Here is a 452060-nt window from a genome sequence, read left to right as displayed (position 1 = left end):
CGCAGTTCCAACCCTGGCCTGGCACAGTGGGTTGGGCATCTGACGTTACCACAGCTGTAGCTTAGGTTGCAACTGCATTTTGGATCTGATCCCTAGCCCAGGAACTCCATGTGCCATGGGGTGACCAGAAAATAAAATTAAAATAAAATAAAATAAATAAAATCAGGAGTCCCTGTTGTGGCTCAGTGTGTTACAACTCCGACTAGAATCCATAAGAATTCATGTTCAATCCCTGATGTCGCTCAGTGGGTTAAGGATCTGGCGTTGCCATGAGCTGTGGTGTAGGCTGGCAGCTGCAGCTCTGACCCCTAAGCTGGGCATTTCCATATACCACAGGTGTGGCCCTAAAAAGAAAAAAAAAAAATCAGTATTCTCTCACATCTGGTGGATGGATCTGGTGGACATGCAAGAACTCAAAACAACAGTGCTCATGAGTGAGTTTTCACCAGCGCTTGACCTGAATAACTCAGTTTCTGCAACAACCCCGGGCGGTGCGTGGCTGCAGACGGCGGATGCACCCTGGGCAGCCAAAGTAAATAACTCACTCACCGAGGGCTCCTGGCCTCGACAGACTGTGCTGGAAAACCACAGGCAGGGCTTGCAGCTACAGGATCCAGGAATAACACCCAAATCACCCAAGTCCCACTGCAGTTCAGTCAGGGCACCAGGCGGGGCCTCCCTGAGGCCAGAGATGAGGGAGGATCCCGCTCTGTGGTCAGAATCTCCTACTAGGAAGCCCCAGCCTTGGCACGCTCTTTGAGATGATCAGTTACAATTTTTCCTTGAGACGTTTTCTTCAAAGTGACTTGACTGTGCGTCCCAGATCCGGGGTGTGAGCCTGGCCTCCCTCTTCCCCAGTCTGTGCGTCCCCTCCGTTGAGGCTGAGCAAGGATGCTTCGCCGCCTGTGCTCAGGGATTTTTTTTCCTTCACGCTCTTGCCGGTTGCCATGGTTCTGGGATGGCCTGTTAACTTGCCTGCAGGTGTAGAATAGTAAGTGGCTTCCACCACCAAGTGCTTTCAGAAAACCAGAGTGAAGGCAGGGGACGGATGGGGCCAGGGGATGGGGGGGAGGGCGCGCGGGGGGGGGGTGCGAGCTCGGGGGATGGGTTTGCGGCGGTGCTGCTTCAAACTCCATCCTTCACAGGGAACTGTCCCCCTTACGATCTGTACCTGGAGCGTGTTCAAGCAACGTGGAAATGGTTTGGAATCTACGAACTGGGTCCTGTGATGAAGCCAGCCTTAGTCCCGATGGCGGAGGGCAGGATTAACCTATTTCTCAGGAAGATCGGTTATTTGCATTTGCAGGTTGGACAGTGTTGAAATAGGAAGTTTCTCCAATGTATGAGATGAGAGGACTTGAAATGCAGACTTACTGGGCTCTTCTCTCTCTCTCTCTCTCACCGGAGTGGAATTTTCAGGCTATTATTTTGGGGTCAAATTGCCAAAACACAGATCCGTTGTTTCCACGATTTGGGATGAGAGCCACCTGTGTCCCTCTGCGGGTGCATCATGCTCCAGGACGAGGCAGCCCCTTGACAAGAGGGCACCAAGCCTCTTGCGTTCTGCTCCGCATCTGAATTCTCCCACACCGGCCCATCTTCCCCACCCCCACCCCCACCCAAGGGTTTATCTCGAGGAACCAAGGTCCTTCTTGCTCTCAAATAATTTCCCCACTAAGTGGTCATGTCACCTCTTAACATCTTCCCCTTCCCCGTCAATACAACTTCACAGAGTAATGGTGAGAAATCAGTAAGTCCTGTTGAGGCCTGAGACCAGGTCAGGGATGAGGGCTCAGTGACCTTTAGCTGAGAGTATTGTTACAAAGCCACCATTCCTTGGGGGTTGTGGTCTCCAGTTAAGACTTCAAGCCGTCAGCTTTTCCCAGGCCAAGCTTACTGTTGGCGGCAATGACTGGGTACCCACTCTGTGTGAGTGAGGCCTCCGTCTCTCCACCAGCGTGCAGTAAACACCAGGGGGCAGGTTCTGATCTAGTAGCTCTGCAGAGGGGCCTGCACGTCTGCATTTCTTTTCTTTTCTGTCTTTTTAGGGCCGAACCCGTGGCATCTGGAGGTTCCCAGGCTAGGCTGCCGGCCTACATTACAGCCACAGCAATACCCGATCCGAGCCGCATCTGCCACCTCTGTTGCAGCATCTCGGCAACGCCGGATCTGTAACCTGCTGAGCGAGGCCAGGGATTGAACCTGCATCCTGGTTCCATCGCTGCAGCCCCGATTCAACCCTGAGCCCAGGAACTTCCATATGCCCTTGGTGCAGCCATAAAAATAAATAAATAGATAAATAAATAATTAAAACTGATCAATGCTGAACGAAAGTCACTTCTGTCTTTAATGCAATTGCTAAGCTAATAACTACCAAGAACCCTTGAAAGATTAGGTTGAACCATGCAAACTTGTTGATATTAAACTTTTTACTTTACCTATGGAAACAGTAATCTCTTAGGATGCGACTGAAGGGCTGAGACATCACTTGGTAAATGCGGCCACCATTGCAGTGAAGAAACAACGCTCCAACTGGGGACAAGCTGCCTCTTCCATCTAGATTTCTGCGAGTGACCTGGCAGACAGGACATGGTACGTGTTGCACAAGAGCCACTTCAGTTGACACAATAAACACAAACAGTGTTAATAAAACAATTTGAAGCAACCGGGTCCTACTGTACAGCACAGAGAACTGTATCTAATCACTTGTGATAGAACATGATGGAAGATAATATGAGAAAAAGAATGTGTGTGTGTGAGTGTGTGTGACTGAGCCACTGTGCTGTATAGCAGAAATTGACAGAACATTATACATCAACTATAATAATAATAATAAAAAACATTGGGAGGCAGCTTCCTACCTAGTTAATGTTCTCATTCAAATGATCAGGGCTTTTAAGGTGGTGCCTGAGATGGTGACACCCGTGAAAATAGCAGGCCTCAGTTTTGCAATTTTCAAGAGTGTGTGTGCCGAGGCATGGTGTCTGTGCCACTCGACACACCACCAAGGAAAGCACAGTTTTCCTAAGGACCAAGTTTCCATCTCATCAAAGGCAGGAACGAGAGCGATTCTGTAAAACGTTTTCTATAAATCTGCGCAATCTATATAAACACACGATTTGGAGTTCCCGCTGTGGTACAGTAGGTTAAGAATCTGACTGCAGCGGATCAGGTCTCTGTGTAGGCAAGGATTTGATTTATGCCCCCACTAGGCACAGTGGGTTAAAGGATCTGGTATTGCACAGTCACAACTATGGCTTGGATTTAGTCCCTGGCCTGGGAAGGTCCATATGCCTCAGGTGCAGCCAAAAAATAAAACAACAATAGCAAAAATCAACCATGTGGTTTTATGGTCTGGCCCTAAACTTTTTCTGTAGAGGGCCTGGTAGTAAACATTTTCAGTTTGGGGGGGGGCATATAATCTCAGTCTTGATGACTATACTCTGCCATTTCAGAATGAAAAGCCCAGGACAGTGAGTGAATGGGGGAGGCTCTGCTGCAACAAAACCTTTATTTACAAAATCAGGCTCAGGGCTGGATTTGGCCACGGGCCTTGGTTTGCCAACCTCTGGTTTAGTCTTTTCTGTTATAATGATAGAGGTGGTGAAATAGTGCAATGATGGCAATAATTCTGGATTCTCAGTGTAACCTTAGAACATAACGATCAGGGAGTTCCCAACGTGGCTCAGCGGAAACAAATCTGACTGGCATCCATGAGGATGCAGGTTCAATCCCTGGCCTCGCTCAGTGGGTTAAGGATTCAGTGTTGCCATGAGCTATGGAGTAGGTCGAAGACCTGGCTCAGATCTGGCGTGGTTGTGGCTATGGTGTAGGCCAGCAGCTACAGCTCCAATTAGACCCCTAGCCTGGGAACCTCCATATGCTGCAGGTTTGGCTCTAAAAAGGACCAAGAAAAAAAAGAAGAAAACAGTCATTGTTGCTGCAGCACAGAAGTGCAGGCAGTGTAATATATGGTTAGTTTTTTGAGTTCTTTTTAATATCAATTAGCACATTTTGTACATAAGAAGAGGAACATTCATGATTTTCTCTGTGGTTAATAGAGGAAAAAGGTTTTGGATACAAATCTGAAATCTTAGTAATGTGATTCACTGAAATGATTTAAAACTATCATTGGTATGGTGATTTATCAGGATATTCATGGGCAAACCTTCAAGAAGAGATCAAGGATAATAATACTGGGAATATAGCCCTGGGAACTGTGTCTAGTCACTCAGGATGGAGCATGATAATGTGAGAAAAAAGAATATATACATGTATATGTAACTGGGTCACCCTGCTGTACAGTAGAAAATTGACAGAACACTGTACACCAGCTATAATGGAAAAAATAAAAATCATTATGAAAGTAAAAAAAAAAAGAATCAATAAAGATCTATTCAAGACATGACTGAAAAAAAGTGCTCCTTTGTGGTGTAAAATATTTGATGAACTCTAATGAGATTCTGTTCAGATGTGGACACCCAGAGACGGCGACCGGCTTCATCTCCTTTTATCCCTGACATTTCTCAATTAGATCATTTTCATGTACATTATCCCTATGGGTTTCTGCCCATTCCTCATAATAACCTCTCGTAGCTGTGTTCTAGAATGGTGAGGACGCATATTACCTGGTACGTGGGGCAGATCTCAGTGGAGAAGAATGACGTTTCGAGGTTTTAAACGACAATATTGTACACGTGTGTTTCAGCCTGAGTTCCCCCACGCTTTTCTGTTCTTTGTCCTCGGAGGAAGTTCTAGCCCAATTTTTTTCTCATCCCATAGAAAGAGCCTCCTGTGAGGTCTTCCGGCTCGAACACCTCCTCTGCTCCCTATCAGATCCCACAGACAATAGCCTCTTGGCTAACATCCATCCTGCCCCTGTCAGGTGTGACAGTCGCCTGGCTGCGGTGTTTAAGGGACACTGCATCAGGGCTCCGATCTGAACAACAGAGATGACGCAGATGCTGCCTTCAAACAAAAGGGGCTTCTTTGCTGAGCGATGGAGGAGAGGAAAGGATTCCTGGAGAAGTTTCCACCTGTATCGTTTCCCCTGGTGGGATGCTTAGTCTAAGTAGAAGTAACAGCTGGGTTCTGATGAAGGGAAGGCAGTACAAGTGAACCATGAATGCAAGTGGTGTGGACAAACTTATAGATGTTGGTGACACTGCACAGCGTGAATATGACATGAGTGGAACCCTGGTTCTCAGTCATCATGCCTTGAATGTGCGTTGACTGGCAGTGAACACCTACAGGTTTCATTTCAACATGGGCAATGTTTTATCACCTGTTGGTCCTGAGATTTGGGCTTATGCAATGCGCTAAAGAAAAAAATAGCAACAGGGATGTTTTGTGTGGACATGCCACCAGGAAGACCACGCAGTCTGGAAATCTTCAAACACGATAAATATGAACACGTTCGCCCCATGACCCAGCTGCTCAGCGCCCGTGCTGCCGGAAGAAGCAGGCATTTCCTGAATATTACGCTTTCCAGATGCAATGGGACAAACCCACAAGAACTGTATATGGTAGAGAAATGACCGTTGGGGTTTAAGACACAAAGGTGTATGTGCTTGGGTCTGTGAAAATATTGTCACTGACTTCAAACCCTACACTCATATATGTTCAGTGATTCTTTTTTTTTTCCCCTCTGTCTCTTTAGGGCCACACCCGCAGCATATGAATGTTCCCAGATTAGGGGTCAAATCAGAGCTACAGCTGCTGAGCTACACTGCAGCCACAGCAATGCGGGATCCCAACCACATCTGCAACCCACACCACAGCTCAGGGCAACGCAAGCTCCTTAACCCAGGGAGCAAGGCCAGGGATCGAACCCACGTCTTCATGGATACTGCTGAGTCATGATGGGAACTCCCTGCTCAGTGATTCTAAGAAGTTTATCAGGCCTTAATGATGACCAAAAATGAGTGGGGAGCAGAAAATTGTAAGCCCAGGGGTTTCTCTCACCCAACCCTGAGAAATCAGTTCCCCTTCACCAGGAAGTCCATCACAGGTGCCCTGCTGGTGACACCTCCCATTAGCCTCTGTCACTTCGAGCCCAGTCTGGTAATTTTCTCCTGCAGTTCCTCCCAAGGTCTATCTAAAGAAAAAGGACACACTGGCCTTCAGAAAACCCTCTAGACTGGGAAATTGCCTTGATGACCCCAAACCTGCAGCTGGCTGTTTGCACAAGACAGGGAGACGCTCATACATTCATTGGAAATTACTTAGGTTTCTTAACAACCTGAAGGAGGCAGAAGCGCCCTAGTTTTCTTGGTAGAAAAAGATTTCCTTCTTCGTGGAAATCCCTGGGAACCCTCTTCTCTGGCCCCTTCTTCCTATGGACTCAACGTTCACCTGGGAGCCTCGGCCAGCAGAGGTACCGGAGTGTGGCCAGATGCTTCTGGCACAGGAGCAGAGGATGGCCCTCCTGCCTGGGTGTTGGGGATGAGTTCTTTCTCCCAGGGCCATGGCAGGGACATTCTTGTGAGCCCCCGACCAGGCTTCACATCTGAACTTTTCTCTGTGCTGCCACTGGGCTTGTTGGAGCCAGTCGCCATGTTACACAGCAGGAGTCACGAGCATGCCAGCCTTTCCTCATGAGGCAGGGCATTCAACGCTGCAGGTTGGCCATAAACACTAGTTTCTTCACTATACAAGATATATATGGGAGTTCTCATCGTGGCGCAGTGGAAACGAATCTGACTAGGAACCATGAGGTTTTGGGTTCGATCCCTGGCCTCCCCCAGTGGGTTAAGGATCCAGCGTTGCTGTGAGCTGTGGTGTAGGTCGCAGACACGGCTCGGATCTGGCATTGCTATGGCTGTGGTGTAGGATGGCAGCGGTAGCTCTGATTCGACCCCTAGCCTGGGAACCTCCATATGCTGCAAGTGCGGCCCTAAAAAGATAAAAAGACAAAAAAAAAAAAAAAAAAAAAAAAAAAAGAAGAAGAAGGAAAAAAGAAACAAAGATATATATAACCTGAAAATGCATTTGGCTGCTTTCTCTCTCAGCCCAGTGGGATTCCCAGGCTGTTACTTTCAGGTGATATGGCCAAAACACATGATTCAGAGGTTTCCATAGTTTGGGATTGGAATGCTAAGCCTCCTTGGGCCACCTCTTCGGGTCAAATGGAACCGCCATCCTTGCATGCTGCTGTTCCGCTGATCCTCTCCCTCTGGTGTGTCCTGTCACCTATGGGTCTCTCTCTGCAACTCAGTTTCCTGCTTGATCTTCTCTAAATCGCAGAACATGTGCTTTTAACTGCCAAACAGGTTTCTCTAGCCTCGCCATCAAAAGATTGTAACTTAACCGGGCCCTGTAGGAGGCTACCTGGATGACACACACATGACGTGTGTGTGTATATGGCATCCATACCCTAGGGTCTCATTGCCAGAAAACCTCTCCCCGGGACCAAACCATCCCTTCCTCCGAAAGATGGCAGGTTTTGCTTGAAGCCTGCCTGCCACAGGCCAGTGGACTTACAACTAACCCTAAATGCCAGAGAAAGAATTTTTTTCCTGCCTATGCAAAGAATGCCTTACTGCCTTTCATTTCTCCTCCTGGGGAATCTGTTCCAAATGTCTCACTATGTCTCACAGAAGCCTATTCTCTCCGGTTTGGAGATGAGAAGACAGGCCTGTAGGAAAGCCAGGAGCTTGGCCAAGCTGCTTCTAGAACATTCTCTTCTGTAGGACATTTGCTGGGTCAAGAATTCCTATAATGCTATATGCGGTGGTTAAAAGATTATTCTGCTTCTTTTGGCTTCAAGACTGTGTGGATGGCTGGAATTTAGCCCAAGGGGATGGAGGGAGCTGCTGCAGAACCTGCGGCAGAGTCGTGGGGGCACAGGAGGACCAAGCTGCACCCTTGCAAGCAGCTTCTGGGTGCGGACACGCTGGGCAACAGACACCAGGTGATGTGTTGCCTGGCCCAACTTCGTGCCCCAGGTTTCTGCAAGACGCCCCAACATACCCATGTGTGCTGCCACAGGGCCAGTGCCCGGCCAGCTCCAGCCTCCATGGGGACATTCTGGGCAGCCGCTGCACCTCTGGCGTCACTGGTCATCGTGAGCATGAGTTAGCCTAGAGTGGCTGCCTCCTCCGTGTAACCTGGGCTCCCAGAAGGATGCCCAAAGGCCTCAGGATCAGCTAAAGGCAGTGGCACTCCACGTCAGAAACTTCGCCCCACCGAGGGCCTCAGACCCCCTCCCCATCCAGGCTGAGCTGTCTCAGTGCAATGTTCCTGCGTGGCCGTGGCCGGTCTCCATAGGTGGGCGTCCTTTGACTCAGGGTAGGTCCTCAGCATCCTCTGCACACTTAGGAAGAAGATGGGAACCTTTCCACTTGGTGTTCTATAAAACACAGCCTTTGTGACCTTATCACCCAGGGAGGGATTTAAAAGAGAGAGACAGAGAGAATCCAATTTCCTTCCTGTAGCATGTTCTGCTCTCTCATATGCATTACTTTCAAATAAATGGACCGTGTTTTTCTTTTTCTTCCAGACTGTTTAGTCAACTTCAACATGCACCCTGCACGATATGATTTTACTTAATACCTCACATACACAAAATTTTGGTTTCCATTTTAGAAAAGGTCTATTTGGTCAGTCGAAATAAATTTCCACAGGGGATAAAGATGCACAACCAAGCTCTACTGATCCTCATGAAAAGGGGACCTGAGGATTTATGCTTTATGACTATGGATGAGAAAAAGGGAGCCAGACACAGATGCCAAGACATCACCCGTCCCCGCAGGCCAACCACCAGGTTTTTAAGGAAACATTTCATTGGTAGAGCATATACACTCGCCCTCAGCAGGTGGGTCTTTTATCGTGTGGTGTAGTTCAGAGAGAACATTTACAAAAATCTCCTATTTTTGTTGCTCAGAGGGAGTGATCACCAGCCTGCAACTATGAGTTCATCTTTGTTTCATTCAAAGTTTTCAGGATGTTATAAACACAGCTTTGTCCCTCTGCTTTCATGTTCTGCTACACTGAGCTTTTGTCTTCCTGGATTTTCCAAACTGGTAAAATACGCAGTCATCACAGATAAAAGGAGGTGCAGTTTGTCCCGGAGGCAACTTACCTGTGCCAGCTGCTCGCTCATTGTTATTCTATTTCAAGTCCCTTATACGCGGAGGAATAGCCATTTTCCTGAGAGCTAAGCCTTTCACTAAACCTTTCCCATACAAAACTTTTAGGCTCAAAAATCTGAAAATGAGCCCTTGGTCACATGTTCCTTCCACGCTTCGTATTGTCCTTCTCATCATCCTGCCACCTACGCCCTTCAGAAATGCAGCCCCTACTGTACAGGTTTCTAAAATCCCTTTGCTGAGCAAACCTTAGATGTGGTGGGCGGTGCAAGAAAAGCAGCAAACACACAGCAGGAAGGGAAGAGAACACGCAATTGTGATGTTTAGCACGGCTTCATAGTCAAGTGCTTCAAAGACGGGAAAACAACTCAAAATATTAACTGGTGAGTGTCAGAACTGTTCTTCAAAGGGCTTTGTGACACATAACGGAAAACACTGTAATTACCGTTATTAAATGTAATACCCCAAACAGATGGTGTTCCAGTTTTTCTTCCCCCCAAAATGGATTGCTCACCTGATCGGAAAATTATTTCTGAGCCCTGACCCCAAACCCAGTCGTTTCACTTCGGTTGCATCCAAATAGTGGTCCACTTCCTTTGTATTAGAAATCTGCCCATAAAAATCTTTTCTGCTTTCTTCTTGTTGATACTTAAGGATCAAAAATGACCCATTTGACTTGAGGAATGCCTGTTACACTGAGCCCCAGGTTGCAGGAAATAAGGGAAGTGGTAAATTAAAGTGGTGCTGCTATATTATATCCCCCTTGGTTAAAAGGGTAGATGCTTGTGGACATTGATCTAAATTTCTCTGAAAAAAGATTCACTCAGCCTTTCCACTAACCCCCACCTTCCAGTACATTCCTCAGGACCCTAACAAGCCTTCAAGTCCAGTGAGCCCTATTGAGCCTGTACCCATGAAGTGCCAGAAAGACAGAAATGGGCAGGTCCAAGCTCAGCTCTAAAAATCCACAGATCACTGATGACAGTGGGTTTTTCCCTAAATAAACAGCAAAGATACATTTAAGCAATCGCTAGAAGCTCTATTTTAAACCTGTTGAAACCACGGAGATGCAGAAATAAGTCCACCTTACTTTGACTTTGAAAATATTTTATTTGAATAGTAAATAGTTATACAGTTGAAACAGTTCTATTGAAGCTTTCTATAAATAGCTAACAATTAAGAAAATAATGTATGTAGAAAAGAGATTGCATTTAAAAGTAAGAGCTGTCAGTTGTATGAGGGCCCGGGGGCCCTCCAAGCAGAATAAAATGGTAGGTTGTCTGTAATTCGCTCAGATAGATATAAAAGTTAAAACTTTTAGCCGATCCCTTTAGAAAAAGGCTCTCTTCTAAAATGCACAGTGAAATGTCAAGAGTGGCGGGGGGAGGGGGCGCACCAAAAAAAATCTGCAAGCAAATAATATCATAATCTTCATAATTAATATAAATAAATAAAGAATAAATAACAATTACTCATAAATCAACATATACATTTAGAGGGAACTCATATAGCCCTACCTCAACAAAGATGATCAAACCAAAAAGTCTCATGTGAAATACTGAGGCAGTTTCTACAGCATCTTCTGAAAATTCCCTTCCCTCCCCCCCAAAACATTCCCAAACAGACAACAGTTCAAGGCATTTGTGGCTAGACTAAAGAAAACTCTTTTTTTAAGCAATTTGATTTGTTCACATACAAAAAGGTAAAGCCAGACTCCAGCAGTTCACAAGCCATAATAAAGCTAATCATGTGGGAAGTTCAATTTACAGCCTGTGAAATATAAAGGCATTTATTCCTCAAGATTCACCCAAAACAACCCGTACGCTACATACATAGAGAGCAGAGATTGGTAGGCGAGAGCAAACCGCATTTCTAGACCGAGAACACAGCGAATACTAGCAAGAAAAACATCTCCCCTCCAAGGGGAGGCTTCCAACCACGAGACAAACGCGTACAGCTTTTCTCCCTTGTAGAGAAAGAGATTGGCTCCTGTTGCGCCAGGGCGGGGGGGTAAGGGGACACAACGCAAAAGGGGGTGCGGGGTCCAGAAGGAGTCACAACGAGAGGATCGGGGTTACCGTCACGCCACACCGAGAAGCGGAGACAACACTTTCACCGGGGTGGGTGCCCCCGGCGCGGACGCGGGGTCGGGGCGCGCTCTCTTCGTGGGTCTCCAAGCGAAGGCACAGTTCGGGGGGCCGGGGTGGAGGGCGCGCTCTAGCAGGCCGGACGCACGGGCACCTGCAGGAGGATCACTTGTCTGTTTTCTGATGGGTGGCACTTGTTGATGTGCCGCGTGAGGCCGGGCGAGCTGTAGAAGGTGGCCGGGCAGTACTTGCAGGGGAACACCTGGGCGGCGTGCAGCAGGCGCAGGTGGCGCTCCTGGGCGCCCTTGCTGGGGAACGTCTCCCCGCACACCGGGCACAGGTGGCACTCGGCAGACGCGCTCAGGCCCAGCACGCCGGCCGCCTCGCCATCGCCCGCCGCCTCCTGGGGCGCCTTCTCGTCGGGCCCAGGGTACAAGGCCAGTAGGTCCTCGGCTGGTGGCGCCGGCGGCGCGCCCTTGGCCTGCAGAGCCTGGTGGTGGGCCAGCAGGTGCTTGCGCAGATACGCCTGGCGGCGGAACTTCTTGGCGCAGTGGTGGCACTCGTAGAGCCCGTCCTCGGAACCCGATTCGGACACGCCGCCGGGGCTTGGCGTGTCGCGGTCGCTGCCGCCTCCCGTGGCCTCCCGCGCCTCAGCCCTGGCAGCCGTCTCGGGCTCGGACGCGCGGGCGGCGGCGGGAGCAGGCCTCGGTTTGTGCCAGCGGCGGTGCGAGGCCAGGTTGGCCGGGCAGCTGAAGACCTTGGCGCATTCGGGGCAGCGGTACTCCACGCGCACGATGCGCGAGCACTTGTGCTGCGCCAGCGCGAACGGGTCGGCGTACTCCTCCTTGCACAGCTGGCAGATGAACTCGCCCAGTGGCCGCGCCGCGCCCCCCGCGCGGCCCCGCGGCGCTTCCACCGGGCCCTCCTTGATCTTGAGCCCCAACACGGGCGACGTGGTCACCTCGTCCTCGAAGTGCAGCTTGCGGATGGCTTTGGGCTTCTTGGAGCCTGGGGCCTTGGCTACCTTAGCGGGCGGCTCCGCGGCGGCGGCCGCCGCGGCAGGGGGCGCGGGCCGCTTGCCCGGGGGCCGCAGGGAGGCGGCAGAGGGCAGCGGGGGGCCAGGCCCCGGGCCGCGGGCCGCCTCGGCGCCCGCCGAGAACGCCGTGCCCATCTTGAGCTCGGCGGGCGCGAAGAGCAACGGGTCGCCGCCGCAGGTGCCACCGCCGCCGCCCGCGCCGTTGGCCCCGCCGCCGCCGCCGCCCACGAGCAGCGCAGCGGGCGTGGGGAAGGACTCGGCCGAGACGGGCGAGCCGAGGTTAAAGCTGCGCTCGAAGTACTTGTGCTTCTCGTGCTCGCGGCTCACGGGCCGCGTGGGGCTGTAAAGCGGCGCCGGATGCGCGGCCTCGGGGTTGCCGAAGTGCGCGGCCCGCGGCCCGGGCGGGGGTGGCGGCGGCCCCGGCGCGCAGGCGAGCGCGGCGGCGAGCGCCGCATGGGCGCGCTCGGCGGGCGGCGGCGGCGGCAGCGGCCCCGGCCCGGGGCTCGGCGCCGGGGGTGAGGCGCGGGCGCCCCCGCAGCCCGGGGAGAGCAGCAGCGCGCGGTCGCCGTCCTCGCCGCCGCGGACCCGGTAGGACACGGGCGTGGACTTCTTGCTGCGCTTCACCAGGAAGCCGCGGGGCATGTTGGCGCGGCGCGAGAGCGAGGCGCTGGCTAGGTCCCACCTCCGCGCTCGGCCCCGGAGGCCCTCAGTGCCCCCGGCCCATGGCCCGGGCGCGGCGGCGGACTCGCGTGGCGCCGGCGGCGGCTCGGCTCGGCGCCCTGCACGCGCGTCCCTGTCCCCGAGCCCGGGAGCCGCTCCCTTTTAACTGGGGGAGGGGGCCATTGTTCTCGCCTCCCGCTTCCCCCGGAGCCAATCAGCGCGCCCGCAGCTCCTCCGCCCGGTCGTGTGGGAGGGCGACGAGGCCGCCAAAAGGGGGCCGGGACTCGGGGGTCGCCCGGTAGGTGCGGCAGATGTACCTGAGGGCGCAGGGCCCCCTCGCGAGCCCCGCCGCCGCCCCGCCCGGCGCCGCGGCCCCGCCCGGCCCAGGCACACGCCCGGCCCCGCCTCCCTTCACGGTCTGCTGCTCCTCTATGGGGAGGCGCACGTGCCTGGGCTTTGTGTCTCTCCTCCGGGGGGCGCGGAGCCGCCAAATGGGCCCGTCCATCAGCACGACAATGCTCACCCCCCTCCCGCGCGGGGATTACCCGCGGGTCGCGAGCAAAATAGCAACAAAGGAGAAGAATGGCCCCAAATATGTCAGGAGGGTTCAATCCGCAAGCCGGAGCGGAGGGGGAAGTTGTGCGCGCTGATTGGGTAGGGGCGGCGGTGGGTAGCAGCAGGCCCGGGGGAGATCTGAGCGCGGCTGCCAGGGCGGGAGTGGGGCCGGGGGAGGCGCAGGAACTCCACCGGGTGTTGAGGAAATAATCAAGAATCGAAAATAGCTGCAAAGCCCGGTCCATCCTGAGCCCCGCCCGGGCCTCGGACTGGTGGGCCTCGGGACCCAGGATCTAAGCGAAAATGGAACCCTTGAGTTCCAAGTGTGGGTGGAGGATCTGGCCTTCTGCCTGCAACCGAGGGCGATGTTTGTGTCCGCAGACTCTGCGCGCCCGTGGGCCTCGAGAAGGTTTCTCTCGAGTTTGAGAAACTGTTGGCACCATACTTCTTCGATCGCCAGCAGACGCGGCGCTGGCTGGGGGAGAAGGAGGGATGGGATGCATTTCCCCCAAACCTTGAATTTCTGAACTTTTTTCCCCCTTTTTTTTCTTTTAAAGTTCCCGGAGGCTGCGGGATTGGTTTCGTCGGAGGGGTCGGGTCCAGGCCTCTCGCAGCCTCCGCTTCGCCCAGGGGTGGGTTGCTTCATAGGTGTTGGCCAAAGCCCGAAACGCGCGGTCGGCCGCGTGTGCCCCAGTGAAGTTGGTTTCCGCTCTCCTTGCACCGCTTCATGCATTTTCATTGGGAGCGGGCATTTTGTCTGCCGGTTGACATCAGATGCTAAATCAAGAGCTCCAATCAAGGCGCTGCGGAATAAAGGGGCCGCCTGTCTGGGCGCTGGGGGCCCCCCCGGAGCCGTGCCCCCTTCACCTTTGTGAAGGAAATTAACCTCCCGCTATTGAGCGCCGGTCGCGGCCAATCTGGACTCAAAAGAGGCGCGTGCTGCCGGCCCGGGGGGAGGGGGGGCAATCTGTCCTCTGAGGCAGGCTGCGGCCTCGGAAAGGACAGGCCGCCTCCCCGCCCCCCGTGCCACCAGGAAAAGACAACAGTGGAAAACCACCCTCCCCCCAACCCCTGCCGCCCTGTTTGGACCCAGACCTGGCCCTTTGCCTCCAACCTCTTCCCAGCCCAGCCCCAAGCAAAGACAAAAGGCAGAATCTCCGGGGGAGGAGGCCGAACCCCAAGAGTGCGTAGTGGCCCTGATTGCCCATTACTAGGGAACACATAGCAAAGCCACGTAAAATGTCCTATGTTGTGAGGAAAATGTCACTTTATTGAACAAGAAGGAAACAGACATCTTTCTGCAAAGCTCTGTGCAACCAGATTTTGCTGAGTTTTGCTTATGTTTAATTCCACTGAAGGTATTTAATTGTTTTGGATTTTCCCTCTGAAAATACCCTGGCATGGAAATGAAGATATTTTTAAAATAGAGTCCACATGAGTAATACGTTTTAATGGGGATAGTTACTAGACTTAATCAATCAATGGGTTAATCAAGTTGATTAATCAAGGGGAAAAATATTTGGTGATTTTATGTTCCTTTTTTTTTTTAACTCGAAGACTGGAAAGAGAAAAATACACATAATAGGATGTGTCTTGAAAGCTCTTGCTCTCTTCTTTAAAAATGCGAACTATGATGAATGCTAGCCCTGAAAAAAGTTAGAAATCCTCAAATGAGTTTATCTAAAATTTATCCGTATCTTTTAGTCTAAAAGTAACCGCTGTTATTTCCTTGCTCTTTTGAGCGCTGATTAACACTGCTGATGAAATTAGAAGTGGGAAAGGGATTCCGGGACAGCTTTGGCCAATTTTATTTTCTAATCACGAATCCCATCTGGATTGTGGAATAATAGGGCGGGGGCTCACCCGCCATCCCCAACTGACTGCGGGGTATTTCGTCTTGCATGTGTAACACTCCTTTCATTCAACAGATAACAGGGAGAGTTAGTCACCTTGTGAATCTTTTAAAAATAACAGCATCCATAATTGCAAAGAAGGCGCGAGGGCGGGGTGGGAGAGGCAAAAAAACAAAACAAAACAAAACAAAACCCCCGGCTGAATGCAGCGAATTCAAACAGGGCTGTGAATTAAGCCAAGAAAATCTATGGAACACTATTGAAATACTGAGATTCAATGGATCCGTTTTTTTTTTTTTCTTTATTTGTGCTTTCTAGTCTTTACCAGCGAAAATGAAATCTGCTCTCAGACAGGTACGGTCAAAACAAATGGAAACTTGAAGGGTCCAAGTATTAGAAACTAATTTCATAACCCAGGGCTGGGGAAGAAATAGGCTGCGCTCATGCACACACCAGCAGCCTCTACGGGTGTGCACCCTCACACCGGTCGTGGGTTTCTGTCATTTTCTAGGGGATTTTATTGCTCAGAATCTGCGCGCCCGCGGGCATGTGGACACTGAGTCGAGAAATTCGCCTTCCTCTTGGAAGAGCAAAGCGCCACCACGCTGCGCTGCGCGGCGGGCCTTGGCGCACCGCGAATCCGGATAGAGGCCGGGTGAAGTTGGGTTGGGGAGACACCGGGTGCTGATTTGCCCCCTCCAGGAGAGTTTCACCCAAGGAGGAGAGCCTAGGGAATCCCAGGAGGGCCCCCAAGTGTCCTTCCCAGGCCCCAAGCGACTCCTCCTCTTCCTGTGGCGTCCCTGCCAGCGCTTTGGAAAAAAGACGGCGTCCTCTTCGCCTCACGTCCTTGCGGACCCCGCGGTGGGTTCTTCCTCTGACCGCTGCAGAGCTGAAGGCCGCCGGCGCTCTAAACTCCTCGGTTCTGGAGTCCTCGGCTGCCGTCGGGGAACGCGCCGGGATTCACTGTGAACCCCGGCTCATGAGTCTTAGGACCAGGGAGTTGCTATAAGCGCGAAGCTTGGAAATAAGTGCCAGAGCGGGGAATTTCGGCCTAGGAATTGCCCCGTGGGATGATGCCGGGTCCAGGCAGCGCCTAAGCTCCTGACAGGCGAAGACGGGTGGGTCCACAGTCTCACTCCGCAGCTTGCGGCGCTTTTGGAGACCCTCAGGGGCGCAGCGTCCCCATTACCATCCCCAGACCCCTCTCCCGGATTCGCAGAGGCCCTCCCGGCCTGCGACCCCCGGCCCGGCCTGGGCCGCCCGTTCCCGCCGCCGGGCCCGCCTTCAGGTCCCGGAGGGGCCCGAGCCCCTGTGCGCCGCGCGCGCCGGCCGGAGCTCTAGAGGCTTTGTGTTTGCAGGAATGAGGGGCGGTGGCGTCGGGCCCCGGGGCACGCGAGAGACACGCGCAGCCCGCCGCCGCCCCGCCCGGCCCGCTCCGGCCTCCGGGCACCTTCCGGACCCCCGCCCGCGGGCCGTCGCCTTTGTTCGGCATATTAGCATAAAGCTGCCGCGGATCTCCCGTTTAAATAATTTCACACAAAAGGAGAGAGCATGAAAGAGGGCGGCCGGGGCGAATCCGCGAGACTGCGCCGTCCGCCCGGCGCGGGGAGGGACCGCGCTCCAGCAGTTCCCTCCCCTCGAGTTTCAAGTGCCCCCCGGCAATCTGCTGCGCGCCCATTATTCGCCGGCGCCCACGGGGTGGCCGGCCGCCCCTTTCATCCTCCCGAGTATGCCGTCGGGCCGCCGCACGCTCCCTGAAGTGCCCTCGGGGCTGTTTCCGCCTCGGGTGGGACTGTCGGGCCCTGGGAGGGGAAAGTGGGCCGGATGGCCCTCGGCCGGGCGACGGGAAGGGTGACGTTGGCCAAAGCAGGCGAAGGCGAAGCCTGGGAGTGTGGGGATGTCATTAAGTTGAGATTGAGTTGGGGAAGAGCTGGGAGGGCACGGAGCGTGGGGCGCACAGGGTGCGGCTTCCACCTGTGACGGTGGCCCTGCCCTCCGCGCGCCCGGGCCTCAGGAAGGGCAGAGAAGAAGACCCAGCAAAACTGACCAGAAAGGCCACGGCGGTTCCGACCGTCTCCCTTCCCCTCTTCCTCGCCTGCTTGCCGCAGGGCACAAGGACAGGTGGCAGGGAGCAAGGGGGCCAGAGGGGCGAGCTGTCCACCTGGGCCTCAGTTCCCCCTGTCCTGCTCCTGCCCTTGGGTTTGGGTGTCCTTGTTCCTGCTCTCATCCTCCTTGTCCTCCCCCCCCACTCCTCCTCCCCCCCTTCCAGGCTGCTCCCTTCTCTCTCCCCCTGCCCCTCTCTGCCCTCCCCATCCCACCTCTTCCTCTCGCTCCTTCTTCCCCATCCCTCTCTTCCTTGTGGTCTTCCTACCCCCGACCCTCACCCCCTCAACCGTCCACGTCCTCCTTTCTCCCCATCTCCCTGTCTCCCCCATCACAATCTCCTTCCCCCTCCCTCCCTCCCCTTTCCTTCAGTGTCCCACCCCCTCTCCTCTCTCCCACTCTCCTCCCACTCCCCCACTCCTCTCCCCCTCTCGAAGGCCAACGTGTGTTATTTTATTTGTCTAGAGAGAGCCTATTTGTTCAGTGATGTGTGGCCTCCTGGCCGCCTGCTTTAATGGGGGACGCGGAGGCTGGTTTCTGCGAGTATTAGCATACAGCTGCCGCTCCCGCCCGGCCCGGCGCGCACTTTATCCCAGCCTTATCATCACCTCTCCTCTCAACCAGAAAACAATCAACAGCTCCTCGCATGCGGCGACTTTCGAGCCCTTCTCCCTGCTCCTTGGCTAACACTCAGCCGGGTGCACCGTGCACCCGTGCGCGCTCTCTCTTCTGTCTGTCTCTCTCTCTCTCTCTCTCTCACACACACACACACACACCCTCTTCTGAGGGTAAATATTGATTGGCTGGCTGTACATTTTCTCCTCCGTGCAGTGTTCCCTTTTCTGAACCACATTATCTTCTATTTTCCTTTCCCTTCCTGGAATATTTGGGTGGAACTTGAGGAGCCATTTTTGGAAAGGAGGTGGCCACTTCTAGGACAAAGCAACATATGTCAGGAGGTCATCAGAGGCATCTGTGAGGCATGGTTGCTGCATGTGATTTGGGGGAATATGATGTGGGAAATTGAACTTTGGTGTTTTCTTGTCGGTATTCTGTTTTCAAAACCAAAGAATTCCAAGATCAGCTTAGAGCCCAAGACTTGCCAGCCGAGCAGGAGCAGCAGAAGCTGAACTGCTGCGGGGACTTCTGCCATCTACATCTTTAGGGAAGCCATGCCTAGGCTTCCGGAGAGAAGTCTAAATACTGGTCTTTCTGAAGCCTTTTCTTTGCCAGGACATCTTTATTCTCCTGACGTCCTTAAAACAGCCAGCTTCAAGCTATGATCAACGACTCTGGGGTTCATCTCTTATTCTCAGAGAAGGTGTCCCTTAGTGATAAAATGCTCGAGTCCGCAGGTATGTGCTAAAATCCCTGCCTAGATTCAGGAAATCACTCACTTTCTGAGTATAGGACGATGATTAGTAACTTCATCCAATACACTTGGCATTCTAAGACTTGTTGAATCTGCCATGATGCCTGTGGAGGCCCAAGACTACTTTTTTAAAAAGCACAGAGGAAAACTGACTATAAAATTTATGCATGATTTGACATTAAGTTTGGCATTGTCATATGGACTCACTTTTATGCCACCAGAAGCTTTCTAATGGTAGTACTTGGTCACAGAAATTGTAACTGTTGATCCTCTGACTGGTTGTTCTGTGGTTCTCCACCCAAGGTCCCAGGGCCTGTCACAGAAACTCACTCCATTTGCTGATAAATTTGACCCAGGGCCTCTCAGGGGAAGGATTGGGAGAAGGAAAGTTTCTTGAGCTCACTTATTCATTCGCAGGCCCTGAAATATGGATCTTTGTGCCTTGGGTTTGCAGTTTGAAGAGAAGACCAGTAGCGATTGTTCAGTTGTTCTCCATTTGAGTTACAGTTTGTACCATATGGCCAGAGCGGGGCACTCCCTCTAAATGACCCTGGTGTTTGTGTAAAACATACGTGTGCAGGAATTAATGGAGTTTATTGCTTGCTTTTGGAAAATTGCAAGTCTGCCTTAGAAAAATTGCAGTCTGGTGTTCCACAACCATTTTATTTTTGAGAAGTGTCAGTTTGTTAATGGGTGTATAATTCTGAAATGCCAACTTTGACTTATCTTCCAAAGAGCTGTGTAGTCATTGTAATTGTGCCAACTTTTGCTAAATGTTAACGTAAATACCAAAAAATGAACAAAAACTGGACCATGCCCATAAAAGCCCGTTTTAAACCCTGCTGATCAAAAATTCGGACTCCAATTGTGCCACACTATCTGCTAAAAGAGGCCCAAATAAATGAAAACAGTCTTATGTGCTGTTTCTGAGTCCACATGTTCCTGAATCCAATAAAGCACTTAATATGCCATATTTATAAGAAATAGGGCTTCTGACCCACATTACAGGTGACATGTGCCAAAGGGCCCAGATACAGTGCTCAGGGTCAAAGGAAATGATCTAGATTAATTTCCTACCGCCGTTCTCTAACCTAAACCTGTGCATGAACCTGCGTTGGTCGTTCCAGTTTTTTGGTGCATTTACGCTCATGATCTGGAAATAGGAAGTAGAAACACAGGGGCTGGGATAGCTGCCTCCTCATTTTAAAAGTTCCTGTAAACTTTCCTATGCAATCAGTCCTTCTGATGTTGGGTTACAGAGTTAATTTCCTGTCATCTGTTTGACTAATTTTCCATCCTGGGCACACGATTTTCTTTTTTTCTTTTTTAATCACCCACAAGGATGACCGGGTAAACACATGAAGGACTAACAGCACTGGCGGCAGGGCTTTTCAGGAAATCAAACAGAATTACACCTGAGTGGAAAACAAGTTTTACACAGTCCCATCTCATTTTATTGCTAAAATGGGTTATTCTGCCCAGGAACACGCTTGGTGGTGTTAGTAAAGCGTCTCCCCGCCCCAGAGTCTAGACGCACCGCCGTGCGCCACCTACTGGGACGATGGGAAACTACAGGCCAAGGTGGACGCGGAGAAGAAAGGACCAACCAGGAAGGTGCCCGGTGGTCCAGAGGGCTTCTGAGAGGTTTCCTGCTTCTACATAGCACTTCCCGGAAACAATCAAGTGGAGACTGTGGCTACGGGCTAAATGATGCCTGGCCACGCGTACATGGGCAAGTGGTAGTGATTATAGCGCAGGAAGTCAAGAATGCTCTTCTTCACCAAGGGCTTGTAGATGGTTTCCTGGAAAACTCTTTCGAGGTATTTCCTGGGCTTCTCCCGCAGGTTAATTTCCTCATCCTCGATCTGACGCGCTATCTCATCTATGGAAGGAAAGTTTTCTTCCTGGGAAATACAGTAAGGGGCCAGATGCTGAAATTACTCTGTAATAAGAGGGCAGTTTCACCAAGACGCCCCGAGGTTGGTCTTTTTTTTTTTTTTTTCTAGATTATTATTATTATTGTTATTATTTTTTTTGCCTGTGGCAAAGCACACATAGCATAACATTTACCACTTTAACCATTTTTAAGTGTGCAGTCAGAGGCCTCAAGGACATTCACGTTGTTGGGCAGCCATCACGACCATCCATCTCCAAAAAGTTCTCATCCTCCCAAATTCTCTATGAATCACGAACGCCCCACCCCCATCCTCCTAGCCTCTGGCAACCACCCTTGTCCTTTCTGTCTCATGCCTTTGACTATTTTAGCGCACCTTGTATAAATGGAATCGAACACAATTTGTCTTTTTGTGACTGGCTCATTTCACTTAGCACAATGTCTTCAAGATTCAGCAAGGACAATATTTTAAGCTTTTAATTTCCAGGTAAAAATTATTGGTAGATCAGGCTTATTTCAAAACAAGGAAAGGAAGTGATTAAACATTTTTACATGAAAATTCCTAGGTGACTTACTTTACTTGGTTAGAGTCCCCAAGAAATGGGAATTTTAAACCCCTAGAATAAATTGCTCATAAAGTCAAATTTCATTGATATCATTAAGGATGGGGCTTAGCAAGGATACAGTTATTTGAAGTTGAGGATCATATGCTGTGCATATTTATAATATCATGGAGATTTTTCCAACATTTTATTATGAAATGGAAGTGTTAAAATAAAAGTTGAGAGAACTGTACAGCTGGTACTTATATACACTCCACTGGGTTAAGATTTTACCGAATTTGTGTCCTCACCTATCTGTCCAAATATAGGCAGATTGTCATAAAAAAAACACGACTAAGGTTTGAGCTGTGTGCTTTCTGAACACCACAATAACTGAAAATTACCCTAAAGAATGATGCCCTTTGATGGTATATTTATTTGAACTTCTAGTAACCCCTTTTTAATGGCAAAAGAAAGGAACAGTTTGCAGAGTTCTACTGGATTTTTTTTTTTTTTGTCTTTTTAAGGCTGCACCCATGGCATATGGAGATTCTCAGGCTAGGGGTTGAATCAGAGCTGCTGCCAGCCTACACCACAGCCACAGCAACGCGGGATCTGATCCGAGTCTGCAACTCCTCTGCTGCTCATGGCAATGCTGGATCCTTAGCCCATTGAGTGAGGCCAGGGATCGAATCTGTGTCCTCATGGATACTAGTCAGATTTATTAACCTCTGAGCCATGATGGGAACTCCCTGGATCATTAATTTTGAAATAAAAACCAATTTTTATTGGTATATATTTGACTTAGAAAGTTGTATTTGTTTCAGGTGTACAGCAAAATAAATCAGTTATACATATACATGAATCCATTCTTTTTCAGATTCTTTTCCAATATAGATTATTACACAGTATTGAGTGGATTACCCTGTGCAGCACAGTAGGTCCTTGTTACCTTTCTATTTTATACACAGTGGTGTCTGTATGTCAATCCCAAGCCCTAATTTATCCCTCCCGCCCCACGATTTCCCCTCCAGTAACCATGAATTTGGTTCCTTAATTTATTAATAGTAAGAACTTATAGATAGAAAAATAGATTCCAACTATATGGAGACATAAGGCAATGACCACCTGGCTATTTAGGCAAGACATTGCCAGGAGTGGGAGATTCTACACCATCACTTGGAAGAGCACTCAGTGGGGGTCCGGGACTTCAAGTCGGCTCCGCAAAGACAGTGAGGGAGAGAATGGCCAGTGAGGCCCAAAACCAAATACTCGAGATGCTGAAGCACCTGAGTGTCCAAGCTCATATGCCGTCTATACGAGGTTGGTTCTTTCTCCCCTTTTCGGAAAAAATGTATCAAACATAAACAATGAATATGCAAAAATTATAGGGGATTTGAGGCCCATGTTGTAAGATGCGGTGCTAACACCGGGGCAGAGGGTGTAAGGTCACAAATGGAACTTTTGAATTAAGAATAAATAGGGTTTTGTACGTTTGCTCTCATAGTGTGACCTTTCTCAGTGTGACTACCTCCCCGCTCAAGATAAGCAGCCTCCCCTCAATGTCACCACCTCCCCTCCCAGGGTGACCACCTCCCAACTCAGGATGACACCCCCCTCAGGATGACCATCCCCCTGCCCCAGGATGACCATGTCCCCTCCCAACATGCTCATCTGTGAGCCGCTCTCTCCTCCGTACGACACATGACCTTTTGCGTCGGCTTCTGTCCGTTAATGTTTGAGGTTCACCCACTTTCTAGAATGTATCAGCATTTCATTTCTTTTATGGCAGAAGAATGTTCTGTTGTGTGGATAGACCACATTGGTCTGTTGATGGACACTTGGGTTCCTTTCTTCCTTCTTGTAATTCTGAACAAAGCTGCTATAAACATTCATAGCCAAATATTGGTTTGGGTACTGATTTTCACTTCTTTGGGGTGTGTGTTTAAGAGTGCAATAGCTAGGTCATATAGTAATTCTGTTGGTAAGTTTTCAGGAAAAATCCAACCATTTTTCCACAGCAACTGCAGAATAATTTTACATTCCCATCAGCAATGTATGAGAGTTCCAATTTTTCCACATCCTTGACAATACTCATTATTTGGGTATGAAGTGGTATCTCATTGTGGCTCTGCTTTGCATTTCCACAATGATTCATGATGTTAACGTCTTTTCATGTAAGGGGGTTTACTCTGGGCTCTTAATTCCATTCCATTGATCTATATGTCTGTTCTTATGCAAATACCATACTGTCTTGGATACTGTTGATTTGTATTAAGTTTTGAAATTGCAAAGTGTTTGTCCTTCAGCCTTTTTTATTTCCCAAATTATTTTAATTCTTCTTCAAATGTCTGGTAGAATTCATCAATGAAGCCATCTAGTCTTCGATTCTCTTTGTGGAGAAATTTTTGATTATTGGTTCAATACCTTTACTTGTTATAGGTCTGTTGAGATTTTCTATTTCTTCTTGAGTCATTTTGGAGTCCCCGGCATTTCCATACAAACTTTAGGAATGATTTTTTCCATTTCTAAAAATATATCATGGGCTCTTTTTATAGGATTGCATTGAATCTATAGATTGTATTGCATAATATTCCTGGCTTAACGATACTAAGTCTTCAAATCCATGAACACAGATGTCTTTTCATTATTAAGATCTTTTTAATTTCTTTCAGACATGCTTTGCGGTTTCTTAGTGCACAAGTCTTGCGCCTCCTTGCTTAAACTTATTCCCATGTACTTCATTTTTTTGATGCTACTGTAAATGGAATTTTTTAAATCTCATTTTGGATTACTGATTGCTAATGTACACAACTGATTACTGTGTGTTGATCTTCTATCCTATAACTTTGCTGACTCCATCTATTAGCTCGAATATTATTAGGATTTTCTTTGTATAAAATCATGCCCTTTGAGACTAGAGATAATTTTTCTTTCAAATATGGGTGCTTTTTATTTCTTTTTCCTGCCTAGTTGCTATGGTTGGAACTTCCAGTACAAGGGTGAATGTAAATGGGGAAAGCAAGCATCCTTGTCTTTTCCATATCTTAGAGGTAAAACTTTCAGTCTTCCCTACTGACCATGATTTTAGCTGTGGGTTTTTTCCATGAATATTCTTTATCAGATTGGGGCAGTTTCCTTCTATTCCTGGGGGTTTTAGTGTTCTTACTGTGAAAACATGTTTGATTAGTTAAACATGTTTTCTGCATCAGTTGGGATTACAGCACTTCCCCACATTTCATTTTATAATGCAGTGTATTACACTGATTAATTTTCATATGCTGAACCACTCTTACATTCCTGGGGTAAAGCTCACTTTGTCACATTGTATAATGCTTTTAATGTGCTGCTGAATTTAGCTTGCTAGTATCCTGTTGCAGATTTTTGCTTCTAAATTCCTAAGGGATATTGTTCTATAGTTTTCTTTTCTTTTTATGTCTTTGGCTTTAGTATCAAGGTAATACTGGCCTCATAGAATGAGCTAGGAAGCGCTCCTTCCTCTCATAATTTATTGGAGGAGTTTGAGAAAGACTGGTGTTAATTCTTCTTCAAATGTTTGGTAGAATTCAGCAATGAAGCCATCTAATCTTGGATTCTCTTTGTGGAGAAATTTTTGATTATTGATTCAATACCTTTACTTGTTGTAGGTCTGTTGAGATTTTCCATTTCTTCGAATCTTTTTTTTTTTTTTTATGACTGTTCCTGCAGCATATTTGAGTTCCTGGACCAGGGACTGAATCCAGCTGTGACAATGCTGGATCCTTGAAACCACTGCACTGGGCTAGGAACCTAAACCTCTGCAGCAACCCAAGCCACTGCAGTCAGATTCCCAACTCTCTGTGCTACAGTGGGAACTCCTTCAGTCAATTTTTGTAGTTTGTGTATTTCTACGAATTTGTCTATTTTATCTAGATTATTTTGTTGGCATACAATTGTTTATAGTATTCTTTTCAAACCTTTACTAGTTCAGTAAGGTGGGTAGAAATGTCCTCACTTTCATTTTATTAAGAATTTGAGACTTTTTTCTTGGTCAATCTAGCTAAAGTTTTATTAATTTCGTTGATTTTTCAAAGAGCTAACTTTTGGTTTCATCAATTTTCTCTCATTTTCCTATTCTCTATTTCATTTATCTAAACACTATTATAGTAATGTTTATTATTTCCTTCTTTCTGCTAGCACTGGGTTTAGTTTGGTTTTCTTTTTCTAGTTCCTCTAGTTCCTAAATTATGTTATTGATTTGAGGTCTTTCCTTTTTTATTTTTTTCACTGTAAGCATTTACAGCCATAAGTTTCCTTCTAAAAACTGTTTCCACTATACATCCCATAAATTTTTTTATTAAAGTACAGTTTATTTAGAGTGGCATCCCATAAATTTTGATCTGTTGTGTTTTTATTTTCATTTGCCTCTAAGTACTTCTAATATCCCATTGGGTTTCTTCTTTGAAACCAAAGAAGTTGCTTAAGAATCTGCTGTTCAAAATGCTGGACAGGGTACGGAGAAAAGGGAACCCTCCTGCACTGTTGGTGGGAATGTAAATTGGTACAACCACTATGGAAAACTGTATGGACGTACCTTAGAAAACTATACATAGAATTACCATATAACCCAGCAATCCCACTCTTGGGCATATATCTGGACAAAACCTTCCTTGAAAAAGACATATGCACCTGTATGTTCATTGCAGCACTATTCACAATAGCCAAGACATGGAAACAACCTAAATGTCTATTGACAGATGATCGGATTAAGAAGATGTGGTAATATATACACAATGGAATACTACTCAGCCATAAAAAAGAACAAAATAATGCCATTTGTGCAACATGGATGGAACTAGGGACTCTCATACTAAGTGAAGTAAGTCAGAAAGAGAAAGACAAATGCCATATGATATCAGTTATAACTGGAATCTAATATAAGGCACAAATGAACCTTTCCACAGAAAAGAAAATCATGGACATGGAGAACAGACTTGTGGTTGCCAAGGGGGTGGGGAGGAGGGTGTGGGATAGACTGGGAATTTGGGGTTAATAGATGCAAACTATTGCCATGAATGGATAAGCAGTGAGATCCTGATTCTGCTGTGTAGCACTGGGAACTATGTCTAGTCACTTATGATGGAGCATGATAATGGGAGAAAAAATAATGTATACATATATGTGTGACTGGGTCACCTTGCTGTAGAGTAGAAAATTGATAGAACACTGTAAATCAGCTATAATGGAAAAAAATAAAAATCATTATTAAAAAAAAAAGAATCTGTTGTTCAGTTTCTAGGTGATTTCTAGCTTCATTTCATTGTAGTTGGAGAATATACTTTATATGATTTAAATCTTTTAAAATGTACTGATACTCATTTGGTGGCCTGTCCTGGAGAACATGCCATGTGCAGTAGAGAAGAACGTGCATCTCACTGCTGTTGGGTTTAGTACTCTGTATATATCTATTAGGTCTCGTTGATTTAGAGTGCTCTTCAAGTCCTACATTTCTTTTTTACTCTTCTCTCTGGTGGTTCTATCCATTACTAAAAGTGAGATACTAAATTCTCCAACTCTTTTTGGCTGTGCCTGCAGCATGTGGAAGTTCTGGGGCCAGGGACTGAACCCTCACCACAGCAGCGACCTGAGCCACGGCAGTGACAATGCCGCATCCTTAACCCACTTCACTACCAGGGAACTTTGCCAATTATTATTTTAAAACTGGTTTTTCCAATTCTATCAATATTTACTTCATATGATGTGTGGTTCTGTTGTTCATATATTACTATGATTATTATTATTATCATCATGATTTTTAGAGCTGCATCCTCGGCATATGGGGGTTCTCAGGCTAGGGGTCTAATTGGAGCTACAACTGCTGGCCTACGCCACAGCCACAGCAATGCAGGATCCGAGCCACATCTGCAAACTACGCCACAGCTCACAGCAATACCAGAGCCTTAACCCATTGGGCGAGGCCAGAGATCGAACCCACAATCTCATGGTTCCTAGTCAGATTCGTTTCCACTGTGCAACAACAGGAACTCCTGATGTTCATATATTATTGTTACAGCTTTCTTAGAGAATTTTGACGGATGATTTTCCCAATCAAAATTTCAACCTGGTCAGTGACTCTTTGGCCAAATGCAATACCAGTGGGTTTATAATCTCTTCCCCTTTTTGTTTCCACAAAAGAATCTGAGATGTCTTATAATGATCTTTTTAAAATAATAAATCATATACAGATTTATAATCTATATGTGACTTATAATGACAGTCACAGATAATACTGTTTTCTTTCTTTCTCCACATGTGGAGGGCGGGAAAAATCGATAAAACGAGCTCTAGGACATCATAGTTAATGGCACTGAACTTCTGTACTTCCCTGAAGACAAGGTAGAAAGTGAAATTAAATGGGTAACATCACCTCAATATTTGAGAAAGCGAATTACTGTTATTATTATTATTGTTTTCTTTTTTTGGCTGCCCACAGCATATAGAGCTCCTGGGCCAGGGATCAGATCAGAGCTGCAGTCACGACCTAAGCCTCAGCTGTGGCAGTGCCTGATCCTTACCCCACCGTGCCTGGTCGGGGATCAAACCTGCATCCCAAGGCTTCCAAGACGCCGCCCTTCCCATTGTGCCACAGGGGAAATGTCTGTTATTCTTTAGTGAAACCCATCTGCTTTATTTTCTATTAGCAGACTCTTCAGGGAAATTTTCACATGTCTGTTTGTGTGACTATCACTTCCACTGTTGGCCTGTCCCCACCGAAATTGTCTCCATCACTCTGACTTTGGTGGCTGGCACTTACTTGGAGCCATTCTTCTGTGCCTTGTGCTTGCACACAAGCCCCCACTTCTCTCCCCCCAGCTCTGAGCTCTTGTTCCACGGGGATATGAGCTACAGACAGACACCGCTGCAGGTCCCAGCATGTGGCCGTTATACCTGCCCAATGTCAGAACAATCCCCCAGTGGAGGCTTTTCTTACAGAGCTGCAGGCCCTAACTCTGCCTGTGGCCATTACACCTGCCCAATGTCAGAACAATCCCCCAGTGGAGGCTCTTCTTACAGAGGTTCCCCTTTCTGCAAATCTCGAGAGCCCACAAGGATGGCTGGGAGCCCTTTAGTGCATCTTCTGCAAAGGCCACCTCTGCCCTACCTGCTCAGCTGCCAGGGTCCACTGTCCAGGCTAAGTTTAGGAACTGCAGACTGACCCAGAGCAGAGATCTTCTCGTGACTAGAGGGTTGTGGAGTCTCAGTGCGTGTCATGAGGAGCCACTGTCACTGCATTTGACAATGTACTTAGGAACATGAACGGCAGGCTTCGCTTTTAAGCTTGATGCCTAAAACCCCCCGGCTCCATGCAAAAGTTTAACTGAGGAGCTCAGATCTGGGGTTTAGAAGGATTTAGGCACAGTTCTGATGTGATGACTCTTTGCTTTGGGGCAGCTGTGCGGATTACACTTTGAGAGGTGGGACCTGCGGAGTTGAGCGAAGTTCTGTGAGAACCAGGCTTCCAGCTTGGGGTCATGTTTTAATGTGGACTTGTCACGAGACATAGTTCTACAATATTTTCTTAGCCTCTTTGCTGAAAACTCCATCTTGTCCTGCTTTACTTTACCCCATCTTCCTGCTTGGAAAACAGTCACAGTGCTGGTAAATGACTTAAGCTTAAGTACAAAGACCTAAAGGCATAAGTTATTCATAAGGTCAGCTGAATGAGGACATAATGCATTGGTCTAGGCACACCTGACCTGTGCAGATTGGCACGCTGTTTGCACAGCATGATATGTCCTCTTAAGAATAAGAGAAAGAGGAACCTCATGGCCCCAAGTGGTTTATGAGTGGTCGTTAGCAGAATATGCATTAACAAAGAGAACCAAAGTGCAAACCTAGGCGGGGGGGGGGGGGGGGGGGGGGAGAGATAGGCATGCCTTTTGTGGAAGCACAGTGATGATTCTCTAGAATGTTATGCATAGATAGCTAAGGCCAAGCTTCCTCAAATGCTAATGATTGTTACATGCCTAAAGGTCAGAATAAAAGCTTAACCATCTACCAGCTACCAGCTATATGACTTTTAAAATAATAAAAGAACTTATAAAAAGCAAAACTATATTCTGCATCTATAGCCCCCTTCTCTCTTGAGGCAACCCTAAAGAGCACAATAAAAGCAGTGTGGTTTCTTGAGGTGGTGCTCTTGCCCCCCTCACCTTGTTTTATGTTAACTTTTTCCTTAAGTTTCACAGCACCCGTTCTTCAGCCCTAACTTGCTGAGCTGGTCTCGGCATGGACTCACTTCCCCACAGACCTGTCTGACCTGTAACATCTTATATCTCAGCGTGCTACTCTTCTTACCTCTGATATGCATGCTGCTCGTCGGGGCTGACCTGGCTCTTTAGCCATCAGCCCTTCTGCTCCCTTTATGCACATACCCTGCCTGGTTCCTATTATGTAGGTAGGAACCTATTTTTTCCCAATCTGAATCTACTTCAGATTAGAAAATTATGCCGGGAACTATATTCAACATCTTATGATAAACCATTATGGAAAAGAATATGAAAAAGAATATCTATCTATCTATCTATCTATCTATCTATCTATCATCTCTGAGTTGCTTTGCTGGGTAGCAGAAATCAACACAACATTGTAAATCAACTATACTTCAATAACATTTTTTTTAAAAAAAGAAAATTACATGACACTCCCGGCTTGGACCCCAGGGATGAAACTGAGCAGGGGTGGAGCAATGCAGAGAGGGTACCAACTCACCACTTTGGCTCAGTGCTGATGCCCTTGGCTTTGGAGTGGGAATCTGAGTGGTGTGACCAATGGCAGGTCCTTAAAGGCTCCTCACCAGTGAAGGAGATGGTGATGATGGTAACCCCAACCTTGGAGATCCCTGCTGTGCTTCAGGGGTGGGGTGTGCGGCGCTAGGAGGAGAGGCCCGGGTGCATGGGCTGCATCTGTGTGTCCAGTGTGGAAGCGCATATCATGGGGACCTGCGAGGGGCCAGGGTGCTCCAGGTGGAGGCAACACAGAGACACAGGACCTGCCTGTTTATAGATAGTCAGACGAGGTGGAATGCAAGCCAAGCTCCAGCCCTTGTCTGAGGGAGTCAAGGAAGAATCCAGAATGGACACTTGACCAGAGGTGTACACTTCCTATAACTCTTGTAAGGACTCTAGTATTGAAAAAATAATTTAAAAGTTTCACAAATATTTTACTATTTACATTGCAGAGCCAAATTTCTTGCCAAGTAGGGAGCTTGGGGGCTATGTAACCTACGTTCCAGTTAATCCTGTATGGTGTTTTTTTTTTTGTTTGTTTGTTTTTTTTCTCTTTTGGCTGCATCTGAGGCATATGGAAGTTTCTGGGTTAGGAACTGAACCCGAGCCACTGGCAGAGACAATGCCAGATCTTTAACCTGCTGCGCCACCAGGGAACTCCCCGTGTGGCTTTGAGAAAGAAGTTTCGGTTATAAAAGGAGTCTGTGTGGACATCTTGACTTCTCTTGACATCCTTTTTTTTTTTTTTTTTTTGTCTTTTTGCCATTTCTTGGGCCTCTCCCGTGGCATATGGAGGTTCCCAAGCTCGGGGTCGAATCCGAGCTATAGCCGCTAGGCTACACCAGAGCCACAGCAATGCAGGATCCGAGCTGCGTCTGCAACCTACACCACAGCTCACGGCAACGCTGGATCCTTAACCCACTGAGCAAGGGCAGGGACCGAACCCGCAACCTCATGGTTCCTAGTCGGATTCGTGAACCACTGCGCCACGAAGGGAACTCCTTCCCTTGACATCTTTAGAACAACACACGCACACAAATGTTTAACGAATGGCTGGCAGATAACACACAGAAACCATAGGAATGCAAGCTTGGCCCTCTAGGGGCAAGGAGGTGCAACTCGTGCCCTGCCTTCAGCCAACACAGTTAGCTAATAACGCGAAAGTAGTTACCCGAAGGGAAAGAATTTTGCCCCTCGTAAAAGATTTAAATAATCCACTTTCCTTAAAATATCATTGTCTAGGTTGACCCACTCCATAGTTCGTTTATATCAACTACAGTTGGTTCCAAGAGTAACACTGAGGGTTTGGGACGGAAATGCTGTAAAATTTGGTTGTGACGATGGTTGTACACCTATAAGTGTAATACAATTCATTAATTAAAAAATATAAAGCCATAAAGTGGGAAAGTAGGAAAAAGTCTAAATGATCAACAACTGTAACTGCTTCTAATCTGCAAGGAATAACCCATGAATCCGTTAATCATTCTTACCTCCTTGGAGGATAAGATTTGGCGTAACTCTTTCCTGAGATCAATAAAACGATCGTGAAAGAGGGCCATGCACCAGGGCTCCGTGAAGTAGCTGGTGAGGAAAGAAAAGATTCAGTTAGCTGGAAACCTTCTCATTACCACTAATAAAGTATTTACCTGCTTCTTTTGCCTTTATAAATTACAGTCCTGGCCCTTTTGCAATCGTTTGCTCATGAAATGCCTTGTGGAACAGCCTAGCCAATCAATTTTGTAAATGGATGTCCCTGATGTAAGGCCAGGCTCCATAATTACATTTAAAGTGGTTTAATTCAGAGCTGGGGCAAGACCCAGTGAAGAATCCTGATTTTATCAGAATTTAAAAGCCTGAAGACTTGTAAAGAACGGTGTCTCCATTATCTGCCCTCGTTTGAGAAAAACAGATTGCAGGATTAACTGAACTGCTGCATAAAGAAATTAAATTTGGGTAGACAATAACACCAATGTTGTTCATCATTAAGGCTTCTGGATTAATAATGACCAGAAAAACAGGCCACCTCGGTGTTGCAACACGCTCTTCGGGCAACTGCACGGACACTTAATTGAATCTCTCTTTGGGGAGCTGTTCTTTGGGTGGCCGGATTTGCTCACTTTGCCCTAAAAACTGTTTGAACGAATGCTTTCGTACGCGGAGGACAGTACGGCCATCCGTTAGGCACAGGGGATTGCTGGATATGTGATGCATTCTTGGAAGAACCAAGAACACTTGCTGGTATTTTCACTCGTACTTTGTTCTAACGCTAAGTAGGGTTCGGAACAGGAAACTTAGCTTCGGGATTAGAGACATGTGGACAGACAGTGTGGGTTCTGCTCTCTGGGTGTGAGTCTGTAGTTCCTGGGACTATTAGTGGATGTCTTGGGTGTGCACAGGAAGAGAAACCCGTACCCATGTGCAGACAAGAAACTTCTGGTTTCTGGGGCTTGAAGCTAATTCTTAGGAAGGAGGTAATGAGTCCCAGGAATGCCAAGGCATTAAAGGACAAGGGCAGTGACAGCATGTGTAGATCAGCCTGGCACTTGGCTACATCACTGAGTACCTACCAATGCTCCCTGGACCAGAATATGACCTAATTTTATGCTTAACTATCTACTTCGTCGTTCAGGTCATATATTCATCCAACTATTAATTCCACAAATATTCACCCATACCCATCCTGTGCCCAGCACTGTTCTGGGGACAGGGAAGACAGCAGAGGCCAACACGGACAAATGTCCTTGCCAACATGAAGCCTATATCCAAGCGGTCAAGATATCCATGGACCGCCTATCAGTGAGAACTGCTTAGGAAGAGACACAAATCAAGCAGGAATGGGAGAGCAAGGCTCACACCTAAGGCAGTGACCTAGTGAGCGAAGCCCAAGCGAAAGGGGAGAATGAGCCACGTAGAGATTAGGGAAAGAGCCTTCCCAGAACAGTAGGTGCAAAGGCCCAGAGGCAGGGGTGTGCCCCACTCTCAGGGAACAGAGATTCAGAAGATGATGGGTGGGAAAGATGCTCCTGTTGGCAGAGACCACACAGATGTGCAGGATAACCGCTCCATGGCCATCCAGCTCAGCATTAGGCATCCTGTACATGTTCACTGGATGAAGGAAGGAGTGATTAATGCATGCATTGCACAAGGCATGGTATCTGCTCGATACTGCCTGGCCCCGACTGGTCTTTCATTAATAAAGTTCTGCTAAATAAATAGGTGACAAGATTCTGCAAAATGCCCGTGATGGGCAGCACTATGAAAGAGAGGCCTCACTGGGAAGAGTGGGAGCACTGTGGGTGGGCCAGGCTCACAGGGTGGTCTGGCCGAGCCCTGCAGTAGGGAGGGCCTCAAAGGGGCACTGGTGGAAACCCAGAGCTGTGAGTGACCCAAGGCTGCTGCATCCTGAATAAAAAGAGTTGGTGGGAGCTCTATCTGGGGTTCTGGGCCCCACAAACCCAGGCTGACATCCAACACCCCCACCCCCTCCAATTCCTGGATCAAAGGCACCAATGCCAGGCTGGCCACCTCAGGAGGTATCAGCTCAGGTGGTGATGTTCTGACACATCTGAGATGGCAGCTTCTTGGACCAAAACATCAGGGATGCCTAAGCTCACACACTCGAACACAGCCCTGCCAGGCTGGGCCCTGCCTCTTGGGGCTAAACAGCTCCCAGGAAAGTTTCTGGGAATTATAGACTCGCAAATATTGAAGCTATCCTAATGCCTAAGTTAGAAACCAGTGGGCCCTATTAAGTTTGGGGCCATCTTTTCTCCGTTGTTGGGACTCCCCCCATCCCCTCCCATAGGTTTCCCTGGCAGCATCAGGGGTTCCCACCCTCTTGGTTTCCACGGCAGCATCATGAGTTCCCACCCTCCTGGTTTCCAGGTCTCTAGCCACAACCTTCTAGGTGGCACAACCACATCTCTTGGCTCTCCTGGCACCAGCGCAGCCCTGTTCCAACTTCCCAGGCACTGCCCAGCGCCCTCATAGCCCTCGTCTCTGTGGTACCATCTGTGACTCTTCATCATGTGCCTCCAGGCAGGTGCTTGGGGGCAACTCCACTTCTCTTCCAATGACTGCTGCCCACCCTGGGCTCCAGCCCACCATCTGACACCCACATCCCACAGCCTCCATCCATGAGGCTGAACACTGAAGACTGGAGAGGCCTTAATCTTCTGAAAATATAGCTACTAAGCCCATCTGCACAGGGCCTGTGGAGGTGGAAGAGGAAGTTGGATGTCTTTGCAGATTCCAGTGCTTTGGAACTCACGGCCTCCCACGCAGCGTCCATCAGCAACGGCGCCCAAAGACTTGAGGACCGTAGCACATTGAGTCAGGAGGCCTGAAATTTCTTCTTTCACTCTCCCATCACTGTCTCCTGTGACTAAGCACCTGGGGACCCTTGTCCGGAAGGTAACAGCCTCGGAGTTCCCCTTGTGGCTCAGCGGAAACAAATCTGACTGGTATCCATGAGGATGCAGGTTCAATCCCTGGCATCACTCAGTGTGTTAAGGATCCAGTGTTGCCATGAGCTGTGGTGTAGGTTGCAGACACGGCTCAGATTTGATGTTGCTATTGCTGTCGCTGTGGTGTAGTCCAGCGGCTACAGCTCTGATTTGACCCCTAGCCTGGGAACCTCCATATGACACAGGTTAGGCCCTCAAAAGCCAAAAAAACAAAAACAAAAAGACAACAACCCAGAAGGTAATAACCTCTGCAGCCAACTGTTTGTGGCCAGTGTCCCTGGGATTTGTCTGTGGTAGCCAGGCCCTGAAAACCAAAGTAGCGGGCTAATTCCTGAAGGTTCTTTCTTGCTTTTCTTACAGCTTCAACGATGCCCGAGGCCATTACAAGGGGCCATGAAATGCCAGCGCCCATGTGGGGAGCTGTGTGACATCTTGGAGCCCCTCCATGTGGGCCCCTCCCACATTGGGGGGGTGCTTCTGTGCATCTGTCTTAACCTTCATGGCAGGCGGTGCCCAGCTGAGCCTCCGGACACCAGCCATCTGAGCCACATGGGGGCTGGAGTGCTGGAAGCCACAGCCAACTGCCTTTGCAAATAGCTGTGGGCGTGGGGGCTTCCAGGGGGGCCTCCTCTGCACAGGGTTGGGGGCTGGAGCTCCGGGGGTGGTTCTGACCAGAGGGGGTCCGAGTCCAGCTCAGGCTTCTCCCAGCTCCAGGGCTGTGTCCAGGCTGCCTGCTGCTCTCTCTGCTGCCTCCTCGCTACAGAGACTCTAAGACCCTTACCTTCCATCCGGCCTCCCTGCCTGGTGGGCAGCCCAGAGGACCTGATCCACGCCCGCACTTCCCCACGGCCATCCAGGTTCGAGTCCAGTGCAGACCTCCTCCTTGGAGCTGACTGTGGCCTGAGTGCTTCCGCCCACTTCACCACGTGGGACACTTCTGACCCTGCAGGGGGGCCAGTCCGGGGTGTGTCTTAATCTCTAAGGCGCAGCAGGCGATAGGGCCCCCAGCATCCAGCAAGCCTGGTCCTGGGGAGACTGAAGGAGCAGGTGAACTTCCTGCAGGGCAGGGCAGGCCAGGCTGTTTCTCTCTCCCCTCCATGGGGAGCTCCTGTGCCAGCTGCAGTGACCGCGTTCAGGGTGGGTGAAAGCGAGTTTGGGGTGGTGCAGACCCTGTGGACCTCCTCAAAATCATCCTACAATCATAGCAGCCTTCATACTTAAAACTGGAAAAGCTCTGAATTGAACCAAACTCATTTTGCAATCAACGAGAACATTTAGTCCCATGAAAATCATCTGCTTTTGATATAGGTATGTGAGAAGGACATTTTACTTTAAGAAAAGTTTTAGGTCAAAGCAACATCTTCTCAGATCCACCTCCTAGAGTAATGACAATAAAAACAAAAACAAACAAATAGGACTTAATTAAACTTAAAAGTTTTTGCACAGCAAAGGAAACCCTAAACAAAACAAAAAGACAACCCACAGAATGGGAGAAAATGTTTGCAAATGAATCAACTGACAAAGGATTCATCTCCAAAATTTATAAACACCTTCTGCAGCTCCATACCAAAAAAAACAACCAACCCCATCCAAAAATGGGCAGAAGATCTAAACAGTCAATTCTCCAAAGAGGACATACAGATGGCCAAAAAACACATGAAAAGATGTTCAGCGTCACTAATTAACAGAGAAATGCAAGTCAAAACCACTATGGGTACCACCTTATACCAGCCAGAATAGCCATCATCCAAAAGTCTACAAACAGTAAGTGCTGGAGAGGGTGTGAAGAAAAAGGAACCCTATTACACTGTTGGTGGGAATGTAAATTGGTGCAACCACTTGTGGAAAACAGTATGGAGATTCTTCAGAAAACTAAAAATAGAATTACCATTTGATCCAGCAATCCCACTCCTGGGCATTTTTCAGAGAAAACCATGACTCGAAAAGACACCTGTATTCCAATGTTCATTACAGCACTATACACAATAGCCAAGACATGGAAGCAACCTAAATGTCCATCGACAGAGGAGTGGATCAAGAAGATGTGGTACATATACATAACAGAATATTACTCAGCCATGGAAAGGAAAGAAATAATGGCATTTGCAGCAACATGGATGGACCTAGAAATTACCATGCTAAGTGAAGTCAGCCATACAATGAGACACCAACATCAAATGCTTTCACTGACATGTGGAATCTAAAAAAATGACACAGTGAATTTCTATGCAGCACAGATACTGACTCACAGACTTTGAAAAACTTATGGTTTCCAAAGGAGACAGGTTGGGGGGTGGGGGGATACACTGAGGGTTTGGGATGGAAATGCTATAAAATTTGGTTGTGATGATTGCTGTACAACTATAAATGTAATAAAATTCATTGAGTAATTAAAAAAAAAGTTTTAGGTTGAGTTCCCCCCGGTCCCAAAGTGAATGATGTCTGTGTTTTAGCTTCTTTCCTTCTCTATAGAAATGAGAGGATCATCTGGAACTTGCCAAGGCATGGGGTGTTGGTGTAGTGGGATGGGGGGGCAGAGCTGCGTTAATGGCCCCCAGTGTCGTGGATAACTGACATTGGCGATAAGATCTGGGAAATGTATGTTTCCGTGAACGTTGTGAATTTTAAACTAGCAAATATTAACTTATTTCCCAATTTATATTCAAAATGGGAAGACTAAGTAGCCTCCGTGATCGCCTGGCCGTCTTCAGGAGAGCCTTGGGTAAGAGCAGGGCGATGATGTGGCTTCCACGTAGCCGTGTAGACATGGCGCCCTCATTACAAAATTCGTGGGTACAGAGCTGTGAGAACAAATTTGTACAGATTCTCCAGGGCCCAGATAAGACGTTCCTGCCTCCGTTCATTCTGCCAGTGGCTGGTCTGGTTTATTAGGGGAACTTGACAAGCTCCATCACCTGTGCAAGGAATATGCTTTTCGATGAAGGCCCAGGCAATGTCGACTTGAGGAACTGAATTAACACTTCACTGGTCGATGTGGTCCAATCATTAAGGAATTGATCAGACTTCTCTGGAGCTCATCTTCGTCCAATCATGCAGCCCATTTTATCGGCAAAAATTGCATCCGCTGGGTGGGGACCTGGGAACCAGCTTAGCCACTGGCCACGCTGGATGCTGAGAAAAGCAAGGGGACGGGATGTATCATGAGAGGGTGCGCACAGCGGGCTCCAGAGAAACGGCGTGTCTGAAGGGAAAGACAGGTGGGAAAAGGGTGTTGTTCTTTCAAGTCTGGATCCCCACCCCAAGGCCAGAGCCTGCGGCAGCAGGGAGGGAGAGAGAGATGCAGAAGAGTGAGGCCAAACCGGGAACGCCCTGGTTCAGAAGAGGGAGGTGGTGGGCAGAGAAGAAACACACCCCTCTCCCCAGGCTTTTTTTTTTTTTTTTTTTTTTTTTTAATGAAAAGCATCCTCATTTTTTCCTGGTGTGATAAGAGTCAGTTTTTGCTTCTGGACCCGGCAAGAGGGTCCCCAGCTGCCATTCACACCTGCACGGAGATTTACTCCAGAAGGAAGGTGGCCGAAGGGTTGCCTTTTTTCCTGGGGGTGGGGAAGTGCAGCTGGGGTCCTGAGACCATGATGTCCACGTGGCACATGTCCTCTCCTGTACTCACAGCACCTTGGATTCACGGTGATGGACACACCCCTCCTGCAAGGCCCGGGCATAGGTGATGTCCAGCCATGAGCCTCAACCTGTGGGCTGCAGCGTGGCTGAGGTGGGGGTGCTGCAGCATGGGGGTGGGGGGTCCTCGTCTCTACTGGGGACATGGCACACACAGAAGGAAGGAAGCGACAGACATCAGGGCCCATTGTTGAGGCTGCAGACAGACACCCCAGGTGGGACCTACAGGTGTCCTTGCTTTGGCCTAAACAGTCTTTGGAAATTGGATTTTCTTGTACAATTCATCTTAGGTTGCTTGTTCTTTATATCTTCTAGCTCTTTGTTAAACATTTATTGTAACTTCTTGATCTGTGCCTCCATTCTTTTTTTTTTATTTTTATTTTTTGCTTTTTTAGGGCTGCACCTGTGGCATATGGAAGTTCCCAAGCTAGGGGTCCAATCGGAGCTGCAGCTGCCAGCCTATGCCACAGCCACAGCAATGTGGGATCCCTAACCCACTGAGTGAGGCCAGGGATCGAGCCCACATCCTCATGGATACTAGCTGGGTTCATTACCACTGAGCCACAATGGGAACTCCCAGTGTCTCCATTCTTTTTTCTGGTATCTTGGATTATCTTTACTTTCATCACTCTGAATTCCTTTTCAATCTTTAGATTGCCTAGCTCCTCATCATTCAGTTGTTTTTGTGTGTTTTTATCTTGTTCCTTTGTCTGAAAGCTATTTCTTTGTCATCTCATATTGTCTAACTCAGCCGTTCTTAAAAGGACAGGTTTGCCTACACTGGATCCTTGTGGGTGGCAGCAGCCAGTTCAAGCAGCCAGCCTGGCCAGCATCCCTCATCTACAGGGCCACGGTAGGCACGTGCATGGGTCCACCAGGCCTGGCTAAAGACTCTGGGTGATGTGGAGGTGTCAACAGCAAAGCCCTCTGGGAAAAATAAGTTGGAATTTAGGTGATAAGGTCTAACCCTTCTTTAGTGCTACATCTTTAGTGCTGCCTATAGGGGTCTGTGTGCAGAGACCTCCAACCTAACACCTGGGATTAGCGTCCCCAGGGCAGAGCTATTCTGCCTGACACCCTCCCCGAGCAGGCAGGCTGTGTGCAGAGAGGATGGGCCAGTCCTGGATCTGGAGCCTGAGCAGCACATGTGCCCGCCAGAGAGACCCCTGCCCCTCCCCACTGGAGACGTCCCTATAAAGCAGCCCCAGCCCTGCCCCCGGCCTGTCCCAGAAAGCCTGCTCTCCAGAGTGACGCAAGTGACACCGGGCAGGAGGACCTTGTGGGAACCTGATTCCAAAGAGTTGGTAACAGAGGCAGGTGTGTAAACACGTCCTCAGAAGCCACCTGTCTCCTGTCCCCTTCTCCAGGCCGGTGTGAGTGCCAAGAACACACATGCTGTGTCCTGTCTTCCTTTCTTCTTCCAACCATCTGTCCATTGTCCATCCTTCCTAACAGTCCAATGAGGCCTTTCAAAACCCTCTGTCTTTCCTCCTGATGCCCACTTTCCTCCAGTTCTCTGTTCTCTGCCGCCCCCATCCACCCTGCAGAGAACACTCGTTCCCTCCCTTCATGCTCCCTACTCCTTTCTATCCGAGGCATCTTTGGAGTGGACTTCCCATGGCTGCAAAGCGGTGAGGGGGAGTTGCTAGGGGACCGTTCTTTGTTGTTAATCTAGCCCTTGTGTGCCAGATGCTTTGCTGGGCTCCGAGGGGACCACTAGAAGCTGTGGTGACACCCCACCCCACCCCACCCCCCCGACCCCAGCCAAAGTGCACCCTTCAGAATGGAGAGGCTGGAGTGAAGGGCTGAGGACCAGGCGGAGGCCGGCGTGTGCCTCAGCCAGGAGTGAACTGCAGGCAGGCGGCTGTCCTCAGATCTGCGGCCTCCCCAGTGCTGCGTTTCTACATCTGCCTCTCCTGGGCAAATGTTTGCCTAACTGCAGCCCTTTGGGAACCCATCACTTTTTGCATGGACTGTATCATCAAATACTTCAAAAATGTTCTTTAGGGAGCTCCCGTTGTGGCTCAGTGGGTTACAAACTCGACTAGTATCCATGAGGATGCGGGTTCGATCCCTGGCTTTGCCGGGTTAAGGATCCTGGGGTTAAGGATCTGGTGTTACCGTGAACTGTAGTTAGTGTAGGTCACAGACACGGCTTGGATCCCACATCACTGTGGCTGTGGTGTAGGCCGGCAGCTGCAGCTCTGATTTGACCCCTCACCTAGGACCTGCTATATGCCACAGGTGCAGCACTAAAAAGCAAAAAACAGAAGTTCTTTAGGTTGCTTTGCCTTTTTTTTTTTTTTTTTTAACTGAAGGAACTTCCACTGCCTTGTCCTTAGCAATGATACCTGTGAAAGCACAGGTATCATAAACTTGTTATATTTTTTTCTTGTTCTTATTGAAGTGATTTCATCATTAGTAAGACGTGTGGCTCTCCCACCTGAAGTACCCTGTGTGCTGCCCAGGTGTGCTTTTCTATCACGCTTGGTGGTGGAGGTGCTGCCACCTGGGGACACAAAATCACAGTCACGGTGCTAAAGTTTTTTTTTTTGGCATTATCGCATTTCATCCTAATCCAGTCCTCTAAAGTGGGGCTTGCTGGCCTATTTTACAGATGAGGAAACGGATTCAGAGAGGTTAAATGACTCACCCAGTGTCACACAACTGACACGTGGCTGAACTGGTCTTAACCAAAACTCTGCTTGAAGTGACAAGTCTAGCTCTGAACAACTGCACAACCAAATCTCATTTCCCGAGCCTTTCTAGCAACTTTCTGAAACTTTCTAGCCCAGTTTCCTGGATATCCCCTGCATTAGCTTTAGGTTTGATTGCAGTTATTAAAAAATTCAAAAGAACTCTGGCTTTCAAAAGGCATAGGTATACTTTTTTCATACAGAGAAAGTCTAGGTGGGGTGTCCAGGATGGGCATGGTGGTTGCAGCACTGTCCATGGTGCCCTCAGCCTCATGGAGCAAAAATGGCTGCTGAGCGCCAGTCATCAGAGAACATTCTTGGGTGCAAAAAGGGAAAATGAGGGCCCTTCTTTTTATCTTAGGGATAATTCCTACAAGTCTCACTTGGCCCTTCTATTTATATCTTACTGGCCAAAGACTTGTCATATGGCTTCCTTGGCTGCAGGAGAGTCTGGGAATCATTGTCATTTATTTTAGGTACAACATCCTCTAAATCAGGATTCTGAAAAGAGAGAATAGACGTTGTCTGCTATGATGTCCAATCAACTCCACAGCAGCTACTTGAAAGGAGTCTTAGAGTTAAGTTTGTGAAAATTGGGAGAGTGTGATCAGCTAAAGTTCCCAGAACAAGAACTTAACAATCGCTAGAGTCAAACCTGTCCCCAAATTAAAGATCACAGGAACACACACACACACAATATTTTCCACATGTGACAGCCACTCCCAAGCCCACGGGGGAGCCCTGGTGTCCTCTGCGTCCCCATCCGGCCCAAGTTGGCTTAATGCAGAGGAAAGGAGAGAACAGTCTGTGTTCACACTGTGAGGCTGCGTTCTGCGCATTTTATTCTGCCCTTAAAAGAAAGTGGATTCGTGCATTTCAATACCGTTTTCAAAAATAAGAATAGGAACAAATAACCATTTCCAGTTAGCCCTAGGTCTGCTTGGAAATGAAATTACACGTTTCTGGGGCAGTGGTGTTTACTCAGGGTGCCACACATTACAGGGGCGGACGCAGCCCCGTGATGCACTGGGACAAAAAGCCCTGCAGACCCAAGTGGAAGTTCGACGTGACCATTTCCTGCCCAACGTGAGTTGGCCAGAGTCTCTGTCTAATCCCCTGATTGCTCTCAGGCAGATCTAGAAGGTAAGATGAATGATTTTGAAAGCAAAACCAACTAGTGATTGGATAGTCAGCTGTAACTGTCACCTGCTAAAGATCTAGACAACAGAAAACCGAATGTCCTCTGGATGTAACGTGGCTACGGTGTTGTTGTCAAAAATCTAGGACTGGCCTCACCAGATAATGGATGTTTACTACTCTAAGGAAAAATGCCTCCCAATGCCCTGGCACTGAAAGCAAAATTCTCATCTCTGGCAGAAGTCAGCCAGCTTCTGAACGGCTTGTAAGCAGCCTCTCTCTTACTGCTGGTCAGCTCCCAGCTCTGGGGTGTGGCCAGTTACCTTGCTGTGCCCAGGAACCAGAGCTAACAGCTTATAGCCGGGCACCCGGGGAGCCCCCCAGCCCAGCTGCAGAGGTGCTGGGGAGACAATCTTGAATGGCTCAGAGGAGGAAGGCTGCTTACTGTCGGCTGGGGCACCGAAACCGGTGTGATGTATCTGCCTGTGAGTGGACACGCCCAGAACCGCCTGCGGAGGGAGGTCCTGGCCAGCCCCGGGCCAGGGGCCAGGAGGCCATGCTACCTCTTAAGCACATGTCTGTAAGATATTGTCCACACATCTGTCCCGAGTCAGTGTCAGCACCCAGATTTTGCTGAGGCTGGAGCTCAGACCGCCTGCCACCCCTGCCTCTGGAGTCTTGGTTTCCAGAAATACTATTTCTGCATGATTATCTGAAAGATCTGTCTGCTGACCATTTGTTTTTCTGAGTCCTGGACACTTAGCCCAGGAAAAACCATGCTTCACCTGAGAAAATGGAATACATTTCTCTTAGGCACCTTGCAAATCTAGCTATGGATAAACATTTCCCTCCTTGCTTTGACCTTAAAGGAACCCAATGCCACAGGTGCAAGTTTACTGCAGAAGCACCCATGCTGCAGAGGGCACAGTCTCTCTACCTGGGCTCAGCTTCATGTTGCTGGCTTGCCTCAAGTGTCCCATTCACTAATGGCCTCGTCTTTTCACCCCACTTGTTAGCTTATGTCATCTTGAGCTGTTGCTTTACCCTCTCAGCCTCAGTCTTTATAGCTACAAAATGGGGATGATAGGGGTCCTTGCTGGAAAGAGTTACTATCAGAATTCTCAGAGACACTAGGAGAAAGAGGTTTGGCTGTGTGCCTGGTGCAGGCTCCATATATTGTGTTCTTGTTGTTGTTCTTAATTATCCTATTGTAGACATTTGTGTAAGTTTCCTCAGATCTTTCCTGGTGTGAACTAGAGACAAAATAAATTATTAAAATGAACACTCTCTGTTTGCTGTTTAGTTGAAAGAAAATCTTGGGAGTTCCTGCTGTGGTGCAATGGGTAAAGAATCCAACTGCAGTGGCTCAGGTGGCTGTAGAGGTGTGGGCTCACTCCCCAGCCTGGCACAGTGGGTTAAAGGATCCAGCATCGCCACAGCTTCGTGTAGGTTGCAGCTGAAGCTCAGATTCAGTCTCTGGCCATATGCTGCAGGTGCTGCCATTAAAAAAATATATATATATTTCTTTGGCATAACTCTGCCTTTCTTGGTGGCTGCTTTTATTCCTTCTAGGGTGTCTGCATGCCTTTATTTTAGCTGCAGTTTATTTTTATTTATTTATTTGTCTTTTTAGGGCCACACTTGCAACATATGAAGGTTCCCAGGCTAGGAGTCTAATTGGAGCTACAGCTATTGGCCACAGCCACAGCCATAACAACCTGGGATCTGAGCCACATCTGCGACCTACACCACAGCTCATGGCAATGCTGGATCCTTAACTCACTGAGCGAGGCCAGGGATCAAACTCGCAACCTCAGGGTTCCTAGTCGGATTTAACCACTGAGCCATGACCGGAACTCCTTAGCTGCAGTTTCAAAGCAGCGATTCATTTTAGCTGCATCAAGGTAGGAGAGACGTCACACCATTCATGAAGTTTTGTCGTCCACTAAGAAGTTGCCTGCGGAAATAAATGACTGTGGCCTCAAGTGATTACGTTGGTCTCAGTGGATGGAAGTTAAAAGGGTTAAATGGAGTTCCCTCTTTCTGCCTGTTTATTCTGAAGAGGGAGCCAATTCGGGTGAGATGGTTAACCCAGCTGCTGGTCAGATGTGTCCAGAGGCAGAGAGGAAACGGTGGGGTGAAGGTGGAGGCCCTCCGATGCCCAGCTGGGCTGCATTTTCTTCTGACCTGATTTTTTTTTTTTTGCCTCTCTCACCAGAGCAAAACAGTCTTCTCATGGCAACTGCATAATGTTCATACAGCTACAGATTTCCTGTCAATGTACGTCGACCTTCAGGTTTCTCTTGACGTTGGGATGTCGCCTGCCCAGGTAGGGAGCCAACCGGGCCGCCCTCCCAGCCCCGCCTGTTGGGAGAGCTCGGGGACCAGGCCCACACCCGCCTCCGTGTACCTGCCCTCCTCGTCCCTCTGCGGCACGTCCTTGCACGCTGCTGGTGTATGCGGGGCTGTGTTAATTGAATTTGGACGAGACGTCGAGTGCCCTGGAAGTTGTCCAGCTATTTACATTGATTTGCTACATAAATTCGGGACTCGGAGTCGGAGGCGAGGTTCACATTTAATGCCGAGGAGAAAGGAAAGCTCTTAGCGCCCCGCTCCCCTTCCTGCGCTCCTCTCCTCCCAGCCTGCGCTGCTCTTCATAGAAAGCACAACCATTTTCCTTTAATTAGGCTGCAGAGAGCACAGGCTAGCATTAGGCCACTCAGCCACTCAGCCACGCTCGCAGCCATGGCCATTTCCTATCTCTTTTCTGTAGGAAAAGAAAAAAAAAAAAGAAAGTGTAGCCAAGCACACATAACCCCCCACAGGTCCGAGGGCGGGGAACAAAAGAGTCAGGTGGAGTTACCTCTTGTGAGACAGTGGCCACGGGAGCCCGGCAACCCCCAGAGGGAAGATATTTTGCTGCCTCATGAGCCCTTTGGTTAAATTAATTGCTTGTTCAATTTTAAAGGAGTGCTTAGTAGAAATACCATTCACTAAGTATCCAATATATACGGCGCGGTTAATAGATATTTGAAATAAGTAATTACGATAGGTATAAAATCATTCCCTTTCATAACAAAAAAATGTCTAATTAATATACTTTTCTTTTTTTTTTTTTTTACTAAAGCTTTTACAGAGATGATAAACGATCAACTGCTTCTTCCCTTTCTTTGTCGCTTTTCAGGTTTGGTAGTTTGCAAAAAATCAAGTATTAATGTTCCGCTCACATAGTTCTAGTTCTTATTTCCTAAACACACAATAATGAGGGTAATGGATATGGCCACGTATACAAGAATCCATAAATCTATGATATGGCTTATATATGGAATCTAAAAAAAATGACACCAATGCATTTAATTGCAAAACAGGAAGCCCCACAGACATAAAACACACACTTATGGTTACCAAAGGAGAAAGGAGGGGACGGATAAATTAGGAGTTGGGGATTAAGAGATACACACTACTATATATAAAATAGATAACTAACAAGGACCTATGTATAGTGCAGGAACGCTACTCAAATGTCTTGGAATAACCTACAAGGGAAAAGAACTTGAAAAGGAATAGATACATGTGTAATGGAATCACTTTGCTATACACCCAAAACTAACACAACATTGTAAATCAACTACACTTCAATAACAAAAAGGAGTTCCCTTGGGGCACAGCAGGTTAAGGCTCTGGTGCTATCACTGCGGCAGCTCGGGTCGCTGCTGTGGGGTGGGTTCGATGCCCGGCCCGGGAACTTCTGTATGCTGCTGGCATGGCCAGTAAGTCTGTAATCCCTAAATCCAAGCTGATACAGACAAGTGAAAGATAAAAACAAGTGGAGGTGACAGGACGACTCTTCCTTACGGTCCAAAGCTAAGGAGTCAATGCAGAATGAATGATGGAGTTAGGAAAAAAATCACCCTTTGGCAAACCACACAGCAGCAATTGTTTCAGGCAAGAATTATTTATGAATGCTAAAGTAAGTGGGCCAAAGGATGATGAAACGTGGGATACGTACAGTCTCAAAGTAGCACTAACTGATTACAAAGGTAAAAACAGCACACGTGCCTCGGAGAAAACTGCCTCCTCCACTCCACGCATGCCCGTGGTTAGTAACACACATGAGAGAAGGAATCCAGGCCATGTGCCTCCAGATACGATGCACAGCGGGGGAGGGAGGGGGTGGTGCAGTGGTGAGGACACAGCATCACTCCCTCAGTTCTTGCCAAGAAGGCAACAACCCAAGAGCAACAACAAGGAAATGTCAGACAGACCCAGATGGGCAGGCGTCCTACAAAATACCCGGCCTGAGTATTTCACAAGTGAAGGTTCATGACCATAAAGGCCAAGGAGGTGTCGCAGGTTGGAGATGATGTTGCAGACATGGAGATGAGTTGCAGGGTGGGATGCATCATGGACCAGAAGGAGGACCTCAGTGGGAAAACAGACGAACTTGAAGGACTGAAGATTCTTATGTGTGTGGCACTAATGCCATTTTTATTCATTTATTTATTTTTGTCTTTTTGCCTTTCTTGGGCCGCTCCTGCGGCATATGGAGGTTCCCAGGCTAGGGGTTGAATCGGAGCTGTAGCCGCCGGCCTACGCCAGAGCCACAGCAACTCGGGATCTGCGCCGTGTCTGCAACCTACACCACAGCTCGTGGCGATGCCGGATTCTTAACCCACTGAGCAAGGCCAGGGATCAAACCCACAACCTCATGGTTCCTAGTCAGATTCGTTAACCACTGAGCCATGATGGGAACTCCACTAATGCCATTTTTAAATTCCTATAAGTGTTCTGTGGTTATGCAAGAACGTCCTTATTCTTAGGAACCACTTGCTGAGTTATTAAGAAGGGCATCCTGCCTGTAACTGACTTTCAAATATCAGGGAAAAGGGATGTCATTCCATCTGTGAAGTGTGTGTGTGTACGTGTGTGTGAACAGAGAGAGAAAGAATGACAGAGCAAGCGAGATGTTAACACTTAGGAGACTGAGGGTGAAGGGAATGGGGCTCGTCTGTGTTCTACTTGTCTAAGCTTTTTGGAAGTTTGAAATTATTTGAAATAAAAAGTTAAAAGAAATCACTCATTGCTAGGTCTTTTTACTGTATTACTCTCAGTTTAAAAAAATGGCAGTGGAGTTTAATTTTCAAATCTGAGCTCACAAGATTTTTGTGGCTGCACCATGCCTCTGAGGGACACAGGGTGTGTGCTGGGAGCACAGAAGATGCGAGAGTCAGAGCAGTGGCCAGTCCACCTGGCCATCAGTGGAAGGACACTCTCCCCTCTCAGACAGGGAACATCCTCCTTGATTCATCACGAAATAGCAGAGGCTTTTTTAGAGCTAGAAGGGATGTCAGATTATAGGTCTTAGAGAACCTCTTGTTTTGCAGTTAAAGAAACAGATTCAGGGCAGCAACTGCCCAGACCGAGGTATCCAGTCCAGGATCCACGAGCCGCCAGCCTCAAGCCACCAGCCACATGGCTGCCAGGTACTTGAACATGGCTTGTCTGTACCGAGATGTGGAGTATATGCAAAACACACATCAGGTTTCAAAGGCTCAGTATAAAAACAGAAAGAACATAAACTAGCTCATTCATACGTGTGACATTGATTAAATATTGAAAAGATGATAGTTGGGATATACTCAGCTAAGTGAAAATATATCATTACACTTAAATCCATCTTTTTATGCTTTTAACGTGACTACTAAAAAATGTAAAGTTTTTAGTAGGCTCATACTCTATTTCTACTGGACAGTACTGGTCTAGATAAAAAGGTAAAAAAAGCAAGCACTTACTGAATGGCTACCATGAGAAATATTCCAAATGCAGAGACAAATATGCTGCCATCCAGAGGCTACTATACCCGGAGGCTCTCGGACAATGAGAGACAGGGGATGTGTAAAAAGAATTACAATTCTGGGCGACAAGTGATGTAACAGTGTGAGTAAGCCCTGTGGTTCGCCTTCATGGGCTGGTGACACAAGCACAGGGAAGGGGTCGGTGTTTGCTGAGGCGCTGTTGAGAGGAGGAGCCACTCAGGGGTGCGAAGGTGAAGCCCTAGGGAGCTCTGGGCACCACAGATGATGTGTGTTTCCAGTGTCTGGGCGGATGCTGTGTAGGAGGAGGTTGGGTTCTAGCCTTTGACTACGAGGCTTGGACTTTCATCTCTTGAGTGATACTCAGCCATGGAAGGTTTGACACAAAAGAGGGAGGCGGGGTGTTCCCGTTTTGTGACCCAGGAGGTTAAGAACCTGACTAGTATCCATGAGGATGCAGGTTTGATCCCTGGCCTCTCTCAGTGGGTTAAGGATCTGACATTGCCATGAGCTGTGGCATAGGTCACAGATGAGGCTCAGATCCCACAATGCTGTGGCTGTGGTGCAGGCCAGCAGCTGCACTCAGACTGGACCCCTAGCCTGGGAATTTTGTATGCCTCAGGTGCAGCCCTAAAAGGACCAAAAAAAAAAAAAAAAAAAAAAAGAGGGAAGCGGTCATATGTCTATATTTCCCAACAGCTGACCTGGCCTGGGATGAGGCTAGCAGCAAAGGAACCGGCCAAGTGCAGCTGCAGTGATGGAGAGAGTGACTGAAGGGCAGAGCATCCTCAGCCAGTGGCCAGAGGGGGAGCAAGGAGGAGGGGCGGGGGGACTCTCCTAGGTCCTAACTCAGGAGATGGGGAAGGAGAGTCCAGGACGGGGAGGTGGACAGGGAAGAGAATGGTGATGAGTCCATCTCCCTTTTCTAACGTGAGGTGGAGGCGGACGTGCCTGCAGAAAACTAAGCTGTGAATGTCCAGTTGGCCAGACTGACGGCAGCCCAGACTGAGCTCTTGAGGGCCAGGGGAGGGGGAAGGGACGGGGCAGAGGGGGTGGGGGTGGCTAGTGGAAGAGATGGCCAGAGGATTGATGAGAAGCCAGGCAGCACCAATGCTTCCCGGGGGCTGATGGGAGGGGCACGGAGGGAGGAGCTAGAGCAGAGCAGTAGGAGCCAATTGCTGAGCCCCACCAGGCACAGACCCGTGCCCAGGGCTAAAGCAGAGGGAATTTGTGCAACTGCTGCAGCAGGAAGGCAGGGCACCCAGGGGCTCATCACAGGGCTTGGGCCTGGGCGGGTGGGTCCACAGAGGGTCAAGGTGAAGGGCGGCAGGTCTGCTGTTAGCACCAGGCAGTCTAGTGATGTGTTAGTTTCTATCTAGGAGGCAGAAGGATGAACCAGGGGGTGAGAGCTGCCCTTGGTGGAAAGCAGCAGTTGCTCATCGTCTCGGAAGAGGGGTGTTTAGTGCTTCCTGTTGCTGTGTCCCTGCCCTGTCCTGTCTGGGACTGAGTTACAGGGGGCCTGCCCTGATCGCAAGCGCCTTCTGCGAGCACTTGTTTTACGGCCTCACTCCTGGAGGCCAAGGGAATGGGCCCAGGAGGCCGAGATGGGAAGAGGAGACACTGGCCAACACCGTCTCTGCTCCCCCACACACCCTGAGCTCCCTGCTTCAACCCAGCTGGCTGCTCAGTTCTCTGCTGCACCTGAGAAGTAGAACGTCCATCATGGAAAGAACCCCACTCGAGCACACTGCTGGGAACTTCTGTATGCCTTGCATGTAGCCCTAAAAAGTCCAAAAAAAAAAAAAAAAAAGCCAGGATGCGCTCACTCCCGAGCATCCTCAAAGGGTCTGGAGTGCACTTAGCATTGCCTGGCGATCCAGGCACTGCCGGAGCAAATTCAGTCTGCTGCTCTCCCAGATGACTCTTCCTCTTGCCCCAAACACCCCTCTCTGCCTTTCTCTGCTCTCCACTGATGACCTCACCTCGTGCTTTACTGAGAAAACGGCCGTGGTCAAGAACTGCCTGATCTTCTCAGCCCTGGACCTTATTTTCTCCCATGACTCTGTCCCTTGGGCTGCCAGGATAGAAAGTTGTCCCAGCTCTGCCACTGTCCCCTCTCTCTTGCACCCTTTATTTGCTTACAGACAAGACCTGCCCTGTCTCCCCTATAACAAGCCCTCTTCCGCCTCCTTTTCCAGCCTTCAAATATTCCGCAGTTCTTCCATTTGTTGGAAAATTTCTCCAAATTGGACTTTTTGCAGCATCATCAGCTCCTTGGGTCATAACCACTCTCCTGGGCTATTTCCACTCCCTTCCTCCTCTGAAATAGCTCTTATCAAAGCCACAGCCAGCATCCAGCTCTCTGTCCTCCATGTGGCCCCTCCGTGGAATCCGACACAGCTGACCACTGCATCTCTCTGGAAGCAAGTCCTCCTCTTTGCCTCCGGCAAATCCCACGTCCTGCTCTCCCCTCCCCGCCTTTCCCCTCTCTTTCTGGCTGCCCCGAGGCATGTGGAGTTCCCAGGCCAGAGACTGGATCCAAGCTGCAAGTTGTGACCTAAGTTGATACTTAATCTACTGCGCTAGGCCAGGGATTGAACCTGCATCCCAGCGTTCCAGAGTCACCACCAATCCTGCTGTCCACAGCAGGAACTCCCCTGTTCTCCCTTTTGAACCACTTCTGCTGACCACTGAAACATTGGGATATTCCTGGCCCTTTTCTCTAGGAGCTGAACAAGAACAGATGTGACCTGGGGTCTGGCCTTGGCCAGAGTCAAGTGAGTGGTTGGAGATTTTGCCGGAGCTTAGAGCTAAAACACATCTCAAATTCTGACCACTTCAGCCCTATCCAGTTGGTCCAACCCTCTGTCTCTCCTCTGGGGAAATGCCAGGAGGCTCCTAACAGATGCAAAAACACGCATCTGATAAAGGACTGGTATCCAAAACATCCAGAACTCTCAAAACCTCACAAGAGGAAAACAAACGAGACAATAAAAAGATGGTCAAAAAATCTGAACAGATACCTCACCAAAGATCTACAGCTGGCAAACAGTATATAACAAGTTGCTCTGCATCATAAAGGGAAATGCTAATGAAACCAACAATGAGATCCCACGACACACCTATTAGAATGGCTCAAATTCCAACCCTGACACCAGATGCTGGCGAGGATGTGAAGCAACCAGAATTCTCATTCATTGCTAGTGGGGGTGCAAAATGGTACAGATGACCTCAGAAGATAGCAGTTTCTTACAAAGCTACACACATTCTTCCCATATGATCCAAAATTGTGCCCCTTGGTACAATTTCAACCCAAATGAGTTGAAAACTTATGCCCACATGAAAACCTGCACACAAATGTTTACAGCAGCTTTTGATTTTATTTTGTCTTTTTAGAGCCACACCTGTGGCATATGGAGGTTCCCAGGCTAGGGGTTGAATCAGAGTTACAGCTGCCAGCCTACACCACAGCCACAGCAACACGAGGTCTGAGCCACATCTGTGACCTACACCACAGCTCACAGCAACACTGGATCCTTAACCCACTGAGCGAGGCCAGGGATCGAAGTTCTGTCCTTGTGGATGCTAGTCAGATTCCTTTCCTCTGAGCCAGGATGGGAACTCCTACAGCAGTCTTTTAAATTAATGTTTCTGGCCAAGCCCACAGCACTTGGACGATCCCAGGTGAGGGATTAAACCTGCACCACAGCAATGACTCTGCCCACAGCAGAAACAATGCCAGATCCTTAAGCCACTGAGCCACCAGGCAACTCCAGAGCAGGCTTATTTTTAATTGCCCCAACTTAGAAGCAACCACAATGTCCTTCACTAGGTGAGTGGGTAAACAGCCTGTGGTAACCCACGCAATGGAATATTAGTAATCACTAAAAAGGAAAGGGCTATGAAGCTATGACCAGACATGGAAGAATCTTACAAAGATAGTCCTAAATGAAAAAAGCCAACCTGAAAAGGCTATGAACTGTATGAGTCCGAGTATATGACCTCTGGAAAAGGCAAAACTATGCAGGCAGTAAAAAGATCAGTGGTTGCCAGGGTTGTTTTTTCTTTTTTGTCGGGGTGCAGGGAGGGAAGGGAGGGATGGATGAATGAAGCACAGATTTTTAGGGCAGTGACATAATAATGTTGGACACCTCACTGTATGTTTACCAGACCCCACAGACTTACAGCACAAAGAATCAACAATGTAAACCATGGACTTCAGTTAATGGTAAAGTATCGGTATTGGGTCTTCAATTGTAACAAAGAGTCTACACAAATTCAAGATGTAAATCATAGGAAAAACTGTGTGAAGGAGAGGGTATGTGGGAATGCTGTCCTTGCCTTTCAATTTTTCTGTAAATTTAGACCTGCTCCGGAAAATAAAGTCTATTCACTTAAAAAAAGAGATATGTTGGAAAATATTTGCAATGTAGATAATAAGAATTATGAGTCCTGGATTTATGTATACATATACATAATACATATACACAATCCTTTTTCTTTTCCATTACAGGTTATTAGAAGATACTGGATATGTATCAATAGCAATAACTGTATAGATATAGATATACATGTATGTATGACTGAATCACTTTGGTGTACACCTGACACTAACACAATATTGTAAATTAATTATACTTCAACTAAAAACTAAAGGGAAAAATGTCGAGTGGAATGGATGAGTGAAGTCAAATAAAATCATGCTTGATCCCTTATCTTATTTAAATAAAATACAGGAGTTCCAGTCATGGTGCAGTGGTTAACGAATCTGACTAGGAACCATGAGGTTGCGGGTTCGATCCCTGGCCTTGCTCAGTGGGTTTAGAACCTGGCGTTGTTGCGAGCTGTGGTGTAGGTCAAAGAGGCAGCTCGGATTCTGAATTGCTATGGCTGTGGTGTAGGCCAGCGGCTACAGCTCTGATTGGACCCCTAGCCTGGGAACCTCCATATGCCGCAGGAAGCGGCTCTAGAAAAAGGCAAAAAGACCAAAAAAAAAAAAAAAAAAAAAATTAAAACAATAAAAATAAAATATAAATAAAAAAGAATTATGAGTCCTATTTTAGTGTAAACACTGATAAATCAAAAAGAAAAAGGCAATCAACAGGCAAATGGGCAAAGGATAGAAACAAGGCTGACATGGAGGAAATGCAAGTTGAAAGGAGCAGGCTTTTTACTCTTTCTTCCTCCTGCAGATGGACAAAAATTAAAACATGGGCAACACTGGGGTTGAGGAGAAAGGGGAAAAAACATCCTCTCATAGCTGCGGGCATGGGGGGCGGGGGATCTACAGTGCAGTAACTCTTTCCCAGGACAATGTAGGCTCAGGTCTTGATGAAAATGTACATGGGCACACCGACTGATCCAGGAGTTCCACTGACACACACAAAGGTGGGAACACTAGCCATAATAACAGGAAAAAACAGGTGGAAATAACCTAAATGTTCGTTCAGAGGAAAATAGTTACGTAAAGTGGCAATGAGTCATTCTGTGGGACATAAAGAAGTCATGATAAAGAATGAGGTCTATGGGGACTGACGTGGGAAGACCGTCGATACATATCATTAAGAGGAAAAAGAAAAATGAAGAAAAATATGTACAGTCTGTTCTAGAAACACACACATTCATGCCTCTAGGATGTGGTCTGTGCTGGGGAGAGAAGTGGGGTTGAGAAGAAGGAGAGACACTCATTTGGGTGATGGTAGGATTTTTTTAACCGTGGTTGAAAAACATTCTATTTTTACTACATAATTTTAAGCTTGGTGAAGGGAGGAAGCCTGTCTTTCTTGTTGGTGACCGTGTCCTAAGTGCCCAGCACAGTGCTATTTAATAAATATATGTTGAATGAATACGAATTAACAACCTGTAAAAAACTGTAATGGGAGCTCTCTTGTGACACAGCAGGTTAAGGGTCTGGTGTTGTCACTGCAGCATCTCAGGTTGCTGCTGTGGCTTGGGTTCAATCCCTGGCCTGGGCAACCCCCTGGCAAAAACAAACAAACAAAACAAAACAAGGGAGTTCCCCTTTGGTGCAGCAGAAATGAATCCAACTAGTATCAGATATGTGTCCAATTCCTGGCCTCGCTCAGTGGGTCAGGGATCCAGGGTTGCCACGAGCTGTGGTGTAGGTTGCAGATGCAGCTTGGATCGCACATTGCTGTGGCTGTGGTATGGGCCGGCAGCTGTAGCTCTGATTCGGCCCCTAGCCTGGCAACTTCCATATGCCAGGGGTACAGCCCTAAAAAGAAAAAAAAGAAAAAAAAAGAAAATGCCATTAGAATAATCTTCCAAGAAATGGAAAAATGTTCAGAATAGCCTGACAAGCCAAAATAGCAAGCTAGAAGTCAGCATCTAAAATGTTGTTAAATATATATAAATATTTATATATTGAAAGGGGATTAAAAAAAAAACACCAGAAGGACATATACAAAAAATGTCCCATGATTGTCTTTGGGAGATGGCTAATGGACAACTTTGGGTTTCTTCTTTGCAATTCTCTGTTATAGATGCCCCATCCTTGGGGTTATGCAATGATCACTTTACATTTGCACATAGAAAAAAAAAGGTTAAAAAAATACCTCTATGAGTCCCCATCGTGGCACAGCAGAAAGGAATCCAACTAGGAACCACAAGGTTGTGGATTCGATCCCTGGCCTCACTCAGTGGGTTAAGGATCTGGCATTGCCGTGAGCTGTGGTGTAGATCGCAGACACAGCTCGGGTCCTGCGTTGCTGTTGCTCTGGCATAGGCCAGAGGTTACAGCTCTGATTCCATCTCTAGCCTGGGAACTTCCATATGCCATGGGTGCGGCCCTAAAAAGACAAAAACAAAAACAAAAACAAACAAAAAAAAACAACCTCTAGAAATAGAGCTCTGCAGTTGAGATTTTCAGAAATTTTCTTTCTGGATGTCTTGGGGGCTGCCCTTGACTTAGGGATGTCAGCCCCTGTGTATCCAACTGTCATACCACTTGTGTGTGCACATCTTGGCCATCGATAACCCCAGGCTCTTTTTTGAGTGCCACCCTAAGACTTCTATGTGCTGCAGGTACTAAAGGGTATTTTGAGCGATCCCCATCTGACCCTCTGGGAAGGGAGCTCCCCTTACAAGGTTTTAGTCTATTCCTTAGTTTTTGCACACTTGAACTCCATACTTGGTTTCGCCAGAATAAATTGTGTTTGAGGAGTTCCTGCTGTGGCTCAGCAGGTTAAGAACCTGACTAGTATCTACAAGGATGCGGGTTTGATCCCTGGCCTCCCTCAATGGGTTAAGGATCTGGCATTGCCGTGGCTGTGGCATAGACCTGCAGTTGCAGCGCCAATTCAACCCCAGCCTGGGAACTTCCATGTGCCCCAGGTGCAGCCCTTAAAAAACAAAACAAACAGAAAACCACAATAAATTGTGTTTGAAACTGGAGGATTGTCTGTTATCCTCTGTTTAGTGCCTAACATATTTAGGGTCTTTCATTATCCTTTTTAATTTTTTTTATTTTTAAAATTTATTATTTTATTTTATTTTAGTTTTTGTCTTTTTGCCATTTCTAAGGCCGCTCCCGAGGCATGTGGAGGTTCCCAGGCTCTAGGGGTCGAATTGGAATTGTAGCTGCTGGCCTATACCACAGCAATGCCAGATCCGAGCTGCGTCTACAACCTGCACCACAGCTCATGGCAACGCCGGAGCCTTAACCCACTGAGCGAGGCCAGGGATTGAACTCACAACCTCATGGTTCCCAGTCAGATTCATTAACCACTGAGCCACGATGGAAACTCCTCATTATCCTTTTTTTAGAAGGCAGAGTTTGGCCGAATAGCTTCTGGTTGTTCTTTTCATGCTTACATGATATGAGATCCATTTATCCACTGGATCTTTTTTTTTTTTTTCCTCTTTTTTTTTTTTTAAGGTAAGAAATAGATTTATTAAGATAGGACATTTGTGAGAAAGGCAAGTGGGCAGGCAAGGAAGCTCGGCCTCACTGGATCTTTCTTTAGGCCACAGATGTTTCCTCAGTTCTCTGTCTCTGAGCTCCAAAAAAAGATGTAGCTAGTCTGGAAAGTACACAGGCTCACACTGGGAATCCTTTCCTAGCTGCAGTTTCAACAGTAAGGAGTTGGGTGGCAGAGCATTAACTGGCCTTGGGGCTGGACCTTGTGCCGGTGGTGGTGGGGGCTTCATCTGGGGTGGTGATCACAGAGTTATGACTACATAATCACATCATTAACAGCCATCAGATATAACTGAAAACAAAGTCATTATTATGATATTTTAAGTCTCAAGCTTAAAACCACTCATTGTCTAATTCAATAAAAAAAGCTATTTAAGTATAGAAAGTCACAAGGAAGAACAGATTTTGTGTCATATTAGCAAATCTGATTTTCATTAATGCAAGATGAATGTCTTCTCTGAAACACTTTCATATCATATTAATGACATGATAGCAAACAGCATCCTCGGGTTGCTAGGCAACATGAGGGCCCTCTAATGATCTCCGTACTAGAGAGGGCACAGAGAGAAGATATCAGAGCTTGGAGGCTATTTCCCACTTCTCGGCAACTGTTTCTGCTTGAAGACCACCAGGGGGCTGAGAGTGGAGGGAAGTAATGACACCGTTCACCATGTCACACTCACACACACCTCGTCACTCCTCCCTCCTTTTCACAGCCTTAGTGGAGGGAGAACAAGAACTGAGAAGTGAGCCCACAAGTTTCAACCCACGTGCCTTCCCTCGCCTTAGGGGGACATCAGGCTGCCTTGAGACCAGGACAGGCAAAGGAGTGGATGCCTTAAGGGGTGACTGTCAAGTCACAGTCTGTTGGTCTCTGCTCTGCTCTGCTCCTTGTCCTCCTACCCCCTGGGGGGGGAGGGCCCCATCTGTCATGCTGTGACTTCATGATTCCGAGAAGCCAAGACACCATCTGAGCCAGGCCTTCTAGTTACGTACTGATACTCAACAACCACCCTCAAACTCAGTGGCACTGAGCAAACTCCACTACCCTTGCGTTGGCCTGGCTCTGCTCCGTGACTGTGGGGGCTGCGGCTAGGAAGACAACTGCTCTGATGGCTGGGCCTAGAGTCATCTGAAGTCTTCTTCACTCACACATCTGGCCCCTGCACTGGCCCAGGTGCAGCACTTGCTGGAGTGTCTGCTTGGTTTCCTCACAGCAGGGCAACCTCCGGATGGCTGCACGTCTCACCTGACAGGTTGGGACCCTGAGAGCGAATGTTCCAGCAGACAAGCTGGGATTACAGGGCCTTCTATGACGCAGCCTCGGAAGTCGCAGGGCCTTACGTCTGCCACATGCTGCGGGTCAAAGCCATCACAAGCTCGTCCTGATTCAAAGGAGGGGGCTGAGACCCCAGCTCTCTGTGAGAAGAGTGCCAAATAATTGGTGGTCATTGATGGACACGGCCACGCCAGCCACTCTAGGAAATCTGGAGCTGGGACTGAGATGCACCCGGGTCATCTCTGGGGGTTTGGGGATTTGTAACGGAGACACAGGGACTGTGGGGCAAGCCGAGAAAGCAGCTTAGTGGCACTGAACAAACTCCACTTTACTACACTCACGTTGGCCTGGCCGCCCCCTGCCCCCCACCGAGGATGGTCATGGAATGATTGTTGGACATCACTTCCTTGCAGAAGGTCGAGGACGCTGCCTGCTGTCTGCTCTGAGGTTGCCATTGAGAAACCTGAGGTTCTGTGGACCCCTGTTCTTCTTCTAAGGGATGTGCTTTACTCACCAGACACTTTCGGGAGCGCCTCACTATTCCCAGTGTCTGGAATTTCATCACAGAGAGCTTTGAGTTGTTTTTCATCTGTGCTGCATTTTTCAACCTGGAGGCTGATATCTTCCAGTTCTAGGCTTTTTTTTTTTTTTTTTTTTTAAATCTTCTGCCTTGAAGAGTTCCCACTATGTTTTCCCTGCTCTGTCTGAAATTCCTGTTAGTCAGATAATAGGCCTTATTCTCTTTTTCCTGAAGTTTCCCTGGCTTCCCCTTGCAACACCTCTGCTCTGACTGCTGCCGGGCGGGGGTGGGGGAGAGCAGGGCTGGAAGGGGGACTAGGGACTCCATCAGTCAGCACTGGCACTGTCCCCTTCCTCATTCCTTGTCTTGTCACACTTCTCCTCTCCTAGACCAGGTGTCCCGCCTTCGGGAGTCTCTTCAGTTGGCACTTTGCAAAGAACAAACCTCCCGTCTCCTGCAGGGAAGGGGATGTCCCACATCCCGTCTCCTACATGGGGGGATGGGGGTCGTGTGCACTTTTAATTGCAGAACAGGACAATCTCTTCCGAGGTTTGTCTTGCACTTGTAGACAGGGGTTCCCGACTAATGGTTATCATCAGGAAAGAATAGCAACGAAAAAAAACTTTTTAACCTTCTTTCCAATAGCAACATGAATGATTTTTTTCAAGAAGACCTTAAAATTAAAAATGCTTCTCCACCTTAAGTATCTTCCTACTTCATGTGCCACAGGCTGACCTGCTATCACGAAGGCTTGAGCTGACACTTTAGTCCAGTCCTTGATTGGAGAAATCAGGGTGGGGGTTAGATTTATTCTTTCTTTTCTTCTCTCTCTCTCTTTCTTTCGTTCGTTCTTTCTTTCTCCTTCCTTCCTTCTCTCTTTCCTTCCTTCCTTCTTCCTCCTTCCCTCCTCCTTTCTTTTTTCTTTTTACAGACACACCTGTGGCATATGGAAATTCCCAGGCTAGAAGTCAAATCTGAGCTGCAGCTGCCGGTCTACACTACAGCTGCAGCAACGCAGGATCCGAGCCACATCTGTGACCTATGCCGAAGCTTGTGATACCACCGGATCCTTGACTCCCTGAGCGAGGTCAGGGATCAAACCCACATCCTCATGGACATTATGTCAGGTTCTTAACCCACTGAGCCACAAGGGGAACTCCAGATTATTTCACATATTAAATCCTTGCCAGGACCCTAGTAGCCTCAGACCTGCATCTGGAAAGATCCACTCGCAGGTCTGACCAGAGGGGCAAAACTGATACACTGGACACCCTTCGGGGTGCCCTAGAGAGGGTTCGATTCGGGGGCCTGGCAAGCCCAGCAGATCCTTGGTGGTGAGACTGTGTTAACGTCTTGAACGTGGTCTAGTTTTGTTCAATTATCACGTGCAGAAAGCCCCCAGCTTGCAGGCGCTGCTTGTCAGCTGGGGCTGCTAGTGGCCGGCGGCTGATCGTTAGGTCTGCCGCGGAGCAGAGAAGCCACCCCCTGGCAGCCTCGCGGCCTCCAGCGTGGTGGATATTTTCCTCTTTCGCTCGGACTTGCTCCTAATGATTGAACTATAGATTATTAATGCAGCGAGCCTCCGGGATCCCAGCGTGACCAGGCTGGGCTCTATTCTGCCCTCGGAGCCTTCAGCACGTACCCTGCCCTGGCAGGCGGGGATCCAGCAGCTGTTGGAGACACTGGGGCCGAGACCAGACAGTGGGATGCAAACAGCGGCTCCTATTAACAGCTGCAGGGGCATCGCTGGTGGCATTTGGTGCTCTCTTCTCCCCCAGATGACCAGAGAGAGGGGATAATAAGTCACAAGACCCAGCTTGGCGTTTGCTGGGTGGGTGACAAGAAGCGTCTTTGGAGAGAAGGAACCTGGGGCTATGCCATCTGTCACACTGCAAGTGATCCTGGGTGGGTGCTAGGTTTGGGAGTGTGCAGGGCCCACGGTAGGGCGACCTCAGGACTGTGATCCCAGCCCCGCCTGGAGCAGGGGTGCAGCATAGCCAGTGTTTGTGGCCTGGCTCCTCCAGGACAGGCTCAGGGCTGAATGTGTCCTATAGGTCACCTCCTATGGTTTCCATAGCAACCCCTGGGAGCTGCGATAAGCCCCTTTTACAGGTACAGAATTGAAGCTTAAAGGAACGGACTGACCTGCCGAAGCCAGCACGGGTAGGTGAGGCAGAGGGATCCCCGGATGTGTCTGCTGAGCCGTGTACTCACCTTTTCACACATTATCACACCGAGCGAGATTCAAGTTCAATAAGGAATTTGAGGATGGTATAATGGCAGAAGCAGGGGACTAGCTGACATGAAGGTTCATTGACATGGAGGCCAAGCGGCAGTGCCCAGGGTCCTACACGCCTTGGATGCACGGCCAGCAGGAACTGTAACTGCTAAGCCTTTAGTGGTTCTTTCCCAGCCTTGATGCTTTCTTCACTGGAAGCTCTGATCAGTAGTTGACTGAATTCTCAAGGCAGGAGGGCCATCAGCAGATCCCCGGGCTCCTCTCCCTGGGCAGCAGGCTTCTCTCCAGTACCCCACCCTTCAAACTTTAGCCACCTTGGCCTCCCTGGAGGCACAGCTCCTGTCCTCAGCTTGGAGAGTGCTGGCCTCCAGTCCCTTTGCCATGACCTGGACACTCTCTCACAACAGCAGCTGGATTGATGCAGGGCTTGCCTTTCTTCTTCCTAGACTCTGAGACCATGGTCCTTCTTTGTCTTGTGTCCAGTATATTTTTTTTGGCCGTGTCTGTGGAAGTTCTCAGGCCAGGGATCGAATACATGCCACAGCAGTGACAACCCTGGATCTTTAACCTGCTGAGCCCCCAGGGAGCTGTTCAATATATTTTTATTTTTATTTATTTATTTATTTAGTCTTTTTCCTTTTCTAGGGCCTCTTCCGGCGGCATATGGAGGTTCCCAGGCCAGGGGTTGAATGAGAGCTGCAGCCACCAGCCTACGCCAGAGCCACAGCAACGCGGGATCCGAGCCGCGTCTGCAACCTACACCACAGCTCACTGCAATGCCGGATCCTTAACCCACTGAGTAAGGCGAGGGATCTAACCCACATCCTCATGGATACTAGTCAGGTTTGTTATGCTGAGCCACAGTGGGAACTCCAGATAAGGGTTTGTCAACTTGTAAATAATTAGGAGGAAGTACTTTTTTTTTTTTTTTTTTTTTGGCCTCGCTTAGGACATGTAGACGTTATGGGGCCCAGGATCAAACCTACACTGTAGCAGCAACCTGAGCAGCTAGAGCGACACTGCTGGATCCTTAACCTACTCCTCCACAAGGGAACTCCAGAAAGTTTATCCTTATTGATAACAGATATAAATCCAGACTTTAAGAGGTCTTCTTGATAGTTTTGCTTTCGGGGTGGCTGACTTCTGGTCAAATTTGATGAGTTGGTTATGGGAGAAATTACAGACTAGTTTAGCCAGCTGCCTTCCAGACCCCTGTAGTCTGACTTACCCAAAAGACCACAGGTGGGGAAGGGGAAAACTACCTACGTTTCCCAGGCAGTGGAAATGCAGCTTCTACAGGGGAGTACAGGGGAGCAAGCACCCTCCAAAGAGGCTTCCTCCTGTGGGGCTTGAACACCACGAGGCAGAGACCCGACCTCTATGGTTTTCTTGCTTTTGCCGGCAGGCCTGGCCCTGGCAGTGTCTGGTGTTGGCTGTAGCAGCCCCTCAGGCAGCGAGAGGCAGGACTTGGGGGACCCATTCTGCTGGCGTGGCTCGTGGCAGAGGTGGTGTTGTGGAGCTGCCAGTTTCCTGACGCTACAATTCCTCCCTGTGGCAGAGGTCAGCCAGGTCTATAGAACTGCTTTCTGAATTCTTCCTAGAAGCCAGTTAAAAGTCTGATCCTCCAGCCCATTCAGGACTTTTATAAATTCACCTGTAACTGGCAGTACGTCACCGCTTTCTGTTTGAATGAGCCAGAGAGGATTCTGCTGTCTGCAAAGGAACGTGGACTGATGGACTACCTGCTGTTACTTCCTCCTAATGTAATGAGGCTGTCTGATGACTTGGAGATGGGTCAGCTCTGCCTTTTCTTGGTTCATTCGTGCATACTTTTCTGTGTTTTTCCATCTGTGGTTTCTTTGAAGGAGCCCTTGGAACAATCTTGCCCATTTTGTGGAGGGTCATTTAAACTTGCTAATATCTATAAATCCACTGCAACTCATGGTAACACCAGATCCTTAACCCCCTGATCAAGGCAAGGGATGCAACTCATATCTTCATGGACACTATGTTGGGTCCTTAACCCTCGGAGCCACAATGAGAACTCCCTCAAAGCAATTTTCAAAACTATAAGATGTGAGATTCTAGACATACTTTAAAACTCAAACAGCCTCACAATTCCAAGTTTTAAATGCTCTTCCAAGCCTCCTTGGTTGCTTTTGGTGCCAGTATCTTGAAATCGTCTTTTAAGTGTTGCTTATACAGAAACCTGTGACCCATTCCTTTGCTCTCAGTGCCCTGGGCTGGGCACTATCAACTCCAGTCCACAGACATCACTAACTCTGGACAAAGCACCAGATCTCTCACACATTTAATTCTTTTTTTTTTTGGCCACACCCATGGTACATGAAATTTCCTGGGCCAGGGATTGAACATGTGCCACAGCAAGACAACACCAAATCCTTAACTGCTAGGCCACCATGGAACTCCTGCACCTATTTAATTCTCAATAATGACCTCTCCCTGAGGTCCCCCCCCTCAGAGCATGACTCTGGAAAAAAAAAAAAGCATACGCAATTTCATGGGTACCTCCAAATGGACAGATTTTAAAATAGAATGTAGCAAGCACATACAATTTTCAAATATTTGTTCCATTGAATTTTTAAAAGAACCACTGTATTTCCATAAATTTGCATTAAATTGGAAGGGAGCATGAAAACTGCACAGAGGCTGGCACATGCTGCCTTTCCATGAAGGCCAGTATCAACTGGAGGCAATGTGAATACCTGAGCCGAAATAGGTAGGGAGGAAGAAGATGACATAGGGAAAAAAACCCCAAAAACAAACCTAGTCTTTTTTTTTGGCTGCACCCAAGCATGTGAAAGTTCCTGGGCCAGGGATTGAACCCACATCACAGCAATAACCTGAGCTATAGCAGTGAAAACACCAGATCCTTAAACTGCTGAGCCACCAGGGAACTCTAGAAAACCCTAGTATTTTCTTTTTTTTTCTTTTATTTTTTTTATTACTCAAATGAATTTATCACATCTGTAGTTGTATAATGATCATAACAATCTGATTTCACAGGATATTTCCATCCCACAGGCCAAGCACATCCCCCCGCCCCCCAAACTGTCTCCTCCAGAGACCATAAGTTTTTCGATGTCTGTGAGTCAGTATCTGTTCTGCAAAGAAGTTCAGTCTGTCCTTTTTTCAGATTCCACATGTCAGTGAAAGCATTTGATGTTGGTGTCTCATTGTATGGCTGACTTCACTTAGCATGATAGTTTCTAGGTCCATCCATGTTGCTAAAAATGCTGGTATTTTGTTCCTTTTAATGGCTGAGTAACATTCCATTGTGTATACATACTACATCTTCTTGATCCACGCCTCTGTTGATGGACATTGAGGTTGTTTCCATGTCTTGGCTATTGTAAATAGTGCTGAAATGAACACTGGAGTACATGTGTCTTTGCGAGTCGTGGTTTTCTCTGGATAGATGCCCAGGAATGGGATTGCTAGGTCAAATGGTAGTTCTATTTTTAGTTTTCTGAGGCATCTCCATACTGCTTTCCACAGTGGTTGCACCAATTTACAATCCCACCAACAGTGTACTAGGGTTCCTTTTTCTCCACACCCTCTCTAACACTTATTGTTTGTAGACTTTTGGATGATGGCCATTCTGGCTGGTGTAAGGTGGTACCTCAGAGAGGTTTTGATTTGCATTTCTCTAATCATGAGTGATGTTGAACACATTTTCATGTGTTTTTTGGCCATCCGTATGTCTTCTTTGGAGAACTGTCTGTTTAGATCTTCTGCCCATTTTTGGATGGGGTTGGTTGTTTTTTTGGTATGGAGCTGCAGAAGGTGTTGATAAATTTTGGATATGAATCCCTTGTCAGTCGATTCACTTGCAAAGATTTTCTCCCATTCTGTGAGTTGTCTTTTTGTTTTGTTTAGGGTTTCCTTTGCTGTGCAGAAACTTTTTAAGTTTGATTAGGTCCCATTTGTTTGTTTTTGTTTTTATTGTCAATACTCTAAGAGGGTGGGGGAAAAAACTGTAATTGCAGTATACATCTAAGGATAACCTGACCCCCTTGCTGTACAGTGGGAAAAAAAAAAAAAAAAAGAGGTGGATCTGAGAAGATGTTGCTGTCGTTTATGTAAGAGAGGGTTTGGCCTATGTTGTCCTCGAAGCGTTTTATGGTGTCTGGTCTTATATCTAGGTCTTTAATCCATTTGGAGTTTCTTTTTGTGTATGGTGTTAGGGAGTGTTCTAATTTCATTCTTTTCCATGTGGCTGTCCAGTTTTCCCAGCACCACTTAGTGAACAAGAACAATATATCCATTGTATATCCTTGCCTCCTTTGTCATAGATGAGTTGGCTGTAGGTGCCTGGGTTTAATTCTGGGCTTTCTATCCTGTTCCACCGATCTGTATTTCTGTCTTTGTGCCAGTACCATGTGGGTTTGATGACTGTTGCTTTGTAGTAGAGTCTGAAGTCTGGGAGCCTGATTCCTCCAGCTCCATTTTTCTTTTTCTGGATGGTTTTGGCTATTCTGGGTCTTTTGTGCTTCCAAACAAACTTTAAAATATTTTGTTTGAGTTCTGTGAAAAATGTCCTTGGTAATTTGATAGGGATTGCATTGAATCTGTAGATTGCCTTAGGCAGTATAGTCATTTTGATCATATTAACTCTTCCAATCCACGAGCAGGGTATATCTTTCCTTCTATTTATGTCATCTTTGATTTCTTTCATCAGTGGCTTATAATCTTTTGTCTCTTTAGGTAGGCTTATTCCTAGGTACTTTATTCTTTTGGATGTGATGGGAAACGGGATTGCTTCCCTAATTTCTCTTTCTGCTCTTTCATTGTTAGTGTATAGAAATGCCATTGATTTCTGTGTATTAATTTTGTATCCTGTGACTTTGCCAAATTTGTGGATGAGCTCTAACAGTTTTCTGGTAGAGTCTTCAGGATTCTCGAGGTGTAGTATCATGTCATCTGAAAATAGTGATAGTTTTACTTCTTCCTTCCCAATTTGGATTCCTTTTATTTCCTTTACTTCTCTGATTGCTGTGGCTAGCACTTCCAGAGCTATGTTGAAGAGTAGTGGCGAGAGTGGACATCCTTGTCTTGTTCCTGATCTCACTGGGAATTCTTTCAGCTTTTCACCATTGAGAGTGATGTTAGCTGTGGGTTGGTCGTATATGGCCTTTATCATGTTGAGGTAGGTTCCCGTTATGCTCACTTTCTGAAGGGTTTTTATCAGAAATGGGTGTTGGATTTTGTCAAAGGCTTTTCCCCCATCTATTGAGAGGATCATGTGGTTTTTATTCTTCAGTTTGTTAATGTGGTGTATCACACTGATGGATTTGCGGATATTGAAGAACCCTTGCATCCCTGGGATAAATCCCACTTGATCATGATGTACAATCCTTTTAATGTATTGTTGGATGCGGTTTGCTAGTATTTTGTTGAGGATTTTTGCATTGATGTTCACCAGTGAAATTGGCCTGTGGTTTTCTTTTTTTGTGGTATCTTTGTCTGGTTTAGGTATCAGGGTGATGGTGGCCTCATAGAATGAGTTTGGGAGTATCCCTTCCTCTGCAATTTTTGGAAATAGTTTCAGAAGGAGAGGTGTTAGCTCTTCTCTAAATGTTTGATAGAATTTGCCTGTGAAGCCATCTGGTCCTGGACTTTTGTTTGTTGGAAGTTTTTAAATCACAGTTTCAATTTCAGTTCTTGTGATGGGTCCATTCATCTTTTCTATTCCATCTTGGTTTAGTCTAGGAAGATTGTACTTTTCTAAGAATTTGTCCATTTCTTCTAGGTTTTCTGTTTTATTGGCATATAGTTGCATATAGTAGTTCTCTTATGATCCTTCGTATTTCGGTGATGTCCGTTGTTATTTCTCCTCTTTCGTTTCTAATTTTATTGATTTGAGTCCTCTCACTTTTTTGGTTGATAAGTCTGGCTAAGGGTTTATCAATTTTGTTGATCTTTTCAAAGAACCAGCTTTTCGTTTCATTGGTCTTTTCTCTGGTTTTGTTTGTTTCTATTTCATTGATTTCTGCTCTGATCTTTATGATTTCTTCCCTTCTACTAACTTTAGGTCTTGTCTGTTCTTCTGTCTCGAGCTGCTTTAGATGTAAAGGTAGCTTGTTTATTTGAGCTTTTTCTTGTTTCCTGAGGTGGGCTTGTATTGCTATAAACTTTCCTCTTAGAATGGCTTTTGCTCCATCCCATAGGTTTTGGAGTGTCGTATGTTTGTTGTCATTTGCTGCTAGGTATTTTTTAATTTCCTCTCTGATTTCTTCAGTGATCCATTGGTTGTTTAGCAGCATGTTGTTTAGTCTCCACGTGTTTGTGTTTTTTGCAGTTTTTTTCTTGTTGTTGATATCCAGTCCTATAGCATTGTGGTCAGAAAAGATGCTTGATATGATTTCAATTTTTTTAAAGTTACCAAGGTTGGATTTGTAGCCCAGGATGTGATCAGTCTTAGAGAATGTTCCATGTGCACTTGAGAAGAGTGTGTATTCTGTTGCTTTTGGATGGAATGTCCTATAAATATCTATTAAGTCCATCTGGGTTTTAATGCATCATTCAGGGCCTGTGTTTCCTTACTGATTTTCTGTCTGGTTGATCTGTCCCTTGCTGTAAGTGGGGTGTTCAAGTCTCCCACTATTATTGTGTTATTGTCGATTTGTCCTTTTAAGGTTGTTAGCAGTTGCCTTATATATTGTGGTGAACCTGTGTTGGGTGCGTAGATATTTAAAATTGTTACATCTTCTTCTTCGATTGATCCTTTGATCATTATGTAATGGCCTTCTTTGTCCCTTAAACTAGTCTTCATTTAAAAGTCTGTTTTTTCTGATATGAGTATTGCTTCTCCTGCTTTTTTTGGATCCCCATTTGCGTGAAATACTTTCTTCCATCCTCTCACTTTCAATTTGTATGTGTCCCTAGAAATGAAGTGGGTCTTGCTTTTGTATCCATTCAGCCAGTCTATGTCTTTTGGTTGGGGTGTTTAGTCCATGAACATTTAAGGTAATTATTGATATGTATGTTCTTATTGCCATTTTATTAATTGCTTTGGATTTGTTTTAGCTACTCTTTTTCCTTTCCTCTTCTCTTGTTCTTTTCTGCCTATAGAAGTTCCTTTAGTATTTGTTTTAAGGCTGGTTTAGTGTTGCTGAATTCTCTCAGCTTTTGCTTAGCTGTGAAGGTTTTGATTTCTCCTTCAAATCTGAATGAGAGCCTTGCCGGGTAGAGTAATCTTGGTTGGAGGTTTTTTCTTTTCATCACGTTAAGTATATCATGCCACTCCCTTCTGGCCTGCAGTTTCTATTGAAAAATCTGCCGATAACCTTATTGGGGTTCCCTTGTATGTTATTTGTTTCTTTTCCCTAGCTGCTTTTAAGATTTTCTCTTTGTCTTTAATTTTGGTCAGTTTGATTAATATGTGTCTTGGTGTATTCCTCCTTGGGTTTATTTTATATGGTACACGTTGTGCTTCCTGGATTTGAATGAGTGGTTCCTTCCCCATGTTAGGGAAGTTTTTGGCTATTATCTCTTGGAATATTTTTTCTGTCCCCTTCTCTCTCTCTTCTCCTTCTGACACCCCTATAATACGGATGTTGGTGCATTTAACGTTGTCCCTGAGTTCTCTGAGACTCTCTTCATTTGTTTTCAATCTTTTTTCTCTTTTCTGTTCTGCATCTGTAATTTCCACTAATCTGTCCTCCACCTTGCTTATTCGTTCTTCTGCCTTCTGCATTCTGCTGTTGGCTGCTTCTAGTGAATTTTTTATTTCAGTGATTGTTTTTTGCATCTCTTCTTGTTTGTTTTATATCTTGTATCTCTTTGGTCAGTGTTTCCTGTAAGTTATCCATCTTTGCCTCCAGTTTATTTCCAATGTCTTACATCATCTTCAGCATCAACAGTCTAAAGTCTTTTTCCTGGAGGCTAAGAATCTCCTCCTCACTTAGCTGATTTTCTGGGGGTTTTCCTTTCTCCCTCATCTGAGCGACAGTTCTCTGTCTTTTCATTTTTATAGGTTTTTGGTGTGGTGACCTTTTTACAGATAATAGAGTTGTAGCCTCTTGTACTTCTGGTGTCTGCCCCCCTTGTGGCCGAAGTCAATATGGGGGCTTGCTGTAGGCTTCCTGATGGGAGGGGCTGATGCCTGCCCACTGGTAGGTGAAGCTGATTCTAATCCCTCTGGTGGATGTGGCTTAGTCTGGATGGGATTAGAGGCAGCTGTGTGCCTGAGGGGTCTTTAGGTAGCCTGTTTACAAGGCTGTGATCCCACCTGGGTTGCTGTTTGCCCTGGGGCTTCTCAGCAGCTGACTGATGGGTGGGGCCAGATTTTCCCAAAATGGCCACCTCCAGAGAAAGGCATGGCTGCTGAATATTCCTGAGAGCTTTGCTTTCAATGTCCTTCCCTCACAGCAAGCCACGTTCACCCCTGTTTTCCCAGGATGTCCTCCAAGAACTGAGGTCAGTTTTGACCCAGATTCCCATGGAGTCTTTGCTTTGCCCTGGGACCCAGTGCACATGAAGTCTGTGCCTTTTAAGAATGGGGTCTCCATTTCCCCCAGTCCCGTGGAGCTCCTGTGCACAAGCCCCACTGGCCTTCAATGCCAGATGCTCCAGGAGCTCTTTCTCCCCGTGCCAGATCCCCACATACGAGATTTTGACGTGGGGCTCAGAACTCTCACTCCTGTAGGTGAGTCTCTGTGAGCCAGTTAGTTTCCAGTCTGTGGAGTTTCCCACCCCTAAGGTGTGGGGTTGTTTATATCATGAAATCGCCCCTCCTACCTCTTGATGTGTCCTCCTCTTTTTCTTCTGGAGTAGGATGTCTTTTTTAAGGTTTCCGGTCCATTTGGGTGAAGAGTGCTCAGCCTTTAGTTGTGAATTTTGTTGTTTTTAGGAGAGAAGTTGAGTTCCAGTCCTTCTATTCCGCCATCTTAATCCTGTCTCTAACCCTAGTATTTTCATCAGAGTAATATTACAAATAAAAATAGGCCTACGTTGTGTGAGGTGGAATCTGGCCCCAGCATTGGTCTATACTTTGAGACCTAGGGTTGATCATCTGAGTAGTGAGGATGCTCCAACATACAGGTTCAGCCTCATGGGCAATGTGACCACATAAGAAACATCAGTGGGCAAGAGGGTGCCTCCTGGATGCCAGGGAATGGCCCGTGAGGAGCCCCAATGTGCAAATCTGCCCAAGGGTGGATGGATAGAGTTAAATGACGAGAAGCAAAATGAAGAGAATGGACTTTGATTTTCGCAAATCATTTGAAAAATGATCCTTTATAAGGCTATCAAATGAAATTGGCATTACCTGAAGTGAAAGACTGATAGGAACACTGATTTAAAGGGTCCACAGAAAGGCAGGTCCGTGGCTGAATATTGGCCAGCAGGAAAGCCTGCATTTTGGGAGAACTACTATCCAATCAATTTTACGTGTGTACAAAAAAACATGCATGACAAGTTGGGGTGGGCAGTCAGAGATCCAGAAAATTCTGGTAAGTCTGGAAACATGGGCACTTAGAACTTAGTGTGGGATTTTTCTACCATACACGCACAAGGCCACAGACTACAGAAGAACTGAAAAACAGTTATGATTAAATGAGTCCAATTGGGTTTAGTTAGTGAATCAGGAGGTGGTGTCGGCCAGTGGCAGACAGATGTGGCATCTGCACACGAAGGTGACACCTGCACACAGAGGTGACACCTGCACACGGAGGTGACACATGCACATGGAGGTGGCACCTGCACATGGAAGTGACACATGCACATGGAGGTGGCCCCTGCACACGGAGGTGGCTCCTGCACATGGAAGACTCCCCCAGGAAGCCTTTCCTGGGGGAGTCACTTCTGGAGTGTGCAGTTCAGAAAGGTAATGGCAGCCCACTGAGGGGCCTGCTCAAGCCCATTTGGAAACCTATGCAGAGTGGCACCTACCCACTAAAAACAGGCTGCTGGAGCGTTTGGTTTGGCCGTGTGGAGGAGGATGATGTGGGGAGAGGGCCTGCGCGGGCAGCCTTTGCGAGCTGAATACATCAGGATGTGAAAAGAGGTGATTTAATCAAGGTTTAGAAGTATCTGATGGGCTTACACAAAGCCCTAAGGCAAGACCTATTCACACCATGAGGATAAAGGATGCTACAGATTGTTAATAAGGCTAAGGGCGAGCGACTCGGTGGGCAAGAGCCATTCTCCGCAGGCCACCGCTAAGTGGGACAGATAAAGGTGAGGCCGAATTCAGAGAGCAGGGAAGACCCGGGATGGGGACCTCACAGGAGGCTGTGGCAGGTGTGTGCACCCGTGCCTGGGACACTGGGACACAGGTGCTCTGAGGGGCAGGTTGGGGGGAAATCCATTTCGACACAATTGCTCACGACTTGCAATGCTGATTGGTTCAGAAAGGAACAGATGATTAAACAGGGTCCATTCTTTGTCCAAAGTGATAATTTGACAGTCAGCCCATCTATTTATTTCCCTCTCTCCTTCACACACACATACACACAAAGGCACAAAAACACAAATACACACATGCACACACAGAGTCACCACTGGTGAATCTTTTAAATTTTTGTATTAAAGTATAGTTGATTTACAATGTTGTGCCAATTTCTGCTGCACAACATAGTACGCACACACATTCTTTTTTCCATATCATCCCCCATCATGTTCTATCCCAAGAAACTGGACACAGTAGGATCTCACTGCCCATCCATTCTATGGATTTCTTTTCTTCACCACCGCAGTTCACACCGGCCAGCCAACATGACAACAAAGGACAGAACAGAGGTAGAGTCCAAGACAGCCTGGGCGCCAGACCCTCAGCTGCACTGCTGTCCTGTGACAGCTGTCGGCCTGGGTAGCACGGTAGCTGCTTGGCCACCACCACATGTCCTCTAACGACTCCAAGCAAGCCCGTCCACAGGCAGCCAGAGCCATGGCTGGGGTGGCCTTGGCTTCTGTGCATCTGCCTGCGTGGCTGCCACCACTCCCGCCGGTGCCGCCAGCGCCTCCTCTTTCTGGCTCTCAGTGGGGTGAGAACAGATTGAGGAAAGTGGAGGGAAAGGATCCAGAGGGTATCCTTGAACCCAGAGGGGAATGTGACCTCGAGGAGATGTCCGTCTCAAGGGAGACAGATCACTGGTTAAGAGTCAGCGCTCCCAGCCTGGAGGAAAGCGCCCCCAGATGCAGTGGATTTGAACAAAAGACGGCACCAGTGCTGCCGAGGTCAGGGAAAAAATGGGTCGTCATATCTCAGCTAAAATCAGCTAGCGTTCGCCCTGCCTGCTCAGAAAGGGCTTTGCCAGGCATTCTGACAACAGACAGGGTGAGCGGTGTTGGGCCAAGACTCCGCATGGGGCCTGGCAGCACTGTGGGGCACTTGAAAAGAACGTGGCCGCAGCTGCACATACACGCTAACACACGTCCGGGAGGGACTGGTACTCCCACAGGCGCCCTGGGCACCACATTAGAACAAGACCAGCAACCCCTTTGATGACCAGCTACCAACTTCCTGCCCCCTTTCTTACAGATGTCACTTGAAATGACCCAATATCCAGTGTTGTCCCATTTTGCCATCCCAAATATCACCCCTAGCAAATCAAATGAACGTTTACAATGATAACTGCCATCAATTAACAGCTGTGCCCTGACCAGTGGTCTCAAGCTCACAAAGTCCGTCTGTTTCAGCATCTCTTCCTCTCAGGGAAAAACAAACTGGCTGTGGCTTTTGAATTTGGTCAAACATGGTAACATTTTCTTTTCAGAGAAGACTCAGTGTATAACTCCCCTAAATTTGTCTTTGACACCCAACTGATTTCCCCTCTAAGTCAAATACTTTGCATAAGATTGAGAGCAACAAAATCCTACCCACAAGCTAAGGAAAAAATGAATTCATTTTCTAAATAGCCATATTTTTCTTTATTTTAAACACATATCAGAGTCAAGTCTACACAGATTTGAGGAGTGAAAGCCTACGATTAAAGGATTCTAAAGGATTCCATACTTTATCAAAATATAGTTTATAATGGGAAACATATAGGAAGAGGTCCTCGGACATAAAAGATTTCAGAAGTTAAGCACTCTTCCTGAAAAAAAAATCCGTGCATGATAAAGCTGCTTGGAAAGCCAGTAATAAAAAGAACTTTCTTATCCTGATAAAGGATGTCTACAAAGATATGTATGGCAAATGTCACACACTTAATATGGAACAAATTTCCTTTAAAATGAAGAATGTGGTCAAAGTACCATCCCTCACTACTTCTACCCTACATTTAACCACAAATCTTAGCCAGTGCAATAAGACAAGAAAAAGTTACAAAGGTTGAAGAAGAAGAAACCAACAAAACTGTTGTTATTTGCAGAGGACATAATTTTTCTGTGTGGACAATCTAAAAGAAGCTACAGGTAAATTATTTGAATGAATGAGGGAGTTTAGCAAATTTGCAGAATACAAAACCATACAAAAAGTTAGTGTGTTTCTATACACTATATAGCAACAATCAATAAGAAAATGATATTTACAACAGCAATAAAAGTAGAAAGCACTTTGGATCATATAAAACAAAAATTATGCAAGCCATCAGTTGAGAAAATTATAAACCCTTATTAAAAGATATTAAAGAGACCTATGTAAATCAAGACCTATACAGTTCACCCTTGAACCAGAACCAGTTTGGACTCCATGGGTCCACTTATATGCAGATTCTTTGATTTTTTTTAAGGGCCGTACCCACGGCATGTGGAAGTTCCCAGGCTAGGGGTCAAATCAGAGCTACAGCTGCCCCCTTACATCACAGTCACAGCAATGCCAGAACTGAGCCACATCTGTGACGTACACCACAGCTCATGGCAATGCCAGATCCTTAACGCACTGAGCAAGGCCAGGGATCAAACCCACATCCTCATGGATACCAGTTGGATTTGTTTCCACTGAGCCACAACGGGAACTCCCTATATGCAGATTCTTTAACAGTGAATACTAGAGTACTACACAACCCGAGCTTGGTTGATTAGCAGTTGGTTGGATCCAAGGACACAGGACCACGGACATAGGGCAGACTATAAGTTATACTCAGATTTTTGACTGGGAGGAAAGTTGGCAGCCTAACCCCTGCTAGGGTTAACTACTGTGATACTGAGCTGAATAGCAAAGATATTGACTATCACCTAATTGATCTAAGGTTTAATGTGTTTCCTATCAAATACTGTGCAACTTTTCAAGGAGCCTCACAAGTTTACTGTAAAACCATTGGAAGAGCAAAGGGACAGAAATATCCAAGACACTTGCAAGTAGATAGATTACATTAAAATCAAGACATTGGAGTTCCTGTCATAGCTCAGCAGTTAACAAATCTTACTAGCATCCATGAGGACTCAGGTTCAATCCCTGGCTTCGCTCAGTGGGTCAGTGATTAGGCATTTATGTGAGCTGTGGTGTAGGTGGTAGATGTGGCTCGGATCCTATATTGCTGTGACGCAGGCCAGCAGCTACAGCTCTGATTAGACCCCTAGCCTGGGAACCTACATAAGCTGCAGGTGCGGCCCTTAAAGAAAAAAAATTCAAGATATCTCTTCATGGATAACCATAAAGAAAATGAGAAGAGAAAACTCAAGATGGAAGAAGACATATGAAGGATAAACAACCAAGTCTGTATCCAGGGTAGATAAACAGTTCCTGTTACCTAGTAAGAGAAGACAACCCCAGAGAAAGGTGGACAAATGTCACAGACAGACATTGCCCCTGAAACCAGGATGCAAGGCCCGGGAACAAATGAAAAGGCATTCAATTGCATTAGAAATTGGGGAGGGAATGTTAAAATCCTGGGCGGACACGTTTCCACACCACCAGGATGGCCAGATACTAAAGTTGAGCAGTGCAGAGGACCAACAGGGCAGCAGAGGGCCCTCACAGATGGGTCACAGATGGCTGTTATCATTCCAACTGCCTTGGGGACATTTTGGCATCCACGAGTACACCCGAGAGAAATTCTTGCACATGAGGCGTTCTCTCAATGCCCATTAACACTGCGTTCTCTCAATGCCCATTAACACTGTTTGTAATGGCACCAAATGGGAACAATTTGAATATCAATCAAGAGAGAAATGGATGGATGAGCTGCCACATTTGTGTAGGGAAATATTACGCAGCAAGGAAAACGCACATACTCCAGCTACACGTATTGTCACGGACAGAATGTTGGCTTTTTCCAGACACTGCTGAATCATTTCAGAAGTAGGCAAAACAAAAGAGCACATCACTCAGGAAATCCCATAGATGTGGCACGTCTTTAAAACAAGGGTTAGCCTGGCACCTGTTCCAGTACAAATAGCCAGTCACATAGCCCCCAAGGCTGAAAGTATTTACCATTCAGACCTCTACAGGAAAGAAAGGGAGTTATTAACCCAAACTGCAGAACAATGGTGACCTCCACGGAGACAGAGAGGGTGAGGTCAGAGAGGGGCTTACGGGTAAGGAATTACTTCTTCACCTAGGTGGCAGGCATGTAGATTTCTAATACTATCATCCTTTAAGGGCATACATGTTTTACTACTTTTTTGTTTGTATGATGTATTCTGCCATTTGGGAACATTTTTAAGAGGGAAGCGGTACAGAGGACCCTGCGGTTCTATGACTTACATCCTGTATCTGCATTGGCCATCATCTTGTTTTGTGGATAGAGGGAGGTTCTTTTAAGCACTAGGCTGGGTCCAGAAGTAGCTTTCTCCTCTAAAGTTCTAGCCTTCCTAGAGGTATAGGATGAGAGTGTCTTTGACCTTGAAAAGACTGGGATCTAGACCACCCAGGCTAACCCACCTGCCAGAGCAGAAGTCTCTTCCCCATGTCTTAGGCCAATAGCCACCCTCCTGCTTGAGCATATGCCCTGAGGAAGAAGGTCAGGGTCCCGGACAGCCTGTCCGAGGTGTGGGATTCCCATTGGGACCAGGTGCCTCCACATGCTGCCCCCAAACCTGCCTCTGACGTTTCTGAGCCCTGTTTTAGCAGCCCGGGGTGGAGAGAGGCTTGAATACCATTTGTGGCATGGAGGCTGTGCGTGGATGTGTCTGGGACCCAAATCTGCAAGGGGCTGAGGGTCCCAGACGAGGAGCTGAGGGGCCCTGCATGGACACACCAAGTGCCCATGCACCTCTCTGTGGGACTCCCCACACGTTGGCCAATGCCGGTGGCCTCCATCCTCCCCCCCCCCTCAAGAAGAGCTACTTTCCTGGGGTTCCTGTCTGCTTCCGCATCACAAACCACATCCCTCTCTCACCAGACCAAACGTGAAAGGGGTCAGGGCCATGCCCAGCCTACCTGTAGAGATCCGGGACCAGCCCATCTTCGTACCGGGCACACAGGTTGTTCAGGACTTGCTCGTGCTGGCCGAACAAGCGGATGTAGTTGGAGGCGGGGAAGGGCGCTCTGGAAAAGCACGTGATGGTTTCCACCATCTTGTACTTGTTGATGTGGATCCGGAAGTAGGTCCCATGTCTCGCGTTACCTGTGACTATTTCTGAACCCTGGCAGGGGAGTTGGTCAGAAAAAAAAAAAAAAAAAAAAAACCAAAAACAGCATTAGAAACATTTCTGGACTTTGGGAACTTTCTTAGAGCAATTTCTTTTTCAACTGTAACAGGCTCTATCGTCGCCTGTTGCAAATCACAGTAACAGGGATTGACGAAACTCAGCTGAGGATAAGTGGCGTGTCAGAAACCAGGTGTTTGGACTTAATGACTCCACGTTCCTCAGGATATTTTACACTGTGATTGCATCGGTCCATGCTTCTAAATTAGTTGCTAGGTTACGGCCAATTCTCCATTATTCAATACCTCTGTACAGCTAGGACGTGGAACTGGATTTATTCTCTCCTGCGAGGTATCCTAAGACCGTTAACGTTCTTAAATTTTTCACAGCATCATGTTGCGAAAAGCCTCCTAGTCAAAGGTGATCAGAACTTCAGTTTTTGAAATTTTACCGAAATAAAGGAAACAAGGAAAAGGTGAATCCCTGACAGCTGGGTTTGGGGAAGTTCCACTGTTTGATCGAGTCTGTTCCCAGGAAGAAGGTTCAAGTGCACGGGAAGTACACACCCATGTTCTGTGGGCTGCTTGTTAGTTTGTAAATTGTCAAAAGTGCAGATTCATGGCTTATGTCCTCTAGAAACTGGCTGAGCCACCATGTGACTCCGAATCACAAGAAAAAGATGCCTCTCTACTCCAGTCATGACCACTTTTTCTGTTTCAGCCCCTGGTGGCCACTGACCCACTGAGCCAGGGGGACACGCTTCTCCCTGGCTCCGCAGCAGCAAACAGGACCTTGGTGGACAAATGTGGGTTTGGCTGGTGGTGGCTGAACCTATACTTGGCCTTGGACTCTGAGCTCAGTACACAGTAATGTTCAGTAAATCTCTCCTGAGTGCACATGGATTTAAGCTTCTGCTCCGAACTTGAACGTGGCATTTAGAAACCCACAGCAAGTTGGATAGCACTGATCCCAAACATTTACTGAGTCCTGCACACCCGCTGAGGACTTTGTTTAAACAAGGACACAAGGTTTACCTGGATTTTTAAGTAAACTGAAGCAACTGGTGGGTGTGGGGGTATCATGCGGCGAAGCCCTGAGGAGGAATCGGCCCATTGTAAAGGCTCAAGGTGAGACCCCACAGGAGGGGTGGCAGGTAAGTCCTGGGCCAGTCCCAAGGATGCACATGAGATTGGGGGACAGAACAAACGCAGCTTAGGAGAGGGGAGGGGAACGGCGCCTCAAGGGACGTGCAGGAGGCCCATCATCATGCAGATGGATGGAGACAGAGTGCAGATCCTCCTCCATGGCAGTTTATTAAAAGAAACATTCAGGAAGCTCAGGAAGTTCCCGCTGTGGCTTAGCAGAAACGAATCTGCCTAGCATCCATGAGGACGCAGGTTCAATCCCTGGCCTCGCTCAGTGGGTTAAGGATCCGACGTTGTTGTGGCTGTGGTACAGGCCATCAGCTATAGCTCCGATTCGATCCTTAGCCTGGGAACCTCAATATGCCTCGGGTTTGACCTTAAAAAGACAAAGTAAGTAAGTAAGTAAATAAATAAATAACACGCAGGAAAGTCTTCTCTAACCAAACAGTGGTACCTCCACACAACGGAGGTGCAAGGCATCCTCTGGAAATGTTTGATAAACTGTATTTCACAACAGGGAAATCTGTTCCCAGTACACTTTATACTACAGAAGTACAGTGGAGAATTTATAATATTTTATAGTTTGCACAGAATTGTTCTATTTTTACAAAAATACACAGCATCATTTATTTGTTTTTGTGTCAACATTTGAAGAAAACATCAATGACCATTTTCTGTGGTTGACAGGCTGGGTCATTTTTGTTTCTCTTCCTGTTCATTTGCCTCTCTGTTGCTTCTCTTTTTAAACAGTGACTGTCACTTCTATGGAGTTCTCTTGAGGCTCAGCGGGTTAAGGACCTAGCATCATCACTGTAGCAGCTTGGGTCACTGCTGTGGCGCAGATTTGATCCCTGGCCCAGGAAATTCTGTGTGTCGTGGGTGTGGCCAAAAAATGTCAATGGCTTCTAAAATTATAAAAAGCTATTTTTAAGTGTTGTGGCTGTGCTATGGTAAGGAATTGGACTTTTGGTCACCAAATCGAGAGAGAAATGAAATGAAGCAGAAGGAGCCAGGAAGAAGGAAAGAGGGAAGGAGGGAAGGAAGGGAGGAAAGAAAGAAGGCACCTCTTTGCTCACAAGTGGCTGTCATATCAAGGGCGGGGGTGCTGATCTGGGAGATCCGAGCACCTCCATGCAAGGGCCACAGTGACTCTGAGGGTGGTGTCTTGACAAGTTTCCTCTGGGCCCAGGCAGGTTGCTTTCTGAGAATCTCAGCATCACGTCCCCTCCAAGGTCAGCCTGTTCTACCTGGGCTGTGTCCTCAGAATCGCTTCCAATGACTGGTCCTCACGGGTCTGTTTATTTGGGGTGAGGGAAGGGGAAGGAGTGGGTCTTTTGTTTTTTATTTTTATTTGTTTTTATTTATTTATTTATTTATTTTGCCTTTTGAGGGCCGCACCTGTGGCACATGGAGGTTCCCAGGCTACGGGTCTAATCGGAGCTGTAGACTCTGGCCTATGCTAGAGCCACAGCAACGCCAGATCCAAGCCACGTCTGTGACCCACAGCACAGCTCCAGGCAATGCCAGATCTTTAACCCACTAAGCAAGGCCAAGGATCAAACCTGCAACCTCATGGTTCCTAGTCGGATTCATCTCTGCTGCGCCTCAATGGGAACTCCTGGGTCTTTTAAAAAATTTTTTTATTTTTATGTTTTCTTTTTATGGCTACACTTGTGGCATATGGAAACTCCCAGGCTAGGGGTTGAATCAGGGCCACAGCTGCTGGCCTACGCCACAGCCATGGCCATTCTGGATCCAAGCCACATCTGTGAACCATACTGCAGCTTGCAGCAACACTGGACCCTTAACCCACTGAATGAGGCCAGGGATTGAACCCACATCTTTGTGGAGACTGCATCAGGTCCTTAACCCACTGAGCCATAATAGGAACTCTTTAATTAAGACTGAATTGCAATCTTTGAGTTGCTCTCTGTGTTTTAACCCTTAAACAGGGCAGAAAGCAGCCATGCTGTGGAAAGATAGCTAGTCTTAACTCTGGAAGTGACCACGACCGTTGTTGATGGATCTGGCACGGTGTTTGCGTGACCAGGGGCGCTCCTGGGAATGTGGCATTGAAATAGCTGGCACTGACATGAATGACAAGTCACCTACAGGTGGGTTCCCTGGACACGCTGCCCCGTGGGGTCAGGCAGACTTGGCTACACCACCCAGGTCACTCCTAGCTCTGCTGCTGGCAGATGGGGACAATCCAGTGACGTCCACACCTCCTTCTCCAAGCCTCACAGAAAATCCTCTACCAAACCAGGACTTCCAGCAGCTTCTGGCCACCCCATGAAGGGATCTGTAGTAACAGTGGCGATTTCACACACTATGATTCTGTGGGAGGTGTCTAGTTTCTTCTCCAAAGCGTATGAGAGAATTATTAGGAAGTCTGGATCTTGAATTCACAATTTTGATGGAGTAACTGGTTCTAGAGTGGGTTTTTTCTTTTTTTTCTCATTTTTTTGTTTCCTCGAATACAATTAACTTTTTGAATTCCTTCCTGACTTTGACAAAGGTTGGAATATGGCTGCAGGATTCACGCCAAATGGAAGACCCAGGAGTCGTCAGACTTGGCGTGTGAGAAGCCAGGTTCCCAGCTCCCATGAGGAGCACACAATTTTACATTTAATGGTATCCAAGGCAGAGGGTGTTGTGACAAATGTCTTTATTCCATGGAGTATAAGCCAACAAAGCATGTGGATGGGAATCTGGATAAGCTTATTGCAGAGACGACTTGGGGTCCCCTTTCTTCCTTTTGTTGGGTTACCCCGTGAATTACTAAGGCATCTTCCGACTTAAAGATCCTGAGGCGTGAGCACTGGGAAAGTTCGAGGAGGTTTGTCTGTACTACAGTTGTTGTGAGAACAGTTATTCACTTTCTCTGGAGAAATATTGTTCCATGAGCTCCATTTTCCATCCACTGGCAATATTTAGGCAACTGCCTGACCATTTTGGCAACAATTGTGCTTAAGCGAATTAATGCCAACCTCAAAAGATTGCCATGGAACCATCCTACATTTTTCTTGGTGACTAAAATGGAGAAAATCTGTGTAGATCTTCTGTACTAATTAAAAAGGAGGCCCACCTGGCAGAGCTGTTAATTACAGTCAGGGTTCCTGCTCAAATACTGTCACAGCACCAGCCAAAGAAGCGATTCAAGTTGCATTCTTATTAAAACTCTCATTATCTAAAACTCCCTTTGGCTCCTCCTCTGACTTTAAACCAAGAGAGAACCAGTGGTTCATAAATAAATGACACTGCATGTCAGAAATCACACACTGCCCTTGAAGGATCGGTTCCGTCTGAAACCAAGTCCAGGATTTCCTGGCTCTTGAGCCTCTTTGGTTCCAGGTCTTCAACTACTGCGGCCTAAATGTCCAGCCTCTGCACACATCTGGGCCCCATCGGGTTTAGCCAATGCTCCACCTCAATGATGGTGGACTCCATTTTCCAAAGATGGCCACAAGAGTGGCTGGGCCATAAACGGCAACACGGCTTCTAGCTTGCTGTTAAGGACACTTGTACCTGAGCTGTCATGTCAGAAGTCTGGCCACTCTGGGACTGCCATGCTGTGAGGAAGCCCAGGTGACACAGGAAGCCAGGTGACGCAGAATCTCGGGTGACAGAGACAGCCCAGGTGACACAGAGAGCCTAGATGATACAGGAAACCCAGGTGACACAGCCCAGGCATGATGTCCTAGTCAGGACTCCCTATGGCTAAGTCCTCCCAGCCCAGGTGAGTGACCAGCCTCCAGTTATGAGTGTATAGCCCTCAGAGGACCCAACCACTCGATCAGCCCTAATTTTCTAGTCTTCCCAGCTGAGCTCCAGACACTGGGGAGCTGAGACAAGCCATTCCCACTGTGTCCTGTCCAAATCCCTAACGTGAAGAATCTCTGAGCAGAATCAGATGGCTGCTTCACGTCGCTTTCTGTCCCACAGTGATGGAAACTGGACCACCACTCATGGGGACCTTTCTTTACTTGTAAGAACATTCTGCCTCAGACCATGTTTACAGGACACACCCACAAGAATCTGGGAAAGGCCCAAATGGAGTACGTTTTAAACACACAGCATCGGTCCCTTCCTTGGAAGAAGCAGGTTTCATTATTTATCTGGAACTATGATCAACAACATCCACCACTGATGGGTCACCTGTTTTATTCCTTGAAGTCAGGGTTGCTTTGTATGTGATGCTTAATAATCCCAGGGACGTGGAAGAACTTGTCCAAAGTCTATGGAAGTCAATGGAAGAGCTGGGATTCTGACTTCCTGAAGAGAGGGGGTGGGAGGCCAGAGCCTGGGACATTTTGGGTCTGCTCCCCCTTAAAGGATTTTTCCAATAGCTTCTATCTACATCTCACTGGCCAGGACCTGCCATGTGGCTGGCCTCATTCTCAAGGAAATCTAGGAAATGTGCCCTTTTTAAGTTAGATTGTTATCTTTCAAAAATATTCAGGGTAAGAAAATGGGAATGGACGTGGGCAACTTCCTGTGTCTCCCTCACTGACTGACCAAGAGAGCAAACATGACACATAGGAAAGGAAACCCTCCACGTGACAAGAAACACTAGTTTGGAACCATCTGTCAGAGACTCTTACCCGAGGAGCTCGCCAGTTGACCAACTGCACTGTCCCCTTTCTGGTTACCTTGAACCCAGGGGATGTCCCTCCCACCCCCCAGCACACACAGCTTCTGCTTCCCCTGGATGCTGTTCCAGTGTCATTCAGGGAGGGCAGGAGAACAAGGGTGTCGGGACAGACGTCCCAGACCCGAAGCCGTGTGCTTGCTTTTTGCCACAGAGGTGGTTATTTTCACTCTCTTTGATGCATCACAGGTTACGTCAAAACTTAGTGGCTTAGTGTCCTTCAGGAGGTGAATGGATAAATACACCATGGTCTAATATTCCAGACGGTGGAATATTATTCAGGGGTAAAAAGAAATGGGCTAGCAAGCCATGAAAAGACAAGGATGAAATTTAAATGCAAATTACTAAGTGAAAGAAGCCAATCTTAAAAGGCCACATACTGTATGATTCCAACTATGTGACATTCTGGAAAAGGCACAACTATGGAGACCTTCAAAGATGAGCGGTTGTCAGGGGTCATGGGGGAGGGGTGGACAGGTGGAGCCGAGAGGATTCTTAGGGCAGTGAGACTGTCCTGGGTGACACTGTCATGGTGGGTACACGTCACTGCACATTTGTGCAAACCCACAGAATGTCCATTGCCAAGTGGAAGCCATAATGTAAACTCTGGACTTCAGGCAATAATGGCGCATCAATGGAGGTCCTCGGTTGTAACAAATGCACCATCTGGTGGGATGCTGGTAACGGGGGAGGCTGTGTAAGAGTGGAGGTAGGGGATTCATGGGAAATGTTCTATCTTCCTTTCAATGTTGCTGTGAACCTAAAACGCCTCTAAAAAAATAAAATGTATTTTAAAAGCACTTACTGGCTTAAAATGATGAATTTTTGCTACCTCAGTCTTTGGGAGTCAGAAATTGGGAACAGCCTAGTTGGGGATTCTGGCTCATGGTCTCCTATAGGTTGACAGTCAAGATGTCAGCTGAGACTGTGTCATCTGAAGGCTTGACTGGGGCTGGAGGACCCACTTGCAAGGTGGCCCCTCACACCACCAGCAAGTTGCTAATGGCTGGTGTGGGAAACTGCGATTCCTTAAGACGTGGACGCCACCAGAGGGCTACCTGTGTGACCTTATGATGTGGCAGCAAGTGGCTCAGGAGGGTGCAAGTTAGAAGCTGTAGCATCGTTCACAACATAGCCCTGTGCTATTTCCACATTATCTTGTTAGCTGTACAGGTCAGCCCCAGCCAGTGAGAGAGGGGACCCTAAAAGGATATGGACACCAAGGGGCAGTGACCACTGGGGGACATTTGGGCAGCTGGCTACTATGGGGCTCTCTCATGCATCACACAGAAGACTCTGAATTAAGAATATGACCCCCCTGTAAACAAAGCATTATCTCTGAAAGTAAAAGGAAACTCAGGAGTAATACTTACAAAATCAGGCTGGGCCATCTGCACCTCCAGGGGGGTTGGGATGGCAGGCTTGGCCACATGCAAGTAATGGTAGGACCCAGGGAGAATGCCTCCTGATGGGAATGGCAAGGTTTCCACATTTTAATTCATGTGGGTAAAAAACAGATTTAAAAAAGACTAACATTTGAACCTCTGGACAATCACAGATGCCTATGCTGGTGCATGGTACTCAAACTTTCCCACTAAACTACTGCTCTGAGCAGGGAACTCCCTGGGGTTGGTTTTATTTAGTAAAATCAACATGAATGTGCTGTTCTACCCCATAACACAGCCACCAATGCTCCAAGAAGATGTGCTGAGCTGATGCCTGCATCCTGATGTCCCCTAACTCCTGGCGCTCTGATTTCTGCCTGCCAGAGCCAGACGGGGAATTTGCTCTGCACATGCTGCAGTGGTGTTCCTATCCCCCACCGCCTCCACTATGCAATTCACACATTATAAGGAAAATCAACAAAGTTCTTGTTCAATGCTTTAGGGAACTATTACTACGAAACTGATAATGTTTCCAGCTTGCCCCAGAAGTACAAGCCTGGTCTAGCCCTGATGCGTTGGGCACCCACCCCCAGTCCTCCTTTCCCACGGCCTCCGCCTCTCCTAAGGTCCCGTGCAGAGTGAGGAGCAAAGCAGGCCCTCTCCAAGGCCGTTGAGTTAGGTAGATAAACAAAGACTGAAACACAGGGCTTTTGTCTCTTTGGCCTGAGGTTCTGTTTACTGAATTAGGGTCCATGGATATCCTAGGGGTCCACAGATAGCTATGGAGGTTGGCCCATCAACCTCATAGGAGAAAACATACAACTTTATACCTGTGTGCATTTTTCTAGTAGAGGGTCCATGACATTCAAAGACTGACTGACTTCCTTCCTTCCTTCCTTCCTTCCTTTCCTGTCTTTTGTCCTTTTAGGGCCGCACCCATGGCATATGGAGGTTCCCAGGCTAGGGGTCTAATTGGAGCTATAGCCACTGGCCTATGCCACAGTCACAGCAATGCCAGATCTGAGCCGCATCTACGACCCACACCACAGCTCACGGCAATGCCGGATCCTTAACCCATTGAGCGAGGCCAGGGATTGAACCCACAACCTCATGGTTCCTAGTTGGATTCGTTTCCGCTGTGCCATGACGGGAATGCCCCAAAGATACTATTTTTCAAAGGCAATTCTCCCCTTCAAACAGAAGGAAATCTGATGTTACTCATACCATGATCTCCTTAGGGGTCAATAAGGCTTACAAAAGTGGACCGTTTTACGTGGCTGATTGTTCAAATCATCCATCTGGAGAGCAGCCCAAGACCTGGATGTGTGGAAGGTTCCTTGTCTCCCAACTCACAGTAAGACCAGAAGTTTGGCAAGTTGTCAGGGAACCACAGCACTCTTCAGCTGTGAGTGACCTCTGGGCAAGACCCTGATCGTCCCTAGTCTGTTTCCTGATCTGTAAAGTGGAGTCACAGTTATGATGCGATGCTCTCAGGCCCACAATAAATAGTTAAAATGAAAGAGCCCTTGCCCAGATCTGTGCAAACCCACAGAGGCACCTCCTCCCCAGTGCTATGAGGAGCAAGGAGGGCTGATTGGTTCAGGTCCAACCATGGCTTTATCACAAGGAGGAAGGTGGCCCACTACATGCCTTTGATCTTGGCTCCCTTGTACATGGGGATGAGCCGGTCAAGGTCAGCTGGTGGCTCAGTTGCCGGCTCGAGGGTCGGATCAAAGAGATTGAGCATAGCAGCCGCCAACTGGAAGCCAATTTCTTTGGAATTGAAGCTGCTATGGGTCCACTCATTGCAGTAGTATCTATTGGAGAATTTGGTGAGGGGGCCGGCAGCCCTGATGGCTATGTCGTTGGTGTGGAAGTTGCTATCAATCACGAGTCGGCCGTCGTAGACAAGGCATGCATCATTGAATGCTTTGAATGTTTCGTAATCCACATTCTTCTCGCAGAAGCTGAAGAACACCTGCAAGGAGGATGATCACATTACTTCTAGTTATCACCCTTCACTGTGCCTTCCCAGGAGTGCCAAGGGTCCCCATTTTATTGTTTGGGCCACACAAAAAGCCCTGAGTCTATTCAAGTGTCATAGCCATGCATGTGTGTCTCTGGTATGAAGATCAAAGTAAGATCACCCAACGTCAGTCTTTTTTCTCCCGCTCAATCTAGACATCCAGTGGCGAGGAAGCCACGTGATGGAATGTCTGCCACACAAGCACATGTTTTGCCTGTAAGGAGGCTTCATTCATAGAGATGCTACTTCCCCCGCATTCTCGTACCTTCTGAATAGCTCTTTCTCAGTCTCCTTCCATTCTCTTCTCCTGGGTCTCCTGGTTCTTCTAGGTTCCTGCCTGGGGTCACCTTGTCCAGTCTTGCATCTTCATACTGCCCATCCCTGGCCCTTTAAACCCAGAGAGCCTGTCCCTGCAGGAGCCCTGGAGAAGATGAAGCCCCACCTGGCTGGGCACCTGCTGGCTCAGGGCTCCTGCCTGGCTGCTTCCTGCCCTGGGATGGCAGGTGCTCAGTCCGTGGATATTCCCAGGCCTGGCCCTGGGCTCTCAAGGGGCTTCTCTGTGTGCCCCTTAGAAGTGATCTGAACGCCCCTCCCTCCCCTGCCTGCATTGTTGTGTCTTCATACTTAGGTGGATATTGTCTTCCACGTCAATGTTGGAAGTCATTAAAGCGATCCACGTTAGTTGTTTTTATTTTATTTTTTTATTTCTTGCTTTTTTAGGGCCATACTCGTGGCATATGGAAGTTCCCAGACTAGGGGTTGACTCAGAGCTACAGCTGCTAGCCACAGCCACAGCAATGCCCAATCTGAGCCACATCTGCGACCTACACCTCAGCTCATGGCAACACTGGATCCTTAACCCATTGAGCAAGGCCAGGAATCGAACCTGAGATCTCAGCGATACTAGTGGGGTTCATTACCGCTGAGCCATGACAGGAACTCCAAGTTAGTTGTTTTTAATCACTGAAGCAGCTAAGTTTAATCATTTTAATCTTTACCTAAATAAAGTTTGCCCCCTTATTAAAAGCATGCCAAGAAATAAACATAAGACATGGTCCTTGTCACACTCCCTGCTTCCTTCACCCGCTGGCCTTGCCCACCTCACGCGCTCCATCATGGATGGAAATCAGCCATCCTGGCCTAGAGGTACCCCCTTCTGCATCCCTTCCCCAGCCCAGGAATGAGGGTGCGTGAATGATGAGTGACCCATGGATGATGCTGCCATAGCCACTAGTAACTGGTGACTATATCCATCCAAAGCTAATTAATTAAAATTAAACAAAATGTGAAGTCCAGCCCCTCCATCGTGGCAGGCTGTTTCGAATACTCCAGATCTCCCGCTGGTGGTGCTGCCATGTTGGACATCGCAGATACAGACCAGTTCCAGCATCACGGGAGGTTCTACTGGACGGCACTGGACGCAGACCCACCATCTCCGTGATGTCCTTCCTTCTCCTGCAGGCAAACAGCAGGGCCTTTGCCTTTTCCCTCTCCCTGTGCACTCAGGCATCTCATCCTCTCCCAGTTTCTTCCACGAGGCAGCTTCTTTCTTTTGAATCTCTTTAAAACTCTTCCTGTTTTATAGCCTTACTCAGTGACCACAGGAAAATATATTCTTCTGAGTCCCTGACTCTGAGTCCTTCCATCTCTTTACTCTTCTTTTGGTTTCTTCCTCTGCTTCTTTCCCATCTATATAGAAACAGACTTCCCACTCATATAGCATTCTGGAAGGAAATTTTATTTGAATGGAAATGAGACATGAAAAACAGGACCATCAACCTTGTGAGCCCTTGAACATGCTCAGAAGGGCCTACGAGCAACCCCACAAAGTTCTCCTACTTATCCAGTTTTTCTTTCCTTTCTTTCTTTCTTTCTTTCTTTCTTTCTTTCTTTCTTTCTTTCTTTCTTTCTTTCCTTCCTTCCTTCCTTCCTTCCTTCCTTCCTTCTTTCTTTCTTTTTCTTTCTTTCTTTCTTTCTTTCTTTCTTTCTTTCTTTCTTTCTTTCTCTTTCTTATTACTCAATGAATTTATTACATTTATAGTTGTATAATGATCATCACAATCCAGTTTTATAGGATTTCCACCCCACAACCCCAGCGCATCCCCCCACCCCCGAACTGTCTCCTTTGGAAACCACAAGTTGTTCAAAATCTGTGAGTCAGCATCTGTTCTGCAAAGAAGTGCAGTCTGTCTTTTTTTCAGATTCCACATGTCAGTGAAAGCATTTGATGTTGGTGTCTCATTGTATGACTGACTTCACTTAGCATGATAGTTTCTAGGTCCATCCATGTTGCTAAAAATGCCGGGATTTCATTCCTTTTAATGGCTGAGTAATATTCCATTGTGTATATGTACCACATCTTCTTTATCCTAATTATACCTACTTTTTATTAAGTGGTACACTGCACAGCCCTCGTTTTCCCGGTTCTAAAGATTACTAGTATTGTTACCAATAGTGGGGTCTGGCTGCTGGCTGCTCTAAAGCCAATAGAGAGGCAAATGTGGTGGAAAGGAAAGTTTGCTTATTTTCAAAAGCCAGCCACCAGTTGGGAAGAGCGAATTCTATCCACAGAGCCCTCTCCCCTCCACTGACAGCCAGTGGGCAGGACCTTTTATAGGCAGAGGGAGGGGCTATGTGCCTAAACAGCACAGTCAGCTCTGCCAGTCATCTTGAAATTGGTCATGCAGTGGTGTGATCAGTGTTGTCTTGATTGTTTTAAGTACAGTTAACCTTCAACACAAGGGTTGGTTTGTTCTCATTCCTCTGAGGCCAATTCTCAGAATTGTGACAGCTGATGTCATGGCTACAGTTTGGTCATCATGTAGTTAACTTCTTCCACCTGGTGGGGCTTAAAGTGTCTCCAAAACAGCTCGTAGGACACAGCTCAGAATATTACCTACAGCCCTCAAGGAAGAACCGAAGGTCCTGAATTTTGCCTAATGACTCAACTATCATTATTTGGTCCCATTTGACTGTCTTCCTTTGCTCCTGTATTTTTTTATTTCTCTGATTATAACTTATTCTCTCTCTCTCTTTTTTTTTGTTTTTTGTTTCTGTTTTTTTTTTTTAGGGTCACAGTCATGGCATATGGAGGTTCCCAGGCTAGGGGTCACATCGGGGCTACAGCTGCTGGCCTACACCACAGCCACAGCAATGCTGGATCTGAGCTGTGTCTGCGACCTACACCACGGCTCACGGCAACGCCAGACCCTTAACCCACTGAGCAAGGCCAGGGATCGAACCTGTGTCCTCACGGATGCTGGTCAGGTTTGTTTCCAGTGAGCCACAATGGGAAGTCCTATAACTTATTCTCTGACTAAAGTTTTTCTGCTGGCAACGGGCAGGTGGAGGACATGGTGGGGTGGGGTGGGGAGGACCACAGAGTCCTGCTCTGTTTTTGTACCTCTGTTGCAATCACATTATTTTATACAGTTTGGTTGTAGGCATTCAGGATACGGTCTTGTTTGGGACACAGTGATTGGTGGGCTAGACTGGACATTGGATAAGCAAACCTAATCCTGCCTGTGGGGACCCGTGTTCTAAGTTGCAGTCCCCTCAAACCTCTCAAGCACAACTCTCGTGCCGCTGTCACACCAACAGAATATTACATATTAGACAAAAACATGAAGCATGCTTTAAACGCTTATATAAATAGTCACCTAAGAGTCTACCTTAAGGAACTAGAAAAAGGCCAAGTAAATCCAAAGCAAGCAGGAAAAAGAAAAAAATTCTTAAGAGCAGCAATCAATGAGAGAGAAAACTGGCAGACAACGGGGAAAATTAACAAACTCAAAAGCTGGTTCTTTGAAAAAAGTCGATAAAATTGACAAATGTCTAGCTAGATGGAGAACTTTAGATGGTCTGGCCCCTTTTAGCTCCGGAGGGGCTCTGCCATTTCTGCTGCTCCCTGACTTGTGACTGCTGTCACTCCATCTCTGCCCCCATTGGCTTCTTCCTCTTGTGTCTCCTCTGTGTCAACCAATCTCTCCATAAAGGACACCAAGCCCGAGATTTAGGGCCCAGCCCAATCCAGGATGACCTCCTCTTGACTTGACAACTGCGAAGGTCCTCTTTCCAAATAAAGTCAATCACAGGTGCTGAGGACTCACAATCACAGGTGCTGGGGACTCACAGTCACAGGTGCTGGGGTTTCACATTCACAGGTGCTGGGGATTCACAATCACAGGTATTGGGGTTTCACATTCAAAGGTTCTGGGGACTCACAATCAGGTGCTGAGGACTTAGAATCACAGGTGCTGGGGACTCACAGTCACAGGTGCTGAGGACTTACAATCACAGGTGCTAGGGATTCACAATCACAGGTGCTGGGGTTTCACATTCACAGGTTCTGGGGACTCACAATCATAGGTGCTGAGGACTTACAATCACAGGTGCTAGGGATTCACAATTACAAGTATTGGGGTTTTACATTCACAGGTTCTGGGGACTCACAATCACAGGTATTGGGGTTTTACATTCACAGGTGCAGGGATTCACAATCACAGGTGCTGGGGATTAGGCCACGTCTCTCTTGGGGGACATAATTCAACCCACAACACCATGATCACCATTTTTGCGATAATGCGTATATCCTTCCCCATCAGAAGTGTCCTAAAGCCTGGACAGAGACGCCACCCAAAATGGACCACTGGTGGGGTCAATACCCTGACATCTCCCTTCTTCCAACTTCTAGTCTCCTGCTGGTACTCACTGTGCACCCAACAGAGAACAGAGTCAGAGAGAGACCGGGATGGGAAGTGTCATCCACAGACGGGGCTCCTCGCAGTGCAGAGCCAAGTGGGGGAAGCAGGAGACGATGGGACCTGAGGGCAGGCAGGCCAAGGTCTGACTCGCTGCTTTAGGGTCAAGGCTGGGCAGGAAGATGTGTTGGGTCAAGGCAGTCGAGAGTATCTGCAGGATGTCTTTGCCATGATTCCAATTCTGAGCCAAGTAGGGGAGGGAAGGTCAGGGGGCTGCTGCAGAACCTGAATATTTGGGGAGGTTTTCTTGTACTTCTGCTTCCTCAAAAGGGTGTGTGTTCACCTCCAAGAGTTTCCCTTGGCACACATCTTCCAGGATCACCATTCCGGAGGGAAAAGTTGAATGAAAAGATGGTGATTTTTCCTACCTTAAATATGGACTGTGACATACAAATGTAGATGGTGTCACTTTTGTTTTTCTTCCTTTTTTTGGCCCCCGTGGCACCTGGAGTCCCTGCGCCAGGGATCAGATCTGAGCCAGAGCTGCAACCTATACCTCAAGTGCAGCAGCACCAGATCGTTAACCCACTGCGCTGGGCCAGGGATCAAACCTGTGTTCCTGCCTCTGCAGAGATGTTACCAATCCCACTGCCCCACAGTGGGAACTCCGATGGCATGCATCACTTTTCTATTCAAATCAAACGAACTTTTTCTGTCTCTCTGTCTCTCGATTTCTCTTCTGTCTGTCCCTCTGTCCCACTTGCTTTTGGAACCAGGCCACCTCACCGAAGAGAAGCTCAGTCCCAAGAAGGGGTTACTTGTAAGTGTTCAGGTCAAAACCTCACTCCAAGTTGATCTAGCACCCAAAGCCAGACAAGTGGGTGAACCCTCCTATTAGACGATTCCAGCCCCATCCCCAGCCTGACCACAGGCAAGGCCTCCAGGGAACTGCCCACTGAGCCTAGTCAGACCCCAGGACCACTGGAGAAAACAGCCATGATTGCTCTTGTTTTATGCCACGCAGTTTGGGTGGCTTCAGCAATAGAAGCTCTGAGCATTTAGAGAAAAAACCTCTGTGACCCTAACTTCACCGCCCACCACCTGTCAGACCCAAGTCCCCAAGGTGGTCTCTCCTGAGGAGGCACTGAGGTCCCCAGGGACTGACTCACGGAGCAGGGCAGTTTGAAGGGCTTGGTGGGCGTGGTGAAGCTGGCGCTGCGGATGGGGTTTGGGTCCAGGCCATCATTCCACTGTGCCAGGAGCGCATCATGGTAAACAGTCACCCCTGCTGCTCGGAGCGCGTCCTCCAGGGCCCCTTCCACCGTGTAGTTGTTGATACAGGTGATGATAGAGGTGGGCGGGTGCTGCACCAGGTGGATGTAGGAGCCCCTGACGCCCAGGTTCAAGAGCGTCTCCACTGTGGTGTAAGTGTCGATTGTATTCCCATAGACAATGACGTTCCCTAGAAAGGGGGCAAGTGTTAACATACATAGTTTTTAAAAAACCAACACCCTTATTAGTCAAATACTAATAACGCCGAATTGCTCCCGACAACCCTCTCATTTTTTTTTTTCAGCCACAGGAAGCCAGCAGTGTTGCCTAGCAACGGCGACCAAGATAATTTAGTAAAGAATGGGCACAAAACATCCCACAAAGTAGTCAAGTACTTTTAACACAGAAGTAGGACATTCATTTATGTGCCTGTAATTTGAAGGTTGAAATTATGCTAAACGAAATTGTTGAGAATCAAACCTTTTATTTTGTTTTTGTTCCCTGTTTGCTCTACTTATTAAAGAAAACACCACTAAAGTTTGCAATAAATACAAATTCTTTCTAAGGATGAAAAGGACAATGGTTAAAAAAAAAAAAAGTCATGTACCTGATGGTGTGGATATTTTCATATTTAATTGTTGAATCATATTGATTTTGAGGAAATTTTTCCTCTTTTGAGAACAAAAGACTAGAACAGTCTGCTTTGCAACAGATAATTTTTTATAGATTCAAATTCTGGTTTTTAGGATTTAATGTGTCAAGATCTAGCAAAAGAGACTGACGGGTGTTCTTTTGGTAAGGAAAAATAAAATCACAAAATAATCTTGAAAGATCTCCCCTGTGCAAGAGAATATGGTAACAGTGCGTATTATTTACACCTCGTAAAAATACTACAGAAGTAATTACATACGCTCTTCTACTAATTATATATGTTTTAAGGCCAATGATCCTATTAAAGGAGTGAATGTATTATATGTTATTTTTGATACAGAATTGGCACTATTACCTTTTCTCAAAGAAAGAAACTGCTGTAGACTCACACTTCAGGCAAGCTGTAACAACTTTACCACAAAATGATAGATTTGTGAATCTATCTTTCGCCTCCTGTTTATGAAATGATATGAAAAGGAATTTTATAAGACAAAATAAAGGTTAGGCGTATTCATTCAATTTGGTGGGATAAATTATGTAAAGATCTATTTCCATCCAAAACTGAAAGGAGGTGTAATGGCTTGTCTTATTTGCTTAGAAGAAAAGGAACTAGAATAGCTTTCAGATTGTTTCCCTGAGGGCAAGAACTTCTAGAAAGTTCTGCCATACTTAGAGTTGCTTGAATGTGGAATGCCCAGGGGGTGGGGGCAAGGAAGCCTGGGCAGGGTCCTTCCTTCTCCCCTCCACAAGGACCCTTCAATTCTGTGATTTTGCAGCTGTGATTGCCTCTCTATTCTGATGCACTAGTGGAACATTCCTTGGTGAGCTTCATTTTCCTTGGCTGAAAGAGCCAACATTTCGCTTAAATTATTGAGGCTCCCACCTGCTGGGAAACGTGAATCCTGGCTAGTCTGACACAACAAAGAGCCAGGCTGCTGGGAAAGCCAAAACTTGAACCTGAAACTGTCAATGGTTTGAGGTCTTCTTCCCCTTTAAAATATGCATGCGACAAAAATATTCATTTTCAGTGAAACAGATTCAAGAGATTAGGTCCCATGCAACTCAGGGTTTAATAGTTTTCCAGCCTCTTTCATGTTAGCTTTTAGTAACTACACTGTGAGATGGACTTTTTCATTACAGGCTCATTGAAGCCCTAGCAACGCAGTGCTACTGGGGTCAGAGAGCTGTATATTTTTTATTTTATTTAATTTATTTAATTTTACTTATTTTTAGGGCCGCATCTGTGGCATAATGATGTTCCCAGGCTGGGGTCGAATCGGAGCTACAGCTGCCAGCCTACGCCACAGTCACAGCAATGCCAGATCCGAGCCATGTCTGTGACCTACACCATGGCTCACGGCAACGCAGGATCCTTAACACACTGAGTGAGACCAGGGATTGAACCTGCATTCTTACGGTTACTAGTCAGATTCATTTCTGCTGAGCCACAATGGGAACTCCAGAGCTGTATGTATATCAAGCCAGGGTTGCCCACAGACTGTAGGCAGCGGGAGAGAGTGACTTCAGAAGGTCATAAGTTTTAATAAAATCTCTAATAGTCAAATTAGATGTTAATTTCTAACTTCTATATAGCTTTGTCTATCTTTAGGTTTAATTTGAAACACTTCCCCCAAATATGAAACTTCAGTTATTACAACTGTCAACTATTGTCACAGTAAGGCTGCATAACAAACTACCCCCAAACTCAATACCAAACAACGAAAAGCCTGTTGTGAGTCAGCTCACACATCTGTGGGCTGGCTGATGTTGGATGACGTGGCTCTGAGCTGTGGTTATGTAACTGAGCAGGACCCTAGGGAACCTTCCCAGAATAGGCCCCGACCCATGTGCTCTGCCTGCCTTTTGTCTGTAGAAAAACTTGAGTCAAAGAATAAACTGAATCAGAGAAGTGAGAAAATGCAGAAAGAAAGGAAAACAGTCAAACAAGACAAAATAATAATATTTTAGCCACTCAACAAAGTCAAGGACTTCTGGTTCCTCCTCAAGGACTATAGATAATATTCTGAGCCATGTCCTATGAGGTGTTTTGCAGATACTGGAACCCCCATCTGGTGGGAGAAGTTAACTGCATGCTGCCCACAAGCACATAGACCCTAGACTGCTTGGAACCAGAAGGCTGATGATACTGACTCCCAGTTGCCCCACCACCAGCAATCAGAAGGATGTCTATGAGCTGACCACGCACGTCCTGCTCCTTGAACCACTGCTAGAAAACCCCTCACTAGCCCCTCCAGGGCGGGACACAGTTTTGAGGACACTAGCCCGCTGTGGCCCCCTTTGTTTGGCAAAGCGATACAGCTTTTCTTATCTACTTCATCCCAAACTCTGTCTCCGAGGTTCAATTCGGTGTCAGTGCACAGAGGCAGGGTTTTGGCATCAATCAGGGTCTGGTCTGCACCATGCATCTCTTGTCCCCTTTGGGTCAACAGCTACCTGTGGCATAGTCTACCCTGGGAGCCATGCAGGAGCCCAGGGGGGCAAGCACAATCACTCAAGCACCTTCCAAGCCTCTCCTGGTAAGACATCCACTAACCGTTCCACTGACCAGAACGAGTCACGTGGCTACACCCGTGCCCAAGGGAAGCAGGCTGCCACAGGGGATGTGTGTGTGTGGATATCTGCTGAACAGTGGTCCAAAATCAAAGTCACAGTGGGCACAAAGTAAATAAACATCTATGTGATGTCATCGAGAAGTTTTCATCTGAACATGTTTTATATGATTATTTACTTATAGTTTCTCATCACTCATAATATACAGTAGAATCTCATTATAATTTTTCACTCCATAAACAAGCACATGTCACAGGTCAAATCACAACCCTCCACAAACATAATAAGACCTGATGTAACAGAATCAGCCTGTTACCCTTTGCCACTTCAATCTCTTGCCGTTTAAACGTCTCCACTCAGTAGGGATTAGTTTTTCCATTATCTTTGTGTATTTGTGAGTTCTTTCTACATCACTTCCCACTTCTTCTTTATCAGAAATGTTTGCATTCAATCCATGTTTATCTTGTGATTCTTTTTTTTTTTTTTTTTTTTTTTTTGTCTTTTTGCTATTTCTTGGGCTGCTCCCTCGGCATATGGAGGTTCCCACGCGAGGGGTCGAATCGGAGCTGTAGCCACCGGCCTACGCCAGAGCCACAGCAACGCGGGATCCGAGCCGCGTCTGCAACCTACACCACAGCTCATGGCAACACCGGATCCTTAACCCACTGAGCAAGGGCAGGGACCGAACCTGCAACCTCATGGTTCCTAGTCGGATTCGTTAACCACTGCACCACGACGGGAACTCCCTCGTGATTCTTATATATCAGGCCCAATGCTAGGCACTTCAATACACTTATTATTACTGTTATTATCAGTAATAACATTTAGAACTATTACCAGTAATATATTGGCTTCACTCAAAGACCCGTAAGTAATGTTTTCATAAGCTAATGGTAAAAAACATTACCAAGAAGGAAATTCATAGGATAAGCAAAATCTTTTTTGACAGTTATTTATTAATGATTAATTTCAAAACTATATATATACACACATATTCTAAATTTTATTTTATCGGAGTATAGTTGACTTACAATCTTGTTAGTTTCAGGTGTACAGCAAAGTGAATCCGTTATACATGTAAATAGATCTATTCTTTTTTCCCATGTAGGTTATTACAAACTATTGAGTAGATTTTCCTGTGCTATGGAGTAGGTTCTTGTAAATCACCTATTTATATAGTAATGTATATATATTATTCTCACCCTCCCAGTTCTTCCCTTCCCCCAAGCAAAGTCTTATATTTTGGGGAATCCTCAGGAAAGAAAAAGCTAGCAGGTAAAGATCTTGATTATTCACATATTCATTTTGGGACAAATCAAACTAGGTATAATTTTTTTTTTTTTTTTGTCTTTTTAGGGCTGTACCCACAGCACATGGAGGTTCCCAGGGTAGAGGCTGAATTGGAGCTGTAGCTGCTGGCCGACACCACAGCCACAGCAACTTGGGATCCGAGCCACATCTGCGACCTACACCACAGGTCACGGCAACGTTGGATCCTGAACCCACTGAGCAAGGCCAGGGATCGAACCCGCAACCTCATGGTTCCTAGTCGGATTCGTTAACCACTGAGCCATGACAGGAACTCCTAGGTATAAAAACATGATCACTTATATTTCTCAGAGTAATTCCACCAGCCTGGATGGGGTGGAACTAGTGCTTTTGAAGTGCCCCACCCCCAGCCTCGTGAGGTCCCCCCACAGACCCCTGGCTGTCTCTACCTTTCCTTCTCTGCACTCGCCACAGGCTACACACCCAGGCTTACCTCTGGGGGTCTCCAGGTTTGCTCTGCCCACTTGGGTCAGCCTTGGACCCAATGCAGTGCCTGGCCTACAGTGGATGCACACGGGCGAGTGAGGTTCACCCAACTGCTGCTCCGAAACTAACTGGGTATTCCTTTTGTGTCCTCTCCTCCCTTGGCCAGATTTTCCCGCTCCATTTCTCTACCTGCTAGTCACTATTAAACTGGCGCTACAAGAAAGATCTGACCCCAGGACCACAGGGTGAGTTATACAGCTGAGTTCTATAAGACAGAAACATTCAAATCTGGCTCTTAGGGTTCCCTTCTGCTCACAAAATCCTACACAATCCTAACTGTAACCGAAATTGTGTGCGCCTACAGCACAACACTGTAAAATAGTACTCCTGCCATATTGGTTGATGCTTGAACCCAGCATCCGAGGATATTTTACAGGGAGGTCAGCATTGTGCGACTATCGTGCCGGGACAGTTGTGTGGATTTGGGGCTGAATCAGGGAGGGAAGATGGAAGATGGAGAGGGAAGGAAACAGGGAAGGAAAGGGAGAGGGAAGAGCCAGAGAGCTGAGAGAGCCCCAAAAACGTGGATTTCTTCCATTGCTGGCTGAGTTAGTGGAAGAAAGAGTTTTGTTTATTTGTTTGCCTTTTTAGGGCCGCACATGTGGCATATGGAGGTTCCCAGGCCAGGGGTCGAATCGGAGCTGTAGCCTCAGACCTACACCACAGCCACAGCCACAGCAACACCAGATTCTTAACCCACTGAGCAAGGCCAGGGATCAAACCTGCGTCCTCATGGATTATAGTCAGACTCATTTCCTCTGAGCCATGACGGAAGCTCCAAGAAAGAGTTTTAAAGAAGGTGAAAGAAACTGGTCGTGGGGTCGGGGTGGGGAGGACCGGGCTGTGAATAACCGCAGTGAAAAGGGCTTCGTGAGGGCCACACTGGGCCTGTCAGCATGTCCCAGCCTGAGTGGACAAGGCGGGTGGCAGAGGTCCTGCTGGCGCAGAACCTCCTGATGTCTGGGGACAAGGGACGCAGCCCCAGGGTATGTGGGACCCACAGCATCTGTTCATCCACAGCAGGCTTTAAGAGGTCAGACAACTTCAGTTCATTAAAGATTCATTTAGTCTGTGCATTTCCCCCACTTAGGGGCTTTGTAACCCACGGCGTCCTTGCAAATATTTAGAAGGATGTGACACACCGTAGGGGCTTCCTTCACCTAACTGGGATTTCGTATATAATCCTTAGAGGTGTCTCTGTGTGTGTGGAAGAAACTGGGTGAAAAAGCTGAGGATTTCCCCTGGATATCAGTCTCATGCGAAGAGAGCTGGTCTTAGCACTGTCATCTTTGCAGCTCAGTTTATTTAACAGATAAGAAATAACCAGTTTTTTGCATTTGACATGATAGGTGACAGAGGGAAAAGGGTGGGTTGCTCCACTTTGAAATGGCAAATGTTAACTGATGATTAGAATGGTCTGGGTGAATTTTCAATAAAGGATAATGGAATAGAACCAGAGCAGTTTTCATGGGAGGCCGATCTTGGTTGCTCCTTTTTAGGGAATAAATTATGCATCACCCAGATTACAGATCTGAGTCGGGAGGCAGAGACCAGAGAGGGGACGGTAAAAAGTTGACCCTTTGAAAGCTCCTGGAATTAAGGCTGGCAGGAAAGGGCACCCAGTCACTCTCATACCCACCTGTACCACCTTTGGGATGGAATATGCAAGGGAGCATCCCAAGGGAAGAGGGGCATCTCGGACAGCCCAGGGGAGGAGGGAGAGGGGAGGCGATGGTCCCTATCACCGCCTCAGGTTGAAACGGCACTAAGACCTACCCTTTGACATGCTGGCAGAAATGTAAAGATGACCTTTCTGCTTTCTGATACACTCTCGCTGAAAGTATAAATGAACACACCAGCAACTCTGATTGCGTGACCACCAAACTAAGGTAAGCTCATAAGAGGTACAGCTGAAGGATTTCCCAGGGACGGAACCATCACTTGGAAAGAAGAAAAGGAAGGATTTTCTCATCTGGCCTTCTGGCCAGGAAATCACATCTCAAGAGGATAAGAAATAAATTCAGGAGTATAAAAAAAAAGAACGTATACGTGTGTGTAATTAAGCCACTTTGCTGCACAACAGGAATTAGCACAACATTGTAAAGCAGCTACACTTTAATTTAAAAAATAAATTCAGGGAGTTCCTGTCGTGGCTCAGTGGTTAACGAATCTGACTGGCATCCATGAGGACGCAGGTTCGATCTCTGGCCTTGCTCAGTGGGTTAAGGATCCAGCTGTGGTGTAGGTCACAGACGAGGCTTGAATCCTGCGTTGCTGTGGCTGTGGTGTATGCTGGCGGCTGTAGCTCCGATTCAACCCCTGGCCTGGGAACCTCCATATGCCACAGGTGTGGCCCTAAAAAGCAAAAAAAAAAAAAAAAAAAAAAAAAAAATAGAGCTTATGCTTACATATATTAACAAGATGTTTTCTTCCTAGTTATGACATTTTTAAGACCAGAGAAAATGAGAATTATACACTACATTTTGTTTTTTGGTATTTGTAATTATTTCTATGTATGTATATTTACGTATTCCATTGTACTTTAATGAAAAGTTATATTTCCTTTTCCAGGTCAAAAGAAACAGAGGGGGAGTTCCTATTGTGGTGCATCGGAAACTAATCCATTAGGAACCATGAGGTTGCAGGTTTGATCCCTGGCCTCGCTCAGTGGGTTAAGGATCCGGTGTTGCTGTGAGCTGTGATGTAGGTTGCAGACGTGGCTTGGATCTGGTGTTGCTGTGGCTCTGCCGTAGGACGCGGCTACAGCTCCAATTAGACCCCTAGCCTGGGAACCTCCATATGCCGAGGGTGCTGCCCTAAAAAGACCAAAAAAAAAAAAAAAAAAAAAAAAAAAAAAAAAAAAAAAGAAACAGAGGAATTCTGTATGATCAGAAGGGGCCCATGACATAAGTTTTAGTATATTCTCCAGAAAAGAGAGGACAGGGAGCTTAAGTAAGGAGCTCCAGATCACACAGCAGTAGGTGGTCCAGCAGGGCTCAGACCTGCCAAGTCTGATTCAGAACCAGTGCTCACATCACTGCACTCTACTTGCAGATGGATATATAACACGTTCCAAAAAAAAAAAAAAAACAAACCCTCTCCTAATTGGCATTTTATCTGTAGAGTTGGTTTTAGGAAATAACTAGATAAAGAAAGAATTTTAAATAGGTTACCATAGAATACTAATAAATTATGAAATAAACACTCACTTAAAGGACATATTATGTCCATGAATAGACCAGGAAACACTTTTTATTTTTTGTGAGTCAAAGCCTCAGATTTCTATGACCCAAGCCTGACCTGTCCCATTCTGCTCTGCCAAATAAAAAGGGGAGAATATATTAGGCATAGCATAATAAAGGCTTTTTTGGTGATTCATGCAGTGGAATTTTAATGTTATACTTTTCTTACAAACATGCTTTTAATAAGGCAGTAAACTGTATTTAGCTAAAGATGAAAATAATTGATCCATTTCGGGCCATTAAGGCAGTGTGTTTTTTGTACTTTACTTTCATCCTACTTTTCATTTTCATGGAAAGTACAGAGGTAATAGCAGATGAATTTCAATTAGTTTCAATTAATGCCATAAACTGTTATAATGTATTAGGTTGCTGGGTTCTATCTGAAACCCCGGCTAAATCCTCCAGGTTTTGTTTGAGTTGAAAGCCGGTGATGTCAGCTATTCTCCAGGATACTGGAGCGGTTCTAATCGTTCAGGATAATTTACATCTATAAACCCAACCAATTCCAGAGCCCCGAAAACAATTTCCTTCAGACTGGGCTAATTCCATCACAGAATCCGCTGGAAGCAGAGGAAGGCATGATAAAACAGAGACAGGGGAGGGTGCTAATGCTTTGGGGAGATGTCTGTGCATTTGCAAGGGCAGACATTCAGAAGAAAGCTAACCTCTGCCTCTGATCATCCATGATTTGCTATCCAGCATCCATCTGTCCTTCTAGAAGAATCCCTCCGCTGTTCTCAGCAAACAAGCCCTCCTCTCAAGTCTCTATGCTTCAAGGTGAGCCCTGTAGTTTCCCAGGATTGGGGGTGTGATTCCTGGATGGACCTTTGACCTGATCACAGCCAGTAAGAGACAGGAGATTTTTTTTTTCTCACTCTTGGGAGAAGGACCCCATCCTTAGCTCCCTCCCGCCAACTCTACCCTGAATCACTGAGAAAAGGGGAAATTAACACTGAGGGAGCAAAAACCAGTGAAATGCCCACATTCCTTCTGGCGTTATTAGAAGGCAAGGGCTGACAGGCAGAGTGATGCTGATGGGTGCGGGAACAAAGCCCCGCTCCTCGTTTTCATGAAGTGCCAACTTCCAGCTTCCAGCTTCAAATACCATCAGCCCATAACTGACTTGGAAATAAATGAGATGTGGCTGTGCCAACAGGACCACCAAATGATTCAGAGGCGGCTGCTTCCAGCGCTGCCCCGCGCACCTGGCTGTCCCACGTCCACCTGAATGTTGCCTTCAACCGGAAGCTACTCTTAGCCGATAGCATTCTCTGTACCATCACCATGGATGCCAGAGATGGGAGTCCACCTTCCTTGAGAGCTGTCTTGAGCACAGCATCACCCTTCTCTCCCCTTCTCTAAAAAGTAACCAATTAAACCTGGACCTGGCTGGATCCTGGTCCTCTACCTGCCCTGCCACCTTCTTGTACCATTGCTGCCCTTCATGGAGTCTGCCCGGCCTGAGTTGTTGGGCCATTGTCTTTGGATACAATCAAAGCCCCAACCTCTCTCCTGTTTGCTTACCCTGCCCTTTTCTGAGGCTGAGCTCAAGTCCTCCCACCTCGAATATGCCTTCTCCAAATTCTATAGCCTCCGGGCTCCCGTGGAGGTCCCAGTGCCTCTACAACCAGGCTGGTGTCTGGTGTACACGGGCCCTCATCTGTGATGTAGAGGCTGTCCTGGGACATCCTCACCATCACCAGGACGACCGTGCACAGCGACAATCCCATCCCATGCAGCAGCAGTAGCAGTGACAATGCTAATAACAGCCTGTAGGAGACACTGCCCTGAGCTGGACATGTAATATCTTATTTATCTCATTTAATCCTCACAGCAACCCATGCGAGGAAGATATCTGGAGTGGGACTAATTAAATTCCAGTTGGAATATGACTCATTATGGAAAAACTACCAAGAGAAAAGAGCTTCTTCCAGGCAGAAGGTTAACATTTTTCTTGCCAAATTTTCTGACATGACATTTGAAAAGGGTCACTATGCTCAGTTGAATTAAAGTGAATGGGTCAGTTTCTCAGATGCTTCCCAGAGCTTGGGCCCCGCATCTGAGGGTTTAGACCACATGCCCTGGGGGTGTCATCAGGCACTGGACCTGGGGAAAATGACCTACATTTACGACAAGAAACTTCACCTGGCTGTTCCGTGGACAGAAACAGGCACACAGGGGTTTTAGGCGATGGCGAATGGGAGACAGTGTAAAATCTTGCGAAAGCATTTCCCTTTAAGTGGGCACCATCTCTGACAACCAGTCAAGGCAACAGAACAGCACTGATGCCCTTCCTCGTCTGAAAACCAAGAGCTTCTTGCTTTGGGATTTCTAAATTCTATGCCATTAGCTTTCAGCCTTAAGAATGTGCCTGGCCACTTTCAAAGGCCCTTTTCTTAATCAAAATGCTCTTTAATCCTAGTACTCAAAACAGCCAACAGCTGGATTGAAATACCGCATTATAACAGGATTGGGCATAGTCCTAAGACATGATGTATATTCTGTATTGAACCATTGACTTTTGCACTTTCAGTGAGTTTGAGTCACATTTTGAGGTCTGGTCTTGATGACATGGTAATGATTTGTCACAGAATGTATGGATAAAAGCAGGGTTCTGCAAGCTATGACTCAGCCCCTATTTTGGTAAATAAAGTTTTATTGGAGTACAGCCATGCCCTGTCACTGACATTGTCTATGGCTGCTTTCTTGCTATCACAGCAGAGTTGGGTAGTTGGGACAGAGGCCACATGGCCTGCCAAGTCTAAAATGTTTACTGTCTGGCCCTTTACAGTAAAAGTTTGCTGATCCCCAAGATCAGAGAATTCCCTAAGCGTACTTAGGTCACCAGGCAGTGATTAAAGAATGACTGAAATGTTGAAACAGGTTTCAACACATACTGATGCAAAACTGAAAATAATATCAATTTTCATGTAAATACTAAAATACTCCAAGTTTTTAATTTGGGTCCCCAGTATATATCTATTTATCTCTTACCTCTGCCCAATGGTTCCAGACTCAGTGGTTTTATGGGTAACTTCTGCCCAATTTTAGGTTACACAAAGTATTGCTGACCCTTCAAAAGTATGGAAACATCCCAAAACACTTTGTGAGGCTAGCATACCCTTGATTCCAAAAACTTGACAAGTGAAAAGTAAAAGAGAAAACAGACCAATCTCACTTATGAATTTAGATGCCGATAGCCTATTAAGTATCAGAAAATCGAATCCTGCCATGTACTGAATGCCCTTTGATACCTATTTTTGATCTTTTTTTTTTTCTTTTCTTTTTTAGGGCTGCACCTGCAGCATATGGAGGTTCCCAGGCTAGGGGTCGAATTGGAGCTGCAGCTGCTGGCCTACGCCATAGCCACAGCAACGCCGGATCCTTAACCCTTTGAATGAGGCCAGGGATTGAACCTGCAACCTCATAGTTCCTAGTTGGATTTGTTTCTGCTGAGCTACAATGAGAACTTCCTATTTTTGATTTTTTCTTTATGGTCCCACTTGAGGCATATAGAAGTTCCCAGACCAGGAATCCGAGCCACAGCTTTGACCTACACTGGAGCTGTAGCAGTGCCAGATCCTTTAACCCACTGAGTGGGGCCTGGGATCGAACCTGCACCTCTGCAGCGACCCAAGCTGCTGCAGTTGGATTCCTAACCCACTGCACCACAGCAGGAACTCCTATTTTTTATTTTTAATGGAATAAATATAGGTACTTGACAAAAAGTTAATACCTAAATCTTCCACCCAAAAAATCAGAATAAACCATATTTAATTTTAATATATTAATGAACACAATTAAATTCTATTTAAATAAATACATTAAACAAATTCATGTAGTTAATTATGTATATGGACCCCCGCGCTCCAGTCACTTAGTGATTTTTCCATCCCTGGACCAAATGGAAGGTCTGGGATAGAAGCCCAGCTCGCCTCCCAGGTCACGGATCCTCCCTGTGCTTCTGCGGAGACCCAGGGGCTTCCGTAAGACACCTGCAAAAATTGATCCCCAGGTGTCCGCTCAAGACAACCAGGCGGTCAGGCCCTGTTGTGGTTCTTTTACTAGTCAAACAATTTCCATTCATCCAAGCCATAGAGAGGAAGATGCTTGAGAAAACACTTTTGAGTGGCAGAGGCATTTGCACAAATGTTTTGCTCTCGCATTTGGATTCGGAAAGTGGCATGAACGTGGAATACGTGCATTTGTGGGAAGGACTGTTGCAGGCTCACCAAGAAGGAGAACAATGGATGGAAAAGAAAAGAGCCCTTTCGAGGCAGACCTTTCTTTTTCTTCCTAGGTCTTTTCAGCTTCACAAAAGGAGACATATTTTCCATATAATTGCTAAACATGTTTGCTTATTAAATTATTCTTTAATTAGTTAATGATTTTAGCCATGCTTTGCTCTTCGGATATTCATTTTGTGTAATAAAATAATTATAGATAATTAAACTATCTCGAGCCTTTTTCTTTTCCCCAGCAAACATGCTGGGTATCCAAAAATGACAACAAGTTGTAAATTAATCTGGAAAACAAAGCATGACAGATGAATGATTTGGTTGGAATTAATTAGGCACTAATTACATACTGGAACTAGACGAAGAATAAGATTCATTATACAAATAAAACGCTGTTCTGAAAAGATGCACAGTTACCCGCATCCTTACCTTCTGCGGTGATGGAGTTGTTCCTTATCCAAGTCAGGGCCTTCAAGCAATCTTCTTCGTTGTTGAGGGTGAAGTGGTTGCAGGGCACCGGCCCGGTGTACCGCCGCAGGCCGCTGTGGGCGACTTCTCTGTTTGTTGGGTGTTGACTGATATCGGCCCCTGTGGGGCAGGGAACCTGAGGTACAGGACAGACAAATGCTTATTTCCGTGGAAACAGGTGAAGTGCGCATACTGCAATTAATTAATTAATTAATTAACATAAATATAGTCACACCCAGTACAGGTTCTTTTTTCTGTCTCCAGATATAATCATGCCTTTTTTTTTTTTTCCTTTTAGGGCCAAACCTGTGGCATATGGAAGTTCCCAGGCTAGGGGTTGAATCGGAGCTACAGCTGCCAGTCTACACCACAGCCACAGCAACAGCAACTCGGGAATCTGAGCCGCATCTGCAACCCACACCACAGCTCATGGCAACCCCGGATCTCCAACCCTCTGAGTGAGGCCAGGGATCGAACCCGCATCCTCGTGCATACTAGTGGGATTCGTTTCCGCTGTGCCCCAACGGGAACTCCCTATAACCAGGTCTTCACTGGAAGAAACTAACTGGATGGAATGACCCGCTGGCCCTGAGTCTCAGAAGACACTCCCTGGTGGCCTGCTGCTGCGTAACAAATTATTCCAAAGATCAGGAGAGCAAAACCATCATTCACTAGGGCCACAGAGGCTTGGGTCAGTAATTGGGGCACAGCAAGGTGGGGGACAGTTTGGAGGGCTGAGCTGGGAAGACTGGTGTCCTGGCGTCCAGGCCATGCTGTCTACGTCGGATTCGTCGCCACACGAAAAGCCTTTACATATTTGAGGACAGCCATCGGCGCTTTTTGCCCCTCTGCCTACACATCTGGGAGACCTCGAATCTCTGGAGGTGCCTCAGCTTGCTCCTTCCCTTGCGTGTGACTCCAAGAAATGCACATCACTCTCCAGCTGTACTTCACTCTGTGACACATCCTCTGACACTACGTTCAAGCAAGTAACAGGCTCCTTTTGTCATGGATTTCACCCTTTGTCAGCATCAATGCTTTCATTTCTCTGGTTCATTCTGCTTCGCTGGATGTGACCATTGCTGCTGCAACTCTTTCATTCCACAGTTATTGGTAAAGGTCACCTGGTGACCTTCAGTGGGTGGAGAGTCTGGTCTGGAGGGTCCACAAGGGCTTCATTCACATGTCTGGAGCCTCAGCAGGGAAGGTGGGGAGTCTGGGCTCGGCTGGAACCATCAGCTGGAGAGCCCACACCTGGCATCTCTGGCACGGCGGTCATCGGGTGTCTGGACCTCTTATGTGGCAGTTTGGGGTTCCAGGAGCCACTATCCCCACACCCAGGGAGAAGATGCAGAGCTCTTGACCTGGCCTTCAGTTCACGCCATGTCCCTTCCTTTATACTGTCAAGGCTGCCACAAGCCTGCCCAGTTCAAGGGGAGGAGAAATTAACTTTGATCGGAGAGGCCTCATGGAATGTGGAATGTGCAGCCTTGATTGAAAACGGCTACTTTTATCTGCCTCCTTAGTGCAGTAGGCAGTGCATCAGTCTCATAAAATGGCTACTTTTCTTTGACATCGTGAGGCTATTTTTCCCTTTAAATCATCTTCAACACAGTGAGGTCCCTTCATGCCAAGTGCTGCCAAATGACAAGGGGAGGGGGGCGGCACCCTGGTGTTTGCAGCTCTCTTTTCCAAACCCCCTGGAGCAGGCTCTCGCTGGGGGCTGGCCCGTGCTGATGATCCCTAAGATGTAATTCATCTTCTTGGAGACCACGTCGTTTGCTGAGCCACATCAAGCTCACCAGAACTGGCATCTCGCTTGCTTTCTCATCTGGTCGCTCGTTCTCACGCCACCTGCTGGCTTCCAGTGACCATCTCCCTTCGAGGGTCCCAGCCACCATTTTCTATGGTCAATGCCGACTCACTGGGCTTCAATTTGACGCATGCATATATATATATATATTTTGTCTTTGTCCTTTTTTTTTTTTTTTTTGCCTTTTCTTGGGCTTCTCCCGAGGCACTTGGAGGTTCCCAGGCTAGGGGTCCAATCGGAGCTGTAGCCGCCAGCCTACACCACAGCCACAGCAATGCAGGATCCGAGCTGCGTCTGTGACCTACACCACAGCTCATGGCAACACCGGATCCTTAACCCACTGAGCAAGGCCAGGGATCGAACCTGTGACCTCATGGTTCTTAGTTGGATTTGTTAACCACTGCGCCATGAAGGGAACTTCCAATTTGATACATGTTTATCCTTCCTCTTTTTGAGATGACCCAAACCCCTGTGCGGGCAGATATCTCTCCATCTTGGCACAATGCTCCACAAGCCAAGGAAGGGGCTCTGGAACCCCAGCTGTAAGCTCTTGCAGATAGCTTGTAGGACCAGCACATGCTCACCAACAGAAACAATCGGTCCATAGGTGGGGTGGGGGAGGGAGTGGGAGGGCACTGGCCCTGAGCCAGATAAATCTCCCCAAATGGAAAGGTCATAGGTAATGTCAGGAGCTCACAGATCCAAGGGGAAGACTTCTAAAGACACATTATTTGGAGTTCTGGGGGGTAGCCCATGAAGAACCATCAACAGAAATGCCTCAAAATAGCTGCCCCTGGAGAGAGGCCTTGGAAGCAGAGACCCACGCTCCCCACACGCCACTCTGCAGTACCACTTAAAGTTGTGCCTTGTGCATGATTTTCTGATTTAACAAAATGTATCTGGATATCGAAAATATTGCATGAGGAGTTCCCATCGTGGCACAGTGGAAACGAATCTGACTAGGAAGCATGCGGTTGCGGGTTTGATCTCTGGCCTCGCTCAGTGGGTTAAGGATCTGGTGTTGCCGTGAGCTTTGGTGTAGGTCGCAGACACAGCTCGGATCTGGCGTTGCTGTGGCTGTGGTGTAGGCCGGCAGCAACAGCTCCAATTAGACCCCTAGCCTGGGAACCTCCATATGCCGCAGGTGCGGCCCTAAAAAGACAAAAGACAAAAAAAAAATTGCATGATATTTTAGCATGATACATGCTATTTACAGGTCAGATTAGAGGTTAAGATTTGTAATTATATTTTATAATGGGCAGTCGGCTTGCTTATTTTCATTAATTTGCTAGTTTTTTTTTTTTAATGACATTGGGACAAAATTGAGAGAGAGTTGGGGAGAGGAAATAGGGGAAAAAAGAGCTGAAAGCAACAGTGAATTCAGCTGCTTTTTTTATATCAGTCTATGTACCTTTAATATTTATGTCCTTCTGGAAAAATTAAACTGGAACTCTGTTTATCACTTCTTCATTTCATGTTTCCCATTGTAAAAAGGGCAAGAGCTTAAAGTACCACTGACTAAAGCTGTAGGGGCAGCTGGACACACATGGGCAGATGCCGAGTCTCTGGATGGCTGGCCTGGCCTTCCATACACATTTCCAAAGCCCATGGTTGCAGGCAGCAGCTGGAACTTGGAGGGGCAGGTGAGGGGTGACAAGACAAAGGGGTGCTTGGTGTTTTCTGCCGGTTTCATCCTTTAAAAAGAGTTAATACTTCATCTCAAAATGAGATAGCCTTCCAGTTTACTTTTATTCTTTATCCAGAAAAAAAAAAATCCTTTTCCACACTTTGATAAACAGGTTTCTTTAAAAGAAAAAGAAGGAGAAGAAGAAGAGGAGGAGGAGAAGGAAGAAAGAAAAGAAATCACTCAGAGTCTGATCCAAGCTCTGGCCTCAGCTGGTCCCTAGCTGCCTTAGCCTCACCTGGAAATGTGTTAGACCTGCAGAAACCCAGCCACGCCTCCCACCCCACCCCCTGCTCAGAATCTGCATTTTAAAAATATTTTTATTTTTTCTTTTATTTTTATTAGAGTATAGTTGATTTGTAATGCTGTGCCAATTTCTCCTGTAGAGCATAGCGACCTAGTCACACACATACACGTATATATATACACATCTTTTTCTCATACCATCTTCCACCATGTTCTAACCCAAGAGATTGGATACAGTTCCCTTAGCTGTGCAGTAGGACCTCATTGCCTATCCATTCAATAGATTGCATCTACCAACCCCAAACTCCCAGTCCATCCCACTCCCTCCACCTTGGCATTTTAAGGAGCTGCACGTAACAGTTGAGAAATGCTGCTCTAGGGTACAGATGATGTTCTAGGTCCAGAAAGTTCAAGACCATGGTTCTCCACCTTAGTTTAGAATCACCTGGAGCTTCAAAAAATACTGATGACTGCTCCCCCGTGCCGCCCACCAGAATAATGAAAACAGAGCCTCTGGGGGCAGCACCTGGACCTGGGTTTATTTCTAATGTGCCCCCATGATCACCATGGTTACCCGAGGCTTAGCATCCTTAGAAGTAAGTGATGGGTGGAGTGGCTGGACCGACTGTCCCCATCAAGTGCTGCCTCCTCCTGGCTGGGCTGCAGAAAGAAAGCCTGCAGTGCATCCCCGTGGTGGCCTAGCATAGGACCAGAAAAACGCAGCAGCGCCTAGGGAGGTGGAGATGATGGTGTTTACTCCACACAACCCCCGCACGGTGGCCTATCCAGTTTCTGGGAGAAAATGAAAGACCCCATCATCTAAATCTCTACTCATCCAAGAGATGCCTATTTCTGTGGCCTTTTTGCAGGAAACACTGCCGTGCTGCAAAGTGAAAATGTTAAGTTCGCTTCTGTTGGGCACTGAACAGCCTTAGGCATATCCAGCAATGCTTTCCTTGGAGGGGGGTTGAGACCTGAACCAATACAGAAAGCGTGGACACTGGGTAATCAACTGGCCACGTTTCCTAGCTTTGCAACTGAGAGACAAAATAAAATAAGGCCTGACAGAAGGTGCTCATGTTTGAAAAACTTTCGCGGGAGCCCATCGCCGACGCCAAATGTTGGCCTCTTGAGGCATAAATTAATTTTCCACAGATGCATGCCGGGCTGTGTCTGGATTCTGCTCCGGTGAGTGGTAAGTGTTAGACTGTGGAACAGCAGCTTCGAAAAGGACATTTCTCCAACTTGCTGTGATTTTTATCCTTGGGCAGAATGCTTTTCTTGGAATGGGCCATGCACCCTGGCTGGGGCTGTGGCCCAGCGGGAGGCAGGCTCTTCACCCCCCCAAGATGCGGGTCTGGGTGGCACCTGACCCCTCACCCCTGAGAGCTCACCTGGTACTGCTGCCCGGTGCAGAGGATCAGGTGGTCATACAGCACAATGTCCTCTCTGGAAACGATGACCTGCTTGGCTGCTCGGTCGATGGCGGTCATTTTACCAACCACCACGTTGACCCAGGAGCACAGCGACATCAGCGCGTGGTCTTTGTCATTAAAACAGTGGCTGTGGAGAGAGAGGCTCTGTCGGTGACATTTGAGCAGCTGACAGCGGGCATTAATGAGACATCTGGTGAGCTGGTTCGAGTCCCCTAGTGGCCCAGCCTGTGCTCTTGCTGGGAGTTTACCAGGACCCGGGCCATCTAGGAGATTTGTCGTTATGAGAGACTTGGTCCCAAATTGACATCTTCCCATTAAAGCTAAATTGTTCCGCCTGGTGTAGGCAGGTCTGGGACAGGGAGGGTGTGTGCGTGCGTGCGTGCATATGTGTGTGTGTGTGTGTGTAAGAGAGATCATCCATACACACTCTTGCTTCCATTTCATGGTGGGTGTAAATGTACTTGAGCTGTCGAGCTGTCATATTGACAACCATCATATTGTCGGATTAACTACAGAGTCAGAGCAGATAAGAAGAAAGTGACATCTGGAGGTTCCCAAAGGCAGGGGTCAAGGTCCAGAACATGGAGAACCCTGCCTATTTGCTAAGGCTTCTCAATAAATGATTCATTCTTAGAATTAGTGCATGGATTCATGCCAAAACAACAGAACACACTTTATTTAGAGAAAATGTCAATTAGGGAATCATGTTTGCATCACTTTCCCATCCCTGGAGACTCTGGGGATTCACTCCTTGGGGCGAAGGTGCTGATGTGGACACAAGCAGCAGGTCCAGGGTGGACGGGCTCCGTTCTCTGGGTTCTCCTGAAGTCTGGCCACAGTACTGTCATGGGAGGAAAGTGGGTTTCCTGTGGCTTTGGGTTTATTTATAGAGTTTGGTGAAGGCTGTTTCCAGAGTTTTCTAGAAGGGTTGGCCTCCTATACAGGACGTTTTAATGCCCCTGTTCTGGAGACCCAGAGTGTAGGGCGGAAGGTCAGGGAGCATCTGCTCGGATCTAGGCATCCCCACGCCACCTCTGGGTCCCTGCCCTGTCACCGAGGAAACTGGCACCTGGGGGCTCGGCACCCCTTCCCAGTCCTTCCGCTTCCCCACCTCTCAAGGTGGGATCATCACCCTCGCCCCCTCACAGGCCTCGGGCAAAGTAAGGGCTGGACACGAGAATGCAAGAGGGGCTCCTCTGTCAAGTGGGATGCACATGCAACACGTATTATTCCAAATAATATTAATAATACATAATCCTGTTGACTCTTCTTGGAGGCAAACAGGATTCTGCAGCGGTAATGGGAGGACGTTTTTCCTTTTTGATCTACGCCTGAGTCTGCTCTCACCGCACAAAAAGGCTGCTGGTAATGGAGGCACATTAGACCTCGTGACAGGGCCTGTGAAAGAGAAGGGAGGCCGGGCGGGCTTTGTCTCTCGCTGCCACGATGCTTAAAAACGAGAACATTTCTCCTTAGCAAGAAAAGAGGATCGGGGGCTGGCTGGTCACAGGAAAATAACAGAGAGTGAGATGACATTCTCTTTTCAAAAGCCATTTGGGTAGCCTTACAGGAGAACGGGAAGCTTCATTAATTTCATACATTTATGTTCATATTTGCTGCACGGACCCTTCGTCACAGGAACAGTCCTGTCAGTCGTCCAAGACGAGGAAAAATTAAATATACTTAATGCACAGGGATTAGTCACATGAGGATTTGCTCAAGGATAAAAGTTCTCAGGGGAAATTTGGGAAAGGCTAAGACAATGTTATTTTTAATGACAGCAGGGCAGCGGTGTGGATGATTTCAGAATGCATACTTCAGAGTTAAAAATCCAGTAGGAACAGGCACTTGGGAACACTGGGTTTTGGGGAACCTTAGGAAGCACTGAAAAATCTGGGGTGCTTGCTTTTACGGCCTATTAACCACACGGAATGACATTTCTTAGTTCGGGCTGTCACTATGTAGGCAATGATGCTCTATTCTGGATATTATAATCCATTGTGGACCATTTAGTTTACCCATCAGGTAAAACTAGACATGGGAGACTGTAGGTGATACTTCTCCAAAATTACTTCCTAAGCAGAGTTAGTGACCATGAGGATTCCAACAGGGCCAAGTCCGTCTCAAGGCTTGGTGACAAGAGAAACTTCCCCACTAGGGTTCTCTGGAAGAGACGAAAAGAACCAAAGAAGGGAAGTCCATGAACCTTCTTGCTTCTCAAGTGAGCTTGACCCTGACTCCACACTTGTCTTCCTAGAACGTTCTGGAGACAGGTAATTGGGGGAGGGGGGAAGAAATGCAGGATGGGGAAATTCCTAGAAGAGAACATCAGTGAAGAGTGGCCACCTGCTCAACGCTGCAGTGACCCCAAACCTAGTGACTAGAAGACTCAGCCTAAAGTTCCAGGGGTAAACTTAGAAGCAAACTCCAGGGGACAAAGGCAAGTACAGTGCAGGCCTGTATTCAGAACCCTGCAGAACTCGAAAGGACTGCAGGGGCCTGCGGTAACATTCCTAGAAGAAGGAGCATCATAATTAGCTTTCAGTTATTCAGGGCTGATGTTCCAATTACCGGATTTCTCCCGCTTCCCGTCCCTCCTCCCCTCCCACCGCCCCGCTTTCTGCTGCATCCAGGGCATGTCATTAGCACCTCCACTAGAGTCTGGATGGGCTGGGGGGGATGAAAAATGGCTCTTCAAAACACAGTAACCACAATAATAAATCAAAACACGGGTTACGGAGAAGTTCAGGATTTGTACTTAGCGTGAGAAATTTGAATGATTCCATGTATGGATGTCAATGCACTTGGTATTTTTAAACTCCATGACCAGACGTCATTTCCTCTATCGGGGTCTGAGGACATTTGAAAGGCAATATCCTGTGGATGTTTCAGTCTGTGGCTGCTAAGGATTATGATAACACGCAGGCACCCATTCAGAGGCATCTTATGTGCTGTGTCATTTAGTCCCTGTCTATACCCTGATTGGGGAGGGGGTGGGGGGACTTCGGCAGGTACTTTTGGAGGTAGCTGTCATCTGTTTACTATTTGCTAAGTGCCAAGCACTGTCCCAGATAGTGGGACACATTAGTGAACAAAGAGGAATTTTTTATTCCTGCCCTTGTGGAGTTTACATTATAATTGAAGGACTGTGAATAAATAATTTTAAAAGGCAAACTGTATAATATTTACAAGGATTTCGGTAGCAAGAAAGAGAGCAGAGGAAGGAGAGCTGGAGTGAGTTTGGAGAGCTGGTTGCAGACACCTGGGTGATCAGAGCTGGTCTCATGGAAAAGGTGACATTCCAGCAAAGACTCCAAGAGAGAGAAGCAAAGACCCCAAGGTATGGGTGTGGCTTTTGTGTTTGAGGGACATAGAGGAGGCTGGCATGGCTACAGGGGTGAGAACAAGGGCAAGAACAGTGAAGAGGAGGTCAGAGCAGCCAGCAGAACCGGGAGAGATTTCAGGTCAGAGCATCTGGAACTTTCTGTGATGATGGACTCCTTCTGCAGCTATGAGCCACGTGTGGCTAGGGAAGCACTTGAAATGTGGCGTGTGCAATCGGGGAGCTGGATTTTAATCTCCTTAATTTTAATTAGTGTAAATTTAAGCAGCCACGTGGCTCACAGCCACTAGATTGGACAGACGGTGCGGTTTGGGGCTGTTTGGGAGTTGACATGATCTGATTTGGGTTTCTGCAGCCTTGTTCTAGAGACTGGGTTGAGAATGTGGAGGGCAAGGACAGAGGCAGAAACACCAGGGGACTGTCCCCCCCAGCCTCACGCAGTCAGGCCAGCAGGAAGTCCCTTAACTAGCCGTTCTCTCCCGTCATGCACCTGACCTGGCATGAGACAAGAACGTTTACCAAACCGACGAGGAATTTCAAGAATGAAAGTCCTTGTGAGACATTTATCAGTAACACCAGCAATTCTTGGGGATTATGTCATTTGGAAACAGGGAAAGTGAGTGAAGGGGGAGGGTATATGGGTTAATCCACCACTCTCAGCCAGAACTGGGTGGTTAGACTCATTTTAGCCAAAACCCCCAGCAAGGCTGGCTTTACACACACATTGCACAGTCAAAAAAGCCAAAGGTCAGAGAGACGAAATCTCCTTTGCGGTGAGGCAGGATCTGAAGCCACAGCAACCTGGCTCAAAACCCATGCCTTTTTTACTGCACCCTAAGGATGTCCTTCAAAGAACTCCAAACAGAGTTCCTGTCATGGCTCAGGGGTTAACAAACCCAACTAGCATCCATGAGGACATAGGCTCGATCCCCGGCCTCACTCAGTGGGTTAAGGATCTGGCGTTGCCGTGAGCTTCGGTGTATGTAGGTCACAGATGTGGTTCAGATCCTGCTTTGCTGTGGCTGCGGCGCAGGACAGCAGCTACAACTCCCATTTGACCCCTAGCCTGGGAACCTCCATATGCCATGGGTGTGACCCTAAAAAGACAAAACCCAAAAAACAAAAACCCAAACTCTGATCAAAGTATTAGGTCAGAATAAGCCTAGCTCTGCTGGCAAGGAAGCTGCCATTTTTCTCGCTGTTTGAAGGCAAAATAAGCCTTTTTCGCAAAGGAAAGAGGATCCCTTCCTTTTGGATCTAAAATGAACCCCTCCCCCCAACACACACACACACCCAGAGAGAACAATTTCCTTTCTCCTTGTTGGGAAAATTGGGACATTGTTTCTAGAGGTCGGGAGCCTAATCATTCTTGTACCCACGCTTTGGTACAGGAAATTATAATTAACGGAAGCTGTGTGATAATGAGACAGCAGTTTCTAGAAGGGATGTTGTCAGAGAGTGATTCTACTGGGACAGATGCACTGAAGCTGCCCTGGACCAGTGCAGGCAGCCTCTGCCTGATCAGTGCGGATTACAGAGAGCCAGGGGTTTGAGACCCACCCCAGGGAGGTGCCCCATATCTCCCTTGGGGGAGTTGTCTGGTCTGATGCAAATGCAGCCACCAAGCCGCCCTGCCCTGGAGTGTTCCTCAGAACCTGGTGGTGTTGGGTGTCGGGATCACCAGACCCGTCTCAGTTGTTGGGGACAAGGCAGGCGCCCCCCCCCACCTGCCCGCCAGAATGAAAAAGCAAATAGAAACATACTCGCTTGCTAAAAACTTCCTTTGTTCGGTGCCCAGAAGTTTTTTCCCTGGGAGTCCATGGGTTGAAATCAGGGTGAGGTTACTAAACTTCAGGTGAGAGCTAAGGAGAAAAAAAAAAAGAGAGAAAGCACGATTCAGTGAAAGTTCATTACAATGCAATTTAACCTTATTTCATGTGTCATCAACTCTTTTTTTTGTTTTTTTTTTTTTTTGTTTGTTTTTTTAGGGCCATATCTGCAGCATATAGAAGTTCCCAGGCTAGAGGTCAAATTGGAGCTGCAGCTGACAGCCTACACCACAGTCACAGCAACGCGAGATCCAAGCTGAGTCTGTGACCTACACCATAGCTCATGGCAAGGCCAGATCCTTAACCCATTGAGCAAGGCCTGGGATTGAACCTGCATCCTCATGGTTCCTAGTCAGATTTCGTTTCCGTTGCACCACGACGGGACTATTTCTTTGAACTTAGCAACTCTCTTTGCACAAACCTTCCAAGAAAACCAACAGTTTAAATGAGAGAAGGAAGATGGTACAGGAGCAGGTAGTGGCAGAAACTTCCAAAAGCTGTGCCTTTTGATTTTTAAAAATCTGCTTCTCAGAGCAGAACAAAGTACAGCTCCAGATTGGGTGGCAGCAGGTAAATTTGGGTTCAGGCAGCTTCAGTGAGACCTCGTGGAATCCTCACCTCCACAGTGAAAACTTGCTGAGTGCTTATCACCCAGCGCTCTGCACAGCCCTCATTTGGTCCTGCAAGCAGTACAAGGGGTCAGGCATAGCCTTCCTCTATTTTCTTCTGCGGGATGGAGGAGGTGAAGTGATTTGCCCAGGAAGCTGCAGCTGGGAAGTCTGGAGGCAGGCTGTGAACCCAGGCCATCTGGCTTCAGCACCATCTCATCTTCTCTTGGTCTCCACTGCCCTGTAGACCCCAAACTGTTGACAGGGGTCCAGGGATCACCGATTCCCACGGCCAACATTAGCCTTATTACTTTCAGGTGCATGTAATTACTCGCATGGGGGCTGCCGCAGCATCACATAGGAGAAGCTTCTACAGGAGTCCTTTTCAGAGCACAGCCGCCTTCTATTTGCATCAGGCTTTCTTTCCAGGGCCTGACGCACATGCATGGGCAACACCGTAGAGATTTTTGGTTTTTTGGCCACGCCCGCAGCATGTGGAAATTCTAAGGCCAGGGATCGAACCCACGCTACCGCAGTGACCCAAGGCCCAGCAGTGACAACTCCTGATCCTTCACCCGCTGCCACCTGCAGGGAACTCCCAACAGAGATAAATTTTTAAGATGATTTTTGCCGGGGGCCGCAGGCAGGTTTGTATTATCCGTATCCCATACAGAAGAAAATCAAGGTTGGAAACAGTGGGTAATTCCTTCACGGTCACAAGGCTCAGAAGTAGCCAGGCCAGAAAGCTGTGTCCTCTGACCCCAAGTACTGCCTGGAACCAGTCCCCTGAAGGAAGGTGAGTAGTGGGTCTGGTGCCTGTAAGTGGGGGCTCCTTTACACTCCCTGCCTCCGTGTTTCCCTTAAATATTTAAAATATTCCTGCTGCAGATCTGCTCTCCAGCTACAGTCAGCAGCATCTGCTGGGTGAGCTGATCTTCTAGCCTTTAGTAAGAGAAAGATATTTTTTTTCCTTAAAAATCTCTTCTTCGTTCCCCCCCTTCCCTTAAACCCACCAAATGCCAAAAAAAGAAACCTTCTCCAAGGGAGAGGAAAACACCTGCCCTCCTTTCCCAGGAGGAAATTGGAAATTTTCCAAATGTGGAAATGCTATCAATTTACTGACAATCTGTTAAGTACCACTAAAAGCAGGAGACTTTTGGTGACGGCCGGGCCGGCGATGTAATAAACTCAACTGCACCTGACATTTAAAAATAGCTAAATATTATGAAAGGTTTTGCTCCAAAGTCTCAAAGGATGTGTGTCATTTGAGAACGAATACTCTTCTTTGATACAAAGAAAACCAAGCACATCTTATCCTCTAATAATAAGAATAAAAATTTTGAATATGTTCAAATAACATAAAGGTCACAATTAACCCCAACTACTTATGGCTGCCAGTCTGCAAACACACCAATGACAGGCCTTTGATTTATTACTATTTAATGGAAAATGCAAATAATAACACGTGTTTATGTTCACACGTGGTCAGAATTTTTTCGGCTTTGGAGCCTATGAGACCAAAATGTGGCTTATGTTATACTAATAATACAGTTACATGTAGGCCTTTATTACATCTCTATGTGAGTCGGAGGCTTAGTCATCGTCCAGCTATATATACTACAAATCCAAATTTACTACAAATATACTACAAATCCAGCTAACATACTACAAAAACAATCTCTTTGGCACTGAATAACTTGAAGTATCTAACAAAATGGATCACTTGTAAAATACCAAAACCACACTGTATTGCCCCGAATTATGCTATTGTACAATGAAAGATTTTGCCAAAAGATGGGGGGAGGGGCATTTTTTTTATCTATTAAGAACTGAGCTTTCCACTCCTCTTTAGCCTTAGCCAAACTCCTTCTGCTTTCTTCATTGTGGCTCTTCTGGTCCTTTACCCGTCTTCAAGGTCCTACTTTAACCTTCCTCATTCTCAAGTGAGGACATCTCCCACATCGTAGGGAAAATAGAAACTAGCCCCCTAATGAGACCTCCTCCTTCCATGTCCCTTCTTGTCAGCTCCAGATACATCTAAAAGCAGGATCTTCCATCCCCTCTGGTTCAGAAGGAAGGGTTCTCCCACTAACCCTGTCTTGAAGCTCCTCTCCTGTCTTTCCCTCTCCCTATCTTAGCACATTTCTCTTACAACTGGACTTAAGACACCTGGAAATAACCTGATTAGTGCTGATAAGATGGAGCTATGAAGTCAGCACTTCTCAATGTGCCTTCCGTTCTCAAGGTGAGCTCAGGTCCAAGGTGGCTCCTGAAGCTCCAGCCATCACATCCTACATCCACATTGCAGGCAGAAGGGTAAAAAGGGCTGAAAGTCTCATATGACATTTCTACTGACATGGCAGAACTTAGTGACAAGGCCACATGAAGCAGCTAGGGAGGCTGGAAAATTTGGTTTTTCAAAGAGAAATACAGTGGGTTCTCTAAGAAACACCCTTCCTTGGGATGTTTTATCAAGGACAAAGTACAGAATGAACACTGGGAGGCAACTAGAAATCTCTATGCACTGACTCATAAAGGAAGGATGGGTGGGGATGAGGGAAAACCCTTGTATCACTCGGGGTCCAAGCAGGAAGTAGACAGCACATCTGCTGGGTTTGATGGAATGAAGGCAGAGGGGAGTGCAGGGACCAGTAATGGTGGGTGGGGTGCCACTGGTGATAGGAATCCTGAGAAGCAAGGGACAGAGGAAATGGGGACCACTGGGGCCATGGAGGAGCCAGGAGCTGCCACCGCAGATATGCTATCTGACACACACTGTCTTAGGGTTCTCTTTGCTGACTGCTTTCTTCACCAGCTCCTCCTCCATGGCCCAGCTATCCTTTGCCAAGTTTCCCAGGATCCATGCCCATCCCCTAGGTCTGAGATCAACCACCATGACTTCATCTTACATCTTCACACTACAGCTTCCTTCTGAGCTAGAAACCTAATCTCCAAATGCCCATCAGTCCTAATGTGGCCACTCCACAGGCTTCCCAAATTCAACACACATCCAAACAAAGGTCCTTGTAGCCCTATCTCACTCCTTTATCTCCATCAAAAGATACAGGCAACTGATCACCTCTCAAGTTAAGGAATTTGGGAGCCAACCTCAGGTTTCTATCCTCCTTCTCCCTTCCCTCAACTGGTCACCACCTCCAGTCATGTTCATGCTGTCCACATCTCTTGAATACCTGACAGCTGCCATTGACAGGACAGGCTGCCTTAGCTCACCTTCTTGCCTAGAGGAAACAGTCTCAGGGTTAGTCTCCCTGGCATAAGTCTCTCTCCTGCCCATCTTCCACATAGCTACTGGAAACCTCTCTTTACATGAAATCCAATCTCAATGGATCCTGGCTTTAAAGTCCCCATGTTTGTTCACCATTTTGGCAGATGCATAACAGCGCATCTGAGACCATGGGCCTTGGAATCAGAGTGCTTCTTCACTGGACTTCTGGCTCGAACACTATCTAGTCCCCTGACCTTGAGCAAGTTTTTAACCTCTCTGGCTCAGTTTCACCATCTGTAAAATGGAAACAACCTAGCTCCTCGTCGAGGTGCTGTGGGGGTTAAATTATATGTATATAAAACTTTACATATATATAAAATGCTTAGAATATTGCCCACTGCCCTATTATATATATATATATATATGTAAAATGCTTAGAATATTGTCTGCTGCATAGAACATTTTCAGTGAATGTTAACAATTCATTTCTATGACCAAAATGTTAAGTCCAAATTCATGATTATGCTATATCAGGCCCTTATGGTTGGGGCCTAACATACCTCCTAGCCTTCTCTGTAACATCACGCTTTCTGATGTTCCATGATGGTTCCCTGCCTCTTTCATGACTTTATATGAAATTACCATCAGCATTTCCATTTTATCCCCAACCTCCTATCTTGCTGTGACAGCAATCTCTGCCATCTGATTTAGAAACATCCAAATCTTTCATTTCTTCAATTTATAACTATCTAAGAGCATCAGTCCAAAATCATGATGTTTATAATGTTCAAATAGACTTTAGCTCTTCTGAGAGTGAAATCTGGAGCGAAAACATTTGAGACTTTGATTCTGATTACCTATAAATATTCAAAAAGTGCCTGCACGCTCACAGCAGAGTGGGTCTCGGGGTGCATCTTGGGTTTGGACATGTGTTAGATGTGACGGTGGGAGCAGCAGAACCTCAGAAAAAGCATAACCTCAGATCCAATGGTAACAGCTTGATGTATATAAACAAAATCCCACATCACTGTGAGCTCTCTGCTCTGAAATCAAAGGTCACCGTGTCATGGAACAAGAGCATAAAAAAGTTCAAGTGCTCAGGCCAATGAAACATTAAACAAGTGCACCTGCATTTTCACAGCAGCTAATTCCAGTGGGGATTTCACGTTGCTGTGGATACAAAGGGAGGAACAGCTCAGAGATACTTGTAAAGCAAGAGGTGGGGGATTAGAGTATCCAGGGAAATAAGTAAAAGGTATTGCATTTCATTCCATGCTTCGGGAGGACAGCTACAAAATTAGGTCTAAACATCCTTATCCTTCAAATAAAGAGGGTCATGTTGCCAATTTACTGTGAGCATGATACAAGAAACATAAAACTTTTCAGGTTGCTTACCTTTCTGGGCGGTAGAAACCTGTCAACCTGCCAGGCGAATGCTTATTGTTTTTCATTGTTATGTTTTTGCTGATTTTCTCTCTCTCTATTTATTTATTGCCTTTTTTTTTAGGGCCACACCTGTGGCATATGGAGGTTCCCAGGCTAGGGGTTGAATCAGAGCTGTAGCCACCAGCCTATGCCACAGCCAGAGCAACACACCATAGCCACAGCAATGCCAGATCCGAACTGCATCTGTGACCTACACCACATCTCACGGCAACACTGGATCCTTAACGCACTGAGTGAGGCTGGGGATCGAATCTGCAACCTTATAGTTACTAGTCGGAGTCATTTCCACTGTGCCATAAAGGAAACTCCTCTCTCTCTCTCTCTCTTTTTTTTTTTTTTTTTTTTTTTTTTTGGTGGGTTGGGGGTGTTGGAACATAGCAAGGACAATCAAAGGAAGTGATTTGATTAACTGTTTTCGGTAATGCTTTTATTTGAACAAATAGGCAATGTAGAGGGCAAATAACCCACATCAATCTAAATGTTACAAATTAATTTACTAAAATCTCTGCTTTCCGAATTGTTCAAAACAATGACAAAGATATTTGCCACATGGCAGTAAATCCAGCTCAAGATAGATATTCAACCTAACTGCACCAATCAAAGAATAACTCAGACTTCATTTGGTCTTAATAATACCACATAATTTCACAACATTAGTGATAAAGTGATAGGATTTAAAAGTTAGGAGTTATTAGGAGTTCCCATTCAGCAGAAATGAACCCAACAGTATCCATGAGGATGCAGGTCTGATCCCTGGCCCCACTCAGTGGGTTAAGGATCTGGTGTTGCTGTAAGTTGTAGTATAGGTTGCAGATACATCTTGGATCCTGCATTGCTGTGGCTGTGGTATAGGTCGGCAGCTGCAGTTCCCATCTGACCCCTAGCCTGGGAACTTCCATATGCCACAGGTGCAGCCCTAAAAAAATAAAATAAAATATTAGGAGTTATGTAAACTTCCAATATTAGAAAAAATATAGGGCAAAACAAATCAAAACAAAACATTTATAACTATGAGGACAGAAACAATTAAGAGAATCTAGTTTCTCTTTGAAAAATATCTAACTTCCTTCAGCAGTATTTTTTCTGCTTAGATCACAGAAGAGATTTTTGGACAACGTCCTTGACTACTGACTTCATTTTTGTAGTGTGAGTAAAAATAACCCAGCAGCCGCATGCACGGCTGCAAAGGCCTGCCCAGTAACAGCCCACTCTGCCTCCAGGGGGAGACCAGAGGGTAGAGGCTTGTGTTCTAGGATTGTGGCTCCTCCAGAAGGGGTGGAGGGTTCATCCTGCACAGATGCCCTGCCATGGAAGACCCCGCAGGAACCAGGATGGAGCCCAGAGAGACAGGCCAAGGAGCAAGTCTCATAAGCCTGCCTGAGTCCAGGCTTGTGTCCTAAAGGATGCTAAATCAACACTGGCCCCAACAAGAAGGTACGGTCCCCTGGCTGCCGTGACCCTGCATGCTCCGTGGATTCTCCAGGGACCTGGTGGCAGGGGAGGGGGCTGGTGGCCAGGGTAAGGGGTTGGGGCAAAGCTTTGGGGATTCGGGATCCCAGATAAAAATCATATGTACCTCTGTGTGAAAGTAAAACATACATCCTTACTGAAAAAGAGAAAGTGAGTGTCATGTCTGAAATGTCCATTGAACAAATAAGGATAAAAGTGGGGGAGTTTTAGGAGTTCCTGTCATGGCTCAATGGAAATGAATCTGACTAGCAACCATGAGGACACAGGTTCAGTCCCTGGCCTCACTCAGTGGGTTGAGGATCTGGCGTTGCCGTGAGCTACGGTGCAGGCCAGCAGCTACAGTTCCAATTTGACCCCTAGCCTGGGACCCTCCATATGCCTCGGGTGAGGCTGTAAAAAGACAAAATAAACAAACAAATAAATAAATAAAAATGGGGAGTTTCCGTTAAAAAAGAAAAAAGACTAAAATGAAACTGAGTTTTGCTTTATGACTAGGGGGAAACAGTACCTGATGACTTCATCTCTTTATACATGAAGTAAAAAAGTCATCCATTTACCTTTGAGCATATACAAGATGTAAACACCAAGACGGCAGCTAAAAAAGACCGGTTGGGAAGAGAGGCGACAAAGTACCAGACAAAAATCTATCGTCCCCCAAGGATGGAGAAACAGAGCATCTTGGGAATTCAAGACAAGTGATATCACTCCCTCCAGGAGGGTAAAGAAGGGTTTGATGTTTGGACAAATGCTGGTGGTTAGGAAGCCTTTGTTAAGGCCACGAGGGCAGGTTTCCTCACGCTTGGCAGGGCTATCTTCTGGAGTCCTCAGTCCTGATGGTGAATACTTTGCCCATGAAGTTCGGTCAAACGCTTTCTACCAGGTCCAATCCAGCAGGTAAATACTGTGAATGTGGGGTCGTGACCTCAGCTGTGCCATATTTAATGCTACAATAATAACTACACCTGATAAAGCCCGGAAGTAATGAGAGCACTTACAAGTTATATGATTTGTTAAGAATTACGAAATGTGGTTTGGAAAACAAGCCCAGAAAAACTGTTCGGTTATGATAAGCAGTCCGAGGGAGAAACAGATTTCCTTACTGGTAAGGCTGCCAAGTTTGAGGAAATGGTTACTCAACGCGGCTGCATGTCAGAATTACCTGGAGAGTCTTAAAAATACACATTCCTGGGGCCCCCTCTAGCCCTGCTGAATTCTAACCACAGGAAGAGAGGCCCAGGAAACTGTCTTTTTATATAACTACCACCTCCCCACCCTTACTCCCAACCCCCCAGATAGCTCTGATGTACAGAACTGGAGTCTGGAATTTTCACACTATTGCTTAGAGCAAAAGTTACTTAACATTAACCCTGGAAGCTGGTTCACAACATTTTTCCTCACCACAATTCTTAAACTCAAACAGGTAATTATTATTATTATTATTATTATTTGGTCTTTTCATGGCGTACCGCGTCACATGGAGGTTCCCAGGCTAGGGGTCCAATGGGAGCTGCAGCTGAAGCCTACGCCACAGCCACAGCAACACCAGATCTAAGCCACATCTGTGACCTACACCGCACCTTGAGGCAACAACGGATCTTTAAACCACTGAGCGAGGCCAGGGAGCGTACGCACTTCTTCACGGACACCATGTAGAGTTCTTAACCCACTGAGCCACAACGGATATTCCTCAAGCATTTTTTTCCAAGCCCGAGCGCCTTACCATGCTGGTGGTGTTGGAAAGACTCTGGTCACCCCTTTGAAAGGAACTCTCCTCAGAGAACTATAGACAGAGACAGACTCTGCTGCATCTTGCACCGCGGCGGGGACACTTCTGTTTCCCAGAGAGGATGGCTCCGGGCGGCTCTAAGGAAGACCCCTCCCTGAGTTTCCACCCAATATCAAGTGTGTAGGGCAGGGGGTGAGGGATGGGACTCCCTAACTCATCTGGCATGTGAGGACACCTCTATTCGCTTGTACCTGGAGAGAAGAATCCAGTTCACGGCATCCTAGCCTTAGTCCTCCCTCTGCAGGGAGGAGTGATTGTGACTGTTGGATCGGAGCGGAGGAGGGTGACAGGGTGTGACTGAGGTGTCCTCTGTCTTTTGGGGGAGTGAGGCTACATATGAGCATCCCAGGAGGGCTTGTCAAAACACAAACTACTGGGCTTCATTCCGAGTTTCAGCTGTAGCTGGTCTGTGGTGGGACCTGACAGCTTGCAAGGGATGTAGATGCTGGTAGTCCTGGGACAGCATTTTAGGAGCTGCGGTTCAGGGGTTCCCGTTGTGGCTCAGCGGGTTCAGGACCCAGCACTATCTCCATGAGGATGTGTGTTTGATCCCTGGTCCCTCTCAGTGGGTTAAGGATCTAGTATTGCTGTGAGCTGTGGTGTAGGCCGCAGACATGGCTCGGATCTGGTGTTGCTGAAGCTGTAGTATAGGCTGACAGCTGCAGCTCCAATTCAACCCCTAGCCAGAGAACTTCCATATGCTGCAGGTACAGCTTTAAAAAAAAAAAAAACAAAAAGAAAAAAGAAAAAAAAGAGGAACCACTGTCTTGGGAACAGACAAGTGAGGGGTTTGAGTACTCAAGAAAGGAGGGTACAGTTTAGTTTCAGTTTCTGTGAAGGAAGTATATGATCCTATTAAATATGTGAAGGACATGAGTAAGGACAAATATTTGTCTTGGCCTTCTTTTTTTTTTTTTTCTGTGCTTGCAACAAGTGGAAGTTCTGGGCCAAGGACTGAACCTGCACCACAGCAGTGACCCAAGCCACTGCAGTGACAAGGCCGGATCCCGCTGAGCCACACAGGAACTCCTTGGCCTTGTTTTAATGCAGCAGAATGCCTGGACTCGGGGCGGGGGGAGCAGTCAGAGCCCCCAAAGACTCACATGACAAATCCAAGGTTAATGGTGGAACAGAGGCCACAAGAATGTCCAGATTAAGATTTATGAACCATCCAAACATCAGAAAAGGAGCTGAGAAATGTGCATAAGAAATATCCATAAGACAGAGATAGTCAGCTGGAGCCACAGAAGAGGCCCTTGTGACCATGGATGATGCCATAAGGCATATGGGGGACCCCCTTGCAAGTCTGGGGAAGCAGCTAAAAGAGCCCTGCATACCCCAGCTTTCTCTAGAGCCCAGCAGTTTTGCAAAATGGAAACATCACTGGTATGTTCATAGCAGCACTATTCACAATAGCCAAGACATGGAAACAACCTAAGTGTCCACTGACAGATGAATGGATTAAGAAGGTGTGGTATATATATATATATATATATATATATATATATATATATATATATATACATACACACACACACACAATGGAATACTACTCAGCCATAAAAAGAACAAAATAATGCCATTTGCAGCAATGTGGTTGGAAGTAGAGACTCTCATACTGAGTGAACTAAGTCAGAAAGAGAGACAAATACCATATGATATCACATATCTGAAATCGAATATATGGCACACATGAACCTATCTACAGAAAAGAAACAAACTCAGGGACCTAGAGAACAGACTTGTGGTTGCCAAGGGGCAGGGGGAGGGAATGGGATGGACTGGAAGTTTGGGGTTAGTAGATGCAAACTATTGCATTTGGAGTGGGTAAGCAATAAGATCCTGCTATATAGCAGAGGGAATTATACCTAGTCACATCAGGTGATGGAACGTGATGGAGGATAATGTGAGAAAAAGAATACGTGTGTGTGTGTGTGTGTGTGTGTGTGTGTGTGTGTGACTGGATCACTTTGCTGTATAGCAGAAATTGACAAAACTTTGTAAATCAACTATAATAGAAAAAATAAAAATCTAAAAAAAGAAAAGAAGAGCATAAACCTCTTAAAAAAAAAAAAATCACACGGTGTGGGGCTGCTGGCTTGGTCCTCCGGATGTTAAACCAGAGATGGTGGCTGTTCTAACCATGTCTGTGCCAGATGAAGAGCTCACCCAAGGCGCAGGTGCCAATACTACTGGGAACGCCCCTGATTCACCCCTAGTCCTTGGGGAAGAGGGCACCTCCCACATTGCTCTCTCCAATCAGCTCTCTCATTGGGAGGACAAGGCTCCGCTTCCCAACCTGGATATGCAAATACGAGCAGGGCGGACAGTCAGTCTGGTAAGTACTGGGCACTTGGCCTTTCTAGGTGCTCTGCCCTCCTGCCAGTGTGGGAGGAGAGGTGGTGCTTTCTCACTGCACAGGTGTGGAAGCGGGAGGATCAGAGGTGTCGGATGGTCTACCTGGGCCCCATCAGTCATGGCATAGCGCTAGCTTCACCCCAACTCAGCACTTCCTGGTTCCTAACAGTGGCGTGAAAACACAGACCCCAGCCTCCTACCCCTGGTTTCTGACTCAGTGCTTACAGGGTGGGCCCTGTGCTGGCATTGCTAACAGGCTTTCAGGTGACGCTGAAGGTATCTAACTTTACCTCCATCCCAAAGAAGAAATCAAGTATCTCCTTCCAGCAGAGGTGTGGGGGGAGGGAGTGGAACACCTGGGTTCTCTCTAGGGCTGCGAGGATGCCCGGGGAGAGAGGTGGCCGGGAGACCGCCGCACAGTCTTCCTGTCTGGCCCTGCTCGCCTCTGCCTTTGTCCAGGCCCACGGGCCTTATAAAGGGCAACTGTGTGAACAGTAAGAGAGGAGAACAAACACGAGAAACCGGGCCAGCAAGGGGTCCATCCGCACCCCAAGCAAACAGTCCTGCCATCCCAGAGTCACCCCTGAGTGTGGCAGCTGCGGGGACAGGCTGGAAGCACAGCCCAGGGTGACCACATGGACAGGAGCTGCTGGGTAAATACCCAGCTTCGTCAGGAACAAAGGGGCTGCTCCCAACTGTGCCCTCCGAGGTCCCGGGTGGGTGACACTGAGCCTTGTTGCCCGCAGTGACCAGAAGGCTCATGCTTTGGGGCTTGGCTGACACTCCTGCCTGTCCCATGTCACCTGCTGGCTCAGGTGGTCGCCAGGGATCACTCCCAAATAAACTACTTGCAAAAATTCTTTGTCGCCATCCTCACAGGAACGCAAACCAAGACAGGTGCCAAGGTTGTCATCGGCAAATGATCTGATGGCAGAGGATGGAGGCCGAGTGGGCAAGTCTGCTCCTAGTCTCTGTGTGTTTTGTGGGATCGAGAAGAATCCAGTACCTACCAAACGGCCTTTACCCCAGAGACCCCCAAATGGCAAAAAAGCTGACCCCCCCAAATCCTGATATTCCTCAAAGACGTTTACTTTTCTTTTGTTCTGAGGAGTCTCCAACGTGAGTCATAGGAGATGAGAAAGTTATCCTGAAGTGAGTGGATAACTCACTTATGAGTTATCAAATGTGAACAGTTTCAGTGAGTGGACAGTTTCAGTAAATGAAGAGACTTCGTTTAACCTTTGTTATAGGCAGACCTTGGAGATACTGCAGGTCTGGTTCCAGACTCACAATAAAGCAAGTATTGCAATAAACTGAGTTGCATGATTTTTGTTCTGGTTTCCCAGTGCATGTAAAGTGATGTTTACACTACAATGCAGTCTGTTTGGTGCGCAACAGCACTCTGTCTAAAAAAACAATGTAGGAGTTCCCGTTGTGGCTCAGAAGAAACAAATCTGACTAGTATCCATGAGGACGAAGGTTCGATCCCTGGTCTTGCTCAGTGGGTTAAGGATCCGGCATTGCCATGAGCTGTGGTGTAGGTTGCAGGCGCAGCTCAGATCTGGTGTTGCTGTGGCTATGGTGTGGGCTGGCAGACACAGCTCCGATTTGACCCCTAGCCTGGAAACCTCCATATGCCACTGAGGACATATCCCTAAAAAGACAAAAATAAATACATAAATAAACAATGTACACACCTTAACTCAAAAATACTTTTTTTGCTAAAAAATACTAGCCATCATCTGACAATGCAGGGTTGCCACAAACCTTCAATTTGTAAACAAACAAACAAAAAAACCGTATCTGTGAAATACAATAAAACCAAGAGGTACCTATGCATTTCAATATTGAAATCAGATTAGGAATCCTGCTTGTGACCAGGAATGCCAGGGGCAACTCTGGGTCAGTATTTTCTGGAGGCAGAATGTCAGGTCACCTGCCTGGGGAGGCTGTGCCTCTGAGCCTGACTGTCCCCCCACCCCACCCCCAGGCCATCAGAAGGGCCTCTGCATCCACCCCAGCAGGCCCCCAGGTGATGCCAATGGAACAAGATGGCAAGATGTGACCTGCTCCCCAGCACGTGCCACCAGCCAGGCCGCTTGCAGGTCCCTGGTATTGAAAGGGCAATGGGAGCAAGCACGTGACCATCAGCGCATGTGGCAGAGACCGACAGCAGGGAACAATGACAGCCCCCAACCTGTTCACTGGGGCACAGCTCTGAGATCAGCACGTAGCACTGACTATTTAATTAGTCACCTAATTAGTGACAGGCCACACTGAAGGCTTCAGATGTCCTTAGACAAATGTAAAGATAAAAAGCCTCATTAAGCCGCACACGCTCGGTGGCTGCTCCGATCCCACAGCTGCGCCGGATGCTGTGTGGTCCCGCACGGCCCCCTGACACGTGTTACGGGCATCCAGCCACAACCTCGGCTTCACAAACGCACCCTGTAGTCCTGAGCTGCTCTTAGTTACACTGTCACACCCACCTGGCTGAGGGATCAATGCTTACATGAGATGATGTGGTGGGCATTTTGAGACTACTCTTCCTGGTGGTGGAAGTGGAAGGTGGGGTGGGGGTGGGCTCTGGCACCCACCAGAGCTTTCCACAAGCTGGAGCACATCCTCCTCTAACCCCCAGAGTTGCCGAGACTCCACCCAGGGCTGCTTTCAGTCACTGTCATCTCAGGATCCATTCACACCTGCTACTCTACCTTCACAGGCTCCTCAAGAGACTCTTTACATCAGAATTGAATTAGGAGGGTTCCCATTGTGGCCCAGCAGGTTGAGAACCCAACTAGTATCCATGAGGATGTGGGTATGATCCCTGGCCCCTGCAAGAGGGTTAAGGATCTTGCATTGCCATGAGCTGTGGGGTAGGCCACAGACATGGCTCGGATCCTGTGTTGCTATGGCTGTGGTATAGACTGGCAGCTGCAGCTCCAATTCGACCCCTAGCTTGGGAATGTCCATATGCTGCAGATGAGGTCTTAAAAACCAAAAAAAAAAAAAAAAAAAATTGAATTAGGAAAGATTTTAAAATAATGGATTAAAAGGAACTGCTCCGTAATTAGGAGTAAATAATATAATACACAAAGCATTGAGACATACGAGCTGAAACAGAATCAAATCGAACTGCTTCAGCTCAATGAGTTGATGCCCAAGACCAAGAGAAGAATTCTTAGAATTCTGGAGACTGAAATGCCTATGTGGGACACTGGCTGGGACAGTGTCTGACATCCTGTGTTTCTAACAAGCTCCTGGGTGACGCTGATCCTGCTCGAGTCCAGACCAGACTTTTGAGTAAAAGGCATAAAACATGAGTTTACAGACCCGGTTCCTGCCCCTTTCTTGGTAGAGAATTTCCATCTTTCTTTAAAATTAAAAAAAAAAAAAAAAAAGATTTAGGAGTACTTTTGTGGAAAGGCTGACACAGTCAAAGCATTACATTAGTGGAGGTGGGCAGGACCAGACCTGGCATGAAAAGTGAGAAAATATGACTGGTAATCAGCTTTGCAGAAAGAAGCCCCTGGCTTTCTGGAAAGAAGTTTCAGATGTCACTCTCTTCCGGGGACGAGCATTTCCCTGACAGATGAGAGAAGCACCTCTTGGAACCTGGCCCTAGATTCAAGAATAGGGAGTTCCCCCTAGGCCTCTGACATGGTTGGTTCAGACCTTAGAGTGACAGCACCTAGAGGCTGGCAGGACCACACCCTTCCGCCCCTCAGCAGGAGAGGAGGGTGGGACCATCTCACTGGTTCTCAGCAGAGGTGGGCTGATGGACGAGGCCAAGATCCTTCTGCCAAAAACTAATGTTTGGAATTTTAAAGAAGTCTTATTCATTCAAGTACTGAGAAGGAAACGCCTATGCTGCCCAAGCCAAAGCTTCCCATCCCGGAGAGTCAGGCAGCAAAACAAACACAACCTATGGGTCGTGAGAACCTTAATTTCCATAACCAGGAGCCTCTGCAATGACCTGAGCCACTGCAGTTGGAGTCTTAGATCCATCACCTGAATATCTTGGGCCTGAGGGAAAACAGATAACTCACAGCAAAGTGACTTGAGGGAAAACAGATAACTCACAGCAAAGTGACTTAAGGGTTGCCTCACTCCCCAATTCGCTGCCTTTTATTCCATAGGATCGGGGGGCGGCTTCCTCCTCTATGCCCTCACACCCAACAAAGCTCGCCCCAGTCCTGCCCTGCTCTGCTCCTGATTCCTCCTATGGGGTGCAGGCCCCAGCAGGGCAGGTGATGGGGAAAGAAGGCCAGGCTGTGAATTCCTGCAGGTGGGGCCTGGGGGTCTGAACATGCTCCCGCCTACCCCTGCTCCCTGTGGACTTGCTTGGGCACAGCACCCTCAGAAGACAAATGCACAAGACCTGGGCTGGGGGACAAATTAGCTGAGCCTTACCTCCACCCTGAATCATCCTGCACCCTTGCTCTTCTGTGTCAGCTGCCTGGGGCCTCGGGAGGGTGGATGGAGACAGCAAAGTCTAAGGGCAGGGCTGCCACTCAGCCAGCGCTGGGAGATTCACCAGGACTGGGAGAATGGGGAGGACCATAAGGGTGGCTGGTGTATGTCCCTAGAAAATGCCTGTCCCCTGTGTCGCCCAGCAACGGAATGCCCAGCAGACCTCCCCCATTGTAAGGACAAGAAGTAGATGCCAGGCAACCCATAGGCCTGACCACCAGACAAGAAGGTGTGTCCATGCAGGTGTACCTGTGGGTGGGTAGCAGCTGAGGACCAGGCAGAATGTTGTACCAAGAAACAAAACCCCAAGGAGTTCCTGCCATGGTGCAGTGGGTTAAGACTCCAACTGCAGTGGCTCAGGTCATTGCAGAGGCTCAGGTTGGATCCTCAGCCCAGCACAGTGGGTTAAAGAATCCAGCATTGCTGCAGCTGTAGCTCACACCTGCAGCTTGACTCAATTCCTGGCCTGGGAATTTCCACATGCCATGAGTGTGGCCATAAAAAGAAAACAAAAACCAAAAAACCCCCGAACATCCCCTCCCCACATGGAGCTCACATCCTGGTGTGTGTATTAGTTGGTGACTTTGGGCAAATGATATCAGCACCCCCAGTAGCTCCTTGGCACTTGGGGAGAGAAGAGCAGGACACAGGCAAAGAATTTTCTCAAGGACTCCTTCTGTGTCTTTGAAGAGGAGCCTGAAGGCACCAGGCAATTTTTCTGCATGTAAATAATATTAGAACAAAGAGTTGTGCCTGTCTTGTCACCAGATGACAGGATTACCAGATTTTCTAGAAAAAGAGGTTGCTGTACTGGGCCTCAAATGGATTTTCCAGGAACCACGGTGCCCCCGCTGAGTTTAATAATGCAGGGTAGGCACAGAAGGAGGGCGGTTTTCCTAAATCTCACCTCCAAAATGTGGATTTAATCCTCAGTGGGGGTCAGTGTTTGGTGAAAACTGTGTTTCTTCAATTTTATTCCAACTCAAATCATTTAGAAAAATCTAGTTCAAATGGCAATTAACCTGGTAAAGTAAAATATGCAGCAGGTTACTATGGTGATTGCTGATTTGAAATAATTAGAGAAAATAATGAGAAAACTATTTCCTCTCTTTAGGATTAGAGGTCTGTAAACTGACACCAGTCTATTTTTAGTGTAAGTAATCTGAGTAACAATGATAGAGAATTATGAGTACGCTAAAATGCTTTAAAAAGCTCTGTCTGATTGAGGAATTTAATCAACCAAGTACTTATATCACAATTTATACTTGTCTTTATTAAATCTAAGTTGATTCCACGAAAAGAAAATTATATGTGTATATCTTAATGTAATCATTTTAAATAAGACATAATGACTGGGTATACGGCTAAATGAAGATTTAAGACCTGTTTATGATAACTTCTTGACTACAATAGTTTCACGACTTCCCCCTGCTCGTTCCTCATTCAGGAAACGGCTGCTCACAATTGCTGTTCAGAGTCCCAGGTGAAGCGATCTGTCAGAACAAGGAAAGCCCTCAAACTACAGAGTGGCGTGTGCAGGAAAACGCATCTCCCTGGGTGCTTCTCACGCTTCCTCTCTTGCAACAAAAGGCTGCTGGAGATTGACCACGATGTTTAGTTTGATTGTATAACTTGTCACTGGAAAGGATGCTTGACACAGAGTTTGAAGGCAATATTTTTCAGTTTTAGGAGGTTTGGGGTTTTTTTTTTTTGGCTGCACACGTGGCATATGGAAGTTCCCGGGCCAATCACTGAATCCCAGCTGCAGCTATGACCTAAGCCACAGCTGCGACAATGTGGGGCTCTTAACCCACTGTGCCAGGCCAGGAATCAAACCTGTGCCACTGCAGAGATAAAGCCAATCCTTAACCCTCTATGCCACAGCAGGAACCTGAATTTAGAGCATGTGAATTCAGCTGCCAATTTCAATAAGGACATGCAGTTTATTTCTGCTTAACTAGGGGTGCACTCCAGATAACTGAACAAAAGGTCTTTGGTTAAATGTGGAGTCAAAGGAGTAAAATAAGCATCTGGGCTTAGCATATCCACCAAGGACAAGCATCTCCTGGGGCATTTCTTCTGCCCCTCCCTTGTCTAATTGCTCAGCCCTGAGCCTCCACGGAGTCCTGGCAGGGGGGCTTTTCCCCAGCTTCCACTCACTCTGAGCACGTACAGTTTCACACATTTTGCTCAAGTTTCGAATGAGATCCTGAGCAAAAACATTGGAACAAACTGGACTCTCCTAATTTAGGAATCTGGGATTCCCCAGACCAGAGCCTTTAAAAATATCCATGAGGCTTTTTAAAAAATGAGTGAGGAAACTGAGTCTGAGAGAAGTGAAGCACATATCGAGGCCTCCGAGTCGGTGATGGTGGCGCCAGGGTGGGAACCCAAGTTCCTGGACAATCACCCAGGGCTCTTCCCAATAAAGAGATGCTGAAACTGGCTGAGCCCCAGGACAGCTAGTTGGGGCAGCTGAGAAACCTCAGGAATGGGCTCTGCAGGGAAACTGTTCAGTGCTTTGAGGATAATGGAGAACACATCAAAGAGATGCATGCACAGCCGCTGTCCCATGGGGGGTTTACCCTTGTCCCCTGGCACCTAAAATGCAGAGGTTGAAAGAAGGGTCCTGGCCTGTCTGCCACTTCTGAAAGCATGTTTGTGGTGCATACGATCAAAACTGGTCCCAAATTTCCTGATCACATAGCGCACCTGTTAAAATACAAGGTCCTGTGGCCTCCACGGGAGTTTCTGATTCTGCATGTCTACGAGGTCTGGGAATCTACATCTGTAACAAATGCTCTATGTGATTCTTATAATCCAGCCAATAAGGGAAGCTCTAATACAGAAGAGGGGCTAGTAAAACTGCTTCTGGAGGGGGTCAGAGTGAGCACATATGAGGCATTGCAGGCCAAACGGTTTCTATTATGGCCATTTATACCTGCCACTATAAGAAAACCAAAACAACACATAAAAAATACACATGACTATGGTCCCATTAAGCTTTATTTACAAAAGCAGGTGGATCTGCTTTGACCTGCAGGGTGATAGTTCACCAGCCCCTAATCTACCATACTCCCCTGATTCACTAATCCACATAGGCAAGGTAGGTGAGGCAGTAAAAAAAAAACCCTCAAGCCTGCCCTTTTAAGGGAGCCTCTCAGTTATAGGAAGAGAAAGCCCCCTTTAAACACAGATAGGCATTTCCGTCATGGCTCAGTGGTTAATGTATCCAACTAGGAACCATGAGGTTGCAGGTTCAATCTCTGGCCTTGCTCAGTGGGTTAAGGATCCGGCACTGCCGTGAGCTGTGGTGTAGGTTGCAGATGCGGCTCAGATTCTGAGGTGCTGTGGCTCTGGCATAGGCCAGTGGCTACAGCTCCGATTTGACCCCTAGCATGGGAACCTCCACATGCCTCGGGTGCGGCCCTAGAAAAGACAATAAATAAATAAATAAATAAATAAGGTAAACAACTCACCAAAATACTAGTGTCTCTAGGAAGGAAATTCCAACAGTGGATGCACCAACCACGACAATCTTGGCATTGACAGTTATTTTAGGTTCCAGCGTCAGTTTTCTGTTTGTATGGTTTAAGGCATAACCCAACTGGAAAAAAAAAGTATGAAAACAAAAAGGGACTTGAGAAGAATGCAGCTGACTCCCAAACTGGCAACGACTTAACCAGGATATTACCACTAAATCCAACTGAAAAAATGCCCATGAGCAGCCCCAAGGAAATTTATGGGTAGGTATTTCTAAGAAATTAATGTAAGAATATGGGACTATGCCCAATACCTAGACTGGTTCACATGAAAATGCTGGATTTAGATCATTTGCGTCTTATTGCTGATGGGTGTTTCATATAGAACCAAGGGCCTTGATGATTAGAGACGATAAGGTAAAATAATCCCATAAGAACACTGGCAAGTTGCTCCTGGAGAATCTGTACTTTCATCAAAGATCCCAAGCTTTCCTTCTGTCCAAGGTTTCCCTGAAACCTTGAATGACTAGATGACAATACCTGGTTGCTTGGTGGCAGGTATTAAATCCCATTCAATTCTGCAGCTCTTATACAACTTAACCCAGTACCTTGAGTACAGTAGGTATTCACTAATATTTGCAGAATGACAAACGTGTTGAATGACAAAAATGCATCGGATGATAAGGGTTGTTCAGTTTTTCAAATAACTTAGGGTTAGGGAGACTCTTAGAAACACAGAAAGTGGGAGTTCCCAATGTGGCACAGCAGAAACAAATCCAACTAGTATCCATGAGGATGTGAGTTCAATCCCTGGCCATGCTCAGTGGGTTAAGGATCTGGCATTGCCATGAGCTGTGCTGTAGGTCACAGATATGGCTTGATCCCTTGTGGCTGTGGCATAGGGCTGCAGCTCCATTTTGATCCCAGCCTGAGAACTTCCATATGCCAAAGGTATGGCCCTAAAAAGAAAAAAAAAAAAAAAGACAGAAAGAGAAAAAAGAAATACAGAAAGTAATGGGCTATCATTTTAATACTCCTGTTGGAAAATATTACCCAGATTGATCCTTTCAGTTTACTCTCCTGCAGAGGCCTCAGTGGGAACATGAAATGTACAAAGGAAGGTTTCACAAAGGGGTGGCAAGGTACCCTTGAAAGAACTTTAGATTGTGCCAGAAGACCTTAGTTCTATTTTTAATTCATAAACTCAACACACCTTTTTAATTTCATGCTTACTGTGTGTCTGGACAGTAACAAGGTTTACAGCTGACTTTTCATCAGAAGCAATGGAGGTCAGGAGTCAATGGAGTGACATCCACACTAACGCACTCCACTAAGTTAAATTCTCATTACATTTGCATTAACTCATCCTCTAGGTCAAAGACCTTCATATTCTGGTAGACTAAACCAATTTTTAATTTTCTTAAAATTCTGAGACACTAGGAACTGAAAGTCCTGTGGGTTAATGGTAAAGCCTTATGGAAAGCTAGGCTCCCACATGGTGCCCAAGGCAGCATGGGTGCTATCACATGCTTTGCCACTTACTTGGCAACACATGTAATCTAGGGGATAAATCTCCTCTCTCTAGCTATAGCTAGCTGCAACATGGAGGTAAAACAATATCTTGAGCCAAATCAAAATTCAAAAATGAAGTTTGGCGAACTTAGACTCTCTCCATAATTAACATAATTAATATAATTAACATTGCTGCTGCCTCTCAGCATCTATTTTACCCCTACTCCCACCTCTAATGAGGCGCACCATGGATTTTGGAAAAGATTGAACCCTCTTCTATCTTTATGAGGGGGCTCTGATTGACATAAACCAAGTAGCATAATCCCACACTCTTTGCTCAACAACTAGCCCAAGACAGACACTTGACCTATCGTGGCCTAATCAGAGTGACATCCAGGACTTCTTTGTGATAGCTGAAGAAAAGCCTCTTGCCTTCCAGATGGTATAGCCCCTGTAGTAGGAGGAAACTGAAGGTCACAGCATGTGGATGTGAAGCCTGAAATAATACAGTCATCATGCCACCAAGAGGAAAATCATTCTGGGTTGAAGCCCCAAGAGAATCACAAGGGAATAGAACAGGAGTTCCTTTCAAACCCTACCTGAAGCCCATGCTACCTCTGGACTCTTCAGTTACATGTGCAATAGCTATCAGTCCGCTATTCCCAAAACAGCGCTGCATAACAAACCCAAAATGCATTGGGTTAAAAAATACCCTCTATTCTCAGTCATGTAACTCTGAATCAACTGGAATAAGGCTGATGTAAGCAGGATTCAGCTGGGTCTGGCTCCACCCAGATTCCAGATTGGCTCACATCTCTCATCTTTTTTGATGAGACAGAGCTAGGGCTGTTCTCATGGCAACGCAAAAGTGCAAGAAGAATAAGTGAGACTGAGCAATACTTCCTTGGCCTGGTCAAAGCAAATCACATGGCTGAGCCCAACACCAATGAGGTGGGGAAGCAGAAGTCCCTGTAGCAGGAGGAAACTCACTGTCACACAACAAGGGCAATGCTCAGGGAGGGAGGGATAGCTGGGGAGAAAGACCCAGCCTACTGTATTTCCTTGATTGCTTAGGCCCATTTGTTTCTTTTATATGCATCTAAAACCTTCCTAAACCTAGAGACTTCCTAAATGACAATAATGAATGTATTGTTTGGGCAAAAGGGTATCTGTTCCTCAAATGAGCTCTGATCTGCCACATGAGAATTTCCCAGGACAGGCCAATGAAGAATTCTGCAGGAAAACTAGGTAATACCAGTAAATGTGGACGCCCCTGTGTACTGTGTTTCGACTACTTTCCAAGACAAGCCTGGTAGCAGCAGACGGGGTCGGGTGATTTAGAGTGAGGAAGGGAGGCAGCACCCATGGGGGTGTGATGGCATCTAATCACAGGTCTAATGAACAGACTTAAGAAGTAAGCATCCTAGCAGGTGAGAACCCAAGATTCCTCCCATCAGAGTTATGTCAGACATTCCCCTCTGCTCTCCAGAAGCACACACTAACATCAAAGCATGGGCAGTAAGGAAATGCCTTGGTAGAGAAATATACCCCATTTCTGAAACAGCTCCTGAGTCAATGATACAAAGGCGGCTGGGGAACAGAACAGAATGGCTTTTGTTTCCCACACAATAGCTTTAACACCAACAGCTGCCAGGCCTCAGAAATCACCTTCTCAGCCTCTGAGGACACCAAGTGGCCTCGGGTGTCAAGAGTCTGCAACAGTACCAAGGATGGCAGGTGTCTCAGGAGAAAGAGCAGACACCACAGTGATTTGCAAGAAACCCAATTTTGTGCCCAGGCTTTCATTAAAATCATATTCATCGTCAGGTATGAAGAGGTGACTTGAAAAGACCACATTTTCCTTTTGTCAGGATAGAGGGTTTTTAAATACCTTGAAAAAAATTCGTTCCAGCCTGGAAATGTCTTGCAGTGACACGTGCAAATGAAGACGGTTTCTGCTGCTTTACAAAGGGTCTGTTTTGCCCACAAGCTGAAGTTCAAGGCATTTTGGGAAGAAACAATGTGTCCTTCCTTTATATTCCTTCAAACTACAGGTTTTCATAGTAAAGAAAAACAGATACAGAAGAACCTCTGAGCCAAGCCAGCCTTTCCTTCTCTTGATCTGAACATCTACCAAAAATGTCTCATGCACTGGAAATCTTGTTTGAGACTATTTTTTTTTTTTTTTTTGAGCATGCCAATGGAAGTTCTTGGGCCAGGGACCAAACCCAAGCCATAGCAGCAACCTGAGCTGCTGCAATGACACGCCACATCCTTAACTTGCTGTGCCAAAAAGGAACTCCAATTTTTTTCTTTTTACTTCTTAATAGTAAAGTAAAAGTAAAATTCATATCTACTGATTCATATTTTATAGACAGAAATTAAATAATGCCTTATAACGCTAAATTACCAAAGATGAAACAGAGGCGTCTCTGAAAGCTACTTAACTACATATCATCATACCAATGACGACATGGGGGAGAAATCAGATTCTTATCCCCACATCTTTTTGAGTTATTTATGATCTATTTTTCTAATGACACTAAGTTAGCATTTTTAAACAAAGGGATGATTTTAAATATAGAGATCAACAGGTTCCCCAGCAAAAAGGAATAAACCATATTTCACCTACAAGCTGATCTTTTAGGGTTGAATGTTCCCTAAAACTGGCTATAACTCTCATGATGAGTTTAAAACACAAGGCTTAAGGTCCATCCGTTAGTTGGGAGAAGAAAGAAAGATAAAATGAGATTCCCTGTTCAGAAATTCTAGAGCTGGGCTTGAGCGGGGAGAGAGGAAGTACGGAGGATTCAGAGGGAAATGTCAATGAAGGTCAGGTGGGGGGGGGAATGTTGAGATGGGAAAACAGGGAATAGAAATGAGGACATTTAAGTTCTAGCTTATTTACCTGTAATTTCCTATGAGCTTCGGAAACAGAATGCCTTGTACACCTAAGTGAGCCATGGCGGGTTTGGTCCCATTATTAATTCACCTGGTTTATCTGCTGCCCTCTACCTAGACTGTCTTGCTTCCTGAGCTCAGGAACTACACCTTTGTTTTCTGAAACATTTGTCTAGTTGTAGTTTAATCTGGACATTTTTGGACATTTAATAAATGGTGAAAGAACAGAGAGGCTGACTTCTTTGCATTTCATGAGCCCTTCTTACAAGGTGTTGGCCTAATTTCTACTGATTCCAATTATTTCCCTTGGTTCTTTTCCAGTTCTTTTGATGACCAAACAACCAGATTGGATATAATTAGATCTACTTAGGATTAAATTTGATCTTTTTAGTAAAAAAAAAAAAAAAATGATACTGCTCTATATGCTCAAGTGAGTTTATGCTGTGATTCACATACATTTATTAAGAGACCTTAAATACCTAGTTTTGAGTTTTACGCATGTTTGTTAACTCTTCTGTGTATACAGAAAATTGGTCAAAATTTAATTTTATCTGATATACACAGACCCAAGTTCTGTGTCTCCACATCTGATTGACTCTCGCTTATGCATTTAGAATAAGTTAGAATGACAGAAAAAGCATTATTGAAACTCAATTTCAATAACAGATCCCAAATCAGAAGTTACTCAAATTTCAAATGGGCCATTAAACGGGAAAGCAGTCAAAATAAATACAAATGATGCTATATAATAAACCCAATTTGTACTAAAAGGGTTCATGACAACATCCACAGTGAATTTTTTCTAATGGTACCATTTCATTTGGGGGGGTTGTGTTCAACCTCCAGGATCACTGGACCGGGCATCATTTGCCTGGCAGCAAGGTGTGGGCTTGTTTTCTTAATTCTGCTATGGGTTGAAATTCTGAGCCTCTTTTCCTTAAATATCAGCTTCCTCAGGTGTAAAATGGAAGTAAATTACACAAACCTCTGCCTTCCACAGCAGGCAAACATGGGAACTATTCATTAAAAAACATCTACAAATACTTGGAGCTTTTCAGGCGAAGATGTTACACCGGGTAAAATTGCCCAGCCTCTCTCCCATCGGCAATATGAAAGGCAAATCTTCGAAAAACACATTTTAAAAGGCCGAAACAAGGAGCTCCATTTTCAGCTCCACACCCATGTGTATATATTTTTTTTCTTACAGAAAGCTTCCAAAGACTTCAAAGGGAGCTCTCTCCGTGCAAGGAAATGGAAGATGGGGAGATTCAAAGCCATTAGGAATAGAATTTCTGAAATTCTTAATAAGCCTGTTTTTGCTTTATAAATGTAATTTTGCTCCCCTTATGCTCTGCCATTCTCTCCTCTTTTTGAGTAGCCCCCTTTCCCCAATTTGATCAAAACAAATAATGACAGGTTGACAGTGCTAGTGTCAGTGTCAGAGTTCAAAGTTAACAAATTGACCTCTTTGGGGCAAAGTATTGCAGTATTTACCCAATAAATAAGGGGTCAGGAGAGAGAGACCCATAAATAGGAGCCAATAGGTTGGAAGGCGCTTCCACAGGTACACAATACAATTTTGAAAAGTCTTTCTGAGAAAGTCATTAAAAGGGCTCAAAAGTAGGACAGGAACATCACCTCTGTCACAGCAGGGCATGAGAAGGCTGTCAGGGCAATGCCATGGTTTTGAGCCTCCTTTTATAAAGGATGCTCTTACTTTCTTTTTTGTTAGAGAGAGAGGAGCTCCTAACACTTCTTGCAGCTCCAGCACTTAGCCAAAACGCACACTGTTGTGTTTCTGGCATCTGCTGAGAGCAAGGGTGACCCAAGGCTTTAGTGACTTGCTTTCCTATGGCAGGAAGAGCATACGCAAAACCCTACAACATGGGACAAAGGGTGGGCTGGGGCTACTGCAGCCCCACTAACCATTGCACCAGGCACACACAAGGCACTCAGGAAAGGCCTGGGAGGTGAATGTGGCACTAATCTGGACCCTGCAAAATTATTAGAAGTCCTACGCATGAAGAATTCTGATTTCTTTAAAGAACTATGTCTTCAATTCCTTTACATTCTTTCCATTATCTCAGGCATCCTGGAAGCTGGGATCCTAGTTAAGAAAGAGGGTTCCAATGGAGTTCCCGTCGTGGCGCAATGGTTAACGAATCCGACTAGGAACCATGAGGTTGCGGGTTCGGTCCCTGCCCTTGCTCAGTGGGTTAACGATCTGGCGTTGCTGTGAGCTGTGGTGTAGGTTGCAGACGCGGCTCGGATCCTGCGTTGCTGTGGCTCTGGCGTAGGCCAGTGGCTACAGCTCCGATTCAACCCCTAGCCTGGGAACCTCCATATGCCGTGGGAGCGGCCCAAAGAAATAGCAAAAAAAGAAAGAGGGTTCCTGTTTCAGTTAGGGAAAACACAGCTTAAACAGAAAACAGTAGCTTTTGCAAGATAGCAGATAACTTCTCTCTTACACAAGAGAAATAGGGAAATACATCATCCAGGGCTATTAAGGCAGTGCCATTAGCTTATAAGCTTATAAAAGAGCCAGACTTCCACCTGCCTAAATCCCCATCCTAGTGCATGGCTTCCATCCTCAAAGATGGCCCAGGATGGCTGCTGGAGATCCAGACATCTTGTCCTCATTCCAGGCAGCAGGAAGGAGAAGGCAGGAAATTAAAAAAGGGCCTTCTTTCCAGTAAGCCACTCCCTTTGAGCAGCCTTTTCAGAATTCCCATTCCAACGACTTCTACTTCCATCTCTGTGGCCAGAATTTGTTATATGGTTATGGCAGTTGCAGGGGAGGCTGGGAAACACCTTCTCAGAGTTGAATAAAATTAAGATCCCTTGAATTGCTGCCTTGAATAAAATTAAGATCCCATTACCAAAGCTAAAGGGAGGAATGGATATTGGGAGCAACTCAATGGTCTTTGCTATAGTTCCTTAAGCCTTTATCATTCAACGAGTACATTTCTTTAACTTTCATTTTTCTTATATTTTTCTTATCAACTCCATCTGTCCCAACCCCTCCTACCTCCATTTTCCCCACCTATTATCATTTTAAATGTTTTTAAAGGTTCAAATTATTGCCACAGTCACTGGCAATCATTCTTACACATTTACATCTGGCAGGAGGGGGAGGTGTTTTGGAAGTTGAGTGACTTTACTGGATTTTGTCGCTTCTAGGAGATACATTTTTTCAACATAAGTTAAGCATCCCTGAAATCGGCCTAGTGGTCAATGTCACCTTAGCCATTGAGATCAGCCAGACAGGAGCAGTAGTTACTCTTCCCTGGGTGCCAGTGACTTGGTCATGGCTGTTCACTGCCATCATTTTTGGTCACTGCCATCATTTCTGGAGAGTCATGTGCATTATGTGACAACAAGTGTTGAGTTTAACTGCTGCTGACAACGCCTTCAAAAAGATTACAGCATGATTTGGCATCGAAATGAACACTTATTGTGTTCCCATGAAGGCTCGAAAACCGAGCGGCAGGGTGTGAATTTGATATTGGTGAAGCAAATATTAATCATTGGAGGAATGGCTATAATTCCATATTTTCTTGCAATGCAACAATCGAGTGCTTTACAGGAACAAATCAAGGAGGAGAGATACCTACAAGTAGATGAAGCTGTGTCACATTTTGCTACCGAGACACACGCAAAAGTTTTTTTCCCATCACGCAGCAAACAACGCAATTGAAGGGAACGTAAATTGGCTCTCCTCTCTGAATAGACGAAAGAAATTTCAAAGCAGTAAGACTTCTGTGACTGAATCATATTCTGTGCAGGACTCTCATTAAGACACTATCACCGTTTAATTGGCCATGTTTTTTTTTTTCTTAAATAGTACATAAAGGTACATCTTCTAATAATGGCCTCTTAGATTTGATAAAGGTGATTAAATTCACTTGTTTTTAATTAAATAACAGCCTGAACAAGTAGCTTATATAGTCACTGAAACCAGGACTGCTTTGATGCAACTCTCGGGCACTGGCAAGGGAGAGGCACTGTTGGCTTTCCAGAGACACACAGGCTCACTGATCCCCAATGTGGAGATGCTGGCACATGCAACAGGATAACCTCATGTGGCCCCAAGTCCTCCCTTCCCGCTGCGAGTATTGCCCAGTGTTTAAAAATGTCCTCTGCGCCTCTGTGTCATACCTGGCAAAGCCTGTCTGTCAGGGTTCAGCTACCTGGCACTTCAGGTACCACCTTCAATACACAAACTGGAGGTGAGCAGACAGCGATGCAAAGCCATAGCAGGGAAACAGTTTGCAGAATCAAAAGCATTGCTCTAAAAGCACAGACTACTCCTACAGTGTTTTTAAGTCTCTTGAAAAAAAATCATTGACTTAACATCTAGCTGCCTAACCCTTCTCAGCTTCTATATCCCCATGAAAGACTCACTTGTAATGGAATAAAAGGAAGGCGTGGCCTCAAAGGTTGAGAAAACACTCAAATTCAAAAGCCGTGGAAGGCATTCTTCCTGTTAAATAATGCCCTTCTGAAACAATGGCATTTTTCTAGTTACCTGAGGACAAAAATAGTCCTCCATACATTGAATACAAAACATATATGTATATGTTTATAACATGGAATTTGAATGTCTTCATAATAAAGCAAGGCATTAGAGAAATTTATGAAATGATTGATGATAAGTTTATTTTCTTGGGATTTTTGTCAAGTGTATTGTCAGTTGTTTTCACTTCCTTAAAAAAAAAAAAGACAGTTTATGGAGAATGTGTGAGGTATCATTTGTCTGAACATTATTTGATTAAAGAGGACTTCAGGCCATCCCTCTCTGGAATTCCACCCATGTCTGGGACATATGGTCTATCAAGAATTCATGAGAAGTTGGTATTTAGCCATAGGCTTTAAAATATTTTGCATTTAATAAGACAGAAGTAGACTAGAATTTGTCCTTATTCCTATAGAAGCAAATTACAAATATGTAGCAAAATGTTTCTGTGGCATAGAGTCATTTCCTCAGTGAAACAACTCTGGGAAGAAATGTTTGTACAAAATCAACACTCTAGCAACAAAGCCAGTCTGACCTGTTGGTGGAGAAGGCAGTGGGAAAGGTGGAGTTATTGTGAGGGCACTGGGGTAATCCATTCAGAAACCTGATGCCTGAAATTCTCCCATCAAAACTTTAACATAGAGCTTAATCCAATACTTGCAATTCAACAAATACATACTGTGCATTTACTATGTGCCAAGCACTGGCCTAGGTGCTGAGGTGAGAATGAGGCATGGATCCTGTCTTTAAGGAATTCTCATTAGGTCAGGAGACAGACATGTAAACAAATAAAACGCAGCATGAGTGATAAAGGCAGTGTATCAGCAAGCTATGGCTGTGTAACAAACCAGTCCAAGACTGAGTAGATTAAAAGAACAGGCATTCATTGAACTCATGATGGCAGGGGAGTGAGGAAGTTCTTCTTGGAGAAAGTGACAGCTGAGCTGGATTTAGAAGGACCATTCCCAGGTAGACAAGAAAGAGAACAACTTTCTGAGTGTCAGGGAAAAGCCAGTGCAAGGGTCTGGAAAGGTGACCATCCCACTGAAAAATAGATTTGTCTCTCCACGTGCACTTTCAGATGATGTCCTGAGAAGGCAGAGTAGTCCCGCCTGGGCCACATGGGAAGCAAACATAGACAGGACATGTGGGGAGGAGCAGGGTCAGGCAAGACCCTGGGCGCCTCTGGGCACAAAGTATGATGGGAACTTTCTGTTCTCCTGGGAACAGGCTGTTTGCTCAGAGCACCAATTCACAGATATAACTTTTCAATCTGCCTGTCTCCCTACCATCTCTCGACTTTTACTCCTAGATCTTTTCAACACACACTTGCACGTCCTGTAAGCAAGGTATAAGGCATGACTCTGAGTTTAATTTCTAGGCTGTGTGAGTTCCCATCATGGCACAGTGGAAATGAATCTGACTAGGAACCATGAGGCAGGTTCTATCCCTGGCCTCGCTCAGTGGGTTAAGACTCTGGCGTTGCTGTGAGCTGTGGTGTAGGTTGCAGACTTGGCTTGGGTCTGGTGTTTCTGTCTCTTTGGTGTAGGCTGGCAGCTGTAGCTCCAATTGGACCCCTAGCCTGGGAACCTTCGCATGCCACGGGTACGATCCTAAAAAAAAAAAAAAAAAAAAAAAAAAAAGACAAAAAAATTTCTAGGCTGTGCCTTCACACACATTTTGTCTTTTAATCAGGCTTGTTACTTCCACTGACATCCAACTGTATCTCAGAGCTGGACTGAGGAAATTAAGCATACCTCTTTCATCTCGATGCAAACAATGGTTTTGTAGCCTCTTTCGCATGACTTTACATTTCTGCACACCGAAAGGTTGGCTCGGCTTTTGTGACAGCAACATCAATGACTGTTTTGAAAGAATAAGCCTTTCTGAAAATTCCTATAGAGAATGCTAAGGCTGAAAACAAAGTTCAAAGGACCTTGGTTGAAATCAATGGGCCAGCCTCTTGATTCAAGGGGAGGACTTGCAGGGAGGGATAAAACAAACGCAGCTTCTTTTAAAACTGAAATTAAAAGAGAGCTTGGAAGAGAGCAAAGCAGAAACCTCAATGGGCAGGAAGCTGGGACACCATAAATGGGAGTGGCCAGCGCTGAACAAAGATAGGGATACATTTTAATAAAAGATGGAGCCTCAGAGACTAACTTCAGCCTCACAGATATTTCACATTAGATCGGAGAAAGCAAAAGCCCTGCTTCCACTGCTCAGTTTTGTGAAAAGAAGAACTTGTTGCACAGGAGAAACTGACATGGAAAATTTCTTCTTTTTTTTTTAATGACTTTCATTTTTTCCATTATAGCACTAATTCTTTCCTCATTTCTTGAGTCAATTCTCAATGACTTCGACAGCACTTTTGAGAGACACTGAGTGCATACTCTCAACAGAAACTTTGCCATAATAATAAGATAGTACGTATTTAAAATATCTGAAGTTACAAAGAAGAATGTATGTCTATATGACTGGGTCGCTTTGCTGTATAGCCGGAATTGGCACAATACTGTCAATCAACTATACTTTTTAAAAAAAGTTTAATATAAAAAATTAAAAAATAAAACACACACACACACACACACACACGCACACACACACGCACACACAGTAATAACAATGCTGCTGCAATTAATTAGCACAAAAGGCCAAGCCATGCCTGGAGGGCCAAAAAGGGGAGCTGGCTTGCCACTCCTGTGGGAACCACCCATGGGATGGCAGGTGTCACTTGCAGGGTGTCTGAGACACCACATGTAAAACCAAGGGGGAAATGTCCCCCTTTGCTCATTCTGCTGTATATTCAAACACAAACTGAACAACACCAACAACTAAAGTCTCTCTTGGTGGGACAGAAGGGAAGAGGTTAGCGTGTGGCAGTGTCTTTACACCTGTGCACCGCTGACATCACGCCTCAGTGCAAAGGCAGGCCCAGAACTTTTCATTTCTCACACGCACGTCGGCGGTAAACAGCCCCAGCGTTCGTGTTAATGACACCATCTGGCGGCTCCCATAACTGTGTAACGTTCGGCTTCCAAACAAGATGTAATGGCAGCAACACATGAAACCCACTGACACTTACAGTAAGGAAATTTATTATCCGCCGTCGGTTTGTATAAATGTGTTTGCATGACTGCTGGGGCTATAAAATCATCACCTTTGCCAGGCAAGAGAAGGTGCAATAAATAATGGATTTTAAGCCATGCATGTACTACCAAATCATTAAACATTTATCACACAGGCACAATAGCGTCTTAAGCAACAGTTACCACGTGAAAAATTAATGCCACTTTTGAGGGTTAAATGAAAACCATTTAGTCTAAGCTTTCATGATTTTTAATATGGTTCAGTATAGACTACAAGGATTTTTTAATTTTTAGTTGAATATGGTATATGCATGTAAATAGCTCTTTTATAACCTTTTTCTCTTGAGAAACAACCAGTCTATGCTCTTTTGTTTTTTAAAAAAATGCTCCAAAATATAAACTGAAACATTTCCTGAAAAAAAAAAATCATTGTTAAAACCTTTTCAAAAGTAGACAAAATGACAAAAGAAAGGTTCACATGGCATTCTTCCCTTTCAAAACCCTTAATGGATTAGTCAGTTATGGTTGCAATTAAATCATTTTAACTTCAAATTAAGGAAACAAGTCAACAGAAAGTCAAAACCGACCAAATCCCTCGAGTAATCTAGCCACATTTGTCCCCATTACTTAGTCCTTTAAAATACTCTCCCCACAGGGTGCCCAGTAAGTAATTTTCTCTTTTCTGCTTGTTCTATGGGTATCTATGGCTTAAAACAAACCACGGAAATAAAAATTGAGAAAACAGATAGATTGGGGGGTGGCTACTGGCTTTACGGAGAACTCATCAAACAACACCCTTGGATTCAAAGGAACAGAGAGAGACATAGGTGGGAACAAGTTATTTGTTTTCTTCTGGACTCGGGACAATGAGGGTGGGGACCTGTAGCTGTCCTTACACAAGCCTCCCCAAGGGAGGTCACCAGCCAACCCAGCCTGGACCAGGCTCTGTCCCCAGGTGCCCTGGGGAGGATGGACTCTTGAAACAACACCATCTCAACAGGTAAAGGGGTCAGTTAGCAAGAGGAAGCAGAGGAAGCATGATTTTTACTGAGAGGCATGGCTAAAACAAAACAAAACAAAAACAAAAACCAAACCAAACCAAACCATACCAAAACCTTGTAGGCAGAAGTCAAGAAGTGACCAAACTAGAGATTTCTAGCTCCAGATGCAAATCAGGTTTAACCTCTTGGGGAGAGCTGTTCTGTGGTTTTAGGGACCTGTGACACTGATTCCCCTCCCAGCATCCCCTGCTGCTGCACCCCTGGGACAGGAAGCAGGGGAGGGTTCTCTGGAAGATGCATCCCCTTAAGAGGGGATGATGGGTGCAGAAGTCAGGGGGGCATCGTAGGAGCCCTGTCCACCCCCCAATCAGCAGGAGGACATGTCAGAATGCCAACACCTTAGCTCCAGGGCTGCCCATCACCTCAATGGCTCGAGGCACCGCCCCTCTGTGTGCCTCAGGATGGAAACCCCAGGTTCTGCCTGTGAAGGTGGCTTCCTTGCTTCTCAGGGAGAACCCTCCATCCATGGGGAACATCAGAGCCCGGCCTGGGCAGACAGAGGGGCTGGGGGCCACTTGCCATTTGGGGAGACGCCTGCCATGAGCGAGCAGCCCGATTTCCACCCACATGCCCAGGCGTCTTCAGAACCAGGCTGGCGATGAACCCAGTGGGACCCTGCGGAAGTGGACGCCTTCCCCTGGGACTCGTCCTGCCACAACAGAACATGCATGGCTTGAAACTTAACGTTCAAACAAAAGCACCAAGTGGGGGATCCTTCCACAGCAGTTCTTCTACCCAGTATCCCATGAAAGCACCACACACTGGCCCTGTCCTTCCATCTGTCACTAATTAATTTAGATACTAATTTGCTAGCATTCTAGCTGTTATAAGGCATGTTCTGGAAATGGCTATCAGGGCTCTCACAGGGGCAATGGATGGATGAAAAACACCAAGAAAGACTTGCTCTTGTCTTTCCAAGTGGGGTAGGAGCCCCTTGTACTTGATTGACAGCTCTGCCTGTGTGTGTGTGTGTGTGTGTGTGTGAGAGAGAGAGAGAGAGAGACAGACAGACAGACAGACAGACAGACAGACTGACACAGAGACAGAGACAGAGAAGAGAGAGACAGACAGAGAGCATGCAGCACGGCAAAAACAGCTCTCCTGAGGGTGTGGTGCAGTCTAACAGCCTGAGGGCAACTGTGAAATGAAAAAAAAACAAAAACAAACAAAAAAAAACAATGGAGAAAGAGAAACAAAAAGCAATTCAACAGATGCATGTCATTTTTACTCTTCAGTGAGGATCGGTTTTTCTTGTTAATTATATCACCTATTCTTTCCTTATATTGATAATTACATAATTACATGAAACAGATGGGTGACAGAATGCACCCAGATAGTGAGAACGTAAACAGGCTTACCAATTGCTTATTCTTGAGCATATTATAAAGAATTATTTAATAATACATAGATTTCTATACTCTACACATCTGTTAAATAGAGCCTTCAAAATAGCAGTTACTTTGTCACTTTTTTTCTTGCAGGGATACAACTCCCTCCTCGGAATTTGTGGGAGGCCAACAGCCATCTAGGTAAAATATTTAACCGTTTCCAAACATTTGGATACATGAAATTCTAGACTCTTATCTGAGTCCATGGGTTTCCCCCATGCCTTTTAAAAACAGAAATATTCTTTTTAAGGGGAATTACAATCTCACATAGTTCTAGTTCTGCTTTGAGCAAGCTATGGAAGATTGAAAAGAAGCAGGGGTGGGGGGCTGTTTTAAGGACATAGTTTCAAATGTTTCAATGGCATCTGATGGGCTTTTTGCATGAAATTCTTTTAAAATAACCATGAACTGAAAGTCAAAACATCAGGGCTGTGCGGCTGGGCCTGTGCCGGGGAGGGTGGGCTCAGGGACAGGCTGCACTCCTGGCGGGTGTGAAGGACGATGTGAAACCTTCCTGGTCCCCATGCTGCCCTCTGCCATTAGATCAGGCCTCGGCGTAAATGACCCTCACGTAGTCTTTCTCATCACCTCCCCCTGTCCTCCATCCCCTCCTGACACACAGCATCCTTGTCCGCCTGTCCGTTGTCAGCCTCTCCACTTGACCACAGAGGCCAGGGCTGCAGGGATCTGTCCACTTTCTTACTGCTGTGGCCCCAGTGTCCAGAATGGGCCCACCACGTGGCTGGCATGTGATAAGCATTGATGGAACAAATGACATGAATTAATTCTCCACCTCCACGCTTCCTAACCAGCCATGCAGAACAGCCCCCAGGCCCATAGCTTAGACAGAACCTTTGCAGAGCAGCCTGTCCACGCAGGGGCAGGGAGCCACCCCAGGAAAGGTGGATCCGAACCATGGTCTGCATCAGAGTCGTGAGCAAAGAATAGACCACCTGGACCAAGGAGGTGGTGGGGTGGAGAAGCAGGCTCAGGCCCTGCGTGGCTCTTAGGGGGAACCTGGGACAGAGAGGCAGGTGAAGAACAGAACCCCAGAACTGGGCTATCGTCACCCATTGTGCTCTTGGAGTTGACTATGCACAGTCATACTTGGAATTCAGGGACTTCTCCGGCACCATTTTCGCTTTTTGTTGTTATTTTCTACAGCATAGGGAAGTCCCCAGGCCAGGGATTGAATCTGAGCTGCAGCTGCACCAATTCCAGATCCTTTAACCTATTGCACCAGTGCCAGGGATCGAACCTGTGCCTCCGCAGCAACCTGAGCCACTGCAGTCAGATTCTTAACCCACTACACTACAGGGGGAACTCCTCTGGCACCATTTTTGGATGGTGACTGTGTGTTGTGTGTGTGTTTTGTGTGTGGGTGTGTGGGGGGGGGCTGGTTGTTTCATAAGAAGCGATTGAGAAGACTTGGCTTTGAAACCTGTGTGTTTACCAATAAGAGTTTCTAGACCATCATTGGTTGTGGGGATTAAATAAACTAACTCTTAAAAAGAATGTAAAATAGTGTTTTTATATATAACACTGGACAAATGTTAACTATTATTAATATTTCTTCTGACTTGACTTGGTTGTTCTTTCTTTTATCATATTTGTTTTATTTTGAAAAGAAATATAATGAGACTAATTGAAACAGTCTCATTCAATTACACAGTGCTTTGTTGTTTTATTTTGCAAAGAAAACAATATTCGGAAAAAAATTTAATTCCCTCTAACACTAGCACTAAACACAGCTAGTTTTGTTTGTATATATTTCCTTCCTGCTTTTGTCCTATGCATGCATATTTCCACAGAGTTGAAATAAACCCATAGTTAAATAACACACACACATACACACACACACACATACACACACACGCATTTGATTACTCAGGGCCTAGAGATTCTTTTGGAATCTGGACTGCATGGGCTCTCTTCTTCCATCTGCTCTCCAGCGGAGGCAGGTCCCCAGAGGGCAGGCCAGCTGAGGAGAGGCCAGGTCGCTCAGGTTCCACCTCTCCTGGTACTCAAGGGAAGCCAGGTGTCAGCGTGGCTGTCCTGAGTGGAGCCAAGGGTTCGGGGGCTCCAGGTGGCTGTGTGAAGAGCAGCCAGCCAGATGTCCCCACCAGGAGTCAATCAGGAGCCCCCCACCAGAGGACAAGGGGGCACAGAGCCAAGGGCGTGGGCAGGTCTGAGCCCAGCCACCCAAATCCCCACAGCCGCTGGCCTTGGCTCCTGCCTTTAGGGGGAATTAGATCGCCTGGTGTGTATCTATCCATCTGTGTGTCTGCCCACCAATACAGAGTGACCTTAGACCCAAGGTGTGGGGAGGGAGGCTGTCCAGTGACAAGTTAAAGTCACTGTCAATTGTACACAATTCACTCTCAGACCAGCTCTGTGACAGGTTCACACTGTACCCTGTGAAAGATAATCATATTTGGCACAACTGGTTTTTTTTTTTTTTTTTTTGGTCTTTTTAGGGCTGGCACTTGTGGCATATGGAGGTTCCCAGGCTAGGGGTAGAATTGGAGCTTCAGCTGCCAGGCTACACCACAGCCACAGCAATGCCGGATCTGAGCGGCATCTGCGACCTACACCACAGCTCACAGCAATGCCCTATCCTTAACCCACTGGGTGAGGCCAGGGATCAAACCCTCATCCTCATGGACACTATGTTGGGTTCTTAACCTGCTGAGCCACAATGGGAACTCCTTGGTGTTTTTTAAAATCAACAACCACCCCTGGTTTTCCAGAGGTGCCCATAGGGAGGACTGCCCCATGATGGTGAAATCGGGGGCACTTCTGGCCAGCGGAACCTCACTGTGGTGATCAGGAAGAGCCACCTAAGCCCAGCTCCCTGGAAGCTCAGCTCCTTTTGGTTAAATACATAAACTACCGTAAAACTTTGATTCTAACAACTGCCATGGTCATTTCAATGCACTGGATTATTTTTTAAAAAAACAAAACAAAACAAACAAAACCTTGGGCATTGAAGAGTGCAAAGGCAGGAGCAGCAGCACAGTCTGTAATTCATGGTTATCACCACTGTCCCCAACGCCCGGATGGCTGGAGCCACCCCACGTGGCTGAGTCATGTCTGATATCTCCAACAAACAGCCATAAAAGACCTTTATGGCTCCCACGCTACTTCCATATCTTATGGATTCTATTTTCCCCCTGTTTTAAGTAGTGCTTTTTGTTTTCTTCTTGCTTATTAAGTTGGTTACTATGGAGATTGTGACATCGGTGATTTGACTAAGCTTAATGGTCTAGAGGCAACATAAGGTGTAAATGTTTTTATTCTTCCTGAAAGAGGTTCAGCCCCAAACAGCAGCAGCAGCCTGGGGTCTGAGGGCTTCAAGCTGCTTCTCTGAAAGGGGAGAGAACACCATGGGGAGAACATACCAGGGGGAGGACACACGGGGGGGGAACATATTGGGGGGAAGGGCATACTAGGGGGAGGACACACCAGGGGGGAGGACACACCAGGGGGAGGACACACCAGGGGGAGGGCACACCAGGGGGAGGACATGGGGGGGAGGGCATACCAGGGGAAAGACACTCCAGGGAGACGATACACCAGAGGGGAGGGCACAGCAAGCAGGAGGGCATATGGAGGGGGGAGGGCACACCAGGGGGGAGGACACATGAGGGAGGGAAGGCACACCAGGAGGTAGGGCACACCGGGGGGGAGGGTGCACCAGGAGAGAACTCTCTGGGGAAGGGCACACCAGGGGGGAGGGCACATGGCAGGGGGGAACCTAGGAGGGAGGACGCACCAGGGGAGATCTCACCAGCGGGGAGGGCACACCAGGAGGGAGGACACACCGGTGGGGAGGACACACCAGTGGGAAGGGCACACCAGGCAGGAGGAGACACGAGGGGGGAGGATACTCCAGGGGGAGGGCACATGGGGGAGGGCACACCAGCTCCCCGGGCCAGGTGGCCAGTTCGGGCAGGAAGGCCACGTTTCCAAACAACCAGCACTTCAGTTTCCAAGTCTCATTTAATCCTTTGGCTCCAATAAACGTAAATGCCACTTTCTCTTCAGATTTGGTGAGTGTGTCAATAATGATAAACCAATAGCTTTATGAAAATCACTAAAATGAGGAAGACTTTGCATCCCCCTCAGCTCGATGCAAATGTAAAAAATCTTTAGGTTCTTGTATGTTTGGGTTTTTTACCTAGTTTTTCATGTCTCCAAGAATGCATATCCTCCTTTTTCTCAAGTACAATTTATTAACAACATTTACGTATATATAAAAGCTTTCACAAAAGGACCTAAAAGTTAGACTTTTGATACTTTATGGCATGGACATCTACTGACATAAAGTCAGTTCATAATGAACAGAGCTGGGGGTTTTTTCAGCCACACCCATGGCTTATGGACGTTCCTGGGATTGTATCCAAGCCACAGCTGCAACCTGCACCACAGCTGTGGCAAAGCCTGTTCCTTAACTCACTGTTCAGGCTGGGAATCAAATCTGTGTCTCAGCAGCCACCCAAGCCACTGCAGAGACAACATCACATCCTTAACTCACTGTGCCATAGGAGCAACTCTGAGCTATATTTTTATAATTCCTCCACGGTCCAAAGGGAGTGAGCCCACGCCCCCACCACCACTACCGCCGACCAGGGCCTTCTTGGTCTGCAGTCCGTGTGTATATTATGTTATCATCAGAGAGGCAAACTGCTTGTATTAAACAGATGCAATTCATTGCTGCCAAGTCCCTGCTGACTCATGGCCCCCAGACCATCAGGCAGCAGCAGGGCGACTCCAGCCCTCAGGCAGACACGATTTTTTGTTTCAAGGCAGAGAGCAAGTTGAGTTTCATAAGAGCCTGACTCTTGTACCAAAAGTCAGAGCTGATGCCTCAAGCAATGGATTTCAGAGCAACACATGGTGATGGCAGAGTCTGCTGTCCCAGGACGGGAGGAGAAGGAAAGTTGAAGGGACAGAGAGGGACACATGGGCCAGGCCTCTCCTTCCCCGGCTAAGGCCATACAGTGGAAGGAAAGGGTTCTGGAGAACACAGGAACAGAGGCCTGTGCTTTCCAGGGACTCCCAGCCACCTGTCCCGAGAAGGGTGGAGGTGGCTAGAGATGCAGCCGGGGCCAGAAAGAGGATGAGGCTGGTCAGGAGCTTCCTGAAGCAAAGAGTGGTGTGGGGTAGAGGAGGGAGGAACAGAGACAGAGAGACATGGAGAGATGGGGGGGCAGGAAGGCGTTGAAGCCTGACTCAAAGAGATCTCAGGGCTGTGAAGAGAAATCCCCCTCCCCCCCGGGCACCGAGGGCTGATTGGGAACCTGGAGACCAAAATGATATATAGGTTCTGAAAATGAGTGGCAGCCAGTGAGGACAGACACCACTCAAGCCCCAGATGACTGTGCTTCATGGTGCCCAGACACCCACCGGCTCCTGAGAGTGGCCCAAGAAAATAAAAGAGTGAAAATTCCTGCCCAAGAAAATAAAGGAGTTAAAATTCCTGAATGGACTCTATTAACATGTTAAATGGCTAACTTGCCAGGAACTGATGGAGAGTCCTTTTCCTCCCATTAGGTGGAATGGGGGCCCCAAACAGAGACTCCGTTAAGAGAAAAACAGAAAAAGAGAAGGCAGTTGGCCATTTGATGCCTGATAATCTGTCTGAGAAATCTACATCTCACTGTGGTACATATACACAATACAACACTACTCAGCCATAAGAAAGAACAAACTAATGCCATTTACAGCAACACGGATGGACCAAGAGGTTATCATACTGAGCAAAGTTAAGTCAGAAAGAGAAAGATAAATACTGTATGATATTACATATATGTAGAATCTAAAATATGACACATACGAACTTATTTACAAAACAGAAGAAAACATCTTTTTTAAAGATGGAAATCACAAGCTTTCATTCTCAAATTCTGAAAACTTATGCTTTTTTTTTTTTTTTTTTTTGGCTTTTTAGGACCCCACCTGTGGCATATGGAACTTCTTAGGCCAGGGGCAAACTGGAGCTGAAGCTGCTGGCCTACCCTACAACCATACCACCACCAGATCCGAGCCATGTCTGTGACCTACACCACAACTCACTGCAACGCCAGATCCTCAACCCACCGAGTGAGGCCAGGGATCAAACCCACATCCTCACGGATACTAGTCGGGTTTGTTATTGTTGAGCCATGATGGAAACTCTGGAAACCTTATGAGGTTTTTGATCAAAGAGATAGTACCTTTACTTTTGACCCAGCAGAACGATTCCTCATAATTTACTGAGAGGAAGTCATGATGAACGAGCTCAAAAATAATAAGGATGTTCATAATGAGAAAGATTTGAAGAAAACACTAGGGAGTTGGTGGTGGATCGAGGGACTGGCGCCCCTATACTATGTCTGTGGGCCTTGGCCAGGCAGCTGCTTGGCCTCGGGGAAGCTGGCATCACAGAGGAAAAGTGAGGCAGAAGACAGTGGAAGCTGTATTCCACAGACTTTCCTCTTATGAAAGGTGAGAGCAGGTGGACAAGCACGGGTTAAGTGACTTTTAAGCCCTTCGTTCACTGAGGAGACACAAAAGGGTTGGAAGAATGGGTACGAGAGGATTTTTCTGGAAATTTCCTCAATGAGAACTGCTGATGTTCTGGGCCGCTCCACCCCTAGGGGGAGGGCTGGAGTGCCTCGACCTTCCCTCCAAAGTACATGAAAATGGTCTTGGAGCCTCAGAGACCCTTGAGTGAGTTCCCATGTTAGTGCACACGGTGCAGTGGTGTGTGACCTTCCTACCCCCCCCCCCCAATCTGCTATGGACACGATGGCCAAGCCCAGCTGCCAGGGCATCTGAAGGGGAGGTGGTGGTGCTGGCCAAGGTGCTGACCAGACAGCCTGAGCTTTTTGGGAGGTCCTCCCCATGGGGACGCCTCGAGGGGGCAAAGCTGGAGGTTGCGACGCCTGCATCAAGGGCATGCGGGTGGGAGGCTGCGTGACGGAAGAAGCTCCAAGCACACGTGTGAAAGAAGTTGGGCCCGTGGGGCCGGAGTCGCCCTCTGACAGTGTGGTAGGTCAGGTGCAGCTCTGCCTGCTCCTGCCACTGTTCTTCCCCACCCTGGCCCCAATTCCAGGAGGACCTAAATCGAGCTAAACAATAACAGGGAACAAACAGGCTTTTTCCACAGAGCTAAGTAATAAGCTAAATTCATGCTCAATAAACGGGAGGCATGGTGACTCAGAAAGAAAGGGGCCACGCCCCCTCCTTCGCCAGCTATAGGCTTCAGTGGAGGGAGAGGAGACTCTAATCTTTGGATGAAAATGGAGTTCTGATTATCGCATGAAATGAAACTGGACATTTTATTCAATTAAGACCATGTTTTCTGATGTTGAGTGACCCCCACACACAACTGCAACTAAAATTGACCAGAAGAGGAGTTCCCGTCGTGGCGCAGTGGTAACGAATCCGACTAGGAATCATGAGGTTGCGGGTTCGGTCCCTGCCTGCTCAGTGGGTTAAGGATCTGGCGTTGCCGTGAGCTGAGGTGTAGGTTGCAGACAAGGCTTGGATCCCGTGTTGCTGTGGCTGTGGTGTAGGCCGGCGGCTACAGCTCTGGTTAGACCCCTAGCCTGGGAACCTCCATATGCCTCGGGTGCAGCCCTAAAAGGACAAAAGACAAAAAAAAAAAAAATTGACTAGAAGAGTCTCAGGACTTGCCCACTTTCTGCTGGGTGCAGGAGAAAACCTTGGATGTATTCCCAAGGCGGTGGACGGCAGAAATCACGGGGCTTCGTGATTACTCCGAGACCTGCTGGCTTGATATTCAGTTACCTGACTGGACCTCTCCTAACCTCAGTTTCCCCCCACCCCCCCGGGAAATGGAGCAAAATGACACACAAACTTCTGTGCATTCACGGCAAGATAATCCCCACAGGCACAGAACACAGAGCCTGGCACAGGCGACCAGGCAACCACCCAAACAACACTCTAGGATACGCATGACATGCGAGAACACCCACAACATCCTAAGTGAAAATGCCTGTTTCAAAACACTGTGGGCATATGACCTCATATTTAATTGCCTGTATGTTTTTTTTTTTTTTCACAGAAAATAATCTAGAAGGCATCAGAACATTAACAAAAGTCATCTATACAGACAGGACTGCAGATTTCATCCCTTTTCTCTTTCTGTTTTCTCCTAAAATTTTTACCATCCATATGCACTGCTTTTATAAGGACATACATTATTTTCATCAAGGGGGAAAGACATAACTTCCCTAGTCGGGCGTCTGCAGCTGTAATCATCCCCTTTGTCATTTCATATCCCCAGCTACTTTAAAATACACAAAGCAAAGCTTCCTGTTGGCCGTGCCTTTCCTCCCCGAAGGCGGATTCTGAAGAAGCCACTTAGCTGCGAAGGCCGGCTCCTGCCTGCGAGCTCAGGTCCACCCGGGAGCCCAGCTTGGCGGCCGCATCCAGAGCTCAGCAGCCGCAGCTGATGAATCCCGGGGCACTTCTGGACCTCTGCAGCATTCATTACCCTGGCTCTGCAGGAAACAGAAGGCATTTTTTCCCCCTCCTACTGGGCTGTGGCAAGAATACCGATCGGCATCCAGAAAACCCTCGGAATTTTTTTTTTTTTTCCTGCTGAGAGATTTTTTTAAAAGCAATAACATTACTAGAGATGGCCTGAAGCGATGGACATGCTGGTCTGAAAACCAGAAAGTCCTCCATGTCACTCCTGGGGTCTGGACGGGCATTTCCTGTGCTGCCAGGGCTCTCAGAAATGTCCATGCAGGCCCCGGAGAGGCTGATGAGCCAGAGGGGGTGAGGCAGGGAAGATAAGGGCAGGAGAGATTTGCTTTTAGAAAAATCTCCACTTTCAAAAGACCTGCAGGTTTGGAGTTCCCGTCTTGGCTCAGTGGTTAACGAATCTGACTAGGGCTCATGAGGTTGAGGGTTCAATCCCTGGCCTCGATCAGTGGGTTAAGGATCCAGTGTTGCTGTGAGCTATGGTGTAGGTTGCAGACACAGCTCGGCTGGGAGCTGGCATTGCTGTGGCTCTGGCGTAGGCCGGCGGCTATAGCTTTGATTAGATCCCTAGCGTGGGAACCTCCATATGCCACGGGTGCGGCCCAAGAAAAGACAAAAAGACAAAAAAATAAATAATTAAAAAGAGCTGCAGGTTTGATTGGTGGTACACTGCCTGACCAGTGTGTGGCGCTCTCTCAAAGCAGTGGGAAAGCTCCACTCCTGAAACTGAAGGAACAGCCCCATTTATGGCCCATCCATGGCCTTCGATTGACCAGCAGTTCACCACTTACTGCGGGGATGCTGGGCTTGACCTGAGCACGAGAGTACAAAATGGGGCCGCACTTGAGAGGATGGTTTGGAAGTGTCTCAAAATGTTAAACATCGAGTTTCCATGTGATCCAGCACTTCTACTCCGAGGTATAACACCCAAAAGAAACGAAAACACACATCTACATGAAGACCTGTGCACAAATGTTCAGAACAGTATTCACAGCAGCCACAGAGGGGAATTGACACAAGTGTCCATCAACGGATGAATGGATAAATAAAATGTAGTATGTCCAAGCGACAGAATACTATTCAGCAATTAAACAGGAATTAAATACCGATACAAACGCCAAAATGAATGAACCTTGAAAATATCCCCAGTGAAAAAAAGACAGTCACAAAATGCCACATATTATACAATTCCATGTATGCGAAATGCCCAGAAAAGGTAAATCAATAGAAGCAGAAAGTCAATTAGTAGTTACCTAGGCTAGGGGTGGGGGTACCGGGAGTGACCACTAATGGGTTTCTTTTTGAGTGATAAAAATATTCTCAAATTAGACGATGATGGCTGCCCAACTCTGCTTTTATATTGAAAAAAAACAATAAATTGTTCAGTTTAAATAAGTGAACTGTATGGCTTCTGATTTATATCTCAGTAAAGCTGCTGGTGGAGGAGGGAGCGGATGGAAGAAGATGGAAGGGGAAGAGAGAGAGAGACTATCCTACAATATCTATCCTAGAAAATGATGATCAGATATAGGATTGATTTCTGACAATACTGAGATGCTGAGAAGTAATTTCACTGTTTACAATTTCTTATCACACCCTAAAGACCGCATTTTGCCACTCTGTCGCAGTCCAGTTTCTCAAGTGTCCAGGCTTGCCCATGGTGGGTACACCACCAGTACCCACCCTGACCACCTGTCACCTCCCAAGCAAACTTCAGTCCCTCGTCCCAGACATTTACGTGAGGACTTTCTAACAACACTGTGAAGTACACACATCCTGGAACTGAATCTTGAGAAGTGGATAATGTCACCTCCTTACAGGATTATTATTTTTTCCCACCATTTCCAGCGGACACCACTATCATTTCAAAAGGTTTGTAACAACAAGCTGGCACAAGAGAGAAAGAGGTGCAGACGGCCTGGAACAGCTATTGTCCCCAAACTGACCCCAGGGCTCTAACCTAGACCCCTACATCTGCTCCATCCCAGCCAAGCCCAGCCAAGGTCAGGCTGGCACAGGAGCAAACCCCTCAGCCAAAAGGAAAATCCAGACTGTGCTGGGGGAAAGCCAACTCTCTGTGGGTCACCCTTGGATTATATAGCAGATGCCAAAGATCTAGGAGATTCCAAAAGGTCTCTGTCAGGCCATCTTCCTTTTCTGTGGTTTGATTTTCCTACAAGAAGCCATGATATCAGTACCTGAACATTTTACAAGAGAACATATGTCGTGATTCAGGTGTTGGCATTCAACTGCGGGTTTGAAGGAGCCTTTGGACAAGTCACACGCCCTCCCTCCTGCAAGCTTGTTTTCTTATGCACATTGAGGACAATGGGAGCTGTAACTATTTACAAGTGCTGGTGTGAGGATTAAATGAGATCATTCTTGGGAAGCCTTGAGCAAGAGCTAAAGAGCTGTCAGTAATAGTAGTAGTAGTTGTTGTGTATTACTACTCTGTAACCTTTCTAAGGGGAGGAATTTGATAACAGTGAGAATAAAACAGTGATTTATGGCCTTCTCATACATACACATACATTATACAAATACTTAAGTAGATACAAGAGAATCGGAAAGAAATGATCATAGAACTTGTATTCTTTGTGTGGAAAAAAAAAGAGCACAGGAAGGAATTTATGTAAATTATTCTAAGAACGTCAGAGAAAAGGGTTCACCATAAATTGGAAATGTGTTTCCCATAGGTAGTGTAAATTGTTGGGAAGTGGCTTGAAAAAGCAAACAGGACTCACAGTGGTGATTGAAAGTGAGTTGATTTCATTTCAAGAAAATATCACCATGGGCACATTAATAATGGTCAGGGCATAAATGAGGCTGAAAAATACAGGTTTGCATTTTTTAGAAACTTCCACCAGGCAGATACTAAAAGGCAAATTTAAACACACACACACACACACACACACACACACACACACACGAAAGTACAACCAAGGGAAGGCTAATGTGGGCAGTGAAAGTTTCCAAGTTTAAGGAAGGGGTTGGGAAACAATTAAGCTGGGGAAAATCTAGCAGGTGCTGGGAGAATAATGCAATTTCCTAGGGCAGCAGATGTACAAGTGAAACAGTATCCAGTAACAGTCCATCAGATGGTAATTATAGCTGGACTGGGGAAGAACAGCCGAGATGAAAGGGGCAATTCAAAGGGTAACTGAATGCCAGACAGTGACATCTTCCTGAGAGATCACATACCAGGGAAAAGCGGGCCAGCACTTAGCTCCAAGAAGGGGGGTTAAACAAACCGTCATTTTTCTTTTGTAGAAGGACAAAGGGAAAACGGAGGCTTCAAAGAATTCATCAGTCGAAATTTAAACAGACCATCACTCATAAACAACCACACACACACACAAAAATAACAGGCATTGATCATTCTGGACATATGATTCTTGAGATGACTCTGTGATCTGAAGAATGATGGATTGATTTGGTCCAAAAATTTTTGGGAAAAAAAAAAAAAAAAGAAGAGAGAGAGATGAATTCACAGGGTAATTCTCTGAATACGCTAAGCCAAGATGGAGAACCAAAGCGATCTGAGTGGATGATGGGAAGCATCTCTTGATACCGAAGCAAGGGTGGGAGCTTTTTAAGTTCAAAGCAGATTTGCTGGTGTTTCATATCACAAGGAAAAGTCGTTTCAAATCCCAGTCTTGGAAGGGAAACCATGCTTTGGACCAAACACACTCCCTCCCAAGAGATCCTGACCCCAGTGCATCTGTTCTTTCCAAGTCCCGCTCTTGCTCTCGGGGGCCAGTCCACCCTCCCCATCCCTGCTTTAACCAGCCCAGAGAGATCCCATGTAATACTGAGAGCTGACTGTAAGCCCCCTGAGGGCAGGGACCCTGTCACAGCCACCTAGGTCCTTCTCATGTGGACTATGGTCAGAAAAATCCTCTCTTATCCGTAACACTCTACCTGTTAACTGTGGAGATGTGATGACTCTTGAGGGCCTACCTCTAATATGTGATGAGAATCACTGACATTTTTCCAAGCCCTACCTTGTCACGTAATACAGGGACGGCTGTCAAGTGATATGAACGACAGGGACGTCTCTGTGGCCGGGACACCTACCATCCAAGCCAGACAGCAGCGAGGGGGTCTCGGGGTGGGAGGGGGGCACATTTCCCTGCCACGCAGTCATGAATTTCAATCACTGCTGACTTGTGCCAGATTCAAATTGGCAACCCACCGAGATGAAACGTTTTCTATCCCATTATTCATGGCTGGAGTGTTCTGCCCTCTTGAAGCCTGGCTTCCTAGGTGAAAGTGAAGAAATGGACGGTCAGTCTGAGTTGGCTTAAATGGGATAAAAGGTATGAAAGGCCAGGGGCCAGCCAGAGCCATGTGCAGCCACGTGAGGGAGCTGAGGGTCCCGCATGAAGCTCCAGGCTCCAGGGAGGGTGAAACTTAGAGGACAAAAAGGAATTCGTTTAGTAAAACAATCACTTAACCTCACTCAGTTCAACGGCTGCTGTACTATTTGCTCTGCTCAGAAATCAATGAGCTTAGGACCCCATAGAAATTCCTTCTAAAAATTTTCCATCTGTCTCAGATAATCAGCCTAAAACACTAAATCCACCTAAAATGTTTTTTCTTTTTTTTAAATTGTGAATCATGGAATGGAGCATTTTAATGCTGGAACATCTAGGCTCTTCCCATGTGGATTATGCTCTCGATAATCCTTTGGCCAAACTTCTAAGATTTCTAGATTTTCACTAAATCTTGTTTGCTAAACCTAAATCTTTACTAAAATCTTCTCAAGAATGAGTACAGCTAGAGTTCCCCTGTGGTGCAGCAGGTTAAGGATCCTGCGTTGTCACTGCAGCAGCTCAGGTCGATGCCGTGGTGCAGGATCGTTGATACCTGGCCAGGAATTTCTGCATGCCGAGAGCAAGGCCAAGGCTGGGGGCAGGGGAGAAGGAGTACAACAAGCAGCAGTAAAGTGCTCCTTAAAAACTAAGAATTTGGGAGTTTCTGTAGTGGCGCAGTAGAAACGAATCTGACTAGGAACCATGAGGTTGCGGGTTCAATCCCTGGCCTCACGTAGTGAGTTAAGGATCTGGCGTTGCTGTGGCTGTGGTGTAGACTGGCAGCTATAGTTCCAATTCGACCCCTAGCCTGGGACCTCCAAATGCCGTGAGTGAGGCCCTAAAAAGAAAAAAACAAGTAAGAATTCATCAGTATGATAACACAGCACAGAGTGGTGGGTACCAAGCATCAGCCACATCCACATGGTAAGTGGCTGTCTTCCTGAAGTAGGGATTTAAAAATCCATTCTCTGCTATGTCTTAAAACAAGCCAGGGCCTTGGGGGAACACAGCACAGAGATGGCCACAGCAAAGGTTATTAAGTGTAAGCAATGGGAGTTCCCGTCATGGCTCAGTGGGAAGGAATCTGACTAGTATCCATGAGGAGGCAGGTTCAATCCCTGACCTCACTCACTGGATTAAGAATCCGGCATTGCTGTGAGCTGTGGTGTAAATCAAAGACATGGCTCAGATCTAGCGTTGCTGTAGCTGTGGTGTAGACCAGTGGCTGTAGCTCTGATTTGATCCCTAGCCTGGGAACCTCCATATGCTGCAGTTGCAGCCCTAAGAAGACAAAAAATAAAATTAAAAAAATAGACGGAAGCAATGATTTCAACTTGTAGCAACCTGGGAAGTTATGATAGAATTGTTTTAAATGAAACAAAACATATTCTCCAGCCTTCTCCAGACCAGGAGCTCCAGCTCACCCCAAAGTCGTTTAACTCTGTATACTCCCAGGGGTGGGGAGGGATGGGGAGGCTCATGAGGTTCAGAAAAACTGCTCTTGGTACCCAGGGCATACCACTCAGACCCTCCCCCTGCCGCCCCAGGACCAGCTGAAGGAGCTGGAGCCATGGACTGCCACCGACGTGATGTGTGAGGGTTTCTCCTGGGCCAGCTGCATGGTCTATCCAAACTCAAAGGCATCTCAGCAGTGGTTGCAAATGGCAGCATCTCTCACGCAGAGGCTGCATCCCTCTGCTTTGCACCTGTGACCCCCTTGCCTGGAATCAGCATGGCACCATATAGCTATGACAGAAAGAGATAGAGCCACCCTCCCTGACTCTGTGCCATCTCTCGGCTCTCATCCCAAAGGGCCCATTCCCAGGATCTCCACATACCATCAGGTCCCCCCACCCCTGCCCTGGAGGCCTAGCCCCTTCAGAGATGGGCTCTGGCCCTTTCATGTCTGCAGTGGATAGGGCATGAGTGATGCTCTTGGTCCTGCTACCTAAGGACACACATGTGGTCCTGGGTGATGTGCTACGTGCCTGCTTCAAAGTGACAAGGGAGGAAGGGGAAGTGGGTGGGGATGTGGAGGAGCTTGACACTGTCAGAGATGAGTGCCCAGGACATGGGCGCTGTAGGGCGGCTCACCGTGGGGGCTGACACACAGCCCACCTGCATTCAGAAGCTTTTAGAGCAATTGGACAGAGTAATTCTGTGCCTGTTAAACCCAATAACAACATAATAGGACTTGAACTGTGTTTTTTAAAAATCTCCTCCTTTTAGGAATTCATGTTTTACAAAACTATCAGTATGAGGGATTGTACATTAAAAAAAAAAAAAAAAGACAGGGTCCCTCACTCAGACTGAATGAGAAGCCCTGCTTCACCCAATTCTCTCTACTTTTGTGTCCGCTTCACATTTTTCATAAGGAAGCACTGGGACTCTATCCAAATACAAATTCAGAACAGAAAATAAATATACATTCATTTTTTTGTTTTGCAAATATAAAAAAGGTAAGTGTAGGACTTAGAGTAGCCTGGGTCACAGTGAGCAGCTGCCTCTGACCTGGGCCTTTGTGGACCCCCCTCCTCCCCTTGTAAAGCAGGAGCTGGAGTCAGTGAGATGACACACTTCTTCCTGCAACACTGGGGTTTGTCACGGTTGTTGATTTGAGCACCAGCTCTGATGAGCAACTCTAGCTAAATGTTTGGAGAGTTTCAACCTTGCACTTTCCTCTTTTGTCCCTGACAAAGGACAAAGGTCAGCCCACTAAAGGGATTCCTCTCCACGTCATTCACGTGGGAGTGAGCACGAACAGTACGGGCTTATATGTAAGTCAGCCTAAGCCACGCTTCCAGTGAAGGGACTGAACACGGCTGTGGGTGTACGGCTGTTCACAAGTGCATGTTCGTTTAAAGCGAAATCTAGGTCCTGTTTCTGTCCCTTTTCCTAAGCTGGTATTCCGAGGCGCGCGTTTTAAGGCCAACCCCCCTGCCACCCAGGGCAGCTAAGACGTTCCTATTCATGACCCTGCATCCCCGCGGAGAAGTGAACAAACCCAGCTCATGACTGACTCAACCGGCTTCAATGCAGCTGGATCTATTATCTCAAACCCGAAAGCAAAACAGGATGGGAAGGCGAGTCTGCTTTGGAGCAAGGAGTGTGGGCGACCCCAGAATGATGCTTGGGAGGCATCCTCGGGGGGGGGGGTGACGACGGGGTGTCACGAGGGATTGCGCGGGGCCGGGGGTCGTTGCGAAGGCCCCACCCGAGAAAGGGGCCGCGGGGCGCCCCCAAAAGGCCAGTAATTACGGAGAAGCCACCGGGCTCCGCGCAGCAGCGCCGCCCCATCCGCCACGCCCGCCCGCGCTGGCACTGCGCCCCGCCTGCCGCCGCCTGCTACCCACCGGGTCCTTGGAGACCTCCTTTGATGGAGCGTTGATGCCAAGCTTTTCCAGGGGATAGACAATCTGTCGTCGGGGCCGCACGGGAACCAAGAAGTGGAGGGCGGATGTCAGCGAGTGGGCGCTGGGGCTCTGGACCTGGGGGACAGCGACCTCGATGTTAGGGAAGATCGGGGGAGCAGAGCGCAGATGCCTGCTCGGCTTGACAAATACAAAACTCCCCACCCGGCCAAAGCCGGGAGGGGGGAAAATCAGCAAATACACCAACATACTCTTCGAGCAGAGGAATGAATCGTAGATAATGCCTGACACTAATGAAGATAATTACGGGAGTAATTGCATTACTATCTCTGTGGGAATGACAGATAAACAAGTGGTTTGGTTTATGGGATTTTTTCAGCGCAAGTATTTTCCCCAGGAGGATATTCTTCTCTATGGTGATCATGAATCAGCTTGATTTGACCCCATTAAGCTGTGTTATCTGTGTCCTGGTAACCTTTGCGCGTTTGGCAGGAGCTGCTTTACAGAGGCACATAGATTAAAATGTCATCCGAGGGGCAAGAGGGTGCAAATGTGAAAATCCTCCTGTTTGTGAAAGTCACAGCTACTTCAGCCGAGCCTTTGTCGATAAAATGATAAAATAAATGTTTTAAAACAAAAGAATGAAACCAGAGAGGGTGGGGGTGGGCGGCCCAGATCAGATTATTCTAATTTCTATTAATACTAAATTATAAACTGGATTTATGCTTACTGAAAAGGGGCTTTGAGAAATCATGTTTTAGGAGAATGCTTTATTAATTTTATCCAATTTTTAAACTTGGCAGAGAAAACAGCGTGGTGATCTTTATTTCCTTGACATTTATGAAATCTTAGCGGTTTGGGTGAAACCAGCTCAGGCTACTTCAACCTTTTAAATCTCAAGAGTTAAACTGTCAAATCCCAAATTTTTAATGATACGTTTACTGAGTTTAAACTGGAAACCAAAGAAAGCAAAATGGAACTGTAGATGTAGTTTAATACATAAGATGCTTTACATATGACTTAATGCTGTTCTAAAAATAGCCCCAGCCCTTTCCAAGAGCTTCTTCAAGTGATTTCTAAAATCCTTTACCATTGAACTTCACTGCCTGATTTTACACTGAAAAATAGGACCTGGGACTCTCTAGCCAAAGCTGTGTTTTTAAGCCTGGAAGATCTTTCAGTGCATGTTCTGGCAGGACAATGTGGAGAAAATTGTCTTCATAATGCCAGCAAAAAGCTCACTCTTACTGCAGTCAGTTGGGGATTTATAGCTGAATTCAGAGATTTTACCTACATTATTTGGTATTGCTTCTTGCACTCATTTAAATGTACATGTGCAGGAGTTCCCATCGTGGCTTACTGGTTAACAAACCCAACTAGCATCCATGAGGATGCAGGTTCAATCCCCAGCCTCGATCAGTGGGTTAAAGATCTGGCGTTGCTGGGAGCTGTGGTGCAGGTCACAGATGAGGCTAGGATCCTGTGTTGCTGTGGCTATGGTGCGGGTGGCGTCAACCCCTCTGATTCGACCCCTAGCCTGGGAACCTCCATATGCCCTGGGTGTGGCCCTAAAAAAAAAAAAGATAAAAAGACAAAAAAAAAAATACATGTACATCTGTAAATCAACGAGAGGTGCAGACTGAGAGGAAACATAAATCTATGTGATACATACAATCGTACTACATGGTCCTAATTCTATACCATGGGGGGAAATACATACACATCAATGAGCTCAATTTAAGGCACTCTTTTGATGATGGACGCAATAGGACGTTCCAACTGCTGGGCACATGCAGGCACCATTTTGAATAAAACTAATTCAATATCACAACCTGAAGGTCACCAAACTGGCATTTGCTCAAATGTGAAGTAAAAGGAAACTATGCAGGACCAAGATTTTCAGACACAAGTGTCACCTTCCCACGTCCCAAGTTCAAATCTGGGGCACTCAGGTTGCTGAAATGCTACATTTTGATAGGAAAACAATCATCACTTAGGGCACATTCTATATCCACGACCAAGCTTTTCCGTGTTTTTCTCTCTTTCTCCCCCATTCTTGCTGTTCTTCTCCAAAAGGCATTTGTTAAATAAGACACACTGATAAATTTACTGTTATGTGTATATTTTTAACTTGGATAATTTTAGGCTGGTTTTAACGTCTATAATTAAGATCATTGAAAAATCCTCATAGCTCACCGTGATAATTTAGAAAAACACTGTGATAATGTCAGACTCTAGGTAGAGGCTGAGAATGGTGTTGGTCATGAACAAGATCTAATGGGGCAACTCTTGCCTAGTGGAAGGGTTCAGATTCAACACCCGTCAAGTCTGCATCGAGTGGAGGACCCACACTGCAGGTGACAGAGGGCCAACTTATAGGAAAGAACAGCTTGGGGAATCCAACTCCAAGAGGCCCATGCCTATAACTAAAGCAGGACACTGTGTGTGTGTGTGTGTGTGTGTGTGTGTGTGTGTGTGTGTGGTGTATGTGTAACTGTTCCAGGCACTGGGGGAACAGCTCTGGACAGGACAAACACTGCCAACTTCATGGCACAGGCTACGATGTTAAGGAGTGAAAAGAGCTATGAGGGAGACTCAAGCAGGGGATGTGGAAGCAAGAGCTGGCTCCTTGTGCGTGTGTGTTACAGAAGTATGGCTCCACAGAAATGCCACAAGTATTATGCACACATAGATGTATTTACCACGTAAAGATTGTGTCAGTATCACGTACCTGCCCTGTTTATCTGTCACTTTCACGGGGGTTATAGTGCTCACCTGGAATGCCTTGCTGCCGTGACAGCACCCCAGTCTTAAGGACTGAACTGATTTATTCCCCGGGTTCAGTACTAGAACGTTCTGTGCTTCAGGAACGAGATAGGACGTTTCGGCATCCGCTAATGCACGTAAGAAATAATTTGATTCTCACACCCCTTAGTGTGTTTTTCCATGGCTTTTGGTCTGTTTTTTTCGTTGTTGTTGTCGTTGATATGGAAAAGCCAACAAATTGTTCTACTAATTATATGGGTTGTGACGGTTTCAGAAATTCAGAGCCTTCCGGATTTTCACTGTGGTGTTAAGAAAAGGGCCAAACAGGGTATGGCCATGTGAAATTCAGAGCCACGTCATAATCAAAATCCCCGGCGTGTGGATGACATGAAATGTGGCACAGGACGCAAATGATACCGTGGATGCGGATCTGCTGGAAAAGTGAATTAGGACCCTCTCTTACCTTGCCTTCCGTAGACTGTGGGTACACAGGGTAGTAGAGACAGGACTTAAATCCTAAACGGAGGATCTCCTTTAGGAAGAACTTGGTGTAGTGTCGGAAAATGGGATTCAGAGCAAAGTGATACAGGTGTCCGTGTTCTTCGCGCTGGTGGTGACTGAAATAGATGAAATCCTCAATGTTGTAGTGGGATCGTATGTACTCTATATCCTGAAACAGGTGGGAAAGGACATCTAAGAATGTTTTCACACGTTAGTAGGTGCAAACTATGACATTTAGAGTGGATGAGCAATGAGGTCCTACTGTACAGCACCCGGAACTGTATCCAGGCTCCTGGGATAGACCACGATGGAAGATAACATGAGAAGGAGAATGTGTATATGTGCGTGCCTGGGTCACTCTGCTGTATGGCAGAAATTGGCACAACACTGTACATCAACTACATTTTAATAAAACATTAATTAAAAATAAAAGGATGTTTCAGCAAATGGCATACGTTTTCTGGGAAATGTCACTTAAAAATTACTGGAAGCGCAACAGTAAGAAATGTGTTTTTCTCTCCTATTATTTACTCCTTTGTCTTCATAATTTATTTTTCTTTTGGCATGCGGAAGTTCCTGGGCCAGGGATCAAACCCGTGCCACGGCAGTGACCTGAGTCACAGAAGTGACAACACCATATCCTTACTCCACTGCACCACCAGAGAACTCTCATGGTTACTTTTTTTCCCCCCCAGTTTTTAAAGCTTTATTATTAAAGTAGAGTAGATTTATAATGTGTTCATTTCTGCTGTCCAACAAAGTGATTCGGTTATAAATATACACACAGCCATTCTAATTTTTTAAAAGTTAAAAATTATGTTTCCTGGTGTTCCTGTTGTGGCTCGGTGGTTAAAGAATCTGACTAGGAACGATGAGGTTTCGGGTTCGATCCCTGGCCTTGCTCAGTGGGTTAAGGATCTGGTACTGCCGTGAGCTGTGGTGTAGTTTGCAGATGCGGCTCAAGATCCCACGTTGCTGTGGCTCTCGCGCAGGCCGGCAGCTGTAGCTCCGATTAGACCCCTAGCCTGGGAATCTCCATATGCTGCAAGTGCAGCCATAGAAAAGACAAAAAAAAATATATATATATATGTTTCCTGAAAGTCACTTGCTTTGATGGTTTACTTCTAGAGCATGGCTCGGGCTTTGGAATTTGGTCATCACAGCTTTTCTGAAAACCTAGAGAGACCTGAGTCTTTGTTGTGGCCAGGTGGCAGGACAGCAGGCTTACCCGCTGTTGGGCAAGGGGGCACCAGCCAATTGGTGTAGGACAAACACCCACCCACATCCTCTGGGTTCATTACTCTTCTCTATTCACCTATTAAGTGGAAACATGCCACCCCACAAGGCACACACTCCGGCACATGCAACTGGCTGGCCTGCAATAGATTGTGAGGTTGGGCCTTGTCCATAAACACCCCTTGAACTTTTTTATGCTTCTGAGGTCATACGTTTTTTACATGGTGGAAGGTAATTTAAAGGACCAGTGAGCAAACTGGTAAAAGAAAATCTCAGAGGGGAAGACCTAAATTGACATTTCTCCAAAGAAGACATATGAATGGCCAATAGGCACATGAAAAGATGCTCATTGTCACTACTTATTAGAGAAAGGCAAACCAAAACTCCAGTGAGGTACCAACGTACACTCATCAGAATGGCCATCATTAAAAAGTCTACAAATAACAAATGCTAGAGAGGGTAAGGAGAAAAGGGAACCCTCCTACACCATTGGTGAGAATGTAAGTTGGTGCAGACACTATGGAAAACAGTATGGAGGTTCCTCGAAAAAAATAAAAATAGATTTGTCATATGATCCAGAAATCCCACTCCTGGGCATATATATATATATATATATATATATATATATGGACAAAACTATAATTCAAAAAGATAGATGCACCCCTATGTTCATAACAGTGCTATTTACAATAGCCAAGACATGGAAACAACCTAATAGAGCATGGACAGATGAATGGATTAAGACGATATATAATACATATATATTATGAATATTATTCAACTGTAATAAAGTATGAAATGATACCATTTGCAGCAACAGGGACAGACCTAGAAATTATCATACTAAGTGAAGTAAGTCAAAGATAACTACCATATGGTATCCCTTATACATGGAATCTAAAATATGACACAAAAGAACTTATCCACAAAACAGTAACATACTCACAGACATAGAGAACAGATTTGTGTTGCCAACAGGGAGGGGCAGAGTGGGAGTTTGGGACTGGCAGATGCAAACTATCATATATAGAATGGATAAACGAGAGTTCCTACTATATAGCACAGGGAACTCTATTCAATAGCCTATGACAAACCTTAATGGAAAAGGATATGAAAAAGGACATACAGGTATAACTGAGTCACTTTGTTGTACAGCAGAAATTAATACCACATTGCATTTTTTTTCCTCGCTTTTGTAGGGACGCACCTGCAGCATATGGAGGTTCCCATGCTAGGAGTCTAATTGGAGCTACAGTTGCCTATCCCACAGCCACAGCAACACTGGATTCGAGCCACATCTGTGACCTACATCGAAGCTCATGGCAACGCTGGATCCTTAACCCACTGAGCAAGGCCAGGAATCAAACCCACAACCTCATGGTTCCTAGTCTGATTCGTTTCTGCTGTGCCATGACAGGAACTCCTAATACCACACTGTAAATCAACTCTACTTCAATAATTTTTTTTTTTTAAAGGCATATCTCAGGCAGGCTGCTCCTGCTTCTATGGGCCCATGCTGATCACCATTTTTGTCCCCCATACTGGGGCGGGGGGGAACCAGTAGCCCATTCATGCTGACTGTGCCCTCATTGCCCAGCAGTACACACTGTGGGGGTGCGGGGGCACAATCCAGGGTGAGTGTGACTCTCCCATGAGGTGTAGTAACACACCTGATATGCAGGAAAAATCAAACCAAAAATCAATTGAAGGCAAGAGATAATGGCCAAAAACTTCCCTAACATGGGAAAGGAATCACGCACTCAAATCGAGGAAGCACAACAAGTGCCATATAAAATAAACCCAAGGAGGAATACCCCAAGACACATATTAATCAAACTGACCAAAATTAAAGGCGAAAAGAAAATACTGAAAGCAGCTAGGGAAAAGAAACAAATAACATACAAGGGAACCCCAATAAGGTTATCGGCAGATTTTTCAGCAGAAACTCTTCAGGCAAGAAGGGAGTGGCATTATATACTTAACGTGACGAAAGGAAAAAACCTCCAACCAAGATTACTTTACCCAGCAAGGATTTGAGGGAGAAATCAAAAGCTTCACAGATAAGCAAAAGCTAAGAGAATTCAGCAACACTAAACCAGCCTTACTATAAATACTAAAGGAACTTCTCTAGGCAGAAAAGGCCGCAACAGGAAACAAAAATACCACAAATGACAAGGTTCACCAGTAAAGGTATATATACAGTAAAGATACAAAATCATCCATGCACAATTATACCATCAAAATCAGAAATCATGAAAAGAGGTGGGTACAAATGCAGGACACTGGAGATGAACTTGCAATTAAAAATCAATCAAAGGCAGATGGGAAAAGCACCCACTTCTAATTCTTCTTTTTTTTTTTTTTTTTTTTTTTTGTCTTTTGTCTTTTGTCTGTTGTTGTTGTTGTTGCTATTTCTTGGGCCGCTCCCGCGGCATATGGAGATTCCCAGGCTAGGGGTTGAATCGGAGCTGTAGCCACCGGCCTACAGCCAGAGCCACAGCAACGCGGGATCCGAGCCACGTATGCAACCTACACCACAGCTCACGGCAACGCCGGATCGTTAACCCACTGAGCAAGGGCAGGGACCGAACCGCAACCTCATGGTTCCTAGTCGGATTCGTTAACCACTGCGCCACGACGGGAACTCCTTCTAATTCTTCTTACTTTCCACTGTAACATTGTCCTAAATGCACACTTTTAAGAAGAGAAACTGGAGAATGCAAGAACTTGATGTACCTTGTGACTGGCTAGGATGGCGGTATAAAATTCAGGAAAATTATGAAGTTCAAGCCCCTCAAAACCCCTTGTTCTTCCAGCTTCTCCCACGAAGCACAAAGGAAAAAACGAGGGCCATTCTTGCCATGTCTGCCCTTCCCATCGGCGTGGACCCTGTAACTGCCTTCACGCCCTAAAGGCAGAGGTTTCTTTAATTACCAAGGAGATATCCTTCATTACCAAATAAAATGAGCCATAAGTGAAAGGCTGAGAAATCAATGAAAACCAAAAAGCAAAGAGCCAACAGAGGTTATTAAAGCAAAACAGCAGATAGGCCATGTGCACTTAATTTTCCTCCCACCCCAAATTCCTTAAAAGAAAAACAAAAATGAGTTTTAAAATAATGAGAGAGGGGAAGTTCCCATTGTGGTGCAGTGGAAACGAATCCGACTAAGAACCATGAGGTTGCAGGTTCAATCCCTGGCCTTGCTCCGTGGGTTAAGGATCCGGCGTTGCCGTGAGCTGTGGTGTAGGTCACAGATGCGGCTAGGATCCCGAGTTGCTGTGGCTCTGACATAGGCTGGCAGCTGTAGCTCCGATCAGACCCCTAGCCTGGGAACCTCCATATGCCATGGGTGCTGCCATAGAAACACAAAAGACAAAAATAAATTAATTAATTAAATAAATTAATTAAATAATGAGAGAGGGTGATGGGGCAAAGTTGTAAGATAGTTTTCCGCAGAAAAGGGAACGTATCATAGGTTACACCTATGGTTTTCTGCCATAGGTTACTCCTTCCTACCGTGGGCCACTCCAGGGTCCCCGTCTGCTGCCCACCAGTGCTATGTTCAAGCACCACGAAAAGCCGGAAATGGCTGCTCCCTCCCAATTGGACAGAGAGGCAGGCAGCCTCCCAGAAGCCAGAGTGATGCAGTGGAGAAGCAGATGCACACATCTGTCAGGGAGACTGTTCCAGTCTTCCTCACTGAAATTCAATCTCTCATTCATCACATGGAAGACTTTTTTTTTTCATATGCCCATGGCATATGAAAATTCCTGGGCTGGGGTCAAACTGGAGCTGTAGCTGAGGCCCATGCCCCAGCCACAGCAACACCAGATCCGAGCCGCATCTGCAACCTACACGGTAGCTCACGGCAATGCTGGATGCTTAACCCACTGTGTGAGGCTAGGGATCGAACCTGCATCCTCATGGAGACTATGTTGGACTTTTAACCTGTTGAGCCACAAGGGGAATCCATGGAGAGACTTTTGAGGAAAACTGACACACGCAAAAGATCAGAATAGAGAAACACAATTTATTCCACAGGAAACAGAGGTCAGCCAGCACAGAAAAGAGAATTTTTTTTTAAGTTCTATTCAGTGTCCTCCGAGATACCAAAAAGGATCTTGCATAAACCATAACAAACAAACTGCTACCAAAAAGGAACAATAAGAAAACAAAGAAGAGATTTGGAAGTTAAATACAAAAACTCTGAAGTTAAAATGCCAATAGAAGGTCTAGAGAATAGAACAGATGAGGCCAAACACTGAAATGGGATTCAAGGACGTCTCCTAAATGAAGAAGTACGAGATTAAAAAGCACAAGAAGAAATATAAGAGACAGTGAAGGGTCGATGCCATCTAAAAAGGGATTTAAGGAGTTCCTGTCGTGGCAGAGTGGTTAATGAATCCAACTAGGAACCATGAGGTTGTGGGTTCGATCCCTGGTCTTGCTCAGTGGGTTAAGGATCTGGCGTTCCGTGAGCTGTGGTGTAGGTCGCAGACACGACTCGGATCCCTCATTGCTGGTGTAGGCTGGCAGCTACAGCTCCCATTAGACCCCTAGCCTGGAAACCTCTACATGCCGCAGGAGCGGCCCTAGAAATGGCAAAATAAATAAATAAATAAAATAAAAAGAGATTTGAGGAGTTCCTATTGTGGCTCAGGGGTAACAAACCTGACTAGTATCCATGAGGATGTGGGTTCAATCCCTGGCCTCGCTCAGTGGGGGTTAAGGATCTGGCATTGCTGTGGCTGTGGTGTGGGCCAGCAACTGCAGCTCCGATTCGACCCCTAGCCTATGAGCTTCCATACGCTGTGGGTACGGCCCTAAAACCAAGTGGGAGGGGTTTAAGAAGAGGCGAATGGAGAAAATGAAAGGGAAGAAACAATTACTGAAATCATAGAAGAAAGTTGTTCCCAAGCTCCAAAGAGGCATAAGATACTTTTTAAGAATTTTAGGAATAAAAAGAAAAAATGAATTCTTAAGAGAGAAAGCAAACAGACATTCAATTATTTACATCAGGCTGCATTTTACCCATGATATTGGATACTAGGAGACAATGATAGTAAAAACATCAACATTATGATGAGAAATAAATTGCATACGAATTCTATACACAGCTGAATGAGTATTCAAGAGTGAGGTCAGATGAAAACCTGTAAATATGTGACTCAGACACCCTACCCCCTTCCACCTTTTCTCCAAGAATTCTCAAGAACATATTTAATCAAAACAGAAAGGGGAGTTCCCCTCGTGGCTCAGCGGGTTGAGACCCCAACAGAGTGTCTGTGACAATCCCTGGCCTCACTCAGCGGCTTAAGGATCCAGCGTTGCTGCAAGCTGCAGTGTTGGTCACAGACACAGCTTGGATCCGGTGTTGTTGTAGCTGTGGTGTAGGCCTCAGGTACAGCTCCAATTCGATCCCTAGTCTAGGAACTTCCATATGTTACAGGTGTGTCTGTAAAAAGAAAAGAGAGAAATGAATTCAAGAACAAGTGTAGTTTGAATATATTAAAGAAATAAAGCCCTATTACAGCTCAATAAACACCAAAACACATTTTAGTACATTTCAATACCCATTCATAATAAAAAAACTTTTAGTAAACTAGAAATAGGAGAGAACTTCCTTAACTTGATAAAGGGTATCTTCCAGAAGCCAGCTTCCCAGAAGGCAAGTCTCAATATTATAATTAACAGTTCTGCCTAAATTTGTTCTGTAAAATCTGCATAGGTACAAATAAATTCATAGTAAGTGTTACCAGGTTTACCTGGAAAAGAAAGACCCAAGTAAACCCATGAAAATTTAGGAAAGAAATACAAAGAAGAGAAGAGACTCCCCTACCAGACACAAAAGCATGTGGTAATGCAATAGAGATCAACAAAGAAATCCACGGGACAGGATAGCGAGTAAAAATGGACACAGGTGTGCAGAAATTTAATAATGTAAAGCAGCATTTTAAATTAGTCTGGAAAGAATGGACTACTCAGTAATGAATACTTTGGAATAGTTGGTGGTGCACTGGGAAAAAATAAAATTAGATGTCCACTTGACATCACACACACACACACACACACACACACACACACACACACACACACGATGCATGTAGTTAAGCAGAAGGAATAGTGTGGAACTGGGAAATGCCTAACTTTCAATAGTAGTAATCCTTTGGGGAGAGAGAGGTGGGATGCAAGAAGATCTATAGCCTTCAGAAAAGGGAGACATTCATATTAAATAAGTAAAAACGAAACTTCAGAAGAGGCTAATCCATGGCGGGAAAAAGGCACAATCAAGGAAAGGAACATCCACTTCGCAATTTACCATTTCATTTCTGATCACTGCAATGCCGACTACTTGTCCTGCAACTTCGGCCACAAATGCCTGCAGTGGTGTTCCATCCTGAAAAGAGAAGCGTGTGTTTTAAGACCCTTAAAAATATTGTTATTAATGTCTCCATAAGCTGTCAATAAAGGGCTTCAAGCAGGACCACATGAGGACAATAACAAAGCCACCATCTAGCACCTCTTGCCTTTGGGCCAGGTCATAGGTTAGACGCCCTCCCTGCATTCCTTTAACCCTCACTCCAACCTCTGAGGTAAGTATCATCATTATCTCTACTTCATTTATGAGAAAAGAAGGCTTGGGAGGCTAACTTGCCCAGATCTCCAGCTAGAAGGGGTGGAGCTATGATTCAAACCCCATTCCTTTGACTCAGAACCTGTTTTCTTTAGCATCACATCGGGCATCTATGATCTTAGAAGCCAAGGTGGCCCTAATTTGGGGAAGAAATGACTAAATGACAGCCAGAAGGGGACTCTGCAATGGGCTGGCTGGTGTCAGTCTGTTTCTTGGATCAGCTGCTTGTTATGTGGTTTATCCAAATTGTGGAATCCTTCACACTTTTTATTGGTTACACTTCAATCAAAAATTTTTAAATAAAGTTTATCCAAAAAAAAAAAAAAGTAACTCAGCCTTTCCCTAACTACATGCGTTGTTCCACATCTGGAGAAGTTAACGTGCATGGTCCTTAAGAAAGGAGCAATACTATAACGACCACAGCTAGCTGGCCCTCTGTGTGGCAAAAGTCTAATATGGTTACTAGACTAGAAAGAGAGCCCAATGTTTGTCATCCAGGATCTTTCCCAGCCAATCCAATCCTGAGGATGCTACTGGCTCAACAAGGAGTGTGGACAGACGCATCACCTCCCAGGGTCAAAACCAGTGCTGCTGGGGTGGGCCCCAGGCACTCGAGGATCCTCTGACCTGGGTCAGATGTGCCTGTTCCAAGAACTGGGTTCTGTCTTCTCCCGTGACACTTGCCTAAATCACGTCCAATTTGCTCACCCCCGGGATAAGGATATAGGGCACCTGATCACCCCACTCGTGAGGATGGCCCTCCTTCCTTGAACCTCAGTTTCCTCCTCCTTCTTTTCTCACTCCAACTTCCGATCCCACCTCTGCTGCTCCCTAGCATACGATTCTCCAACTAGGTCCAAGGAAACTTTGCGATTAAACCCACATGGGTCCTAATGGTCCCATAACGGGAGGGAAAGAAGCCAGTCTGGTCATAGCAGCATAGCAGGTACTTACAGGGTCCCTGCGAGCCTCGTTGTACTTCTTTAAATCCTCCAATATGCTTCTGTTCAACATGAGGGTGCTAATGAGATTTTCAACACCAGGCGAATCCGAGACAGTGGCTAATCTTATGTTAATGGTCCTGGGTAGGGAGACAAACATTTTCTTTTTCAGGTTAAAGTACTAAAAGACGCATTCCCCCTCAACATGCAGACCCAATTGTAACATATCACACCTACACAAAATAATACCAGATAAAGTATTTTTATGAATCACTGGGATTTGATTAATTACAAAAGTAACTCTTCATTCTAGAAAAACCTGGAAAACACACATTTGAAAAAGTACAGGGAGTTCCCATTGTGGCTCAGTGGAAATGAACCCGACTAGTATCCATGAGGATGCAGGTTTGATCCTTGGTCTCACTCAGTGGGTTAAGGATCTGGTTTTGCTGGGAGCTGTGGTGTAGGTCAAAGATGCGGCTCGGATCCTTCGTTGCTGTGGCTGTGGTGTAGGCCAGCAGCTGTAGCTCCGATTCACCCCTAGCCTAGGAACTTCCATGTGCCAAAGGTGTGGCCCTAAAAAGAAAACAATTAAGTTAAATTAAAATGATCAGTTTTCAGGTGCAGCCCGAAAAAGAAAAAAAAAAAAAAGAAGAAAAGAAAAGGAAAGAAATGAAAAAGTGCAAAGAATAAAGTAAAAATAGCCAGAAAAATGAGCTGATACCGCAAATCAGTATCAGGTTAGTTAGATCCTAAGGTAAAAAGCGTTATGAAGAAAAAGGGTATTTTTTTTTTTCTAATTTTAATTTTTGTCTTTTTGTCTTTTCAGGGCTACACCTGCAGCATATGGAAGTTCCCAGGCTAGGGGTCTAATCGGAGCTATAGCTGCCAGCCTACGCCACAGACACAGCAACACAGGATCGGAACTGCATCTGCGACCTACACCACAGCTCATGGCAATGCCGGATCCTTAACCCACTGAGCAAGGCCAGGGATTGAACCTACAACCTCATGGTTCCTAGTAGGATTTGTTTCCGCTATGCCACGACAGGAATGCCAAAGGGTATATATTTAATTATAAAAACTCACTAGGAAGATATAACCATATCAAATCTGATCTAACAATACTAACAATATAATCAAGAACATTAAATTTAAAAATTGAGGACTATAATACGAATATGACCAATTCCACCATAATATTGCTAGAATTTGATACACTTCACTCAGAAATTGATATCAGGCAAAAGATTTTGAATACTGTTGAAGACCTGGAGAGAATGAATCAAGGATCTTGCTTCTCTCAGATGAAAACCTGGCCATCAGTCATCTCATTCTTGTTGTCCCCAAGCCCCTGCCAGCTGCCTTAGTCCATGGCTGCTCCATTCTTCTCGATGTTCAGGCCTAAACCCTTGGCTTGGTCTCCGCTCTCTTCCTTGCACACCTCGCTTCCCAGTAGCACGCCAGCTGGCTCTTCCTGAAAACGCCTCCAGAACCCACCCACTCCTCACAATCTCAGATGTTGACCCAGCCACCAGCACCTCCTGCCTGGGCTGTTGCAGCACCATGATGGGTCTGCATAGTTCCGCCTCTGCCCCTGACCCTCCAACCTCAACCAAGCAGGTAGAGTGATGCTTATGAAACGCTGTCAGATCATCAGCTTTTCCATTCAAATCCCAGTAAATGCAAGGGTTTTTAGCCTCCTTTATGCCAAGGACCCCTCGCATAAAAATGTTTTTAAATGCACAAAACACAAAGGATTATACTTTATGAGCTGTGTTAAAGAATATGATTCAGCAGTCATCTAATAATTTCCATAATTTTGCTGTATAAACGAGCATAAGCATTAAGTAATATTTGCAAAGGTCTGCAAAGCCCTGATGTGACAGGATAGGAAAATACCTGTTGTGTCAGTTGAAAAGAAAGTTACAGCTATGACATACTATTGTGGTTTGTTGCCTACATTTACAATGGAAGGGCACTCTAGATTTTAGTTAAAATGCAATAAAAATAAAGATACAATTTTCCGCTGATTCCTACCCATGGACCAAGGTTAAGGACCCAGGGAGTGATGGGACCTGTAACAGCTGAGCACTGCTCTGCACCCTTTCTCTGGGCTCTTGCCTCTGTCTCATCTCCAAACAGCTGGCTTCTTCTTTTCCCTGCTCCCTTACAGGCTTCCCAGCTGTTTCTCAAACATGCCAGGCAACTTCAGGAGTTCTCACTTAGAATTCCGCCTTTTCCAACCCAAATTCACAAGCCTTGTCCCGTCACTTCCACATCAAGTGTCTGCTCAAACTGCATCCCACCACTCACATTTAAAATTTGGAAACCCGGACACTCCATCTCCACTCCCTCTTCTCTTCTTCTCCTTACTACTTTCTGTCTGCTACTTACTTTGTTTTGTCTTCTCTCACTAAAGTAAAACTTCTTGAGGATAAGAACTTGGGTCTGGGGAGTTCCTGTTGTGGCCCAGCAGGTTATGAACCCAACTAGTATCCATGAGGATGTGGGTTCCATCCCTGGCCACGCTCAGTGGGTTAAGGATCCAGTATTGCCACAAGCTGCAGTGTACGTCACAGATGCGGCTCAGATCTGGTGTTGCTGTGGCTGCGGTGTAAGCCGGCAGCTGCAGCTCTGATTTGACAGCAAGCCTGGGAACTTCCATATGTCACAGGTGTGGCCATAAAAAAGCAAAAAAAAAAAAAAAAAAAAAAAAAGAACTGGGGTCTGTTTGCTCGCTGCTTTCCCATGACCAGTATAGTGCCTGGCACGTGGTAGGTACTCAACCAACATCTGCTGAATAAGTGAACTATGCAGCAGCGCAGAGATGGCCAGTGCATTTCCTCCCTGCTTCGATGCAGGACAAATGCCACAGCTGAGTTGTTAAGGGTGCTGGGACAGCCTGGAGTGTCAGTGGGCACGGGCAGGTTTTGCATGTCTCTATTGTGCTCATCTTTGCTCTCTGGGATGTAGATATTGTCCCCCTGGCCAGGCTTAAGGCTCAGACCCCACTGTGGTCCACTCTGAAAGCCAGGGCTTTGCTAGCTCACAGCAATGCTCAATAAATGTTCAATGCGATATGAGGCCGTTTTGCTGCCAAGTATCACAAGATTGCAAATGTTATTTAACTAGTTTGTCCTTAAAATTTTACTGTTGATTAGGGGACACAGTCATTTTGTGTCATATTGTGAAGTTCTCTGTTACTTTCATTTGCCAAAGGAGGCTGTTTGCAATTTTCAAACATTCCCGGACTTTCAGGGGAGGAATGGGCAGTAGCAGAATGTTTATGGCCCATGCCAAAACCATGCTATCCAGTCCGGAGCCATGAGCCACATGGCTGCTGAGCATCTCTGGACTGAGATATCCTGTACATACAAAATACCAACTGAATTCTGCAGACTTGGCACAAGACAAGCATATAAAATATCTCACTGTTCCTTCTTTATACCAATTATAAGTTGAAACAGTAATATTTTGGCCACAAGGGGTTAACTGATAAATATACAATTAGATTCATCTACTTCTTGATTTTTAAATTACTATGGCTATTAGAACGCTTAAAATCACACACTACATGGCTCACTCCATAGTTCCACTGGAAAAGATTGTTATCTATTGCCTTGGGTTTGCTCTAAGAGCTATTTTTCAATGGTTTTCTGCTCAGCTTGAAAAGCAGAATGTAGGTTTACTCTACAGGTGACCCTTTCTTTCCCCAGGGCTCTGAGGCAAGCGGCTGCTGTGTGCGGGGAGCCAAGAAAATGCAGGGACTCGAGGAAGGGACCTTACCTGATGGCAAAAAAAAAAACCCCGAAGGCAGGTTCCTAACCAAGGAAGGGAGCTCACCTGAACGGTACAAGCTGAAGGTGGGCTTCTGGTCAGGATAACAGCCTGCCAGTACGGTGCAAAACCGAGGGCAAACCTCAGATTACACGGCTCTCTTGTTCATGTTGATGGGGAAGAATTGGGGCTTTCCCGGGAAAACAATTTCCACGTTTGCACCGGAGAACATGGACTGTTTCCCGGGTGACCTAATCTTTCCTGTTGTTTTACTTGTTATTCAGTTTTTCCTCAGTCTTCCCTGTTATTTGCTTATTATTCTTATTTTCCATTCTTACTATCCTGTGGTGATTTGTGATTTAACAAAATTACAACAACAATATAAAAATTTCATCCTGATGGACTTTCCCCTATTCAAATCCAATTTAATTAAAAATATAGTGTTTATTTATTAACTGGTTATACTGTAAGCTTTAGAAGTTGGAATGTACTACAGACTCAGATAAAGTTAGACTTATATTATTCATGGTCAAAGAAATCTAGCTATGAGAGTTGTCCGTGATTTTAGAAACTTTTAGGTGATAGCTAACTGAAGTTGGTTTTCTCATACTGTCCTCCTGCCATGACGCTTTGGAGATAAGCACTAATCTAAAAACAAGACTTGTAAATGCCGAATCCTTATGTCTAGCCTTTTAGGAAACATAATCTGGGAGGTAATTTTTAGAACTTGATCTTCAGGTGTACTTTTAACACTGTGATGTAATTGAAAACTGTCTTATAAAACAATCATCTATGCCAATAAAATCTGAGCAGTCCAGTGCCCTGAAAGAAGGGACAAAGAGGCTGTCTCCGTGTGCAATCGCCGACACCATCTCTCCCTAATGGGGTGTGTACTCCCTGGTCACTGGATCTGGACTCCGGCAGCTGTGGATCTGATTGCTAGTCGGATTTGTTGGGAGCAAGGAGCCTGTTTGTTCTGCCTTTGCCTGAAATGAGATAACAGGGAACGGGGGCCGGCAAAAGGGAAACACAAACATGGCAATAGGTACATTCCTCATTGCTTTTACATGGCAATGGACAGAAGCACCCAGAAAGAGAGAAAATTTATTATACGTTAAGAAATAGATCCCCGGGAGTTCCTATTGTACTGCAGCAGAAACAAATCCGACTAGTATCCATGAGGCTATGAGTTCCTATCTCAGTGGTTCCTGACCATTCCTGCCTCATGGAGCTGACCTACTAGTGATTCTAAAACCATCTTCTAAAGAGCAGTTCTTAAATCCCTTTAAGTTTTCAATGATGCGTATGAGATTAGAAATGGGCCAGGAGTTACAAAGACTTTGGTTTGTGTTTCAGCCACAGAAAGCCCCTGGAAAAATAAAATGACTTCAAAAAAAAGTTGTTGAGGATGCTTAGTGTTTTTTCGTAGCATGTGTGATCCTTCAGATGAAATTTTCTAGGAGTTACTGTCGTGGCTCAGCAGGTTATAAACCCGACTAGTATCCATGAGGATTTGGATTTGATCCCTGGCCTCGCTCAGTGCCGTGAGCTGTGGTGTAGGTCCCAGATGTAGCTCGGATCCTGCTTTGCTGTGGCTGTGGTGTAGGATGGCAGCTGCAGCTCTGATTAGACCCCTAGCCTGGGAACTTCCATATGCCACAGTACAGCCCTAAAAAGCCAAAAAAAAAAAAATATATGAAACTATCTTAAAATATACATGGATGTCATACACACATGCATTCAGCAAAATGATATTGCATTTATTGTCAAATTATCCATCAGCTATCTTTAGTTCTTGCCATATTTTCAGATTAAGCATAACGATTAAGAATACTTACTGAGGGTTTACAAAATGATACCAAGACCTTCTGTGTGATGAACTTTTGATGTGCTATAAGTAAATATCCAAAGAGACAAAGTTCATTTCGATTTTTACATATCAGAAGTTGGCCTGGCAGGGCTGGAGACGATGGTGGGGCCCTGGACACCCCTCAATGTGGCCACCAGTGCATTTCTCCACAAGTTCGGAGTGAGAAGTTTTTGATCGTCATTCTTCCATCACAGCCTCCACACTAGGCCCCCTTCCTTGGTCCCATAACTAGGGACAGAACCGAGAAGGAGTACATGTTCTCCAGCCCGCCACCTATTCTGTGTGTCGCCTTGCACAACCTTCCCGGAAGTGAATGCAAGCTCAGTAAATAGCGGGACGATTTAGCTCTTCTTTCCTCAAGGGCTCTCACCTGCTTCTAAAGTCAGAGAGGGAGCTTAGCTGTGACTTCCTCATCCATCCACATGACTCCATCCACAGAAAAAGCAAGGTCTCTGGAGGAGGTCCTGCATGGGGCCCCGTTTCCTGACCTTTCCTCTTGGTCCTCCACCTCCCCAGGTCTCTCCTCTCTCATACGGCCTCCCAAGAATGTACTGGGTGCCTCAGGCATGTTGCCTCTCCATGCAGAAACCACATCACCTCCCCCACTGGTCCATTCTTGGGTCTGGGAAGCTTTGCAGCCTCCATCATCTGCTTCACAAGAGTTGTTCTCCCGCTGTTGGCAGACTCTTGCCTCAAAGGTCAGAACTTATAATAATCAGACTGTACCCATAACGAAGTGGAAAATCAGACATGAATGTGGAAGGGAAAAGATTTAACAGTGAATTGTTTGACCCCAAATGGAATGAGTGAATGAATTTAGACACCTAGAAGTCTGTGTGTGTGTGTGTGTGTATGTGTGTGTGTGTGCGCGCGCGCACGTGCGCCATCATCACTCAGCCTTACAGAATTCAGGTTTACAGGTCAATTTTTTGATGCCAGTGAATTTAAACTAAATGATGTAAAGAAGAAAAAGCAATTTGAGTTTTTCTGAATTCAAAGGAGTGATCTAAGTAAAAGGAACAGAAAATAACTCCCAACTCATTGGTATTTCGGTTTAACCCCCAAAACAAACAGGCATCACCCAAATAAAGTTTCCCTTGGCGTCTATTCAGGAGGCAAATTAAAACCCCCAGCAAGACTGATATTACCAAAACATGCTCAGTGACGACATGGGCCTGAAATAGGTGTGATGGTGACATGCTAGAAAAAGATGACAACCGGCCAAGATGAGTCACCCACGGAAAAGCACACAAAGCAAAAGCACTGAGGGAGGAACGGCGGAAAAGCAACTACCTAAGGGCATTTCTGTTTACTGGGCAAAGCTGACAACTGGTGGGGTGAGTCAGCTTTGCAGTATATATTTATTCATAGACGATCACCTCCAGCACAATAAATATCAGTGCAGTGAATAAGTCTGAAACCAAGTCCCCCAAACTAAAAATGGCCTATTTCAGAGAAGTACGGCTTAGAAGGGCAAGGAGATGGAAGCGGTGGCCAGGTCATCCAAATGTGTCCCCTACTCATGAATAAAGGAGCAGGAGGGAGCTGGTGTGATGGTGACAACGGGCAGCAGGAGGTAAAGGAAGCAGGTCCTTACATAAGGTTCCAGCCCCACGTTACACGGGCACACATCCGAGAGCTCGCTCGATGAAGTGCAAAGTGTTCAAAAGCATTTCGTTCCTGCACATCCAAAATGAAAGCTCACATAAATATTAGGATATGTCCTCTCAAAGGCCAATCGACGCAAATGAAATGAGGGGCGCCCCCCACGTGGAATTTGTTGACAGAGAGGCAGATGCCGCTAACGATGGAGTAAGTGATCTGTCTCCGTGCTTCACAGCATGGCCAGAGGGCAGATATAATTTCCCGAGGGAAGAGGAACAAGGCTGGGATTGGGGGGAGGGCAGGGAAGACCAGGACGTGAAGTCATGAAATTTATTTTGTTTTTATTTATTTAATTTTTTTGGTCTTTTTGTCTTTTTAGGGCCGCACCCATGGCATATGGAGGTACCCAGGCTAGGGGTCTAATCGGAGCTGTAGCCGCTGGCTTATGCCACAGTCACAGCAACGTGGGATCTGAGTTGCATCTGCGACCTATACCAGAGCTCATGGCAACGCCGGATCCTTAACCCACTGAGCGAGGCCAGGGATCGAACCCACAGCCTCATGGTTCCTAGTTGGATTCATTAACCAATGAACCACGATGGGAACTCCAGGTCATGAAATTTAAAGTTAATCGAACTTAAGAGAGAGAACAACACATCCTTAATGGCAAGAGAAGTGAAGCAAACAGTGGACAGACATGATGTACCTGAAGAAAGTGGGTGTGGTGGGCAATACCCACTGTGCCCGTAGGACTCCCCCCAACCCCTGCTGAAAACTCTCATCCCCTCTTCACATGCACCCTCATCACTTGATCCTCTGTATTTTTTCTTTCCTGTATGTCTTTCTCCTCTACCTGGAATGCACATCCCACCAGGGTGAGGACTTCTGTCTATGTGGGGCACCTCTGCTTCCCCAGCACGTGGAACCCGGGCAGGCACATCCTACACAGTCAATACACCCAATACAAGTACTGGGTGCATGGGGAGATGGGCTGGGGCCTCTGGGAAGGACCGTCTTTAGCCAGCTCCTGCTCTGCAGTGGTCACAGGTGTTGGTCCAGAATGCTGAAGCCACTGTGCCAAGGTGAGGAATGCCAGCTTCAGGCTAGAGCTGACACAGGGGGAAGCAGAGAGGACGAGAAAGAAGCCAGGAACCCGAAGGTCCAAACCCCAAAGCCCTGCCCATCTCCAGACCTCCCTGCTATGGCAGCCAATAAACATCCTGTCAACATTTGCTGAAGCCATCTTGAGTTTTCTCCTATTTCCAACTGAAAACATTTCCACTGATGATCCAAGTTTGAAATTTCAAAAGATGGTTTTAGAAGAACCCAGATTGTGAGGAGGGTGTTTAGGAAAATACAAGTATTAGATGTAACGCACAGCACAGGGAATATAACCAATATTTTACAACTGTTTTATTTATATATTTATTTAGTCTTTTGTCTTTTTAGTGCTGCACTCACAGCATATGGAGGTTCCCACGCTAGGGGTCAAATCAGCTGTTGCTGCCAGCCTATACCACAGCCACACCAACATCAGATTCGAGCTGTGTCTGCAACCTATACCACAGCTCACGGCAACGCTGGATCCTTAACCCACTGGCAAGGCCAGGGATCGAACCCGCAACCTCATAGCTCCTAGTCGGATTCGTTTCTGCTGCACCAAGTAGGGAACTCCTGTAACTTTATGGAGCATAATCTATAAATATATTGAATCATTGTGTTGTACATCTGACACTAATATAATAAAGTCTACCATGATTCAATTAAAAATAAAATCAGAAAGAGATAAGAGAAATTAAAGCATTACTTGATATAAGTAGATAAAAATCCTTAAGACCGTCATTGCTCAAATATTTTTATAAAATCTAGCCCAAGGGTGCATTTATGCAATACAGAAGGGCCTTAATACTTCGACAGAACCAAAAATTACTAGATAACTGAAGTTTAAATAAAGTAAGTGTGGCTTACATGGTTATATAAAATCTATATTTGGAGGAGAGAGTGAACCACAATTCTTTTCTACCAAATGATTTATTCATGAAAAGCAGAAGCACCTTCAATGCTTCTCAAGCTTTAATGGGCATAGAAATCAAGTGGGGCCCTTGTGCACAGCACAGGCTCCCAGGAGAACAGACTCAGAGGGCCCGGGGCCAGGGCCCAGATCCTGTATTCCAGCAAGGTCTGGGTGGATGCTGATCCTGCTGACCCATGGCTGCACCTGGAGCAGAACCAAGCAGCTGCGACATACAGAACCCTCCCTGGGTAAGGATGAGGCCTTGAGAAGGGAAGCCTCATGCTCTGGGGCAGGGAAGTACAAGATGCACATCCATGATGGCCTCGTGGGGCTGCCAGCCACCACATGACCTTCCGTGACATCAGGGGCAAACCCCTGTAAGGCCTTACTGACTAAAAGCTGAGACTGAGCCCCGAAAGCCAGAGTGTAGATCCCAGAGCTTCAAGGCACAGGGCCAGCCGACAAAAGACACAGTGCTGTTCCTGGACCTCCCACATCCTGGCTGTCAGTGTGTGTTGGGGGAAGCCACGGTGACATCTGGGGACTTTCAGAGAACCCAGTGGGGAGATGGGGCAGGTGGAGAAGGTCAGTGAAGGCAGCGCCCCTGGAATAAAACCAGTGCCAGGGACCCATTCGAGGGGACGGCCTCCTGTGAGATGGCTCCACACCCACATCTCTGAGCTTCATTTTGTCTGAATTATGAACTTCCTCCCAATTCATTGTTTAACACTAATATTTTTTTAAAAAATACAAATACCTCTGGGATGTAAGGAGTGAGTTGTTGTGGGAAGGTCTTCAGGCAGCTGGTTTCCTCCCTCTCCTCCGGCCAAGCTCAGCTGCCTGAAGGGGCCCTAAGGTTTGGGCTTTCAAAGAGCAGAGGGGGAGTTCCCATCGTGGCGCAATGGTTAATGAATCTGACTAGGAACCATGAGGTTGCGGGTTCAATCCGTGGCCTTGCTCAGTGGGTTAAGGATCCGGCGTTGTCGTGAGCTGTGGTGTAGGTTGCAGACATGGCTTGGATCCCGAGTTGCTGTGGCTCTGGCGTAGGCGGGTGGCTACAGCTCCGATTAGACCCCTAGCCTGGGAACCTCCATATGCCCCGAGAGTGGCCCAAGAAATGGCAAAAAGACAAAAAAATAAAAATAAATAAATAAATAAAAGAGCAGAGGGAAGAAGGCCATTCTGACACCTCATCCCCTTTGTGAGCTAATTCTTCCTACAGGCAAAACTATCATTTCTAACACTGAAAAAGCTCTTTGTATTTAGAATATAAAGTGAAGAATTAAAGATCAAAGCTCTCTATGGAGACAAAACTACAATTCAAAAATATACATACACCCCTATGTTCATTGCAGCACTGTTCACAATAGCCAAAACATGAAAGCAACCTAAGTGTCCATCAACAGATGAATGGATTAAGAAGATGTGGCACATATACACAATGGAATACTACTCTGCCATAAAAAAGAACAAAACAATGTCATTCACAGCAACATGGATGGAACTAGAGATTCTCATACTAAGTGAAGTAAGTCAGAAAGAGAAAGACAAATACTATAGGATATCACTTATATGTAGAATCTAAAACGTGGCACAAATGAACCTATCTTCAAAACAGAAAGAGACTCACAGACATAGAGAAGAGACTTGTGGTTGCCAAGTGGGAGGAGGAGGGAGTGGGATGGACGGGGAGTTTGGGGTTAGTAGATATGAACTATTATATTTAGAATGGATAAGCAACGAGTTCCTACTGTATAGCACAAGGAACTATATCCAGTCTCTCAGGATAGATCATGATGGAAGATAATATGAGAAAAAGTATATATATACACACACACATATATGACTGGGTCACTTTGCCTGTATAGCAGAAGTCGACACAACACTGTAAATCAACTAAACTTTAATTTTTAAAAAATAAACTCTGTAGAGAATAATGGCCCACTGGCTGCCATGGCTACAAGAGAGACATCCCCTGATGGTGACATACACCTGGGTTTTGAAGGACACCTTCCACTACATGACCAGACATAGATTCCGAGTGGAAGGGGTAAGAAAACAAGAGAAATAGCGCCAAGGAGCTCAAGACTGGACACATCGAGAACTGGGTGTCCAGTGGCCGGTGAGTTGGTGATGGGGGCTTGGGTGGGATCAGTAACAAAGGCCATGGTTTTCTAAAGACAGGGAAACTACTTCCACTCATATAAGTTGTTGATTTTTCAGAAAAGAACCCAAGTGTGCAGGATTTGCTCCAATTTTCTATATAAGTAATTTTTTTAAAAAAATGAAGCTGACACTGCAGATAGTTACAAAGAAAAACTAGGGCCCTCTGGCAACCAGAACTAATTTCCAGACAAGTGTTGAAAATCTCATTGTTTTATTAATTTTTTAATAAAAGCAATATGTGATCATAGTAAAAAAAAAGTATGCAACAAAAAGATATGACTATGAATTAAGTAATTAAGCCACTAAGAATAAGGTCACTGGAGTTCCTGTTGTGACTCAGCAATAACAAGTCCGACTAGTATCCATGAGGACACAGGTTCAATCCCTGGCCTCGCTCAGTGGGTTAAGGATCTGGCATTGCCATGAGCTGTGGTGTAGGTCACAGATGCGGCTCAGATCTGGCTGTGGCATAGTTCCGATTGGAGCCCTAGACTGGGAACTTCCATATGCCTCAGGTTTGGCCCTAAAAAAAGCAAAAAAAAAAAAAAAGAAAAGAAAAGAAAAAAACAAGGCTATTTACTGCAAGCAGACCTATGACCTATTCCTGATTCCCTGTCATCTGGCTGCCCTTCATCAGTGTGTATTTATTCATAAAGAGAACCCCAAATCATAAGAAAATGTCACCAATATACTCTAGGTAAGAATGCAGGAGTTCCCATCATGGCTCAGTGGTTAACAAATCCCACTAGGAACCATGAGGTTGCAGGTTTGATCTTTGGCCTTCCTCAGTGGGTTAAGGATCCAGCGTTGCTGTGAGCTGTAGTGTAGGTCACAGATACAGTTCAGATCCTGCATTGCTATGGCTGTGGCGTACGCCATAGGCTACAGCTCCGATTCCGATTCGACCCCTAGCCTGGGAACCTCCATATGCCTCAGGTGCAGCCCTAGAAAAGGCAAAAAGACAAAAAAAAAAAAAAAAAAGAATGCACAAAGTACAAAGAACATTCTAATAAAAGCTCTACTTGAGTCACAGTATAATTTTAAACTCAGTGATACAAAATTAACTATCTTTTCTATTATAGAATTAATGTGTGGCTATGATTTTTAAAAAATCAAACAGAAATGAACAACCTAATCTTAAAAAGGGCAAAAGATCTGGACAGACACCTCACCAAAGTAGATGCACGGATGGCAAAGAACATATAAAAAGATGCTCAAAGCCACTCACCATTATGGGGTGGTGAATTAAAATAACAAGATACCACTACATTCCTATCAGAACAGTAAAAATTCAAAACACTGACAAAGCCTGGTGAGGATGTGAAGTAACGGGAACTCTCAGTCATTGCTGGTGGGGATGCTAAATGGCACAAGGCTTTGGAAGACAGTTTGGCTGTTGCTTACAAACTAAATTTTCTTACCATACCATCTAAAATTGTGCTCCTTGGTATACACCCAAATGAGCTAAAAACGTAACCATCACACAAAAACCTGCACACAGATATTTACAGCATCTTTATTCACAATTGCCAAGACTTGGAAGCAACAGAGCTGTCCTTCAGTAGGTGAAGGGATAAATAAACCAGGGACCATCCAGACCATGGAAAATCATTCAGGGCTAAAAAGAAATAAGCTATTATAAAAAGACATGGAGGGACTTTAAAAGGTTTATTACTAAGTGAAAGAGGCCAATCTCTAAAGGCCACATACTGTATGATTCCAACGATGTGACATTCTAGAAAAGGCAAACTATGGAGGCATTAAAAGATCAGTGGTTGCCAGAGGGATGAGCAGATGGAGCCCAGAGGACTTTTAGAAATCATTCTGCATGATACCGGGACGGTAGATACATCACTACACATCTGTCCAAATGCATAGGACACATCACAGAAGAGTGAGTCCCAGTAAACTGTGGACTCTGGAGTTCCTGTTGTGGCTCAGCAGGTTAGGAACACAATATATGTAACTGTGAGGATGCAGGTTTGATCTCTGGCCTCGTTCAGTGGGTTGAGGATCCAGTGTTGCTGTGGCTGTGGCATAGTCCAACAGCTGGAGCTCTGATTCAAACCCTAGCCTAGGAGCTTCCATATGCTGCAAAAAAAACCCAACTCTGGACTCTGGTTGACAATGGTGAGTCCACATAGGGTCATCGACTGTAACCAATGGCGCAGCCCTGATGTGGGACATTAACGGTGGGAGAGCTTGGTGGGGGTCGGGGTGGGGTAAGTCAGAATCCTCCTCAATTTCTGCTCCACTGTGCTGTGAGCCTAAAACAGGCATAAAGCAAAAAGTAAGCCCCCATCTACACCCCAATGACCCGGTCCTGCTCTCCAGAGGTTAATAAAATTCTGTGCACATTTCCAGAACGTCTATACAAGACAAAAACTAGATACGATGGTCCCCCAGGATCCCTTTCCCCTTCTTCCTTTTAATTAGTGAATCAACTGAGTCGTCGCTGGGTGCACACCTGACCCTCTAGCAACTTGTCCCCCAGCCTCCCTGGCATCTTGGCAGGGCCTACAGCCAACTCCCTTACCACAGACTATGAACAGAAGTGATGTAACTTCTGAAAGGGGAAAGTCTTCTTCCTTTCTCTTGGCACCCTCCCCCTGGGCTGAAACATGGCAGTGGTGGTATCTTGAGCCAGCTCGTGGGACCAGGAGGAAGAGCCCACCCTGATAGGGGTCTGACACCTTCCTGCACCCTGGGCGCCTTTGAAGGCCTGGGGGTGCTCAGGACCCCTGCCCAGACTAGTGCTTTTCAATGTGTAAAATAAAAGACACTGATTAAAACGTTTTTAAAATGCATGTTTTGATAATACCTGTGCCTCCTCATTAATGCATCAAGTAACAAGTTCTCTGGTTGAGAATAAATTTACTGAAGTTTCAAAGGAGGATGAGCATCTGTATTTTGAGATCTACAACAAGGGTAAGGTGACATAGAAATATCCATGATTTCTACAGGCTACAAAGTCACGGCTTCACTCACACTTCTGAGGCTTGCCGCCTCCATTCTCATGGAAGGACACACCAAATTTCAGAGGTTAGTAACAGAAAGATGTGGTTTTCTTCCCAACCAAAGTCCCACGCCCCTGACCTCCATGCGGAGGGCAGGTAAGACCCTTGCTCTCTGAGATGGAGGAGCAATGAGAAAAGGAACCTGGGTCCCTGGACGACTTCCTGGAGGAAAAGCTACAATTCTCCTTAGAGCACCTGCTCTGTCTGGGCCACTATGTGAGGGAGGCGGGGCTTTCCTCTGGTTTGAGCCACTGTGTTTTGGGGTCTCTGTTACAACAGCTTTACATTGAAAACATAGTATAGAGAAGCACTATGTGAGCCAGCTGCCTTAGTTCCACTTCCAGCCCCCTACTTTCTGCTGTGCACTTTGGACTACTTAACCTCTCTGAGTCTTGGCTTCCTTCCCTGTGAAATGAGGATAATAAAAGCGGTCACCAGCTAATAAGATCACATGGAAAGTGATTAAGAAAGTGCTTAAAACACTATACACCTCCCCTAAATGTAAGCTATCATGACTTTTGTTTCTATTACTCTTATCATCTGACGTCTTGCCTTTCTCACCATCCTAGATATCATTCCGTACAGGACAGACAGATCTGTTTTTATTTTTCCAAAACCTGCATAGTAAATCTGCCAAAATTCATTTAATCATTCCCCAACTATAAAGTGATCATTTAGAATATTTCTCAGGTTTCACTCAAAAGGCTAACATATCAATTCTAGAGAAAGCTCTCTGAAACTACTCCGCCAATCCCTCCGTGGTAAGATTTTGCAACAACTTTACTGAGGCATTGTGTACATACAATAAACTATATCCATTTTAAATGTGCAGCTGAATGAGCTATACAACTATTGTAAGAATAAAGCTGCATGTATAAGACAGGTTGAAAAAAGCTGCCTAATAGAAAGCGGAAGGTATTGACATTTTTCCTGTGATAGATAACACTGTTCACTTTCTATGGATGGAGATGGTCCTGCCTGGAGACAGAAATGTAGGAAACAGCTCCATTGTCCATTTTTCCTGCAATGCCCCAGATTTGTGTCTGGCGGTGCACCCCTCCCCGACCCAGCCCCTGAGCCCAGGGACCAGATCCAGGTGATGCCAACCAGCAGCCTCTGGCCCAGTGACGGGTTCCAGGTTGGCACAGGACGGATGTGAGCCAATGAGATGCAACAAGACATCTGTGTTGGGGCTTCTGAAAAGAAGCACACTCACCACTCTTCCCATTGGACTTTAGCAGAAAGGGTCTGCGGCTACCCCACCCACCCTATGACCACTGAGGAAGCACTGGCCTGAGAAGGAGTCACCTTGGAAGAGACAGATCCAACAGGATGATAAACCACACATGAAACCAGCACTGCCCGTGGATTCTTTCCTCTGCTCCATGGCAGGGATACATTCTCCAGTTACTTAAGCCAATCTGATGGGTTTCGACCACTTGCCACATTCAAGGTTGGTGCAGAAAAATTCCAAAATGTAGGGGATATGAGGAAGGAAACGAAAACAATCACCCATGAGGCCCCTTCTACCACACTGGGTGGACCACAGGCCACCTCCAATGCCACAGCCGGGATCCCTGGAGGCAGCTTCGCACAGAGGACCGCATGGGGATGACACAGGTAAGCTCCTGGACCCTCCACACCTTTTGGGACATGGCCGAGCAGGATGGAGCAGACTGTGAGCCAGTGGGTCACAACAGACACTTGGCTGACACCTCAGGGCATCTTGGCCTTTGGAAGACCTTTTCGAGATGCCTTTCTCAGGCAGAGGGCTGCTGGCCTCTCTCTGCTCCCCCCCCTTCCCCCACACAGATTGGTCACTGGATGCGGGCTGCCCTTGGCGGTGACCTTGGGCAAAACCCTTCTCTTCTGTCCAGGGTAGTCTCTTTGGGAGGCACCCAGCTTCGAGCTCTTGGTGCCCGCACATCCCGTAGGTGGGAAATGAGTGCTTCAGGTCTGAAAGAGGGGGTCTGGGGTGGGGGGCACACACTACACCTGCACCTCTCCTTTTAGCCTCTTTTATTCATGTATTCTTTCCTTCTTCAGAAATGTTAGTCATATTTAAATGCTGCTTTATATATTGATGGTTTTTTTTTTAACCCTAACATTACCTTCAGAGCATTGTGCAATCATTAGACACTCTTTAAATAAATTGTAAAAACGTAAGTACCACAAAGTATTTAGACATTCTCTTACTTTGGGGTATTTATAGTATTTCCGATGTTCTTTAATCCTCATACATACATTTTGGTTCACATCCCTGCAACAAGTTTACTAGGATGGATTTTTAGAAGTGGAATTAAAGAGTGAAAGGTTTTGAGCTACTTGAGCATTCTAGCTAAACTGGCCTTTGAAATTTTTTATCAATTTACATTCTCACAGGAGCCACATTTTTTTTCCATTGGAATCCAATGTTTCCATAGTCATCGTCGTCTTCTTTTTTGCCTTTTGTCTTTTTGGGGCTGCACCCACAGCATATGGAGGTTCCTGGGCTAGGGGTCCAATCGGAGCTACAGCTGCTGGCCTACACCACAGCTACAGCAACGTGGGAACCAAGCCGTGTCTGCTACCTACACCACAGCTCCTGGCAACGCCAGATCCTTAACCCCCTGAGTGAGGCCAGGGATCAAACCTGTGTCCTCATGGCTGCTGGTCAGATTCCTTTCTGCTGAGCCATGATGGGGACTCCCTACACATAACTTTACACACATACATACATTAAATTCCTACTCTACTGCAGTCTGTGGTGAGATTCTTTCTGGCATTACCTTGTTCTACCCATAGAAATGGTCAACACTGCATTGTTTTGATGACTGTGGAGTTGCATTATGCTTTAATATCTGACTGGACAAGTAACTTATCACTCTGATTCTTTCTCTAAATGTATTGATTAAAGTCATTTGATCAAGCCCTCCACCAATAAGACAACTTAAAAACATAAATCATTCAATTAAAACTGTAGGGAGCCTGTTCCCTCCCCCACCCACCCCCCTTTTTTTGGTCTTTTTGTCTTTCAGGGCTGCACTAGCAGCATATGAGGTTCCCAGACCAGGGGTTGAATTGAAGGTACAGCTGCCAGCCTATGCCACAGCCACAGCAACGCAGGATCCGAGCCGTATCTGTGACCTAAACCACAGCTCATGGCAACATCAGATCCTTAACCCACTGAGAAAGGCCAGGGATCAAACCTGCCTCCTCATGGATGATAGTGGAGTTTGTTAATCACTGGGCCATGATGGGAACTCCTCCCCCACCATTCATGGACTGTCTTTTGGCCAAACGTGCGTCCACTTACTTGAGCAACCCAGCCCGATGGAAGACATAGAGATCCTGGTCCAGGGTGCAGTTGTTGAAGGGGACAATCTTCACGAAGTTCTGGACGAGGACAAACTCGGGGGTGAGATGCGGCAGAGAAATGATGCAGAAGTCCTTGTCCTGACATGATTGGAGACCGGAAATCACTCATCACTAAACATATTCCTGCCATAAGACCCTAACGAACACCGGAGTGAAACATGTAGAGGAGAGGGTATTCAAGCTAAACATGCCGAGAATTTGCAATGGTAACATTCAGGGGATCAGCAACTGCAAGAATATGGAGAAAATATCTGCATGTTTGACTGAAACCTGAGTAAATGAATGATGTGAGCAGTGGACCCTCTCAGCACAGCTCTTTCAGAAGTAGATTTTTTCCCCCCACTTTTTGTCTTTTTAGGGCCACACCCACGGCATATGGAGGTTCCCAGGCTAGGGGTCCAACTGGAGCTGTAGCTGCAGACCACAACCACAGCCATAGCAACTTCATGTCCAAGTCGCGTCTGTGACCTACACCAAGGCTCATGGCAATGCCAGATCCTTAACCCACTGAACAAGGCCAGGGATCGAACCCACATCCTTATGGATGCTAGTCAGGTTTGTTAACCGCTGAGCCGTGACAGGAACTCCTCAGAAGTAGATTTTTAGACTAAGGACTTTGACGAGTGCAAATTCAGATGTATCCAAAAATGAATGAGGCAGCATGGCATCATGGCAAAGGCCCTGGGTTTACAAGTGATGCTGGGCCAGCTGTGGTCGCCTCCCCTGGGAGGTAAGAGGGTGGTGCTCCAGGCCTTTTCTGCTCTAATATCCTGTGACTATGCATGAATGGACATCTGTGTGTTTTACCAGGACACAATCCCATTTGGGAAAAGAGATCCAAGGGTGTGTTTAACCTGGGCAATGGGCTTGGTTAGCAGACACAGGAGGGTCTGTGTGTCTTGACCTTCTAGACCTGTGCCATCCAGTATGGTGGCCAGGCAGCCACATCTGACCACTGAGCACTTGGAACGTGGCTAAAAATGGTGAACTGCATTTTTTATTTCATTTTAAAGTATTTAACTTTAAAAACTGATATTCAATTCAGTTATTGGAAAAGTTTTATGTATGTTTGGAACAACCTGGGCTTACAAATCTACTCATTCAACCCTAAATTTTATGAAATCTTAATGCACATCAAGAATTCCTGATGACAATTTAGTGCTTGTACTGTGATGCAGTATAGTGTAAAATACACATTGGATTTTAAAAACCAAGAAAAAGGGGGAGTTCCCATTGTGGCTCAGTGGGTTAAGAACTCAACTAGTATCCACGAGGATGCAAGTTCAACCCCTGGCTTTGCTCAGTGAGTTAAGGATCTGGTGTTGCCACAAACTGCGGTATAGGTCACAGATGTGGCTCGGATCGTGCGTTGCTGTGGCTGTGGCATAGGCCGGCAGCTGCAGCTTCATTTCAACCCCTAGCCTGGGAATGTCCATATGCCGTGGGTGGCCTTAAAAGATAAAAAAAAAAAAAAAACTGAGAAAAGGGATGTGAAAGATCTCATTAATAATTTTTCATACTGATTACATAGTGAAATGATTAAATTTTGGATCGATGGCATTAAATAAAATGGATAATTAAAATTATTACATTTCAAATCGATAAGCAGTGAGGTCCTACTGTATAGCATAGGGAACTATATATAATCTCTTGGGATAGACCATGATGAAAGATAATATAAGAAAAAGAATGAATATGTATGTATGACTGGGTCACTTTATTGTACAGCTGAAACTGGCACAACATTGTAAATCAATTATACTTTAATTAATTAAAAAACTGATTTCACCTATGTCTTCTTTTTTTAATGTGGCTGCTGGAACATTTAGAATTTGTTGTCTCTAGGATGGTGCTGCCTGGGACTGTCTGTGCTCCCCACCCCCACCTGATGCTCTGCCAGGTGCCTGCAGAAGCAGCCTGCTCTTCCCAGAGCTAATTTGTCCCTTTGGGGTCTCGCCTCCTCCTGAACCCGGTGAAGGCATTGCCTGTGCTGATCCAACACCCGGGAGACACGTGCACAACCCAAAGAAGCGAATCACTCTGTGACCTTCTCATCCTCCTTTCTAGCAAAATAACACAGCTCCTTCTGGGGAACTTGCAAGTCAAGTTGCCAAAATTCTCAAGCTGGAAATAAGAAGTGAGAGCCAGGTCTCAGGGGGTGGGAAGAGGGGGGCTTCTTCAGGGAGGGGGAGATCTTAATGAGTTGCTTCCACTTGGATGGAGAGGATTAAGGATGAAGTAATGAGGGTATTTTGTTCCTGACTCCCCATATCCCGAAATAATACAGAATGTAAAGGGGAACATGTCTCTCAGTGTTTGAAAGCCAGCCTTGCTTTTGTAACTACACTGAAGGTCTGTATCTATGTGGACTTCAAAATAGGAATGAATTGGAAGTCAACTATACTCCAATAAAATTTATTTTAAAAAACAGGAATGAATTAAACTTAGTGAATTTACTTTGGGGCATCTCTGAGGGAAGCTGGTTTTGCAAACCCTCCCTCGGGGTCATCTACTTGCTTTATGAGCCTCAGGATGCCTTAAAATTAATTCCAAAAAATTACGATGGAGAATATCATCACAAGGCTTAATGATCTTAACAAAATGAGGAAATACAATCTATGATTACAGAGCTTTCTGGCAACATAATTAAACCTTAGTTGTTTTTTAGCCTTGGTATAAAGAGCATCAAGAAAAAAATAAAACAATAGCTATTTTGCCTGTAACTGGCTAGCTGAAGAGGTGTGGTTGTAGCCCTAACGGATGAGCCAGCCATGGAAAAAGTCATAAACATCCAACTAAGGAACCTCAATTGTCTTTCCTCCAATAAAGTGAGGAGAGCTTGTTCACAATCTCTACCCCTTGACAACCATGAAAGGAAAATGCAGGAGGCAGCTGGAGGCCCTGAGAATCTTGTCTGCACTTGGCTGGCTGCTTGGGGCCCTTCGCCAACCAACCCTGGGGTGGAGGGTCAGGCCCTCCCACATGTCAGGCCCCGTGTCAGGCAACACCAACCAGCAGATCAACCGCAAGTTCCCACTTTTCTCCCCTCCGAAGCACAAGTGAATGAGTCAAAATTCTTTGAGCCAAAGTAATACAACATTCTGACTCACTTTAGTGTATAATTTCTGACATTTTCATGTACTACTAGCCTTCTATTAATGACTTGATTCTAATCAAACACTGGTGAAACAATCCCTAAAAGAAATTATATATTGCAAACAAACTACTAAAACAGCATTACTGAAAAACTATTGAAAAACGACAATATTTTCTACTTTTAGGAATTCGTGTGGGATGGAATTCCCTTTGTGGCTCAGTGGTTAACAAACCCAACTAGGATCCATGAGGATTCGGATTCGATCCCTGGCCTTCCTCAGTGGGTTAAGGATCTGGCGTTGCCATGAGCTGTGGTGTACGTCGCAGACACAGTTTAGATCCCACATTGCTGTGACTGTGGTGTAGGCAGGCAGCTACAGCTCTGATTCAACCCCTAGCCTGGGAACTTCCATGTGCCACACATTCGGCCCTAAAAAGCAAAATAATAATAATACTAATAACAATCAATGACATGTCATTCAACCTTTTTTTTTTTTAATAAGAACAGAAAAGTGGTTCCATCCTCAACATTCATAGCAGATTAAGTGTTTGGACAATGAATATGGCATCTTACTTTTCTAGCTTATAAAACCAATTGTATTACTCAAAATTCAGCATGTACTTACAGGAAAAAGGCTGAAAACGAAATTCATAAAGTCAAGTGACCTGGAAAGAAGAGAGGAAGAACTGTCACTGACCTGCAAGCCAAGCAGCATCAGAGTACACTTAGAGAGGTCTGTGGCATGGAGTTCCCATCGCGGCTCAGCGGAAACGAACATGACTAGCATCCATGAGGATGCAGGCTCAATCCTTGGCCTTGCTCAGTGGGTTAAGGATCCTGCATTGCCCTGAGCTGTGGTGAAGGTCGCAGACGCAGCTTGGATCCCAAGTTGCTGTGGCTGGGTGTAGGCCAGCGGCTATAGCTCCAAGTTGACCCCTAGCCTGGGAACCTCCATGTGCCTCAGGTGCGGCCCTAAAAATACAAAAGACTAAAGAGATCTGCGACTCTCCCCCACTAGGCAGTGATCAACCAACCACTAGTCAGAATCTGTGTCCAGCTCAACAGTAATCAGCTGCAGAAACAATAAAAAGTTTCCAATACCAGTAATAAAGTATTTTTCTAGAACCCAAAGTACTACGATAGTAGTAAGTCATCTCCACATGTTCAAAGAGCAGGATAGACGTTCTGTGGACATGATTCCTCCCCTCCTTTTTAGAGGAACTCAGGGGGGAGACGTGGGCACATTATAAGCTTTTCTGATCTTTTTTACATGCAAAAGATTTTCTGAGCCGCTGCAGATGTACATTCATAGGTGAACCACGGTGGGTCATCAAATTTCTGTTTGAAAAACCAAAAAGCACAGCAGTTCCCATCATGGCGCAGCGGAAATGAATCCAACTAGGAACCATGAGGTTTTGGATTCGATCCCTGGCCTCACTCACCGGGTTAAGGATCTTGCATTGCCATGAGCTGTGGTGTAGGTTGCAGATGTGGCTCGGACCTGGCATTGCTGTGGCTGTGGCGTAGGCCGGCAGCTGTAGCTTGGATTAGACCGCTAGCCTGGGAACCTCCATATGCTGCGGGGGCAGCCCTAAAAAGCAAAAAAAAAAAAAAAAAAGAAAAGAAAAGAAAGAAAATTGTAGGTCAAAAGATTGGTGACCCAGTGTTTTAATCCTGCAGAGCCAGCCCCGATTCAGTGGGGAACATGAAGCAAGGGACAAAGCTGTCATCAAGGCCTGGCCAGGTCCCAGCCAGGAGCTCAGTAATGAGCACACTGCCAGCCAGGCCCAATGAGGCTTCAGCTGGAGAGCTGGGCCCAAGCCAGGCTGCCCTCTTCACTAGATTTGGTGCAGAACCTGAGCCCACTGTCTGCTCTCTTGGTCCCCAGTGGGGACACTCCTCTGAGAACAGGGCCAGCAGCCAGCAACCAGAGCTGGAAGGTAGAGAACCTCGGACCATGACTGGGTATCTAAGTCCTGGACTGTGCCACACTGGGAACCAGCTCTACCACTGAATTATCCTCTGTTATGGGAGGCAATGACTATTTCACCAAAGCCAGTTTCAGTTGGTTTTTCCGTCCCTTGCCACTAAAATCCTCCAGACAAGCAGCAACCTCAACCCAAAGTCCCCCCCAGAATGCAAACCCTAGAGAATGGGGAGCAGCTCGTGGTTAAGGAAGGATGCTTTTCCAGTTCTGTAGGTCTTATCTCAATTTTATGGACCAGAATCTCTGGAAATGGGGCCCAGAAATCCATGGTTAAAAACAAAAACAAAAACAAAAAAAAACAACTCCCCAGATATGAGGATGGACAGCCAGGCTTGGAAACCACTGGCTCTGCAGGATTAAAACACTGGGTCACCAGCACCAAGAGAAGGTCTTACCACGGCAGACGAGTGGGGACGCATACTTGCCTTGCCTCGTACTTCTCATCAATACAAAACAGCTGGATGCAGAAGGCAGCAGAGGCGCCCCTGTAGATGGGGCGGAAGCTGCTGGTCTCCTTGGGCAGAGAGATGGATGCTGAACTCGTGTTGCTGACAGAGTAAGCCGTGAACTCTGTGCTGTAGTCTTGACTAAGCTGTTCTGTGTCCTACAGCAAGGAGAAAAGAGGAACCGAACAGGGAATCCTATTCATTCTCTGCAATGTAATGGGCTGGTGGCTGCATCGCCTGCAGGTTACACCCTTCCCACTTCCTACCTGAAACAAGCCATCCTGAGCCAGGCGCAGTTTTAAGGAGATGTTTGTAATGAGATATTCAAAATGTATAAGGATGGAAACAAGTTCTCACACGTAAGTTAGAAACCAGGAGTTCCTGTTGTGGCTCAGCAGGTTGAGAGCTAAACTAGTATCCAGGAGTCTGTGGGTTCAATCCCTGGCCTCATTCAGTGGGTTAAGAATCCAGCGTTGCTGCAAGCTTCAGTGTAGGTCACAGATGCAGCTTGGATCCTGCATTGTTGGGGCTGTGGCATAGGCCAGCAGCTGCAGCACCAATTCAACCCCTAGCAGGGGAACTACCATATGCCTTCGGTATGGCCCTAAAAAGAAAGAAAATGAATTGTTTCTGTTGGGCTTTGATACAGGATCCATCTTTTAACTGCATCCCCAGATAGAGGCTAGAGCACAATACTATTACATGCTCATTAATTCCATAAGCAAAACACCTCTGTCCCCAAAAGGGTTTTCCTTGTGATCTTGTGCTATAAGAAGTTGGGGGTTGTAGGACTATTCAGGTGGTTTGGTAGGGAGGTGGGGCCCCAGGAGCCAGTTGCCCGTAGCTATCCAGAAATTTAGCCCTGAGTCCGTAGAGTATCATTTGGGGGGCATCTAAGAAGGTGTGAATAGTTCACTTCCAGGGAAATGATTTACCCTGAGAAGGAGTTCTTTTAAATCAAAGTAATGTATTTGTATAGGAAAAATTAAAATATCAGCACTAAAAACATATAAAGAGGAGTTCTCCGGCGGCCTAGTGGTTAAGGATAAGGCATTGTCACTGCTGTGGTATGGGTTTGATCCCTGGCCTGGGAACTTCTGCATGCTGTGAGCGAGGCAATAAATACATACATACACACACACATACATACATACATACATACATACATACATACATACTTATAAAGAAAATCAGGAGCCTCCTTTCCCCCACTGGCTAGCACTTCCAGCTTGTTCCTTTCTTTTGGTATTTGCCCCTAGATTTCTAAATCCGTTCTTATGCTGCTATGTCTTAATTCACCCATGAAATTCCCACTGGACTTTAACGTGGTGGGTAGACGTGACACCCTTCCATGGCCCTCTTCCCTGCATCTGATGCGCCCTCCCTCGCTAAAACTATAGCATAATTCAGGTTCAAATCAGTAAGTATTCCTATGATTATGAATATGTAAGTATTGTTGTTGCTCAGCAAAGTGAAATTCGACAATGTTCTCATTTGTCCCCATTTGCTTGCTTTCCTAATTTTTGTCTCATGCTTTGTCAGACCTGCCAGGAGTTTGTCAGTATTATTTCCCAAGCCAGTAGGCATCACTCAACTCCACTTCTCTCCTCCTCCGACCCAGTTTCTTGTGCTCTCCACCTGCTGCAATGCTGCTTGCTTTTTTTGTTTTGTTTTTTAGGGTCGAATGTGTGGCCTGGCTAGAGTTTGAATCAGAGCTGCAGCTGCTGGCCTATGCCACAGCCACAGCAACGCAGGATCTGTGATCTACACCACAGCTCAAGGCAACACGAGCTCCTTAACCCACTGAGTGAGGCCAGGGATCGCACCCGAATCCTCAGGGATACTAGTCAGGTTCATTACCACTGAGCCACAAGAGGAACTCCTGCAACCCTGTTTTCTTGTTTAGCTGCTTCTTTTTCTTTAGTTCCAGGTCTTGTCATTGTCATCTTTGTCCATGGTTCACGTCCTTTTATTTATGGAGCACAACTGGAGCTTCCTGAAACCAACACTGCTTAGCAGGTAGCAAAACTCAAGAGCTATTGGCTAAGTGGGGCAATTTGTGGGGTGACCAGGCACAGATCTGGCATTTCATTGGGTGGCCAGGTTCTGGGACATTGTCTGGAGGCCTTTTCTTTGGGCCCATCAGGTTTGAGGGTAATTAAGTTCTCAACCTCCTGCATGAGGGACTGTGATGGGTAGACAGTACCCACAAAGCTGTGCATGGCCTAATCCCCAGGACCTGGGAATGCTACTTACAGATGTCATTGAGTGTGTGTGTGTGTGTGTGTGTGTGTGTGTGTGTGTGTTTAGGGCTGCATCCATGGCATGTGGAGGTCCCCAGGCTAGGGGTCAAATTGGAGCAGTAGCTGCTGATCTACTCTACTCCACAGCCACAGCAACTGGGGATCTGAGCTGCATCTTCGACTTGCACCACAGCTCACATCAAGGCAGGAACCCTTGTCCTCATGAATCCTAGTCAGGTTCGTTACTGCTGAGCCAAGATGGGAACTCCTAAGAGATTTTTTTTTCTTTAAGGACCACATCCACAGCACATGGAAGTTCCCCAGGCCGGGGACTGAACTAGCGCCTCCTCAGCGACCAGAGCTGCTGCCATCGGACCCTTAACCCACTGCACCACAGTGAGACCTCCTCGTTAAGTGAGGATTTTGAGATCGGGAGATTATCTTGGATTCCCGGGTGGACCCAGTGTAATCAGGAATGTCCTTATAAGAGGGAGGTGGGAGGGTCTGAGTCGGAGAGAGACGGGAAGATGCTCTGCTACCAGCCTTGGAGATGGAGGAAGGGACCACGTGCCGAGGAAGGCAAGTGGCTTCTAGAAACTGGCAAAGGCAAGAAAGGGATTCTCCCCTACAGGCTGCAGAAGGAATAGGGCCCTGCCTGCACCTGCACCTGCACAGTAAGACCCATTTGGGGTGTCTGACCTCCGGAACTGTAGGATAATAAATTCATGTTGTTTTAAGCCAGGAAGCCTGTGGTATCTTGTTACAGCGGCGATTAGAAAACTAACACAAAGACCTGGTGCCTGCACTTGGAGACCACAGCGGGAGGACAGGGCAGGGGCTCCTCCATTTGTAATGGCGAATTCCACTTATTTGTCTATTCTCTGTCTCTCCCCATCACCCAGCCTCACACCATGCAGGATGAACCTGGACTTGGAGCTGCTTTCATTCCGCCCCTCCAAAGAATAGTCATTTGGTCATCTCCCGGGGGTGGGGGGTAGTTGACAAATTAAGTGCCATCTCAGGGAATCCAGTGTCCCCAATACTGCAGACTGTCACACAGAGCCCTCATGGCAGCCTGGTCCTCGCCTGGCCTTCCACAGAAGCTACAGGTCATCGGCTCCTTCTGGGTGCCTGTGAAGAATCCCCTGATCAAGGGACCCACTGCCACCTTTCCCAGCTGCGCTCATGAGCCCATGCAAACTCTTTCATCGACGTCCTTGGTTCTCAGCATCTTTAAACTACTTGTGTTCCAGTATCTCCTCGCCCAGGTGTGTCTGTGTAGATCTGTGTCCGTCTCATTCCCTTTCAGTCTTTTCATATACATATATACACATTCTTTTTCTCATACTATCTTCCATCATGTTCTATCCCAAGAGACTGTATATAGTTCCCTATGACTGGGTCACTATACTATACAGCAGAAATTGATGCAACACTGTACATTAAAAGTACACTGTGGTCTAATGAAAATAAAATGAGTTTACGTAAGTTCCTAGGCTGGGGATCAAACACGAGCCTCGGAAGTGACCCAGCCTCCTTTGGATTCTTAACCTGCTGGTCTATAGTGGGTGTAGACTTCTTAAATGGCCAGAGTCCAGCGAGAAGAGGGTGTGATAACCTGGCCCTCTCTCAGCATCCTCCTATCTGGGATTAGCGTGCAGTGAATTTGTCCTCCGGCCTCGGTGGGGATGACTCAGCCTCCTGTCCCCTGTTCCCCCTCAAGGGTCTCTAGGATTTCTTCAGCCAACACACAGGGCCGGTCATCCTACCAACAAGGGGCTCGGGGATTCCCAGGAGGCTCAGAACCGTGCTTGTCACAGAAAATGAGGGTGTTGGATCATGCCAACCTCCCACTTAAAACCTTCCAGGCCTTCCTCTGCTCCTTAGGAGAAGGTCAAAATCCTGAGTGGGGTCCGCAGAGCCCTGAGTCCTCAGGCTTCTAGCAGGAAACGGCACATCCTAATGGTGTGGACAAAGCAGGTTTAACGCACGTGGGAGGTGTGGGCAGGGGCAGGGAGGTGCCCCAAGGAGGGAAACTGGCCTGTGTGTGACAGCAGGGAGCAGTCCTGGAACCGGATATGTGTGGGGATGATGTGTAATTCGTGTAGGTGTGTACACAAACGTGAACATGCTCTGTGTAGAGCTAAGGAACACTCTTATGTTTGCTCCTCCGAAATGCTTTCTCCCTAGACAATGCGAAGAGGAGAAAACTTCTATGTACTGAAACGGTGGCAAATCATCGGTATAGAAAGTGTAACTTCTAGGACCAAGCTGTGCAGGAGACAGAGAATAAAGGGCCAATCACAGTGGAGTAAGGGTTCATTGGGAGGCTTTGAGAAGCAGGTTCCAAGGAAGGAGGCAGCTCTGAGCTGATGGAGAGAGGCAGGGGCACAAAGAGACAGAGAGAGAGCTGTAAGCTGCATGGGGGTCGCCAGCCCCCTCGGTGGCCCCCAAAAGCCCTACCTCTGCTTCGCTACTGCTTTCACTTTGGACTGGTGCTAAAGCGTCCTCCTTGGGGGCTTCTTCTGTGACCTTCCCCTGCAAACGGCAAAGGTGAGACGTGAGAATTAATCAACACCCACGAGGTGCAGAGCCTGGCCCTGCCGCTTAGACGGTGTGGCATCTGTACAAAGGGACTCAGACCAGCACCTACCTCATAAGGTTGCCCTGAGGCTGAAATAAGGACAGGTGGATAGACAGATGCTCAGCATGTCCCAACTCTCTGTAGATGTCAGTGATTCCGCCATGATTTTTATGAGCCTTATGCAACTTGAAAGCTACACTAGGTTTTTTAAAAATTTTATTTCATTTTACTTTTATATTTTTTTATGGCCTCATCTATGGCACATGGAAGTTCCCAGACCGGGGATCAAACCTGTGCCTCCGAAGCGACCTGAGCCACTGCCATCGGATTCTCAACCCACTGCACCACAGTGGGAATTCCTGCACTAGGTTTTTTTAAAACTGCTTTATGGAGGTACAATTGACATACAGTAAACTGCATGACCTTTTGAAAAGTTTTGGCCTATGTAGGTACCCATAAAAATATCACCGCAATACAAGTAACTTACACATACATCGCCCCCCAGAGCTTCTGTGTTTCCACGTGTCTCTCCCTCCCACTCGGAGCCACCCTGCCGACTACGGGGCAGCAATGATCTGCTCTTTCACTACAGATTGTATGCTGAGTCTGTTACTGGATCTTCTGTTCTGTTAATCTATTTGTTGACCTTGACATCATTACCACACGTGTCTTGGTTACAAGAACCTTATAATTAATCTTGAAAACAGTAGCACTGGTCCTACAACCTTGTTCCTTTTTCTAAGTGGTTTTGACTATGCTAGGTCCTTTCCATTTCCACATAAATTCTGAAATTGATTTTCCAATTTCTGTAAAAATTCTTTCTGAAAATATTCTTGTTCTTTTTAGGGCTGCAACCGTGGCATATGGAAGCTCCCAGGCTAGGGGTTGAATCAGAGCTGCAGCTGCTGGCCTATGCCACAGCCATACCAATGCCAGAACTGAGCCACATCTGTAACCTACACCACAGCTCATGGCAATGCCAGATCCTTAACCCACTGAGCAGGGCCAGGGATCAAACAGGAATCCTCATGGATACTAGTCAGCTTCTTAACCTGCAGAGCCACAATGGGAACTCCCCTTCCTGTTGAAATTTTGACTGGGATTTCATTGATCAATTAACATCTTGACAATATCAAGTCCTCAAAACTATGCACAAGGGATATCTCTCCATTTATTTAGATTTTATTTCATTTCTAGTTTACATTATGCAGGTTTTAAATATCTTTTGTCAGATTTAAGTATTTTGTGTATTTGTATTATTCCAAATGGTATTTATTTCAATTTCTAGATATAGCAACAACAACAACAACAAAAAAAAAAGACAAAAGACAAAAAAAAGGAGTTCCCATCGTGGCGCAGTGGTTAACGAATCCGACTAGGAACCATGAGGTTTCGGGTTCGGTCCCTGCCCTTGCTCAGTGGGTTAACGATCCCGCGTTGCCGTGAGCTGTGGTGTAGGTTGCAGACGCGGCTCGGATCCCGAGTTGCTGTGGCTCTGGCGTAGGCCGGTGGCTACAGCTCCTATTCAACCCCTAGCCTGGGAACCTCCATATGCCGCGGGAGCGGCCCAAGAAATAGCAACAACAGCAACAACAACAACAACAACAAAAAAGACAAAAGTCAATTTCTGATTGTTCACTGCTATTATATGGAGATAAAATTACAGTGCATTTTTAGTTTGTATATACTTCGAAATTTACTAAATTATTTATTATTTCTAGTAGCTGTTTTGCAGATCCTAGATGATTATGTTACCTGTGAGTAAAAGACAATTTAAATTCCTTCTTTCCAATCTGGACATCTTTTAATTCTTTTCTTGTCTTCTTGCCACTGGCTTGAACCTCCAGACTAATTCTGAATAGAAGTGGTGAGAACAGACATTCTTGTCTTATTTCTGACCTTGGTGGAAAAGCAGTCAGTCTTTTACCATTAAGGATGATGTTAGCTATAGTTTTGTTTTTTTCGTTTTTTTTCTTTTTTTTTCAAAAATAACCTCTATCAAGTTGATGAAGTTCTCTTATATTCTTAATTTTCTGAGAATTTTTATGAGGAATGAATGTGATTTTTCAAGTGCCTTTCCTGCATTTAAGAGATAAACATATAGGTATCCTTTTTTTAGAATGTTAATATAGTGATTTACATTGATTGATTTTCTTATGTTAAACCAATCCTGCATTCCCAGAATAAACCCTGCTTGGTCATGATGTAGTTATCCTCTTTTTTATACATTGATTTGATTTATTAAAACTTTTAGTAGAATTTTTCCATCAATGTTCATGAGAGCTATTGATCTATAGCTTTACTTACCTATAAATGTCTTTTGTTAGGAAAGAATGTACATCAGATAACTTGAATCCTTTTAAATGTATTGAGACTTATTTTGCAGCTTGGAATATGATCTACCTTAGTAAATATTCCATGTGCCTGTGGGAAGAAGGAACACTGTGCTGTTGGGTAGAGTGTTCTATTAAGCACCAATTAGGTAAAATTGGTCAATAGCATTTTAAAAATCTTCAACATTCTCACTGATTTTCTATCTACTTGTTCTATCAATGATTAAGGGAGGAATACTGAAATTTCTAAATATAGTTCCAGTTCTTTATAGATGTGACTCCACCATCTTCTTGTTCACATTGTTTCCAACAAGAAATCTGCTGCTATCCTCACCTTTGTTCCTCTGTTCCCAACATGTCTTTTTTCTCCCTCTGGCTTCTTTTAAGATTTTCTTTTTTATCACCGGTTTTCCACCATTTGATTATGATATGCTTTGGTGTAGTTGTCATGTTGCTTGTGCTTGTTATTGGTTGAGCTTGTATCTGTGGGTTTATTGTTTTCATTAAGATTGGGAATTTTTAAAATCAATATTTCTTCAATTTTTTCTTCTTTCCAACCGCTTTCTCCTCTTCTTTATGGACTCTAATTACACACATAATAGGTAAAGTTATCCCACAGCTCGCTGATACACTGATTTTTTTTTTAAATTCTCATTTGTTTCCTTAATCTCTTTCTGCGATGTCTAATCTGAAGTTAATCCTTGCAGTGTATTTTTCATCTCATTCATCTCATGCATTGAGGATTTTATCTCTAGAAGTTTCATTTGGGGTGTTTTTATAGGCATATCTCAGATATATTGCAGGTTCATTTCCAGACCACTGCAATAAAGCAAATATTGCAGTAAAGCAAGTCATATGACTTTTTGGTTTCCCAGTACACATAAAAGTTATATTTAAACTATATTCTAGTATATTAAGTGTGCAATAGCATTATGTTTTTTAAAAAACAATGTACATACCTTAATTTAAAAATGCTTTACTGCTAAAAAAAAAAATGCTAACCATTATCTGACAATGCAGGGCTGCCATAAACCTTCAATTTGTAACAAATGCAGTATCTGTGAAACATAATAAAGTGAAGTGCAATAAAACCAGGTATGCCTATATATCTTCCATGTCTCCCCTTAACCTTTGGAATTTACACAGTTATAATAACTGTTTTAATGTTTTTGTGTGCTAATTCTAACATATGCTTCAGATCAGGGTTGCTTTCAATTATTGAGTTATCTCCACCTCATGCGTCACACATTCCCTGGATTTTTTTTTTTTTTTTTTTTTTTTGTCTTTTTAGGGCTGCACCTGAGGCATATGGAAGTTCCTGGGCTAGGGGTCGAATCAGAGCTGTAGCTGCCAGCCTACGTCACAGCAACAAGGAATCCAAGCCACGTCTGCAACATACAGCCACAGCTCACAGCAATGCCAGATCCTTAACTCAGCAATCAAGGCCAGGGATCAAATCCACATCCTTGTGGGTACTAGTTGTGTTCATGAACCACTGAGCCTTCCTGGTTATTTTTTATTGGATCCCAAACATTGTGGGCACTGAATGACTTTGTATTTCTACAAATACTCTCAAACTTTGTTCTGGGACTCAGATTACTTGGAAGCAGTTTGATCCTTTTGGTTCTTACTCTAAAGATTTATTAGACAGGACTGAGGCAGTGCTGTCTCTGGGGCTGATTGTTTCTTGCTACTGGTGCAAGATCCTTCTGCGCATTTTCCCAACACCTTGTGAGTCACAAGATTCCCCAGTCTGGTTGATGGAACAGGCACTATTCCCAGCCTTGTGTGAGCACTGGACACTGTTCACACTAATGGTTTGGGGAGGTGCTTTCCTCAGCCAGAGGTTTCCCCTCTAGTCTCAGTGGTTCCTCCACATGCATAGCTGATCACTCAAGAGTGGCCCTCTGTTGGTGTCCACCATCCCTCTACGCAGCTCTCGCCGCTCTGGTCTTTGTCCTATAAACCTTAGTGGCTTCAGTCTTCGTGGGACTCACCACTGAGCTCCCATGGTTCTTCCTGCCCTGTGCAGCTGCCAGGAGCTCTCTCAAAGCAGGAGGCTAGGAGGGTTGGAAAGCTCATCTGGCTTGTTTCCCACTCCCCAGGAATCACTCTCCTTTGTTACCTGAGGAGCAGTGCAGTATAAACTTGTTTCATATATTTGGCCATTTTTTTTTTTCATGCAGGAAAGCAGATCTAGCTCCTATCACTCCATCTTTGCCAGAAGCAGAAATTCCTCACACTAAGTTCTTTTTTACCTATTCCATTCATCAGCTTCACTTCCCTCAATCCTGTCACTGCCAAACAAGCTTCTTTAAAAGGTTCAAGGGTCCCTCAGTCCCTTCTTCTGGGATGTTTTCCACCCTGGTTTCCACATCCTGAATTAGGCGTTTTCCTCTTCCTACCATTCACCACCTCCTGAAGGCTGAGGCTGGGTTTTGGTCTCATGAGTACCCTCAGCACTTAGCAGAGCCTGGCCGTTGTGAGTGTCCAGCCTCTGTGCGGAGGACAAATCAGTCCTTGAAATACAACACCCACCCGGCTACAGCTTGGGTCCTTTTATGGTTTGGGGTATAAGAAGGCATTTTCCATAGAGACAATGTGAAAAGCTGTCAGAATGAGCCAGGCGGCCTAGTGCTAAGATCAAGGTCCTTGCTCCCTCCTCTTCTTCCCAAGATCTTCTCTGCATGAGCTGATGGGCAAGGGGAATCTTGTTCAGTCCAAAGTTGGAAAGGAGAAAAAAAGAGAGTTGGGAGCCGGAGTCCAGGAAGCAATGGCCCTGCACCAGCTCCCCATTCTGGCCCCAGGTGGATGGAAGAGTCAGGAGGACCCGAAGTGAGAGGGCCTGTGCAGAGAAACATGTACTGGGATTCTGGCCACACATGGTACTGATGCAGAGCCAGGCTGACAATAGCAGCCCAGAGATTAGCCTGTCCTTCTCTCACCTTGGTGAGAGCTCGTTCCAGAGGACACAAAGGACATGCCCTGAGGTCCTGCAGGAGCAGGTGAGCAGAGCCCAGTAAATAGGGGCATTTCTATTTCTCTGAACCACTAGCAGTCAGTAGTTAGCAGAGATGGAACAATGGGTGGATCCCCGGGCCCACCCCCCAAATTCTATGTCCTCTACTACATGGATGCCTGTGGCCTCCTTGGGTGTGGGTTTGCCCCCTCCCCCAACCTTAGGTCAGGGCAGCAACACTGGGAAAGCAGGAGTGTGTGGGAAGGCACTTCTGCAGAGTCCTGGTAGGGACAGGGAGCCAGGAGCTTGCCAGCAGGTGCCTCTATGGCCTGTGGGGCCCAGTCGGGCAGGAAGGAAAATCTGCCTCAATTGAGTCTGTGCACAAGGTGGGTTTTCTAACTGGCTTTATCATTTTTTTTTTAATTTTATTTTTTTATTTTCCCACTGTACAGCAAGGGGGTCAGGTTATCCTTACATGTATACATTACAATTACAGTTTTTCCCCCACCATTTCTTCTGTTGCAACATGAGTATCTAGACATAGTTCTCAATGCTATTCAGCGGGATCTCCTTGTAAATCTATTCTACGTTGTGACTGATAAGCCCAAGCTCCCGATCCCTCCCACTCCCTCCCCCTCCCATCAGGCAACCACAAGTCTCTTCTCCAAGTCCATGATTTTCTTTTCTGAGGAGATGTTCATTTGTGCTGGATATTAGATTCCAGTTATAAGTGATATCATATGGTATTTGTCTTTGTCTTTCTGGCTCATTTCACTCAGGATGAGAGTCTCTAGTTCCATCCATGTTGCTGCAAATGGCATGATGTCATCCTTTTTTATGGCTGAGTAGTATTCCATCGTGTATATATACCACATCTTCCGAATCCAATCCTCTGTCGATGGACATTTGGATTGTTTCCATGTCCTGGCTATTGTGAATAGTGCTGCAATGAACATGCGGGTGCATGTGTCTCTTTTAAGTAGAGCTTTGTCCGGATAGATGCCCAAGAGTGGGATTGCAGGGTCATATGGAAGTTCTATGTATAGATTTCTAAGGTATCTCCAAACTGTTCTCCATAGTGGCTGTACCAGTTTACATTCCCACCAACAGTGCAGGAGGGTTCCCTTTTCTCCACAGCCCCTCCAGCACTTGTTATTTGTGGATTTATTAATGATAGCCATTCTGACTGGTGTGAGGTGGTATCTCATGGTAGTTTTGATTTGCATTTCTCTTATAATCAGCGATGTGGAGCATTTTTTCATGTGTTTGTTGGCCATCTGTATATCTTCCTTGGAGAAATGTCTATTCAGGTCTTTTGCCCATTTTTCCATTGATTGATTGGTTTTTTTGCTGTTGAGTTGTATAAGTTGCTTATATATTCTAGAGATTAAGCCCTTGTCAGTTGCATCATTTGAAACTATTTTCTCCCATTCTGTAAGTTGTCTTTTTGTTTTCTTTTGGGTTTCCTTTGCTGTGCAAAAGCTTTTCAGTTTGATGAGGTCCCATGGGTTTATTTTTTTTTAAACTAAAGTATAGTTGATTTACAGTGTTGTGCCAATTTATGCCATACAACATTATTACTATTTTTAGGGCCATACCCATGGCATATGGAAGTTCCCAGGCTAGGGGTCGAATCGAATTAGAGCTGCAGCTGCCGGCCTACACCACAGCCACAGCACTGCAGAATCCTGCAACCTACACAGCAGCTCACAGCAACACCAGATCCTTAACCCTCTAAGCGAGGCCAGGGATCGAACCTGCATCCTCATGGATACTAGTCGGGTTTATTACTGCTGAGCCACAACGGGAACTCCGAGGTTGGCTTTAAATGAGCTGCTCTATTCACCTCAGCCTCCTGAAATCAGGGAATGAGTGAGAAGGGAGGTGGAGACGGGATGGAATTCCATCTTTACTTGGATTCTTGAAGTTGCCTTGAGGCTCTGATTTGTTACAAACACACGGTCTTTGTTCCCCAAACCCCCTCCCACCCTTGTCCCCCAGATCTTAGTGCTGGTAAGACCTTCCCCTCTGGGCAGCAGGACCACCCCTGGCCCTGATGGCACCAGCAGCCCCTGGGCCCACCCCGCCCCCAGGCTGGGAGACACTCTCTATTACCTGGGTGCTCTCCTTGGCCTCCATGGAGGCAGTTTCCCGCAGCTCCTTGACTATTTTCTGGGAGTCCTGGCTGCTGCTCCTGAGCTCAGTATCTTTGAGAGAAAGAGTAGCACAAAGACAGAAAAGAGATGATAAATATCTTCCGAGCACAGGAAATTGGAGGCAGCATAGAAATGTGTTTCTAAACTGCAGCATAGGAGTTACTGCTGTGGTACAGCAGGTTAAGGATCAGGCATTGTCTCTGTGGTGACTTGGGATGCTTCTGAATTTTGGGTTCAATCCCAAGCCCCGTGCAGTGGGTTAAGGATACAGAAATGGCGCGGCTGTGGCATAGGTCGCAACTGTGGCTCGGATTCAATCCCTGGCCTGGGAACTTCCATATGCTGTGGGTTTGGGAAAAAAAAAAAAAACTGTACATCTGAAGAATTCTATTGTTGAGGGGCAGGTGGGGAGAACAGAGTCTTCGCAGCCCACCCTGATTCTGACCTCTCTTTGCCTCATCAGCACGATGGAGAGAAAGCGGTACCTGGACCTACAAGAGCTGTGTAGATAAAGTGATGCCACCCCCCTGGGCCCTGGAACCTGCCAGTGACCAAGCTACCTTTCACTGGAGCTACCTTTCACTTTGAAGTTTACAACAACTGATGACCAATCTCCTGGGTGGTGGTGGGCTTTGAAGTGATTTTAAGAGGAATCAGGCAGGGGGTGGGGGCTGGGGTAGTTCCTGTTGTGGCTCAGTGGGTTGTGAACCCAACTAGGAACCATGAGGATGCGGGTCCGATCCCTGGCCTTGCTCAGTGGGTTAAGGATCTAATGTTGCCGTGAGCTGTGGTGTAGGTCACAGATACGGCTTAGATCCCGAGTTGCTGCGGTTGTGGCGTAGGCCCACGACTGCAGTTCTGATTAACTTCCATATGCCGTAGGTGTGGCCCCCCCAAAAAGCAAAAAAAAAAGGAACAGGGGAAAGACTACCATCAGCCATATCAGTGCTCTCAGAACACAGAGATTAGCACATGGGCTGCTTTCCCCATGTTTGGAAATACTGTGAACGTGCATCTGAACTTGGCCATGATTTTCACTTTTCTACTTTCTTTTTTTTTAAACTGTGTTGTTGCTATTTCCGTGCGCATATGAGTTCCAGTATCCAATAGCAAGAAAGCAACGCAGATCCGACCGCGTCTGCAACCTACACACAGCGCACGCAACGGATCGTTAACCACTGAGCAAGGCAGGATCGAACAATCATGTTTAGTGATCGTTAACATGCGAGAAATCCAACTTTTCTACTTTCTAAACAAGAAGAACTGGAGCTAAGGTTATTGCTTTAATGTTCTGGAAAGTCAACCATCAGGGTAGTGGTCATGTATTTAGTCTTCACTCAAAATTGGAGTGGAACCAATTTTTTCCCATTTTATCTAAAAAGCTCTTCCCTCTCCCCCTCTATCTTGTCATCCTCCTTCTGCTCTCTTTTCTTTCTTCCTGCCAGTCTTTCTCCTGCCCCCCACCACTGTCTCTTTCCCTCCCCCTCTCCCTCCCTCCCCACTACATCTCCTCCTTTCTGGCTCATTCTCAGCCTGCTCCTGGTGGGTGGGGTGCAGGGGGGGAATGACTCCCACTGACATCTGCTCGCAGCCTTTGGGCCTGAGCTCAGATCAGCCCTAGGATGCTCTGCCTGGGGGCTGCAGAGACCATGCTGCCAGCATGGCCTGCTGCCCTGTCTTCTTGTTTCTAAGCATCAAAGCAGAGGCTGTGGGGGCAGAGGCAGCCGGCTGCTCTCTGCTTCTCCTCTCCCACTGTGTTCCTCCTTCCAGCAGCAGCCGGCATAAGGGCCCCTGCAGACACCCCTCAACCCCAAGACCCCATTAACTCCTGCCCTCTTCCTACTTCTGGCAAAGACGTAGGTGAATGGAGTTCTAAGAGAAAAATCAGATGCCCAGGGAGGCGTAAAGAGCAGAGATGAAGAGGTAGATAATGCGCAAGGTACAACAAAAGAGTCGAATCCTGGCAGAGCAAGTAGCTCTTTTTTTTTTTTTTTTCTTTCTTTCTTTTTTTTTTTCTTTTTTTCTTTTCTTTTTTTTTTTTTTGGCCACCCCATGGTATATGGAGTTCCCAGGCCAGGGATCAAATCTGAGTCAGGGTTGTGACCTAAACGCCAGAGCTGTGCACCGGATCCTTAACCCATTGTCTGGGCTAGAATCAAACCCGAGTCCCTGCCCCTGCAGAGACACTGTGGATTCTGCTGGGCCACACTGGGAACTCTGCTCTTCTGGGTGGAGAGCAAATGTCATGAGAAGACAAAGGATGCAGAATCCCTCTTCTGAAGAAAGATGCTTTGGGGAGAGGAAAACTTCTTGTGTCTCCAGCACCTGAGTGTGCCCTGCTCCCTGCAAACTTTCCAGATCGTTTGTGCGGCATTTCCAGCGTTGTCAGGACGGCAAGAGCAGAGGGCTTTTTAGGTTAATTTAGTTTGTTAATGAGATACAACACATACACGGTAAAGTGCATGAATCTCTACGTGTATCTACCCCCATGTAACAACCACTTTAAGTGGATGTTAAAGCTTTTTCAGGACTTCCCTGGTGGCTCAGTAGGTTAGGGATCCAGCATTGTCACTGCAGTGCCTTGGGTCGTTGCTGTGGCTGGGGTTCGATCCCTGACCCAGGAACTTTCACATGCCCAGACACAGAAAAAAAATACATTAATTAAAAAAAAAAATAAAGGCTTTCCAGCACCCAGAAGTTTCCCTCATCTGCTCTCTAGCCAACACACCTCTTAAAGGGTTCTGACTTTTACCACCATTGATTCATTTTGCTCAACAGCAAAATTTTTAAATTAAAAAAAAAAACACGTATCAATAACTTCCTATTCCTACGTTGCACTTTATTTTATAAAAAATATAGTCTTTTCTTGGAGTTCCCAGCATGGCGCAGCAGTAACAAATCCAACTAGGAACCATGAGGTTGTGAGTTTGATCCTTGGTCTCGTTCAGTGGGTTAAGGATCCAGTGATGCCGTGAGGTGTGGTGTAGATCGCAGACACAGCTGGGATCTGGTATTGCTGTGGCTGTGGTGTAGGCTGGCTGCTGTAGCTTCAATTCATCCCCTAGTTTGGGAGCCTCCATATGCCGTGGGTGTGGCCCTAAAAAAGGAAAAAAAAAAAAGGAAAGAAAAAAAGAAAAAACCATATATATAATATATATATATATATACAGTCTTATATTATATATATATATACACAGTCTCTTCTTAATTTTTAAATTTGAAGAACGACTAAAAACACAGTCTAGTTTTTACAAAAAAAATCTAGGAGTTCCCTGGCAGCTTATCAGTTAAGGATGCAGCATGGTTACTGCTGTGGTTCAGGTAACTGCTGTGGCATGGGTTCAATCCTGGCCTGGGAACTTTCACATCCCATGAGCACAGCCAAAAAAAAAAAAAAAGAAGAAGAAGAAAACTAGACCCCCTCTGTGCATTTATTTATTTATTTAACCGAAGTCTAGTCGTATGTTTCAGATTCTTCTCCCTTATAGGTTACTACAAAATATTAAGTAGAGACCCCCGTCCTATACAGTAGGTCCTTGTTGGTTATATATTTGATGCATTTCATAATTAGGACAATATTATGAAATGCCAGAAATCTCAGAGAATGGATCATCTTTGCAATGAACTCTTAAAATCCTCTCACTGTCTGATGGGCTAATGTTCACAGGACAATAACCAATGACAACGACACTGGGCTAAAGAGTTGTGGATGTTGCCATTCATTACAAAGCAGCTGCTGCGCACATCCCCAGAGGTGGCGGAACGGGGCAAGGTGATGCCATGTCTGCCTTGCCTGTGTCTCTGGGGTCCTGTGAGGTTTCATTAGCTCATGTTCTCACTGTGCCCTGAGATCCTCAAATGTGAGGAGCTGTCCCTGGGAAGAGTTGAGGCAGCATTATTACATCACACACAGCCAGAAACATGACTGGGGCTACACATTTCATTGTTATTTTGCTGCTTACACTGCCTAAGTAGCTTGGAAGTCAGAATTAGGGGTTTATTCTGGTGGGACAGAAGGCACCATTTGCTAGGATCTTCTCTATGAGTGAGACTGCTAATCTGAGAAGGGAATTACCATGAAGCCAATAAAGCTGGAGGTCTGGGACCCTCCAAGGCACAGCGCCCACCATGCATTCATAATTTTTTTTTGTCTTTTTTTAGGGCTGCTCCCACAGCATATGGAAATTCCCAGGCTCGGAGTCGAATCAGAGCTGCAGCTGCCAGCCTATGCCACAGCCACAACAATACCAGATCCGAACTTCATCTGTAAGCTATGCTGCAGCTCACAGCAACGCCAGATCCTTAACCCACTGAGCGAGGCTAGGGGTCAAACCCTCGTCTTCAGGATACTAGTCAGGTTCATTACTGCTGAGCCACAATGGGAACTCCTGTATTCTTTTCCTTAAAGAGAGGTCCCAATTTATAGACCCAAGGTCCCACAAGACATGGGTCTGCCCTGCTCTTTATCTCATAGGAATAATACATAGGGAAAGCAAAACAATGCATTTTGAAGGCTTTTAGGAATAAATAACAGTATACCCTCTGGTGGTTTTTAACATTTAAAAAAGTTGTTTTTGTGAAATGAGATAAAGTGATTCTAAAAGAGTAAATATTAAAGAACAGTCAACAACATTTTAAAAAATAAGACCAAAGAGTGGGCCAAATTTTATAACAAATATTAAGATACATCATAAAGCCATAGCTATTAAAAAGTACGTTACTGAGAGTAGGAACAGAACAGAATGGAATCCAGAAAATGGTCAGAAGATGATGATATGCTCTTTCTTTTGTTTCTTTTCTTTTTTTTTTTTTTTTTTGCGCCATCTGGGGCATATGGAAGTCCCTGGGTCAGGGACTGAATCTAAGCTGCGGCTGCCACTTACCCCCCCAGCTGCAGCAATGCCAGATCCTTTAACCCACGGCACCAGGCTGGGGACTGAACCCTCATCTCTGAAGCAACCCAAGCCACTGCCTTCAGATTCTTAACCCACAGGGCACAGTGGGGACTCTGATAATATGTTCATTTACATTAAAGGTGGCATTGGTGGAGGAAGAATAAACTACAAATTAATAGTACTAACCAGATGGGAAACAATTAATGTGGGCCCCTGTTTCATACAATATACAAAGGTCATTTGCAGATATATTAACAACCTAAAGTTTTTTTAAAAATACTTTTAATTACTAGAAGAAAACATAGGAGAATACTTCTATTATCTTGGGGGGGGGGATCCTTCCTTAAGAATGCAGAAGACAGAAGTCATAAAAGAAAAAGGTTGACATACATGACCCCATCAAAATCTATGGACTTCATATATGAGCATAGCAAGAGGTCCTGATGAGACATACTAAAGTTATAACAATGGCCGTTTCTGGGGATGAGAGGAAGAACCAGGGTTGGACATTGATCAAAGGGAATTCGACGTCAACTGCATTATCCTAACTTTTTAAATGAGGACAGTCATGTATTATTAATGCAATTAAGATTCAAAAAAATTTAATTATGAAAATAAATTTTCTATCTTGGCTATATTGCAAAATAGTCATTTTTGTTTAGTATTTTAATATTATGGATAATTTCATTAAAAACTAACAAATGAATTTAAGCCACTCAGTTTTTTGTCTTTTTTTTTTTTTTTTTTTTTTTTGAGGGCCGCACCAGCGGCATACGGAGGTTCCCCAGGCTACAGGTCGAATCAGAGCTTATGCCACAGCCACAGCATCGCCAGATCCGAGCTGCGTCTGCAACCTACACAACAGCTCATGGCAACACTGGATCCTTAACCCACTGAGCAAGGCCAGGGATCAAACCCACATGGATACAAACCCATGTGGATACTTCATTAACCACTGAGCCACAACGGGAATTCCCGAAGCCACTCAGTTTTAACTAGGGGAAAGATTAGAGGTTCAAGTTAAGTCATTCATACGAGTGAAGTTCAGCGAAGAACAAGGCACTCTGTGATACACCAAGAAGTATGCCATGAATCAAACATGGTCCTCACTCTAACAGGCTCACAAGTGATCAGGGTGTGTGGGCGTGCATGAGGATGCCCACACACACGCGTGCATGCATGCACACACACATACCCCCCTGCAACCATCCTTCAGTGTGCAAGCTGCTAAAGCAGAGGTAAGAACGAAGCACATCGAGGGTTCATTTATTTATTCATTCGCTCATTTAAAAATTTATATTTTACACCTACCATCTGTTAGTCATTAACATTCTAGATGCCGGGGATCCAGCAGTGAACTGCCCTGCACACGGAGCAAGTGCACAAGAGGAGGAGGAATGAATGTGAAGCTACGGTAGAGGGCAGTAGAGGGCAGCACAAGATAGGAGCAGGGGCACTGCTTTGGGTTGAGCGGTCAGAGGCATCCTTCTGGACATTTAAGCTGATGTGTAAAGGCTAAGAAGTAGACAATGGATTACTGATGCAATCACAAGATAGAGAGAATCAACCAAATCCTGAAGGTCTTTTAAAAATACCCATTAAATTGGTGAGATTAAGAAAGGAAAAGACACAAATAAAAAATACGAGGAGGATTTCCCGCTGTGGCACAACAGGATCAGCAGTGTCTCTGGAGCCCTGGGATGCAGGTTCAGTCCCCAGCCTGGCAGAGTGGGCTAAGGACCCTACATTGCCAAAGCTGTGGCAGAGATCACAACGGTGGCTAGGATCTGATCCCTGGCCCGGGAACTCCACCTGCCATGAGGTGGCCAAAAAAGAAAAGAAAAAAAAAAAAAAAAACACTAAAAAACAGAGAGAAACATAGGGGGCATCTATAAAGTAATACGGTAGCTATACACCCATTTCAACATTGAATGTAAATGACCTAAATAACATAATGAAAAGATAACGATTGTCACACTAGATAAAAACAATAACCAAACTCTGCTATTTACAGGAGACACACCTAACATGTAAGGAAACAGGAAGGATGAAAATAAAAGGATGGAAAAAGATATAGCACGCAAGTATGAATCAAAGGAAGCAGATGTGGCCATATTAAAGTCAGAAAAAGCACACTTTAAGGCAACGAAGCATCACTAGAGACAAAGGACACTTCATTACTGATTTTTCGAAGTTCAAGGAAGATATGACTTAAAAATTGTGTACCTAATAAGTAACACAGACTCAAAATATATAATGAAAAATGATGGCTATGAGTAAAAATTGGTACACACACAATCAAAACAGGAGATTTTTAACACACCTCTCATGAATTGATCAAACAATAGATAAAGTCAATAAGAAGGAAATACTTGACATTATCATCAAACGTGACTAATTCCTACAGAACCCTGCACTAAACAACTATAGGATATACATTCTATTCATGGACTCAAGGACCATTTGCCAAAATTGACTATATGCTCAACAAAATTTAAAGGATCAAAATCACACAGGGTAAGTTCTCTGATTTCAATGCAATTAAGTTCAAAACTAGTGATAAAAAGATAACTGGAACCCCAAATGGATGGAGAAAATGTGGTATATACAAACAATGGAATATGATTCCAAGAAGGAAATCCTGCAATATGTGACAATATGGCTAAACCTTGGACATATGCTAAGTGAAAGAAGCCTATTAGAGGAAGATAGAGACTACATGATTTTGCTTACATGTGGAATCTAAAATAGTCAAATTTGATAGATGCATAGATGAAATGGTACGTTCCAGGGGCTGGGGGAGGGGGAAACAGGGGGATGCTATTCAAAAGGTATGAAGTGGAGAGTTCCCTTGGTGGCTCAGCAGTTAATGAACCCGACAAGGATCCATGAGGATGTGGGTTCAATCCCTGGCCTCACTCACTGGGTTAAGGATCTGGCATTGCTATGGCTGTGGTGTAGGACGGCAGCTATAGCTCCGATTTGATCCCTAGCCTGGGAACTTTCATATGCCATGAGTGTGACCCTAAAAAAGAAAAAAAAAAAAAAGGTGTAAAGTGTCAGTGGTGCAAGATGAATAAGTTCTAGAGAGCTGCTGTACAACACTGTGCTTGTAGTTAACAAAACTGTATTATACACTTCAAAATTTAAGAAAGCAATTCTCATGTTGTGTTTGTACCATAATAAAATAAATTTTTTTAAAAAGATATACTTTTTAAAAAAATTTATTTTATGTTATTTTTTGTCTTTTTGCCTTTTCTAGGGCCGTTCCCACGGCATATGGAGGTTCCCAGGCTAGGGGTCTAATTGGAGCTGTAGCCTCTGGCCTATACCAGAGCCATAGCAATGTGGGTTCCGAGCCTTGTCTGCGACCTACACCACAGCTCACAGCAATGCCGGATCCTTAACCCTGAGCAAGGCCAGGGACCGAACCCGCAACCTCATGGTTCCTAGGCCGATTCGTTAACCACTGAGCCATGATGGGAACTCCTTAAAAAAGATAAATAGGAGTTCCCAGGTGGTGCAGTGGGTTAAGGATCCAGCATTGTCACTGCTGTGATGGAGGTTCAATCTCTGGCCCTGGAACTTTCACAGGCTGCAGGCACAGCAAAAAAATTGTTTTAAATTGGAATAAATAGTTGTGTTTTTTTTTTTTAAGAAAATGCCAGGAAAATATAAAGATAAATAGCATATACCCAAACACTCTTTTAAATAAGTTACAGGCCAAAGAATAAATAACCCGAAATTTCAAAAATATTGATAGCGAACACATTACAAAACCAAACTTGTGAGTTGCAGCTAAATCCGGGCATAGAGCAATATTTATAGTTTAAACACTCATATTAGGAAAAAAGAAAAACTGAAAATCAGGGAGTTAAGAATTCATTTAAAAATATAGGAAAACAAACATCAAATTTAGCCCCAAAATAAAAAGGATGAAATAATAAAGAAAAGAGCAGAAATAAAATGAGTAAAATAAAACATAAAATAGGGAGAATCAGGCAATCCAAAATCTGGTTCTCTGGGAAATCTAATAAAACTGGTATACCTCTAGCAAGATGCTTTGAGAGAGAATACAAATAATCAAGGTCAGGAATTTTGAAAGGGCAGCATCACTACAAAGCTTCAGAACATTAAAAGTATAATAGAAGGGAGCGCCCACTGCAGCTCAGAAGAAACAAATCCAACTAGTATCCATGAGGATGTGGGTTCAATCCCTGGCCTCACTCAGTGGATCAGAGATCCAGCATTGCAGTGAGCTGTGACGTAGGTTGCAGACGAGGCTCAGATCCCGTGTGGCTGTGGCTGTGGCTGTGGTGCAGGCCAGCAACTATAGCTCCGATTCGACCCATAGCCTAGGAAATTTCCATGTGATGTGGGTACAGCCTTTAAAAAGAAAAAAAAAAGTGAGATAGAAAATGAAGGACAGCCTTTGAATATTCTCCTAATGCCTTTGAAAATGTAAAGGAAATATACAGATTCATAGTAAAAATTACAAACTACCAAGTAGACCAAAAAAGAACAGTTCTATAACAATTTAAAAAACTGAAAGTGCAAATAAAAACCTTCCCCTGCAGTTCCCACTGTGGCACAGTGGGTTAAGAATCCAACCGCAGTGGCTCAAGTCACTGTGGAGGTGCAGGTTTGATTCCCTGGCCTGGCTCAATAGGTTAAAGGATCTGGCATTGCTGCCACTGCAGCTCGGATTCAGTCCCTGGCCCAGAATCTTCCATATGCCACAGGTGTAGCCATAAAAAGAAAAAAAAAGTTTCCCCTAAAAGTGAACCAGGTTCACATAGCTTCACTGACACATTCCACAAAATATTTAAAGGATAAATATTCCTAATCTTGCATACATTTCCAAAAATAAAAGAAGAGAGACTACTCCTCCAGTTGTTTTATGAGGCTAGCATAACCTCATTTCCAAAGTGGGGCAAGAACATTTCAAGAAGTGAAAATTACAGACCAATTTCACTCATGAACATGGCTGCAAAAATCCTCAACAGAACACTAGCGAAAAAAAAAAAAATTCAGCATTGCATGAAAGAATAATATAGATAAGTAACTGAATCGCTTTACTATATACCAGAAAAAACCCACTATAAATCAACTATACTTTGATTCAAAAAATAAATAGTGGGCTCTGATAACCATTTCTGGATTGTATTCCAGGGATGGATCAGTTGGTCAACCTCCACAGCTGTCAGAAACTAAGGACTAGTTACCAAGCTCACTGCCCAGAACCACGCATATTAATCACAATACATATTTGTAACTTAGTAGGCAAAAGAAGGGAGGAAAAGATCTTGGGTTTTAATGTGCATTTCAGTTTTAAGGAAGCTGAATATTTTCTCACATTTATTATGAATAATATTTTTTGTATAGTTTTGTGGTTTACATAAGTTTTTCTTTTCTCTAAAATATTTCCTGTAGATGGAAATCAGCACTCAGTAATAAGACAGGAAGTCTTTTCCACGTGGAATTTTTTGTGTAATATATACATACAGTTGAAATAACTTTCTAGGCCCAAGATGGAGCTGCTCCTGCCAGGGGAGGTGGGGAGGGGGGCTGGGAGGAGTAGGCAGGTGTCAGCAAGCGGAAACAGAGAATTTTCATATCCCTGTAAATGCTACACTTGCCCAGAAATGCAGTATATTCAGTCAGCCAATTCCCAAATGCCAAATCAACTCTGGGTCTTCTAGCCCTGAACAAAGTTGACTGTGTAGCCAATCAGATATCTTCTATTTTTCTCTTCCTTGTTCTTTATTCTTCATCCTATAAAAGCTTCCTGCCTTCTGGCCCATTTTACGGTTCTCTGAAAGGAGACTGTCCACTTCATGAAGTTGTTAAATAAAGTTTGTTTATATCACCTAAATTGTCTTCTTTAATCTTTCTTAGCAATATACACATATGCATATATGTATGTGTGTGTGTATACACACACGTATCTCTCCACAATTAAATACTAATTATTCTTTAATCTTCATATACTAAATGATGCTGTTCTAGAAAAAAAAAATCTAACTTTCTAAAGTTGATTCCAAAGAAACAGAAAATCTGAATATATGAATAACCTTGCAGGGAGAACATTGTCCAAGATGAATGTGAGGTCGGAGCCAGCCTCCCAGGAGACTGTTCCCGGGCTTCCGCTGAGCAAACCCTCGTATTCCTGGAAGTCTGCAAACACCAAAGCCAGAGCAAGGTGAAGTGGGGAAAAGGCTTCAACCCAGAAGCAAAATAACCAGCTTCATGTTGGGCTTGGAATGAATGCATTTTCCTTTGTTTGCTATCGTGTGCAAAGATGTGCGATTTTTAGCAATTGCTTCCTTAGTTGCTTCACTCACTCGGGTTAAATCTGCTCTGTGATATTTTAAGAGTTGTCCAAAAAAAACCCTGTGTAAACAGACACAGAACTCACAGTGACCCCAGTGCAATGGGTGCAGCCGCTGACAGCCAGTTTAATCAAGGGGGAATTCAGAGCATTCACTGCAAGCAATTGATTTTCAAGAGAAAAGTCAGCAGGATCAAACAGCCTGTTGGGATGAAAACCCTCAGCATCACCCCTGTCACCGTGTTTTCTAGCAACTAACTCCTGACACCATATAGTGTAATAGCCAAATTACTATAATTATCCTGCAACACAAGTGCTATATCAACATTATTTTAAACATGGATTTTTTTTGCATAATCTTTCATTATTATCATTCAGCCTCCCATTTGGAAATGGAAAACAACAACAAACTGCGCTCTACCCCCAAAAGAAGAAAGGTCACCAGAGAGAACAAATCAGAGGGCTATTTACATGTGAATGTACTAAGGGAGATGTGTTTCACAGTCAAATACACTCTTGAAATTCATTAAATGCCTTCTCCCCTGCGTCATAAATATGAGCAAAAGAGACATCGCCTACTGAGAAAATAATCCCAGTACATAATGATCATAACGAATATAAATAAAGCCACTTTTCTTTCAAAGACCTCAAGGCCCTAAATAAAAATGCATTTGTATTTCTACCATGGAGAAATGAATCTGACTGGGGAGAGCGGCTCTCAGGGCTGAGGAGGAGAGTGGGAAGGTGGTTCCTAAGCATCCTGCTCTCTGCAAAATAACTGATTCCTACAAGGGTGCCCTCACTCATTGCTGCTGTTGTTAAAGGCATTCAAAGGGCTTAGAAACCAGTATTCAAATGAAAGTGGAAAATCCGTGTCGGGTTTTATTCAATAATCAAAAGACTTCCGGGGCTATGACCCTGACTGGACCAGGGTTTTTTTTTGGGGGGGGGTGTCTTTTTTCAGGCTGCGCCCGAAGCATATGGGGGTTCCCAGGCTAGGGGTCGAATCAGACCTGTAGCCGCTGGCCTACACCACAGCCACAGCCCTGAGGGATCTGAGCTGCATCTGTGACCTACACCACAGCTCACAGCAATGCTGTGATCCTTAACCCACTGAGTGAGGCCAGGGATGGAACCTGCATTCTCATGGATGCTAGATTCATTTCCCCTGAGCCACGACGGGAACTCCTGGACCTGGTCTTAGGTCTGGATCATCTCCTTCCTGGTCTGTTACCAGCCAGTGGGGTCTGCCCAGGGAACCATGCAAGAGTTTATACTGTTGAAGCCAAAATTTGTATTCTAAGGCAAGTCAAGGAAAATTTAGACATGAACATTTTTCTCTGCCCTTTGCCCTCCTCTCCCCCTTGCTGTGCAAGTGTATCTGCCTTATGCATCGACCAAACCTCCCCATTGGCAGAACTACCTGCTTGACTCTAAAGAGCAACATTCTTGCAGCATCCTCAAGTCAGCTCCTTAAGAGATTACCATTCCTGGAGTTCCCACCGTGGCACAGCAGAAATGAATCTGACTAGGAACCATGAGGTTCTGGGTTTGATCCCTGGCCTCGCTCAGTGGGTTAAGGATCCAGCATTGCTGTGAGCTATGGTGTAGGTCACAGACGAGGCTTGGATCTCGTGTTGCTATGGCTATGGTGTTAGGCCAGCAGCTGTAGCTCCAATTGGACCCCTAGCCTGGGAACCTCCATATGCCGCAGGTGCAGCCCTAAAAAGCAAAAAACAAACAAACAAAAAAAACAGACTACCACTCCTTGATCTTGTAAGGGGTCACAATGACGCACCGCTTAGTACATACAGATCTGGATTGTGCAAAGTCTCTACATCGTTGAACATACAGCCCTCTGTCTCAAAAACCTAGACAATTGTGTTTGACCTCAAAGAGTTCTCGGAGCTTTCTGAGAAGTTGTTCCTGGGTTATAATCCTCAATTTGGCTTGAATAAAACCTTCCACTTCTTTCTTAGATCAGCTGATTACTTTTTTGTCACCACTGTCAGCCTGGCACATGGTGTCAGTCTAGGCATAGGTCTGGAATTATGTGTTTTGTAGACATCTTTTTTTTGGCAGGGGGTGGGGGCACCCATGGCATGTGGACATTCCCACGCCAGGGACCAAACTCACACCACAGCAGGGACAATGCTGGATCCTTAACCCGCTGAGCCACCAGGGAACTCCTGCTTTGTCAATAACTTAGAGCATTAGAACTCACATAGTCACTTCTAGAAAACCAAAGTTGGCAAGAGTGGGTAAAGTTTTAGAAGAATGCAATTTTGTTACCTTCACCTACTAAAAAGACATTTCGGTTTTGTGACGAATGTGAGTCAGTACATCAGGCTTTGTATGAGCATCAGAAGAAGGGACCTTGTTGCCATATCTGCATTAATGCTGTGGTCTTGCGCCTTGGTCTCAGGGCTCCAGGGAACCACTGACACAGGATCCTGGGTGTTACAGGCAGAACTGCATCCCCACAATTGAGTACCCCTGGTACCTCAGAATGTGACTATATTTGGAGAAAGACTTTAAAGAGATGAAGTAAAATGAAGTCAGATGGGTGGGCCCTTAAGCCAATGTGACTGGTGTCCTGATAAGAAGAGATTAGGACACAGACAGAACAGGAGGGAAAAACCACGTGAAGACACACAGAAAAGACAGCCACCTGCAAGGCAAGGAGAGAGGCCTCAGAAGAAACCAGCCCTGCTGACACCTGCGTCTCAGACTTCAGATCTCCAGAACAGTGAGAAAACAAATTTCTGTATTTAAGCTTCCCAGTCAGTGGTTCTCTGCTGGGACAGCCCGAACAAACTACCACAGAATCCTAGTGGGTCCCTGGTTCAGTAACTGCAGAATGTGCTGGGTGATGAATACATGGTTTGAGATGCAGAATGTAAATACCTCGGCAGAAATATTCCTATGCTCTGAACATGAGTGTTTCATCCATATTTGGAATCCATGTGAAAAGAATAAAGTCAAATACGGAGCAACCCAGACATGTAAAATAGCACTTTAGGAAGAGCGGCTAGAAAGACCCTGGCTATTTGATGCACTATTTGATACATAAGACTTGGTTGAGCCATTGTTTCTTAGCTCTGGCAACTAAGTTCCAGATGTTTCCTCCCCCTGCAGAGGAGAGAATATGAGGTAAGAAGCAAATGCAAGTCCAATAAAAGAAATTTAAATAAGACATAAAGAAACATTTCCTGACAATGAGAGTGATTTTTTTTGTGTGTGTGTCTTTTGTCTTTTGTCTTTTTAGGGCCGCACCCGGGGCATATGGAGGTTCCCAGGCCAGGGGTCTAATTGGAGCTGTAGCCGCTGGCCTACACCAGAGCCACAGCAATGCCAGGTCCGAGCCACATCAGCAACCTACACCACAGCTCATGGCAACACCAGATCTTTAACCTACTGAGCAAGGCCAGGGATTGAACCTGCAACCTCACGGTTCCTAGTCGGATTTGTTTCCCACTGAGCTGTGACGGGAACTCCGAGAGTGATTTCTTTTAATTTAAAAGGCAACAGTGCTATGTTTTTATATGGAGATGTTATAAAAGTTATATTTTGAAGGGCCTTTTAACTATACAGTAAGCAACACTTTATCTGAGTGGGCTGGTTATAAGGCGTTGTATGGGTAATTATTCTGGAAGTCCATGATTCTGTCACATGAGATTGTGTTTCTCCCCGCCAAAGGCATGCCAAGTTCCATGGAGACTGAGTGTAATTTATGAAGGTCACCTGGCAGGGCTCTTTCACAACAGAGACTCCAGGAGTTCCTGCTGAGGTGCCAGGGGATCAGCAGCATCTCTGTAGCACCAGGATGCAGGTTTGATCTCGGCCTGGCACAGTGGGTTAAAGGATCCAGCAGTGTGTGGTGTAGGTTGCAACTGTGGCTCAGATCTGATCCCTGGCCTGGACCAGGAACTCCATATGCTTTGGGGCAGCCAAAAAAGAAAACAAAAACAAAAACAAAAAAAACCAAGGGAGTTCCCACTGTGGTTCAGTGGTAATGAACCCAACTATCCATGAGGATGCAGGTTCAATCCCTGGTTTCACTCTGTGGGTTGGGGATCCAGCATTGCCACAAGCTGCAGCATAGGTCACAGATGGGCTTGGATCTGGCCCTGCTGTGGCTGTGGCGTGGGCTGGCAGCTACAGCTCTGATTCAACCCCTAGCCGGGAACTTTCATATATGGCAGGTGCAGCCCTAAAAAGCAAACAAACAACAATAATAACAACAACAAAAACAGAGACTCTTGCTCCCCAGGTCACTCCAGCCTATGTGACAAACAGAAATTTTGTCTTTTGCTTCTTCGGGGTTTTTTTATTTGAACTAGTAAATGCGTCGATGCCAGTATAGCTGTGGAAATGTGGGCTGTGGCCCATTTTGCCTTATGCATCATCGAGAAAACAGCCAGCTCACTTCTGATTCCAAAGTCTTTATTGTGATGTTGTGGTGAACAAAAGACCCAGCTTGATTTGCTTTTGCTGGGCAGGGCCAGTGGTGGAGCCAACTGGAAAAAAAATATTGTTTTGAGCCATTTTATTGTCACTGAAGGAGAATTATTCATAAACTGCCAGCATATGGAACATCCTGATGTGTGCTCACTGAGCTTTCAGGGACTCTTGGCATTTGAGGGATCTTGGATCTCATTTGGTCCCGTTTCCCACAAACAGAAAGCCCTTCACTGAGCAGCTATGACTCTTAGTGAATTCTTCTAATATCGGGGGGACTGCTACTTTTCAAGTGGGTACTCACTTAATAAAATATAAACTTCCACTAGATTTTCCTTATATTGGGATAAAACTGGCATCCTCAGACTTTGTTCCCATCAGTCCCCATTTAGTCCCAAGGTGTAGCAGATAAAACCCAAAATCTCCAGACATTCCCATTGTGGCTCAGTGGTAACTAGTACCCACGAGGACGTGGACTCAATCCCTGGCCTTGCGCAGTGGGTTAAGGATCCAGCATTGCCATGAGCTGTGGTATAGGCTCAGATCCCACATTTGACCCCTAGCCTGGGAATTTCCATATGCTGCATGTGTGGGCCAAAAAGAAAAAAAATTTCTAAGTTGGCGTCATAATTTATATGTGCAGAACATTGGCTAAAAATGGGATCACATACAAAATATTCAAGGAACATGCAGAGTGAACATGCATGGCTAAACTTTTTAGAGCCAATGGAAATTTCTGATATGGCTGAAGGGATGAGGCAGCAAGCTGGTCACAGTGTAACAGCTAAAGAAGGCGGGGCCCCTGTATCAGCTCAGGGATACTGGGCCGTGAGGTTGCTGTTCTGCTTGGAAGGGATGAGACTGATGTGAAATTGCAAGTTTTACAGCTGGTGGGAAAAGGCCAGACCTTGAGTGGAGGATTTGAGAACAAGCAGTTTATTTGGGAGGTGATTCCAGGAAGCACCAGCAGGATGGTGAGGAAGAGAGAATCGGAAGGAAAGACAGAGAGGGGACCACGTGTCATTACACAGATTACCAGCTAGAACTTAATCTGCTGGGGGATCTCTGAGAAAAAGAATAAAACTCAAGGCCCAGAGGTATCCCGGCTGGGAGGTGGGGGAGCTGGAGTATTTACACCCCGACTCCTGGTCACTGTGTATAAGTAAGTGTTTTCACAGCTAGTGGGAAGAGTCTAGACCAGCAGGGTCTTGGTGTGGCTTCTCTCTGAAGTAGAGCCTGGGAGTTCCTGTTGTGGCTCAGTGATTAACGAATCCGACTAGGAACCATGAGGTTGTGGGTTTGACCCCTGGCCTCACTCAGTGGGTTAAGGATCTGGCGTTGCCGTGAGCTGTGGTGTAGGTCACAGATGCAGCTTGGATCTGGCGTGGCTGTGGCCGGTGGCTACAGCTCTGATTAGACCCCTAGCCTGGGAACCTCCATATGCCTAGAAAGAAAAAAAAGAAAAAAAGAAAGAAAGAAAGAAAAAAAAGAAGCAGCGCCTGAGTCAAGGATCCCAGCACAGCTGTTTACTTGGGAGTGATGGAGAAGGGAGCAGCGGGGGTGTGGGGAGTTGGGGCAAGAAACAGGGAAGCAAGAGGCTGCTCTTGGGTGTTAATTTCCCGGCACTTCCAGCCGGTCTCTGGTGCAGGGCAGAGTGGTCTTGCACAGTTCTGGCAAATCCCACAGACACAGAGTGAAGATTCCAGAAGACAGAAGTTGTGCAAACACACACACACATACCACACACAGTTACTGAAAACTCCTAAAAGTGGTAACTCATTAAATAACTCATTGAAGTGAAGAAAATGAATCGTGTGTTGGTGTGGTGGACCCACCACTGCAGTTTGCAATCACAGTCATCCAAGATAAAAAGTCATCTTGTCAAGCGGAAGGCTGGGCTGGGTCCTGGGTCAGTCCCTGATGAGCTGTGTAATACCTTTTGTGAGTTTGGACAGGTGTCACCTGTTCAAGCTCTCCTACACCAAGTGATGAGGATAAAATGAGATGATTCCTACAAAAACCCTTTGAAAAGTAAAAGCATAAACAAAATGCAAGGTATAAGGCACACACTGATGTGTGCCCATTGAGACGAGAATTTTAGTTCATATTTTAGAGAAATTATATTTCCTTTAACTTGAGACTTTCATCAGAAAAAAAAAACGAACAGGAGATCAGAGCACATTTCGAATTTTCTGTGGCGCCTCATGCTTTGTTGTTGATAGGAAGATGGCAGCAAAATGTGCTGCTCTTTGCTTGGATGTAATGATCTGTTGGTGATTTGCGACTCCATCCCTGAGTTATTTGGAAGTCTACAATAGTGCTCCCTGGTGACAACTTCATAATCACCTTTGCATCAGTGAACACAAAGCTGGATTTTCATAAATGAGCAAGGCACACAAAATAACAAGAGAAGCTTTCCTATTTCCTTTTCATACCACCCTGTCTTAGATCAACTAATTTTAAGTAACAACATTAAAGGCAGTAGAAAGAGGTAAGACTTCTTTCAGCTCGCATATCTCTGGGGCGTTTGCTAGAAAGATATACTAGATTGTGTGTGTTTTTCAGTCCTGGGTTCAGCCTAAATTTTTAATTTTGTCCCCACCCATAAAGTTTCTAAGATAGGGAGTTCCCATCGTGGCTCTGTGGTTAATGAACCTGACTAGTGTCCATGAGGATGCAGGTTTGATCCCTGGCCTTGCTCAGTGGGTTAAGGGTCTGGCGTTGCTGTGAGCTGTGGTGTAGGTTGCAGATGTGGCTCGGATTCTGTGTTGCTGTGGCTGTGGCATTAAAAAGCAAGTTAAAAATGACTACTTGCAATAGACTTCAGCTCCAATTCGACCCCTCGCCTGGGAACTTCCATATGCCATGGGTGCAGCCCTAAAAAGCAAAAAAAAAAAAAAAGTTTCTAAGATAGGAATTTTCCAGTAGTCTATGTAGCACCTGAGCCACTCAGAAACACAATGGGAAGGACTCTGTGCTTGGCATGGGAGCCAAGCACATCATAGAGATTCTAACAGTTAACCTTCCCAACAAGTCTTTAGGTTACTATTTTTAATCTCCATTTTATACTTGAGAAAACTGAGCCATAATAGCAATGTAATGCTGCCTTCAAGAAGAATTTATATCTTCGTAAGTGACAATGATAACCTATTGTTCAGGAACTGTCTCAGGCTGAAAGTTGTTTCAGAACCCTCCTCCAGCTCTTGGCTGAGAAGCCTGGGCCAGCCAGCCTTCAGCATTCAACAACAATGACCTCCATCCAGTCTCTCTTTCAGGAAGAGTGTTGTCATCAGTACAAAAGGAACCCCCATCCCCATCTGTGGCTCTGCAAGTTCTTTGTCAAGGGTGTGGACTTTCAAGTGAGCTCTGTGCACTTGGCTTCCCAGCCAGCCAGCAACTAAGATCTGCCAAATCAACCATTGCTGTTGTTGAGGTTTTCAAGTCCTCTGTCAATCATTGCTCCCAACCTGCTCCTCTTCCTATTTTTAAACACTCTGGATATAACCTTTCAGACATGAGAAAGCAGAGCCATTCAAAATGCCTTCGTTTTAACCCGGGAACCCTGGAGCAGCTAAAAGCCCCATCTGAAAGTGATAATAATGACGGCTCAAGAGGATGGTTTGCACTGATGAGACTGAGTTTGCTTGAGACACTGAGGAAAGCCCTTGAGGCGAGTGGTCTGAGATCCCACAATGCCCCTCTGGGGGAGGTATTACTACCATTCCTGCTTGACCAATGAAGAAACCCAGGTCTGGAGAAGTGAATTAACACGCCCCGCCTCCACCTGCTTGATTTAAGAACCAAAACACCTAACCTCGAAGATACTCACGGACAGACACAGGAAGGCCTCGTTAAAGTACTGAAGTTTGAGATTTCCTAGTTTCACTGGGTGAAAAATCCTAATACAATGTGTTTAAACCAGTTTTACTGTGGTGTACGGCTAGAAATAAGCAAGTTAAAAATGACTACCTGCAATAGACCCATACTACATTATAATTTGTCAAAGACACAAAAATAGAGGCACCAATTGCTGGGATTCAAACTTAAAGGCAAATATGAAAATATATGTATTTCATATATGAAAAAGAATATATATATATGCATATAAATATATATGTGTATAACCGAATCGCTTTGCTATACACCTAAAACTAATGAAGCATTGTAAATCAACTATATGTCAACTTAAAAAAATAAAAAACTTAAAGGCGTATAGAATTTCTAACATTCCTGACTTGAAAAATTTACCTATCATATTCAAGTTTTGTGTTGTACGTGTGTACAAGTAAAATCCTGCAATGCTGGGCTTTCCCATCGTGGCTTAGTGGTTAACGAACCTGACTAGTATCCATCAGGTTGCAAGTTTGATCCCTGGCCTTTCTCAGTGGGTTAAATAAAGTTCCCGCATTGCCATGAGCCGTGGTGTAGGTCGCAGATGTGGCTCGGATCCCACATTGCTATGGCTGTGGTGTAGGCCGGCAGCTGTAGCTCCGATTTGACCCCTAGCCTGGAAACCTCCATATGCCGCAGGCACAGCTCTAAAAAAATAAATAAATAAAATAAAAAAATAATAAATAAATAAAATCCTGCAGTGCTGCCAGTTATTTCCCCATGATTTACCCCAACCCTAACAACAAACATTCTAGGGGCTGATAACCTGAATTTAGGAAACCAGGGCAGCAAGGCCACAGTTATCTGTCTACGCCTTGCTCCTGACTCCCTGTACTCACAGATATGTGCACAAGGAGGCCAGGATCCACAGGAACTACCCCTGAAAGGGGACTGGAGACAGAGCTTTGACATGTGCCACCTAGCCCCATCACCCAGCCCAGAGCATGGCACATGCATCGGCATTCACCCCTGGCTCCTGTGCAGGCCACCTTACCTGGGATCCCTTGAGCACTTAGCTCCGGGGACGGTTCCAGAACGTCACTGGGGTGCGGGGTGCAGAGTCCATGGAAGGGCCCCAAGTCAAAGCATTCATGTAGGAGCTGCAAGTTCACTCTGGAGCACAGGCTCATGAACCCGACAGCCACACCTTCCACCTGAAACATCCAAGACATGGGCTGACTGACTTCAAAGGAATCCTCATCATGAAACTTCCATAAGCTGGGTCCGGGGGGTACCTGATGGTCTAGCAGGTGCTCTGAGATGTCTGAAGGAGGGAGTGGCCCATGTCCCACACAGCACGGCACAGCACAGCATGTGGTACACACAACAGGCTCACAAACCATGCAGTGGGCGACTGCTATGGACAGTTCCAGAGGCAGGTCTGTAACTTGGGGAAGCGGCAGGGAGTCCTATTTGGAAATTTACCGACAATGCCCCTGCCTGCCCTGCATCTCTTTATTTCCCCACTGTGAGCCCGGCCTCCTGTCCTTTCCTCCCCTCCACCACACGCAGGGCTTGTAGGACCAACCATTGCTCCAGGGTCCATCTGATCGACCCAATTCAGAGAAAGTTCATGGTCAATAGCTCCTCATCAAGTAGGAACTCTTCAACGTTCTTGAACTCATTTACTTATTTAATGGGATGGTTTCACAGGGAGGAAATTTGATGAAGGAGGTTTGTGGAAAGTTCTGGGTCAAGTCAACTCATCTCCCTGGTTCGCCAGGTGGGTCTGGTCTACAGGGCCATCACCTCCCAGCATCCTACCTGATTCTGAACGTCCTACAATGGCTCTTTCATAAGGAATGATTTTAGGCCTTTGATGAAGAATATGTAAGTGGGAGATGAGGGTGACAGTACGACATAAGAAATATTTTGGGAGTTCCCGTCGTGGCTCAGCAGAAATGAATCCGACTAGTGTTCATGAGGATGCAGGTTCGAACCCTGGCCTCACTCAGTGAGTTAAGGATCCGGCATTGCCGTGAGCTATGGTGTAGGTTGCAGATGCGGCTTGGATCCAAAGTTGCTGTGGCTGTGGTGTAGGCCAGCAGCTGTCTGTAGCTCTGATTCAACCCCTAGCCTGGGAACTTCCATGTGCTACAGGTATGGCCCTATAAATCAAAAAAAAAAAAAAAAAAAAAAAAAAAAAAAAAAAGAGAGAGAGAGAGAGAGAAATATCTGGTCTTTCCCCTTCACTTCTGGCACAAAGCTACTAAAGCACCTGTAATTTCCTGAGAGAAGCAGCTTTTGTTTTTCACACTAAGCTTCTTTCAACCATACAGAAGTTTAGGCTGAGGTGACTGTTGGAGAGCAGGGGCTAGTTACCAGGGGAATCAACCATGTGATCCCCCCACCCGCCCCCTACATCTAGGAAGGGGAGAGGGGATGGAGATTGAGTTCAATCACCAATGGCCAATGATTTAATCCACTGTTGATAGAACCGCCATCAACACCCCTAAACAATAGGGTTGGGGAGTTTCTGGACTGGTGAACAATGTGAGGTGTGGGGCAGGGGGGTGCATGCCCAGAGAGGGCATGGGAGCCCTGCGCCCCCTCCCCTGCACCTTGCCCCACACGCCTCTTTCATTCAGCTGTTTCTGAATTCTATCATTTACAATGAACTGATGATAGCAAGTCAAGTGTTCCCCTGAGTTCTGTGAGCCCTTCCAGCAAAGCATCAAACCCAAGAGGGTCACATGTATCCCTGATTTATAGTCGGTCAGTTAAAAGTACAGGTGACAACCTGGGGCTAGTGACTGGCATCTTATGGTGGGGAGCAGTCTTGTGGGCCTGAGCCCTTGTGGGGTCTGCACTAACTCTGGGCAGTATCAGAAGTGAATTAAACTGTAGGACACCCAGCTGGGGTCTAGAGAGCTGGAGAGTCGGCTGGTGTGGGAAAAAACCCAACACATCTGGTGTCACAAGTGTTGTGTGTAAACAACTTATCTCTTAATGAGTAACTAGCTGATCTGAGCCGATTATTGGTACTGAAATATTATAAATTAACAACAAATTTTAATACCACATTGAGAGATGACTGTGAGGGAAATTCTTTGTTACGTCCCTTTAGTAATTCTGTATTTTAGTCTTTTCTGCAAGGAAAGCATTTAAAATTTCGCAAGAAGTGAGAGAGAATGCAGTTCTTAGGTTAACTAATCTTATTTGTGGTAATTACTTTGTAATATGTATACATCTGAAAATATTACATTGTACATCTTATATAATGTTATATGTCAATTACACCTCAATAAAACTAGGGGAAAAGGAAAATAAGTAAATTTCACATAAATGATTCCTTTGATTATTATGTGGGTTTTAAGCAAATTCCGGTGACTGATTTAACTCTGACAGCTCTTATACACAAAACCAGCCTTTTCTGGGTGGGTTGGACCCCTCCGATGTCCAGACTTCATTTCCTGAAACAACCTTTCCATCCAGGAAGCAAAAGAAGAACTCAACAATTGTCAGCATTTCCTGTTTCTAAGAATGCAGCATCATTCCATAAACACCCAGTCAGAGAAAATGGTTAATACTTTAACTTCCAAAAGTAGAGAAAGAAGCTATAAAGAAGCTCACTCTTTTCAACAACACAGGACAAAAATTAGGAATTAAACGATCCGTCTTCAAACAAATGTGTGTCTTCTGGCTTAAAACCATGTGTCCTCAAACATGTGTTAGAAAAATAAATGAGAGGTTCCCATCGTGGTTAACGAACCTGACTAGTATCCATGAGGACGCAGGTTTGATCCCTGGCCTTGCTCAGTGGGTTCAGGATCTGGTGTTGCCATGAGCTGTGGTGTAGGTCAAAGACACAGCTCAGATCCTGTGTTGCTGTGGCTGTGGTGCAGACCGGCAGCTATAGCTCTGATTCGACCCCTAGCCTGGGAACCTCCATATGCCGAGGGTGCGGCCCTAAAAAAAAAAAAAAGAAAAGAAAAATAAATGAGAGACACTCTGTATTTTCTCCCAAACGGTGGAATACAAGAGGAATTCTAAAAAATTAATTTTTTTCTATGCCTATTCTTTTCTTTACAGGCCCCCCAAAACACTAGCTGTGAAAGGCTGGATTTACACAGCTGTTTTATAAAGCCATCGACACTTTAATAAAAGTCCAAAATAAACATTTTAATTTTTTTCCCAAATAACAAGTGATTGTTTGTCTTGTTTGCACTCATGAACAAAGGCTGGGGAGCCGCAGTTGTCTGGCTTCTCTGTAATTTTAGGCCCCAGACTCAGCAGACGCTGATTAACCAATCCATCTACCATATGTGCAGAACGGGGCGGCCAGCCTCGCTCTCGGGGGGAAAATTGGCATCCAACTCGGTTCACATGGAGATGTCCTCCTCATCTACAGCCACGCTGGCGCGGCGCAACTTCCATGGCCTCAAATACCTTTTGCTGGCTTCACGGCGAGCTGCGTGTGCATGATAAGGATGTATTATTTATAAGACCGCTGTTCGTAATGAGCTATTACACTAATGGCTCATTGTGTTTGGAAGTTGATTTCAAATGGCAGGGATCACACATTCTGATGAAAATGAGAAAAAAAACATGTTTTGCCATTGGGAACAAAGATTTCACGTTCTCCAAGGCTGCAACCTGTTATAGGCCCATCATTCATTCTGGGGTTGTGACAATTCGCAAAAGTTAAGCATGATGGACGCAACAGAGCGCGGACGTATTGTGGAAGTGTCTGCTTTTTTCCTGTGGGTTTTTCTTGGAAAGAACTGTTGTGATGCAAGCGATGTTCTTACATATTGAAGTGCTGGGAGTATTCAAATGCATCTTTGCATGTGTGTGTTTTCTGGATAAATTGATTTGACAGACTTTTTTCTTTTTTTTTTTTTTTTAACAGTACAGTGAAAAGGCATTGATTGCTGGCGGCTGTCTGTCTTCAGGTCACCGGTACTTTCCACCACAGAGCTGTCTTTCATTATCTTACACGGAGAGCAAAGCTAAGAGTTTGTTGCTGTTCCTGTTTTTTTTCCTTAGTGACACATAAGGCGCAGATTACTAGAAAACCATGTGTGTGGCGGCTTCATCTTCACAAGCAGGTCCATTTACAGGCCTTTGGGCTGTGTCGTTCATGCTTCCATCTAAAAAGCCCCATGTCACCCGCCCCTTCTGAACAGTATTCCACAGTGAGGGTGCCCTCACTGCCACTGCCAGCTCTCATCCTTCCTGCCTGATGCCAAGGGCCTGGCTGGGCTGGCAGGTTTCTGCTCACCCGCAGGTCAGCAGTGCCTACTCGGACTGCTGCTGCCCGCACTGCGGATGCTGCCAGGGCAGACGCTCTGCCCATCTGTCTCGAGGAGCCGCCCTTGGCCTCCACGGCCTTGCCCTGAAATCTCAGTTTGGAGTAAACACCAGATGTCAAGGGAAGACAGGGTTAAGTTATGAAAAGCAACCTGCAGAAACATGATGACTCGAAACTCCTTCAAAGTAGCAATTAAACTACAGAAAGCGGTGGCAGTTAAAAACCTTTGTTGAGGGTCCCCCACAGGGCAGACACGGCTCCCAGGCCTTCCACCTGGATTGCCTGTGGCTGCCTCGGGTGTCTGGGAAGGGACAGGCTTGGAGTAATGTGTGCCGTCATCTCTGGTCCCCTAAAAGGGTCATGTGCCAGTTGATGCTTCACTGGCACTGGGGTGGGGGGAAGCCTTATTTGTAACATGTGCCAGTTTCTGTGGTGTGAGCCCTCCCGCTGTGGCCAGTGAGAAGCTCTAAGTGGGGAGAGTGGGGAAAAGACGTGCAGTCACCGTCATCAGTGCTTCTAACGCCACAGACATAAGTGAACCCATGAGGACAGACAATAGAAAATGATTACAAAGTGATGAGTTTTGAGCATTTTCATTAATTTTGTTTTTAGTAGAACTTATTGCACTGTTAGTTTATATAATTTAATTTTTGACAATGGCTGTGTTTAACAACCAGCTTACAAAGTTCCTGAAGATTTAACAATGGGCTCTTGTGAGCCAGACTGAGTGAGCGCCAACACACTGCTGCTGAAAGGGCCAGCCCAAGGAAGCCCAGGTCGCTGCAAGGAGGGTCCTGGGAGGTGGATGGGAGGAAAGTTACAGCCCTGATCTTGAACCCCCAAAAGGCTTAGGACACACCAGAGGACTTGGTGCAGACTGGAGATTCATTCCTAGATCATAGACAGGCTTGCTAGCCATTGACAGGTCCTGTTCCTGCCCTTTCATTGAAGATGGAGCCTCATGGTCACATCTCAGAACACAAAGCCTTGATGTCCAGGCAGCACCGCCTCTTAGAGATCAGACTGGACTCTGCCTATGTCTTTAGAGATACCAAAGTATCCTTTTGGGGCTCGGGTGGCAATTTTCAGCCTGCAGCATTCCTCTGATGTTTACAATACTCAAAGTGTGTAACACACAACTACAGATGTGATAAATTCATTTGAGTAATAAAAAAATGAAAAAAAAAGTGTGTAACACATGATAACAGAGGGAAAGAATGTGGGGGAAGAGGTCACGACACACTCTTCACAATCACTAACTCAAGTGATTTGGGTTTAAACTGGCACCTTGAAACCAAAGACTCGAAAGCCTTCTCCAGAGTAACATCAGCATCATGGTGGTATAATATGCCCCTTCTTTTTATCTCCTGCTCAGCAGTGAATATTTGGCATCTGTCTATGAAGAAAAGTGCCTGTGAGGAGCTGCGGGATCCAGCACCGTTCACCCAGGGACCTGCAAGGAGTCTTGCCCGCCTGTGCATTGGGAAATAGACAGATCTCAGTCCAGGTTGTGGACCCTGCAGAGGCCTGTGACAGGCTCCAGCCCCTCTCGGCCTGGGTCCAGGAGCCCCTGAGAACGCTGACTTGGACAATCACTCATGGATGAGAGAGCCTTTGATGGAGTTCAGGTTTCCAAAGGAGAAGTTTCAGCTCCATTAGAGCAAAAATAATACCAGTTTGGATGCCACGGAGTGGGTAAGATGAACAACCTGCTTTACCCACAACACCCATCCTCCAAGGCAGCACAGCTTAGGGCCAAGATTTAATCCCATAATTTATCCTGCTGGGGTGGGTAAGGGAGAGCATGTAAGGGGACCTGGCTCCCCTAGCTATGTAGGATGCTGCCAGATGGGCTCACTTCTCTCTCATCCCATCCAGTGGACTAAACTAGGAGCTCCATGACAGGGGGGTGGGAAGAATCTGGGACAACAGCAGAGAGGACCCTCAGACATTAACAGGATACAGATCCTAACTGCATTATGGTCTCCATCACGAAGCTCACTCACGAGCTTTGGGGAATATTTCATCCATGGATCCTGCCAACAGGCCCACAAGCACCCCAGCACTTCACCTGCCTCATTCACAAACCAGCCTCATGTACACTCCCAGTGGTGGTGCGAGCAGACTTTGGCAGATAGTTAGTGAGCATATGGAGAAAGAGAGCCAAATCTATGGGCCAGGAGGAGATCACAAGCTTGAGCTGTAGTGCCACCTTTGGGAAAACAAAAGCACTCTATCTGGTGTTTTGCAGGGTCCAGAAGAGACATACAAGCGTAAGAATTCTGCCACAAGAGAGAGCAAGAGGCATGGGGCAGGTATACCTGCAGAAGGTCTAAGAAAGCCTCAGAGTTTGCAGCAGGACTGAGAGAAGGTATTTCTCCTCCAAAGACTAGAGGAGGTGACTGCTATTCAAATGGGAAGAGAGTGATGCAAAACTCAAGAACCATGAAAAATCAGGAAAATATGACACCATGAAAGGGTCACAATAATCTTCTGGTAACCACACCTAAAGACATGGATAAATGGTAAATCCCCAATTTACCAGAGAAAGAATTGAAAACAGCTATTTTAAAGAGACTTAGTAAGCTACAAGAAAACACAGAAAGACAATTCTACAAAATCAGGAAAACAAAACACAAACAAAATGGGAAGTTTAACAAAGAGACGGAAACCATAAAAAGAACCAAACAGAAATTCTGGAGCTGAAGAATCAATGAATGACTTCAAAATTCAATAGAGAGCATCAGCAACAGACTTGATCAATCAAAAGAAAGAATAAGTGAGACTGAAGACAGGAACTTTGAGAGTATCAAGTCAGAGGAGAACAAAGTAAAAATAATGAAAAAGCTTAAAGAAAGTCTATATGATCTATAGGATACCACCAAAGGGACCAATTTGCGAATCACCAGAGTTCCAAAATGAGAAGAGAGGGAGAGGGGGGCAGAGAGCTTGTTTAAAGAAATAGTGGGAGCTTCCTTGTGGTGCAGTGGGTTAAGGATATGGTGTTGTCTTCTGTGGTTTGGGTTGCTGCTTTGGTGCAGGTTCAATCCCTGGCCTGGGAACTCCCACATGCCATGGGTACAGCCAAAGGAAAAAAAAAAAAAAGACAAACAAGAAATAATGGCCAAGAACACCCCAAATCTGGGGAGAGATATAGATATCCAAGTTCATGAAGCACATAGGTCACCCAATAAAATCAACTTAAAGAGATCCTTTCTGAGGTACATCATAAAACTTTCAAAAATCAAAGAAAGAGGAGAATCTTAAAAGCAGCAGGAGGAAAAAAAATCTTTTGACTTACAAGGGAACCCTCATAAGACTGTCCGCAGAAACCTTATGGGCCACGAATCAGTAGGGTGATAGATTCAAAGTGCTGAAAGAAAAAAACTGCCAACCAAGAATATTTTGCTCAGCAGAGCCTCCTTCAGAAATGAAGAAGAAAGAAAGACTTTCCCAGACAAACAAGGTGAGGCAATTCATGCCCTACAAGAAATGCTGAAAGGAGTTCAAGCTGAGATGAAAGAATGCTAATTAGTAACATTAAAATATATAAAAATAGAAAACACAATAGTAAAGGTAAGCATCCGGGATACTCTAAAACTTTAATATGGTGGAGAATTAATCACTTTAGTGTAAAGTTTAAAGGACAAGAATTTTAATATTTTAATAACTATAGCTACATTAATTTGTTAATGAATATATAATATGAAAAGAGGTAAAGTGTGAAAGTAAAAACCTAACAGGGAGAAGCAAAAGGGTAAAATTTTTGTGTGCATTTGAAATTAAGTCTTTTGCGTAAAATAGACTATTATATTGCAAGTTTGGGTTTTTTTTTTTTTGTCTTTTTAGGGCCACACCTGCAGCATATAGAGGTTCCCAGGCTAGGGGCTGAACCGGTGCCACGGCTGCCAGCCTATACCACAGCCCCAGCAATGCAAGATCCAAGCCATCTCTCTGACCTACACCACGGCTCAGGGCAACACTAGATCCTTAACCCACGGAGCAAGGCCAGGGATCAAACCCACGTCCTCATGGATACTAGTCAGGTTCATTAACTGCTGAGCCCCAAAAGGAACTCCTATATTGTAAGATATTTTATATAAGCTGCATGGTAACCACACAGCAAAAAGCTATATAAAAAATAAAGAAAAAGTAATCAAAGCATCTCACTACAGAAAATCATCAATTCATAAAGGAAGGCAGCAAGGCAGGGAGAAAGGAACAAGGCTACTAAAAAACAGCCAAAAAACAGTAAGATGGCATTACTAAGTCCTTACCTATCAATAATTATCAAACTATAAATGAATTATATTCTCCAGTCAAGAGACATAGAGTGGCTAGGTGCTTAAAATCAAGACTCAACCACATGCTGCCTGTAAGAGACTCACTTCAGCTTTAACGACACACATAGGTTTCAAGTGAAAAGATGAAAAAAAAACTATTCCCTACAAATAGAAACCAAAAGGAGAACAGAACTAGCTATATTTATATCAGACAATATAGACTTTAAGCCAAAAACAATAATAAGAGACAAAGAAGGTGATTACATAATGATAAAGGGGCTAATTCATCAAGAAGATATAACAATCATAAATATATATACACTGGATGGAGCACCTAAATATATTAAGCAAATATTAACAGATATAAAGGGAGAAAAAGACAACAACACAATAATAGTAAGGGACTTCAGTACCTCACTTTCAACAATGAATAGATCATACAGTGAGAAAATCAACCAGGAAATATTGAACTTGACTCTTACTTTAGACAAAATCAGCCTAACAGACATGGACAGAACATTCCATCCAACAGCAGCAGAATATGCATTCTTCTTAAGAGCACATGGAACATTTTACATGGTACATCAGATGATCGATCACAAAACAAGTCTTAATAAATTTAAGAAGATTTAAGTCATACCAAGTATCTTTCCCAACATTGTAGGTATTAAACTAGAAATCAAGAACAGGGGAAAAGCTGAAAGACACTCCTTTACAACCAAGAGGTCAAAAAAGAAATCAAAAGGGAAATTTAACACAATGGAATACTACTCAGCCATAAAAAAGGATGACATAATGCCATTTGCAGCAACATGGATGGAACTAGAGAATCTCATCCTGAGTGAAATGAGCCAGAAAGACAAAGACAAATACCGTATGATATCACTTATAACTGGAATCTAATATCCAGCACAAATGAACATCTCCTCAGAAAAGAAAATCATGGACTTGGAGAAGAGACTTGTGGTTGCCTGATGGGAGGGGGAGGGAGTGGGAGGGATCGGGAGCTTGGGCTTATCAGACACAACCTAGAATAGATTTATAAGGAGATCCTGTTGAATAGCATTGAGAACTATGTCTAGATACTCATGTCGCAACAGAAGAAAGGGTGGGGGAAAAAACTGTAACTGCAATGTATACATCTAAGGATGACCTGACCCCCTTGCTGTACAGTGGGAAAATAATTTAAAAAAAAAAAGGGAAATTTAAAAATACATGTACCAAAATGATCATAACAGCACTATTTACAACAGCCAAGAAATGCAAACAACCTAAATGTCCATTGACAGACAAATGGATTTAGAAGATGTGGTACATATACATAATGGAATACCACTCAGACATAAAAAAAGAACAAAATAATACCATTTGCAGCAACATGGATGCAAGTAGAGCTTCTCATACTAAGTGAAGGAAGTCAGAAAGAGAAAGACAAATTCCATAGGATATCACATATATGGAATCTAAAATATGGCACAAATGAACTTATCTATAAAACAGAACCAGACTCACAGATATAGAGAACAGACTTTAAGTTGCCAAGCAGGGAGAGGGGAGAAAGTAGGATGGACTGGGAATTTGGGATTAATAGATGGAAACTATTACATTTAGAATAGATAAGCAATGAGGTTCCACTGTACAGCACAGAAAACCATATTCAGTCTCCTGGGATAGACAATGATGGAAAATAATGTAAGAAAGGGAATGACTGGGTCACTTTGCTGTACAGCAGAAATTGGCACAGCATTGTAAATAAGCTATACTCTAATAAAAAATATTTTAAAAAAATATGTTGAAACAAAAATGGAAACACAATAAAGCAAAATTATTCTAAGAGTTAAGTTTGTGGTGGTAAATGTCTATATTAAGAAAAAAGAAAGATCTCAAATAATCAACCTAACTTTACACCTCAAAGAACCAGAAAAAGAAGAACAAATTAAGTCCAAAGTTAGCAGAAGGAAGAAAATAACAAAGAACAGAGCTAAAATAAATGAAATAGAGACCAGGGGGGGAAAATTTAAAAAGATCAGCAAAACTAAGAACTATTTTTTAAAAAGATAAATAAAATTGACAACCCATTAGCTACACTAAGGAAAAGAGATAAGACTCAAATAAAATATCACTTGTGGTATTATAAGCGATACCACATATACAAAGGATCATAAGAGATTACTATGAATAATTACATGCCAACAAACTAGATACCTAGAATAGACAAATTCCTAGAAACAGACAAGCTACCTAGACTGAATTATAAAGAAATAGAAAATATGAACTGACCAGTTACAAGTAAGGAGATTGAATCAGTAATCAAAAACTTCCCAACAAAGAAAATCCTAGTATCAGATGGTTTCAATGGTGATTTCTAACAAACATTTAGAGACGAGTCCATGCCAGTCCTTCTGAAACTCTTCCAAAAAACTGAGGAGGGAGCACTCCCAAACTCATTTTATAAGGCCAGCGTTATACTGATCTCAAAGCCAAACAGGGGCACTATGAGAAAAGAAAACTATACGCAAACATCCCTATTACATACAGATGCAAAAATTCTCAACAAAATACTAGCAAACTGGATTCAACTGCATGTTAAAAGGTTCACACATCATGACCAAGCAATGCTTACCCCTGGGAAACAAGGAGGTTAAATATATGTAATAAATGTGACACACCACATTAATGGAATGAAAGATTAAAATCTTCTGATCATCTCAATAGACGTGAAAAAGCATTTGGCAAAATATAACATCCTTTCATGGTAAAAATGCTCAACAAATCGGGTATAGAAGAAGCATACCTCATCATAATAAAGGCCAATAATGACAAACGCACATCATACTTAGTGGTACAATGTTGAAAACTTTCCCCATAATCAGGAACAAGACAAGGGAGCCCACTCTCACCACTCCTCTTCAAAATAGACGAGGAAGTCCTAACCAAGGAAAGGAAGCAAACTGAATCCAAATTAGAAAAGAATAAGCAAAACTTTCTTTGTAGATAGTATGATTTTTTTTTTGGCTGTGCCCATTGTATTTTCAAGTTCCCAGGCCAGGGAACAAACCAATGCCAGATCCTTAACCACTGTGCCACCAGGGAGCTCCTGGTAAGATCTTATATGAGGAAAGTCCCAAAGATTCCACCAAAACACTGTTAAAACTAATTAACAAATTCAGTAAAGTTATAGGACATAAAAACAACATACAGAAATTAGTTGTATTTCTATACATGAAAAATAAAATACCTGAAAAAGAAATAAAGAAAATCACTGCATTCACAATAGCATGAAAACAATAAAATACCTAGGAATAAATTTAAGGAGTTTTTCACAGAAATAGAAAAAAATCATAAAATTTGTATGGAAACACAAAAGACCCCAAATAGCCAAAGCAACATTAAGAAAGAAGAACAAACCCTGAGGTATAACACATTATAATTTTAAGCTACATTACAAAGCTATAATAATCAAAACAATATGGTACTAACATAAAAATAGACACATAGGAGTTCCCGTCGTGGCGCAGTGGTTAACGAATCTGACTAGGAACCATGAGGTTGCGGGTTCGGTCCCTGCCCTTGCTCAGTGGGTTAACGATCCGGCGTTGCCGTGAGCTGTGGTGTAGGTTGCAGACGCGGCTCGGATCCCGCGTTGCTGTGGCTCTGGCGTAGGCCGGTGGCTACAGCTCCGATTCGACCCCTAGCCTGGGAACCTCCATATGCTGCGGGAGCGGCCCAAGAAATAGCCACAACAACAAAAGACAAAAAGACAAAAAAAAAAAAAAAATAGACACATAGACAAACCGAGCAGAATAGAGCCCAGAGCTAAATCTACACATTTACAGTCAACTAAAAAAAGACAAAAAGACTCCATGAAGAAAGGACAGTCTTTTAAATAAATGGTGCTAGGAAAACTGAATAACCACATGCAGAAGAATGAAACTATACTCCTATTTTATACCACTGATAAAAATGAACTTGAGGAGTTCTTGTCGTGGTGTGGTGGTTAATGAATCTGACTAGGAACCACGAGGTTGTGGGTTCAATCCCTGGCCTTGTTCAGTGGGTTAAGGATCTGGCGTTGCCATGAGCTGTGGTGTAGGTCGCAGATGCAATTTGGATCCCGTGTTGCTATGGCGCTGTTGTAGGCCAGTGGCTACAGCTCTGATTAGACCCCTAGCCTGGGAACCTCCATGTGCTGCGGGAAGCAGCCCTAGAAAAGGCAAAAAGATTAAAAAAAAAAAAAAACTAAAAATGGATTAAAGCCTTAACATAAGGCCTGAAACTATCAAACTCCTAGAAGAAAATATAGAGAAAAGTTTCTGGACATTAGTTCTGGCAACAATTTTTTTTGATATGATACCAAAAGCACAAATAAAAAAAGCAAAAATTAGGAGTTCCTGTTGTGGCTCAGCAGAAACAAATCCAACTAGGAACCGTGAGGTTGTGGGTTCAATCCCTGGCCTCGCTCAGTGGGTTAAGGATCCTGTGGTGTAGGTCACAGACACAGCTCAGATCTGGCGTTGCTATGGCTATAGTGCAGGCTGGCAGCTGTAGCTCCAATTCAACACCTAGCCTGGGAATCTCCATATGCCATGGGTGTGGCCCTAAAAAAGCAAAAAAAAAAAAAAAAAAAAAAAAAAAAATAGCAAAAATTAGTAAGTGAGACTACATCAAATTAAAAAATTAAAAAGCTTTTGGGAGTTCCCGTCGTGGCACAGTGGTTAACGAATCCGACTAGGAACCATGAGGTTGCGGGTTCGGTCCCTGCCCTTGCTCAGTGGGTTAAGGATCCGGCGTTGCTGTGAGCTGTGGTGTAGGTTGCAGACAAGGCTCGGATCCTGCGTTGCTGTGGCTCTGGCGTAGGCCGGTGACTACAGCTCCGATTCGACCCCTAGCCTGGGAACCTCCATATGCCGCAGGAGCGGCCCAAGAAATGGCAAAAAGACAAAAAAAAAAAAAAAAAAAAAAGGTTTTGCACAGCAAAATAAATAACAAAATGAAAAAGCAACCTACAGAATGGGAGAAAATACTTGCAAATCATATATGTGATAAGGGGTTAGTATTCAAAACATACAAAGAACCTGTACAACTACTTAATACCAAAAAAAAAAAAAAACAAAAAAACCAAACAACCCGATTTAAAAGTGGGCAGAGGAACTGAATAGACATTTTTCCAGGAAGACATACAAATGTTCAACAGGTACATGAAAAGATGCTCAGTATCACTAATCATCAAGGGAATGCAAATCAAAATCACGAGATTATCACCACACACCTGTTAGAATGGTGATCATCAAAAGACAAGAGATAACCGAGTGCTGGCAAGCATGCGGAGAAATGGGAACCCCTGTGCACCATTGGTGGGAATGTAAATTGGTGCAGTCATTACGGACAACAGCATGAAGCTTCCGCAAAAAAATAAAAATAGAGCTACCATATGATTCAGCGATCCCACTTCTGGGTATATATCCAAAGGAAATGAAAATAGGGTATTAGAAAGATATCTGCACTCCAATGTTTACTGTGGTATTACATGCAATAGGCAAGATATGGCAACAAACTAAGTGGCCAGATGAACGGATAAAGAAGATGTGTATGTATGCATGTACATACGTATGTTTACACACACACACACACACACACACACACATATATATGCACATATGTGTCATAGATATTATTCAACCGTAGAAAAGGAGATCCTGCCACTTGTGACAACATGGATGGACCCCCAAAGGCATTATATTAAGTGAAATAATTCAGACAGAGAAAAGCACTGTATGGTATTGCTTCTATGTGGAATCTAAAAAGGCTGACTTCTTTTTTTTTTTTTTTTTTTTTTTGGCTTTTTGCCTTTTCTAGGGCTGCTCCTGCAGCATATGGAGGTTCTCAGGCTAGGGGTCTCATTGGAGCTGTAGCCGCTGGCCTATGCCAGAGCCACAGCAATGCCAGATCTGAGCCGCATCTGTGACCTACACCACAGCTCACGGCAACGCCAGATCCTGAACCCACTGGGCAAGGCCAGGGATCGAACCTGCAACCTCATGGTTCCTAGTCGGATTCGTTAACCACAGAGCCACGACAAGAACGCCATAAAAAGGCTGATCTCTTAGAAACAAAGAGTTGAATGGTGGTTACAAGGAGTTGGTGGCAGGGGTCGGGGGTGGGGGGAAGAGATGTTGATCAAAGGATACAAATTTCCAGTTATAAGTTCCAGATATCTAATGTACAGTATGGTGATTATAGCTAATGATGCTGTATTAGAGACCTAAAAATTGCTAAGAGGGTAGATCTTAAATGTTTTCACCACACACAAAAATGGTAATCATGTGACTTGATGGAGGTGTTAGCTAAAGCTATGGTTGTAATCATTTTACAGTGTATCAATGTATCAAACCAACACACCTTAAATTTACACAATGTTATATGTCAATCACATCTCAATGAACCTGGAAAAATAAATAAAGCCTTCTCCAAAAAACAAAGACCAGACTAAGTTGAATGGGTACACTCTGAGTCTGGTATGAATCATTTCATTTATCAATAGTTTTTACCTCATCATGTAAAGATGTGATTTTCCAAAATCGTGCTTTTGGGCCCAAATACTTCCTGACCTTGCCCTCTATCACTAGCCTGGTGCCAAAGGTCAAATGACAGTATGTGAAAGCAAGCTCTCAAAAGACAAAACAAAAACTGAAATACGAAAAAACCCAAAACTAAAATTTTCAGGGTAGAAGAAAAAGCGATCATGGACAGTACATTAGAACCTAATTTTCAGGGCCAGTTCCCCCCTTAAGAACCTAGCACCCAGGGAGTTCCCATTGTGGGTCAGTGGAAATGAATCTGACTAACATCCATGAGGACAGGGTTCGATCCCTGGCCTCACTCAGTGTGTTAAGGTTCCGGTGTTGCCGTGAGTTGTGGTGTAGGTTGCAGACTCGGCTCAGATCCCGAGTTTCTGTGGCTGTGGCTGTGGCTAGCATCTGTGGCTCCAATTTGACAATAAAAGGACAAAAAAAAAAAAAAAAGAAAAGAAAAGAAACTAATGCCCAGGTAAATCTAAATTCATCCTGTTCGTCACCAGATGTGTTTTCCATCATGTAGATAATTGTTTTACCACCTCGACGGCACAATGGAACTACAGGGGGAGCTTTTTAAAAATACTGAGGTACCTTCACCCCAAAAGATGGATTTAAGTGGCCTGAGGGCATCCTGGCATCAGGAATTTGTCTTTGACATGTAATTCACCTACTGAAACCCAGAGAATCATCTGTTAAGCCCATTACACCTGTAGCCCCCCATCACTGCTCAAGTTCACTTTAATTGTTGCGACAAAAGACTTGCAAGTCCTCCAAGAGGCACAGAGCCTAAACAATAAGATGTTTGCCTAAGTGGTTTTCCAGGAACTTGGAGTCAGGTGCACCTAGGTGGTCCTCAAGCCTATTAAGACAGGGCATCTGGAAGGACTTCACAAATCTAAAAACCTAAAGCAGGAACACTGGGGTGGGGGTGGGTGGCAGATGATCACCCAGCAGGAAAGTGAGCCTGGCACACCACCGGGAAGGGGGAGGGGGCACTCAGCAAACCAGGAGCCCTGGACTCACCTGTCTATCCCACTCACATTGGGGGCGGGGGTGCAGGTGGATAATCACGCACCTCACACACAACAGCATGGTTCTCTTCATCCTGAGCCTCTATGAGTTCAGCCAGGAAGTACTCGCCGTAGGTCTCCTTCAGGATGGTGTCGTGGTGCAGGAAGATAGGCATGAGGTCGTCGTGATCTTCCACCCTGTTTAAGGGAAAGGAAAGGCTTCCTTCAGAGCTGGTTCCCTCCTCTGCTCCCCGATGGCACGTCCCAGACCCTGTTCTCCTCACCTGCCGGAGCAGGGCAGCCACCCACAAAATGAACTTGCCTTGGACAGGAAGGAACAGACAACAAAAATGTAGCAGACAAGCCGCTGCAAACATTTCAAATTGTGGTAAGTTGCTTTGGGGTGGAGAGTGATGGGGCCAAGGGGTCAGGGAGGAACACCTGTGCAAGAACTGAATGAGGACACAGTGAGGAAGCTACGTGGAGACCTGGAGCTGCGGGGGAGGAGGGAGGAGATGGTCCAGGCAAAGGGGACACACTCGGCACATCTGGGTGCACAGCAGCATCGGTCATAGATGGCACAGCACCTCCTAAACGTGCTCCAAGGAACGTCCTTCTGTGACATTGCTCTGCTTCCTCCCCTTAGAAGAAATCCTCTAAAACCACCTTCCTGCCATAGGTTCCCTCGGGGATCGTCACAGTTATAAAGACTCTGGGAATTACTATGATAAAGAATATTTAAGCTTGTCTGTGCCTTTCTCCAACAGGGGCCCAGGGTACCTTCTATTCCTAAGATGTATCTATACTTTCGTGGATGGGGGGCAATACTGTTTTGAAGGTAATGAAGCTCTGCTCACTGTCCTGGGCATATCCTCCTCAAACCTCCTATCCAGGACCCTCTGCAGTGACCTCGACCACCAGTGTGGGGGGACAGGAGGACCCAAGAACTGGGCTTGGGGCAGCATGGTGAGGTGGCCCTTGGCCCCCATTCTGCTGCCGCATTTAACCCTCCTTTTCTTCTTTTTAGTAGATTCTGGATTAAGGCTAGTATTCTTCACATGTCTAAGGTGTTCTTACACATTTTCCTAGTAGTTTTCTATTTTTATTTTTATTTTATTTTATTTTTTGTCTTTTAGGGCTGCACCCACAGCTAATGGAGGGTCCTAGGTTCAGGGTCAAATCGGAGCTGTAGCCCCCAGCCTACACCACAGCCACAGCAACGTGGGATCTGAGCTGTGCCTGGCACCTACACCACAGCTTGTGGCAACACCGGATTCTTAAACCACTGAGAAAGGCCAGGGATCGAACCTCATGGATACTAGTCAGATTCATTTCTGCCGAGCCACAAAAGGGAACTCCAGTTTTCTTTTTTAAATGTTCCATATTTGTTTTTTTTTAATAGTATAACTTATTTGAGTACTAACCCTCATTCCCCTCCCCTTTATTTCATTACTATGCTGTATTCATCATCCCCTTTTATCTTCTAATATGTTTCTTTGATGTTACCAGCAGCTCCACCCAATGAGTGACAAAGACTCTTTCCTTGACCAAACTCTAGCCCAGGATACTTGGAGCCTTTTCTGAACCTTGGCCTAAAAAGACTTGAACAAACACTAACAGTTCCTAACAGCTCAAAACCACACTCCTAGAATGATCCTAACCTCTCTTAAAGTGCCTGCCTGAGACACTGTCACTACTGTGGCTTGGGTCACTGCTGTAGTATGGGTTCGAACCCTGTCCAGGGAAACTTCCATGTGCCGCAGGTGCAGCCAAAAATATAATTTAAAAAAAAAAAAAAAAAAAAAAGAGCCTGCCTAAGAAAGCTCAAGAAGAGAAAAGAATTTCTCAAGCTCAAGAACAAGAAAAGAATTTCCTGTTTGCTCCCAGCCTCTGTGGGAGGTAGGAGCCTAACTCCCATGAGGTCCAGGTGGCGACTCTGATGGGAGTCACATGGACCAACCCCACCTTTTCACTTTCTGTAATTTTTCACTTCCCTGACTCTACTGAGACCCTGCTCACCCCCTCCCAACTCCCTCATTTTCTCTGTTTTTCCTTTCTAAAGTATTATTTCCTTATTTGTTGGCTTTATTTTCCCTCATTTTCTTTTCAAAAGGCCTAGTTACCTTGGTACAAATCTCAGTTGAGTTCAGTTCACCCTGGATGTTTTCCCTATCACAGTGGTTATTACTGATTAACATCTGTCCTCACCAGCATCTGGCTCTGTTGACCTTTGACACCTGCACACAGTGGAGCCTGCAGCACAGGTGCAATGGGGATGGCCAACACAGGTGGGGCCCTGACCACACAACAGGGCTGGCCTCTTGTCTGACGTGTGCTGACGGCCTGAGGGGGCACCTCTGGAGAGTGAGCCCCCAGCCCCGGCTGGCAGCTCCTGGCCCTCTACTTGGCTTCTGGCTCTTCTGCCTAAGAAACTTGCCGGGTCACCTCGGTGCTAAGCCTTGGTTTCTCATCTGCACAAGGGCAGGGACAGAGAGAGTGAGAGGGTCCAACACGGGGATTCCGGGCTGCCCTCAACTTCACTCTCTGGCAGGCAGTCAGTCCTCGGCAGCATCTGCTATGGGGAGACTTCACAAGCACCCCCCTCCGATATCACTTGAGCCAAAAAGGCCCCACTGCATTCCAGAAACCCCTTACTTCCCCTAAAACAACCTGCAAAGGCGCCCTGCTAACACAGGTGGCTTTTCTCTGTAAAAAAAGCCCTGTATGGAGTTCCCATTGTGGCTCAGCAGAAACAAATCTGACTAGTATCCATGAGGACACAGGTTTGATCCCTGGCCTCATTCAGTGGCTTAAGGATCCAGTGCTGCCATGAGCTGTGGTGTAGGTCACAGACGAGGCTTGGATCTGGCATTGCTGTAGCTGTGGCGCAGGCCAGTGTCTATAGCTCCCATTCAACCTCTAGCCTGGGAACCTCCATATGCCTCAGGTGTGGCCCTAAAAAGACAAAAAAAAAAAAAAAAAAAAAAAAAAAAAAGCCCTGTGGTATACTGGTTTAAAAAAAAAAACAACCGGATTCTAGGAGAGAATAGCCAACAAATCCATTTCAAATATCTTGCCAAAAATAAAAGCCCACTGGAGTTCCCACGGCGGCACAGCAGGTTAAGAGTCCGGCATTGTCTCTGCAGTGGTGTGGGTTTGGTCCCCGGCCCAGCTCAGTGGATTAATGATCTGGACCCGCATCTGCGGCTCAGATTCTATCCCTGGCCTTGGAACTTCTATATGCCGCAGGTGTGGCCAAAAATAAATAATAAAAAAATAAATAAAAGACTATATCAGTATTTACTGAGATCATTATTATGAATTATGTGAAAATAATATTTTCATCATTTTAAGTGGACCAAGACAGCTACCACACAGAGATGACCCCCCCCCCCAAATCAAGTATGTACCATGGGCTTTTATCTATGTGATGGGACATAAGGGTACTACTTCCTGGTATAAAAATCAGGGAAAAGGTTCAGAAGGACCCAGGGCCATAAGCCTGACTGGGAGCTCTTGGCAGCGCATTAGCAAACTGATCCATAACCACATCTCAATACTAATTCTTCTGGGACAAAGAAGAAAAAAACATCCAAGTCGTGGAGTTCTGAAGAGTCTCTCCCTTAAGCCCTTCCCTAAAATGGAGAAGGAGGAACTTGCTCTGCTAAATGCATTCCTTAGGGTAATGGACGATCTACAGTCTTGCATCAGCCCCAGCGCTAATGATCAAGTATGACATCAGCCTCGCAGAGTCTCAAATGGCATCTGACAAAGTCCAGCCCCACGGAAACAAAACACCCCGGCTAGAAAACAATTCATTGGGCAAAGTGTTTAGACTTGAGCACCGCCTGCTCAAGGCGGTGGGGGTGGGGGGAGAGCCTCGACTTCCTGTGAAGCTGTTGGGCACAGCAGGGCCACGTGCCTGGCACCTCTGTGACCCCCAGCGTTTCAGTGGTGATGACCTCGGAGGGTTAGAGTGGACCAACACCAAATCCCACGGGGGTGACACCACGCTCTGAGTGGACAGCCACCTTCCGTGGTGGCATGCCTCCGGCACGTGGCTTGAAAGTGGCAACAATGTGCATCTTAATGTAGTTGGTTACAGGTTTTTCTTTAGCATTTAACTCTTTGTTGTTTAGTTTTTACAGATTATGAAATAGCCTTTTAGACTGAATTCTAGCTGAAGTACAATAGCATGTTAATTTCAGATGTACAGCACAGTGATTCAGTTATACATATATATTCATACACATATTCTTTTTCAGATTCTTTTCCATTATAGGTTTTTACAAAATATTGAGTATAGGTCCCTGTGCTAAGTCATAGGTCCTTGCCAGTTACCTATTTTATATACAGTAATGTGTACATGTTAATCCCACCCCCCTCACTTATCCCTCCCCTGCTAGAATATTTTAACTTGCTAGGAGGCAACAAAAGGTCTATCCTATAGAAACCATTTGATCACTCAGGCCCCCTAAGTGTCCACTGGACTCTGAGCAATGTGCCAGATGAAAAATGGGGTGGGAGCCAAAGCTGACGAAAATCAACAGCCTCTCAGGATACCTCCCTTGGGGCCTGGGTGTCCTGTGAACCCAGGAGACGGCAAGGTGAAGGATGACGGGGCCCTGGTGGCTCTTGCTGGCTTCTTGGGAGCTGGGAAGAAGGAAAGAGAAACTCCATCACCTCCACTATGTCAGGGAGTGAGGATTTCAAGGAACAGCAGATGCTGGACCCCACAACATCTGCCAGGCAGGCTGGCACCGCCTCTTGGTGGCAAGTGGACCCTTTCAATATCCTGACCACTCCTGCAGAATCATAATCCTAGAGGGAAACCTACAGGTGGCTTCCTTCGAGGCACAAAGCACAGGTTGTTTCCTTGCCAGAAAAGAAACTACTGTGCATTCAAAAGTGGAAAGTTCATGCTTAGAGGCCGTGGCAATGGCAGAGCCCATCTTTGTGTTGAGAATACTGGCACAGCCTCCTCTCTCCTGTGTGAGGGTATCTTCCATAACAAGAAAGGATCTGCATTTCATTACCTAGAATTAACAATGTACCCTTGAAAAAGTGGTTCTGATGTCACTTTAAATCCCATAAATACTGTATTTCTTCAGGACTGAGAGAGTGTGTATACATGTATGTATATGCTTTAAGAAATAAATGAATAGGGAAAAAATTAAGAGAATCCAGTTTAGTGCTAAAGAATGCCATACAGGAGTTCTCGTAGTGGCACAGTGAAACTGAATCTGACTAGTATCCATGAGGATGCGGGCTCAATCCCTGGCCTCACTCAGTAGGTTAAGGATCCAATGTTGCCGTGAGCTGTGGTATAGGTCACAGACACAGCTCGGGTCCTATGTTGCTATGGCTGTGGCGTAGGTCGGCAGCTGTAGCTCTGACTTGACCCCCCAGTCTGGGAACTTCTATATGCCATGGGTGCAGCTCTAAAAAGCAAAAAAAAAAAAAAAAAGGAATATTGTACATTTTGCTTAAACCAACCCTTCCATGGATAGTTTCAATTTCGGGTTGGGGTTGGAGAACCTAAAGTGGGTACCAACTAGATTTCTCGTTTGATTCAGTTGAGTAAAACAAAGTGCCTTTTTCTTTCCAAGATCTCTTGTGACCTCTAGTGGTATTCCTTAAGAAAATTAAATCCATCATTTCGAAACTACATATTCCAATCAAAACTTCTTTCTTTTTCCTTGGATGTTCTGGGGCCAGGGATTGAACCCATGCCAGGGATCGATCCTGTGCCACAGTAGCAACCTGAGCCACAGCAGTGATAACGCTGGATCCTTAATCCACTGAGCCACCTGGGAACTCCTCCATTTAAAACTTTAAAATGGGGCGTTCCTGTTATCGATCAGTGGCTAATGAACCTGTCTAGGATCCATGAGGACTCGGTTCAATCCCTGGCCTTGCTCAGTGGGTTAAGGATCCAGCATTGCTATGAGCTGTGGTGTAGGTCTCAGATGCAGTTCAGATCCCGAATTGCTGTGGCTGTGTTGTAGGCTGGGAACCTCCATATTCCCCAGGGGCCATCCTAAAAAGAAAAAAGGAAAAAAAAATTTTTAATGGGTTTTGGACCTATTTAGCTCCTATTCATTGGAAAATGTTATGATTTTACAAGGTATGGAGGATTTGAAACTCTTGCTGACTTTAAAACACATTCGAGGCCAATAAGAGGCCCCTGCCACTTACACCATTGGGATCTGATACAAAAGTCTACATTGGCACACCATCACCCTGGTTGGGCTGTGAACCAAATTCTATTTCTGGGTCACTTATCAGGACTCAACAAAACCAGTGATGAAATTCCTAATTGCTCTACACTTCTTTCTGAATGATTTAGGCTATCTATACCTTAAGCATTAGAGTGTTCATTTACATGAAATTGCTCAGAAGTAAAACTTAAGTGGATTCCTAAAAAAGCAGGAGACTATCAGATGCTTAATAAAAATAACTGCCTTAAAGGGTAAGATGTTAGCATTTAAAAACCACCAATCTTACGTTTTAAAGTTCTAAGTCTTTTCATCTATTTTAAATTGCAAAGAATACTGACCTAACTTAATTTTTGTTATTAGCAAAAAGGCAGTATTCCATGAAGGAAATGTTAAATTTCTTTACAACACTGAATGACAGCACACAATCCTTTCCTTGGTGAGTCCTCTCCCATTTCTTGAAAAAGGGAGGCTCTGCCCCAAGAAAGACCATTCCAATCGTTTCTAAATCTGAAAACACCTCAGATTCACCACGGATGAATAACCAGGCCCATTATAGGTTATAAAGGTGTGGCTAGAAGCAACTATGCTTTATTTCCTGTATTTTGCAACATACAGAACAGTAACTTCAATAATTAGTGTCTAAGGAGAGGGGCAGATGACAGCAAAATTTTCCACATGGGAAAATCAAAGAAACAGGACTGGGGATTACAGCGTTAATTCGCTGGCTCTGAATATGTTGCTAGGTGAATGGCAGAAGGATAATTACATCCCCAAACCCTTCACTGGTTTAATGTTTTAAGAAGTGTGTTCTTCACCATTAATTATCAGTGCAAGTAACTACGGATGAAACAGATGCCAAAAAATAAATGTGGGGGAAACAAGAGAAAAGAGGCCCATGGCCACGCCCATCTGACCTCTGAAGTGTTTTTTCCTGCATCTTTAAGGAGGGAGACTGTCCATGTTTTCCAGACACCCGAATTTCAAGTATCAAAACAAATTTGAGGAGTTCCCGTCGTGGCGCAGTGGTTAACGAATCCGACTAGGAACCATGAGGTTGCGGGTTCGGTCCCTGCCCTTGCTCAATGGGTTAACGATCCGGCGTTGCCGTGAGCTGTGGTGTAGGTTGCAGACGCGGCTCAGATCCTGCGTTGCTGTGGCTCTGGCGTAGGCTGGTGGCTACGGCTCCGATCGGACCCCTAGCCTGGGAACCTCCATATGCCGCGGGAGCGGCCCAAAGAAATAGCAAAAAGACAAAAAAAAAAAAAATTTGAGCACTGTGGACAGAGACCTCTCAAAATGTGTCACACTTCCCTTTCATCAATCATCACAATGACCTAAGGACCTCTATCTTTGATACTATACATTGAACTGTCTTTTTATTCATCTCTTTTTTTTTTTTTTTTTTTTTTTGTCTTTTTGCCTTTTCTAGGGCTGTACCCGCAGCTTATGGAGGTTCCCAGGCTAGGGGTCTAATCGGAGCTGTAACTGCCAAGCCTACGCCAGAGCCACAGCAACTAGGGATCCGAGCAGCGTCTGCAACCTACACCACGGCTCAGGGCAAGGCCAGATCCTTAACCCACTGAGCAAGGCCAGGTATTGAACCCACAACCTCATGGTTCTTAGTTGGATTCGTTAACCACTGAGCCATGACAGGAACTCCAGGTCACTGTCATCTCTTTACCACCAGGACTATACCCCTCTGGTGATTAGCTTCTTGCAGATTTTCTGAACAAGCAGGACATTTTCACCCTCAGAGGCTGAATAAGCAAAGGCCTTGGGGAAAGGAATCAGGAGTTTCCATTCAGGCCAGGCCAGCCTGTCTGCTTGAAGGTCAGAGTTCATAACACTCAAGTTTTCACAGGGAAAAGGAAGAAAGGAAGGAAGAGGAAGTAGAAAGGAGAGAATGGGGGAGACCATGCTTCTAGGAGCCGGCCCTGGGCTGGGCACATTCTACATCTGATCTCCCCAGCAACCTACATCCTGAAATAAAAGTGGGGCATTAGTAACTAAGTTAGCAAAGATGCCACTTACTTTCCAAAGGATGAAAGAAATCAATGATTTTGCCCTCCCATGACTCATTTGTTTTTTAATAACTGGAAGTTTTACCCCTTGATCTCCCTCACCTATTCCACTCATCTCCCACCCTAGAAACAGGTGATTCTGAGATAGGCTGCCTCTGGTATATGTCAGTTTCAGCACTAGGTTTATACACAATATTCTATTACTAATAATGAATTGCTGAATATCTACATTAAAAAGTACGTAAGCTTTAAAATTCCTCAAGAAAATGACAATTCCCACAATCCAAACATCGTATACTGCCCACACTTTAAGAAAATACAGAGCTTCCGGGTTGGTGAATGCATGGGGGTTTGGGGAGAGTGGGGGGCCTGGAGAGGGCATGGAAGCTCTGAGCCCCTCCCTCACACCTTGGCCTGCGTATCTCATCCACCTGACTGCTCCTGAGTTACATCCTTTTATAATAAACTGGTGATCTAGTAAGCAAAGAAGATGATCTGGAAATGTGCCTACCTAACTGAAACCCATTCCCCTCTACCCTCTCCTAAAGGACTTTCTACTTGGCGTACACATGTTTAATCATCATCTGGACAATTCCTAAACTGGAGATTATCTTAAATGCAATTATTATATTCACTTAAGCTAGAACCTGTAAAATGGCACTGAAACCCACAAATATTTAAATAAATGCAAATTAAGGCAACAAAATGTGGTTTTAATCTAATAGACTGGTGATGGTTTTTTTTTTTTTTAAAACAAATTTATTTATTTTTATTTTATTTTTCTATGGCTGTACCTGAAGCATATGGAAGTTCCTGGGCTAGGGGTCAAATCAGAGCTGCAGCTGCCAGACTATACCACAGCTACAGCAACACCAGATCCAAGCCACATCTGCAAACTATGCCTCAGCTTGCAGCAATGCTGGATCCTTAACCCACTGAGCAAGGCCAGAATTCGAACCCACATCCTCCCAGAGGCTATGTCGGATTCTTAACCCACCGAGCCACAGTGGGAACTCTTGGAGATGATTTTAATAACTGAAGCATCCAGCATTGGTGAAAGTGCAAGAAAATGACTCTCTTGGTTAAAATATAAATTGACATGACTATTTTGACTGAATAATTTGGTAATATCTACTTTTAAATTTTAGTATTTAATACAACCTTGCCCAGAAATTCTACTTCTGGCTATCTATACTACAGACAAAAACAGCATGAGTGCTTGAAGATACATGTACAAGGCTGGTTTACTACTGCATTACTTGTTAAAGGAAAAAAAAGGACAAATTCCCATCAATAAAGAATAATTAAATGAATTATAGTAGTGCCACATGGTAAAATACCATATAGCCATGAAAAAGAACAAAACTGATCTGGAAAAAGCATAAGTTGCTGTATCAAGAGGAAAATACAATTAACAAAACGCATTATCATTGCTATATACATATATGTGTGCATGTATATATATAGAGAGAATACACATGTTTACTTGCATATGTACGTGTACTTATATATTCACATAGAAGAATGAAACAATGAGTAATTTTTACTTTAAAATTTTTTGACTTGAAAATATAATTCATTTTATTAAATAAACCCATCCCACAAATTTAGCAAATGGCAGAAAAAGAGAGATTTTTATTTTTATTTATTTTATAATCATTATTCTTTTCCATTATAGCTGGTTTACAGTGTTCTGTCAATTTTCTACTGTACAGCAAGGTACCCAGTCACACATACATATATACATTCTTTTTTCTCACATTATCATGCTCCATCATAAGTGACTAGATAGAGTTCCCAGTGCTATACAGCAGGATCTCATTGCTTATCCATTCCAAAGGCAATATTATTATTATTAATAATATTAATTATTATAATTAATACCTATTAACCCCAAATTCCCAGTCCATCCCCCTCCTTCCCCCTCCCCCTCCCCTTCGGCAACCACAAGTCTGTTCTCCACGTCCATGATTTTCTTTTCTGTGGAAAGGTTCATTTGTGCTGTATATTAGATTTCAGATATAAGTGATATCATATGGTGTTTGTCTTTGCCTTTCTGATTTACTTCACTTAGTATGAGAGTCTCTAGATCCATCCATGTTGCTGCATATGATTATTTTCTTCTTTTTCAATGGCTGAGTAGTATTCCATTGTGTATATATACCACATCTTTCTAATCCATTCATCTGTTGATGGACATTTAGGTTGTTTCCATGTCTTGGCTATTGTGGATAGTGCTGCAGTGAACATACAGGTGCATGTGTCTTTTTCAAGGAAAGTTTTGTCTGGATATATGCCCAAGAGTGGGATTGCCGGGTCATATGGTAGTTCTATATATAGTTTTCTAAAGTACCTCCATACTGTTTTCCATAGGGGTTGTAAAAAATGAGAGATTTTAAAATGAAATGAAGACAAATGTACAGCAATTGTGAGACTACTTACAAGATCTTGAGAAATTAAAATATGGAAATTTCTCATAACATAATTTTAAAAACAACCTACTTGTGAATCCTTTTATAATGAAAGGAGAAGAAGCAAATCAGGGCTGGGTGGGGGTGAGGCTGGAGGCTGGGGGAAAGGCCAGTGTCAGAGAGGCAGCCACCTGCCTGTTCACCCAAAGTTCACCTGACTTTTCTTTAATAGATATAGAATTATTCCAGTTATTGTTATTTTTAAAATGAGTTTTGGTAGTTTGTGTTTTTCAAAGAATTGCCCCCATTTTATTTACACTGTTGACTGTATAGAGATGCTGTCATATTCCCTTATCCTTTTAATGTCTGTAGGGTATGAAGTGATATCACCTCTTTCAATCCTGATATTGGTAATATGTCCTCTCCTTTTTTTTGTCCTTGGACAGTTTGGATGGTAGTTCATCAGTTTTATTCATCTCATCCATGTCTTTTAAATTTCCAAACTCAACTGTTTCTTTTTTGTACTCAAATTATTTGATTTCCATATGTCACTCTGCCACTTTAGGAGTCTCTGACTTTTGCAACACTCCTCTCTCCGCCAGTTTCCCTTATTATCATTAACAGCTCATTTTTCTTTCAAAATTCTGCTCTAGTCCTTAGCATTTTCACTTTAAATTCTCCCATCCACTAAACCATCCCCTTTATTCTCGAGATCTCCTCACTCATGAGAGGACACGTATTTCCAGCTGTCTGCTGTCCATCTAGCTATTGTTTCTACTTTCGGTTAATGAACTTACCATCTCTCCTAAATGCGAAAACCCCAGGTCACCATTCATTAACACATTCTCATCCTTCAACTTCTCCATCTGGCTGGCAACCAAACCGCACTGTCCCTCTCAAACTTTTCTTTGCATTTGTGCACCTGCCCTGAATCGTCCCCCACCTGGACCTCTTGGACTTGTCACTGCCTGAACTCCAGCCACCCTCATTCTTGGCCAGACGGTTCTGTGCTCCTCCCCTCAAGTTACCAACCACATGAAGAGCAGTTGTTTTTATTTTATTTTTTTAACATACAGCCTATACCACACCTTTCTTCAGTGCTCCCCACTGGCTCCAAGTTACAGCCTTCTCATTACAGTTCTTCCTCTGCTCTCTGGTGGTCTGCTCTTCCTCATACCTGGCCACCTGCCTGGGAAGAGACATTCCAGGTGCTTCCTGCCTTTCTGCCTTTGCCCATTCTGTCCATCTGGGTGAACTCTGCCCATCCTTCCTGACCAGGTTCAGAGGCTACCTTCTTTTTTTTTTGTTTGGTCTTTTTTTTTTTTTTTTTTGCCTTTTCTAGGGCCACTCCCACGGCATATGGAGGTTCCCAGGCTAGGGGTCTAATCAGAGCTGTAGCCGCCAGCCTATACCATAGTCACAACAATGCGGGATCCGAGCTGCGTCTATGACCCACACCACAGCTCATGGCAACACCAGATCCTTAACCTGGTGAGCAAGGCCAGGGATCGAACCCACAGCCTCATGGTTCCTAGTTGGATTCGTTAACCACTGCCCCACGACAGCAACTCCCAGAGGCTACCTTCTTTAGGAAGCCTCTTTTCTTTTATACTTCTCTGAGGTAGAATACCATAGTGAAAAATGCATAGATATTAAGAGGGCAGTTTGATGCGTTCTGACAGCTGCATGCACCCCAATCTATACACAGGGCACTGTCACCCCATCATGTCCCTCCCAACATCACTCTTCCCTCCACTGGAGGCAACCACTGATCTGACTTCTGCCTCTACAGCTGAGTCTTGGCTGTTCTTCCATCAGAAAAGTGGGATCAACAGTACATGATCTGTTTCTATGTCTGCCTTCTTTCATTCAGAATGAGTTTTCTGAGATGGAGCCATGCTGCTGTGGATATATGTATTTATTCCATTTCATCGCTGAGTAGTATCCACATGCACCACAGTTTGAGAATATTTACTTGCTGATGGACATTGAAATTTGGGGGGTTGGGGGTTGTATGCAGCTGTCTTCATCCCTCTCTGTCCTCCTTTCTCCAAAATACACACAGTGCAGGTGGATGCAGTCAGAGGTCAGCTGGGCTTCAGGCACAGGGGGTGGGAGGGCTCTCCCCGCTGCGCATCCACACGCTGTCGGTCGATGCCATCCGCGGGAGCCCATCGGGGCCATGGACCTACCACCCACTTGCAGCCTCTCTGGCACAGTTGTCTCAGGGCAGTCACACTTCTCCTCCATATTTCTCCACAGTGAGCAGCCCAAGAGAACGAGGCAGAAGCCTTCCACCCTCCCAAGTCACAAAGCATCCCCTCCACCACCTGTGTGGGCCAAGACAGTCACAACGCATCCAGATTCATGAAGAGCGGGCCCCCAGCGCCTGATGAGAAGAGTGGCAAGACCACAGGACAGGAGAACAGGCAGGACAGGAGAGGGCCTTCTTTAGAAAACAACCTGCCCCAGCCATGGCCTTAAGATAGCTGCCCCTCAAGGCATGTCATGTGGGCTGTGGATGGTAAAGGCCTTGCCTCACTGGGGTCGACAGAATCCTCATTCACTGAACTCCAGTAAACAGGTGGGCTTTATTGGGAAATCCAAATAGGTGGATACATTTTGATGCTTCCTTTTTTTTTTTTTTCTTTTTGTCTTTTTGCCTTTTCTAGGGCCGCTCCCATGGCACATGGAGGTTCCCAGGCTAGGGGTCTAATCGGAGCTCTAGCTGCCAGCCTACATCAGAGCCACAGCAACACAGGATCCAAGCCGTGTCTGCGATCTACACCATGGCTCACGGCAATGCTGGATCCTTAACCCACGGAGCAAGGCCAGGGATTGAACCCGCAACTTCATGGTTCCTAGTTGGATTCGTTAACCACTGCGCCACGACGGGAACTCCCCTCATTCTGATGTTTCTTTCATTGGAAAGTTATTGCACTCACTGTGGGGGCCAAGGGTTATATGTTTTCGAGAACCCTTAAGTGGTAAATGCATCTACACAGCACCAAATCAGCCTCATCAGATACTCAGCATTGCAAATACCATCATCAGGTGGAGCTGTAAACACCTCCGAATGAGGTAAGGCTTCTGGGTAATATAACATTGCCTTCGAGCCATAAGCACTCACACAAAGAAGTGGCAACTTCAAAGCTCCTTGTAAGGTCACGATGCGGGTAATGGTCAGGTAACAAAAGGCCTGGCTCCAACCCTACCTGGCTTTGCGGATGTACAGCTGCGGGTAGTGGCTGTGCCTGTGACAGACATGCACAGTGAAGTCCTCGTCATACACCAGACTCGGGATGTTCCCCACTTGGTTGAACACAGTTATGAGAGTCGAGCCTAAATCACGGAGACAAAGAAATGCACCCTTGTTTCACCAAGGAGTAACTTTAGGACTGAAGAACAAATGCCGTTTCCATTCTAAATGGTGTTTGAATTGTTATAATAAAACGGGCATGGTAGACGTTCCTGTCGTGGCTCAGTGGAAAGCAATCTGACTAGCATCCGTGAGGATGCAGGTTCGATCCCTGGCCTCGCTCAGTGGGTTAAGGATCTGGCACTGCCGTGAGCTGTGGTGTAGGTCGCAGACACGGCTCGGATCCTGCATTGCTGTGGCTGTGGTGTAGGCCAGTGGCTACAGCTCCAGTTTGACCCCTAGCCTGGGAACCTCCATATGCCGTGGATGAGGCCCTAAAAAGACTAAATAAAGAAATAAAAATAAAAATAGTGGGCACAGTATACTTTTAGGACCTGGAGACCAGGTCCCATTCCCTGAAGCCCCATGTTAAGCGAGAATTTCCCACATTAGCACCTGGGCCCAGGAGGCCATGGAGGGGGCTTACCGAGGCTCATGTAGGATGGCACGATGAGAAAGATGAAGTGCAGGTCTGGCACTGCCTTAAACACGGTCCTGGCCAGAGAAAGAGAGGGCACAGGCATTAACAAGGCAAGCCTTTAACAGTACCTGATTGAGACAAATGGCTTCACTGCAAAAACTAGGCGCCCAGGGAATTCCCATGGTGGCTCCATGGATTAAGTACCTGACAGTATCCATGAGGATGCAGGCCCAAACTCTGGCCTTTCTCAGTGAGTTAAGGATCTGGTGTTGCCGAAAGCTGCAGCACAGGTCTCAGGTGTGGCTAGGATCTGGCGTAGTTGTGGCACTGCTGCAGCTACAGCTCCAATTTGACCCCTAGCCCAGGAACTTCCATGTGCCATAGGTGCAGCCCTAAAAGACCAAAAAGAAAGAAAGAAAGAAAAAAAAAATGAGGCACCAAGATCCACCTGCGCTGCTCTGTGCTCTGCCTGCAAACGCAAGAATATCTTCAAGGTGACTCCCCTTTTTCTCTGCTCCTCCTTGGAGTCCAAATGACCCTTTTCCTATCTGTTCCATGGAGGTATAGAGAATCGAGTCACCATGTCCATGTGACACACCAGATTTCTGCTGAGATTAACCTTTGACCTGGCATCTGGATGGTCTGGTGTGACGTTACAAAGTGACTTGAGGGTTGAGGCCACCACCCCCTAATGTCTGTGTCAGAGATTCGTTGCGGGAGCCCCAGGGATCCTGTTTCCACACGCCGTTACTCAGGATGCCTCTGCAGCCTGTCCTTCAAACATTTCTAAGGATAAGATTGAGGAAAGCCTGTGACTTTCTCTCCTCCCTTACTTCTGCCACGTCATTTTTTTAAAAAACTGCAGGCCTGGCACTTAAAGGTATGTACGGAAGGAGTGTCCATTCAAAGGAAGGATGGTTTTCTTTCAGAAACAGCATCACTGCTGAAAGTAAATGCTTTAATACAGCCAAGGTACAAGGCAATTGAACACCTCAAAGAATTTCACATCCGTTAAAAAAATATCTTTGAACTGGAGTTCCTATTGTGGCTCAGCGGGTTAAGAACCCAACTGGTATCCACAAGGATGCAGGTTTGATCCCTGGCCTCGCTCCATGGGTTAAAGAGCTGATGGTGCCGAAAGCTGTGGCGTAGGCTGCAGATGCAGCTCAGATCCCGAGTTGCTGTGGCTGTGGTGCAGCCGGCAGCTGCAGCTCTGATTCAGCTCCCAGGCTGGGAACTTCCATATGCCGCAGGTGCAGCCCTAAAAAAAAGAAAAAAAAAATTTTTTTTGAACAATCCACAGAGACATGAATCTGTCTTGTCTACAGTGCTGCTCCTGGTCTCCCCACCCCTAACTGCCCTGTGTTACTCACCGAATAATCTCTTTGCAGCAGCCAACAGAATACTCATCCACGGCCACAAAGAGGTGCATGAACAACGTGTTCAAAGGCTGCAGAGGAAAAGAGGATGCGATTCATAGCTCAGGTTGTCAAGAGCCAGGTGAGGGGGGAGAGGGGAGGAGGGGCTGGGGGGCGGCCACAGCACAGGCCTGCCTGCTGTTTGCAGGTATATTTTATGTCTAAAAGGAAGAGACACCCAGGCAGGGCTCAAGCCGCTTTCTGTCCTCCTGGCTCAGAATGAGTCCATGAAACAGGGGTCGTAAAGGAGTCCAGCTCATCGGCCCCATTCTCCTGCCTCACTGCTGGCCCTGGGCTGCCGAGCGCCCGCAGGGCAGTGAAATTGATTATGAACTCAGCGGCCTTGTCCTCTGGGTGTCTCCGCCAAGTGGAAGACAATCACCCCTTCCCCAGGGCTCTCGAGTCGGCAGCTGCTGCTCTATTCAAGGGGCTAGAGGGGAAGGTTCTCTCATGAATTTGGAGGACGAGGGGCAGATGCCTTGTTAGGAATCCAATGGCCTGTGTTGTTCAGCATTCCCAGAGTCAGAATAAAAATTACTCTCGGGATCCAGAAACCTGGGAGTGGAAAATACAAAGTAGCAAGATTCTAACATGACTTTCAGATTAAGTCTTTGGGGTTTTTAAGGAGCTTCGCCATATAATGACTGAAGACTTTTTAAGAGGCTAGTAACAAAGAGGGGCTCTCTACGTCCCCCCTTGGTCTGTGCAACTCAGAAGACTTGGGTTTATGGGCAAATCCTCCCATTCTAGAGATGATGCAAATGTGAGGTGTTTCAGTGATGAGGGCAGGGCTTGCACCGAGGTGAGGACAACAGGAGCGCTTCCTGTTTCTGAGCCATTTTACAGCTGGCCTTGGGTGACCACGGGCACATCCCTGTGCCTGGGGCTCCCCTCCTGTTGGGTGGCGTGAGCCTTAGGAACCAGTGTTTATTGGGCATAAAATGGTGAGAGAAGAATCACAAGTTTAGTTCAAGAGCCTGAAAACTCCTCAAAGGCAAACAGCACGAACCCCAAAGTCTAGACAGCAGTAGCGACACTGACTATGTAACATCGCAATGTCAACACTTCCTGTGGATGGACCCACCTAACCCCACAGCATCCACTTTACACTGTGAACAGGACTCGTCTCACCAGTACCTGGCTTATTACTTGGCTGGTTTATCTCCCAAATTCTCTCTTCCATCACAAATATTATAGTTCAATATTTATTCCTCAGCTTTAAAATAAAAAATCATTACTTCAGTTACAGATACCCTGAGGGTAGCTAGTATGTTAAGACTTAAGGCTCTCTAACATCAACATCATGAATATTTTCTCAGGTCAGTCTCTCAAAGCAATAGAAATTAGAGCAAAAATAAACCCATGGGACCTCATCAAACTGAAAAGCTTTTGCACAGCAAAGGAAACCCAAAAGAAAACAAAAAGACAACTTTCAGAATGGGAGAAAATAGTTTCAAATGATGCAGTGGACAAGGGCTTAATCTCTAGAATAATATAAACAACTTATACAACCCAACAGCAAAAAAAGCCAATCAATCAATGGAAAAATGGGCAAAAGACCTGAATAGACTATTCTCCAAGGAAGATATACAGATGGCCAGCAAACACATGAAAAAATGCTCAACATCGCTGATTATAAGAGAAATGCAGGGAGTTCCCGTCGTGGCGCAGTGGTTAACGAATCCGACTAGGAACCATGAGGTTGCGGGTTCGATCCCTGCCCTTGCTCAATGGGTTAACGATCCGGCGTTGCCGTGAGCTGTGGTGTGGGTTGCAGACGCGGCTCGGATCCCACATTGCTGTGGCTCTGGCGTAGGCCGGTGGCTACAGCTCCGATTCAACCCCTAGCCTGGGAACCTCCATATACCACGGGAGCGGCCCAAGAAATGGCAAAAAGACAAAAAAAAAAAAAATCTTAGGACCATTTGACCATTTCAGACATAGCAACAACAACAACAACAACAACAACAACAACAAAAGACAAAAAAAAAAAAGAGAAATGCAAATCAAAACAACCATGAGATACCACCTCACACCAGTCAGAACGACCATCATTAATAAGTCCACAAATAACAAATGCTGGAGGGGCTGTGGAGAAAAGGGAACCCTCCTGCACTGCTGGTGGGAATGTAAACTGGTACAGCCACCATGGAGAACAGTTTGGAGATACCTTAGAAATCCATACATAGAACTTCCATATGACCCCCCCAATCCCACTCTTGGGCATCTATCCGGACAAAGCTCTACTTAAAAGAGACACGTGCACCCGCATGTTCATTGCAGCACTATTCACAATAGCCAGGACATGGAAACAACCCAAATGTCCATCGACAGATGATTGGATTCGGAAGATGTGGTGTATATATACACAATGGAATACTACTCAGCCATCAAAAAGAATGACATAATGCCAGAGGAAGGGAGTGGGAGGGATCGGGAGCTTGGGGTTATCAGACACAACTTAGAATAGATTTACAAGGAGATCCTGCTGAGTAGCATTGAGAACTATGTCTAGATACTCATGTTGCAACAGAACAAAGGGTGGGGAAAAAAATGTATACATGTAAGGATAACTTGATCCCCTTGCTGTACACTGGGAAAATAAAATAAAATAAAAAGACTTAAGGCTCTATACCAATACTATCCAAGAGAAAAATAATTTTAAAAGAAAGAACAATAATCCAGTGGGTAAGTAATGAGGTCTTATTGTACAGCACAAGGAACTATATCCAATCTCTGGAGATAGACCATGACGGCAGATAATACGAGGAAGAGAATGTGTATATATGTATGACTGGGTCACTCTGCAGTGCAGCAGAAATTGGTACAACACTGTAAATCAACTACAATTTAAAAAGAAATAAAAATGATTCAAGCTACAAATGCTTAGACACATATGTAACTTTAAATTTTCTAGTAGTAGGACTTCCCATTGTGGCTCAGAGGAAACAAACCTGACTAGTATCTGGGAGGACGCATGTTCAATCCCTAGCCTTGCTCAGTGAGTTAAGGGTCCGGCATTGCCGGGACCTGTGGTATATGTTGCAGACGTGGCTTGGATCCCACGTTGCTGTGGATGTGGTGTAGGCTATCAGCTGTAGCTCTGATTCAACCCTTAGCCTGGGAACCTCCATATGCCACGAGTGTGGCCTTAAAAGGACCAAAAAAAAAAAAAAAAAAATTTTAGTAGTCATAAAAAAGGTGTAAGGATAAGTAGGTGAAATTAACATTAATATATTTTATTTAACCTAACATATTCAAATTATCTTTTTAAGTAGTCAATATAAAAATTGTCAATATGTGGAGTTCCTGTCATGGCACAGCAGAAATGAATCCGACTAGGAGCCATGAGGTTGTAGGTTCGATCCCTGGCCTCGCTCAGTGGGTTAAGGATCCAGCATTGCTTTGAGCTGTGGTGTAGGTCGAAGACAAGGCTCAGATCTGGCATTGCTGTGGCTCTGGTGTAGGCTGGCAGCAACAGGTCCAATTAGACCCCTAGCCTGGGAACCTCCATATGCTGCGGATGTGGCCCTGAAAAAAAAAAAAAAAAAAGACAAAAAGACCAAAAAAAAAAAGCAAAACAAAATAAAAATTGTCATTATGTAATAGTCTTTTTTTCCTACTGAGTAGTTGATGCCTGGTGTATCTTTTATACTTAGAGCTCCTCTCAATTCAAAGCAGCCACGTTTCAAGTGCCCATTAGCTACCTATGGCTGGTGGCTACCATACTGGACAGCCCGGCTCTGTACTGTTGTAGAAAGTAGTTTAAAAAGAAACAATCTTTTTTTTTTTTTTTTTTTTGTCTTTTTGCTATTTCTTTGGGCTGCTCCCACGGCATATGGAGGTTCCCAGGATAGGGGTCGAATCGGAGATGTAGCCACTGGCCTACGCCGGAGCCACAGCTACCTACGCTGGATCCGAGCCTCGTCTGCAACCTACACCACAGCTCATGGCAACGCCGGATCGTTAACCCACTGAGCAAGGGCAGGGGCGGAACCCGCAACCTCATGGTTCCTAGTCGGATTCGTTAACCACTGCGCCACGACGGGAACTCCTAAAAAGAAACAATCTTAAAGGGAACAAGAAAAGGAACAAAAAGTGAAAGAATTTCTGAAGAATGGTGTTAATGTCTTAATTCTCAAATGTGAATATCAGATGCACACATCGGTGACACAGTCAACCTATCCATTCAGAAGGCAACCAGTAAGACCAGAAAAAGGATCCACTGCACTTGAGGAGCTGACTCCAGGCAGTTTAATGAGGGAATATTAGAAGACTGCCGAGCTAGATGTAGATGCGAAACAGTTCAGGTCCCATGGGCCAGAAGCTATGACCTTTAACATTATCTCTTCCACCGGATGGAAGTTATTTACATCTCAAATGGACAAAAATGTACAAGGTAATCACTGTTCCTGCAGAACAGTAAAGCAGCCCAGTCAATAGAGGATCAGTCGAAGGTATAAGCACTGACTGTGAGAATCTTTTTGGCCTATTTCCAAGTTGGAGATAATTTTTCTGACAGCGGTGACTGGGAGCAGAGGGCGGTGGGTAGAGGAGAGCACAGGGGATGGAGGGGGGGGACGGCATTTAGCTGAACAGATGCTGGATGATGTGCTGAGCTGTGCGTGTTTGCGTGTGTGCGTGAATCTACTCATTCATGTAACTGGCCTTCCCCAGGGCTCTGGGGACATGCTCTTGAACTGCACTGACAGGCAAGCCTGCTGCCACAGTCGCAGCCTCTGGCTCTCTGCAGCCACGGGGGCCAGCCAGGCAGGGACAGCTCAGGCTTGGCACCAGGTCCCAAAACCCAACTCCCTGGGACCTGCTGACCTGGTTCCCATTAGTCAACAGGTTGACCTGTATCTGCAGCTAGAAGACGTCAACTGAGCCAGAGGCCACTTGGAAAATTACAGAGCATAACTTGAATCTGAGGCTCTGCTGCCATTACTACCGGGCAGGTGTGTAAATGGCAGGTGCCCTCCCAGCAGGACACAGACTGGGGAGCAGAGCATGGAGGCCTGGGAAACACATGTTCAGGTGCTCGGCTCCCTACTCGCTCCCCCTAGTCCTCCTCCTGCACCGACTCGCCTTCCCCCCTCACCAGCTAAGTTCATTTCTGCCTGTTATGATGTCATATACTTTCTGCAGTGACTTCTGAAGAGCTTACTCCCAAAACTGAAAAGATAACATATGCAAACCTAGGACATCCCTTCCCAGTTCAGGCTGTTCCAATAAGCCACGTGCGCGGTTACCTACCGTGCAGGGGATTTCACTGTCGAGTTCTTGGAACACGGACACCCAGTCATCCTGCTTGGTGACATTCCAGTTGGGATAGTCCAGGAAGGTGGCCTGGGCCATGATCTCTTCATGGTCGTTGTGAAGCGTAATGGCGAGGTTTGCCTTCTCCCTGTGGAAGGGATTTGAATTGCACACATGAAGAAGGTACCAAGAGTGAGGTGAAGGGGTGTCATTTTCTCCCACATCTGGCTCCTGGAGTTTGGCGACCACTGCACAAGGTATGATAAGAGGTGGCAGCAACACTGGCAGTATGCCTTCCAGGACATCTGTGCCATCAGCTACACCTTCACAATCACATTTCATTAGAAAAAATGAATGTCATCTTTATGATAAAATGAGTCCAAATCCCCTTCCTTGGAGACTGGCCAGGAAAACCGTTTGACTGCAGTCTTCCAAAGTCCTCTACATGTGGCCAAACCCACTGTGGTGGCCTCGACATGCACATTTATTTGGCCAACCGTCCCTGTGTGCCCGGGACTGAGAAGGTGCCCAGGGCACAGGACTGTCAGTACTAAAGCCAGCAATGGTATCTGCAAAGTGGGATGGATTGGTCACCCATGCAGAGCAGTGGAGCTGAGAGCTCAGCTCACTTGTCAGCAATTTTTTTTTGTTTTGTGTTGTTTTTTAGGGCCTCACTTACAGCATATGGAAGTTCCCAGGCTAGGAGTTAAAGTGGAGCTGCAACTGCCAGCCTATACCTCAGCCAAAGCAACGCCAGATCCGTGCCATGCCTGCAACCTACACCACAGCTCACAGCAACGCTGGATCCTTAACCCACTGAGCAAGGCCAGGGATCGAACCCACGTCTTCATGGATACTAGTCAGGTTCCTTACCACTGAGCCACATTGGGAATTCCTCTGTGCAATTTTAACTTCTTTCTCCAGACCCCCATGGCCCTGGGCTCGGTGATCCTTCTGGCACCTGAGCCCCTACAGTATCACCTGATCCAGCTGCAGAAACGGAGACCCCAAGGGTCTTGCTTAAGCAAAGGTGAACTAGGAGTTAATGAAGATAAGGGAGGAGAAGAAGGTCTTCCTTTATTCTGGTGGCTGTCCCAAAGGGATGTCCTGAGGGTTCCCCCCAAGTACTACACTGTCTTGTGGCACAACAATAAGAGCTATGACCTCAAGACAGCATGCAGTATACTACATGGAGAGTCGCTTGTATGGAACTTGAAATGCAGTTTTCCCTTTCTCTGCAGCATGGACTCTACTGGTGTCTTAAGCTGGAAAAAACCAGATTTAAATATTCCTTCAAAAAACAAAGGCAGCAGAAGTTACCCATATTCCTATTAAGGGGACAGGAGAGAAGACAGCATATGACTGAAGGAGGAGAGATGGTGGGAGACTAGAACACTGTATATGCTTCCTGGTGACAATTTTCTTTTCTTTTCTTTTTTGGGCCACACCCACAGCATGAGGAAGTTCCCAGGCCAGGGATCAAACCCGTGCCACAGCTGCAACCAAAGCCACCACAGTGACAACACTGGCTCCCTAACCCATTGAGCCATGAGGGAACTCCCCCAGTTACATATCTCAAAAAGTAGTGCAGCATCAGTGCAGTCAAAAGTAGAAAGTACAAGAGTTCCTGTCGTGGCTCAGTGGAAAGGAATCTGACTAATATCCATGAGGACCCAGGTTCAATCCCTGGCCTTGCTCAGTGGGTTAAGGATCCAGTGCTGCAGTGAGCTGTGGTATAAGTCGCAGACAAGGCTTGGATCTGACATTGCTGTGGTGTAGGCCAACAGCTACAGCTCCAATTCGACCCCTAGCCTGGGAACTTCCATATGCTGCAGGTGTGGCCCTAAAAAGAAAAAAAACAAAAACAAAAACAAACAGAGAAAAAAAAAATGGAACTGCACAACCCATACTGCCTGTAGCCTGCTTCTTTTCCACTTGTTGGCATAACATCTTACTACAGTCATTCAGCAAAGAGCAGTCTCTCACAACATGCACTTCTTGTACTTAATTATTTTCTTTAAACCAGTTCACTTTTGGTATAAGTCTATTTCATTTAAAAAAAATTTAGTATGGGTAATTTTGCTATATAGCAGAAATTGACAGCACATTGTAAATCAACTATAATAGAAAAAATAAAAAATCTTTAAAAATTTATATCACTGTCATAAATGGAAAACCAGTATCCTTTGCTCTAAATAGAAGGTAACTATAAAAATGAAGATGTAACAGTTAAAACAAAAATTGTTCTGCATGTCTCAAGTCAAAGCACCCTGGGTACCACCAGGGGGTAGGCATCTTTGGGAAACAGGTCACAGCCCTCAGCCACGGGGGACTTCATCAGGGGTGCACCTGGCCCAAGGGCCCTGGCGCAGCACTGCAGCCCTTGGGCACTGAGAATGCAGAATCCATGCAGGGTGCTCATTAGTGGGGGAGTCAGCCCCCAGCTTCTGTAGGATTCACTGAAGCTCCTGCCCCTCATTCCACTCCCACCGGGGTCCCTGTGGTTCCGGGTCCTCTGGGCTCCTCTGCTCCAGGCCCCCAGAACCACAACCTACAGCTTCATGCTGACAGTCCTCACTGTAAACCCAGACGAGAGAAGGCCTGGCAGGGCACAGGCCCCATGCGTGTCAGTGATGACGCTGGTGATGGTGGCGGAGGAGGAAGTGGGCAAGAGCTAGGACCCAGCAGCCGCCATCCTCTTGGGAAGCAAGAGAAATGTGTTCCTGGAATCCCAAATGAACTTGAGTTGCATTTATCCATGGGAACCTAGGGTGGTGTGGTTGTGGTCCATTGTACAATTAGTACAGAACCACACCACACAGACATTAGAGATTAAATAGGCTTTTGTGGGTTGGCCTGGGAAGCCAGCCATGAGTAACTTTGTTTCAGTGGGAAAATGCACTGCAATTTCCAAGGAGCTGACTACAGAAAGTAACTTTTGCAGCCAATCCTTTTGTAAGTACAAGTTCTACTTCTTATTACCTCTTAGCCATGAGATTTTCTACAGGCCAGATAAAAATCATGGGAGCAAAAGAGGGAGAAAAGGGGAAATGTAGAAGGAAAAGGTAGTTTCTTTAAAGATGGTTTCAAATTATTCTTTGTAATAAGCCAGATCCAAACCAAGGGAGCCTTGTTTTAAAAATAGACATACACACACGTATTTCACGTAAAATATATTAAAGCTCAAAGATATACCCAAGAATAGAAAACAGAGTTTTTTTCATTTGAGCAATGCTTCATTTGTTCAGCTGGTTTCAGTGAAAACTTGTTTTCCTTAACTGTACCTGATGGAAATCTTGATGAAACAGCGTCCCTACTTTCCACCTTGTTAAGCAGCATGAGTGAAACGGCCTGGTGGCCCTTGACGTCCCTGCACCCTGAATCCCAGCGTTTCCAGCCCCCCTTGACTGCACAGTGACATCTGTGTTCCACGTGGCCCAGTCTTTTGGCCCTTTCCCCACTCACCCGCTCTGCTCCATCTGCTCACTTCCTCCCTCTACACTGAGCAGGGTTTTTAGGTGACACCAGTTTTACTCATTCCTCTGTGAATGAGCTGGCAATTAATAAAATGAAGTTGAGTAAACTAGAAAAGAAACCACCAGTTTTAGAAATGCCCACATTATGAGTCTCTAAGCCCAAGGTTGGTCTGGAGAGGGGATGGGCCTTATCAAATGTGAAAATGAAAGGCTGCCTGGGTGAGAGAGCTTCAGGACCCTAATGAAAATGAAATACTACTCAGCCATAAAAAAGAACAAAATAATGCCATTTGCAGAAACATGGATGGAACTAGAGACTCATCCTAAGTGAAGTTAGAAAGATAAAGACAAATACCATATGGTATGACTTATATCTGGAATCTAATATATGGTATAAATGAACCTATCTATAGAAAAGACACAAACTCATGCACATGGAGAATAGACTCGTGGTTGCCGAGGGGGAGGGGGAGGGAGTGGGATGGACTGGGAGTATGGGGTTAGTAGATGCAAGCTTTTGTATTTGTAGTGGATAAGCAATGAGATCCTGCTGTATAGCACAGGAAACTATAACCAATCACTTGTGATCCAACATAATGGAGGATAACATGAGAAAAAGAAGGTGCGTGTATATATATGTGTGTGGGGGGGCCACTTTACTATACAGCAGAAAGTGACAGAATACTATATTATCAACTATAATAAATTCTAAAAATACCCTGCCTTCTGAGGCTGGTCTCTATATTTTTATCCATTTATTTATCTATTTATTCATATTCTTTATTAAAGTATCATTGGTTTACAATGGTGCACCAATTTCTGCTGTATCTAAGTTTTCATTTAAAAGGATCCCATTTTAAGATGAAAATAACTTTACTTCCCTGCCACATGATGTAACCTAATGCTTTTCATTTCTGCCAATTTAGAAAATACGTGAACACATTAGACACGTGGATTCCAGGGACCCTTATGGCTACTCCAGGATCCAGTAGGGTAAGTAGCTCATGTTCAGAAGTGACTGGCCTTGGAGAACTTTCAGGTAACTAGCATGACCACACGCCTCACCTAGGCCTGGGCCTGGGACCACACAGCTCACATCTAACACATTCTGCTGGGTAAGTCACAGGCCCGGACCTAGTGAAGAGGCAGAGACTACAGTGGGAGAAGAACACAGAGGCCCCAAAAATACAAGGCACATACATGAGCCTCCAGTGTCACAAACTCTCATACCTTGTTTAGCTGAGGCACCCAGTTAACTTGATTTCATATATAGCATGCAACATCTCTTACATATTTTCATTCAATTAATGTATTCCAATTTTTCTTTTTGACCCATGATTATTTATCATTGCTTTTTTGTTTGTTTGTTTTGCTTTTTAGGGCTGCACCTGCAGCATATGGACGTTCCCAGGGCTAGGGGTCAGATCAGAGCTGCAGCTGCCAGCCTACACCACAGTCACAGCAATGCCGGATTCTCAACCCACTGAGCAAGGCCAGGGATCGAACCTGCATCTTCATGGATGCTAGTCAGGTTCATTAACCATTGATCCATGACGGGAACTCCCTATCACTCCATTTTTAAAGTTTCAAATATATGGGCAGTGCTTAATTATCTTTTGTTAAGATAATCTTAATTATCTTAATTTTGTTAGAAATTGTCTATTTCTAATTCCATTGCATTGCTGTCAAAGAATGTGTTATGTGTGATACTAACCACTGCTGGGGTTGCTTTATGGCAACCAAATTGTCAAATATTCCACTCTTATTTTTTGTCTCTGTCTCTTTGTGCTGAATTCTAGGTAATTTATTGCTACTGGTCTTCGAGTTCACTACTTCTGTTGTCACTTGTGCCTGATATGATGTTTAATTCATCCACTGAGCTTTTAATTTTAATGATATTTTTTCTAGCTGACCTATTAGACTTTTTTCAAACCTCATTATTCATTTTCATGGTCTTTTAAGATAGACTTTTTCACTTTAAACATGGTAAGGTATAACTCTTTGATGTAGTATCTGAAGTCTTTGAGAGTGTGATCTTACCATATATTTTCTGCTGATGGTTCTCACTTATGATGCACATTTCCCTGTATATTTGTGATTTTTACTGTGAGCTCAGGTTCCTTGGAACTTTATCTGTGTGGTATTTGAAGTGTGAGCTGAAGCTCCATCCCTTCAGACCTGATTTGTGTTTATTTCAGCCATTTTCCTCCACATACCACTAACCTGCAACCACTTTTGATCAAATTCTCCACTTTGTTTACTTTATTCAGTCTATAGATTAATTAACTTAGTTTTGGTTATCTGAAAATACATTATTTGGAAAGTTTTGAAACTTTGGAACCACAAAGATAATTAACTTAGACCTTGAATCAACACATGCTTATGGGAGTTCCTGTCATGGCTCAGCAGGTCAAGAACCTGCCATAGTGTCCATGAGGATGTGGGTTCGATCCCTTGCCTCACTCTGTGCGTTAAGGATCCAGTGTTGCCACAAGCTGTGGTATAGGTCACAGATGCAGCCTAGATCCTGTGTTGCTGCGGCTGTGGCTCAGGCCTCAGCTGCAGCTCCAATTCAACCCCTAGCCAGGGAATTTCCATATGCTGCAAGTGCAACTACTAAAAAACAAACAAACAAACAAAAAACATGCTTCTGAATTCTTGGGGAGGGGGCTTTATCCCCCTTCATTCTTGCTGTGGTTGAAATAGGCTAGTTTCTTTACTGTCCACTTTTATGACACGGGTTTATGCCTCCCTCGTTCTTACAAAGAACAACCCAGTTTTATTCAAGGAAATGTAATACTTCCCTCCCTCATTGGAGGGAGTATTTATCCTCTATTTTTTGGAAACCTGTCAAAACAGAAGCATGAGGTGTCCAGAATGTAGCAAAAATCCTCAAGGAGAAAGAGGCAATGGTTTCTGCTATTCTCCTCAGTTTCTGATTTCATTTTGATAATGGTCTCTGCACAGTCCTGAAGGGGTGTGTGTGTGTGTGTGTGTGTGTGTGTGTGTGTGTGTGTGTGTTTATCAACATGTTTCCATCCACAGGACATCATTGAGGTGTTTAATCCACCATAATGCCAAAAATGAAATTATTTCATTGTTACACGTATTTTTAAAGCATTTTATACATATTGCCTGACTATTCTCCAACAAAACTATGCTAAATTTCCATTACACTCATTAGTGTGGTGAGCACAAATTGCAAATATGAATGGCTTAGGCTGGCCTAGTTTAAGCATTTCAACTGTATTTAACTTGAATCTTTATGAAATCCAAAATACTAAGCTCTTATCATTTTCAATAAATTAATGAGGAACAGATTATAGGATACTCAAATTCTGGTATCCGAAAAAACGAACCAGGGAGAAAAAAAGATCTTTTTAAAAACTATGCATATTTTGAAGTTTAGGAGAACATTTCAACAGAAGTGGCTAAGAGCACATCCAGGCTTCGTCACTTACTAACTTCCTGACCTCAGGCAGGCCTCCACTTTCTCATCTGTAAAATGGACATGACAGTGGCCACCTCAGAGTTAAACAGGACAATGTTAGCAAAGCACAGATCCTGAAAGAAAATTAATTCTCAAAACTGGTAGCTAATATTAACTTGCCCCAAGTGACTCTACTAGGGGGTAGGGCAGTAGAGATTTGAACCCAAGTTTGTCTGAATCCAAAACCCACAGGAAACCTTTTCAGTTTCCCATATTGTTATGGGACTTGGGGATGGCTATTCCCAGAGATCTTCTATTCAGTGGGACAGATTTGCCTGTTGCCTGTTGTCTGGCCATAAGCCCCATGAGGAGAAAGGAGGGGAGCCCCCTTCAGGTGTGTAATAAAACCAACAAACACGCTGGAGCTTACTTGGCTGCATACTTACAGAAGATAGATGATATTAAGACTCCCAAACAGCTTCTGGGTAAATTTTCTAATGAGGTTTTTGATACAGTAAATATCCTGCGACTCTGTTCTCCGGCAATGAACCACTTCTACCTTGCCTCTGGGAGAGGTGAGTACTGACATTTTTTATCCTGTCCCAAAAGAGAGGAAAACAGCCCACGGTTAGCCTGAGATGACAAGTTGCTCTGGTTACAGTATTTACAAAATGAGACATTCATCCAATCTCCAGGTGGTCAGAACAAGCATGGCATAGAGTGCCAGTGGGACGTGTCCCTCTCACACCCGTGGGGATGGGCTGTGACAGTGTCCCCCAAAACCAGCTAACACATGTTTCTCCAGGAGAATGATGTTTCTGAGAACTGGCCTGTCTAGAAAAGTCTGCAACTATGTCCTTTGTTTCCAACAAAACTGCTTTAAAATATTCTAACAAGAGGAACACTGAAAGGAAGTATTTACTGATTCAGGGTCCTCTCCTATTTAATCATGGTCAAGAGTTACAGTGGAAATACTGACAACAGCTGCCCATGTTCCAAACGTGTTTTGTTTTTTTTTTTCAAACATGTTTTTAAAAGCAAAACTTAGGCTTTTAAAAGCAAAAAAAAAAAAAAAAAAAAGGCTCCAAACTGGAGCCCTGAAGGGCAGCAATCCTGAGGGATATTTTGAGGTGAAAAGAGTCCTATGGTCAAATAAGTATGAGCTCCCTGTTGGCCTAGTGGTTAAGGATCCAATGTTGTCACCGCTGTGGCTTGGGTTCAATCTCTGGCCCAGGAACTTCCTCATGTTACAGGCAGAGCCAAAAAGAAAAAAAGAAAGAAAATAAATGCTTCTTGCAAGGGCCTTCCTCAGGGTGCACAATGTCCATTAAACTGTCTGAGACATTCCAGGATTAAGCACCTGCTTTCAGGGGAAGAGGAGGGAGTGGGATGGACTGGGAGTTTGGGGTTAGTAGATGCAAACTATTGTATTTGGAGTGGATAAACAATGAAATCCCGCTGTATGGCACAGGAAACTCTATCTCATCACCTCTGATGCAACATGATGAAGGATAATGTGAGAAAAAGAATGTATATACTTTTTGGGTCACTTTACTGAACTGCAGAAATTGATAGAACATTGCAAATCAACTATAATAAAAAAAAATTTTTTAAGTGCCTGCTTTCTTTGTAGAACTCAGCCTCTCCCACAGCCCCTCTGGGGAGACTCTTGGATGACTGCAACAGTGGAGGGTCTCATGTTCAGAAAAATGCGCTGGGTACGCTGTCCACAGAACAGTGGGCCACAAAATGATTTCAACCTTTCTCTCAATGTCTCGCTAACTCAGTGGGTGTCTCTCCCCACCTCTCTCTCTTTTTCCTCTCTTCCTTTTCCCTAAGGAAAAACATCTGATTAATGTTCTTGGCCAGTAAGCTCCAACACAGGAAAGTTAATTTTTGCCATTGCACAGACTTTAAGAGCAGTATGGGATTATTAATAACCATTTCTCTCCATGGTACAATGTAAAGTCTATAATGTCTTGTTTATCACATTACCTAGAATGGTGTAATGCCTTTATTGAAGAATCAATGAGATGTAACAAATTGTGAGGACATATTTTATATAGTTACACTGTTTTTTAACCAACTTAGCATTTTATATTTTACTTATTTTCAGAGGGTGTATTATTTTTGTTATTCTTACATTAAGTTATTCTTTTTATTATGCTATATAAAATACTTAACGATATATAAGGCTTTCTTCTTTATAAATTTTAGTTGCATAATACACACAATTTTAATATAATGCTAATTTCTAAAGAAAAACTGAAATGTAATAGATAATACTAAATAGTAAAGATGAAAGCCATACAAAATGGGATAAAGTATAGAATAAATTTCCTATTTGTCTCAGTATATTTTCCATTCAACTTCTCCAAAAAGAGTCGTTTAATATGTTTCTTAAGATCCATGATATAATAATCTGTGTGAATGTAATTTAAATATATGTATTTTATTTTGTAAAAAAAAATTTAAAGAACAGGCATTCTTCCTAAACCATGCAAACCAATCACTAGATATTATTGAACATGAAAAGAAAATTGTATACAGTGATGAATATATTTGCTTTAGAATTAGTTAACTAGCTAGTTACTTACAATTATAAAAGAGCTATGAAGATACAGCTGAAGGGTAAGATTTCAAATGTTCTTTAATTACTGTATGATAGATAGTTTCTTACCACTATGCACTCAGAATTGTCAATTCAAACTGTTTCCAATTTGAATTCTATCAAGTTTTCTTAATTAGTTTCTAACAAGATTTGCTTCATTAATGGAGTTTTTATTATTGTTGTAATTAAAAATAATTATGGGAAAAAAATGTAAAAAAAAAAAAAAGAGCAATATGGGGCATTCCCAGCCCCTGGAGGGCTGGCCCAGGGCACGCCCACTGGTTCTCTCCTCCAAATGTAACTGCTGTGTGGACTTCTGTCACACAGACACTCTTTGCCATTTTTTAGGCATCAGAAAAATAGAATTATACAGTGTGTATGGTCTTTTTTTAGGGCCGCACCTGCGGCATGTGGAGGTTCCCAGGCTAGGGGTCTAATCAGAGCTGTAGCCGCTGGCCTACATCACAGCCACAGCAATGCCAGATCCAAGCCATGTCTGGGATCTACACCACAGCTCACAGCAACGCCAGATCCTTAACCCACTGAGCGAGGCCAGGGATAGAATCCGCAACCTCATTGTTCCTTGTTGGATTCATTTCCAATGCACCATGATGGAAACTCCTATGGTCTTCTTTCAAAATACAGTATTGTATCACTTGGCTTTTTGTTGTCTAGATAGATACCTGCTCAAATTTCATGAAAACTGTACTCTAAAATTTTTTAATTATGGACACAAATTTGACTTTTATATAGTTGAGGGCATCATGAGATATTCTTTTAGTTTTCTCTCAATTGTTTAAAAATGTTTTTAAATGTGTTAGCTTGTGGGCCACATGAAAAGAGATAATGAGCTGAATTTGGCCAATGGGCTATAATTTCTGGATCACTAGAACAGTATTTTAGAAATGTAGAGGTAAAAATAATCATTAACCTGGAATTCTGTACCTAGATTAGTGATCATTAAAAAATGAAGGTGAAAAGAAAGACAATTCACTACAAGGACTGAAAAAAACTACCATTCAAATTACCTAGATGAAAGAACCAGTAAAAGATATATATCAGGAAGAAGAAAAAAAAATCAAAAGTGGACCGCAAGATGAAATCCTGGGGAAAGACAAGTAAATGAGCAGGTGTATATAAATAAACACGGATGAGAAGAAGAAAAGCAATAACGTTGATAAATTTTGCTTTTAAAAAACAGCTGAATTGAATCCACATACAATTAAATGGAAGGATGGCAATCAGAAAGAAAACATTCTAGGTGTTTGTGTCTTTGAGAGGCTGCTATAGATGATTAAACTTTGTCAAATCAATTGTGTATAGTTACAATCTGAAGAGAACTCAAGGGAAATATCTTTTTATTTTAATAGCTATTTCTTTCCTTAGGTGACTTCTATCACAGTTATATAAAATCTCAATTTATTTAAAATTTGAAAAGTGAGAAAACGTTCAATATTTAAATAATAATAAGATGTACAGAAACTATGGCAAACGTTTTTATATTGGTTACAGGTGACTTCAGTCTGGGAAATCAGCATAAAATTTCTTCTGCAAAGGTGGATGTGATCTGCATACATAAATACATAAATATATTTTCCAAACACCAAAAGAGGCTTTCAACTGTCAATCTTTTAAACAATGAGCTATCAAGCCATGACAAGACAGGGAGGAATCTAAAATGAATATTACCAAGTGAAAGAAACCAACCTGAAAAGACTACACACTATATAATTCTAATGATATGACAGTCTACAAAAGACTGCCATTGAAAAAAAATTAGTGGTTACAGGAAACAAAATGGGAAGGAGGGATGCATAGGCGGAGCACGGAAGATTTTTAGGGCAGTGAAAATGTTCTTTACCATTCCATAATGGTGGACAGATGGCACTGTATTATTTGTCAAATCCCACAGAATGCACAACATGACGAGTAAACCCTATGTAAACTATGAAGGTTGGTTGATGAAGATATGTCAACATAGGTTCCCTACGCTGGTGGTGGATATTGATAGTGCAGTGGCTGGAGTCCAGGGCAGGAGAAATAGGAATTTTCTGTACTTTGCATTCAATGTTCCTGTGAAACTAAGCCTGCTCTTAAAAAATAAATTCTATTTTTAAAAATTCTCTTAATCATTGGCACACACATATTAATTTTTGTTTCTGAAAGCAGTTCAAGAAATATTCCGACTAAAATTTACTGAGCACATTACTTATATTTTTCTTTTTAATCCTGGTGAAATAGATATTATCTGCGTCTTATAGTTAGGGACATCGGGGCTAAGAGAATTGATGAAATTAAGGCACAAAGAAAATTTAAATATGTTTATCTGACCACAAGATTGGCATATTTGCTATTACTCTGACGATTTATTTTCACTCTATTTCTATTATCTGGCTTTTAAAAACCTTCAGTTACTTTAAATTACAAGCCTTAAAGTTAAGTATTTAGTCACAACTAGCCAGAAACCAAGAGAGAGTAAATCTCAAAGACTACAAAGCCTAAAATGCACAGCGGCGTCGGGCCGCCTAGGAGCCTAGCAGCTCGCCGCTCGGCATGCCGGGAATAGCAGTTTTTCTGGCCAGCCTCTTTTTCCACGCCCTCGAGCGTATTGACCGGAGCCGGGTTCCTATCCCCTTGCCTGGCAACAGGGCTCCATAGATCCACCCATCCTCGGACGGGCATCCCAGTCCCGGAGACGACCTGTGGATGAGCGACCGGCGCCCTGCACTTTCCCCACGTCCCTACCGGGAGCCAGCACTATCCAACTCACCTGCAACTCCAGCCGCCGTGCTCCGCCCACGGCTCCTAGGAGGACGCGCAGACCGTTACCACAGAAACGACGTTGCCTCCGTCACGGCGCCGTCGGGAGGTCAAACGTCCCCCAGCCACTTCCGCTTCCGGTTCCGGGATCCCGATTGTTTTCGGAAATCCCTGAAGTGTAGGCGAGCGTTCCCGGTTGGTTTGTGGGGTCCCGGGCTTGCCCGAGGTCTGACGCTGCAGCCATGGCGGCCTCCACCGCGGCCGGGAAGCAGAGGATCCCGAAAGTGGCCAAGGTAGGCGGCGGCGCGAGCCTTGAGGGAGGAGGCCCGGGAAGGGGGTTGGCCTGGCCTCCGCGGTTCCCGGGGCGGGAGGCGTGTGGTCCAGGGAGCCGGCCAGCCCCATGTGGGGCCGCGGGAGAGCTGGAGGGGAAGGGTCAGCGGATGGGGGGCGCACCCGCGTTTGCGTGGCCATCGTCTCGGAAGGCATTTTTGCGGTGGGAGGACTGGGGTCGTTCCACACAGACCAGCTGAGCCAGGTAGCGCGCTAGGCGCTGGGGAGCTCCAACGAGGGCGAGCAAGGAGCAGCTTTCAAATAAGATACAAGTGTAAAGTATCTTTACAAGTATACAACCTTGAATGCTGCTCAGGCCACGTGGAACATGCCGTGGCAAACTGGGCTTGTGTGAGGGGTCTCAGAGTAGACTGCTGAGAAGTGATACCTAAACCGACCCTTGAGGCGGAGTAGAAGTTGGCCAGCTGAGAGTGGATGGAATGAGAGTAGATGACAAGACCTGCGAGTTAGCATAATTTAAGAAGAAATCTGATTTTTCCTTCGGTGGCTAATACTTAGTGAGTGCTTAATATGTAAGAGGCTTTGTCCTAAGCCTTTACAGATACTCTCCCTCCAGTCTGTTTCTCCAGCCCAGGTGTCTTTCTTGAGCCTTTATCCACTTAGATGATGATTCTTTGAGATACCGCATATAAAGTGCATAGCACAGCATCTGGCACTTAATGTTCATTAGGTATGAGCTATCATTTTATTATAATCATCACTCTTCGCATGACACTGAACAATTATCAATTCAATTCCACAAACTTTTATTGGGCTCCCTGAGTTCAATATAATGTGAGCCCCATAGGTAATTTTTAAGTTTTCTCATAGCTACATTAAAAAGTGAAAACAGGTGACATTCATTCCCCCCACTAAATTTTTTAAATTTAACTAGTTGCAGGTGACATTAATTTTAATTATATATTTTATTTAACCAATCCAAGATATTGTCATTCCAACATGTAATGAATATAAAAAATTTAATTAGGTAGTTTATCCTTTTTTTCATACTAAATCTTCGAAATCCCATTATATTTTACCACTAGAAGCCATCCCATTTTGAACTCAACAAATGTGATTATGGCTACTGTGTTGGATCTAGGACTCTTATAGCCTAATAATGAGAACTTACTGAGTAAGTCTTTGGCTTGAAGTGCCATGAAAAATCAGTTGTAATTATCCACCTGGGACATTATCCTCTACCTGGGGCTTAAGTTGAAGAATTCTGTAAATAGAGGTTGAAATGCTAAATATAGCACACATCTTGATAAAACCTTTGGTGAGAATTTTATCTAGGCAGCCTCAGAGTTTACTATTATATTAATCTGAAAGGGAAAACTTGGTGCTTTTTTTTTTTTTGCTACCTTATATCTTGAGAGCTTTATCTGTGGTTTTGTGATAGATACTATGCATAAGATAGAAAACAGTATTTTTTAACTTAATTTTATGGAGAAATGGGAGCATGTCATGCAAAGGAGGGCATCTTGTAATAATGTTTATAAAGTTCACATCCTAAGAAATGTGTATTTGTTTCTTAAACCTTGTGTGAAGAGGTCTACTAAAAATAGAAATGTCTCGTCTTAAAGGTGAAAAACAAAGCCCCAGCTGAGGTACAGATAACTGCAGAACAACTGCTAAGAGAAGCTAAGGAAAGAGAACTTGAGCTTCTTCCACCTCCCCCTCAACAGAAGATCACAGATGAAGAGGAGTTAAATGATTACAAACTAAGGAAGAGGAAGGTGAGTCAATGTGATGTCTTTCAGTCTGTTGATATTGTTAAGAACAGGTCAGAAGTGGAAAAGTTCCTCACTGGTTAAGAGAGACTATAAGATAAGGTTAGTGTTTGTAGCCACATGAATAGCATGACTTCTGGTTACCAGGTGATTGCATTTTGCCTCGTTGTGCGTGTTAAGTGTAAAGAAATTAGATCCACCAGAGACAGATTTTTTTTAGTAGATCAAAGATGGGTGGAAGTTTAACAGGCACAACAACTGACAGCTGGAGGAGGGGTGAGCCTAGGGAGATTCTGTTCTCTTCTTCTGTCTGTACTGCCTTCTGTGTTAAGAAGTGAAACCTAGGAAAAAGCCCTAGGAAGACATGAGGATCTGAATTGACCTCTTCACCCTAGAATGTGGTTTGGTTTTTTTTTGGTCTTTTTGCTTTTTTTAGGGCTGCACCTGCAGTATATGGAGGTTCCCAGGCTAGGTGTGTAACCGCAGCTGAAGCCGCCGGCCTACTCCACAGCCACAGCAACACCAGATCCAAGCCGCATTTGCGACCTATACCACAGTTCATGGCAATGCCAGATCCTTAACCCACTGAGCTAGGCCAAGGATCAAACCTGAGTCCTCGTGGATGCTAGTCAGGTTCACTCACTGCTGAGCCACAATGGGAACTCCGGATGTGAGATTATTTTAAACCACTGATCCTGTTGTATCCACTTATGAAACTCAGTGAGTTATGTATGAAATTCTGAGACATTATCAAAAGGACTTAAATAGTGAAAAACATTTTCTTCTTAGGAACAAATGTAGAGAATATTAAAGTACCAGGTAGTTGTTTCAGGCAGTAAGAAAATAATTCTGCCGATTATTCTTTATATCAAAGGTTTCTTTCTTTCTTTGCATGTAGGACTTTAAAGAAACACTTGTGACTGTAACCTTCCTTAATGGGTTTTTTATTTCTTAAGGATTTGAGGATGTAATTTCTCCTAAACAACAAAATGAATAATTTTCCTAGTACAAAATTTAATAGACAAAACTTGATGTCATTTTTAGTTATTTTCCCTTTAATTTGACCCTTTTTCCCTCTTCCCAGACTTTTGAAGATAACATAAGGAAAAACAGGACTGTAATTAGTAACTGGATAAAATATGCACAATGGGAAGAAAGTCTAAAGGAGATTCAAAGGTAAGATCACTGCGCCTGTAATTGTGTACATAAAGATTCATAAGTTACCAGATACAAAAACCTAGAACGAGTTAACACACGAGTAAAAACGTGCCTGTGGCAATAATTTCCAAAGTTTGTTCCTGGAACCTGGGGTTCCTTCAGGGGGCCTAGAGGCCCCATGGTAGGACAGTCCTGGGGGGAGCTGGGGACACTCTGCAGGTGGGTCTTGCCATCAGCACACACTCTAGAGCCAGAGAAGTGCAGTTTCATCTGCTTTCTATAAATTGAGATTTTTTTGTTAATTAAAATTATTCCACTGAAAACCATTGGCCAAAATGGTGAAAATCACCACCTGACTCTTCCTCTTGTCCAGCGTGTCTTGCCCTCTCCCAGCATGCCCCCTGCCCTGGCTGTGCACCTGTGCTTGCCACTCCCTGTGCATGTCATGTTCACCTAGCTCACCCTGGCACCTGGCTCTTCTCTCCATCTGAATGAGCATCCTCCCCACCTACCTTGGCCTCTGGAACTTTCCCCAAGTTCTCACCTACCACTTAGCCTTTGCCACCAGACATTGTTGTTTCTTCCCCTTTACTTCTTCGTGCAAGACCTTGACTATAACCTTTATCATGTTGCGTTGCAATTTCATGCATGTCTGTCTTTCTCTGGGACTTTTTAAGGTTGCTGAAAACATCACATCTTTTCACCTTTTTGTGCCCAGAACCTGGCTCATGGTAAACACCTGACAAAACAGCAGAGCAGGGCAGATGGTTTCAAATAGTTGCCACATGTGTGGCATGTACTGTTTCTGACATCCTCCAAATCTTCTCAAGGGCTCGGTCCATATACGAACGTGCTTTAGACGTGGACTATCGGAATATCACACTCTGGCTGAAATATGCAGAGATGGAAATGAAGAATCGCCAGGTCAACCATGCCCGGAATATCTGGGACCGGGCCATAACAACTCTGCCTCGAGTCAACCAGTTCTGGTGAGTTTCTGACCTAAGGAATGCCTTTTTAGCCTACAAAGTTCCATGTTTCTGTGTATTTATTTTATTTACATAGTTGTATGTATTTAATTTTATATGCTACTTTTTCTTTAAACATCCTGTCAGTACTTCCTTAGTGTCTCTTAGTCTTTTAAGTCATAACTATGATGTATAATGGCTGTGTAATCAAAATTAAATTTCAGCTTCTATCTTTTTTTTTTTTTTTTTGGTCTTTTCTAGGGCCACACCTGCAGCATATGGAGGTTCCTAGGCTAGGGGTCTAATCGGAGCTGTAACCAGCAGCCTACGCCACAGCCAGAACAACATGGGATCCGAGCCGTGCCTGCGACCTCCACCAAAGCTCATGGCAACACCAGATCCTTAACCCGCTGAGCAAGGCCAGGGATTGAACCCGAAACCTCAGGGTTCCTAGTTGGATTCGTTAACCACTGAACCACGACGGGAACTCCCTCAGTTGCTGTCTTTTATGCATAAGAAATCTCTTGTTGAACTAAGTGATTTTTGAGAAAAAATACTCTTTTTTCCCGATGATTTATCCTTTTTCAGATTTATATTTTAATAAGGAAACATGTTTGATTTAACCTTAGGGAAGAGAAAACCCTAAATCTTCTTTATTTTTAATAAAGTCAGAGCTAGAAATTGCCAAAGACCGTTGATTGCCCTAAGACATTTTGACGGTGGTAGCTAACTTTGGATGTTTTTGTTAAAGGTACAAGTACACATACATGGAGGAGATGCTGGGGAACATTGCCGGGGCCCGGCAGGTGTTCGAGCGCTGGATGGAGTGGCAGCCTGAGGAGCAGGCCTGGCACTCCTACATCAACTTCGAGCTGAGATACAAAGAGGTGGACCGGGCCCGCACCATTTATGAGCGATATATCCTCTGCATACGTCTGTGTTGTGCCGTTACTGTCCCTGTGCTGCATCCCTCTGGGGCTGTCCTGGTGGGGATACACTGGGTCATTGATGTTGGCCTAGATGTCAACATCTGCTTCAAGCTTCCTGTGTATTTTTAGGGACATAGGTGGGTCAGGTAAAAACTTGTGATCTGATCAGTCGCATCTTTTTCCATTGAGACTTTGGTTTGTTTCTCCTTTGGTCTTAAGGCTGTGGTCCTTGTGAAAGATGGCATACTAAGGACCTGGCTGCTGCAGCCAGTCCTCGTTTGTTCTTGGTATATGTTGGTCATTAGCACTGTCCCTCTAGTCTATTCAGGACTTCACATTGACTGACTGTGTGACCTCAGTGAGTCGGTTAACGCCACTGAGCCTTAGTGTCCTCATCTTGAATTTGGTTTTTGTTTTTCGTTTTTTGTTTTTATGTCTTTTTAGGGCCGCACCCATGGCATATGGAGGTTCCCAGGCTAGGGGTCGAATCGGAGCTGTAGCCGTTGGCCTATACCACAGCCACAGCAACGCCAGATCGAAGCCACGTCTGTGACCTTTGCCATACCTCGTGGCACCACCAGATCCTTAACCCACTGATCGAGGCCAGCGATCGAACATTTGTCCTCGTGGATGCTAGTCAGATTCCTTTCCACTGAGCCACGATGGGAACTCCTGTGTCCTCATCTTGAAAAGGGAACTGTGAGTTCCTGTGGTGGCTGACTGTGAAGAGTAGATGGTAACACAGGCAAGCACCATCAGCTGAAGGAGTTGGTTCTCGTTGTTCTCTGTTCTCTCAGCTGTGGATTCTCTTGCTAAAATTTATTTGTAATCCCCGAATCAGTATTCATGGTATTTCAGCAGTCATTCGAGGACAATCTCAGTGTAATGAAAAGTTTGAATCACCCAAGGCACATGGTCCCTGTTGAGGACAAGCAAGATGACCATCTGCCTTCTTGGGTCTGCTCACCTGCAGAGGTGACCAGGGCAGGGGACAGAAAGGGCCATGCAAGGTAGAGCCAGGCGCTCGGGCACTGGGGCCATCTGGACAGGGCTGAATCCTCTTTCTGGCACCACTTAGTGGGTGGCCTGAGGCAAGTCATTTAACACTTCTGAGCCTTGTTTTCCCTTTTATAAAATAAAAGAGAATCTACCAACAGTAGTTGTTTATAGGATATAAGATCACAACCTTTGTGAGATATGGTATTTATACATTTCCCCCAGGACCAGTGATTGGGTATTCACTAGCTGTCAGAGTGACTTCAAAGAATATAACTACTGCAAAAAACAAGGCTCAACTTAATTATGCAATTTTCAGATCTTCATTGTGACTACTCATTTTGATGTCATTAGTTCAATGAAAGCATTTATAGTGCTTGCTATGTGCCATGTGTTATTCTAAGCACTTTTTTTAAAATGATTTTTATTTTTTCCATTATAGTTGGTTTACAGTGTTCTGTCAATTTTCTAAGCACTTTATGGGTATTGTCATTTAATCCCCATGACAGCTCTGCAATGCAGGAACCGCTTCATGCTGCACATGAGGAAACCGAGGCACGAGAGGTTCAGCAGACTGACCAGGGTCTTTTGTGTAGTGATGGAGCTGGGGTTTGAATCCAGTAGCAGCTTCAGCGCCTGTGCTCTTTATATTGTTGCCCTCTAAATGTATTACTGCTTTGGAAGTTAATGGTTTCTTCAAGAGAAGTAGATTAACAATAGATACATCCTGTTTGGAAGTAAAATGGTAATCCGAACTCTCTCTGTTGGCTCTGGTCAGCAGTTTTCTTTTTGTGCCATTTTTTTTTCCTTAGTCGTTAATTCAAATATGAATGTTACTGAGCCGATACTACAACAGGTGCCATTTATTTGTTTATTCATTTTGTCTTTTGAGGGCCATACCTGTGGCATATGTAGGTTCCCACGCTAGGGGTCAAATCAGAGCTGTAGCTGCCAGCCTACACCACAGCCACAGCAATGGCAACATGGGATCCAAGCCACATCTGCCACCTACACCACAGCTCATGGCACCGAAGGATCCTTAACCCACTGAGCGGTGCCAGGGATCGAACCCACGTCCTCATGGATCCTAGTTAGGTTTGTTAACCACTGAGCCACAATGGGAACTCCAGGTGCCATTTATTGAGCACATTCTTTTGGGCTAGAATTACTAAGAGCTTTACACACATTTTCCTCATTTAAAGCTTGCAGTCATTGAATGACATTGGTTGCTATTATTTTCCTTTATTTACAGATGATAAAACCAGTGTTTAGATAAATAACGTCTTTTCCAGATCGCATGGCTAGTCAGGGGGTTCAGCTTTTTCATGGCCCCAGACTCCTGTTTGTAGCAGCACTGGAATGCTGAGTAAGCCCTGGAGGAGGCCAGCTGAACAAGGCATGGCCTCTCGGGTGATTACAAGTTAGGGGGTCTTCATCTCTGTACATGTTTTATCACACACACACCCACCTCCCCCAGCTGGAGTGTGGATTGTTGGGGTTTGAATTTGGGGTTTTGTTTTTTAAGCCACATTCTGCCCATATTTCTTTAATTCTGCCCACTTGTTCTCGTGCACCCCGATGTGAAGAACTGGATCAAGTACGCCCGTTTTGAAGAAAAACATGGTTATTTTGCCCACGCACGGAAAGTGTATGAGAGAGCTGTCGAATTCTTTGGGGATGAACACATGGATGAACACCTTTATGTTGCCTTTGCCAAGTTTGAAGAAAATCAGAAAGAAGTAAGTAAACGTAAAGGAACTTGATTCTGTTGCAGAGCAGCCTAGAAAAGGTTATTGCTTGTGCACACTGAGTTCATTTCCGTTTTCTTATTCACTTATCCTTGGAGAAAGTGCTTTTAAAATACACAAACATGATTTCTCAAGGAAAAGAGCATATATCTGTGACTAAGCTGCAGATTGGGAGCGAGTGATTATAGATTGTATTTTAATTGGCTTAACTTTACTGTGCTCTACTTGAACATTAAGCCTGTCCATCTAGAAAGAATATTATCAATAAGCTGAGAGTCTGTTGGTATCCTGATTAAAGGGCTTTACAGGTAATGAACCTGGGAAATAAAAGCCCAGAGCCCTCAGTACGGAGAACAGAATTTGAAATTAAAACAGATTGCCTCACAAAGAAGTCAGTTATTTTCTCCCATAGTGTAAATGGAAAATAATCCTGTAAAGTGGCTCAAATAATACAAGATTGGTGGGTGGGCGGTGTTGGTTGGGGTCTGAATGCAGGGTTTTGCTTGGGTTACAGTAGTGAATTCTGATTCTCTTCCTAGGGCTAGTGGCAAGTGTTGCAGGTTTTAAGCAGGAGAGTGGAAGGATATAGTTTGTGCTATGAGGAGAGCCTGTGGCTAATTCATCGAGATTGTATTGGGAGGAGGGTGGTGAAAGTGGGAGGCTTTTGAAACAGTCCAGGGAGAAATGGAGGTGGGTCAGCAGAGCCCTGGGAAGAAGTGAGGGGCTGTGTTGAGGAGGTGGAAAGGGCTGGGCTGTGGAAGTGGTGAGTGTGGAGAGTGAGGGAAAGAGGCATTAGGAAGGACTCCTAACTGAGCAGGTATACGATGGTGGGTTTTGCTCAGCAGGGCAGGGAGTCTGAGAAAGGCCGGGGCCTGGTGGGGAGAAACAGGCTCACCTTAGCCTGAGGTGCATGGATGACATCCAGCTGGCAGCATTGGGGGACTTTTGTCTTGTTAGTACTGCACCTGCAACATATGGAAGTTCTCAGGCTAATGGTGGAATCGGAGCTGTAGCTGCCAGCCTACACCACAGCCACGCCAGATCTGAGCTGTGTCTGTGACCTACACCACAGCTCATGGCAACGTCAGATCCTTAATCCATTGAGCAGGGCCAGCTATCAAACCGAGTCCTCATGGATACTAGTCAGGTTCGTTAACCACTGAGCCACGATGGGAACTCCAGTGTTTTGAACATTTTGAGGCCTTACAGTCTTATACCTAAGTCTTATGTCCTAATTACTTTCCAAGTTGTGACAAGAATGGAAATACTGTGTTCTAGAAGATAATCCTTCCCATCTCTTCTTAGTTTGAGAGGGTACGAGTCATCTACAAGTACGCCCTGGATCGAATTTCAAAGCAAGAGGCCCAGGAACTCTTTAAAAATTACACCATCTTTGAGAAGAAGTTTGGTGACAGGCGGGGCATTGAAGACATCATCGTGAGCAAACGGAGATTCCAGTATGAGGAGGAAGTGAAGGTGAGTGCTGGTGTAGCTGCTTCACTCTGCGGTGACGAGCACATGCTGGCCAGTCCTGACTGCAGTGACATGGGTCAGGGCAAGTCAGGGCCACAGTGATCGCTCTCTCGACCATGTATCTGCAGAAAATTGGCAGCGACTCCAAATAGGAATAAACAGACTGATAGAAAGGCAAGCAAACAGGACCTGGATTTGCTCTGCCTCTCGCATGGTGGAGGGCACTTTGTTAATTGCTGATGGTATGCATAGAACTTGAGCAAGAGAAACCTGGAATCCATCTGAGCACATTTTTGAACAAAGAATCAAATCGATCCTAAAAAACCCTTTTATATACATTATCCTTAACTTAAGTGCTGGAACAAAAGACTTTGTAGGTATGGGACATTCTCATCTCTGTCTGGAATGTGTTAGTTTGATTTGAATTCAGAGGTAGTCAGGTTTTCCTGTGCTCTTCTGCTGTGTATTTAAAAAAACTTCGACTTGGTCAAATGTATTAAGATATCTCCAAACAAAGGACTAAGTCAGGTGTTAAATGAGGTCAGCAAGATATGTTCAAAACATGTCACTGTTAATTGAAAAGGCAGGTTTTGCCATTGCAACCATGGTATAATTGCTTTTTCATTTTAAATCTAGACATAATGCATAGTCACATTTACACTTATGAAAAGAGAAATCCGTTTTTACAGATAGAGATTTTAGAAGGTTTACGCAATCAGTGTGAAGCTGGAGGAGCTGGGACGTTGGAGCAGGCTTGGAAAATGGGTAGGAATTGGGGCGGTTGCACAAAGTGCTGAAGCAAGAGGTGGGACGATCACATTTCAGTTTCACCAAGAATAACTTATCCACCAGTGGACACTGCTTCCACAAACCAGTTCAAAATGTGCTTCTTTCTCTTTTACCCACTCCATGAACCAGACCCTCACAGCAACACCAGATCCCTAACCGGCTGAGCGAGGCCAGGGATCAAACCCATTTCCTCATGGATGCTAGATGGGTTCGTTAACTGCCAAGCCATGACAGGAACTCCTCCACTTGTTTATTTTTTGAAGTGATAATTTTAATTACTTTTTTAGGAGTACCCTGGTGGCCTAGTGATTAAGGATCCAGCATTGTTACTGCTGTGACTCAGGTCACTGCTGTAGCACAGGTTTGCTCTCTGGCCAGGGAAATTTTTTCTTTTTTTTTTTTTTTCCCAGTTTTTTTTTTATTATAGTTGATTTATGATCTGTCAATTTCTGCTGTACACCAAAGTGACCTAATTACACATATATATATTCTTTTTCTCACATTATCCTCCATCATATTCCATCACAAGTGATTGGATGTAGTTCCCTGTGCTATACCGGGGGGTCTCATTGTTTATCCACTCCAAATGCAATAGTTTGCAAGTACTAACTCCAAATTGGTGTCTGGATTTATTTCTGGGTTCTCTATTCTGTTCCATTGGTCTCTATGTCTTTTCTGTGCCAGCACCACACTGTCTTGATTATGTAGCTTTGTGATATTGTCTGAAATCTGGAAGAATTATGCCTCCTATTTGGTTTTTTCCACCTCAGGATTGCTTTGGCAATTCTGGGTATTTTATGGTTCCATATACATTTTTGCATTGTTTGTCTAGTTCTGTGAAAACTGTCATGGGTAATTTGATAAGGATTGCATTAAATCCGTAAATTGCTTTGAGTAGTATGGCCATTTTAATGATATTCTTCCAATCCAGAAGCTTGGAAAATCTTTTGATTTTTTTTAATCCCCTTTAATTTTCTTGATTAATGTTTTATAGTTCTCAGAATATAAGTCTTTCACCTCCTCAGTTAGGTTTATTCCTAGGTATTTAACTTTGGGGAGTGCAATTTTAAAAGGTATGTGTTTTTCTATTCCTTTTCTAATATTTCATTGTTAGTATACTGAAATGCAGCCGATTTCTGAATGTTAATCTTATATCCTGCTCCTTTGCTGAATTTGTAGATCTTGTATGGAGTCCTTAGGATTTTCTATGTGTAGTATCATGTCATTTGCATAGAGTGACAGTTTTACCTCTTCTCTTCCAATTTGGATACCTTTTATCTCTTTTGTTTGTCAGATTGCTGTAGCTAGGACTTCCAATACTACTTTGAATAAAAGTGGTAAGAGCGGGCATCCTTGTCTTGTTCCAGATTTTAGCAGGAAGGCTTTCAGCTTTTCTTCATTGAGTATTATATTAGCTGTGAGTTTGTCATAAGCGGCTTTTATTATGTTAAGCTATGTTCCCTCTATACCCACTTTGGTAAGAGTTTTGATCATGAATGGATGTTGGATTTTTGTCAAATGCTTTTTCTGCATCTATTGAGATGATCATGTGGTTTTTTATTTTTGTTAATGTGTATAACGATTGATTTGTGTATGTTGAACCATCTTTGTTAACTTGGGATGAATCCCATTTGGTCGTGGTGTATGGTTTTTTTTATATATTGTTTGATTTGGATGGCTAAAATTTTGTTGAAAATTTTTGTGTCTAGTAGTCATCAAAGATATTGGCCTATAATTTTCTTCTTTGGTATTATCTTTGGTTTTGGTATTAGGATGATGGTGGCTTCATAGAATGTCTTTGGAAGTATTCCTCCTCCTTCAACCTTTTGGAAAAGTTTAAGAAGGATGGGTATAAGTTCTTTGTATGTTTGGTAGAATTCACCTGTGAAGCCATCTGCTCCTGGACTTTGTAGGGAGTGTTTTTTTTTAGGTTTCAATTTCATTTCTAGTGATTGGTCTGCTCAATTGATAATCTTTCTTCTTGATTCAGTTTTGGTGGGCTGTATGTCTCTAGAAAGTTGTCTGTTTCTTCTAGGTTGTCAGATTTGTTGGCACATGATTGTTCATAGTATTCTTTATGGTTTTTTGTATTTCTGCACTATCTGTAGAGATTTCTCCTTTTTCATTTATTATTTTGTTTTTGTTTGAGTTCCTTCCTGTTCTTGGCGAGTCTGGCCAGCGGTTTGTCAATTTTGTTTACCCTTTCAAAGAACCAGCTCTTGGTTTTATTGATTTTTTTTTTCTGTTTTTTTAGTCTCGGTTTTATTGATTTCCTCTCTGATCTTTAGGATTTCCTTCCTCCCGCTGACTTTAGGTTTTGTTTGTTCGTCTTTTTCTGATTCTTTTAGGTGGTAGGTTAAGTTGTTGATTTGAGACTTTTCTCCTTTTCTCAGAAAGGCCTGTATTGCTAAGAACTTCCCTCTAAGAACTGCTTTTGTGGCATCCCATAGATTTTGAGTGGTTGTGTTTTCATTATCGTTTGTCTCAAGGTGTTTTTTTAATTTCCCTTTTGATGTCCTCATTGACCCATTGTTTTTTTTAGTAGCATGTTTTGTAGTCTCTTCAGTTTTTTCTCATTTCTTTTCCTGTGGTTGATTTCTAGTTTCATGCCTTTGTGATCAGAGAAGATGCTTGAAATAATTTCTATACTCTTAAATTTGTTGAGGTTATTTTTGTGTGCCAGTATGTGGTCAGTCCTTGAGAATGTTCCATGTGCATTTGAAGAGAATGTATATTCCAATTTTTTTGGATGTCCTGAAAATAAAAAGTCTAACTTTTCTTTGGTGTCATTTAGGAAATCTGCTGCCGTATTGATTTTCTATCTAAAGGATCTGTCCATTGATGTGAGTGGGGTGTTAAAGTCTCCTATTGTTATTGTAGTCCTATCAATTTTTCCTTTTATGTCTGTTAGTATTTGTTGTAGGTATCTGGGTGTTCCTATGTTAGAGGCATATATATTGATGATTGTAGTATCCTCTTCTTGAATGGATCATTTTATCATTAAATAGTGTCCTTCTTTTTCTTTATGGCCTTTGTTTTAAAGTCTCTTTTGTCTGCTGTGAGTATTACAACTCCTGCTTTCCTGTCTTTTCCATCCACATGAAATATCTTTTTCCATCCCCTCATTTTCAATTTATATGTGTCTTTTGCCCTAAGGTGAGTCTCTTGTAGGCAGCATATTGTAGGCTCTTTTCTTTCTTTCTTTTTTTTTGTCCAGTCTGCCACTCTCTTTGTCTTTTGATTGGAGCGTTCAGTCCATTGACATTTAAGATAATTATTGATAAATATGTATTCATTGCCATTTTAAACCTTGTTTTCCAATTGATTCTTTGTTTCTCCTTTGTTCGTTTCTTTTTTTGGTTGGATGATTTCCTATTATTTTATGCTTGTGTCCTCTTCTTTTTAGTTTTTGTGAATGTACTGTTTGGTTTTATTTGTGGTTGCCCTGTTTTTCAGGTATATTAACCCCTTCCTATATCTGCTTGCTTTTAGCTTAGTAGTCATATAGACTCAAACACATTCTTTAAAAAAAAAAAAAAAAGAGTTTTGATTTCCTTACTTTCCTTCCCCACATTTTATGACTTTGTCCTTTTTTAACATCTTCATATTTATCCTTTTGCTTTTACAGTAGTTTTTTTTCCCTTTTAGATCTGTATACTGGTTTACTTAAGTGTTTACTTTCCAATTGTGATTTCCTCCATCCTGTTTTGTCTTTTTTATTTAGAGGAGCCCTTTCAGTATTTCTTTTAGAATGGGTTTAGTATTGCTGTACTCAGTTTTTGTTTGTTGGAGAAATTCTTTACTTCTATTTTAAATGATATTCTTGCTGGGTAGAGTATTCTAGGTTGCAGATTTTTCCCTTTTATAACTTTGAATATATCTTGCCACTCTCTTTGGCCTGTAGTCTTTCTGTAGAGAAATCAGCTGATAGCCTTGTGGAAGTTCCCTTATAATTAGCTCTTTGTTTTTTTCTTGCTGCCTTTAGAATCCCCTCCTTTAACTTTTGCCATTTTTATTATAGCATCTTTTGATATGGGCCTGTTTGGGTTCAACTTGTTTGGGACCCTCTGTGCTTCCTGTATCTTGATATCTGTTTCCTTTCAATTTGGAAAGTTTTCAGCCATCATTTCCTCAAATACACACACACACACATATTTTTTTTTTTGTCTTTGGCTTTTTAGGGCCTCACCCATGGTGTAAGGAGGTGCCCAGGCTAGGGGTCTAATCACAGCTACAGCTGACAGCCTAGGCCACAGCAATGCCAGATTCAAGCTGCATCTGCGACCTACACCACAGCTCACAGCAATTCTGGATCCTTAACCCATGAGCGAGGTCAAGGATTGAACCTCATGGTTCCTCGTCAGATTTGTTTCCACTGCGCCACGATGGGAACTCCCTCAGATATATTTTTAATCCCCTTTTTCTTCTCCTTCTGGAATCCCTATTATGCATAGATTGACCCTCTTTATTTTATCCCATAGATCTCTTATATTGCTTTCATGTTTTTTCATTTGGCTTTCTGTCTGCTGCCCTGATTGGGTGATGTCCATTATTCTATCTTCCAGGTTGCTAATTCGTTCCTCTGCATTATTCATTCTGCTCTTCAGGGCCTTTAACTCTGCTTGCATCTCTGCAAGTGAATTTTATAATTTTTCTTGGCTCCTTCTTATATTTTCTAGTTCCTTTGCTGAAGTAAACTGCATTACTGTTCATATCTGCTCTTAATTCCTTCAGTATTTTCACTGTTTCCTTTTTGAACTCGGTGTCTGTAGACTGCAGAGGTCTTTCATTGTTTGCGCCTTCAGGGGAATTCTCCTATTCTTTTAACTGGGACTGGTTCCTGAGCTTCTTCATTTTGTTTGTGTTTTTCTTGTCCTCTGAGGTTAGGGAAAACAACTACTGTAGTCTTGGCGTGCCACTTATATGGGAGAGTGTCCCTGGGTATTTTGTGAAGGCTTACTGTTTATTATTGGCATGAGGGCTGCTTTTGGTCTGGATTTTTACTGTCTCTTTCTTCATTGTGTGCAGGTTGTTATCCTTGATGGGATTCTCCCTGTGCTTCCAGGGAGATGGAGGCAATGGGCCGGGCTACTAGCCAGTTCCTGGTTGCTGGGCCCTTGACAGTGGCAAGGACCCTGCAGGAAGCTGGCACAGGCTGCTCCTGGCTGCAGGGCCCTGGGAAATGGCAGTGACCCTCAGAAAGATGTAGGTGGTGCCCAGAGCATTTGTCAGTGGCAGCAGGAGGGCGTGTGCGTTCCCAGGGGACTGAGAGCAACAATGAGTGGTGCTTGGTTGCAGTGACCTCCTCTGTACTGACCTCTCAGGTGACTGGGGCCACAGGTGGTGCCTGTTCACAGACCCCTAGTGGCAGGGGCTACACCCAATGCTGGAGTCTGAGATGACTGCGGTGATTTACCCCTGCTACCTGTAGACAACCCAAGAGGCTTCCCATTGCACTTGGCCCATGCAGGAAGCGCCTTGCCTCCTGTAGCACTACCCTCTGAGAGTCTGCACGTGTGCAGAGAATGATATTCTTATGTCAGTCCACCCCTTCTCCTCTCACCCTCCCCAACAATGGCGCTTTGCTTCTCTTGCAGGCCCAGACCTCCTTCCAGGTTCCCTGGGCTATGGCGCTCTGCTCCCCAGCCCTTGGCACACCTCTGTCTAGCCCCTCAGGCTGTCTCCACACAGCCAACCCTAGTCCTCTTCCTGGAACTGACCTCTGGAGCCTGAGTCGCAGTGCCCAGGCCCCTTCCGAGCATCTCAGTAGGTGGTACCAGTGTTTTGTGTGACTCTCTCTCTGCTTTGCCCTCCTCACTCCAGCTGCTGCATTTTTCTCTGAGCATTTGAGGTTCCCCCTCCATCTCGGCTTATCTCCTTGTCAGTTAGGTGGCTTCCCAGGGTGTGGGTTCCTTTCCTCTTTCATAGCTCCCTCTCATGAGTGCCACTCCCATACTGATTCCTTTCTCTTTCTCTCTTCTTATTTATAATGATTTTTGTTTTTTCCATTATAGTTGGTTTACAGTGTTCTGTCAGTTTTCTCCTGTACAGCACAGTGACCCAGTCACATATACATACATCCATCCTTTTTCTCACATTATCCTCCATCATGCTCCATCATAAGTGACTAGATATAGTTCTTATGCTATACACAAGGATCTCATTGCTTATCCTCTTTTTCTCCCCACTTTTGGTCTGCCCAGTGATGTGGAGGGTTTCTTGCCCTTTGGGGAGGTTTAAGGTATTCTGCCAGTGTTCAGTAAATGTTCTTTATGAACTGTTCTTCATGTAGGTGGGTGTTTTTTATGTGTTTGTGGGAGAAGACGAGCACCACCTCTTATTCCTCTGTGTCTTGATCCCTCTTCCTGCTATCAGCCCTTCTTAATTCCTTCAGTCTTTTCCTTATCTCCTTTATGAACTCTGTGTCTGTTAGACTAACGAGGTCTGTTTCACTGTTTGTTCTCTCAGGGGAATTCCCTCCATCTTTTCACTGGGAGTGGTTTCTCTGCTTCTTAATTTTCTTATCTTTCTTACTCTATGAGTTTAGGAAAAATAATGTTTGGAGGGCTGTTTTTCTGTGTGCGCATCCCTCTGTAGCCTGCATGGGTTTAATACTTTTGGTGCAAGAGCTGTTTTTAGTATGGATGCCTGCTATGTCTTTCTTCAGTGTGTGCTGGCAGTTATCCCCATGGTAGGGGTTGTGGCTGGTGCTGTGGTGACCACAGCCTGTGCTGGATATTGAGTGGGAGGCCTCCTTTTTTTGCTCTGTGGTTGTCACAGGCCTGTTGAGGGCAGGGTCTGCTTCCTAAGTGTTGAAGTAGAAGCCCCCAGCTCCATTTCTGAGCTGTGGTGTGAGGTAGGTGGGACTGTAGCACTCCCACTAGGAGAGGAGCCACTGAGTATCCCTCCGCTGGAGCCGTCCACTGGGGAGTGTGTGGTGTCGCCTGTCACCCATTGTGCAAGCTGACAAAGTACACTCCTTTTGGCGCTACCCTCGACCCACCTCAGTTGTGGGCATACAGGTGATTGGCCCTGGGGTCCCTTCAGGTGTTGTGTTCACAAACCCACCAGTGCAGATCCATAGGTGCCGATCCACTGAAATCAGGTACTGGGACTACAGTAGTCATGCCCTTGGACCTTCCGTGGGAGCCGTGCAAGCAGCCCAGACCCCAGCCCAACTCCACATGCACGCACACACAGCTGCCAAGGCTGGCCCCGCTCTAGCCATGGAGCATGACTGTCCACTCAGATGTCCCACGGGCGCTGAGTTTACAGAGCTGGCAGCTGTGGCACAAATCCGTGGATTGCACAGCCTCGGGGAGAGGGCTTAGGTTTTAGCCCTGCTTTCTTAGTGCACAGCCCCTGGGATCAGCTCCACTTCTGGGTGTGGGCAATCACTGGCACTTGCGTGCTCCCAAAGCTTGTAGAGGTGCCGCTGTGGCTGAGTGCATGCTGAGGAAGGGGCAGCTATGGTGAGCCTACCTCTCCCTTCATGGGGCCCCTTAACAATGGCGCTTAGCTTCTGTGGGGGCCTGGGCTTCCCTGTACATCCTGGGTTGTGGTCCATACCCCACTCCAGCCTCTTCAGGCTGTCTCCACGCAGCCAGCTTCAGTCCTCTCCCTGGATCTGTCCTTTGAAGCCCGATTTTCATCACCTGGCCCCTACACATAGGAGGCGCGTGTCTTGGGGTAGAGACAGCAGCGAGGTAGCAGGGATCCTCTGGGCTGGTCTCTCTGTTCTGCCTCCCACCAGCTGGCTGCTACGCTCTCCTCCAAGCCTCTGAAGCTCCCTTTCTGTCCCAGCTGATCTCCCCTCGGGTGAGGGGTCTTCCCAGGATGTGGGCCATTTCCTCTTTCACAGCTCACTCTCAGGGGCACAGGTCCTGTCCGGCTTCCTTCTTCTTTTTTCTTTTTTTCCTTTTCATCCTATCTGATTACGTGGAGATCTTTCTGGCATTCCGGGGTATCTGAGATCTGCCCGTGTCCAGTTAGTATACTGTGAGAATTGTCCCACATGTGGGTATATTTGCAGGAGGAGGGGAGCTCCACGTCCTTCTGTTCCTCTATCTATCTTGATCTGCCCCCTCAATAATGATATATGTAGATATAGATTTTTTTTTTTTTCTTTTGGTCTTTTGTCCTTTTTAGGGCCGCCCCCGTGGCATATGGAGGTTCCCAGGCTAGGGGTCGAATCAGAGCTGTAGCCACCAGCCTACACCAGAGCCACAGAAGAATGATATTTCTTAATGAAATAGCATGTGAAGTCTAGAAAAAAGTGGCTAAGATATAGGAAGTCAGTCTGGTGCCACCTTTCATCTCACATAGTCCAGCAGGCACAGCTCTTCGGTTTTATTTACCGGCCTTAACTTTCTAGGCTAACCCGCACAACTACGACGCTTGGTTTGATTACTTGCGCTTGGTGGAGAGTGACGCCGAAGCAGAGACTGTGCGAGAAGTGTATGAGCGTGCCATCGCCAACGTCCCGCCCATCCAGGAGAAGAGGCACTGGAAGCGCTACATCTATCTTTGGGTCAACTACGCCCTGTATGAGGAGCTGGAGGCAAAGGTGCGAAGCGGCGGGGCCCTGGGCAGGCGCTGACGGGCTCCTCCCCCTGCGCCGACAGGCTCCTCCCCCCTGCGCTTCGGCTCAGCAGGTGTGGTGGGAGCAGACTCTTAGAATCCTTGCAATAGGAGTTTTGCTTTAGATTCTCATAAGCCTCCATTCAGCCAAATAATGAATCATTCTCTCTGCCAGGTTTTAAACTCTGTACACCTATTGTGGGCACAGGTGTATAGAGTTTTAAGTTGGCATTGTATTTTTCTTAACCTTGAGGCATAACAAGAGTATTACTTAGAACTTGAAAGGGAACAATGGGCCACCCCTTAGTTTAATTACATATAGTTTCCTGGATTTTCTGATAAATAGTATCACAGCTGGATTGCATGTTCTTGCTTTTAGTAAAGATCAAGGGAGTGCTCTTGTGGCACAGTGGCTTAGGAACTCGGTGTTGTCACTGAAGCAGCTTGGGTCACGGCTGTGGCACAGGTTTGATCTCTGATCCAGGAACTTTCACATGCCACAGGCACAGCCAGAAAAAAAAAAGAAAAGTGGAATTTTCAGAAGTTGTTTTGTATAGGTTAATGGGAAAAGATTAATTTTCTGTTTTTGATCTGAGGCTATAGCACATCTTTGTTTCTGCTGTCAGGCAAAAAAGCCTTTCCACAGAGAAGCTTTCAGAGTTTGAAGACTATGTTATGGGTAATTCTTTAATCAAAGTTTGGTGGCCAAATGTAATTTACTTTGTGTGTGTGTGTGTGCTTTTTAGGGCCACACCCACGGCATATGAAGGTTCCCAGGCTGGGGGTCAAATCAGAGCTGTAGCCACCAGCCTACACCACAGCCACAGCAACTCAGGATCCGAGCCACATCTGCGACCTACACCACCACTTACATCAACGCGGGATCATCCACTGATCGAAGCCAGGGATCGAACCCATGTCCTCATGGATGCTAGTCAGGTTCGTTTCCACTGAACCACAACAGAAACACCTAATTCACTTTTGATCATAAATGGAATAAGGTTTTGAAAGTACCTTAGCATATTCAGTGTTGGGGTGTACCATTTTTATCAGTAATAGTAAAATTAGTATTAGTAATAGATGTGAACTTTTTGTAAAAATTTCTCATCCTGATACAGGATCCCGAGAGGACAAGACAGGTTTACCAAGCCTCTTTGGAACTCATTCCTCATAAAAAGGTACGTTTGCCCTTAGTGTTCTGTTCCAGACACATCAGAGTCCTGCCTCTGTGGCTTGTGAAACCATTCAGTGAAATACCTGTGCAAGGCACTGTGAAAAACATAATGAAGAACAAGACATGCTCTTTGCCTCTGAAAACAGCTTGCAGCCTGGTTGAATGGACAGCCTGTGTTAGGTGACCAGTGACTGACACAGATAATAATGTAGAAATGCAGGGGCGGAGGGTAAGCCGAACAGACCGGGTGAGAGAGGGAGGTGCACTCCTGGAGCTCTCACTGAGCATGCGGACAGCCAGCAAGGGTCTGTTGGCCCCCAGTGGACATGTAGGCGTGAGGAACACGTGTGTTGTGGAAATGGTTGACATGTGGTCTCTGCCATCTTTCCCAGCATGAGAGACAGAGATGTTGCCCGAGGTGCCCTCTGGAATAGAGGGGGAGTGTTCTGCCAGCTCATGAGGAACCCACAGACAAAGCCAGTTCAGAGCCCTGCATCACAGTGAAGTGTGTAGATTACTGCTTGTAATTTCTGTCAGATAAATAGTGTCACCTTAGATTATAAACAAGAAAATACATCCATCCTAGCTCTGAAACTCTGGGGACACTTGTGGCCTTTTGTTAATTTAAATTTACTTAAGCAAATTTTTGTGCTTTTGTTTTCTAGTTCACATTTGCCAAAATGTGGTTGCTATATGCACAATTTGAAATAAGGCAGAAAAATTTACCATTTGCCAGAAGAGCTTTGGTAAGTAAAGAAGGGGTCAGGATGCATCAAGTTCTTTGAGAAGGAAATTAAAATCTTAGTGCTTATAAAATGTATGATTCCTACTATGAAGGCAACAGAAATACTATGCCTTTATAACCTGAGATGTGTTAGAAAGCACACAGCCTTTGATGAAAGATTGTACAATAATGCTTAAATTACTCTGTCGGCATTGGACACTTACAGCTACCAGATCTTTCCTCCAGCTGGAGAGACTGAGTCTCACCCTAGATCTTCGATTTTTTTTTTTTTTTTTTTTTTGGTGTATTAAACACAGCTACCTCCTAACAATTTCTTTTTTTTTTTTTCCTTTTAGGGCTGCACGTGTGGCATATGGAAGCTCCTAGGCTAGGAGTCGAATTGGAGCTATAGCCGCCAGCCTACAGCACAGCCACAGCAATGCCGGATCCTTAACCCACTGAGCGAGGCCAGGGATCAAGCCTACATCCTCATGGATATTGGTCAGGCTCATTACCACTGAGCCACAATGGGAACAGCCAACAAATTTCTCAATAGGCTCAGATGCAGTTAGCCTTCTGAGAGCCCACTCACCCTGGCTGTGGGCAGCAAGGCAGGGTTCATTATCTGGTGGCCCTTTTACTTAGTTGTCATCTGACATCCAGATTCCCTAGGAGATCCTGAGAAACTGATGAAATTCAAAATAGTTTTCCGCACAGGTCTGGAACACTGTCTTCTTGTTAACAGGCACCAGCGGCCACTGCACACTTGACAACTGAGTGAATTGGAGGATTTCCTTTGGCCTCTGTTGAGAGCCAGCATGAGCAGTGTGGTACCACGGAGGGAGAAGGCGGGGGTCCCCCGTGTTGACACATCAAGGCTCTTGGCAAAGAACAGCTTCTAGGCCAGGCCAGCAATGTCTGTGCTCAAGTCAGACCCCCACTGAGGCATCACAGTGGTCGGTTCTCTTCTTTTCCAGGGAACTTCCATAGGCAAGTGTCCGAAGAACAAGTTGTTTAAAGGTTACATAGAATTGGAGCTACAGCTTCGAGAATTTGACAGATGCCGGAAGCTTTATGAAAAGTTCCTGGAATTTGGACCTGAAAATTGTACCTCTTGGATTAAATTTGCAGAATTAGAGACGATCCTTGGAGATATTGAGAGAGCCCGGGCCATCTATGAGTTAGCCATCAGTCAGCCACGCTTGGACATGCCAGAGGTAAGGCACGCGAGTTGACTGTGACTTTGTTTTAGACCCTCCTCCAGCATTACTTAGGTGACCATCTAAATATGTGTGCATCTCAGAGCATAAAGGCATCGAACAACCTCTGTAGTCTCTTCCACTCAGATTAGGACTTTCCTCTTTTGTCGTTGTTTGTTTAATTTTATGGCCACACCCGCAGCATATGGAAGTTCCTGGGCCAGGGACTGAATAGGAGCCGTAGCAGTGACCTACCCCACAGCTGTAGCCACACTCACTCGGTGGGCCAGGGACCAAACCCTTACCTTCTCAGCAACCTGAGCTGCTGCGGTCAGATTCTTAACCGACTGTGTCACAGCAGGAACTCGAGGACTTTTCTGTTTGGGAGACAGAAAGGCGGGGAAGCAGTGCTCTACGGGAGCACAGCAAAGCCCTGCCACAACACCAGGATGAACTGGATCTTGTGGGTGGGTGGGTGGGTGGCTGTCTTCCTCCCTTTCTCAAACAGAAGGCTGAAGGGGATGGGCCAGGGTGGTCTGGGCCGCCTAGAGAACACAGGAGGTAGAGGTTGCGACTGCACATCCCTGGAATCTTCTGGGGCAGCTTTGTCTGGATTGGGCTCAGTAAACCAGGCTGCCTCTGGGAAGTCCTGGCCTGCCTGCCACAGGGCCAGAAAGCATCCTTCAGGGTCTACACCTGAGCCACAAGGTGGCGCCAAACTGCAGTGAGGATGGGTTTAAATCTCTCAGAACCACGGAGCTCACTTGGTGAATCTTTCACTAATGTGGCCCCACTGACTGCACTGGGCAGGCCTTTATCACTGGTCCCATCAGGTGGCTTCAGCCACTCCACAGACTGAAATTCCCAGGCGTCCAGGCCACATCTCCCTTGTCCTTGTGTCCTGACAGGCTGTACTGAACAGGGGCAGCTATTTCTGGGTGCCTGTTGAGGTGAATTCGGACACATCACAGAACTTAAAAATGGAGAGGCACAGGAGTTCCCGTCGTGGCACAGTGGTTAACGGGTCCGACTAGGAACCATGAGATTGCGGGTTCGGTCCCTGCCCTTGCTCAGTGGGTTAACGATCCAGTGTTGCCGTGAGCTGTGGTGTAGGTTGCAGACGCGGCTCGGATTCCGCGTTGCTGTGGCTCTGGCGTAGGCCGGTGGCTACAGCTCTGATTCAACCCCTAGCCTGGGAACCTCCATATGCCGCAGGAGCGGCCCAAGAAATAGCAACAACAACAACAAGACAAAAGACAAAAAAAAAAAAAAAAAAAAAATGGAGGCACAGTGTGTACTGGCCCGTCCAGGCCTGTTCTCTCCCAGCTTCCTTGTATGTAGCAGGATCATGACAGTGCCGGGGCGGGTGGCGAGTTTCTGTGCTCTTCTTGGCTAAGTCCAGCATTTGAGAAACTCCAAAAGAGAATCTGAAAATGAATCCAAGTCCTTTTTTCCTCCTAATCGAGACTCCTGGCCAGATACTGGACATCTTGTAAATATCAGCGTTATTTATTGTATCCATGCACTGCTTCTTCCTTAATTATTCATGAAAGTTCTAGGTTGCTAGATGTCCTAGGTGGAATGCTAGTTAGGCCATGCTTTGGATCAGGGCATGTTGCTTCTTAAATGGCAAGACTGACCCATGAAGGTCTCTTTCTTAGGTGCTTTGGAAATCATATATTGATTTTGAAATTGAGCAGGAGGAAACCGAACGAACACGAAATCTTTACCGACGGTTGCTTCAACGGACACAGCATGTCAAGGTATCCTGTGTTTTGTAGTTATCTTTGATTTTGCGTGAATCAGTCCTAAAGAAATAGTGTGTTTTTATTTCAGACACCTAATTGGATATAGAAGCAGATTGCTTCACGGTTACCACATAAAAGTTTAGAGTCAGTGTGTCATATTAAGACTAGAGATGAACACATTAGAATGTTCAGATGTTAAGAAATTAGCTTTCTGTTACATTGTTTTCTGGGCAACATGGTTAACTTGGTCCTATAATTTTTTTTTAAGGTATGGATCAGTTTTGCGCAGTTTGAATTGTCTTCAGGGAAAGAAGGAAGCTTGGCTAAATGCAGACAGATCTATGAAGAGGCTAACAAAACCATGCGAAACTGTGAGGAAAAGGAAGAGAGACTTATGCTGCTGGAATCTTGGCGAAGCTTTGAAGATGAATTTGGAACAGTATCGGATAAGGAGAGAGTCGACAAACTCATGCCAGAGAAGGTCAAGAAGAGAAGAAAGGTCCAGGCTGATGACGGGGTAAGAACTCAGCCCCTGGAACTGGTCCTCTCGTGCCAGCCTAGCAGAAATGCACCGATGTTGAATCCGCACTTTCTGTGGCACGTGTACAGCCTGAGAATGGGGCGAGACAGGGCAGTCTGGCTGCTGTGAAGACACAGCAGGGTGTATGGTCCACGGGGTGGGGGTGGGAGATGTTGGGGGTCGGGGTGACATGGACACCAGAGAGTATTGGCAAAGGCCTCTGGCTGGCGCTCAATTCCAGGAACTATGCGCAATGTGGTATTTCTGGAGCATCAGCAGGCAGGCAGGGTGGAGGGAGTTGAAACTGAGCCTTTAGGTAGGAGCCAATCCAGAGAAGGCTGTGTAGGCTGCCGAAGAGCTCTCATGCAGCTGGGCCTCCTGCAGGCCAAGTTGACGGGCTTACTTGGAGGAGGGTCTTTTGGAGGCTATTCTAAGCAAAGCAGGTGGTGGTGGAGCTGGAACCAGAGCGATCTTGAGGAAGCAGAATCAGTGCCCAATTGGAGGTGGAAGTGAAGACAAGGAATCAGGCTAATCAGATTTATGGCTTCACTACTGGGTAAATACTAAGTCTTTGAAAATTATAAAACCCAACACGTAAGATTGCAAGATGGAGTTGAAGATAAGGTGAATTTGAACCCTGGGTTTCCCAGTGAAAATTCTCCACTTTAGGGGTATCTCAGGCCCATGTTAGGTTTATCTTTGAACTGTTTTACTTTTTTTTTTTTTTTTTTTTTTTGCAGTCTGATGCAGGCTGGGAAGAGTACTATGATTACATCTTCCCAGAAGATGCTGCCAACCAACCCAACCTCAAACTCCTGGCCATGGCCAAACTCTGGAAGAAACAGCAACAGGAAAAGGAGGCTGGTGAGCAAGACCCAGATAAAGACATCGCTGAGAGTGAATCCGGACCCTCTTGTTCGTGTTAATAGATGTTTTATTATTTTTATAAATTTATAGTTTGGAACTCTTGCGACTCCTGTAAGTTTTTGGATATTTCAACCGTAGTGATTTGATGGGAATCTCTGATGACTACTTTTGAAATTATTTTTTAAGTGCTCTTGGGTTAGGGGTGGGGGTTGCAAGTAAAGGATTTTTTATCCCAGCCCCACCCACTGTCCAGGCTGGGGAGCCAGTTCAAGCCATAAAAAGTGCTAAGTGTAAAAGAAACTGAAAGAAAGAAGCTGTAGCAACGCCAGGTCCTTAGCTCACTACTCGGGACTGGCACCTCCACAGGGACAAGCTATATCACTAATCCATTGCACCACAGCGGGAACTCCTCTAGTAAAGGATTTTATTTGGTGGATTTCTTTATATGAATCTGGACATTCTGGGTCCATATCATGCATTAGGAAGTCTAAAAGTAACAGCATCGGAGTTCCCGTCGTGGCGCAGTGGTTAACGAATCCGACCAGGAACCATGAGGTTGTGGGTTCGGTCCCTGCCCTTGTTCAGTGGGTTAACGATCCAGCGTTGCCGTGAGCTGTGGTGTAGGTTGCAGACGCGGCTCGGATCCCGAGTTGCTGTGGCTCTGGCGTAGGCTGGCACAGCTCCGATTCGACCCCTAGCCTGGGAACCTCCATATGCCGTGGGAGCGGCCCAAAGAAATAGCAAAAAAGACAAAAAAAAAAAAAAAAAAAAAAGTAACAGCGTCTGTTTTAGATGGAACTACACTTTTGAAAGAATCTTTTTCTAGAAGTTTTCAAGTTGTATTCCACAAGTATTTTTTTCATACTTTTTTCCTCATAAAGATATTTATGCATTCATCTGGAACCTATAACTTCTTCACATCTTTAGTCCCACTGACTTGAGTTCCATTCCCAGCTCTGCTACTTAGTGATACATAACCTTTATCTTCAGATCCTTTGTTCATTAAATGGGCTTTTGCAGCTCGTTTTGAAGACTAGAAGAGGAATATACCTGACACAGGGTAGATGCTCAATAGAACGTTCATTCCCAGCCACTTTCATTTTCAGAAATCATCCAGAAGTTCCCAGGCCAGAGATTGAACCTACACCACAGCAATGACAATGTCAGGCCCCCTAACTGCTAGGCCACCATGGGACTCCAGCAGCCACTTTCTTAATGTTCACTCCTTGTGTAATCTAATGTGCTTGAATTAATTTAACTTCTAAATGTCTGTACCTTCCTTTTTTTTTTAATTTCTATTTCATTTTATTTTTTCTTTTTAGGGCTGCACCTGCAGCATATGGAAGTTTCCAGGCTAGGTGTCAAATTGGAGCTACAGCTTCTGGCTTATACCACAGCAATGCCAGATCCAAGCTGAATCTGTGCCCTACACCACAGCTCATGGCAGTGCCAGGTTCTTAACCCACTGAGCAAGGCCAGGGACTGAACCCACATCCTCATGGATACTAGTTGGATTTGTCTCCTCTGCACCACTGCAGGAACTCCCTGTCTGTACCTTCTTAGTGGCCGTTTATGCTAAGTGCTTCTGAAAATGCTAGTTAGAAAATTTAGTTGCTGTATTTCTGAACAAGGTCTTTTCACCAGGAACATTTTAGTTGAATTTGTTTTACTGTAATCAGTTTGCCAAACCGGTTGAGTTCTGTAGTAGCTTAAGTACAGTATTACGAGGGCTGTGAAAGTGTCCTGTGCTCCACTGAGTTTGAGAACCCCTGGGTTAAGGGTTAAGCCATGCTGACAGATCTTTTTAGTTAGGCTTCTCAGAGCCTTTAATGTGTTCCTGTACATTGTGAATCCCCAGTCGCAATGCTGGCCACGTTTCCCCTTAGTGGACCACGGACCCATATCCACCTAAAGTACTAATAAAGATTGCCTGGGGTACTACAGTAGAGACTGTCTGTCTTAACGTTGACCTAGAATGTGAAAAACACCTGAGTACCAGGAATACACAGGGTAACAAAACAGAGCAGCACAACGTGATAACATTATTTCCTGGCTGATACTTGTATTCTCAAGTATTGGCCTTAATTAACCAATCTGAGAGATTGTTTCCTTTCATCTGGCCTGTATTTCTCAAGCCTATTTTGTTTTGCCAAACTATTTGACTAGAACCGTATCGGATCTTTGTGTTTTCTCCTCAGTAAGGACAATTAGAAAATTTTCAATTTGCAAATTTCATTGGGCGAATTTTATTACTAAATTTGCAAGTGTAGTATTCACCCGAGGGAATAAAAGCTAGCTGGTATGGTGCTAAATTGTATCTTGAAAATAAGAGTGAGGGCAGAAGGACGTAAGACCAGCAGGTGAAAAGCAGGCCTATTCAGCCTCACTGCTTCCCACTGGACCAGCGTCAGCTGCCCATGTCCTGGTTCTGATTGTGGAGTCCCAAGGTCTGTCCAGTCAGTGAAGAGGATCACAGAGATCTGAGTCGACTTCACGCACAGGGTTATGAGGTGAGAAGACAGAAAAAATGCTACTTTAAGTGACTAATCATAATCATTTTGTTTATGCTGCATGTGCGTAAAAAAAAAAATATATATATATATAGTAGGTTCTCAATGTCAATTGCTAATAACCCTTTTGGGCATGTAACGTGCCAGCATGAAAAGGCATGAAAGAACAGTTAAAGAACTCACTTCTCTCTCACCCTCAACTCCACCAAAGTCCTTTCAAAGGTAAAAGATTTCTTAATAATCGTTTCTGTGATTTCGTTTTCTTAGCCATTTCTTTTACTCACTGGATATTTTCAGACATTACAGGTGATGAAAACTACACACGAAAGTATGTGGTTAGCCTGTGATCTAGTTGTGTGGCCTTTCTTTAGGAATTAGGTTTTTTCCCCCCTTTATTTTAGCATCTCTTTAGATTCTGAAAGGCAGGGTTTAGACCACGTGTTGTGAATGGAGACAAAAGATCGGAGACAGGCAGTGTGAGAGCACATACCTGGAAGAACATCCTGTGCAAGAAGGAAGCGTAGGTGTACTAGGAAGGGACTGCTCAGTAAGCATGAAAAGTGCTCTGTGTAGAAATGTAAGAGAAACAACGTAACATTTATAGTCAACAATGCATTTTATTTTACAGCTTAGATTTATATATTTCATAAATGCTTTTAAAGCTTCAATGAACAGTTCAATACAAAATATATCTATGTAGCAGTGGTTCTCAGGCACAGAATTAGGAGACTGGAGTGAGCTTTTTCTCTAGCATATTGTGAATATTATGACAGTGGAATGTTCCCTTCTGCCCTAGCTGCCTTTTTGGTTGAACTTTATTATAGTGAACAGCTTTAGGAGGTATGATATTGCTAACTGGAAACGAGATTTAAAGCGTTCTATAAACTTGTATTTTCTTAAAATCTTTAAGATCTAAACAATTCCCTTTTCTCCTAATAGAGCTCCAGGATCATCTAATGAAAATAATATTGTCCATAAACTATCTGGAGCATCATCAGCCTAAGAACCACTGCTTATGGTTATTCAATGTCTTCAGGCCTCACAGGATGAGGTAGTGGTATGATGGATTTCTTCTCAGTGTCCCTGGAAAGTGCTTTTCTCATATCTGTTAGGAAGAAGCAAAGTCTAATGTAAGTATTATAAGTATTTTACATCAAATTTAAAGCATATAGGTTAAAAAAAAGTTTGTCCTCCACCCCACTTTGTGAGTGAGGCCCCCTATATCACAGGTACCCCAACCAACCCAGATGGGACTCAGCTCTTCCTAAAAACGCCTTTTGACAGAATCTGAGTAAAATAGCGTGTTGATTTTTACAGTAAAACAGTAATTGATAGTAATCAACCACTGGTTAGTTAATATAAGGTAATCAGTGGGAAGCTCATAAAGGTAGGTTAAGGGAGATTTAACTATAGCTTAAATTTTAAATATTTTAAGTCCAGAAAATCAGTTTTTGTTTTGTTTTTTAATAACACCAGAGTATTTCGGTCAGTAGGATGGAGGTAAGTGCTGGCTTCCTCTCCGGACACTGCCCCAGAAGGGAGCTCACCATAAGCATCCTCGTCGGGCTCCCCGTTGCTGGCCGAGTAGTACTCTATCACGGTCCTGTACACGCTGTAGCCCAGCTGCTTGTACATGTTGACTGCAACTTGGTTAGACACTCTCACAAAGAGGTCGACAAAAAATCCACCCTTTCTGTAATTCGAAAAATGAGAATTGGAGAAGTCCTAGAAAGTAATACTTAGACATCTTTAAAAATAACACCCGCCCTGACAACTACTCATAGAATGATACTGTGGGTCCCTGCAGCTGATGACATCTTATTATCAATAATTTTTAATAATTTATGGCAATTGTGCAAGACAAACAGATGACTTTGTTTGCATGTTAACATTTCAGAACCTACATGTTTACTTAAAATATAAATTTAAAGAAAGCAATTTTTTAACCATAATTCTGCTACTTGGCTTTAAAATTTTACCGGGTATTTGATATCACAGTAATTGAAAAGTTCATTTTACCAGTTGGTCATAGAATACTTCCATCCATCTGCACAAAGTAAAGATTATGAAGAAGGCACCAGCATGGCCATGGCCCAAGTGTAACTACAGGACATTGGTCACAGTTCTAAAGCCCTCAGCTCAGCAACAGCCCCTGCCTTACCCAGGTCTCCCCGTCCTGACTCCTGTGATCCTCAGCACCTGCTTTCTTCTGTAGCCTTACCATCCATTCTAATTCAGTTTTTCCTGTTTGTGAACATGACAGAAATAGAGTCCTACTTTACTCCTCGGTGACTGTCGGTGTCAAGTCAGCCTCAGGCTGCCGAGCTCGTTCAGACTCCATCCACTGTGTGGATGCTCTAAAGGTGTCTGTGGCCTACAGATAAACATATCTGGTTTTCACTATGATCAACTATGCTGTCTATGCTGTTTTTGAAAATTTTATCATGGCATTTCAGATTGTTAACCAGGCTGAGTGTATTTCTGTCCGCCATTTAGCTTTCTCCTTCTGTATGGTCTTTATGGGTCTTTCATGAATTTTTTCTTTTTCTCCTCCCACCTGTAGTTCTCTATTCTGGATAGTCAACAATGGGGAAAGGACAGTGGATATCTTTTCTCCAGTGTGCAAATCTTTTTCCAGTTTGTAGCCTGGCCTGTCATTATCCTCTGTATCTTTTGATGAACACGTTAACACGTTAACTTCAAAGCAGTTCTTCTCTACCCGGAGGCTATGGAGACACTCGCCTTTGAAGGTGCTTCACAAGGCTTTTTTTTAGTTTTGCTCTTCACAGCCAGGTTTTTGTCAGATCCGCGTATGGTAAGGTACTAACGTAAGAAAAATCTTGTGCTGCCACGTTTACTGGAAAGTGTATCCTCCATCGTGATCTGCTGATGCCTCCTCTGAGGTATGTCAGAATCCATGTATTTCCTGGTTTGTTGCTCAAACTCTGTTCCACTGGCCTAGGTGACGACTCTAGGCCCGACACACAGTCACTCAGTACAGCTGATGCTGAGGGGTGGACTCCGCCCACTTTGTTGATGTTCAGGCATATCTTCTCTTCTTGGCTCCTCCTATTCCCCTGTAGTTCTTGGAATCAATGAGATTTTCACTGACTGGATCAGTAGGCAGCCCTCTGCTCCACTTAGCAAGCTCATCTCTATTGCCTCTGGATAAGGCTTCATAAACTTCATAGAGCTCTTGCACCACTTTCCTTAGGTTTTTCACAAGGGCTTCATGTACTGTTTATATAGAAATGCAGTCGAATTTATACTAACTTTATATCTAACAACTTTTATCAATTCTAAACACTTATGTGTAGATTCTTGTAGGCTTTCTATTTGCACAATCTGATTTGTCCAAGATGACAGTTTTGTTTCTTCTCAACCCTTTTTTTTTTTTTCCTTGCTTTAAAATTTGGTCAAAGATCTCCAGTAAATTACTGGAGAGGCCGACTGTGGTCATCCTTGTCCTGTGCTGGACTTCAAAGGGAAAGCACTCAGTGCCTCACCACTTAACTATAGCTTTGCAGTTAAAATAGTCTTTTTTTAGCTTCGAGAAGTTTCCCTTCTATTTCCTAAATTGCTAACAGTTTTCATTAAGAATGAATACTGGATTTTATCTAAGCATTTTCTACATTTACTTTATTAACCTGGTAGAATACATTCTCACATAGAATACTTCCCCTGGTATGTCAAACTTTTCATGAATCGCTGAATCCACTTTGCTAAGATTTTCCTCAAATTTTCCTTCCTCCTATTGTCAGGTTTTGTTTTCCAGGTTGTCCTAGCCTTAAAAAGTAAGTTGAGGATGTCCCTTTTTTTGTGTAAAAGTGAACTTATAGTCATTATTTCCTAAAATAGTTGGTAAAATTCTCCAGAGAAGCCATAGCTTTATGGCAATGTTTTTGGCTACTGACTGAGATTAGTTAAGGCAGGGGTGAGCCTGCAGCCTATTTTTGTACTCCTTCTAGCTAAGAGTAAGTTTTCACAATTTCAAAGGACTGTTTAAGCAATAAAGACCTTAGGTGGGCTGTGAAGTCTTAACATTTGCTTTCCTGCCCAGATAGTTTTTTGACCCCTGTTCCATACCCTGAATCAATTTGATGATGATGATTTCAACTGCTGCATTTTTACCTTGAATTAATGTCATTGGGTATATAAAAGTCATAATTATTACATCTTCCTGACGGATTAAATCCTTTATCAATATGCCATGACTCTTTTTTTATCTTGGTAATTCTGGAACTATAATATGCCTGTTAAGTATATACATTTTTGGTTAGAATTTGCATAATTTTCAAAATTACTTTCAATCTTTCTGTACCTTTTAACACATATTCCTGTAAATAGAATAGTTTCTGAGTGTCTTTGTCCTTTATAAGAACACTTAACCTGGGATCTTAGTAAATTTTAAATATACATTATTGTTGACTTGTAGCTACAATGCTGTTCATCAAAATCTAGAGATTTATTCTTGCGTATCTGAAACTTTTCAGTAACTTTCCATTTCCTACTCCCCTCAGCCACCACCATTCCATCTTTATGAATTTAAGTATCTCATATTATAGTATTTGTCTTTTTTGTGACTGGCTTCTTTCACGCTTTTTGTTTTGCCACTTTTTAAAGTTCCTATTTAATCTCTTCTTTTGATTTTTATTATTCCACTTTTTTCTTTGGAAATTATATGCTGCTTCTATTAAAGATATATTTATGTATAAATGTGTGTGGGTACTCATTCCTATAACAAATATACTTAAGTCTTCACAACTATTATGGAAAAGGGAAGAGCATTGAGAGTCTATTCTATATACATTAAAGCTTATGTGCAAGGCCATGGCTAAATGGAACCCATTTCCTAACTCCCTGTACAGTATAAAGTAATGCCAAATCTATAATCTTGCTAAAAATTTTCTCCTCTTCCCTGTTCAATCTAGGAAGATTTTTTTTTTTTTTAATTCTTAGGGACTAGACTTCTTTTTCAGCTAAGACAATTACTTTCCTCTTCTCTCTAAATGAGCTTAGATTCCTTTTGCCTCCAACTGGTTTACAGCATTTTCAGGTCACTGTTACTTCTTTAAAGCGTTCCACTTAATTATTCAATAAAGGTAAGTCTCAAGATGCCTTCTCAGCAGCTATTCTTTCTTGTATTTATATACAGTAGAGAAAAAAAATGGCAGTTTGACAACCAGTTAAATGTTTAATCTCTTATCTGTTTCTAGGGTGGGAGCTGGCAGGAGGAGTCTTAATTATCCATTGTTTTCAAAATGAGACTGTTTGATATATACAACAGGTCTTTTTTTTTTTTTTAAGCCACAATGCTGGCAGTTCCCAAGCTGTGCTCCTGTGTGTGCCTCAAACTCAAAGAAATGCTGTAGGACATTTCCAAATGTTTGAGGAAAACACAGTCAAACCTTACATGTTGGACACTGGCAAACTACTAGCTTCAGGTAGTTCACCAATACACATCAGGTTACAATCCTTTTGGATTGTATTTTATATATTTTACATAATATCTTCATGAAGCCAGGCTTTTGGCAGTTCCTGTGATTAAAGAAACCCAGGACTGCAGGTGGTTCTATCTCTTTCCAAGATTTGGAGAAGTAAGGTGATGCCCAGCAGGTATCTCATCTAGGAGGTAACCACCATTATTTAAATAATGCGATAATGTCTTCTTTCAATATGTTTTTTTTTTTTTTTCAAATAGCTACTAGCTTGTTAGGACACAACTGCCTAAGACTAAACTTTTCCTTTGGCCTAGAGCACTGTGAAAAAATTACTGAGATGTCAAGGGCAACGGCAGCAGAACTGGGGAACATCCGCTGCAGTGGCAGGAATACTGACCAAAACCTTGAGGGTCAGTTTTTGACTACACCAATTACCCAGCCTATAAACCTATGGCAGGCCACTCAACCTTGCCTTAATCATCCTCAGAAGCAAAAGAGGGACAATAATATCAGTGAGCATGTGACAGCACTGTTGAAAGGACTATGACAGGCTGAAAATGAAATTCCTGTAAACTGTAAAGCATGAGAAATGGTCAACCTGAAGAGAAAAAATCTTAGGTAAATCAAAGGAAAATCAAATAGTTACAATTCATGAACTGTTTTAAAAAGCAGGATCTTACCTTTCAGATATCTCCTCTAATAACTCCATAAGTTTAGCAGCCAAGCCAAGGCGTCGAAATTCTGGGGCAACAGAAAGAGCTGTGACGTGCCCGTGCCATTCTTCCCTTGCCACCGAGCCTTCTGCCTTCCCCATGACTGCCAACACAAGACCACACCCAGTCACCAACACGCAGACTCCCAGACACAGGTGCTGCTGGGTATGTTTCTATATAACAAAGGAAGCTAAGGACAATTCTAATTTTTGAGTAAATTCTTAGTCATTTGCAACTAACTATTGTTAGTGCTTTTATTTGAATTTCACTTGTAAATAAAATGCTAAATCTAGTTGTAGAATCAGAAAAAGGTTTTTCTTTTAAAACGAATGATGTACTGAAAACACAACTGATGCTGAACGCAGAGCCAAAATATATGTATTTAAAAGTCTACATTGGCATGTGGGTGATTATGTGTGTATGTACACATAAATGAGACAATCCACAGCTCACATTTTTGTCAGTAATGCTACCATATCTGTGTCACTGCTGTACCCCAAGCCCTGCACAGGGCCTAAAGCAGAAGGGATTAATGAGTTGTCAAAATGAAAATAAAATTACAGGCATCACGATTATACTTCCAGTTCTACAGTCAAGCTATTAACAGTCAATTAAGACCTGTGTTTTAATCTTAACTGCCTCATCAAAAAAGTACTAGTGGTATTATACTTACTATAACCCATTAACTCTCCACCGGGCGCCTCTGCAACGATGAAGTACTCTGGCCAATGGGCGAGGTACTGTAAGTAAAAGGGGATCCCATACTAGAGTCTTGTTAAGGAGGACAGAAAGTAATGGACAGTTCAGAGTTCTTTCCTTTAAAAAGCATAGTGTTACTTTATCCCCAGCCAGATGTATGGTTTTGATAATCAGTTTACTACCATAAATATTTAGCTCAGCACTCATTTTTAACAAATTGCCTGAATATCTAATAACCTCAGACAGCACCATCCTGCAGAGAACCAGGACTCCCTGTCTTCCTGCTGATCACACTGTCTCGATCTCTTCAGAGCACTTTCTCATCGCCTGGTGTTCTTCCTGTTTGCTATCTGTCTCCCATGGAATACGACTGGCGGTGTTCTCTCTGTTGCAGGTGCTTGGCACACAGTAGGTGCTCAGTATGTTTATTTTTCTATAATCACACTGGGAAACTAATTATTAGTTCCTACACTAGCTTCGCAGGACCATGAAAAATAACTAAGTACTTCCAAAAGCAACTTAACAAACCCAGTTTGGCCTCCACTGCTTGAAATTCTCCACTAGTAATGCAAAAAAAACCCCCAAAAAACTGACATAAAAGTGATAGCCTGAGTAATCTGCTCATCACTAACTCTTCAACCCTGGCATCCTTACTGACTTGCACTATTCATTCCCATGTTGCTTCTCAGTGGAAGCCTGCGTTCTCTAAGGAGCACCTCAACCATACTAAAGCTCCTGGAAAATCTGTTCAGTGGTAAATTCTTCAAACTTTCCTCTGAAGGGGACACCCTTTATCCTGCCTCTTCAAACTTAACCCTTAACGTGGCAGCCAGCAAACCCTCCTGCCACCCAACACTGACACACACGTAAAGTCTCTCCTCCGGCTAATGCAGGAGCCCCAGGCGCTGGCTTGCAGACCACGAAAACCCGGCAGGTTACTCTAAAACATGGCCTCACCTGGATTATGGGACTTAAGCATAACTGAGTACACCATATAGCTTGATTTGCATCCTAGTACTCTCCTTATATACAGTGAAACGGTTTGTCATTCAAAATTTTTCAAAATCCATTTTTTTTAAACATGGAGGTCTTTAATGGGTCATAATTTTTAAAATACAAATGAAAATTAAGACTTTTTTGCTTTTTCCATTCAACTTCATTTCTGACATGTAGCACCACTGTTGCCTGTGCCTATAGTTGGTTTTTACTGTTACTTGTTTTCCACTGACATAACTCAGGGGCTGACAAACCTTTTCTATAAGGAGCCAGACAGTAGATATTCTAGGCTGTCTGGACTATGTGGTCTCCCTTGCAACTACTCAAACTGAAAGCCATGGACAAGAGCTGCAGACAGTATGTAAATTATTCACTATGGCTGCGTCCAATAAAACTTCATTTACAAAAACAGGCAGTGGGCCAGATGTGGCCCATGCATGTTAATGTGCATTCCTGCCTCTATTATCTTCAGCTTCCAGGAAACTGAATTACTAGGAATCACATTAGCAAAGCACCTTCCAGAAAGACTGTAGCAGTTTACTGTCTCTAACAATTTATGAGAATGCCCCCCTCTCCTGACCATCATCAACCCTGGGTTTATCATGATTTAAAATCCTTGATAACTTGATAGATAAAACATAGCACCTCATCTTGGTTTTAATTTGCTTATCTTTTGATTGGTAAGACTGAGCTCTTAATGTTTTCATTAGCCTCCTTTATGCCCTCTTTGTTAAACATCAATTTATATTACCCTCTTACCAGGTTCCTTAAAGACTAAAAATAGAACTACCATATGATCTAGCAATCCCACTCCGGGCATATATCCATTACTCAAAAAGATACATGCACCCTAATGTTCACAGCAGCACCATTCACAATAGCCAAGAAATGGAAGCAACCTAAATGCCCATCCACAGAGGAATGGATAAAGAAAATGTGGTACATGTATACAGTGGAATATTACTCAGCCATAAAAATGAAACACCATTTGCAGCAATGTGGACACCACTAGAGATTACTATACTAAATCAAGTCAGACAGAGAAAGACAAATATATGATATCCCCTATATGTAGAATCTTAAAAAATGATACAAATGAACCTATTTACAAAACAGACTCACAGACTTAGAAAACAAACTTATGGTTAGCAAGGTGGGGGGGATGGATAAATTAGGAGTTTGGGATTAGCATACACATGCTACACATACTACTATATATAAAACAGATTAACAAGGACATACTGTATATATAATACAGGGAACTCTACTCAATACTATGTAATAACATATATAGGAAAAGAATCTGAAAAAGAGTGGATATTTGCATAAGCGAATTATTTTGCTGTGCACCTGAAGCTAACACATTGCAAAATTGTCTACTTCAACATACAATAAAAATTAAATTGAAAAAAAAATTACTCTTACCCTGCAGTGGACAAGGAGCAAACGCAGAAACCCAACTTTGTGTTTTAGGCCACTGAGCACACAGGGGTTGTCTGTTACAGGCAGAGGACCCTACTTTACACATTTCTGCCTATTTTTCTATTGGGGAACATCAGAAATAACTACTAATTGTTACCCAAAGTCCTTTTTTCACTTTGGCAACAAGCCCCAGTTTAAAGCTGGCTCATTCCCAGACTCTGTTCTAGACAGGTAAGCATGGCATGAGTTACCCCTAAAAGTCTGGGAAGTACACTCTCACCTTCCCCTCTGTTGACCAGTCCTCCTCCAGGATCAAGGATGTGATGCTGTGGGATCTGGGAGCCACCTGGGCAGGAAGCCAAAGCCACCAGGGATGGACGAGCCTGGTCGCTGGTGACATCACAGAACCACCGTGGACTGCTCGTCCTCTCCAGACTTTGTTCACATCAGACAGAAACAGCCCATCCTGCTGAAGCCAGTGCTTTCTGCTGCACACAGCTATGCTTACGGCTGAGGGTGAGGCGGGTGGGTGACTGTACTGTTCTCCATTTAGGAGGTCCTTACATTAGTAGCTTTGTCAGGAAGATTTAAGAAAACACTCAACGTGAGGTTTTTTGTTGTTTTAATTGCTTTCAAGAAGTTCCCATATGACACAGCAGGTTAAGGATCCAGCACTGCTGCAGCTGTGCCACAGGTGGGAACGGCGGCATGGGTTCTATCCCTGGCCCAGGAACTTCCATATGTGGCCAAAAAAAAAAAAAAAAAATGCTTCCAATTTGCTTTTTGTTTCCTGACCTCCAAATTTTAAACTTTTTCAATATTCAAGTCTATTCTCCTCTTTTATTTCCCTTACTCTAAGCCTTCATTCAATTTTTTAAAAAGGATACAGTTTCTGTAAGTGGATCCAAGTTACTAAAAAAAAACAAGAGAAATGTCAAAAGTAAGTAGTGTTTACAAAACCTGTTTAAGCCAACTAACGTTCACAGGGGAAATAAGACATGCTAAATCCACAACTTCAAAACCAACTTTAGAGCTAAGAAAGCTTTAATCTTCCTAATGACCACAGTGAGCCATCGTCACAGCCACTCTGAAGACATCTATACATTTTCAACTGCTGCTGCTTTACAAATTCTAGTTAACACATCGTGTCGACCTTCCACCTTCTAAATGGCAATTAACTATTAATGGAACTGAGGACCATCCAGGCATGTCAATCAAACAGGGGTAAAACTACCCCACCCCCCAACGTCTGACAAGGGGCCTCTATCTGCAAATTCTTCCTCCTTCTACCTAATCCCACCCTCTAAACATGGGCACTGTCAACACTCTGGCCTCTGCTCCCTATTCTGCATTCTTGCCTCCCTTCCCCACCTCTCCCATTCCCATACTTTTAATTTTGTTCTCAGAGGAGCCCCTGAATCTGGCTCTGGTGCTGAGCGCCTGCCCCTACAGCATATCCAACCACAATACTCCAGAGTCAGCGTTTCTTAAAATGCATTTCTGCTTTGTCTACAAAGAGCTCTGCCCTCACTTTCCTATTCAATTAAGGGAATCACTATTTTGCCAGCCCCAGACCAGCCAGCTTCAACTCTTCTCTTGCACAGTCTCTTCCTTGAGGCCCCTAACAATGCCCAGCAGTTCTCAGAACGCCTTTACACTCAAAAATTACTGGGACCCCAAAGAACTTTATGTAGGTTATAGCTATTGATATTTAATTTTTTAAAAACACCCCTTTAAAATAATAAGTTACATATTAATGTAGCTTTTTTAACCAAAAAAATCACTTTATTTTAAAGAAGAACAAAAACGAGCGATGACAGCACTGTTTTAACAATTTTACAGATCTTGTTAATGTCTGGCTTAATAGAAAACAGCTGGATTCTCATTGCTGCATCTGTTATGCTTGTTGCAAGATCACACACCTGGAGAACTCCACTGTGCACTTGTGAGAGAATGAGGAAGGCAAAAAAAAAAATCTCTAGTGTCATCATGAAAATGGCTCTGACCTTGCAGAACCCCCAGAACAATCCTGAGGAGCCCTGGTGCACACTTGGAGAATCACGGATCTAATACAACACAACGTGGGATGTGAATCACCTTCCCAGGCCTCCCAGTTCGCCCTTAACGTCCCCCTATTTCCATCTCAGCTGCTCCCTGTTTCAGTAAGACAACAACAGTAGGAAGAAAGCTTCACCAAGATCCCACCCCAACCCACCCACCTGAAGCATCTGTACCCACCCTCCATGTGCTCTCCTGTACTAGGACTGGGGCACTGGTGGGCAGGTCCCATAGCCCTGCTCCCAGAAAGACATGTACACGTGTGCTGCATGCTTGGCCACCCACTATGGCTCACAGCTGCATGCTCCTGAAATGCTGCCCCAGCTCGGCCCCACCTCACTGGGCCTCAGCTCCTTTAACACATGATGCCCTGGAGCGCCAACCTGGAGCCTTTTTTTCCTACCCACATTCATTCCATTACTGATGTCCCCTAGCCGCCTGGTTTTAATACCATCTACGTAGTGTTGGCCCCCAAATTTCTATCTTTAGCACAGAACTAAACATGAGACTCTCCTGCCCAGATGCCCACCTGACTTCTCCACCTGGTACCAAGTGCACTTGGCAGAGGCCCATGTCCTATGCTGGTCTCTTCAAGGTCCAGCCCTTTGATCCAACCTCGTGACCTCACACCCCCACACTCACCCCTGCAGCCACACTGGCCACCCGCCGCAGCCTCCTGTCTGAAACAGCAGTCTGTGCACTAGCTATGCCCTCTGCCTCGAAGTACCCATCCCTCTGCTCCTCTCTCCCCCAATGGTCTTTCCGCAGTGACCCCTTCCCTGAACACCTTACCAGAAGTCAAATCCCCATTCACTTCCTATCTCCCTTTCCTGCTCTCATTTTTCCCTTTGTACTGAGCACTAAGTTCTACATGCTGTATTTTCTCACCTTGTTTTCCCCTCTAAAAGGTAAACTCCAGAAAGATAATTTTTTTCCCCTGTTCTGTTCACTGCTATGTCTTCAGCACTGGTGCACAGCAGGCATAAGATATTTTTCCAAGAATACAACATTTGTTAAATTAACTGCAATGTTTCCACATCCATTGCTTCTTTCACACCCTGAGTGATCCAAGGAGTTCTTGATAGAAGTGCACTAAAGTGAGAATTAGGAGAAAATGAGGAGGACAAGGAGTCTCCCTATTGGCATATTCTGAAGAGCCCTTAATGAGCTAGGTGATTCTCTGAAATCAGATATTTTGTTATAAATAAATGATCCTGCATATTTTCTTTCTACTCTATTCCTTTTCATATATAAGCACTGGCCCTTCTTAGGTCTTCAGTTAGGACTGATTCTCCCAGAAGCTTTGCCTCTACTCCTGAAACTTCCAGGCAACTGGCACCTCCCAGGCCTGCACTTCCCAAACCCAAGCCTCTGTCAAGCCACCATTACCAAAGCGTCTTAAAAGGCTTACCTGCTAGTATGCCTCCTCTTACTGCCTCTCACTCCTCACACCGCCTCCCGCTCCTCACAGCTTGTGGTGGGGAGCTCAGGCTCCAGAGCGGTGCTCTTCACACAACTAAGAATGTGCATTTCCAAAAAGTTCCCCGGTGGTCAGGGACCTCGCTAAGCAGCACAGCCCTGGAGTCAAATGTCCTTAAATTTGACTCCTTGCTTCCTGCCGGCAGGAAGGCTCTCCCACCAGGGGCAATTCACACTCAGTACTTTAGTTAATTCACACCAGATGGGATAAGAAGCGCATCCACACACAGCGAGACCTCAACACAGCCTCAGTTACGCTCCTCCGACTGGGAGAGGCCCCGGAGAAAATCCCCAACAATGGGGCAGACCAGTCTCACCAGTTTCTCTGACCTCCGAATTACAGAACCGGCTACTACAGTCCCTCACCTGAGAGGTGTTGGCCATTCCTGAGGCTCTCACCTCCACACCTGCGTCCTTCTCCAAAACCTCCCTCCTCACCACCATCAACACTTACACACCTTCCAAGGCTCAGCTACTTTTTGAATGTTTCTAGCTACCTCGTCTCGAGTTCTTTCCATGCTCCTGACACTTGAATCTGAACTACTTGGTCCTTAGTTTTCACGTGACTACCAGAGTATCTTTAAAGTGGATGTGGGATTGGTGGATGCGTGGATGGATGGATGACGCCAGTGTAGCACTGTAAACGATAGAGTCGGCTTATGAGTCTACAGTCAACTTCTTAAGTGTTCAGAAATTTTCATAATAAAACGTTTGGGAAAAAAAAGGCATGTACAAGTCCCACACCCCGACTTAAGTCGGACGCAAGGAAGTGCGCACCGTGGGCCTTGCCGCCCCCGACTCCCCCGCAGGAAGCGCAGCGACAGTAACGAAACGCACGAAACTGCCACTCCGCAAGAACACAAGTGGACCTCCTCCTCCAAGCTGGGCGGCACCGCGCGGGTCCCCGGCACCGAGAGGACGCCGACCGGAGACGCGGGACCGGTCCGCGCCCCCTGCCCGACGGCCCCGTGAGGCGCCGGGACTGCACGCGTTGGGCTGCTGTGGGACGTCCGCGCCCGGCCAAGGTCAGCGGGGCGTCAGCACGTCCGTTCGGCCCGGCCTCCTCCCTACCCCGACCCCGCGGCCCCGGGGACGCAACGGCGGCAGCATGGCCATGGTCAGGGAGCGCGGCCACTCACATATTGTTGAAGCGGAACAGGTCGTCGCACGTGAAAGCCCGGAGAGTGGTCATCCCGTCGCAGCCGCAGGAGCCGGCCCTCCGCGACCCCGCGCACTCCCCGCCGGAAGTCGTTCCGCGCGCGGCCGCCGCGGGGCGGAGCGCAGAACTGCTTCCGGGCCAAGAGTTGCTCAGCAACGGTGGAGGCGACGCAGCTCCCTCTGGTGGCCAGAGTCGGGAACTCCTGGGGAGTCTCCGGGTCTTTTTCAGAACTTCACAACCGCTCGTTGGGAGTGACTGGGGAAGCGGGCAGGGGGATCCCCCAGGAAGGAGCAGAGACTCTGGAGTTAGGAAACCAAAGCGGTAAGATTAGACAGTGAGTCCAAAGAGGAATCTAAACTGCACAAGGCCATCGGGAATGCTGAAACGTATTTACAAGTAGATGTAAGTCGGTGTACACAAAGCAGCAATCCAGTGCATCTCCTCCTGGACACGCACGATGCATGTGCGTTTCAGTGGTCAAGAATCATTTTTATTACTACCCATTTTCTGCAGTTTACAGAGTTAACCGGGATGGATGTAGCTGGCAGGATCAAAACTGAATAGATTACAGAGCATCAGAGAAATAAGGATACCAGGAGTTCCAGTCGTGGCGCAGCAGAAACGAATCTGACTAGGAACCATGAGGTTGCCGGTTAGATCCCTGGTCTCGCTCAGTGGGTTCAGGATCCGGCAGTGCCTTGAGCTGTGGTGTAGGTCGCAGACGCGGCTTGGATCAGGCGCTGCTGCGGTTGTGGTGTAGACCGGCAGCTGTAGCTCAGATTAGACCCCTAGCTTGGGAACCTCCGGATGCCGCGGGTGTGGCCCTGAAAAGGCAAAAAAAAAGAAAGAAAGAAAAAAAAGATCACACACACACACATATAAAACCTCACATCATATATGGTAAATACGTTTTCAACTTTTTTGTTGTTGTTGTCTTTTTGTCTTTTGGGGGCTGCTCCCGTGGCACATGAAGGTGCCCAGACTAGGGGTCCAATCGGAACTGTAGCCGCCAGTCTACGCCACAACAACTCCGGATCCGAGCCGTATCTTGAACCTACACCACAACTCACGGCAACACTGGATCCTAGACCCACCCACCGAGCGAGGCCAGGGATAGAACCCAGGTCCTCATGGATTCTAGTCGGGTTTGCTAACCACTGAGCTACGACGGGAACTCCACGTTTTCAACATCTTAATCAAAATCGTTGAGGTTGAAGTCATATTTTTTATTAGAATTTTCCATTTAGGGCACTGTTGTCTCTTTGTAATTTAAAGATATAATGCTCTTTGTCTCCTCTGTCTTCCTCTCTTGATTATGTTTCTTGTATTATTGTGACTTTTTTAGAATTTATATATACATCTGTGTTACAAATATGCATCCTCCAGTTAAGTCTGTAATTCAAGGGATGTAATACTTGCTGCCACTTTTTTATTACAATTTTCTCATTCCCTTTGTTTTGATTCATTTATGGGTTGGTTGGATTTCATTACAGTGTTTTTTTGTTTGTTTGTTTTCTGCTTTCCTTTGCTTTGTTTTCCAGGGGCCCCATGGGGCTGATGCTCTGTCTTCAGAGCTCCTTAGTCTGTGAGAGATGTCGAGTTAGAATATTGGCTGGATATTCATGGATCTCATATCCTCCCACCCCCGAACTTTGTAAACATCATTATTCTTTTGTCTTCCGGTGTTTAAAGTTTCTGGGGGAGAAGAGTAAGTCCAGCATGAGTTTTGTTTTCCCTTTTATGGGTGACTAAGTTTTTGTATTAGAAGTGAGATTAGAAATAAAACATTCTTAACAGTGCATATGTTTTAAACCTAGTGCATCTTTGACAATTTCAGCAGTTTAACACAGAAATTTACAAAAACAAAACAAAAATCAGGAGTTCCCGTTGTGGCTCAGTGGTTAACGAATCCGACTAGGAACCATGAGGTTTCGGGTTTGATCCCTGGCCTTGCTAAGTGGGTTAAGGATCCGGCGTTGCCGTGAGCTGTGGTGTAGGTCGCAGACGCAGCTCGGATCCCGAGTTGCTGTGGCTCTGGTGTAGTCCGGTGGCTACAGCTCTGATTTCGACCCCTAGCCTGGGAACCTCCATATGCCCCGAGAGCAGCCCAAGAAATGACACCAAAAAAAAAAAAAAAAAAAAAATCAAAGCTGAATTACTCCTACATAGCCAGTGGGAATGTCAGATGGTACAGCCTCTCTGGAAAAGAGTTTGTTTCCTTAAAAACTAAATACGCAGCTACCATTTAGCGCAGCAATTGCACTCCTGGGCATTTAATCCAGAGAAATGAAAACTATGTTCGCACAAAAACCTGTACACAGATAGTTAAGCCAGTGCCAAAATTCTATAAACTGTGTGATTCCATTTATATGCCATTCTGGAAAGGAGAGAATTATGGGAACAGAAAACATCATGTATTGCCAGGGGAAGGGGTTGGGAAGCAGAAAAGAAAGTTTAGTTCAGGACTGATCACAATGGTGGCTCCATTACTGAACAGACCTGTCAGAATTCATAGCTCATAACTGCAGAGGGTGAATTTTACTGTATGTAGCTTATACCGTAAATATACCTGACTCTGGAGTTCCCTGGTGGCCTAGCGGTTAAGGATCCGGTGTTGTCACTGCTGGGGTCACTACTGTGGCTTGAGTTCAACCCCTGGCCTGGGAGCTTCCACACCCCATGAGGTATGGCCAAATAAATAAATAAACAAACCTGACTTTAAAAAAAAAATCACTCTAGTTTCCATTATTGTCCCCAGCATCTCTGTAACTGTAAGAAGCACAAACTACCTTCAGCGCCTTGGAGACCCCCAGTTCCTTAGGCTCCTGGGGTGCATGGTTATTGCTTTCTGTTTCAAGGCATTCAATCTTATTTTGAAGCTGCAGATAAACAGCGTCCCTGTCCTGGCTGCTCCTTTTCCTCTGTTAAAGATGACTCATAGAACCTCTCATTGATTATTTGACATTGTGTACTTCCTTTTACTGCGTAGTTGGAAAAAGCGACAGGCTTTTTACCACATTTTATCACAAAACATTTTGCTGCTCCTTGAGACAAAACAGCATGTGCTCTTCTGTAAATCGTGCTGACCTGGCTCTCAGCCATCATGGCAAATTTCCACACTTAAACTTGCAAACAACCTAGCGTGTCATCTGTTGTTGTTCCATGTCTTTTCCTTCAGATCACGAGGAAAAGACAAAGTGCACAGTAAATATATATTTTGATGAGTCCTCAGCAGTGCACTTGACAATGAAACAGCTTGGATGGGGAGTAGCCTTCGGATAAAACATTTATTTTACGTATTTATTTTTTCGGCCGTGTCTTTGGCATGTGGAAGTTCCAGGGCCAGAGATGGAACCTGTGCCACAGCTGTAACCAGAACCATAGCAGTGACAACGCTGGATCCTTAATGTACAGCTGAGCCACAAGGGAACTCCAAAAAATTTTTTTTTCAACTTTATGATGTTTATTTTTTCCATTATAGGTAATTTTACAGTGTTCTGTCAATTTCTACTGTACAGCAAAATGATCCAGTCTATATATATATTCTTTTTCTCACATTATCTTCCATCATGTTCCATCACAAGTAATTAGATATAGTTACCTATGCTATACAGCAGGATTTGATTGCTTATCCACTTCAAATGCAATAGTTTGCATCCATTAACCCCAGATTCCCAGTCCATCCCACTCCCTCCCCCCAAAATTATTTTTTAATAAAATAACTGGGTTAGGAGTTCCTGTTGTGGCTCAGTGGGTTAAAAAACCGACTAGTTTCCATGAGGATGTGGGTTTGATCCCTGGCCTCGCTCAGTGAGTTAAAGATCCAGCTTCGCCCCAAGCTGCGGTATAAGTGGAAGATTTGGCTTGGATCCAGCATTGCTGTGGCTGTGGTGTAGCCCTCAGCTGCAACTCCACTTCGACCCCTAGCCTAAGAACTTCCATATGCCTCAGGGGCAGCCCTAAAAAGAAAAATAAATAAAATAACTGGGTCAGATAGATGCATTGACTCCAGCCATCAGTGTAAGCAATAATTTTTAGTTTTGTTAACTAGCTTGTACAGAAACGCCATTCCTATTAAAAGCTGACTCTAACGTTTCCATTAAATAAAGCAGGCTGCGCTGCATACATGAGCGCCCTACTGCCTCACTGAAATGAGACTAAAGAGAATAAACAATTTTTTTAAGGCATAAATCCCTAAGAACAAAGTACATGGGGGAAGAGACCACAGCCAATGAGAACTGGTAGCCACGTTCCGGATGCTCTTAACCTCAGCGGATGGAGGCAAGCTAAGGATTTAGCAGCTGCAGGCTTGATTCCAAGTGCAGAATCTGCTGGTGCTCAGGATTCAGACAAGCCAGAAATGACTGCCTGGAGAAGGGACAGGCTTACCCCCTGGAGAGGCACAAGAAGCTGAGTCTTTGAGTCCTCAGAGAGCAGGCAGCAAAGGGTGAGGGTGAGACACCATATCAGAAATTGGGATTAAGTAAGAGCCAGTGTACTGACCACTGCCCTCCTGAGGTGCCAGGATGCTGGCAGTGGGACAGACCTGTCCTGCAACCCCCAGTTGGATATTGAGAGCTTTTTGTGGGGAAATCGTCTGACCCAAGAGAAAAGCCCTCCAGAGAGTCACATGTCATGGCCCTCCAATCAAAAGGTTCACAAACTCTGCCCACTACCCAGCTTCCAACAAGCTTTGTGGCGCTTTACATTTAATTAGAAAGAGTCAAAAGCCACAGAACCCTTGAGTAAAGGCTTTAACTCAGAGACAGAATAAGACAATCAAACAGAAAAAGGGAACTAGGATGAAGAGAGTTTTTTTTTTTTTTTTTTTGCTTTTTATGGCCACACCTGCAGCATATGGAAGTTCCCAAGCCAGAGGGTAAATTGGAGCTGCAGCTGCTGACCTACACCTCAGCTACGGCAATGCAGGATCCGAGCCACATCTGTGACCTACGCCGCCGCTCACAGTAATGCCAGATCCTTAACCCACTGAATGAGGCCAGGGATCAAACCCAAGTCCTCATGGATACTAGTCGTGTTTGTAACAAGATGAGCCACAACGGGAACTCCAAGAATTTTTTTTTAAGAGATAATGCTACAACTAATATCCACAGAGAGGCAAGATACTACAGCCAGGGAAAAAGGAACTAAATGTTATACAAATTACATTTGGAAGCAAAAAATTCTCCGGCACAGCCAATGTTATTATAAATACAAAATTCCGTGATCGAGGCAATGCCCCCCAAAGTATAAGAAAAAGACAAAGAGACAGGAAGCAGGAATTAAAGCTTGAAAAAGAAAAATAGGAGCGCAGTCTAGCAGGTCTCTTACCGAACCAGGTTGTGTGCTCGACGAAAGTCAAAGGCTGAGATATGGAGGTTCGTAGCCAGGAAAAGGTTTATTTGCGAGGCAGCCAAGGGGGAGAAGGGAGAACAAGTCTCACCTCTGCCTCCTGGAAGGTGAGGGCTTGAGATATCTATGGGATAAAGGAGCAGGATGGTCTTAGGCGACTGGAGAGGGAGAAAAGGTAGGTTAACCAGTATGCTTCGCAGGTGTATCTGGGTTACATGTCTCTTCAGGGGACACATATTAGGAAATGAAGGCACTTAGCATGGTCTGAGGGTGGAGTTTTTCTGCCCTCTGATGTCAAGAGGTATTTCCTCGGTCGGACACCTGCACAGGTCAGATTTTAGGGTGGGCGGTCCTAACCAGCCTTCACCAGCTTGAACCGGGCAGGAGCCTACCCCAAGTTCCTGGAAAACACCTTAAGCCCCTGGCACAGAGGTGTTATCCATAGGGGGAAGTCAGGGAGCTAAAATAATTAAGGTGCCTTTAAAGCATTTTTAGCAACATGGATGGACCTAGAAATTATCATGCTAAGTGAAGTCAGCCGTACAATGAGACACCAACATCAAATGCTTTCACTGACATGTGGAATTTGAAAAAAGGACAGACTGAACTTCTTTGCAGAACAGATGCTGACTCACAGACATTGAAAAACTTATGGTCTCCAGAGGAGACAGTTTGGGGGGTGGGGGGATGTGCTTGGGTTGTGGGATGGAAATCCTGTGAAATTGGACTATTATGATCATTATATAACTACAGATGTGATAAATTCATTTGAATAATTAAAAAAAAGTTGGCTGGTTTTCAGGAAACGGAAAAAGCCCATAAATGTCCTACATCGCAGTGCAGACAGTGTGACCAATTAACTATCCAGATGATATGATATCCTTACACGCACCCACGCATGCACACACATGCACACATATGCGAGCAGCTGGCCCAGACAGACAGAACTTTCTTCAGCTTCTGTTTGCCCTCACATAGGTGGAGGTAAAAGAAAACATCCAGCAAAATCACCGCATTTGTCTTCAACCCTACTTCATACTCAGAGTCTTTCCTCTTACCTTTCCGGTTTCTTTTCCCTATAAAAGCGGGAAGAATATAATAAGTTACCATGAGGTAATATACCTGTTTCCTGACATCTGCATTTGAAGCCTTTGGTGACAAGGCAGGTGATTTTAAATGAAGTTATACCTTTAAAAATTTTTTAATTTGTCATTTATTTTTTATTTTTATTTTTTGCTTTTTAGGGCCACACCCAGGCTAGGGGTCGAACCAGAGCTAAAGCTGCCTGCTTACACCTCAGCCATAGCAACGGGGGATCCAAGCCAGTTTTGCAACCTGCATCACAGATCACGGCAACGCCGGATCTTTAACCCACCGAGCAAGACCAGGGACCGAACCCTCATCCTCATGGCTCCTAGTCGCGTTTGTTAACCACTGAGCCATGAGGTAAACTCCTGTTATGCTCCCCCCTTTTTTTTAGTAAGCTTCACAAGCTATTTTCTTCTCTTCTCCTGAGTTCCAACAGCAGCAGCCTACACTTGTTTAATCATATCAGCTGCACGAATGCCTCGACCCAAATATGCTTTGAACTAATCCTTCTCAGTCACATTATAATGTGCACATGGATCTGGGAATTTTGTTAGAATGCAGATTTTGATTCAATAGGTCTGGGAGGGGCCTGAGTTTCTGACCAGCTCCCGGGACATGCAATGCTTGGTCCATGGATGGCATTTTCAGCAGCAAAATCTTCAGCGATCTGTGAAATGAGATTTTGCAATTCGCCAAGTATTGTATTTCCACACATTTGTCAAAAGCAGAAGCTTTCGAATGTCTTTAGTAGGTCACATGGATTTACTTTTTGACTGGTTAATAGAGTCTTAGGCAGCTTATTATTCTTTGCACTTTTTCATTCTTTTAGTTTAGGACAGATGCATGTCTGTTCTGCGTGTGGTTGTGTATCAATAGACAGAAGAAAGATTGAAAAAGGAAAAATTGACTAAAACTGCAATTAGTGTCCATTCTCACATAATTTACAGAATTGGCAGGAAACAGGAAGCATGGACACCAGAGATAAGGAAAATCATGCCAATTTTTTTTTTTTTTTTTTTTAAAGGGCTGTGCCCGCAGCATATGGAGATTCCCAGGCTAGGGGTTGAATCGGGGTTGTAGCCCCGGTCTAACCACAGCCACAGCAATGCGGGATCTGAGCCACATCTGTGGCCTACACCAAAGCTTGCGGCCACACCAAATCCTCGACCCATTGCACGAGGCCAGGGATCGAACCCACATCCTCGTGGATACTAGTTGGGGTCATTATCACTGAGCCGCAACAGGAACTCCTCCAATCAAAAGAATCAAATTCACACCTGATTCTGTGGGGGGACGTCTAAGGCTTTTAAGAGTAATCCAGTTAAATAATAATGTGCATATATATATAAAATATCTAAATGGATAAGTGAACATAAAAAATAGAAGAGGAGGAACTAAGGAAACAATCACTGACTATAGTTACACTGGTACTTAAGTAATAACCCTTTCTGAGAAGTGCTATGCAACTCCCTGTGGGCAGTGCTGGTCCCTCCCGGGATGTCACCCTGGCCATCCTTGCAACCTCCCTCCCTTCCCTCTTCTTGGCAACAGTCACCCCTGGCCACGGGCCCTGCCGATGCTCTCGGCCAGGAGAGAACCCTGGGAAAATCCTCCAGTTGTCACCTCTACCATTCCACCACGACCGCCACCATCATCAACAGCAAAGTTAATGGATAGTATTTCCTTTATTTTTAATCCTCCCACACTGGGCATCCCACCTCAATATATGTACACACACACACACACACACACACACACACACACACACACACACACATATATTAAACCTTTGGTACCTGTTACTGCCTTTGTTTTTTTCACAAGAAATTTTCCAGCAGATAATGACATGAATAGGTAAGTAGAAATAAACAACGGGGGTAGATCTTCCAAGTTGATTATTAACAGCTCATATTTCAAGGTGCTCGTGGTGCTGGGTACTGACTAATTCCGTGCCTTTTGGTACTCAGATGAGTCAAGAGGAAGATGCTGTTAGTATCTCAGCTGGTCAGAAGGACCAGTTTTTGTGCTTTGTACTTTGCTTTGTTTTTTGGCTATGCCCGTGGCATATGGAAGTTCCTGGGCCAGGGACTGAACCTTTGCCACAACAATGCCTTGAGCCACGGCAGTGATCCTTCATCCTCTGGGCCATAAGAGAACTCCGGGACTACTTGTTTGACAGTGCACAAGTGTGTGAGAGAGGTTGTGGGTGCGATTTTAGTTGACATGCACCTAGAACTACATGTTCCAGCTTCTTAAATCATTCCTAGTTAATCGGCTAGAACCTCACTATCCAGTAGAGTAGCCGTAGCCACTTGTGGCCACTGAGCCATGTGACCCACGGCTACTAAGATGTGAGGTATGCTCACAATACATCCAGGACTTTGAAAACAATGTAAAATAATACCATAAAATGACTCTAGTACTTTAATTGTTGAAACATTTCATTGGGGATATCATGGGTTCAATAAAACTATTACCAACAGATTACTCAAAATAAATTATTAGTAATATTGTAATATAGTGCTATTGGTTTCACCCATTCCTTTTTCCTCTTTTAACATGGCTCCTAGAAAACTAAACATCACCTGTGTGGCTTGCTTCCTATTTCTATGGAACAGCGCCGTGCTGCCAGTACACTTTCCATGGTCTTTTGCTGAAATCAGCCAACTAAAACCAAGAACCTGTACTCTATTTGGTGTTAGCGGCTGTAGACAAGGTCTTACCTCTCCCAGGTGTTTCTCTCCTAAGACCTGTGATCTATCCTGGTATTTCTCAGCTTCCATTTCCCAGGAGAATCACCTTGGAATTTTAGTCAAAGTAGCCGCCTGGGTCCTATGGGTGAGATTCTGATGGTCTGGGCAGCCTACGCATTGGCGTTTAAAGGCCTGAAGGTGATCTGCAGAAGTGGCTGGAGCTGAGGCCCTGATGAGAATAGGACCAAAGGTCACTGAGCCCTGAGGACAGACAGGGATGGGCGGGCAGTGTTGGCCATGAGGCCCAGTCCACTCTGCATCTCAAGCTGGGGAAGCAAGTTGTGAGAAAGGCCAGTGCCTGCCCTTTGGCCTTGAGCCTTGGAGGAAGCTCAGCGCCTTAAAACCTGAGCCCCACCCTGGGGCAGGAATGGGAGGGGAGGGAAGGAAGAGAGTTAAATGAGGGGAAATGCCTTCAGCTGTGTGCAGTAAGGATGCCCAGGGAAGCAGGGCAGGGCTGGTGGTGGAGGTGCAGCCTCCTCTCACCTCTAGACTGTGAGGCTGAGATGCAGACCTGGGGAGAAAACCGTCGCCCTGAGCTGAGCTGGGTCTTGGCCGCCCCATCCTCGGGCTCTGAGCCCTCCCCCAGGCTGACAGGCAGAGTCCAGGACCATCTACAGCAGATCCACCTTGGGTCAAAGGAAATACCCTTATTAATTTATATGATGAGGTTCTAAGTGTCGTGCCGAGAACCTCAGATTCAAGCAAATTCCACTCTGGAACATCCGTTTATTAGAATCCTGGTGGTCTAGTGGTTAGAACTCAGCGCTTTCACCTCTGCAGCCCGGGTTCAATCCCTGGTCTGCAAAATTGAGATCCCACATCACACTGTGGCCAGAAAAAAAAAAAAAATTGGGACAAGAAGCTCCCTCCCCTCCCCCCCACTGCCTCACTTCAGTCAACGCTGCCCCCTCCCGGAGGAATTCCCACGGTGGCACAAGCAGATTAAGAGGCTGATGTTGTCTCTGTGGCAGCTCGGATTTGATCCCTGGCTCAGCACAGTGGGTTAAGAATCTGGCGTTGCTGCAGCTGCAGTGCAGATCGCAGCTGTGACTCAAACTCAGTCCCTGGCTTGGGAATTTCCATATGCCGCAACTGCCCCCAAAAAAAGGAAAGAGAAAAGAAGAAAAAAGCTGCCCCTTGGAGACTCTTACTGGGCGGGGGTCTGAGGGCAGAACCTGGCTACTATTTTATTGAATAAAGACCTCTCTGAATAATTTTTTATAAACTTCCCAAGAATACCTTCCTGACAAAGTCATTGTTTACGTGGGAGAAGTTGGTGCCGACTGCCAACCATCCTTCAACGCTGGAGGGAAACGTGTTCTCGAAGAAAAACACCAGCTCTTCTTCCCTCAGGCTCTCCTGTTTTTCTTAGCATCTGTTTGGGATTCTGCGGTGTTACATGAATTTTCTCATACTTCCAACTTTGACCACAGTTGACTCAAGGACCAACAGCCCATTAGGGCTCAAATTCACCATCGTGAACATGGTCTGGAAAATGATGATTTGGGGGATTTCAAGATCAGATCCTAACGGGTGACTGAAACACCTGTGTCCCATGTACCTGGCCATTCCTCTCAGACTTTGGGGAGGAAGCAGGCAGACAGTGCTGTTAATACTCAGAGCTCTCTCTGGAGCTCCCTTGTGGCTCAGTGGGTTTAGGAGCTGGTGTTCCTGCTGTGGTATGGGTTTTGGCATGGGTGCAGCCAAAAAAATAATAATCAGAGCACTCTCTCATTTCAAATGTCTTAAAGATGGAGGTAAGAGCTGCTCAGAGGACGTGAAGCTGCATTTATGAATGAAAGCATTCGCGGCTGGGTTTCCTGCCTTCTGTTTCCTTACAGATCTCAAGTTGTAACTTCCACATGAGACCACGCTGCTGTAACAATTTCTATTTCTAGTCTGCATCCCGTCCCAGAGGAGAGGAGAGACGATTTGGCCGTGCATAGAACAGTCCAAAACAGAAAAAAGTCCTTTCCTCTGGCTGGCGTTCAACGTTTATATTTTTAGATTTGGAAATACATTTTCCTTTCCCTCCACCCGGCATGTATATTTGTACTCGCCTCTTATTCCTTCCAAAGGGCACCGCAATCTGTTTCCTGGCAATTTGAGAAGTGAGAAATGTCTGCGTGGGGGGAAAAAAGCAAAGACACATGTGATGCCATAATTTTAGCAAGGAAACATTGCCCAATGACAAAACCAGGGGCTGTCTTGTGATGGTGTCTTCTGCTCTCACCAGTGCCCTATTCTGGTCTCGCTGAAGGCGACTCGGGCTGTCGCCCAGATGTCGTGACCTGCTGTAATCGGCAGTACACATCTCCAAGGACAGGGAGGGCGTGCCGACCTTAACTTGGAAAGCGGGAGCACGATGATGGGGATTGAACCACCCCTCTGCATTCATTGCAAATATTAAAAACAGGCAGTCTGTCCAGCCGCAGTTCCGATCTTTAAGTGCCCATCCTACGAATGCGTTAAAAAGTTTGTTCAGGCAACAAGGACCTATCGAGCATTGCCATCTGCCAGGAGGGCTCTGAGCACCGGGAATAGGGCCACCTTTGCCCTGTTGATGTTGAAACAGCCCTGACCTCACAGTCAGGGCACTTGAGGTTGCATAAGACCAGGGCGGGGTGTCAACAGGGCCCTTCTGATTAACTGTGGTTTTCTCTGTGTCCAACTGAGCCAAGGTCTGTCCCAGGCAACACTGGAAAGCCTTTCAGGTTAGAACACGATTTCTCCTTCTGCTTCCTTGATGTCTGCCTCCTGTCAGAACACGAGCTGGCTGAAAAAATGTAAACTTTTCTGCTGCCTCTCTACGGGTTATCTAACCACCAACACTGGTGTGGCGTCCAGGTTTCCAGAACGCTCTGTGGTGCATGCTTACATTCTGCTTCCCAAAGGAAAAAAAGCAGCTTAAGACTATTTCAAGAAGTACTTCCACACGTGATCATCATTCAGTATTACAATGTATTATGTGCAAAATTCCACTTAAAAAATCATTTACAAAAGGAAGGACAACACAGTATGTGCTGAGGGGTCCAGATGTACAGCAAAAGCTTAAAAAAAGGTCTAAGGTACAAAGCCAACCAAATTAGATGACTATGCATCTTTACACAGTACGAGAACGTATTTTTGTAACTACCTGTGTTACACTGATATGAGACCCTTATCCCTTGTGAATCCCCAAACAGGTTTCATGAAACAGAAATTTAACCTCATCACACATTCTTACCACACAGAGATGGGCTTTTGGGGGAGCGTCTGCAAACTCCTTTCCAAATGGCATTTATTTCACTCAAAGTCACATCATACATTATGTGATTTCTGCCCCAAATAATTGGATGCTATTCATTTTGATTTCTGTAGAAAAGGATAAAAATGTTGTTCTTATTATTTTTTTTTCCCTCCTGGGGTTTTTGAAATGGATTCCAGAAGCAAATAACACGGGACTGACTTTGCAACTCTCACTGTGTATTTACAGTATTTTCAGCAGAGGTGGTTCCTTCTACCCCCTTTCTCCACTTCCTTCGAGGAGCCTGAACCAGCAGACTACCCTCCTTAATCCCCCGTTAGAGTCTGTATTTCTCTCTCGGCCTCTCTCTACATTCATTTCTCTCCTGATCCGCAGCATCGCTCGGTTCAAACACAAAACAGCGCAACATCACTGAGCAGGAACAAGGCAATAACAGTACATCAGATTTCCAAAGGCATTCTGTGGCCAGTGTCAGTAATACGTGGCTTTAAGAAACCCAGCCGTCTCTCCCCACAAAGTTGCCGCAACATCCAGTTACAGAAGAGAGACTTTTAAAATGCAATACTCTCAAATCCAGCAAGAGATTTTGTTTTGCATATTAAATGTTAAAAATCACATGCATAATTATAGAATATCTTAACGTTATAAAAATAGTTTAAAAACCCATCCTGACAGTTTACCTGCAACTGCTATAAAATTTTCTATGAAATATATAAAAACACAAAGGTTCTTTGTAAAAAAAAAAAGAAAGAAAGAAAGAAAGAAAGAAAGAAGGGAGGATGGACGGAGGCATCCACAGAACTGACAGGGTCTTTGACGCACTGCATCAGACAGTCTTGTCAAACGCCGGCCACTGAACTCAGGAGGAGGGCTTGTACCTTCAGTGTTCACTCAGCACACACACACACATACACTGGAGCCAACCTAGAACTTGGCCGGGGGTAGGTGGCCAACAATCTCAGGACCTTTGAACCATCAGATGCAAATCTCCATCTCAGACGGACGGATCCTACTGTTTCTGGAAGCTCAGCTACCTTGCGTGGGCAACACAGCTAAAGGTGCCCGTGGCCAGGTCGGCCTGTGGATGGCTCGGTCACTGACCCGAGGGGTCCCCAAGGAGGGGACTGCCTCTCCAGCACAGAGGCCGGGTCCCCAAGCCCCCTTTGGACGCACTGCTGGGAAGTCTTGCGTGTCCCCTAGGAGGCGGGGAGGTCTTCTTCCCCATTCTGGAAGATGACACCGTAAGGATCCTTCTTGATGCGCTTGTAGACGAAGTGGAAGATGTGGGGCTGTGGCCGGCTGTGCAGCTCGGCCTTGATCTTTTGAGGGTATGTGTCCTCTGCCAGCTGCTGCCACGTTTCGTCCACGAAGAGGAAGAGGCTGTATTCCGCGGGGTCGGCCACCTTGAACTTCTCAGCACAGAGCTGACACACGTCCTCCGTGGTGACGTAGGGTCTCACCAGGAGGGTCTTTCCTGTGCAGCCACTGTTGACCTCCTGGAAGGCCACCCGGAGGTAATTCTGCAGGTGGAAAGAGATGCAGGGACAGGGTCAGGAGAGGGAGGGAGGGAGCCAGTGCAGGGAGCACGGGAGATGCCATGGTCGTCTCACGGGTGAGGACCCTGGGCTCGGGCTCGACCAGACGTCCAAGGTCAGGACACCAGGCCTCCAAGTGCAGGGAAAGAGGCTGATTGGAAGCTGGACCGTGCAGGACACAACCATATGGACTGAGTTGCTACATTTTATTTTTTGTTTTTGTTTTCTGGCCGCGCCTACGGCACATGGAAGTCCCCCGGCCAGGGATCGAACCTGTGCCACAGCAGCGACAACGCCATGTCCTTTAACTGCTAGGCCACCAGGAAACTCCCTGGGTTGCTGTATTTCAATTCAGCCCAAGTACAAGAATCAGGAAGTCCGCTCAGTCCTGTTCTGACCTCTCCGTCCCTCTCATACAGTCTGGCTGAGTCATCCCTGATTAAGGGTGGCAGCAGAATCCAAAGCCGGATTTACCCCCAGATTGAAAAATGCCCCCATCAGCAGAAAAGCCTCAGGCAGGAGTCAGGAGGAAGGACATGTAACACAGGCCAGATAATGCAGGCTATGTTTACGCTGCACTACTTTTTATGAAGCGTGAGCAAGGCCAGTGGTGTCAGGTTGGACCACAAGATGCTGTGGACAGCGAACCATCCTTCCCCTCCTCAAATGGCAACTGCATGTGGTTCAACCCAACACAGGGCTCCAAGTGGCTCTAAGTGGCATTGGGGAGATGGGTGGGGGCTGGGTTTTGTGGGAGAGTCTAGGAGGTATGGTAAGTGCAGGTGGCGCTGCAGGGAGGGGAGGGCTGTTCTCGGGTCCTGCATCGCGAGCAATGCCCAGTGTGGGCCTCAGGAGACAGAACAGACCTGCAGGCCCACACACCCAGGCCCAGGTAGGGGTGGGGCACCCCATGCCTTGCCCTGGTCCAACATACTATGGTCCCGGACCATTCTCCCTGGGAGTGGGGTTGCCAGGTATGAGAGGGAACACCCAGCTACATCTGATTTTTCAGACAGAAAACAGATAGGTTTTCCTTTTCTACATCAGGAGGAAAGAGGAGCGGGGCTCTCTGCCCAGGAGGGTTCTCATGAGGGGTTCCAGGGATGCTGGAAAAGAACCCTCGCTCTGCACATGGAAGATGACACACTCTTGGACCAGAACATCTCAGAGCAACTTCAAGTACACACCTGCCCCCACCCCCCATCCCACTTCCCCAGCCTGTGGCCCACATGCTTGGCATGCATTTAATCCCTGACTTCTGAAAAGAACTTTAGGAAGGAGGTCTATGGCATCCCCCTATGGCCCGTGAAGAAACTGAGGCCCAGAGAGGCTAAGTAACTTGCCCAAGGCCACACAGCCAAGTGAGTGGCGGGGCCCGCGTTCCAGGGCCTTGACCAACGAGGTGTGCTCTCTCTCTGGTGTGAGCAGATGTGGCTGTGACTCCTGATTTAGGAGTTCCAAGGGAAGCTCTGCTTCCCGGTTTTGGCTTTTCCCGCCAAGTGGAGTGCTGACAAGTCCCCTCTCGGGTCTAGGAAGATGGGGATCTCCAAGGGGAGCGAGGCCCGTGGGGAGGGGAGTGCATGAGGCAAGGGCTCCATGGCGTCTGGGGTCTCTAGGTTAGAAGCCCCAAGTAGGGGAGGGGCTGGTGGCAGGTGGGGAGATGGAAGGATGGGCTCTTTTCGCCTCCTCCATCCTTCTCCTCAGAGGCTGTGTGGCCTTAGAATCCCCTCTGTGGACGGCCAATGGTCACCGCACCCCAAAGGCCTAAGGATGCTAAATTGCTTAACATGAGGATGGTTCTTCAACAACCCAAGGGGTGGGGGGAGCCCAGGATGCCTCCTTGCTTTTTATTTATTTATCTTTTCTGCAGCATAGGGAGGTTCCCAGGCTAGGGGTCAAATCAGAGCTGCAGCTGCTGGCCTACACCACAGCCATAGCAACACCAGAGGATCAAGCCCTTTCTGTGACCTACACCGCAGCTTGCGGCAACAGCAGATCCTTAACCCACTGAGTGAGGCCAGGGATCAGATCCGCATCCTCATAGACACTGTGTCGGGTTCTTAACCCACTGAGCCACTAAGGGAACTCCAGCTCAGATCTGGCCTTGCTATGGCTGTGGTAGGCTGGCAACTACAGCCCCGATTCAACCCCTGGCCTGGGAACTTCCATATGCCACAGGTACAGCCCTAAAAAGACAAAAAAATAGATAATAATAATAAAATATAATAAAAATAATTAAAATATAATAAAATAAAATAATAATAAATATAATAACAATGACATAATAATAAAAAAAATAAAGTATCCCTTTGCACTGGATGATCTGACTAAGGGGGCCCTGGATACCTGAGCTGCATGCGCCCACGGTCAAAGGCAGCCGCAGGGCCTGTCCCCACTGCCGGCCACATACCTGGAAGTCGTCCACTGAGGGGATGGTCCGGTTGGTGGTCCTCCGCTTGTGCCACTGCCTCAGGGTGTCCCTGGCCTCTGAGCTGAGCAGTCTGGCTGCTTGTTCTTCTTGGAAATTCTTTATCAGGGAAAGTGCTCCGTAGGCGCTGGTCAAGTAATAGCCTCCTGGAAAGGGCAGAAACAGTGAGTTCGCCCAGGCTTTAGCCTCTGGGGACAACAGTCAGGGGACAAGAGAGTTGGAGGTCAGGCTCTGCATTTTCTCCCTGAGGGACTGCAGAAGCACGTGACCGAGAAGACAGCCTCATCCATCCGTACCTGCATCTGCCTCCTCCCAGGGATGTATGACTGACCTGGACTGATCACATCCTGCTTTCATCCCAGGGGGTGAGGCGCACAGAATCTGATTTGTGTGTGTGTGTGTCTTTTTAGGGCCGCACCGAGGCATATGGAGGTTCCCAGGCTAGGGGTCAAATTGGAGCTGCAGCCACTGGCCTACACCATGGCCATAGCAGAGCAGGATCCAAGCTGCTGTCTGCGACCTACACCACAGCTCACAGCAATGCCGGATCCTTAACCCACTGAGCGAGGCCAGGGATCGAACCTGCGTCCTCTTGGATATTAGTCAGATTCATTTCCACTGAGCCACGACAGGAACTCCGAATCTCTACGACTTAAATGCAATTGTAAAAATGCTTTGCTAGTAGAAAGGGTCAGGGTGCTGGGGGCTGATGGAGGTGGGGCATGTGAGGGTCACCGAGTTCACTGCTCCAAAGCCTGAGCCCTTTACTTGAAGAACAGGCATCCACATATCTCCCAGCAAGACCTGCTTTGGGGCCTTTCTTTTAGGAATTATTATTTTTGAAACTTCAAGGGAACTATTCATTTTGAAGGAAATACACAATATACAAGTGTGCTCACGATAATATGGGTTCTTCAAAATAACTTCTCCCAATTCCCCTTCTTACCCTTAGGACTCACGTAACACGGCATTCAGGAAAAAATAATTGACAAGGAAAAGGAAGAGATGCCCCTTTGACGGTGCATTTGAGAATGATGTTTTATGTTTGGAGGAGTGTCAAAAAGACTTGCAACCAACCCTCCGAGAGGCGGAGGCGTATAAATGTGTTCATAGTTTGGTCCTAAACTATAGCTGGGACTTGTAAGCTTTATGCTGGAGAACCACTAGGGGGCGCCCAAATGTTTATTAAAATTTCCCTGAGCACAGCACATTGTCATTCTTTGTCCAAATACCTACTGAGTCCGCACCGTGAGCCCCTACCAGGTATAGAGCAGGGGTAGGCTTGTAAGAAATAGGATCTGAGCCCCTGCTCTACAGAAGTATATACATGTATTAAAGAAAATGCACACTAGCGGTTTATTCATGCAGGACCAGACCGACGTTAGTTGTGGTTGGTTTGCCTTTTGTCTGCAAGTATCACTTTCATGGGCAAAGTATTTAGCTGCTAAGACCCTGGAGAGCTCTCTCTCTGGTTAATAAGTGACAACATTCAAGACGGCAAGTGGTCCACCATCTAGGAAACTAACCAAACGCCCCCTGTGAATCACACTGCACCTGTACCCTGAGAAAGGAATGCCCTTTTGGGGCTTGCAGGTCACTGGTGGAGGCTTGGAGGTTCTCTCTCACTGCCCACAGCACACTTTCCATGCACCCATCACAGGCCAGGCTTTCTGTTCAGAGTCATCTGACTGGTTGCACCCTCAAGTTTAAGTCCCTGGGGCAGCCCCCACTGTCCACAGTACAGAGTTTGAAGTGGCTATTTTTACTGAATATCTATCTGCCTCATGAGCACATCACATGATTGAGTGTGAAGCTCAGTAGCATGGAATTTCTTTTCTTTTTTCTTTTTAGGTCCGCATCTGCGGCCTGTGGAGGTTCCCAGGCTAGGGTGCAAATTGGAGCTACAGCTGCTGGCCTTTGCCACAGCCACAGCAACGCCAGATCCGAGCCGCATCTGCGACCTACACCACGGCTCACGGCAATGCCAGATCCTTAACCCAGTGAGTGGGGCCAGGGATTGAACCCATGTCCTCATGGATACTAGTAAGGTTCGTTACCACTGAATCACAAAGGGGCAACTCCAGTAGCATGGAATTTAAATGCCACCCGGAGGATTTCAGGAAAAGTTAGCATGGACTTAAGTACCCAAGAAAGGCATGTGGCGGTGCTGGTCTAGAGGGTGGGCTTGGAGAGACTGTGACGCCGAGCTTGGGAGGGGGCTTGGTCCTCTGGACATCACATTTTAGCCTCCATGGCTCACAGTTCAGGCCACTGAGAAGAAAACTCAGAATGCTGGAAGCACAAGACTGACCACACTTTGAAACATGTGGACGCAATTAGAGGAGGGTTTAAATTTCAGCAAAACTCTAACCCTGCCACAACGGCTGTGCTCATAAATGGGATCCTCTGACGCTGCTCCGTAAATGAAACTACCTGCTTAGACAGCAGAAAACTCCTGTGGGCTGCGGTCCCGCAAACCAAAGAGGGCTTTGGGCAGCGAGGCAGGATGCAGGCTGGGTTGCAGTGCACCCCTGCTCGCTGCCTCTTCCTCCCGGTCTGCAGGGCCCTCGGTCTGATGGGCTGGCCTGTCTGCAACCCCAGCCAGCCTGATGGGGTGCCCTGTTCCTGCCATCATTTGTTTTGTTTTATTTTGTCTTTTTAGGGCCACATCTGTGGCATATGGAAAAGTTCCCGGGCTAGGGTTGAATCGGAGCTGCAGCTGCCGGCCTATACCACAGCCATGGCAAAGCCGGATCTGAACCATATCTGTGATCTACACCACAGTTCATGGCAACACCAGATCCTCAACCCACTGAACAAGACCAGGGGTCGAACCTACATCCTCATGGCTACTAGTCAGGTTCATTTCTGATGAGCCACAACGGGAACTTCTGCTCTTGCCATCTTGAATGTTGTCACTTGTTGACCAGAGACAGTTCTTCAAGATCTCAGCAGCTAAATACTCTGGCCCAGGAAAGAGGCAAAAAAGCCAGGAGGCAGCTGAGTGGAGGCAGGCTCCAGTGAAAGCCCAAGCTTCCTGGCTGCTCTGTATGTTGGGTAACTGGGTCCTAGTCTTTCCCTGCAATTCATGGAGGGGAAGACAGCCACCTGCCCATCTGTCAGCAGCAGAGCACCCAGAGCAGTGCCTCGTGCTGCGGAAACATTGGGAAAGGCAGCAGGAAGTGTCTGTCTCGACCCTCAGGCCACAGGAAGCAAGCACATGGTGGCCCTAAGTAGCCACTGTCAGCAGCAGAATGGCACTTTTCTGAGCAAACTGGCATGACTTTCCTTCAAAGCCCCAAGAATTCAGCATACTTATTACTAGAATTAAACTCGATTGAAGCTCAGAAAAACCCCAGATGCATATAAAATTGTAATAATCATTGGAATTCCCATTGTGGCGCTCAAAGGGTTATGAACTTGACTAATATCCGAGACGGGTTCGATCCCTGACCTCACTCAGTGAGTTAAGGATCCGGCACTGCCGTGAGCTCTGATGCAGGTCACAGATTTGGCTCGGATCCCGTGTTGCTGTGGCTGTAAGTTTAGGCTGGTGGCTGCAGCTCCAATTCAACCCCTAGCCTGGGAACCTCCATATGTCATAGGTGCGGCCCTAAAAATAAATAAATAAATAAATAAGGTAAAATAAATAAAATTGTAACAATAACACAGTGGATGGAAGGAAAGCCTGGATGGAAATGCAGCCTGCTCCCCTTGGTGTCTGGACGAAGTCCCATGCCTTTGCCCAGCCTGGGCAGCCCCAGGGCAGAGCAGGAGAGGCAGGCTCCAGGTCTCCAGGTCGGGTCTGGGTGACCATCCCTAAGGGTCCAGCCCCAGGGTCATGAATACTAATGAGGGGAAATTAACAGAGGAGGGGGAAGGGCCAGAGAGGCTCAGTCACAGGATGGAAGGCTATCAATCACCACCGATCCTGACTCAGCGTTGTCCCTACAGGGAGGAGGGGGACCTCAGGACTCCTGGAAGGACAGACCCTCTGAGCAAGAGCCAGGCCCTGAGGACTTTTAGGGAACTAAGGCCACTGGAGTGACAGCACTGAAGTTTCCTCCAGGGAAAATCTTGGGATGGTGCGTTCCCTGGGGCATTCCACTGGCACGGGGCCTCTTCGCTCAACGCCCAGACTGAAAGTCACTGGTGAGAAAAAAATTGTTATGCAACAATCACAGCTCCGGGTGGCCTGGGCTCAGACGGGGACATGTGCAAAGGGACTGTGAGGGTGCCCAAGGCTGAACAGGCCCCGACCCACTCTGCTTTGAGAAGACTAGCTCATAAGAGTCCTGGTTATTTCTGCTTTCCAGGTCCCTGCACGACAGTGACACACACTCTGGTTCTGTGATCAAATACCAACCCGTGTGTAAGGGGAGGACGTTCTGCAAAGACATGCTAGGGTCAGGCAGACACAGGAAGGAAACACCAGACAGAGCAAGTTCAGAGCCAACTGTCCCCATTCTACTCCACTGTAGTTTCATGTTAACCAGTGAGCAGACGCTATTTTTTAAACAGAAAATCAATGCTGTTTTCATCTTGAAAACCAAACTAAAAAAATTAAGGATGGAAACAAAAGTTAAGCCTTCATCTGATTTACTGATACAACAGCAGGCCATTCTTTTGGCGGTAGAAATATTCTCCAACAAACGTTTATAGCTTCCTCTTGGAAGCAAAGAAACCAGTTCTTTCTATCTATCTATCTATCTATCTATCTATCTATCTATCTATCTATCTATCTATCTATCTATCATCTATCTACCTATCTATCTAATCATCTTTTTAGGGCCACACCCGTAGCACATGGAGATTCCCAGGCTAGGGGTCTGAATCAGAGCTGTAGCTGCCAGCCTGTGCCACAACCACAGCAATGTAGGATCTGAGCCACATCTGTGACCTACGCCACAGCTCATGGCAACGCGGGATCCTTAACCCACTGAGCGAGGCCAGGGGTCGAACCTGCGTCTTCATGGATGCTAGTCAGATTCATTTCCACTGAGCCATGAAGGGAACTCCCAGTTCTTTTTTAAAATGTCATTTATTCTATTGAATGGATTTTTTTAAATTGAAATTATTCCAACTTATGAAGGATAATTATGGCAGGGTTACATTTTTTGTGTTTTTCTGACCTCTCCAAATTTTCTGTGATGAACATATATTACTTTTGTAATTGGAAAAAAAGCACATTCTTCTAAATGAACAAAATTAAAATGACCGTTAACCTTGAAGAAGTCAAAAAAGCACCCACATAAGTGCTCAATGGGTCTGGGGTTTTATTGGGGGAGGGGGATAAAAATGTTCTGGGGCTAGAGAGAGGGGGAGGATTGCACAAAATAGCAAATGAACTAAATGCTATTGGACTGTTCACTTCATTTTTATTTATTTATTTTTTCTTTTTAGGGCCACACACACGGCATATGGATGTTCCCAGGCTAGGGGTCAAATTGGACCTGTAGCTATCAGCCTACACCATAGCCACTCCAGATCTGAGCTGTATCTGTGATCTACTCTGCAGCTCACGGCAATGCCAGATCCCTAATCCACTGATGGAGCCCAGGGATCAAACCCGCATCCTCACGGATTCATTACCGCTGAGCCACGATGGAAACCCTGGACTGTTCACTTTAAAATGGTTAATTATGGAGTTCACGTCGTGGCACAGTGGTTAACGCATCCGACTAGGAACCATGAGGTTGTGGGTTCGATCCCTGGCCTTGCTCAGTGGGTTAAGGATCTGGCGTTGCCGTGAGCTGTGAGCTGTGGTGTAGGTTGCAGATGTGGCTCGGATCCTGCGTTGCTGTGGTTCTGGTGCAGGCCAGTGGCTACAGCTCCGACTGGACCTCTAGCCTGGGAACCTCCATATGCCGTGAAGAGTGGCCCAAGAAATGGAAAAAAGACAAAATAAATAAATAAAATAAAATAATATAAAATAAAATGGTTAGTTGTGTGTTGTGTGAACTTCACCAAATTGGAAAAAGAAATGAAAGTGAAACCGAAGAGGAGCCCCCAGTTCCTCCCACTTCTTCCAAAGCCCAGGTACCTTCTCCATGTAGCAGGGACGGGTCCAGGAGCTCCATCATATACTCGATCTCAGTGTCCAGTTCCAGCATGTCACACTGAGCTATGACATAGGTCAGGACGGGTAAAAAGTCGTCAGCTCCATACATCCTCCCTGGGAGCAGGAAGAAAGGGGGAGACGGGATTATTTTTACCAACATGTCTTTCTTTCACATCCTACTTGCTGCTTTTATTAGACGGCGGGGAGTCATGCTGGGGAAGTGTGCTGCTCAGGGGAAGAGGTGGGTGTTTATGGAATCCTATGTGGTCCGAGACCTAACCCACTCACAACTTCACAATGAACACAGGAAAGATTTTCTCCCCATTTTCAGGATGTGCCTCAATGCGTGCAACAGAATAGAGTACTTTTATTTTTATTCATTTATTTGGCTGTGCCCAGGGCATGTGGATGTGGAAGTTCCTGGGCTAGGGATTGAAGCTGAGCCACAGCATTGACAATGCCAGGTCCTTAATCCTCCAGGCTACCAGGGAACTCCTGCGTACTTTTAAAGAGTTTAACTTTTCAGCAAATGATATGATGAAACATTTGCCAGGGGTCTGCTTGTTCTGTTCATCCTTTTGGTTTTATTTCTGTTGCTTCTGTGCAAAGTCATCATGAACATAATGACAGGACCTAACTTGAATAAGGAATAATTTGTCTCCTTCTCTGTCTTCCATTTATTTAAATGTGCTAGGAGTTCCCGTTGTGGCTCAGTGGTTAATGAATCTGACTAGGAACCATGAGGTTGTGGGTTCGATCTCTGCCCTTGCTCAGCGGGTTAAGGATCCGGTGTTGCCAGGAGATGTGGTGTAGATCAAAGACGCGGCTCGGATCCTGCGTTGCTGTGGCTGTGGCGTAGGCCGGCGGCTACAGCTGTGATTAGACCCCTAGCCTGGGAACCTCCACATGCCGTAGAAGTGGCCCAAGAAAATGGCAAAAAGACAAAAAAAATGTGCTAACTCAGTATACATTGAATAGATACATATGATTAGTATATGCCAAAAATGTTTCCTCCTATTGCTACTTTTTATTGTCCTTACTGCTACTTTTTTTTTTTTTTTTTTGGTCTTTTTAGGGTCACACCCACAGACATGTGGAGGTTCCCATACTAGGGGTCAAATCAGAGCTACAGCTGCCGGCCTGTACCACAGCCACAGCAACGTGGGATCCGAGCCATGTCTGTGACCTACACCACAGCTCATGGCAACGCCGGATCCTTAACCCACTGAGCGAGGCCAGGGATCGAACTCATGTCCTAATGGATGCTAGTCAGGGTTTGTTAACCACTGAGCCATGACCGGAATGCCCTCACTGCTACTTTTTATCACAATGGAGATTCTCAACTAGGGGTGATTTTGCGCCCCCCCCACCCAAGGAATCTGTTGTTGTCTGGAGTCATTTTTTTAAGGTCATGACTTGGGGGTGGGGGTGGGGGGAGACATGCAAATGGCATCCAGATGTGGATAAACATCCTGCAGGAAGCCGGTCGGCCCCACAACACAGAGTAATCCGGTTTTAATGTCATTAGGGCTAAGGCTGAAAATCTGTGCCTGAGGAGACAGAATTCTGTGCAGATGTAAATTGGGGGACTTTTTAAAAATGACTTCAGGAATGACAGGAAATACATTTCTCGTCTGTGAAGTAGGCTTCCCATTTCAAAGACAATGTTCATCTGCTCTGATTACCAGCCCCAGAGCTCACATGCTAATCTCCCAACAATCTGCCAAGGGCCGCCACATGACTATCTCACTCCAGCCATGGTAAACAGAGCCTGGGTTTTCTCTCTGCTGCATTTCGCTCAGAGGAAAAGCTGCAAGCACTGCAGGGCTCATCACTGAGGGGGATCGGGGTCGCTCCTGCATCTACGAGCAGCAGCGCAGGGGAAGCCAGAGGGCTGACTAGGTGAATTCCTGTTACCCCGCTTCAGCTTGGAGCAAAAGGAAAGCCAAAGGAATGGCTGTAACGAAGCCACATTAGGACTAAATGAGCCAAGTTTCTGACATACACTGTAAATCACTGACGTGAACCCTCATTGAAGGTCAAAATGAAGTCATAACAAGGAATAATCACACGTATTTCCACCATGCTTGGGGCTATGTGTGCACTGTCCCAACTATTCTCCACCTTATGAAGAAGGATAGGGTCATATTCATGACTGGTGCAGAATTGTGGCCTGGAAGGTTGACGCCAGCGGCCAAAGCCCAGGGTTAATTTGCAGAGCTAGGATCTGAACTCAGCCTCCTGAGGCTGAATCTATATCCATTGCCCTGGGCTCAATCTTTTACAAACTGGCATCCTCCACTGACTTTTTTGGTGCTGTTACTCTGTTGCACGTTGACTAATTCACCGGACACCAGAGTGACACTTGTACTTTTTGGAGCCACTTGGCAAAATCAAGAGATGGAAAGACAGGGCAGCGGGGAATCAAGAAAGCCTGACATGTCACCGGCCCCATTGGAGGCCAAGAGCCAGGACAGTGTGGCCTCACCTGAGTTGTTCTCCATGACAGTGTAGATGAGCTTGCAGACTCTCAGCAGCAGCATGACTTTCTTTTCCGGCGAATACATCTTCTGCATGGTTGTGAACTTGACCTTGATTTTCTCCACGTCCACAAAGTCAGGGGTGGGGGCGAAGACGCCCAGCTCCTGTGGATTCCTCTGCCGCACGAGCTGCAGGTTCTCCTTGAGTTGTTTCCACGAGCCGTCAGCCACATGGAAGTGCTTCAGCATGGCCTCGACGTGGCCCTTCAGGGGCTTCAGGATGCACTTGTGCATGGCTTTTTCCAACACCACATCTGCCAAAGAAAGGGCAGCTATTGTGACCATTGTCTGAAGAGACAAGCGACTCGAGGTCTGCTTTCTGGGAATGGACACCGGCCACTCCGTGCACTGGTGATCTGGTAGATGTGTCCTAACTTCACACCCGACAACTGACAAAAATTCAGCGGCACATCATTCACATACCAACCCTTTTTCCCAGTAAAGTCAGGAAGACTGAATCCCCCTACTAAAATCTTACAGTGTCTCTTGCATATAATCAATATAATTATTTGTTTTAACTACTTTTATGCCTCCTCACCCATAAGCACGGGTGAATATTCTAGAAGGCATTCTTTGGACCTCGTCCTCCTATTGAGGATCTGGAGGACAGTTAAATAAGTATGTTAAAAGGACTGTCTAGGAGTTCCCACTGTGGCACAGTGTGTTAAGAATCTGAATGCAATGTGTTGGGTCACTGTGGATGTATGGGTTTGATCCCTGGCCCCGGGCAGTGGGTTAAAGGCTCTAGCATTGCTGCAGCTGCAGTGTAGGTTGCAGCTGCAGCTCAGATTCAATCCCTGGCCTGGGAACTTCCATATATCATGGGTGCAGCCATAAAATTAAAAAAATAATTTAAAAATAATTTTAAAAGGAAGCGTTATCTCTTAAAATATTTCCTAAGGAAAAAAATTCAACTAAATACACATGATACCTTGGATTGGATGCTGGAGCCAAAAAAAAAAAAAAAAAGTATATTTCTTTCGCCATAAAGGTTATTAGTGGGGCATGAGATGAGATGTGAATAAAGCCTGGGGATCAGATAATATTGTTAACAGTGAATTAGTGTTAATTTTATTTATTTATTTATTTATTTATTTATTTATTTATTTTTGCCTTTTCTATGGCTGCTCCTGTGGCATATGGAGGTTCCCAGGCTAGGAGTCCAATCGGAGCTGTAGCCTACGCCAGAGCCATAGCAATGCGGGATCCGAGCCGCGTCTGCGACCTACACCACAGCTCATGGCAACGCCGGATCCTTAACCCACTGAGTGAGGGATGGAACCCACAACCTTGCGGTTCCTAGTCAGATTCGTTAACCACTGCGTCACAACAGGAACTCCAGTGTTAATTTTATAACACAATAGTTTTATAACACACTATCCCTGGCTTTAGGAAATACACACTGAGTATTTAGGGGGTAAAGGGACACAATGCCTGCCACTAGCTCATGGTTCAGAAAGAGAAGTGTGTGTGAGTGTGTGTGTGTGTGTGTGTGTGTGTGTATCAGAGAGAAAGGTGGGGCATAAAGCAAGTGTGGCAAAGGACTAACACTGAGAATCTGGGTGAAGGGCAGACCTGATTTCTCCATCCTCTTTTTTAACTTTTCTGTATGTCTGAAATGATTTCAAAATAGAAATTTAAAAAGTCTTGATGTGAGTGTGTTTCTGTTCAGAGTTAGAAACACCTTTAGGTGTGGGAGGCTTTATTCTTCCCTCTTTCTTGGAAAAGTTTTGCCCAATGAAGTAGCTGCCTTGACTGGTGGTCCAATGACCTGGGCCACGAATCAGAAGGTCTGGGCCAGAGATGGTGTGTATAGTGATTAAGTCTCTGCTTCTTCTGCAACAGCTTTTACATCTCCAAGGTGTCCCCTTCAGCTAGCTCCCTGGGTAGCAATCACACCTCATATACAACACTTTGATGCAATTTCATCTTGGAAGCCCACGGATCCGTGGAAATAGTTGACTTACTTCTCTGGCCTTTGGAATTCCTGACACAGATCAGATCACACTGAATCCAATCAGCTGTTATTAGAAAGTCAGGGACAAACAGAAATCTAAGCCAGACATACCTATAGAAATCAAGGTTGAAGCAAAAGAGGTTATAAAGGAAGCAGAAAAACAGAACAGCTTCCCCTCCTATCTGGCATTAAAACACATTACTTGGGAGTTCCCAGAATAGTTCAGCAGTAACGAAGCTGACTAGCACCCATGAGGACATGGGTTCCATCCCTGGCCCTGTTCAGTGGGTTAAGGATCTGGCATTGTTGTGAGCTGTGGTGTAGGTCGCAGACACGGCTCAGATCTGGTGTTGCTGTGGCTGTGGTGTAGACAGGCAACTGCAGCTCCGATTCGACCCCTAGCCTAGGAACTTCTATATTCGGCAGGTGTGGCCCTAAGAAGACAAAAACAAACAAACATATTACTTAGTCTGCATTAGTTATATTATTTTAATAAACTTATATAAAGTCATACAGTATTTCTGAGTTCAACCCAAATGGTCATTATGATGAAAAAAATCAATAATAGCAATTAACACTGACTGTCTAGATGGGTTGGGCTTGACCTTAATTCTTTATTTCATGATCACATCAAATTCTTATGGTAACTCTATTATTTTTGCATAATATTACTCTTATGCCCTTTTTATAGAGGAGGCAAGTGAGCCTTGGAAATGTCTAATGGTTTGCTCAAGGTCACACAACCAATTATTCTGCTTTTCAAAGTCAATGATTTCTTAAGTTTTTTTTAAATTTTTTTATTTTTTTGTCTTTTTGCCTTTTCTAGGGCTGCTCCCACAGCATATGGAGATTCCCAGGCTAGGGGGTCTAATCGGAGTTGTAGCCACCAGCCTACGTCAGAGCCACAGCAACGCGGGATCCGGGCTGCGTCTGCAACCTATACCACAGTTCACGGCAATGCCAGATCCTCAACCCACTGAGCAAGGCCAGGGATCGAACCCGCAACACCATGGTTCCTAGTCGGATTCGTTAACCACTGCGCCACGACGGGAACTCCAACGATTTCTTAGCTTTAAAGTTCAAGGTGTTCTATAAACTTTCACTGGTTCATTCCTCTATCCGAAGGTTCCCAAGCTATATTTCTGGTGTGCACTGCTCTGCTGGGAAGTCACCAAGGGGGGTGAAAGTCCCATCAATCATTAACCAGGAACACACATGAATGTTGGTAGCAGTATAATTCACAACAGCCCCAAACTGGAAACCGCTCAAAGGCCGGTCCCAGTGGAATGGACGCAAGGATATAGTCACACAATGGAATTCAGAAAATGGAATTCAGACAATGGAAGATTCATTCCAAGAAAAAGACCACACTTCTGCTCCAGATGCAGCAGACTGTCTCCAAGGTACAATCTGTGTGAAAGAAGCCAGACATAGAAGCCTGTCCCTTTTAGCACATCGTCTATGCAAAATTCAATCCACAATGACAGGTCAGGATGGCAGTCGCCCTTAGGAACGAACTTGGCTTTGGGGGGGGGACACTTCGGGGGATGGAGATGGTCCCTGTCTGGATCTGGGTGGTGGCTACATGTGTGAGTAACTGCTGAGCTGAGCACGAAGTCTGCACACTTTATGGATGTAAGTGAAACCTCAATAACCTTGTGTGTAAATCAAACCAACAGAAAACGCCTGGAGATCAGCCTGGGATTTTCACTTTGAACCCCAAGGGCAATTTTTCTTTTTGTATTTTTAGGGCTGCACCCATGGCATATGGAAGTTCCCAGGCTAGGGGTCAAATTGGAACTGCAACTGCCAGCTTACGCCACAGTCACAGCAACACGGAATCCGAGTCACGTCTGTGACCTACGCTGCAGCTCTCGGGAACACTGGATCCTTAATCCACCGAGCGAGGCCAGGGATCGAACCCCCATCCTCATGGACACTGGTTGGGTTTGCTACCACTGAGCCACCATGGGAACTCCAGCAACTTTTAACTTCCGAGTGAGCCTGGTCACTTCTGGGTCAGAGCGATCACACAAATTACATCTACAAATGCTTGTTCTTGGGGGCGACAGCAAAGCATTCATGACCAGCAGGCTAAGCGGGCCTCTTGTGGAACTCATCCGTGTCCCCAGGGAAGGGTCTCTGGCCTTTGTGCCATAAACTCCACTCTTAGGGGCAAATGGGGCTGTAGTAATCCGCTAGGAGAGTTGAACCTGGGACCTGTTGCCATGTGCCCATCCCCTGAAAGCCCCAAATGAAAAAAAAAAAAAAAATGTAGTACGTTTTTTGAAAGCCATAATTTAGAAATCAGAAAGACTGGTCTTTTGGCATTCTTTTCCAGAACTTTCCTCCCAACCACGACTCCTGCAAATCCTTAAATAAGCATAAGAAATAGAAGAAAAAAAAAAAAAAGTTCAAATGACAGGAACCCAGGACCTGAGTGGTTCTCTCCAGTAGGAAAAAAAAAAAAAAGTTCTGCTCACAAAGAGGGGAAAATGATTTTAGGGAGCAAAAGGAACAGAAAATCTTTCAGAATGTGGGTTAGCTCAGCAAAAAAGAAGTAACAGATCGGTCACACTGCTTATAAATCAGTACTGTCTGTTGTTTTCTATCATCTCTGGATCCTTGAAATCCAAGAATGATGTGGTTCTAGGCACTGACACTTCACATCCTCCAACGAACCCATGGCCGGAAGATTAACCTCTTTGAAACCCCTAGAGATTGATGCCACACAGATAGCAAGCGGGGCAGCCAGGTTTCAAACTCAAGAACTCTGGTTATATCAACTGTGTTTTCTTTTCTTTTCTTTTCTGGTCCACACCCAAGGCATATGGAGGTTCCCAGGCTGGGGGTCGAATCGGACCTACCACTGCCGGCCCATGCCACAGCCACAGCAACCTGGGATCTGAGCTGTGTCTGCAACCTGCACCACAGCTCACGGCAACGCCAGATCCTTAACCCACTGTGTGAGGCCAGGGATTGAACCTGCGTCCTCATGGATACTAGTTGGGTTCGCTAAGCACTAAGGCATGACGGGGACTCCAACTGTGTTTCTTAACAAACATAGAAACAAGAAAACACTGCAGAATTGGTTGAGCTACAACATTTTGAATATTAGATAACCAACTGCTAACTAAATAACCAACTAGAAATACATTTCCTGGGAATATTTAGAGCAAGCCAATTGATCGGTCCCAAAGCTCATCCAGGGAGGGAAGCAGCAAGGGGCAGGGCAGTGGCTTGGAGCTCCCTGCCTTAGGGTGACCTGACCAGGCAGGAAGAGGTGACTGCCTCGACCTTTAGTGCTGCAAAGTGGTCGCCCCCTTGTCAGGAATGAGGAACAGAGGCCTTCACTCTGATCAGCAGCACAGACTCCAGAGACAGACATGAGACAGGAAACCATCACAGGACAGGATCACTCATCAGCTTGGTTTCAATGCTTTCTGCTCTCCCACCACTGCTGAGTGGGAATCGAGAGCCCAGGCTGAGGTTCAGAGAGGCGGCCCATCTTAGAAAGAATGCGAGGAGGTGGCTCAGCAGCCAGGCTCTGCCTTCCTAAGGGACTCTGGCCACGTCACCTCATCTCTCTCTCACTGTCACAGCCTTGAACTTCTGAATTGCCATCAAATCCTCGCCCGTGGCAGGAAAGACAGAGCAGCAGCAATGATGTGACCGATCATTAAAACAAAACTAAATTAATACTCACTCTTCTCCAGGGATTCTTTTTCTTTTTTTTTTTTAAATCTTTTTGCCTTTTCTAGGGCTGCTCCCATGGCATATGGAGGTTCCCAGGCTAGGGGACGAATCGGAGCAGTAGCCACCAGCCTACGCCACAGCCACGTGGGATCCCAGCCACACCTGCGACCTACACCACAGCTCACGCAACACTGGATCCTTAACCCACTGAGTGAGGCCAGGGATTGAACCCGCAACCTCATGGTTCCTAGTCGGATTCGTTAACCACTGCGCCACGACGAGAACTCCCACATACTTTTCTTTAACTGCATAACTGGATTAAAGACACAGTGCTGTCCAGTAGCCCTGCTGCAGGTGAAGAGATGGAAGCACAGAGGGGTTAAGACACAGGACTAGGCACACACAGCTCAGCAACCACAGAGGTGGGACTGGAAACCTGCAGTCCAGCCTGAGCCCTTGCTCTGAACTACCACCCTCTCCTGCCCTGCAGATGGGAAATGTGTCCCCCCTCCTCAGCAGAGCTGAGATGTGACACTTGGGCCGCAGGAGCACTTGGTGAGCCCTCTCTACACACTCCCCATAAAAAACAGTGCCTGGCATCCCAGCAGCCCCCAGGTAAGATGTGAGGTCCTAATGAGTGGTGTTCTACTTTGTGGCTTTGAGGGAAGAAGATGAGCTTTGCAGGCCTCAGCTTCCTCATCTGTAAAATGGGGCCACTCATAACCTCCCAGTGGGACTGCTAGGAGGACTGCGCAACACCTACATAACGAGCACCTTGTACGTGCTGGACGCCTAGTAAGCGGGCAAACATCGCTGGATCCCTCTGTTCTTGACTGTGGGCGTGTGCCTTTGAAGGATACCAGGACGACTGGTTTTGTTGTGTTCTGTGCCAGCTGTGGTTGACTTGGTTTGATGAATTGAAAAGTCACCTGGCTTCCCGTACAGGTGGCACCTCCTCCCCGACCCCTGCATCCGCAGGTTCCGCATCAGTGGTTTCAACCAAACATGGATGGAAATATTCAGGAAACAATAATTCCAGGAAGTTCCAAAAGGCCAAACTTGAATTTGTTGCACACGACCAACAACTTACAAAACACTTCTACTGTACTGGGTATTATGAGGAATGTGGAGGTGATTTAAAAGTACATGGAGCATGTGCATAGCTTATATGCAAGCACTGCATCATTTCATATAAAGGACTTGAACATCCGAGGCCTTTGGTGTCCATGGGTGTCCTGGAACCCAACCCCCTCAGCTACCAAAGGACAATGGTACACTGTTCTCTCTCCTGCCACATCCTCTTCAGCAGCCCCTCCCACCCACAGGTACAAGGACTGAAGAGCTGAAGTCTGGGGCTTTCCTGTCCCAAAACTCCCAGTGTTTTGTCACAACCTCATTCTGACCCCACTTCAAAGCTCAAAACCACAGATGAGCTGAGTGTCTAGGGCAGATGTGTGTCTTTCTGGGTGATGGGAATAGAGCCACCAGCCCTATTTCAGATGAGCAAACATGCCAGCCCAGCAGAGATGACATCAAAATAAAGATGACAAGCACTGGAGTGGTGATTCATTTGTTTATATTTTTGTTCACGTTGGTGGGCTCCTAGCAAGGGCATTCTGCAGAAGCATAGGCTGCTTTCATGCAATACTTTATGTATGAAATTCATCAGACATACATCAGTGCCTTCTAGTAAAAGGCCATTAAACATGAAAGCAGTGGAGTTCCCATCATGGCACAGCAGAAACAAATCCGACTAGGAACCATGAGGTTGTGGGTTCGATCCCTGACCTCGCTCAGTGGGTTAAGGATCCGGCATTGCCGTGAGCTGTGCTGTAGGTCGCAGATGTGGCTCGGATCCTGTGCTGCTGTGGCTGTGGTATAGGGCGGCAGCTACAGCTCTGATCAGACCCTTAGCCTGCGAACCTCTACATGCCGAGGGTATGGCCCTAAAAAGACAAAAAAAAAAAAAGCAAACCTAGGAGGTGGGTGAAAGAAAAATAGCTATATATATAAAAAAAGTGAAAGCAATGGGGAAGAGACCAATCTTCCTTACAGGGAAAATTCTAAATCATTTATGGAGACCCTCTGGCCTCAGGGAGATGAGTTTGAATTCTACCCTCACCCTTTGAGTGTGGACAGTGCCTCGGGGCTTGCTTCTGAAGAACAGAGTATGGAAAGGGGAGGAACGTTTTTATACAGCAGAAACCTGGCAAGCTGGGTCTTGTGCTGGTGAGCCCAGAGGACACCATCAGTGAGGAGTCACTGTGGACAGCAGGACCCTCTGTTGTGACAGCTACCATGAGAGGAGCAGGAAAAGCAGCCACATGAATTGGCTTTGGTCCTACTTGCATCCTGGCCTGATCTTGAGAGGCTGTTCTGTTTCCTCATCTATAAAAGTGAGGCTACGAATGGAGCATCCCGAGGCAGTAAGAGGGTTTAAGGGGGGACCCCGGGCATAAAAGTGCTCTGTAAACCATGGTGGCCTCTGCCACTTTGTTTTACTGAAAACACAGGATGCATTTAATACATACTCTCCGACTCAACAGAGGGCGTGGACTGAGACTTGTGGCTTCTAAAAGAAGCCCCTGGGCCTGGATGATAAATGAGAACCTCTGGCGTGGATGTGTGTCTAGGGTGGGAGTAGGGCTATGCCTGCAGGATGTGGTCCCCACCAGGAGACTGGGCCAGGGATGGGGCCTGATGATGAGGCTCTTCCATTGAGTGCTGGCCTCACCAAGGCAGCCAATAAGAGCCGTCCTCTTGCCAAGACAGTAACGTAAAGGTTCTGATGCTTCCACCTGGCCCTTCAAGTGTTCCTTGCTTGTGCTCTCAGTTCCTACGTGGATTCTCCTCTTACCTGGGGGTGTTCCCTTCCTGAGAAGTGCTCATCTCCCTCAAGATGGAAGATCCTAGGAATATAGTCAGAAAACACTCTATCACAGATATCTCCATGTACCTCATTCTGGGATGCCGTCCCCCAACCCCCGCTTGGTCAGCAGAGCTCTGTGAATTGGGAGGTGACAGCTCCCTCGCTCCGAACATCTCAGAATCAGGGACTCCTGAGCAGACACTCTTAACTCCAGGGCTTTGAACATTCTTTTGCTTGACATGACATAACGAACCCAATGTTGATGCCCTAAAGTAAAAATTACACAACAAATGATGCCTGTGGGGCAAAGAGGGGCTTCTTGCTGTGTTCTTCTAGTTATTTAAACTAATTTTCAAAAATAATATAGGCATTCTTTTAATATGCTGCAAGAAGTCCATCTTTCTCCTTCTCTCTACCCCCTGTTAATATACAAGGAGAGTCATTTCTTCCAGGTGATTTGGACATGTGGGCTAGCTCAGAAGTTAGAGTCAAGGTTTTAATCTCAACTTGGCCCCACTATGAGTCTCTGGCCACAACTTTCAAAACAACTCTATCTAGGGAATTCCCGTCGTGGTGCAGCAGAAACTAATCTGGCTAGGAACCATGAGATTGCAGGTTCGATTCCTGGCCTTGCTCAGCGGGTTAAGGATCTAGCATTGCCATGAGCTGTAGCGTAGGTCGCAGACGTGGCTCGGATCCTGTGTTGCTATGGCTGTGGTGTAGGCTGGCAGCTGTAGCTCCAATTCGACCCCTAGCCTGGGAACCTCCATATGCCACGAATGTGGCCATAAAAAGCAAAAACAAACAAACAAACAAAAAACAAACAAACAAAAAACCCCTCTATCTAACAAAGAGCAGATAATATAATAACTCAAGGGCTTAAACCAAATGCTGAATTAAAAATTAAAAGCCAGTCACATTTGATACAGAAGCTTGAGCCAGACCTCCATGCTCATTAAAAAAATGATGGGAAGCAAAGTAGGAGTAATTGCTCAAGGTCCCAAGAATGACCTCAGCCCCCCTTTCTTATTCACGCTCTGCTCTCTGGTGTCTAACCACATTTCAGTATCATTTCTCTATTCAAAAATGAAACACACGTATATGTAAATTGATGTTCTCTTTGAAATATGTGGGAATTGAGTTTAAGGACACTTTTCCTTCAAATAATTAAAACGTCCTTCAGAGAAAATACACATTTTGACAGCCATTAAAGAAAGCAAAACAATGTCTTGATCTTCCCGACTGACTTTTAGGAATACAGTTGTCTTAGTTGTATCTTTGTTGGTAGTCTGAGGACAATTTGAATGAAATAGGAAATTTGGAGTTACTAACATTTTTAGAGTTGGCAAAATTTTGCTTTTCTTTCTTTCTTTTTGCTTTTTTTTGGTTGTTGTTTTGCTTTTTAGGGCCACACTTGAGGCATATGGAAGTTCCCGGGCTAGGGGTTGAATCAGAGCTACAGCTGCTAGCCTATGCCACAGCCATAGCAACACCAGATCCTTAACCCAAGGAGAGAGGCCAGGGATCAAACCCACATCCTCATGGATCCTGCTCGGGTTCATTACCGCTAAGCCACTATAGGAACTTCCTGTTTTTCTTGAAATAAGACTTACAAACATGAGTTCCCTTGGTGGTATAGTAGGTTAAGGATCTGGGGTTGTCACTGCTATGGCTTGGGACACAGCTATGATGCAGGTTCGATCCCTGGCCGGGAACTTCTGCATGCTATGGGTGCAGCCAAAAAAAAAAAAACAAAAAGAAGAAGAAGAAGACTTGAAAACAGAGGGATTTCCCAAGATTAACATCACATCAGAAATAAAAATTCTTTTCCTTGAAAAGCATCAAAACACTAACCACAAAAATGCAACAAGTTCTGCAAAGTGTAGATTTCTCTACCAGAAACTTTGAGTCAGTTTCTCCTATTGGTTGGAAGAGACAGAAACAAGAGTGGTGTGATGTGAAAACCTACCAATGAGGAGCGTGTGTTGGAATAATGAGCAATATACCCTGACTGTACCTTACAGGGCGGGACACACTGGTGGTGAGGACACCTCACTCTGTCGATGAAATCAATGGTCCTGGGCTTTTGAGGAGGATGCCAAAGCATGTACGGGCTTTGTTAAAGCAGCCGTCTGTCCCTCCATGTATCACTCTTATGGGGTGGGGACTGGAGAGCTTCCTCCAAGGGAAGCGCAATACGTGGTCCTAGAATCAAGAGGGAGCTGCCTGGCCTGGGCTCCCATCCCATTTTACCCTCCAAACAGGTGAGCAAAGCTAGTGTCAATCAACTCACATTGATTCAAGAACCTCTAAACAGCAGAGAGCTTGGTGGGGAAGTGCTTCCTTCAAAGACTAGTCTGAACAGAAGCCACATTCTCCATGATGGAGCACAACCGTTTAGAGATGGTTTTTCACTTCTGATTGTTCATCATTTGATTCTCACTTAGAAAGCGTGGACCTACCGGCCTGTGACAGGAGCACATGGACAAAGTGGCAGTGAGTGAGAGCTATTTGGCTTTTTCATTGGCTTTTCTCTCTGAAACTGAAGAATCCCTCTCTGAAGAAGACAGGTTAGCACGGGATCCACACACTACATGCATATACCCACGCATGCAGGCGGTCATTTCTCACATGTGAACAATGGCAGTAATGCTACGTGGGTTAAACCCATGAGATACCTTCTTCCCCTTCCTTGATTTCAGTATGGGATTCTGTAAATCGAGGACTTAACTCCCCACCTCCTGGTTCAGAGCTCTCTCCCTCAGTAGCTGTGGGAAGGGAAGAGAGGACTAGATTTTTTTCAAAGCAAAGAAACCCAACTGGCATTCTTGAAAAGCCTTAGGAGCATCAGTAGACAGCTGTTCTGAACAAATCGGAGGCTTGGAATTCTGGGGGTGGCATTCAAAGCGCATCCATTCAGAGGGAATTACAACCTCCCAGGAAGTGGAGATTGGTGGGAATGAGCAGACAATGGGTGAGGGGTGGAGTGGGGGGTTGAGTCCAGACTCCCCTGCTTACCAGCAGCATAACCCTATACAAGCCACTTTATGCACCTTGGCCTCCATTCTTGAATTTGCAAAAATTCCAGAATACAGGCAAAATCTACACAAATGGACCAACCTCCAGTTGAGTACGAGGCTCCTTTAGTCATAAGCTGGTGAGACTTTCATTGAGAAACACGTAAAGCAGACAATTAGACTAAGTCCATTTTCTTGCCAAAGCCCTAATCTAAACTTGCACATTTAAGAGAGTTGGTTTTCTAATAATTAGAGCACATCTTGCCCTCTAATTGAGCACGTCAGGCGTTTCCCAGGTCACCCTCTGCTTTGGCTTGCCTTCCTCTTAATTTCGAAAGTCCAGCACATTCACTGCACTTTCAAAACAGAATAATGGTTTCATGGGGGAAGCAACAGATAGGGTGAAGTGTCTGCTTTCATGCAAAAACTTAAAAAACCAAAACAAACCAATAAAAAAGTATGCCAAGCCTCAGGCGGGCCACACCCATCTAAGCTACCTACTCAAAAGGGGTGGAGGGAGGCTACTAGTCCAATTCCTCTTAATGTTTAAAATGAAAAACACTTACAATTTGTTTTAATTTAGCTATAGTGGACATATATCATTGTATTCATTTTAGGTACAGACAAAATCAAAAGTTTTTTCCATACCCCTGAATTTCTGATGAGAAAATAGGAACATAGGCAGCAGCAGGGGATGAGGTTAAACAACATGGGCTTTGCATCTGACACAAAGAAGTTCAAATGCTTCACGCGCTAGTTCCTGGCTGGGGTGGCCCTGGGACACCAGGCTGCACCTGGCAGAGCCCTGCCTTGCCCTACGGCACACAGGTACCTGTGTCACAGGGCTCAGGCCAGGACCCACTGCAATTGCTTAGATAGGTGGCCTGGTTCAAATTAGGGATGCCCTCGATGTCAGCTTCCCTTCTCCTTATGGCCTTAGATTTTAAACTGAAAGCTGCATCCTTCTTGGAGCAGCAGCAGCTGGCCAAATTTAAATTTGTGTTTGGAGAAAATGAGATCTCCTGCTGCAAGACCAAGAACCCAATGTGAACCTCCATCTCAAAGAAGCTGGCAGGAGAGCTTCCCGGGACTGGTCCTTTGGCCGGATACTCAGAGCAGCAGCGGCGGGGAAGGAAGGGAAGGCCTGGTCCCCAGGGAGGGGCCTAGTCTCCGTGGGCTGGCTGGCGCTGCCCGCTGCATAGCCCAGTGCTGACATCAGCGCCCGCCTCGCTCGCCTGGGTGCCCCCAGAGGAAGCTACTCCTGTAGGTTCAGGCTCTGAGTCAGTCTCTCCTGAGAAGCAGGCTCTGGCGGGGACAAGGACAGAGGCAGTCTGCATGCCTATTCCGTCTTCCTGAGGCTTTTCTATCATTAAGGCTCATCCTGGGGCACATTCTTTCCAGCCTTCAGTTCAGCACCCCAGCCCTAGCCCCGCCCTGCCAGCCCAGGCGCAAGCCCCAGGAAAACAAACACGGCTTTGATTCTTTGCGACAAAATGAAAAAGCTGCTGAAACTCACTTAAAGGAGAGAGAGAGGGAGGGAGGAGGGAGAGGGAGGGAGGAGGGAGAGGGAGGGAGGAGGGAAAGAGAAGGAGCACTTGCTACCAGACACTGTTTACTACTTTTGACAAACAGACCCAATCAGAAAGAAGACATTTGGGTTTTGCTTTATGAACCGCTTGGAAATGTTTGGTAACTCTTTTGGCTGCTGCTGCCCAGTGAATGAAGTTTCTGAAATTAGCCTTTCAGAGTCAACCTTCTGAAATTAAAAAAAAAAAAAAAAAAAAAAAAAAATCCCCTAACACTCTCGCCCTGGAAAAAAGACGGCTTGCCAAATCCAATTTTCCCTTGGCCAAAGTAACGATTAGCAACTCAGCCCTTCAAGGAGGTTATGAAGAAAGAATTTCCCCTTGACTTGGGAGAAAACACCTTTCATGTGACCTCCAAATATGTTACTTATTTAAAAAGAACACAAAAACAAACCTGTCCTTTGGATTTTTTTTTTTTTCCCTTACTGCCAAACAGTGCTTCTTACTGAATTCTAGGACTGGAAGCCAGCAGGGCGGTTACCCTTTGGGGAGAAGGCGGCAGGGCGGGGGTCCCCAGGGGGCTTCTTCTGGACGTGGGTCATGTTCTGCTGAGCTGGCGCTTGTTATACAGTTGTGGTCACTGTGGAAACTCACCCAGCCACACAGCCATGAGCTCTGCCCTCTTCTGAATGTAAAACAGGCACTTTCAACCAAAGCAGCACAAAACACCCGCCGCCTCTTAGAAGGCATTAAAGACACCTTTCTGTGGTTGCAGAGCCTGCAGAGACGCACGTTCAGAAAACACTCAACAGGGGGTCACACACACAGCACAAAATCAGGGGGCAAGCGGACCCTCAGAAGGCAAGCTCCATCCCCAAACAGAGCCGTTCTGCCCTTCCCATCGATTGTTCCCCAAAACATGTCCAAACCTGGCACATAGCAGCCAAGTCAGGCATAATATGACGTCTGCCTCAAGCAGCTGCGATCCCAGTTCAAATCAGCCCGGGGGTAGAGTGCGTTGTTGTTTCAAACACCAGAGAAAACTACCAGACAACTGACATAGGATGCACTGTTTGGCCAGGCTACAGTTTTTTTTGTTTGTTTGTTTGCTTGTTTTAATAATAAAGAAAAAAAAGGCGAGGTGGGTACTTACCTATTTGGTCCTCGGGGATCAGCGACTCAATGGGGGGGTCCAGCTCGGAGCTCTGGGACAAGTAGTTTTTCACCTGGGTCATGAACTGCCGGATGGTCTGCAGCAGGTCTGTGCTGGACACATGGCACTCCTTGTTCTCCTGCAGGAAGCTCACGTAGTCCTGCACCAGGCAGCCGAAGTAGGTGCGCTTGTCCCGGGCCAGCTCGGCGATGCGGCGCACCATGCGCTTCTCCGGGGTCAGGAAGGAGCTGAACACCCCGCTCATCTTGCGCAGCTGGGACTTGACGAGCTTGGGCAGCATGAAGGAGCTGTTCCTCTTCTTCTTGGACTTGATGGGGGGGGCCATGGTCTCCTGGTCGCTCTCCCCGTCGTAGTCCTCCAGGCTGCTGTTGGTGTCCGCCTCGTAGCCAAACAGAGGCATGCTGCGGTCCAGGTCCAGCGAGTCGGAGGAGGAAGTGGAAATGCTCATGTCACTCAGCCTCTGTCTGCCTCCTCGCCACGGGGGCTGGGATGGGGATGCAGAGGCGGCGGCGGCGGCAGCGGCGGCCCGGGCCCTTGTGCAATCCCCGGGGCCTCCTCCTCCTCCACCACCAACAGCACCTCCTCTGCTGCCGGGGCCCCACCTGCGCTGCGGGCCAGGCCCTCAGGCTCCAGGCGAGGCCGGCCGCCGGTCAAGGTCTTTGCGCCGCCCTCCGCCTCCAGAAAAGAAGCCTGCTTCTTGAGCCGGGGTGGAGGGACGGGGGTTGGTCTGGATCCAAGCAGAGCTACGTTCCCATGTGGGTGATGGCTGGCTGTTTCCGGCATGCTCGCCGGGACCGCGCTCCTGGGCAGCTGAGGGCTTGTGTGCAGACTATTAATAGCGGGTGGCGGGGGCCTGGGCGGGGGAGACCGAGGCCTCTCCGTGCCATTCGCGCTGGGAGTCCGGGTGCAGGGCCGCTTCGGGCCTCCGCTGAGGTCCTGGCTGTGCACTTTCAAGAAAAGAGGATTAATAAAGCAGAGGGCTCCGTTGGTCTGGCTGCAGTCCAGCTCCGAAGGCGCCCTGGTTTTGATAGAATGCACTCCATTTATAAGGCAGAGCTGGCGGGAGGCAGGACCAACGCCGTCGGAGGAGAGAGGCCTATGGGGAGGTGGAGGGTTTGGGGGTTTGCTGTCAGCTGGAGAGCTCCAAAAATCTGAAAGTCATTATCAGTGAACACAAGAATGTAAATACAGTGCACTCGGGCTGTTCCTTCACAAAAAAAAAGCACACTTGCAGGGCAATACTCGGCTCTGGAGGGGAGGCGCTACACTGCAGTGTGTTTCTCTCTCTCTTTGCTTTAACTACATTCCTTTACTGGAAAGGGTAGAAACGCTGCCAGGACCAGCTGCGGGCTCTTGGGAAGGCCCTGGAGGCTTTTCACCGTCAAAGCCCAGGGGAGACGGTTCAGCCGCGCACAGAGCTGGCCCAGGCTTCCCCAGGTGAGGCAAAAGGAACTGGGATGATGACAGTGCAAGCTGGGCAAAGGCCACGGGGCTCCCCACTTGCTCCACGAAGACCACATCTGCCCGCAAAGCAGCGGCATCCTTTCTGATCCCCGTCTCCCTGGCTGCCCTCTGCAGAGGGCTCGGCAGTTCCCCCTTAATGGGCAGGACCAGCAGCTGGGCCTGGGGGATGTTACACAATCTGCCTGGGGTTTTACACATTCAGCATTAAAACCCAAAAGGAGGAAAAATACACTCATGGGTCCCATCAGCAAAAAAACAGGACAGCCAGCTTACACGAAGGTTGAGTGCAAGTTTGACCATCTACATTTGTGGTTTGCTGCCCATCCTTCCCAATCCTGCAGCCTCCTGGCCTTGGCTATTCATGCTTGGTTCATCCTTCTCTGGAAGGGGAGGGTGCCCATTGCTTCCTGCAGCTACATTGCCTATATCTCTTGTGCTCCATGCAAACGGAAAGAGGCAGTGATGGGGTCATTTTCATTTGGAACAGGTGATTCTCTCTCCACAGCTTTGCTGTTTTGTGTTTGCTGAAGCTGTTTCTTTCCCAAGGACCCGGAAAGGCTAGTTCTGGGCCTGGGGAGAAGCTGAGGCTGGAGCCCGCTCTGCCCCAGCTGTGCCCTGAATGCCTGGCAGTGCCTCTTCAGTCGCCACTTTCTCTTGTCTTCCTCCCCTCTTGTTCTTTGCTGTCCAACAGGACAGCCAACAGTCACCTGCGGCCAGTGAGCGCTAGAAATCTTGCTTGTGCAATGGAGGGACTCAATTTTCCATATTATTTCATGGAAATCAACTTAAAGGTCAAAACTGACACTCAATTCAGTTACTGGGAAGCATCAGTTTGTTTGGAACCTGGGTATGTGAGTACTTTTTTTTTTTTTTTTTTTTTTTGTCTTTTTAGGGCTGCACCCTCAGCATATGGAAGTTCCCAGGCTAGGGGTTGAATTGGAGCTGCAGCTGCTGGCCTTCACCACAGCCGCACGAGATCCTGAACTCACTGAGTGAGGCCCCGGATCGAACCTGCACCCTCATGGATACTAGTCGGGTTCATAACCTGCTGAGCCACAATGAGAATGCCAGGTTGGCCACTTTTGCAACTGCAAATCTGAGGAAATCTAAATAGAGATCCATGCATTTCCCCCTAAAACTTAGTGCCTGAACAGAGGTGTGCTGTAAGGACAAAAGCCATGCTGGATTTCAAACACTCAGTGTGAAAAAAGGAAGGTAAAATGTTTTATTACTACTTTAAAAACATGGATGATGTATTGCAATAACATTTCAGATACCATACTAAAAGATGAAATAATAAAAAATGAATTCCCCCTTGAATTTTCCTTAACGTACTTACTAGAAAATTGAAAAGTACACACTGGCTTGCCTTTTTCGTATTTCTCTTGGCCTGGGTAGAACCGCTCTCACCTCCTCAGTGCCCCCCCCTTAGCCTCCTGGTGTGTTGAGCTGTAGGCCTTTATAAAGCTTAGCACACCTGGCTCCCAGGTACAGTCTCCCATACAGACTGTACACCTGGGAAGCGGGGGAGGGGAGGGACCCTTGGTTGTAGGGCGTGGTGCCTGCCACAGAGTGGACCCTCCAGAACTGCTTGCTGGATGAACAAATAAATGAGGCACAGAATTTTAAGAAGCACTGTCTCTTCACAAAATGGATAAAGTGCATGTTGACAATTAACAAGCTGAATATACACTAATGAGAGCTTGGTTGTCTCTGGAGAGTGGCCACCAGAGTGGATTCCTTTTGCTTGCCCTTCACAGGGACATCAAGTACCATCCCTGTTACCTGGGTCCTCGGGCCCCTGGCAGGATGTACACACAGCAGGCCGACCACGGAGCCAGGAGGCCACCAAAGGTCATGGGGACCCAGGGCATGTCTTTAGGAGGTCAACAACCCAGTGGATTATATTACCTTCAACTCAGGAAATGCTCTAAATTCTCTCCAAAGGTGCATAAAGCTTGGTGGCAGAGATGGCAGTGGGGACATTGCAAGGCCCTGATAGCTTTACCAGGATTCTGTTTCCCAGTCCTACAACCCAATGGCCCATCAGACAGGCCTCACTCAACACAGATGCATCCAAATTTCAGAGCTGACTGTGAATATACCTCCAGGCTTCCCTACAAAATTTTATGGGCTCCCTTGGCAACAGCACCTGTTTCAAAACAAGTTCCTCAGATTGAGAGGAAATCTTGCCAAAGGAGTAACACATAGATTTTTTATTTGTTGGGTCAAATATCACAGTTTCCTAGGAGATGGGAATCCTGGTCCTGAATCCAGAATCCCAAACTGCCATTCAAAAGACTATGGCAGTTCTATGGAATTCCCGTCGTGGCACAACAGAAACAAATCTGACTAGGAACCATGAGGTTGAGGGTTCGATCCCTGGCCTTGCTCAGTGGGTTAAGGATCTGGCATTGCCGTGAGCTGTGATGTAGGTTGCAGATGCAGCTTGGATCCTGCATTGCTGTGGCTGTGGCACAGGCCAGCAGTTGTAGGTCCAATTTGACCTCTAGCCTGGGAACCTCCATTTGCCACAAGTGCGGCCCTAAAAAGCAAAAAAAAAAAAAAAAAAAAAAAGACCATGGCCCAGTTGTTCCTGAAGGCCTGAAATCTTAAGAGAATTCCCCTTTCCCTTCAAGAAGGGGAACATTTTTGCAAAAGTTAAGCCCACACAGGTTCCCCAGGGCAATGGGACAAAGAAACTGGGGGAGTCCTATGTCCCGAGGCGAGTCCCTGCATCCATGATGCTGGGCTTCGGGGGCCTCAGCAAAGAGCCAGGAGGGGAAGCGAGTGCCCAGCTGGCTGCATCGAGGATGTACAGCAGAGTAAGGGACGTGGCAGGGCAGGAACTGAGTGAGAGAGGAAGTGAGACAGATGTTCCTCTGGAGGCCTGTGCTGTCGATTCCTCAAAGCACAGAGGTGCCGCCAGTGCCTCGTTTTCCCCTGGGATAAAACCTACCGGGGGACGATGCCAGTGCCAGACTTTCCGTCCACCAGGCCCCGCCTTCCTTGGCAAGGTGCCACAGAAAGACTTGACCCAGGATGCAGATCACCCTACATGGACACTTTGGGGAGCTCAAACTCGTTGACAGGTGATGCCGGGGAGAATTTGGGGGCAACTCAGGTGAACCTGGCTCCCGCCTCTGAGAGCTGGTTCAACGTCTGACTTAGAGAAAGGCTCTCAGGAGTGACTCAGGGGCCTCGGGGAGTTTTGCCAAGGAGGTAAGGATTACTTTTTGATGTAACGATGTGTCACCCACCAGCCTGACACTGGCTCTGCTCAATGTGTTCATTTCAAGAGACCGGGCGGGGGCCCCCCACTTACTTAGTCCCAGCTGGGCTAGTTCTTCAAGCTGAGCCTCAGTCTTGGCTGTTGAAACAGCATAAGGCAACTTCAAGGTAAATGGCAGGACATCCCTGATTTTTCAAAAAAAGAGAATACATGTATTACATGACTTGCTTCCATTTCTCACTTTCATTTCTTTCCTAGAGTATTTTATTTTATTTTACGTATTTATTTATTTATTGTTTTTTAGGGCCGTACTGGTGGCATATGAAAGTTCCCAGGCTAGGGGTTGAATTGGAGCTGCAGCTGCTGGCCTCCACCACAGCTACAGCAGTGTGGGCTTTGAGCCACCTCTGCAACCTACACCTCAGCTCATGGCAACATCAGATCCTTAACCCCCGAGTGGGGCCAGGGATAAAACCAGCATCCTCATGGATACTAGTCAAGTTCTTGATGTCGTGTGCCAAATGGGAACTCTGGGATGTTTTAGCTTAAACTATTTATTTCATTTTTATTGTATTTTATTATTGAAAAATAGTTGATTTACAATGTTTGGGTGTATGGCAAAGTGATTCCATTTATATATATATAAACACACAGAAACACACACACAGAGACATATTCTGTTTCAGTCCTTTCCATTATAGATTATTACAAGACAGTGAATATACTTCCCTGGGCTGTAAGTAGGTCTTTGTTGTTTGTCTATAGCTTAAACTATTTAAAATGTCCTATGTAGACACCACATCCAGAACTTGTCTTTAGTGATGACAGGACTATGGGATCACTCTTCCTGCCTGTGTTAACACACTCAGGACAAGCCGAGATCACCCTTCATGGTGTCTGTGTCTGCAGCGAGGACCAAGTCGCTTTCCTGGGTAGCTAAACCATCTCTTGAGTTAATATCAGAATCACCGACTAGGCTGGTGGATCCGTCATACCAATAAAACATTAGGTACCAATTTGCTAGACACTCTGAAGGTTGGGTCTGGAGTCTCTGGGCAGGAATGCGGGATGCTTAACCAAGGTGTATCATCTCACTGCCTTACACACAGCAGGTTCTCCAGGAATGTTTGCTTGTTGAACTTGTGAAATCTTTCAGCTGGAGCCATGCACTGTCCTTTGTGTGCTGGAGACAGAACTTCCTCTTGAGTCCTAAGCTGGTGCTTCTCTACCTGTGAGGTGCACTTGAGTCCTTGGGGTCTTGGGATACTGCACTCTGTCTCAGGAGGTCTGGGGAAGGCTGGAGGTTTGGCATTTCTGCCAAGCTCCCCAGCCATGCTGCTGCCTTGCCCCTGGACTGTGCTTTGAGCCAGAGGCAGCTCTAAAGACCTCATGCAACAACCCTCCCCAAGCAGCATGGTGCCACATTTGACAAGGGAACATTCACGTTGCAGCATCACAGACCAGTAGGACTAAGAGGAAGGAGCTGAGCTGGCCTCAGGGTCCTGCCTCAGTCTGGGCATAGCATCGCCACCAGTAATCACGTGGACCATGACCTCCTGCTCTTTCCAAAAGGGCAAAGGTGGACTTAAAAGACATTTGCTCATCTTCATACACAAGGGTTAGGATCATGCTCTAAGCACTGATGAAATCCCCACGGGGCTTGGCACTGGGTCGTGCCTGATACAGATGGGGAGAGAGTGTGTTCTAAATAAATGAATGAGTGAACATGCGATGACAGTGGTGACTTATCAGAAAAGGGCTTACTTTTTTTAGTGGTGGTATTGGTCTTACAAAGAGTTCATTCATTCATTCATTCATTTGGCAAAGTCTATGGATATCCATGATGTTCCAGACACTGTTCCAGGTGCTGGGAGCAAAACAAAGTCCTTGCCTGCAAGGAGCTTCACTGCAGAGGACACCAGCAGACAGTGAACAAATATGCAACTCACAGCATATGAGAAGGGGACATGTGCCACGGATACAAGTGAAGTACAAAAGGGGAAAAAGAAAGAGGGTTCAAGTAAGGGAGTTGGCCAGGGAAGGCCCCAGGAGCAGGGGGCATTTAGCTGAAGACCTAAAGGTAGCCAAGGAGTAAACTAGGAAGGACAGAATGTTCCAGGCAGAAGAAGCAGCAGGTGCAAAGGCCCTGGGGTAGGAGAGGGTCTGGCGTGTATAAAGAACAGCAAGGAGACCTCTGTGGCTGGGGTGGCGTGTGTGAGGACAAAGCTTGGAGCTCCTGCCTGTGTTTTGTCTTTACAAGACGCCCTGAACATTTCCAGGGAAGAAAATAACTATAACAAACAACTAGTTGTTTACAGTAAGATGAGGCAACATTTGACTCAGATTAAATCTGAACGACTGGAGAATTTTGGAAGCCTTGAAGCTGGTGACAATGAATAACCATTTAGTAAGGTAGATGAAAAGAGCAAAACATGAATAAAGTGTCACAGCGTCATGTGGGCTCACATAATGCTAGGAGTTGGCAGTCGGGAGGTTCCTCTTTCCTGGGGCGTCAAGCCCGCATCCCCTCTTGCTTCCAGGAGATCCTTCCATCTGCCCCTACACCTCCGAGCCCCTCTTTCTAACTGCCTACTTGTATCTGTTCTGGATGGTGCGGGGAAAGCCTCAGCGGACAGCAGCCTTTGTATAAGAGCTGCTACCTGGCCCAGGAGAAGCAGTGGCCCTGATTATAGTCAGAAATGAAGATTCACAAGAAGCAGAGCTGTGTAACATCAAAGCACCGTGCAAATATATGTTTCCATGGCTGTACTGCCTTAATGAAAACCTAGTTTCTTTAGATGATGTGGGGGAAGAGCCACATAGAACGAAACCAACCTACGTTTATTTTAAGGTTTTACTTTGCCCAGTAGAGTACGTAGAGCCTAAACATTCCATGCTTGGTTTTGGTGTTTCTCAATGACAGAGGTGACAGGAAACCACACCTGTCATTCACTAATAGGTGGTTTTAGGCTTTGAACTACTAGAAAATTAGATGTTGTACATGAGTCCTGTCCCACCAGGCCAGCCAAGGATACGTCATGGCACCTCGTCCTCACACGCACAAAAGGGGGTCTTCCTTCTCACTGGCACCTGGATTCTAAAACTTGCATGACAGACGAAATAAAGCCATCTTTGGAACAAACGTCTCACTCGAGAGTTTTAGCATATGCATGATCTAGATTTATTTTTAAAAATACTTTTGCGCCCTAGAGGATGTATTTCTAAAGAAGATAAGACGGAACTTATTTATTTATTTATTTGGTCACACCTGTGGTGCATGGAAGTTCCCAAGCTAGAGGTCGAATTGGAGCTACAGCTGCTGGCCTACCCCACAGCCACAGCAATGCAAGATCCGAGCCGCATGTGTGACCTACCCGCAGCTCTCAGCAACGCCAAATCCTTAACCCACTGAGTGAGGCCATTGCTCGAACCCGCATCCTCATTGATACTAACTGGGTTCTTAACCTGTTGCGCCACAACGGGAACTCCAAGGCTAACTTTATCAATCACAAAATGTCAATGCTGAGATTTTCCTGTGAGCACCTGATGTTCACATCATGCTTTGTAAGGTTCCAAGGCTTCTATGTATTTTATTCCCTTTGGGCATCAAGGAACCCGGACAGCCATACCCGCTAGCCTATCATGCCCACCGGGGGAAGAGATGCCATCTTTCCTAAACTGCCGCCACATCCTGCTTTTTTATAGGTGGGGCCATCTTTTATAACAACAGCTCGCTTATCAAGAAGCAAACTGTAAGTGTAAAAACTGGCCAACCTCACCTCTAACTGACATGTGGGGGTTGCAAGTTCCTCCCAGGGCTCACAGTGGATCAGGTGTGCATCCCGGGGAGGGTGGGGGGCCTTCTGCACTGGCTTAGGGCTCATCTACACCCTGGCAGGTGGTGCCCCCTGCAGGCTATTCCCTGGCCCCATTGGAGGCGAAGCCCCTGTTTCCTCCTCCTGGGCTCCCCCTCTGAAACTGCCTCCCCCATCAGGCCACTGACTGTGGCTCCTGCTGGCCTGGCCTGGGGACTTCTAGGAGTGAACACTTAGTGCCTGTTGTCTCCCCGCCGGCCCCACCAAGGCTCTAGTCCAACAGGTGCAACAAACGTCAAACTCAATGTTTGAGAAATAACCCAACCCTTAAATTAACACAAAATAAACTGATCCCAAATAAGCTTCTCAGCTGAAGAGTGTGATGGGTGTGAGACATGATCTTTGCAGACAACCCCAGGAACACACATCCGTCTGCTCTATCGGCCACAACAGACACACAGAAAAACACAGGGGGCCAACTGAACTTGGCTACTTAAGAGGAGGCGAGGCTGACCTCTGCAGACAATGAGTTTCAAACCTGACTCGCAGCAAGAACCCCGGATTTGAAAAACTGGGGTGGCTAACAAGAGAGAAAGAAAGAGGAAAGCCACCCCCAACCTGCACCCTCCTGACACTCATTAACTTCAGGATCTGGGCCATAACGTCATGTAGGCTAAGATAGCCGCTTTAGTTATGAAAAGAATAGGAGTGCCCAGTGGGTCTAAAGGAGATGGATGCAAGATTTATGGGCTGGTTGAAGGAACCAGAATTTCTAGAATGACCTGTATCCTCTGGAGAGTTTTTTTGTTTCCTTTTTAGGGCTCCACCTGTGACAGACATAAGTTCCCAGGCTAGGGGTTGAATCCAAGCTACAGCTGCAGGCCTACGCCACAGCCATAGCAATGCCAGATCCAAGCCACATCTGCAACCTACACCACAGCTCACAGCAATGCTGGATCCTTAACCCCCCGAGTGAGGCCAGGGATCGAACCTGCAACCTCATGGATACTAGTCGGGTTCTTAACCCCCTGAACCACAATGGGAACTTACAGTCTGGGGAGTTTTCAAAAACATTATTAGGGACCTTTGAACATTTGCAGATATGCATCACTGGTGCCTCTCTCTCTCTCTCTCTCTCTCTCTCTCTCTCTCTCTGTGTGTGTGTGTGTGTGTGTGTGTGTGTGTGTGAGCTCTTACATTTGGAGGGGCTGGGGGAGTTATTTTGATCTTTAGCCTGGCACAGGGGACCTGGTGACCCTTTCACCCCAGGGGCCAATCTTTCCAGGGTCATCCAATAGGCACAAGCCCCCCAGAGCCCTCTGCCCGGCTTGAATCAAGAAAGCCAGGGCTGGTTACACTGCACGCACCAAGCGGGGGCCTGAAATCAGGAGACGAGGAGGCCTTACCTGCTGATGCAGTAGAAAGCAATGAGCCGGAATAAATCCGCAAAGCTGATTCCTGAGCCTTCCAGGGAAAAGGCTGGAAAAGAGAGATTTCGGAAACCAGCTGAGTGTCCCCACGAGCATCCTGGGAAAGGAAAGGCCCTCTGATGTTGCCTGCTGCTCGGCAGGACCAACTCAGTGCCACCAATCGGCCACTGCACAGCTGATTGGAACCAGCTGTGCGAGGACTCATGGAAGCCAGACACAGGCCAGAGAAGAGCCTAGAAGTTCAGCCCCTGACTCATCTGGAGCATGTGCTCCAATGCTTGGTAAACAGAGCAGCACAGACTCAAATTGCACAACTATATTTTTTTGTGTGTGTGTGTGTGTGTGTTTAAATTATAGTTGATTTACAATGTTGTGCCAATTTCTGCTATACAGCAGAACAACCCAGGCATACATATATATACATTCTTTTTCTCATCTCATTCCCCCATCATGTTCTATCCCAAAAGATTGGATATAGTTCCAATAAGGACCTCACTGCTTATCCATTCTAAATGGAATGATTTGCATCTACTAACCCCGAAGTCCCACTCCATCCCACTCCCTCCCCCACAACTATCTTTTTTTTAAAGTTCAGGATGGAAAGGTGGGTGGAGTCAAGGGCCAGACTGGCTGGAATGAGAGGCCATCAGCGCACAAGGGGCCTTGGGGGAGCCCAAGGCCTCCACTGCCCTTGACCGCCTGGGCTGGACCTCCTAGGTCACAGTCCTCTTTGCCCAAACGGGCCCCCTCTGGTAAAGACACAAGACAGAAGGAACGTGCAGCTTGGGGGAGGATGACACGAGGTTCCTGAAAAATCAACTCTGGGTTCAGTTCAGCAGGAAGGAGTCTAAAATTCCTTTCCTTAGAGAGCCCTGCCCACACCCACCACTGCCACCCAGTCTGCAGGCTTCCATGAGAAGAGATGTTCTGGCATGATGCTGCGCCACCCCCACAAATGATGGGACAGTGTGTGGCTTGATGTCAGCTCTCCACCCCCAGGCCACCATCTTGGGTGAAATGCCACCCATGCAGCTGTTTTCCCAGAAACAATCCAATCGGCCTCAGAGGCCTCATTTCCTCCATCAGCTGAGTTTCTCCTCCTTGCACAGCCTCATTTATTTGGCTTACTGCTCGCTTAGGTTGTACTGCTTTGCTTATGATTTCTAGAGCCCCCCAAACACATCTAGATCTCTTCATCTACAGCACGGCCAACAGACAGGCAGACAAAGAAACACACATACATGTGCACCCAACTTAGCGAGGTAAGTCAAAGGGAACTGACTTAGGGCAGGTTCACTTCTCTGGGCCTCGGTTTCCTCATCTGTAAAATGGACGTTAACTGTACTACCCCAGAAGGGTAGCAGTGAGAACTGCTATTTTTCCTTTTTATTGTTATGACTGCACCTGCGGCATATGGAAGTTCCCGGTCTAGGGGTCGAATTGGAGCTGCAGCTGCTGGCCTACACCACAGCTTGTGGCAACACTGGATCCTTAGCCCACTGAGCAAGGTCAGGGATAGAGCCCACATCTTCATGGAGTCTACTCAGGTTCTCAGCCCACTGAGCCACAAAGGGAACTCCAGAACTGCCATTTTTAAAAGAGAGAGTTGTGGCTCAGTGGGCTGAGAACCTGACTAGTATCCATGAAGATGTGGGCTCAATCCTTGGCCTCGCTCAGTGGGTTAAGGACCCGGCTTTGCCATGTGGCATAGGCCAGCAGCTGCAGCTCCAATTCAACCCCTAGCCCAGGAACTTCCAAATGCTGCAGGTGTGGCTCTAAAAAAAAAAAAAATAGAGTAACGTCTGTGAAAGCAGTCTACACAGATGAGGTGGTATGTATTATAAAACACACTGTCCAGATGTTATGATGAAATGTCTATGTTTTTAAAGCCAGCCCTTCCTCTCTCAATCCACCTCAATTCGCAGAGAAGGGAGACCCTGGCTGGGAAGGGGTCATCACGGTGGGGCTGAGGCCTGGGGTAATTAGTTACAGCCAGGCTAGTGCTTTGCTCAGACTAGCTCTTTCGGTCACTTTATTATTTATTTATTTATTTGTTTGTTTGTTTGTTTTTGTCTTTTTGCCTTTTCTAAGGCCGCTCCTGCGGCACATGGAGGTTCCCAGGCTAGGAGTCTAGTCGGAGCTGTAGCCGCCAGCCTACACCGGAGCCACAGCAACGCAGGATCCGAGCCCCAGCTGTGACCTACACCACAGCTCACGGCAACGCCGGATCCTTAACCCACTGAGCAAGACCAGGGACTGAACCCTCAACCTCATGGTTCCTAGTTGGATTCGTTAACCACTGAGCCACGATGGGAACTCCTTTCAGTCACTTTAAGTCACCTGGAGGGGATGAGGGACGTGACAAAGGTCTTCACAAAATAGAAAGGAAAAAACCTTCAGGCCGGAGGGACCACAGATGAACAGCAAGAAACGTTTAAAGGACAAATACTAACTGTACCTGTTGTAGGAGGGGAAGGAGGCACTTCCAGGCTATGTGCTCATGGTTCACTCTGGATGTTGCAAGGGGGTTAAAGACCATTTAGATGTATCGCTTCTCGGCTAGCTGACTCTCAGGAGCCAACTCAGGATCTCCTTTTTTCACTTGATATTTAATTCATTGTCTTGAAGATGGCAGGTTTGACATCTACCTTCTTTTTTCCTTTTTTTTTTTTCTCCTGTCTTTGTAGGGCTGTACCCGAGGCATATGGAGGTTCCCACGCTAGGGGTCCAATCAGAGCTGCAGCTGCCAACCTTCACCATAGCCACAGGAATGTGGGCTCCTTAACCCAGTGAGTGAGGCCAGGGATTGAACCTGTGTCTTCACGGATGCTAGTTGGAATCGTTACTGGTGAGCCACGCCGGGGCTCCCAATATCTACCTTCTAATTCCCTTCTAAATGTAAATAAACTGACCAGGTTCAGGGACTGCTCAGGTGTCTTTGCACGTGGAAGTTCTTCCCTGATGCCAGCAACTTTGGGAGAGGTCTGGAGGAAAAGCATGACAGGACCAGTGTCCCCAGCTGATGTGAGGCTGCAAGTCCTACTGCTGCCAGGACATCTTCTCCAGACTCAGCTAATGGTTGTTTGGCTCAGCAAGACTATGAGCCCTGGGCCGAGTGGAAGCCCACGTGGGCCTTGAAATTGGCCTTAGTACCTCCAGCTCCTTCAAAGACAGGGGCTGAGGCCTGCTCAGATTATAACCAAGAAGCAAGTAAGAATCAGGTCGTTATGGAGTTCCCGTCGTGGCGCAGTGGTTAACGAATCTGACTAGGAACCATGGGGTTGTAGGTTCAATCCCTGGCCTTGCTCAGTGGGTTAAGGATCCGGCGTTGCCGTGAGCTGTGGTGCAGGTTGCAGACGCGGCTTGGATCCTGCATTGCTGTGGCTCTGGTGTAGGCCGGTGGCTACAGCTCTGATTCGACCCCTAGCCTGGGAACCTCCATATGCTGCAGGAGCAGCCCCGGAAAAGGCAAAAAGACAAAAAAAAAAAAAAAAAAAATCAGGTCATTATTATCTATGCAACAGCTGACGGGCATCCCAACTCGCCTTCACACCATGGCTTGATCGTCTGTGACTCAATGAAGCCTTCTCTTTGGGGTGCACGTCTGCCTTCTGATCGCTGCTGGGGGCTGGCAGGACATCGGGACAGTGTCTTCCCTTTTTCATTGAAAATTTGGCCTTCTGAGACGTCCCATTTGCAGTGGCCATGGATCAGCAGAAAGAACACTGACCGTCCTGACCATCATCCCTCCAAATCTTCAGGCGGGCAGTTTTTCCAAAGGGCTCGATTCTTCCTGTGACCAGCTGCCTTTCATAAGGGACTAAACAGGGACGGCCCAGAGGGGTCAGGTCCATGCCAGGACTCTTCACAGAGCTGTGCAGACACACGCTTTAGTGTGAGAGCCCAGAGAGAGTCTTCGCCGTGTATCCTGCCCACAGGTTGGTCAGCAGCAAACCTGGGGACCACGCCCTGCGTAACTGGGAAGGTGGCGAGGAAGCCACCCTCTGTTAGATCCCTGCTGTATGCCAGGCAGTAGGCTGCAAACACACGCACGGGTTGTTTAACTGAACTGCCAACAGCATTCTGAGGTTCCTATCACCCCATCGTACAGGCAAGAAACCCGAGGCTCCTGGAGTAAGTTACCTGCCCTGTCACCCAGGGAACAAGTGACAAGGCTGAGACTCTGACCACATCCGTGTGTCTCAAAGGCTCTTTCCCCTTCCAGCTGCTCAAAGACCCGAGGCCCTTACTTCCCAGGACCTAACCACCCGAAGCTCACTTACTGTATGTGCTTTCCTTTATGGCAAATTCCTTGAGCGGGGCTCCAAATTCACAGGGCAGGCGAAGGGAGAGGACTTTCTTTTGCATTTTGGTGGATTTACGGACCAGGAAAATCTATAGGAGGGAAAAGAAATTCAAAGTCAGGAAATGTCTAGAAAGCTGGGACCTGGGCTGTGATTTCCTTTATCCCCAGCATCCATAAATGCAACCCCTCTTCTAGCCAAACCACGTGGCTTGAGGGGGGACACGACCGCCATGGAAGGGGAGCATCAGACCACAGACACCTTTCTTTGGTAACTGGCTTCTGCAGGATCCTACTCTCCCTTTGATGGAATCTCCTCCATGAGGCTAAGAACTTCCTTAGTCTGCAGAACCATTTTCAGTCTGGTGAGAGTTTTACAGCTCATGTTACATACTTTCTAGCCTGTGTCTGATAAGGGCACCCTGGTTGATGAGACCGAAATTCTAGACACAGGTCACACAGCTAAGCTATTGGTGGTGAGTTAGAAGTTTGTTGGCTAATTTGGCTCATGGGTATATTTAAGATTGAAATCTGAATTTGTTGCCAAAAGTGAAAAAGCACAAGTTTGGGTTTTTTTTTTCCCCCACACTAAAATCTGAATGTTGGAGTGTCCTAGAGGTAAGTATCTGGCATTGGTGAGGGGTGGGGTGGGGTGGGGTGGGGGTGTTTGATCCTTGGCTTAGGAACGTTCACATGCCTTGGGTGTAGCCAAAACAAACAAGCAAACAAAACTCTGAATGTCTAGCCTCTCTTAGAAAATGGATGATAAGGCAAGACCAGGCAGGGTCACATCTGCTGGAGCAGAACACAGCAGTTTTCTTTGGGAGGTGGGGAGTTGTGCGCTGAGGTTCCCCAGAGCCAGTGCTGAGGCTGGTGTTCTCCTTACTCCTGACACACTTCACTTTCTGACAGCTCCCTCTGGTTCCAAATTATGCCTTCAGATGTATATATATACCAGCCCACCTCTTGGTGCTGATCTCAGGGGACCATCCCAGCCTCTGTCACTGCAGAGGTGAGTATGCCTTGTGCTGTCGTGCAGGTTGTGCACTGCACAACTCCAGAGGGCTGCATCTACTGAGGTTGCAAATCCAAGGGCACTCCTTGCAGTGTGGCGGCCTGGCTGCATCCTGGGTCCCTTCTGTATATAGGATGTATGACCCTCTCCAAGGACCCCATCCTGTATCATTTCTTTTCTTCTCTTTTCTCTGCATCTGGGTATCTTCTCTCTACTCCCCTACTTTTCCATAGCCTATTATTTTTTCCATCCAATCGTCATGTCTTTATGTCCAGTCAATAGCTCCTGGGATACTTTTTGCCGGGAGAAGGGGTAGTGGGAATTGGGTGTCGGGTAAGGAGACAGGACAGCACCTATGGGGAGGCAGCCACAGATTTTGCCAGCTCTGGGAGTCAATGGCTCTGGGTCACCCTAGAGCTGAAGCACATGTTTCCTCAATGCGACCCTCTTGAGCAAAAGCCCCAAAGCGCTGCTGGGAGGCAGCTGCTGGTGCAAAGGATTATGGCTGGTGGGATCTCCTTGAACCGACTCAGGGAGAGAACAACTTCTTGGCTTTATCTCCTGAATGTCTGCAACCTTAGGTCAGCAGTTGGCAAAGCATGGCCTTTGGACCAAATCCATCCTGCTACTTACTTTCAAAAAGTTTACTGACACACAGCCTTGCATTTTGGTTTGCCTATTGTCCACGGCCACGTCTGCCCAACGATGGCAGAGCTGAGTGGTTATGACAGAGACTATAAGGGCCGCAAAGCCAAAAACACGGATGTTCTGACTCTTTGCAGAAACACTTCTTCACCCCACCGTCGACTGTAGGTTAATTAGGGATGGTGGCACCCGTAAGGACAGATGCCACCAGGGCCGGTCTTTTCCATTGCTCCCCTTTACACACATCTGCCCTCCCTTCTCTTCAGCATCCTTGCTTCTCTTGGTGAACCGTGGCCTCTCCTGTTCGCACCTGCCCTTGGCCTGCCCCATCCCGTCAGGCAGGTCCTGCCCAGGCATCAGGTAGGTGGAGAATCCCCCCCACCCCTGCCTGACTGGCTTCTCACCAGCTCTCAAAAGGAATGGATGGGGCTGACTCCAGAAGCAGGGATGGGCAGGGAGGGAAACCGTTGCCTAGCAACATGGGCAACCTTCCTCTGTAGATTTTTTTTTGCAGAAATACAGGGAGCAGACGACTCAACCTGCAAAAAGTAGGGGGCCTCGAAGAAGGCTGTCCTGACTGTCTAGACCAAAACCAGAAGCAACAACACAGCATGCTGGCCAAGGAACTCTCCACAAAGAGGATCAAATACTGTGCCTGTTACCCTGAGCGTGTTCCAACAGAGGTCCCAGTCCTGTCTGTTTCTGTCAGATGAGAAACAAAGACTCACCTATAAGTCAAAACATGATGACTGACAAGCTCTGACTGATAGAAAACTCGAAAGTTTTTTTTTCTTTTTTTTTGTATTTTGTCTTTTGAGGGCCGCACCCGTGGCATATAGAGTTTCCCAGGCTAGGGGTCTAATCAGAGCTGTAGCTGCCGGCCTGCGCCACAGCCACAGCAACGCCAGATCCGAGCCATGTCTGCGACCCACACCACAGCTCACAGCAACGCCGGATCCTTAACCTGATGAGGGAGGCCAGCGATCGAACCTGCAACCTCATGGTTCCCGGTCAGATTCATTAACCACTGAGCCACGACGGGAACTCCTGAAAGTTTCTTTTTACACCCAATTGTTACAACATTCCTCAGTCAGCTAAGGAAGGAATTTTCTCCCCACCTCTCCATCTATTTCTTAGTTTCTATCTCTTATTGTGTGTTATTTCAAGTCTTTCTTTCTTTTTTTTTTTTTTTTGTCTTTTTTTTGCTATTCTTTGGCCGCTCCCGCCGCATATGAGGTTCCCAGGCTAGGGTCTAATCGGAGCTGTGGCTGCCAGCCTACACCAGAGCCACAGCAACGCAGGATCCGAGCCGCGTCTGCAACCTACACCACAGCTCACGGCAACGCCAGATCGTTAACCCACTGAGCAAGGGCAGGGACCGAACCCGCAACCTCATGGTTCCTAGTCGGATTCGTTAACCACTGCGCCACGACGGGAACTCCTCAAGTCTTATCTTAACTGTGATCGATTGTAGTCATCCTTGTTTTGGAAATAGATGTTGTACCCAAGTGCTGTCCAGTAGAATCTTCTGTGATGGTGGGACATGCTCTATATTTTGCACCATCCATCACTTTTTTTTCCTTTCCTTTTTTTTTGTTTTTTGTTTTTTGTTTTTTGCTTTTTAGGGCCGTACCCTCAGCATATGGAAGTACTCAGGCTAGGGGTTGAATCGGAGCTGCAGCTGCTGGCCTACACCACAGTCACAGCAACGCAGGATCCGAGCCATGTCTGTGACCTACACCACAGCTCATGGCAACACAGCATCCTTAAAGAGGCCGGGGATAGAACCCGAGTCCTCATGGATATTATCCAGTTTTGTTACCGCTGAGCCACAGTGGGAATTTCCTATCCATTACTTTTTGAGCACTTAAAACGTGGCTTGTGCAACTGAGGAACCAAGTTTTTACTCTATTCTATTTTATTAATGTAACTTACATAGCCGCATGGGACAAGTGGCTACCATACTGGACAACACAGGATGTCCCTACCAAGCCCTGAATAACATTTTTTTTTGGAGAAATCTCTTTAGAGGCATGGAGCAGGTGTGATTAAGATGAGACTGGTCTTGGAGTTCCTGTCATGGTGCAGTGGAAATGAATCTGACTAGGAACCATAAGGTTGCGGGTTCGAGCCCTGGCCTGGCTCAGTGTGTTAAGGATCTGGCGTTGCCGTGAGCTGTGGTGTAGGTCACAGACACGGCTCGGATCTGGCATTGCTGTGGCTCTGGTGTAGGCCGGTGGTTACAGCTCCAATTGGACCCCTAGCCTGGGAACCTCCATATGCCACAGGTGCAGCCCCCAAAAGACAAAAAGACCAAAAAAAAAAAAAAAAAAAAAGATGAGGCTGGTCTTGGGTAGGTGGGAGCTGAAGAACCCCAATTGGACTTTGACTCGTGAGGACAGCACTGAGAAAACCCAAGGGAAAGAGGATCACAGTGGCAGCCTGAGCAGACAAGACTGTGGGTGGAGAACTTTCGGAGATTGAGTCCCAAGGTGCATAGCTGGGGCCCTGGCAAGGTTTCCAGGCTCATGATGACAGGATAACCACAGGGGCAATGAGGAACCAGGTCCGGGCTCATGCTCAAGGCCAGATCTCAAGGAGTCAGGCCCAGGGCCTCTGGCCAGCAGCCCCTCCGCTTTACCTAGACACCCTGTTATTCTGCAGAGTCCTGGGCTTCCCGTGGTCACCGAGCAAAAAAGCAAATCATGAAAACCTCTGTTCCTGGGAGCTGCCTCCACAGTTTCCAGAATTCTTCTGCACAGTAACGAGGTACACACCAGGAGCCATGCTCCCTATAGGTGGGGCTGAAGTCTCTGGAACTCCGCGTCTTTCTCTTTAACGAAGCAACAGCCTGGCCTGCCTTAACATGTTTGCTCATCTCTGAGTCTTACCCCCGGAGGCTGTGACTGCAGGACTGCAGCAGCCTCCTCCTCGCTCAGGCTCAGCTGCAGCCAGATGGGGTGGGTGTGGAGGAGCCGGTCCAGGACGCTGAGCCTGTTGGAGAGGCTGTCATAGCCCGAGTCCCGGGGACAGGCCTTCACATCCTTCTCCTCGGCGTAGCCGTCGTCCTTGTGTCTTACCATGCTAGGAGAAAGAATTGGCAGGGTCAGATGGCTGCAGCACAGTCTTGCTAACAAGGATGCCATCCCACAGCCCTGTAGGCTGAGCCATCACAGCACCCGCCCACCCTGTCACCACACCTCCCCCGTCTCCCCCTCCAGACCCGGGGCTTTCCGAGCGCAAACACCAGGCTACGTTTCACCCACATCTCTTAACATCCCAGATGGTACCCAACAGTCCTCAACAAGACTCCACACACACACCTTCCACTTCTGAGCCAGTTTTCTAAAGGTTCTAAACATCCTGAATGCACAGAATACCCATTGTGGCGCAGTGGAAACGTATTCAACTAGGAACCATGAGGTTATGGGTTCGATCCCTGGCCTTGCTCAGTGGGTTAAGGATCCGGCATTGCTGTGAGCTGTGGCATGGATCACAGACATGGCTCGGATCTGGTGTTGCTGTGGCTGTGGTGTAGGCAGTAGCTATAGCTCCCATTGGATCCCTAGCCTGGGAACTTCCATATGCCGTGGGTGCGGCCCTAAAGAGCAATAAATAAATAAATAAAATAAAATAAAATAAAATAAAATCCCGAATGCTGTTTGATCTGTCTTCTGCCAAAGACTATTTCTTACTTTGAACACAGAACCCTAAAGGCTAAATCCCATATGGTAACCAGGAAGTTCCCAGGCACAAGAACGTGACCAGGCGAGCTCTTGAAGACGAGACAAACACTCACACTCAAACTCATTTTGTGCCCAAATGAATGAGATTGCATTTCCTTCCACACATCTAGGCATTTTCACTTACATTCGTAATATTATTTCTAATAAAATCCCACAGTGGAAAGGTGTTGGGCTATTGATAAAATCATATTAACATTATTCATAGCAGCCAAAAGGTGGAAACAGCCTAACTAATGAACAGATAGATAAAACGTGGTATATCCACGTGAAGGAATTTATTCGGCCATGATATGCATTCATTCTTTGCATGAAACGAGGGACTGATCCATGCTTTGAAATGGATGAACCTGGATGACTTCATGCGGAGTGAAAGAAGCCAGACACGGTACTGTGCAATTCCACTTACATGAAATCTCTAGATTTGGCAAAAACAGAGACAGAAAGATTAGTGGTTGTCAGGGACTGGGGGTGGGGGGAGGGGGGTGATGTCATGGCTGCCAGTGGGTGTGGGGGTTCTTTCAAGGTCACAGAATGTTCTGGAAGGTGAGCTGAGGGCTGTCCAACTCTGTGAAAACCACTCAATTGTATGATATGGGAATGAAAGCCTAATAAAAAATAATATCGTATTGAGTTCCATCACCTCCTTTGACACCCAACACTGACCTTCTTATTGAGTAGTTAAGGCCCATTTTATGAGCAAGGAAACCAAGGCCTGAGACGTTCCTGAGCTGTCCAGAGTAATAACTAGCTGTGGAATGGCAGAGCTAGAAATCAACTTTGCAGGTAACTGGTAAGATCATGAACACAGGATGGCCTGTGTCGAGGTGTTGTCCACTGTGGGTCGACGTTCTGTAAACAGTCTCTCATCCACTCCTCACAATAGCTCTAGAAGGAGGTGCCAAGACCCCAGTTTTTAAAAAGAGGTCCAGGAGGGCCCCGGCTGCTTGAGGAACCTGCCTAAGGACGGGCCTCTGTCAAGAGAGAGGGTGGAAGTCCATCCACGCAAGGCTGTTCCAGCTCTGGGTGTTCTCTCCTCTGCCACACTCAGAGCTCTCACCACCCCTGCTACCAACACATCCAGTGGGACCGCCGGGCCCGACCACTGTTGACTAAAAGATATGAACCTGGAGTTCCCTGTGGTTCAGTGGGTTAAGGATCCAGCATGGTCACTGCCATGGCTCGGGTCACTGTTGTGGCACAGGTTTGATCTCTGGCCTGGGAACTTCCACACGCTAAGGGTACGGGGGAAAAGAAAGTACTACCTAAAAGTTGAGAGCTATGTTGTATTCAGTGGACAAAGCCTAGGACTTAAGCCCAGGAGGCAGCATCTCAAGTAACCCTGAGAAAACTGCTCCTAGGAGGCCAGGAGGAGCTAGGATATAAAGGAGTTTTGCAACAAAGAGCAAGTGGTTAGAACAAAAGATTACTGTTAATAGAAGAACACTAGAGATCTCAAGTTAAAGAACTTAGCACTTTTCTTGGAGTCCCCATTGTGGCACAGTGGAAACGAATCCGACTAGGAACCATGAGGTTGTGGGTTCGATCCCTGGCCTTGCTCAGTGGGTTAAGGATCCGGCATTGCCGTGAGCTGTGGTGTAGGTCGCAGATGTAGTTCCAATTACCCCTAGCCTGGGAACTTCCATATGCTGCGGGTGTGGCCCTGAAAAAACAAAAAACAAGAAAAAAAAACAAAACAAAAAAGAATTTAATGCTTTTCTATGTGTGGGAACATGCAAGGTCTGGACTCCCTGAAACCTTTCTTTTGATATGCACCTTGCTCTCTGGGGCCAGCATCCTGGGTTTTCTCGTCCTGAGCCCCTCAGGGCTCACCAGCTCCATACATGGCTGTAATCGCTGATGACTGTGACATCCTTGGTTGACAGATATGGCAGGTGATATTTCATTGCTCACCATTCATGTCTGAACAGCCAAGTTCAGGTTGGATACACATGGTCTTCGAAGGTCTAAACCCAGGACCCACATAAGTGTCTTGGAAAAGGCTTCAGCATTGAAGTGATCCTGAGTGATGGATCAGGATGGGGTTGGGGGAGGGGGAGCCATCCCCCACCCAGACCACTACACTGCTGAGAGGAAGCCCAGGTAACACGATCATCTGGGGGGTGGGCGGACTCAGGAGAAACACCCCCTATGACCCCATCTGATCCCCTCTCCTGGACCTTCTGGACTTGCTACAGATCTAAAGAATCTCATGCTTCCGTTCAAGATTTACATTTTGGAGTTCCCACTGTGGCTCAGTGCGTAAAGAACCTGACACAGTCTCTGTGAGGATGTGGGCTCAATCCCTGACCTCACTCACTGCGTTAAGGATCCTGTGTTGCAGTGAGCTGTGGCGTAGGTCTAATATGCGGCTGGGATCCGGCCTCACTGTGGCTGTGGTGTAGGCTGGCGGCTGCAGCTCCAATTTGACCCCTAGCCTAGAAACTTCCATAAGCTGTGAGTGAGGCCCTAAAAAGAAAAAAAAAAAAAATGTATATTTTGTCTCCTCTCAAATATGTGTTTTTCTTTATTGCTACAGGTTTCCAGAGGGGACCATCTGTGCCAAGAAAGGGCAGTTCCTCATTCTGTAAATGCCATTTCAGGGCCTCCAGGTATTTTGAAGTGAATTTTTGCAACTCCAAGAACAAATGTTTCAAGATGAAGCTGGCGTTAAAATTCCTTTCCCATCAGGTAAACCGGGCAACTTTAGAGCAGTGATTCTCGTCCCTGGCTGCCTGTTAACATCACCGGGGAGCTTAAAACATTCTTCATGGCTGCAAGCCCAGATCAAAGAAATCAGATACTTTTAGGGCAGAAAACAGACATCAGGATGTTTGAGAGTCCCCAGGAGATTCCAGTGTGCAGCCAAGTTTACGACCATTGCTCTTGATCGGTGCTTGAGCCTGTGTGAGAAATCTGCTGGGGTTTGGGAAACCATGGTTCCTGGTTTCAGCCCCAGTTATTCGGATGCTGCAGGTCTGGGGTGGGCCCAGAACTCTGCATTTATAGAAAGCTCTGGGGTGACGCTGATGCTGCCAGTCCAAGAAGGCAAGGAACATGTGCTTAAGACCTAAGAGCAAAATGTGCACTTGAACTCTGACCCCCTTAGGTGGGCTTTGTTTGGGGGGGGGGACAGATAATAGGCCACTGAAAGAATTCCAGGAACCCTAATAAATACACATTTCAGCACTGCCATCTCAGGTTGGTGCTATTTTACCAAGACCAAATTCACAACCTCCAACAGGGCAATCCTAACACTCCTGTGCCGAGAGCAAACACGAGAGTAAACACTTCTTCTTTCTCAGAAGGGCACAACCCATAAGGCCTCCATTGCTAAGAAGTTACAAAGCTTATGTGCTGACAACTGACTTCACCTTAAAAAGCCAGGGCCCAGGAGTTCCCTGGTAGCCTAGAGGTTAAGGATCCAGCATCATCACTGCTGTGCCTCGGTCACTGCTGTGTCGTAAGTTTCATCCCTGGCCCAGAAACTTGCATATGTCGAAGGCATGCCCCCCCCCGAAAAAAGCCAGGGCCCAGACAGGCAGGTAGTGAATAAGATTCATGGGGCCTCATAAAGGAGCAACCATAAATTTGACCTTGTCTTTGCAAATGACGAAGCTCACGCCTTTATGCAGCCAGCCCTCTGAAGTTTATAGCATGTTATTACAGGACACGTTGGCTTGCATTGGGATTAAGCCTCAGGAAAGAAGTAAGGAGGGAAATGAGTGGGTGCTCTGCCTGCCAAGATCCCCTCAACCAGCTGGGTGCCCCTGCTGCCAAAGCGCACAGCTGCCCTTCTCTGGACTCCCTGGGAATACAAGCCCTCCCCTGGGAGCAGCCACATGCAAACGACATGTTGATACGGGTGCAGGGGAAGGTGCTGGGCCTCAAGGTGGGACAGGTCTGGGGAGCTCATCATGCTGGAGAGGTCCCTTGGGGTCAGGCAGAGGCTGCACTTCAGCTGACCCTGAATCTCTGCCGGGTCTCCTCCCGCTTCCAGCCTAGTGCCCTCGCCCTTTGCGGGCTGCTCCCGAGATGCTCTCTCAATCCATCTCCACACAGAACCCCCGTCTCAGGCTCTGCTTCAAGGGAACTCGACCCAAGAAGGAACCTGATGAGATGTGAACGGAACCATGATTTCTAAGACAGGCGTTTACCTGCAAATGGGAGGGAGGGCGAAGGATGAGGAACCATGGAGCTGTCGTGCAGGGGACATGGTCACAGTGGGAAGGCAGCACCTGAGACCTGGCCAGATCCCTTTTCCAGCTTTGTCTTTCTAATCTGAAAATGGCAAAATTACTATCTCTACCACCACAAGGGATAGAGGCAAACGAGATGCAGGCATGGATGCTAACATCAGGAGCTGAAAGATGGTCAAGAAACAGAACACTCACAGTCTTAAAACATCATCCCACAGATTCCTCATCCTGAAGAGGAAAAGGGGTCCTGATAATGGGGGAACCTGGCAGATGCCACCTTCACTGAGGGACCAGGGTGGATAGTACTACTCTTGAAACTGTTCTGTAATGTCCGGAATTTCTTGAAATAATAGGTTGGGGAAAATAGGAAAATATCTACCATCTCACTGGGTTTTTATGAGCGTAGAATTCTTTTTTTCTTTTCTTTTTAGGGCCATACCTGTGGCATGTGGAGGTTCCCAGGCTAGGGGGCAAGATCCCCTCAACCAGCCAAGGGGCTAGCTAGGCTAGGGGGCAAATCAGAACTATAGCTGCCGCCCTACACCACAGCCACAGCAACTCAGGATCTGAGCCGCACCTGTGACCTATACTGCAGCTCAGGGCAATGCTGGATCCCCGATCCACTGAGGCCAGGGATCGAACCTGCACCCTCATGGATGCTAGCTGGTTTCATTTCCACCGTGCCACAGAGGGAATGAACGCCTAGAATTCATTTATTTATTCAATGATTACTGCTATTTCCAAGGGTCTAGGCCTGCTTTCAGAGGGAGATGAAGTTAAGCATGGATTCACTAAGCCCCACAGCCACGTGTGAAAATACTGGACAAAGCACAGAACGCCCTCCAAGCAAGGTGACTCCAGGGGTAGAGAACAAACACTGGAACACTCAGACTAAATCTGCCCCCATTCCAAACACTCCAGGCTTCAGGGCTTTCCAGCAGATGCATGGACATGCCACCTGCCCCGGGGAGGGGCCAGGGCTCGCTGACATTCTGGTCACACCCAATGTAAGACTCTGTGGAGTGTGGGACCAGAGTGGCCTTTCCACTTGGCTGTATTCCCATCATTCCCAGGACCAGGTGCTGGTCGCCCAGGCAGGTGCAAGCATAAGGGATGATGGTAGCCAGCGCCTTCCCATGCAGGACAGGCAGGAAGACCCAAGGAAGACCTGAGGCCTTGTTCTCCTAAACGTCACGGAATCAGATTCATCTCTGAGACACCACTCATTCGCAGCAGAGTTTCCAAACTATGCTTGCTCGTTCTAATCGGGAACCCCGGAGGCACAGCACAAGCCAAAGGCAGCTTCTAAGGTCCAGGGTCTAGATGAAAGGCTCCCTTGCCCTCTCTCAAGCTCCATCCCAAACAACACAATGCCAGTGTAGACTTACTTTCCAGGTCAGTCCTTTTTCAAACAAGTGACAGGCAATTAAGAAAATAATACATGGGGAGTTCCTGTTGTGGTACAGTGGAAACGAATCCTTATCCATGAGGATGCAGGTTGGATCCCTGGTGGGTTGGGGATCCGACATTGCCATGAGCTGTGGTGTAGGTGCAGACATGGCTTGGATCCCGAGAGGCTGTGGCTGTGGCCAGCGGCTGCAGCTCTGATTCAACCCCTAGACTGGGAACCTCCACATGCCGCCAGTGCAGCCCTAAAAAGGCAAAAAAAGAAAAAAAAAAAAGAAAAAGGAAAGAAAGAAAGAAAGCAATACATTAAATATATAAAACTTTGATGTGAAGTTGTTTCTGTGGCAAAAACACCAGTGCAGCCAATAGGGTCAACAACCTTCTATATACAAGACTCTGAGATTAGCTATTGAATAGCAAAAAATGAGGTTTAAGGGGACTAGATACAAGGCAAAATGCCAAATTATTACTCTCAGCCAGGGGCGCACATGTCCCTTTGGGGAATGGGTCTCAGCAACAGCGCAGTGCTCTGGACGGCTCTGTCCTGTCAGGACATGGAGATAAAACCAGCATACGCCAAACCAGAAAGCTCTCCAAACCTTTCCTATGTCATGAAAAACACATCATTTAGCTGAACAATTATAATGGATAATTAATATCAATATCTATGATAAGATGGAGTTTATATTTTAAAGACAAAGGCTATTTCTCTCTTTTTTAATGGCTGCACCTGCAGTGGATGGAAGTTCCTGGGCTAGGGGTTGCATTGGAGTTGCTGCAATATGCCACAGCCACAGCAATGCCAGATCTGAGCTGCATCTGCAACCCTGCGGCAATGCCAAATCCTTAACCCACTGATCGAGGCCAGGGATCAAACTCACATCCTCAGGGACACCACATGGGGTTCTCAACCCACTAAGCCACAACAGAAACTGCTGAAAGCTATTTCAATCAAATATTTTAATTGTGCGAAGGTTATTTCCTTTCTAGAGCAGAATGTTAGATCATAGGTCAAGGAAAAAAGAGACTGCTTTAGTTAATTAACACCTTCAGAAAACCTCTTCTAGCATGAACTGCAAGTGCTTTGTGGAATTACCTAAGGTGGGCGGTGACTCGGACCAAGCAAAGCTCTCCCTAACCATGTCACACAGCTCCCTGGCTGCTTTTGGGTGTCTACACAGGGAGTGGTGTGCCTCTGTACAAACCCTGCCCCACTGCCTTGGAATTCGGCACCTTTCCCTCTCCTTCATGCAAACGCCACCCTGATATTCTAACTAAGTCTTCTGCTGGGCTCTGTAAGCTAAGCCATCTGGACACATTCGGATGACTGGGCTGCAGGAGAATTTGGACAAAGGATCATCAAACCCCCTAAAATGTACCTTGGCTTTTGGCCTTAGTTTTATTTTTTTTCTCTTTTGTCCTTTTTAGGGCTGTGCCTGCGGCATAAGGAGGTCCCAGGCTAGGGGTCTAATGGGAACTGTGGCTGCCGGCCTATGCCAGAGCCACAGCAACACCAGATCCGAGCCTCGTCTGCGACCTACACCACAGCTCACGGCAACGCCAGATCCTTAACCCACTGAGTAAGGCCAGGGATCGAACTAGCAACCTCTTGGTTTCTGGTCGGATTCATTTCTGCTGTGCCATCATGGGAACTCCGGCTTTTGGCCTTTGTCCCCTTTTTCCTTACTCCCCAGTTCCTCGACCCACACACCACCCTTGCCCACAGAAGGTAATTCGCTTCTTGGAAGGGGGATCCCCACCCACCATGCCTGCTCCTTCCAGGCCAGTCCTGGCATTGGATGTGGGGCTGAGTGACCCACAAAGGCTGCCTGGAATCTGGAATCTGAAGGGGTGAGAAGCAGGCTCCCCCTGGTCCTACCTCCCAGACCCCACCTGGATTCCCAGCCAAGAGTTCCCAGATCCTCAGCCTTTAGAAGACTCAGAGGTCTTCCTGCGCCTGAGGGCTCTGCCCTGGGGCCCCCAGCGGACATTCCAGACCTTGAAGAAAACTAATGGTGTTTCTTCCTTTATGCATACAGGCCTAATAAGCGTCATAGAATGAATCAAGGGAAACTGACGGGGTAGTTATTATCAGTCAGATGCTAACATCATCAATAAAACACAGACTGACAAGAAAACAAAAAAGCAGAGCCCAGGTTCCAAGTTGTTTTTCTTAGGACTTAATTATGACTGAAGACTCATCTCCTTGCCTGTCGCCTTCACATAAAGACTGTCATCCTGGAGTTCCATCATGGCACAGTGGAAACAAATCCGACTAGGAACCATGAGGTTGTGGGTTCGATCCCTGGCCTCGTTCAGTGGGATCCGGCGTTGCCATGAGTTGCGGTGTAGGTTGCAGACCTGGCTTGGATCTGGTGTTGCTGTGGCTGTGGCGTAGGCCAGCAGCTACAGCTCTGATTAGACCCGTAGCCTGGGAATCTCCATGTGCCGAGGGTGTGGCCCTAAAAAGACAAAAGAAAAAAACAAAACAAACAAAAAAAACTGTCGTCCTGACACAAAGTGAAGAACTCATAAGGAAAACAAAACCTATCGGTAGGACAGAAAGATTAATTTTGATATCTGATAGCTTCTCAATGGTTTACGAAAAATTGACAATAATTCCCCAGGAGTGCTGGATATACTATGGTAGTACATGGAAGCATGGTTTTTATTTTAAAGTCCAGTACTTTATCTATCCCCTATCTATCTGTCTGTCTGTCTACTATCATGGCTGTGCCCACGGCATATGGACGTTCCTGGGCCAGGGACTGCATCTGAGCCATAGCTGCGACCTGCACCACAGCAACACTGGATCCTTAACCCACTGCACAGCCGGGTATCGAACCAGCACCTCCATAGAGACAAGCCGGAACAGAAACCCACTGTGCCACAGTGGGAACTCTCCAGTACTTAATTGAATATTACATATTTACAGTATTTAGTGTAGTTCCCAATTATGGTGGAGATTAAATTTACTCCCCGCCCCTCCTTTTTTACCCGAGGAAAATATACGTAACACAAAACGTACTCTCCTAACCATGTATAAGTGGTATTAAATCCATTCATACTGCTGTACAACCATCACTACTGTTAAAAAAGAAATACATGCCCCAAATGGAGTCACTTGTGCTGAGTCCACCAAGACTTACTACTTAGGTACAGTTTCAGCCTCTCCCAAGAATGCGACCTTTAACCAGCCAACTTGAAATTTCCAACTTGAGCATTAATAAACCTGATAAGCCCCTTCCTTTCCCTTACGAGGGTGACCTTGCCAAAAATGATGCATTCTTTGCTAATCACTTCATGCTTCCGTTTCCTCTCTACCTTTTTTTTTTTTTTTGCTTTGTAGTGGTATATGGAGGTACCCAGGCTAGGGGTCAAATTGGACCTACAGCTGCCAGCCTACACCACAGCCACTGCAACTTAGGATCCAAGCCCAGCTGTGTCTGAGACCTACACCACAGCTCACGGCAACACCAGATCCTTAACCCATTGAGTGAGGCCAGGGATCCAACCTGCAACCTCATGGTTCCTAGTCAGATTCATTTCTGCTGCGCCACAATGGGAACTCTACTTCCTCTCTTTTCTTTTCTGCAGCTTGAGGGAGCTCCCTTCTCCTTGCTGATGGGGTGCTGCCTGATTCGTTAAGCGTCCATTCGCATCCAAACTCTTCCTCTTGCCAATCTGAAACTCCACACCTGTTAAACAGTAACTCCTCATTCCTCCTTCCCCCGAGGTCTTGGGAACCACCATTCTCCTTTCTGTCTCCTTGAATCTGATGACTCTAATTACCCCATCTAAGAAGAATCATGCAGCCTCTGTCTTTTCATGACTGGCTTATAAACTTATTTCAAAATAAATGTAACAAGTGATTCAATTGAAAGAAAAACCCTAGGTAAGTTCACAGCAAAGACGGATCATGAATAGGTGAAAACTTGTGGCAAAACTAATGATACTTGGGCTAAAAGAATTTGCACAAGAACAGGATCTTTTTCCTGTATTAATGTTTACAAGCTCGTCTCTTGAATTCAAGGGGGAAGGGCATCCTGAGAAAAGCATCTCTCTGCCTCTGCTCAGCCCCTTCCTTGCCCAAGTTCAAGCAGTTCCTGGGTGTCCACAGCTGCCCTGACCCACCTGTCAAAACCAATCCTGCCCCCACCCCATGACCTGCAGCTGCCTCTGGGGCACTCACCCCACGGTACCCCTCATTACCCATATCTCTCACTAGCCTGGATGCCTCCCCCTGGCTGTACTTAGGCCTAACCCTGGGCAAGCGTGGATGAAACGTTTGCTCTGGGCATAACGGAATGGGTAGGAAGTTTATTCCTTGTGAGTGAGGAAATGGAGAAGCTCGGCAGGCAACGAGGAGTCGGGGGCGCTGGGCCTCCACAGCTCCTGTCCGGGTCCTCTCTGCACACCCTCTGACTCAGGCCCCAACAGTAGAACTGGCCGCTCAGTTCCAGCCCTAGGGGACAAAGGGTTCTTGTCTCTGTGTTTACCAGGAAGTGGGTGGTGAGGGGAAGCAGAAAATGCCACCCCAAAATATGCTACTTTGGCAAAGGGATTGTTTCCAGTTGGCGATGTGGTCCAACAGACTCAGAGAGCTGCCTCCCCATCGATGCCTCAAAGACTTAGAGGCTTGGCCCAGGAAGAAAGCTCAAGGCAAGGAGGAATGGTTTATATCAGCAAGATTCCTCTGCCCTGCAAACACCTGCCCCTCACCTTCCTGCGAACTGTCTTCCTCCCCTTTGAAGCCACCCCCACCCCCTTCTTCCCTCAATGACCTGTTTGGGTTTCACGCCTTTGGGGCTCCACTTAATAAGGACAGTTGTTTTTCTTTTGCTAACTTGTTTTATGCCAGCATAATTACTAGTCCAGCTAGAGAAGCAAGACGGAAAAAGGTCTCCTACCTGGTAGGAGCCCGCAGCTTCTGGCCATCTCCCCGCCTGGGGCAAGAAAAGGAAGGAGCCCAAAGCCTTCCAGGACAACAGATGCAAACTTTGAGCAGCTCCGCCCTCACTGCCAGAGAACTTCCCTCATGGATGCCCCCCACCCCCGCCCCCTGCCCAGACACCCATTGAGTGGCTGATGTTGGGCTTGGGGTGTAAAAGTCGCTGCTGAGTTTTGGCCTAGAATTGTACATCTGTGCCCACCAGACAAAGGGCTTGGATGGTAGGCTCTCCATTTGAGGTCCCCGGATACAGATTGCCTGGGAGGTCTTCTTCCACCACTGGGAATGAGACAGAACTCCATTCAAAGCAGCCAGCTATGGCTGGGCCCAAGAGAAGGAGATTCTGTTGGCGGGAAAGCTGCCTTTGCTGAAGGCAGGTCTGGGGAACTCGAAGTGGGAGCCCTGTGTACACACCTCCTGAGGGCCTACCATTCAGTCATCGATGAAGTCTCACGTAACAGAGTCAAACCCACCCACTTCCTGCATGCTGAATGCATCGATATCAAGGTGCTAATTTATTTATTTTTGGCTGCACCTGCCAGGGACTGAACCTGCACCACAGCAGTAAGCAGAGCCACAGCAGCAGTGACAATGCCGGGTCCTTAACCCACTGAGCCACCAGGGAACTCCTCAAGTTCTATTTTTTTGTGAAGCATGTGAACCCCAATCCCACTGTGCCCTGAGCCTGACTGTCAGTGGTTTCAGGGGAAAAGCATCTGCAGTCAGACTTGGATCAAAGCCTTAGCTGACTTGTCATAAATGAAAGGCCCCAGGCCATTACCACATGTCCTTCCAGCCTCAGTTTCCCCGTCTCTAAAGACAGATTTCTTGTTGCAAAAAAGACCTGTTCCTAAAACAAAAATAGGAAAAGAACTGAGTGTAAGGGCTTGAATATCTTGAGAACTACAAGTAGATTCTGTTCAGTACTTTCTCTTATTGTCACCCAATTTTTAGAAATTCACATAAAGAAGCAAGGCAATGTCTTTCATTCTGGACCATCAGAGACTCTTCCATAAACAAAATTGTGGAGCTTGTTTGGTCAACGTGGAGCATGAGCCTTCCTGAGGATGGCTCCTGGCAGGGGCCTCTGGCTGGGGTGCTTCTCTGCATCAGAGTCGGGTCCCAACCTGGACTCTGGTGCTCTCCATCCTCAGCCTCCAGATGGAAAAAAGTCGGGATGAAAAGCTACTTCTCCTGATGTTTTTGTGTCGAAATTTCCAGGCATAGGCTGCCTCCCTGGGGGCCTCCCTTCCTCATTCTGCTGTGCCAAGCCTTCATCTGTACCCCAGCCTGACAAAACCTCTTCACATGGGGTTGCCTCAACCAGCTGCAGTGGCGAGAAGGATGCAGCCCAGACATGGCACTGCCAAGGGCTCAGCCTTCCAGTGACAAGAGGCCGGCGCAGGGCTGTCTTAAGAATTAAGGGAGTTCCCGCTGTGGTGCAACGGGACTGGTGGCATTTTGGAGCACTGGGTGGCAGGTTTCATCCCTGGCCCGGTACAGTGGGTCAAGGACCTGGATTGCCGCAGCTGTGGCTTAGGTCGCAACTATGGCTCAGATCTGATCCCTGGCCCAGGAACTTCATATGCCAAGGGGCAGCCAAAAATGAAAAAAAAAAAAAAAAAATTTAAGGACCAGACATAAGTTGGAGTCCTGTGTCCACCATGGCCTTGCTCTTGGAGCAGTAGGTCCTTGCCTATGAATCAAAAGGAACTCATACACACCCCAAATACCCAGCAGGGGCTAAGATGCCAGGCTTGGTGGGAGGTGATCAAGGGATCAAGAGTTTCTGAAACAAACAAACAAACAAACAAACAAAAAACACTAGTAGAAAGAGCCTCTTAGGCTCTTAGGTAGAGAGACAGGAAAAACAACAGCTTATCCCAAAGAGATTTTGGGAAAAGGACCAATTCCAAATTTTGCTAAACACACCTAAATATATACATACATACAGGAAATGAAAAGTTCCCAAACAACCTAATTTCAGAAATACCCCGTAGTTGAGGTCCAATGATTTCTTAACACTTTTAATCATGAAAATGCTTTTTTTGTAGAAGTTGTGAAGCTGAATAAAACCCCGACTCTATAGGATTTCAGACTGGAGAAGGAGGCCCCAATTCATTCTGGCTACATGTGGCTCCTGTCTCAGTTTATAGCTGAGAAATAGCCAGGGGAACTGAGGAAACTCTGGCCCCAAAACTCAAATGGGGAAAGTGATGGGCAGAGGCCTGGGGGGGGGGGGTGGTATTCTCCTAAGGATCACTGCATGTCTACTGCATGCGAGGGAAATCTGAAGCCATCCAGTTTATTTCCTTCTTTGAAGTGCTAAAACTTGCGAGTTCCCAATGTGGCTCAGCAGGTTAAGAACCTGACTTTTATCCATGAGAGTGTGGGTTGGATCCCTGGCCTCATTCAGTGAGTTAAGGATCCAGCATTGCCACAAGCTGTGGTGTAGGTCACAGATGCAGCTCAAGTCTGGCATTGCTGTGGCGTAGGCTGGCAGCAATTCAGCCCCCAGCCTGGTAACTTCCATATGCCGCAGGTTCATCTGTAAAAGGAAAAACCAAAACTAAAAACGAACAAAAATGCTAAAAAAAAGTTGATATAACTGGCACAGTTCTGACTCAATTTCCCTGCACCACAAGCTGGTATTTTACTTCCTCAAAGCCTTTCTGTCCCCTTCAACTCTGCAAGGAAGGAGTTCCCTGGTGGCTCAGTGGTTAAGGATCTCCTTTGTCACTGCTGTGGTGCAGGTTCAATCCCTGGCACAGGAACCTCCATATACCTCAGGCACGGCCTAAAACCACAAAAACTCTGCAAGGAAAAAGATGAGAGATCTTGGGTCGTGGGCTTTAGTCCCACACGGCCAGAGCTGATGCTTCCCAAGGGAGGAGGCCTCCACTTCCTCAAAAAGATTGTGAACAGCGTGTCACAGGAGGATCCTTGTTGGGGATTTCCCTTTGTGGCTCAGTGGTTAACAAATCTGACTAGGAACCATAAGGTTGTGGGTTCGATCCCTGGCCTCACTTAGTGGGTTAAGGATCTGGCGTTGCCATGAGCTGTGGTGTAGGTCACAGATGCGGCTTGGATCTGTCGTTGCTGTGGCTGGGGTGTAGGCTGGCGGCTACAGCTTTGATTAGACCCCTAGCCTGGGAACCTCCATATGCAGTGGGTGCGACCCTAAAAAGACCAAAAAAAAAAAAAAAAGTTTGCAAACAGCGTGTTGCAGGAGGATCCTTGTGAAAAGGCTCTAACTACCAAGGGCCAGTTGGCGAGGACAGGACAGAAGTGGGACCGTTTCCCCTCTGGGGAGGAGGTCCTGCCATTTTCATGAGAGGAGAAGGATTTGGCGACTTTCTTTGCTACGAACTCCCTGCCGTAGACTCTTCAGCAAGAAATGAAAAGGGCAGATACGGCGCCAGTGCTGGCAGGGACCTCCTCTCGTCCCTGTAAAACTAAGAAAGGAACAAAGAACCTGTTGTCCTGGGCACCCTTGGTGCTGAAAACAGGAGCGGGAGCCAGGCAGGCTGGGGCTGGCCCCTGACCCTCGAGCCCAGGCTGTGGCCGGTGCAGGGCTTCAGGGAAAGGCAGGTGCCAAAGGGTTTGCAGTGCTTTTGGTTATACTGCTGTCATCTTGGAGCTGGACTAGGTCACCACTGCATCCTAACTGAGCAGATGTTCATGGCAGAGTCAACTACCAGTCTAGCAGCGAGCCAAGGTCTGTAAAGTTTGAGACAGATCTAACTCCAAATGGTGCCACTGACAAAACTGTGTGCCCAAGTGCCCTAAGGACAGGGGCTCCAAACCCCGACAAAGATGGAATCAACTCCCAGGACACACTGTACATTTACAGGATGATCAAAAATGCCCTCGTAAATCAGCAAGAATCACACATGATCTACCATTTAGATGCACAGACAACATTGGCAGGATACACACCCAGGCAAAGAAATAACACAGCCAACAATGAGAAGTGGCTCTAAGAGTTCCCATCAGGGCTCAGCGGAACGAATCTGACTGGTATCCATGAGGATGCAGGTTCGATCCCCGACCTCGCTCAGTGGGATCTGGTGTTGCCATGAACTGTGGTGTAGGTCACAGACATGGCTCGGATCCCGCGTGGCTGTGGCTGTGGTGTAGGCCAGGGGCTACAGCTCCGATTCGACCCCTAGCCTGGGAACCTCCATATGCTGCGAGTGAGGCCCTAAAAAGACCAAAAAAAGAAAAAAAAAAAAAGAAGAAGAAGAAGAAGTGGTTCTATCTCAGGGAGTGGGTTCAGGGAGTGGGTTTTTCTGGCCACGCCCATGGCATGTGGAAGTTCCTGGGCCAGGACTGAACCTGAGCCACAGTAGTGACAATGCCGGATTCTTAACCCACTGAGCCACCAGGGAATTCCAATACTTATTATTTTTGGCATTGTGCTTTTTCCACAATGGATGTGTTCCACTCTGGTAATCAAAAGAGAAATCTTACAGGTTCTTTTAAAAGACCTTCTCAAGGGAATTCCTGTGTGGCTCAGTGGGTTAAGTATCTGGCACTGCCGCTACAGTGGCTCAGGTCACTACTGTAGTACAGATTTAGTCCCTGGCCTGGGACCTTCTGCATGCTGTTGGTATGGTCAGAAAATAAAATAAAACAACAGCAACAACAATAAAACAAAATAAAATACCTTCCCCAATATAACATATCACCAATCAAGACAGACAAAAGAGTTGTTTTTGCCATTTTGACCTTGAGGCCATACTCACACCTGCTCACCTCATTCTTTAAGGCTGAGTCTCCTCTTTTCTAAAAACCACCTCCTACCTGGAATTACTGGCTTCCTCCCTGAGGTCCCCAAGACACCTGGGATAGTCTTCTATTATGTTCTCATTCCATCATATGATACTTGTTTACAATTCTTTCTCCCCTAGGTTGTGTAACTCTTCCAGCTCCCGGTCTAGGTATTTTAACAAACAGCACCCACTCAATACACATCTTCTGTAAGTTAAACTCGACTTCTGCTACACTGATAACAGAGTGGGTCAGTCCTCAAGGAATTCCTTGATGCCATATTCCGATCACTGGTGGTGGCTTGAAGTCAGAAAACACCTTAAAGAACTAGGAGGGAAACTGATCAGGCTACTCACAGCGCAATGCCCTCAAGGGGCATGATGGGACATTGTCTTGCTGAAAACCTATTTCTGCTCATTATGAACAGAGCGACATCCCCCCAGGCATCCCATCTGTCCTGCTGACACTGAAAGAAACAGCAGCTGTGTTCAATGGTGTCACTTGGGGGCTTCAGACTTTTCAACTGTTTTCAACCCAAGTCAAAGAGCTTCTCTAGCTTGTTTCCCATCAGATATTCTTTGAGAAAGAATGTGAACCGGCCAGCACGGACCAATTAGAATTAGTGGAAATGTATGTTGACAGTTCTTAGAAATAGATCGTAAGAAGAAGCCATAAACTTTCATAAAAGCAAACCTTTTTCAGAAAGGACCTAAGACGCTGCAAGATGTACCTAAGACCCCATAGCAAATGATGACTGTGAGCTTCTGCTGCACCAGGAAAGAAGGAAAACAACCTTTCTGACAGGTGTGATGGGTTCTGGGAATGGCTTGCTCCCAAAGGCTGTGGGGCTTTAAGATGGGCCCTGAGCCTTTGAGCCAATGGCCAGAGATGCAGGCGGGTCTCCAGATACGGCAAAAGAGGAAAATATTTGTCTGGCTGGCTAACACTGCACACAACACACATACTATGTAAGGAGACAAAACGCAAAGTGATTTTTGCATCAGATGACTTGAACTTTCCTCCCAATGACCTCGTGAATACATTCCCCCAAATCTTCAGAAGAGCAACGGTAGCTATAGATCAAGAAGCGCCCTTACTCTGTATGTGACATTTCAAGAGGAAAAGATGAAAAGGAGTAGGATGAAGTGACATTAAATTCTATGTGTGAAGTCACCCATGTTGAGGACATGTATTAATTAAATATGGAAAACTCTATTGGAAGCAGATGTATTCTGAATTTAACCACCCTGCCCCCACCCCGGAGAGCTGTATTAGATTTGGGCCCATACATTTCTTAGTGATGATGCAACTAATGCCTTTGGCTGAGATGATGAATATTTCTGTACATAAGTACTGAGCAAAGTGAAGGAAAAGAATCTAAGAGACGGAGAGAATTTCGTTGGTAGTTTTTCGCCGTTGCAAGTTTAGGATCTAAAATTCATAAGCAGAAACAGAAATAATAAAGGTACATATGTATTTACCCTTTTCTTATCACTTCTGGATTCTTTTCTCTTTTTATCTCCTTCCTCACAATAATGCTTTCCATAACTTCACAGTTTTCATAAATATCACCCAATGCATTGGCTGTCAGCTGAGAACTCCCCAGGCCCTGGCCTTGAACCTAGACATGAGACAATTATAAAAGGATGCTCTGTGAAAACTTCGGAGTCCCCAGTTCCTAATTCCCACAGCACTGAGCTAAGGACTTGAGGCGCAACATACAGGTAATCGCACCTGTCTGCTTCCATCGTGGGTTTAGAAGCTCTACACGCACGCACCCATCCAAATGGCTAAATTGAAAAAGCAGCCCATAACAAGTATAAATAAGAATGGAGCATTCAGAACTCACACGCGGTTGGTAGAAGAGCACACTGATACAAATGGCTTTGGAAAACTCTTGAGCACCATTTACTAACATGGCACATATAACCATCCTACAACGCAACATCTCAGTCTCATTCCTAACTGAAGCACGTTGCGTGTATTCCCCCAAAGACATGCACAAGAATGTTCACAACAACACTATTCAAAAATAGCCCCGGGAGTTCCCATCGTGGCACAGTGGAAACGAATCTGACTAGGAACCACGAGGTTGTGGGTTTGATCCCTGACCTCACTCAGTGGGTTAAGGATCTGACGTTGCCGTGAGCTGTGGCGTAGGTCTCAGACGCAGCTGAGCTTGGATCCTGTGTTGCTGTGGCTGTGGTGTAAGCCAGCAGCTGTAGCTCCTATTCGACCCTTAGCCTGGGACCCTCCATATGTCTTGGGTATAGCCCTAAAAAAGAAAAAAAGCTCCAAACTGGAAACAACTCAAATATCTATCAGCAGTAGAACAGATACACAAAAATTTATGTTGTTTTCGTGGAATGGAATGCATGCTGTATGATGCCAGCTATATAAAGCCCCCAAACAGGCAAAACTAACCCATGGCAATAAAAGTCAGGAAAATGGCTACCCTTGGGCTGTGGTGATTAGATTCGTGACTAGTGGTTACACTTGAGGGCACGGAGAATGTTCTGTGTCTTGATGTGGTGTGTTTACTTTGTGACCATCCCTCTAACTGCAAACGGAGGGGTGTGCTTTTCCCTCGTCAGATCCGACTTCAGTGGGGCTTTCTGAGATGCAGCACTAGGTGTGAACGGGTTTCATTCTGAAGCCCCGGGGCAGCTAAATTGGCCCTGGCTGTGCAGTTCTTCCCCGGACGGTAAGCCATCGTTCTCCTGATCCTGTGTTCCCACCTCAAGTGAAAGGGTGAAGGGTTGTTCTAGGGCCAGGCAGTCTGAGCATCTTGTGGTTTTGATGTCAACGCTGTGGTATAGCTGCTGGGAAGCTTGGAATTTTCCGGGGATACAGAACCTTCCAGAAGAGGCCAATGGAGGGGACCAACAGCTACCCTGTGGCACTGGGCAGGGCTGGCCAAGGAATGTTTTGAATTCTGTGTCTTGGAGCCGACGGGTAGGGTGGAGCTTCAGGAGCCTGGAAACCCTCAGCCATCCACCTGGGCTGGTGTGTCCCAGTGAGGGGACAGCAGGAGTGACAGAGGCAGAAGAGGGTATGACAGCAGTAAATAGGGGCAGCAGTGGCCTTCGATGATCTGGTCCAGCCAGGATCGCCAGGTACCTGCACACCCAGCCTGAGTCTCATTTCCGAAAGCTGTTTTTGTTTTTGTTTTTTGGCTTTTTAGGGCTGCACCCACGGCATATGGAGGTTCCCAGGCTAGGGATTGAATTGGAGGTGTAGCTGCCGGCCTACACCACAGCCACAGTCATGCGGGATCTGAGCCATGTCTGTGACCTACACCACAGCTCACAGCAACACTGGATCCTTAACCCACTCAGCGAGGTCAGGGATCAAACCCACAACCTCACAGTTCCTAGTGGGATTTGTTTCCGTTGCACCATGACGGGAACTCCCCAAAAGCTGTTCTGATGGATCCCTCTGTTCTACCTGAGGACAAAGGAATCTCTAGAGACCTGTCTCAGCCTGGAGGTGACGGGTCCCGGTGGTGATGGGGGTGGAGCGCGGGTCTACTTCAGGCTGCTGTGTCTGCACATAGACACCCTTCTGCCCACCCAAAGTAGATGGTGAAGTCACGGGGGAAGGAGGGGAAAGTCAAAAGCCTTTTTTTTTTTCCCCATAGTCTTGTCTTTTGGGGGAAGGGGGTGGGGAGAAAAAGGAAATGGGCAGAAGCCTTTGGAGACAATGACAACAAGCAATGTGTCATCTTTCCTCTGGCTTCCCAGCTTCTCTCCGATAAAACGCTAGCGGAGGGCACTGGGCAGATTTTGTCAGCTGCTGTTCTATTGACAAACATCTACCACAGCCTGTCACTCAGAACTGACGGAGGAAACGCGGCTGAAATGTAGAAGGAAGGGTTCGGGTCCCTTTGCTTTGCTAGGGCGGAAGCTTAAGGCCTATTGCACATTTCCAACTTTTTACTTTTAAAATTTTTAATTTTTTATCTTTTTAGAGCCACATCGGCAGCCCATGGAAGTTCCTGGGCTGGGGGTTGAATTGGAGCTGCAGCTGCTGGCCTACGCTACAGCCACAGCAACAGGGGATGCGAACCGAGTTTGCCTCCTACACCATAGCTCACGGAAATGCTGGATCCTTAACCCAGGGAGCAAGGCTGGGGCTCGAACCTGGGTCCTCGTGGATACTAGGCAGGTTTGTTACTGCTGAGCCACAAATGGGAACTCCTCAATGTTTCATTCTTTTATGCACCACCTGGGGTCTCCTGATTGCTTTACAAGGGTGACATCTTGTTTCTGCCAGAGGCTTCCGATGCTCCAACACTTTTGCATCTCCAAAGGACTGGCATCTTTCATTTGTCCACTCAACAAACATTTCCCGAGTACAGGCCATATGCCAGACACTATTCTAGACACTGGTAAAAAACAGCACTGAACACAGACTGAAACCCTCTTCTCACAGAGCTTAGCTTCTGCGAGAAGCCAGGGGGAAAATGATGGGTTTCTTGCTGCTTCTAGTGCTGGGAGGCAGAAGGCGTGCAATTAAACAAGGGAATATAGGTCAAATTTTGCACAAGTTCTGCAAATGAAAATAAAGCCAGCTGAGGCGACAGAAGAAATGAGGGTCCAGGGAGTTCCCGTCGTGGCTCAGTGGTTAACGAATCTGACTAGGAACCATGGGGTTGTGGGTTCGATCCCTGGCCTTGCTCAGTGGGTTAAGGATCCGGCATTGCGGTGATCTGTGGTGTAGGTCGCAAACGTGGCTCGGATCCTGCATTGCTGTGGCTGTGGTGTAGGCCAGCGGCTACAGCTCCAATTGGACCCCCAGCCTGGGAACCTCCATATGCCATAGGAGTGGCCCCAGAAAAGGCAAAAAGACAAAAAAAAAAAAAAAAGAAAAAGAAATGAGGGTCCATGGGTGAATGCTTTCTAGAGGAAGGGGATTCTGGGCAGATGGGACAGTAAGGACGAAGATAGAAGTCTGAGTGGTCAGAAGCCAGTGAGGCTGGAGCAGAGATATGTGGGGGGACCCTATAAGAAGAGAGGGGGAGGGCAGGGGAGGGGTGAGATCCTGTAGGGCTGAAGGTCATGGTGATGACTTTGGTTTTATTCTATTTTTTTTTTCTTCTTTTTTGGCTGCCCCAAGGCATATGGAGTTTCCAGGCCAGGGATCAGATTCGAGCCGCAGGTGTGACCCATGTCTCAGGCACGGCAATGCTGGATCTTCAACACACTGTACCTGGCCAGGGATCGAACCCAGGTCCTGGCGTTGCAGAGCCACTGCAGATCCTGGTGTGCCACAGTGAGGACGCCTGACTTTGGTATTAAATGGGAAACTGCTAAAGGGCTTGGCATGGGAGTGACATAATTTGGATTCAGATGAACTAAAGCACGCTCATCCTCTGTGCTGCTCAGGTAACAGCCCAGAGAAGGTGGGTTGGTGCAGGTGGAAGCAGAGGCACCAGGCAGGGGTCTGCTGCAGTGGTGGTGAGGAGTTGTCTGACCCTGGATCTATCTTAAAGGTAGAGCTGCCAGGATTTGGAGCTGGAGAGAAGAGGTATTAGGTGGACGCGAGGCCCAAGCACCTGAAGGCAGGTGGCTGCTGGGATGGGGAGAAGCAGGTTTGTGAAGGGAAACCAAGGGCTCGGCCTCAGTTTCTCTAAGTCTGAGATGCCAAAGGTCAGGCTGAGCAGGCAGCTGGATGCAAGCGTCTAGACGGCAAGAGAGGACCAGCCTAGGGATAGATGGATGGAAGCTGGGAATCGCCAACACACAGATGGTATCGAAGCCACAAGCCTGGAGGGGATCACACAGGGAATAATTACTCTAGTGACCTCTTTGGAAACAAGACATTGTGCTCACCACGTGCTAACACCGTGCTCAGTCCTTTTCAGCTACGACTCCATCGTGCAAACACCTCGGAGGTAAAGCCCCAGTCTTATGTCCATTTTCCTACTGGGGACACTGAGGCACTTACTGGAGAGAGGAGACGGGAGAGTGCGGGGGGGCTCGAGGTACCCCAAGGTGAGGTCAGGGAAACAAGGAACCAGCCAGGAAATAAGAAATGGCAGCTGGCGAGGAGCGAGGAAAAGCAGCATGGTGTCCCTCAAGCCCACAAGTGTCCCTGGAAGAGACAAGAAGGGGGAGGTGACCCCTTGATGGAAATAAAGGGACATCTGCACGTTCACCAAACTGTTTTGAAATCTACTCCCTCCCATTTTGCACGTAGGTAACAAATCCTAGTGGTTCTCTCAGCCACAGAGACTCTGTCACCACCAGCAGCAAATGTTTTCTCTGTTGGTACAGAAGTTGTTGTCGCTGTTGGTTTTTTTTTTTTTTTTTAAGGGCCGCACCTGTGGCACATGGAAGTTCCCAAGCCAGTGGTCAAATCGGAGCTGCATTTGCCAGTCTACGCCACAGCCACAGCAACACTAGATCCAAGGCTCATCTGCAACATACACCGCAGCTCGCAGCAACTCCGGATCCTTAACCCACTGAGCAAGGCTAGGGATCAAACCCACATCCTGATGGATACTAGCTGGATTCTTAATCTGCTGAGCCACAACAGGAACCCTTGTTTCCCATTTTCGAAAGTCAAGTAAACGCCTTTTAAAATTCATAAACTCAGTGTTAACCAGCTTAGGTTTCAAGAATAAGTGACATTAATCTGAAGGAAAAGAGTTATCATGGAATGCTTACAGTCACCGGTTCAAAGAGATGTTAAGGGTAAAGAGAAATCCTTAGGCTAAAAGTTCCACAAAGTTTGGAACTACTCCGAACACGGGGCAGAAAAATCTCTAATCAAAAATCACTGCGCATCTGTCCGGTTCATGCAGGGAGGAAAAATGAACCCATCAAAGCCAATCACACTGAAGTCAAGGGAATCACAGAATGCCCCGGGGAGGACCATCTGGTCTACCCCCATCGTTTTGTACAGGAGGAGCGCAAACGGAAGGCACAGAGCATTTCCACAGCTGAGGGGGAACACGGTTTCTCCAGAGACGCGGGTGTGGAAGCACCAACCTCCAGCTGCAGGGCGCCTCCCTGAGACAGCCAGCTCTCTCCTCCAAGGAAGGAACCAGTTGGGCTGGTTTGAAACTTGCCTGGACAACCAGAGCCACCTGATTCACCTGCGTCTGCAGGACTCCTGTCCCGGCTCATGACTTGCAAGCAAAATCAGCTCTGTTCATCTCACCCTCACCCTGCGCCAGGCAATCTCAAGCCCATTTCCTGAGCAAAGAGGGAAGTGGATCATGACTCTGGCCTGCGAGGCACCAAGCGTCTGTGCCGTTTTGCAGTGATTATGCTCTGGCCATGACCTCGAGCCCTGCTGGCTATGAACTGCAGCCTCTAAGAGCTGGAAGAGGTTTGGGGGCTTCCCCTCCAGCCTACCCCCCCACCCCAGCCCCGACCTCTGCACCCCCATTCTGCAGAAAAAGCCAGTCCCTAACAACCTGCTTAGACCACGTGTAATACAAGCACAACGGAGAAGCACAACGTAACATGCCTAACCCGTGCGTACACCGCCTCCCCTTTCTTCATCACCTGCAACCGCATCCAATTTCCAATACAATGGATCGCATTTCAGGCTCAGAGCCATGGTACGTGCTGGGGTTTTTCTGACCTGAGAATGCAAAATGAGTCCATCCTCCTTAGTGCTGCCTTGCAACCTTCTGGAGACTGACAGGGGCTACACTGAATTCTACTTTGCACACGGAGGAGCCTGCTGCCTTACTGGTGCCATCACTGTGAGCAGGTGCATATGGCAGGGAGAACTGTAAGTTTCCGGGTTCTGGTGCCAGGAGGAACGCAGAGGAGGCAAAGTTCAAGAGCCTTCAGACGGATTAACGTGAGCACAGACAACCAGGTCCTAGGCCACTCCCACCTCCTACAGAGCTTCTTCTGGAGTGGCCACCACACCCCCAGCTCCCAAACCTGAGGAGCGACCGGAACCACAGTCCTTGTGGCCGACGGGATTCATGTCACCCCATCGCGCGCCTGACGCCTTAGTCGCCTCGGTCACCTGTGGGCTTCGGAGGGTCCCAGGCCATTTTCCAGGCTGACATCTGTCTGCACCATCTCCTGTTTCAGTTCGCCGATCTCCGAGGCGATTGTGTCAATGAGCTGTTCAAAGACAAAAATAGTGTGACGTCAGGAAGTGGAAGAGGCGTGCCCAGAGCTCTGCCACTTCAGCCACTGGGTTAGGAACACCCAGATGATCACCTCTTTAAAAAAAAAAAAAAAAAAATCCTGCCTCTGTGAATTTCCTTTCCCCAGAGGAAAAAAATAGAGCGGGAGGGAACAGCTTCTTCTTAGAAAGAGGAAGCCGTTAGGTTTCGGTATCACCCTAAGACAAAGAATATGACACCCAGTTTGGTTTCTGGATATGAATAAAAAGAGGAATGAACAAATCCAGGCAAAACCAGGCCCCCACACTCATAAGGTCAAAGTGAAAACTCAAAAGGGATGCCCTGGCTTAGAATGTATACCATCCTGGAGTTCCCTGGTGGCTCAGTGGGTAAAGGATCTAGTGTTGTCACTGCTGTGGTACGGGTTCAATCCCTGGAACCTCCACATGCTGTGGCGAGGCCAAAAAAAAAATGTATACTATCCTTATCCTGGTTACAGTGATAAGTCTATTTCAAAAAGAGATAGTTTGCATGTCAACTTCTAATGATTTTAAATTTATTTCTCATATTATTCTTTGCTTTTTTTTTTTTTTTTTTTGTCTTTTGTCTTTTCTAGGGCTGCAACCATGGCATATGGAGGTTCCTAGGTTAGGGGTCTAACTGGAGCTGTAGCCACCGGCCTACACCACAACTCACAGCAACGCCGGATCCGTAACCCATTGAGGGAGGCCAGGGATGGTACCTGCAAACCCCGTGGTTCCTAGTCGGATTCGTTAACCACTGAGCCACAACGGGAACTCCTTGATGAAGCGATTGTTAGGAGAAAAGGAAGAGAGAGGGCTGTGTGGGGTTGGAAGTGAGTAAGCAGGTGGGGCAGGGAGCAGTGATGGGGAATTGATGGGAAATATATGCTCTTCTTGAAAGTTTGTGTGGCCTTGCACCCCCCCACCCACACGCCTGGGAAGAGGCTACATGGGACCCAGGAAATTGGTCTGAATCCTTGAGCCCACCTATCCATTCACTCCGCTGAATCTTTCCTGGGGCTAAACAGGCCCTGTGTGGGCAGAACAGCTGTTTTCAAAGTGTCACTGCTCATTAATTCTTTAAAAAATGTACTTAATTTTCCTGCATTATTTATGTCAACGTGTAATAATGTTTTATTTATTTATCTAGTTATCTCTTTCTATTTATTTATTTTTGGCCACTTCCCCAGCATGCAGAAATTCCCAGGCCAGGGATCGAACCTGCACCACAGCTATAACCACTGCCACAGCAGTGACAATGCCAAATCCTTAACCTGCTGAGCCATGAGGGAACTCCTAGATTATTGTTTTAAAATAAATATTTAAAATAAACTTTTTCTTCATCTTATTTTCTCCTTTTTTTCTTTTCTTTTCTTTTCTTTTTTTGAGGGCTGCGCCCATGGCAAATGGAAGTTCCCAGGCTAGGGGCTGAATCGGAGCTACAGCTGCCGGCCTATTCCACAGCCATGTCTGCGACCTACACCACACCTCACAGCAATGCTGGTTCCCCGACCCACTGAGCAAGGCCAGGGATTGAACCTGCATCCTCATGGATGCTAATTGGATTCATCTCTATGCGCCCGAACGGGAACTCCCAGGGGGTCTCCTTTTACACATGCCAGTGGCAGAAATTCAAAAGTCTGGGAGTTTCCTTGCGGCTCAGTGGGATCCAGCGTTTTCACGACTGTGGCTTGCGTCGCTGCTGTGGTGCAGGTTCCATCTCTGGCCGGAATGTGGGAAAACAGGAGCCTTCACATGGTGTGCTGGGGGTGGGGGTGGAGGGGCATGAAGCTACCTTGGAGAGCAAGTTGCAGTATCTTGCTAGGGCTGAAGATACACAGACCTCCCACATATGCACTCAAAAGAAACCCTTGCATATTTCTAAGAATATTGGCCGCACTGCTACTTATAAGAAAACCAAAAATTATCAGTATCTACATGTCCATCAACTGGAGAATGGATAAATGGAGGTAGAGAATACGACACAGCCGTTAAAATTAATGAACCAGAGCTAAACGCATCAACACATACACACACGCAAAAGCTCAAACAAGTTTTCATAAAAGCAAAACAATTAAAAATAAAAAAGGTGAAAGGGATTACATTCAGTACGTGATGTTTAAAACCAGGCAAAACTGTATTATTTAATTACATATAAATATACATAAAGAAAGCTGACTCTAAGATGCTGAATGCGTTATCATCCTGTTCCTTGAGACGAGAAATGGATGGCGGTGTTCACAGGTGGAGGGGCTCAACCACCCCTGACACTGCCTTTCCTTTTTTTTCTTTTTGTCTTTTCTAGGGCCGCTCCCACGGCATATGGAGGTTCCCAGGCTAGCGGTCTAATCGGAGCTGTAGCCGCTAGTCTACACCAGAGCCACAGCAACGTGGGATCCGAGCCACGTCCGCGACCTACACCACAGCTCATAGCAACACCGGATCCTTAACCCACTGAGCAAGGCCAGGGATCATACCCGCATCCTCATGGTTCCTAGTCAGATTCAGTAACCACTGAGCCACAATGGGAACTCCAGACACTTCATTTCTTAAAGTAAAATGGCAAAATGATAAGATTTGAGGGAGCCAGTGAGGTGTGTTTCAGTACTATGTGTGATTTTCTATATGTTTACATACTTCCTCTTCAAAATTATTAGGAAATGAAGAGAAGGGGTGGATGTGCATGAAATGGAAGGACAAAGAGGCGCTGAACAGGGAGTGCGCAGGGTGAACTGAGGGACGTCTGAGTGTCTGGGCAGAGGTCACCCCTCCCATCCTAGGCTCTGCCTGGGGTCCCGGATGGGACAGTCCCACAGCCCACAGGGAACAGACAGGCCTGCCCTGGAGAGGGCCAGCCCCAGCCTCAGGCAAACCTGGAAGAAAGATTCCCAGTCTGGCACATTCCGCCTCCCCACCCTCCATCCCCTTCCCACCCACCACGGTGATTTGAAGGTAAAAGTCCCCAATGGCTTGCCAGATGGCTCTGCCCCAGACACATGCTGCAAACAAAGGTTCTCATGCAGCAGGATGGCAAATCGCGGGTGACACTGATACGGATGGAGGAGGCACAGGGAGTTGTAGAAATCCCGGTAAGGGACCATAGATAGAGAAGGAAACCTATGGAACGTTGGGAGGTCACTATAAGTTAATAATTGCTCAAGAAAGCCATCGGAACAAGGCAGGCTTGTTGACTAGTGGAGGTGGCGGGAGGGAGGGGGGTGTGTGGGGGCAGAATTTGCCTCCGGTCTTTGGGTGGGGGATGGGATGAGGCCTGCATTCAGGTTCAAACCCAGGGCAGGAATTTAAGGACCACCCTTCCGCTGACTTGAATACAGGATACCAAGGAGGGGCTACTACTCCCATAAAGGAAGAGGCGGTCCCACACCGACTCGCCTTGGATGATAAAACTGTAGCCTACCTCATCCTGGGGGCACAGCCTCCTTGACTGCCCATGTGCATCTCTCACAAGTGACCTATCCTAATAAATCTATTTCTTGCCTATCACTTTGTCTCTCGCTGAATTCCTTCTGTGTAGAGGCATAAAGGACCTGAACCTCAGTAAGTCCAGACACTGAGTGAGTGATTCTAATTTAAAATGTGGGTTCAAGTCCCAATCTGGGTTTAGGCTGGAGTCAAGCCATTAGTGCTGTCAGATTGAGCACCCCTTATCTGTAAAGCAGAAAGGGGATGTGGGGATCCCCAGACACAAAGGTGGGTGAGGATGGAGGCTGCACCTGCCTGGATGCCTATGGGGCTGGATGGGGGCTTTTCCAGCCCCTCCATCTTCCTGCCCGGCCCCTTTCCATCCCAACTCACCCATCTGAAGGTCCAGATTGACCTGACAAAGGAGCCAAAGGCTGGGACCCCAGAGCCGGGCCTACCTCGGCTTAGACAGGTTAGATGTCCACCAGGCCCTGCGACTGTAGATTCATGTCCACATGGCACTGACTGGACTTTAGCTGTTACCCACATGGTCCCCAGACACATGTGTGTTTGACTGGTTTTCGTTCCTGTAGATGTTTGACCTCATGCCTACGTTCTCGTGTTCTTCCAGACTTCATTCTTTGAGGGCAAAGGCAGAGAACTTACCACTCACCTAAGGGAACCCCCATTTTAACCTTAGGTTTAACCTTTTCCCATGGGAAAGCCAACAGCAGCTTCAGTGTAAGTGGGTCTTTTTTTTGTTTGTTTTGTTTTGTTTTGTTTTGTTTTTGCTTTTTAGGGCCACACCTGTGGCATATGGAGGTTCCCAAGCTAGGGGTCAAATCAGAGCTGTAGCCGCCGGCCTACACCAGAGCCATAGCAACGCAGGATCCGAGCCACGTCTGCAACCTACACCACAGCTCACAGCAACGCTGGATCCTTAATCCACTAAGCAAGACCAGGGATTGAACCTGTATCTCCATGGACGCTAGTCAGATTCTTTAACTGCTGAGCCATGACGGGAACGCCTCAATGTAAGTGTTTTACCAAAGTTAGTGCCACTGTTTCTCCAAAACCACTTATACAACCCAAGACCCCAATACACCCTGATCCCTGTCTAGAATTCCTATAAGGTGGGGGCACTAAGCATCTGCCAAGCTGACCAGCCAGCCCTGCCTTCCACACCCCCGACTGGCTGCCCCCTGGGAAGGCAGCCCCACAGAGCGAAGCAGCTATAATTCAGTGAACCAGTATGTGAAATGGGGCACCAGGTCCCAGAGCACTGAGTTGGTGACAGAGTAGTTCTTACACCAAAAACACAGCATCTCCAGAAAACTCCATAAGCAGTGATGTGGTCGGGGCTCAGCAGAGTCTGCTCTGATCAAACCAGGGTATCACCTTTATTCATTCTGCCTCTGGGGAGAGAGGTGCAGGGAGAGAGGTCTGCTGGCAGGATGAGCGCTCAGGGGAGCAGGCTTAAGGGAGGGGCACCCAATGACCCCTACACAGAGGTGAAGGAGGCGGGCCAGGGGCTGGTCCCTTCCTCATTCCACTCAGAAAGCTAGGGCCCCAGGGCTCCAAAACAAAGCCTGGATGATTTTCACACCGTCTGGCAGCCAGACCAATGGCAGGAGAATTCCGGAAGCCCCATGTTTTTTCCCTGAGATCACACCCAGGGCTGGGCCTGGACAAGGCTGGACCTGCCGGACTCCAGTGTAGTACAGGCATCTACACTGATCTGGATCCTTCTGTAGCCATTCTGGGTAATTTCCCGTCAGCAGGAACCTCACCTCCGGAGCCACACTTCCAGCAGGAGGCGGGTACAGCCTGGAGGCAGCTAGTCTGCAGCAAGGAAGGACCTGGTGGTGTGGCCGCATGGGGGAGTGGGGGCGGGGGCAGTTTGGGCTCAGAAAGACCTGACTCCCTCCAGAGCTCATCTCAGCCGTGTCAGCTGAGTCCTCATCCTGGGACCCCCACACTAAGGCTGGTGCTGGGGGAGGAGGGTGGATGATTAAATAGAACTATGAGATTAAAGCATTCTGCAGCATGCACCCAAATGCTCCCGAAGTCTCTTCCCAGTGAAACTCTCCGTATGAATGGTGATCTGCTATGAAGCAGAGAGCTGATAAAGCTGACACTTAACACCAATCCATACACCTCACTGCCTGCGGTACAGTGCCAGCATTTTTTTTTTTTTTTTTTTTTTTTTTTTTTTTTAGGGCCACACTTTGGGCGTATGGAGGTTCCCAGGCTAGGGGTCTAATCAGAGCTACAGCTGCTGGCCTACACCACAGCCACAGCAATGCAGGATCCGAGCTGCGTCTGAGACCTACAACACAGCTCACACTCATGACAACGCTGGATCCTTAGCCCACTGAGCGAAGCCAGGGATTGAACCCTCAACCTCACGATTACTAGTTGGATTCGTTTCTACTGAGCCACGATGGGAACTCCCTTGCTGTCTACAAAGAGGCCATTTCATCCCCAGGAGCAGACAGAATCTACAAGAGACCAGTGTTCCCAGACTCCAGCCCCACCACCCCCCCCAGTCTGCCCAGAAGTCTCTCATCTCAGACCTGCCCACGAGATGCCAATTTCCCCAACCAACCACAGGGCAGGACTCCAAATCTTGTTTTCTTTTGGTTAGGGTTAGATAAAAGGAGAAAAATTCTCTTGAAGGTCAAGTAAAAATAAAACAAGAACGTGCTTCCAGAGCAACTTCTGATCCAGTGCTCTTCAAATTCCGGGACTCACTTAGGCCTGTTATCAGGGCTTCTGAAAAGGATGTGTCGCTGATATAGGTGAAGATTTCCAACCTAGGGTGTGGGAAAAGTCAAGGGCTTGGCTCTCAGCCAGGGAATTTCTACTCCCCAAGTACACCGACTTGGCCTTGGGCTGCGATGGGCCTTTACAATCCTACCAGCGCAGACCTACCTCCAGGTCATGGAAAAACTGCTGACCCCACAAGGGCCTGTTCTGTTCGCCTCTGCTGAGCCAGACACTCTTGGTAGGTGCACCCCACGCTAGAGTTTTTCTAAAGCAGTCTGTAAAATAATGGGCATCTTATAAACTTTCCAATGATCTTTGCCCCTAGGAACTGTCACCATGGAAACAGAAAAGTAATGAAGGCTTCATCCCTTTGCTTATAGAGGAGGGTCTGGGACCAATGCTAGAGCATCTTGGGATCTTGCACTTTTCTTTGTTTTGTTTTTTGTATGGTGTGTTACATCTCCCAAGGATGTTTGCACTTATTTTGTGTGTATGGGGCGGGGCGGGGGGGATCAAACACGCACCCCAGCAGTGACAATGCCGGATCTTTCACCTGCTGTGCCACAAGGGAACTCTGGTTTGCACTTATGTTTTTGAAATTTAATAATAATTACAGTCATTATACATGAATACACTGCCGTTGAAAAACCTAGATTATTGTAGTTAAAAATGAATCTCCCGGAGTTCCCGTCGTGGCGCAGTGGTTAACGAATCCGACTAGGAACCATGATGTTGCTGGTTCGGTCCCTGCCCTTGCTCAGTGGGTTAACGATCCGGCGTTGCCCTGAGCTGTGGTGTAGGTTGCAGACGCGGCTCAGATCCCGCGTTGCTGTGGCTCTGGCGTAGGCCGGTGGCTACAGCTCCGATTCAACCCCTAGCCTGGGAACCTCCATATGCCTCGGGAGCGGCCCAAGAAATAGCAACAACAACAACAAAAAAAAACAAAAGACAAAAAAAAAAAAAAAAAATGAATCTCCCTTGACCATTACCCATAATCCCATCTACTCAGAGGGAACCACTATTATCAGTTTCCCCGTATCACTCTTTTTGTTTGTTTGTTTGTTTGTTTTGGCCATGCCTGTGGCATGTGGAAGTTCATGGGCCAGGGCCATGAACCTGAGCCACAAAGTGACTTGAGCCACAAAGAGACAATGCTGGATCCTCAACACACTGAGCCACCAGGGAACTCCAATTCTTCTTCTTTTTCTTTTTTCTTTCTTTTTTTTTTTTTTGGTCTTTTACGGCTACACCTGCAGCATATGGAGTTCCTGGGCTAGGGGTCAAATCGGAGCTGCAGCTGCTGGCCTGCAACACAACCACAGCAATGCTGGACCTGAGCTGCATCTGCGACCTACACCACAGCTTGTGGCAATGCCAGTTCCTTAACCCACTGAGGGAGGCCAGGGATTTAACCTGCATCCTCACGGAGACTAGTCAGGTTCTTAACCCACTGAGCCACAGTGGGAACTCCTTCAATCATTCTTGACTGGTATCACTGTGTGCTTTTTCTACCCAATGCAATTGTACCGATGTATCGTCCCATAGCTTCCTTATACTCATTTCACCCAAGGAAATGTGGGATTTATCCATGTTGACGCATGGAGCCTTGGTTCATTCATTTAAGTGGGAATGGTTTTTCACCCTAGGGATAAAGCCCACAGGGAGATACATAGGAAAATATCATGTATCCATTCTATTTTGATAGACACTTAGGTGGTTTCCAATATTTTGCTGTCACAAGCATTCCAGTGATGGACATCCTTGTGCATGTGCGAAACCTCAGCGAAAACGCCAGGTTCTATGCACATGGAGGCTACGAGGCGGTACCACATGGCTCTCTGGGGGAAGGTCCAGCTATAGTGCCTTCGCCTTCTTTGAAAACACCTCTCTTGGAGTTCCCGTCATGGCACAGTGTCAACGAATCTGACTAGGAACCATGGGGTTGGGGGTTTGATCCCTGACCTTGCTTAGTGGGTTAAGGATCCAGCGTTGCCGTGAGCTGTGGTGTAGGTTGCAGACGTGGCTAGGATCCAGGATCCAGTGTTGCTGTGGCTCTGGTGTAGCCTGGGAACCTCCATATGCTACGGGGGGCGGCCCTAGAAAAGGAAAAAAGACAAAAAAAAAAAAAGAAGAAAAAGAAAACACCTTTCTTGTGAGCATTTGCAAGAGTCAAACCTTTAAGCTTTGGCAAATCTGATGCATCTAAGTGACTATTTATTGTCTTTATGTGCTTTGCCCAGATTATACATGTCGAGGAAGACATTTTCCTCTGCCCTTCTGGCCGGTTTAAGAATTAAATGGACACGGAGTTCCCGTCGTGGAGCAGCGGAAATGAATCTGACTGGGAACCATGAGGATGCAAGTTCGATCCCTGGCCTCACTCAGTGGGTTAAGGATCCAGCGTTGCCGTGAGCTGTGATGTAAGCCAGCAGCTGTAGCTCTGATTTGACCCCTAAACTGGGAACCTCTATATGCTGCGGGTGTGGCCCTAAAAAGACAAAAAAAAAAAAAAAAAAAAAAAAAAAAAGAATTAAATTGACGGGAGACAGGAGAGACCCAGGAGAAATGGCCCAAAACCTTAAATACACTTTCAGCTAAAGACAAAGAGGATGCTGCTGGAGTGGTTTGGAGCTTCAAAGGGGAGGAAGGAAATTCAAATGTCTCCTGGGCCCTGCAGAGACAATGGGACACAGAGGAATTTTCAGACTTCCTGTCCACCACCTTGTGTATCCCTCAGTATCCATGGTAACAGCTCCCTTCCTGGAACAAACTCACTGTCTACTCTCTTTTAAGCAATTTAGGGGGAAGGTCAAATGTTCTTCCTGAATCTTTAGGGTGACTGTTTTCAGCTCCAAATATTTTGCATGCCAAAGAGATGGTCTAGGGTGGCAGGTTCTCCCCTGCATATTTCTGCTATTTGTGTTTTTTCCTTTGAGGGATCATCTTTCATTTATCTGTTGTCCATTTGGGGGTTTCTTGATTTTTCCGTTTTACTTTTTATGGCCGCACCTGTGGCACATGGAAGTTCTCGGGCTGGGGTCAAAAGGGAGCTGCAGCTGAGGCCTAGGCCACAGCCACAGCAACACTGGATCCGAGCCACATCCGTGCCCTATGATGCAGCTTGCAGCAACGCTAGATCCTTAACCCACTGAGTGAGGCCATGGATACTAGTTGGGTTCTTAACCCACTGAGCCACAAGGGGAACTCCTTGATTTTTCTTAAGATATATTAAGTTGTGGATATGAATCCATTGTCTCAAATACTGAAAAGATTTCCTCTCATCCTGCTCTTCTGCCTTTTAAATTTCCTTAAATTTGAAGTATTGATAGAATCCAAAGTTCCTTATGGCTCTTGCTTACTAAACCTTGTCTAGAAAGACAGTCCTTATCTCAAAGTAATGAAGTCTCCGCTATTCTCTTCTAAGACACAGATAGTTTTGTCTATTTACTTGTGATGTATTAGTTTATTTGTCGGCCTTTTATCTATCTGCATTTATTTACTTTAATTTTTTATTTGTTGTCTTTTTAGGGCCTCACCCGCAGCATATGGAGGTTCCCAGGCGAATCAGAGCTGTATCCACCGGCCTACACCACAGCAATGCCTGATCTGAGCCATGTCTGTGACCCACACCACAGCTCATGGCAACACCGGATCCTTAGCCCACTGAGTGAGGCCAGGGATCGAACCTGCATCCTAGTTGGATTCGTTTCTGCTGTGCCATGACGGGAACTCCCATTCATTTGCATTTAATGCTGAGTGTGCAGTGAAGTCAGGATGAGGAGATGAGGGCATGACTATGATAAGACCAGGGCTGGGTTCCTGCAGCCCCTAAACCCGGGACCTGTAGCCCCTAAGCCCTTAAACCCGGTGACATCTGCCCCCGGGGGCCCTTCTGCAGGCCACAGAATCTGCCCAGAAGGCTGCCTTTTCCCAATTCGCCCAAGGGCTGGGGAGCCCTGGAAGCAGGAACTCTGCCCTGGATTTTTCATTCCAAATGGAGCCCCCAACCCCAAGCCCATCTGGGGGTTTGCGATGGAAATGCTACAAAATTGGGTTGTGACGATTGTTGTACAACTATAAATGTAATAAAATTCATTGAGTTTAAAAAAAAAAAGCAAAAACAAAAACAAATAAATTCAAAAAAACAAATGGAGAACTAAAGAGCACCACAGTATATATGTCACAGTCCCTCAGCCCCGCTGATCCCAAATAGCCCCTTAACCACCGTTCGAACCTTCCTATTTATCAAAAAACAAAAAAAGCCCCAAAAAACCACCCAACACCCACTTTCTTTTCATCTCACTTCTTTTTAGAGTCAAAACAAATTCAGCACACCTCCAACACACTCCTGTAGAGGAAAAGCTAATAAGCAACGCCCCCATCCCCATTCCATGCTCTGAGCTGTGAATGGTTCGACATGTGTAACTTTCTGTTTTTAGCTCACAGTAGTAAATAGCGGTATTTAGAAGAAACAAACACCAGTGAATAATGGAATACTTACAAGCAGAATTTTGGACAAATGCCCGGCTTCGAATTCCTTTGGCCCTGCTGATTCAAGCAGTGCATCCTTGAGGAAATAATCTGACCCCTTAAATTTCCTCGCCCATGAATTTCCTCCCAGGGCTGTTTAAGAGCCCACAGAGGAGTTTCCGCTGTGGCACAATGGGATCGGTGGTGTCTGGGGAGCGCTGGGACACAGGTTCCATCCCAGGCTGTGGCCTAGGTCCCAACTGTGGCTTGGATCTGATCCCTGGCCTGGGAACTCTACATGCCACAGGGTGCCCCCCTTCCCCCCCTAGAAAGAGTCCATGGAGGTACCGCAGGCAAAATACCACCTTCAGCATTTGCAGGGGCAGGAGGCAGGGGCGGGGGTGGGGAACGGGGAAGAGGGCTTAGCAATTTACCCATCACCACCCACCACGGAGGAGTGAAAAGTGAGTGGTCTGGCTGAAAGCCTGCTGGAAGTGCAGGGTGGGGTTAAACAGCAGGATGGCTCCCTGTGTCTGCTGGGGACACAGGTCCTGCTGCAGTGCCCCCGGGGGAGACCTCCCTGTGCTATGACCTCCGGGCATCACAATTCCACAGGACTTGTTAGGGACCTGATAAGCATGGACGTACTTAAAGTGGACAGATATATATAAAATTTGAGGAGCTGCAGAAAAGACAGCTTAGGTGTTCCCACTGTGGCGCAGCGGAACTGAATCCGACTAGGAACCATAAGTTGCGGGTTCCACCCCTGGCCTCGCCCAGTGGGTTAAGGATCTGGCGTTGCCGTGAGCTGTGGTGTAGGTTGCAGACGTGGCTCGGATCTGATGTGTCTGTGGTGTAGGCCAGCAGCTGTAGCTCTGATTAGACCCCTAGCCTGGGGACCTCCATATGCCGCGGGTGTGGCCCTAAAAAGCAAAAGAAAAAAAAGGTCAGTTTATACATCAGCTTAGCGCCCCTTGTGTGTGTTGGTACTTGCTTCAGGACCTCACCAATGGACCAGGTTTTCTGCAGCTTTTAGTCTCTTGGACCTTCCTCACATCTGAAAAGCCCTGCATACATCAGGCTGCACAGTGGCCTCCTGTCAGACCAGCGCTTGCACCTGAGACGTTAGGTGCTTGCCCAGTGCCTTTGGGGGATGAGAACCTGGCCCTACACAGCCAGCCCCCAATACCTCACTGGAGGGCTGGACCTGCTTTGTCTGGTACACAGAGACCTTCTCTGGTGGAGAAGGACACTTAGAATCGTTTCTCTACCACGCGCTGATGGGCTCTAAATACGTTATACACCATGCACCGGCTATCAATACTCCAGGCTCCCTCACCTCCGGTCCTTTAAGGTGGAGCCAAAGTTACCCTCAGGGGACTTTGCTTGAACTCGGACACTTGTCTGACCTTCTCTGCTTCACTCTACTAGGAGTTTCTCTGGGAGCCCTTCCCAATGACCACTTTTAGGAAAATCTTTAGTTCTGAACCTATTTCTGGAGACCTGATCCAAGATGTCCCCCATCTTCCCAGGCCCCCCCCCCCCTTTCACCACTTGATATCAGTGGTCCTGCTTCTGGGGTCATCCTGGAGTCAGAGGTTCTCCCAGATGGGCCCCACCTGGATGTAAATTCCACAGAGCAGGGACAGTGTCCTTCTGCTCTCGGCAGTGACCTCTGAGCTCAGGACAGTCCGAGTGGCTGAATGAATGGGTGTCCTCCTCTCTTCTGCCTTCCTCTTGGTAACTTCCCTGTCCGTTTCTTGCCAGACCCGGGGGTAAATTGGGACACGGAGAGGGTGGAGCTCCGGCCAGTCCATTAGAACCTCAGCTGGACATTCTGGGGAAGTGACTGACACTGTGGCCGCCACTAAAAAGGTGCTGCTCCGTTCTCAGTTGTTCACCAAAACACACCCCTGAGGTTGAACATACAAGGCAGAGATCTCCCCTGAGCCACAGCTACAGTCTCACCGAGCAGAAGGGATCAGCTTTAAAGCATGGACCCTCTGGAATTCCAGCCGTGGAGCAGCAGAAACGAATCCAACTAGGAACTGTGAGGCTGTGGGTTTGACCTCTGGCCTCGATCAGTGGGTTAATGATCTGGCATTGCCATGAGCTGTGGTGTAGGTCACAGATGTGGCTCAGATCTGGCATTGCTGTGGCTGTGGTGTAGGCCGGCAGCTGTAGCTCTGATTGGTTCCCTAGCCTGGGAACCTCCATATGCCTTGGGTGCAGCCCTAAAAAGTAAAACAAACAAACACCCCCCCAAAACCATGGACCCTCTCATAAATTGCCTCTATCAACGAGTAAGAGAGCCCTCCTTGGCTCTGCCCTGCTAGACATTCGCCACCAAACACGGGCGAGGCCGAGAAGGCGGGGAGAACCCTGCTGGCGATGGGGCCAAGGATTCAACGCAACCTCTAGAGGCCCAGCCCAGAGCTGTTTGCTAGTTTAACAGCATTTGCAATGACCCTCCACGGCAAACACTGACATAACTTTAAATTTAGTGCATACTTGGAAAAAAAAAAATTTTTTTTTTGTCTTTTTGCTATTTCTTGGGCCGCTCCCACAGCATATGGAGGTTCCCAGGCTAGGGGTCTAATCGGAGCTGCAGCCACCGGCCTACGCCAGAGCTACAGCAACTCGGGATCCGAGCCGCGTCTGCAACCTACACCACAGCTCACGGCAACGCCGGATCGTTAACCCACTGAGCAAGGGCAGGGACCGAACCCGCAACCTCATGGTTCCTAGTCAGATTCGTTAACCACTGCGCCACGACGGGAACTCCAAAAAAAATTTTTTTTAAGATACATAGAGTATCTGTAGTTCAATACATGAAATACGGAAGCAGCCAGTGTGGATTACCTTGAAACATTCCTTCTGCTGAGGTCCTGATTTACTTTGAAAGCTGTGTAGCCATGGATGTGTTAGATGCTTCAGTGATCTCAGAAGTCACAGACACGGCCATATCACTGCACATGGCTTTGTGTTTTAAGGTTAAAGAACAAGCGAATTGACAGAAACACCATGAAGAACAAAGATCTTTCTAAGAGTTGGTGCTAATGTTTTCACCAGCCCTGGCTTCAGCATTTGTGTCAGAAGTTTGAATTTACCTTTTTTTTTTCTTTTTTTATGGCTGCACCTGCAGCATATGGAAGTTCCTGGGCTTGGGGTCGAATCAGAGCTGCAGCTGACACCTATGTCACAGCCATAGCAACGCCCAGATCCAAGCCCCATCTGCAACCTATGCCGTAGCTTGCGGCAACACTGGAGTGAGGCCAGGCATCAAACCCGCATCCTCATGGATACTAGTTGGGTTTGTAACCTGCTAAGCCACAATGAGAACTCCTGATTTTTTTTTTTTTTTCTTTTTAGGGCCACACTGTGGCATATGGAGGTTCCCAGGCTAGGGGTCGAATCAGAGCCACAGCTACATGGGATCCGAGCCAAGTCTGTGATCTATACCACAGACCACAGCTCATGGCAACGTCAGATCCTTAACCCAATGAGCGAGGCCAGGGACTGAACCCGCAAGCTCATGGTTCCTAGTTGGATTCCTTTCCGATGTGCCACAACAGGAACTCCCATACAATGGCTATCATTTCTTAATGTATAGAAATGTTGAATCCCTATGTTGTACACCAGAAATTAATGTAGTATTGTAGATCAATTATACATCAAAAACAAATTCCTAGAAAAAGAGATCAGATTTGTGGTTACCAGAGACAGGGGGTGAGGGTGTGGGGAGGGGGGACTGGATGACGGGGGTCAAAATGTACAGACTTCCAATTATAAGATAAATAAGTGCTACGGGTGTAATGTACAACATGACTAATTAATACTGCTGTAGGTCACATGTGAAAGTTATTAAGAGAGTAAATCCTAAGCATTCTCATCACAAGGAAAAAAAATTCTTTTTCTTTTGTTTGTATCTATAGAAGATGATATATGTTCACTAAACTTTGTGTGGTCATCATTTCATGACTTTTGTAAGTCAAATCATGATGCTGCACACCTTAAGTTTACACAGTGCTGGATGTCAATTACAACTCCCTAAGACTGGAGGGAAATAAAAAAAGAAAAGAAATGTATATGGAGTACTTTTTTTTTTTTTTTTTTTTGGTCTTTTTGCTCTTTTCTAGGGCTGTACCCACGGCGTATAGAGGTTCCTAGGCTAGGGGTCTAATCGGAGCTGTAGCCGCCGGCCTACGCCAGAGCCACAGCAACACCAGATCCGAGCTGCGTCTGTGACCTACACCACAACTCATGGCAACGCCAGATCCTTAACCCACTGAGCAAGGCCAGGGATTGAACCCGAAACCTCATGGTTCCTAATCGGATTTGTTAACCACTAAGCCACGACGGGAACTCCTGGAGTACGTTTTAAGCATTAGCCTCCAGGTCAACAACAGAGATGAAAGACATACAAGGTGCTTCGTCAAATTTAAGGTACTACCAGTTATAAGACAGTCTTTTTGGCGGGGAGTGGCACACCTGTGGCATATGGAAGTTTCCGGGCCAAGGATCAAACCCGAGCCACAGCAGAGACCCCAGCTGCTGCAGTGACAAGGCTGGAATAATTAATCCGCTGTGCCAGAAGGGAACTCTGACACGGTCTTATTTTACATACCATCGAGGAAAAAAAAAAAAGAGCTACCAATTATAATTGTCATGCCCCATGGACTCCAGAATACAAAATCATTTTAGAGAAGGTAAATTTTGAAAATCAAAACAAGTTAGAATTGAAATGCACTATATCCATCTTCACAGAGCTGAAGTCAAAGAGGCCTGGGGTTGTGCTCGTTGACTGTGAGTGGCTTGCTCTGCTGTCTCATTCATCACAAACAGGCGGTGTGGGGACTAGCATCCTGGGACTCACAACACAGGGGCTGGCAGGTGACCAGCCAGCCTTCCACCTTCCTGGGCTCCACCTGGCGCCCCCTCCAGGTGTGACAGGCTCTCAGGAGGTGTGTTCTGCCAAGTCTGGGGCTGGAAGTCTGGCCAGGGCAGATTCCCACACAGCAAGCAGACACCTCTGCCCAGGTCCCCGGGAAACAGGAGGCTGGGGGCCCGATCCCAGGGGAAACGAAAGCTAAACCCAAATGTGCCACCCTTTCAGCCTCCGAGAATTCAGGGAATCCCAGTGTGGGTAGGTTTACCACTGCCATCAGCCTCACCCATCTGCGCATCGGTTCAGCCACAAAAGTTGTTCTTACCATTAGGAAAACTATGCAAGGAGTTCCCGTCGTAGCTCAGGGGAAACGAATCTGACTAGGATCCAGAGGGTTAAGGATCTGGCATTGCCGTGAGCTGTGGTGTAGGTTGCAGAGGCGGCTCGAATCCCGCATTGATGTGGCTGTGGTAATAGGTTGGCAGCTACAGCTCTGATTTGATCCCTAGCCTGGGAACTTCCATATGCCACGGGTATGGCCCTTAAAAAAAAAGACCAAAAAAAAAAAGAAAAAAAGAAAAAGAAAACTATGCAAAACTTGAAGCAAAAAAAAAAAAGTTCCCTTCAAAGTCACAGTCGGGCACCATCTAACAAGCCTGCCTGAATTACCTGGGATGTCATTTTGTTTGACTCTTTTCTTTCTCTTTCACCTGCACCTGCAGCATATGGAACTTTCCAGGCTAGAGATAGAATCAGAGCTGCATGTGCTTACGCCACAACCACAGCAACACTGGATCCAAGCCGCGTCTGCGACCTACACCACAGCTCACGCCAACGCCGAATCCTTAACCCATTGAGTAAGGCCAGGGATGGAACCTGTATCCTCACATAGACTAGTCTTGTTCTTAACCTGCTGAGTCACAACAGGAACTCCTGACTCTTCTTTTGATGAAGGCTCAGACTCACTAAAGTCAGATACAGAACATGCGGTAGACTAGTAAGTCACAAATGAGATTTGTTTGGTAGAAAAAGTAACCCCAGGGGTTTTGCGTTTATTGCCCTGTACAACTTTAGCCACTTTTGTGTTAGGTTAACTGTATAAAATTGCAGTGTTGGAAGGTCCAAAAAAAAAAAAAAAAAAGGTTGCATATCAGCAGTATCAAGCCCATATTTAACCTTGCAAAGTTAGATACACACAAAGCTGGCTGACAGTTGATGTTAAAGCTAGTTCAAGGTAAAAGTCTGTTGTCCACTATTTATTTACCAGTCTCTGTCACCTGTGATCAGCTTTAATGTCCTATTGATTTTCTCCTTAAGGCCTTAGATCAATCTTTGATGCATACTCACTATTTGTATGAGAATTGTGTTTTTCACTTTTTGGAAATTATCTCTGAAGTTCAGGGCTATCTGTTCTAAGAGACCGGACAACCGTGGGTCCTTGGTCTTGGGTGTGTACTTGGGGCAGGTGTGCTTAGCCCCTCTGGAGCGAACTTTTCGGTCTGCTCAATTATGAAATAGATCAATGGATTTCTAATGCCTCTTCTGGCTCAAACTCCCGGTGATTGCCAGCTGTCCCTCTCTGCCTTTCCGGAATGTGGTGACCTAAGTATTCTAGTCACATTCACTTCCCTTTTACCACCTCCAGCTTCCTACCCAGCAGCTGAACAGCTGCCTGCACTGGGCTTGCTACAAGCCCTGGAGGAGAAATAATGACTCACTCTTTCTGGAAGTCAATCTGAACGTATAACATATCTACAACTTTAATATGCAAGCCATCAAATTCAGCACTTCTAAGTCTAGGAATCTACCCAAAGAAACAATCAGATAAATGTAAAAGAAATGTTCTTGGGGGCCACATTCATAATAATGAACGATGGAGAAAAGATCAAGGGTTTAATAACAGTGGACTGGTTAAAGTGTGGTCCAGATACCAGAATACTATACAACCATGAAAATGGTGATTCTGTTATATCTGTATTGATAGGTCAATGTATCAAAACAGAGTTCTGTTATTCAGTGGGAAAAAAGTTGAATGGATTCTCTGAGCCCATTTATGTAATATGTTGATCTATGGATTTATGTAATAGAATAGAATTAGAGAAAGTAAAATTTTGGATTCATTGGCATTGGGACAGGGTTCATTTCCAGGTGGAGCAGTTAAAGATGGGAAACTACAGATGAGAGTCTCCTTTTTTTTGGCCACACCTGTGGTATGTGGGAGTTCCCAGGCCAGGGATCAAACTTGTGCCAAAGCAGCGACAACATCAGATCCTTAACCCCTTAGCCACAAGGGAACTCCTTTTTATTTACCTTTAAAAAACTTTTGCAACAGTTCTTTTTTTTTTTCCTTTGGGAAAAACAGGAAGTGAGAACAGTTTGTTGGGTGGAATTCATATAGAGCCTGGAGTTAATAGCAGAGCAGTTAGACAAGTCTTCTTCAGAACTCCTGGGTTTGCAATATAACACCCTGCAAAGAGGTGCTTAAATTTGCCAAATGGAAGTGGTAGTAAGATACCAGTTGCAGGCCTTGTTAAAACCAGGGAAATGGGAGGCTCTACCAATTGTCATGGCCTGAGCTCCTTACTTCATTACATTCCTCCCCCCGATATCAGGTTGACACTCAGAGCCGCACTTCACTTATCGAGCCCAGGGTTTTGGTGGGGACAAATCTACTCGACATGCCAGGGGTTGATTTCAGCATGGACCAGAGTCAGTCCTCATTCCAAAACATCAGTGGCATATAAGGACATTTTCTCTTTTTTTCCTAGTTACAACAAACAGTGCAAACTCTGAGCTACAATTTTCCTTCGCCCACTGACTCCCACCAGTCTATCCCAACACCTCTTCATTTCAGATGTACCGAGAGAGCTGGGGTATGTGTTTTGAGGAGCATTTCCTCAAATGGTTTTCACCCAATACTAGCAGTCTGGGGAGTGACCGGGATGCTTTAAAGGTTAAAGAAGTTCTCTCATAGCGCAGTGGGTTAAGGATCTGACACTGTCACTGCAGTGGCTCAGGTTGCTGTGGTAGCTCAGGTTCAGTTCCTGGCCTGGGAACTTCCACATGCTGAGGGCATGGAGATTAAAAAAAATAATAATAATAAGGGTTCCTGCTCCAATAACACTGGAAACATCCACTGAAACTAACTAAATATGTGTCTAAACAATGTCACCCGGATTCCTCAGAACCCTTTAGCATGCTGGTGTGAATGCAGGGCTCCAAGAAAAGAATGGAGTACATGGGATTTCACAGCCCGTCTGATCTTAATGGGTTTTGGGGCAGTGGGGGTGGGGGGGTGGGGGGGACTCAAAGCATTCGGATGTTCCTGGGCCAGGAATCGAACCTGTGCCAGAGGAGCAACCCAAGCTACAGCCCCCGACGCCTGACCTTAACACCCTGTTGAGGACGCTTTCCAGGGAGCGGTGTTCTATAGAAACTTAAGAAAATGCTGACTTGGCCCCTTGGGATAGTAATTGTCTTATTTGGATTTTATTTATTCTATTCCATTCTATTTTCTATTCTCTTCTATTTCTATTCTGTACTTTTGGCCATGCCCGTGGCATACGGAAGTTCCCAGGCCAGGGGTCCAACTGGCACCACAGCAGTGAAAATGCCAGATCTTCAACCTGCTGAGCCACCAGGGCACTCCTGGAATTTCTATTTTAATTTTTTTTAAAAAAGAGAAATGAATAAGGAGTAAGGAGGCAAAGGGAAAGGAAAGGGAGAGGAGGCATGAATCTTACAACTTGCAAATTACGATGAAAGTTTTAAAATCATTCATTAAAATCCCCTTTTCTGTAAGTTGAGCATGCCAACATCCTCAGAGCACACATATTTCATTTAGGGAAGGAAGAAAGCAGAGGGATTTTGAAAAGGGAATTTGGATTTTGAGAAAATGTAAAGTTTGCTCATTTTCGGTCTTGTGAAAGTGATTAATATTGCAGAGGGCATGAATCATTGAGGCTATGAAACTCACCAAAATCGCAAAGGCTTTGTTCCTCATCAGGAGTTGGGGCTTTGGTGCAGACATCTGCCGAGGCAGCCCGGGCTCAAAGTTTCAGACAAGGCACACGGAACAGGTGTAGATGGTGTCCTGCCTGTCCACCTGGGGTCACTGCTCCCTTAGGCTCTACTGCCAGCACTTGGAAGCCGCTGCCCAAGGCTGCGGATGCTTGGTGGGTGGATGAGCTCACAGCAGGAGGGGGCTCCGTGCACAGAGACCCCAGCTCCCCCCTCCCCACCTTGGAGGGATAACTCAGACACTCACTACACAGTCTCCAGGAAGCCCTGTGTCACCTCTCCACCCCTCCCTGAGCTTCCTGTGATCACCTCCCAAACAGACGGCTGGCATTCACAGCCTGTCTCTGAATCTGCTTCAGGGGAATCCAGCCAGTGTCTTTCTTTTTGCCGTAAATTCAGAGCAAGGCCTCGGAGGCTCTCTGCTCCATCCGAGGCAGCCAGGTGCCTTGATCCCTCCCTCCTCTGTCTAGGTAGCAGGTATATACAGGTGTCTCGGACTTTTCTTGCAGCTCCACTTAGTTCAGTGACCAGAATGGGACACAGCGTTCCAGTCACAGATGTGGCTCAGATCTGGCATTGTTGTGGCTGTGGTGTATGTTGGCAGCTGCAGCTCGGGTTTGACCCCTAGCCTGGGAACTTCCATATGCTGTGGGTAAGCCCCTAAAAAGAGAAAAAGGACAAAAAACAAAAATGAATAAAAGGAACAGAATGATATTCACCAGACTAGTATTTCCCACACGGGGATGTGCGCATACATCCCTGTGGCTCCTGTCAACAGGCAGGTCCTGATTCCTAGGTCTGGGGTAGGGCCTGAGAGTCTGCATTTTAACAAACTCCTCTGCTGACATGGACCAAGGTTCTAGGGGCCTGAGAGCCCTGAGGACAACAGGAATTCTGCTGCATGCTGGTATATCTGGTATACCCAGCATCTTGTGCAACTGGCTGCTGAATGTGTGTGTATGTTAATCAACTCTTTCTTTTTTTCTTCTTTCCTTTCGTCCTTTCTTCCTTCCTTCCTTTCTACCTTCCTTCCTTCTTTCTTTTCTTTTCATCTTTTCTAGGCCGCACCCGCAGCATATGGAGGTTCCCAGGCTAGGAGTCTAATCAGAGCTACAACTGCCAGCCTACACCACAGCCACAGCAACTCAGAATTCGAGCTGAGTCTGTGACCTACACCACAGCTCATGGCAATGCTGGATCCTTAACCCACTGAACAAGGCCAGGGATGGAACCCGTAACCTCATGTTTCCTAGTCAGATTTGTTCACCACTGAGCCACGATGGGAACTCTTTTTTTTTTTTTTTCTTTCAACTCTCGAATTGTTTTAAGATTTCAATTCACTAATTTAATTGAGCTGCCCATCTGCACACACAAGAACAGCTGTTGAAGAGGCTTTTGGTAGGAAAGCCCATATATGGACACCAAAGAAGCCAGGGTGCAGCGTGGGAGACAGCAAACTCGGAGTGAGAGCTCGAGTCAACTCATACTTATTGAAGACCTGCCACCTTTAGGGCACGGGGCAAAAGAGACATCAAAAGAGGTATAAGACATTGTCCCTGCCCCTAAAGAGGCTTACAATGTGACTGCGAAGGTAAGACAGAGAAAAGTGACTCTGGTCTGAGCACACGCACCCCCTGCCCCCAACACCCCAACACACACGCTCAAGTGCCTGGTGGCTCCTAATCAGGGAAGGTTTAATGTTCTTACTCAGGGCAAGAGAACTAAAAACTCTAAAAACAGAAGCCAACCCACGTTCATCGCTGTATTACTCACCGCAGCTCAAAGGGGGAAGCAGCCCAAATGTTTATAAGTGGATAAACAAATGTAGTTTATACACACAATGGACTATTATTCTGCCTTCAGAAGGAAGGAAATTCTTTTTTTGGTTTTTTTTTTTTTTTTTTTTGGTTGTTGTTGTTGGCAGAGCCCACAGCATTCAGAAGTTCCCCGGCCAAGGACTGAACCAGGGCCACAGCAGCGACAACGTTGGATCCTTAGCCCTCTGTGCCACCAGGGAACTCCAGAAGGAAGGAAATTCTGATAGAGGATCCATCATGGATGAACCTTGAGGATATTACATTTTATTATTATTTGTGTGTGTGTGTGTGTGTCTTTTTAGGGCCACACCTGCGGCATATGGAAGTTCCCAGGCTAGGGGTCGAATCAGAGCACTAGCTGCTGGCCTATACCACAGCCACAGCAACGGGGGATCCAAGCTGCATCTGTGACCTACACCACAGCTCATGGCCACGCCCGATCCTTGACCCAATGAGCAAGGCCGGGGATTGAACCTGTGGCATCATGGATATGAGTCAGATTCATTTTCTGCTAAGCCTTGACAGGAACTCTGAGGACATTATACCTAGGGAAATAAGCCAGTTACAAAAGGAGACATAATATATGATTCTACGTACATGAGGTTCCTAGAATAGAGTCAAGTTCATAGAGACAGAAGGTGGAAGGGTGGTTGCCAGGGGCTGGGGGAGGAAGGAATTGGGAGTTAGTGGTTAATGGGTATAGAGTTTCAGCTTGGGAAGATGAAAAATTCTAAAGATGGATGGTGGTCATGGTGGTACAACAATGTGAATATGCTGAATGCAACAGACATGCAACTTAAAAATGGCTAAAACGGTATTATTTATTTATTTTTTAGGGCCATACTGGCAGCATGTGGAAGTTCCCAGTGTGGGGTCAAATCAGAGCATCATTTGCCACACTATGCCACAGCCACAGCAACGCTGGATCTGAGCCCACATATGCCGCTGCTTGGGGCAATGCTGGATCCTTAACCCACTGAGGAAGGTTAGGGATCAAACCCATATCCTCATGGATACGAGTCAGGTTCTTAACCCGCTGAGGCACACTAGAAACTCCCTAAAGTGGTAAATTTTAGGTATGTGTAACCACAATTAAAAACTAGAATCCAGAAAAGTCAGAAAATAAGGTATCACAGTTGTTTTGCTTTGTTGTTTTACAGAACTATGCTCACGGGACCATCTTTGGAGGAAATAAGCTACAATAATCTAGCTCCAGCTTCTAAATCCTGGGCTCCCCTTAAGAAAGTAATGGTTCCCTGAAGCATTACTTGGTTCTCTGAAGAGGCATGGTCTCTGGACTGCACTTTCACTGATTCTACACAAACAGACCCAGGGCCACCCCGTCTGGCAGGTGCAGGCGCCTCTTGGTGACCTAGATAAAACACAGCCCCTCAGCCATGCGTCCCTACACCTCGTGCCTTCTGTTTCCTGATGACATCACTCAGGATGGCGATTGGCCTGACGTTCACACACCAAGATGGTGAGGAGTGACCATCTCGGCCCGGGATGCTGGAAGCTTCCCCATACTGGACAAGCCTCCTAGAATCAGATCCTTCAGAAGGGAAGAGCCAGCCTTATAAGCAGCATCGACCTGGGGGCCTGAGGTTGGGGCAGGCACTGGAGAGCTGGCTCCAAGCCCATACCTTCCTTTTGTGTCTCTGAGAAATGCTTGGAAGCTCTGGCTCAGTGTGGGGTCTGAGCATTTGACTTTGATGAGCATAGAGGAATCACTTGAACTCCTCCTGAAATTTTTCTGGAAATGTGAAATTATCTTTTTTTTTTTTAAATCATTCTAGGGCCACACCCAAGGTATATGGAGGTTCCCAGGTTAGGGGTCCAATTAGAGCTGCAGCCACCGGCCTACACCACAGCCACAGCAATGCAGGATCCAAGCCACATCTGCGACCTACACTACAGCTCATGGTAATGCCGGATCCCTAACCCACTGAGCAGGGGCCGGGGATCGAACCACATCCTCATGGATGCTAGTTGGGTTGTTAACTGCTGAGCCACGATAGAAACTCCATGGAAATGTGAAATTATATATGTGATATTATACAGCGCATATATGTGATATTATCTAGTATGTCCATCCAGGAAAGTTTAAAATACAATGAACCTTCTGTACTATTCTCACAACGCTTCTGTAAATTGGAAATGTCAGGAAAAGAACCTCACCCCAACCCTCAGGGTGGGAGGTGGGGGGAATACAAACAAAGTACTTAGAGACGAAACCAGGCTACCAGGAAATCACTTCCCTCATTTCTTCCAGCTCAGCTCCAAAGCTCACTCTTCTTGTTGGGAAATCTCTCCTTTGGAAAGTTCAGTCCGCTCTGTCCTTGTCCTCAAAGTCTGTGTCTAAGTGTCCCTGGAAGGCAGGCCAGAGGAAGGGCGGGGACCACAAGTCTTGCTGTGCAGGCTGCTGGGCTCTGAAGCTGCAGCTCCTGGGCACCCTGACCACACCCTGCTGCCCTTCGCCAGGGCTCCTGCTCTGCCCTCTGGGGAGCCAGGCTCAGCGGCCCCCAGGCAGACCACCAAGCTTCTTGATGAGCCCCAGACCCACACAGCCCTGGGTGGAAGGCCAGCTGGGGCTCCTGTCCCCTGGGGGCCTGTAGGGGGGGACCCTAACCTCCCTGAGCTCTGTCTCCTCATCTGTCAAGAGGTGATGATAACGTGTTGGGGGTGAATGGCAACAAGCGTCAAGAAGATGCCAGGCACATCTGTGGCCACAAGAGCTCCCACCAAAATCAGCCCTGGCCAGTGGTGAGCGGGGCCGCTGAGCGTGCACTGGGACCCAAGGCACTGACCTTGGTGAACTCATCCAGGACTCAGCCATTGAAGTTTCCAGAAAGAAACCATTTTAACGTCATCACGAGAATTAACTTTGTGTCACGTGGGAAAAATAAAACATTCCCTTTTTTTTTTTTTTTTTTTTTTTTAGGGTTGAATCTCCAGCATATGTTTGCTCCCAGGCTAGGGGTCGAATCAGAGCTGCAGCTGCCAGCCTATGACACAACCACAGCAACACCAGATCCTTAACCCACTGAGCAAGACCAGGGATCGAACTTGCATCCTCATGGATACTAGTTGGTTCTTAACCCACTGAGCCACAACAGGAACTTCTAAAAATTATAAAAATTATTGTTATTATTATTTTATGTTTGTTTTTTTAGGGCTGCACCTGCAGTATATAGAGGTTCCCAGACCAGGGGTCTATCGGAGCTGTAGCCACTGGCCTATGCCACAGCCACAGCAATGACAGATCTGAGCTGCATCTGTAATCTACACCACAGCTCATGGCAATGCCAGATCCTTAACCCACTGAGAAAGGCCAGAGATGGAACCCAAAACCTCATGGTTCCTAGTCGGATTTATTACCCACTGAGCCACGATGGGAACTCCTCTAAATATTATTTTTAGTGACGTATAAGTGGTGGTGGCGGGTCAGAATTCTTCAGGCTTTGGGAAAGTCTAGAAGTGGTTAATGTGGTCTTGAGGCATGGCACGAAAGGGCTTGGGGAGAGGGGGGAGTGGTGAAGGGGCCGGGGGGCAAGCGGGAGGTGATAAAATGGGCTGGGGACAGGTGTTTTGTCTCCTTAGTAGATTACTAGCAAAAATTTGACAGCAGGCATCATGTTCCCTGTGGGCATGTTTATCCACCACCAAAGCCTGAAATGCAGCTTCTTCAAACAGGAGATGCTTATCAAATGAACACACATCTCTGTGAGGAGAAAGGAAGATGGGTTTCATCCCTCTTCTGCCTGGGAGTGGTTTCTGCCTGTCCGGTTTGATTCTGAGAAGCTCAGAACTTTTCAACGTGAAGCCTCAGCAATAAATGCTAATGTCTTAGGGCTTCTCAATTATTCTCAGCCCTCACTCACTCGCAATGAGGGATTCATGCCATTATTCTAGTTACCAGAGGGTCCCTTCCCCCGTCTCCCTGATAACCCTGAAAGCTTCCCGCAGTGCTTAGAGGCACAACCAGTACATGATGCTTTTTGGGCGACTCTGGTCAGGTCTTGAAGGGACAGGACTACGGGTATAAGCGGTGAAGGATGACAGAAAGTCTCAGGATGGCCAGGGGACACCTTACAGGGAAGAAAGAGAAACACCATGCTAGCCAACTTCGGCCAAGGGCAGCTATATCAGTGAGGTACCACCCACCCATCATGAAATCCTCACATCCCCCCAGTGCCACATCCAGGGCTTTTCTCAACCCCATTTCAAGATGTTAGGAAACCAAGGCTTGGAGAGTTGGTTCCAAGTCAGGCAGGTGGTAGTGGATCGACAGGGCTTGGCAGCCAGGGCTCTCAGACCTGCAAAGCCATGACCTTCCCACAAGAATTTCCCCAAGTCGGGGGCACTTTATTTATTTATTTATTTACTGTTTTGGGGCTCAGCAAATGGAAATTCCCACGTGGACAGGAGTTCCCTCCTGTCTCCTGGATAAAAATTATTAAGCTACCCAACCGCCAGATTGCCTTGCTTCCTGATGACACCTGAATCCCCCTGCAGCGTTGCCAGATAAGAGACAGGATGCCTGGTTAAATCTGAATTCTGGATAAATAATAATTTTGTAGTATAAGGATGTCCCAAATATTGCATAGGATGTACTTATGCTATATGTGAAATTCAAATTCAGCTGCTTTTTTTTTTTTCTTTTTCTTTTTCTTTTTTCTTTTTGGCTGTGACTGTGGCATGTGGAAGTTCCCAGGCCAGGGACTGAACCTGTGCCACAGCAGTGACAATGCCTGATCCTTAACCCACTGAGCCACTGGGGAACTCCTGGTATCCTGTATTTTTACTGGCCAAATCTGCAGCACTTCCTTCTTAGAATTAGCCCAAATCTTACACTGGGCCCCTCCCGACTTCCTCTGACTGTGAGCCCCCTGGTCCACTGTTCTTCCATTGTCTTCCCCCTCGGGTGTGGCGAGCCAGGAAATCAATCCTGACTCTGTCTGACGTGTTCCTAGGGGTCTTTGAAAAGAGACGATCCCCCCTTTTGGAGGCAGGAAACTCTGAGAGCAGCCATCTGAAAGGGACAGCTGTGAGTGGCCAGCAGAGGACAGCTGGAGGTGAAGAGTGAGAAAGAAGAGTTAGGCTGACCTCTCCATAGTGTCCAATACAGGGAGATGACGCAGAAAAAGAGGAGGTCATTTCGGAGCTGGCCAAGGCCTACGGCCAACTTTTTTTTTTGTTTGTTTTTTTTTGTCTTTTTTTTTAGGGCCACACCCACGGCATATGGAAGTTCCCAGGCTAGGGGGGTCTAATTGGAGCTATAGCTGCTGGCCTACACCACAACCACAGCAATGCAGGATCCAAGCCACATCTGTGACCTATGCCACAGCTCACAGCAACGCCGGATCCGTAACCCACCAAGCGAGGCCAGGGGTTGAACCTGCATCCTCATGGATACTCGTCGGGTTTGTTAACACTGAATCATAATGGGAATTCCCTGAGGCCGATGATTTAAGGCCCTGCAGGTGCTAGGTCCCATCTCTATGAAATTTCCTCAAAGTTGAAGTACAATCACCACGGAACCACCATAGAACTGACAAATGGTACGACTGTGGGCAAGTTTCCTAACCCCCTCCAAGTCCTGGTTTCCTCCCTTGTAAGATGGGCAGAATGACAGTGGGAGGCTTAACCGAATCAATGGATTTAAAGTGCTCGGAACAGGCCTGGAAGAGGATTTGTGAAATTAAGCATACATTTTAAGAAGTGGCTACATAAGGAGGAAGGCGGGCTGTGCCTATGAAGTGGCACCAAGACAGCAGATCTGTCAACAGGCCAGGCATTTGGCACAGGACATGTGGCTTCTGTTTGTTCTTCTGCTCCTCTGGCGAAAGGCAGTGTAGACCAACAACAGAGTTTGAGTTCGCTTCCCCCCAACTTTCCCTGGAGAGGAGAGGAGCCCACATCTCTGAATCTTAGCTCAAAGAATGTCCAGGCACCTGTGGGCAGGTGTCGGCAGTTTGGTGGGCAGTGTGGCTTCTGGGCACGTGAGTCGTTCCTGGCTCTGAGGACCTCCGCAGTGTCTGCACGCAGCCGCTTTTGAGAGAGCAAAGAAAACATGGGCGTGGAGTGGGAAAGCAGACAGAAAAAAACCAGAACATCTTATCAGACAGTGGCAGGAATACCAAGGCTTACAGAGACTGAGCGGGTGAAATCACCAGGTACCACGTCTGAACTCCGACGTCCACCAGGAAGGGGATGTTACACCTTTTTCCCAGATGGGACATGGAGCCAGGCCCAGAGTGCAGCCATTTCTATGCTCTTTGTATTGTCTTGTTCACTCGTTCAAATCGGGGGCACAGGAGTTCCAGTTGGGGCACAGGAGAAACAAATCCGACTAGCATCCATGAGGACACGGGTTCGATCCCCAGCCTCAATCAGTGGGTTGGCGATCTGGCGTTGCTGTGAGCTGTGGTAGAGGCTGATCCGTAGCTCCGATTCTACCCCCTAGAATAGCAACATCCATATGCCACTGGTGCGGCCCTAAAAAAAGCAAAAATAAATAAATAAACACAAAAGCAATTTGCACTGTTTTTTTTTTTTTTTTTTTTTTTTTTTTTTTTTTTTTTTAAATCTAGGGCATAGAGCAGAGGCTCTCAAGCCTGACTCCCCTGGGTGGGGGGGCGGGGAGCAGCTGTTCAAACATAGACCAGAAGCCCCCCACCCCCACCCCAGTGCCTGATTCCCTAAGTCTCCGTGGAATTCAAGAGTCTGCATTTCTAAGAAGCTCCCAGGTGAAGCTGGCGCTGGCAGCCAGCACCACACTCTGAAAACCTCCTTCACAAACTCCAGAACATGTCAGCGCTGCCATTTGGGGACCACATTTCAAGTATCAACTACGTTTTTTTTTCTTTTTAGGGCTGCACTTGTGGTACATGGAAATTCCTGGGCTAGGGGTCGAATGGGAGCTGCAGCTGCCAGCCTATGCCACAGCCACAGCAATGCCAGATCTGAGCCGTGCCTACAAACTACACTGCAGTTTGGAGCAATGACAGATCCTCAACCCACTGAGCAAGGCCAGGGATCGACCCCACCTCCTCATGGACACTGTGTCAGGTTCTTAACCTGCTGAGCCACAATGGGAACTCCTCACTTACTTAATATGCAGGCCAATGCAGAGACACAGACTCAGCATCTCACCTGGACGGGCCTACCTGGGCACGTGGCATCTCCCAGCCTCCCCCCAAAACAGGAATCAACGGGGCCCTTGTTAAAGCTGCAGGCTTCCTCTCCCTCCCCTGGAGGTTCTGATTTAATGGATATAAGAGGGCCCAGAATTTCCATGTTAAGAAGAACCCACGGGGATTCTTATCCGTGAAGTTCAGGAAAGGAAATCTTCCCTGCGGAAGTCCCTGGCTTAACAGCCAAGCAAATGGAAACGGGGCAGAGGGCAAAGCCTTCCCCAGACTTGCTCCCCTTCACCCAGCTCAAGGGAGTCGGTGTCTGCAAAGACACCCATGGCCCAACCAAACCAGGGCAAGTTCACAGGGGGACGCAGCCTGGCCAAGCGCCCAGGGGGCCGGTGACCTCTGGACCACTGTTATGTACCAGGCACTGAGTGTATCTTGGGGATGATGGCATGAATTCATGTACCAGCAGCCTTATGAGGGAGGGAGGTGCCTTGATCCTCAATGTCCAGGTGAGGCAACAGGCCCAGGAGGTTAAGTCACTCAAAGTCACACAGGAAGTAGGTCACAAAACTGGGCTGAGACCTAGTCTGTCTCCCTTCACAGATGGGCATGTCTCAACCACACCTGTCCTGCCTGCACCCCTGTGACATCATGAGGGATATATAGTCAGTCTCTGAACCAGCTCCTAAAACCCCTGGGATCTCCTAAGTGCTAGAGGTGATGGGAGTGTCTGGTTTTATTCATTGCAAACCCCTTTCTTTTCTTTTTTCTCTTTCAAGCTGCACCTGCGGCATATGGAGAGTTCCTGGACTAGGGGTCAAAAAGGAGCTACAGCTGCTGGCTTACGCCACAGCCACAGCCACAGCAAAGCAGGCTCCGAGTCACATCTGTGACCTACACCACAGCTCATGGCAACACTGGATCCTTAACCCACTGAGCAAGGCCGGGGATCGACCCGGCATCCTCATGGACACGACATCAGGTTCTTAACTCCTGAGCCATCATGGGAACTCCTCAATTACTGCACCCCTGTGACATCATGAGAAATATATATTCAGTCTCTGAACCAGCTCCTAAAACCCCTGGGATCTCCTGAGTGCTAGAGGTGATGGGAGTGCCCTGTTTTATTCATTGCGAACCTCTTTTCTTTTTTCTTTTCCTTTTTAGGGCTGCACCTGCAGCACACAGAAGTTCCTGGGCTAGGGGTCAAATAGGAGCTACAGCTGCCAGCCTACATCACAGCCACCGCAAAGTAGGCTCTGAGCCACATCTGTGACCCTCACCTGCAGCTGTGGCAACACCGGATCCTTAACCCACTGAGCGAGACCAGGGATCGAACCCACATCCTCATGGATACTAGTCGCATTCTTAACCCACTGAGTCACAACAGGAACTCCAAACCCCTTTCTTTACTTACTTACTTTTTTTTTTTTAAGTTTTATTGAAGTATAGTTGATTTACAATATTGTGATAATTTCTGCAGTACAACAAAGTGATGCAGTTATACATATACACACAACCATTCTTTTTCAGATTCTCTTTCCATATAGACCATCACAGAATATTGGGTAGAGCTTCCTGTGCTCTACAGCAGGTCCCCGCTGGCCAAACATTCCATATACCTCAGTGTGCATATGCCAATCATTGCAAACCCCTTTCAACTGCGCCTGAGTTTTAAGTCAATGATGACCGGTGGATGGAAGCCCCAGAAGGCTTCAGGCTGTGGACTGGTTGCCAGGGGAACCAACCACATGATTAGAGGATTGCTACTTTCAGCTCCAGCCCCATCCCACCCCACTGGGAAGGGAGAAGGGATGGGGATTGAGCTAGTCACCAATGGCCCATGATTTAACCGATCACACCAACGGAATGATTCCATAAAAACTCTAACGGAGGGGTTTGGAGAGCTAGCTTCTGGTTGGTGAAGCTGAGAGGGTGACACACCCAAGCTCCACAGGGACGAGGCTCCTGTGTTCGGGACCCTTTCAGATCCTGTTCTATGTACCCCTTCATCTGCCCGTTCATGTGTATCCTTTCCAATATCCTCTACAATATACAGGGAATAGTAAATAAAGCGCTTCCTGAGTTCTGCGACCACTGCTATGTAGCAAATTACAGGCAGACCTCAGAGCTCATTTTACTGCACTTTGCTTTATTGTGCTTTGCACATATTGCATTTTTTTACAAATGGACAGTTTGTGGCAATCCTGCATTGAGCAATCTATCGGTGCCATTTTTCCAAAGCATTTGCTCACTCTGTGTCTCTGGGTCGCATTTGGGCAATTCTTGCAGTATTTCAGACATTTTCATTACTATTCTATTGTTACAGTGATTGATGATCAGAGATCTTTGCAAAAGGATTACGACCTGCTGAAGGCTCAGATGACGGTTAGCAAAATTCGGCAATAAAATATTCTTAAATTAAGGTATGTAGGTTGTTTTTGTCACAATGCTAGTGCACACTTAAGAGACTCTAGGCTAGTGTAAACATAACTTTGATATGCACTGGGAAACCAAAAAGTTGGCATGACTCGCTTACTGGGATATCTGCTTTATTGCGATGTTCTTGAATTGAACCCGCAATGTCTCCGAGGTCTGCCTGTACTGAACTTAAGGACGAAATGGACAGAAGTGTGGGTGACCTGGGGACCCATTACTTAAATTGGCATCCGAAGTAGGGGGGCAGTCCTGTGGGACTGAACCCTTAACCTGGGGGTGTGTCTGTGCTGACTCTGGGGAGTTAGTGTCAGAACTGAATTAAACTATAGGACACCCACTGGTGTCCACAGAGAATTGGAGAAGTGGCTGGTGTGGAAAAAGCCTACACCTTTGGTGTCAGCAGTGCTATGAGGAGAGAAACAGTTTTCTTTCGGTGGTGAAGGAAGATGCATTCTAAAAAATGGCCTGAGAGGAATCACACAGCCTCCAGGATCAGGGCAATGGTGTTCAGAGACTGTCCAGGAGATGGGCTCATCTGTATCTTCACTGACCACCTGCTGACACCCTTTCCACTCTGGGTGACCAGTGCCTGGGCTGCTCAGCCTACCTACCATGGGTTCCTGAGTCCTGTTCTTCCCCTTGGAGATCCCAATTTACCTTTTTCCATCCCCTCCTCCTCAATATACAGGAACTCAAACTTCCTCTCTGGGCTGATCTCAGCTAGCAGTTCAGAAAGTCCTAGTTTATACTAAGTTGTGAATGACTGATGGTATCATATCACCTCCTGCCAGTAAGGGCAACTACAAACTCAAAGGAATCTCCAGTTGGAATTACAGGCAGGTGGGCCATTCTCCTTTTTCGAAGAAGAATTAGAGGCCATTCTCCTTTTTCGAAGGTCAGACAAAGGAGGAAGAAGACACCCTCCCACGCTAGTTCCCCCCTTGACCCCTTTCTACCTGGGACAATGGGCTCTCAGTACCCCATCAGCTAACAGAAGCTGTTCCTAAACATGGGAGGAAGGTCTCTACAACTTAAGGTTCCTGTGCAGGGACTCAGGTGACTGTGGGCTGACCCAGGCTGCTATTGTAAGCCCCAGAGAAACTTGCTGCCCATCTCCCTGCTATCCCTTGGTCCATCCGTGGACAAGCCATCATCTCCCAGGGCTTAGCTAGAACTCACAGGCTCCATCACTGCTGAACAGGAGGCCCCCAGGACAATCAGAAGTGGGGCGTCTGCCTCCCCTACATACCCAGGGGCCTCTGGGAGGCCAGCAGTGTGAGGAGGCTGAGCTTTTTGCATGGATGGTCTCAACTAAACAAGAGTTCACACCACGGGCCAGAGCCAGGCCTCCCATGCATTTTCCTTCATCCTCCAGTGCTTTTATTTTTTATTTTTTATTTTTTTATTTTTTTGTCTTTTGTCTTTTTGAGGGCTGCACCTGCAGCATATGAAAGTTCTAAGGCTAGGGGTCTAATCGGAGCTGTAGCCACCAGCCTACGCCAGAGTCACAGCAACGCCAGACCCAAACCGCATCTGTGACCTACACCACAGCTCATGGCAATGCTGGATCCTTAACCCACTAAGCAAGGCCAGGGATTGAACCCGCAACCTCATGGTTCCTAGTTGGATTCATTTCCGCTGCGCCACGACGGGAACTCCCTCTAGTGCTTTTAAAATTGGTATCCTCTTACATGAAAATCTGGATCGCTGGCCTCTCTTGGAAAATGTCAGAGGACCCACATTCATTATTTTGTGACAATGACTGGTTGGAACTGAGTTAGCAGCCCTTCCCCTCCTAGAAGCCTTCTGCCCCCCAACTCCTGTCCAACACCAAGCCCATGTATACATTTCCCATCATTCTGTCTGGCCCTGCAGGTTTTTAAATTTATGACTATGTTGCTTTGCTATCTTTTGGTCTCTATGAAGGCCCCTGGTGCCCTGTGTCCTGGTCATTCACATACTCAAATGACATCCCTTCAGTGAGGGCTGGACTTGACTGGCTTCTAGGGCACAGAATATGACGGAAGGGATGGGGTATCACATTGAAGATTAGGTTCTAAACAGACTGTGGCTTTCATTTCTCCCAGCTTCTCCTGTATCACCTGCCCTGGGGGAAGCCACCTGCCACGTCCTGAAGCCAGCCCTGTGGACAGGCCTATGTGGCAAGGGACTAAGACCCACCCAGTGAGTTTTGAAGTAGGTTCCCCACCAATCAAGCCTTCCGATGAGACTGAGGCCTGGCTGACAACCCTGGTTGTGATCTCAGAAGAACCCTGGGCTGGGGGCGTTCAGTTAAATTACATCAGATTCTGACCTGCAGAGACTCTTAGATATGCTGATGGCTTCAAGTCGCTAAGGTTTGGAGTAATTAGTTACATAGCAATAGATAACACAGCTTTAGATTTTGCTGTGAAAGTGGTTTTCTGTTCACCATGTAAAGACATTGGAAAGGGTATCATCTAGGAAAATGAGCCTCCATCCACTTCACCTCCGTTCACCAAACCGACTGGTGACCGCCACACGGGCAAGGGTTCTGTCAGTTGACTTTACGAATCAGAGCACCATCCAAAACAGCATCCTGAGGGCCCCACAGCATGAAAAAGAGCCAAGAGGTCAATGCTACTTATACTGCCATGATGCCTCATAACAGGAAGTTCCTCCCCTAATGGTACTGAAATTAATCAATTTAGATCAAGTGATCCCTTATTTCTACAACCTCATTGATAAAATTCACTCTTTTGAGACACAAACCCTGGCTGGAGAAATCTGGGTATAAGGGAGGGAGAGGTAGAAGGGGTAGGGAATAAGCCATCTCAGTGTTTTTTTTTTTTTTTTTTCCTGGCCACACCCATGGCATGTAGAAGTTCCTGGGCCAGGTATCAAATCTTCACCACAGCAGTGACCCCAGCCATTGCAGTGACAACAGGGGATCCTTAATCTGCTACATCACAGGGGAACCCCTATCTCAGTGTTAATTGTTAAGAAATGCTATTTAAAATTTAGAAATAAGTCAAAAGGTGGGTAGGGCATATCTTTTCTGATTAAGTGTTCAGTGCTATGAATTTTCCTCTGACTGCTGCTTTATATCTGTGCCATTATTATGACAGATAGTGTTTTGATTATCTTTTTAAACGAAATTCAATAATTCTAGTTTATATTTCGCCCTTTACCCAAGGGTTGTTATTAGAAAGTGGTGAAATTCCAAGTGGAAGATGCTTTTGTTTTGAGAACATCTTTTTTTTTAATTTTTTTTTTATGGCTACGCCTGCAGCATATGGAAATTTCCAGGCTAGGGGTCAAACTGAAGCTGCAGCTTTAAGCCTACGCCATAGCCAGAGTAACATGAGATCCGAGCTGCATCTGTGACTTATACCACAGCTCATAGCAACGCAGGATCCCTAACCCACTGAGCAAGGCCAGGGATTGAACCTGCATGTTCATGGATACTAGTTGGGTTCATAATCTGCTGAGCCACAATGGGAACTCCCAAGAACATCTTTTCATTGTTATGCTCCAGCACTGTTTAACAAGGTCATCTAAAGATTATTTAACTATTTATCTAACATGTTTTTTACTGTGCTGTTACTAAAGGGCTCAAGGCACCATAGTTATCTATCAGCCTGGAGATTTCTGTTCAGAAAAAAAAAAAAGAGAGAGAGAGAGATTACCCTAAAGGCTAGAGTTTTATTGTCCTGCAGGACTATCACTAGTTTTGATTTTAACTTAGCAAACTCATTACAGAATGACTTTTTAAGTCAACTACAAACACACCATTTGTCCAAGTGTTCTTTGAACCAGCTTTACACTGGCCTCCTGCATTCTTTCATGGTTTGAATGAAGCTTTGACACAGTGCTCATTTTATACTGTATGAGATGTCCATTTTCTTTTCTTTTCTTTTCTTTTTTTACATCTTTGTGCCTTTTCTAGGGCCAAACCGTGGCATATGGAGGTTCCCAGGCTAGGAGTCTAATTGGAGCTATAGCCTCTGGCCTAGCCACAGCCAAAGCAACTCGGGATCCGAGCCGTGTCTTCGATCTATACCACAGCTCACGGCAATGCCGGATCCTTAACCCACTGAGCAAGGCCAGGGATCAAACCTGCAACCTCATGGTTCCTAGTCGGATTCGTTAACCACTGAGCCATGACAGGAACTCCGAGATGTCCATTTTCTATGGCATGATTTAACTTTTTCCCCTTAATTATGAAAACTCAGAGTTACACGTAGGCATAGACAAATGTGTGGTTGAGGGGAGCTGGGGGAAATCTGTTTCACTCCTGAGGTTTAAAAGGAAAGTTCCTGGGAGTTCCCTGGTGGTGCAGTGGGTTAAGGATCCAGCTTTGTTGCTGCAGTGGCTTGGGTCGCTGCTGTGGCACAGGTTTGATTTCCACATGCTGTGGGTATGGCCAAAATAAAATAAAATAAAAGGCAAAGTTTCTTGAAGCAAGTGAGAATGTGTTGAGGCCCAATAGGCAACATTTAATATCAGGTGGCCAAAATGTGCTGGAAAAATTACCCTATAAAACCATGAAATCCATTGCTTTTAAAAAAACATGAATAGGAATTGCTGTCCAAAATATTCATGACAGAGTTCCTATTGTGGTGCACTGGAAACAAATCCGATTAGTATCCAGGAGGATGTGGGTTCAATCCCTGGCCTCCCTCAGTGGGTTAAGGATCCAGTGTTGCTGTGAGCTGTGGTTTAAGTCATAGACTCAGCTCGGATCCCATGTTGCTGTGGCTGTGGCACAGACCAACAGCTATAGCTCTGATTTGACCCATAGCCTGGTAACTTCCAGGTGCGGGGCAGCCCTAAAAACCAAAAAAAAAAAAAAAAAAAAAAAAAAAAGGCAAAATATTCATGACATTCCTAGAAAGTCACGCCCTGGGTTGGGGGTGGGGGTGGAACCTGATCTGTGTTCTAGAGGCATTTGGAGCAAATGGTGCAAGACATGCATATGTACCCACAAAAAGCCAGGGAGAGGCTGCTGTCCCCATGACCGATGCCCCCAGGACCTCTCCAGATGGAACTTTCTGGGGGATCTCACCCGAGAAGGGCGAAAGCAATCAGAGCGGAGCCCTCAGGAGGGCTACACAGGGTCGGGGTGGGGGCGTTGCAGGAAAAAGTCAGGCCAGGTCCAATTTCCACCCCTGCTGTGGACTAACCAGCTCCTGGCACTCCAACCTCCCTGGACCTCAGTTTCCCCACCTGTAAAAGATGGAGATTTGGACTAGATAAAATGGAAGCCTCCACTATCCAATACAGTGGCCAGTGAGTCCTTGCAATGCTGCTAGTTTGAATTGAGACGTCCTCAGTGTAAAATACACACTGGATTTCAAAGGTGTGGTACCAAAAAAAATTGTAAAATACACGATTACTATTTTTATATTGAGTACATGTTGACATAATGATATTTTATATATACTAAGTTAAATTAAAAATATGTATATATATATATATATATTTTGTCTTTTTGCCTTTTCTAGGGCGGCCCCCATGTCATATAGAGGTTCCCAGGCTAGGGGTCTAATCGGAGCTGTAGCCACAGGCCTACTCCAGAGTCACGGCAATACGGGATCTGAGCCTACACCACAGCTCACGGCAACACCAGATCCCCAAACCCAGTGAGCAAGGCCAGGGATCGAACCTGCAACCTCATGGTTCCTAGTCGGATTTGTTAACCACTGAGCCACGACAGGAACTCCTAAATAAAATATATTATTAAAATCAATTTCACTTTTTTTATTTTTATTTTTTTGCTTTTTATGGCCGCACCTCCAGCATATGGAGGTTTCCAGGCTAGGGGTGTAATCAGAGCTACAGCTGCTGGCTTACACCACAGCCACAGCCACAGCCACAGCCCTGCAGGATCCGATCTGCATCTGCAACCTACACCACAGCTCACAGCAACTCCAGATCCTTAACTGGCTGAGTGAGGCAAGGAATAGAACCCACAACTTCATGGTTCCTAGTCGGATTTATTTCTGCTGCGCCACAAAGGGAACTCCGTCACTTTTTTTGGGGGGGGGGTGGTCTTTTTGCCATTTTTTGGGCTGCTCTTGCGGCATATGGAGGTTCCCAGGCCAGGGGTCGAATAGGAGCTGTAGCCACCGGCCTAACCGGAGCCACAGCAATGCGGGATCCAAGCTGCATCTGCAACCCACACCACAGCTCACAGCAACGCCGGATCCTTAACCCACTGAGCAAGGGCAGGGATCGAACCCACAACCTCATGGTTCCTAGTCGGATTCGTTAACCACTCAGCCATGATGGGAACTCCTCGTCACCTTTTTTTTTAAATGCGACTATCAGAACACTTATAATGATACCTGCAGCTTACTTTGTATTTTATGGGAGAACACTGTTCTAAGACCTCTACAGGTATAAGTATCTAGGAAGAAAGAAAAGACCTACCCAACACTGATGTCAGGTTGCCTTGCAATATTATTACGAATAATTAGAAATACATTGATCACTCTGACCAAATCTCTAATTGCTATTTTGTTTCCACAGTAGGGTACTTAGTCCTTTCCTGCTCAGAGGTGCCTCCCTGGACATGCATGTGATGTGATGTCCATCCATTGTCCAGGGGATTCTGGGAAATCAAGGGTGCCCCGCTCGCATCTACAGATCCATGTGACATAAACGTGGATTTGGTTCCATCCATGATTTTTCTGGAGCCCCTGCCATCTCTGTCCACCGTTACACTTCAGTGACTTCTTGGCTTGGGGCTGTGTCTTCAGTGAAATGACTTTCCCCACAAAGAATGATCTGAAAACTTAAATGCTGGGAATCCCTGAGGCCTGAGATAAGCCCATTATGGATGTTTGAACATTTGCCTGCAGACAGAATTTCTGAAAACACAATAACTTTTCCAATGCTGGGGAGGGACCGACAGTTAAGGGAAGTCAGAGTGATCTAAGCCATCACTCCCAGTGTATCACATCGAGCCAGATCTTAGTAATTAGGCTTCTTCAAAGCTGGACACCCTTCTTCTCTTCACAGTTCCAGACAGCCATTCTATGGCTTCTCTGAACTATAATCACAGGCTTTCTGTTTCTGAAGGTCAAATGGGATGCACCTGTTTTTTATTTGTTTGTTTGTTTTTGGCTTTCTGTCTTTTTAGGGCTACACCCGCAGCATATGGAGGTTCCCAGGCTAGGGGTCCAATCAGAGCTGTAGCCGCCAGCTTATGTTGGGGCCACAGCAACTTGGGATCTGAGCCACATCTGCAACCTACACCACAGCTCATGGCAATACCAGATCCTTAACCCACTGAGCGAGGCCAGGGATGGAACCTGTGTCCTCATGGATGCAAGTCAAGATTGGTTAACCACTGAGCTATGATGGGAACTGCATTTTTTTTTTTTTTTTTTTGGTGATGCACCTGCTATCCAAACCATATAAAATGACCCAAAGGGGATTTCTCTAACTGACCCTCTGCTGCTGAACTGGGCCCTCAAATGCCTCAGGTGGTTTGTGGGCCCAGGCTCAGGGCATCTCTGTAAAGAACGAGGGTTTGGAGGCACAGAACAGCAGGGTCCCTGTGGTCAAACACATTTTCTTCCTGGTCAGTTAAGACCAACAGTTCCCCTGTCTCAGAGGTAAAGGGCGGCTAGGGAATCAGGCACTCAGCCAAGGGAGCTGTACCGGCTTGTGGGCTGGTGAGGGCAGGCTCGCCCAGGCAGTCGGGGAAGGAAGTGGAACTGCTCAGTCAGTGAGAGGCACACTGGTCCTCTTCTGGCATCATTCTTGGCTACAGGAGGATCCCCCTTGGGTTCAAGGACATGGCAACAAAAGGCAGAACAGATACTTCCTGGCAGAGCTTGAGCTATGAACCGAGGTTGACCTCCTGGCACACACTTGGGCCACAGCTAGGCCTACAGAATATTTCCACCACCAGACAGACACCAGCTCAGGCCAGGTGAGCTCCACTATCAGTGGATAAAGTGTCTATGCCAGCCTGCAAGGGCAGCTGGGAGCCTGGTAGGGCGGGGGGTGGAGGGTGCAGAGAGGAAGAAGGATGGGCAGGGCCTGGAGTCAGGACAGTGGCCGGTTTGGGCCACAGGGGCAGACCCGTGAGGGCACAGGGGCAGGACCAGTGGAGGAAGAGTTGGGAGAAGGTGGACATACAGCCTGAAAGTCCTCAAATGTCAAGGTGAAGAGTGTGGACCTGGTCCTGGGCGCAGCATGGAGTCGGGGTCAGCAGGCTGGCAACACGGAAGGATGAGCATTTGGGAAGAAAGACCAACCAACCAACCAACCAACCAACCAACCAACCATCCATGTTTCTGTGATGGTGCAGATGGATGATGAGTGTCAGCGTAGCGCCCACAAATGAAAGAGTGAGACCATAAGTAGGGAGGTAGGTGTGGGAAAGGGAAGAGGGGGTGGATTGTGAAGACTTGAGGGGGATCTCCTAGCACTGGGTGCCAGGATGGGGTAGGGGTGGGGAAGCTATGGAATCCAGAAAAAGGAGGAATCCAGGATGACGCTGAGCTTCTCTGCCCTCGGCCAGGCCACCGCGAACTCTTCCAGCCCAGATGAGATCTTTCTCACACTGTCTCTTTGACACAACACATCCCTGAAATCTGACAACCACAGGTGCCCCCTTCTAGGACTGCAGGGCAGGTAACTCTGCTGCCTTGTCTAGGGCATCCCCTGCCTTGCTTATAGGGCAGGAAGATGCGGTTTCTCACACGTAGTTGAAGAACATGGGCAATGAGGCTGGGAAGGGCTGTGGATCAGTGTTTGTCCAGCACAGGATTTCTGTGGCCAGGCTTCCAGGATGTGATTCCATAAACACAATAACCATGTGGCATCCTCCATTGCCTCAGAACACTCAGGCCATCCGCATCCTCCAGGACCCTCGCGCCCTGCAACTCATCCGAGTCATTTCCAAGAGCCAGACAGACAGGATGCCATAAATCAAGGCTCGCTCCTAGTGATTAGCACTCTGGCTTAAAAGCACAGACCAGACAGAGGAAGATAGTGCTGAAAAATGAGGTCTGGTGATGGCCTTTCAACGATCTATGCTTTACACAAATCACGTGAGCCTCATAACCAAGAATGGGATAGTGAGCACGTGGAATCTACCTGTGAGCCCAGGAGGTAACTGAGAAGCCCCACCCTTTGTGATGTGGTCCAGAGATGGAGGCATCACTGGTATGGGTGGCGGGTGGTACTGTGGGGCACCAGAGCATCACTCAGAACCTAGATACAACCTCCACTCAGGATAGAGGACCCCGCATGAAGTTATCTATCCTTAGAGCCCTCTGACTTCTTTCATGAAGCACTGTTTTTGATTATGACTTACTATTAGATGTTTACTATTTTTTTCTTTTTTTTTTTTTTTAGGGCCGCACCAGCAGCATATGGAGGATCCCAGGCTAGGAGTCAAATCAAAGTCATAGTCTCTAGCTTATGCCACAGCCACAGCAACGCCAGATCCGAGCTGCGTCTGTGACCTACACCACAGCTCACAGCAACGCCAGATCCTTAACCCACTGAGCAAGGCCAGGGATCGAATCTGCGTCCTCATGGATACTGGTCAGATTCATTTTCACTGAGCCGCGATGGGAACTCCTCAGTGTTTAATGTTCTATTTGTTTCATATCCTTCTTTGGTGCCAGACTGAAAGTGCCATGAAGTCAGGATGGCTGCTGGTCTTTCGCTCCCTGGGGCCTGGGACAGAGCCTGGTGGATCACAGATGCTCAATACACGTGAATGTAAAACATGAGGAGTAAAACAAGAGCCAGCGGGTCCCAGGCTGTGCTGAGGGACAAACCACCTCCAAGCCAAGCTCTACCTTTGCATTTTTACAACAAACTTCCAAGGAGTCAGTGTTAAATGTCCAAAGGGCAGCTGACTCCTTCCTTGTGGATAACTGCGTGCCTAAATTATGGAATAATGAATGATAATGAAGAATATGATTTATCTAATATTATAATAGCTAATGACACGATTATTCCATAATGACTAAGAAATACCCACATTAGTAAAGAAGAACAATGTCTATAAAGAAGTATAAGGCAACGATATGATTTACTTGGAGCATCTAATAAATGAAACAATTTAAGTTCTGCCAAAAAAAAAAAATTACAGAACACACCAAGTTACATAGTGCAGGCCACCTTTTTTTTTTTTTGGTTGTCTTTTTAAGCCACACCTGCGGCATATGGAGGTTCCCAGGCTAGGGATGAATCAGAGCTGTAGCCATTGGCCTACACCCCAGCCACAGCAACGCCAGATCTGACCCTCGTCTGTAACCCACACCATAGCTCACAGCATCGCCAGAATCTTAACCCACTGAGTGATGCCAGGAATCAAACCCGCGTCTTCATGGATGCTAGTCAGATTTGCTTCCGCTGAGCCACGACGGGAACTCCCAGTACAGGCTACTTTTCACATGTTTTCCTCTAGGGCATCTGGCTCAGGAGAGTAAAGAAGCAGACTTGCCCTCAGTGGTTCAGGTAGGTCTCTCACCTCTTGTCTGATGGATTCTTTCATGCTTATAGCTCAGAAATACAAGTTAACTACTCTATTAAACTGAAAAAAATAAAAACAACAACAAGATTTTCCCAGGATTGCAGGAAAAACTGGCTACATCGGACTTAACAGGAGGTCGTATTGGGCCCAACATGGCCCCTTCCTCGGGAATTTTCAAAGGCAATTGTGACTCTATTCAATTTTCTCCTTTGGTTTGGACTTGAAAACCTAACTACTCTGTGAGCTTCAGCCTCTCCACACTTCCTGAGCATAAGGCGTTAATTACGGAGGAGCCAGTGTTTAGGCTGATGCAGGCAGTGCCTTGGGAGAAGGGGGGCTGGGTTCATCCCTTCCATCAGGATGAAATGAACATCTCAGTCTAAGACAGAATCCAGGAACCGGAGATGAGTCAGGAGCCTGGTGGGTGAGCCCCTGATCCAGCGGACACTTGAGGGGTCCCTCTTGTGCCTCTGGTGGTGGATGTTATGCAGCTTTGATTCGAGTCGAGTAAACGGGGTGGGAACAGAGATGACCATGTCCACAAAGCTTAGCTCTTAGGACTGAGAATCAGGACCATCTGTGTCAACACAACTTAACTCTTTCTTCCAGGAAGTTATTGTAAACCAATAAATAACTTCACTGTCTGTGGCAGGAAATTCCTACAAAGCCATCTGTCCTGGCAAAGGGTTTGCTCACCTGGCAAAACAGCTTGCTGATCCATGGGTTATGCATCAAGACTCGCTAAGACCCATGTCTTGCTGTATCCACCAACTCTGAACAATGTTCCCACTCTGACTACCATGCCACACACTTTGCTGAAATCCATCAGTTCTCTGCCTTAAAAAAACAGAGCTGAAAAGACTGGGACCTGGACCTCTAAATCCTATCAATGTGCCTCCTGACCTTCCCCTGCTTAGATTCCAATAGGCCCATGTCCTGACGGCAGTTGCCTGAATGAACTTGGCTTTGCTTTATCAGCAGGCTCTTCTGATGGATTTTTTTTTTTTTGGTCTTTTTCGGGTTGTACTCGCTGCATACGAGGCTCCCAGGCTAGGGGTCAAATTGGAGCTGTAGCTGCCAGCCTACTCCACAGCCCATAGCAACGCCGGGTCCGAGCTGCACCTGCAACCTACACCACAGCTCAGGGCAACGCTGGATCCTTACACGACTGAGTGAGGCCAGGGATCGAATCTGTGTCCTTATGGATGCTAATCAGATTCGTTTCTTCTGAGCCGTGATAGGAACTCCCTGATGGATTTTTTATTTTTTTTTCCTGAGTTGACAATAAATCAGGTGTGGTCTCTTGGAAACAGGAAGCACATACATGTGAAATAATATATACATACAACCCATCAGGGTGGGTAACTAGTAAATATGGTCAGTTTTCCTCAGTAATAAAGAGGCCTCTATGCCACTCCTCCTTTGAGGAAAAGAGCTGGGGTGTGAGTACCTGCCTATGACAGATCTGCCTGCACATTTGACCTCCACATCCCTCCTCTTTTACACGATTCTGTGATTTCCAAATTTTCTATAAAGAGGATGCGTTGTTGGGAGGGTGAAAGAACATAAGGCAAAGGCCAAAAGAAGAAAACGAATTCCCAAGTGTGCATTAGAAATGATTTCCCGGTCTTAATTTAAAACACACACACATAGAGTACAGAAAACACGCATTGAGAATCTTATCTCATTAAGCTAGCACAGTACCCCCGTGACACCAGCAGGCGAGTAGAAAAGTGATACAGTTTTATTTTATTATTATTATTATTATTATTTGTCTTTTTGCCATTTCTTGGGCTGCTCCTTCGGCACATGGAGGTTCCCAGGCTAGGGGTCGAATCGGAGCTGTAGGTGCCGGCCTACACCACAGCCACAGCAACACTGGATCCTGGATCCTAGCCTCATCTGCAACCTACACCATAGCTCACGGCAACACCGGATCCTTAACCCACTGAGCAAGGCCAGGGATCAAACACGCAACCTCATGGTTCCTAGTCGGATTCGTTACCCACTGAGCCACAACGGGAACTCCGAAAAGTGGTACAGTTTAATAATGCTGCCTTGGCTCTCTCTAGCCTCTGAGGTGTTTGATAAAACATACCAGCAGAAAACCAAAACCAAACCCAAAAACCAAAAAACCAGCCCATCTAGAGTAAGGCCCAGGCATCTGTGTGTGGTTCTCTTTTTTTAAGTGAGCATTTAAGTGATTCACAGAATCAAGCAAAGTGTAAATCACATAAGCCGCCCTGAGTCACTTGAATGCCAAGTCCAGCTCCCATCAAGAAACATCCAGCTGAAAAAGGACCAGGTGAGCAGCTGACAAAGAAAGGCTGCCTCAACTGTCTCACACAGGCAACTCCCCAAGCCTGGGGTCCTAGCCCCTTCTGGAAGCACTGACTCACAGAAGCCCGTTGCTACTGTAAAACCTGGGAGTTGCTCGAAGCCGCTCAGGCAGGCTGCAGGCCAAAGCTGGCTCAGAGAGGAAGGCCCCCCCGCCGCCCCCCGCCGATTAGCAACCCCACCCCAATCAGGGCCGCCTTTTACCTTAAAGAAACTTCCTCGCTTGTCCAGACCGCGGGCACCCATGGTCCAAGCTGACATTTCCCCCGGCAAGGCTCCACTGCACGTCTGGGACTCCTGAGGTAGAGATATTTTTAATGGTTAGTCCAGCCTGCAGGAAACTCCTTTCTAAGCCACAGAACACGCACAACAACAGCCCTGCCAAGATCTTTTTCCATCAACAACAGAGTGCCATTTTCTTTCCCACCAAAGCCCTTCCATCTCTTTTCAGGCTGATTTCCTGCCTCAGACAGCACAGTTCCTAGACTGTGCCCCACCTCACTGGCCCACCTCCCGTGCCTCCAGCTGACGCAGAAGCTCTCTGGAACGGGCGGAAAGCATAATGATTGCTTTGTGGGTTTGCTTGACCTCACGCTCAAGTCCTAAAGGGACAATATCAGATGTCACCATAATCTGCTCCGAGGCTCATGGAGGCTGATCACGGAAGGACAGCGGAAGAATGAGCCCTTCCATGTCTCAGGAAATCCTGCAGGAATGGGGTGAGGTCATCCTTAGCTCTGCTGCCCCTCTCCCCCCAGGCAAGGTCAACACGAGGGCACTGGGAAGAAACCCCTCTATTTTCTCCTGAGAAACCAAAGATGGGGCTGAAATCCTGGGTCCCTGTTTACAGAGATCAGTTTGGGTAAGAAAGAGCACGTAAGCAGCTCCAGGATAATGCAAGACGCAGGGGGTGGGAGGCGGACTTTGGAACGCAGAGGGGAATTTCAGGGCGTGATTGATCCTGAATCATAACTGTGGCTATTTGAGCTTGGAATTGCCCTCACTGGAGCATCATAATCCAATAATCTTCTCTCGGCTATAACGCCTTCCAAGTCCACCTCTAAATAAAACACACACACACACACACACACACACACACACACACACACACGCAATTGAGTGCGCACGCACAAGCACACACACGCGCACGCCCCCAGGCTGCTGGCCTCGCCTCAGCCAGCGTGTACTGAGGATGCCCAGGCGAGCATTCCTGGACCAGCTTCCAGGACCAGGCACAATTACAAAGCCGCCTTCCAGCGCACATAACAGGCACAAGAGGTAGCTGATCCTAAGCACAACCAGCGCCCAGTGGAAGGACAACAAAAGAAGTTAAATGAAAACATATCTGTGGATGTTAAAAGGGGTTCAGCTGCAGGGGTGGGGTGGGAAGGCACCCAAATCACAGGAGTTTCTGCCCATTTGCTGAGGCTGTCTCATTATTAGCTGGGGACAGAGAGGCAGGGGCACCAAGGGACATCTCAGCAAGTGGTGAAGCACAATTATTTGGCAGAGAACTGCATACATTAGGAAGCAATGATCTTTGGAGCGAGGCACGTTTCAGTCCATGACTGCCTCTCTGTTTATGTTTACGGTGGGGTTCCGCTGACCATGGAATGTCAGCTAAGAAAAGGAGCAGGCAGCACACACCCACCCCTCCTTCTGGAGCTGTCACCTATTTCGGTCATTTCTCCGAGGCTTGGTCCCTTTAAAGTTTCCGCAGTGTCTCCCCTGTGACTCTTTCCACTTGCAATCCTGCTGGGATGAAGGTCAACATTCCGAACGGTGAGCTCTCCACTGTGATCCTGCTGACTCTGAGAGTCACGCTCTCGGGCTGTACAGCGCCCCAGCTCCGAGCCCTCTGAAGCCCATCACTTATGAGCAAAGTCCACGGGCTGGAGCGACTCCAGAAGGAAACACAGTGCTCTGTGCGGAACAAGGAACACAACCACAGCCACACTGTAACCTTGGGAAGCAAATGATTAACTGTTTCAATCCAGACACACACACACACACACACACACACGCAAATCCCTCCTTGAAACTGAGCCTAATGCCTGTAATTCTTTTTCTTCCAGACGCTTTTTCTCGGCAAGGAATTTGACATCGCATAGCAGTTACAGAAAGGCTCGGCGAGAGCCAAGACTTTATTCCTCATCCAGACCCAAGTCTCTTTGTTCTGTTCGGAACTTTTCCATGTACAAACCCTTTCAGATGAGCCATGGCAAGCAGAGAATTTTGCCTATAACCACAGAGCAGTCTGGATCCCAGGAGCTGATGTTTAATTAGCTGCCTGAAGAATGCACGTGCACACTTCCACCTTAAGGGGTCCTCAAGGAAACATCCAGTGTGGATTCCGTGTGGGGCGGGCAGGTCCATCACTTTTCTTCCAGAAGATACCACGCTGCATCTCTGCTTCTTGAAAAGGCCGCTCCACGATGGAGCTGAGAGCAGGTGACAAGAGCAGGCTGCCAGGGGCCATGGCGGGTCCTTCCCACGGGATGAAATCCAAATGGATGGCACATCACACAGCATTCAAATTTTTAAAAATGAAGTTCTTAAGGGCCCCTGAAGAAGTCTGGGTTTCGGGTCTTTCCTGTTGTAGCAGCACTAGTTTCCTTCCCAAACCATAGCCTCTAACACCTTAACTCAACATGGGCAGAAATTTTATACAATTTGAAAGGAGACTTTTTTTTTCCATTGGTGGTTCCCACCCCTTCACCCTTCAGGGGTTACGCCAGCAGTTTCATCCTGAAACCATCCCAGTAACAGGCTAGACTAAGAAACAGAAAAGGTACCGTAGTTGGAGAGGCTGTAAAATTCCTCCAGACTTAAACGGTGGAAGCGTGTGCCTTTCCTGGTTTTCTTGAAAGGTAGAGTGGATTCCCCAACAAGGAGCCCAGCACGTCCAGTGGATCTTTCCAGATGCTAGCTAAAAGCTAGCAGAGAGAATGAGAGAGAGGGAGGGAGGGAGAGAGGGGGAGAGAGACATTGAGAGACAGAGAGAGAGAGAGAGAAAGCCCTAATGGGACTAAAGGACACTGCAAACACTTTGGAGCTGCCAAGCCTTTTCAATAACACCACTGAAAGAATGTAAACGAAGCTAGTTGCTGCAGTCCAGCGAAAGGACAAAGGCAGGAAGTGAGTATTCCTCTCTCCCTGGACACCCGACTCGGCCACTTTGGAGAAAGCCTCACTGTGGCTTCTATGTGGCCCCAAGAGTGACCCAAGGAAGTGAAGTCCATCCTGGAATTTCAGCATCCAGAATGCAGAGTCATCTGGCTGGGCTCCAGGTTGGCTTTCCAGTGCATTCCATCAGGAGCAGCTGAGGACGGACGCTGGGACACCCCCACCTGGACCTTGGCTGCAGGCTGGCCGATGGAGGCTGGGACACCCGGGGCCCGATTTCCAGTTCACTGATCCACGGAGCTAAGTCTCTGGCAAAACACCAGCTTTTGCTCTAACTGGCCAGG

At 46.2% G+C, this 452060-nt stretch overlaps 5 protein-coding genes and 2 long non-coding RNA genes across 11 annotated transcripts; 2 read left to right on the top strand and 5 right to left on the bottom strand.

Moving 5' to 3' along the window:
• INSM1 (INSM transcriptional repressor 1) lies at positions 10180-13205 on the bottom strand. Its single transcript, XM_021077416.1, has one exon. The coding sequence runs from the start codon at positions 12852-12854 to the stop codon at positions 11307-11309; it is 1548 nt and encodes a 515-aa protein (XP_020933075.1). The 5' UTR covers positions 12855-13205; the 3' UTR covers positions 10180-11306.
• On the bottom strand, positions 19400-281116 carry CFAP61 (cilia and flagella associated protein 61). 3 transcript variants are annotated; one of them, XM_021077413.1, is made up of 27 exons: positions 281046-281116; positions 276111-276261; positions 268756-268906; positions 263455-263531; positions 262088-262155; positions 261458-261584; positions 247655-247787; positions 231462-231621; positions 210849-210940; positions 203321-203395; positions 198594-198772; positions 196807-196846; positions 193023-193162; positions 175289-175415; positions 174020-174097; positions 166426-166632; positions 163179-163313; positions 132544-132671; positions 113632-113730; positions 108484-108652; positions 103308-103482; positions 90259-90551; positions 84014-84341; positions 82352-82443; positions 74974-75179; positions 31450-31540; positions 19400-20659 (listed from the first exon to the last, which is right to left on the bottom strand). In XM_021077413.1, the coding sequence occupies exons 2-27, from the start codon at positions 276251-276253 to the stop codon at positions 20459-20461; spliced, it is 3714 nt and encodes a 1237-aa protein (XP_020933072.1). In that variant the 5' UTR covers positions 276254-276261; positions 281046-281116; the 3' UTR covers positions 19400-20458. The 3 variants fall into 3 exon arrangements, 2 of the variants coding, with proteins under 2 accessions (XP_020933072.1, XP_020933073.1); XM_021077414.1 differs by lacking the exons at positions 268756-268906; positions 276111-276261; positions 281046-281116 and having other exon boundaries at positions 247603-247787; positions 263455-263495; XR_002339864.1 differs by lacking the exons at positions 19400-20659; positions 31450-31540; positions 74974-75179; ... (3 more) ...; positions 103308-103482; positions 132544-132671 and having other exon boundaries at positions 108514-108652.
• On the top strand, positions 75187-82344 carry LOC110257358. The gene is made up of 3 exons (XR_002339865.1): positions 75187-76335; positions 78280-78441; positions 78846-82344. It is a non-coding gene; the product is annotated as an uncharacterized LOC110257358 (long non-coding RNA).
• CRNKL1 (crooked neck pre-mRNA splicing factor 1) lies at positions 280863-313193 on the top strand. Its single transcript, XM_021077415.1, has 14 exons — positions 280863-281328; positions 282952-283104; positions 284183-284274; positions 285087-285245; positions 285976-286142; positions 288710-288888; positions 290203-290373; positions 299534-299725; positions 300858-300917; positions 301579-301659; positions 302615-302854; positions 304498-304599; positions 304853-305101; positions 305845-313193. Exons 1-14 carry the CDS (start codon positions 281278-281280, stop codon positions 306028-306030), a joined length of 2082 nt encoding a protein of 693 aa, XP_020933074.1. The 5' UTR covers positions 280863-281277; the 3' UTR covers positions 306031-313193.
• On the bottom strand, positions 309079-322582 carry NAA20 (N(alpha)-acetyltransferase 20, NatB catalytic subunit). 3 transcript variants are annotated; one of them, XM_021077417.1, is made up of 7 exons: positions 322429-322582; positions 318640-318664; positions 318033-318290; positions 315309-315375; positions 314603-314738; positions 310029-310174; positions 309079-309586 (listed from the first exon to the last, which is right to left on the bottom strand). In XM_021077417.1, the coding sequence occupies exons 1-7, from the start codon at positions 322479-322481 to the stop codon at positions 309501-309503; spliced, it is 771 nt and encodes a 256-aa protein (XP_020933076.1). In that variant the 5' UTR covers positions 322482-322582; the 3' UTR covers positions 309079-309500. The 3 variants fall into 3 exon arrangements, with proteins under 3 accessions (XP_020933076.1, XP_020933077.1, XP_020933078.1); XM_021077418.1 differs by lacking the exon at positions 318033-318290 and having other exon boundaries at positions 315309-315399; positions 322429-322580; XM_021077419.1 differs by lacking the exons at positions 315309-315375; positions 318033-318290 and having other exon boundaries at positions 314603-314808; positions 322429-322581.
• RIN2 (Ras and Rab interactor 2) lies at positions 334584-451401 on the bottom strand. The gene is made up of 13 exons (XM_021077420.1): positions 451386-451401; positions 448795-448887; positions 404665-404765; positions 380488-380680; positions 375917-376028; positions 371610-371682; positions 366482-366573; positions 362279-362843; positions 361672-362243; positions 347402-347707; positions 344896-345027; positions 338835-338998; positions 334584-336409 (listed from the first exon to the last, which is right to left on the bottom strand). Exons 2-13 carry the CDS (start codon positions 448849-448851, stop codon positions 336086-336088), a joined length of 2691 nt encoding a protein of 896 aa, XP_020933079.1. The 5' UTR covers positions 448852-448887; positions 451386-451401; the 3' UTR covers positions 334584-336085.
• Positions 430544-432638, bottom strand: LOC100623534. Its single transcript, XR_002339866.1, has 2 exons — positions 432331-432638; positions 430544-432231 (listed from the first exon to the last, which is right to left on the bottom strand). It is a non-coding gene; the product is annotated as an uncharacterized LOC100623534 (long non-coding RNA).

The sequence above is a fragment of the Sus scrofa genome, chromosome 17 (genome assembly GCF_000003025.6).
Source record: "Sus scrofa isolate TJ Tabasco breed Duroc chromosome 17, Sscrofa11.1, whole genome shotgun sequence".
NCBI classification, from domain to species: domain Eukaryota; kingdom Metazoa; phylum Chordata; class Mammalia; order Artiodactyla; family Suidae; genus Sus; species Sus scrofa.
This window is presented reverse-complemented; position numbering and strand designations above follow the sequence as displayed.

Coding starts and splice junctions, on each gene's coding strand:
- INSM1 (XM_021077416.1), bottom strand. CDS start 12,854: ATGCCCCGCGGCTTCCTGGTGAAGCGCAGCAAGAAGTCCACGCCCGTG.
- CFAP61 (XM_021077413.1), bottom strand. CDS start 276,253: ATGTCAGTACTCACCTCTCCCAGAGGCAAGGTAGAAGTGGTTCATTGC. Junction 261,585..262,087: donor GCCATCCTACATGAGCCTCG/GTAAGCCCCCTC, acceptor TCCGTGATTTAG/GCTCGACTCTCATAACTGTG. Junction 203,396..210,848: donor AGGCCAAGGAGAGCACCCAG/GTAATAGAGAGT, acceptor TGCCGTTTGCAG/GGGAAGGTCACAGAAGAAGC.
- CRNKL1 (XM_021077415.1), top strand. CDS start 281,278: ATGGCGGCCTCCACCGCGGCCGGGAAGCAGAGGATCCCGAAAGTGGCC. Junction 284,275..285,086: donor AGTCTAAAGGAGATTCAAAG/GTAAGATCACTG, acceptor AATCTTCTCAAG/GGCTCGGTCCATATACGAAC. Junction 286,143..288,709: donor CCGCACCATTTATGAGCGAT/ATATCCTCTGCA, acceptor AATTCTGCCCAC/TTGTTCTCGTGCACCCCGAT.
- NAA20 (XM_021077417.1), bottom strand. CDS start 322,481: ATGACCACTCTCCGGGCTTTCACGTGCGACGACCTGTTCCGCTTCAAC. Junction 318,291..318,639: donor TGGATCCACTTACAGAAACT/GTATCCTTTTTA, acceptor AATGGAGAACAG/TACAGTCACCCACCCGCCTC. Junction 314,739..315,308: donor TGGAGAGTTAATGGGTTATA/GTAAGTATAATA, acceptor TTGTGTTGGCAG/TCATGGGGAAGGCAGAAGGC.
- RIN2 (XM_021077420.1), bottom strand. CDS start 448,851: ATGTCAGCTTGGACCATGGGTGCCCGCGGTCTGGACAAGCGAGGAAGT. Junction 380,681..404,664: donor GGACCCTCCGAAGCCCACAG/GTGACCGAGGCG, acceptor TCTTTCTCCTAG/CATGGTAAGACACAAGGACG. Junction 371,683..375,916: donor CATAAAGGAAAGCACATACA/GTAAGTGAGCTT, acceptor TCTCTTTTCCAG/CCTTTTCCCTGGAAGGCTCA.